Source organism: Balaenoptera physalus, assembly GCF_965194825.1.
Source record: "Balaenoptera physalus genome assembly, chromosome: 5".
Classification (NCBI taxonomy): domain Eukaryota; kingdom Metazoa; phylum Chordata; class Mammalia; order Artiodactyla; family Balaenopteridae; genus Balaenoptera; species Balaenoptera physalus.
Window position 1 is genome coordinate 32,255,953 of NC_138884.1, and position 576,716 is coordinate 32,832,668.

A 576,716-nucleotide genomic window follows, 5' to 3' on the forward strand; every position below is an offset into this window, starting at 1 on the left:
CTGAATTCTCTTAGCTTTTGTGTGTCTATAAAGATTTTAATTTCTCTGTCGAATCTGAATGAGATCCTTTCTGGGTAGAGTAATATTGGTTGTATGTTTTTCCCTTTCATCACTTTAAATATGTCCTGCTACACCCTTCTGGCTTGCAGAGTTTCTGGTGAAAGATCAACTGTTAACTTTATGGGGATTCCCTTGTATGTTATTTGTTGCTTTTCTCTTGCTGCTTTTAATATTTTTTCTTTGTATTTAATTTTTGATAGTTTGATTAATATATGTCTTGGTGTGTTTCTCCTTGGATTTATCCTGTATTAGACTCTCTGTGCTTCCTGGAATTGATTGACTGTTTCCTTCCCCCCTTAGGGAAGTTTTCAAATCTCTTCAAATATTTTCTCAGTCCCTTTCTTTTTCTCTTCTTCTAGGATCCCTATAATTTGAATGTTGGTGTGTTTAATGTTGTCCCAGTGGTCTCTGAGACTGTCCTCAATTCTTTTGTCTTTTTTCGTTATTGTGCTCTGCAGTAGTTATTTCCACTATTTTATCTTCCAGGTCACTTATCTGTTTTTCTGCCTCAGTTATTCTGTTATTAATTCCTTCTGGAGAATTTTAAATTTCATTTATTGTGTTTTTCATCATTGTTTGTTTGCTCTTTAGTTCTTCTAGGTCCTTGTTAAATGTTTTTGCATTTTCTCCATTCTGTTTCCAAGATTTTGGATCATCTTTACTATCATTACTCTGAATTCTTTTTCAGGTAGACTATCTATTTCCTCTTCATTTTTTTGGTCTGGTGGGTTTTTACCTTCCTCCTTCCTCTGCTGTGTATTTCTCTGTCTTTTCATTTTACTTAACTTACTGTGTTTGGGATCTCCTTTTCGCAGGCTGCAGGTTCATAGTTCCCATTGTTTTTGGTATCTGTCCCCAGTGGGTAAGGTTGGTTCAGTTGGTTGTGTAGGCTTCCTGGTGGAGGGGACTGGTGCCTATGTTATGGTGCATAAGGCTGGATCTTGTCCTTCTGGTGGGCAGGACCACGTCCAGTGGTGTGTTTTGGGGTCTGTGAACTTATGATTTTAGGCAGCCTCTCTGTTAATGGGTGGGGTTGTGTGTCTGTCTTGCTAGTTGTTTGGCATGGGGAATCCAGCACTGGAGCTTGCTGGTCATTGACCGGCACTGGGTCTTAGCATTGAGAAGGTCATCTCTGGGAGAGCTCTTGCCGATTGATATTACGTGGGGCTGGGAGGTCTCTGGTGGACCAGTATCCGGAACTCAGCTCTCCCATCTCAGAGGCTCAAGCCTGACACCCGGTCAGAGCACCAAGATCTGTCAGCCATATGGCCAGGTACGTGGGGTGTTTCTTGCCTTTTGGGAAGTCTGAGGTCTTCTGTCAGTGTTCAGTAGGTATTCTCTAGGAGCTCTTCCACACTTAGATGTATTTTTGATGTGTTTGTCGGGAGGAAGGTGATCTCCATGTCTTACTCCTCCACCATCTTGAAGGTCCTCCTCCTACTGAGTCCCTGAGCTCACTACCTCTCCCGCCTCAGGAGGTGCTGGGTGTCCCTCTCGGTGCCTCTGCAGCTTATGCCTGAGGAGCTTTCAGGCTTTACTTGAGCATTTCTTTTCCAGACTGTGTCCAGAAACCTTCATTAAATCTTGATTGAGATAGTTTGAGAAGAGGGCAGTGTGGTATCTCATTTGTCACAGGGCAGAGCTAAATTGGACTCCATGTTCTATCTGTTTCTTTGACTTTTTTCCTAAAACTCTACCTTTTAGAAATAACTGTTAACATTTTATGGAATATCTTTCAGGAATTGCTTCTATGCATATTCAGTAATATAAATGTAAATATAAATGTTAAATTTGTAGTAAATTGTTGTAGCAACAACAGAAAACTAATATACCTAGTATGAAGGTACTGTAAGTTATTTGACCAATTACTTATTATTGGGTATTTAGGTTGAATCTTGGTTTGGTTCATTTGTTCTTATGCCAGCATGAGAAAGGAACTTCAATAAGCAGTTTTGCACCTTCAACATTTCTCACTTGTCTGATTATTTCCTCAGATAAGCTCTTAGAGATGAAATTGCAGGGTCAAAAAGTTTTTAAAGGCTTTTGGCACCTGCTGTCAAATTGCATTTAGATCAAAAACATTTTTTTTTTTTACCACTTTATTTTACCGAGCATTGGAACACTGGTGATTTTTATTCTTTTAAAATTTTGATCATATGATAGGTAAAATACTAGGATTACATTTTTGTTTTAATTTGCATTTTTTTGACCACTAGTGGGTGCAGAACATGTTTTAAAGTTTAGGGATTAAAAGTGGTGACATGCTAATTGTTCTCTGATGCCAAATTTATTCACCCTGGTTAATTCTATTAGATTGTCTGAATAACAATGAAAATGTTTTCTTAAACTACTGAGACAATTCACATTTATATAAATATATATAATATATAATTATATAAAATATAAAATATAAAGTTATTGTATATATACTCAAAATTTTTGAGATAACAATATAATCAATTGCAATTTCATGAAGTTGATGGGTATGATTTTATGAAGAAATGCTTATTTCAGATGGAGATTAAGAAGTTAGAAACAAAAGCAACAGGTTTGTAAAGCAAAGCAATTTTTAGTGAAGTATTAATTAATTCTAAAGCATTTGAATCTTTTTCTTTCTTTGATTTTCAGTCAATTTGGGTCATCTTTTTTTTAAAAAATAAGAATCTGTAAATAATTGCATGGCCACATTACTCTCCAGGGCACATTTTATAATTTCTGTGGTACGTGTGTGTGTGTGAGAGTGGTGGGGAGAAGAGATAAATACCAGTTAGTAATAATGATAATATAATACATTCTTTGAAAAGATATCTGGGTAAAGTAACTTTGGAAAGAAGGCACTTAATGCTTTTCACCTTAATGGAAATTATGTTCATTTCTTTTTTCTAAGTACTCCCTATATTTCACCGTTAAATGAGGCTCTTGAAAGTCAACCAAATATGTCTTCTACATTTCTATATATACCGTCATTCCTGTGCAGATATGTTATCACTATCCTATGAGAGGAAAGGAAAGCCCCTAGAAGGGAAGAAGTAAGGGGACAGAATAAAGATAAAGGGTCCCTTAAAAATTAGATCAGTGCATATCTACACCAGGATACTATCAGTGTTACCTAAAATGTGGGGGAACAAAGATATTTGCTTACTGTAACTTGGGATACAATTTTTTTTTACCACTTTTAGGGAATCTTATTAGAAAGTATGAAAAACTGAAAAGGCATGATGATACCATAGCAGTTTTTTAAAGGAGAAACTGAAAGCTCAAATAATTGTGGTACATTAGGGAATGTTGTATTTTAGGCACTGTCATTTTGATAAAAAAGGAATTTGAGAATATTGTAAATACTTATACTTTCTCAGTGAGTGGTCCTCACTGCATTATTTATGGAGGGACCTTTTATAGATAAGAACTAGCATTTGATGCAATTGTGATTTGCATCTGTCATCATAAAACCTTGATTTTGTTTTCAGATTTGTTTTCAGTTTCACAAATAAAAATGACTCAAACTGAAATTTAAGGAGAAACCACCAAAGAAACCTTTTGATTAAATCTATCAGAAGGGATAACAGTGTGGCTGTTTAGCATTTGATTGTAAATTCTTTTTTTGGTTGACCTTCCCTACAGGTTTACGTTGGATACATCTAATTTCCTAAGTGTTTTCCAAGATGTGGGCATTTTGATTAAAAATATTCCCACAACTTTCCAAACATCTTTTTAAGGTATCTTAAAATTAATTTAAGAAGACACTATAGGAAAATGCTGTTATTACAGAAACAGTTTCAGAGGAAAAAAAATAAGATGTGTTATTTGGATTTAGAACTTCAAAGCTAGAATTGTTCTTATAAAAGGAAAAAAAAAGTTTTCTCATGGTTAATCTCACTTTTTAAATGGAGTGAGATGAGATGGGGTATTTGAAATGAAAATGGTTAAGGAATCACTTTTACACCATGGTGGCAGAATGTTTTTTGTCTTTAATTTTTTTTATTGTTAAAACACCTACACACAATATATAGTCATGTACGTGGAAAATTTTAAACCAATACATGTACAAAATTAAAATTATTCCCCCTTTCCCATTCCCTAGAGATAATCACAGTTCACACTTCGATTTAGAACATTTAAGAGCTTTTTCTATACACATATAAATATATATGTAACCATGAATACACAGAACTGTATTTAAATAACACTGTGATCAGACCGAATTTACTCCATAGTCATATCCTCTTTGTTTTTTGCTTTTTTTAAAAGTCAGATTTATTGAGTTATAATTTATACGGTAAAATATATCCTCTAGTGTAGAGTTCAGTTACCTTTGAGAAATGTTTATAGTAGTACAACCACCATCACAATCAAAATACAGAACATTCCTATAGGCCCCAAAATTCCCTCATACCCTTTAACAGTCACTTCCTTTTCTCTGCCCCCAGTACTGGCAGCTATTCATCTGACTTCTGTTCTGTACTTTTGTCTTTTTTAGAATGTTATATAAATGGAATTTTTGTGATTGGCTTTTTTCACTTAGCATAATGTTTTGATGTTCATCTTGTTATATTTAGTTGCTTTCATTTTATTGCTGAGTTGTATTTCATTTCATAAATATATTACAATTTGTTTATTTACTCACCATTGATGAACATTTGGTAATTTCAAGTTTTTGGCTATTATGAATAAAATTGCTATAAATATTCACATACAGGTCTAAGTGAACATGCGTTTTCATTTCTCTTAGGTGATTAAGAGTCGGTTGCTGGTCATATGGTGTATATTTAAATTTATAAGAAATTGCTAAACTCTTTTCCAAAGCAGCTGTATGGTTTTGTGTTTCCATTAGTGATTTTGAGAATTCTAGTTGCTCCAGCATTTGGTATTTTCAGACTTTCATTTTAGCCATTTTAGTAGGTGTGTAGTGATATCTCATTGTGGTTTTAATTTGCATTTCTCTAACAACAAATGGTACTGAGAATCTTTTCATGTGCTTATTTGCTATATGTGTATCTTTGGCAAAATGCCTGTTCAAATCTTTTGCCTATTTCTTAAATCGCATTCTTTGTCTTATTACTGAGTTATGAGAATTCTTTATATATTCTCAATACAAGTTCTTATCAGATAGGTGTTTTGTAAGTATTTTCTCCTATTTGTAGGTTTCCTTTACATTTTGTTGATGATTTTCTTTGCTGTATAGAAGCTATTTAGTTTGATGCCATTTGTTTATTTTGCTTTTGTTGCCTTTGCTTTTGGTGTCAATTCCAAAATTATCATCACCAAGACTAATGTCAAGGAGATTACCCCTTATGTTTTCTTCTAGGGATTTTATGATTTCCGGTCTTGCACTCAATTTTTAATCCATTTTGAGTTAATTTTTGTGTATGGTGTAAGATAGTGGTCCAGTTTCATTCTTTTGCATGTGACTGTCCAGATTTGCCAATACTACTTATTGGAGTGACTCTCTTTTCCCCACTGTATATTCTTGGCTCTTTTTCATAAGTTAATTGACCATGTATGCGTGTGTTTATTCTGGGCTCTCTATTCAATTCTATTGATCTATGTGTCTGTTTTTATGTCAATACCATATTGTTTTGATTGCTAGAGGCTTGTAATATAGTTTGAAATCAGGAAGTGTGATGCTTCTAGCTTTGTTCTTCTTCATGAAGATTGCTTTGATTATTTGGGATCTTTTGTGTTTCCATACAAATTTTAGGAGTTTGTTATATTTCTTTGAAAAATGCCAGTTGGAATTTTGATTGGGATTGCATTGAATCTGTAGATTGCTTTGGGTAGTATGGACATTTTAACAGTATTGATTCTTCTCATACTGAGCATGGACTATCTTTCCATTTATTTGTGTATTCAATATCTTTCATCAATGTCTTATGGTTTTTAGTGTACAAGTCTTTCACCATCTTGGTTAAATTTATTCTTAGGTACTTTATTCTTTTTGATGCAATTGTAAATAGGATTGTTTTCTTAATTTCTGTCTGATAGTTTGTGTATAAAAATGCAACTGATTTTTGTATGTAGATTTTTTATCTTGCAACTTTGCTAAATTCATTTATTAGTTCTAACAGTTTTTTGGTGGAGTCTTCAGGGTTTTCTATTTATAATACTGTGTCATCTGCAAATAAAGACACTTTTACTTCTTCCTTTCTGATTTGGTTGCCTATTATTTCTTTTTCTTGCCTAATTGCTCTGGGTAGAACTTCCAATACTATGTTGAATCAAAGTGGCAAGAGTGGGCATCCTTGTCGTGGTCCTGATCTTAGGGAAAATCTTTCAGCTTTTCACCACTGAGTATGATGTTAGCTGTGGGTTTTTTATAAATGGCCTTTGATATATTGAGGTATGTTCTCTCTATACTCACTTTGTTGAGAGTTTTTATCATGAATGGATGTTGAATTTTGTCAAATGCTTTTTCTGCATTTGTTGAGATGATCTTATGATTTTTACACTTCATTTTGTTAATGTGGCGTATTATATTGATAGACTGGCAGATGTTGAACCATCCTTGCATCCCTGGAATAAATCCCACTTGACCGTGGTATATGATCCTTTTAATATATTGTTGGATTTGGTTGGCTAATATTTTGTTGATGATTAATACATTGTTGTTCAGCAGGAATGTTGGCCTGTAACTTTCTCTTATGTGATGTCCTTGTTTGATTTTAATATCAGGGTGGCCTTGTAAAAAAGAGTTTAGCAGTTTTCCTTCCTCTTCTATTTTTGGAAGAGTTTGAGAAGGATTGATATTAATCCTTCTTCAAATGTTTGGTAGATTTCACCAGTGAATCCATCCAGTCCTGGACTTTTGTTTGTTGGGAGCTTTTTGATTACTGAGTCAATCTCCTTACTAATAATCAGTCTGTTCATATTTTCTGTTTCTTCATGATTCGGTCTTGGTAGGTTATATGTTTATAGGAATTTATCCATTTCTTCTATGTTGCTCAATTTGTTGCCATATAATTGTTCATAGTATTTTCTTATACTGTTTTGTATTCCTGTGGTATCAGTTTTAATATCTATTTTTCATTTCTGATTTTATTTATTTCAGTCCTCTCTCCTTTTTGTTGCTGAGTCTAGCTAAAGCTTTGTATATTTTACCTTAAAAAAATAGATCTTAGTTTGTTCATCTTTTCTATTGTCTCTTTAGTCTCTCTTTTATTTCTGTTCCAATATTTTAAAATTTTCTTCCTTGTACTAACTTTGGGCTTCATTTGTTCTTATTTTTCTAGCTCCTTGAGGTGCAAAGTTAGGTTGTTTATTTGAAATATTTCTTTCTCTAATGTAGGCATTCATCACTATGAACAGCTCTATTAGGACACCTTTTGTTGCACCCCATAAGTTTTGATATGTTGTATTTCCATTTTCATTTGTCTCAAGTTTTTCTTTTTTTTTTTTCTTTGACCCATTGGTCATGTTGTTTATGAACCAGTAACATGTTGTTTAATCTCCATATGTTTGTGATTTTTTTCAATTTTCTTCCTGTAATTAATTTCTAATTTATTAAGACTTGTTTTGTGACCTATTATATTCTGTGTGTGCTTGAGAAGAATATATACTCTGTTGTTTTTGGATGAAATGTTCTAGATATGTCTGTTAAGGCCATTTGATCTAATGTGTCATTTAAGGCCAATGTGTCCTTGTTGATTTTCTGTCTGTATGATCTGTCTTTGATGAAAGTGAGGTGTTAAAGTTCCCTACTATTATTGTATGCTGTCTATTTCTCCCTTTAGGTCTGTTAATGTTTGCTTTGTATATTTAGATGCTCCTATGTTGGGTGCATAAATATTTACCAATGTTATATCCTCTTGTTGGATTGAACTGTTTATCATTATATTAATGTCCTTATCTCTTATTACAGTCTTTTGACTTAAAGTTTATTTTGACTGATATAAATATAGTTACCCCAGCTGTCTTTTGATTTCCATTTACATGGAATATCTTTTTCCATCCCTTTACTTTCAGTCCCATTTGTCCTTAAAGCTGAAGAGAATCTCTTGCAGGCATTATGTCTCTCTCTCTCTCTCTCTCTCTCTCTCTATATATATATATCCGTTCAGCCACTCGATGTCTTTTGATTGGGCAATTTAGCCCATTTACAGTTAAAGTAAGTATTGATAGGTATGGACTTATTACCACTTTTAAAATTGTTCTCTGGAGGTTTTGTAATTCCTTTTTTCCTTCTTCTCTTGTTCTCTTCCTTTGTGATTTGATGATTTTCTGTAGTAGTATGCTTAGATTGCTTTCTCTTTCACTTTTGTGTATCTACTATAGGTTTTTGCTTTGTGGCTACCATAAGGCTTACATAAAACCTCTTACATTTATATCAGTCTATTTTAAGCTAATAACAACTTAAATTCAAGGCTATGCTCTGTCCTTTCCCCATTAAGTTATCTTTCTCTTTTTCTTCTCCTTTTCTCTTTCTTCTTCCTCTTCTCTTCTTTATTAATCTTTTTAAAATAAATTATTTGTGTTTTATGATCATTAATTCTTTTGTCATTTTAAATTCTCCTGCTCTGTCATTGGTATTTTAACTCCATTTAGTTAACTTTTCACCATATTAATATTTTTAATGTAGTCACATATGTTGTAGTCATTGTTCATTCTGCAACTGACTTTGATTTTTGAATTAGGAAGGCATTCCCCAACCCAAGGTTAGAAACACAGTCCTCTCTGTTTGATCCTGGTTTATTTCTAATTCTATCTGATTAGATGATGTGAGATAGGGAACACAGTCTAGATTTTGTTCCTTAACAGATAACCAGTGGTTTCAGAATGTTTATTATATATGCCATCCTTTCCCAATTGTTTTGAAATATCACCTTCATCATAAACTAAATTTATATATATAATTTCGGCTGTTTCTGAATGCCCTTTTCTGTTCCATTGATCTATTTCCTGTTCCTGACTAGCACCACCCTTTTAAATGACTGTTTCTAGCTAAACCAGGAAATTTCTGGAAAAAAGAGATCTGGTGATCACCAGAGAAGGTGTTAAAAGATAAGCTGAGGCATTAAAAAAGGTTAAAACCCAATGTGAATCAGGCAGTAGTGCCAAACTGGAAATGGTTAGGAACACCACTGATAGGAGGTAGGGGCAAGACTTTTATAAAAGCAAGGAAATTATTTGATTAGCTATAGCTTAAGCAGTTGTCTTATTTGGGAAACCATAGTTGGCTGTTTGTGATTGATTGTCTTTAATTTTGATTTCTTAACTTTGAGGCAATTACAGGCTTAGGTTTTAGCTTATTTACTTAGGCCACCAAGGCATTAGAACCACCTCAGTCCAATGGCCTCCTTGTTTGTTAATTTAACAAAGATTTGTTCTCAGAAAACCTCCTTAACCAATTTATTTCTCTGTCTCAATATTTTGTAAGGCTTGATGGAGACATCTGGGGTTTCCTTAAAGAGATAAACAAACTTTAATTCTACTTTTTGGGCAAAACAAAACATAGAAGTCTGTGGGAATGGCAAAAAAAAAAAAAAAAATTCAGGAATCAGAGATGCTGTGGAAATTGGGTTTATTGATTCAATAAACAACAAAGGATAATTCTTCTATTTTTCCACTTACCCCATCTACAGTTTTTGGTATTTGCACCGAATCATCACCTTGAGCAGAGTGTGGATGCATCACTATTATGTGAAAGCAGTATGACTCCACACCTCAGTGTTCTAGAGTTAGTCCCCAAACTTGAATCATGAGGAATTAAAAAGAAGCAAAATTAAAGTGTATATTGACTAAGGTTAAGTGGGAGTAAAAGTCTTTATTTTTGGCAAAGAATTTCATTTGTGGATTCCCCTAGATCTGCAAATCTCTAGAAATTATACACATAATTATTTCAGCTATGTCCTCTCATTTTGTAAGTCACATTAGGGGAGGGGCCTAAGACTGAAGGATTTTCATAGTCTTTTAAAATTGGTATGGATACATTATATACTATATACTATATAGTATATATATACTATATACTATACTATATACTATATACTATATACTATATACATTATATACTATACATTATATACATTATACACGATCAGCTAAAAGTATCATAAAATATACTTTTACACAGTGTAATGTTGTAATAAGAAATATATATGTGGTCTTCCTCTCTGGTTTCTGGCACAGAACTCCTAATATTATACGATAAATTAATATTTGTTTTTTGTCCCTGGCACCTTAAACAACTCTGGAAAGGTGAATAAAGGTGAAAGGAGCATGTTTTGTCATTAATAACAAGACCTTTTCAACCACACCTTGGTTTATTTTAATAAAGTGACTTTTTTGGAAAGCCCATAAAATAAGGGGCTAGTGGTCAGGGGAGTCAACCATGTGACTAGAGGGTTGAAACTTTCCACCCTATGTCCTGACCTCTGGGGAGAGAGAGGCTGGAGGTTGAGTTAATCACTAATTGTCAATGATTTAACCAATCATATCTAGGTAATAAAGCCTCCATAAAAAGCAACTGAAAGGATTTGGGAAGCATCTATGTTGGTGAATGAACTGAGGTGTTCAGAGGGAGCTACTCCTTGGGAGGGCATGGAAGCCCTGTTCCCCTTACCCCATGCCTTGCCCTATACTTCTATTTTTCTGTTCACCTATATCTTTTATTATACTCTTTATAATAAACTGGCAAGTGTAAGTATCTTCTTCCCTGAGTTCTGTGAGTTGTTATAGCAAATTATTGAAGCTGAGAAGGGGGTTGTGGGAATCCTCAGTTCTGGCCAACTCAGCCAGAAGTACAGGTGACAAGCTGGGGCTTGCAATTGGCATATGAAGTGGGGGACAGTCTTACGGACCTGATCCCTTAATCTGTGGTCTGTGCCAACTCCTGGCAGTTAGTGTCAGAATTAAGTTAAATTGTAAGACACCCAGTCAGTGTCTGCTGAGAACTGGAGTGGAAAAACTCACACATTTGGTGTCAGAAGTGGGGCAAATAGAGGAAACGAGTTTTCCTTTACCCTGGTGAAGCAGACTGTTTTGAGCAGTACTTATCAGTATGATAGTCTCAATTGGTTACAATCCTTTTACATATGTTGAAAAGGTTCCCAGGAATTTTAGTAAATCTTTTCCTACCTTTATTCAGCATAGACTTCCTTAAGCTTAAAACAATTTTCTCATTAGACACAACCAAATTTTGATTCTATAATAGCATTATTTCTATTGCTTCTCAGCCTTTTGGCTAACATCAAGTGTAATAGCACTATTTCTGGTAGAATAATGGATAAGAGGAAAATTTTACAGTTTAGCTTATGGATAATTATTGATATTTCTAAGCATTTGGGATATATTTAATTTTCATGGATTTAGATGTTTTAGACTAAATTTGTAGTAGCAAATTATAATACAAAATCCAATGAAAATGCAGTCATAGTTTTATTATAACTCTATTATTTGTAACATACTCATATTACAGGTATCAAAGACTGAAATGATATGATAAATTACTTCTTGATTTGTTGTTGAGTCAAAAGTTGGTTTAAGTCTCATTTCTTTTGATTATCTGGAAATCTGAAATAAAATAAATTATAAAATTAAATTTTATATTGGACTAGAAAGCAAAAAAAAAAAAACAAACAAAAACCTTGCTTTTAAGATATTGCAATTGACCTTGAATAACATGGTTTTGAACTGTGGGAGTCCACTTATATGCAGACTTTTTTCAATAGTAAATACTACAGTACTACACAATCAGTGGCTGATTGAATCTGCAAATGCAGAGCCGAGGATATGGAGAAAAATATGTATACGGAGGGCTGACTATAGGTTATATGCATATTTTTGACTGTGGGGAGGGTTGGCATCCCTAACCTCCATGTTGTTCAAGGGTCGACTGGATTTTGTATTCTGTAATTTTTAGACATAGCTTAAACGATTAAAAGTACTTAACCTTATGTATTATTTAAAAGTACCTCTATGATTTCTTTCTTTCTTTTTTTAACCAGTGTTTCAGTAGTAGCTTATCAAGTGTTAGATGAAGTTACCTTTTTTGTGTTTGGAGAATTACATTATACTTAGTATCTTGCATAATGTGGATATGTAATAGAAAGTTTAACTTGATTTATCATACCCACTGAGGTCCTCTTCTGAAAACTCTGAGGTTTGATATAAACTTTCCATTGTGGATCTTCTAGACCCTCCTAAAGAAAAAAAGAGGTATATATTTAATGGTTTATCACAAATACAGTTTACAGTTCTTTTGAGTTTCAACGTGGGAATCTCTTTTCAGGGGTATCTACCCTTATCACCTGTATGACAAAAGTTTATGTATCACTTGTATCACCAGTGCAGATTATATTGGTCAAAGATGGCCACAATGATATCTCTCACTCTACACGTTCCTCAAAACTATGACCTTGCCACTTCCCCTTCAAGAGGTGGAATCCAATTCCCCTCCTCTTGAAACTGGGCTAGGCATAGTACTATTTTGTAATCAAAAGAATGTGGAGGAAGTGACTGCATGACTTCCAAACCTAGATAAGAAGAGGCTATGCTGCTTCCACCTGGTTCTCTTAGGATGCTTGCTTTGGAGGAAGCCAGTCGCCATATAAAAAGTCCTACCACCCTCCTGGTGAGGCCATGTACAGATGCTCCAGTTGACAGTCCCAGTTGAGCCCAGCCTTCTAGCCATCCTGCCAAAGCTCCACTCTGTGAGTAAAACTTTCTTGGATCCTTCAGATCAACCCATCTGTCAGTTGAGTATTATCATTGGGTAACCTCAATGGATGCCTAGCCAAGCCAGGTTCGAATTCCTAACTCACAGAATTCTTGTGATATATGAAATGGCAAATGGAACAGCCACTGTTTGGAGATAAGATGACTTGTTAAAGCAAAACTCTGAAGGACAATTAATTTAGAGAGCAATATAAAGAATCCAAATAATCAAATAAGATATGGGAAATTTAGACATAAATAGAAATATTAATTTATTACTTAACTTTCATATCTGCTCTTCTACTTTTTTTTTTTTTAACATCTTTATTGGAGTGTAATTGCTTTACAATGGTGTGTTAGTTTCTGCTTTATAACAAAGTGAATCAGCTGTACAAATACATATATCCCCATATCTCCTACCTCTTGTATCTCCCTCCCACTCTCCCTATCCCACCCCTCTAGGTGGTCACAAAGCACTGAGCTGATATCCCTGTGCTATGCGGCTGCTTCCCACTAGCTATCTATTTTACATTTGGTAGTATATATAAGTCCATGCCACTCTCTCACTTCGTCCCAGGTTACCCTTCCTCCTCCCCGTGTCCTCAAGTCTATTCTCTATGTCTGCGTCTTTATTCCTGTCCTGCTCCTAGGTTCTTCATGACCAAATTTTTTTTTTTTTTTTTTTTTTTTTAGATTCCGTATATATGTGTTAGCATTTGCTATTTGTTTTTCTCTTTCTGACTTACTTTACTCTGTATGACAGACTCTAAGTCCATCCACCTCATTACAAATAACTCAATTTCATTTCTTTTTATGGCTGAGTAATATTCCATTGTATATATGGGCCACATCTTCTTTATCCAAACATCTATCAATGGATATTTAGGTTGCTTCCATGTCCTGCCTATTGTAAATAGAGCTGCAATGACAATTTGGTACATGACCCTTTTTGAATTACGGTTTTCTCAGGGTATATGTCCAGTAGTGGGATCGCTGGGTCATATGGCAGTTCTATTTTTAGTTTTCTAAGGAACCTCCATAAAGTTCTCCATAGTGGCTGTATCAATTTACACTCCCACCAAGAGTGCAAGAGTGTTCCCTTTTCTCCACACGCACTCCAGCATTTATTGTTTGTAGATTTTTTGAAGATGGCCATTCTGACTGGTGTGAGGTGATACCTCATTGTAGTTTTGATTTGCATTTCTCTAATGATTAGTGATGTTGAGCAATATTTCATGTGCTTGTTGGCATTCTGTATTTCTTCTTTGGAGAAATGTCTATCTAGGTCTTCTGCCCATTTTTGGATTGGGTTGTTTGTTTTTTTGATATTGAGCTACGTGAGCTGCTTGTAAATTTTGGAGATTAATGCTTTGTCAGTTGCTTCATTTGAAAATATTTTCACCCATTCTGAGGGTTATCTTTTCGTTTTGCTTATGTTTCCCTTTGCTGTGCAAAAGCTTTTGTTTCATTACGTCCCATGTGTTTATTTTTGTTTTTATTTCCATTTCTCTAGGAGGTGGGTGAAAAAGGATCTTGTTGTGATTTATATCATAGAGTGTTCTGCTTGTGTTTTCCTCTAAGAGTTTTCTACTGTCTGGCCTAACATTTAGGTCTTTAATCCATTTTGAGTTTATTTTTGTGTATAGTGTTAGGGAGTGTTCTAATGTCATTCTTTTACATGTGACTGTCCAGTTTTCCCAGCACCACTTATTGAAGAGGTTGTCTTTTCTCCATTGTATATTCTTGCCTCCTTTATCAAAGATAAGGTGACCTTATGTGCATGGGTTTATCTCTGGGCTTTCTATCCTGTTCCATTGATTTACATTTCTGTTTTTGTGTCATGACCATACAGTCTTGATTACTGTAGCTTTGTAGTATAGTCTGAAGTCAGGGAGCCTGATTCCTCAAGCTCCGTTTTTCTTTCTCAAGATTGGTTTGGCTATTGAGGGCTGTGGCTAAAACTTCCAAAACTATGTTGAATAATAGTGGTGAGAGTGGGCAACCTTGTCTTGTTCCTGACCTTAGTGGAAATGGTTTCAGTTTTTCACCATTGAGAATGATGTTGGCTGTGGGTTTGTCATATATGGCCTTTATTATGTTGAGGTAAGTTCCCTCTAAGCCTACTTTCTGGAGGATTTTTATCATAAATGAGTGCTGAATTTTGTCTTCCAGGTCATGTGTCTGTTTTTCTGCCTCAGGTATTCTGCTATTGATTACATCTAGAGAATTTTTAATTTCATTTATTCTGCTGTTCAACATTGTTTGTTTGCTCTTTAGTTCTTCTAGGTCCTTGTTGAATGGAGCTGGGTCTTAGCGTTGAGATGGAGATCTCTGGGAGAGCTTTTGCTGTTTGATGTTACGTGGTGTTGGGAGGTCTCTGGTGGACTCATTTCCTGAACTCAGCTCTCCCACCTCAGAGGCACAGGACTGACACTGGCTGGAGCACCAAGACCCTGTCAGCCACACGACTCAGAAGAAAAGGGAGAAAAAAAGAAAGAAAGAAAAAATAAAATAAAATAAGGTTATTAAAATAAAAAATAATTATTAAAAATTAAAAAAAATCAAAAGTAATTTAAAAAAGAAAAAAAGAATAGAAAGAAAGAACAGAGCAACTAAACCAAAAAACAAATCCAGCAATGATAACAAGCACTAAAAAGTGTACTAAAGAAACAAAACAAAACTATCCAAAAAAAAAAAAAAAAGGACAGACAGAATCCTAGGACTAATGGTAATAGCAAAGCTATACAGACAAAATCACACACAGAAGCATACACATACACACTCACAAAAAGAGAAAAAGGAAGAAAATTTATATATCGTTGTTCCCAAAGTCCATCACCTCAATTTTGGGATGATTTTTTGTCTACTCAGGTATTCCACTAATGCAGGGTACATCAATTTGATTGTGGAGATTTTATCCGCTGCTCCTGAGGCTGTTGGGAGAGATTTCCCTTTCTCTTCTTTGTTTGCACAGCTCCTGGGGTTCAGCTTTGGGTTTGGTCCTGCCTCTGCATGTAGGTCACCTGAGGGCGTCTGTTCTTTGCTCAGATAGGACGGGGTTAAAGGAGTAGCTGATTAGGGGGCTCTGGCTCACTCAGGCTGGGGGGAGGGAGGGGTACGGAACGTGGGGAGAGCCTGCTGCGGCACAGGCCTGCATGACATTGCAATAGCCTGAGGCATGGCATGTGTTCTCCCGGGGCAGTTGTCCCTGGATCACGGGACTCTGGCAGTGGCGGGCTGCACAGGCTCCCAGGAGGGGAGGTGTGGATAGTGACCTGTGCTTGCACACAGGGTTCTTGGTGGCTGCAGCAGCAGCCTTAACATGTCATGCCCGTCTCTGGGGTCCACGCTGATACTCGTGGCTAGCGCCAGTCTCTGGAGCTCGTTTAGGCGGTGTTCTGAATCCCGTCTCCTCGCGCACCCCACAACAATGGTCTCTTGCCTCTTAGGCAGTTCCAGACTTTTTCCCACACTCCCTCCCGGCTAGCTGTGGTGCACTAGCCCCTTTCAGGCTGTGTTCATGCAGCCAACCCCAGTCCTCTCCCTGGGGTCTGACCTCTGAAGCCTGAGCCTCAGCTCCCAGCCCCCACCCCTCCGGCAGGTAAGCAGACAAGCCTCTCAGGCTGGTGAGTGCTGGTTCGTACCGATCCTCTGTGTGGGCATCTCTCCACTTTGCCCTCTGCACCCCTGTTGCTGCCCTCTCCCCTGTGGCTCTGAAGCTTCCCCTTTGCCACTCCCCCCATCTCTACCAGTGAAGGGGCTTCCTAGTGTGTGGAAACCTTTCCTCCTTCACAGCTCCCTCCCAGTGGTGCAGGTCCCGTCCCTATTCTTTTGTCTCTGTTTTTTCTTTTTTCTTTTGCCCTACCCAGGTACGTGGGGAGTTTCTTGCCTTTTGGGAGGTCTGAGGTCTTCTGCCAGCATTCAGTTGGTGTTCTGTAAGAGTTGTTCCACATGTAGATGTATTTCTGATGTATTTGTGGGGAGGAAGGTGATCTCCACATCTTCCTCTTCTGACATCTTGAAGGTCTCCTGCCTTTCTACTTTTGACTTGAATGCAGTTATCTAATAAGATGCTCTTTATCCTTGCTTATAACAGGCCTCAGTGTCCAGGTCCTCTTTCATTTCCTGCATTCTACTTTTCATAAAGTGCTGCATATTTCATATTTTGTCCCCATGTCCCACCTACCACAACTCCTGAAACATTTCCACTATATTCTCACTTTATTTTCTGAAATTCCTCTTACTTTCTTGTTCTGACAGAATCTTGGCTGTCCTCTGAGGATACTGCCAGCCCAGAAGCCCTTCTTGTTTTCCTTTTCATCAGTCCTCTTACCATTGTACTTGCAGAAGGGCAGGTGTCCTCCTCCTTATTGTTCTCTTTCAGCGTATTTGCCCTCCCTTCTTCCCTTCCTAAAACTCACATCATCAATTTATATAATCAAATATTGTTGTGATATACCTGCAACTGGATCATTCTCAGTTCATTTCATCATTGGTTCATTGTCAATTTCCCACTACTTTCTTAATTTAGCAATTTAAATGTACATTTAGAAGATTCTTTCACCCTGGGTCTCAATTCCTTGAGCTCTGTTCTTTTAGATCTTGTCCTTTACCTTACCGTAGCCATTAATTCCCATGGTCATTCTCAGACTTTTTCATTACCAGTAACTGCAAGCCCCCCTCAAACTCAGTTTCCTGCATTCAACTAGTAGACGGCCAGCTTTTATTTTTTCTGGATCACTCCCTCTACTACCCCACCACCAGCAATTCTTCAACCCCACTGGGACTTCCAATTCTACCATCTTTTCATTGTTCCTCCCTATCTGGATTTCTTCTTTCCCTTCTTTGTACCATTTAAACTCCATGGTCATTCACCCTCTTGCATATAGGCTGACTTCCTTATCCTTTTTTTCTCACTTTGTTATATTCGTTTGACAAAACTATAATCCCAGTTAAATCCAACTCTCTGCCTATTCCTCTCCTGCAGTGTAAGGCTCGGTGTGGCTGGAAAAACATACAAGTGGGTCTCACTTTAAATTCATGGTCACCGACATTAGGGCGAACTCAATACTTTCAGGCCATCTTATTAAATGTTTCTAGTCCATTCATTCTTCCACTCTCCTAGATGACTGATTTAGTCTTTCTTCCATTTTCTCAAACCTCCAACTCTCTATATTCATTATCATTCTCAGCTGATGATTTATTTTCCAGTTTCATAGAGGAAATAAAACATAGTAGGAAAAAGCTTCCACAAGCTGTGTCAAGAGTTACTTACTTGTTTCTGTTCTATATGCTTCATGTCCCCCATACTCCCATCTAAGGTCAACCCCTCTAAGTCTTCACTAGATCTCATCCTCTCTTGCCTACATAAGACATGGCTCTAGTAATTCCTTCTGTCTTTCACTTATCAGTATTTTTGCACTCTACTAAATCTTCCCCATCAGCATATACAAATTTGGTTGAAGACACATGAGTAAGTTCTCATCAATGAATGTGGACAGAATGATACATACTGCTTCTGGGTCTAAGCATTAAGCATTGGGCATTCATTATTCCTTAAACTTTCCATTTTCCTCAATCTTGAACATGGAAATTTATGATTCAGTTTCAACGATGCAGACAATAACAACATCCAAGTCAATCGTTCTCAACTGGGATGATTTTGCTCCACAGGGCAGATTTGGAAATATCTGGAGATATTTTTGTCATCAGAACTGGTCGGTAGAAGTGCTACTGGCATCTAGTGGGTAGAGACCGGGAATGCTGCTAAATATCCTACAATGCTCATGACAGCCATTCCCCACCCTTCTCGCCAACAAAAAAATCATCCAGCTCAAAATTTTAATAGTGCTATATTGAGAAACCCTGCCCTGGGGGATGGTGGAACAATAAGACAGAAGGTCATGGCCCCCTGAATGCCTGTGGGACTACCTTGTAAATGTAGACAGCTCACTTCAGGATTAAGGAAGAAACAAACTTCTATATTCTTAAGCTACTGTACTTTTGGGACTCTTTGTAATAGTAGCTTAGCCTTTACTTTAACTAATATATTCTATCACCTTTTGAAGTAAAGAACTACCCTGGGCTTCTCAGTTTAATATTTTGATTGCATCACAATACAGAGAACCATCCTGACATCCTAATGCCTGTTTTATACTATCTAATGTCTTAAACTCAGCATTCCCTTTGGTTTGGCAGGATGTAACAATATTTTTGAAATTGGAGAAATTGTTCCTGGATTTTCCAAGTTTGAAATTATGCCTGGTTGGTCTCAAATAATTGTTTAGCATTCATCCACCAGATGCTCAGCAAAGGTGATTTTTATTGTGGAATAGTTTTCAAGTAGATTCTCTGAGAAGAATAGCTACATCTGCAGCTACTCTTTTACTCAACTTGGGCCACAATTGCTAGTTTAAAAAAAAGACATTCACACATGCTGTGTTAGGAAACCTTAGCAAAGGTTAATTTATACAGGGGAACATATGAAGTTATCATTCAGGTTTTCTGAGACTTCTGTTCATTTGCAACAAGGTGAGCATCATGGGATTGTTGACTCTTGGTTCCATCTTGCAAAAGCACTCATTTTGATTCCTAACCTAGGTTTCCTGTTGTGGGTCTGTTCTTAGGGTATGATTTGAGATGTTTGATCTGTAGATCTTCAAGGAAGCTGGAATATTAGGACCCATATCACTCCAGCAAGGGAGACCAGAACCAATGCAAAGCTGAGAGTTTGGTATTTGCTTACACCGCCTCCATTTCAATAGAAATAGGCACTTCCCTGTTGCTAATAGTAAAGACTCTCAAAGGGTAGATTCCCTCAAGTGGGCAACAAAAGGATCTCATTTTACCACATTTTAGCCTACCTTGTACCAAAGAGCAATAGAATAAGTCAATGATGCTGAATTGCAATAAACCTACAATCCGATTCCTTTACTTGAAACAATGGCATATAATTTTCATATAATACAGTACTATATATAAATGAGATTTAAAAAAAATGTTATCTGTAGGGGAGTATAAATTGAAATGGGAGAGATGCTACCTGGTAGTTTTGTGACTGAAAAGGTGAATGAATTTTTATCATTTCGTCATGCAAAACATTTTTAGTGGCCTTACTAGAAAAAGGTAAATAATAACTCATACATAAATGTTGTGTCATAGTTTATAGACTAGACCCCTGGTAATGGATTCAACCTTTCCACAACAAATCAAAAGTATTGTTGTATGCTCACATGAATATACAGCGGTCATTACCTTAAATTTAAAACTCACTGTAAGCAGCAAACACGTAGAGCAGGATATGAAGGATGTATTGTATCAGTGTGGTCTGCAGAGAATTTCTTCAAAACGTTTTTGCTTTGTTGAAATATGTGTTGCAGTTCAAAACTAAAGGGATTACTTCTGAATAGTCGTCATAGGGTTGATTACGTTTGTATATTATATTTAGCTGGACACTGCAGGCTATTATTCCATTAGGTCTGCCGGTCCTGCTATTGTCAAAAAGTTGATCACCTAATGTTAAAAGACTGTGCTTTCTGTTGACCTTATCAAAATGTCTCAAAAGGCTTTGTTAACAAATAAAATTCAGGTTGTGTTTCATGAAAATGATTAAGAATAAATACCATGTATAAAAACTGCTCGTATCTTATGGGTGATCTTAGCATTATGCCATTATTAATGAGGAGATTATATTTTCCTTTAGTATTGCAGCACAATTCAATTTTAGTAGAAATAGCTCTTTTTCATGCTCATAGTAGACAGTCTCAGAAACTGATTTCCAAAAAAAGGACAGAAATAGCTCCCCCTCTCTCATGTATTCAAATCACATAAAATTAACACCATGGAAGTAAGCTCAGTATATCAATATTAATACAGTGCTATATGTACAATGGCCTATTACAGTGTGGTTTTAGAAGGTAACTGTACTGAGGAGAACAGAGTATATACACTGAAAATTTGTCATTCATATTTGATAATCAGAAAATCACTTTAAATAAATATATTAAAATTTAACTGCTTATCTTCTAGACAGTGTTATGTAGTTTCATTCATTTAATCACAACATTTGGAAAATTTTAAAGAAACGAGTTGAATATATATTCTTATAAATCCCGAGTCCAATTGCCAATATAAGGCATATTTTGATAACCTTGACTTTTAACCTATGTCATTAGGAATTAATGACAGACTAAGTAACAAAATGAAAGTATATTTTTGATAAAGATATTGACAGGGATGGTTTTATTATTTAAATTAGCCTGTATAAAATTTTCACTAGAATCACAAAAGCTGTTCTTTGGGAACAAAGATGATTTTGAAGCTATCTCAGTTGAAGAGCTCGTCTTTGAATTATGTTCCCAGAAGTAGTGATGGATTGGCACAGACTCCCGTGTCCTTTTTGGCATGGTCCTCCTTGTAACTGATGGTGTGTAAAATGGCTGGTCAGGGATATAGCCTGTGAGCCTGGAGCACAGCCAGACACACATTATGGCCTCATTGGCACTGTTCTCTCATCAACTGAACTTTTTAGCAAGTGGAAGTTTCCTAATATTTCTTGTACTTGCTTGCCTTTAGCCACCCCACTTGATACTCACAATAGAGAAGGCCTTGGGTATCAGTCAGGAGGAAGCAGATGGCACATTCCACTGGGATTTTGAAGAGATGTTAATGAAGGGGCTATTAAGAGATGAGGGCAGGGCTAGAATGACAAGAGATCCTCAGACACCCAGTGACTCCCAGTGGAGGGATGCTATGCCATTATCTTCCCCAGGCTGAAGTTAAAGGGGGACAGGATGGCGTTATTGGACCCTGAGTGAGGAATGGAAGTTTAGAATAGAGCTCACCCAACTGAACCTAGAAGCAGCGGTTGTAGTGTCACAGCTGTCAGAACTGAGCTGAAAGTTCAGGGCCTAAGGAATAATTCCTGACCTTTCCACCTCCTAACCTCCGAGCCCCTGCTGATGACTCCCTTTAGATAAATCCAAACCAGGAAGACAGCAGGCAAGTTAACCTGTGAGATGCAGTCTGAAATCAGTCCCCTGGGACACAGAGCAAAGTGGGAGAATGGATCTTGTGCGTGTGTGTGTGTGTGTGTGTGTGTGTGTGTGTGTGTGTGTGAAATTGCATATAATAATCACAAAGTGCTAATGTCACCAGTTTGGTCATGTGAAGCATGGTTTAAGTGTCAACATACTTGATGCTAGTATATGAGTTGATATTTCTCTTTTCCTTGTCTTTCTTTCCCCTTTCTCTTTCTTTTTCTCCTCCTTGCACACCCCCCCCCCTTTTTCTTTTTTTTTTGGTAATATAGGTTTGTCATTCATGGCACTTCTCATTTTACAGTTTATAAAAATTCTATGAACCGAAGCCTGAGATTACAGAGTTAATCCCACTTTACCAAAAAAACAAACAAAACAAAAACAACAACCAAAACCAACCAAAAAAACCCAAAAAACCAAAACCATCCAAGTTTTCTTAGTAATACTTTCCTATTTTTTGTTAACAAACACAAAGGTAATCTCTTCCAACTGTGTTTTGAAGCAGAAGTCATGATGTGGTTATTCTATATCTGATGAGTATGATAGTCAAGATATAAACACTTTTAAGGCAGAACACATCAAGTTTGGGTAGATTCTCTTAAGTGTCAAAAACTGATATGTGACCTTTCATATTACAGGTTCTGGTATATAGCAACCCCCTTTTCAAAGGCTTTTGCTAATATATGAAGCCTATTAAAATTTGTACAAGGATCAGAAGTATATTTGAACTCAAAATTATAGGTTCTTTCACCTCCCTTAAGCATCATTATCTTAAATAGAATGGAGCCAGACTTGGATGAAGCACTGAAGAGATCACATTGACACAGAATTCTCCTGAGTTTCTTTTTCTAGATATCTAAACTTTTAATGAGAGTATCTTATTCACATCTGTCAATCTGTTCAGACACTGAATACTTTCTTAAGATAAATAAATATAGTGTTGATGTCTTCATGCAGTTTTTAAAATTTCTCCAATTAATGCCACATTACAAATTCTGCAGTTTTTCTAGTCAAGATGGAATAACCAAAATCAGAGTACCCTCTTTCCTGAAACAACTCCCCTTCCCCCAAAAAACCCCCTAAATCTCAGACCCCACTCTAGACCTAGTAAATCAGAATCTGCATTTTAAAAGAATACCAAGGTCATTTGTTTGCTCACTAAAGTTTGAGACCCGTTGTTTTGTATAACCTTCCTCTTATTTATACCTACTATTTAAGGTAGGAGAAAAATAGCCTGTTTGTTAAAAGGAGGAAGGATAGCTGCTTGTCTTTTGTTCAGTTGCAACATTCAGACCATGAGTAAAAATTAAATTCATTTCCATGGATTGAGAATGTATTTTGTATGAGGGAATGTGATAGAACTTTAAAAATTTTTTTAAATTAAAAAAATTTCATATCCTAACTATTGTCATACATATTTTATTGACGTATATACAGTATTGTGCTAGTTTCTGGTGTACAGCAAAAGTGATTCAGTTTTGCATACATACATACATATATATATATTCTTTTTTGTATTCTTTTTCACTATAGGTTAGTATAAGACATTAAATATAGTTCCTTGTGCTATACATTAGGACCTTGTCTTTTAATCTATATTATATATAGTAGTTTGTATCTGCTAATCCCATACTTCTAATTTTCCCTCCCCCACCCCCTTTCCCCTTTGGTAACCATAAGTTTGTTTTCTATGTCTGTGAGTCTGTTTCTCTTTTGTAAATAAGATCATTTGTATCATAGTTTAGATTCCACATATAAGTGATATGATATTTGTTTTTCTCTGTCTGATTTACTTCACTTAGTATGATAATCTCTAGGTCCATCCATGTTGCTGCAAATGGCATTATTTCATTCTTACACTCCGGAAGTGCCTGATCTCAGAAGCTAAGCAGGGTTGGGTCTGGTCAGTACTTGGATGAGAGCCTCTTTTTTTAAACTGCTCAACCTCCCTAACGTGCAGATAAGGAAACCAAAGGTTGAAGGGATTGACTTTTTTTTAAAAATTGAAGTAGAGTTGATTTACAATGCTGTGGCAATCTCTGCTGTACAGCAAAGTGACTCAGTTATACACATGCAGCAACCTGGATGCAACTAGACATGATCATACTAAGGGATTGACTTTTGCTTAATATAGCACAGGTGAAAATTGGCTCACTGGAGATGCAAACCTAGGTCAGTTTGGATCCAAAGCCCATGTTCATAACTTCTATACTCACTCTCACTCCAGTGAATTCAAAAGAAGGAAGGTAATAGGAAAGCCTCTTAGGCAGCTGTATTGTGTTAGGCTTGGAGAGGAGGATTTATTTGACCTTGTGGAGAACTGCCATGAAAATCCTATCTAGTCCTTAATTGTTGTTTGTCTATTTTCTTGTCTTCTAGAGATGGTTTCTAATATAGCAGTTAAAAAAAACTGCCACATGCCGCAGGGATCTCCCTGAAGACCACTAAGCTGACAGGAAATCTAGGACAACTGGGCTTGGGCAATGAGGAACCTAATCCAGGGTTTCCATCAGGTGCATTGTTGCCTTTATTTCATTATACTTTGACTCAACCCCTGATGGATTCAGCTTCGTAAAGTCAGAAAAAGAGGGAAAGAAAAGCAATTTATTCATCTTGTCACTGGAACTCACTGCAGACATGAACTTTCTCTAAAAATGCAAATCATTTGGTACAACACAAGAGAAACTCAGTAGCTAAAGCTCTTAGAGGAAAGCGCTTTCCCAGAGCTAATGTTTTTATGCTCAGTGATTGAATAAATCGATCCATTTATTACAACATCTTCACTTAAGTTTTTTTATCCCTAGATGAATGTGTATAAGGGTACTAGGGGACTTTCTTTATCACTAAGAAAATTGATTACACTTGTTAATTTGGCTTTTAATCCTAGATATAACAAAACAAATACCATAAACAAGTGTAGAAGAAATCAATATAGATCTGCTCAATATCAGATTGATCAAAAAAGGATTTAGTAAGACTCTAAGATGTAAAATACTAATGTACAAACAAAGCCCTTACTTATGTAATATGGTTCTAGATGAGCTAGGATCTGAGAGAAACTATTTCTGAAAACAGAAATGGTGCACTTTTGTTGCATTAAAGAAAAATCCCCACAAGCCTTACCTATCCAAGGTATTTAATGTGAATATTTGTTTTTAAAAGATTTCTTGTCTTTTGTCCAGCCAATCTTGTTAATTCACAGGGCACCATATCACAGATTTGTTATGCTACATAAAGCAAACATTACACTTAACAAGTGTAAGGTTGGTCATAAAAATAGATAAAACAACACTCTTCAAGGCTCAGATATCACAAGGAAAGGTTGTCAGCCATTCTTTTCAGAGAAGGTGAGGACAATGAGAAATAAAAATTATACACAAAGATTTCTAAAATGCTACTTAGACCAGCTCTGGGCCATTACCACATGTGTTTTGTAGAATCCAATTAACAAACCAATTGTTCAGTGAACACTCTTGATTAAACATATTTTTAATTCCAGTTGTATAATAATAAATGAGACAGAGATTCATGCTACTTTACTCTCCAAATGACACAAATTTTAAATTGCTTTTCCAACAGTGGATATAGCTTATGTTGCCCATATGCTGTGTCTGTCCACTGGTAACCCCTATTCAGTTGTCATTCATTCAACAGATATTCACTGAGTACCACCTGAGTGAAAAACCCACATTTGTGAGATAGGTGTTGGGGTACAGTTGGTAGCAGTATTCAAATTAGATGGATTCAGGAGTACATGGCTGGGGAAGGGGTTGCAGTGGGGGACTCAATCTATAATCACAGCATGATTCTCTGTACTAGTGCCTGGTCTTCAGAGAAGGAATGAGAGTTTTATGTACAATTTATTAAAGCAATTAATAGGATAGTCTAGGAGGGAGCACAGGGTTTCAAAACAAACACTAAGACATTAACAGAACACATATAATAAATGCATTTAAATTCTTGTCTCAGGGAAAATACGCCTGTTGGGTTTTCCATGGTAGGACCCAGATTCCTCAGTAGCTTGATTGGTGGGTCAAAAATTTGAAGAACATAGAATCTCTGTGTTAGAACACGTTCCTTTAATGGGTGCACATTACATACTGCACACGTATTTTGACTTATAGATAAGAAGAAGTCATTTCTAAAAAACTTCTTGTGGTTTGAACTTAAGTATATAATCACCATTTCTTTGTTATCTTCGTATTATAGACTTTTCTTTTTTGCAAAGTAGTATATTCATCCCTGTACCTTGCATGATACCTTAGAGATAGTACATATTTAATGTTTTCTGAATGAACACAGTTTTTAGCTTGTGATTTACTTTAAAAAAATGTGACATGCCATCGACAGATGAATGGGTGAAGAAGATGTGGTACATATATGCAATGGAATACTACTCAGCCATAAAAAAGAATGAAACAATGCCATTTGCAGCAACAATGGGTGGACCTAGAGATTGTCATAATAAGTGAAGTAAGCCAGACAGAGTAAGACAAATATCATATGATATCACTTATATGTAGAATCCGTAATGTGACACAAATGAACTTATCTACAAAACAGAAACCGACTCACAGACATAGAGAACAGACTTCTGGTTGCCGAGGGGCAGGGAGGGAAGGACTGGGAGTTTGGGGTTAGCAGATGCAAACTATTATATATAGAATGGATAAACAACAAGGTCCTACTGTACAGCACAGGGAACTCTATTCAATATCCTGTGATAAACCATAACAGAAAAGAATATTAAAAAAAGAAGGTATATATATGTACAACTGAATCACTTTGCTGTACAGCAGAAATTAACACAGCATTGTAAATCAACTATACTTCAATAAAAAAAGAATCTCAACTTCGCTTGTACCAAAAAAAGAAGTGACATAATAAAGTATTGCTTGGCACATAGTAGATGACCAATAAATGTCTGTTGAAAGACAGAATTAATGACTTGTGCCTGTTCTTAAACATTTAGGTAAGAGCACAAAACATATATAAAGACAAAACTATTGGTTTGAAAAGGTAGCTAATTAAAAAAATTCTCCAGCAAGATCTACAGACAACTCTTTAATGAGCACATGAGAAATACTCAGTTTTTAAGGACTGGTTTTCTTCTTGAATATATTATTTGCTCATCTTGCAAGTAAAGCAGACAAAGTCTAAACTTTTAGTCACAGTATCTGAAGTTCTTCAGGGAAGAAATGGGATCTTTATGCACAGTTGCTTAAAATAATTTAACACAGTTAAGTTTGAAGAACTACTTTTTTTTTGAGGGAGGATTATAATTATTTTTTTTATTGAAGTACTGTATAGTTGATTTACAATGCTGTGTTAGTTTCAGGTGTACAGCAAAGTGATTCAGTTATACACACATATGTATCTTTTTTTTTTTTCAGATTCTTTTCCCTTATAGGTTATTGCAAAATATTGAGTAGAGTTCTCTGTGCTACACAGTAGGTCCTTGTTGGTTATCTATTTTATATATGGTAGTGTGTGTATGTTAATCCCAAACTCCTAATTTATCCCTCCCCTGCCCTTCCCCTTTTGGTAACCATAAGTTTGTTTTCTATGTCTGTGGGTCTACTGCTGTTTTGTAAATAAGAAAGAACTGCTTACTTAATTTTTCCTTCCTTCTATCTTAAAGAAGGTTTAACCTACACAAAGTATCTTAATTTTCATGGATTCACTTATTTTAAAGAGCAATGAGGATAGGGAGTCACCTTTCTCTATATTGGTTATGTAATTGTATTGGGCATAGAGGGCAGAAGAGAGGAAGAACAGCAGAGTTGGAAGACTGTCTTTCCTTACTACACAAATAACCTCCTCCCTTCAAGTTTACCTTCTTTGGTTTTCTTGCACTGTGGTTGGGGGGAAAAAAGAAAGGTACTATATCCTTTTTTTTTCTTTCATCAATTTTTTTTTTATTAGGGTATAGTTGCTTTACAATGTTGTGGTAGTTTCTGCTGTGCAATGAAGTGAATCAGCTATATGTATACATATATCCCCTCCCTCTTGGACCTCCCACTCCCTCCATCCCACCCATCTAGGTCACCACAGAGCACTAAGCTGAGCTCCCTGCACTATACAGCAGGTTCCCACTAGCTATCTGTTTTACACATGGTAGTGTATATATGTCAATCCCAATCTCCCAATTCATCCTCCCTCCATCCCCACCCCCTGCCCCCCTGTGTCCACAGGTTGGTTCTCTACATCTGTGTCTCTATTCCTGCCCTGCAGATAGGTTCATCTGTACCATTTTTCTAGATTCCTCATGTATACATTAATATATGATATTTGTTTTTTTATTTCTGACTTACTTCACTCTGTATGACAGACTCTAGGTCCATCCACATCTCTACAAATGACTCAATTTCATTCCTTTTTATGGCTGAGTAATATTCATTGTATATATATACCACATCTTCTTTATCCATTCATCTGTCAATGGACATTTAGGTTGCTTCCATGTCCTGGTTATTGTAAATAGTGCTGCAATGAACATTGCAGTGCATGTGTCTTTTTGAATTATGGTTTTCTCAGGGTATAGGCCCAGTAGTGGGATTGCTGGGTCATAAAGCTGACAAATTTTATGAGGGAAGACACTACATAAATTATGCTTTAATGAATGGGAAGATATTAAAAATGATAACAATACATATTCAGATGACAATAATTACTGGGAAAGGACTACTTTGATGGCTAAGCCCATGAGAATGAATTAAGTTGAAGAAGAATATAAAATAGGCTTTTCAGTGATAAGACCACATCGAATTTATGTGTGTGTATATATATATATATAATATGTAATTGTAAAAAAATTTAATATATAAATAATAAAAATATATAAGTGAATATAATATAAATATATTAAAATGTGTATGATATAAATAAAAAATACATTTTAAAATATATATATTCAATTGCCATTTTTATGTGACCTAGGAAACTGGGAGTAAGAAACCAAATACTGCACGTAGTTTAAAGTTGTGTGGATTTGCTCCAGCATCTTGCAGCATTTCATTGCACATATTGCACATACTGGGAATGTCAAGTAAGTTACATATCAACTTGAATAGAGTTGCTTGTACAAATGCACCTAAACCACCTATTTAAATCATTTCTTTGACACAGCCTTGTCCTCACATGTCAGTTATCTCTCACTCACGCTGACCTGTTTTCTTATTTAAATATTGTCACATAATTGCACTTCTTTTTGATACCTGTTATCTTGCCCAAGTTTGAGGGATACTTTCTTTAAGATGGTACAAAAACAATGTATCTGGAATGACATTAAAGATGAGTGATCACTGATGACTCCATGATGTTACTTTTTTAATACTATAATATATAAGTTAAGTATAGTAAAGAACTTCAACTTTAGAAAGTAGAATAAATTGAATATTCTCATTGCATTGACACTATTACAGTTGAAAAACTTTATTAAATCCTTTGTGAAAGAGTGAAGAAATAATAGGCCTTGCTATAGGCTGAATGTTTGTGTCCCCCCAGATTCATATGTTAAATCCTAATGCCCAATGTGATGGTATTTAGAGGTGAGACCATTGGGAGGTGATTAGATCATGTGGGTGGAGCCCTTATGAATGGGATTAGTGTCCCTATAAAAGAAGCAGCCAGAGAACTCACTCATCCCTTCTGTTACATGAGGACAGCAAAAGGATGGCCTGCTATGAACCAGGAAGTGAGCTCTCACCAGACACTAAATTTGCCAATGCCTTGAACTTGGACTTCTCAGCCTCCAGAACTGTGAGAAATAAATTCCTGTTCTTTACAAGCTATTCAATCTATTGTATTTTTGTTATAGCAGTCCAATGGACTAAGATAGGCTCTAAGAATTCTGTAATTATTCCTTTGCATATCATATTCTTTACTTTAAAAGTTAATTATTTTTTTAAGAGGTGATACATACATGTACTTTTTTTTAAAGGTTGGACAGTAAAAAATCTGTTCAAAATCCTTGATCCCCAGCTACTTACTTCTCTTCCCTAGAGGCAAACACTGTTACTATTTCTTGAGTGTCCTTTTGGAAATACGTCATGCTTATATAAAAGAATCCATATTCACATATAAATATAGAATACATATTTTTCTTATTTATACACAAATGTCACCATACTATACACATATTTCTGTACTTTTTAAGAAACAGTATATATTGGATATTGTTCTCTTTCTGTCTTTTTTTAGAAAAAAATAGACTTTATTTTTTTAGACTAGTTTTGGGTTCACAGAAAAACTGAGCAAAAAGAACAGAGAGTTCCCTTATACCTCTCATCCCCACATGTCAGAGTCTCCCCTACTATGAACATATTCCATGTTCCATGGGTTGACTCTTGATATTCTATGGGTTTGGACAAATATATAATGACATGTATCCATCATTATAATATCATACAGAATAGTTTCACTGCCGGAAAAAATCCACTGTGCTCTACCTATTCATTCCTCCCTCACTCCCAAACTCCGGCAACCAATGATTTTTTTTTTACTGTCTTCATAGTTTTGTCTTTTCCACAATGTCACAGAGTTGGAATCATACAGTATGTAACCTTTTTAAGTTGGTTTATTTCACTTAGCAATATGTATTTTTTTCTTCCATGTCTTTCCATGGCTTACCATTTCTTTTTAGCACTGAGTAATATTTCATTTTCTGGGATGTATCACAATTTATTTATCCATTTACCTACTGAAGGACATCTTGGTTGTTTCCAAGTTTTGGCAAATATGAATAAAGCTCCTATAATCATCTATGTGCAGGAGTCTGTGTGGACACAGTTTTCAACTCTTTTGGGTAGATACCAAGGAGTGTGACTGATCAATGGTAAGATAAGAGTATGTTTAATTCTGTAAGAAACTGCCAAACTGTTTTCTAAGGTGGCTGTAACATTTTACATTCTCACCAACAATGAATGAGAATTCCTGTTGCTCCACATCCTCTCCAAATTTGGTGCTGTCGTGCTCCAGATTTTGGTCACTCTACTAGGTGTGTAGTAGTATCTAGTTGTAGTAGTATATAGTATCATTAGGGAATTGCAAATTAAAATTTGAAATTCCTTAATGACATATGATGTTGAGCATCTTTTCATATGCTTTTTTTGCCATCTGTGTATTATCTTTGGTGAGGCATCTGTCCAGATCTTTGACTTTTTTTTTTTTTTAATTGGGTTGCTTGTTTTCCTGTTGTTGAGTTTTAAGAGTTTTTTGTATATTTTGGATAAGGTCCTTTATAAGAAGTGTCCTTTGCAAATATTTTCTTCCAGTCTGTGGCTAGTGTTCTCATTCTCTTGACTATTATTTTTCAGTACCTATGGAGTTGCTTCATTTGTTGCTAACAGTGGAATAGTGTCTAACATATGGATGTACCGCAATTTAACCAATCATTAAATGCCTTGTTGAACATTTAAATTATTTGCAATCTTTTATAATTAAAATACTGTAAATCGATACTTAAACCTTTGTAAGGCTTTTGCATTTGTTCATCCTTCAGCCTGGATTGTTTTCCCCTCCAAGAGATGCTTATGTCTCACTCCTTTACTTTATCCAGGTGTCTCCTGAAATGTTACCTCCTCTGAAAGGTCTTCTATATCCATTCTATCTAAAGTAGAATTGTTCCATTCCATCACTCCCTGTCTACGCATAGTGGGATATATATATACACATATATCACATTTTACTGCGTATTATATTATAATGTATTATATCATGTTATATGTTTATGTTTTCAGCTGTCTAGATTCCCCTCTAGTGAATAAGTTGCATGAGGGTGGAGACTTTGTTTTATTTGCTGCCAGTACCTCAGACAATGCTTAGTGCATAGAGATGCTTAGTAAATAGTTGAATGAATGAATGAGTGAATGAATGAATGTGTTGGGTAAACATAAAATTATGGGTCAAAGCTGCATGCATTTTAAACTTCTGTATTGCCAAACTACTCTCCCTAGAGGTTGTATTTATTCTTTCACCAGTAATACATGGGAGAGCCTGTATCATCACATGCTCACCAACATATTGCATTATTATTATTTTTTTTCACACACACACACTGTATTTTATTTTTACAAGAGATAAATAGACTATTGCATTATTAAACTCTCCAATCTGACAGCTGAAAATTCCTTCCTACACTTTTTAAAATTTATTTTTGGCTGCGCTGGATCTTCGCTGCTGCGTGCGGGCTCTCTCTAGTTGTGGTGAGCGGGGGCTACTCTTTGTTGCGGTGCATGGGCTTCTCACTGTGGTGGCTTCTCTTGTTGTGGAGCACGGGCTCTAGGCGCTCGGGCTTCAGTAGTTGTGGCTCGCAGGCTCTAGAGCACAGGCTCAGTAGTTGTGTCGCGCGGGCTTAGTTGCTCCGTGGCATGTGGGATCTTCCCGGACTAGGGCTCGAACCTGTGTCCCCTGCATTGGCAGGCAGATTCTTAACCACTGCACCACCAGGGAAGCCCCCTTCCTATACTTTTAATTCACATTTTTCTTATCATGAGTAAAGGCAGCAATTTTTTCATATTAAAATTCACTTTTTAGTAAACTCTTCATATTCTTTTTCCATTTTAAAAAAGTGGGTTATTGGTATTTGGCCTACTGATTTATGACCTTTTTCATAAAAGAGTTGAGCTCTTTGTGACATTTGCAGATTTTTTTCCAAGTTCACTTTAAAAAAACCTTGTTTGTGGTGTTTTGTCATGCAGAATTGTTTTATTTTATGAAGGCATATTGTCATGCTTTTCTGTTTTGGTTGTAGAGTTGTGTTGGTTGCCTTGTGATCTCAGGTCTTTTATGGGTTCAAGAAAATTTGTTTTGCAGATTTTGTTGTTGTTGTTGCTGTAAGGATGAGAATGACATTCTTTCTAGTTTTCTGCATTTAAGCAGAAGCTAGAAGATTATTGATTTTTACACATTAATTTTGTGTCTAGCCATCTTATCAAGTTCTGTTGCTGTTTATAAGGCTTTTCATTTGCTTTTCCTTGGTTTTCCAATTGAGGAAGTATGTAAATAAGTATACACTCTTATCTTTTTCCAGTTCTTATATATCTTCTTTTTTTCTCTATAACAATGTTAAATGATAGTAGTGATAGTGGTTATCTTTATTTTATTATTGCCTTTAATGGAATTACTCCTGGTATAGATAATGAATTTTATTAAATGTATTATGAGCATCCATTAGGAATAATCATGTGATCGTCCTCTTTTCAGTTGTTCATTCATTCAACAAATACTTGACGAGTGCCTATAATGTGTCTATGTTCTAAGTTTTGGGGATACAACACTGAGGAAAGAAAACAGACAAAAATCCTGTTGTCATGGTGCTTATAATTCTAGAGGTTAAAGACAGTAAATCTTGATAAATAAAACATACATTATGTCAGATGATAACATATGCTATTGAGGGAAGCATATAAACACAGGGAATGTATGTATGAGTGTGCGTGGGGGGTGGTTTGCAACTTTTAAAAGTATGACCAGGTGATATTTGATTAAAATTCTTAGGGAAATAAGCTATGGGAATATCTTGAAGAAGAGCAGCACAGGCAAAAAGAACAGCAAGTACAAAAGTCCTGAGGTAGAGGCATGCCTAGTATGTTCCAGGAAGAGAAATAAGACCTGTGTGGGAAGAGGAGGCTAATCGAGGGTGGGCAGGAATAGTGGGAATGATTATCAGAGAGGTAATAGCGGGCCAGATCATGCATGGTCTCACAGGCCATTGTGGGTATGTTAGCTTTTATTCCACATGAGATAGGAAATCATTTGGAGTGTTTTAAGCAGAGGAGTGACATAATCTAACTTGTATTTTAAAAGGGTTACACTGACTACTGCGTTGAGAATAGACTGTATGAGAAGCTATTACAACAGTCCAAGCAAGGTATGGGGGTGGCTTGGACTAGGAGATAGTAAGAAGTTACATGATACTGGATACATTTTCAAGGAATAGGATTTGTTGGCAGATTTGATGTGGGATGTGAGGAGATTAAGGATGACTCTCAGGTTTTAAATTTGTGCAAATGTCCCATTAATTAAGACATGAAAGCCTGAGGGGAGAGCCGTTTGGGCTTATTTGAGGTAAGTGATAAGAGGATGATTTTGCACATTCTGAGTCTGAGATGTATGCTAGACATCCAAGTGAAGATGTCAAGTAGGAATTTGTGTACACAAGCCTGGAATTCAGGAGAGAGCTCCAGGCAGTATATATAAAGTTGAGAATTATTAGTGAATAGATAATATTTAAGGTTGTGAGATTGGATGAGATCAATAAGAGAATGAGTGCAGATAGAAAAGAGAAGGAACTAAAACTTGAGCCATGGGTCACTCTAATATTTAAAGATCGGGAAGATTAGGTGGAACCAGCAAAGGAGATTGAGAAGGAGCGGCTAGGGAGGAAGGAGGAGCTGTAATAGGGAAGAACAAATCTGACTCCATATTAGATCTGTTCCTTTCACTTTAACCTCACTTTAACCTTTGGGCTCTGTTGCCTGTGCTTAGTCATGCTGGCTCTGTACATTTTGTAAAAGAATGTTGCCTACAGCTTGAAATATACATGAACACTGTGGCTTGGCTGTGACCTCACCTACACGGATAGCCTCAAGAACAAAGAATCCAACACCAAGAAGTTTGCAACAACTAACCCCGCCCTTCCCTCACTTTGCCTTTAAAAGAGCTTTGCTGAAAGTCTTCGAGGAGTTTGGCATGAGCCACCCATCTCCTTGCATCGCCCTGCAATGAACCTTTCTCTGCTCCAAACTCCGATGTTTCTGTATTGTTTGGCCTCACTGTGTGTCGGGCACACAGACTTGCATTCAGTAACAGAGTCAGTAGGGTAAGCCATTTGAAAAGAGTATTTAAAGGAGGAGGGAGTAGTCAACTCTGTTTAGTGTTGCTGATAGTCAAATAAGATGAGGAGGGTTGAGAAATGACAATTGGGCTTGGTGATGTGGAAGTCATCAATGAGCTTGAGAAGAGCAACCTTGGTAGAAGGTGAGACTGATGAGAGTGGATTCAGGAGAGAATGGGAAGAGAGTAATTAGAGACAACTAACAAAGATGATCCTTTAAAGAGTATTGTGACAAAGTGGAGCAGAGAAATGAGACAGTAACTGGTGAGAAGTGTGAGGTCAAAAGACTTTTCTTTAAAGATGAGAGAAATTACGGCATGTTTGTATACTGAGAAGAATGATTTACAGACCATTTGATGCAGATGGAGAGAAGGGGGAGAATTGTTGGAGGTAATGGCTTTGAGAAAATGAGAATGGATGAGATATAGTACACAGGTGGACAGTTTGGCCTAGGCTAGGAGCATGACAGTCAATCCTCAGTAAAAGGAGAAAATGTATATTGAGCGGAGGTGTAGGTGAGTGAGTAGAGGTGATAATATTTTTTTGAAATTTTCTTTTGAGTTTTTTTTTAATGAAATAAGAAATAGGGTCATCAATTGAGAGTGAGGATGGGTGAGAAAGTGTTGGAGATTTGGGTAAAGAGGACAAAATGTGAAGTAGCTGTCTAGGAGAAGGGAGAGAGAATGAACTCGGGATATATAGTGATTGGGGTGAGCATTAAGGGTTCACTTGAGGTTAGTGATCATGAATTTAAAACCAGATCAATCAGCATGGCTGTATGTTTTTCTGCAGCAACATTCTGTTGTAAGGATACAAACAGGAAGTAGGCAGAGAGTTGAGTGTAGTTAATGTAATGGTTTTACCAGGCAAGTATGCAGAAGAAAGATAGGTAAGGGATGGATCACAGACTTTAAGCTGCTTAAAGACAGAAGTAGTTTCCATGAGGCAATTTCTTCCTGGAATTTTTCAGGAAATTTATGTGTTTTGCTAAATCCTGAATCCCAGGAAAAAAAGATAAGTTGATAAATTGGGGAAACAGGTAAAAGTATTAGAATTCCCATGTGAGACAAAGTTTAACAACATAAAGATGTTAGTTTGGGGGGAAGAAATCCACTAGCATCAAGTTGAAAGCAAAGCAGGAAATGCTGACACTCAGGATCAAAGTTAAGGTTGACATTGCTGGAAACTTAATGAGAGCATGTAAGAGAGAAATAGTCATGTTTTAGTCAGGCTTGTTTTTAGGTGTTGCCATAAATATGTGCTTGTGGCATTGTCTGCTGCTAAGGGTGAGACGTCTTGCAAGCAAAATAAATGTTATTCAGCTTACATGAGTAGTATACTTTATAGAAATTCTATGAATGGTGTTCCAAGAAATAAGTTTTGGAAGAAAAAACAATCTGTAAGTTTGTATTTTGGATATGTGATTCTGAGTAGTGTTTTTATGCTGCTAGGTGATTGCAATGTTATTCGAATACTCACCCAATAATGTTTCCTGGCATTTTCTAGTGTTTGAATAATTCACTACAGGCAACAGCTCTTTGTAAATTTTACTCAACTTAATATTTCTTTATATATTTATATTTTTTAGATTGTAGACTATTTAATATATTGATAGTAAGTCAAGAGGATAAAGACTGTGGAAGTGTTTTAAGAATAACCTATGATTTGGGGAATTCCTAGAAATTTTGTTTCTCATTCCCAACACCCAAAGATTAATATATGCTGGGAACTTGGAAACAGTAGACAGAAGTGGGAATGTGAGGGAACTGAGGGTAAGTGAAAAGGTGGTAGGACCCACTGATGGTAGGTCCTGATAGGAACCCATTTATTACAGGAAGAAAAGTGGAGGGACAGGAGATAGTGGGGTTTTTGAAGTTGAGTTTATGAAGGCAGTGCAATTTTCACTATTGAAAAGGTCTAGGTTTAACGACAAGAATGAGTAGGTAAGATAAGACGGAAGACAAGGTCACTGAAATAGAGGAGGTCAAGAAACTGAGAGGAGAAAATGCTGGAAGGATTATTATGTGTAGTGACAATGAACCAGGAGCTGAAAACTTCGAAGGATGAAAGGAGATACCTGGAGAGAGATGACTGCAAACCATAAGAGGTAGAAGAATATAGTCTCATTACTTGGGATTTATAGGTAGGGTTTTAGCCTATAAAAAGTGGCAGTAAGGTCAAGGTTACTTGTGATACCTTTAGGCCCAAAGTATATGGGAGAGAAAACAGCCATCACTTGAGAGCACTGCAGAGAAAGCAGTGTCCTTGGAGGACAGCCAGGTTTCAGTAAGCACAGGCAGCAAAAGGAATATTGGGAGAAAAGGTGGAGGGTATTGCTTTTCTGACCATGGATTTCTGAGGACTTACTGAAAGGATTTCAGTGGTTGAAGAGAATTAGGAGATGGGATTGGGGAAAAATGTGTATATAGAAAACATTATCCTATGAGAGTCTTGGGAGATCAGGATTTTTTTTGTCATCATTGCTCTGAACAGTGATAATAGACATAATAAGATTACTCCTGATAGCCTCAGATAGATAGTGGGGCTAAAGCTGGGAGTCCGGAGCCAACACAAGGAGTTTTGCCTGGAGCTCACAAAGATTGGCTGCCCTCTCTGTTCCTGCCAACTTTGATATGGAGGCATAAGTGAAGTGACATTATCCAGAACACCTGGATCTCTGGATATGTAGGAGGAGCTCTGGGATTCATCTTGACTCTTATAGTGGAGACTGAGGGAAAGGCAGTCTTATCCCAGTTGCAGTGAGTTATATTAATCGATCTCCTAATACTGGGCTATCTTTACACTCTTGTTAGAAACCTCAGTTGGTCATGGCATGTTATTCTTTTAATGGTCTACTTCAAGGGTCCCCAACCCCTGGGCTGTGGACCACTACCGGTCCATGGCCTGTTAGGAACCAGGACGCACAGCAGAAGGTGAGCGGCGGGAGAGTGAGCAAAGCTTCATCTGCCACTCCCCATTGTTCGCATTACCCCCTGAACCATCTCCCCACCCTCACCCCCTGTTCCATGGAAAAAATGTCTTCCATGAAACTGGTACCTGGCACCAAAAGGGCAGGGGACAACTGGTCTACTTGAGTCTGCTTATTCAAAATTTTGTAGTGTTGTTTGAAAGTGAGATTGGTCTATAATTATTTTTCTCTTTTAGTGCTTTGTTAAATTTTTTTTTTTGTATTTTATTTATTTGGCTGCATTAAGTCTTAGTTGCAGCATGTGGGCTCTTTGTTGTGGTGTATGGGCTTCTCTCTAGTTGGGGCGTGCAGGCTCGAGTGCATGGGCTCAGTAGTTGCAGTACGTGGGTTTAGTTGCCCCGTGGCATGTGGGATCTTAGTTCGCCAACCAGGGGTCAAACCCACGTCCCCTGCATTGGAAGGTGGATTCTTAACCACTGGACTACCAGGGAAGTCCCAGTGTTTTGTTAAATTTTTGTATTAAATCTTATACTGGTTTCATAAAAATAATTGGATGTTTCTTTTTTCTTGTAACCTTGAAAAGTTTAAATAGCACTGGGGTTATCTATTCCTTAAAAGTTTGGTAGAATTCAATTGTGAAAACTTTTTATAGGGTTGAAATGTTATCATTACTTTTTATTATGTTGAATATTTAGAAAGAGGATACACATTTTATCTTTGTAGCCTTAGCACCTAGCTCAGTGCCTGAAACAAACTATATTATTATCATCAACATTATAAATTTTGATTCGTATTTCAAGAAGAAAAAGTATATTAAAATACCTTAACATGAAGATTAATATTAGCTGTCCCTCTCCATTTTCAAGGCTTCCACCTTAATTTACCCTCTATTACCTGATCTATTACAACAGTCTTCTAACTGGTCTCTCTGGCTTCTCTCTTTCTTATCTCCAATATCCATCTTATATTCTACTCCCAGATTAACCTTCCTAAAGGGCTGCTCTGCTCATTTGACACTTGCATAAAAACCTTAAAAAATTTTTTTATTTTATTGAAGTATAGTTGATTTACAATGTTGTGTTAATTTCTGGTGTACAGCAAAGTGATTCAGTTATATTTATATTCTTTTTCATATGCTTTTCCATTATGGTTTATTACAGGATATTGAATATAGTTCCCTGCGCTATACAGAAGGACCTTGTTTATCCATTCTATATATAATAGTTTGTATCTGCTAACCCCAACCTCCCACTCATCCCTCCCCACCTCCTCTCATCCTTGGCAACCACAAGTCTGTTTTCTATGTTTGTGAGTTTGTTTTTGTTTTGTAGATAAGTCTATTTTTTGTCATATTTTAGATTCCACATATAAGTGATATCATATGGTATTTGTCTTTCTCTGTCTGACTTACTTCACTTAGTATAATAATCTCTAGGTCCATCCAACCCTTGCATAAAAACCTTGAGAAGCTTCCCAGTGACTAAAACACAAGTCCAAACTTTTCACTGCTCTCCATCTCAATCTACCTTCCCTTTGTCTTCCACTATTTCCCCACAGATATACTATGTTTAGGTAAGCTGGGTTCCTTGCCATTTCCCATACAATTTTGTCATCATTTCTGTCCTTTGTTCATGCTATGCCACTATTTATTTAGACTTTTTCTTCTATTCCCTTGTCCCTACTGGCCAAAGAATCCTGCTCATCTCTTAAGTTCACCTCTTCCATGAATTCATCCATGAAGACAGAGTTATCTCTCATAGTTCTTTGAAAAAAAAATGTGTATTTATCTTGTATCCTCTAGTAAAATGAAAACTTCTTGAAGGTAAGAATCCTAACTGAGAGATCTTTACAACACTTAGAGCATTTATTCAATAATTAATTTTTGAATGGGTGAATGAATAGATCTATAAACTGATAATGATTTATTCTAACAATTTAAGGTAAATTCTGAACATTCTCCTTTAGTATGGATTTAACATGCTATGGAATTTAGCATCATGTTTTGATTAATACATGAACATTTAGATGAAATATATATGTTTTACACACTCCTGTAAGTATGATATATATCACAATTACAAAAATTCATGAGCTTGCATGAAATAATGGCAGTCATAGACCTAATTTCAAATATATTTTCCTTGAAAAAATAATAGATTAATATTTAATGGACTTGAAGAGGCATATTTTAAAATATTATTAGACCTATTATTTAAATAGAATCTATTTACTGCTTCAAGACAGTGGAAGAGTAAGACGTGGAGATAGCCTTCCTCTCCACAAATACATCAGAAATACATCTACATGTGGAACACCTCCTACAGAACAGCTACAGAGCACTGGCAGAAGACCTCAGACCTTCCAAAAGGCAAGAAACTCCCCACGTACCTGGGTAGGGCAAAAGAAAAAAGGAAAAACAGAGACAAAAGAATAGGGAGGAGACCTGCACCAGTGGGAGGGAGCTGTGAAGGAGGAAAGGTTTCCACACACTAGGAAGCCCCTTCATGGGCAGAGACTGTGGGTGGCGGAGGGGGGAAGCTTCGGAGCCACGGAGGAGAGCGCAGCCACAGGGGTGCGGAGGGCAAAGCGGAGAGATTCCCGCACAGAGGGTCGGTGCTGACCAGCACTCACCAGCCCGAGAGGCTTGTCTGCTCACCTGCCGGGGTGGGCGGGGTTGGGAGCTGAGGCTCAGGCTTTGGAGGTCAGATCCCAGGGAGAGGACTGGGGTTGGCTGCGTGAACGCAGCCTGAAGGGGACTAGTGCACCACAGCTAGCCGGGAGGGAGTCCAGGAAAAAGTCTGGAGCTGCCGAAGAGGCAAGAGACTTTTTCTTGCCTCTTTGTTTCCTGGTGCACGAGGAGAGGGGATTCACAGCGCCGCTTAAAGGAGCTCCAGAGATGGGTGCGAGCTGCGGCTATCAGCGCGGACCCCAGAGATGGGCGTGAGACGCTAACGCTGCTGCTGCTGCCACCAAGAAGCCTGTATGCAGGCACAGGTCACTATCCACACCACCCCTCCCGGGAGCCTGTGCAGCCTGCCACTGCCAGGGTCCCGTGATCCAGGGACAACTGCCCCAGGAGAACACATGCCATGCCTCAGGCTATTGCAATGTCATGCAGGCCTGCGCCGCAGCAGGCTCTCCCCATGTTCCGTACCCCTCCCTCCCCCCGGCCTGAGTGAGCCAGAGCCCCCGAATCAGCTGCTCCTTTAACCCTGTCCTGTCTGAGCGAAGAACAGATGCCCTCAGGCGACCTACACGCAGAGGCGGGTCCAAATCCAAAGCGGAACCCTGGGAGCTGTGCGAACAAAGAAGAGAAAGGGAAATCTCCCTCAGCAGCCTCAGGAGCAGCGGATTAAATCTCCACAGTCAACGTGATGTACCTGTATCTGTGGAATACCTGAATAGACAACGAATCATCCCAAATTGAGGAGCTGGACTTTGGGAGCAATGATATATGTATTTTTTCCCTTTTTCTCTTTTTGTGAGTGTGTATGTGTATGCTTCTGTGTGTGATTTTGTCTGTATAGCTTTGCTTTTACCATTTGTCCTAGGATTCTGTCTGTCCGTTTTTGTTTTGTTTTGTTTTGTTTTTTATTAGTTAAAAATTTTTTTTTCTTAATAATTATTTTTTATTTTTTACATTAACAACTTTACTTTATTTTATTTTATTTTATCTCCTTCTTTCTTTCTTTCTTTCTTTTTTCTCCGTTTTATTCTGAGCCGTGTGGAAGACAGGCTCTTGATGCTCCAGGCAGGCATCAGGGCTGTGACACTGAGGTGGGAGAGCCAAGTTCAGGACACTGGTCCACAAGAGACCTCCCAGCTGCATGTAATATCAAACGGCAAAAATCTCAGAGTTCTCCATCTCAACATCAAGACCCAGCTCCACTCAACGACAAGCAAGCTACAGTGCAGGACACCCTATGCCAAACAACTAGCAAGACAGGAACACAACCCCATCTGTTAGCACAGAGGCTGCTTAAAATCATAATAAGGCCACAGACACCCCAAAACACACCACCAGACATGGACCTGCCCACCAGAAAGACAAGATCTAGCCTCATGCACCAGAGCACAGTCACTAGTCCCCTCCACCAGGAAGCCTATACAACCCACTGAACCAATCTTAGCCACTGGGGGCAGACACCAAAAACAATGGGAACTACAAACCTGCAGCCTGCGAAAAGAGACCCCAAACACAGTAAGTTAAGCAAAATGAGAAGACAGAGAAACACACAGCAGATGAAGGAGCAAGGCAAAAACCCACCAGACCTAACAAATGAAGAGGAAATAGTCTACCTGGAAAAGAATTCAGAATAATGACAGTTTAACATGATCCAAAATCTTGGAAATAGAATGGAGAAAATACAAGAAACGTTTAACAAGGAACTAGAAGAACTAAAGAGCAAACAAACAGTGATGAACAACACAATAAATGAAATTAAAAATTTTCTAGAAGGGATCAATAGCAGAAAAATTGAGGCAGAAGGACAGATAAGTGTCCTGGAAGATAAAATAGTGGAAATAACTACTGAAGAGCAGAATAAAGAAAAAAGAATGAAAAGAATGGAGGACAGCCTCAGAGACCTCTGGGACAACATTAAACACACCAACATTTGAATTATAGGGGTCTCAGAAGAAGAAGAGAAAAAGAAAGGAACTGAGAAAATATTTGAAGAGATTATAGTTGAAAACTTCCCTAATATAGGAAAGGAAATATTTAATCAAGTCCAGGAAGCAGAGAGAGTCCCATACAGGATAAATCCAAGGAGAAACACGTCAAGACATATATTAATCAAACTATCAAAAATTAAATATGAAGAAAACATATTAAAAGCAACAAGGGAAAAGCAACAAATAACACACAAGGGAATCCCCATAAGGTTAACAGCTGATCTTTCAGCAGAAACTCTGCAAGCCAGAAGGGAGTGGCAGGACATATTTAAAGAGATAAAGGAGAAAAATCTACAACCAAGATTAGTCTACCCAGCAAGGATCTCATTCAGATTTGATGGAGAAATTAAAAGCTTTACAGACAAGCAAAAGCTAAGAGAATTCAGCACCACCGATCCAGCTTTACAACAAATGCTAAAGGAACTTCTCTAGGCAGGAAACACAAGAGAAGGAAAAGACCTACAATAACAAACACAAAAGAATTAAGAAAATGGTAATAGGAACATACATATCGATAATAACCTTAAATGTAAATGGATTAAATGTTCCAACGAAAAGACATAGACTGGCTGAATGCATACAAAAACAAGACCTGTATATATGCTGTCTACAAGAGACCCACTTCAGACCTAGGGACACATACAGACTGAAAGTGAGGGGATGGAAAAAGATATTCCATGCAAATGGAAATCAAAACAAAGCTGGAGTAGCAATTCTCATATCAGACAAAATAGACTTTAAAACAAAGACTATTACAAGAGAGAAAGAAGGACACTACATAATGATCAAGGGATCAATCCAAGAAGAAGATATCACAATTGTAAATATTTATGCACCCAACATAGCGGCACCTCAACACATAAGGCAAATACTAACAGCCATAAAAGGGGAAATCGACAGTAACACAATCACAGTGTGGGACTTTAACACCCCACTATCACCAATGGACAGATCATCCAAAATGAAAATAAATAACGAAACCCAAGCTTTAAATGATACATTAAACAAGATGGACTTGATATTTATAGGACATTCCATCCAAAAACAACAGAATACACATTCTTCTCAAGTGCTCATGGAACATTCTCCAGGATAGACCATATCTTGGGTCACAAATCAAGCCGTGGAAAATTTAAGAAAATTGAAATCGTATCAAGTATCTTTTCTGACTACAATGCTATGAGACTAGATATTAATTACAGGAAAAAATGTGTAAGAAATACAAACACATGGGGGCTAAATAGCACACTATCTAATAACCAAGAAATCACTGAAGAAATCAGAGAGGAAATCAAAAACTACCTAGAAACAAATGACAATGAAAACACAATGACCCAAAACCTATGGGATGCAGCAAAAGCTGCATCGAAAGCAATCCTAAGAGGGAAGTTTATAGGAATACAATCCTACCTTAAGAAACAAGAAACAACTCAAATAAACCACCTAACCTTACACCTAAAGCAATTAGAGAAAGAAGAACAAAAAACCCCCAAAATTAGCAGAAGGAAAGAAATCATAAAGATCAGATCAGAAATAAATGAAAAAGAAATGAAGGAAACGATAGCAAAGATTAATAAAACTAAAAACTGGTTCTTTGAGAAGATAAGGAAAATTGATAAACCGTTAGCCAGACTTATCAAGAAAAAAAGGGAGAAAACTCAAATCAGTAGAATTAGAAATGAAAGAGGAGAAGTAACAACTGACCCTGCAGAAATGCAAAGGATCATGAGAGATTACTACAAGCAACTATATGCCAATAAAATGGACAACCTGGAAGAAATGGACAAATTCTAAAAAAAGCACAACCTTCCGAGACTGAACCAGGAAGAAATAGAAAATTTGAACAGACCAATCACAAGCACTGAAATTGAAATTGTGATTAAAAATCTTCCAACAAACAAAAGCCCAGGACCAGATGGCTTCACAGGCGAATTCTATTGAACATTTAGAGAAGAGCTAACACCTATCTTTCTCAAAATCTTCTAAAATATAACAGAGGCAGAAACACTCCCAAACTCATTCTACAAGGCCACCATCACTCTGATACCAAAACCAGACAAAGATGTCACAGAGAAAGAAAACTACAGGCCAATATCACTGATGAACATAGATGCAAAAATCCTCAATGAAATACTAGCAAACAGAATCCAACAGCACATTAAAAGGATCATACACTGATCAAGTGGGGTTTATCCCAGGAATGCAGGAATTCTTCAATATATGCAAATCAAACAACCTGATACACCATATTAACAAATTGAAGGAGAAAAACCATATGATCATCTCAATAGATGCAGAGAAAGCTTTTGACAAAATTCAACACCAATTTATGATAAAAACCCTCCAGAAAGTAGGCATAGAGGGAACTTTCCTCAACATAATAAAGGCCATATATGACAAACCCACAGCCAACATCGTCCTCAATGGTGAAAAACTGAAACCATTTCCACTAAGATCAGGAACAAGACAAGGTTGCCCACTCTCCCCACTATTATTCAACATAGTTTTGGAAGTTTTAGCCACAGCAATCAGAGAAGAAAAGGAAATAAAAGGAATCCATATCAGAAAAGAAGAAGTAAAGCTGTCACTGTTTACAGATGACATGATATTATACATAGGGAATCCTAAAGATGCTACCAGAAAACTATTAGAGCTAATTAATTAATATGGTAAAGTAGCAGGATACAAATGAAATGCACAGAAATGTCCTGCATTTCTATACACTAATGATGAAAAATCTGAAAGTGAAATTAAGAAAACACTCCCATTTACCACTGTAACAAAAAGAATAAAATCTAGGAATATCTAGGAATAAAGCTACCCAAGGAGACAAAAGACCTTTATGCAGACAATTATAAGACAATGATGAAAGAAATTAAAGATGATACAAATAGATGGAGAGATACACCATGTTCTTGGATTGGAAGAATCAACATTGTGAAAATGACTCTACTACCCAAAGCAATCTACAGATTCAATGCAATCCCTTTCAAACTACCACTGGCATTTTTCACAGAACTAGAACAAAAAATTTCACAGTTTGTATGGAAACACAAAAGACCCCAAATAGCCAAAGCAATCTTGAGAAAGAAAAACAGAGCTGGAGGAATCTGGCTCCCTGACTTCAGACTATACTACAAAGCTACAGTAATCAAGACAGTATGGTACTGGCACAAAAACAGAAATATAGATCAATGGAACAGGATAGAAAGCCCAGAGATAAACCCACGCACATATGGTCACCTTATCTTTGATAAAGGAGGCAAGAATATACAGTGGAGAAAAGACAGCCTCTTCAATAAGTGGTGCTGGGAAAACTGGACAGCTACATGTAAAAGAGTGAAATTAGAACACTCCCTAATACTATACACAAAAATAAACTCAAAATGGATTAAAGACATAAAAGTAAGGCCAGACGCCATCAAACTCTTAGAGGAAAACATAGGCAGAACACTCTATGACATAAATCACAGCAAGATCCTTTTTGACCTACCTCCTAGAGAAATGGAAATAAAACCAAAAATAAACAAATGGGACCTAATGAAACTTAAAAGCTTTTTCCCAGCAAAGGAAATCATAAACAAGACGAAAAGACAACCCTCAGAATGGGAGAAAATATTTGCAAATGAAGCAACTGACAAAGGATTAATCTCCAAAACATACAAGCAACTTAATATCAAAAAAACAAACAGCCCAATCCAAAAATGGCAGAAGACCTAAATAGACATTTCTCCAAAGAAGATATACAGATTGCCAACAAACACATGAAAGAATGCTCAACATCATTAATCATTAGCGAAATGCAAATCAAAACTACAATGAGACATCATCTCACACTGGTCAGAATGGCCATCATCAAAAAATCTAGAAACAATAAATGCTGAAGAGGGTGTGGAGAAAAGGGTACCCTCTTGCACTGTTGGTGGGAATGTAAATTGATACAGCCACTATGGAGAACAGTATGGAGGTTCCTTAAAAAACTAAAAATAGAACTACCATACAAGCTAGCAGTCCCACTACTGAGCATATACCCTGAGAAAACCATAATTCAGAAAGAGTCATGCACCACAATTTTCATTGCAGCTCTATTTACAATAGCCAGGACATGGAAGCAACCTAAGTGTCCATCAACAAATGAATGGATAAAGAAGATGTAGCATATATATGCAATGGAATATTACTTAGTCATATAAAGGAACGAAACTGAGTTATTTGTAGTGAGGTGGATGGATCTAGAGACTGTCATACAGAGTGAAGTTAAGTCAGAAAGAGAAAAACAAATACCGTATGCTAACACATATATATGGAATCTAAAAAAAAAAGAAAAAAAAATCGTGAGAAGAACCTAGGGGCAAGATGGGAATAAAGATGCAGACCTCTTAGAGAATGGACTTGAGGATACGGGGAGGGGGAAGGGTAAGCTGGGATAAAGTGAGAGAGTGGCATGGACATATATACACTACCAAACATAATATAGATAGCTAGTGGGAAGCAGCCACATAGCACAGGGAGATCAGCTTGGTGCTTTGTGACCACCTAGAGGGGTGGGATAGGGAAGGTGGGAGGGAGGGAGATGCAAGAGGGAAGAGATATGGGGACATATGTATACGTATAACTGATTCACTTTGTTATAAAACAGAAACTAACACACCATTGTAAAGCTATTACTCTCCATTAAAGATGTTAAAAAAATCTATTTACTGATCCTATTTTATGTTATTATGTTATCTAGCTGTAGTAATGGATAGCTTATTGTTTAAAATCACTGGTTTTCATCTTAAGAGTGACAAATGCCTACCAAAGATGTCTTCCTGAGTGGCTTTCTCAAGACCTCAAATAAGAGATTGAGGAAATAGAACTATTACATTGATGATTTTCAGATAATATTTGAACAAGCCAGGCTGTTATTAGCATGTAAACACAATATAACAGCTTTTCAGTGTACCTAGATATTTACTTCTGAGAGAACACTGGAGTCTCTTTACACTATAAGTGAGGTATTTTTTAAAAATGCAGAGGTTCTCCGTAAGGAGTGAGGGCTCACAGCCCCATATTGGGCTCCCCAGCCTGGTGGTCCTGTACCAGAAGATAAGCCCCCAGAACATCTGGCTTCAAAGGCCATCAGAGCTTGTGTACAGGAGAGTCAGAGGGCTGTAGGAAACAGACTCCACTGTTAAAGGGCTCATGCAGAATCTCACTGGCTCTGAGACCTTGGGCAGAGGCAGTATTTTGAAAGGAGCCTGGGTCAGACCCACTTGCTGAATTTGCAGAGCCTAGTGGAGAGGTAGGAGGCAACTGGGACTCCTTCCGGGGACAGGAACACTGGCAGCAGCAGACAGGGACACTGGTGGCAGCCATTTTTGGGAGTTCACTCTACCACTGGGACACTGGTGTTGGCAATCTGAATTCAATAAAGTTGTAGGATACAAATTAATATGCAAAATGTGTTGCATTTCTATATATAACAACAAAAGGTCAGAAAGAGAAATTTTTAAAAATCCCATTTACTATTGCATCAAAAAGGATAAATCTAACTAAGAGGTGAAAGACCTATACTTGGAAAACTATGCAACGTTAATGAAAAAAATTGAAGATGACCAAAGAAAGATATACTGTGCTCATGCATTGGAAGAATTAACATTGTTAAAATGACCACAGAGCCCAAGGCATTCTACAGATTCTGTGCAGCCCCTATCAAAATAGTAATGGCATTTTTCACAGAACTAGAACAAATAATTAAAAAACTTGTATGGAAACACAAAAGACCCTGAATAGCCAAAAAATCTTGAGGAAGAAGAGCATAGAGGTATCATACTCTCTGGTTTCAAACTATACTACAAACCTACAATCATCAAAACAGTATGGTACCAGCACAGAAACAGACACACAGATCAATGGAACAGAATAGAAAGCCCAGAAATAAACACATGCTTATATGGTCAATTAATCTATGTCAAAGGAGGCAAGAATATACAGTATCTTCAATAAATGGTGTCAGGAAAACTGGATAGCTACACGCAAAAGAATCAAGCTGGACTGCTTTCTCACATGATGCACAAAAATAAATTCAAAATGGATTAAAAACTTAAATTAAGACCTGAAACCATAAAACTCCTAGAAGAAAGCATAGGCAGTACTCTCTTTGACACTGGTCATAGTAATATTTTTTTGGGTATGTCTTCTCAGGCAAGGGAAACAAAAGCAAAAATTAACAAATGGGACTACGTCAAACTAAAAAGCTTTTGCATATCAAGGAAACTCTTACCAAAGCAAAAAGGCAGCCTACTGAATGGGAGAAAATATTTGCAAATGACATATCTGATAAGCAGTTAATATTCAAAATATACAAAGAACTCAAGCAAGTTAACATCAATAAAAACCAAACAGCCCAATTAAAAAATGAGCAGAGGGCCTGAATAGATATTTTTTCAAAGAAGACATATGGATGGCTAACAGACACATGAAAAGATGCTCAGCATAACTAATCATCAGGGAAATGCAAATCAAAACCACAGTGAGATACCACCTCACACCTGTTAGAATGGCTATCATCAAAAAGACAAATAAGTCCTGAGGATGTGGAGAAAAGGGAACCTTCATGCACTGTTGGTGGGAATGTAAATTGTTACAACCACTATGAAAAACAGTATGGGGGTTCCTCAAAAAATTAAAACCACCATATGGATCCAGCAATTCCACTTCTGGGTATTTTCTTTTTTGATTTGAATTTTATTTTATTAATTTATTTTTATACAGCAGGTTCTTATTAGTTATCTATTTTATACATATTAGTGTATATATGTCAATCCCAATCTCCCAGTTCATCCCACCACCACCCCCCCCCCACTTCCCCCCGTTGGTGCTGGGTATTTTCCCAAAGAAGGCAAAAACAGTAATTTGAATGGATATATGCACTCCTATGTTCATTGCAGCATTATTTACAATAGCCAAGATATGGAAGCAACCTAAGCGTCCATTGATAGATAAATGGATAAAGATGTGGTATATATATATATATATATATATATAATGGAATATTACTCAGCCACAAAAAATAATGAAATCTTACCATTTGCAACATCATAGATGAACCTAGAGGGTATTATGCTAAATGAAATGTCAGACAAGGAAAGACAAATACCATTTGATTTCACTTGTATGTGTAATCTAAAAACAAAATAAATGAACAAACATAACAAAGCAGAAACAGACTTAACAGATGCAGAGAACAAACAGGTGTTTGTCAGGGGTGAGGGGGTTGAGGGGATGAGTGAAATAGATGGGGGAGATTAATAGGTACAAACTTCCAGTTACAAAATAAACGAGTTACACGTTTAGTCATGTATAGCATGGGGAATATAGTCAATAACATTGTAATATCTTTGTATGGTGGCAGATGGTAAGTAGACTTATTGTGGTGATCATTTTGGAATGTAGAGGAATATCAAGTCACTTTGTTGTGCACCTGGATCTACATAGTGTTGTATGTCAATTATACTTCAAAATAAGACAAAACAAAAACAAGAAAACCAAAACCACACACTCGGCTGCATAGAAACATGCCTGGGAGGATGCATACTAAGCTGTCAATAGTATTACTCTTCAAGAAAGTATCTGTGCGTGGAAGGCACTCTTACTCTTTACTGTATACATTTTAATTTTATCCTTCTTAGAGCATTTGGGGAAAGGATGCTGTCTAAGTATTAATGGGTGTGTGTGGAGGCTCAAGTTAAAAGTTAAGATCAGATATAGAGTGGTAAGGAATGTGACATTTTGGTTAAAAAAAAGAATTTATTTCTGTCACTTTTGGAATAGCAATAGAGCGTATATTGTGGGAGCTACTAAAGAATTTTATAGAGGGGGACACTAGGATTCTTTCCATACTTCTCTCTTTCTGGAAGGAGAGAATCCTTGCATTCTTTACAGCTGGGATGGTATAGAATCAGTCTATATAGCAAATATATCTAATAATTATAAATAAAAAATATTTCGAAACACTAAAATTTTTTTTTGTTTATACACATCAGTGTGAAGTAACCTGCCTTCTTCCTTCCCTCCCTCTTTTCTTCTTCCCTTTTCCATTTCCTTTCCTCCCTCCTCTTCCTCCTCTTTTCATATGGAAGTAAGAGGTAGGAGGAAAGGAAAGGAAAAATGACTAGATTGAAGTAAAGGATAGATTAGAACAGCCTACGTTACATAAAACATCTTTTAATGATATAATTTTCTTCTCAGAAGAGATTTGAATGTAATATAAAATAAACCAAGATAACAAAGAACACAATGCAAAATAAACTCCCCAGACAGGCCTTTTTTTTTTTTTTTTTTTTTTCAGCAAAAACATTAGATAAGTTCTCAGCCTGACATCACAGGAGAAATCAGTCCTCTGGTCCTGAGCCTTTCACTCTCCACCAGCATTAGTTGAAGACCTTTAGTCCTAGCAGGAAAGGCCAGGTAAAGTCTCCAAGTCTCATGTGGGAAACGTGCTCAGGAACACGGTTTTTAAAAAGAAAAACATGCGAGGAAGCTTGAAAAACATTTTATAATAGGTCTTAGGAGGGTTGAAAGAATGCAGTTCATAGTGAATTTCAAGACAATCAGATTTCATCTGAATAAGTGTTTTAAATGCTCCAAACTGGAAAATTTCTATTATCTTCCTTACAGATCACTGAAAACAAGTGCCTGGCCCATGCTCTACCCAAGGTACAGTCACTCTGTTTTCAAGCTCAAAACAGATATTGATTTTTGTTTCAAACTTTAATGCCAAAATTAGCAGTGTCAGGTTGTATTAGAGGCGGATGGTTTAGAGAGTTCAAGAGTGAACAAGCAGCACAGCCAGATTGCCTTTTCTGGGTTTTTTTTTTTTTTTTTTTTCTTTTCATGTCTTACAGACAAAGCATGGACTATAAGACAGCCTTCAGTTTTACGGCACCCAAAGAAATATTTAGTCCAATTTCACTCATGTCTTTTGCCCATCAGTTTCCTTCAAGTGTCAGTTGAGGGGTCATAAGTACATCTAGTTTGAGGATGATTATAGTTTGCTTTAATCTCCTTCTTCTTGGCATTTTGCCTCTCACTTAGCTTTGGAAAAGCCAAGATTTGTCTAGCAGTTTAAACTGACAGAGCATTTCATCTGCATTGTCCCATTAAGGGGGAGGCGGCTCAATTATTGAATCGGTCCCTCAGCAGAGTGTGCATCCTTTATATCTGGGATTGACTGAAAGGAAAGAACTACAAATTGCACTGTGAGAGCTTCCCTCACATGGAACATGTAATCAAAGGAGCAGCCCCAGCCCCATAATAGGGACTTTTAGAATGTTCATTCACTATGAGGAGCAAATGCCCACAAAGCTAAGTCACCCAACCTTGACTTGTCAATAAGGAAGGCTGCCTTATTGATAATAGTGGCTTATTTATCAATAAGGAAGAGTGTTGCCAGAGTGGCTTCGGGGAGTGAAGAGGGGAAAGGAATGAGTATGGATATCCTTGATATCCTGTGAAATACCTCTAAGTCTGTACAATTAATATCTCAGCGTATCTGGTTGTTGCTTCTCTGTATTCTGAATGAAGGTGGCTTTTATTAGAGGGCTCCCATGCAGAGTGTGTTTGGAGTGCATGTGTACGTGTGTATGTGTGTGTGTGAGAGAGACAGTGAGCGAGCGATGGAGGGAAGGAAGGAGGGGGAGGGAAGGGGAGGGGATGCAGAGGAGAGAAATGAAGAGTGAGTAGGTAAACAGTAGCAGAGTTAGAACCTAGAGGTTCTTCAAATACAGATGTGATGTAGTAAATGCCTATTAAGTTTCCCAAGCTGTCTTCTCATATACATTCTAGTCCCACAAAGGGTGTAGCCCAGTTACTGAATTACTCCCTGAGCATTGTGTGGAGAGGCAGTAACTAACTCGACAGCAGGACGGGTCTGCACTCCCACTGGTATGGTGAATGCCTGTCTCATCAACCGCTGAAGTACGTTGTCATCTGCTCACTTGTCTGTGTATGAGCTCTTTGATGACAGGGATTGTGTTTGATTCATCTTCTATTTCCAGGGCCTAGAGAATGTCTGGTTTCTGGTTTGTACTCAAGTTGAGGAGTGAGTGGCTAGTGGGCTATATGGCTACTCCCTGTGGGGATGTATTAGAGGCGAAGATGGGGAGTGGTCCCCCCACGCTGTAATATTTTAGGAGTAAAAAAATCTAAACAATTAAGAGGAAAGTGGAGAGAGATTCCCTGTCATTCATCATCAACAGATCAAGAACCAGAGAGCAGACAATGCTGAACGTTAAGACCCAGATGCCTGATGTGGGTGTTGAATTATCACCAGTTTTGATCAAGCTCCTGCCATATTCAGTTGGGGGAATATTAGAGGTCTGAGACAGACAGTGGCGGAAGTTGGGAGACTGATGGGTAAGGCAGGAATGAGGCAAGAGCCTAGGAATAAAAGGGCATAGGGCACGCTGAGCCGACTGAGATTAAGTAGAAGAAATTTGTTGGCAAGAACCAATGTCTCCTGGATGCAGAAGGGGAAAATGAAATGCAGGCAGGCAGGTAGAGCACCCCTGGTCATGGAGCTGGGACTGGCTGTGGGTGTCGGAGAAGTCAGCCTCCAGTGGTTGGCCATGGCCCTGTTCTTTGGTGATTGCAGTAAGTAAAGCTTAGCTAGGCAATCAAGAGAGAGGAAATGAAGAATGCCTTTTCCTTCCAGTTTTAGCTATTAAATAAAATTTAGCTGAAGTCTGAAATGCAGATCATAGTTTAATATTAACTATAGTCATGCTTAATACCCCTTGGGTGGAAGGCCACTTAAAACATACCTGATGGGAACAATCTTTGTGCTTTGGAAACCCCAGGTCTTCTGATACAAAATGTAGTGCCCTTCTGCCCACCCTACCTTGACTCATGCTGTACCATTGTTTTCAATAATCTCTGGAACAGCATGGTCACGTGTCAATAGTGTGAAGTACCTGAGGTTTATTATTTAAATGTTAATCTAGAGATGGTGATGTTTTTTTTTTTCTTTTTTGTGCAACTTTAAGCAATCTTTATTGAAAGAGTTTTTAGAACAGTATAAAATGGTGTACATGAAAATGATTCATTTAGCCTTTATCTAACTGGTCATTTTTATCCTTTCAGTGAAAAAAAGTGGAAGAATCCACTTATTCAGACAGGGTTTTCCCCCCTCCTTGAAACTGAGATAAAAACAACAGCAGTTTTTAAACTTTGTTTCTGGAAAAGAGATCCATTCCTTCTTGGTGACGGGTTTCTAAAAAAACATTTTTTCTCTTGCCTTTAGTACCGGCCTCTAGCATTTCCATTGAAAGAAAGGGCCCTGTTACCTCACAAGGTATTTCTCTAAATGTGTTTTGTTTAAAGAATGCCACAACAGGAAAACCTATTCGCTTTGCTTTCTGTACTGTGATTGGGAAGCACAGCTAGTTCACTCTGTCAAAACACCCAGCTCAGCAAATGATGTTAGAGAAAGAAGCTCAGTCTCCTAGAGCGAGTGGAGTTTACAGACTAGCCTTCAGCTTGTAGATCCTCTGTACCAGCCCTAGGGGAGGATAGATTTTATAAATAAAATATCTGTGAACAGCAGTAGTCACAGCATTATTACAAACTTAAAAAAAAATATCAAAGGGCACGGTTACATGAAGCCAGCAACAAGCCAGCATTTGCTTCTCTGAACCATCCAGGGCTGCACCACCAAGCAGGACTTGTTAGTTTGCTCAAAAGAAGATGGAGAGTTGTATTAAAAAGTAGGGATGTTAAAGATGTCACAAACTCCAAATACGTTGGTGCCGATTTTCCAATTGCCTTAACATTACGACGTTAGCTATTTGTATTTGGGAAGCAATTATGCTGTTTGATGGTGAACCCTAACTTGAGAAATTAAAGCAGTCACGATTTTCCTTTTAGTTTGATCTTGCGGCAAATATTCGAACATAATGAAATAATGGTTTATAAGTATTTTCCAGATAATTTTAGTTTAAACAATACTACTTTCAGGTAATTTTTATTTTTTGTTTTTGGGGTTGTTGTCTCTTGCCCTCCCCCACCGAGATGAAAATGTGTTTAGAGAATGCTGGAGAGAAGAGCTCCTCACTTCCCTGATTTCTTGAGTTGGTCTGGTTTCTGCCCCTTTCCAGGTGTGATTGAAATAGAAATTTAAGGTCCTGCATCACAGGTCCAAAGGTAGCTCAGAGAAGGACCCAGAACCAAGTCTAGCCTATCCCAGGAGCTAGTTTATTTCTGGAAGCTTCCATTCGAAAAGACTTTGGGTCTTCTTAAAACGAATGTAATCTCCCTACTCAACATATTATAGTTTACTGAAATTTGACTCTCATGTTTAAAAAAGAGTCAGACTCTGATTTTCCTTAGTGAAGTCTTTAGTCAGATTCAGATACCTACTTATTTTATTATGCTCATGTCTTAGGAATCCTATTAAGTAGATGTTACAGCTATGAAGTTTGAAATGATACATCCTATGGACAGCATTTGAAGAGCAGAATAAAATTAGGTGTCTGAAGTCTAACGTGATTTTGTCCAAAAATTATTCTGTGGTTTGACTGTCAAAAGGTTCTCTGTTTGTTTAGGAAAGTAAAGGGATAGCTCTGTAACAGGCTTAAGGAAAGCTGTCCCCATATGGATGAGGGAATTTTCAATACAAACTACCATCTTCTGCGCCATTCCATTGCAAATGCAATCTTAGATGGTTGGCATCTATGCCGTGCCTCTGCTTCTTTTTATAGTCTAGGAAATAACCCTCAATTACATGAATTAGAGTAGGTCAATTAAAGAACACCAGGGCATAAAGATTATGAAGAAGATTCTCTTGTGTCACAAATTATGCATGAAAAACAATTCTTCCTCTCTTATTCTTTAGTAATTGGTAATCTTTCTAGAACAAATATATTCAAGTAAGCTTCCAATGCACACTTTGTACATCGCATGCATAATCAGTGTTGAAATGAGAGCTGGATGTTGGTGAATAATATTTTTTGAGTCAGGGGTCAAGGCTGCCTTGTATTCCTCTGGGTAAGATGTAGAAGTTGCAGGAGATTTTAGTTGAGTATTATCCCTAAACAGATTTTCTGTATAGACTTGTCTCTTTGCTCCCTTTTACTTACTCTTTCTTTAGTGTGGTGTAGTATACATAATTTAAGTAACCAGGGAATGTCTCTGGGCTCAAAACCACCTGCTGGCTTATATTAGCTAATTAATGGTGATTTATCTGAGTTACTAATTTGAGTGGAGCTGATTGCCTTTAGGAATTTGGGAAACGTTGTAAGAATTCTGATTAAAATTATGACTTTGTGATGGACAGTCCCTTAAAAAGCTTTTAAAAAATGTTGCCTGTTAGCAGATTAAAAAAAAAAAAAAAACAGAACGAAAGTGCCAAATCGATGACCTTGTGCTGTTTTCTGGCTCAAATCATGGCTTATGGCAGCTTGCTTCACTCTGCGATTCAATTTTATCTCTGCCAGGCTTCTTCTCATTTTGCCTCTTACATTAGGGTTTATTTGGCTTTGACTGCTTGAAAAATAGAACTGATCTTGAATCCATAGAGTTTAATCATTTTTGCAAAAACTGATACAGTAGATTTATTTTAGCCAAACTTCTGTGTTAGGCTGGCTTGATTCCCAGGGCCTCAATGTGTGAATTTAATGGTGGTACAATGTCTGAGGTAGGAATATAATAGAAAGCTCTCAGAGGTATATCTATTGGATCAGTATAATTTCATTTTTTGTCTGCTGGTCTCAATGTCTCTTAAGGCAATGTAGTGTGTAGACAACAAAAGCTGGCCATCTCTCTCTACTGTGATCCCATGGATGTTAGAGCCACTCAAGAATTACCTTCTCAGAAAAAGTATACGGTATGCAACTGTTAAACATACAATGAGGCTTCTATGAAACATTAATTTTATTAACTGTATTTAATTAATAAGTGGTAATGAACACGTGGTTACTGCTTTGAGTCTTTTGGATTTAGGAATAATTTGTCTAACCTAGGCAATCACCCCCCCCAAATTAATGCAAGTAATAATAAAATGCATACAGTGCATTTTATATATATATATATATATATATATATATATATATATATATATATATATATATATTTAGTTTCTACTTATTACTTATTAATTCACAATATATCTTTTAAGGAAGAAGGTACTTTTCACATATGCACACTATTACAGTTAAAAAAATTTAACTATTGAAATATAGGCATAAAGGAATTCAGGGCTGAAAAAGAGATGAGAATTGAGTTCTCAGTGACCTCAGACTTATAGTTTGCCTGGCTTATCTGATACTAAGGAGTGTGGATGAAATAGGATTTGCCACTTTTTTCTGACTTCTGATACACTTCCATGATGACATGAACACCTTCCTTTAAAAAAATAATAATATACTCCCATGTTCTCCATTAGTTATCAAATTTGACAACCAAACAAAGCTTTGTCATTTGAGTTTTGAGCTGCAAACGATTAAGCTAAAGTTATTTCTGGTTTTGGGACTTGTAGTCAGTTCCCTAGGGATGAAGTTTTCCTAGCAGTCAGTGCTTTTGCCTTTTCAATAGTTCTCTCCCCTCTTTGGTTCCTCAGAGTGAGGAATTTCAGTTCCCAGAACTTCTCTGTCTCTATTTTAATTGCACAACTTTCAGTCTTTGGCTAAAGTGCAAGGTTCTTTAGTCATGCTAAATTCAAACATTCTCTTCTCAGTTGTTTGTGCTCTACTTCTGAGTTCTCTCTCCGCCACCTACCCTCCCCCCACGCCCCCCATCACCGCCTTGAACTATGACAGCTTTAAGTAAATGAGAAGCTCCTCTTAAAAGTCAATGAGCTCTTCTTCATCTCTTCATTTACTTTACATTGAAGAGCCATATAGTCTTGGGGATAGGGATGAAAAATTGCCTGGTCTCCACTACACATACTTAGTTCTCCTACTTCTGACTTTACTAAGTACAAGGCAATCCAAGTCAAAGTCCAACTCACTGCATGGTGGTTATAGATCTCAGGCATCCCCACCTTCACTGGAACAGAGTGGAAAGTACGGTAAAACAGAACATTCATCTGCATGCAAATTAGTGTGCGTATTGTGAGATTGCAAAGGGTTTGTTAAAGGTGATAAGTGATGGAATTTAAGCTACTGCTTTTAAGTTAACACAATGAGAAAATGTACTTAGCTCATAACTTTCAGATATTGATAGGTTTAGGTAAATGACACATTTTTGAAAAAGGTAAAATCTCTCAGTGGTTAACTGATTGAAGGCAGAGAGCATAGCAAAGAGAGAAGTAGAGGCTATATCAGTTTCTTTATTTTAGTTACCACCTAAAGTGAGCTCCAAAAGTGGAAGTCATAGACTGTGACCTCCAAACTTGCTGCACTTATAGACTTCACCAAAAAGCCTCCTTTTTTTTTCCCATCTGCACCTTATCCCTTTTTCAGAGATGGCACATTATAGGCTAACTCCATGCAAGTTCTAAACTTTGTTCTAGAGAAAAGATGACACTAAATAACAGGGTTGATTATTGCTAAGCCAGAGTGGAGGGCAATGACGACAGTGACCTGAATTTAATTCCCACTTTTCCATCCTTCTTCTACAACAATGCAACATAGTGATGTTCCCAGAGCACAAAGCAGAGGATACACCCCCAAAGCATCTTAATCAAACCATTTTTTTGAAAGTCTGACTTATGGATTTGATGTTCTTGGTGATTTCTAATGCTCAGAACTAGTTTGGCCTTAAGTATTCAATCACTTTGTGATCTGTTCCATTTCAAGAGTGGTAGAGGGGAGAAAATAGACTCCAAATCATAGCTACTGTCTTGTGCAAGGTTCTTATTAAAAACAGCATATTTCTGTAGCCCAGAGGGCTTACAGCCTCTTCCAAAGCAGAAGCACTGCTCTAAGCTAACCTCAAGGGGCTACTCGAGAGAGATGCAGCCTTCACCCCTCTCACGGGGCAGGGGGGGACTGATAGTATCATATCTGATCCCAACTCCAAGCCTCCGTCAGCCTCCAATAAGAAATATTCCTTAAGGCATTACTGACATGCAGTTCCCTGGTTAATTGGTTAATAAGTATTTCAATAAGAATAATTAATTTTAAAGAGAAAGAAAACACTTCACAGTAGAATCCATTTAGGAGAGTACATATACTTAGGCTCAGTGAGGTAGGAGGATTTTGGTTTTTTATCATGTTCGAACATAGATATCATTTGCTTCTGTTATATCACTTGTGCTTGACATTTTATCTACAGATGATCAAAATATAATAAAGGGATCACCTCCAGACTGAGGCTCTTAACAATGATGAGCAAAGAGATGCTTGGAGACAAGATGCTGAGGAACAGAAATGCACTGAATAAATTCAGTTCAAAAAGGATCATCATGTCCTGAGGTTACACTAATGTGAGTGTTTTTTCTTATTGTCTGCTAAAAGTGACAGCAGCTATAAAGAGTTTTTTTTTCTTTTTTTTCTCATTTTTTTCGCACAGAGATCACCAGTTTCAAGTTTACTGATTAGACTGTTTCATTTTTCATGCAAAGGCTTGTTGACTTTAAGTTTGGCCATAAGCATTGTTTATATATTTTTATATGTGTTACCAAAAAAAACTTCATTAATATTATAAGTCAGATCTTAATGTACGATTTCATCATTGTATAGATCATAAAATTGCAATTAAAGGTTTGGAAGAATTTTAGGGCTTATTTAAAAATCGTTAGCCTGGTGTATCTTAAAGGCGTGTATGTATAGGTATGTCTTAAAGTGTAATTGTCTGCTATTTTTAACATTTAGAACATTACATCCTCAATATAAAAAAAGAAAAGTTTATAACTTTTTTTTTTTTAAGGTTTTTTGGCTGCATTGGGTCTTCGTTGTTGCACACGGGCTTTCTCTAGTTGCAGCGAGCGGGGGCTACTCTTCGTTGGGGTGCACGGGCTTCTCATTGCGGTGGCTTCTCTTGTTGTGAAGCACGGGCTTTAGGGCATGTGGGCTCAGTAGGTGTGGCTTGCGGACTCTAGAGCGCAGGCTCAGTAGTTGTGGCGCACAGGCTTAGGTCCTCTGCAGCATGTGGGATCTTCCCAGACCAGGGATAGAACCCGTGCCCCCAGCGTTAGCAGGCGAATTCTTAACCACTGTGCACCAGGGAAGTCCCAGAAAAGTTTATATTAAGGTAAATTCACATGGAAGAGGTAAAATTTTCATAGAAAGTAATTCCTTGTAAGTTAAATTATAATTTAAATGTCTAGTTATTTCTTTAAAAGAAACCCAAATCACAAGTTAACGTTTAGTAAAATGCATTCAACTTCCAGGTCTTAATTTCTAAATTAAAGCATGGGCTAAGTTTGAAAATAAAACTTTAATTTTTATCTTACCTACAAAATTGAGAGCATTTTATATAATTGCTCCCTGAAAGCATCTCTGCATGTAAGTACATGACCCTTCAGTGATAACAAGGTATTCATTGTCTTACTTCAGCACAAATGCAGTTGATTTGGTTTGTCATGTGGCTTCAAACCAAGTGAATCGATTAGACAGGCAGCCTTCAAGAGACAGGCAGACCTTGGCATTTGCCCAGATTTACCATTTTAAATGATGATGATACTCTATGGCTGGAAATAAAAAAAAATCTTGATCTAGGAGTGCGAATTCAAAGGATGTAAATCAACTGTCAATAACATTGACTGAAATGTTTTTAAAGCTTCAGCTCTCTAGAGGGGACTGTTGCTCAGAATATATGGCCTCTGCCATAAACACATATGCAAGTCAGACAGCTGAATTCTCAAGGAGAGCTGAATGCTAAGGGCAAGTTGGGGGTTTGAGAAATGGAGTACATCTGGGGAGCAGAGAGGTCTTGAGTCAAAAAATTATTTACTCACACTCACAGTGTCTAAGTTCAGCTGTGCTCTGCTAAACGTTAGGAAGAAGGCAGTCAGATTAAGCCAACCAATTCTAATGTATGAATGGCCATAACCTTCTTACAGGTGTTTACATTTAAAAATGAATGTTTGTTAACTTAAAGAAATACCTAATTACTGAACCTAACTAGAAGCACCTAATTACTGAATAGAGAAGCAAGATATACATAAGCAAGTAATTTTGACACGTGAAAAAAATGCTTTTGATCAGGAGATCATTATGTACAAGCCTGGTCTTTGGGTTGGTGTCTACCACAGAACAAATCCCTCTTTCATTTGTTACTATTTTCATAGCTGTTTCTCTCTCTTTACTTCTGTACCAATAGGTATTCTCAGAAGTTTACAAATTATTTTAACATTCTTACGGCATTGATGATAGATGAGGAAACTTCATTGTTTGGATGGGATTGGCAGACCTGAATGTTTCTAAGTGAATATTTTAATAATATATTTATTGTACATGGACTACCTGTCTGATTTTAAAAAAAGTAAACAAGAAAACTCAGTATTTTTTAAAAGTCAGTTTGTGATAAAGCCATTAGTCTCATAACTGCTAAATTCCATTGCAAGTGATATTCCAAACTGGGTTAAATGACATTATGCATACATATATTTCAGCATTAGGTTTTATGGGATCTTTGGCAGAGGATAAAATCACAAGATATAATGAGTTGTTAAATAACTTTTTGCAATCAATTTATTTTTTTTATTTTTGGCTGCATTGGGTCTTCATTGCTGCGCACGGGCTTTATTTGTGGCGAGCTGGGGCTACTCTTCGTTGCAGTGCACAGGCTTCTCATTGCGGTGGCTTCTCTCGCTGTGGAGCACGGGCTCTAGGCACATGGGCTGCAGTAATTGCAGCATGCGGGTTCAGTAGTTGCAGCACGTGGGCCCTAGAGTGTGCAGGCTTCTGTAGTTGTGGCACACGGGCTCAGTAGTTGTGGCTCGCTGGCTCTAGAGCCCAGGCTCAGTAGTTGTGGTGCACGGGCTTAGTTGCTCCGTGGCATGTGGGATCTTCCTGGACCAGGGCTCGAACCCGTGTCCCCTGCATTGGCAGGTGGATTCTTAACCACTGTGCCACCAGGGAAGTCCTGCAATCAATTTATAAGCCAAGAAGAAAATATAAACTCTAGTTGGGTTAGAGGGATTGTTAGAAGGATTGTGAATTGAGAGGAAGCCTTGGTGGGTTAATCATTGTTCTTAGAACATTTAGAAGCTGTTCAGTTCTTCAATGAATTGTTTAATGTTAAAGAAGATCACTGACAAATTTCAACCCGAATTCCTTTGGAATCATTCACTGAACTGTGCTGTAAATGAAACACTGAGTCCATCATTGCTTTAGCAAGTTGACGTTATAGATCTCTAGAGTTTCCTTAGGTTTCCTTCAAAATATTTTTCACCTCCAGCTTTGGACGTGAGAAAAAAATGTTTTCTTATGATCTTAGTGCAAACATTTCATTCTACTTGTGATTCTGTAATTTATTCCCCTTATAGTTAATTATATCTGGTCTTGAATCAGAAAGGCCTAGTTTCAGTCCTAGTTCTACCACCCTCTGGCTGGGTCACTGGGGTCAAATTACTTAACCTCTCCGAAACCTCCATTTTCTCAATTGTAAATTGGAGTCCTCCTCTCCTCTGCTGTCTCTCTTCTGTTTTTGACAACTGACCTTGGTGCCTCACTCTTCTGTTCCAATTACCCACGCCTTAGACCTTTCTCTACTTTTCTTCTCCCACAAATGAAAACTTATTGTTTTGTCCCATTGCCTCAAGGCCTTGCTCACATGTTAGCTAGCTAATAATTCCTCTCCAAGGAAACAAAATGACTTAATCTAGTGGAAGCAGACATTTCTTCTTAATGATAATAACTTATATTTGTATAATGATTTATAGTTTATAGTGCCTATACATATATAATCCCAGTGAATTCACATGGCATCCCTGAAGTCGGGTATTATTATCTATATTTAGTGGATGAGGAAACAGACACTAACAAGAGGTCAGGAGATTTTCTCAAGAATATGTGCATAAGTTGAGACTCAAGTTCTAGGCCAGCTTACCCTAAGTGCAGTATTCATTCCACTTCACAGCTGTAATCAGGTAGTATCAAGAAATATAGGAATCTCAGAACTGAGGAATAGCTGATAATGCAAACATAACAATGGAGAGATTCTACCCATCACTCATAGCCATGTGTTCTAAGACAATCTATTTAACCTGTCTGGGCCTCAGTCTCTGCACCTTTAAAATTCAAGGGCTGGACAAAGTGACCTCTTAGGTTCATTTCAGCTTTAACATTCCATGATTCTATGAACATTAGCATCATAGTTGCAATTTCTATACCAATTTTCACTTTCTTTTCAGTTTATGTCAATAGTTTGCACAGAGAATTTAGTTATCAGCAAGTATAACAGTGTTTAAAAATGTGTTATCATATATATTTTTAAGAGATAAGGAGAGAGAGTAGAGAAAATTGAGCATTAAATTTAAAGATTCAAATAGGAAAGTATAGCTACCAATTTCTCTTAACCAAACAACGGCTTCTGTGGGGTTGCCTTCTGTATGGAAAAGTGCTTAGTTATAGGAGGGACGTCCATGGAGTAAGAAGGGGGCACCACTTAGCCATCCCCATCAGTCATATCAACTCTAGCCATTCGGGGTTGGAAATGTGCAAATAAAGAGACGTGGAAATAAGATCTTTAACATACTTGTGGATTAAATTTTAAAAAGTCCGATGTAAAACAGTATTAAGCTATGTAGTCAATACTGGTGTTGCCTAAGTTAAATACAATTCTCTACTATTATTATAAACTGTCTGAGAAAATCTGGCCCAATTTTATAGGACAGGCTAAAAGCAAAATTAAAGAAAAAGATGACATTTTGAAGGTTTTTTCCTCCCCATTAACACAAGGAGGCCGACTGAGCTGTGAAACTGTGATGGAAATATTAGAGCTGTTGTGTCTGAAGAAAAGGCAGTGATCATTTCATTCTCCCTGTCCTTTAATGCTCCAGGGTTTTGGAGACGAATAGGAGCAATAAGTTCACTTTGCAGAATTAATGCAGTAATTCTTTATCATAAGAGCAGAGCATTACCTCAATCTGATTTTGCTACAAAATGGTTCAAAGTCTATTTTTAATGATGGCCCTAATTTGTTAACACCTTTTAAATTATTAATCCCCTTTATATTCAAGTAGTTATTGCATGTCATAACAATGTATCTATGCAGGGAAATTTAATAGTATTTTCTAGATGTCAAGAAAAGGCTTGTTCTGCAAAATGCTATTAAAACTGATAATGAGCTAAATAGTTGCCATAGCAAACACTGAAATTACTGTATCAATCAGCATTGGGTGCTCTTATTCAATAAACAGAAATTAACCTATTAACTATGCCTAACTTTCGGCAACAAAACGGTTGCTTTCAAGCATTTCTCTCCTCTTCAAATCTTTCTTTTCTTAAAACTACATATTGCTCTATAATATTAGAGTTTTGAATCAAGTCCTTGGTATCAGTATTTATGGTTGAAATTCTAAAAGTACACATGACATTATGTCATGAATGTTTTATGTTAATGATTGCAAATATTTACTTTCCTTTTAGATGGAGACTGACATTTTTGAAATAAAAAATACCATATCTGAAAAGTCAAATACTCAAGTTTTTAAATCATGTTTCAGAATATTTTCCTGATTTTGAGGATTTAAAATTTCTTTCTTATTTTATGAATTATGGGTTTTTACTAAGGCATACCCACAAAAAATATAATAGTGAAATGTAGTACAAGGGTATACCAATGGTTATTTAGTTTTTAGATACTAAAATAAGGATAAAGAATATATTTTTATACATGTCCCAAATAAAGATGTAGATTCAAAAGCATTTTACACATTATTAAAGGCAACAGAAAGTCAGTCCCAGAGTCTGCTGTGATTCAAGCAGAACAGAACAAATGTATCTTCACATAGTGGGTGTGCCTTAGTTCTAATTATCACCTTAGTTACGCTTTGGGCTGATAATCAGTGTCACACAAAAATGACCCAGAACTGGCTTTCATTCGGATACTTTTCTGTTATTTCTCATAAAGTTTAAGGAGCTTGTATGTCTTTAGTTGCTTTAATAATTTCTAAATTTCTAAAAAAAAATTACACTGCACACTCTAGGTCATTTAAAATAACATTCAAATGTTGAACATTAGAAATTACACGTGTAGCTGAACACAATAAAAATGATAAAAAAAATAACACGGGTTTTGTGCTTAAAGCATTTTGTGTTTGTTGCAACTCCCCTGAAGTAGAGAGGGTATATATATCATCTTCATTGAATAGATTAAAAGGCGGACCTATAGAAGTTAGCTAATTTGTTCAGCTAGCAGGGGCAACTGGGAAAAGAATCTAGACTTCTTAAGCTTATAATTCTAGTGGGTCTCAATCCTAGCTGCTTCTTAGAAATCACTTGGGAAGCTTTAAAAAAATACCATTGTCTGGATGCCACCCAGTGAATGCCCATTTATATCCAAATCCTTGGGTATGAGATCTCTGCATCAGTGGTTTTAAAAAGCTGACAGAGGATTCTAAAGTGCAGCCTGGGTTGAGAACCGTAGGGAACTTGTTAAAATGCAGATTCTGATCCAGTAGATCTGGGTGAGCCTGAACTTCTGCATTTCTATTGCAGGTAAGACTCCCAGGTGATGTTCAAACATTTTGAGTAACAAGGTCATCCTTCCTCCTTCACATCAGTTTCTATTACTACCTCAATGGGAAATTGTAAAACATCTTCACTTTCTAAAAAATAGGATCTTTTATATTTAAGGAATTAGAGGCAAGTATTTCCTTGAATAGGTCTGTAATTTGACTTAAATAAATGATAATTTGTTTGACAGTAATACACTCAACTGAATTCTGATCTTTAAGGGGCTCAAAATTAAGCATAATCTAATAAGAGATAAACTCCAAATTCAGAAAATTTGGTGTCAATGACCAAACGGCATAGATCTTGGTTCAAAGCATGGATTCTGCGATCAAACGAACCTGGCTTCAGATTCCAGCTCTGTCACTCACTACTGTGTCTCCTAATCTTCCTAAACCTCAGTTTTCTAATGTGCAGAATGGTAGTACTAAGAATATTCGTTTATTTATTCGATAAATACATTCAAAGCCTACTCAATGCGAGGCACTGATATTCAGTGGAGAAGAGGGTAGCCAAGGTCCCTGCCACCAAGAAGCTTACCTGTACCTAGCTTATAATATCTTTGTAGGAATAAAAGAGATACTGCCTAGAAATTGCTTAGTATGGGACCTAACATATAAGGGCTCAATAAATGTTAGTCATTATTTTATATTAGTTCTAAGACTTAGCTGTTATTATGTCCAATTAGCACATACTGCTTTGATATGTTGATAGCCCCAATAAGGACAGGAACCATTGATTAAATATACTAATCATAATTTTGGATACAGAAAAGAGCTTACAGGCACATTATGTGAATATGCCCAGGAGCAGAGAGCTTAAGCCTTCATTATTACAAAATGCATGGACTTTAGTTCTTAGTTTTATGGTAAGTTTTTGGTCAAAGGCTATATGTTGTTTGGATGTTTCTAATAAAACTGATGACTATGTATGTCTGTAAATGTGATCAGTAAATTCAAGTAGTGGCAATATTGAAAAAAACTTAAAATTTCCTTGAATGCAAATTCATTGCTAAAATCTTTGCATCTCATTAGCTTAGTATTGTTGAAAATGGCTCATTCAATTATGAAATATTTTTTAAAGCAGATTTTCCATTTTTTTACATTTTTAAAGAGATACCTTTTTTTTAAAGTTGAGGTATAGTTGACATATCACATTATGTTAGTTTCAGGTGTACAATATAATAATTCAATATTTGTATACATTATGAAATGATTACCACAATAAGTCTAGTTACCATCTGTCACCATACAAAGTTACAATTTTTTTTTTGTGACAAGAACTTTTCAAATATGCAATACAATATTATTGACTATAGTCACCATGCTGTATAGTACTTCCCTATGACTTATTTATTTTATAACGGGAAGACTGTACCTCTTGACCCCCCTTTGTTTAGCCCCCAACCTCCCTCCCCTTTGGCAGCCACCAATCTGTCTTCTGTACCTATTATGTTTTGTTTTGTTTGTTTGTTTTGTTTTTTTAGATTCCACATATAAGTGAAATCATATGGTTTTTGTCTTTCTCTGTCTGAATTATTTCAAATAGAAAAAATACCCTTGAGGTCCATCCATGTTGCTGCAAATGGCAAGATTTTATTATTTTTTTATGGCTCTTCTTTATCCATTCATCCATCCATGGACTCTTAGGTAGTTCCCATATCTTGGCTATTGTAAATACTGCTGTAGTGAACATAGGGGTACATATCTCTTTTCAAATTAGTGTTTTCATTTTCTTCAGATAAATACCCAGAAGTGGAATTGCTGGATCATTTGGTAGTTCTATTTTTACTATTTGGAGAACCTCCATACTGTTTTCCACAGGGACTGCATCATTTTACATTCTCTCCAACAGTGTATCTGGGTTTCCTTTTCTCCACATCCTCACCAACACTTGTTATTCCATCTTTTTGTTAATAGCCATTCTATCAGGTGTGGTTTTGATTTGCATTTCCTGATGATTAGTGATGTTGAACACCTTTTCATGTGCTTGTTGGCCATCTGTATGTCTTCTTTGGAAAAACAGGTATTCAGATCCTCTGCCAATTTTTTAATCAGATATGTTGTTGAGTTGCATGAGTTGTTTGTATCTTTTGAATATTAAACCCTTACTGGATATATGATTTGCAAATATCTTCTCTTATTTAGTAGATTGCCTTTTTGTTTTGTTGCTGGTTTCCTTCACTGTGCAAGGGCATTTTAGTTTGCTGTAGTCCCACTTGGATATTTTTGCATTTGTTGTCCTTGCCTTTGTAGTCAGAGCCACAAATTTATCACCAAAACCAATGTCAAGGAGATTAATGCCTCTGTTTTCTTCTAAGAGTTTTATGCTTTCAGGTCTTACATTCAGTCTTTAACCCATTTTGAGTTAATTTTTGTGCATGGTAAGATAGTAGTCTAATTTTATTCTTTTTCACTGGCTGTCCAGTTTTCCCAACACTATTTATTGAAGTGACTGTCCTTTTCTCATTGTATATTCTTGGCTCCTTTGTCATAAATTAATTAAACATATATGCATGATTTTATTTCAGGACTCTCTATTTGCTCCATTGATCTCTATGTCTCTTTTTATGCCAATACCATCCTGTTTTGATTACTGTAGCTTTATAAGATAGTGTGAAATCAGGGAGTGTGATGCCTCCAGCTTTGTTCTTCTTTTTCAAAATTGCTCTGGCTTTTCAGGATCTGTTGTTGTTCCATACAAATTTTAGAACTGTTTGTTCTATTACTGTGAAAAATGCCAATGGAATTTTGATAGGTATTGCATTGAATCTATAGATTGCTTTGGGTAGTATGGACATTTTAACAATATTAATTCTTCCAATTCCTGAACATGGAATATCTTTCCATTCAATTGTGTCTTCTTCAATTTCTTTCATCAAAGTCCTGTAGTTTTCAGTGTACAGTTCTTTTATCTCCATTGTGAAATTTATTCCTAGGTATTAAATTCTTTTAGATGCAGTTATCAATGGGATTATTTCTTAATTTCTCTTTCTGATAGTTTGTTATTAATATATAGAAACATAACCGATTTCTCTATATGAATTTTGTATCCTGCAACTTTACTGAATTCATTTATTAATTCTAAGGGTTTTTTTTTTTTTTAAGTCTTTAGAGTTTTCTATGTCATTTTCAGAATAATATCCTCTGCAAATAGTGAGTTTTACTTTTTTCTTATTTGGATGCATTTGTTGGCAGTCCTAACTCAATACTATGTTGACTAAAAGTGGAGAGAATGACCATCATTGTCTTTTTCCTCTTCTTAGAGGAAAACCTTTCAGCTTTTCATCATTGAGTCTTATTAGCTGTGGGACTGTCATACATTGCCTTTATTTAGCTGAAGTGTATTACCTCTAATCACACTTTGTTGAAAGTTTTTATCATGATGGATGTTGAATTTTGTCAAATACTTTTTCTGCATCTATTGAGATGATCTTATAACTTTTATCCTTCATTTTGTTAATGTGGTGTATCAGGTCGATTGATTTGCAGATGTTCAACCATCATTGAGTCCCTGGAATAAATCCCACTAGATCATGGTATATGATCCTTTTAATGTATTATTGAAATTGGTTTGCTAATATTTTGTTGAGGATTAATGCATCATTGTTCATCAGGAATGTTTGGTCTGTAATTTCCTTTTTATGTGATGTCCTCATCTGGTTTTGGTATTGGGTTAATGCTGGCCTCGTAAAATGTTTGGAAGCATTCCTTCCTCTTGAATTTTTTGGAAGAGTTTGAGAAGGAAGAGTATTAAATCTTCTTTGAATGTTTGGTAGAATTCACCAGTGAAGCCATCTGGTCCTAAACTCTTGTTTGTTGGGAGGTTTTTGATTACTGATTCAATCTTTTTATTAGTAATCATTCTACTTATATTTTCTATTTAGTCACGATTCAGTATTGGTGGGTTGTATGCTTTTAAGAATTTATCCATTTCTTCTACGTTGTCCATTTTGTTCATGTATAATTGTTCATAGTAGTCTCTTATGATTCTTTGTGTTTCTGTGGTGTCACTTGTAATTTCTCCTCTTTCATTATACTGATTTTGTTTATTTGAGTCCTCCCTCTTTTTTCCTTAGTGAGACTAGCTAAAGGTTTGTCAATTTTGTTTATCCTTTAAAAGAACAAGATTCTAGTTTCACTGATGTTTTCTTCTGTCTTTTTTCCTTTACTTTATTTTTTTCTGCTTTGATTTTTATTGTTTCCTTCCTTCTACTAACTTTGGGATTCTCTGTTCTTTTTCTAGTGTAGAGTTAGATTGTTTGTTTGAGATTTTTATTGTTTCCTGAGGTAGGCCTGTATTGCTATGAACTTTACTCTTAAAACTGCTTTTGGTGCATCCATAGATATTGGGTTGTTATATTTCCAATTTCATTTGTCTTGAGGTATTTTAAAAAATTTCCCTTTGATTTCTTCTTGACCCATTGGTTGTTTAGTAGCATGTTGTTTAATCTCCACCTATTTGTGATTTTTCCAGTTTTCTTCTTGTATTCAATTTCTAGTCTCATAGCATTGTGGTTGAAAAAGGTGCTTGATATGATTTCAATCTTCCTAAATTTGTTGAGACTTGTTTTGTGCCCTAAAATATGATCTATCCTGGAGAATGTCCCATGTGTACTTGAGAAGCGTGTGTGTTCTGCTCCTTTTGGATGAAATGTTTTGTATTTATCTGTTAAGTTCTTCTGGTCTAATGTGTCATTTAAGGCTGATGTTCTGTTATTGATTTTCTGTCTGGATGATCTACTCATTGATGTAAGTTGGGTTTTAAAGTTTCTATTATTATTGTACTGCTGTCAGTTTCTCTCTTTAGGTCTCTTAGTATTTGCTTTATGTATTTAGGTGCTTCTATGCTGGGTGCATAAATATTTACAAATGTTATATCCTCTTGTTGGGTTGACTCCTTAACATTATGTAATGTCCATCTTTGTCTTTTATTACAATCTTTGTTTTAAAATCTATTTTGTCTGATATAAGCATAGGTATTCCAGCTTTCTATTGGTTTCCATTTTCCTGAAACATCTTTTTCTATCCCTTCACTTTTAGTCTGTGTATGCCCTTACCTCTGAAGTGTGTCTCTTGTGGGCAGCATTAAGATGGGTATTGCTTTTTTAATCCAATCAGCCACTCTAAGTCTTTTGATTGGAGCATTTAGATCATTTACATTTAAAATAATTATTGATAAATATGTACTTATTGACATTTTGTTAATTGTTTTCTGGCTGTTTTTTAGTTTCTCTCTGTTTCTTCCTTCTTTGTTCTCTCCTGTTATTGTTTGATGACATTCTTTATTGTTATACTTAGATTCTTTTCTTGTTATTTTTTGTATATTTACTATAGCTTTTTGCCTTATGGTTACAATGTGACTCACATATAATAGTGTACTTATACAATAGTCTATTCTAAGTCAATAGCAACTTAAGTTTGACTGCATTCTAAAACTGTACATTTTTACTCCCCCCCCAACAAGTTTTATGTTTTTGATGTCTTTTTAACATATTTTTATTTTGTGTATCCCTTAACTAATACTGTAATTATAGTTGCTTTTTTCTTTTAACCTTCATCCTAGCTTTATAGGTGATTAACGCACTACCTTTACTGTATATTTACCTTTACCAGTATGATTTTTAGTTTCATATGTTTTCTTGTTACTAATTAGTGTCCTTTCTTTGCAGCTTAAAGACCTTTTAAAATTTCTTGGGGGCTGGTTTAGTGATGATGAACTCCTTTACCTTTTGCTTGTATGGAAAACTCTTTTCCTCTCCTTCAATTCTGAATGATAATCTTGCTGGGTAAAGAATTTTTGTTGGAAATTTTTCCCTTTCAGAACTTTAAATATATCTATCCATTACCTTTTGGCTTGCAAAGTCTCTGCTGAAAAATCTACTGATAGTCTTAGGGGGCTTTCCCTTGTACATATCAAATTATTTACCTTTTCAGTTTTTAAGATTCTCTCTTTATCTTTGACTTTTGACATTTTAAATATAATGTGTCCTAATATAGATTTATTTGGGTTCCTCTTATTTGGAACTCTCTGGACTATTTGATCTGAAGGTCTGTTCCATCCTCAGGTTAGGAAAGTTTTCAGCCTTTTTTTTTTTTTTTTTTTTGGCTGCGTTGGGTCTTCATTGCTGCATGAGGGCTTTCTCTAGTTGCAGCAAGCGGGGGCTAGTCTTTGTTGCAGTGCGCGGGCTTCTCATTGTGGTGGCTTCTCATTGCAGAGCACAGGCTCTAGGCACGTGGGCTTCAGTAGTTGCAGCACACGGGCTCAGTAGTTGCAGCATGCGGGCCCTAGGGTGCATGGGTTTCAGTAGTTGTGGTGCATCGGCTTAGTTGCTCTGTGGCATGTGGGATCTTCCTGGACCAGGAATCGAACTTGTGTCCCCTGCATTGGCAGGCGGATTCTAACCACTGCATCACCAGGGAAGTCCAGCCATTATATTTTGAAATAAGTTGTCTGCCCCTTTCTCTCTTTCTTCTTCTTTTGGGACCCCTATAATAAGAATATTGTTCTACTTGATGTTATCCCATTGGTTCCTTAAGCTATCTTCACTTTTTAAAATTCTTTTTTCTTTTTGCTGCTCTGTTTGGGTGAGTCCCAATGCCCTGTCTTCCAGATCACTGATCCCTTCTTTTGTTTCATCAAGACTGCTGTGAACCCCTCTTGTGTATTTTTCAGTTTAGTTATTGTATTCTTCAACTCTGTGCCCTCTGTTTGGTACTTTCTTATATTTTCTATCTCTTTGTTGAAGTGCTCACCATGTTCATCCGTTCTTCTCCAGAGTTGGTGACCATTTTTATGACCATTACTTTGAATTCTTTATCAGGTAGATTACTTATCTCCATTTCATTAAGATTTTTTTTCTGGGGTTTTATCTTGTTCTTTCAGTTGAAATCATATTCCTTTTTTGCTTCATATTGGTTGGCTCTCTGTGTTTGTTTCTATGTATTAAGCAAACAGCTACCTCTCCCAGTCTTGAAGGAGTGGCCTTGAGTAGGAGGTGAACCTTGTCATTCAACCTTGCCCAAGCTCTTGGTTGTCTGTCAATCCTTTGTGATCTAAGTAGCCTGATACATTCCTGTTGGGTCCCAGTTGTTGAGGTTGTGCCAAGACCCATCTCATGTGGCCCTGTTTTCCTTTGTTGTGGAGGAGGTGTTCAGCTAGTTTTCAGTTCTTTTTCAAAGGGAGTTGTTCCATATGTAGCTGTAGATTTGGTGTGTTTGTGGAAAGAGGTTAGATTTGCCTTGGAATAATCATGTATTGGTGTAGTCCACATATTCTTTCATTCTCCTAGAAAATGATTTCATGTTTTCTCTTTTCTCCTTAAACCTCCCATCTGACTTCCAGATGATAATGTTGTTTCTTTTTCACTAAGAAAACTGGAGCAGTTAAAAGATAACTTTGATAAACTCCCAACACATCTACTTACCTAACTTGCACTGTGCCTGCACTCCTGTTTCAATGGAGATGTGTCCATGCTGTCATCAAAGGCCAACCCTGCTATTTGTGCAGTAGATCCCATTCCCTCTTGCCTAACCAAGAACATTGTTCCAACAGTTCTCCTCTCTTCTTCACTGTAATCTCTCCCCTCTCTATTGGGTCATTCCTACCCTATCCCAACCATTAACTCTGGGACCTCATATGCTATTACTTGTTTTCTTGTTCACCCCTCTTAAGACAAAATGACTTCAAGCATAACAAGCACATCATTTTTTAAGCCCTTGGGTATTTTCCTTACTTTTTGCCAGATTGGCCACTTATTTTTAAAGTTAAAAAAAATTTGTTCTACATTTCAATGGAAATAGTGTCTCATGGATACACAGTCATCTGTGCTCTCTCCTGTCCTCTACTGCTAGCTCTTCTAAATCCTAACTTTTACTTGCAGAGTGACCTCATTTTCTCTTTCCTCATATGCTCTCTCAAGGTTATTTCATGAAGTACCACTGCTTCAAATACTATCTATAAGCTATGACTCTAAATTTTAATCTGCAGCCCAGTCCTTCCCTCTGAGCTCCAGACTTATATATCCAACTCTTGCTTGAAACCTGTAGTTTAGGATCTAAAAAACATCTTAAACATCTACAACAATACATCAAAATAGAACCTTTGGTTTTTCCCAGTCAAAATCATGTTTACAAGACAAAATTTTAAGAGTCATCTTTTATTTCTCTTTGTTGTTCATCCTCAAAGGCAATCCCTCCACAAGCCTTGGTTCTATACAAAAATGCATCTCAAAACTGTCTGCTTCTCTTTATCACTACATCTGGGCCACCACCTTGATGCCAGCTAAATTCTCAGAAAGGGAGAGCATTTCAGCATGTAATTTAGCCTTTCACTGTATTCAGTTTTTTTTTTTTTTTTTTTTTTGGTGGAAATTACGTTGAAAAATCTCCTTCCCACTTTGCTTTCTGTATTCTGCATGCTTAGGTTCTTATAGATTCTCTGTTGTAGAGAAGCAGTTGCACAGGTATGCACATCAAACAGCAACTTCCATACCCACGTTCAGACACAACCACATCTTATGTTTGCATATGTACAGACGTGAGTACACATTCTACATCAGGAAAGAAATGGACTACACATTAAGTTAATATTTAGAAATGATGAGCAAACAAAGAGCAACTTTGTAAAAAGCAGTTTTGAAATGCAGTTTTAAGATTTGTAGGCTGGGCAGCAACAACTTTGAACAATAAAAGGAGGAACTTAAAATCTGAAGTATGTTTGGTCTCAATATAACTTGGTTAGAATCCCTGTAAAGATAATGTATAAATATAAGAATAAAATAATAAACATCTCAGACCAGAATTATTATGTGAGAACTTTTGAAAACCATTTTCTAATCATTTATTGCCAACCACAATGGAATATTTCCTGGTAATAATTTGTAGCATTTCTTAGTAATTTGATTCCTTTCAATTAATTTCCAGATTTTCCTAAAAAAATTTCTAACTATCCCAGTGTTTAAGTATAGCTTGATACTATAAACAAATAGGAGCAATAAGTTTCTAAAGGAATTCACTGTAGCTTAGGAAAAGCTTTGAAATAATATTGTTAACTGAATTCAAGCAAAATATATGGCACATTCTTAAACTGGATCCATTGGTAAACATTGTATGATATTTGAGATCTATTAGTAATTTAAAATATTTAATATATTAATATTAATTAATTAATATAAATATTAATATTAATTAATTTAATACTTAATATATAAATATTAATATTTAATATTTTAAATAAAAAAGATAATATGATTCTCTGTTTTAATTTCTGTCATGATAGTCATGATAGACTGGTGCTTTAGAACAGATTAGAATTAGATTAGACTTGACTTTATCTGGCTGAGTCTTGGCATAACTACATTTACCCCACAGTCACTGGCTCTCAACTATTGGTGAAACTGCCAAGGGCTCATTTTACTTCCTTTACATTGGTTCTGAATCTCCTCTTAATGGAAGACTACCCTGGAAACTAGTCAAAATGAGATCGAATTTATAGGTTTTCATGTAGAATGGAACCACCTGCTATTTCCACTGCTTTTAGAGCCTCTTATAACTAGATAGCTGAAGCTCAAAAATGAATCTTAAATTCAATACTACATTCAAATAATCTTTTGGGCCGGTAAGATGTTATATTTCACCCCCAGCCCATCTTAGTAATGACATTTATAGCTACTTGGGATTCTAGACCTGTAGAGATTCTCAAAAATTGGAATATTTCACAATTTGAAAGTATTATATACATTTTTACTTTTCTTTGAAGTGTCAAGGATAGTAAACACAATTCTAACTCAAAATTTTAGCTTTAAGAGAAAGCAAAGAATGTTTAAATGTGATATAAAGTTACCTACTTCCTTCTAAAATCCTCCCATTTGAAATAAATGTGACATTATGCTTTGTAGTAGAACTTTTAAAATATTTTAATCAAATTTAAACAGTTGTGAAAGGGCAATTTTAGACATAAAATTCCAAGAATTGATATATTCTTCCAGATCTGCTAAAATATTCCTGCTTCCCCCAAATTAAACCCAGTAGAATACTTCTTTTTAAAGCACTTTTCAGTCAACATTTATGGGTAGAGATCACAATGTCCCAGTCATCCCAGTAATACACAGGGCTGGACATCTTAATGGATATAGCATGGTCAAGTGAGTAATTTTCTAAATGAACCATTCTAAACTGTGTGTGTGTGTGTGTGTGTAAATGTATGAGTACCTTCACTTTCTGCACTATAAATATATCTTCTTATTGTTCAAATTGCTTAAACTGTTTAATAAGTACAAAAATAAAAAGAAGCATGTTCCACTGTACAATCTCATGAGACCAGCAGTCTCCAGCTCTCTTCTAAAGATCGTGTGTCCCATTTGGGAAAATGAGATAAGACATGTATATAGTGGAAAATATCTGTAGGAATTTCTTTTTCTCTAAGACTGAGTGCTCTTCCACGGGTTAGTTTCAGTTTTCACTCTCTGGGGTTTCTCATAGCTCTAGATTTGTCTTTTCTGGAGTCCATCGCTTAAACAGCTGAACTAATATTTAGTTAATATTCTCTCTCTCTCTCTCTCTCTCTATATATATATATATATATATATACACACACACACACACAAACTATCTATCTATCTATCTATCTATCTATCTATCTATCTATCTATATCTCTATCTCTATCTCTATATCTATCTATCTATCTATCTATCTATCTATCTATCTATCTATCTATCTATCTATCTATATATCACCATGCCAGGGGTTTTTCAACTCAATTTTTTCAATAGTCTTGTAAAGTTGGAATGATTTGTTCATATAACAAGTTAAAAAATGAAGATCAGATAGTAAATGGCTGGACTTGTATTATTATAGAATCCACATCTCTGTGTCTCACTACAGATAACTTCTCTTGATTCCAGCCCAGGGCACTGGAGCTTGTGGATTTGCATGAGTCTCACAAACATCAAAATATCCTGACAATCTTGGAATTGAGGACTTATAACAGATAAACTTTGTGTAACTTACTAGTTAGGCATACAACATAAACTATAAGAAAGGCAATGATTTATAAAGGAAAAGACAATGTCAGCAGACATACTTTGTTTACAAAAATACATCTTCCCCTTCTTGAAATAACAGTGTATGTTCAGAAATACACCTGACAATATAGTGTCTGTGACAAAGAATGAGAGTAGAAAAACTGTTAGATTGGATTATCCAGTATTAGATGGCTTTATATCTTTCCCAACCAAAAATATATTTTGAATAAAAATATATAGATTCCATCATATTGAAATGAGTTAACTTTTATATTAACCTGAAGAAAAGGGATTAAAAGAATCAAGCTCTAAACACTCCTGAAGCTGAGATTTTGAAACCAAAATAGAAAATATGGTGCAACTTCAATATCCGGAAGCAAATGATGGTTGAAAACGTGTAATTTTATAGTTTAAGATTAAAATCTTGAAATGCACATGACAAACAAATCAGTAGGCTATAAAGTTTGCTCGGCACAATGTAAATTTAATATAAGGACTGTATTCTGAAAGATTTACTCAATAAAAGCAAGCATTATATAAAACCAAGTCACTATATTTTGAATTCACTAAGACTTCATTACAAGCAAGGTTCACTAACATGCTGCTTCAATACTGCATTATCTCAAATTATTCACCTCTGATGTAGGAGTACCAGAAAATGAAATTTTATCACAATGGACTTTTGAAATGTTTTTACTTTGCTATCTTTACAAAGTGAAATACACCTAGCTGTGCCTCTCTACAGAAGTCTTTGTATGCACATATGGATTATTAAAGAAATTTGGTGGTAGTAGAAATTCAGTGGTAAACTAGATGACTATTCTGATAGCGAAGAGAAAACCTCTATTTTTTAAAATTTGTTTATTATTGTGATAACATTGGTTTATAAAGTTATATGATTCATGTGTGCAATATTATATTTTTACTTCTGTATGCACTACACCGTGAACACCACCAAAAATTTAGTTTCCATCTGAAACCATACAGTTGATTCCTTTACCCATTCCCCCCCACCCCATCCTTCCCTTCTGGTAAGCACTATTCTGTTTTCTGTATCTATATGAGAAAATCTTGACTATTCATTTTCAGTAAACAAAAATCTAAAATGACAACCATAAGTAAACCTCCAGGCTAACTACTATGAGGAAGAAAACAAACCGAAAAACAAAACAAAGGCAGCTATTAAACATGCTGTTTGACTAATTAAAACATGGTATCTACAATGACATCTTTTTAGATGTAATACCCTCACTTACAAGTGAATCTTGTGGTGCAACTGTCAATTTCAAATTCCCTATCTTTATTTTTACTTGTACAAATTGATTTCTGACATTCTGATCTAACACATGCAGAAGACAATGAAAGTTTAATACTTGGTAGTACATTTCTTCACTCCTTTTACACAGTACTGAAGTATTATCTGGTTTCCTAATAGTCCCTTCCCTGCCATTTCAGTGCAGAGAGTGACCACTTTTAAAATAAATTATTGAGGTCATTACTTTATAGATATTAAATATTGTATCTTGGCCGTTTGTATGGAAAATATTATTATTAAAATTAATGGTTGTTGAGAATGTGTTATCAAGAGAAGGGAAAAGTCAAATAAATAACAAGATAAATGACTTAAATTATATTCCAATGTTACATAAAAAATAAAATATTTATTATGTATTTACTGCGACATTACTCTGTTGGTGAAATGTATAGAAAAATAAATTTGGGAATACCACATTCAATCCAAGAACAATGCCCGTTGTTTTCATTTAATAAGAAATGATAGTGACTGATTTTCTTATGTCATTGTAATCTATTCCATAATGTAAAATGCTGTCCATTATAGTATTTTTTTGTTTGTTTTTAAGAGTACCATATAATACCTATAATACCATTTCTTTTGGGATATAACACATTAAAAAAAAACCATTATCTCAATTACTTTTTCAAGATAAAAAGGAAAATATAGGGTTTTTTATAGATAGAGCAATTAACCTAGGACCCTACTCTTTTTAAAAAATGGCTATTAATAATTTTATTTTATTTATTTTTTAAAGTAATTTTTATTGGAGTATAGTTGCTCCTAGGACCCTAATCTTATATGGTACATTCAACTAACCTAAGACTCATTTTTTCCCTTTATTTTTTTTTAACAGATTTTATTTATTTATTTATTTTTTGGCTGTGTTGGGTCTTTCGTTCCTGTGTGCGGGCTTTCTCTAGTTGTGGCGAGCCGGGGCTTCTCATTGTGGTGGCTTCTCTTGTTGCAGAGTACAGGCTCTAGAGTACAGGCTTCAGTAGTTGTGGTGTGCGGGCTTAGTTGCTCCGTGGCATGTGGGATCTTCCCAGACAAGGACTTGAATCCATGTCCCCTGCATTGGCAGGCAGATTCTTAACCACTGTGCCATCAGGGAAGCCCCCCCCCCCCTTTTTTTAAAATAGAGGTAAAATTGGCATATAACATAATATTAGTTTCAGGTGTATAGCATAATAATTTGATGTTTATATATACTACAAAGTCATCACCACAATAATTCTAGTTACCATCTGTCACCATACAGTTGACCCCTTCCCCTTTGATAACCACCAATCTGTTCTCTGTATCTGTGTGTTTTGTTTTGTCCATTACTTTTGTTTTTTTAGATCCCACATATAGGTGAAATCATAATGTATTGGTCTTTCTCTGGATGACTTATTTCACTTAGTTTAATACCCTGAAGGTTCATATATATTGTCACAAACAGCAAGATTTCTTTCATTTTTATGGCTGAGTAGTATTCCATTGCATATTTTTACCACATTTTCTTTATCCATTCATCCACTGATGGAAACTTAGGTTGTTTTCATGTCTTTGTTAATGTAAATAATGCTGCAATGAACATGGGGTATATATATCTTTTTGAGATAGTGTTTTTGTTTTCTTCTAACCACCCGGAACTGGGATTGCTGGATCATATGGTGGTTTTATTTTTAATTTTTTGAGGAACCTCCAGGCTGTTTTCCATAGTGGCTGCATCATTTTACATTCCCAGTATCTGTGTAGGAGGGTTCCCTTTTCTCTACAACCTTTCCAACGCTTGTTGTTTCTTGTCATCTTGGTAACAGATATTCTAACAGCTGTGAGATGATAACGCACTGTAGTTTTGATTTGCATTTCCCAGATGATTAGTGATGTTGAGCATCTTTTCATGAGCCTGTTGGCCATCTGTATGTCTTCTTTGGAGAAATGTCTATTCAGATCCTTTGCCCATTTTTTACATTGAATTGTTTGCTTTTTTGTTATTGACTTGTATGAGTTATTTATATTTTGAGTATTATCTTTTATCAGATATATGATTTGCAAATATATTCTCCCATTCAGTAGGTTGCCTTTTTGTTTTATTGTGGTCTTCTCTGCTGTGCAGAAGCTTTTTAGTTTGATGTAGTCCCAGTTGTTTATAGTTGCTTTTGTTGCCATTGCCTTTGGAAAAATATTGCTAAGAGTGATGTAAAGAAACTTACCAGCTATGTTTTCTTCTAAGAGTTTTATGGTTTGTGGACTTATATTAAAGTCTTTAATTCATTTTGAGTTAGTTTTTGTGTACGGTGTAAGACAGTGGTACAGTTTCATTCTTTTGCATATGGCGGTCCAATTTTTTCAACACAGTTTATTGAAGAGACTGTCCTTTCTTCATTGTATATTCTTTGTTCCTTTGTCTCAAATTAATTAACCATATATGCGTGGGTTTATTTCTAGGTTCAATAATTTGTTCCATTGATCTGTGTCTCTTTTTATGACAATACCATACTGTTTATATTGCTATAGCTTTGTAGTATAGTTTGAAATCTGCGTGTGATACCTACAAATTTGTTCTTCTTTTCAAGGTTGCTTTGGCTCTTTGGGATCTTTTGTGGTTTAATGGAAATTTTAGGATTATTTGTTCTATTTCTGTGAAAAATGCCATTGGAATTTTGATAGGAATTTTTTTGAATGTATGGATTGCTTGGGTAGTATGAGTATGGACATTTCAACAACATTAATTCTTCAAATTTATGAACATGAAATATCTTTCCATTTATTTGTGTCTTCTTCAGTTTTTTTCATTGATGTCATAGTTTTCAGTGTACAGTTCTTTTACCTCCTTGGTGAAATTTATTCCTAGGTATTAAATTCTTTTTGATGCAACTATAAGTAGGATAGCTCTCCTAATTCCTCTTTCTGCTAGTTTGTTATTAGTGTACAGAAACATGACCATTTTCTGAATATTGATTTTGTATCTTGCAATTTTATTGAATTTATTATTAATTCTAAGAGTTTTTTGATGGAGTCTTTGGGGTTTTCTATATATTAGAATCATGTCATCTGCAAATAGTGACAGTTTTACTTCTTTCTTTCCTATTTGGATGCTTTTTACTTCTTTTTCTTGCCTAATTGCAATGGCTAGGACTTTCAGTACTATGCTGAATGAAAGTGGAGAGTGGAACATCTTGTCTTGTTCCTCATCTTAGAGGAAAAGCTTTCAGTTTTTCACCATTGAGTATGAAGTTAGCTGCAGGTTTGTCATATGTGCTCTTTATTAGGTTGAGGTACATTCCCTCTATACCCACTTTATTGAGAGTTTTTATCTCGAGTGAATGTTGAATTTTGTCAAATGCTTTTTCTGCATCTATTAAGATGATCTTATAGTTTTTATCCTTCATTTTGTTAATGTGGTGTATCAGATTGATTGATTTGCAGATGTTGAACCATCCCTGAACACCTGGAATAAATTTCACTAGATCACAGTGTATGAGCCTCTTAATGTATTGTTGAACTCAGTTTGCAAATATTCTGCTGAGAATTTATGCATCTATGCTCATCAGGGATATTGGTCTGTAATTTTTGTGTGTGTGTATGGTGTCCCTTTTTGGTTTTGGTATCAGGGTAATGCTGGCCTTATAACATGTGTTGGGAAGCACTTCCTCCTCTTGAACTTTTTGGAAGCACTTGTGTAGGATAGGTATCAAATCTTCTTTGAATGTTTGATAGAATTAATCACTAAGGCCTCTGGTCTTGGACTCTTGTTTGTTGGGAGGTTTTGATACTGATTCAATTTCCTTACCAGTAATTGGTTTATTCATATCCTGTATTTCTTCATGATTCAGTTTTGGAAGATTGCATGTTTCTAGGAATTTATTCATTTCTTATCTGGCATTCATAGTATTCTCTTATGATCCTTTGTACTTTTTTTAGTATTTGTTGTAACTTCTCTTTCATTTCTGATTTTATTTATTTGAGCCCTCTCTCTTTTTTTCTTAGTGAGTGTAGCTAAAGTTTTGTCAATTTTATTTATCCTTTCAAAGAACAAGCTGTTAGCTTCACTGATCTTTTCTAGTGATTTTTCTATTTATTTTATTTTGGCTCTCGTTTATTATGTTCTGCTTTCTACTAACTTTGGGCTTCATCTGTCTTCTTTTTCCAGTTCCTTTAAGTATTAAGTTAATTTATTTATTTGAGATTTTTCTTGTTTCTTGAGGTGGGATTGTATAACTATGAACTTTCCTCTTGGATCTGCTTATGCTGCATCCCATAAATTTTGGTATGTTGTATTTCTATTTTCATTGTCTCTAGGTATTTTTTAATTTCCCCTTTGATTTTTTACTGACCCACTGGTTGTTTAGTAGCATGTTGTTTAATCTCCATCTATATGTGGTTTTTTCAGTTTTCTTCTTTAAATTGATTTCTAGTTTCATACTGTTGTGGTTGGAAAAGGTGTTTGATATGATTTCAATATTCTTAAATTTACTGAGGCTTGCGTTGTGGCCTAACATACAATCTATCCTGGAGAATGTTCCATGTGCACTTGAGAGAAATGTGTATTCTGCTGCTTTTGGATGGAACGTTCTATAGATATCTATTAATTTCATCAGGTCTAATGTGTTGTTTAAGGTTGATGTTTTCTTATTTATTTCTGTCTGGATGATATACCCATTGATGTAAGTGGGATTTTCAAGTTCCCTACTATTATTGTATTGCTGTCAAAATCTCCCTTTAGGTTTGTTAATATTTGCTTTATGTATTTAGATGTTCCTATGCTGGGTGTATAAATATTTACAAATATCAAATCCCCTTGTTGGATTGACCCCTTTATCATTATGCAATGCCCTTCTTTGTCTTTTATTACATTCTGTGTTTTAAAGTCTATTTTGTCTAATACAAGTACAGCTATGCCAGCTATCTTTTCTTTCTATTTCCATGGAAAATCTTTTTCCATCTTTTCCATCTTTTCCATCTTTTTTTATACTGTGCGTCCTTAGATCTGAAGTGAGTCTCTTGTAGGTAACATATAGATGAGCTTGTTTATTTATCTGTTTAGCCACTCTATGTCTTTCAATTGGAGAATTTAGACCATTTACATTTAAAGTAATTTTTGATAAGTATGTACTTATTGGCCTTTATTAATTGTATTTTGGCTGTTTTTGTAGTTCCTTTCTGTTCCTTTTTTCTTTCCTTCCCCTGTGGGTTGATAATTTCTTTAGTGTTATGTTTAGATTCCTTTCTTTTTATCTTTTGTGTATCTACTGTAGGTTTTTCTTTTTTGTTACTATGAGGCTCACATATAACAGTCTACATATATAGCAGTCTATTTTAAGTTGGTGGTAACTTAAATTTGAACACATATCAAAAACTCTACATTTTTACAACCCCACCCCTCATTTTATGTTTTTGATATTATATTTTAAATCTTTTTATTTTGTATATCCCTTAACTAATTATGGTAGTTCCAATTAATTTTATTGCTCTTGTATTTTTACCTTCATACTAACCACTACTAACCATAGTGGTTGATCCACTGCCCTTGCTATATATTCACCTTTACAAGTGAGATTTTTACTTTCATATGTTTCCTTATTATTTGTTAGTGTCTTTTCTTTTCAGTTTAAAAATTTCTTGCAAGGCCAGTTTAGTGGTGATGAACTCCTTTATCTTTTGCTTGTATGGAGATTCTTTATCTCTCTTTCCATTCTTATGATACCCTTGTTGAGTAGAGTATTCAGGGTTGGATGCTCTTTCTTTTCAGCACTTTTGTAGATATCATACCACTCCCTTTTGGCCTGCAGAATTTCTGCTGAAAAATCAGCTGATAGTCTTATGGGGGTTCCCTTGTACATATCAAATTGTTTTTCTCCTGCTGCTTTTATGATTCTCTATTTAACTTTAGACATTTTAATTATAATGTGTCTTGGTGTGGATCTCTTTGAGTTCTTCTTATTTGGAACTCTCTGGGCTTCCTAGACCTGGATGTCTGCTTTCTTCCCCAGGTTAGAGCAGTTTTCAGTTATTTCTTCAAATAAGCTTTCTCCCCCTTTCTCTCTCTCTTCTCCTTCTGGGACCCCAAAAATGTGAATGTGATTCCACTTGATGTTGTCCCACAGGTCTTAAGTTATCTTCAGTTTTCAAAATTCTTTTTTCTTTTTGCTGCTCTATTTGGGTGAGTTCCAATGCCCTGTCTTCCAGGTCACTGATTTGTTCTTCTACTTCACCTAGTCTGCTATTGAATGCCTCTAGTGTATTTTTCAGTTCAGTTCTTCAACTCTGTGACTTCTATTTGGTACTTTCTTATATTTCCTATCTCTTTGTTGACATTCTCACTGTGTTCATCCATTCTTCTCTTGAGTTTGGTGAGCATTTTTATGACCATTACTTTGAACAGTTTATCTGATACTTATCCCTGTTTCATTAATGTCTTTTTCTGAGGCTTTGTCTTGTTCTTTGGTTTGGAACATATTCCTGTTTTCTCATTTTCCTTAAATGTCTGTGTTGTTTGTATGTATTAGGTGAAACAGCTACCTCTCCTAGTCTTGAAGTAGTGGTCTTGTGTAGGAGATGAACCTTATCATTCATCCTCACCTTAGCTCTTGATTGTCTCTTGAACCTTTGTGATTGTTTTAGTAACCTGATTTATTCTTGATATGTCTCAGTCGTTGAGGGTGTGCCAAGACCTCAGTGTTCCAAAGGAAGTGATCTCAGTCAGCATTTCAGTCAGTGATCTCAGATCAAGCTTACTGGAATCTAGATTCTCAGGCATCAGCTTTAAAGTACACAGATATATACAGTCCTGTGGGACTGGAATTGTAGATGCCGCTGACTTTCAGACTAGAAGATCTGGAGATGTCCTCAGGGCAACATTTGCAAGAATCAGGGATTCATATGAATGTAGAGTCTCATTTCTGTGAGGTACCAATGAGCTGTGGTGAGTTCAAGGGAGGACACATAGATGGTGCATATCCGTAGCCTTTAGATTTATAGCAAACCTGAAGCCTGTCCCTCAGGTTAAAGCTCTAGGACAATTAAAAAGGCCTTTTTCACTTGTGGACTGGTGGTGTGTTTCAGGCTGCTGTCTGTGGAGTGTCCTGGGTGTGGTATCCTGCCCAGAACTCTGTCTTCCCAATTATTACAGTCTTGTTGTGTCCAGGAGCACAAACCTTTCTGTCCATCAGAGCCAGGCAATCAAGAGGTATCCCGTGTGTGTACTGTGCTGACCCACCAGCTTCAATGAGGCTGTGGAAGAGTATTGGATTGGGCATGCCCTTGGTTTTAGCGATGCCAGAGAAGAGTGCTGGGGTGGAGCACACCTGTGTTTTTAGCGAGGCCTGGGATGGGCACTGGGCGCACGGCATGCCCTCAGCTTTATCCATGTGTCTGCACATGCCCATCTGTGCTAGCAAGGTAAAGGGAGTGTGTAAAAATAGTGCTCTCCAGTGCCTCTGTCCCTGAGGAAAATTCCAACTAATCCCTGCCCCTCTGACAGACACTATAAGATTAGCAACTGAATCTCCTTCACATATATTTCAGTCACCTCTCAAACTGTTGCCTTTGCACTGGCTCCCGGGATAAGTGAGTTTGCACATTAGCCCCTCAACAGGGGTATCTTAGATCCCCACAGTCCTCCAGACCCCCTGGATACAGTCCCTGTTTGTCTCCAAAACCAGATTTTGGGGGGGTGGGGGGGGCTTGTTTCTCTGGTGCAGGTTCCAAGGGTTGGGTTGCCCGATGTGTGGCACAAACCCCTTTGTCCTCAAGGGAGAGGCTCTGGGTCTGTGAGAGCCTTCCCTAGTGTGTGTCATTGCACCAGGAGTGAGGGTTTTGGTGAGACCATGTCTCTGACTTTCCTACCGTCTCACTGTGCCCTTCTATCCCTTGTTGTGGAGGAGGATGTTAAGCTAGTTTTCGGTTCTTTTTCAGCGGGAGTTATCCCATAGGTAGCTGCAGACTTTGTGTGTCCATGGAGGAGGTGAGTTCAGGATCTTCCTATGTTGCTATCTTGGACCATCCCCCAAAGACACACTTCTATCTCTAAACTTTCTAAAAACTTGTGACGTAGACTGAAAAATTAACTCAGTGCTTGAATTAATTCAGTAGTTTTCAAATCCCCTTATGTTTGTAATCTTCTGTTTAGATGGCAGAGGGTAAACCTTTTAGATAAATTTACCAGGTACCAAAAAAAAAAAAAAAAAATTAAATGGTAAACTTGTTGCAGGCAGTAGAGTAAAATGGAAAGGGTGTGAGGTGTGGTTTTTGGATATCCATTCAAGTTCTGACGCTGCCACCTCCTCTGTTTGGCCTGGGGTAGGACAGCTCACCTCGTGTAAACATAAGTTTCTTCATCTGTAAAATGAAGACTCAACTAGAAATCTGGGACTTTTATACATCACTAAAGTTCTACAAAAAGAAAATTTCCTTAAGATTACCCTGCATGTTTAAACAGACTAAAAATGAATGTAATTTAATCTTTTCTCAGTGGCTAAGGGCCATCAATAGAAAAAACAATATATGTGAATTTGTAAGGTTTCTTTGCTCCCACATAACTTTGCCCCAGACTACTGAGTGCTTGTACGAATGTTTATTTATGTGTGTGTGTGTCAACCTTCTTCTTATTTTCATCTAATGTTTATTGATGTTGTCACTGTGTCTGTTTATAACATGCTGCCTTGTTTTTAATATATTTATTAAGGGGTAAATATACTCTTCTATAAAGTATGTTGCAATTGATTCAACAGCATCAACAAAGTAAATGTTTGGTTTGTTGAAGTCATCAAAGTTTGACTGATTGATAAGTGAAGTATTTATATGCTCTGGTAGTAAATCCATTTTCTTTTGCTTTTTCCCTTAGAAGATGGAGGGCGGTTGTTAAAGTATCTTTTCCTTAATGACACCTACTTGAAGACAGTTATTAGAGAATCTTATCTCCCCACAGTCTAAAGTACTCTCAACCTTTATTCATGTGTCACATTTTCCCAATGATTAACCTTCTTCATTATAATTTTGTAAATCCCGCTCAGTGCTTTCACATGCCTCTCAAGCTGTCTGGTTTCAAAGGCAAAACTGTAGTCTAATAACAAGACTTACTATTTCTATTAACATTTCTGTTAATAAATCTTAAAGTGATATTAACTCTTTTGCTGTTGTTTCCATTTTTCTAATAGTATCTATGACTATACATACCCATGAACCTACACACACACACACACACACACACACTCTCACTCTCTCTCAATTGAAATAGTAGACTTGGTTGGCTAAGGAGACCAGAAGAATATTTCTATGAGTTACTTATAAGGCCTGATATCAGTAATTTAAATTTTTCTGAGAAATAAAACTAATGAATGGGGTTGTGTTTTGGAATCAGGTCATAATTTTAAAGCAAGAAGACTCCTTCTTCCTATTACTCTTCCTGCAGTGCGCCATGTTTGGAAGTCTCCTCTTACAGGTGTGTGTAAGTTGTAATGCAGGGGTGGTTAGTATCTGTTCTTCTATAAAAGTCTGGCACTGCCAGGCAACACTTTGGGTAATAATCATGACTGTGTTTGAAATGAGTGCTTTAAAATAACACAGTTGAGTCAACATGTAAAGCTTAATCCATTCTCCTCACATTCAGTACAAAGATAATTTGGATCTCACTTCATTTGTTTTATGCACACAAATGAAACCAGAGCACCATGCTCTACTCTTTTGATCAGTATTAATTTCCAGTAAATTTTCCCTACACAAGGTCCTACTCTAAAATCCCAAGGCAGTCTTGTATCACCACCTTCTGTATAGTGACTTTAAACCTCAGTTTCTGAAATCCTTTTTGTTCCTCAAGACTTTCCTAGTTATTTTGATACAGCATAGGAAACAATCTGTTTTCCTTTTTATTACCTACTACTCCAACATCTGTAAGTATTGGTTAACACTGTGATCAATGTCTCAGAAATAGTGTGTAGGGATGGACTATTGGTTAGAAAACTATATAAAGTTTGGAGGCTGATATTTAGGTTCAGAAAAAAAAAAGCTTTATAAATGTCACAGTACTGAAACAAGGAAAAATAATATTATATATATATTATTTTTATGTAAATATTATTTAAGATAGAATCTGTTTCTCACATGCAAAGGGCAGATGGGAAATTGTTCAAAGTAATAGGAAGGTAATGGTACACAAGTATTATCCTATTGCATTAGGATAAATTTCCAGTAGTTTATTTGAGTTGTTGAGATCAATTCCCATAAGTTTAAAATGGGACCAATGAAAGAATTCTATTAAAATCCTGCTCAAACACAATGTAAGATAATTTTATGTACACCTATTATACTTCCCATATGTCACCTTATAAATTTCATGTGTGTGTGTGTGTGTGTGTGTGTGTGTGTGTGTGTGTGTGTGAAGAGTGAAATGGAGGTAGTGATAGTGAATTTAGTAAGCCAAATATTTGCGTTGTTCCCAAAAGGGGGAAAATTGATTTACATGATTGTTTGTTATTAAGGCTCAAATGAGTCTACCATGATTCGGTTTTCTCTTATGTTTTTCAATTTTAACAGCTGTCAGTTTACAGTTATGACTACTTTATCTAAGCATACAAACACTGCATTAGTATCTTCAGAAAATATACTGTGAAAGCTGCAGTTTCACTGTCCCAAATCAATTACCACATTCTTAAACTTGCAGTGTAGTCGTTTGTGGGCACTGAGGCAGCCAGCGGAAGGGTATTGATTGAAGTATAATGTCATGTGTAGCAGGAGAGAAAGATGAAAAGTATTTTCTGCTTAACGGGTTGGTATTAAGTAGGAGGGAATGGCTTCTAATTAGCCAACAATTGCTGTGTTTCCCAGTTTCCCTCCTTTCCCTCCTCCTGTCCGTCACCAGCTGCCAATCTGCCCCCATTTTTTTGTTATTTGGAGTGCATTGCTCACTGCAGTGAAAGCCTTTGTTTAAGAAAGAGGGCTCCCAGGGTCTCAGCTGCCTGGGTACAGCTTGCTGCCTACGATGAGTAGCAACTGTCAGTTTATTTTATCTCAACCTTTTCATCATTCTGCTGAAACTGATCGACTGAAACCACCTGAGAGAACTGAGGATTCCGTACCTACAAGTCATTAGCTAGGACTGCAGCCTCTCGCCACAGAGCAAGTCAACTGCACACTTCCCGAAATGCAGTCCACTTTAACCCCATGTTTCCCCATGAACACACAAGAATTCTGTCCCTTTTTTGTTTTTGAAGCAGAGTCAACGGGAGAGGATCCCTTTGATGTACGGGCATGTAAGTCAGGACATTTTGCTTTCGCTAAGGATGAGGATAATGTCCCCGTGACAGGCTTTGCTATGGTGATACCAGCGATATGGGGGACTTTGTTCCATCCACATCAAAAGTGAATGTGAAATTGGAAAACATTTTACAAAGTGACTTTATGACATCAAGTCTCAAGCCCCATTCTTTACCAACATCAAATGTGCCAGATTGAAGCCTGATTTCACATGCGTGTGATCCATATGACAGCTGTTTAGCGCGTTTCCTGTTTCATTTTAGAACAGACTAAAGACAAATTTCCCATACACTTTAATGATACTGTGAAAACTTTTTTCTAGAGAAACCATCTAACCTGTTGTACCCGTAATGCATCAAAACAGAATGACATGATGAGAAAATTCCCCCCGGTGGCACAGTGGAGGATATGTTTAGTAAATATCAGTGACACACGAACCTATTGAGAAATGATATGCCATACCATATACCACTGCCATATACCACTTAGACCTGTGGAGTTGTGAATATGTGGTATTTAACCATGTTTCAACATGGGTAGGTAGACTTCTTGGGGAAGTGAAATTTTAGAAACATTTAGAAGGAAAAGGGAAGGTAACTGAGCAGAGAAAAAGATTATTATTTCTGATAAATGATGTGAACTAACAATAAGAGTTGGAATTAAGAAGGAAGAGTTCAAAGGCCTTCACTTGATTTTAAAATAGATATATAAAGGAAGCCAAGGGAAGAGATGTATTGGTTTACAGTGCTTTCCATTTATCATATATGAATTTAAATATTGATAAGAAATGTTATCTGAAGACTCACTAAATAGGTTGACATACATTAGTGAAATATCACATATTCATGAGGAAAAGCTAACCTTGCCTTATCTAAACCTTAAAATATTGAAAAATTTAAGAGCAGTTCTCACACATGAGAATCACCCGGTAAGCTTGTTGAAAGTAGATTCTCAAGCCCCTTCACTGGAGATTCTGGTTCAATGAGTCCATGGTAAGGCCCTAGCATACGCATTTATAACAACCTCCCACCATCACCGATCAGATAATTTTTGATGCAAGTGGTCCTTGAGTTGCACTCTTGAGAAACTGCCTAAGGCTTATTGTGAAGTTTAATTTTACACAGGGTATCTTCAAATACTTGAATCATAATAGAAAATGCAACGGAATATCTTGAATCACCAATGAACAATTTTAATTTCAATGTCATTTTTCCTCCTAAGAATCTTCTACTTAAAATTTCTTTAAGATCATTAAAAATGAAATAGATTAGACTACAATAGAAAAATACCAGAGTGCATCACATGTAGTAAGTATGGTTTTGTCAAATTCTTGATTCAATTGCTTATTCTGCATCACAAGGTAAAATATATTTCTTACTGTAGGTTTTAGTCAAAAAGGCCACTGCTTTACAACCTGTTCTTCACACAGCAGCCAAAGTGATCTTTTTTAAAAAGTCAGAGTCCTATTCTCAGACCTCAGTAACAATTTTCCATCACAATTGGAATAAAATCCAAAATCATCACTATGGCCTGAAAGACCTAAATTAACTAGCTACCACTGGAACCTCAGTTCTTCCTTCTCCTCACTCAATTTTCTCCCACCATATTGGTCTTCTTGTTGTTACTCAAACAAGCCCAGCTTTACCTGGATATCTTCTCCCCACCCTCCTAGATATTCACACAGCTTGCTTCATCATTTCAATTCAGGTTTCTTTACAAACCATGCCTCTTTTGAAAGACTCCTCTGAACTTTCTGTTTAACATAGCCCTCCCCAAACCCAAGCACTTTGTGTCCTCTTACCCCTCTTTATTTTTCCTTCATAGCACTCAGCACTATTTCTAGTGGTTCTCTGACAGCATCTAAACCTCTGTTTCCATGCTTAAGATATTCTCTACTTTATAAATTTAAGTGGAAAACTGGGACTTGTTCCCACCTTACTCATTGAAAAGCCAGATATTCTCTTTCCCAGCTTCCTTTGAAGCTGGGCAGGGTCATGTGAGCCAGTTTCCACCAATCAGCTGCACACATGTTGAACTTTGCCTCGGGATCTGTGATTTGTTAGGCAGGGCTGGCGAGACATGGCATCAGGCAGGATTCTATATTGTAAAACTTCCTTAATATTCTCATGACAAGAAATTAACCTACCAATGTATATGTGCTCATTAATTTTTTCTGAACATTTTTTGCTGTTGTATAAACTAAGCTTAGTATCTGCAAACCTTAGACCTGCCATATACATATTTAGTTGTAGATCAGAACAGTTAGTTCTTTTGTATCCCCTGTTATCAAGTTTGTATAAATATTTATGTGGATCTAAAAATAGTTGTTGAATTATTACAAATATAGATTGTTTCATTTATAGGTATTTAGAATTTGCTTTAATTTTAGTATATGGCTTGATCGTTCTTTGTTTCCCTTAAAATTGATGTACTAAAGAGAGTCAAGAAGTCTCCTGGAGAAAGAGCAAAATAGATTGGTTTTGATTTACCTATCTTTTACAAATTATATTTTTCTTGGCATGTATTGAGAAGACTACCAGTATAAAGCTGATGTATTTTTTTAAAAGGAAAATTCTATGTTAGATATAGAAAGTGACAGTATTATGCATAATTATCTATGCAATTACACTTGCACATGCTTGAAAATTTTTAGCCAGGAAATTCTTAATAACATTTGCATGGTTAAATGAGACAGCAGAAACAACTGGAAAGGCCTCAGGGCATGGTCATCTATTTAAGCATCCACTTGGATTTTCAACATAATTAGTCATATAATTGTGTGCCTAAACTTAGTAGATTCATGTAAGTAATCATAAATTATTTAAAAGCTGTGTGTGTAATGTTTTGTTCTCTGTTTCCTGCCAATCAAATTACTAAGGAATATACTATATTCACATTTCATCATATAAATCTTCAAGTAAGATTACAGTGTAAAGACCTGGATGAAAGTGAATGAACAAGTGAATTCATTCAGATGGTATATATATGCATATGCATATATATATATCCAAAGATATATTAGACATATCTATAATCTATATATCTATTGATATATATTAATAATATATCTATTTGGACATCAATATTTTAGGGAGTATTCTTATGATAAAATTGTATCATTCTGTTCATCTGTCTCTACTAAGATTTATATGGAAAAAGAGTTTCCTTTCCTAATGTTGTATTCAACACAATGAATTTTTAATTTTTATTAATTTGGTTTTTAATTTTAATTAAGACCTAAAGGCTGGACATAATAGCTTCCTTCTGTATAGCAGATTTTCTCCTTTTCATAATCCTGTTAGTGGGCGGTGGTGAAAACTTGGGCCAAATAAATGTGAATAGTAAAAATATTAACCTCAAAATTTTATGATGGTCATTTTGACCGAAATTTCTCTCCCGGTTTTTCTCATTAATCTTCTCCCTGACTATTGATTTTGAAGCTTCATTTCATTTCATATATCTTCATTGTTACTTTTATATCTGAGTTACAAATATATGGAGACTTGAGGAAAACTATGTATCTTTTCCCAGGAGCACATTTAATAAGCAAAACTAGATCTTTGAAAGTGTTAAATTAAACTTCCTTTGATAAGAGTGCAAAATACACTTTATTACCTACTGATACAATGAAATGTATATGTAGTCTTAATTCTGAGAAATCAGACTGGTCTCACTAAAGGCCAAAATTAACTGGTCTTTTCTCACTTTGAGTGCTTGATTCCATGTTAGAAGTCAATAAATACAGTCCCTTAGAGGCACAGCACTTAAATGAGCTAACTTTAGTTTTCCCTATTGGTGTGACAAAGTCCAACTTTGTTTACCTTGAGGGCATGATGAAAGAACATCTATTTGGCTCAGATTTTTTGATTGAAGGTTAGCAGGCAATGAAAGGAAGAAAAAACCTGAGTACACTGTCCTGTTAAAGGATTTGGGGTGACAAATATTGGTGCTGTTAATAGTTATTTTATTGCTACAGTAGTTCAGATGATTCAAAAAGTAACTGTATTCAGGTGCATTTGTAGTGTTTTCAGGGATTCACTTCAGGAAGGTCAAGACACCAATCAGGATGATATGGCATTAAAATTAAGAAATATACTATCATTTCATCTGATTAGACTCTTGCTCAATATTTCCCATACTGAGCACATTGTACCCACCCCGGGAGGCAGACATTATCCATGAGAAGTGAAATATACATCCAAGGATTGTTAGTCAAGTCAGTCATCATAACAAGGCATTATAAATGATTTCTAATTTCTAAAAGAATATTCATCATGAAAAGTATTTATTTTTCTATTAATTATGCTAGGGAAACTAGATTATAAAAACATTCACTCAGGTCTGGGAGTTAAAAATACAGCGAGGACAGAGTAAAAGAATTTACAGGAAAGCAAATTCTGGGACCATGGATATAATTTTTTATTGATGTTGTGGTTAAAACAAATTAATAATAATGAAAGTACCAAGGTGAGAGGTAAATAGAAATAAAACTCCCACACAATACCCAAAGTTTCGGGGAAACTCTGGAAAAAATTAGAAGCCAACAGAATTTGTGCCTTCAATATGTTCATATTTTAAATGTTAATGTTAACTTCTTTTTTCAGAAGAAATCATATGGAATTGTCCAAATAGAGCCTTACTAACAAAGGATTAAATATACTTAGGAGAGGGTTGTTTTCCCCACAATTCTAGCAATGGTAGAAAGTATTTAGCTAAATTGACAGAGTATTTGGGATCCATGACCGCAAGTAAAAGGACATAGTTAGAAGCAGAGGTAAGACCCCTCACTGGGAATGAGATAAACATAAATGGGTGACAACAGGGTTCCCCCAGAACTTCAAACCCTAGCCTTGCACTGGTACAGCTACAGCATTTACTCTGGTTTTACAATGGTCTAACCAAGCAACCAACAAACTTTTCATAAGCTTTTCAAACTAGCAATTAAAGACAAAATTGAAATAAAACCAGATTAGAAAAACCCAGCTACATTTTTCTTAGAAGTGATGAATTCAGTGTACATTGGAAGGTTAAAACTGGTAATGCCATCAGCTACTAAGAACTGTGAACAGAATCTAAAAGAAGTATAGTTTTTGTCTGAGCAATCAAGAATTCTCTTTTATTGAACCAAGGCAGCAGATAGAGAAGGAGGCTCTCAGAGGGGGGAGAAAAAAGAAAAAGAAAAAAAAAAAGAGATCTTTCAACCCAAGGGATCTTGAGCTACATTATTATTTCCCAATGAAGTGAGCATTAGTTTTCTGAAGACATACTTGATTCCTAAGAAAGCAAACTTGTCACTTGTAGAAAATATATGAAGATGAGTGAACTGTATTTGAATGAGGAAATTTGAAATTAAGGCTCAAGTTCTGTGCTCTTTTTTATTTAAAAATTTGGCTACAATTAAGTATTGATTTGTCTTTTTCAGCCTGTTTCATCTTTGGAATTATTTTCTTATCAGGTACAGAAGCCATTGAATTCTCTAAGCTCTTTCGTGAAATTAGAAGTACACTTTGATTAATCTATCATGATTTAAATGATAGTAACAGAAAAGATGCTTATCTTTCTTAAGTTTTTTGACAGTAGCATAGAGTATATAAAGAATACATTTTACTGTTTTATCTCCCATTTGTCTTATCAAACTTGTTTTCCTGTGACTAGGAATGGAAGTGAAAAACAAAGGATTTTAGGGATCTCTGCCTCTAAAAAATTATAGGCAGACCTACAACCTATAAACACACAATTTATAAATTGTCATAGAATACTTCTATCCCAGCTCTCCCACTGGAGTTCCCACTGCTACTATCTAGGGAGCCATCACGAAGAATCCTGAAGCTTGTGGATGTCAGGGCAGGCTAAATTAAGCTGTGGTAACAAACAACTCTGAAAATCTCAGTGGTTCACCACAAAGAAGGATTATTCTGTGTTCACACAAGGTCCGCTGCAGATATGAATGGCTTTCCAGGACAAATGTAGATATTTAGTGATCCAGGCTGCTTCGATCTTGTGGCTGCATAGTGTTTTTTAAGGCTTTCTCCATGATCACTGTAGCAGGGAGAGAATCAGCTGCAGTATCTCAGGTGGGCTCTGCTTTGCTTTCACTGGGAAGAAACTTTTGCCCATTGGCCAGAACTAGTCACAGAGCCCTGCCTAGTTCCCAGAAGCTGAGAAATGCAGTCTTCCATGTGACCAGAAGAGTAAAGAAGCAGATCTTGGCAAGCACTTGTAATTTCTACTCCCTTCCACAATGGTTACTGAACTGTCTGAAAATTATATGCAATAGTTGTATGTTTTTCTGAAGAGAGAAGAGAGACCTTAGCTTTCATCAGATTCCTTAAGGGGAGAGTGATCTGTCATCTGAAAACTCTAATAAGCGTTTTTTTAAAGGTGGAGATTTATATTGAAGAAAGGAAAGCTCTGAAATTCAGGAACAGCTCAGTGAAGTTGAATTTAGGGCAAATTCCAAGATTTAGGAAGACCAGTCCATGTATTGGCCTCATTATTCATAATTAGCTTGCCCCTTACTCCCTGAGTGATTTCAATCCCATGCGATAGTACAATTAAGTTCTTGCAATAGGTAATCTTCCAACATTTAAAAAATCCTCGTTTTTCGAATAGGTTAAAGCACTTTCAGTCATTCATAATAAGGTGTTATCAGTTCAATTAGATTGATTTCTTCCACATCATGCTCATAACTTTGATCCTCTGAAGAACAGGTATCCTAATTAGAAAAGGAATTAAGTTGGGAGAAGGGGTAAGTAAATTTAGAATGTGGGGCATTTTTAAAATTCAGAAAGAATGTCAGATTTTGAGATACTGCCTAATGCTTGAAAAGTGAATTTAATAAAAAGTAGGTTTTTCAACAAACTGTCCACAGTTCAGTATTCGTTGAACACTATTATGTGCCAGGCATCGTGCTAGCTGCTGGGGCTTTGACAACAAACACAGTTGCCACTCTGTGCTGTGATAATGTGTCAGCACTACTTGGCATTTTATTGTCAGAGTGCTTTTAGCTGCAAGTAACAGAACCGAGCTGAAAGTGGCTTAAATAGGGAAATTTATGTCACACACAAAAAAACTGGTGGTGGCAATTACAGGGTTAGATAATGTAGCATGCAAGGATGTCATTAAGGATCTAGATTTTTTCTATGCTTTCCCACCGCCATCCTCATCATTTTTATATCTTAGTTGCACATTGGCTGTGGCAGCTCCAGGCAGCACATATTCATATATCAACATTTAAAGTCAGGAAAAAGGGAATCTCCTTGTTTGTGCCTCTTTTTAAGAATGAAGAAAAACTTTCTAGGAATTCCTCAGGAGATCTTCTTGTATCATTAATTACAATTGTGTTCCGTATCCCCCCGAAAGCTATCACTTGGCAAGTAAATGAGGTCATGGTGACTGGCTTATATTAGTAAATACTCCACCATTGGGGATAGAGAAGGTCCATCCTCTGCAAGGACATGGCAACTTGAAGAGAGAGAACAATCAGGATTATGTTAGCAGGAAGGAAGTTGGGCAATGGCCACTGGGCAGGGAACCAACAGGGTCTTCCACACAGATACATTCTGTCACTGGACCCTCAAGGCAACCTTGTGGGGTGGGAACTGTCATCTTTCTTTATAGATGAGGTAAAGTTACCCAGGTCCACCAGCTATGAAGCGAAGGAGCTGGGATTCAAACAGAGATTTCCTGACTTCAGTCACCACACAGTATCTGATGAATCTGGTCAAAGAAAACTGCTAATCACTGAAACATGCCTTTTCCAAATTCACAGCCTTGTCTCTTTTGAATTTACCTTAAATCTGTACTTCAGTTTGTCTGTCGAAAAAGCTTTAGAGAACTGTTACTGTAGAGTATGACTAAGGAACTTTGAAGTAACTGTATTTCAGTTTATGTAACGAGTCTTCTCATAAATCTTCATTTTCCCCTCCCCCTTCACTATATGTTGATATACTTGTAGTATTATGGCAAAAAAAATGTAAAGGAGTTATTATATGGGGTTTACTGCAAATCATATTGAGAACATGATGCTTTAAAAACCCATACTAATTCTTTTGGTTTTCAAGATTTCCTTAAATTTAATTAGAACGAAGTGAATTTTAAAAGCATAAGAATTTTCTTAGAAACCTAGGAGTCATAGACTTAAAGAACTAAAAAGAAATTCAGAGATCATGTAGTTTAATTACCGTCTTACGCTGATGTTACAAATGAGGAAACTTGTGCAACACTGAAAATCCTAGTTTGCAAAGATACTGGGAATAAAAGACTTAGTATATGAAATAATTATCTATTTGATGTATCCTACATCACACACAAAATGGTCTGACAATAATAAAACCAATATAAATACCAATAGTATGAATACTGAAAACAGTTTACTTTTTTTTTGGAGGGGGTACATTTTTTAGGATTTAGCCAACTAGAGACACACAGTCAAATTTCTGTTTTAAAGCTACTTCGAATATTTCATTTCTCTGTGACTATATCACCAACTGGATACATATTTAGGATCATTAGTTTTATTTTATTTTGGATTTTTAGAGACTGCTTTTTCAAAGTTTATGGGCTCCTTGGAGAAGTGGCTGATGGCAGATCTGAAGTCAAAGATGTATATCATGAGTCTGAAACAATTTTCATAACACATAGCAAGGAAGCCATCAAAATCCACAAAGCCTACACCAGAGGCTGTTTGCGGGAGGCTGGGATGATTTGGGGCTGAAAGATACTCAGCATAGAAATGGATCACTCATCCTAAACCAGATTGTTTTTTTCAATCCAAGGAAAAACAAGATGGAATTCAAAATGTTGATAAATCCCCTTTAAAGAGACCCAACCACTAGGCAATGAGAATATAGCTTCAAAAACAGGGGGTTCCCAAAAAAGGGATTGATGGGATGAGCACTAAGAAATTCAGTCCAAATAGGGAGCTATTGTGGTTCCCAAGTTGGCAGCTGTCTGCCTGGTTGAAACTGAAAGTGTTTTTATAGAACCAGATTTCTCCATTTAATTTAATTGAATTCCACATTTCTTATAAACTCCACAATACTTTGTTATTACTTTTGCTTTCAACATTCAATTATTTTTTCAAGCAATTTTTAAAAGAAAAATATTTTATTTTTACTGACACATTTCTCAATTCCTTATTCATTCTTTATGTAGATCCAGGTTTCTATCTAGATTCATGTTCTTTCTGCCTAGAGGAGTTTAACGTTCCTTGTACTGGTGTATTAGTGATGAATTTTCTCAGCTTTTGTATGCCTGGAAAAATCTTCATTTTAACTACCTTTTTTTAAAAAAAAATTTATTTATTTTTTAACATCTTTATTGGAGTATAATTGCTTTACAATGTTGTGTTAGTTTCTGCTGTATAACAAAGTGAATCAGCTATATGTATATATATATCCCCATATCCCCTCCCTCTTGCATCTCCCTCCCACCCTCCCTATCCCACCCTTCTAGGTGGTCACAAAGCACTGAGCTGATCTCCCTGTGCTATGTGGCTGCTTCCCACTAGCTATCTATTTCACATTTGGTAGTGTATATATGTCAGTGCTACTCTCTCACTTTGTCCCAGCTTACCCTTCCCCCTCCCCATGTCTTCAAGTCCATTCTCTATGTCTGCGTATTTATTCCTGTCCTGCCCCTAGGTTCGTCAGAACCTTTTTTCTTTTTAGATTCCATATATATGTGTTAACATATGGTATTTGTTTTTCTCTTTCTGACTTACTTCACTCTGTATGACAGACTCTAGGCCCATCACCTCACTACAAATAACTCAATTTTGTTTCTTTTTATGGCTGAGTAATATTCCATTGTATATATATGCCACATCTTCTTTATCCAGTCATCTGTCAATGGACACTTAGGTTGCTTCCATGTCCTGGCTATTGTAAATAGTGCTGCAATGAATACTGTGGTACATGACTTTTTCAATTATGGTTTTCTCAGGGTATACGCCCAGTAGTGGGATTGCTGGATTATATGGTATTAACTATGTTTTTGAAAGATACTTTCATTGGGTATAGAATTCTAGGTTTGATGGTTCTTTTTTTCTTCTAGTACTTTAAATAAATTGCTTCATTCATTCTTGTTTGATTTACATGTTTCCAGGGAGACTTCAGCTCCTATTATGTTTGTGCCACCGCACCACTACCATAGCTGCTTTTAAGATTTTTCACTTTATCACTCATTTTAAGCACTGTGATTATGGTGTATCTTGGTTTAATTTTCATGTTTCTTTTGCTTAGGGTTCATAGAGCTTCTTAGATTTGGGTTTATAGTTTTCATCAAATTCAGAAAAAAAAAATCAGCCATTCATTATTTTTTAAAATATTTTTTCAGTTCCCTCCTGTTTTCCTCTTCTTTGGGGTCTCCAAATTACTCACATTTAGGCTTCTTGAAGTTTACCCATGGTTCTCTAACATGCTCTATTCATATCCTTTCAGTATTTTTTCTCTGTATTTCATTTTGGATAGTTTCTACTGCTATATTTCCAAAGCTAATCTTGTCCTTTGCATTATCTAAATCTGCTGCTAATCCCATCCAAGTTTTTTTTTTTTTTTTCATCTTGGACATTTTATTTCTTACTTCTAGAAATTCAACTTGGCTTTTTAAAATATCTTTCTTGGCTCTTTATGTTTAATCTTTCCATTACATCCTTCAACATATGAAATATAGTTTTAATAACATTTTTATGTCCTGTATGCTAATTCTATCATCCGTTGCATTTCTGCATCAATTTCTATTTATATATTTTCTCCTCATCATGAGTTATATCTTCCTGCTTCTTGGCGTATCTATGTAATTTTGATTGGATGCCAGATTCTATGGAGTTTACCTTTTTGGGTGCTATATATTTTTACTCCTATAAATATTCTTGAGTTTTGTTCTAGAATTCAGTTAAGTTACTTAGAAGCAGTTTGATGCTTTTGATACTTGTTTTTAAACTTTGGTAGGTGGTACCAAAGTAGCCTTTCATCTTGAGATAATTTTTCTCTACTATTAAGGCTTATGAGTCCTCCACATGATGCCCCATATTTTATGAGGCTTTTCCATTCTGGCTGGTGGGAGCATAAACAATTCCTGTCTCTGTTTGAGTTTAGGTGATTATTCTGCTTGAGCCTTTTGGGTGGTTCTTTCCTTAGCCTTCCATAGTTTCTTTACATGCACATACTGATCAGTATGCAGAAGACTCTGCATATCTCTGGAGCTCTCACTCAGTCAATCTCTCTCACTCTTTCCTTCTCTGCAGCTCTCTCCTTTCTAGTACCCTTTGCTGTGAATTCTAGTCATCTTGGTCTCCCTGGACTCCTAGTTCAGTCTCCTCAACCCAAGGATCTCCTGGGCTGCCTCTACCTTCGTTCCCTTCCTTGTGTTACAGCCTGGCAACTTCCTCTAGGCTTGCAGAAATCATACAGCTCAGCTCATTTTGTTTCCCTTTCTCAGGGATCACTGTCCTGCACTGTGTGTTGTCCAATTTCTGCAAACTTTTGTCTTATATGTTTTGTCTGGGTTTTTTTAGTTGTGTAAGATAGGAAGGTAAATCTTTTCCTTGTTACTCCATCTTGGCCAAAAGTAAAGCCCCACTTGTTTCTTTTCACTGAATATTTTTAACCAGACTTTAATTTAAAATGTAATCTTTTAAAAAGTTAGATATGGCTTTTACTAGCTATAAGATAATATGTAAGGAACTGTAAGGCATGGAAAGAATCCTGGACTAGAGTTCTAGAAAACTAGATTATAGATCCATTTTGTCTTTCAGATTATTGCATGACTGCCTTCCCCTGGACCTGAGAACATTTGGAAATAAAACATGTGGACCAAGTAATTTTTTTGGTAACCACACAACTCAGTCTTTTCCTGATTCTATAAAACCAAAAAAAAAAAAAAATTCAAGAAGATTTTAACTCATTTTCAGAAGATACAAAGGTATTAGAGGAGTGCACAAACTAAAGTGCATGAAGAAGAGATAATGATGATCAGAGAACCAGGCATGTATAGGAATTGGAGGCCCCAGGAATAGTGGGGAAAAAGTAGGGGCTGAGGAAATGCTGAGGGGAAGTATGACATAGGTTTGAAAACAGGCGGATGAATTGAAAGTCTGCGGATAAAATGGTTAACTAGGTTTAGCAACCTCAACAGTGTCAACCAACCAGGGAAAAGTTAAATTGCATGTGACATCAGATAGCTAGAAACTCCTATATTATAAATTCTAGCAGAAGGATCAAGTAATACATCTGGCATTTTGGCATTTATACAGCTGTTTGATATATTATAGTGATGATTATGATGGGGATGATAATAAAAATAATAATACCTCTTGTGGAAACCCTCAGAAACCAGTGTTTATGGGGAAAAAACAACAAATAAAATGCTCATGAAGCTCTAGATTGTATTCTTAAGGACTACAAAATATCTTACTTGTTTAGAAGATGCTATTACTGAGGAATTGTGGTTGGTTCCAGAGGAATCTTATCAATGACCTATTTCAAACCTCAGATAACAGGCTAAAGAGACTTGAAGTGAAATCTATTGCCCAAAGTCATGAAGCTAATTAGTCTTCAATAGGGTATTATAACCCGGGTCATCAGACTCTTGAGTAAGTCTCTCTCAATTACACCAAGCTGCCAGTAGGGTGAGCTTTGATTCATCCACAATTTTCACGAGAATCTTCTTTTTATATGTCATGTTTTTTAACACATTATTAGAGACGGGTTTGCTCTGTGATGATAGGATGATATAAAACCTGCTTGCTGACTTTTTGGCTAGTTCCATGACATTTCCCTCATTGTTATTGTTATTTAACAAACAGAAGTAGCGATCAAAGTATAATAGAATGTGAGACTCATTTGTGAATGTGGTTTTTTCACATCCTTTAAAATGGTTAAATTCATGAATGAAAAATACAAGAAAAGGATAGGGTAGGAAAACGTGGCTTGACATTAAACCAAGGAACACACATGAAGCCAACACAAACTAAGGTTGAGAGACAAATTCATGCTCTTTCTTGTTTTCCTTTAAGTATATTAAATGATTCATAAAACTAGGATGATAGTTTTGGCACTCAAGGAAACCTTTACATGCTTTTTGGTAGAAAACAGTAAGTGTCTTTACTGACTAGCCAGTGTGTTCATCTTAATAGTTCTGGTAAGGAAAATAAACTATATTCTGGAGAAATCAGCAGAAATTCATAGACACTTAAGCCTTCCAGAGCCAACCAATTTCTGTTGCTTCAGGCTTGAATAATTTTATTGAACTGTAATAAAATTTGAATTCCTTCTAAATTCCTAAATTTGGGAGGAGAATCTATTCTTATTTTACTATTGGAAGGGAAAGGAGGAGTATGAAATCATTCCAGCCATATCTAAATGTATCAGAAGAGTATGAAGGTTCCTATATTTGCTGTGTTCCCTCTGAAAGATACAAAGATGAGAGGTGATTGCTGGTGAATCACTGTTCTATTTTATCTAGAGACCTGAGTGCTCTCACTGCTCTATTCCCTTAGGGGGTCATGTTCCTCTGCTTAAAAGAATATTGCCTGCTCTGTGAGCTAATGATTTGTTTGGAGGATGGAAGTCCCACAGGTGAAGATAACTGCACAGCTTTTATAATGTATCTTTCAAATCTTTGATCTGTTTTTTTCTGAATACCTGGGACCCCTCAATTGCAAGATTAAAGATGTCTCTTCAGAGAAGAAAGGTAAAATTTGAAAACCTAAAAGCTCCTCAGATTTCCAAATAATATTTCTATATTTCTTCATTTTGTCAACATCGTACTTGCTGTTGTCCTGCATTCATGTGATAATTGGATGGTAATCAAAATACAGTGTTAGATCATTAGTTTGTGGTTTTTTTCCCCATAGTTTTCAAGGAGGCAGGGAACTACAAATCTTGTTTCAAAAAGGGGTTAGTGCAAACTAGCCTATGGCGAGGACATACATACTCATTTGATTCTATTTAATCTGACAAATATTTACTAGTAGGTGTCAGACATTGTGCCTTCTTTTGTAGGGAATACCATGAATCAGGACCTGTTTTCAAGAGATTCATACTCTAATTGGGCAGACAAGGCAATTACAGAAATGGCCATGATAGGATGCAGAATATGACAAATGAAAAATCCTTGCAGAGAAATGAATGACATTCAATTTGGGAAGAGAGAGAAGAAATAATATTCAAGTGAGAGGGGGTGAGGGAAGATTTCAGCATTTGAGAAGGACCTTGCAAGGTGGGAGAGATTTCCCTGGAGGGAACTGGAGCTGGAAGTAAAGTGATAATAGTGTATGTTGCGTGTATGTGTGTGTCTGTGATTGTGTGTGTGTGTGTGTGTGTGTGTTGGGGGAGGGAGGTGGTCAAAAAGGGTTGAGAATCTTATGTTTAACTTGTGGACAGTAGCGAGTCCATGAAGATTTTTAAGCAGAGCAAAGATAGAATAATATGAGTTGTGGTTTAAGAAATATTTTTGAAGCATTTTAAAATTTTAGTGTAAAATTTAGCTTTTTAGTGTATTTTGAGGTAAAACTATGTCTGTGTAAACAACAGGTGTTTGATAATGTCCTACAGGTCTTATTTCCAAACAGAATACCTATCATTTAAAATGTTGACTGTACCAGTAGTATGAGAACTAACTTCTCATTTATATTTGAATCTTAAAGATTATTATTTTCACTCTTATAATGACGTAGCTCATCCACGCATAGATTTCTATTCTTGGTCAAATGAATCAGTAAGGGGGTGTACTTTTATAGCATTCTGGCAAATTTAATCTTCTCCACCACATGAACAGCTGAATTTTTACTGTCTGAGTAATATTTTTCTTAATTTATATTTTATTGAGGTAGGATTGGTTTATACATTGTATAAGTTGCATGTGTGCAACACTATATTTCTACTTCTGTATACTTCACAGCGTGCTCACCACCAAAAATTTAGTTTTCATCTGTCACCATACAGTTGCTCCCCTTCACCCATTTTGCCCTCCCCATTTTCCCCTGTGGTAACCACTACTCTGTTCTCTGTATCTATGTGTCTGTTTTTGTTCATTGGTTTGTTCATATATTTTGTTTTTTTGTTTGTTGTTTATATGTCTGAATAATATTTTGAAGTGCATTTTTTGTTTCCTCCTAAGCCCTTTAGAGCACAACATGCCCTTACAAAAAATGGGGAGATAAAACGTAACAAGAATAGAAAAATAAATAACTTCGTAGAGTAAAGCAAAGCAAAATAGATTTTTTAAAAGCCAAAAACAGGATTGCAATAAATGGCTCTTATCAGAAGCTAGTTTTGAGGAGTATTTTTTTTTTTTCATGATTTTCATTATGATGATTAGGGTTTATCCCAGATAAATCTGAAAATGTGAGTAGCTCAATGTATTCTCCACCAAACCATTTATCAAAACAAGTAATCTAATAGGTGGATCATACTTCCTCTTCTTTAGCTCCTGGGTAGAAAAAGTGAGAGCCTAAAGGGAAGATAATGCAAAACTACAGAACGATTGCCCAAATATATGACAAGACAACATCCTGAATAAGCAAAGTATTATCTGAAAGTAGTTAGTTGATAGTCAACTATAAATATTTCTTGAGCACTGAGCACATTGAAATTCAACAAGCCCTCTATTTCTGAAGACTTCATCTTGCTTTCTCTTATTATGGATCTATCAGGAACGAGACCTTTCCTTATTTTCTAACTAGAGGACAGACAGTGGTGAAGTGGTATTCTACTGATGTAAAAGAACCAATAAAATTTCTTTGTACCAAATTTACTATTATTTACTATTTATTCTATGGAGGAAATAAACACCAAAACAAATTATTGTTTCATCTAAATGACCTAAGGGGGAAAAAAAAAAGAGTTCCAAATAGGAGATGCCCAGCAATTCCACTCCTGAGTATATAGACAAAAAAAAAAAAAAAACCTCCACTAATTCAAAAACATGCTTGCACCCCAATGTTCATATTAGTATTATTTACAATTGCCAAGGTATGGAAACAACCTAAGTGTCCATCAACAGATTAATGGATAGAGAAGATGTGCCATTCACACACACACACACACACACACAATGGAATACTACTCAGCCATAAAAAAGAATGAAATTCTTAACTGGGGACTAGAGCCCAGTCAAGTTGATACATAAAACTGACCCTTACATCCCCCCTCTAGTTATTTGTTTTTTTTTTAAATTTAATTTTATTTATTTATTTTTTCTCACTACATTAAAATTTAATATATTGCCCTGTCACAATAATGCAGTCCTAAATTTCCCTTACAACTTTATTTACCACTACCTACCCTGCATAAATCCCATGTTTTAGTCAAATTATTCTAGAGTAGTGGTTCTCAAACTTTGCTGTGCATCAAAATCACCCGGCAAGCTTGTTAAACAGATTTCTGAGTTCTTCCCTCATTAGGTCTGGAGTGAGGCCTGAACATTTGCATTTTTTTGTTGTTATTGTTATTTCTGAGATATACATTTTAAAGTAATAACTAGAATTATGACTTATAACATTATACCAGAACATATAAGATTTTTAGAAATTTCATGTAATGTCTGAAACATTTATATTAACACATTTCCATACAAATAACCCAATGAAAGTTTAGTATTAGTTGTTTTGTTTGTTTGTTTTTTTATACTGCAGGTTCTTATTAGTCATCAATTTTATACACATCAGTATATACATGTCAGTCCCTAGTTATTTGTTTTTAATTGACTATTTTGACTAATTATCACAAGAAAAGTATGTAAGGAAAAAAGTAGAATTAAGAGAAATTACTATCAAATATTTTCTCAATTAGTATTCACACCTGAATTGAGAAAAAATAGGAAAACTTACTATCATCAGAAAAGTAAGAGTATAATACTAACTAGCATCTATGAACACTTGCTCTTGTCCATAAGGTACAACACTGAACATTTTTTAAAACATAAACCTATTTCATATTCCTTACAACTGATCAGTACCTACTGTTGAATATTTAAGATAACTGAAAAAATGGTGATTTATCAAGTTGAATAAATCTATCAATATTGTATGCTTCCCTTACACATTGAAGGTATGATACAGCACAAAAATGCATCCAACATTCACATAGCAATGAATAAATAAAAATAAAATTGCCAATGGTCGAATAAACCTTTGCAATGAAAATGACTTAGCCATTAAGAATGGTACAAAGATCTAAATTGTTTTCAGAAACCAAGACCTTACCAATAGTCGGATCAGGTGCAATGTCACTTCTACTCTCCTTCCATGACAGCAGGTAGTCAAGGCTGGTGAGATCTTCAGATTCTATATAACTATTAATGGTCAGCATCATCTGATGAGCTTTTGCTATTCCATAATGAACTTTTGTCTCATCCATCAGAGGTATGTTCGTTATCTCTGATGTCGTGTCATAAGCTTGCTGAAAGTATTCAGAAGCTTTGTTGTAGTATCCCTAAAAATGTAAGAGAAATAATTTTTTTCTTAATTTTAATTTATCATTCCACATGTCTGCCCACCTTGGCATGTGCCACAGTGATCCTTCCACAGTTTTAGCAGTTCATCTTCAAGAAGAAAGAGATGGCAAGCGGGGCTTCTATTAGAATAAGTTTCCTTTTAAAAGCTGTGATTAATAACCATGCAATATCTTGAAGTTCATTCACCAAGAAAGGTGTATCTATCAGGTTGAACTGTATGAAACTTAATCTTTTTTGGATTAAAAATGGTCAAATATTAGCATTTTGCTTCCTAATATAAGGAAGAAAAAAGAAGTTTGGGAAAGAGTGAACTGATTCACATTGATTTGGATGGAATTTTCTTACTTGTTGCATTGGATTTACCAAATGAAATCTTTTTAACCAGGTTTTGTTTTCAGTCACAGCAAGAGATCATTCTAACCAACCCATTTAATCAGTGATGAGTGAAAATGGATGTATATTCCTGCTCTTCCATTATTACTCGTGTTTTCCCATGTGCACGTATTCTTGACTAAGAATGTGGAAGAAGACAAGATTTCGAAATAACATGGTCTTGACAACAGCACTAGCATAACTCAAAAGATCATTTAAATGTTTATATCTTCTCCAAGTCCCTTGCAACATTTTAAGTTGCAAAAATTCAAGGTTTCCTCCCCTTCCCTTCCTTCTTTCTTTCCTTCCTTCCTTCCTCCCTCCTCTCTCTCTCTTCCTTTCTCTCTCTCTTTCTCTTTCTCCCTTTCTTTCTTTCTCTCTCTTTCTTTCTTTCTCCCTTTCTTTCTTTCTTTCTTTCTTTCTTTCTTTCTTTCTCTTTCTTTCTTTCTTTCTTTTTCTTTCTTTCTTTCTTTCTTTCTTTCTTTCTTTCTTTCTTTCTTTCTTTCTTTCTTTTCTTTCTTTCTTTCTCTTTCTTTCTTTCTCATTCTCATCTCTCCTTCTAAAAGCTATTGTCTACAAATAAATAACATTTACCTAATTCTTATGAAGTGTCAGGGACAGTGGTAAATACTTCATATGTATTATGTCATTAGCTTTCATAGGTCACCGTATGAGGAAATATTATTCTTATTTTACAAATAATGAAATTGAGCCTCAGAGAAAAGACTATCTTCTGCCACCTCCCCAAGTCTTCTAAAAATCCTCCTTAAAAACTCTTCCTCAAAAGGGGATATTATTTTTACGATTAAGCTATACTTGTAAAGACTCTAGGGAAGAAAAATTTCCTTTCTTCACTGATTTATAACCCTGGGGAGTCCATCCTCTTCCCTTTCCTCCCCTCTCCTTTCTTTCTCTCATATGCACAAAAACATGTATGCACACTCTTGAAGAGAAATGTTTTACTATGAGCTTTCAAGTCATTTTTCTCACAATGTTTTATGAAGGAACTGGAAATGAAAAAAACACCATAGAAACAGCTTTATACCATATTCCATTACAGGTAAAATGCATACTCAACAACCACACATCTCTGTACAGTCATAGAGTCCAAAGAGCAGAAAAACTGATTGAATAAAGAGGCTGCTGGCAAGGTGAGGAGGGGGAGGAGTAGGGCTTATGTGACAGTTATGTTACATACATGAGCAGCACATGTAACACTGCTATATACCCACAGGGACAATTTAGGTGAACCATTCAAATGGCTCACTCCAATTAAATTTTCTAATTTAAACAGACTTTCTCTATATTACATCAATAACAATTTTTGTTTGTTGAGGTGAACAATTCTTTCTCTTATTTCAAAGCATAAAACAGGATTTATATGAGACTAAGATCACTTAATTAAGAAAATATAAAAGTATATCAAAGATATTCGTATGTCAATGAAATAAATTATATGATTGAGAAATAATATCAATATTGAAGACAATAAAACTAATTAAAATTATAGATTGCCCTGTTAGATATCAAAGATATGGGACAAAATAGATGAAAATATATGACTAGACCAAACGTTTCTATTTTTAAAAACAGAGAAGTATAAATATCTAATTATTGTTCTAGCTATAATCCTGAGCTTTAGGTCGTTCATTGCTTTAGGTGAGAGTCTCAATTAGGAGAATTAGGGACCATAAATAAATGGACATATATTTGAATTTCCAGAATTTTTTTGATATATTATTATTTTGGAACAAACTCATTCATCCAATGAATAACTATTATTTACCAGGCCCATGCCAGGCAGTAGAGATTCAGCAGTGAACAAAGTTTAAGGTCAAGTAGGTGAGCTTGCTGCTAGTGGAAGTAGTCATCTGTCTATAACTTTTATTAGATCTTTTTTAACAAATGCTTTTCCCCCCTGAATACTTCTATTATTATAATAGGTAATTAGGCATTGTAATTAGGTAATTATTCTTCCCTCAAATTGTGTCTAGTGTTCAATCTTGAGACACACACATACCTGTCATAAAACTGGTATCAAGCTAGATTTTTCTAGTTTAAGGCACCCTTAAGGAGCGGAGAGAAGATGGCGGAAGAGTAAGACGCGGAGATCACCTTCCTTCCCACAGATACAGTAGAAATATATCTACACGTGGAACTGCTCCTACAGAACACCCACTGAGCGCTGACAGAAAACGTCCGACCTCTAAACAGGCAAGAAACTCCCCCCGTACTTGGGTAAGGCAAAAGAAAAAAGAAATAACAGAGACAAAAGAATAGGGACGGCACCTGCACCAGTGGGAGGGAGTTGTGAAGGAGGAAAGATTTCCATGCACTAGGAAGCCCCTTCGCGGGCAGAGACTGCGGGTGGCAGAGGGGGGAAGCTTCGGAGCCACGGAAGAGAGCGCAGCTACAGGGCTGCGGAGGGCAAAGCGGAGAGATTCCCACACAGAGGCTCGGCGCCGACCAGCACTCACCAGCCCGAGAGGCTTGTCTGCTCACCCGCCGGGGCGGGCGGGGCTGGGAGCTGAGGCTCGGGCTTCGGTCGGATCGCAGGGAGAGGACTGGGGTGGGCGGCGTAAACACAGCATGAAGGGGTTAGCGCACCACAGCTGGCCGGGAGGGAGTCCGGGAAAAAGTCTGCAGCTGCGGAAGAGGCAAGAGAGTTTTTCTTCCCTCTTTGTTTCCTGGCGCGCGAGGAGAGGGGATTCAGAGCGCCGCCTAAATGAACTCCAGAGACGGGCGCGAGCCGCGGCTAACAGCGCGGATCCCACAGCAACAGGGGCACAGAGGGAAAAACGGAGAGACTCCCGCACAGAGGCTCAGCGCCGAGCAGCACTCACCAGCCCGAGAGGCTTGTCTGCTCACCTGCCGGGGCGGGCGGGGCTGGGAGCTGAGGCTCGGCTTTGGTCAGATCGCAGGGAGAGGACTGGGGCTGGCGGCGTGAACACAGCCTGAAGGGGTTAGCGCACCACAGCTGGCTGGTAGGGAGTCCGGGAAAAAGTCTGCAGCTGCGGAAGAGGCAAGAGAGTTTTTCTTCCCTCTTTGTTTCACGGCGCGAGAGGAGAAGGGATTCAGAGCACCGCCTAAACAAGCTCCACAGACGGGCGCGAGCCGCAGCGATCAGCGCGGGCCCCAGAGACGGGCGTGAGACGCTGGGGCTGCTGCTGCCGCCTCCAAAAAGCCTGTGTGTGAGCACAGGTCACTCTCCACACCGACCCTCCCGGGAGCCTGTGCAGCCCGCCACCGCCAGGCTCCTGTGATCCGGGGACAAGTTCCCCGGGAGAACACACGGAGCACCTCAGGCTGCTGCAACGTCACGCCGGCCTCTGACGCCGCAGATGCGCCCCACCTCCTCCGTACCCCTTCCTCCCCGCGGCCTGGGTGAGCCAGAGCCCCCGAAGCAGCTGCTCCTTTAACCCCGTCCTGTCTGGGCGGGGAACAGACGCCCTCAGGTGACCTACACGCAGAGGCGGGTCCAAATCCAAAACTGAACCCCAGGAGCTGTGCGAACAGAGAAGAGAAGGGGAAATCTCTCCCAGCAGACTCAGAAGCAGCGGATTAAAACTCCACAAACAACTATATGTGCCTGCATCTGTTGAATACCTGAATAGACAACGAATCATCCCAAATTCAGGAGGTGAACTTTCGGAGCAGGATATATTAATTTTTCCCCTTTTCCTTTTTTTTGTGAGTGTATATGTATATGCTTCTGGATGAGATTTTGTCTGTATAGCTCTGCTTTATAATAGCTTTATTTTACTTCACTATATTATAGCCTCTTTCTTTCTTTCTTTCTATTTTTTCTCCCTTTTACTCTGAGCCGTGTGGACGAAAGACTCTTGGTGCTCCAGCCAGGCATCAGGGCTGTGCCTCTGAGGTGGGAGAGCCAACTTCAGGACACTGGTCCACAAGAGACCTCCCAGCTCCACGTAATACCAAACGGCGAAAATCTCTCAGAGATCTCCATCTCAACATCAAGACCCAGGTTCACTCAACGACCAGCAAGCTACAGTACTGGACACCCTATGCCAAACAACTAGCAAGACAGGTACACAGCCCCATCCATTAGCAGAGAGGCTGCCTAAAATCATAATAAGGCCACAGACAGCCCAAAATACACCACCAGACGTGGATGTGCCGACCAGAAAGACAAGATCCAGCCTCATCCACCAGAATTCAGGCACTAGTTCCCTCCACCAGGAAGCCTACACAACCCACTGAACCAACCTTAGCCACTGGGGACAGATACCAAAAACAACGGGAACTACGAACCTGCAGCCTGTGAAAAGGAGACCCCAAACACAGTAAGATAAGCAAAATTAGACGACAGAAAAACACACAGCAGATGAAGGAGCAGGGTCAAAACACACCAGATCTAACAAATGAAGAGGAAATAGGTAGTCTACCTGAAAAAGAATTCAGAATAATGATAGTAAGGATGATCCAAAATCTTGGAAATAGAATAGACAAAATGCAAGAAACATTTAACAAGGATGTAGAAGAACTAAAGAGGAACCAAGCAACGATGAAAAACACAATAAATGAAATTAAAAATACTCTAGATGGGATCAATAGCAGAATAACTGAGGCAGAAGAAAGGATAAGTGACCTGGAAGATAAAATGGTGGAAATAACTACTGCAGAGCAGGATAAAGAAAAAAGAATGAAAAGAACTGAGGACAGTCTCAGAGACCTCTGGGACAACATGAAACGCACCAACATTCGAATTATAGGGGTCCCAGAAGAAGAAGAGAAAGAGAAAGGGACTGAGAAAATATTTGAAGAGATTATAGTTGAAAACTTCCCTAATATGGGAAAGGAAATAGTTAAGCAAGTCCTGGAAGCACAGAGAGTCCCATACAGGATAAACCCAAGGAGAAACACGCCAAGACACATATTAATCAAACTGTCAAAAATTAAATATAAGGAAAACATATTAAAGGCAGCAAGGGAAAAACAGCAAACAACACACAAGGGAATCCCCATAAGGTTAACATCTTATCTTTCAGCAGAAACCCTGCAAGCCAGAAGGGAGTGGCAGGATATACTTAAAGTGATGAAGGAGAAAAACCTACAACCAAGATTACTCTACCCAGCAAGGATCTCATTCAGATGTGATGGAGAAATTAAAACCTTTACAGACAAGCAAAAGCTGAGAGAGTTCAGCACCACCAAACCAGCTTTACAACAAATGCTAAGGGAACTTCTCTAGGCAAGAAACACAAGAGAAGGAAAACACCTACAATAACAAACCCAAAATATTTAAGAAAATGGGAATAGGAACATACATATCGATAATTACCTTCATGTAAATGGATTAAATGCTCCCACCAAAAGACACAGGCTGGCTGAATGGATACAAAACCAAGACCCATATATATGCTGTCTACAAGAGACCCACTTCAGACCTAGAGACACATATAGACTGAAAGTGAGGGGATGGAAAAAGATATTCCATGCAAATGGAAATCAAAAGAAAGCTGGAGTAGCAATTCTCATATCAGACAAAATAGACTTTAAAATAAAGACTATTACAAGAGACAAAGAAGGACACTATATAATGATCAAGGGATCGATCCAAGAGGAAGGTATAACAATTGTAAATATTTATGCACCCAACATAGGAGCACCTCAAAACATAAGGCAAATACTAACAGCCATAAAAGGGGAAATCGACAGCAACACAATCATAGTAGGGGACTTTAACACCCCACTTTCACCAATGGACAGATCATCCAAAATGAAAATAAATAAGGAAACACAAGCTTTAAATGATACATTAAACAAGATGGACTTAATTGATATTTATAGGACATTCCACCCAAAAACAACAGAATACACATTTTTCTCAAGTGTTCATGAAACATTCTCCAGGATAGATCATATCTTGGGTCACAAATCAAGCCATGGTAAATTTAAGAAAATTGAAATCGTATCAAGTATCTTTTCCGACCACAACGCTATGAGACTAGATATCAATTACAGGAAAAGATCTGTAAAAAATACAAACACATGGAGGCTACACAATACACTGCTTAATAACGAAGTGATCACTGAAGAAATCAAAGGGGAAATCAAAAAATACCTAGAAACAAATGACAATGGAGATACGACGACCCAAAACCTATGGGATGCAGCAAAAGCAGTGCTAAGAGGGAAGTTTATAGCAATACAAGCCTACCTCAAGAAACAGGAAACATCTCGAATAAACAACCTAACCTTGCACCTAAAGCAATTAGAGAAAGAAGAACAAAAAAAACCCAAAGCCAGCAGAAGGAAAGAAATTATAAAGAGCAGGTCAGAAATAAATGAAAAAGAAATGAAGGAAACAATAGCAAAAATCAATGAAACTAAAAGCTGGTTCTTTGAGAAGATAAACAAAATTGATAAACCATTAGCCAGACTCATCAAGAGAAAAAGGGAGAAGACTCAAATCCATAGAATTGGAAATGAAAAAGGAGAAGTAACCACTGACACTGCAGAAATACAAAAGATCATGAGAGATTACTACAAGCAACTCTATGCCAATAAAATGGATAACCTGGAAGAAATGGACAGATTCTTAGAAATGCACAAACTGCCAAGACTGAACCAGGAAGAAATAGAAAATATGAACAGACCAATCACAAGCACTGAAATTGAAACTGTGATTAAAAACCTTCCAACAAACAAAAGCCCAGGACCAGATGGCTTCACAGGTGAATTCTATCAAACATTTAGAGAAGAGCTAACACCTATCCTTCTCAAACTCTTCCAAAATATTGCAGAGGGAGGAATACTCCCAAATTCATTCTACGAGGCCACCATCACCCTGATACCAAAACCAGACCAAGATGTCACAAAGAAAGAAAACTACAGGCCAATATCACTGATGAACATAGATGCAAAAATCCTCAACAAAATACTAGCAAACAGAATCCAACAGCACATTAAAAGAATCATACACCATGATCAAGTGGGGTTTATCCCAGGAATGCAAAGATTCTTCAATATACGCAAATCAATCAATGTGATACACCATATTAACAAATTGAAGGAGAAAAACCATATGATCATCTCAATAGATGCAGAGAAAGCTTTCGACAAAATTCAACACCCATTTATGATAAAAGCCCTGCAGAAAGTAGGCATAGAGGGAACTTTCCTCAACATAATAAAGGCCATATATGACAAACCCACAGCCAACATTGTCCTGAATGGTGAAAAACTGAAACCATTTCCACTAAAATCAGGAACAAGACAAGGTTGCCCACTCTCACCACTATTATTCAACATAGTTTAGGAAGTGTTAGCCACAGCAATCAGAAAAGACAAAGAAATAAAAGGAATCCAAATAGGAAAAGAAGAAGTAAAGCTGTCACTATTTGCAGATGACATGATACTATACATAGAGAATCCTAAAGATGCTACCAGAAAACTCCTAGAGCTAATCAATGAATTTGGTAAAGTAGCAGGATACAAAATTAATGCACAGAAATCTCTTGCATTTCTATACACTAATGACGAAAAATCTGAAAGTGAAATTAAGAAACCACTCCCGTTTACCATTGCAACAAAAAGAATAAAATATCTAGGAATAAACCTACCTAAGGAGACAAAAGACCTGTATGCAGAAAATTATAAGACACTGATGAAAGAAATGAAAGATGATACAAATAGATGGAGAGATATACCATGTTCCTGGATTGGAAGAATCAACATTGTGAAAATGACTCTACTACCCAAAGCAATCTACAGATTCAATGCAATCCCTATCAAACTACCACTGGCATTTTTCACAGAACTAGAACAAAAAATTTCACAATTTGTATGGAAACACAAAAGACCCCGAATAGCCAAAGCAATCTTGAGAACGAAAAATGGAGCTGGGGGAATCAGGCTCCCTGACTTCAGACTATATTACAAAGCTACAGTAATCAAGACAGTTTGGTACTGGCACAAAAACAGAAATATAGATCAATGGAACAGGATAGAAAGCCCAGAGATAAACCCACACACATATGGTCACCTTATCTTTGATAAAGGAGGCAAGAATATACAGTGGAGAAAAGACAGCCTCTTTAATAAGTGGTGCTGGGAAAATTGGACAAATACATGTAAAAGTATGAAATTAGAACACTCCCTGACACCATGCACAAAAATAAACTCAAAATGGATTAAAGACCTAAATGTAAGGCCAGACACTATCAAACTCTTAGAGGAAAACATAGGCAGAACACTCTATGACATACATCACAGCAAGATTCTTTTTGACCCAGCTCCCAGAGAAATGGAAATAAGAACACAAATAAGCAAATGGGACCTAATGAAACTTAAAAGCTTTTGCACAGCAAAGGAAACCATAAACAAGACCAAAAGACAACCCTCAGAACGGGAGAAAATATTTGCAAATGAAGCAACTGACAAAGGATTAATCTCCAAGATTTACAAGCAGCTCATGCAGCTCAATAACAAAAAAACGAACAACCCAATCCAAAAATGGGCAGAAGACCTAAATAGACATTTCTCCAAAGAAGATATATAGATTGCCAACAGACACATGAAAGAATGCTCAACATCATTAATCATTAGAGAAATGCAAATCAAAACTACAATGAGATATCATCTCACACCGATCAGAATGGCCATCATCAAAAAATCTAGAAACAATAAATGCTGGCGAGTGTGTGGAGAAAAGGGAACACTCTTGCACTGTTGGTAGGAATGTAAATTGATACAGCCACTATGGAGAACAGTATGGAGGTTCCTTAAAAAACTACAAATAGAACTACCATACGACCCAGCAATCCCACTACTGGGCATATACCCTGAGAAAACCATAGTTCAAAAAGAGTCATGTACCAAAATGTTCATTGCAGCTCTATTTACAATAGCCAGGACATGGAAGCAACCTTAATGTCCATCGACAGATGAATGGATAAAGAAGATGTGGCACATATATACAATGGAATATTACTCAGCCATAAAAAGAAATGAAATGGAGGTATTTGTAATGAGGTGGATGGAGTTAGAGTCTGTCATACAGAGTGAAGTAAGTCAGAAAGAGAAAAACAAATACAGTATGCTAACACATATATACGGAATCTAAGGAAAAAAAAAAAAAGCCATGAAGAACCTAGTGGCAAGACGGGAATAAAGACACAGACCTACCAGAGAATGGACTTGAGGATATGGGGAGGGGGTGGGGTGAGATGTGACAGGGTAAGAGAGTGTCATGGACATATATACACTACCAAATGTAAAACAGATAGCTAGTGGGAAGCAGCCACATAGCACAGGGAGATCAGCTCAGTGCTTTTTGACCACCTAGAGGGGTGGGATGTGGAGTGTGGGAGGGAGGGAGATGCAAGAGGGAAGAGATATGGGAACATATTGTATGTGTATAACTGATTCACTTTGTTATAAAGCAGAAGCTAACACACCATTGTAAGGCAATTATACTTCAATAAAGATGTTTAAAAAAAAAAAAAGGCACCCTTAAGAAATATAACATTAGTTCTTCTCAGATGCAAGAATTTTTATACATACCTTTTTAGAACGAAGTTTCATTAATGTGCATTGTATTTCCAGATTTTTCATTCTTAAAGAGTTTACTATCGAAATTTAATCTCTTCTCTAAAGGTTCTGTCCAACTTTCCACAGTTCCGGTTATCAGTGAATCCCTATGCTGTTATAAAATTCAGAAGATTCTAGTAATTAATCCTGGGAATCTTAAATATGAGTTTGGGAATACAGAAGTGAGTTTATAGAAGTGAATTTATGCACTTCATAAGTGCATCTTATTGGAAGAGAAAACTTCATTTAATGTTATAAATATCACTAATAAACATTAGGTGGACAATTTCAGGACAAGATCTTGACATCATAGACGTTGAAACACAACTTGAATTATTACACTATAACATAGAATTTTCATGCATTATTGTGATTATTATCAGATCCTTCTTAATGTCTGAATTGTCACTCTGTCCAATGAGCAAGCTCAAAATAAATGGGCATTTTCTCAGGACTAAGGAAGAATCTTTTCTTGAACAATTTCCTTACTGTGTTAGTGTTGGAGCTACCTTTGTTTTAACTATGTGATTATGCTCTGCTCTTATTAGAGAATAAAAGATGTCATGAAGGGTCTATACCTAGTTATTTTCCCTAAAATATTCTCACTTGACCCCTTTACATTGATGATATATTTTCAATTAAAAACCAATCACATCAGGTGGGTGGGATGGGTGGCCCATCTTCCATGATTATATAGTAAAAGGTAAACTAATTAGGATGTTTTTAAGATGTGTTAACTTAAATTATAATAACACTATAATAATTAGAGAAAACTGTATTTTTCCACATACAGTTTTATATTATAATTGTGGTCTTATAACAATATTATTTCTTGGAAATTACTGTTAAGAATACAATTAGAATACATTGCATGAATAATATGAAGCCAGAAAAGGTATGATAAGGGCAGTTGGTAGAGGTTCTTAAAAGGTAGACTGACAAATATCAGTAATATTAGAGTTGCTTTTAAAGATTCAGTGGAAGTTTTCAAAATGCCAAAATACTGGACAAAAATGAAACAGAAGTTTGGAATTTCAAAAGTGAGAGACTACTACTCTCAACTGGTATAAAATTGGTTACAAATTTATGGATTGATTCAATGAACTCGCATATTTTTGTTCACCAACTCTGTGCCAGGTTCTCTTCTAGAAATTGTAATGAAATTTAAAAAAAGGCAGATCTGGTCTCTTTTCTCATTAAGCTTCCATTCTAGACACATTCAACAACAAGAAGAAAAATATCACAAACAAGAAAACTATGAGACAAGTGCTGCATGGAAAATTAAAGTAGTATTAAAGAGTGAGTTCGTGGCTATTTTTGATTGGGTTGACTCAGGGAAGACCTTTCTGAAGTTGTGGCATTTAGCTGAGCTCTGAATGACAAGAAGCCAGCAATGTGAAGTTCAGATTGGGGAGTGGTCCACCCAAAGCATTCCAGCTAAAGCAAATGTCCTCAGGCAGAAATCAGCTCAGCATGTTTGAAGAACTCCACAAAAGTCCCTTTGGCTCTGGTGGAGAGCATAAGGAGAGTAGAAGGCAATAAAGTCAGAGACTGGGAGTGGGGGAGGTAATGCATCTCATATAGATTGTTTCAAGTCAGAGTGAGGATTTATATTTATGTTCTCAGAAGACTGGGAAGCAAAGGAAGTATTTTAAGCCGAGAAATAACATGATTTTATTTACATTTTGAAAGAATTACTTGGGCTTCTGTGTGGAGACTGGATTGGATGGAGGAGAAATGGGGAAATGGGTTCAGAGCTTATTGCAATAGTACAAGTGAGAAAACATAGTGTCGTAACCAGATGTGGTGATAGTAGCAGAGATAGAGAGACGAAGTGGGTGGATTTGAGATGCGTTTTGGTGGCATGAAGGTCAGATTTTGCTTCTGGATTGGATATGGAGCAGGAGGGGAAAGATGAATCAAGAATATCCAGATTATTGGCTTGAGCAATCGAGTTGATGGATAATGGTACCATTTATTAAGATGTGGAAGCCTGGGGAGAAGTAGGTCAAGGAGGGAGGAATCACATTAAACTTGAGACGTCTATTAGAAGACATCCAGGGAGAGATGCTAGGGAGGCAGCTGGCTTTACAAGTCTGGAGTCCCAAGGAGAGATCAGGGTTGGAGATATAAATTTTAGAGTCATCAGTGTATGGATGGTATTTAAACCATGGGCCTGTATGAGGTCAGATAAGGAGAGCTCACAAATTGAGAAAAGAAGGTTGCCTATGAAATGCCTGAATAGTATTCTATCCTGGTTGAACATTAAGTAGAGAGAGAAATAGAATTTAGGGGAAAGCTGATGAGTTGAGTTCAGTTCTTAATAGGTTACATTTGAAGAGATCTAAGTGAAGATATCAAATAGGCAGTGAGAATGAGTCTGCAATGGAGGAGAGAGATCTGAGTTTGAGATATTAAGAAGGTAAGTGCTATTGTGTACCCAGTATATGCTAGGAACTCTATTAGGTACCATGTACATGTTTTAAAATTTCTAATCCTCATATAACCAGTCTTCAAGGTATCTTGTTATTGACATTTGAAAGATGAGGAAACTGATGATCAAAGAATTAACTTGCCCAAGGTCGCAGTTAATAAATAGCTGAGTGCAGATTCAAAGTCAGGTGGGCAAAACTTGGTGTAGTTCCTCTGTCTTGCTACAGTTTCCTTCAAGGGAAAGCTTAAAAGATAGTGTGTGGTGCAAATAGTTTGTGAAACTGTTTGGGTGTAAAATTGGAAAAAAGGCATTTGATACAATTAGGAAACATTCATAAGCAACTGAATAGCAAACATGAAATAACTATTTGTCAATGCTTTCCTAGGAAATGGCTTTATAAAACTAGGAGGAAATTCAGTATGTCATCAAGGCTATCACTTTGTCTCAAAATTACAAGGAGAAAAGAATAACTATCACTTAGTTCTAATCCACTTAGCTATACATTATCAAATTATACTCTTATAGTAATGATATAACAACTCGGAGTCAGCCTGAGAAGTCATCAGTAGATTTTCTGACTTGAGAAAATACCCGCAAAGAATCACAATAATGCACAAAAACTGAATATAACGTTAACAAGTTTAGTATCAAATAAAGCTTTCTCTTGAAGTCTATGATGTCATAAAATTATTATAGTATTATGTTCTTAATACTATACTATTTATCAGTGACTATTTATTACATTAAGATGTAAGCAACCATGAAGGTATATGAATCAACTTGTACATTTGAAGGCATGCATATTTGAAGAAAGCATGAATATTTGGAATCCTACAAATTTTATACTAGAATAAGGATAAGCTGGTAAAAGAAAAATTAACTTTTGGTAGTTGACACAGCCTTTGGATATTACTCATGTCTCTAGCTTTAGATATTAAACTCTTCTTCAAGAATTACTAATCAGAGAATACAATACGTATTGTTAAGATACAAACTCTTGGTAAAAAAAAAATTAAGAAAATGCAAGTATAAAAATATTACCCCTCAGAAATGTTTATTGTTTTTACCTTCCTTATGTTTTCTGTAATTGGGAAAATACAGGCTAATACTTGATGTCCACATTATACTAAAAAACTGAGTTCTGGATATTGTTTGGTGGTAGGGTAAAATAATTTGTGCTTTTTGCACTTCTCTTTTGAAGAACAATCCTTTTAAAAGGTAGGACTATATTTACTAGAAATGTCAATTCTGTCACTATAGGATAAGCTTGTCCATTAGACTGTAAGCCTTACAAGGGCATAAGCCTTGTCTCTCTCTTTTTTTTTTTTTTTTTTTGCCACTGTATCCTGAAAAGCAAACAAAAGGAAATACAAATACAACAAGACAGGAGTCACCAGAGGCAGAGGGTAGATCACAGAGATGGGGGTGGCAGAAGGAGCACACAGCAGAGAGAAAAACCTGGGGGTGAAAGACTGGGGGGGGCACAAAGAAAGAGGGACAACAAATCAGGGGAGACCAGAGGGAGAGGAGAGGACAACCGAGAAGGAGAGAGCGGTTCTAGAAAGACAGGGGCAGGAGAGAAGAGAGCAAGGGGGGTGAGGGAAGAGGAGAGAAGAAAGAGGATGACAGTCAAGACAAAAGGGGGTTACTGATTGTGAGTGAGAGGGGAGCAGAGGGAGGAGGCCAATGAGCCAGGGTGAGCAAGAGAGAGGGGTGTAAAAAGAGATGAGATGCCCTGTTTGAAAGCATGCTTCCCATAACAGGAACTGAAGATAGTAATTTTATTCATTCAAATTAATTTCAAGCTCTTATTTCCTTAAAAATAAAAAAGCCTAAATAGGGACAATCATCGACAGGAAGACATTGGAACTCACCAAAAAAAGATAACCCACATCCAAAGACAAAGGAGAAGCAACAATGAGATGGTAGGAGGGGCGCAATCACAGTAAAATCAAATCCCATAACTGCTGGGTGGGTGACTCACAGACTGGAGAACACTTATACCACAGAAGTCCACCCACTGGAGTGAAGGTTCTGAGCCCCACGTCAGGCTTCCCAACCTGGGGGTCTGGCAATGGGAAGAGGAATTCCTAGAGAATCAGATTTTGAAGTCTAGTGGGATTTGATTGCAGGACTTCAACAGGACTGGGGGAAACAGAGACTCCACTCTTGGAGGGCACACACAAAATAGTGTGTGCATCAGGACTCAGGGGAAGGAGCAGTGACCCCAGGGGAGACTGAACCAGACCTACCTGCTAGTGTTGGAGGGTCTCCTGCAGAGGTGGGGCATGGCTGTGGCTCACTGTGGGGACAAGGACACTGGCAGCAGAAGTTCTGGGAAGTACTCCTCGGCATGAGACCTCCTAGAGTCTGTCATTAGCCCCACCAAAGAGCCCAGGTAGGCTCCAGTGTTGGGTTGCCTCAGGCCAAACAACCAACAGGGAGGAAACCCAGTCCCACCCATCAACAGTCAAGTGGATTAAAGTTTTACTGAGCTCTGCCCACCAGAGCAACAGTCAGCTCTACCCACCACCAGTCATTCCCATCAGGAAACTTACACAAGCCTCTTAGATAGCCTCATCCACCAGAGAGCAGACAGCAGAAGCAAGAAGAACTACAAACCTGCAACCTGTGGAACAAAAACCACATTCACAGGAAGATAGACATGATGAAAAGGCAGAGGGCTATGTACCAGATGAAGGAACAAGAAAAACCCCCAGAAAAACAACTAAATGAAGTGGAGATAGGCAACCATCCAGAAACAGAATTCAGAATAATGATAGTGAAGATGATCCAGGACCTCAGAAAAAGAATGGAGGCAAAGATCAAGAAGATGTAAGAAATGTTTAACAAAGACCTAGAAGAATTAAAGAACAAACAAACAGAGATGAACAATAAAATAACTGAAATGAAAACTACACTAGAAGGAATCAATAGCAGAATAACTGAGGCAGAAAAACGGATAAGTTACCTGGAATACAGAATGGTGGAATTCACTGTTGCAGAACAGAATAAAGAAAAAAGAATGAAAAGAAATGAGAAAGCCTAAGAGACCTCTGGGACAACATTAAACACAACAACGTTCGCATTATAGGGGTCCCAGAAGGAGAAGAGAGAGAGAAAGGACCAGAGAATATATCTGAAGGGATTATAGTTGAACACTTCCCTAACATGGGTAAGGAAATAGCCACCCAAGTCCAGGAAGTGCAGTGAGTCCCGTACAGGATAAGCCCAAGGAGAAACACGCCAAGACACATAGTAATCAAACTGGTAAAAATTAAAGAAAAATTATTGAAAGCAGCAAGTGAAAAATGACAAATAACATATGAGGGAACTCCCATAAGGTTAACAGCTGATTTCTCAGCAGAAACTCTACAAGCCAGAAGGGAGTGGCATGATATACTTAAAGTGATGAAAGGGAAGAACCTACAACCAAGATTACTCTACCTGGCAAGGATCTCATTCAGATTCGATGGAGAAATCAAAAGCTTTACAGACAAGCAAAAGCTAAGAGAATTCAGCACCATCAGACCAGCTTTACAACAAATGCTAAAGGAACTTCTCTAAGTGGGAAGCACAAGAGGAGAAAAGGACCTACAAAAACAAACCCAAAACAATTAAGAAAATGGTAATAGGAACATACATATCGATAATTACCTTAAATGTGAATGGATTAAATGCTCCAACCAAAAGACACAGGCTTGCTGAATGGATACAAAAACAAGACCCATATATATGCTGTCTATAAGAGACCCACTTCAGACCTAGGGACACATACAGAGTGAAAGTGAGGGGCGGAAAAAGATATTCCATGCAAATGGAAATCAAAAGAAAGCTGGAGTAGCAATACTCATATCAGACAAAATAGACTTTAAAATAAAGAATGTTACAAGAGACAAGGAAGGACACTACATAATGATCAAGGGATCAATCCAAGAAGAAGATATAACAATTATAAATATATTTGCACCCAACATAGGAGCACCTTACATAAGGCAACTGCTAACAGCTATAAAAGAGGAAATCGACAGTAACACAATAATAGTGGGGGACTTTAACACCTCACTTAAACCAATGGACAGATCATCCAAAATGAAAATAAATAAGGAAACAGAAGCTTTAAATGACACAACAGACCAGAAAGATTTAATTGATATTTATAAGGCATTCCATCCAAAAACAGTGGATTACACTTTCTTTTCAAGTGCACATGGAACATTCTCCAGGATAGTTCACATCTTGGGTCACAAATCAAGCCTCAGTAAATTTAAGAAAATTGAAATCATATCAAGCATCTTTTCTGACCACAACGCTATGAGATTAGAAATGAATTACAGGGAAAAAAACATAAAAAACACAAACACATGGAGGCTAAACAATACGTTACTAAATAACCAAGAGATCACTGAAGAAATCAAAGAGGAAATCAAAAAATACCTAGAGACAAATGACAATGAAAACACGATGATCCAAAACCTATGGGATGCAGCAAAAGCAGTTCTAAGAGGGAAGTTTATAGCTATACAAGCCTACCTCAAGAAACAAGAAAAATCTCAAGTAAACAATCTAACTTTACACCTAAAGTAATTAGAGAAAGAAGAACAAACAAAACCCAAAGTTAGCAGAAGGGAAGAAATCATAAAGATCAGAGCTGAAATAAATGAAATAGAAACAAAGAAAACAATAGCAAAGATCAATGAAACTAAAAGCTGGTTCTTTAAGAAGATAAGCAAAATTGATAAACTATTAGCCAGACTCATCAAGCAAAAGAGGGAGAGGACTCAAATCAATAAAATTAGAAATGAAAAAGGAGAAGTTACAACAGACATCACAGAGATTACTACAAGCAACTCTATGCCAACAAAACGGACAACTTGGAAGAAATGGAAAAATTCTTAGAAAGGTATAACCTTCCAAGGTTGAACCAGGAAGAAATAGAAAATATGAACAGACCAATCACAAGTAATGAAATTGAAACTGTAACTAAAAATCTTCCAACAAACAGAAGTCCAGGACCAGATGGCTTCACAGATGAATTCTATGAAACATTTAGAGAAGAGCTAGCATCCATCCTTCTCAAACTCTTCAGAAAAATTGCAGAGGAAGGAACACTCCCAAACTCATTCTATGAGTCCACCATCACGCTGATACCAAAACCAGACAAAGATACTAAAAAAAAAGAAAATTACAGACCAATATCACTGATTAATATAGATGCAAAAATCCTCAACAAAATACTAGCAAACAGAATCCAACAACACATTAAAAGGATCATACACCATGATCAAGTGAGATTTATCCCAGAGATGCAAGGATTCTTCAATATACGCAAATCGGGCTTCCCTGGTGGTGCAGTGGTTGAGAGTCTGCCTGCCGATGCAGGGGACATGGGTTTGAGCCCTGGTCTGGGAAGATCCCACATGCCGCGGAGCAACTGGGCCTGTGAGCCACAACTACTGAGCCTGCGCGTCTGGAGCGTGTGCTCCACAGGGAGAGGCCGCGACAGTGAGTGTCCCGCACACCGCGATGAAGAGTGGCCCCCGCTCACCACAACTGGAGAAAGCCCTCGCACAGAAACGAAGACTCAACACAGCCAAAAATAAATAAATAAATAAATTTATAAAAAAAAAATATAAGCAAATCAATCAATGTGATACACCACATTTACAAATTGAAGAATAAAAACCATATGATCATCTCAATAGATGCAGAAAAAGCTTTTGACAAAATTCAACACCCATTTATGATAAAAACTCTCCAGAAAGTGGGCATAGAGGGAACCTACCTCAACATAATAAAGGTCATATATGACAAACCCACAGCAAACATCATTCTCAATCGTGAAAAACTGAAAGCATTTCCTCTAAGGTCAGGAACAAGACAAGGATGTCCACTCTCACCACTATTATTCAACATAGTTTTGGAAGTTCTAGCTATGGCAATCAAATAAAAAGAAATAAAAGGAATACAAACTGGAAAAGAAGAAGTAAAACTGTCACTGTTTGCAGATGATGTGATAATATACATAGAGAATCCTAAAGATGCCACCAGAAAACTACTAGAGCTAATCAATGAATTTGGTAAAGTTGCAAGATACAAAATTAATGCACAGAAATATCTTGCATTCCTATACACTAATGATGAAAAATCTGAAAGAGAAATTATGGAAACACTTCCATTTACCATTGCAACAGAAAGAATAAAATACCTAGGAATAAACCTACTTAGGGAGACAAAAGACCTGTATGCAGAAAACTGTAAGACACTGATGAAAGAAATTAAAGATGATACCAACAGATGGAGAGATATACCATATTCTTGGATTGGAAGAATCAATATTGTTAAAATGACTATACTACCCAAAGCAATCTACAGATTCAATGCAATCCCTATCAAATTACCAGTGGCATTTTTTATGGAACTAGAACAAAAAAATCTTAAAATATGTATGGAGACACAAAAGACCCCGAATAGCCAAAGCAGTCTTGAGGGAAAAAAACGGAGCTGGAGGAATCAGACTCCCTGACTTCAGACTATACTACAAAGCTACAGTAATCAAGACAATATAGTACTGGCACAGAAACAGAAACATAGATCAATGGAACAAGATAGAAAGCCCAGAGATAAACCCATGCACCTATGTTCAACTAATCTATGACAAAGGAGGCAAGGATATACAATGGAGAAAAGAAAGTCTCTTCAATAAGTGGTGCTGGGAAAACTGGACAGCTACATGTAAAAGAATGAAATTAGAACACTCCCTAACACCATACACAAAAATAAACTCAAAATGGATTCGAGACCTAAATGTAAGACTGGACACTATAAAACTCTTAGAGGAAAACATAGGCAGAACACTCTTTGACATAAATCACAGCAAGATCTTTTTTGATCCACCTCCTACAGTAATGGAAATAAAAACAAAAATAAACAAATGGGGCCTAATGAAACTTAAAAGCTTTTGCACAGCAAAGGAAACCATAAACAAGACGAAAAGACAACCCTCAGAATGGGAGAAAATATTTGCACACGAATCAACAGAAAAAGGATTAATCTCCAAAATATATAAACAGCTCATGCAGCTCAATATCAAAAAAACAAACAACCCAATCCAAAAATGGGCAGAAGACCTAAATAGACATTTCTCCAAAGAAGACATACAGATGGCCAAGAAGCACATGAAAAGCTGCTCAACATCACTAATTATTAGAGAAATGCAAATCAAAACTACAATGAGGTATCACCTCACACCAGTTAGAATGGGCATCATCAGAAAATCTACAAACAACAAATGCTGGAGAGGGTGTGGAGAAAAGGGAACCCTCTTGCACTATTGATGGGAATGTAAATTGATACAGCCACTATGGAGAACAGTATGGAGGTTCCTTGAAAAACTAAAAATAGAATTATCATATGATCCAGCAATCCCACTACTGGGCATATACCCAGAGAAAACCATAATTCAAAAAGACACATGCACCCCAATGTTCATTGCAGCACTATTTACAATAGCCAGGTCATGGAAGCAACCTAAATGCCTATTGACGGACGAATGGATAAAGAAGAAGTGGTACATATATACAATGGAATATTACTCAGCCATAAAAAGGAATGAAATTGAGTCATTTGTTGAGACGTGGATGGATCTAGAGACTGTCATAGAGAGTGAAGTAAGTCAGAAAAAGAAAAACAAATATCGTATATTAATGCATGTATGTGGAACCTAGAAAAATGGTACAGATGAACTGGTTTGCAGGGCAGAAGTTGAGACACAGATGTAGAGAACAAACATATGGACACCAAGAGGGGAAAGCTGCGGGGGGGTGGGGATGGTGGTGTGCTGAATTGGGCGATTGGGATTGACATGTATACACTGATGTGTATAAAGTTGATGACTAATAAGAACCTGCCGTATAAAAAATAAATTTAAAAAAATTTAAAAATTCAAAAAAAGCCTAAACAATTCTGAAATAATCAAAATCAATTATATGGCAAATAAAGGACTATAGTGGTTCAGGGTATGAGTTTGAATACCACTGCCCCCTGGAAGCTTGGAGACCTGGCATAGGTTACTCAAACCCTCTGAGCCTCGGGAAAAGGGGAATTGTGTGATATCACATAAGGGTATGGATATTAAGAATGGCTGTACCACTTTATATAGATGGCACTTGCTTCCCCTTCCAGGTACTGTTCTAAGTGCCTTCCATATATTAAGTCAACATTCACAGCAACCTTATGAGGTGAGAAAATTGAAGTCCTTAGAAGGTAAGTATCTTGTCTCAGGCCACAGATCTTGTTAGGGAGAAAACTGGGCTTTTAACCCAGTATGGTCTCAGAGTTAGTACTTTTCATTATTATATACACTGTCCCTCAAAAAGATTCAGACAAGGTGTATCAACACAGTGTGAGAATGTCACTACCCTCAAAAATGATAGATCCTACTCGTGATCAAAACTGCAATTATAACTGGAGAAACAAGCCTTTTTCATACTGCTTCTAAAGGAGAATCTGCATAATAAAAGATAAAGTCAGGAGAAAATAAACCAGAAGTCCATTATGATGAATGCATTTCACGAGTAATAGCCCCTGAATGAGATACTTTTATTTTAGACTTTTTCCTCTTCTTTCCCTCTTCTTTCACATAGCCAACCTGTTGCTAGATTTCCATATTTCCTTCAGAATTACTCTTGGGATTGTCCATTCGTCACCTGAGGGACCTAACGGAGGCATCGCAGCTGGACTAATAAAAAAAGAATTTGGACCGAGAGGTGAATGTTAGTGCCAGCAGATAAAAGCCAACTGTTATAACAAAGTTTCTTTGAATTGACATATTTTAATTGCTCTTCAGATCCCAAATCACTTGACTCTGCGTTGGCTGTGAAGATAGGAATCAGTGTTAGCAGATTGTGGTGACTGGGCTAAGATGGCAGTCAGGTCCTGGAAGAGGAAGAAGTAAGAGGCATTTCTCTTCCCAGTCACTGCCTTGTGCACTGACGAAGTCCTGCAGTCCTGGAGCCATTCTGTACAACATGCTATGCGAAGGTGAGGATCAAATAAAAACAGAAGTTTAAAATTCTGCAAATTTCTCCCGTATAAGCAAGAAACACATTATACTCACTTTTTCGTTGTAGATGTCTCCAAGCATTGTACTTGCTCTCACAAAATCTAGGCTTTGAAAATTGTTTCTTGCAATTTTCACAACTTTTTTCAAGTATTTGACTGCTTCTGCCATCTGTCCTTGGCTAGAAAAAATAAAATAAGACACTATTGGAGTGTCATCTCATTTAATATCACAGTAAAGAGAAGATTTTTTTGTGTCTTTGCTTTAGAAAGTGTAAGACAGTTATCAGGATAATGAAATGTAAAGTGTATATTTTAAAAATATGCGGCTTGTCTTTGATGGAGTATACAGTGAGTTAGAACTTAAGCCTTTAAACTCTTATGCATCGCTGGTAGGATTGTAAAATAGTGCAGCTGCTTGGAAAAACAGCTTGTCAGTTCTTCAAAAAGTATAATATACAGTTACCATATGACCCAAGAATTCCACTCCTACATATATACCCAAGAGAAATGAAAACACATGTCCACACAAACACTTGGACATGAATGTTCATATCAATGCTATAATAATAGCTAAGAAGTGGAAACAATCCAAATGTCTATCAATTGACTGGATAAGCAAAATGTGCTGTATTCGTATGGTGGAACATTATTCAGCCACAAAAAGGAATACATACTAGTAGTAGTGATACATACTACGACATGGATAAACCTTGAAAATATGCGAAGTGAAAGACGCCAGTTACACAAAAAACCCCACATATTGCATGATTCCATCTACATGAAATGTCCAGAACAGGCAAATCTATAGAAACAGGAAGTAGGTTAGTAATTACCAGAGGCCGTGGGGGTGTGGTTGGGGGAATTGGGAGTGGCTGCTAATGGGTGTGGGTTTCTTTTAGAAGTGAAGAAAATTACCTGAAATTAAATAGTGGCGATGGCTGCACAACTCTGTGAACCTACTAAGAACTACTGAATTGTAGACTTTAAAAGGAGAAATGTATGGTATATGGATTATATCTCAGTAAAGCTGTTATTTTTAAAAGAAAATAAAACCTCTAAAAAGGTTGAAAATTTCCACATTCCTTTGCAAATGAAACCAGTTCTCTGAGGGGAGTCATATGCGATTCACATAATACCTTCTGGAGGTATTAGAACAAATATGATGAAAATAGAGGACTCTGAAATCTCCTAACCAGGATTCAAGGAAGGAAAGATAAAGCCTGAAGATGGAAGGAGCCTGGCTCCTGGCACAAGAATCTGGCAAATGGCAAGAATTTACATAACAAGAAATAAGACTTTATTGTCATACATCACTGAGATTTTGGCGACTGTTAGCACAGCTCAAATAACACAGAATGACTAAAACAAGTTTGGCTATTTTTTTTTCTTTCATAAAGAATAGAGGGGTCAGATCATTATACTGTACATCATTATACTGTAAAATTAGTGCTGTATGTCAATAACATCTCAATAAAACTGGAAGAAAAAATAATAAAGTACTTGTATCTAGAATATTGAACAAACAAACAAATAAATAACACGTGGGGAGCATCGGCCAAAAAAAATAAAAGAGAGGCACATCATTTTAAAGATTTCAATGAATTATATTCAGAAACTTCTATTATTTGAATTCTGCTCTCATTTTACAAATCTGAGTCCCAAATACTCATTAGTTCCTCATGATCTGAATGCTACCCCAAAGATATACAAATCTTAGTTTCATAGGAGTAAGAGCTAAACAGTAAAATAAGAAGTGGAAAGAGTCTAAAAATTTCTCTAAAGGAGCTAATTACTTGAAAGCCAGTCTAAAGAGACGGGCTCTTTTCTTCTAGGAGCCAGTTGTAGTGATGTTCTATGTGAAGAACACTTGGGGGCCTACAACATTAAGAACCAAGGTGAAAAATTCTTGAGCAACCAAAGAGACAAACAGTAATTTTTGAAAACAGCTCCATCCAAGGTATCATAAGCTGTGACTGCCTTTTGCAGAGGTAGTTGAAGCCAAAGTCCCGCTCAAGGGACATTTGACTGCTGGTTCAAAGACTGCTGATTCAGAGCCACAAGGAATTAAAACGTTACGGACAAAGCAAGAAGTGATTTCAAAAATAATGGCTCCAAATTAAGCATGCTGAAGAAGTTCAATATCTGTTGAATGTCTGGCTTTTTTTTTTTTTTTTTTTTTTGGTCAGTCCCTAAAAAAGAATGGTAGATCTAAGATGATATGCAATTCCATTATTAAATCATGTCAGAACTGTTGAAAGTGTTTTATTAAAGTGACAAAATCCAGAATTTAGAGATTTTTAAAATAACAAAAACCCCTGTAATTGTGTTCTTCAATGGAGCATAATAAAGGAAAAACTCTTACTCCTGAACGTGTCTGAATCCCTAGAACTACCTCTCTTTGCTTTCATAGGTCAACAGTTCCCAGTGAGCATCTGTGCCACGACCCTTAATAGATCACAAGATGAAATTCTGAAAGGAAGAGGTTGTTTAACAATTGAGCTGATTCTTGCATGGGCATTTCTTTATGTTTATAGGGCAAGGATTTACTCATAGGAGCTGCAGATAGGATGGTGTCAAATATGGCATATGGAGAAGCTTTGCTACAAATTTTTAAATTATTGCAACTATAGAAAAATCTAGCAACTCTAATGAATACTTCACTGATTCTAAAACACCTACTTTCCCATATTTTAACATTTCTGAAATCGGGATCCCTTAGAACAGGTGGCATCTTATAATCTCTGTCAGACAAGGAGCAGTCAAGTCATAGCTGTTGCTGGATTTGTCCATGTTTCTGGTTACGACTTGCAATTGCAATGCCTTGATCTTTCTGTCAACAACTATTAAAGGATAATTTCAGAAAGAAATATGAGGATGGGTTGTTTTCTAAAAACCTTTCACTGAAATTCTGGAAGATAAGAGAGTACTAGCTTCAAGATTGGTAGACTGAGTGTCCATGACTTGGAAGAAATACTGGAGGGGGTACTGGGGCACTATTTTAAGAAAGGCTACATAGCACCAACGTTCTTGATGACACAAAAGATAATATGGATGAGGAAAAAAAGATACTGACAATTCTGAGTTTAAAAGTGATTCAGAAGAATTGGACTTTGAATGCAAAGATGTTTGAGGAGTATAATAACCTTACTTTGTTTATATTTTCTTTTTACATGAATTCTCAAGAGTCGTAAAAAATACCTATGTGTGAGTCTAAAATAGCTCTTTTATTAAGTATAAGATCAAAATTCTAAGCAATAGGAAACTATTATGTCACAGTTTAGTTAGAATATTTTTCTTCCTTGGGTATTTAGGGTGTGTAGTCCAATAAAAAAAAGTTAGATTCGGTGAAATCTGAAAATAAAGCTACTCATTCAGTATAGTGGATTAGGTTAGTTCATTGGTTAATAAATTTTTGATTAAAATTTTCTAGGAAGTTTAAAATTCACATTCAATTTATTTGTGTATACATGATATGACTAGGACATATGAGATTGAACAACTCTAAAACTGGTCTAATTACTTTATAGTTCTAATAAATTTCTATCTGTACTGACTCAATTTAATTTTATGCAAAAATTAACTTACCTAATTTTTTGTTTGTGTTTACATCATATGTGTATAGCCATAAAGCAATCAAATATTCAACACTGTTCCGTTTGTATGCTGGGCATCAAAATATTAACAGTTCTAACCTTACACATTTATTTGTGAAATGGCCCTCATTTTCCTGGTTGCAGTTAAAATAGCAAATTTAACATTCACACAAATCTCTGAGCAACTAGAACTCACTACAGAATCATTTTTTCCAAGAATATCTATAATCAATAATCAATGAGCATTACCATATGCAATAAATAGTTGGAAAAGCACTAAGAAGTAAGATAAAAGGTAATATTTGGTTTTTAGTGGTAAGAACTTGAGATTTGTCACACCAGAAATGGTCAGTATATGGAATAAATAAGTTCATGCAAAAACATTTTCATACATTTAGAATTTTCATAAAATAATCCCAAGAATGGGGTGCATATGTTAGCATCACTATTGGGAAAATTAAATTTGTTTGGCTGTTTTACGAAATCAAATAAAATGAGTTGGGAAATTATGCTTATAACCAAGGAAGAATTATCTAAGATTAGAACTCATATTTAACTTGGAAAAAATGTCAAACTGCCGTGAAACACTGACTGAAATGAAATATTTTGTCTAAGTGCTATTATTCTATAACCCGTATGGAAATAAACACAGCAGCTCTGAGGAAAAGCTGCATATCATTAGTCCACAGTCTTTGATCTATACTAAGCACTTAATAAAATTAGTCTTTAAATGTCAAAAAAAGAGGAGTGAATTGTATGGTTATTTAAAAGGATAAAACCTTTAAAAAGTTTCTATCCGCAGAGCTGGGTCTCTGGCAAGGACAGAGAAAGGGCATAGGCAGCCCTGTGACGAAGCGGACCGTGGAACAAACGTGCCGTGACAAAGGCACATGCGTGATACTGGGACTGATTCACAGACAGGAAGGCTGTTTAACAGCGAGAGGCCAGGGGCAGCTTCCTGCAGGAGCTGGGGAGGAGAGCAGCGGCCATGGGGGGGTCTCCTTGGAGATGTGATGCTTCTGCCCTCTCCAGGGGACTGGAATGTTCCATCTGACTGTTCCACAAAGGAATGGAAGTGAAAACTGGCAGCAGGTCCCTTTTGCCTATTAAACTAACATTAAAATGTATTTAGCAGAAATACCTAGTGCTGGCAACAGTGTAATGAAATTGGCATTCTTGTATATCTCTGGAAGCATCTGGTTAACCAGCAAATGGGAATAATAATAATAAATAATAATAATAATGAATTGGAAAGTATCAGTTAACACACCTGAGGAGCTATTATAAATTTTTGTTTCATTGGGCTCTGCAGTCAGACATGTGGAAATCTGTCCTAATGGGTGTTGTTTTAAATAGAAGGGGAATGATGTTCACCACTGCATTCGTCTGCAAACAAGTGGAATCAAAATAGATGTCAAAGAATGGTTATGTAAATTGATTCTAACAACGCAGTGGTTAGTGGCCTTTAAAATATTTTTTTTCTGAAGAAATTCAGCCACCTGCAAATAAAAATCTTAAGATATGTTAGGTTAAAAATCATGACTCAAATTTTACTAAGTACGTTTGCAAATATCTAATAAATAATAAACACTGGGGAAAAATACTGGAAGGAATTACAACAAAATAACAGTGCTGTCATTAAGATGAAAAAAAAAAAGTTTATGAAAGCTGAATGGTAGTTTGTTCTTGCAAGTGTCCCTCAGTGGTGAAATCTCAGGTATCACTAAAATCACCTATACAAGTGGCAAAATGCTTAGAAAGACATACAGGTTCTAGCAGAGTTCTTGGCATGTATTAGGTCTTCATATATTTTTGAATAAAGAAACAGTCAAAAATTTGAGAAGGGAAACACTTATGTAGTACACATAAAAGTTAAGCTTCCAGGTAAGTCATTGGAGAACCTGTCATTGGATATTTGGAGACCATCATTGTAAACTCCTGTCTCCTGGATATTTCAGTAACATCAAGAACATCTTTTTATTTTGGGAACATCTTTGAGAGACTATCAAACACCCTAGAATGTTCTTATGACTGCGGAATATGGTTCCTGCCCCTAGGCAGTTTCACTGTTTGGAGAGATTAATTTATACATTCACATGAGGGATTAACTGTGATAAGTACTATGAACTGTCTGTAGTGCTTTGAAACCTGGAGCACATCCATTTGAATATCTTTGCAAGAGGAGGTCTAGTGTTTGTGGGGTAAATTTGGTCTTAAAAGGGAGCCAAAAGGATATGGAGCCAAATCTAGTGAATACAATGGGGATCTCAAAGCATCAATAGAAATTTGAAAAATTGTAATATGCATTGTGGGAGATATCTCTGAACTGCATAAAAGGTTTAGTGTGCTTATAGAGTCACAGGCTCTTTGCTCTACTCCATCTTTCTTCCTCTTCCACCCTTACCCAGGTCTTCAGCACAGGTTGGGGGTCACTGCTGTTAACCACCCATCTTTCTCCAGATGTTTCTCCCTGTCCAGTGCCTGGCACTCCCAGCCAGTCTCTTATTCTCTCATTTTTCCTATATCTCTCATTTTCTCAGTATCTTACTGACACTGAGGTCTCTGCTTACCCAAAGTTGGCTGTTTCCAGGGTTCTGTCCAAGGCCTTTCTCTCCCCTCCATTAAATGCTTCTACGGGCAATTTCATATACTGCTACGGTATGTCCTAATTCCTATATGCACATGCCTGGCACATCTATATTTCTAGCCCTGATTTCCCCCTGTACTTCACATCCATATTTCCAATTGTCCAGACATACAAGGCATGCAAAGGAAGACAGTTCCCTCCAAGTGATGTCATCTAATGATGAGAATGATGGCATTTTGGGAATTAATCATCAGGAAACCCTTTCATGGTATAGCGGTATAAAGTGTTCACAAGTAATTTAATGTATTTTGTTCTAAAAATGGGATTACCCAGAGAGATTATTTTCTATGTTTTCTAAATGTGTCTCTAGATCCTTTTGGCTGTTTTCAAAGATCAAGCCCACCTCTCAATCAGTGATGTGTGGCTATAGGAGCTATTCAAAAGGATATGCAACAGCTCAGAAAGTATTTCAAAAGAGTTTGATTTTAAGCAGGTAGTGGCAGGATTAGAGGTATAAACTTGCATAACCTCCCAAGATTTGATGAGAACAACATTCATTTTCATAGATAAGCTGTGGTATGCTTGTGAAAATAAATTAAATTGCTTTAAAATCACTATGTGTGCTATGGTGGATATTAGAAAGATCTAAGCTTGAATCCCAGTTTGGCCTCTTAGATGAATAACTTTGATGACATCTGCACTCTTTCTCAGCTTGTTTCCTCATTTTTTTTTTGTTTCCTCATTTAAAAAATGGCCATAAGTTACTGTGAGATGAAAAACTACACATATGTATAACCTGGCACATAGGAACAATTCAATAAATGACAGCTAGTTATTATTATTACTTCTCAGTGAAATAAAAAGCTATCATATCCATAGCTCTCTACTTGGTATTATCTGCCACTAGCTGATAGAAAAGTCAATTTAGCTAAGCATTACTTTTTGAAAGTCTTCCATTATGCAATGAATTAAACACCATAATTTGAACACACACTCTGCAAGACAGGCACATAAAGCCTTGGTGTCTATTTTCTAGGGGGCACAGCCAAAGAACTAACACTTTTTGTTTACTTGAGTATCAGGTACTGCCAATGCATTCTTTTTTCCTTTCTTATTAGTAAAAGGATGCTCTACATATCAGAAGTGGAATGGAATTTTATATTCCCAAAGTTGTGAATACTGCTTTTTATGATTCTGTTCTCACCTTTTCATAACAACATTATGAATAATCTTCTTCCACACTTAGGCATAGTTCAATTCTCCAGAAAAATTATGAATTGTTTGAGGAATATTTCAAATGCAGACATGGAGTAAAATATCATGAGAGGTGCACTCATTAATTTAAAATTTGTTTTGTGGAACAACTCAAATGGTATTGAGAGAGCTCAAGAGTATAAAAAATTAGTAAACAAAATAGTTATTTTACTTAGAATTTTAAGCAAACTTGTGGATTTCTAGGACTAAATTTATCATATTAGTGTTAACTCTCAAAGATCTTTCTTGTACTGTAATATTCAAGAAAAAAATGATGAAATAAGAAAAAAGTAGAGACTTTGCATAGCATTTTAAAACTGTAGGGGAAGATTACTATTTTTATTCAGTAAAAGTGGATTCACTGAAGCTTATTTATGTTCATGTTTCTAAAAGTTGATCTATTTTTTTAACACCTTATTTAAAATTTTTTTTTATTTTTTAACATCTTTATTGGAGTATAATTGCTTTACAATGGTGTGTTAGTTGCTGCTGTATAACAAAGTGAATCAGCTATATGTATCCATATATCCCCACATACCCTCCCTCTTGTGTCTCCCTCCCACCCTCCCTATCCCACCCCTCTAGGTCGTCACAAAGCACCGAGCTGATCTCCCTGTGCTATGCAGCTGCTTCCCACTAGCTATCTATTTGGCATTTGGTAGTGTGTATATGTCCATGCCACTCTCACTTCGTCCCAGTTTACCCTTCCCTGTCCCCATGTCCTCAAGTCCATTCTCTACGTCTGTGTCTTTATTCCTGTCCTGCCCCTAGGTTCATCAGAACCATTTTGGTTTTTTTTTAGATTCCATATATATGTGTTATAAAAGCTGATCTATTTTTGATGGAAGAACATTTTGGATTAGGTTTGGCTGGCTGAGGATTGTTAAATCACAACATACACAAACAAAAAAACGAGTTCAGTGAACAAGAAACACAACAGCATAAATAAAACTATTGCTGGGTGAGTCAAGTTGTTTTTCTCACAAAGGAGCAACGGATCTCCAAAACATCCAGAATTATCTGGAACTTGTTCTAACAAATAATGTTAGAGAAAAAGGCTTCCTATTATAAATTATATGCCCCACTCAACGAATGTACAGTGCTGTAGCCAGGAAAGTTGTTAATATAGCATCTGAAATATAAACATTATATGCTGCTTAAAGGATTTCCAAATTTAAAAGTTAGCAATAGATTTAGAAACCAGTCTTTCTTTGGAAGGGGAAGAATCAAATATTTTCTTACAGAAAAGCTACAGATTATTTGTATAAGTTAAAGGACAAGGTTAAAATGTTAGACAAATATTAATTCCAGTTTTCTATATGCAGTGCACAGGTGCAACTTGAACAGCATATTATATGGTATAATCATTAAATTCATTCAACCAGACCTTAGAGAGTTAAAAACATATATTCTGAGGAACAGGACTCCTCGGTCCAAAGAATGAGAATGAAACAGTGCAGAATATTTGTGTATCAAGGTGATTCCAGTTTCCAACTGGGAAAACAGGACTGTTAACACCCACATCCCCTGACAACTGTCCAATTATGTATATCACACTTGGCCTACTGTTTGCAGTAGAAGTAATCAATAAAGGATGTGGTTGAGTGAACATAGATTTTGGTTGAACCAATGCATGAAAACTTAATCATTTACTCAGAGAGAAGAAATCAAATAGAGCAGAGATGAAACAGCCACTGAGGGGTTTGTTGATTGTGCCACCAAGTTTGTGGGCCACAGATGAAAGTAATAAGGCAAATGAAATCAGTGACAGGAGAAAATGTAAAAAGCTATTCTTAATTTCATGAATTAATAGAAATGTTTTGATGTATTTTGGGGGGTCATTTTTAGGAAATTTCACATCAAAGCCTGGATGTTCCATTTTAAAGAATATATGAAAATTACTAGGGCATGTCGTTTCTCTCAAGCAAGAAGAAATTAATTTTCAGCTATAACAGAAAGGGTAATTTTCACACTAGAAACTTTGTACTGATTGATTTAAAGATCTCCACTGTGGAAAATTTTCTAGGAAATAACTTAACCCGAGTTTGCAAGAAAATTTAATAATTGGTAAGGAATAAACCCAGAGATGGGCTAGTTGTGACCAGTATGTCTTGAACGACTCTCATTTTTGTGATTTTCCCCCTAGATTCTTTTTAAAAGTCATCCTGATTATTTGGAGAGTTGTAGCATTTCAGTAAATTAGGCAAAAAAAAAAATGCCGTAAGGTAAATAAGGATTTTTCCCTCTGTATTTACTCAAATTGTTTACCTATGTAATAATAATATTTAGTTGGTAATTTCTCAACTCACTATCTCTTTGTTTTATGGACCATAATTCTGGCTTTTATAGCTGTGTCATAGGCAATTTTTCTCATTTTAGAACACCAACCTTTTTTTTTTTTTCACCAGTATTCCAAGTAGGAGGGGAAAAGACGTTGTAAATGCTTATTTTTCTGTTATGCTACTTAAACCCTTCTACAATTAATATAATTCAGACCAATAGCAAAAATAACAAACCCTGCTCACTATTGAAACCTTCATCAATAACCCTAATGCCAGGGCTGAGCCTAGCCTTACCAAATGGGCAACTGTATTACCAAGTCCTGAGTCTTGAGGGAATGTGGCATGTTTTTCAATGGAAGGCTTAGTATAAATTCTTATAACCATTTTAGAAGCTTCCAGCATTACAGCTTATTCACCTTTCATGCATGCCCTGCTGATGGCCTTAAACACACACTTATCCTAGACATGGCTATCCTCTTCCATTTCCTTTAAAGAGATAAAATATGTTTATAGAGATAGGACTCCCATTAGTGAAACTTGTGCAACTGCACAGGGTAGGAGAGAGAGATTTAGAGGCGATGCTAAGCTTCATATGCAGCTTGATTTATTTTTCAGTCACCACAACAATAATTTCCTCTATTTTGGTTGTGCTCCATTTCTTGCATGTTACTGCTAAGCTGGGGACAGTTTAGGACGATGAAAGGGATATATGTGTGTGTGCGCATTTGTGCATTTGTGTGTGTGTGCATGTGTCAAAGAACACCAAGCACTTGAAGCAAAATTTTCTAAAAATGACCACAAAATGTATATCAAAATACTTCTGGTAATTAGTGGACTCAATTTAATAAGACTTATCAGATATCTAGGGTGCTGTTGTCTACATGTATATAGAATTTTTGTTTTTGAAACATCTGTTTCTGAGTTATTGTGCACAAATGGTGAAAGAATATGCTAAGGTTTACACTCCCCTGAGTGCTCCTCCAACTACAGCAACAGTGCTGCAAAATGGCAGATTTGGATTGGAAAGCCTGTGGTGGCCTTGGGACACTATTTCCTTATGACCTCAGAGGAAGCTTTTCCTGTACTCTTTTGTGCATTACATAACATTATATCATTAAGAACCCATGCCTACCATACAAATCATTGATGGCTTCATTGGTATTTTAGTAGATGGGAATTCTTACAAGTGGAATTCACTTCATTTGGTATAAAAGTGAGATGGGGATACATTTTCTTGCCCATTATATGTTTGCCCCAAGGCAGGTTGCTAGATTGTTGAGAGTGTTGGAATATAATCGTCCCCATTCCTACCAGAAACATACCCTACTTCATGATATATCACACATAGCTGGATCCGAAGGGCTCCAATCAACATGGTGGAATAGAAGGACGTAGAGCTCACCTTCTCCCACAAATACATCAAAAATACTTCTACATGTGGAAACATTCTGACAGAATACCTACTGAATGCTGGCACAAGATCTCGGACAGTCAAAATGGTAAGAAAGATCACCATGTAACCATGCAGGATGAAAGAAAAAAAAGAGAAAAATAGGAATTGTGACAGGACCTGTGCCCCTGGGAGGGAGCTGTGAAAGAGGAAAGGTTCCTTCACCCTGGGAAGCCTCCTTCATGGGTGAGAAGATCAGCTGGGACAGGAAGGGAACTTCAGAGGTTCAGAGAAGAGTGCAACAACCGGCTTGCAGCAGGCAGAACAGAGAGAGAGCTACACAGATAGTCCGTGTCACCTCACTGCACTCCCCAGCCCAATATGCACATTTGCTCGTGTGCACAGGGGCTGGGTGCTGAAACTCAGGCTTCAGAAGACAGACCCAGGGAGAGGACTGGGGTTGGCTTCACAGAGATAGCCTGAAGGGGATAGAGTGTGGGACAGGCTGCAACTGGGGGGGGGGGGAGTGTATGCAGAAGGAACCTGGGCCCTCCATAAAAGTGAAATACCACTGTTAACAGGCACATGAAGGGAGGGGCAGAGCCCACGCTATAGTAGCCTCATTCTTGGAGGGCTCACAGCTGGTGTGGCTCCACCTCTACGAGCTCTGGGAGCATGCAAGCAGGTTGCCCACACATGGAGGCTGGGCTGAAATCAGAGCCGATCCCCACGGGCCATGCCACTATGGAAGCAGGGCTGAAATCTGAGTCCTCTCCTTGTGGTTGTGTGATCTGTGGATTTATGCCACTGCTGCCACCACTGGCTTTATAAACTCAGTGCCTGTGGGTCATCCAAGTAGATTACATGTGCTCCCGTGTCTGGGGCAGATCCAGAGTTAGAAGATGTGGGCTTTGTGAATGCACACACATGGAGACAGGGCAAGGGTCTGGGCTGCTTCCATAGCTCCCATGGCATGTCCAGGTGCGTGACCACTGTGGTCCTGATACGTGACTTCAGTGGATCTGTGACTACAAATCTGTGCTGGTGGCTTTGTGAACACAGTGCCTGAGGGACACCAAGGCCTGCATTCCACAGTTGAGGTGGAGCTGAGGGCAGTGTCCAAAACAGCGTACTTTGTGAACCCACACAGTGGATGACAGGCAACACCACAGAGCACACTTCCTGGTGGGCAGCTCCTGTGGAGGAATACTCAGTGGCTCCTCTCACAGTGGGAGCACTCCAGTCCTGCAGAGAGGACCCAAATAAACAAAATAAGAATGAAAGAGGTGAAATAACAACTGATACCGCAGAAATACAAAAAAACATAAACGAATACTATGAACAATTATATGCCAACAAATTTGACAACCTAGAAAAAATGAACAAGTTTCTAGAAGCATACAGCCCACCAAAACTGAATCAAGAAGAAATAGATATTTTGAACAGACTGATCACTAGAAGTGAAATAGAATCTGTAAAACAAAACGAAACAAACTCCCTGCATACAAAAGTCCAGGACCAGATGGCTTCACTGGGGAATTCTACCCAAACATACAAAGAACTCATACCAATCCTTCTCAACCTCTTCCAAAAGACTGGAAGGAGGGGACACTCCCAAAGTCATTCTATGAAGCCTGATACCAAAACCAGATAAAGACACTACCAAAAAAGAAAATTACAGGCCAATATCTTTGATGAATATAGATACAAATATTCTTAACAAAATATCAGCAAACCAAATCCAACAACACATAAAAAAGGTCAAACATCATGATCAAGGTGGATTCCTCCCATGGTCACAAGGATTGTTTAACATATGCAAATCAATCAATGTGATACACCATATCAACCAAAAAAAAAGACAAAAACCACATGATCACCTCAATAGATGCAGAGAAAGCATGTGATAAAATTCAACATCCATTCATGATAAAAAGTCTTACCAAAGTGGGTATAGAGGGAACATATCTCAACATAATAAAAGCTATTTATGACAAACCCACAGCCAACATAATACTCAACAATAAAAAGCTGAAAGCCTTACTGCTAAAATCTGGAATAAGACAAGAATGCCCACTCTCACCACTTCTGTTCAACATACTATTAGAAGTCCTAGCCACAGCAATCAGACAAGAAAAAGAAATTAAAAGTATCCAAATTGGAAGGGAAGAGGTAAAATTGTCAGTATCTGCAGATAACATGTTACTCTATGTAGAAAACTCTAAAGACTCCACATAAAAACTACTAGAACTGATGAACAAATTCAGAAAGGTAGCAGGATACAAGATTAACATACAGAAATCTGTTGCATTTCTTTACAATAACAATGAAATATCAGAAAGTAAAAGTTAAAAAAAAAATCCCTTTTAAAATCACATCAAAAAATAAAATACTTAGGGGGACCTTCAAGATGGTGGAGGAGTAAGATGTGGAGATCACCTTCCTCCCCACAAATACATCAAAAATACACCTACGTGTGGAACAACTCCTACAGAACACCTACTGAACACTGGCAGAAGACCTCAGACTTCCCAAAAGGCAAGAAAATCCCCACTTACTTGGGTAGGGCAAAAGAAAAAAGGAAAAACAGAGACAAAAGAATAGGAACTGACCTGCACCTCTGTGAGGCAGCTGTGAAGGAGGAAAAGTTTGTACACACTAGGGGGCCCCTACACTGGCAGAGACGGGGTGTGAGTGGGGGGGCAAGCTTCAGAGCCATGGAGGGGGGTGCAGAGGGCAAAGCAGAGAGATTCCCACACAGAGGATCAGTGCTGACCAGCACTCACCAGTCTGAGATGCTTGTCTCCTCACCAGCCAGGGCAGGTGGAGGCTGGGAGCTGAGGCTCAGGCTTCGGAGGTCAGACCACAGGAAGTGGACTGGGGTTGGTTGGCTGTGTGAAGACAGCCTGAAGGGGGCTAGGGCATCACAACTAGCTGGGAGGGAGTCAGGTAAAAAATCTGGACCTGCCAAAGAGGCAAGAGATCATTGTTTCAGGGTGCACGAGGAGAGGGGATTCCTTCCCTCTGTGCCCAAAGAAGGCAGAGCACCACCTATGCAAGTTCCAGAGATGGGCATGAGCTGTGGCTATCAGCTCAGACCCCAGAGATGGGCATGAAATGCTAACGCTGCTGCCACTGCCACCAAGAATCCTGTGTGCAAGCACAGGTCACTACCCACCCCCCACCACCCCCAGGAGCCTGTGCAGCCCGCCACTGCCAGGGTCCCGAAATCTAGGAACAATTTCCCTGGGAGAACACATGGCACACCACAGGCTGTTGCAATGTCACTTCAGCCTCTGCTGCTGGAGGCTGGCCCTGCATTACAATTATGACTACAATACCCCTCCATCTCCCCAGCCTGAGAGAGCAAGAGAGCCCTAACCAGCCGCTGCTTTAACCCCCACCTGTCTGAGCGGGGAACAGACGCCTGAGGGTGACCTACATGCAGAGGTAGGGCCAAAACCAAGGCTGAACCCCAGGAGCTGTGTGAACAAAGAAGAGAAAGGGAAATTTCTCCATGTACCCTCAGGAGCAGCAGATTAAATCCCCACAATCAACTTGATGAATGCTGCATCTGTGGAATACCTGAAGAGACAATGAATGTTCCCAAAAATGAGGTGGTGGATTTTGGGAGCAACTGTAGACTTGGGGCTTGCTGCCTGTGACTGATTTGTTTCTGATTTTTATGTTTATCTTAGTTTACTTTTTAGTGCTTGCTATCATTGGTGGATTTGTTTGTTGGTTTGGTTGCTCTCTTCTTTTTTAAAGAAATTTAAAATTTTTTAAAATTTTAAAATTTTTTATTTTTTAAATTTTATTACTTTTTAAATTTATTATTTATTTATTATTATTTCTTCTCTTTTTTTTCCTTCCTTTTCTTCTGACCCATGTGGCTGAAAGGGTCTTGGAGCTTTGGCCACGTGTCAGGCCTGAGCTTATGAGGTGGGAGAGCAGAGTCCAGCACATTGGACCACCAGAGACTTCCCGGCCCCATGTAATATCAATCAGCGAGAGCTCTCCCAGAGATCTCAATCTCAATGCAAAGACCCAGCTCCACCCAAAGGCCAGCAAGTTCCAGTGCTAGATACCTCATGCCAAACAACTAGCAAGATAGGAACACAACCCCACCCATTAGCAGAGAGGCTGCCTAAAATCATAATTAGTTCACAAACACTCCAAAACACACCACCAGACTCGGCCCTGCCCACCAGAAAGACAAGATCCAGTCCCACCCACCAGAACAGAGGCACCAGTCCTCTCCACCAGGAAGCTTACACAAGCCACTGAACCAACCTCACCCGCTGGGGGCAGACATCAAATACAACAGGAACTACAAACCTGCAGCCTGAAAAAAGGAGACCCCAAACACAGTAAGTTAAGCAAAATGAGAAGACAGAGAAGTACACAGCCGTTGAAGTAGCAAGGTAAAAACCTACAAGACCAAACAAATGAAAAGGAGATAGGCAGTCTACCTGAAAAAGAATTAGGAATAATGATAGTAAAGACGATCCAAAATCTTGGAAATAGAATGGAGAAAATACAATAAACGTTTAACAAGGACCCAGAAGAATTAAAGAGCAAACAAAGAATGATGAACAACACAATAAATGATATTAAAAATTCTCTAGAAGGGATCAATAGCAGAATATCTGAGGCAGAAGAATGTATAGTGACCTGGAAGATACAATAGTGGAAATAAAGGCCACAGAGCAGAATAAAGAAAAAAGAATGAAAAGAATTGAGGAAAGTCTCAGAGACATCTGGGACAACATTAAAGGCACCAACATTCGAATTATAGGGCTCCCAAAAGAAGATGAGAAAAAGAAACGGTCTGACAAAATACTTGAAGAGATTTAGTTGAAAACTTCCCTAACATGGGAAAGGAAATAGTCAATCAAGTCCAGGAAGCACAGAGAGTCCCATACAGGATAAATCCAAGGAGAAACATGCTAAGACACATATTAATCAAACTATCAAAAATTAAATACAAAGAAAAAATATTAAAGCAGCAAGGGAAAAACAACAAGTAACATACAAGGGAATCCATATAAGGTTAACAGCTGATCTTTCAGCAGAAACTCTGCAATCCAGAAGGGAATGGCAAGACATATTTAAAGTGATGAAAGGGAAAAACCTGCAGCCAAGATTTCTCAACCCAGCAAGGATCTCATTCAGATTCGGCAGATAAATTAAAACCTTTACAGACATGCAAAAGCTAAGAGAATTCAGCACCACCAAACCAGCTTTAAAACAAATGCTAAAGGAACTTCTCTAGGCAGGAAGAACAAGAGAAGGAAAAGACCTACAATAACAAACCAAAAACAATTAAGAAAATGGTAATAGGAACATGCATATCGATAATCACCTTAAATGTAAATGGATTAAATGCTCCCACCAAAAGACATAGACTGGCTGAATGGATACAAAAACAAGACCCATATATATGCTGTCTACAAGAGACCCACTTCAGACCTAGGGACACATACAGACAGAAAGTGAAGGGATGGAAAAAGATATTCCATGCAAATGGAAATCAAAAGAAAGCTGGGGTAGCAATTCTCATATCAGACAAAATAGACTTTAAAATAAAGATTATTACAAGAGACAAAGAAGGACACTACATAATGATCAAGGGATCAATCCAAGAGGAAGATATAACAATTGTAAATATTTATGCACCCAGCATAGGAGCACCTCAATACATAAGGCAAATGCTAACAGCCATAAAAGGGGAAATTGACAGTAACACAACCATAGTAGGGGACTTTAACACCCCACTTTCACCAATGGACAGATCATTCAAAATGAAAATAAATAAGGAAACACAAGCTTTAAATGACACATTAGACAGGACGGACTTAATTGATATTTATAGGACATTCCATCCAAAAACAACAGAGTACACTTTCTTCTCAAGTGCTCATGGAACATTCTCCAGGATAAATCATATCTTGGGTCACAAATCAAGCCTTGGTAAATTTAAGAAAATTGAAATTATATCAAATATCTTTTCTGACCACAATGCTATGAGACTAGATATCAATTACAGGAAAAAAAGTTAAAAATTACAAACACATGGAGGTTAAACAATACATTACTAAATAACCAAGAGGTCACTGAAGAAATCAAAGAGGAAATCAAAAAACACCCAGAAACAAATGACAATGAAAACACAATGACCCAAAATCTATGTGATGAAGCAAAAGCATCTCTAAGAGGGAAGTTTATAGCAATACAATCCTACCTCAAGAAATGAGAAAAATCTCAAATAAACAACCTAAGCTTACACCTAAAGCAATTAGAAAATGAAGAACAAAAAATCCCAAAGTTAACAGAAGGAAAGAAATCATAAAGATCAGATCCTAAATAAAAAAGAAATGAAAGAAAGAATAGCAAAGATCAATAAAACTAAAAGCTGGCTCTTTGAGAAGATAAGCAAAATTGATAAACCATTAGCCAGACTCATCAAGAAAAAAAGGGAGAAGACTCAAATCAATAGAATTAGAAATGAAACTGACACTGCAGAAATACAAAGATCATGAGAAACTACTATAAGCAACTATATGCCAATAAAATGGACAACCTGGAAGAAAGGGACAAATTCTTAGAAAAGCACAACCTTCCGTGACTGAACCAGGATGAAATAGAAAATATGAAAAGACAAATCATAAGCAATGAAACTGGAACTGTGATTAAAATCTTCAAACAAACAAAAGCCCAGCACCACATGGCTTCACAGGCAAATTCCATCAAACATTTAGAGAAGAGCTAACATCTATCCCACTCAAACTCTTCCAACATATAGCAGAGGGAGGAACACCTCCAAACTCATTCTACAAGGCCACCATCACCCTGATACCAAAACCAGACAAAGATGTCACAAAGAAGGAAAGCGACAGGACAATATTGCTGTTGAACATAGATGCAAAAATCCTCAACAAAATACTAGCAAACAGAATCCAACAGCACATTAAAAGAATCATACACCATGATAAAGTGGGGTTTATCCCAGGAATGCAAGGATTCTTCATTATACGCAAATCAATCAATGTGCTACACCATATTAACAAATTGAAGGATAAAAACCATATAATAATCAATAGATGCAGAAAAAGCTTTTGACAAAATTCAACACCCGCCTATGATAAAAACTCTCCAGAAAGTGGGCATAGAGGGAACCTACCTCAACATAATAAAGGCCGTATATGACAAACTCACAGCCAACATCGTTCTCAGTGGTGAAAAACTGAAAGCATTTCCTCTAAGATCAGGAACAAGACAAGGTTGCCCACTCTCACCACTATTATTCAACACAGTTTTGGAAGTTTTAGCTATGGCATTCAGACAAATAAAAGAAATAAAAGGAATCCAAATCAGAAAAGAAGAAATAAAACTGTCACTGTTTGCAGATGACATCATACTATACATAGAGAATCCTAAAAATGCTACCAGAAAAGTACTAGAGGTAATCAATGAATTTGGTAAAATAGCAGGATACAAAATTAATGCACAGAAATCTCTTGCATTCCTATACACTAACAATGAAATAGCTGAAAGAGAAATTAAGGAAACACTCTCATTTACCATTGCAACAAAAAGAATAAAATACCTAGGAATAAACCTACCTAAGGAGATGAAAGACCTGTATGCAGAAAACTATAAGACACTGATAAAAGAAATTAAAGATGATACAAACAGATGGAGAGATATACCATGTTCTTGGATTGGAAGAATCAACACTATGAAAATGACTATACTACCCAAAGCAATCTACAGATTCAATGCAATCCCTATCAAACTATCAATGGCATTTTTCACTGAACTAGAACAAATAATTGAATAATTTGTATGGAAACACAAAAGACTCCGAATAGCCAAAGCAATCTTGCGAAAGAAAAACGGAGCTGGAGGAATCAGGCGCCTTGACTTCAAACTATACAAAGCTACAGTAATCAAGACAGTTTGGTACTGGCACAAAAACAGAAATATAGATCAATGGAACCGGATAGAAAGCTCAGAGATAAACCCATGCATATATGGTCACCTTATCTTTGATAAAGGAGGCAAGAATATACAATGGAGAAAAGATAGCCTCTTCAATAAGTGGTGCTGGGAAAACTGGACAGCCACATGTAAAAGAATGACATTAGAACACTCCCTAACACCATACACAAAAATAAACTCAAAATGGATTAAAGACCTAAATGTAAGGCCAGACACTATAAAACTCTTAAAGGAAAACATAGGCAGAACACTCTATGACATGAATCACAGAAAGATCCTTTTTGACCCAGCTCCTAGAGAAATGGAAATAAAATAAAAAATAAACAAATGTACCTAATGAAACTTAAAAGCTTTTGTACAGCAAAGGAAACCATAAACAAGACGAAAAGACAACCCTCAGATGAGAGAAAATATTTGCAAACGAAGCAACTGACAAAGGATTAATCTCCAAAATATACAAGCAGCTCATGCAGCTCAATATCAAAAAAACAAACAACCCAATCCAAAAATGCATGGTAGAGCTTAATAGACAGTTCTCCAAAAAAGATATACAGATTGCCAACAAACACATGAAAGGATGCTCAACATCAGTAATCATTCAAGAAATGCAAATCAAAAGCACGATGAGGTATCACCTCGCACCAGTCAGAATGGCCATCATCAAAAAATCTACAAATAATAAATGCTGGAGAGGGTGTGGAGAAAAGGGAATCCTCTTGCACTGTTGATGGGAATGTAAATTAATACAGCCACTATGGAGAACAGCATGGAGCTTCCTTAGAAAATAAAAATAGAACTACCATATGACCCAGCAATCCCAGTACTGGGCATATACCCTGAGAAAACCATAATTCAAAAAGAGACATGTACCACAATGTTCATTGCAGCCCTATTTGCAATAGCCTGGACATGGAAGCAATCTAAATGTCCACTGACAGATGAATGGATAAAGAAGATATGGCCCATATATACAATGGAATATTACTTAGCCATAAAAAGAAATGAAATTGAGTTATTTGTAGTGAGGTGATGGGCCTAGAGTCTGTTATACAGAGTGAAGTAAGTCAGAAAAAGAAAAGCAAATACCATATGCTAACACATATATATGGAATCTAAAAAAAAATGGTTCTGATGCACCTAGGGGCAGGACAGGAATAAAGTCGTAGAGGTAGAGAATGGACTTGAGAACACGCGGAGGGGGAAGGGTAAGCTGGGACAAAGTGAGAGAGTGGCATTGACATATATACACTATCAAATGTAAAATAGATAGCTAGTAGGAAGCAGCCATATAGCACAGGGACATCAGCTCGGTGCTTTGTGACCACCTAGACGGGTGGGATAGGGAGGGTGGGAGGGTGACGCAAGAGGGGTGGGATAGGGAGGGTGGGAGGGTGATGCAAGAGGGAGGAGATATGGGGATATATGTATATGTATAGCTGATTCACTTTGTTATAAAGCAGAAACTAACACACCATTGTTAAGCAATTATACTCCAATAAAGATGTTAAAAAAGTATAAAGCTTATCATACTAGCAAAAAAAAAAACACAACAAAACAAAACAAATATCCTATGCTAACACATATATATGGAATCTAAAAAAAAATGGTTTTGATGAACCAAGGGGCAGGACAAGGATAAAGATGCAGGCATAGAGAATGGACTTGAGGACATGGGGAGGGGGAAGGGTAAGCTGGGATGAAGTGACAGAGTAGCATTGACAATATACACTACCAAATGTAAAATAGATACCTAGTGGGAAGCAGCTGCATAGCACAGGGAGATCAGCTCCGCACTTTGTTAAGACCTAGAGGGGTGGGATTGGGAGGGTGGGAGGGATTAACAAGAGGGAGGGGGTATGGGGATATATGTATACATATAGCTGATTCACTTTGTTATACAGCAGAAATTAATACAACATTGTAAATCAACTATACTCCAATAAAACTGTTAAGAAAATAAAATAAAATAAAATACTTCAGAATAAACCTATCCAAGAAGTTAAAAGACTTATATTCTGAGAACTATAAAAGATTGATAAAGTAAACTGAAGATGATAAGAAAGAAATGGAAAGGTAGCCCATGCTCTTAGATTGGAAGAATTAATATCATTAAAATGGCCATACTTCCCAAAGCAATCTACAGATTTAATGTGATCCCTATCAAATTACCCATGACATTTTTCACAGAACGAGAACAAATAATCTTAAAATTTATGTGGAACCATAAAAGACCCAGAATTATCAAAGCAATCCTGAGGTAAAAGAACAAAGCAGGAGGCATAACCCTCCCAGACTTCAGACAATACTACAAAGCTACAGTAACCGAAACAGTGTGGTATTGGCACAAAAACAGACATATGGATCAATGGAACAGAATAGAGAGCCCAGAAATAAACCCACACACCGACAGTCAATTAATCTTTCACATAGGAGGCAAGAAAGTACAATGAAGAAAAGACAGTCTCCTCAGCAAGTGATGTTGGGAAAGTTGGACAGCCACATTTAAATTAGTGAAGTAAGAACACACCCTCACACCATACACAAAAATAAACTCAAAATGGCTTAAGGATTTAAATATAAGACATGACACCAAAAAACTCCTAGAAGAGAACATAGGTGAAACAATCTCTGAAATAAATTCTAGAAATGTTACCTTAGATCAGCCTCCCAATAGAATAGAAATAAAAGCAAAACTAAACACATGGGACTGAATTAAACTTATAAGCTTTTGCACAGTGAATGAAACCATAAACAAAATGAAGACAACCTATGGACTGCAAGAAAATATTTGCAAATGATGCGACCAATAAGGGCTTAATTTCCTAAATATACAAACAGCTCATACAACTCAACATCAAAAAAACCAAGCAACCCAATCAAAAAATGGACAGAAGACCTAAATAGACATTTCTCCAAAGAAGACGTACAGATGGCCAATAGGCATGTGAAAAGATGCTCAACTTTGCTATTTATTAGAGAAACTCAAATCAAAACTACAATCATCTCACACTGGTCAGAATGGCCATCATTAAAAAGTCTACAAATAATAAATGCTGGAGAGGGTGTGGAGAAAAGGGAACACTCCTACACTATTGGTGGGAATGTAAATTGGTGCAGCCACTGTGGAAAATAGTATGGAGGTTTCTCAAAAAACTAAAAATGGAACTACCATATGACCCAGCAATTCCACTCCTGGGTATATATCTGAAAAATACAAAAACACTAATTTGAAAAGATACACACACCCCAACGTTCATAGCAGCACTATTTACAATAACCAAGACATGGAAGCAACCTAAGTGTCTATCAACAGATAAATGGATAAAGAAAATACGGTACATATACACAATGGAATATTACTCAGCCATAAAAAAGAATGAAATAATGCCATTTGCAGCAACATGGATGGACCTAGAGATCACCATACTAGGTGAAGTAAGTCAGATAGAGAAAGACATATATCATATGAAATCACTTATATATGGAATTTAAAATACGATACACAGGGACTTATTTACAAAACAGAAACAGACTCATAGACATAGAAAACAAACTTATGATTACCAAAGGGGAAGGGGAAGGAGGGATAAATTAAGAGTTTTGGATTAGCAGATACAAAACCACTATATATAAAATAGATAAACAACAAGGTCCTACTATATATCACAGGGAACTATATTCAATATCCTATAATAAACCATAAAGGAAAAGAATATGAAAAAGAATATATATATGTGTATATATATACCTGAATCACTTTGCTGTACACCAGAAAATAACACAACATTGTAAATTAACTACACTTCAAAAAAATATATATATATATGGATCCTTTTCCATACCTCAACCTAAAGTAATACTTAAGCAACCAAATTAAAACATTTGATTATCTGTTGTTATTGTTGCCAAGATACTTATTCAACTCTTCCCCTTAGCTTTCACAGTATAGAGCAAGAATTCAAATCCTGGAGTGGAAACTAAAATATTCTAGATGAGACCCCAGTTTAACAGGTGAGAAGTATTTTAAGATAACCTCAGGTCTCCAGAAGTTTCAAAAATAATTACAAAGACTATCAGTAACTGAAGGGGAAATCCAACACTTGTCTTGTCGTGTGACATAGTAAGTGCTCAGTACAGGTTTATGAAAGAAAACATTTTTCCCTGAAGTTTTCTCTCTCTAGCTAGATTGGAACACAATGTTATTTTGTAGACATTATTTTATAAACATGTTGAGGGATGCATTTATTTAACTGTTTAGGCTTAGGCCAGGTCTGCTACTACAAAGCAAGAGAAATCAATCATTTCCTACTGATTCTGGGCAGTGTTAACAGCAGAATCAAGTAATTAAATAATCAAAGTGAGCTGGATAAAAGGGCACAGAGTTGGTGTGTTCCAAACAGACATTACAGTGAATTCTTCTACATCTCTTTTTCATGTTCAAACATCTGCTTCTTTCTGGTGATTATTTGGAAAATAAAAGTTTAAGGATAGCTGGGTTCATCATGCAAAGGATGGTTATCAATCTTTATGTGGAGGGACCACAACACTCACAGGTTGCTTGCTTCACTCATGGCTGGCCCTGCCTTCCTTGAGTAAATGTCAATACTCTCCTTATAACTATGTCTGTCCCTTACTGTTCATCCAGTGATGACTGCAGTGCATTGTATTTATTTTGTCGGGCACCTTACATTTTATTGGTGTTGGTGTTTTGATCTTTAATTAATCATTTATTTAATATTTAATGATTATTATATTGGAATGGTAATTACATAATGAAGATCCACTTTCAAGGCATTACACATTTTAAATGCCTTTGGAATAACAATTTTGCCTTTTAAAACACCACTTTGTATGTGTTTACAACTGAAATACAAATGGGAAGATTAGAATTTGACACAATCTATGTTTATTATTATTATTATTGCTACTACTACTACTACAAAATTATTTAACAGCTATATCTTGGATATAAGGTAACATACCAAAAACCAAGGCCATAACTTTGATAACTTTTTTTATTCTTACTCTATCTTGTCTTAAATATAATGCAGTGATTAAATGGGGAGTACACAGCGACCACAGTACAATAAGTGAAGGCTATATCATATATTTTCCATGGAAAAATTTGTATCACAAGTTGTTCATATATACTTTTGTTCAATTTTCTGTTTTAAAGGAAATATTGGGAATATTGGTTTTGCACCCAATTGTTTATCCAGATATGCTCAAAGGAGAGATGTCTTAATGGAAGAAGGGCGATTGAAGCACAAAATGGAAACTTGCCTCAAAGAAGAGATCTGGAAAGGTTACGGTGAACCACAGTTACTGAAGCGTACTGTATATCTCTGTGCTCTCTGCCTTTTTAACCTGTGAGATGTGACCTGATTTTTCCCTCTCATTCAATCAAGGTCATCACTAAACTTCCAGAAAATCAAAAATAAAATAACATGAAGGAGGAAAAGACAAAGAAGAGTTTAGGTGTATATTTAAAAATACCACACTGGTTTAAAATAACTTACAATGAAAGGGTCACTTAAGAAGGGCACTGCTTAAAATTTAAGCAGGCAGTAATGGAAAGCGACAGACCTCAAACAATTTGTCTTTCACAGTTGAGTGAATTCACAGTGACAGCAAGACAAGGATGTGCTAACTTACCTCTGCAGGACCTTGGCTGTTGCTTCATAGGCTCTCCCCAGGCTGAGATCATCATCCAGGTCTGTAGAGATTTTACCATAAGTGTTAAGGACCTATGGGGGAAGAGGAATACTTATTAAACATATAACATGACCAGATTCACTGATGTTTCATTTCATAACAGAAAAGACTCAAATTAATAGTTGTTTTTCACATCGCCATAAAATATTTTTTTGTTTATTAAAAATTCATGTTGGTTTGGTTTATTTTTACCTATAGTGTAACTTGTTTTGCAGTGATCTCTTTGAACCGTGACAGTGAAGTCTTACTTTTGTAAAAATAATTCTTTTCCTGAACAATCCAAAATCTTCCAATTGATATAACTTAGGGGTGAGTAAATAATTGAATGGTTTACAACATTATTTTCAAATATGGGACCACTATCTTAGGTAATATAAGGCAGATTATAATAGTCTACTCAGGTAGCTTAAATATTACTTTTCTTTCTATAAATAGCTGTTTGAAAAGCATGAATTTATGTGTCAGGCAATTTCCAAATCTATCATTTTATTAGAGGCATATCTCACAGTTTGTACACATATTCAGTATACACTAAAAATATTTCTTACAAATGTACTTCATCACCAACAATCTCTTCAATAATCAAAAGATTATGGCTGCCACAGCCAAACGTATGATCTTAACACTGACATCATCTGCATGGTATAATTTTCCTTTTTATTCTTTTTTCCCTTTCAAGGGCTAGAAGAAGGAAAATATGTAAAATAAAATCCCCTTTCCCTCTTCCTCCTTCGTTGTTACTTGAACCAACCTATTACACACATGAAGACACAGGAAATCTCCAAAGACCTCAATGGAAATCCTTTTTGCTCATTTTCTAAGAAGAAATTAGCGAAAGTCATTTGATGGCGTTGAGAGGGAGAGTCAGCGTGAGGGAGGATGTACATCCGTGCTGTGTGCTCGGCCTGAATTAGGCATCTTAGAAAGTTTGTGTATGAAAGGTGGTGTTGATATTCAGCTTTACTTTCTTAAAGTTAATATTTGGGAAATAACTTCAGTGAGGCCACGTGATACCTCCTAATTTGTGTGTGTATGTGTCTCTGTGTGTGTGTGTGGTTTACAAGTGACTGCTTGACATAATACTGGTACTAAAACTTACTGATACATATTGACCCAGTATTTTAATTCCTGTTAAACCTGCAAAGTTCATCATTTTGATTCTTCTTTTTAAGTCTCTTAATAAGCCTTGCATAAACCTGAGACTATTCTTTTCACTGTGTTGTGCAAAACTGATTCACCTAGATTAAGTCTGATATGAGTTGACATTGAGCTTTCTGCGTTAGGGGGCAGAACCTCTGAATTTTGTGAATTTGTAAGAGACCTTATTAAATCCAAATATCAAAATATTTAGGAAGAGGCTGTCAAGTGTTTCCTTTGGTTCATATATGTTTTATATGGCATTCTAGAAAGTTAAAGATTGAATATTATATATTTTGTGTCAAAAATAGTTCGTTTTTCGGTAAATATTGTTACTGTGTGCCAATTTTATGTTAGACCCTAGGAAATCTTAAAGAGAAGAGAGTATGCTTGCAAACCTTTGAGGCATTTATAGTCTAGTGGTAGAGGTTTGCACTGATGCAGCTGTGTGAATTAGCTGAAAACAGATTTCTCCAGGGCTTCAGCTGTGCTTATCCTGCACCACTCTCCCACACCCATGGCCACCATGAACCCGGAAGCAGTACAGTAGCATCCGGAAGTACCCAACATTATCTTAGGGCTGTGACTCCTTGGATCGTGGTTAGGAGGGTAGTTTCCATGAGGAAGCTTCTATAGAATCAAGGAGCAAATACCAGCTCAGCCTGGGCTTCTGGTTTTGGCCTTGGACTTGATTCTATAGAAGCCTCCTCATGGAACCCGATGGGGTTTCCTGAAATGAACATCCACCTTAGAGTAAGAAGACTTGGATTCAAGACCTAATTCTACCACACCCAACACACCTGGCCCAAGAAATCTCCCTGAGAAGCTTTCCTCGAAGCAAAAAAGGAAACCTCCCTCTGAGAGTTGTTGTGAGGCTGCCGTGAGATGATACAGAGTGCTATTTGAACCTGGGATGAGAAGTTTCTGGGACTCTGTTAATCAGCCATCAGTGACGAGCTCCTGGAGAGTTCCCTCCTCAGAGTAAAGGCGACACATTTTATTTGTGACTTGAGAGAGTGCCTCTCTCAGCTTAAATGCTTTACCGAAAACCAGGAAATATATAGGCAGTGGGAAGAACATAGTTCATTACTGGCCCAATAGGGAAATAATCAATTACAGTGGACCCCCCCATATCCACGGGGGCTACATTCCCAGACCCACAGTGGATGCCTGAAACCTTGGACAGTACCGAACCCTATATATATTATGTTTTCTCCTGTACATACATAACTATGATAAAGTTTAATTTATAAATTAGGCACAGTAAGAGGTTAACAACTATAACTTATAATAACATAGAACAATCATAACAATATACTGTAATAAAAGTTATGTAAATGTGGTCACTCTCTCTCAAAATATCTTACAAATTTAATGTATTTTGCATCTTAACTAAGCACTTATCACACACTGTGGCTATAACTTGCTGTTTGAGGTGTGACAGCAAAACTAGCATACATTTCTTTTTCCTTCTTCACAGTTTCACAGATAGAAGATTCGTTCTTACTATAGATTTTAGCAAACTCAGCATACAATTGTTTTTCTTTCCTTCCTAAGTTGAGAACTTTCACCTTTTTACTTAAAGGAAGAACTTTGGGCTCTTCTTTGGCATATCCAAATTGCCAGCATCACACCCCTTGTACTTTCAGACCGTTATTAAGTAAAATAAGGGTTATCTGAACACAAGCACTATGATATCTCAACAATAACCCAATAACCTTGATGGCTACCAAGTGACTAATGGCCGGGATATGCTGGACAAGGGGATGTTTCACATCCGGGATGGATCAGGATGGAAGCCACAAGATTTCATCATGCTACTTAGAACACTGCACAATTTAAAACCTATGAATTGTTTATTTCTGGAAATTTCCATTTAATATTTTCAGACCTCGGTTGACCGTGGGTAACTGAAACTTCGGAAAGTGAAAACACAGGTAAGGGGGTACTACTGTTCATGAAGTCAGTACTGAGAACCTTGAAAGTGCTATAGGGGAGCTTGTCTAAATCAAAGACAGGGCCTCTGCTCCTCAGGAATGTGAGCTCTGACTGGAGAGAGCCGACTCAGGTAAAATCATAAGGGGAACACAAGACAAAACTCAGCAGATTGGTGAATTGTGTAGTCCAACCTAAGGGAAGTAGGAAGGATAGTGTTAAAATAAAAAGGAAAAAAAAATATAAAAGTAAGTGGAAAAATAACATGAGATTACAAATTGTGTAGAAAATAACTGTTGGGGGGAATGTAAATTGATTCTTTTTTGTAAATCCAAAAAAGAGGGGATATATGTATACATATAGCTGATTCACTTTGCTGTACAGCAGAAACTAACACTACATTGTAAAGCAACTGTCCCCCAATAAAAAACAAAAAACTAAAAATAGAGTTGCCATATGATCCAGCAATCCCACTCCTGGGCAAATATCCAGAAAAGAAAAAAAACTCTAATTCAAAAAGATACATGCACCCCAATGTGCATAGCAGCACTATTTACAATAGCCAAGATATGGAAGCAATCTAAATGTCCATCAACAGATGAGTGGATAAAGAAGATGTGGTACACATATACAATGGAATATTACTCAGCCATAAAAAAGAATGAAATAATGCCATTTGTAGCAACATGGGTGGACCTAGAGATTATCAAACTAAGTGAAATAAGTCAGACAAAGACAAATATTATGTGATATCACTTATATGTGAAATCTAAAAAAATAATACAAAAGAATCTATATACAAAATAAAAACAGACTCACAGACATAGAAAACAAACTTATAGTTATCAAAGAGGAAAGGGAGGGATAAATTAGGAGTATAGGATTAACAGATACACACTACTATATATAAAATAGATAGGTGTCATAACCTATAATGGAAAATAATCCGAAAAAATATATATAACTGAATCACTTTGCTATACACCTGAAACTAACAAAATATTGTAAGTCAACTATACTTCAATTTAAAAAAGCATGAATATTAAATATCTCAAAAAACCCAAATTGTGTAGAAAATAAAGATGTTTTATATCGACCTTATGGTAAATTATGTTACCTGCTTTTTAATTAAGGTATAATTTACAAATTAATAAATATTGATCAACTTGAATCATCAGACAAATAGGAATCTTCTTTACAAAGAATACTTCAAGTGAGAAAATACAGTGTGGAAATCTGAGGGATCCACTGTACTTGACTTAATACCCCTGTGGCATGCAATATGTTGGAAACAAATCCAGGGTGTGGAAGGTTAAATTCTGTCATTGCAAATCAGAGATAAGAGGAGAGAAAAAAAGAATCTCAGGCAAAATATTTTGATGAGTTCAAAATTCATTATATATCCTTAAATTTTATGGACAATGAACTTAATCAAACTTTGTCAAAAGACCAAGGAAAACACTGATTAAGCATGCTACTATGTCAATTTCAATGAGCATGATTACAAGATTACCAAAGTTGGAAAAGTCAGTTCATGTACCTAATAAAAATTGAGTGCTTTGTGGCTACTCAATCACATTGCTCCAATAATTTCCCTGAATAATAGAGATGAAGTTTTGAAAGCTATTTTACTAGAAGTTTTAAAGGCAATGGACTTTATCTTCCCACTGGAATAAAACTGATTAACTTGAAAAGATATTTTCAAATAAAATCCAGGTTCTTAAAATGAGATAATTTCTATTGGTTACCTAAAAGCGAAACCAGTAGAATACTTAACATAAAAAATGAGAGTGTGCAAAAGAATAATGCTGGCAATATGCTACAAGTTCTTTGAAGAATTGTTTGCTGTAAAATCAAATTTTAAGGATCATTAATTCATTTTGCTGCAATAGCCTTCAAGGGAACATTGCATTTAAGTCAAGATTGTCATCGGTCAAGTAAGTGAGTGGTGCATATATATATATTTATATATATATGGTGTGTTTCCATAGATAGATATACATGAATATTAGACTATGTCTATATCTATATCTATATCTAGAGAGATTGAGAAAGAGAATAGAAAAGTAGCCTGGTCCCCCTGGAAGATTATAAGAATAAATTCTGTGCCTGAGCACCTTTAAGGCAGGAAGCATAAGAACGCATTACTATGTCTAATAATATCAGACACCCAGTTGTTTTCTTTCTTCTACATCTTTAGGATTTCCAATGATCAGGGCACCTTGGAACAAAAGAAAATGAACGATCTGATATTGATGCCCCTTCTTGTCTTCCACTATTTTCCCATTCCTTACCCCGCCGCAGTTCCTCTCTTATAGTCCCTTTATTTTAGACATTAAAACAGAAGAAATTCCAGAAATCATGGCCCTCATATTTGCTTTCAAAATTGAAACTTACTTTAAGCCACTATGATGATGATCACTCCTGGCCTAATTTTCCCAAATTAGATGGAATTCTCTCCCCACCTCTCTGCCCAGCCAGCCATTATAAGAAAACACTGTCCCCTTCATTTGTTTTAAACCTTTTTTAATTTTAAGATAATTGTAGATTCACATGCAATTGTAAGAAACAATACAGAGCATGCTCATATATCCTTCAGCTAGCTTTTCCCAGTGGTTAAATCTTGCACAGCTATAGTATATCACAACCAGGGAATTCAAAATCCACCCACCTTATTTCACCAGTTTTACACACACTCGTGTCTGTGTCTGTGTGTGTGTGCACCCATGCATGCACATGTGGTGTGTTAATTTTATGCCATTTCATCACATGTATATATCCACGTAACCACCACCACAGTCAAGATATAGAAGAGTTCTGTCACTACAATGATCTCTCATACTACCCTTTCTCAATTCATTTTTAATATGTTTGCTGCTTAGAAGAGAGAGAGATGGAAAAATTTTTTTTTCCCTTTTCCTTAGGTTAAAGAAAGGTCTACCTTGGGAAAAATTCTGAAATAACTTGGCATCTGACCTCTTCCCTTTTGGTACACCTCCCCTACCTTGTGTGTTTGTATCTCCCCAGGGAAATTTCCTCAGTTAAGTGACAGAAGAATAGTAGTTGATTAAACAAATTTATACTTTGGTATGAATGACTCAAAAGTCATTAATCCTCCCAGAAGAAGTTGTTGTTTTAAAAAGAGGATGCTTTGTAGGTCCCAATTATCTCTTCTGGGAGGACTGTTTTGCAGTCTAACAAAGGGAAATGAAACAATTCAGATAGTGTCTGGCAGGATAACTTGGGGCAAAGGTTATTAAAAAAAAAGCCAGCCTTGTCTTGAAATTCCACCTTATGATATGATCCCTTAAGCAGGTACTGATTTTTATAACCTCCTCTGGGGTCTACTTCTGTGCCTTCAGGTTTTCTAGACACTCCACATGCTTTTCCACAATGTTCCTTATCACAGTGGTGTGGAAGAGATGAAAACAGGGAGGAGGGAAATGTGAAGCAGCAGATGTGAAAATCAGGCATTTGTAAGTCACCGTTACCTGAAATGATAACTACATGCAATTTTTATTCCCTCTTGTTACCACTTTTTTCATAATGCTTAGCCTTTGGAACCAATGTATTATGCAAAGAACTCTTCCAGGACATTCCATTCCATCATTAGATGTGACTGCAGGATAAAATTACGTGTGTGTGTGTGTGTGTATATATATACACACACACACACACACACACACACACATAATTTTTATGGCTGAGCAGTATTCCATTGTATATATACCACATCTTCATTACCCATTCATCTGTCAATGGACATTTAGGTTGCTTCCATGTCTTGGCTATTGTAAATAGTGCTGCTATGAACATTGGGGTACATGACTCTTTTTGAATTAGAGTTTTCATCTTTTCCGGATGGAGATATATCCCTACTCTTAAAGACCTTACTATCTAAGGCAATAAGACATACAGACGCAGAAACTATACAGTGCTGTAAGCCTGTATAAAGAGCTAAAATTTTTTTTAACTCATTAAACAAATACTGAGTGTTTTCTATGGGCCAAGCTTTGTTCTAGGTGCTAATGATATAGCAGCGAATCCCTGGCCCCCATGCAGTCTACGCTGTATTTAGGTGATGGGGAGATAATTTGTAATTAAATAAATAAATGAATAAATCTCAAATAGCAATAAGAGCAATGAAGAAAATACAACGGGGAAAGGCTTCCTATAGAAAGGGAAACAATCTGCATTTAAAGGAATGATAGAATTGGGTCCGTACTGAGAGGAGCTTAAGCCAAGGACTGGAGATGGGAATGGGTGATACAATGAGGAAAAAAAGCTTTCCCAGGTACATAGAAGCAACAATGACCAATAGAAAAGTTTGCTTTAAGGTTCCTGCATAGAATGTTTTTTCTAGTAACATCCACTAACTAATCACAGTTTTAACTGATGGTATGAAGTGACAAACTTTCAAGCTGCAATTTATCTTTCTGATGACAAAGAAAGAATTTGACTATTGTTTTGAAGGTAAGGCAAGTCCTTCACTTTCATCCTTTATTCTACATGTACATAAAAGCAGTCTTTTGCAGGATATTTTTATTCATAGTTTTTGTCTTTTCTGCTTTCTAGGCAGCTCAACGTGTTTGGTGAAAAATGCCACATGTAAGATGGTGCAGTTGGCTGCCTTGTTTCCCATCATTCCAAGTTTTCCAAATTTTATGCAGAGTTATTCCCATGCCTAGGAAAAGGACAGGAAATACTTTTATTTCTCCTTCAGGCATAGCACAGAGTATGAACAACTCAAACTAATACAGATCAGTGACATGAAGTTTAAATGGGTCTCTGTGCTCTGGCTGGTGACCCGAACTGCCATTGTTTCTGTAGGAAAATAACCCATGGAAAATATCATATAAAATAAGTTACAGCATCTAGCCTATTTGAGATGGAAATTTTGTAGTTTTTGAAAAATTTCAATAAACTCCAATTCTACTTTTATTTCATATTTTTGGTATTTTTTTCTATATAAATTCCTTTCTCCACTTACTACCCTCCCCCCACTGCTCTCTTCCTTAGTTAATTTAATACTTGAAATCAGTAGGGACTCCTACTCTGAGGGCATAGACCAGGCTTTGGAAGGGCCTTATGGGAAAATTAATCAAATCTCCCTCTGGGTGTTCAAAGTTTCTCCAAATATCATAGGCTTTTGAGTCAGGCAGGTTCACTACCGAGCTGAGTGACACATGTCAAGTGATTTAATGTCTGTGAGTTTATTTCCTCGGGCATAAAACGAAAACGAATAAAGTCTACCTTGAAATGATGTTATAAGGTTCCACTAAGATGAGGTATTTAAAAGTACTTACCAAGGATTTGAATGAAGCAGCTGCTTAGTTTTCCCAAGTGCTTATCTAACCTATTGGTTCTCAGATGGGGGCGATTTTGCCTCCTGGGGATACTTGGGAATGTCTGGAGACATTTTTAGGTTGTCGTCATTGGGAGAAGCCAGGGATACTGCCCAATAGTCTACAATTCACACACTATCCCCCCATAGAAAAGAATGATCCAGCTCCAAATGTGAATAGTGTTGCTGCTGAGAAATCCTCATGTAGCCTTTTCTTGAACAATTTTCCTGATGGGAAACTATCCTCTTGTGAGACTACTCAATCATTGGAGAGTTATGTGAAAAATCTATTGGTGAAGTGGAAGCAAAATCTGTAACTCTGCCTGCTAGCCAAGGTTGTGTTTTGTGGGATAAGATGAGTGCATCCTTCTTCCATGTGACGGCTCTTCCAATACTGAAAAGATAGCTGTTTTTCCTCCTCAAAGCTTCCAAACTTATAGAGGCATCCAGGATGCTCTGAAACACGTGAGGATGAAACCCCAGCAGCTGCACTACATTTGAACGTTTTATTTCTAATTTTGTCTACAAGTCTAAGAGTTCTAGAAGAGTTTAAATAAAGCCACCTGGACCAAAATACATCTATAAAACCATAAGGGGCATCCATCGGACTTATCTGTAAATAAGAAGTTATGAGTCCATTGCCTAGGGTGCGTTTTTTATCTCTTTCTTCCTTGCCCACCATAAAAAGGCAGCAGAGCTAACACTTTGTTATACAATCCCTACACAAACCCCATATTGTGCCATTTCATAACAAAGGTTCAGCACTGAGCTCAATACAGTGCATTACTTTGAGGAGGAAAAGGCAATGATACAGATTTATTCTTGTGCAATGAGAAATATAGAACTAAAAAAATCAAGTTTGCCATCTTGAGCTTGAAATCACTGTCAAATCTTATCGGAAATACATTTTTATTCTGATCTCTGGCAATCTAACCCCCTTTAGCCATTTCACAGTTGGTGAGCAGAAAGGATGTTTCTGCCTCATTTACAGCGTCTGAACATGATTCAGACAATCAACTGCAACATTAGTCAAAGAAATCAGTGGCTAATGATTTCTGACAAGCCCTGCAGTAACAGGCTGAGGACCAGACTGGGCAGCAACAACATTCAGAGCATTTTACTAGAGCCAGGAATAGGCAATGGGAGAAGATGATAAAAACAGGGGTAAACAGAACTGGTCTCCCATCACTTAAAGGCTCTTATACACTTTCTGCGAAGGCATAGCATCTGACATGCGATAAATACAGTAATCTTTTGCTACAAATATGTTATATTGAATGAACACTGAGGACAGTGAAGTGTGCAGCTCTGCAAACGATAACACACGAAAGTAGTTGTATATTTTGCATTCTGCTGAAACTATATCCTTAAGTTAGGAGTAGTCTTGCCTTGCTATTTACATTGATCATTTGGACAGTGTACTCTTTCTCCCTGAAATGCATTACTCATCATTTGGACTGTTTACATCACCTGACACATAAAGTGAGGGCTGAATAGTCCAGTGCAGAAAGAACTGAGTGTTAAAAGATATGAGCTCTCGCTTCTCTTTTGCCATGAGCTCAGGGTGTGACCTTGGACAGGTCACTTGGTTAACTTGAGCTTCAGTTTCGAAGTCTGAAAGATAAAGGGGCAGGACCAAATGATCTAGAATTCTCCCTTCCAAAAATATGACTTTGATTTTAGACTCTACATGGCTATATTTACTAATTGAAGATGTGCCCTAATTATTTTCAATCATTTATCTTTGGCTTTAAAATCCCTGATGAATTTATTTTATGTTTGAAAATACTTTTTAAAACACGAGAAACAAAATGATGAGTCATTTCATTCATTTGAAATTTTATTTTCAGCCTTCCCCCTCATTTGAAAAAGCTTGCATCTTCTGAATGAACTGCTTTAAAAAAATGTCCCTACCGTGGAATAGGTGATAACAAGGAGAGCTAAATCTACAAAGCTTTTGGTTCATATTAAATAGCAATTGTTACAAATGCAATGATCAGTGCTCTTCAAAAATAGCATTTTTTTTACAGCCTGAAATATTTAAAAATTTGGCGAAAATTCAAGGTTATCCTTAAATTCATAAATTGAATTAGAATTGCTAGTTAATCTCTCACACAGTAGGAGTTTACATTGTATTTTCAAAAGCTATAAGGATAGAAATATATCTCAAAAATTTCCAAGAATTTTCTTTCAGCAAAAACTCTCTCTCTACACATTCAATATACAGATGACTCTCAAACCCCAAAACAATGAAATAGAATTCCACTTACAGTTAAAAACAAAGTTTCCTCAGTAGTAAATTGGAACATATTGCTTAATACTGCCATTTTCTAAATTGGTCATTATACTTGTATACTATGTTAACAAGGGACATATTCATGAAGAATTTCTATTCTAATTCTCAACTATTTTCTATACTTTGAATCAGAAAGCATGCAAACATTTATCCTGTGCAGTCCAATCGTGGTGTGAGTTATATTTACAGGTCCTTGAAAAGAAAATTTCCCTGCCTTTAATCTCCTGCAAGGGAAATCCATAGGAGGTTTTGCTTTATATTTTGTTAGAAGGCCCTTGCCCAAAGGCAGTCCAGTAATCTGTGCGGTGGTCTGACATGAAAATATTCCATGGAAGAGTAGAGTGATTAGTTAGTTCAATCACGTTCTTTTAGGAAATCCAGACCCGTTGAGCAGTTGGTAATGGCAAAAGTGAGAAGGTGCTCAAAGACCACCCAGAGCATGATCAAGTCCTGTCAACAGAGTGGGTCAGACTGACGGCTACTGCTGAGGAGATAATAGGGAAACTCAGCCCCTCTTCTCCCAGGGCTCCTCCAGTTCCCAGGAGTCTTTCAGCTTATGAAGCCCAACTGTCTGCTCATCCTGGGTACTCATGGGCCATGATCTCCCTCATGGCCACAGGAATCTTTGCAATCAATCCCCTTGCCTGAGGTAATCTGAATGAATCTCTTTCTTGCACCCAAAGAAAAAAACAGAGAAGTTTTAGCTCTAGAGAATCCTTTTATTCTGCCTTGAATCCCAAGTTTCATCCTTGATACAAAAAGGAAGATTTAGGATATAGAAATCTTTTTTTTTTTTTTTTTCACGAAAACCTAACTTGGTAGATATTGCCTTGCTCTGAACCAAAAAAACAAAATAAAGCCCCTAAAATCAAACCAAAAAAACCCATTTGAACTTGAAATTCCAAATTGAACATTGACTTTATTCTCTATTGTACCCACTGATGCAATGCAAGCAATTGATTCTCTGGATTGAGAGTTATGAGGCAACAAAACTTGGGGGACAGTTTTTAAAAATTAGTTTAGCGTCTTAAAAAATATTATTTCAATTACACTTCTTATTCAAAAATCCTCAGTACTTGCCAAGAAAAAGAAAAAATAGGGCCTTCTAACAAAATATAAATATTTTTTCAAGGGAGAAATAAAAAGGTTCTCTAGAGCTAACGTGGCAAGGAAGTAACTTCAAGCCTTTTCCCCTTCCATGTTTGTCAGTGAAAGGCAATACGGGTGGATTCCTTCTAAGGCGAGAGACACAGGTTATATAAAATGATTAGAGATTTCATTGTCAGAAAAGATTTGGGGGAAAAAGGTTTGCATATTTTTTTAAACTAAGAAAGTCTCCAATTCCACTTGATTATGTTTATGGGAGGATGAAAAGTGAGTGTGACAAGTGATTCTATTACACCTATGATAACATTATCAGTGATTTCAGTTCTCTGTTACTTATGGAGACTAAAGATGGTGATGGCAAACGGAATCAAATGAAGTGCCAATCAAATCTAATTTGACCAAACATGTATTGTCACTTTGTCCATGCAGAAATGGCAACAATTATGGCTTGCTGGAATGGGCAGGACTCTGGGAACCTCCCTCTAGACACATAGACCTCCCACTGTCAGGAATAAACTCAGTTCTCTCCACTTCCACGGCCCTCTGCCTGCATTGCTCTTTCTTATTTCACGCCCGGCTCCTCCGGTGCCTGTCCCACACTCCCCAGGCCTCCACCACACCGACGACTTCTCTGTGCTGTTCCACCGCTTAGCAAAACACCGCATGTATCTGCTTAATAATATTTATCTCTCTCCAATTAGATCGTAGCTGCCACGAGATCAGGAACCATATGTGTTTTGCTCTCCATTGCACCCCTAGCTCCTAGTCTTACGTTAACATAGAATATTGTTGAATGAATATGGTAGAGCTTTTGGAAGGTGCTGGTGGTAAAGTACCAGCAGAAGCATTAATGTGGATATAATGAACTGTTGTATTACATAATATACTATTATATATAACTATTTACTTGGCCTAAAGGAAATTAAGCTCATAAATCAAGTATTATATAATATTAATATATTACATAGAATGTATGTTAGAGCTTATTATATATTAATTATATTATATAATGTTTTGCATTATATCTCAATAAAGGAAAAAATATGGCACTTTAAGACTATGGTGAATGGAAAGTATGTGAACATTTTCAGTTAACAGCCATCCTAGAGAGTTCAAGTATCAGCAAACAAGCCAGATGCCTAAAGGAAGACATAAATGACACTTTTGGGGGCAGGGGCTGCGCCACGTGGCTTGCGGGATCTTAGTTCCGGGGCCACGGCAGGGAAAGTGTGGAGTCCTAACCACTGGACCGCCAGGAAGTCCCTAAATGACATTTTAAGATGACATAAGAACCCCCTTATCTAAATGGTTGCCTGTTTCATCCAGTCACATTCTCAAATAAATAGCTTTCCCCCATTATGAGCCCGTGTGGCATTACGCTCAGTGAGTACAGGCAGATCAGAGATTGAAATTATGTTAGATTCGTCATGGCATCTTGAGGTGTAATTCTTCCTGTCTGTGGAAGAAATATAAAAGAGTTTTTTCCTCTCTTTTAATCTAGAATGGTGAGCGACTACAGTTTCTACCTTGACAAGCAACAAGTTAAGACGGAGAGGTGAACAGTGAAAAGCCACTAGCTCGGTGACACACCAAGCCCCTCAGCTTCTCCTGAAACGGCCACTTAGCAATCTCCTCCCATTGGACCATTTTGCACAAAACGGTTTCGGGTTCCGTAGGGAGGGATCAAGAAGGGTTCTATACTTAGCGACTGACGATCTAGAAGGTTTTAATAAACACTAATCCTGTGAAAATTTCTATATTTCTGCATGAACCAATTACCACTAGGAGATTTGTCTTTCCCCTGGCGGTAAAGCCATCATCTATTCATAATCCCTCTTACTAGATTTCTTCTTCATTGAAGGCAGGGTTCAATAAAATTTCATTTTGTTTACCCCTTCTCAGAAATCCATAAAAGCCTTGAAAAACATTTTGAGCATATTGTGTCTGTACACAATTTGATATCCTTTCCACCACAGGCCATTATTCTGGTAAACTAGGTAAACCCTAATTTAGGTCCACGATGTAATGCTTTCCTAACTGGCTGCGCAAAAATGTTTCTTTAAAATAAAACAGGGTAGGAAAGTCTTCGTCTGAAGGCTTGCACACAGAGGAAGCTTCATCTATTACCCTTTCACCACGATAGACGAGACAAGAAAACAATTTAGGAGTCATTTCCATTCTGACAGATGTGACAATGACGGGAAATGCGAAGCCTGCCAAGAGCTTTTATCAAGTAGGTTATAACGACGAGTAATAAGTGTAAATAATAAATCGCTGGAATCTTAGGGGAAATGCCGGCAATATGAAACGGTTTTGGGTACTTCGGATGGGGCTCAGCTTCTCTTGGAATTCCCTGCCTTCCCAGTAGAGTTTTGGCCTGACAATAAACAACAGTTTAGTACTTTATCTAATCCTAGCCAGGAGGTGAGTTCAACAGCAAGCTTTTGCAGATGTTCACATCCAATAATCTATCCATAATTGATGAAACAGGGAGGTCAGATGTAATGGCTGCTACTATTCCAGCAACAAATAAATGGTTATTGACAAAACAAGCCAGCGTGGCACAGAGCGCGGAGCAGTGACAGGCGGGCGACAGGGCTGAGCAGAGGCAGGGAGGACGCCAGGATTCCTCAGCAAGCCGAGAGGCAGGAGGGCCATGCTGACACACAAGCAGACGGAGGGGACTTGAAAAGGAAAAGGGAGGTTGCTGAAGAACAAAAAAAAAAAAAAAAAAAAAAAAAAAGGGAGACATTTGGAGGCAGAGAAGAAAATGATGGTGGCCCAGGGTAAGGCTGGGCCCCCGGGTAAGTACAAATGCGTGTGGTTCAGAAATACCTTTGAATGCATGCACCGTGATGCAGCCGTCTGATGGCTGCTTTCATCACCGGCGTGTCTTTGCTCACATCGCTGGCTGTCACACTGTGCCGCCCAGGTGACTCTACCACCAAAGTGTATGCATGGGACGCTTTGGTGTCCAAACCTCCCACTGAGGGATATTCATCGACATTCCATTTAACACTGCAGATACCGGTTTTTCTTCCGTATATATTAAAAAAATTCTAGGAAAATCATGTGGGCAATTTAAACCATATTTTTAGATAAGCCAAAGATGCATAATTTTGCGGCTGGAAAGTTTCTCAAGACTGAGACTAACCCTGAAATACGCGCTGCTTAAAATCAAATTTACCGCAAAGGAATGGGAGTGGAAGGCAAAGTTTTCTTTAATAATGAAAAACAAACATGGCACTCTAGCCACCTCAACCTAGGCAAAGAGTATAAGAAATGCATTAATCGAGTATACTTTTATTGACTGAATAAAATTCAAGATAGTTAAACATAAACAGCTGAAATCCTACATTTCTATTCCAGTGCTAAAAAACAATGTTCTTTTTACACAGTTTACTATGTAATATTATAAGATGAAGAATGGTAGAGTGAAATGGTAGTTATTATTGCTATAGGTAGTCGTAAAGAGGCTTGGGACAGAGATGTTTGAAATATTAATATTCTGAAAATCACTTAAATCAATTGAACACTCTTCAGTGGTTTATTTAGAAGTGTGATTTATTTTATACTTTGCAACCAATGCCTTTGATCAGCTCTGAAATAACACATGAGCTGAAAATAAAATGGTAAAACAAATTGCTGCTTACATTCTATAGTAAGCTTTAGGCTTTATAGGCTAAACTAGAAAATTTCCATTATATTTGGCATTTTCAAATTATTTATCAATACTTAGAAATGGAGAATTATAGAGCCGAAAAGATCATTTCTGCAATAACGTGCTAGTTACTCTGGTCCCTGAGCTCTGCTGTCTGCCCTGCTGGGGGTCCCCCCAGTTAGCAACTTCTACCTACCCCAGTCCCCGGGACCATCTCTGCCCCTGGTCTACCAGGGCAGAAGCTTGGTATCACATTAGTTTGCCACAGATTATATTGTGATTTTAACCTTTTTAAAAAGCGACCAGGCTCGGGCTTCCCTGGTGGCGCAGTGGTTAAGAATCCGCCTGCCAATGCAGGGGACACAGGTTCGAGCCCTGGTCTGGGAAGATCCCACATGCCATGGAGCAACTAAGCCTGTGCGCCACAACTACCAAGCCTGCGCTCCAGAGCCTGCCAGCCACAACTACTGAGCCCACGTGCCACAACTACTGAGCCCACATGCCTAGAGCCCATGCTCGGCAACAAGAGAAGCCACCGCAATGAGAAGCCCGCACACCGCAGCAAAGAGTAGCCCCCGCTCGCCACAACTAGAGAAAGCCCGTGCACAACAACGAAGACCCAATGCAGCCAAAAATAAATAAATTAAATAAATAAATTAAAAAAAAAAAAGTGACCAGGCTCTTGCTGGGTGCCTTGAGATCAAGGCCCCAACATGTATCCCAGCCTTTGGAGCTGCATCCCTGTCTTATTCTTCTTGCTTGAATCTCTGTCTTGGTACTTGGTACGTGGTTGGGTCCCTACTTACTGTGAGTCTGGAGACCTACCTTACCACCATCAATGTGCCCCCACCACAAGTCCCATTCCTGAACCCCAGTCCCTGTGACTTGGTGCTTGTCACTTGCCAATGGCGGTCACTACCATTAATTGAGCAAAAACTACCTGTGCGGAGTGTTTTATATTCTTGGTACATTTACTCTTCACAGAGCTCTTTGAGATAAATATTAACATTCCCATTGCACAAACGAGAAACACGAAGCGCAGAGAGGCTGAGTAACTCTCTCTGGTACCCACAGTCCTAGAGTTGGAGGAGGAGAAAGGATTTGGACTGGGTTTATTGGACTTCGAATCCTACTTGTTTTCTTCTAGAGCACTGTGATATGCCTACTGCCGGGTAACCCTGAGGGTGGCTGTGCTGACGGAGACCTCACAGCTTACTGCCTCCTGGTGCCTTTCCCAGAAGGTACTCTCCACTTACCTACAGGGCTACCCACTGCCTGGTGTCCCATGTTCTAGATGTTAACCTCATGCTGGTCTGGTTTCAGCTTTGCCTATTACCAGCTGCTACTTTTTTCACCACATGGCCTAATGATAATAACACGAGTATTTCTTATGTCATTCCTCTGCCTGCATGACCCCCTTTTCACCCAGACAAAAAACACATTGCATTATAATGGGATGCCTTCCGTGATCCCGCCCCTCATCTCTCCAAATTCGGCTCCTATTACTTTGTTCTCCTTTTGTTTCTTCTCAGCCTCCCAGGCCCCAAGCCTCTGAGGCACATTGCTGCCTCGGGGCTTTGACCTTGACCATCACCCCTGCTTGGAATGTACTATCCTCACCTGCATGACTAACTCTCTCATCTGCTTCCAATCTTCCAGCAAACGTCAACTTCTCGACAAGGCCTTCCTTCTCTGATCATCTGTTTAAAATTCCTCCCACCCACCACTTGCTTTGGCATTCCTGAATCATTCCTTTGTATTTTTTTTTCTTTATTTCTCTATCGCTTATGATTGTCTAACAAACTATCAACTGCTGTCATAACTCAATTGTTCATTATGTTTCATCTTCGTTGTCCGTCTTTCTCCAATGGGATGGAAGCTGCATGAGGACAAAGGTCTTTGTCTGTTTTGCTGTTGATGTATTCCAAGTGTCTAGAGCAGGATTTGGCAATAAGTGCTCCAAAACTATTTGCTGAATGAGTAAGTCATAGGTTGTTCTTAAGACTACACATATTAACTAATTTAATCTCCATGACACCCACAGGTAGGCATTATTATTATTATTACATTTTTTTTAAAGGTGAGAAAACTGAGGCACATAGAGGTGAAGCCACTGGGCCAAGGTCATATAAGTGGTAAGTGATCAAGGAAAGACTTGGACCCAAGCCATCTGATTTCAGAGACAGCACTTTTATCTGGTCCTCTCTCCCACCTCAGTGCCATGATGCTGCCTGCAGTCTGCCACCATGCAGACCGGGCTCCAAGTTCTGGTTCCTTTTGGTACCACCTGTCCTACTGTCAACCAAGATTATAACAATGGCGTCCTGCAAGAATGTTGTTAAGGAAACTGAACAAGGTTTAATGACTTGTACAAGGCCAAAGAGCTTGTTAACAAAACCACAACTAGAATTCAGCATGTCTGACTCCCAGTTTGGTGGTCTCTCTAGTACTTTCAAAACCGATTTTGAAGATCATAATGATTGCCTGGACAGTACTTTTCCATTCCCACATAATCTATTACAATAAACAATTAAAAAGTAATTTTTGCTGGTGTGATAAATATGAGCTGGAACTATAAGTGCATCTCTTTACTACTGCCTCATATGAAAGATGGTGGAATTTGTCCCAATTCGTATACATATGTATTATGATTTCAGTAATAAATGCTTTCCTAAAAGCAAAAAAAAAAAAAAAGTAATTTTTGCTTTGCAAGCTTGTGACAAACATTAATAATTATTTACATAATATTTTAAAGTGAAAATGTTTATTTTGGTAATATCTGTGATATTATAACATATAAAATGAACATCGTAAACAGTCACTCTGCTGTAAGCTAATATAAGCTCATAGGGAAAATGAATATGTTTAATTAAATTTAGGAAAAAGCTATAGTTAAATCATTTGCAGTACAATAATAAGGACCAATAAACCATTATCTCTTTACTATTCCACTGGAATTTTCAGCTACATGCTATATTAATAAATATCGTCTTCATTTTACAAAGTGGGATGCTAAGAGATTTGTCTATGACCTGGTAAGTCAGCGGTGGCAGCACGAATAACATAATCCTTGCACTAACCCAGCAAATCATTCTTTTACTATTCCATACTATTCACCAGCATTTATTGAGGGAGTGCAGTATGCCAGGCATAGATCTAAGTACTTTCTACATATTAACCTATTTAACCTTCACAACCACCCTATGTGTACCTATTAGCACCTAAATGGTACTAACATAATCCTTATGCTGCAAGTGAGAAACGGAGGCACAAGAGAGGTTAAGTAACTCACCCAAGGTCACAGAATTAGAAGTGGCAGGACCAGGATTTGGAATCAGGCGATGTGACTCCAGGGGCCGTGCTCTTAACCACGACCTCATACTGTGATAATGGTTAAGACAGTAACAGAGAGATTTGAAATCTACAGGAAGGACCTATCTCCCTCCCCCTATTTTATTTTATCCAAAAATTACAAACATTCTGCTCTACCAGATTTTTCAACTGAAAATCTAACAAATGATACTTTTTATGCTCTTTCCCTTGCATTTACTAAGAGTTGCTGGTAGATAGCAAATCTGTATCACTAGCAAGAAGAGACCAGGGGTCACAGGAATAATGTGTTGAACAAACGCTTTTGAAAAAGAACTCTACTACTTTTTTTTTTCTTTTTACAGATGTATTAACTCTAGCGCTGCTACATAGTTCATTGTCAGCAAAACATCCAGAGAAAACAAGGCAAATCCAGCTAAGCAGTTAAGTCATAACCAACGAGGAATCCATGGTACGCCATTATCTATGCCAATGGAGCGTAAGAGGGAGATGGGAGATGAAAATGAGAGGTGAGAATTCCTGGCGTCTCTTTCTCTGGAGAAGCTACAAAGCAGTGGGTCACTCCTAGCCTGATGCCACTTGACACTCCCACGTCCTGTGCCCTCTCACTCTCTTCCCCCAATTCTGTGCTGATTCTGAACTGGCCTGGCAGCAGGGAGGTGATTTTTCTTTTTAGGCATCAAGTGTTATTCAATAATAATTTCTACTGGACAAGAATAACAAAGTGTTATTTATGCCAATAAGTAGTTCATTAAGCAGAACAGAGGAGAATATTTTTAAAAATGTACATGAGAAATTTATGATGAGACTTAACAAAGGAGTTTAAAATCATCTTACTGACGACTTCGTCAGTTGCAACAGCATTAGCAATTAGAGGCATAGCTGACTCCTCAGTCAGTCTTGGCTCTGCGTTTGCTAGCTTCGTGATCTCCATGCGGAGGTCACTTAGTCTAAGTCTCAGCCTTCTTCATCTATGAAACGGGAGTAAATAGAAAATACTAGTAATATCTGCCTCTTAGGGTTCTTGTGAGTATTAAATGAGATAAAGCATATAAATAATAAGATTGGGTACAGTTCTAGACATATAACACACAAAGACACATCAGTTGTTATTGTTCAGGATGATGCTGGTCTATCAGTTAGGGCTCATTTGATTTCATGGGACAAAAACCACCCCAATCTAATTTAGGCCAAAGGGGAAACTAGGGACTCAAATGCCACTAGGAATTGTTCTCTCCATTTCTTATCTTGGTTTTTCCTCTGTGTATTAGCTTTATTCGCTCAGCACACCATCCTCCAGGGCTCTAGAAGCTCCCAGGCTCACCACAGAGGACTGGCTCTGATTTAAAAAAACAAAATTACCAGGTAAGCAATCTGATTGGCTTAGCTCATTTCAGGACCCTCTTCTAGAGATTCGCTGGGGTGAGATGTAATGGTGGTGGTTATATCTGTAACCCAACATTAGAAACAAGACCGTAGCCTGCAGAAAGGTGGAGGTGGGAATGGTGTGATGCTCTGGGAAGACAGAGACAACAGATGTCCTCCAAATCGCTACTAAAAATTCCTCTGTGTAGTTGCTTCTCCTCCTGTGGCTTTATCTCAGTTAACAGTACCATTGTACTTTGGATTACTTGAACAAAAAACTCCAGATTCATCTTGGTCTCCATCCTGTCTCCTTACTTTCATCTACCCAGCCAGAAAAATTGTAAAGTTGTGAAATGTCTGTCAAATGTGTCTATTAGGAGCTACACCACCACCACCCGAGTTCGACACCCCAGTGTGACTGGAACGCATTTTCGGCCCTCCCAGGCCTTCACTTGCGTTGTCTCCTCTCCACTGAGGGGACAGCTGCCCTTTACCTTGAAAAGTTCAATTCAAATGTCTTTGCCTCCATCTCCAAATAAGACAAAGTTTCCCTGTTGCTTCTCTAGCTCTTGGTTCCTGTTAAAGTATGGCACAAGTACGTGTTAGGTGCCTATTTCCTGTACAGACAATGCAGTCTTGCAGCATAATAAGAATCTACTTGAGCATGAGGAAATGGCTCAGATCTGTTATTCAAAAGTGTGCACCAAACTGAAGATTAAAACAAATCATCACTATATATAAAATGATAAACAACAAGGTCCTACTGTATGGCACAGGGAACTATATTCAATATCTTTTAATAACCTATAATGGAAAAGAATCTGAAAAAGAATAGATACATGCACATATATATGTATAACTGATCCACTCTGCTGTACACCTGAAACTAACACAACACTGTAAATCAACTACACTTCAATAAATAAATAAACAAATAAAATAGTCCATCATCAACATAGTAGTTACTATTCTTGTTTACATGGACTTTGGCCAGATTTAATCAGGATACCAAAAGGCATAAGGCTGTATTTTTCTCCCTATTTTATTGTTTTTGCTTTATAATTTATATGATTGTCTTTTCACTTTATCAGATCATCTTTCTGTGTCCTTTATTAGTTGTCAAGCATTTAATAACTTTCTCTAATGTTTTGGGATAAGATGAGCTGCAGAAATGACTAACTGCTACGATCAATCCTGTGTAGAAGATTTTTAGTATGAAAACAGTCTATATAAAACCTACTGAAAACATTAATTAAAGTCTTTAAATTTTAATGGAATGGAAAAAATAATAGCTTACTTTTTCTTATTAAAAAATCAATATATGTTAATTGTTAGAAATTTTGAGGAATACAGATCCATCACTCCCTCCAAAATAGAAAATTAAAATCATCCGTTATTTCCAGCTTCCACAATCACTGAAAACAATTTGGTGTTTCTAGTATTTTCATATATACATATGTATATGTGTGTATATAAACATATAAGTACAGTCATAATGTACATTGTATTGTATCCTGATATTTTATTTAATATATTGATATTGCTTTTATTGTTATAAAATATTTATTTTTTGTGTCAGGATACTCAACAATGTTTAACTAATTTGCTATTGTACATTTACTTTGCTTCTGGATTTTTCCCCATTATAAACAACACATAACATTGTATATAAAAGTTATAGCTGAATCTCTGAATATATTAATAATTATGCAAACCATATTACAGCTAAATATTTGTATACATTAATAATTATTTTCTTTAGATAAATTCTGAAATGAGTAATTCCTGAGTCAAAAGATATGCAAAATTGTGAGTGTTCTTAAAACAGAACAAAGCTACCATTTATTGAATGCTTACTAAGTGCCAAGCACATTACTATCTTGTCTCATTTAATCCTCACAGCAACTATATCATCCCATTTTATGGGATGGAAAAGGAAACTTAGAAATCAAATGATTTGCACGGGTGTAGCTGACACTGTCAGTGCCGCTCCTGGAATCTCTGCAGCCAAAGGCTGCTGAGGCAGCACCTGGAACTTTCTGTCTGATGGCTGGGCTCATGGTAAACTGAAATTGCCAGAGAATATGTCCCTGGAAGCAGCTCTCAAGCAACAGAGGCTGGGAATTGGTGGATAAATACACCAGCTCCCTTGTTCCTCCATTGGGATAACTGATCTGTTTCCCAGAGTGTGCCAGCAGGACTGAGCTCCATTGGCGACAACACACCTTCTGTGGCCTCCTTCTTTGGCTTGATGCTCCTGCTTGTGGAACCTCTCCCAGATAAACAACCTGTACCCAAAACCATGTCTCAAAGTCTGCTACTGGGGAACCCAAATCAAAACATCAAGATGGTTAGTTGAATAGTAATGCAAAAATGTCCACCAGAAACTCAAAGAACTCTTTGTAAGCTTTGTAAAAAAAAAACACATCTAAATATCTCAAATATCTATTTGAGCAAGAACCATGAGACACATTCAGGCTGCAACCAAAAGCATTTTGTGACTGCTACTTTATGTGATTATTTATTATGAAACTCTAGCACATAGAATCAATTTAGCCGCACTCTTTAGAGCAGGGCACACTACTGATTTGTGCACTCCCTCTCGATTGTTTTTAATAAATTTTTTTCTCCCTTCTCCCTCCCTCTTTTATTCCCTTTCCACTCAAAGGCCCTCTGTAACGTGTCACTGAAGAGTTTCTCTGTGGAGTGGGGCTGGCACCACAGGGTAATTATCCACTGACTGTCCCCCACCCATCACTCTGAACCAGACTCCACCTCTAACCATAGTTCCTGCTGTTTCACATCCTTGCCAGAATTTGATACTATTTGACCTTCTAATTTTTTGCCTCTAAGTCACGCTTTTATGTGAAAGAATATTAACCTTCTCCCTTGAAACGCTCACAAACGAAAGCTGTTACATACATCTATGTAATCAACCCTCGGTTATTCAGGAACTGAACATCATTTTGTGGGTTGGTTAGTTTCTTCATTATCTTCCTTCTCTTTCTCTATCCCTGGCCATCATCATTATCATTTAGACAAAAAAAAAAAAAAAAAAAAGAGGGTCAAAAGAAGACATGCATGAAAAAAAACGGTGATTTAATCTTCAACAAGTCGATTTTTATTAGTTATTAACTAAACTTTTACATGTTTATTTAGGGAGAAAGTTGAAATTACTGGGTAAAATAGTTTTTAAATATTTTTAAATATATAGATTGAATATTAGTAGTATAGGATTAATGCTATTTTTTAGAGTCTAGTATACATTGTTTTTATTGAGCACTAATTATACTGATAATCTCTATAAGTCAATATAGCTGTTAATTGAAGATCAAGAAACTATCTACACTGCAGATACATTTGAGAATACTTTGGATAAGTTTTAAGATGTTGAACGACATTTTTCTTTCTGAAGTTACCCCTCCCATGTTGTAGAGGAAAAATATATAATTTGGCTCGATTTATAATGATGAAGTATGATCTGCACAGGATTGTTGTTTAACCCATCTAATCCTATAATCATCCCCGGCTTCTTGCAGGTGTGATGCTTCTTCTTTGGGGGCCTCTGGATCAACGTTTGCTAACAGCTGTGCCGTTGCCCCTAGGTCTGTCATACAATTAGTCTTGTGATGAACTATGCAGGTTGCTTTATTGCTCCAGAGAACATTTTCATATGCTAGGCCTTGAACTTTAAGGAGTCTACATACATTATGTTCCATATGTCACTATTCGGGATAGTTGATTAGAGTCTCAATTTTCAGAGTCTTGAAGTTCACCCTCTTTAGAATGAACCAAATAGAAATAATTATCCTTCTCTTCATTTTCTCTCAAAGCAGATATCTGAAATTTTTGCACTATTTCTTAAAATGACTGGAAACAAAAATTTCAGCAGCTTTGTAAAGAGCTACTCTAGCAGCACTTTTTTTTTTACAAGAAATAATAATAATATTCAGAAAGTTTGGGTTAAAGTAATATTCTAGATCTCAAGGGAATTTAAAACCAGCTTTCACATTTAAAAAATAAATAAATAAATTTTATTACTAGAAAATCAGTGTTTATATTCATTTAGGCCATGAACTTTCTTTCCTGACATAAAACATCTTTTCATTTCCGTGAAAGTCCACAACTTGTAAATTTTGCCATACAGATTACTGCTTTTAAAAATACAAACTTTTATTTTTTCTTGAGTTTTAAAATTTTTCTGTAATGCTTTTGTCATTTAAGTGACAAATACTGTAATTTCTATGAGAAATACCATTATGTATTCATCATTTAAAAAGAAGAAAAACACAATAACACACATGCTATTTTCCTAAGCTGTAACATTGTAAAGAAAAAGAACCATTAGGAAACCAAAAAAAGAAAAAAAAGAAAAGGGTTTAAGTAGAGTTAGCTCCCCATTAACGGGGAAATTTTAAAATTAAAATTAAAATTTAATTTACTAAGATTCTAGTCTGCGGTCTTTGCTACAGAAATTTTTATTAACTTGTTACTCTAAGGTTATCTGTTTTAATGCTTTAGAAAGGTCATGACTTTAAATACAGAGATAACAGTAGCAAAATTATTAGTAAAACATTTTATGTTTTCATAATCTCCAAATTATTAAAACGCATTTTTAATGAACTACTTAAAATACTATTTTCCAAATAAGGCTAACTGTTCAAAAGGTATTAAATAAGATCAGATATGGAATACACACATACCATGCTGTAAGTTATTGCTTAATAATTTGGAGTAATAGAATTCTATGATTTGGAAATAGATCCATTTTTTAAAATTAGGAAATATGACTATTTTCTTCTTATATCAGTGTTTTTTCTAATCCTATGACCTTTTTTTGCTTGTCAGATAACGGATATTTTGAACATTTCTCTACTTAGCAAAATGTATGGAATGAAAATGAAGGAAGTGCTATTTGGATAGTGGTTGGGGTGTGTGTGGAGGGTCTACGATGCTGAATAGAAAGAGGTCTGCACGGCAACAACTGGGGGAAATGGGATACGGCACAGCTGCTCCTTTAGATTCCCGAGAAGGAGGCTGCTTGAGGTAGGTCACAGGGCAAAAGGATAAGGCGGATAAAAACTCTGATGTAAAGCAGCAAAATGACTGCTGAGACCCCTGAGCTTACACCTGAACCGTCTCAAGCTGCACGGCGAGCCCTCTGTAGCATGCTTCCCAAGCTGGTGATGAACTACACGGGACCAGGAGGCACACTGGCTGCACACAGGACTGTCTGCATGTTTTGTATAATGATAACCAGAGGTCCTCTGGGAGGAGGAGGCCATGCTTCCTCTGTGCCAGCATCTGAGCTCCTCTCAGACACTCAGGCCATTAAACAGGCCATTAAACAGGAACAGAAGGGTCAATTTTAGGTAATGATTTCTAATTGCAAGTAAAGACAACTTCTATTTAATGGACAGTGAAGAGCTCTGATCTTTAAATTAAGAAATGACTCAAATTTCTTCTTTTATTTTTTGGATAAATGCCTTTTTTAACTCAAGGAAAAGTTATTGATAAATTAATAAAAAGTTTTCCATAAAATGTTGGTTTATTATATTTCCATTAGAAAAATATGTGCCACTACAAAGATAAATGTAAGCACTCTGTAATTTACATACGATACATTTAGTGAGTTACAGTTAAGAAAAAAATAAGTACAAAGCAGGAGCTTTCAATAGATACTCAGTAAATGTTACCTACTAGAGTATCATTGCTGTCATTGTTCAGTGCTAATTATATCATAGCCTGTAGTAATAATGGTACCTTACATCTGAAAACTGTTGATAGACTAAAGTGTAAACGTACTTTTATTTCTTTTGATTTTCACAAAGATATAGTGAAGCTGCCATCGTCATCCTTATTTTACAAATGAAACTGAGCCTCCAAGAAGTTAAGTGACTAAGCTAAGGTCAGCAGCTCGTATGTGGCAGACAGGACTAAGATCCAATTCTTCTAACTTCAACTCTCACATGCTCTTTCTACACCGTAGTTACCTTCCATATAAAGACTACAGTTCAAAACCTACTGTCAGTTCAAATATTTAACTGCTTAACAATTAGAGATATCACTTATATGTGAAATCTAAAAAAAAAATGATACAAATGAACTCACTTACAAAACAGAAATAGACTCACAGACATAGAAAACAAACTAATGGTTACAAAAGGGGAAAGGGGGGCATAAATTAGGAATTTGGCATTAACAGATACTATTATATATAAAATAGGTAAACAACAAGGACCTACTGTGTAGCACAGGGAACTATATTTAACATCTTGTAATAACCTATAATGGAAAAGAATCTGGAAAAGAAAAAAATATATATATATATAAAGAATAAATATATATTCATATATATATGTGAATCACTTTGCTGGTACACCTGAAACATTGTATAATAAATCAACTATACTTCAATAAAAAAAACAATTAGAGAGATATTGCTATGTACACTTGAACTATATTACATAAAGACGATCTTTATCATGTAACATACTTTCTAAATAAAATCCTACTTCCAACAGCTTTTTAAAGACTTTCACCTACACATTTAACATTTTATCCTATGTTAACTTTTGATTTGGGAATACTTGGGCCTAGAGCAAAAACCAGAAATTGTGATTTTTGTAGATGTTTGACCATCTAGCACTTTGGAAACTAGTTATTTTATGCATATTAACGGTAATATAATAGTCACAGTTTTCTATATGTTAGGCTTTATGCCACAAACTTTACACACGTTTTCTCACTTAATTTTCACAGAGCTGTGCTGAGTTAGGGAGCAGTATTATTCCCATTTTACAGATGAAGAAATTAATGCTCAGAAACATCACTTTGCTTATGTAATGTCATATGGTCAGGTGATAGCAGAGCTGGGATTCCATCCTCCATCAGCTGATTTTAAAGTCCACCATCTTAACCATTTCACATTGTCCTCTCTTTTCAAAGAGTTGTTAAATATACTCTCTAAAAAGCAATTGAGAGTTCCTTATCTGAAGAATGCTAGCATTTACTGCCTTTACTTCATGCAGACTTCTAAGAATCACAGATTTGGTAACAGATGTGAGCATTGTATCCACCCAGGCAACTCTAAGTAAATATTATGATACCCTATTAAACTGGTCCCAAACTTCTCACAGTCTAGTACACAGAGCTGAAAGAACACAGGAAAGGGTGAAAGGCAGATTGAAGAAGCAATTGCTCCTGTAGAAAAACTGATTCAGACTATGTACATTAGTAGTACATAGTATGCTCCATCAGAAAGATTTATCATATCATCCTATACTGCAAATGTGCAGAACTTTGTAGAGTTGAAGCATGTGAATGAATGCACCAAAGACCTAAATGAAGATAGAGCCTCAGAGCACCTCTTTCTCCATCTCTCCTTTGCCTTGGCCCTTGGCTTCTTCACTTTCTTTCCAGTTCTCTCTCTTTTTTTTTTTTAACATTTCTTTTCACATATAGTTTTCAACAATGTGTCACATAAAGAGCAAGAGAATCAAAAGCAATTCCTGCAGGAGTATTTGTTTCCTTTCCTTTCCCAGCTACTAGTTCTGGCCTGGCCCACTCCTCCTTCCTCCCCCAAACCAGCCCCCCATACTGGGCCTCTACTATGCATATGAGAGTTAGAATTTTAGGGGGAAAGAGTAGGGATAGAAGAAGTAGAAATGAGCCTGCTAAAAAGAACCACAATTTCTTTTTCTTTTTAATTTATTTTATTAAAGTATAGTAATTTACAATGTTGTGTTAATTTCTACTGTATAGCAAAGTGATTCAGTTATACATATATACATATACATTCTTTTCATATTCTTTTCCCTTATGGTTAATCACAGGAAACTATGAATATAGTTCCCTGTACTATACAGTAGGACTTTGTTGTTTGCCCATTCTATATATAATAGTTTGCATCTGCTAATACCAAACTCCCAATCCATCCCTCCCCCACTCCACCTCCCCCTTGGCAACCACAAGTCTGTTCTCAATGTCTGTGAGTCTGTTTCTGTTTCATAGATAGGTTCATTTGCATCATATTTCAGATTCCACATATAAGTGATATCATATGGTATCTGTCTTTCTCTGTCTGACTTACTTCACTTAGTATGATAATCTCTAGGTCCATCCATGTTGCTGCAAATGACATTATTTCATTCTATTTTTATGGCTCAATAGTATTCCATTGTATATATATACACCACATTTTCTTTATCCATTCATCTGTCCATGGACATTTAGGTTGTTTCCATGTCTTGGCTCATTGTAAATAGTGCTGCTATGAACATTGGGTTGCATGTATGTTTTCGAATTAGAGTTTTCTCTAGATATATGCCCAGGAGTGGGATTGTTGGATCATATGGCAACTCTACTTTGAGTTTTTTGAGGAACCTCCATACTGTTTTCCATAGTGGCCACACCAATTTACTTTCCCACCAATGGTGTATGAGGGTTCCCTTTTCTCCACACCTTCTCCAGCATTTGTTATTGGTAGACTTTTTAATGATGGCCATTCTGACCGGTGTGAGGTGTACCTTATTATAGTTTTGATTTGCATTTCTCTAATAATTAGCGATGTTGAGCATCTTTTCATGTGCCTGTTGAAGAGTCACAATTTCTTGACATGAGAGAGAAAAGCAGGCAGATGACAGAGGGAAGGGAGAGGAGTGATTAACCATATGTGAGTGAAACACAGGAAGGAACTTTGGGGTCCAGAGAGTGACATGAAGATACAGGCTTCAGGATATCTAGAGAAAGACAAATTGAAAAAAAATTTTTAAATGGAAGGAGAGAAGAGTCTAAAAGATGTTGCTGTGAGTTAAGAACTTTACCTCTTGTTCTTTGAGGACAAGTAAGGAGAAATTGATATTACTTTTCTTTTAGCTTGGTGGATGTTTTCCTTTTAATATGGTATTCCACCAAGAGAGCCATGAAGAACTCACATTTATTCGGGTTGCATCATGGTTTCATGGTAGATAAAAATCTTCACTTATAAAAGTGACCAAAAGGAAAATTTGTTTTATGTATGTTACCGTAGAATCTGCCAAGGCATGTGTGTGTCAGCTAGATTACCATTTAGATGAAGAGCCCACTGTCATCAAGTATGGAGTGACTTTTAAGGGAGAAGGTATCAAATTGAACACAGAAAAAACTAAATGGAAACAACTGTAAGAATCCCCAAACTTTCTGTGCCTTAAACATTACAAATCAAATAAATCATCCTTTGTTAAAAAGTCCATCATTGGATGAATGGATAAAGAAGATGTGGCACATATATACAATGGAATATTACTCAGCCATAAAGAGAAATGAAATGGAGGTATTTGTAATGAGGTGGATGGAGTTAGAGTCTGTCATACAGAGTGAAGTAAGTCAGAAAGAGAAAAACAAATACAGTACGCTAACACATATATATGGAATCTAAGGAAAAAAAAAAAAAAAGGCCATGAAGAACCTAGTGGCAAGACGGGAATAAAGACACAGACCTACTAGAGAATGGACTTGAGGATATGGGGAGGGGGAGGGGTGAGATGTGACAGGGTGAGAGAGTGTCATGGACATATATACACTACCAAATGTAAAATAGATAGCTAGTGGGAAGCAGCCGCATAGCACAGGGAGATCAGCTCGGTGCTTTGTGACCACCTAGAGGGGTGGGATGGGGAGGGTGGGAGGGAGGGAGATGCAAGAGGGAAGAGATATGGGAACATATGTATATGTATAACTGATTCACTTTGTTATAAAGCAGAAACTAATACACCATTGTAAAGCAATTATACTTCAATAAAGATGTTTAAAACAAAACAAAACAAAACAAAACAAAAAAAATGCCTGCTGATATATAATAGCTTTGTCTTTGTTTGCATCTATTGAGTTAAAAGAATAACTAAAATTTAATTACAATTAGTGAAAACATAAGAATATATCATTTTACAAATATGACCCATACCCTCCATTGTTAATATTTATCTACAATCTGCTAGTTGCTAGAATATTAGTGTAACTATTTTTTTCTGCTATATCGTTTACATGCATTTTCCTATGGGATGCTGCTGATGAGGCTAGAGATTTGGGTTAACCATGCATACAAGCTAACACCAATATTAGAAGCATTCTAAGTTATTATAAAGATGCTGACATGTCTCCAAACATACAAAGAGCTACTGTTTTGTATATGGAATAATTAAATACTAGGACAAGAATTTTGTACTACAAAAGCAAATGAAATATCAATATGGTGAATTTTTCTTTCACAGTATAATTTTTGATAGGCTGTATTATCACTAAACAATAGGAAGCAAATAACTCACTGAATGTACCGAAGACAAAGTAAAGTTGATGTTCCTAAGATTAGGAAGTGGAATAGAGTATTTAGAGAGAAAGAAAATTCGTGCATGAAAACAATTTACTACGATAGGACCATCTTTTTTCTTAAAATAACTTTATGGTTGCAATATTCGATTGTGGGAGCTGGGCCAACTTTGCATAATGTCTTGAATGTGATTTTTGGTAAAATATTTTTCTCTTTGAAATCTTAGGACTTCATAAGATACATTTACTTTCTAAAATTCAGAATTTACTCTACTTGGAACATTTTCAGGTGGAAATTGATGATGGCCAAAGGGAATTACTACTTCTTTCCTCAGCACCTGATTGATATACGTGGGTAGCTTTCTCCTCTTTAAATGTCAGCGTCTCTGTGACCTGCTGCACAGGTTTATTACAGGAACTATCACTTCTCTTCACCAAATGCCCTTTTCTCATTAGTAGGTATTTCAGTCCTAAATAAATCCATTATTTGTTTTTAGTTTAGTGCTAGTCCGTCATTCAGTAAAGAATGCTTGGTCAGCAAAGAATGGATGACCAAACCTTATTCATATACTTGTCAACATAGTCTTCTATTACATGTATTAATCATTTATTAATAAATTAAAGTTTTAAAATTGAGATACATTAGCAAAATTTCAGAGTCCCTTCTGTTTCAGATCATCAGAACCATTCATTAGGGATATTTACTTGTGACAGGTTTCTCTAAGCCAAGATTCTTTGAAAAAATCACGTAAAAATCTTTAAACAGATGAACAACATTACCGGAAGGGAGAAGAAATTTATTAGAGGTAGTGCTTGAATCTAGGGGCAAGATACTGAAAATCTGAAAATATTCCAAATTATAAACTTAAAATACAAGTGAGAGAATAAAAACAGTGTACAGAATTGATGATGAGATAGACTGAATATGAAAAGGCAATGTTAAATCTAACTGGACGCTTTCTCAAGCTGGTTCCCACATGACAAAGTTGATTTCAGGGCATTCTTACTGCCCTCCAGAACTACAGTGTGACAGAAACACCATGGATGCTTTAGAACAGATGAAGATAGTGTTGGTAATACTACACAGGGTGGGAAAGTAGGATAAAAAAGAATTTCAGAAGAAAAATTCTGGGCTTCCCTGGTGGCGCAGTGGTTGAGAATCTGCCTGCCAATGCAGGGGACGTGGGTTCGAGCCCTGGTCTGGGAAGATCCCACATGCCGCGGAGCGGCTGGGCCCGTGAGCCACAGCTGCTGAGCCTGCGCGTCTGGAGCCTGTGCTCTGCAACAAGAGAGGCCCGTGCACTGCGATGAAGAGTGGCCCCCGCTCGCCGCAACTAGAGAAAGCCCTCGCACAGAAACGAAGACCCAACACAGCCATGAACAGATAAATAAATAATAAATAAAATAAAATTTAAAAAAAAAAATTAAAAAAAAAAAAAAAAAAGAAAAATTCTTTTTTTATGTGTTGAATATTTACCTTGTGGTTAGATAACCAGGCAGATACCTAATCAACCAATCAGGGAATCAATCTTATCTATTAATTGATCATGTAATTCTTTTTTTACAATACATTCACTAAATAAGGTGTGGGTTTCCAATAGATATCTTGTAAACTAGAAGCCATTCCTTCAGACGGAGAGCAGCTGCAGAAGGAAAGACAGGCTGTAGTTTGAAAATAGAAAATAGATCACTAGGTTATACGATCACCTTCACCAAGTCCAGAAAGAAAAAAGTGAAAAGGCACAGAGAACTCTATTCAATATCCTGTGCTAAACCATAATGGAAAAGAATATGGAAAAGAATGTATATATATGTATAACTGAGTCACTTTGCTGTTCAGCAGAAATTAACACAACATTGTGTATCAACTGTACTTCAGTAAAATAAATGTAAAAAAAAAAACTGAAAGGGGATTGAAACTCAAGTCTGAAGAATGTCCTTTTATATCTGAAAGGAAGGAGGGAAACGTGGCTAAAGTAAGATACTAGAGAGAATGAAAAGATGCGGTCATCTATCTGAAATCAAAGCAAGATGTCAGGTTTTGTGGGAACTAATTTCAGTGCAACAGCAAAAACACGCTGCCTTCTAAAATCAGCCCCAACTGGAAGACCTTCATGCCCCGAATCAGGTACAACTGTTCAGTGTCCATTCTCCACCCAGCCACATCCCAGCCCCAAATTCCCATTCTCTGGTGATTCCCTGGTACCTGTTTCCTGCCTCCTGTTTTCCAGCTGTGAATCTGATGCCTTTTTGAGTTTGCTCTTAGCATCTTGTATTCAGACCTGACAACAGATTCTTCATTGGCGCTGCAGCTCTGCCCGTGGGTCTGGCTCAAATCTTATGCTCGATTCCTGCAAATTCTCAGTTCTGGGTGAGCTGTGTTCCAAGAAGGTAACAATATTCTGCCTCAAGCAAGTCCCTGGTTCTTCCCAACCACACAGGTTACTCTTGACAGTAGCAGTGAGCTGACCTGCCTGGTTTTCCAAAGACTCCGCCCTGGCTGGAGAGTTACATGACAAGAATGAACTAACCTTGACTCTCAGTGAGGTACATGCCTGGGTGAGGGGGTTGAGATCTTACTGGAAATATCTGCAAGGAGCTCTCTCATTCCAGTCCCAAACCAGGATAGGAGACAGAAGGAATGTGCTCACTTCTATCCTTTAGACACGCTGGTTTCCTTGGCTTATATGCCATCATCTATTCCTGGTTTTCCTGCTACCTCTCCAGAGACACTGCTTAATCTCCTTGGCACCTCCTTCTCCCAGCTTGGCCCTAGAACTTTTTCATTCATCATTAACTGTCTCTAGGAAATCTCCTCCACTCAACAACTTCAATATGCTGAAAACTTGCAAATTTATACAGCCTCATATTTACACAGCATCTTCAATCCAGACCTCCTCTTGAGCTCCAGGCCCACATATACCACTGTCTATAGATCTCTCCTTGGCTATCTCAAAAACTCCTCAAACTCAACATATTCAAAACTGAACTCCTCATTTCCCCCCAAGGCTGGGCGTCCTGTGGCAACCCCCACCAGAGGCCATGCAGCTCTACAGCCAGGAACCTAGGCCCATCTGCACGCCACTGTCTCCCTCACCTCCCAGATTTAATCTAATTCCAAGTCCCCCAGAACTTCTGAATCTATTTCCTTCCATATTCACTACTACTACTAAAGCCCAGAGACTTAGTTGATTAGTGTAAAAATAATAAAAGCTACTAATTGTCAAAAGTTTATTATATACCAGGAAGGCACTCTTTTAAAACTTGATATAAATTGTCTTTTCTAATCATCCTATGTATTAGCTTCCTAGGACTGAAGTAACAAGGCAAACTAAATGGCTCAAAAATAAAGGAATGCAAGAGAGTTCCCTTTTCTCCACATCCTCTCCAGCATTTATTGTTTGTAGAATTTTTGATGATGGCCATTCTGACCGGTGTGAGGTGATACCTCATTGTAGTTTTGATTTGCATTTCTCTAATGATTAGTGATGTTGAGCATCCTTTCATGTGTTTGTTGGCAATCTGTATATCTTCTTCAGAGAAATGTCTATTTAGGTCTTCTGCCCATTTTTGGATTGGGTTGTTTGTTTTTTTGATATTGAGTTGCATGAGCTGCTTGTATATTTTGGAGATTAATCCTTTGTCAGTTGTTTTGTTTGCAAATATTTTCTCCTATTCTGAGGGTTGTCTTTTCATCTTGTTTATGGTTTCCTTTGCTGTGCTTTTAAGTTTCATTAGGTCCCATTGTTTATTTTTGTTTTTATTTCCCTTTCTCTAGGAGGTGGGTCAAAAAGGATCTTGCTGTGATTTATGTCATAGAGTCTGCCTATGTTTTCCTCTAAGAGTTTGATAGTGTCTGGTCTTACATCTAGGTCTTTAATACATTTTGAGTTTATTTTTGTGTATGGTGTTAGGGAGTGTTCTAATTTCATTCTCTTACATGTAGCTGTCCAGTTTTCCAAGCACCACTTATTGAAGAGGCTGTCTTTTCTCCATTGTATATTCTTGCCTCCTTTATCAAAGATAAAGTGACCATATGTGTGTGGGTTTATCTCTGGGCTTTCTATCCTGTTCCATTGATCTATATTTCTGTTTTTTTGTGCCAGTACCATATGGTCTTGATTACTGTAGCTTTGTAGTATAGTCTGAAGTCCAGGAGCCTGATTCCTCCAGCTCCGTTTTTCTTTCTCAAGATTCCTTTGACTATTCGGGGTCTTTTTTGTTTCTATACAAACTGTGCAATTTTCTGTTTTAGTTCTGTGAAAAATGCCATTGGTAGTTTGATAGGGATTGCATTGAATCTGTAGATTGCTTTGGGTAGTGTAGTCATTTTCACAGTGTTGATTCTTCTGAACCAAGAACATGGTATATCTCTCCATCTGTTTGTATCATCTTTAATTTCTTTCATCAGTGTCTTATAGTCAGAATGTAAATTGATACAGCCACTATGGAGAACAGTATGGAGATTCCTTAAAAAACTAAAAATAGAACTACCATATAACCCAGAATCCCACTACTGGGCATATACTCTGAGAAAGCCATAATTCAAAAAGAGTCATGTACTACAATGTTCATTGCAGCACTATTTACAATAGCCAGGAAATGAAAGCAACCTAAGTGTCCATCAACAGATGAATGGATAAATAAGATGTGGCACATATATACAATGGAATATTCCTCAGCCATAAAAAGAAATGAAATTGAGTTATTGGTAATGAGGGGGATGGACCTAGAGTCTGTCATACAGAGTGAAGTAAGTCAGAAAGAGAAAAACAAATACCGTATGCTATCACATATATATGGAATCTAAAAAAAAAAAAGATTCTGAAGAACCTAGGGGCAGGACAGGAATAAAGACGCAGACATAAGGAATGGACTTGTGGACACAGGGAGGCGGAAGGGTAAGCTGGGAAGAAGTGAGAGAGTGGCATGGACATATGTACACTACCAAATGTAGAATAGATAGCTAGTGGGAAGTAGCCGCATAGCACAGGGAGATCAGCTCGGTGCTTTGTGACCAGCTAGAAGGGTGGGATAGGGAGGGTGGGAGGGAGACACAAGAGGGAGGGGATATGGGGATATATGTATATGTATAGCTGATTCACTTCATTATACAGTAGAAACTAACACAACAATGTAAAGCAATTATACTCCAATAAAGGTGTTAAAAAAAAATAAAGGAATGGATTCTTTCACAGTTTTGAAGCCTAGCAATCTGAAATCAAAGGGTTGGCAGGACCATGTTCTTACGGGGAGGGGATCCTTCCTGCCTCTTCAAGCTTCCGGTTGCTCCAGGCATCCCTTGACTTGTGGCACTGCAACTTCAATCTCTACCACCATCTTCACAGGGACTTGTCCTCTGTGGGCATGTCTTCTTGTCTTCTGTCTGTTTCAAACCTCCTTCTGCCTTTTTCTTATAAGGACCCTGTCACTGGATTTAGAGCCCAGCCAGAAAATCCAGCACAATGATCACCTCATCTCAAGAGCCTTAACTTAATTACATCTGCAAAGACCTTATTTCTAAATATGGTAAAATTCAGAGATTCCAGGGATTAGAAAGTGGACATATCTTTTTAAGGCCACCATTCAACCCCCCAAAAAGTAAATATACTTATTAGTTGAGGCAATTGAGACTTAGAGAATTTAAGGGATTTGTCCAAGGTCACACAGTTAATACAAATGCGAGCTTCACATTTGATTTATGGTTTCCTTACCTCCAGAAAAATAATTTCAATACTTTTCTGAAAGGAGTAACAGTATCAAGAAATTTGTCACTTGGATGCCAAATGCTGCTTCTTAAATACATTCATTACTAGACTATCCTACACCACTACTGTTATCTTCCAAAACTATAGATCAGATTCATCATGCCTGGCATGTTGTCTGTCACTTAAAAGGTGCTCAATAAACAGTTGTCAGTAAATGAATGAGATCATGCCACCAGCCTCATCAAAGTCACCAAACATTCCACATTGCTTAAAAAATGAGCTTCACATTCCAACAAAGCATTCAAGACCCTCCAACCCTCCAAAAGATTAAAAAGTATAATCTTGGAATTACGATGAATTCCTAATTCTTAGAAAGGCTGTACTTAGAATGAGTACAGCCTTTCTAAGAATGTCCAGAAGTCATACAAGAAAAAATTGATAAATTTGGCCACACACATATCTAAAAGTTCAGGATGGAAGAATTTCATAATAAGGCCAAAAAACAGTGGCCTGGAAAAATATTCACAACATGTGTTAATACATATGTCTAATTTCCTAAAGATATACATAGCTCCTGAGGAAGCAGGCACCTTCATTTATTGTTGTTTGACAATAAACTTGTTAAGCTTCTTTGAAGGGAAGATTAGAAATAAAAATAAATTTATCTTTAAATTCATCTCCTCTCCTCTCTGAACCAGCATTTCCACCCTTAGGAATTTATTCTGTAGATCTTCTCTCACTTTGGCACAAAGCTATTCACTGCTATACCCTTTGTGAAACAAAACTGATTGGAAATAACCTAAATGCCCACCAATAGGAGATAGTTAAATCCATTAAAGTACAACTATACCATGGGATACTATGAGTCCCTTTTAAAATGAGGCATGTCTATATATACATTAGTATGGAGGAAGTTAACTCAGGGGACAGAACAGTGTGTATAAAACGTTACCATTTTGTAAACAACAAAAAGGACACACATATATATATGCACCTATATGCCAGGCATATCTATGAATATTTTTGGAAGGATAAACCAGAAACTTGTAACTGTATTTGCCTTTGAGACTGAGTACAGGGACGGAAGGAAGATTTATTTTTCACTGTAAACCCTATTGTATTGTTTGAATTTATTTTGCCATGTGCCTGCCATGTGATAGAGAGAGAGAAAGAGAGAATCTATAAGCTAATTTTCACCTAATTTTCCAACTTTATCTCCTACTGTATCCTATCTTGTACATGACAATTCATTGCTTCTCAAACCCACTGACTATGATCATACTGAGTGTGTGGGAGTGTGTGTGTGTCTCATATGCTATCATCCTCGACTCTCACGCTTTCTGCCTGTATAAATCCTGCCCCTCAAAAGCTCTTCTGTGCAACCTTCCTGATCTTCAGTGTTGAAACTAACTACTCTTACCTCTGAACTCAGAAAACCCCTGTTCATCCTGCTTTGAATTATAGTTGTTTACAAGTTGGTCCCCCTCATTAAATTAGCTCCAAAAGGGAAGTGTGCATCTTGTTGGCCTCTGTGTTCCTCAAAGTACCTGGAACACAACAGCCTTGCTGTGTGCATGTCATTAACTAAAAAATATTAAGTAGAAGGGTCAACTAGGAAAACCCAAGTCTCTTACGATTAAACCCAATTTTAAGGATGATAGAGAAAAATATTTAGCACAATCACAGGAATGCTGTTTAGCATGAATATCTAAAAGAGCCAACAAGAGCTCCTCAAAGCTGAAAAATAAAGCCAATACTTCATATCGAATAGGATTATTACATGAGATGTATGTGAAATTCAATAAGAAGTTACAGTTGAAATATATTAGAGGTAAGAGAAGAATGAAAGAAAAATGATTTCAGTTTTAATACAGAAAAGATAGCTCTTGACATTTTGTTTTTTGGGTTTTTTAGTCAAACACACCAAGCCTGGTCATAAAATAGGCAAACACTGATTTTTATCCTGAAGCAGGCTACTTCTCAGATTGGCACTAGCAATGCCTTCCACCTTTGCAGCCCTCCTTCTCCCACTCCCCACACACAAAGGAAGGGTGCACTGCAATGCAATTCAATCTATTGCTTATCAACTACAGTTTTTTCTAAGAAAACTTTCTCAGATCATATTATGTTTGCTGTAATTTTTTTTTTTTACTATTTACTTTTTGCTGTCATTTAAACCCATTTCCTCTTGTCCTTGGTGATATAGGAGTGGAGGGTCCCATTACTCCATATATTTAACTTTCATCAATAAAACCAATTTTTAATGCTTCTAGAATAGTGCTATTCTGCTTTAGTCTCTATAAATAGGTACACTGACACCCGGCCCACCCCATTTCTGTTGGCCTTATAACAACATACAATAAAAAAAATATAAAACAAACATAATAAAATAAAAATAAAAAGTGGTAGTGATTAAAAGTCAACTTGAACTTACTGCTAATGCTGTTTCATACTCCCCAGCAGCCAAGTGAGCTAAGCCCAAGTAATAGGAAGCTTCTTCTTCCATCTTTTTGTCATTTCCTAAAACGAAAATGTAGAAAAAATCATTAATGTATTACAGAAATTGGTTTATTACAACAAACAGAATCTTTGCTTTTTAAGAGAGTAGAAAGTTATTATAACAAAGTATACAGATTTATATCAACAATCTTTGAAACCTAACTGTGTACTCATCAAAAAGGCTGATGTTAATACAATTTACCTGGGTCACAGATATAAGTGAGTAATGTGCATTAGCAATATAATTATGAGGAGTTTCCCTCTACAAACAAAACCCAGTATTAGCATTTTGACATTCATATATAAATTCCATACTGGTCCACCATGTAAAACCTATAGTCATTCATCATAGCTGCGACTACGTACGTGAAATAATTGATAAAGAATATCAGCCTTACATGGTGCACAGACAAACACACACACACAGACTGGCATTCAGCTAAGTCTCTAATAGGGCAGATAATTAGCAGATTAAGGAATTATTGTCCTGATTAGGTTCAATTTTAAAGCTATTGGTTAAAACCTGGGTGAGAAGGACTGCCAGAGCTTGGTTTCTTGGTATAAAATTCCATTCATATTTTGAAATCCAAACATATTTTTTCCTTGCTAATGACTGGTAAATGCTTTTCACCATCTTTTCACAAGGAATTTAGCCTTTCTAATTTCTGCATAATGTGCTTTATTCCAGGAGTTATCAAATTTTTCTTTCCAAAAGCAAAATGTGTAAACGTGTAACACATGGTTCAACAAGACATACATCATACCATCTAATAAATACATAATTTATTTACATTTAATGTACTAAATTGAGCACATAAATCTAATATACTTGCAAGAATCATTAGAGGTTCTTATTTTAAAATGGAATACTATCCTTTTTCTACTTTTGTAAGTCTTTGGCTTTTAATGTTACCTAACTCCTGGGTAATGCAAATGCTGACAGATCCACCCTCATTTTTGATGTTTGGAAAGTAAGCATCCTTAGATTTCTGAACTCTGCATTCCCACCATGATGGATTTCCACAGGCGCTAGCAATTCTCTATGCTGCACTCACTCTCAGTAATCACTCAATTACTTCTCGTGAAGCAGTGGCTCAATTGGAAGACTATGAAGAAACAGGTTGGTAAATGTCAGTGACAGTAGTTTTTTTCTTCTCTAGCAATTTCATCAATTGCAAAGAATTATACCCTCAAGATCTCACTTCAGCAGAGTTGATGGTGCTAGCGATTCAGTCTGGGGAATTTGAACTCATAACTCAGCTGGGCCCTCACTTTTTCTCTGTTATGGGTTTATGAGTACTGGGGAGAAGGGTGGGACTAGGGAAGGGGAAGAAGGGGTAGAAGGAAGAGACTATGGTGGGAAGTTGCCTCTTAGATAATTAAAGGTTGACTATTTGTAACTTGTACTTTCTGTGTTAAATGGTGTAACCACGTTAAAGCACTAAAAACCTCATGCTTGGATAGAGTATCGTCATTTGTATCTAACTTTATGTAAAGGGCAGTCCAGCAAAGAGGAGAAGAAAAAAGAAATCTACCCCTATTGATAGAAAGATTTTGAAGCAGCTAACTCAAATAGTCAGATCACACCAAATATTAGTTTTAAAATAGGATTTAAGTATAAGAATTTTTCCTGCTTACTAATTGAGACAAAGTTAAAGTGAAAGCAATAAAATAATGGAGGAAGATGTCAGCATTATTAAAGCTGAGTAACACAAATACAAGAGAAAAAAGGGTAAAATATTATTTATACTGTGTTGTTTATTTGAGTGGGTTAAATTTATATTGGCCTTGCTATCCAAGTCAATAATCATTTATCTTAAAAAATCATGTTTTTATTTTTAAGACTAAATTGTTCATTCTTACACTAGTATGTTTACTAGAGAATCTAAAGAGGAAGTCGTCACAGGTGGAATAATGGACAGAGATGATGTTCTTCGGAGTAACTCAAATGTTTTATTAAAATGTGCCCTAAAACTTCCTTTTGTTATTTGGCTAAAACATATTCACTCATTTATTTATTCAATGAGTACTTACTGAGGACCTACTCTGTACCAGGCACAGCTCCAAGCACTTGGGATACATCAGTACATTAACCAGACAAATTCCCTGTCCTTGGGAAGTTTATATTTTAGAGAACTATAAAAAAGAGACAAGAAATTGAAAATAAACATAATAAATTATATGGTAAGTTGTATGGTGATAAGTATTCTGGGGAAAAAATAGAGCAGGATAAGGGGATTTGGGAGTGCTAAGTAGGGGTACAAAGAAAAAGGCAGGTTTCAATATTAAATACAGTTGTCAGGGTAGTGGATATCACTGAGAAGATGGTATCTGCAAGAAAATGAAATTAAAGGTAACAGAAAATTTTGGGAAACACAGAACTATGTGGAAATTAAACACACTCCTAAATAACCAATGTGTCAAAGAAGAAATCAGAAGGTAAACTAGAAAATACTTGGAGATTAATGGAAATAAAAATACAAAAACCCAAAACTTGTGGGAATCAGCTAAAGCAGAGCATAGAGGGACAAGTACAGTTATAAATGTCTATTTTTAAAAATAGGAAACATCTTTCCACTTTACAAAACTAGAAAAAGAAGAGCTAACTAAACTCAAAACAAACAGAGTAAATAATAAAGACTAGAGAGGAAATAAATGAAATAGAAAAAAAATAGAGGATATCAATAAAACAAAAAGTTGGTTAATTGAAAAAGTCAACAAAATTGACAGAACTTTAGCTAGACTGAACAAGAAAAAAAAAAAAAAAGAGAAAAGCCTCAAGTTATGAAAATCAAGAATGAATGAGGGAAATCACCACAGTCCTTACAGAGATAAAAAATATTTTAAGAGAATATTATGGACAATGGTATACCAACAAATTAGGTACAGTAGATGAAATGGAAAAATTGTTAGAAAGACACAAACTAATGAAATTGACTCAAGAAGAAATAGAAAATATGAATAGATCCACAACAAGTAAAGAACTTAAATTAGAAATCAAGATACTTTTCACAAAAGAAGCCCAGATTGCTTCACTGGTGAATTCTACCAAATATTAAAAATATAATCAACACCAATCCTTCACAGACTCCTCCAAAAACTTAGGAGAAAATACTTCCCAAATATGAGACCACTATTATTTTGACATCAAACCAGACAAATACACCACAAGAAAAGAAAACTACAAACCAATATCCATTATGAATATAGACAAAAAATTCCCAACAAAATACTATCAAAGCCAGTCCAGCAGCATATAAAAAGGATTATATACCAGATCAAGCTGGATTTATCCTCCGCATGTAAGGTTGGTTCGACATCTGTAAATCAATCCATGTAAAATACCATTGTTATTAGAAAGTATAAAAACCACACGATCATCTCAATAAATGCAGAAAAAACATTTCACAAAATCCAATCCTTTTTTATGATTAAAAAAAACCCTCAACAAATTCAGAAGAGAAGGGAACTTCCTAAACCTGTTAAAAAAAAGTATCTACAAAAAAACCCACAGCTAACATTACACTTTATGGTGAAAGACTGAAAGTTTCTGTCATAAGATCAGGAAGACAAAGATGTCCTCTGACACCAATTCTATTTAACACTGTACTGGAGGGTCTAGCCAGTGCAATTAGGCAAGAAAAAGAAAAGGCACTAGTGGGAGGCAAACTTTTACCTCTATCTTAGGGTTTTTTGGCTGTGCCTGGGAATTAAACTGACAAAAGACAGAATATCAGGAGAAAAGCATATAAATTTACATAAGCTTTAGGTCACATGGGAGCCTTCATAAGGAATGAAGAGCAATGAAACAGCAAAACCTACCTGCTTTAATATTGGGTTGAACAAAGATAGGCAATTGTGGAAAAAGATATAAAGGAAGGAAGGTTAAAGAAGATGAGGATTATTTTAACAAGGTCTGCTTGTGCAGAATTCTCTTGGCCTAGGCTCCCAATCAAAGAATGTTTCTTTTCTCATGGTACAGGGCATCTTTCATATGGGTGTTTCCATTTCCTATTTTTAGGAAGAGGAGGGGAGATTAGAATGCTCCTTTTTGCCTCTTGTCTTTCAAGTGCCTTTAGCTCACAGTACTCTTTATGCCAAAGTGGCATTTGGGGTGGCATATTCTGTTACCCTTAAGCATCAAGATCAGAAAGAAATAAGTAAAACTATACTTGTAGATGACATGATCTTACATATAAAAAATCCTAAAGACTCCACAAAAAACATCAAAGCTAATAAATGAGTTTAGCAAGGTTGCAAGATACAAGATCAAGATACAAAAGTTGATTTTATCTCTACACACGAGCAATGAACAATCTGAAAATAAAAGAAAAAATTCCATTTTCAGCAGCATCAAAAAGAATAAAATATTAGAAATAAATGTAACAAACCAAGGGCAAAATGTGTACACTGAAAACTATAAAACATCATTAAAAGAAATTAAATAACATGTAAATAGACTGATAATCATATTCATGAATTGGAAGACAGTGTTAAGATAGTGGTATTTCCCAAACTGATCAACAAATTCAATGTAATCCTCATCAAAATCCCAGCTGTCATTTTTGGAGAAGTAGACAGACTGATCCTAAACATCATGTGGAAATATAAGCAATGTGGAAGAACCAAAGCAATATTGAAAAAGGATAATTTGGAAGACTCACACCTCCCAATTTTAAAACTTACTACAAAACCACAATAAAAAATATGTAGTAGTAGAATAAGGACAGACATGAGGATCACCGCAATAGAATTAAGAATCCAGAAAACAACCCTCACATTTATGGTCAATTATTTTTAACAAGGGTCCCAAGACAATTTATTGAGAAAGAACAGCATTTTCAACAACTGGTACTGGGGCAACTGGATATCCACATACAAAACGTGAAGTTGGACCCTCTTGACATCACACACACACACACACACACACACACACACACACACACACACACACCTAAATATAGGAGTTAAAACTATAAAACTGTTAGAATAAAGTGTAGAAGTAACTCTTCATGAGTTTGGATTAGTGGAAGCCTTCTTAGTTATGATACCAAAAGCACAAACAACAAAAGAAAAAACAAATTACTTTGCACTTTATCAAATTAAAAACTCGGGTTTCAATGGATACCATCAGAAAGTGAAAAGAAACCCAATCTGATGAAGGACTTGCATCTAGAATATTAGAGAACTCTTGTAACTCTATAATAAAAGGACAAAATAATCCAATTAAAAATGGGCAAAGAAACTGAATAGACATTTCTGCAAAGAAGATATACAAATGGGCAATAAGCACATGAAAAGATGATCAACATCATTAACCAACAGGGAGATGCAAAATAAATTCACAGTGAGATATCACTTTATACCTACTAAGATGACTATAATTAAAAGACAGAAAGTAACAAGTACTGGTGAGGATGTGGCTAAATTGAAACCCTTTATACATTGTTGATGGGAATGTAAAACGGTTCAGCGACTTGGGAAAACTCTTTGCCAGTTCCTCAAGAAGTTAAACATAGAGTTATACCACCCAGCAATGCCACGTTTATGTATATACCCAAAGGAATTGAAAACATGTACACAGATGTTCATAGTAGCATTATTCATAATAGACAAAAGGTGGGAACAACGTCAATGTCCATCAACTGATGAATGGATAAAGAAAATGTGATACAACCATACAATAGTGTATTATTTGGCCATAAAAATGAATGAAGTAGTGATACCATCTACGAGATGGATGAACCTTGAAAACATGATGCTAAGTGAAAGAAGCTGGGCTCAAAAGAATACACATAGCATGATTCCACTTGTGTGAACTATCCAGAAGAGGTAAATCCACAGAGACAGAAAGTAGATTAATGGTTGCTAGGGGATAGGGGAAGGAGGGTATGGGGAATGCCTTCTAATGAGTATGGGGTCATTGCTGATGTTTGTACAACTTTGTGAATTTATTAAAGACCATTGATGACGGAAAGATGAAAATAATAGAATAATAGAGTCATAAGACCACTGTATGGCTGGTGCTATACTTGTGCATTACACCAAGGTGCCCTAACTAAGGTGCACAGTGGATGTCAGTCCTCCTTAAATACCATGTAAACCAATGTGGGAGGCAAGCCTTATCCATGCAATCGTCAGCTTGCTGCTTCAGGTTCCCTGACCAAAGTAGGAGACAACAGTAAGAAGGGATGTTTTGTCCCAGAGCATTTCAGCGGCTGTCAGAGCTCTGTAAAATGCTGTGCAATCTTTTAACCTGTCTACTATCTTATATGAAAAACATGGGCACAAATATTTATTGGCTTTAAAAGATATTAAAAATTATTACAGCAGAAGAAGCAAGTTTTCTCCTATTCTCTTTATCTGTCCTTTGGAAAGTGAGAGATGCTTTCAGAAAGGAGATGGCTTGGCAGTCTTTGACTATTGGAAGAGGGCCTAGGAACCTTGCTTTCTTTGTGAACAACCTTACAATTTAGCAAATGTGAACCTAAAGTGAAATATCTTTTCCTAACTAATAATAGTAACTTACATTAAAAGTTCACATAACTTTTCATGTGACTAAAGTTAGCTGCTGAAATTGATCTAAGAGCTAACTACTTATGACAGTGTGTACCCCTTTGGGGAAGGTACTAGATCACCATTCATTCAAAAGCAGTTCATTCAATGGGATACATCTTTCACTGGGGGTGATGTCCTATGGGTATTTTAACTAATATTACTTTTAAAAATTAACATAGAGAATAAGCTTAGATCTTACTTTCACTCTTTAAAAAATTAAAATCAAACCCAGGAAATCAGTCCTGTTTACTCCATATAAGCCATTTGTTACTCAATAAGCCAACTGATTAAATACGTCCACAAGCTGATGAACTTTCGTTCAAGAGCATAACTTCCATCTTTTTCTCCTTCATGAAAAGTAATTTATTAATATACTACTCTGAGGTCACAAAACATCCTTGCATCTCACAAAGTAAAAGCTTATGAGTATATGTTCCAATTTTTGTCTTTATATTTTATACATATTTTAATGATAATAGAATATTAAGGATGTGATCAGCTGTCACAAAAGCATTTTCACTGCTGTAAGCGTGCATACAAATCACCTGGAGATCTTGCAAACCTGCAGATTCTGATGCAGTCGGTCTGGGGTGGGGCCTGAGATGCTGCGTTTCTTATAAGCTTCCTGGTGATGCTGAGGCTGCCAGACCAAAGGCCACACACTTTGACAGGCATGGGTCTAAAATATATGCAAGTTCTATCTTCCTGTTACTCTTAACTAAATATTTATCATAACTTTCCTATTACCCCACCATAGGGAATTTACAAACAATGAAAGGTCTCTCAGATTGTAAGAAATATATGACCTTAAGCACACACACACACACACACACACACACACACACACACGTGCACATACACACACACACACACACAGAGTTAACTTTTGCAAATGACCTTACCTTCTCATCATGGGTTTACTGTTTTATAACATCATTCCCAGAGGGTTGCAATTTTGGAGATAAAGCTTTCAAGAAACGAATGGATTTCTTGCTGTCAGCACTAAGGCCCCTCTGTTTTACAGTGAAATTTGAAAGTATATTGATGGCATTTGTCCCTGCATTTCATAGGAAATAATCACCCAAACACTTGACGATTTTTACCTCCCTCTTGGGAGAAGCAGTATCTGCCCATTAAAGGCAGCAATGTGAGATGCTCTTTTCCACCCACCTTCTTTGGCTATTTCAGAAGCTTTTATTAGAATTCTGATGGCCTGTTTGTATTCTTTATTTTCCAGCATTTTGTCTGAGAGTAATCTGTAAGTCCTCAGGAGACTCTCACAGGCCAACAAGTTGAGAACGCGGCCTGTCTCATCCTTCCATATCCGTCCCTGCGTCAATTGATGGAAGGCCTCATAATGCTCTGCAGCTTCCAGAAGCTGACCTGTAGAATAAAAGCCATTCATAAATACAAACCACAGGCCAGAACATATTTTCAAATATTTTGCATACATCTTGTGCTTTACTATTAAAGTGTGTGTGGGCGGGGAGAGAACCACGGAATGCAGCCAAGTATTTCTAAGGCTGAAGAGGACTTCAGCTGGGAAAGGAGCTATCTCAATTTGGACCTCGGATTCAGCACTGATTTTGAAAGGACACCCGCTAAAGGCATATACTTGGGCTAGCAGAAATTGAGGAGAATTGCAAATGTTTAGAGACGGTGTGAATGTCAAGTAATAATTATTAATAACAATCATATTAGCTAACATTTATTCAACATTATATATGCAAGGAACTGTGCTGTGCACTTTATATGCATTTCTCATTTAATTGTCAAAACAGGCCTATGGAATAGAGAATTTTAAAATTACAATGTAACTTAACTGCCCTTCTCAATTATATTTTATAATATAGTGTGAAATATATCTTCTCAAAGCCAAAACTCTAAATTAACTTTAAGTCATTTGATTCCTTGAAATGTGACAAGCACGTTTCTGGAAGGGTAGTTTGTAGTTCCATGATATAGATTGTATTTTACTTGTGAATTGCCTTGTAGAAATGCACACAAAATCCTGTAATGTAAATGCTCTTTTATGGTATTGGAGTTACCTAATTGGAATGAACTGGAAAAGCACTTACATCTAGGCATTTCAACAATCGTAGTTAAGAGTGAGTGCAGGCTCCAAACAGACAGTCTGAATTCCTCTACCAGTTTTACCATTTTTGCTGTTTAGCCTCAGGTTAATTACTACACTCTCTGTGCCCGAATTTAATTCTTCTGCAAGTAAGATTATAGTGTAACTATTCATGGTGTTATTGTGAGAAATGAATTAATACCTGTTCAATATCTGATACAGAGTAGGTACTCAATAAACACGGCTGCTGTTACCAGTTGTCATAGTGATAATATTTTAAAAAACCCACAGGCCAATTGAATTATAGCCACTATTTATTTTCCCTTTCTTTAAGTACAACACAGTCTTCCTGCAAAATATGTAGTTGAGTCCTTATGACAATATTATCACAACTGATTAAATTAACCTATGTAGGCCATATTAGGCTCAATACATTTCCTCAAATAAGATGCACTGCTTATTACAGATTGGACATTCCAGGATACTGTAGCCACTGCCATCACTATTGCATATAATTTCCTCCTATTTTTGCACTGAATTTGCTATCAAAATAAATATTAAAAATGCACAGATAAAGACGAACAGTATTTTCAAAGAAACACAACAGAGATGTATAATCAGCAAATAAGCTGTACAAAAATTCAGTAAAGACATGGCCAGTCTGAGTCGCATGCAGAAGGAGGGCATATCAGCAAAGATACATAGAGAGAGGCGGGTGTGTGCTCCTGAGTTGTTTATAAACTTGTATTATGAAATTTTCACATGATGAAAGACTACAAAGCCATAAATACGATATTACAGAAGAATATTTGATTACATGGACAGGTGCTTATGATAAGTGAAAATATTGAAAAACATCAGATAACATTTACAAAGCATTACCAGTGTTATATGGGTGATGAATTGGTTTCTTTTCTGCTTTTTTCCCTGATTATTGGCATTTTCTAATGTTTCTATCATCAAAATGTGTTCAGTTTGTAAAGAGAAATATATAATGGAAACTATTTTAAAATTAATGCCCAGTCCTTTTTCATTTTGATGCAGATACTCAAGGTTGAAGTTTACTGTTCTATCTTTACATTTAACTGACAATTTTTCTCTTACCTCCCACAAAAGCAGGCATAGTTTTTCACCTCTCTCCTGCAGCACCTCTGCCTGAAACACCTTTCTCCAAATACCCATGACTCTCGTTTCTTTTTTAAAACTCGAATGGAGCATTGACATATATGTGTGTTATGTTTCCTCTGTTAACTATATTTCTGCCTGTAAAGTATAGCTCTGTATCCCTGGAAAGATGTATATGAGAGTTCTTTTTTTTTGTCCAGCATCCATCTATTTATAAAGTGTGGATACATATTTCTTTTTGGCCATGTGAATAGGGACAAGTGGATACAGGGAACTGTGAGTAAACCAGATAGTTCCAGAAAAACTTGGGACCATAAGGAGACTAGGAAGGGCCTAACAGCATCTGTGGTCACACACAGTAACCATATGGAAAGAGGGTCCAAAAATGTGTTATAAAATAACAGATTCACTAAGAATTCCAGGAGGAGAGCCAGGAGATGAAGCTTTGGATAACTCGACTAATTACAATGAGATGCAAATGATGCATAATTATGTAAATAGCATATGAGAACTGATAGCTGGGTCCAAGATTTGATCCACATGGTGGAAGAAAGGGGCGGTAAGGGGAGGGGAGGGTGAAAGTGGGGAAAGGATATGTGGAGGAAATGGGGAGAGGGCTGAAGAGGGGGAAGGGGGGGGACAAAGGTGGGGACCGTGTCTCTGTATTCCAAACAAGCCAGACTTCCCTCTGTGTTACTGATGTGATTAGGTTTCCTGCACAGGCTAAGCAGAAATGAGAGGTTCTCGGGACATTGGTTTCAATTGGCCACTATGGAAGGGGGCCTTGGAATGACTGGGAAACAGACTTTTCAGTTGAGTTTGATTTTTGCTTGAGCACTTGGGGCTAGTATCAGTGTACTGCTTAGGTCATGATTATCAGCCAAGGTTCAGCTCTTACAAGGATATATTTGAAGTCTGCCATGAGGAAGGAGCAGTCCAAGATGCTTGGGTAAAAGGAACAGGGAGCTACTACTTCTTGAAGTCCTACTGGGTGCTAGTCAAAATGGAACTTTTTCTTCCCCCAGACATTATCTTATTTAACCTTCCAAAACTGGTGCAGTAAATATGACTTTTCTTTTGCACCAAAGAGAAAATCGAGGCTCACAAACATTAAATGACTCAAATAGCTAAAAAGTGATGTTTAGGATTTAAACCCAGGGTCACCAAACACCCACACAGCTTAGTTCTGCCACAATAGGTACAAGTCAGAAAACTTGGGTGGAGTAAGTTAGATTCTCTGGACATAAATATCTGAAGTTAAAAACAATGCTTGAGTTATGTGATTTCTAGTCTCTACCAGTTCTATAATTCTGTGACTCTACTCAGGCAATCACAAGATCCTCCAACATGAAAGAACAGATACTAGCCACTGATGTGCTTCTCATTGGTCTTCCTGAAGGAGTCTGATGTAAAACCAGCTCTGTAACCTGCCCCTAAATTCTCTAACCTAAACCATGAGGTGACATCCATGGGGTGAAGGCACCTAGGATGTCCCATACTTAGTCCTAACCTGTGGTCACAGGTTATTCATGGTTTCATGTCCCCTTCCTTAACCACTTTGCCACAGAGGAGGTCACTGGGGATTCTGACCAGCACAGCACGGTTTTAAAAATTTATTTATTTATTTATTTTAAAATTTTTATTGGACTATAGTTAATTTACAATGTTGTGTTAGTTTCAGGTACACAGCAAAGTGATGCAGTTATACATATACATATATCCACTCTTTTTAGATTCTTTTCCCATACAGGTTATTAAAGAATACTGAGTAGAGTTCCCTGTGCTATACAGTAGGCCCTTACTAGTTATCAATTTTATATATAGTAGTGATCAGCACTGTTTTAAACCAAGGTGACTACGTAGAAGAAGAAGAGGTTTCCAGCCCTTCTCAGATGTAGGGAATCGTTTCTAAAGTTATTTGGTGGCAAGTAGGACTGTAAGTAAGCCAGCAAGGATTTGATCCAAATAATCAGAAGCACACAAACGACCAGGCTGCAATTTCTAAAGGCTGGTCAGAATTTGAAAGTACATATTATAATATGGTATAATATTTGATTTAAAAATATTAAAATATGTCTACACTATGAAGGGAGCATAGTAGTTTAAATAGGCAAGTATTTCCCTTTAAGCATGATTAACAATGATATCATTTCCATGCAATTTATATTTCCAACTGTGAACAGGATTTTAAGGATTTTCTTACTTTCTGAGTAAAGACTCATATTACTATTGACTAGATATTTATTAAGACATAATGCATCCTGTGTTTATCTGAAATTTTTAAATTTAAGATACCTGAGAGAAATGTTGTAAGAGGTCATCAATGTAGTGATCATTCTGACACTACACATGTAAATACAAATGAAGATCATAAACCAGTTTTTCAAATTTGGCTCATGGCAAACCTTTATAGCTTCTTCACCGTGTTCATGTGTTGTCTGCCCTTTGTTAGCAAATAAACTTGAATATATCAGGACCAGACAAGATTCCCAGATCCCACCATCAATCTTGTTGAAGGACAAGCATCTAGATAATCGTCCTTCTCCGGAATTCACAGGTGTTAACATTATTTTTCATTGAGAAAGAGGGCAGAGAGAAGAAGAAGAATTACACCAAGGTATCACAAAAGTAAAAGTTGACTGAAAATGGAAAAGAGAAGGGCACATTCATAGATGTTAAAGGTCTCCTGAGGGGACATGAGCTTTATCTTGTTGCACCAGGAATTACTCATCACTATGAGTAACAAACATCACAGGAGTAACTGTGACAAGAAAGGCATACTAACCATTGTTCAGCTAAGTGCCTGGTTCCATGCTAAGAAAAAAATCCAGAGTGTCCACTAATATTTCAAGTGAATCAGGGAAGAAAATGGAGCCAAGATGTTTTGTGGGAGTGACTGGAGATGACCTTCCACCAATACCATCAGTAATGGATTTAGCTCAAGAACACTAGATAGTATCAGAAAACACATCATGGGAGACACACTGTGAACAATTGTGTAAGACAAGAATCCAGGCATGGATAGAAGTAGCCTCAGTCTCAGGTGTTGTTTTTTTCTTTTGGTTTGCTTTTGTTTTTTTAAAAACAATTATATAACATCTACATAAACGCCAATGTTGTATGCATTTATAGTTTTTCACCCAAAAGAAACTGTACTCTTAAAATAAAACTACTACAAAGGAGCTTCACTTTACCTAAAGCCCACATAAACAAGAAATCTAGCCATTTATTTAAAAATACAAACAAAACCCAAACAATGTTGTAAACTGCAAAATGTCTGGTAGGATGTTAAGATAAATACTACGCAGAGAAAATAAGATTTTATACATTTGGGTATTACCCAGGTTGTTGCTTACCCCTCTTCCCTGGTACAACATCTCTGAAAGTTTATAGATATTTGTTGTATCACAGCAGATGTCTAGAACAAATATTAAGCAAAGGAGAATGTATATGATCTCCCCCATTTTAGTTTTTTTTTAAAGTAGGAAGATTGACTAGATATTAACACAAATGGGTTTAAATGTGAAGCTGCCATAAAAGCAGGAACATAAATGTAATTCTCCCAGCCGCTATTTTGATGCACATTTTTGATTCCATGAATATTTTATGAAATGGCCCAAACTAAAGCCATATAACATTCCTGCATTACTGATGCTTGCGCCCGTAAGCTACGAACATTAGAGGCATGATTGAGTGCATTAAAATGAACTCGTTCAGCAGTGCATTGATTACTTGAAGGGGGAGGGAAAAGAAAAAAGAAAAAAAAAAAGAAGAAGTTGCTCCACTTAAGGAAACAGCAAACAAATTTAAGTTTGCAATATTATAAAGGCGTAAGCAAGTCTGAAATAAAATTTCCTAAATAGAGTGTGACTCTGTCTAGACCTGACATTAATTAGGCAAGGTGTTAATTATGCCCAAAAATGGCTCTGGTATTGTTCAGGTAATTTCAAATGTCACAATCTCTAAGATGCACAGGCGGGTCTGCTTTAGCTCTATGCATCAGCAATTCTGAAAATAGCTAATTATTTCCTTTTCTATCAACTTGCACACTTGCCAGTAAAAATAACGCTACAGGAAAAATTGCATGAAAATAATTTGACAGGTCCATAAGGCCTATTTCTTCAGCAGCTCTGGTATAAGTCATAAGCATATTTAGTTGTAAATGGTGCACATTTGTTGAAGAATTTAGGGAAATATTCCACTTTGGTTTAAAACAACAACCTAAAGGAACAATAAAGCTTTATGTATATTATATTACATTTTAATCTGGAGCTACTGGACATCTTTGGCGGTTAAGTTACTATTCTGTGCAATGTAGACATAAAATCTGCTGGAAGCAAATTGAACAGTAGCAAAAAGAGAAATATGTTATTGCCTTTTTGTAAAAACAAAAGACATTGCTTTCCATTTCAGTTTAACTGCATGAGCAATTTATATTATCTTTAGGTTGTAACATTCAATTATGATAATAATAACGGCACGATACACGCTGAAATATTAAGGGCTCGTCATACTTCCCAATGGAAACTATCACTTTCAAGGGTTTATCTCTCGTCAGGGGAGATTTGCTCTGTACTATAACCCACTGCACACCATTGCAAAATGGAATGCTGGAAAACAAAGATTTGGTTTCTGTAACTCAATGGCATCCCTAATAAACTGGGAAGAAAATGTGCCCATACTTTTGAGTAGCTGCTTTGGGATACTTAGAAGAAATTTAAGGTGTTATTTAAAAAATGGAATCCTTTATCATTTTGAGCAAAGATTTCAGATAGACATTACAGGAATGCTATCATGTCCCTGTTAAAGAGTACAGGTCACTAAACCAGACAATGAAAAGGATCTCAGGAAGATAGGAAGCCAGGTGTGGGTGAAACTCACCAAAGTCTTTATCACTGATGTTGGCAATACTGGTGAGTTAACTTTTAAATTCCAGAAAATTTGCCTGGACTTTTCAAATATTCTGGAGGAACTGTTATTAAGTGTTGTTGTTTGTGATTTTAGATTACTGAATTGTGGTCAGGGATGGACATGGTGCCCAAACTTGTCATAAGAAACTTGTCATACTAAACCTCAGATGGTAGTTTCCATCCAAGTGTTATAATTTCTAAGGATTAAGCATTGGACAGTTTTGCTTTTAAATGCTCACAATTGGAAGTATTGAAATCACTCAAATAATTTTTAAAAATGTAAACCACTTGTATAATGAATAAACAATAGGAAATTAATACTAGCCATTAAAAAGCTCATAAACATTCCACCTCATCTCAAAATACTAAGTAAAAAGTGTTGACAAGCGTAAAAGTCTGAGGAGAAATAAAGTCAATATTGACATTAGATCAACTAATGAATTATATTGCTCTGGACTTAATCAATAATGTAATTCTTGCTTGAATTATAGATTGCTCATGATTTTAAATAAACCACATTCTGATTGTGTGTACTGTATGTTTATATGAGCAAAGAGAAAGGTGTAGAGCATATATGCCAAAGTATCAGTATTGATTCTTTTATGGGAGATGGTGGAGAGTGAGGATATTAACTTTTCCCCTTTACATTGTCGTTCTGATTGACAACATGCATGTGCTAATTCTGTATATTACAAAAACCTAATTAACTGAAAGTAATCTATTTAGGTGAGTATGGAGGGAGAAAAATAATGTTAGTGGAGCCCTTACCACCATATGCCTAGCATGAATAGTAACTGATATATATGTGTGTGTATATATATATGTATGCATGTATATCTATAGATATATAAGTATCTACATCTTATTTTAAATTTGTATTTATTTTTTATTGACGTATAGTTGATTTACAATATTATATTAGTTTCAGTTGTACAACAGAGTGATTCCAAATTGTTATAGATTATTTAATGTTATAAAATATTGGCTATATTCCCTGTGTTGTGCAATATATCCTTGCAGCTTATTTATTTTGTACATTGTAGTTTGTACCTCGTAACTCCCTACCCTTCTCTTGCTCCTCTCCCCTTCCCTCTCTCCACTGGTAACCACTAGTTTGTTCTCTGTATCTGTGAGTCCATTTCTATTTTGCTATTGTCATTTGTTAATTTTTTTAGATTCCACATATACATGATAATAGTATCTACATTTTAGGGATGGAGAAAATGAGCCTCGGGGGGTTCTCTTGCCTAAATTTCACATACCAAGCAGGTGGCAGAGCTGATGCCCAAAGCTCATGATGGCTTTATCTGCTCAAGGTGACCCCTCTTTGGAAACTGTCCAAGGAGGACAGTTTGACTTAAAAGCAAAGGCCAAGGTTTAAACCTGAGCACCATGATATCATTGGACCACTCGCACCCTTTCTTTAAGGGCTCTGAAACAAGGACAGCAACGCCAACCTCAGGGCATGGCTGGAACAGGCACTAATAGAGCTGCGTCGGCACCCTGCAAAGTGCCTGGTGCTTTGTGGACGTTCAGTAAGTTTTCATGACATTTTGTCTATTTTTTTTCAGGTTTGCCATTTGGAGCCATATCTGGATGAGATATATCTGTTGTGTGGAATGCTTCAACTCCAAAACGTTATGCAACAGTGTGACTTATTCAAATGGAAAGCCTTTTAAGACACTAGATGGAAACAGCACACTTCATCCAACTTGCGCCCAGCACCCCTCTCACTCTTGGTCAGTGGTACCTCCTAGGAGCAGTGCCTCTTCTCAGAGAGTCAGAGGAGATACTGCATCCAGGAGGGTGAATCAGTGGGGCAGGAACTGCAGGCTCAGTGCAGCGATTCAAGACCTCCTTGCAAAGCTTTGAAAAAGAGAAACCCGCTACAGAGCAGGCACCTCTGAATGAGGCTTCCTCTGCCAGCTACTCGTTAAGCAGTAAATAATTAAAACACCCTGAAAAAGACAGGTAAAATACAAGCCACAATGTCAGTAACACAGACATGAAAGAGAAGGGGGAAAAAATGAATTAAAAAAAAGGCAATGAAATAATTCATTTGAAGCTCTAATAAAGTTTCATTTGCAGTCTTGTTTAAAGATATATCAGACTTTAGGGATGTAACCTAATTACATTTTTATTCTAAGTTCCATTCAAAGATCTTGGACTTTGATTCTTTAACACAGATCAAACATGGAATAATTTTCTTGTGGCTATCAATACTTAAAAAGGATCTCTTCATTAAATACTATAAGGTCTTAGGAACGTGTACACATAGTAGATGGAGAATAAACTGACATGCCTTTAAAAGTGACAGTTAATTTATGTAGAAATAGCAATGCTAATTCACTTAACTTCTGAAAAAAAAAAACTTTTTAACTGTGACGTTCACTTTTATTCAAATATAAAGTGACTCAGTTTCTAATACTGATCAAATCAGATGCCCCTTAGAAAACATATACTAGTGCCCACTTTCTAAATCCATTTTTGGAATTTACCTGGAAAATGAAATCCTGGAAGTAGCAAGTCTTGCAATCTTGCAGAGATTAAAGGGAAGATGCTTTCAACAGGCCTGCAGTCAACCCAAGAGCCTTAGTGACGGGTGGATGTGTGAGAGTAATCAATGCTCATACTTAGACACTTTCTGGATTGGCTTTTCTTCATATTGTTACTAGGAAACCTCAATGGAATAATGCCTTTGCTCTTCCAGAGAATCTTTTTTGGAAAAGTTTCCTCCAAAGGGAAACTTTAAGATGCTAAATTAGAAGCAGTTTAAAAGTGGGGGAAAACAAACAAACAGGACTTATTTTTTTAACTATGAAGAGGAAAAATATGTTCCCAATGAACAGGCAGAGTTGTACTAGAGTTATGAACAGGTAGGGCAAGTACAGTAGGACTTAAAGAGGCCAGCAGGAAAGCTGGCAAAGAGTTTTGGTCATGATTCAGTGGCAACCATTGGGAGGTTTTGTCAGAGTTGGTTTTTGTTTGTTTTCCCTGCTTTGAAATATCCACAGTGTCCACCAGTGAATCTATTTTCAAGGATAAACACTGAATATGATGTCCTTTGTTGATTCAAGTGCTGTTTTCTCTTACAGTATTCTGTATGTAATGCAAGCTTCATTGTTACAAATTTTAAAATATGATAGCAATTTAAATAGAAAATAAGAGTTGTTTAAAACCAAAAATAACCATATTATGCTTGTCAAAATCTATTAATAGCAAATAACAAAGACGTCATTTTCTCACCACTGTTTGGTACATGAATAAACTACTAGGTTTAGAAAGACAAAAGAAAAATTTCAATCTTCACTATATTTAGGATGACCAATTCCTCCAGGTTTGCCAGGACATTTTTTGTTCCTACCCCAAAAATGTGGAGTCCTGGGAACCCCCTGATTCTCAGGCAAATGGGATGATCAGTCTCCGAAACACTGACCCAAAACACAAAGAATTTTGAAAATATAATTGAGTAAAACACAAAAGTGATATTTAGCAAAAGCATAATGCAGTATGTGTTTTACTTGTTTTATGGGCAAAAATATTACATCAGCATGAATGAAATACTACATGGGTAAATCTCAAAAATTACTAACAATGACACCATCAGTCAATGAAAATGTTTTTATTTTGGTCAAACATCATTCTACTCCTTATACGTGCATAATTTTTACACAGTTATAAAGAGATTACTATAATTAGTTTGCTTATGTAAATTATTTTATTAGAACTATTACTTTCCATATTAAGTATTTCCATAACTGCATTATAAAAGGCTGCACAATATTTTTTTGCGGGGGGATGTATACTTTAATCATCTGTCTAGTGCTTTTATATTTAGATTATTTCTCCACTATAAATAATGTTTCAATGAACCCCTTCATGTATTTTTCTATTTTTAATTTTTTTAAAATTTCTACAAGTGAAATTAATAGATAAAGATGTATGGGGGTTTCCTTGGTGGCGTAGTGGTTGAGAATCTGCCTGCCAATGCAGGGGACACGGGTTCGAGCCCTGGTCTGGGAAGATCCCACATGCCGCAGAGCAACTAGGCCCGTGAGCCACAATTGCTGAGCCTGCGCGTCTGGAGCCTGTGCTCCGCAACAAGAGAGGCCGCGATAGTGAGAGGCCCGCACACCGCGATGAAGAGTGGCCCCCACTTGCCGCAACTAGAGAAAGCCCTCGCACAGAAACGAAGACCCAACACAGCCATAAATAAATAAATAAATAAATAAAATTAAAAAAAAAAAGATGTATGGAAAATTTTGTAGTTCCTATGCATTGCCATATTACTGTCCAACCATTTAAATGATTCATATTACCACCAGCAATACACATAAGTATTATTTTAAGGAACCATGATTGCTTTGTTTTCTCGCATTTTACAAATATTTCACAATTATTCAAACTGATTTTTAGAGAAGTTAGTTATTTTCCTATATGTTCATTACATATCATATTTCCTTTTTGGCAAATGATCTGTTTGTATCCCTTTTCTACTCACTACAGTGGTCTTCACATTTTCCTTACCAACTGATGTATTCATTACATAGAATACACCTACTAATGTCTTTGTAATATATGCTGCATATAAAGTTATTTTTTTCTCCTTTCTCTGACCCCCTACTCCATATCTGAATACTGTCTCTTCTGCTGAAATGTCTGGAAGTCATCCTTTCCATCGATTCAGCCAGCAGGCTGGCTCGCTCTCCTTACCAGTCTTAATGCCTCCTTAATCTTCCCCTGCTTCTAGCTACCCCAGTTCCAGGTTACCCCACCACAATTACTGGACAACCTAATTCATACATGGATTCCATCAAATGACCAAAAGCCTTGTTATACAGCCACCCAAGCCTTCATGTCCCCACTCACTCAGTTTGCTAGTCATTTTCTTTTCCACTTTGCTCTCCATATTTGGAAAGCCCTCTATACAGTATTAGCCTTTATGGATTTAGTTCTCTTAGAGAACCATCCTTTATATGCGTAATCTGGATAGGCTAAAATGGCAGCGGAGATTAAGTCATGAGGGGGTCATGTCACTGGTACTCCCTGATGGAATGGGTTTCTCACTGAGCACTACAGGGCATCTGGAGGGGTAGGGCTGGGGAAGGACCATGGAGGCAAATGGTTGGACAAGTTGGCAAATGACAGAGGACACAGAAAAGGAGATACAATTTTTTTTATTCATAATTTTGTGAGGGCCAGTTTTTTTTTTTTTTTCAGAAGCTTTTTCTTGTGACAATCTAAATAAAAATAAATGAAGGAAAAATAAACCCAGAAGGTCAACTTTGTGAGGTGTCCGTTGAGCAATCCTTGTCTAGGGAGGTGGTGTTGGGGAGTGGGAAGGGCACTGAACCAAAGATCTGAGGACACAGGGTCCCGTCTTGGCTCTGACAGGCTTTAGTTGTCATTTAACCTCTCAGAATCCTATTTTCTGCAAATCTGAAATGGGAATAATATCTCCTACCTCATTCATGAGAAAAAGCGTGACATCTGTATCATCTATATTTACTAATACACTTTTCTATATGTGACTGACATTATGTACATTGCAGATACATCTGATTTGTTTTATGTCTGCCTAAATGTTAGTTAAATCAGTTTGCAGAGCCATGAACATATAGAGATGTTTGTGTGTATTTGTGTTGAGTATGACACAGAGAGGGGAGAGGGAGCTGACATGAATGTAGAACTCTGAATCCAAGTCTTGTGCCTGCTACTAACAAAATACGTGGCCATGGCAAAATTGTTTCATTACTCTGTTTCAGCTTCTTCATCTAATAAATTAGAGTCTGGAATAGATGACTTTTAAGACCTAATATGGCTCTAACATTCATTCATCTAAAAGAATTAAACAACATAATTTCCCAACCCAGTTTTCGACAATTGAGAACAATTTTACAATTTACTAAATCCATATCTACCTGTTAATCCATAGAAAAGGTTTTTCCTGACCCTTAGGGCCACCCTTATAGCATCCCTTCCCGAACATCAACTGCAGGAATCATGAACACATATAAAATTAATCCCTCAGAGAACAATTCTCTTCTATTTCCCACCCAAGCTACCACCCTTCAAAGGGTTTCCTCATTTGTATGCAGTAGCCCAGCATCCAATGGTACAACAAGGATAAGCATAAAAAGCCTGCAAGCTCTCGAGACCAAGAGAATACATACCTACTAAGCACCTACTGCACAAACAAAAGTGGTCCTACCACTTGGAAAGGCAGCAGGGAAGTTATTCATGGAAGCAAGGCCTCCGGTCTCCAGATAGGCTTAATGTTCTGAAGGAAAAGTAAAGAAGTTGACAGTTTTTAAGGACTGATCTTTCAGTAGACATTTAAGTGACCACAAAAATCAGAGCTGGAAGGGAACACAGAGCAAAGAGCATCTGCTCCCACTGCCTCATTTTACAGACGAGGAGAGCAAGATCCACAATGATGAAATAACTTACCCAGATACACATAGTTACTTAGCAAATGGCAGTGTCCAAAGAGAGTCTAAGTTTATTGCCCAATCTAATAGTTTTTCCTCTGCTAGATTTCATCTCTAGTCTGATGCTCAAATGTTGTTAGGTTAACTGTGCAGACCAAGATAGTCATCCAACGTCAATCAACCATCACTAATTTAAACTCTGTTATGAATTTGCAGGCTTCCAACTTATATCTTTATAAAAGCTTTTGTCCCATACTTCTAATATCCTTGTAGATTTGGGCTTCCCTTGCTATCAGAAAAACCATCAATAATTAACATTTCCCCCCACTTTTCTACATGATTAATAATATGATTGGATCTCTAATAGTTCTTTAATCATCACCATTTTTTTCTTACCAACTGTAAAAACCTCTGTCCTTTTCAATACCTTTTAATTCAATGAAATCTTTCAAATTAGCTAGTTCCCCCCTCACCCCTATTAAAAAATAACACATGCACAAGATAACCAATTCTAATAGTGCAAAACGGCATATAATGCAGAATACCTCCTGCCATTCCACATCATCGGTGCCCTTCTCTGGGGTCGCCTCAGTTGAGATTTTGTGTATTTGATGGGTTTTAAATCTTCTCAACAGCGCTTACATCTCTATTAATTTTTAATAAAATGAAAGAGAAAATAAAACACCACACTAAAAACTGATATATCCTTTGCATTTCTTTTAGTTATTAAGGCTGTTTTTCTAAGAAACTGGCAAACATTATTCCATGACAAAATAGAAATTACCATGAAATATCTATCAATTTTGATGTGGCATCTTTGATGATATTAAAATCTTTGATGATATTATTGTATTTTAACCTTTTTTTGGAGAACTGAATACTGTGATGATAAACTTCATTTCAAATGCTGAAGAATAAAAGTATCCACCAAATGAAGTGATATTTATAATAGAATATAGAATAAGGTAAAAAGCCAAAACTCTAGGAAGAGATTGTTTATATCAGATATTAAGGAGTTTTTAAAAATTGCCTTATATTATTTTAGATAGTATTCTCACAATAAATGTTCTATCAGAATTTAAAATGAAAGAACATTACATTTTTCACATGTCAAATCATATCACTCCACCATTATTATATTCCTTTATTTTTTCCTAAAATAACATCTTTTTTTTTTTAGTTAAGAAAAGTCACTGACACCACATTGAATATTGTACTGGTTTCCTGAGGCTGCCACAACAGTACCACAAACTGGGTGGCTTAAACTGGAGGCTGGAAGTCCAAAATCAAGTTGTGGATTGGCAGGGCTGGTTCCTCCTCAGGACTGTGGGGGGAGAATCTGTTCAGTGTGTCCCTCCTAGCTTTTGGTAGCAGGTGTTTCTTGGTTTGTAGATGGTGTTCTCTCTATATCTTCACATCATCTTCTCTCTGTACATGTCTCTCTTTGTGCCCAAATTTCCCCTTTTTATAAGGATACCAGTCATACTGGATTAGGGCCACCCTAATAACCTCATCTTAACTTGATTGTCTGCAAAGATCCTATTTCCAAATAAGGTCACATTCATGGGTAGTGGAGGTTAAGATTAAGAATTCAACATCTTTTGGGGGTTCCACAATGCAACCCATAACAAATAGGATTGACAATTTTTCTCTCAAATGAGAAAGCAGAAAGTACCAGCATCCCATGCAATACTTGTCCTGTCTTGGCTGTGTAGTTACTAAAACCATTCAGCACCAACACTGGGGAAGGAAAGCCAAGCAGTGCAGCACATGTGACTCCATGACAAGAGACTGCAGGCTGGGTGTGAAAAGGCTTACCCCACCAAACATGGAGACAACTAGAATCACAGACACAGTTACGAGTAAGGTGTGTGTGGGAGCCCAAGCCAGTGGCAAATCTGTGCTCAAGGCAGAGAGGAGACAGGGTGGTTTGCAGGGCTCCTTTACCTTCTGAAGGATCCACTGGAAGAGGCATCAAATGAAGGATGGGGTCTCATGGTCTGGCAGATGATGGATTTGAAAACATGGAGTGTACACAGAGAGATAAAGAAGGGAAGGTGGGAGGGAAGAAAGCCAGATGGATGGTGGCAATGATGAAAAGGGTCTCAGAAGTTTATTAGTCAAACTTTGGGATGGATGGATCGAGCAGAGCTAGAAACTACTCTGAACTGTGTTGAGGCCCAGTTCTGTGTCACGATCAATTGTAAAAGGTACTGGCAATAATTTTTATAACAAAAAACAACCAAACTTTTGGAATGGTTTGCTTTTTTTTACCTATAATGATGATCTGTTATTATCCATTTTAAAAAGTCCTCTTTATTTGAATTCCAATGTGCTTTCTAGGTGGGAGACAGAGACTGTAGAACTTCAGAGAGCACATGACCCTCAGTCTATTTCCTTTTGACCACAGCCCATAATCTGTGGTGGTGTTACTACTTCTGCTTCGGGGGCAGGATGCGTGTGTTGGGATTTCAGCAGTCTCATAAGAATGCTCTCTAAGTCAACATTAACAATCATATTTGCTTCCCTGAGAAAATAGGTTGAGAATGGCAACTACCCTGCACAGAATCACTGCCCCAAGGCTGGGGCAGCTGGAAGATAAAAATAAAAAGATATAGAAGCTCATGAACAATAGGTGGTGAGGAGGGGTACAGGGATTATTTTCTTTTGAGCAGATATACTGACATGGTTTGAGGTCACCAAATGTTTCTACAGGCAGAACACGAGAGTCTGTGTGCCCATGGTGGGGATCTACAGGTAACACATCTCTCTAAATCTGTTCTTCAGCAATGGAAGACTGTTCTGGGAATGTCCACAGATATCTAGATGTTTCTAGTTGTATGAATTACCTGAGATGATAGTTCAAGTGGGACTGAGTGGCAGAGGTACTTGCATGGTAGGTTACCTTGGGGATAGCAGATCAGACACCCCTGAGTTCTCAGATAAGGCATCTACAGAATCTGTTAAATCAGCTAAATGTTTCCATTTGATGAGTGTCTGAAGTGTCTGTGAGCAGTTTTCAATGTTGACAATCACAACTGCTATGCCTGTGCCTTTGCTCTAATGGTTGGTTCTTCTTTTACACTGAGTTACTGAGTTAGTCTGGCGGGACCTTCCAGGAGACTTCAGTGTGGGGAATTAGGAGTCTAGAACTGAGTCAGAGAGCTCAAGTATGGATCCCAATTCCAAGACCCACGATCAGAGACTGAGTCTCTGTTCCAGATGGAAACACTTCAAGACTGGATTAGCCAAGCGACCCACTATTTCCTCCTGGATTTAGTCTTAAATAATGATAATCATGGGATCTTGAAATAGTCCAGGACCCTGGATAGCAGGCAAAACACTATTGTAGACTTGTGATGGAGTCATTCTATATCAGTGAGCTTTAAAAGTTGTCTATTTTTATTTTTTGGATCATAAATACATCGCTCATCTATTATATTCAAACAATATGGAAATGTGTTACAAAAAATGCATATATTTTTTCTACATTAAAAATAAAAATGGAATTTTTGGAAGACTAAGTTATATTAGTAAATTGAGAGATTTGTAAAGTGTCTAAAAATGTTAAAATGGAAGTTTTTGGAAAAGCACAAAGACCTATCACATCCCAAAGGGAATCTTTAGTGTAAAATTTTTGAAGAAATAGCAAAAAACCACTCAGAGGACTCGTGAAATCCCTCATTCAAAATAAGGGCATATAAGTGTTGGAGACTGTATCAGTCAAAGTTAGATTAGGCTACACTGTGGTAGTAAATAGACCCTGAAATCCCAGAGGCTTAGACAAAGTAGTTTTCTTGCTCACATGAAGTCCACTGAGGGTGGGTGACTCTCTAGAGTCACCCAATGCTCATTCAGGGAACCGGTTGCTTCCATCTCATGGTTTCACCATCTCAACATAATTCCTCCACAGTCACCATGGCAAAAACAGAGATAGTAGGGAGGACTCATATCTGCTCCAAGTTTCAGCCTGGAAGTGACTACTCATAGACTATTGGCCAGAATTAGCACTTTTTAGTGGCTGACACATAGCACTCAATAATTGGTAGCTCTTATCATTATAGTCAATGGAAAACAGCATTTTGACTAGCTGGATAAGAGTTTATCATATGTAACTACCACCATTGATTATTACCCTAATGTAAGACATTTGTATTGTTTCCATTTATTTTTATTATTACCAATAATACATGTATAAAGATATAATATGTCTTCATATAAATTTTTGTCTTCATATCTGATTATTTCCTAGATATGTAATCCTAAATTGTTTGCTAGAAATGTCAGACTAATTGATCCTATCACCAGCAATGTGAAAAGCCTGCTTAAATTTTTAAAATTTCACAGCATTAAATGCTATCTTCAATAAGTAAATAGACATTTATCTCTGCACATTTAAACATTTAAACATTCTGTACCTATCCTATCAGCCGACTCTCTCTGTAATTATCAGAGTATTGACTTGTCTCTTCCACTAAAATGTAAGCCTCTGACTCAAGGGGCCATAAATATCTTTTTCAGCCGTATACTTCCAGCACTTATCCCAGTACCTTGCACGTAGTAGAAGTACAATAAATGCTTGTTAGAAAATTACAGGGGAAAAGTAGCATATCGTTAGTGCTTTAATTTGTGCTTTTTATTATCAATGTTGGCTTTTTTTTTTAATGTTTATTACCCAGTTTAATTTCTTCTACTGGTGTGTTACTGTTTTTTCTTACCAATTTGTAAATGTTCTTTATATAATAATGATACTAACCTGTTATATTTGTTTCCGATAATTCCCAATTTTAGTGTATCTTTATATGAGGTCTTTAATAAATAATTTTTTCTTTAAGTACATGTCAACTCTCTCATTGTTTGTTTCTGATAGAGGGGATGCTGTACCGCTAGCCTCATGTTTCCATGAGAGGACCTCCTCTCTCCTTCCCTCTTCACTTCTCACCACAGAGGAGGAAAAACAATGTATCTGACTGGTGAAATCCTGAACTTTCATTCTCTCTGGACTCTGTTCTCAAGTTCCATGCTGAAGTTCACAGGCACAGGCTTAGAACCTGTAGACGAGTCTGAACATGACCAGTCTTTCAGTAACTAGGTGGTTACGATGAATTCTGCGAGATAATAGTTTGATTTGAACAGATATAAGCTCTGTTCCCTAACTAGTCTTAGCTATTATGATCTGTCTGATTCCTATGTTTCTTCTGAATTGGTTCTGAACTTGGAGCAGTGAGAAGATTATAATTACCTCTCCTATAAAGCCCATTGTTTTTCTTTGTGCTTTGTTCCATTGTTTTCATGTTTCGAAGGTCTTTCTCATCTAAGACTGAAATAAATATTTGCCTCGAGTTTCTACTTTTTTTATAGTTTATTTTTAAATGTTTCTCATAAAATATAATTTTAAAATAAGATACAGAAGTAATTAACATTACCATAAAATGTTTGGAAAATCATAAAGAGAAAAATTTAAATCACACTTAGTTTTTATACTTTGTATCTTCTACTTCCAAAATTATTGACATGTTTTGTAGACTTAACATTTAATCAGTTCTGGTGTATACTGTCAATTCTTTGATATTAGGACTTCCTCTTCTTAAAATTTTTAATTTTGATTTATCTCTTGCTGGGTTGTAGATAGAATACGGCATACACGGAAACTACATTCACAGTGTACTTTCTGAAGTACATAAGTAAGAATACCTTCCCATTGCTTCTTATGGGACAAAACTTACTTCTGTAGCATACTATCAGTTCTCAAGTTTATAGCATTCCACTCTCTTTCCCCTACCCTCAAAACCCCTGGACTCTACTTTTTTTTTTTTTTTTTTTTTTGGCACTTATTGTTGCAAAGGAGAAAAAAATGAGTCTTATCTAATTTTTGTTCCAATGCAGGCAATCTGTGTTTTTTCTTTGGATGCAGGTGGGAGTCTGTCTTAACCTGAGTCATTCAAAAAATTCCCGAGAATTATCTAGTTATGGATTTTTCCTTATATTTTTGACTGGTTCATAAAGAGCTACTTCAACCTGAATATTCATATATTTTTAGGGTCAAGAAAGCTTTCTTAAAATGTCTTTGGTTATTACTTTCATTTTGGTTATCATCTACTCTACCTCAGAAACTTCCATATTGATAATGTCATTGTTTTCACTTCTTAGTCTTTCACTTGCATTTTGGGAAAATGTTTCGAGCTTGTCCTCAACACCACTGATTCAATATTCCATTGGGCCAATCCTGCCCTTTTTCTGCTCTGTATTTTAATTCTACCAACACTTTTCTTTGAAAGCCTTCCTTATTTCATCTGGGGCTCACTGTCATCTCATTTGGTTCTATCCTTAAGCCTTTCTGTCTCCTAGTTGTATCTTTCTGAAGACATTAATAATTTTTCTAAAATGATCACATTTACAGGTTTGTTCTTCAGATTAATGTTTTGTTTTCCTTGTATTTTCTACATCCCTCAATTAGGAGCGGTCTTTTTAGTCCAGGTATTTAAAGGCAAGCAGATAGACAGTCTGCCCTTGGCTCTGCTCACTGGCTAGGTGGAGCTAGTAGAATCCTCCGCTTCTACCTCCATTTGGGGGGCAGTTAGTTGGTAAGAACAGCACTCCCTCAATTCCAGTGTCTAGCAGGCATTCTTCTTGGACTGAGATTGGATCTTCTCTTCCTTTAACTGACTGCTTCTCTTCTACTTTAATCCGTTCTTTAAAATAGCTAGTCTTTGGCGGTAGAGCTCATTTTGACACATTTAGTCTTGCTCATGGTTCTATCTTTGTCCTAGTTCTTAAAAGACAGCACTCTGTGGTCATAATCTGACCCTAGTCTCTGTATGTTAACATCACTCCTTGTTCAGAACTTCCAGATTTAAGCGGTAAGGGTTAACTTGTCCAGGACTGATACCCTGCAGGCCGGTTTCCTAGAAAAGGAGATGGACTCTAGCAAAATTCCAAGGAAACCAGTTAGGCTCAGTGCTTTTAGGACAATCAATTCTGACCTAGACTCTAGACTTAGACCCTAGAGTTCTTCTCTCCTGACAGGGGAGAGGTTGGGGCTCCCCAAATTATGAATGCCTATGTGGCAAGTCTTGCTATTTGTGTGCCATATCCTATGACTGCAACCACAAGGCAGAGACCTTATCCCCTGCCCCTCCCCTTTGCACCCTCCCCTGCCCCGTATGCCGATCATGGAGGGGAGGGGCTGGTTGATCCTACATCAAAAGATGAATGCTGGGCTGGCAGGATAGAGCATGTGTCAAGGCTCTGCCACGTCATGTTGCTATTGTGTCTGGCCGCCCCAATCAGACAATACTCCCCTAAACATAGATCATCCAATGAAAGGGCAATGGGAGACCAGCACACCTGCTCAGCTCCTGTCTCTGAGTTTTCTCAGAGCAGCACTGCTTCAGCAGGCCTGCTGTGAGTGCTGCTGACCAATTACTTTGTTAGCATGGCAGTTGTCCCAACAAACTGGGCATCTCTCCAGGCCAATAACATGGCCTTCTGGAAGCAAGTCAGGGGACTGGAAATAGATCAAAGACCAAGATGGGAGCGGGAAGAGTCTGCTAGTGATGTTGTTGTGGTCAGCCTTCAGGATGGCTGGTTAGTGACCATTAGCAGGAACTAGCTTTGAAAAATCCTTGGCAGTGGGAGCCCTATGGGGTTAAGACTCTCAGTGACAGAATTCCTTTCTGTGTGTGTGTGTGATATGGAAAGGAATTAATTACCTAATACACGGTGGATACTTCACTGAGAGGAAAGCTGAACTACTGCCCCTCATAAAATTCATGCAAAAAAAATGAAAGGGGGGGCTTCCCTGGTGGTGCAGTGGTTGAGGATCTGCCTGCCGGTTCAGGGGACACGGGTTCGAGCCCTGGTCTGGGAAGATCCCACATGCCGCGGAGCAACTGGGCCCGTGAGCCACAATCGCTGAGCCTGCGCGTCTGGAACCTGTGCTCCACAGCAAGAGAGGCCGCGATAGTGAGAGGCCCGCGCACCGCGATGAAGAGTGGCCCCCGCTTGCCGCAACTAGAGAAAGCCCTCGCACAGAAACGAAGACCCAACACAGCCATAAATAAATAAATAAATAATTAAAATAGCTTTACCTTAAGAAAAAAAAAAAATGAAAGGTGGCATCTTCCCCATGATCACTAAAAATGGGTGGAGCATGTGTTAGGGAAGGACTGAGCAAGACAGGATAAGTGGACTCCCAAATTCTACTCCTTTCCATGAGATCAAGATGGTAAGGGAGACAGTCCCTTACAGTGGTGGATTCATCCATAAAACTGTTGCTGTGTCTGCCTTTCACTATTGGATGCATCAGGGGAGAGGGGGACCATTCCACTGTATATTCACAACACTGCTCTTCTCCTGGTTCCTTCCAGCCCCTGGCAAATCACACTGGGATACACCATCTAGAATGTGTCCAAAGAACTGACTGTCAACAATCAATTCTAGGCCCTGAACTGAGCAAGCCAACCAGGATAACTCTTCTTCAGAAGTTCCCAGTCATTAGGAGAATTTGGGGTCAATGTTGTAGATCTGGGTTAGCCTTTACTCAATCCCTATGCTAAAATCGCAGATGAAGGCCTGTAGAACTGGAAGATGTGCACTTCCCAAGCTGTACCTACAATGGCCTTCCCCTGCCTGTTCTCAGTGAACACGATCAGCACCCATGGTTGTCACCCAACATCTACTTCTAATCATCCTCCTGGTCTCTCAGGGTGGGAGGTCTAGACCCCAAGCCCATATGGGTTGAAATGGAATGGATTGTTGCCAGAGTGAGAGACGTTAACTTAGAAGCCACCCCTATATGAATGGGGGGAGAAGGGACATAACAAAAAGCTAGACAGAAATCAAGGGTTACCCTGACCGATACTAATCCTCTAGGCTAGTCCCTGCAGAAAACAGACTTGCCTCCTACAAGGCTCCGTGGAAACCAGCCAGTCTCAGTGCTAAGTTCATTAATTTGGTCAAAGGCAAGGTTTGGACTCAGATCCTAAATCAATGGAAGGGGAGAAGGTGAAAGGTGTTGGTGCTTGCTCAACTATGAATGCCGATTGATCAACCCTGCCACTGGTTTGCTCCCCACCAATAAAGCTGCAACTGCAAGGCTTGGACCCCAGTCCCCTGACTCAACCACTAAATACTGACCTGGCAAGGAGGATTGAAGTTAAGGTTCTGCCACATCATCTTATTATTGTTGCCTTGGCCACAGACCATACCTGAGGGGAAGTCAGTGCTTCCCTAGTCATGGCTCTTAAAAAACCCTCTCTCTCCCAGGCTCTGACACTGGCCCTGCTAGACCTCTGTGTGCTGCTCTACAATGTATGGGCACATTTCTTTGAGGTCCAGGGTCTGAGAGCTTTCTCCAATACTCCACAGACGTGGTGTGAATACCGCTTGTCCATTTGTCCTTCCAAACAGGTGACAATTCTGAAAGCAGATACAGCCACTGATGTGCTACAAGTATTTGTCAGACCACAACTACTCCACACCTGCTACCCCAGCAGATATTTCACCTGAAGAATAAGACTGCCAGCCCTTGAGCCAATAGAAGCCAGACCACATTGCATACTAGAGCCCCATCTTCAGCAGCAGTGGGAACTAGAGCTTGTGCTCAGCTCTGGCCAGGGGGCTCTGGTCCCATGTGTGCTCGTGGGCTGAACATTGGCCCTGACTGCACCCAGGTGCCCTGGGACATGGTCTCTGCTCATGTTCATTTGCTCTCTAGTTCCCTGAGGGTGCTGGAGCCATGCCCTAGCCTACAGCTGCTTTGCTGGGCCCTGACAACCTGCCCTTTGCCATCTGCCGGCTGGTATCCTGCTTTTTTAACCTGAATGGGCACCCCTGGAACCAGGAGGATGCCACCTGCCCCTGAGCACAGCTGCCACCTAGCTGTTGCTGCAGGGCCTCCATATGTGGGGCTTGTCTGGACCAATCAGATCAGGTATGCAGAAGCTACACCATCATCACCTCAGGGGGACCCCCATATTCAGGTGAGCCCTCATGGCACTCTAGCCACGTATTTTAAGTAGTCCTAGTTTATCCTCCTCATAAAAATGCTACCCCAGATTACAGAAGCTGCACAGATAATTTTCATCATTGCTAAGTACATCAGATACTCAAAGTCAATCTCTAGAACTTCCATCAGCATCAACTCAGTCATTTTATCCATCAAACAATACAGGCATGGTTCTTGTGGCCAATGAACTGATTAAGGCCATAGAAAAATAGTTTAGATCTTTCAAAAAGTGGTTGCAAAACAAAATAACACCATCTAACTTAAAAATAGGTTTATAGCCAAAACATTCTACGTATTATGGAATTTGGGTGCATTTTATCATGCTATGGGGTGGGGCATCTAACTGTGAGCAAGCCACTGACCCGTGAAGACAATCTCACAGCAGCCCCACCCTGATCACATTTCTCAAACTCATCCTCACTCTCAGCTACTAAAATGATGCAGTGCCATGGTTACTAATTGTATTAGTAGCCATTAGTAAGTGATCCAATATTTGTTGAATGAGTGAATGGATAGATGAATGAATAAATAAATAAGTAAAGGAAGCAATGAATAAATCCTCCAATAGAAATACATTCACAGATTTAAAAAAAAATCAGAAGGTGAGGGAAATCAGGAGTTGTAGTTTAACGAGTATTGAGTGCCAGTTTTGCAAGATGAAAAAGTTCTGGTGACCAGTTGCAGAACAGAGCGATTGTACTTAAAACTACCGAACTGTACACTTACACATAGTTAAGATGGTAAATTCTGTTATACGTTTTTTACTGCAATAAATTTTCAAAAAATCAAACCAAATTTAAAAGTCAGAAATAAAATTTATAGGAAAATTCAGAATATGTTTATGATAGTTATCTGAATCTCACTGAGGCCACTCTTAAATTTTCATCAATGTAGCCCTGGCGTCTTCAGCCCTCATTTTCATGTATTATTTCTTATTTATTTTGTGACTTCTTTTTTCAGAGCCAGTAATTGACAGTTCCATTATTTGATTTCTCATAATTGGAGAAATTGATGCTTCCAATTATAAAAACAAAATAAGACTGAAAACAATTCTTATTCTTTTCAACTGAGGGATGTTCCTAGAGTCGAGAACAAAAAAGTGCTAAACTATACTTTAGTGTATAATTTTCAGGAATTTTCATCATTAGCACATCATGAAAGTAAAGCAATTCTTGGTCTGCATAGACCAATGGCTGCTAGCACAGGCTCTGAATCCAGCTGACTTAACACTAGCCCCACCACTAACCAGCTTAATTTCTTTGTGCCACAGTATCCTCATCATTCAAAATGAAGTTAATAATTTCTAAAAGCTTAAAAAAAGTATTTACATCACTGATGAAATGAGAATAATAATTTTAAAAAGCTTAAGCAAAGGTTTTACTTTGAATTTTACTTAAGCAAGAATCTATTCCATTTTTACAAATTGAAACACTAAACTCTACTTTTAACAATAGGCTAAGAGTTTTAACAGGTAACTTCTCAATTATAGTAAGTAATAACCCTTCAGTACACAATTTTATAATCACCTGCAGTTCCACATTCAAAAACAACCGCTGTTAACACATTGGTATATGATACATACCAAATATAATGATATTTTACATTGTGTTTTGAATCTTGTTTTCTATTTAATGTATCATGAGCATTTTCTCAAATTAATATACATTTGAGATTTCCTATCCAATTTAGAATAAAATCCAAAGTCCTCAGCTTGTCCTACAAGCCCCAGTGTGATCCCAAGCCTCCTGGTCTAAACTTAGCTCCTTTCCTTCTACTCCCAGCCTTCCTCACTGGGCCCCAGACAGTGCTCAGCATGCACTTGCCTCAGGGCCTTTGCACTTCCCATGTCCTCTCTCTAAAAACCTCTTCCTCCAGATCCTCATAAGCCTTACTCCCTCACTTTATTCATGCCTCACCTTCTAAAAGGTGAACACCTTATGTAAAGTAGCAACCACTATCTATCCCTTTGCCTTGTTTCATTTTTCATCACAGCACGTACCAGTATTTCATATGTTATATAGCCATGAGTGGTTAAGGCCTCTTTTTCCCAGTAGAATGTTAGTGCCAGGAGGGCAAAGATTTTGTCTGTCTTGTTTACTGTTTTATCCCCAGGCACTAGGTTCTAAACAAATATTTGTTGAATGAATGAATTTGGCTCTAGTTTGTAATTTCATGACTGCACAGAACTCTGTGGCATGGGTGTTGTTTAATGCTGCTAATCCCCTGTTTTGAGACATCATAAACTGTACTGCCATGGATATGCTTAAACACATTCTCTTAAATATTTTTGGATTGTTTCTTCAGGGTTGAATTAGTGGGGCAGCTTCCTAACCATCCCCCCTTTCTCTTATTCCTCTTCCCACAGGGTGTATCACAGCCAGACTTCCATCATACTCCTTTCCTTAGCCTGAAGGTATAGCCCAAACTCTATAGAGTTTGGTTCAGTCCAAACTCTGAACGCTGGCATGCTCCTAGTTTGCCTTTCCATACTCAGTTCCCATCACTGCTCAGAAATACACTTTCCACTTTAACCAGGTCGCTCCTCTTATCAGTGTCTCTAATTATGCTTTAGTATGTAGTTCCCTCTTACAGAATATATTCCTGTTTCTTTACCCGCCTAAAGTCCACCCATCTTCCAGATCCCCCACAGTCCGTTCTGACTCCATCATGTCTTCCTTGGATCCAGTTTGTATGATCTCTCACTTCTTTGAATTGTTCTGCTCTTCCCCATACCTATCACTCAAGAAAGCCCCTGACAATCAGCCACGTTCCAGCACCGACCATGCTGTAGATTACAATGTGCAATTTCCTGAAGCACAAAAACCTTTTCCCCTCCCTTCTCAAAGCCCTACGCAGTTCTAGCCACAAGATAATAAATATTTTCTAATTTAACTCTTATGCCAAAGTCAAAACTCTTGTGGAAAATGAGACAGTGTTCTGAGGGAAGAAAACAGAATTATTTCTGAGCAAATATTTTCATCTTCCCACATATTTTATTTACATACTATCTACCCACTATCCTTCTATAAATAAATTTAATTCTTAACTTTCTGTTTGCAATCCTTATTAAACCACCAAATAAAATATGTTTCTGATAAATTTTTGTTGTCCTTTCAGACTTTGGCTTGTCTTAAGATAACATTATTAAGAATGACATTATTTTTAAAGGAACATTTCCTTCAGAAATTATTAAAAAAATCACAACGGGGTGGTACCCGAGTTATATAGGTTATATATATGGGACTTGGGATGCTAGGAAAATCACAAAGTGTGCCTTTCCTTTTTCCCATTTTCATACATGAGAAATCAAGTTAAAATGAACGAGCAGGTCTGTAAGAAAGGAAAAGCATTTCAAAACAGTGCAGCACATACGTGGACGAAGGATGTGCGTGGAGGCCTGGAGGAAGGTGCTTTCTCTCCGTGGTGACGCTGCTGGGAGCTCTAGGCTGAGCGCTCAGCAGAGGTGTGACTGTAGCAATATGGACGGTGAGTCCAAAGTCTCACCCTTTTGCTTTTTAATCCCAGTAACTCACACTCTTCTACCCAGCCTCGGGTCTTTTTCTCCACCCCCATGTGCTTTCTGCTTGCCTGGACTTGGGATGCTTCAAAGCCCCCGCAGCAGACTGACAAACGGCCACTCACCATCCTCCTCGAAGAGCAGCCCCATGTGTACGTGCGCCTCGGCTTCCTTCTTCCCACCGTCAATTTTGATGAGTTGAGCAATCTTAAAACATCGTTCATAGAAGTGGTTCCTTACCCACTTGTCTTCAGAATTATTGAAGTAACAGGCCAGAGCATACAAGTTATTATAGACCTCTTCAAAGTATTCTTCAAAGAGAGAAAAACATCATAAAATGCATTAGAAAGATGTCTCAAGGCACATCCCTTCAAGTGGCAAACCAATATAGTGACATTTATCTTCTATTTTTCCTTAAAAGCATGATTAACCATTTAAAAAATGGAAATGCAAAAATTAATGTTTTAACTATTTAAATAGTTACATTAATTAAAGGATGTGCACACAAGAAAAACAACAAAATTCTTTCGGAGAGCTTAGACCCTGTTAGAAATTAACATACTCTTTGGTTGAAACAGGAGTCTTTATGTAACACAAAAAGACAGAATAATATCTACCAGCAATATGCTCAGTTCTTTTGGAAGAAATGAGTTTGTGGTATCAGCAAGTACTTTTCCCATTGAAGATATGAAAAGTATTTAGAGATTCCAGAGAAAGCAATGTTTGTTAACCATGGCAAAAAGATGAATGAAGAAAGCAGATGGAATCTGAAAATAGCAAGGTATTTTCACCCAGAAGAAAAGGCAAGCATGCAGCTTATAGGTAGAAGAAATGATGATCACAATGACCACATAACCTCCTTACACTTTCTAGTGCTGTTTCTGACAATACAAGTTACCAACAATGTTAAGAAAAAGTCGATTTCTATGCTTATCTTTTCTATGAGTATTTTTTTCTGCTGAAAATGCATTAATATTAGTCATCCCTCTCACTCAGTTACTAGTTTATTAGTTGTCAGTTTATTAACCCCCTCTTTTTTTTTTTCCAAAGTGGCATTTGACCTATTTGTACACAAAAAAAAGTATATTAATAAACTGTGAATCAGTCTTATAAACTCCACTGCAATCAGTCATAAACTTAAACAAAAATGTTTGTGTTAAATTGTGCCTCACTCTCGTAAATTTCATTCTATTGGTGGATATGAACAAATTCATTATCTTTCTTTATGTTTCTTTGCATTTGTGCTTAAAGCACAGTAGTAAATATGTGGTAGCCTCTGGATTACCCTTCCAAGGATTTTTAACAACAATCATTATCTATTGGAATTAACTGATATTAATTGTTCACTACTATCAGAAGAGTCAACCTATATACTCCTGAAAGAATTACAATTATGAAAAGCATTTGTATATTGCCCACTGATACTCCTATAAGATTAAAATCAAAAGGCTCAGAAAAAATGACATTAGGCTGATTACAACAAAAATTAACTTTCAAAAACTGTACATAAGTCACTCCAATGTTTCCAAAGAAATTTCTAAAACCTATGTCATGTTTTTACACACACTGCTTCATAATTCCATAGGAAATGAAGATTTATCTCAAAATAAGTTTTAGACCTAAAAATTAAAGTTAAAAAACAGTTCTCCCTATCTCCCATTTTTTAAAGCACTGGGGATTCTGGAGATCATTCTGCTTTTTAAGGTTATTCACAGTAGGCAATAGCTTAGGTGAAAAGTAGAGGGTACCCTGAGCTATTTACTTAAAATGAATACTCTCATTTCAGAACTGACTTCTCCTATGCTTTATCTTTCCATTCTGAACCTTCTGCCTAATATGAATAGAGCACTAAAATATGTTTTGTAGCATTTTATATTCTTTCTCATATTTAATGATTAGAGGGTTGCTGTTTTTTAAAACCTGTAAATAAAACATTTCATATCTTCCGTTTTAAAAAGTTACATGAAGAGCTTTTTAAAAATATATGCAATCCTGAAATAATCTTTCCTTTTTTCAGTAATTAAACCTTAATAGAAAAACATTTCCAACATTTCATAAACGAAGTTTTTGGTTTTGTTTAGAATGAGTTATATAAGCTATTTAGATTACATATTTAAAGGCTACTTGTCAGCTAAGCTATTTTTCTATGGAAAAATTGAGTGTTTTTCAGAGTATTAAGTATAAAGGACTATATCCAAGTTTTGAATCTTTGGATAATCCAAATATATGGTCTGTACCCTTTACGTTCTAAACAGCCTTTTCTCCTTGCTTGCGGAACACTTCCTTGAATTGTCAGCAGGTATATTTATAAGATGAAAATCAATTTTATTGTTGATTTATTATTTAGACCAATATTCATTATGCTACCTAAAAAGATCTCATGATGAAATAAATTTGGAAAATGCTCCTGCTAATTTCCCTCTTTCAGTGAACCACACAATATACATGAGCATGTTAAAGGCTCTGATAAGTCCTGCAATAAACCAACCTGCTTAATGTATATGTTAATTCACCTGGTTGTTTCTCAAACTTATTTCACCAGACAATTACTTTTGTTTTGCTTTACATAAACTGTATAAACATCCTGTGGGACTCTGCTTGGGTAGAACATACTTTGGGTATCTTAAATAAATGTTATTAGAAAAGAAAATTGCTGCTTAACCCTTAACAATAATTTAAAGTCAAGTGTAAATCATGTTTGAATTATCTATTGATTTGGCTACCCATTACCATTATTGCCATCTCTTCCCCAGCCCCATGGGGCACAAGGCCCTAATCATAATGTTACAGATGGTACAGAGATGATTCACAACAATGGGAAATATAAGAAATGCTATCAGGGACAAAGAAACACTTTAACAAATAGAAAATAATCCAAAAAGAAATGACTGGCTTACTTTAAACACTTCTTTGCTATAAAACAGAAAGTGCTATTTTTGAAAAGTAATTTAAATAACTCTAGGTTCCTGCTCTGCCAAGTCTCAAGGGACAGAATTGACCTGAGATGACTATTGTTAGTGCCACAGCTTTGATTACATGGACTTCACTGTGACCCTAGAGTGATGGTCTTTCCAGTGAAAAGCAATGAGAATACTCAGAGATATGCTGCTTCAAGATAATTGTCTCAGATTCCACAACCATATGGGGTGAAATCTTCGAGGCACTATTATTAAGAGATTCTGTATTCTAGATTGCGTGTGTGTGTGTGTGTGTGTGTGTGTGTGTGTGTGTGTGTATGGGTTTTAAGATTTAAAATTAATTCAAGTTAATAAGAGTTTCTGTGCATATCCCTTATACCATTTTCTGGGACATTCTTAACTCAATCACAATTTTTCTCCTATGAAGTTCATGTGTTAAATGTGAAAAAATTACACACATTTTTAAAAAAGAGCATACAAATATTTACGTCCTTCAACTGAAGTATTTCCAATAATTTTTTGCAATAATTTTAACTTTCTGTATTTTAACCAGGCAAAAGCCAATGCATTTTGAAGTCGATTGCCCTACAGAAGAGTTGTTCTGAGCAAGAGGTGATTTTGTTCCATTTAACAAATGTAACCTTAGTTACCATGAATATATGATAAACCACTCAGTACAGAAAATATTTCATTACTTGTACCATGTGTATAAGACATTGGCTATTGTAAAGTTTGGACTTTTTAAATTTCTGGAATTGGAGAATCATTTTAATTTATATGTATATTTACTTTTCTTTAATAAAAGATTACAAATTAAAGTTTTCTACCTTCAAACAGATTATTTAACATTTAGTTTCTTTACAATTACAAAATGCTTTATGACAAGTTTCTCATATTTATGACACTTTATGACTAGTGATGTGTTTGGCTCATATTTATGCTACTAAAATGAATGCTTCTATTTAAAACATTTAGTGAATGTGATTAATTCACCTTAGAAAATGACTATGAGCAAATTTTATCTGGATCAATTCTATTTTCAGTAAAAATATCATTTCAGAATTTGGGACTGACACTAGAATGTAGGTTTTCTTACAATAGCATTTTAAAATGTTAAACAATTAATTTCTTGAGAAATTATATGTAAATTACATTTTAAAATTCACCAAAGGACTCTATTTTTAAAGTCAATTCTGCAGTTAAATACTTTTCATTATACAAATAATCAAATATTCACCTCTTGTCTACACACACACACACACACACACACACACACGCACTCTAGTTCACATGTGGTGTTGTTAGGACTTTTGTATATCTCATATTTGTAAGTCAGGTCACAACCAGATAGGAAATATGTATATTGACTCCACTATAGAGGCTAAAAGACTTCTGCTACCCCTCTGATGCTGTTTCTATGTCCCTATCAATTTTCCACATTGTAGCACTGGGTAACAAAACGTTGTCTAATACTCTATTTTCCCATAGAAAGGCCTGAAAGGAAGTACAGACATCGTCATGTTGGGACTTGAGCTTCTCTTTTTGAGTCCTATGGTGTTTTCACACAAAAAGTTGAACAAAAGGATTTGTTTGGATTTGTTTGGTGAAAACACCAAATTTATATGCCAACTTTTGGGATTTCCTTTCTTTGATTATATAAAATGACCAATTATGAATATGTAAATAAGAAATACTTATGACAACAATATTGGTATAATTATAGTAGAGACTAAAATATTTTCTTCAATACTTGAAGCATATAGACTTTCTGGAAAATTTTAGGATACCAAAAAAAAAAAAAAAAGGAATTTATTAGAGATGATGTGATGGAAAATATAAAATTAACAATTTTATTCATAATTGTAAATTGCAGGCTTTTTATGTCTCCTCACTATTCACTAATAAAAATTCTCTGATAGAAATCTATAGAACTTATGGATAAAATCTTTAAATTACATTATACAAATACAAGAAAATAAGTATAATTGTCAAGTTATAGTACTCAAAGTGTCTCCTCAGTGAAAGTCAATATTCAGATTATATATAAAAAAAAACTATGGAACGATGTATAATTAATGATACCAAAGATTTTAATACATTGGAAAGCCCTGGAGATGTTATTAGGTGCTATTCATTGTCTTCCCTGGCTTAGAGTGACATCACCAGGATGGCCGTGTGTCTGGGCAGCCTTGTGATTCAGCGTCCTCTACCATTTATTCCATTAAGATGCTTAGCTGACTAGGTTGAATTGTGCTAAGGTGTCTCAATGTTTTAAATTCATACTTGAAACAATTTGGAACCTTCCCTCAGGCGCTCACTGTTCGGTCTTCTGCAGTGCTGCTTCCCCAAATCCTTCCACTCACCTTTCCTTTCAGCTGCTTCGGCCCTGGTCAGGTAGTAGTAGAAGTGATCCAGCTTGTCAGGCTGCTCTTCCAGGGGTCTCTGCAGCCAGAAGAGGGACCTTACTTTTGCAGCCTCCCTCAGGGCATCCCACTTCTCCATCAGAGCAAAGAGCTCAGTAAAAGACTTATGATAACCATCTCGCAGCATGTCCACACAGATGTTCTTCTTGTATGAGTTCCGGTAACTGGGAATAAGAATCAGAACACTGAACACGTTATTTTAATCCTTTAAATCTGTGCAGTGTTTTGATCCTATAATAATTAAAGGTTGAATCATGCTGCTTTTTTGTCCCTCAGTGGAAGCGCTGAAAACAATCTTGACCTCAAACACTTATAACTGAACAACTTCAGTTTAATGAAAGATGCCAGGAGCTATCTAAATACAGTAATTTTAGTGAAATTACATTATAAATATATCAGTTCCAGAGCTGAGCTCCCTTTGATAATGACAAATAAGCTAGCTGACTGATGTTTTAGTCTATTTGGGCTGATATAACAAAATACCCCTGACTGAGTAGCTTATAAACAACTGAAATTTATTGCTCAGAGTTCTGCAGGCTGGAAATCCAAGATCAAGGCTCCAGGAAGGTCACCTTCTGGTGAGGGCCCTCTTCCTGGTTCACAGCCAGCATTTTCTAGTCATATCCTCACATAGTATAAGGAGCTAGGGAATAATCTGGAACCTCTTTTATAAGAGCACTAATCCCATTCATGAGCGCCCACCCTCCTGACCTAATCACCTTCTAAAAGCCCCAGTGACCTACAGCTTTGGGGATTAGGATTTCAGTATATGAATTTTAGGGAACACAACATTCAGGCCATAGCAACTGACAGTATCCAAAAATACTTAATACATTAGCCACCCACCAAAACAAAACAAAAAAACAGTAAGGCAAGCAAAATTCAAATGTGTTGTCGAATATCAAAACAAAGCTCTATTAAGTGGTTTCACTGTATGTTATGGAGGTTCATTCATTCATTAATTCATTTATGCAGAAAATGTTTATTGAAATCTCTTGCTAAATATATTTTAAAAATTATTTTCAGTTAGGACGAACTTAATGATTTGTTATATTACTATTTCACTTCTAACAATAATAAATCATATGCAAGGAGATGAAATGACAATTGAATAGTCCATTTATTTATTCAACAAATAGCTATTGAGCTTCCTGCTAAGTGCCAGGCATTGTTCTAGACCAAATAGATTCAATGCCCTTGTGAAGTGTATATTCTAGTGGGAGAACACAACCAACAAATAAGCAAACAAATCATAAATAATTTCAGATGATGAAAATTGCTATATAGGAAATAAAATGGTTATGGAATAACAGCTGTGTGGTGGCTATTATTATACTTAGCAAGAGGCCTAATGATATAGCTTTATACTAATTATTTTACATTTTTTTAAATAGGAGACAATTAAATATTTAGAACTGACTTGATGTGCTACTACTATCAATAAGCATTTCAGTGTGGAGTGGAGAGAGTCTGGAATTAGAACACCTGAGGTTGAGGTCAGCTCTTTCTAACCTCTCTGGACTTCATTTCTTCTCATCTGTGACATGTGTATATTAATCTGTATTAATCTATGCCCTACCTACATCACAGGATTCTTCTAAGAACCAAGCAAAATTAAGTATGTGAAGATGCTCTGAGAAACATGAAGTCCTGCGATAGACTCACCCTACAGAGTTTAAAAAACAAATGAAACAAAAATGCCCAGCTCCCATCGCCAATAATTTTTTACTCAGGGGATCAGCTTAGGTCTAGAACAAAATACATACAGTGAGGAAGGGAGTGGGGAGAGGGAAGTGAAAAAAAAAAAAGGGGGAAAGACCCAGATCATGGACACCTCAAAGCCATGGTAAGAAGTTTGGACTCCAAGCTAAGAGTGGGATAGAGCCATAGAAGGGTTTGGGTCAGGGAAATGAGTCAAAGAGATTGTCTTTTAGAAAAATCATCTGGAAGGAATGTCCCAGCTGAACTGCAACCCTCCTGCACCCGGTGGCCAGTACAAGCCACCTATTGTTATAGAACTAGTCCACAAAGAGAGTACGGAAACCACAGTCCCAGGCCAAAAAGTCAAAAACCACCATCTTGTCAAAATGATGACCAAAAATATTTGAAATGGAAAGGACAGAAGCTATCACAGATTTTTGTATCTGCCCTCTAGCCGAGAGTGTGGAGAAGGAAACAGTGAGATGCTGAGAAGGGCCAGGTCCTCTCTCCCTTACCCCCACCCCCCTGCCCCTACACAAGGGCATGGAAAGGCAGCAAAAGTCAATGCAGAGACTTTCTCAGCAGAAGAGGACCAGAACCAACCCACACAATGTCCCATAGCCCCTGAATGGTACGGGCCGAACACCGTAATTGTCTAGCGGGCTCTGAGTGTGTGACATAAAAGTTAATGGGAAGACTGGGTAAAAATATGAATGAGCACAATAATGAAATTCTTTTACACTTAAAAAAAAATAAAAATAAAAAAATAAATTCAAAATATTTGGAAAATACCAAGGATTAAAAAAAAAAAAAAGTTAATGGGAAGAGAGGGCTGGTACGTTTGCCACAATGTTGCTGGCCACAGCAAGGGGATGTGTGCGAAAAGGCTGTCGGATGCGCTGGAGACTGGGGACTGAAGGGGGACACAGCTGTAACTCTGCAGATAAGCAGCACTGCGGAGCTACTGAAAGTCAGGTCAGCATATTTCCAGAGCTGACGGAAAAGGATGAATCGAGTACATCAGTGACGGACCCCTGGACAGCATCCCATAGGTTAGGAACGCATTCAACTCCAAGTAAGAGAAAACTCGGCTCACAGTGCCTTCAGAACTAGATGTTTCTATTTCTCACAGCACAAGACACCTAAAGGTAGGCAGCTGCTGGTCTTGGTTCCATGGCCTGGCAAGTTCAAAGCCCATGCCTCTGGGATTATTTTATCCTTCCCCTCACTGGTCACTGGAGGGCTGCCCCAGCTCCAGACATCATGTCCACCTTCAAGGCAAGAAGAAAGAGGAGAGTTCGGTGGCATCAGCTGTGTCTTTCTCTATTATTGGGGAAAACAAAAGCGTTCCTGCAACTTCTGTTGGAGTTCCATTTTGGTTCCATGGGTGAGAACTGTGTCACGTGGCCATCCCTGGCCGCAGGAGGCTAGAAAAACAAATATTCTGCCTGTTTTGGGGCACATTGCTGCCCCCAAATGAAACTGGAGTTATGTTAGCAAAGAGGGAGAAATGGATACCAGGGAGGCAAGTTCAATGTCTATCACAAGGTCCTACATCAAGACCTGGGAGTAAATGCTGACAAACTTCCACTCTGAAGTTTGCCAGAGAAAACTGGGCAGGATGCCCAGTTAAATTTGAATATCACAGAAACCACGAATGATTTTTTTCTTAGTATTAGTATGCCCCAAATATTGCATGGGAATACTTACACCAAAAATATTTGTTTTTTTTGAAACTCAAATTGAAGTGTATGTTGTATTTTTATTTGCTAAACCTAGTAACCCTATTTCCCTCTACCCTGCACTCATGCTGTGTTGCTTCTACGTGGGAAAACAGGGTGAGGGGAAGGAGTGTTAGAATCTGAATAACCTGAGAAATCACTGAATTGGACTGACTTTACCTAAGAGGGATGAGATTGGAATTTTACACTAGGGAGGATCAAGGCTTAGGGCCAGGAATTAAAATTAAGTCATAAAAAAATAAAGACTTTCAATTTAGCATGCTTGAGCTTGTTGACTCTGAAATTCACACCAGATCCAAGAGAATAGAACCGGGAGCGGGGAGAAGAAACGGGAGATTCTGGTGTTCATGCAAAGGAGAGGCCACGGGGGTTGAACTGAAGTAAGGCAGGGGGATAAATAGAAGTAGGTGGATTCAATACATATTTAGGAGATAAAAATACCGATTACTTGGTGACTGACTGGATGTTGGGATTGATGGAAAGAGAAGAGCTAGGGTGACAGCCAGGAGTCACGTGTGGGTATTTGGTAATTTGCTAAAGAGGGGAACACAAAAGAATGAACAGGTTTGGGGAAAGATAATGAGTCTGGGTTCAGATAACTTGAGTTTGAGGAGACTGAAGGGGACATCCAGATGGTACCCAAAAGAGCAGTATGAGGGATGGTAAGGAGGTTTGAGGGGACAAGGGGGGACAATAATTAATATCCAACCTTGCCTCAAACAAGCACTGCCACACAGAGAACAAGCTTATGGTTACCAAAGGGGGAAGGTGGGGAAAGGGACAAATTAGGAGTTTGGGATTAACAGATACACACTGCTGTGTATAAAATTGATAAGCAACAGGGACCTACTGTATAGCATGGGGAACTGTATTCAATATCTTGTGATAACCTATAATGGAAAAGAATCTGGAAAAGAATATCTATATGTATACATATATATCTATATATACATGTATATATAACTGAATCGTTTTGCTGTATACCTGAAACTAACACAACATTGTAAATCAACTCTACTTCAATTAAAAAACAACAACAAGCACTGCCACCTTTGTATGTCTATGCCTTGGCTGCCAGCATGTTTTCCTGTGAGTGAAGAAAACATACTGGGGCAAAAAAATTATAAATAAATAAAAATTAGAACGTTGATTTAAACAATGAAAATAAGTACATGTCAGGAGGCCATCTCAGTTCTAATCCCAGCTGGGACAGAAATGCAGAACATCATTCGCTGGGCCTTATTTCCCTCACCTGGAAGACGAGGGTGCTTTGGCTGGATTTGGTCCACCCAGAATCTAGTTTCATGTCCACAGACGGCAGTACTCCAAAGTATTTTTGGAAATGGCACGTCATGTATCATCTTGGTGGGGCTTGATTTCAAAGACTCCCTAACCAAGGGGTGGATCAGTGACCCAAATTAAGCCACTGGCCTCTCTCAGGATTTTGAATCTTGAGGCAAGAAACACAAAGATGTAGAAGGTTGCTGGAGCTCAGTCAACCTGGCAGTGACATCCTGACAAGAGTTGCAAGTAGTTCTTGCTACCTAGACCCATTCAAGGGTCCCATATCTTTTCCTTTTCTTTTGGGCCGGGTTCTCCCCTAAATTCAGCTAGTTACCAAATATCTTTCTAATAAAATCATTTCCATTTTATTTGGTCAGAATCAGTTTCTGCTGCCTGTGACCAAAGAATACGAACTGATTCAGAAGGGATTGTCTTGGTACCCAAGACATCTTTCAGCCTCAAAACATCCATGATACATAATTAATATCAATTTTTAAAATTTCTAGTAAATTTTTTTAAAAGACCATTCTTTGCAAAAGAGATTTCAAATAGAGATGTATTTAAAATGCCTATATAACTATGCTGATATCATCTCTATTTTATACACAGTTTTGTGTGCACACACATATGTACGTATGGTATTATTTAAGCCTCATTATTAATATTTGAGAGCCAGAAAGAGCAATTAGTGTTTTACTAAATGGGTTCCTATTTCAACCTTCATAGTTAATGAATATCATTTCTTTTAGCCAGAATAATTTTCATTTTTTAAATTTGCTATCTGAAAATATTTATAAAATTATATGTCAATTTCTACCATTATATGTGAATTTCTCAGGCTTTATATTTCATAACAGAGAATCATAGCCCAAAGTTTACTTGCTTTACAAAAAGGAATTTTTAAAAAACGCAAATAGAATCCAAATTCATTATTTTATTTATTTCATTTGGACATGAAGCTATTAGTCTTTGGTTTTATTTACATATTAAAACAAATACTTATCTAAATTAAAACATGCTCTCTTTAAGTATCAGAAGAAGAAAAATCTCCTTGACCTGAAGTCACTATACTGGGTGGAAGCTAAGAATTCTAGTAAAATTTCTGGAGAGATTTGATATCATGGAGTTTGAGGAGAGTTCTCCTGACAGAAAAGAGGCCATTCATAGAAGGAGAAGTTGTGACATTCACAGATATGCTGAATATCTAGAAATTTATATCCTAAGGAAGATCTTTGCCACTGCAGATACCTAAGGCTTTACCAGGCTAATGGATGTAGCTGGAGAAGAATGGTTTTAAGAATGGAATTAAGTGGTCATGCATTTTATATGGATTTTTATTACTATGTAAGGCATTATTCAATAGAGATTCTAAATACTTTGAATTTACATCCAAATTTCCCCAAAAATTCTAAGTTAAAAATGTCTGTATACTGGAATAAAGTAAATCTGAACAATCTGACATAACTCCATAGCAGCTGAATGTGTGGAGATGCTGGGAAAGGGGGAACTTTCTATTAAACAGCCACGGAGGAGATATTATATCATTTTTAAATTCTACCTTAAACCATTTTGAATAGCTGCTATTTATAGAGCACCTATGATGTGTCAGACATCATTTCTAAATCACACAATAACTCTGCAAATACTACTTCCATTTTTACAGATAAAGAAACCATCTTCAGTGGGGTTGTGACTTACCCAAAATCATATAGGCTAATAAGTGGCAGAGGTGGGTTTCACACCCAGGTTTCTCTGATTCCAAATTCTGAATTTTTTCTCTTTACCACATTGCCTCCTATTATATCAAATATTGTTAAGTTTTCTTCTCCTCCTCATCCTGCACACGTTTTTTGGGTTTACTTGTGTTGATTGTTTAGAAATTTGACATCATTATACAAGTATGATGTCACTCTCCAATTAGAAAGCCATTATCTTTCTTGGGAGTAATATATACACACTACTATATATAAAATAGATAAACAAAAAGGACTTACTGTATAACACAAGGAACTATACTCAATATTTTGTAATATACATATATATATAACTGAATCACTTTGTTGTACATCTGAAACTAACACAACATTGTAAATCAACTACACTTCAATCAAAAAGAAAAAAAAGAAAGCCATTTTCTTTATCCATGTTAATCCACATTTGCGCTGGATTGGGGAAAGAGACTAGTGTTATTTTGTGACTCAGAGAATCCCCTTCCTTAAAATGAGGGAGCAGAAAACCAGTATCATCCATGTAAAGCAAATTAAATAGATGTGATTCCCACACAAGCGTGTAAAGTCTAATGGGGAAAACACTGACAAACATAAAACAAACATAAAAAAGGATAAAATTGTACGAATATGAAAAACATGAATGAATAGATATGTCACTCTATCTTATTCTCTTTGTACTTAGGTATTTATACTAGTTATTACATGGACTTTCAAAATTAAAATGCATTATCAACTATTCTAATATATGATTAATATATTTAACATATTTTTTCATAAGTCAAACTGAAATACTGTATCAAGGTGAAGCTGCACATTCAGTAAAATATTTCAAAAGCAGTTCAATAAGCTCAATACTTTAAAACAAGATCATAAAACTTTTATTTAATCTGACAAAGATAAACTCAAAAGATATGTTATATCTAATCAAAAGCCAGGATAATACTTTTATTCCATTAAGTTAATATTTATAAGTCACTAGTGGGTTATCTATGTGTCAGTAACAACAGTCTTACATTCATATTGTAGGGATAAATGTTATTGGAATCACCCACGGGATAATTACATTGACTCTTAAATTAATACTTAAATAGCTTCAGTTAATATAATTTCCATGGAATAAAGTGAATCTCTATTCTTACTCATACTTTTCAGTGTAGGTAGATATTATGTATAATTTGAAGGAGGAAAAAATCCATTTCTTGACACACACACATACTGATAAAACTCATATGTCGTGTGGATATGTTTCATAGTTTTTTTGTGTGTATGAAAAGGATACTTTTCTTTCCTAAAAAGCTAAAACAAGGACATAGCATTTCTTTAGCCACATAAATACATAAAGGGAGAGGAATTAGAAAGAAAAAAATTAACTATGTTTGAAATGATTTTACTTTAAAAGCATATAGAATGCTTTTACAATGAAAACTGAAAGCGTTTTTCTTAATATTACACACTTAGGTTTTTAACAATTGATTGATATGGATTAAGATAGGTTTTTAACAATTGATTGATACGGATTAAGAATACACTACTATCATTCATACATATTTTTGTGTAATAAACCATTGGAGTCGAGATTTTTAGAACTTTTAATTTATTTTCTATGTACTTCAAAATAGAGCAAGAAAAAAAGTTTCAATACAGAAAAGGCTCTTTTTAAATTTAAAGGATTTCCAATGAGTTGACTGGTCTCTGGGGGCATCTACTGGAAATTTCACAAACTGCAGTCACATCATGTAAATTTGATAACTTTCATTATCCATTTTAATACAGATATTATTTTAATTGGTATGCAAATAAGGTGACACTCAAAGAAGATAAATGTAAAGTTATGCATGGTATTCTATCTCATCCATCTGGTAACAGCAAAACATGTAGCTGTCTTTGGGTTCAGTCAACAAATACTCAACTGCTAAAAATGTAAATAGGGCAGGTGGCATATCACAGATTAACAGTTTCCAAACCATCCAATTCTCAAGCTTGGAAAAATTAAAAATATATTCTAGAGAGAAACATATACATACTTAGTAAGGAATTTTTATTAATCCAAATTAAATGCATATAAAAAGCACTTTTAAAATTATGATGGTCTCTCTAAAACAAATTCATTTTGTATCTCAGTATGTCCACGAATCGTAAATAACCTGGTAATCACTACTTATTTTCTATATAATTTAATTTGACTATTCATATGTTACTATCTCAAAAAGTATTTAGAATTTGTTATACTTGGAACAAAAGAATGTATCTATCCTTATAATTAATATTACAATTAGAGTTAGTTATTAATATAAATATTGTTATTAATTTCTCCTTAACATTTTTGGAGAACCTCTTTAAGGAAAATGAACATATAATGAACATGATACAATCATTGCAGCTCATATATATATTTTTTTAATTTTATTTATTTAGTTAGTTAGTTTTGGCTGCGTTGGGTCTTCGCTCCTGCGTGTGGGGAGCGGGGGCTACTCTTCACTGCGGTCCGCGGGCTTCTCACTGAAGTGGCTTCTCTTGTTGCGGAGCATGTGCTCTAGGCACGGGGGTTTCAGTAGTTGTGACACACGGGCTTAGTTGCTCCGTGGCATGTGGGATTTTCCCAGACCAGGGCTCGAACCTGCGCCCCCTGCATTGGCAGGTGGATTCTTAACTACTGTGCCACCAGGGAAGCCCCTCATGCATAGTTTTAACATATATTTAAAATAAACCAAATAACTCATAATATTATTGCAGTTGTGACTAATCTTGTAACAGGAATTTCTAATATCACAGGCATTATAACAATCTTGATTTTCTTTGTAAAATATATTGGTCATATTTACTTTAAGAGAAAATTTTTAAAATAATTATGAAGATATATCTATTGTGCTATACTTAATTGTACTATAATATACTTTTTATTGCTATAATTTTATATAAACCCCTCTAATAAAGATCAAAATATTTAACATTTTAGCTTCATTCCAAAGAAATACCACTAACGCATGTGTAAGTTTATAGTTTCTGGAAACTTCACTAGAATTACCACCCAAATAAATGTGATATCACCTTTAATTGTATAAACCGAAAAAACTAATCAACATAAAATGTTTAAAAATCAGAACATGTTATTAATATAGCAGGACTTTTGTTTCAGTTTAGATTTAGATTCATTTTATAGCTGTATGTACTTGATAACTTAAAAAATAAATAAATAAATTCCACCCCCAAGAGGTTATGGAACATAATTTTTTGTGATTTTCTAAACAATTAGAAGTTTGCTAATTTGAATCTTTAGAGGAAACTGTTACATATACAAGTTTTGCTTTGTGTTTTTGGAAAATACAAATTTTCATCTATTAATAATCAAAGTTAGAAAGCACAGTTAGATTTTCAACATTTAAAGGTATATGTACATTGAAAAATTCCATTTGGAAAACAATTATTTAACTAAGTTCAACCTTTAATTCTTTTCTAAAAATGTTAATAATAATAACTAAGAGAGTTTACCCATCGCATTTTGTAAATGGGACTATTACTAATTTAATTCTTTTGACAAAAAATAAAATACTAAAAAATCTGATCAGCAAAGAATTCTCCCAATAGCACAGTAAGAATTCACTTCAACATGAGTGATTTTTATTTTAGGATATATGGGCTATGGGTGTAGAATGGAACAAACATGATTTCTCAGATTCGATTATATTAGAGCGGGTATTTAGCACAAAAGGTAGTAACTTTTTGTGAGATCAATAAACGTTAATCTGTCAAATAGTACTTTTGCTGGTGATTATTAGCCTTTATCAGAGGAAAGCTGTGGTTATTCAGCAGGCAGTACTGACTGCAATCCTTACAATGGCTTTAAATGATTCCCTTAATAATATAAAGGCATTTTTTTAATGTGTATACCCTGTAAGAATGATTTACTCAAATGATTTCCATTCAGTCAAATATTTGAAATACAGTGATCGTCATCAATCAGGAAGGAATAAACTATGCATCAATCAATATAAAGTATTCCCCAAATATTTACCCATGTAGCTGTCACACACATTTTCTTTACTGAAAGATTTTCTTTATTGGAAAAATCTCAAACTTAAACACATTTTTAAAGTATTTCACTAGCAGTTCAGTGAAAAAGCACCAGAAGAAGCCTCCTTATGTGAGGCTAATTACAGATATAATCTTTATAAATGGTCTTATTACTTGCAAACCCCTTCAAGAAATTCATACTTTTTTATGAAAGAATGTTTTATGCCGAAGATCAAACATGGAAAGGTATAAAATGAATGTCATTGTTTGAGAAAAATTTTCAGGGAACATATTTTCAACCCAGAAGTACCACACTTGAATCCAAACACCTTTGGCTAAACGAAGGAATCGTATCAAGTCTTGTTCTTTCAATTTACACTGTAACTTTCCACTACAGGAAAACATAATTATATAACCAATTTATATTGATTATATTGTTACTTATCCAATTAAATATAGGCTGAAAAATAAAGCCTAAAAATAATCTTAGCTTTTGGATTAAGTTATAATGATAAAAAAAACTGAATAAATAATATAATCCTGTCAGATTCTGTATCCTACTATCATGGCAATAAACGTAAGAAAAAGAGGAGAAAAACAAAAAATAAGGTTCATGCTACAAACAATGGACTATACACACATGTAAACATGATCATTCTAGCTCAACGCCATATTTTTGTCTAAATTAGTACTTCCAGTTTTAATTAATATAAAACTCCATATAATATGAGTCACTCTGTTTTTTTTAAACAATTCAGTGATTGCTCTCCAAATTTCTTGAAATTCTATTACTTAGGAAATTTTGCCTCAAATAATATCACTTAAAACTTTTCTTTCAATTCTTCATCTTTACACCTTTATAAATAAAAGAACTATCAATTCTCCACATAAATTGAGGGAAATAATCAAACTTTAATAAAGATGGAAAGCTGGAGAATATAAAGACAAAACTTAGTAAAAACAACAAGTTGCATTAAAAAGAAAACTTCAGCTCACTGTATTTTTTTTTTTACTAAAGTATGTCATACATTTTATCTTTGCAAGAGTTTGACGAATTTTGCAAGTAAAATTCTGTTTCCTCTACACTTGCTAATAGTCATGAGAATCTGTAGTTTGCACCTTCCCATTAAAAATGTATTGTATTTTTTTGAAATTATTCACCCCGCCTTTTATCCAGATCATGTCTTTGAAAGGAGGAAGTAGATAATAAATGGAATAATTCATGATTTCCCATTAAATATGAAACTTTCTTTTGCAGAGTTTAGAAAATGAAGTTCTACATAATGTACAAAAGTTGATTAGAACTTTTTTAACCTTTTCAGGAAAAAAACTTTCACATTAAACAACTGCATGTGTAGGTTTCTTTGGGAAAAGTAAACCAATCAATTCCTTATACCTATGGCTTTATCATACATATTCAAATGTTGCTCTTTCCAAACATATATCCCTTTATAATGTGTAAGTAGTTATTAAAATGATGGCTAGAAAAATAGTGTACATTGGGCTATAAACATGACAAGTATCTAAGAAATATATAACTGATGTTTAAATTACAAAGGGAAAAATCACATAAATTAGAAATGAAAACAAAACATTATTCGTGCTCTTTTCAGCAAGGTAATGGAAGATAGTGTGAGGGTAAATAACAAAACCTACATTTAGATGTCTCTTATTATGGCATTTCTTCTAGTGAGGTAATATTTTGTCATGATAAACAAATATATACCTTTATAAAACTTTTCCTTGCAAAACTATCCATTGGGATCTGTTAACTACATTCTTTTTCTTTTGCCTTTTTTAAAAATTAATTTTAATTGGAGTATAGCTGCTTTACAATGTTGTGTTAGTTTCTACTGTACAGCAAAGTGAATCAGCTATACGTATACATATATCCCCTCTTTTTTCTTTTGCCTTTTTTTAAGATTAAAAAAAAAAAAAACAAATGATTTTTAGGCTCATTCTAGCTCTATCATTCTTTATTTCTTGGATAAGAAATCTGGAGTAAATTTAACTGAAGATAAATGTCAAGTTCTGACTATTTTAGGGCAGCTGGTGATCTCATTAGGTTTTTAAAAATTTTTTGTGTCATAATTCTTTCCAATAAATATATTTCAATTTTCCCCATATCAAAAAATAAATCAAGAATATATTTTCCCCTTTCAAACATGAATGCTTAAAAAGGTAACTACCATGTTGTAAGCCATGTGAAGAAACCTTTCATACTGTGTGCTCCTTAATTACCGTTGCAAAGGAGGTATGCATTACACATACAAACAGTGAAGCCAGGATTTCTCACAAACTGTATGTACACAGTGATCAAACTTCCAGAACATACTTTTCATTTTACGTTTAGTAAAAACTAAATTAATAAAAACAAAAAATAAGTTGATAATTTTGAAGCTTTTGTCAGACAACATCTGTATATAGCTATCTTATTTTCCTGAATGCTGCATTTTATTGCATTTCCTGAACGTTAATTTTATTGCAGCTATCTCAAACATTTAGGAAATTCCTACTTATAACTAAGACCTTAGGGTATATCAAATCAAATATGTGCAACAATAAGAATATTGGAAGAACAAAAGGAAGTATTTGTGAGAAGATAAAATAAAAGAGCCTTGAATTCAAACTTTTAAAAAATTGTACAAGATAGATATATAGTAGGGATTATAACTTCCTTGAGATGGAGAACATGTTATTTGTTCCTTTTGTATTTTCTTATAATAGCACAAATGCCAACAAAAATAAAGATTATATAACATTATTAATATCAAATAAAATAGAATCAGGGCATAAAAAAATTAAAAAGGCATATGAATATCAGAGAGTCATAAATAGATTATTTTACTGAGAAATATGGCAGCTAGAAAACAATACTCCTAAAAACAATAGCTTCAAAATATATAAAATTCACAGAAAAAGGAGAAATTGATCTTAATGTATTTTTTTTCAGAAAATTATAAATTAGAGGGAAAAAAGATTTGAATAACAATTGTCTAGCTTGATTGAAATAACAGGCTCAATCTAATAGATTCTGATCGTTTTCTGTATGAGAACTATCTACCAAATAGAAAATATATATTTATTTTTCAGACATACAAGGAATATTTATAAAATTAATCATGCACTGGCCACACTAAAAATGTCATAAACTGATATCACATATGGCACATTTCCTGAGCACAAGTATATATTCACTCCCCAATCCTGCATTCCCTCTTGCAAAAAAAAAAAAAAAAAAAAAACCAAAAAGCCACAAGAAAAAACTATTCACCTGCAAATTTATAAATACACTTCTAATTTATTCATGGCCAAAAGGGGAAACCACTGTAGAAATTTTCATACACTTAGAACTGAAAGAAAAAAATTAAACATTAAATCCTGGGGGAAGAAATCATCATGGTATCAAAAGGAAATCTATAAGTTAAATTCATTTGTTAGAAAACAAGAGCAACACTTGGGAGTGAAAAAGCTAGCTTTCAACTTAGGATGCTAGAAATAAAATCCTAACAAATTAAACAATGACATGAAGTCAAATAAAGGACAGGGAGGGAAATATTAAAGGCAAATGCATGAATTCATAAAATAGAGAACAAAAAATGTGACCCATAAAACAAACAAACAAAAAAATCTGGTTATGTGAAAAGACAAATAAATTTTGCAAGTACTTTATAATCAAGAAAAACAAAAATAGATAAGTCATCAAAATTGTACCAGGAATGGAAGAGATAATATATCTTCTATTACAATTATAGTAACTGCTAACTTTTAGTGTAGCAAAAGAAAATTATGGGTTAATATTATTATAATTTAGATACAAATTCCCCCCATACCACCCCCCCAAAAAAGAACTCATAGCAAACTAAAACCATAATGAATAAGTAGGGTTTATCCCAGAATTCCAAGAACAGTTCAAAATTAGAAAATCTCTTAACTTTATGATAATCTCAGGAGATGTTAGAAAATTATTTAGTAAAGTTCAAAACTCATTATTGATTAAGAAAAGTGGAAACAAAAATGAATTCTCTATCTTGGTAATATGTATCTATTAAAACCCTATAGCATAAAGCTTCATATTTTGCGGTACATTAGAATCATTTCCACTAAAGTAAGGAATTTGAAGGGATCCCTGCTGTCACTCCTATTATTTAACACCATGTACTGTTAAATAGACATTCTTGCCAATGTGGGACTCAATATTTTAATGATACCAATTCTCCTAAAATAACATATAAAATCAAGGCAGTCCTAATAAAACCTCAATGATATTCTCCTGACTCTTGGCAAGATAATTCTAAAATTCATATAAAATGGTTAATGTACAAGAAAAACCTGATCATTTGGAACAAAGAGGGGGACTGTCTGCCAGATATAAAATACATTTTAACTATATTAATAAAATGATTTGTGGCACTGACACAAGAAAAGACAAATAAATCAATGGAACAGAATATATATGTATATGTGTATGTATACACACATGAAAATTTGGTATTTAATAGAAGTGACATTTCAATTCAGGGGAAAGTTTTGGGTACAATTGATATATTTGCAAATTTTGTTGGTTTTATATATTAATATTTCTATATTATTATTTTTGTATATAAATAATATAGATGATAGCATATGTTATATTACCTTTCCACATTTAATGGAACATTTAAGCGATACACAAATCTCAATTTCCTAATCATTTTCTTGACCTTAATGTATGTGTTACATATATATTAAACCTTTATCACTAAGAACTTTCAGGTGTTTAATCACAACAGTTTTAAAGCAACTTTGTAACATTCATTTTGAACTTCTGAGTTATGTACTTTTTTTCTTAGCCCCCTAGCTTCCTCTTTCTTGAATTCTCTTTTCTTTCCCCTAGACTCTAAAGTGGCCATTTGGGGCAGGGATGAAGGGTCCAGAAAGACTGCATAGGAAGAGATGTTTTCCAGTCCTCATATCTGAAAAGATTTTTGTTTTGCCCTCAGTTTTGATTAATAGTTTATCTGGGTACAGAATTCTAAGTTAAAATAATTGTTCTGCATATCTTAAAGACATCCTTCCTTTTTTTATAGAACCAAGTGTTATTACTGACAACTGTGATGGTAGTCTGATCTTTGTTTCTTGATGACAACCATTCTCCCAAACCCTGAAAGCTTTTAGTATCTTCTCTGTATACTTAGTATTCTGAAATTTCATAAAGATGTATTGAAGTGGGTTTTTTCTTTTCTTTTCTTCCTTTTTCTTTCTTTCTTTCTTTCCTTATTTTTTTTTTTTTTTTTTTTTTGTTGTTGTTGTTCTTTCCTTTCTGGTTACTTTGGTAGTCACAGCCCAAAGATCTGTGGGTTTTTTCCAGTCTAAGATATCTATGTCTATGTCTCTATCCATATCTCTATCTCTGTCCGTCTATATCTACCTATATAGCTATCATCATTCATTCTCTCATCTCTTTCTCTTGGATAAATATTCACCACCTGGACTGTGTTCTGTATCTTATGCCTTTTAAAATATTTTCTATATCTTTTCTGTTTTTATTCTACATGTTGATAGCCTTATCTTTCTTTTCCATCATTCCCTTTGAGTTTTAAAAAATATTTCAGCTACCTTTAATTTTGAAGAATTCTTTTTCTTTAAATGATTTCATAGCATCAGGTTACATTTGAGGGATGTAAGATTTTTCTACAACATCTGTAAGGAAAGAAATTGGAAATCTCTCAAAGTTCCTCTTTTCCCTATAGAAACTTTGTTTCAGCTGACATTGAGTGTTCTCTCTGTTCATCTTTTTTTCTTTTGTATTGTAATATTTTCTCAAATATCAGAGGCTATTTGTCTATTCATAATAATGAAGTTCTCAATTTCTTAACCTAGGTAGTACATTTGGGTTTCCTCTGTTTGCAGGATTCATCCTGAGATTTATGGGTTGGGAGAGCACAAGCTGGCTATTCCTTGCACTGATGCCAAATGAAACGGACTCTGACAGGAGCTCAGGCCAACTGTTACTTTTTAAGGTTTTTTTGCATCATTGTTTATGAGGAATATTATTATTCTGTGGTTTTCTTTTTATGTAATGACTTTTTCTGGTATTGGTATCAGGATAATTCTGGTCTCATAGAATGACTTGAGAAGTGTTTCTTCTATTTTATTGAAGAGTTTGTGCCAAATTGATGGTTTGTTTTTTTTTCCCAAATGTTAGGTAGAATTCACCAGTGAAGCAAAATGGGCCTGGAATTTTCTTTGTGGGAAGTTTTTAAACTATTAATTCAATGTGTTTAGTGAATCTACGGCGATATCTATTTCTACTTAAGTGAATTTTGGCAGTGTCTCAAGAAATTTAGCCATTTCTGTAAGTTGTTGAGTTTACCAGTATAAAGTTTATTTCCTAATTAGCATTTTAATATTTTAATATTTATGTAATCTGTAGTGATGTGTCCCCTCTTTCACTTCTGAAATCGGTAAATTGTGTCTTCTTTTTTTTTCTCTGATCATTATGACTAAAGATTGATCAACTTTACTGATCTTTTCAAAGAAGCAGTTTTTAGTTTCATTGATTTTCTCTACTGTTTTCCTGTTTTCTGTCCCCATTTTACTACTCCTTTTTCTCTATTTTCAGTTTAATTTTTTTCTAGTTTTTTAAAATGAAAACTTAGGGCAATAACTTTAGACATTTCTATTTTTCAAATATAAACATTTTAATGCTATAAACTTCCCTTTAAGCACTGCTTTAGCTTCATCCTACCAATTTTGATATGCCATATATTTTTTTAATTCAGTTCAAAGGATTTTCTAATTTGCCTTGATTTCTTCTTTGATCTATGGTTTATTTAGAAATACATTGTCTAGTTTCCAAATTTGTGGGGATTTTTCAGAGATCTTCCTGTCGTTATTTCTAATTTAATCCCATTGTTGTAAGAGAAAATAATTTTTAGGATTTAAATCCTTTTAAGTATATTGAAATTTGTTTTATGGCTCAGAATATCATCTCCTTTGAAAAGTGTTCCATGTGTACTTGAAAATAATGTGTGTTCTGCTGTTGTTTGGTGGAATGTATGTAAATGCCAATTATTTAAGCTGATCAATGGTATTGTTCAAGTCTTCAATATTCTACTGATTTTTTTAATCAATTATTGAGAGAGTGGTGTTAGAATCTCCTACTATAGTTGTGGACTTGTCTGTTTTTCCTTTTCCTTCTATCAGTTTTTGTTTTATTACTTTGAAGTTCTGTCATAGGAACACAAACATTTAGGATTATATGTTCTTGATGAACCAACTTCTTGTATCATTATGAAATGTTACTTTTTATCCCTGGTAATATTCCAACTGCTTTCTGAAAATGTATTTCTGAAAATCTTGGAATCTCTCATTTTTCTTCCTTTCCTATCATGTTAAGAATTTACTATCTTTTGGACTTTTGAGTGGTCATTTCAAATACAGGAAGGAAATGTGTTTAGCCATCCATCTTCATCTTGAAGTGGAAAAACCCCTAAACTAAACTTTTAAGACAGTTGCCTCATTCAGCAATGTATTTCTGTGGCTACATTGGCTGTAGGATAAGGGATTGTTTCAGACAAGCTTAAGGGGATTTTATGGAAATATGAGTCAGGGTTATAGAATAACTGGGTCCTTACGAGGTGAACCCAGAGAGAGGTTCTAGATCCATAACAGTACTGGGAATTCACGAGGGGTCTAGAAATCTGATCTCTGATCCATGCCTGATTCATTTTCTTTCTAGTTTGTTCATTCCTTCCTCTCTGTGAATCATTTTTTCTGTCTCATTGTTTCTGCTTCTTTATAACATTAGATTGCCTTGGTCAAAGTACTTAATCTCCCTATGCCTTGGTCTCTGGAAGTAATAACAAGGTTTATTTCCAGGTTTATTGTGAGGATCACTAAAAACACAGACCAGCACACAGTATTAATGTAATATGTCTTACCCATTACTATTTGGCCTAAAATAAAACCTGGCTAAGAGATGTAATATTTATGACAAGCTGTCTATACATCCATTTCATTGTTCATTAGGTGTGCAAAGTTTTATATTGCTCCATTTTTCTTATATAAGATCATGTGATAACTTTCTTTTGGAATTTAGTATCAGGAAAAAGCTTATCTCTCTTGAAGAACTGATATGCTTCCTTTCATCGGGTAATGAGGATTCTCTAGTCCATCACATCTCCCTTTTTGCCCAGTCTGCCCAGAAGTTCAGAGTGAAGTTTAATGTTTCTTCAGGGGAACTATATTAACCCTGATGGGCAGTATATTTATGTATTTTTCCTTTTTTGCCTTTCATTTTCTATATATAATCTGACAGCTATGTAATATAAAACATTAATTTTAAGTTTCTTCAATCCTCTCCAGAAAGAAAGTTAACAAGAAATAAAGCATTATTTTATGTAAGTCAGAAGAATCTTAAAGGAGAATGAAACACTGCTTTCAAAGAACTCTGAGTCTAGAGCAGAATCCTTTCCTTATGGCAATTCACACCAAGAAAGACATTTTACATTGCAATTCAGTACATGTACATATATATTTCACATATGTATGTATATGAAACAAATTTTAAAAGCACTAATACTCAAAATGTTCTGATCTCTTTGTAAATATTAACTCAATTAATCCTCATAACCATTCCATGAGCCAGGCCCTCTTATTGTTACCCTTATTTTTTTACATGAGAAAACTGAGGCACAGAAGGGTTAAGTAACTTGGCCAAAGTTGACCAGTTACCTTGTTAGTAAGTATAAAGCTGGGTTTGAGTCCAGGGAGTCTGGTTTTAGAACCCATGCTCTATTTCATTACATCTGGCAACCCGCTCTATGGAATGAACCCCTTTGTAATTTTATTTTACTATAGTCTTTCATATTTTAAATGTTTATCATGATACCCAAACTCATGGGTCATAAATCACTACCCACTAATGGACCACAATCTTAGATTTTTAAACATTAATCAGGAAGGAAAAAACCAAAACACATGTACATGATTGTCAATGGCTATTAAGAGTGTTCAAGCAGGCACTCTGAATTCTTACCATGTGAGTGAGGATGGATCAAAGGAGGCCTCAAAGGGCAAGAAACAGTTAAGCTGAGGCTGATAGAGAAGTTTATCAAGTACACAAGGCATGGGAGAAGGAGAAGGGCATTTCAGGCAGAGCACATATATAAGGCTACAAAGGGGTAAAAGATCCCCATTCATCAATTGCCCCAACACCTGTGAGCCGAGCACTGTATGAGTACTGAGGATGCACATGTGAGCAAAGTAGCCATGGCTCCATACATACATACAAATACACACTATATATATTTATTTATAAACATATGTGTATTTATAAACACACACCTCCCAGCTCAAAGTACAGAGTATTTAAAATGATCTCAGAGACTCATCCCAATACAAAATTTTGAAAATTTCCAAATAATCTAATTAAAAATAATAGAGGAAAAATATTTCCTGCAAATTTATATATTCAATTTAATAGACCAACATATGCATTGTGGGAGTCCCAGGAGGAGAACAGAGATTCTTTTAAGAAAAATGGTGAAAACTTCCCAAGTTTGATAAATGTCATGAATATAAGTATTTGAGAAATTCAACAAACTCTAAGTAGGAAAATTCAAAGAGGTACACACTGAGACACATTATAATCAAACTCCCAAAGGCAAAGACAAAGAGTGAATCTTTAAAGCAGCAATTGAGAAGCAACTCATCACATACACAGCATCCTCAATAAGGTTTTAAGCAGATTTCTCACTAGAAACTTTGGAGGCCAGAAAGCAGGGTCTTTTTTTAAAATTTTTTTTTATTGGGGTATAGTTGTTTTACAATGTTGTGTTAGTTTCTACTGTACAGTGAAGTGAATTATATATTCAAAATGCTAAAAGAAAGAAAACTGTCAACCAAAATTCTTACATCTGGCAAAATTGTCCTTCTAAAGTGAGGAAGAAATTAAGAACATTCCCAGATAAACAAAAGCTGAGGAACTTTATTTCTACTGGACCTGCCCTGCAAGAAGTGCTAAAAGGAGTCCTGCAGGTTCAAAAAGAGTAACCTGAAGTCATATGAAGAAATAAAAGTCTCAGCAAAGGTAGACACATAGTCAATTATAGAAGTTAGTATTTTTGTAACAATAGTTGGTAACTTCACATTTTGTTTTCTACATAATTTAAGAAACTAATGCATTTATAAAAATAATTATTCTAAGAACTAGCAGTATTGTATATTTGATTTGTAACTCCACATAATTTGTTGTTCTACATAATTTGTTGTTTTCTACATAATTTAGGATATAGCATTAAAAAAACAATTATTAATGTATGTGTGGGAGCAGAGGGTATCTGTAAATCTCTATATCTTCCCGTCAGTTTTGCTGTGAACCTAAAACTCTAAAAAAATAAAGCCTTTCAATAACAAAATGATTAGTTTGTTTTTTGGATGCAAAATGTATAAAGATGTAGTTTTACAACATCAATAATCAAAAGAGGTAGGAATGGAGCTCTCAAGAAGCAAAGTTTTTGTATGTTAGTGAAGATAAACTGGTAAAAATTCAAAACAGAGGTTATAATTTTAGGATATCAGATGTAAGCCCCATGGCAACCACAAATAAAATAGTTACAGAATATACACAAAAGGAAATGAGAAGGGAAGTCAAAGGTTTCACTACAAAAAAAAATCAACATAAAAGAATACAGTAATGCAGGACATGAGGAACAAAGAAGCTATAAGGTACATAAAAAACAAACAGTAAGTGACAGAAGTCCCTCCTTGTTAGTAATTACTTTAAATGTAAGTGGATTAAACTCTCCAATCAAAGGACAGAGACTGGCAGAATGAATTAAAAAACGTGATCCAACTATGTGCTGTCTACAAGACACTCACTTTAGATCCAAAGACACAAATAGGCTAAAATGAAATGATGGGGAAAGATATTTCATGCCAATAGTAACAAAAAGAGAGTAGGGGTGGCTATACTAATGTCAGACAAAATAGACTTGAAATTAAAAAAGAGCTATAAGAGACAAAGGAGGCTGTAATATATTAATAACAGATTCAATACAGGAAGAAGATACAACTGTCATAAACGTTGATGCACTTAATAAGAGACCATCAAAATAAATAAAGCAAAAATTGACAGAATTGAGGGGAGATATAGACAGTTATACAATAATAGCTGGAGATTTCAATACCTGACTCTCAATAATGGATAGAACAACCAAACAGAAGATAAGTAAGAAAACAGAGGACTTGAACAATACAATAAACCAACTAGACATAACAGATATATGCAGAACACTCTACCCAACAATGACAGAATACACAGTCTTCTCAAGGGCACACAGGACATTTTCCAGGATTGACCATATATTAGGCCAAAAATTAAGTCTTGATAGATATCACACAAAGTATCTTCTTCAGCCACAACTAGAGTAGTCATTAAGGAAGGGAAAACTGGAGAATTCACAAATTGTGGAAATTAAATAACACACTCTTAAACAACCAATGGATCAAAGAAGAAATCACAAGGGAAATTAGAAAATACTTAGTGATGAATGAAAATGAAAACACAACATGGCAAAACTTATGAAATGCAGTGAAAGCAGTGCTAAAGGGGAAATTTATAACTATAAATGCTTAAATTTATAAAAAAGAAAGATCTTTTAAAAAACATTTAAAAACAAAAAGATCTCAAATCAACATTCTAACCTTACAATTTAATGAATTAGGAAAAGAACAAACTAAACCCAAAGCTTTCAGAAGAAAAAAAATAATAAAGATTAGGGCAGAGATAAATGAAATAGAGGATAGAAAAAGAACTCAATGAAAACAAAAGTTGGTTCTTTGCAAAGATCAACAAAATTGAGAAACCTTTAGCTAGATCAACTAAGAAAAAAACAGAGAAGACTCAAAGTACTACAATCAGAAATGAAAGTAGGCTTTGCTGTACAGCAGAAACTAACAAAACATTGTAAAGCAACTATACTCCAATAAAAAGAAAGAAATGAAAGTAGGGACATTACTACCAATTTTAGAGATAAAAAGGATTATTAGAGAGTACTGTGAACAACTCTGTGTAAAAAATTGGATAACGTAAATGAAATGGACAAATTCCGAGAAACAAAACCTACCAAGACTGAACCATGAAGAAATAATAAGCCTGAACTGACCTATAACTTGTAAGGATAATGAGTCAGTAATCAAAAATCTCCCAACAAAGAAAAGCCCTGGATGATGGCCTCACTGATTCATTCTACCAAAAATGTAACGGACTACCACCAATTCTTCTCTAACATTTCAAAAAACTGAATGGGAGAGAACACTTCCTATTTCGTTCTGTTAGGCCAGCATTGCCCTGATACCAAAGCCAGAAAAAAAATACCTCAAGAAAAGAGAACTACAGACAAATATCTCTTATGAACATTAATTCAACAAAATACTAGTGAAGGGAATTCAGCAGCATATTAAAAGGATTATATATCATGGTCAATTGGAATGCAAGGATGGTTCAACGTACTAATACTTATCAATGTAATACATCATATTAACAGAATGAAGAAAAAATTACCATATGATCATCTCAATGCAGAAAAAGTATTTGACAAAATTAAATACCCTTTCATGATAAAATACTCAACAAATTAGGAATAGAAGGAAACTGCCTCAACATAACAAAAGCCATATATGAAAAACTCACAGTGAGCATCATACTCAATAGTGAAAGACTGAAAGCTTTCCTCTACGATTAGAAACGAGGCAAGAAGGCCCAGTTTCATCACTTCTATTCAACACAGTACTTAGAGCAATTAGGCAAGAAAAAGAAATAAAAGGCAATAAACCTGGAAAGGAAGAAGTAAAATCATCTCTGTTTCTAGCTGTTGTGATTTTATATGTCGAAAACTCGAAAGATTCCACAAAAAGCTATTAGAACTAACAAACAAATTCAGCAAAGTAATAAGAAATTCTGGATACAAGATCAACATTCAAAATTCAGTAGTATATGTATACACTAAGAATAAATAATTTGAAAAGGAAATTAAAAAAACAATTCCACTTACAATAACAAAAATAATAAAATAAAATACTCAGGAATTAACTTTACCAAGGAGGTAAAAGACCTGTGCAATGAAAACTATAAAACATTGCTGAAAGAAATTAAAGAAGACATAAATAAATAAAAAAACATCTTATGTTCATGGATTAGAATATTTAATATTGTTATGATGTCAATACTACCTAAAGCAATTTACAGATTCAATGCAATCCCTATCAAAATACCAATGACAATTTTTTTAGAAGTAGAAAAATTCATTCTAAAATTCATATGTAATTTCAAGGGACCTGAATAACCAAAATAATCTTGAAAAAGAAAAAAGGTGGACTCATACTTCCTGATTTCAAAACTACTACACAGTTACAGTAATCAGTGTGGTACTGGCATAAAGACAAACATATAGACCAAAGGAATAGAATAGAGAGCTCAGAAATAAATCTTCACATATATGGTCAAACAATTTTTGACAAGGGTATTAAGACTATTCAAAGGGGAAAGGACAGTTTTTTTTCAACAAATGATGATGGGAAAACTAGATATCCACATGCAAAAGAATGAAGTTGGATGCTTACCTAACACTATAGACATAAATTAACTCAAAATGGATCAAAGACCTAAACACAGTAGCTAAAAGTATAAAACTCTTGGATTTGGCAATGATTTCTTGGATATGACAACAAAAGTACAGGCAACACAAGAAAAAGTAGACAAATTAGACTTCATGAAATTAAAAAAAAATTTTGCCATCAAAGGATACTATCAACAGAGTGAAAGGCAATCAATGGAATAGGAGAAAATAATTGCAAATCACATATCTGATAAAGAATTAATATCCAGAATATAGAAGTATTCCTAAAACTTAATAATAAAAAACAAACAACCCAATTCAAAAACAGAAAGGACTTGAATAAACATTTCTCCAAAGAAGAGATCCCAAGGACCGATAAGCACATGAAAAGATGCTCAATATTACTAATCACTGGAGAAATGTAAATCAAGAACTCAATGAGATACCCCTCACACTCATTATGATGGCGACTAGCATGAAAGCAGAAAACGATAAATGTTGCTGAAGGTGTGAAGCAACTGGAACCCGTGTGCGTTGTTGGTGAGAATGAAAAATGGTACAGCCTTTGTGGTGGCAGAATGGTGGTTCTCAAAAAATTTTAAATAAAGTTATCAAATGATTCAGTAATTCCACTCCTGGGTATATACTCAAATGAACTGAGAACAGGGTCTTAAAGAGATATTTATACACCCGTGTTCACAGGAAACATTATTCACAATAGGTAAAACACTGAAGCAGCCCAAGTGTCCATTGACAAATGAATGGATAAGCGAAATATAAACATACAATGGAATAGTATTCAGCCATAAAAAGGAAGGAAATTGTTACAAATGCTACAACATGGAAGAAACTTGAGGATACTGCAAGCCCTAGGAAAGCAAGAGTACTTGTGAGCCCATAATCTGATTTTGCTTTAAGTACTGAGATGACATTGTTTACTATAATATCTCCATTTTCCAACATGGAAAACAGAATAGGGTATGGATATGAGTTAGGGGGATGATTTTTATAGAATTGCAGCAATATCAACATTTTGAGGATTATGATTTAACCATAACAGAGAATGGGAAAGAGTCAAATTAGTTTCGGATATTCCCATGCAAGCTTTTCTTAATATGGACAGAACACAATATCAGAAACAAAGCTCAACATAGTAAAATCATCTTGCCCCATGAATTATGCATGATGAGGCTTGGTCATAGTTCACCCCACTTTTAATTCCAACTGATTCAACCTCTGTAGTACCTGGGTGTTTATCCCTTTTTATCACTTTGTTCTTCATTACTAAATTTCCCAAATGATTTCTAGATAGAGTGCCATTATGCACTTCCAGGTTTATGAGCTATTGTAGGAAAAGTCACATTCTCTGGCTATATTCTACACATTTCTAAAGCAGTAGGTTTATACTTAAAGCAATCTTATGGTAGTAACAATAAGTTTAAGCAATTTATAGACATTTTAAAAAACTGTTTGCAATAGCTCAGCGGGCTCTGCAAATTATATTGTTTAGTACAGCATAAAAAATTTCTGAAAAGTTTACTATAAGTTGAAATTAAAAAATTCCCCTCATTAGTTAGCATTACTGTTTGAAATGCATCTCACTAAAAACTGTCTTCTAAACATGATGAATATGATACCTAGCACAAAGAAAATACGTAACTATACATATTTGAAGAAAAATGGTAAGTTACTATTACTACCTAAATCAAGACAAAGTTAATGCAAAATATTTAGGATATTTACATTATAACTTTTAAAAGCCAAAGAAAACTAATCAATGACAGTTAATGATAATAGCTGAAGTGAGAATTGTCTACATGTGTTTCATATAGAGAATCTCTTTTAACTTCCACAAGAATGTCCTATTATTATTATGGTCTCCAAATAGTTGTGGAAATCAAAGATTAGCAAAGTCAGGTAACCTGCAAAAAATTACAGAAGCATTAAGTAGCAAAGCCAAATTTCCAGCTGAGGAAGAAATCATCTCCCCTAACAGCCAGAGCTGCAATGTCATGGTTCCTATGCTTTTCCCTTACAAAGATTTTTTTAGGTCTATTTACAGCTGATAAGTTTAAACACCATATGTGAAAATAATATTTTAAAGAAAACTTTTTTTTTAATATCTTTATTGGAGTATAATTGCTTTACAATGTTGTGTTAGTTTCTGCTGTATAACAAAGTGAATCAGCTGTATGTTTACATATATCCCCATATCCCCTCCCTCTTGCATCTCCCTCCCACCCTCCCTATCCTACCCCTCTAGGTGGTCACAAAGCACTGAGCTGATCTCCCTGTGCTATGCAGCTGTTAAAGCAAACTTTTAAAGAACATAAAGACATAAATGCCTAAGAAATTGGCATTTCTGTGTTCCGTTCACATTTGAAATCTTTCCTCCTTTCGTATTTATTTAGACTTGGCTTTGGTGTAAATTTGAGATCCTTTTTGCACTTATTAAACAATTTTTAAAAGTGCCTTTCAACAGTATTTTTTTAAATTCCCAAATTGTAAACTTATTGAGATCAATATTCTTTTTAAAAAATTTATTGTCAAAAATTCTTTTCTTTCCTAGTTTCACATCTTAGAGATCTGCTGTGGAAGACAGTATCAGAATGTAAATAAGTAAGTAAACAATAAAAATAAAAAGGAGTGGCGTCTCTCCTGTGTTCCCATGTGTATTCTCTGCTGTTGCTTTTTTTTATACATTCAGGAGAAAGTAAGGAATAATTGTCTCTCCACTTCAGAACACCAAAATCCTGTCTCTTTTTCTTGAATAAGGAAGAAGATCTTAAAACCCAATTTGCTACCTAGAAGGGAAGAGGGTCATCTTCCTTTCCTTCTCTCTCCTGCCTATTCCTGTTAGTCAAGTAACCATTTATTCGGCAATTGGCATCTTCAGAAAGTTTAACTGGCAAACCTCTGCATGGAATTTAATTTATTACTTTAAAAGAGACGCAAAATGTTTTGAAGAGAAAACAAGATGATATCACAAAATTATTCAAAAGTAAACAAGAGGAATGAAGCAGAGGAAGAGCTCACCTAAAGGGGCCTAAATTCCCATAATGTTATCATGAAATAGTATATCCTGAATAAACATCTTCACCTTGTTACAGATACTTTGAGTGCCTGACCATGGTGCAAATCCAAATGCTAAATTTGCTCATAACAAGTATATCTGTAGTTTGTAAAAGCACCTTTGGAAGACAGTTTTGGAATATTTTCAAGATGAAAACCTAAGATGGGCAAAATGCTAATTTACTTTAACTGAGTAAGTATAATACAGTTCAAAGGCAGGAGAGAAAGGTTGTGCTGCCCAAGTGATGCTCAGTAAACACCAATTGGTGACGCTGAAAGATATTCTGAAAGAAAGCAATATCTTAGAGATGTACACAATTTTGAACTAAATCTGTTCTTCTGTATAATAGAACTTGATATCTGAAGCAGAAAATAATATTGAGCAGATTAACATTCTCTGTCCCTTGATAATTTTGCTTATTTGTATCCTCATATACACAGCTAAAGCTGTAAAAACTTCCCCCCAGAAAATTTTATTTGAATCTATAAATGACACTTTTATTACTTAGCTACTCAAAGCAATTATGATATGATAATAAGTGATACTTTAAGTATCACTTAAATAATGCATTCTGATAATATAATACAGAATAAAAAAGCACAAAGTACAGAACTACAACATGCCCTTCTTTAGTTGTTAAAGATCAGTTAAATACTATCAATGGACTAGTCAACAGCTTATCTAAGAAAGTCAAATAACCAGTGTCAGGGCTTCCCTGGTGGCGCAGTGGTTAAGAATCCGCCTGTCAATGCAGGGGACATGGGTTCGAGCCCTGGTCTGGGAGGATCCCACATGCCGCGGAGCAACTAAGCCCGTGAGCCACAACTACTGAGCCTGCGCGTCTGGAGCCTGTGCTCCGCAACGGGAGAGACCGGGACAGTGAGAGGCCCGCGCACCGCGATGAAGAGTGGCCCCCGTTAACCGCAACTGGAGAAAGCCCTGGCACAGAAACGAGGACCCAATACAGCCAAAAATAAATAAATAAATAAATTTATTTAAAAAAAAAATTACCAGTGTCAAATATGTTGTACTTTAGTACAATACGTTTGAAAAAAATATACCTATTAGGCACAGCAATAATCTGGTCACTTAAAAAGTAATAAAGCATAGTAGAATTCCTTCTGTAAATGTGGATGATAAAAAACTAAGAAGCCCTTTGCCTTTGAACCGTTTCACCCCATTCCAAAGTAAAATGATCCCCCATCAACTGGGTTTGACCATTCCAGTAATAACTACTTTAGCTTGTCTTGCTCAATTACTCACTTAAATTTTATACTCTTACTTGTAAACATATAACACTTTTGAGGAATTAAACTTCCTCAATACAACAGTTAAATTAGCTACCTACAACACTGAACTAAAAAATGTTGTAATCAAAAAATATTCACAGCAGGATACCTATTTCATGGTGTTAGTAATCTGACATTTATTCTTCACTAATTTATTCATTTAACAGCAGGTTATTGAGCTCCGCCCGAGTGCCAGGCCCTGTTTAAGCCCTGGGGACACAGTGGCATACACACAGACACGTTCCTGTCCTGTGGAGCATACATTCCACTAGGTATGACACAGTTGACGTACAAACTCCCAACAGAAGATGAGGACCAGATGACTGCAGAAATACACCCGGTGATTGGACTGGGAATAAGTGTGTGTGGGGTGAGGGCTCCTTGATTATGGGGTCAGGGAATAGCAGACTGAGGTCACATTCAAGGTGACACCTGCATGACAAGAAGTGTCAGCAGTAAGGCCACACTCGAAGGAGTGAGTGGTAGGGAGAATGGGGGATAAGGCCAGAGAGGTCAGCAAAGCCCAAATCACACACAGCTTTAGGCCATGGTGAAGAGTTTAGAGTTTATCATAAGACCAATGGGAAGCTCTTGGAGGGTTTTAAACAAGTGAGTGTCCCCATGATCTAATTTTTAAAAGGTCATTCTGGTGGCTGAATTTTGGTGGAATTCAAGGGGATATTAGAAGAGCAAGTAGGAGACTCTTCTAGTGACCTTGGCAAGAGGTGCTGGTGACTATGCAATGAAGAGAACAGATGAACACAGGATACGTTTTGGAGTTATATCTGATAGTACATACTGATGGATTAGATGGCGGAGTGGTGGTGAAGGCAAGGTGACACTCAAGGCTGCCTTGGTACCATTTACTGAACTGAGGGAAGACTCGGGGAGGGATGTTAGGAAGGGGGAGTGTGAGGGGCAGCAGAGGTAAAGCAAGAGTCTAGTGGGGGGCCATGTTAGCCTTGGAATGTGTATTAAAAATCCAAGTAAATATGTCAAGGAGGCAGTTGGATATAAAAATTTGAAGCTTAATGGAGAGGTCAGGGCTGGATTTATAAATGTGATAGCCATCAGGTATCGCTTGTATTTAAAGCTATAGGACTAGATCCAGGTAGAGAGTGTAGCTGGAGTAGAGGGTCAAAGACCCACCCCTAGAACAATCCACCACTGAGAGTCTGAAAACAGAAAAGCAGCCAGCAAAGGAGACTGAAGGCAGCATAGTTGAAGAGTTTGGAGGAAAACCATAGAACATGGCATCCTGGAAGCCACAATCACAGAATGTTCAAGGAGAGAGTATTCATCTCTATCAAATAATGTGAAGACATCAAGCAAGATGAGAACAGAAACATGACCATTAGATGTGATAAAAATGGAGGACATCAGTCACAGTAAACAGATTTCAGTGAGTTCTGGGTCTGGAAACCTATTTAGAGTCAATTGAGGTAAGAATGGGATGTGGAAGATGGAGACAATGCTTCTGGTTACTGCGAAGGGTACAGAAAAATGGGGTAGAAACTGGAGGAGGATAAGAAGTCAAGGGAGATACTAGGGTAGAAGCGAATGCTCGTGAGATTGCTCCAATGGAAAAGGAGAAACTGATGATGTAGCAAGAAAACACATTTAACTGGTGGAGAAAGTCTTGGAACAAGTAAGAGGGGATGGTATCCAGAGCACAAGTAGAGACATCATCCTTAGACAAGAACAGGAACTCTCCACCCATTGCAATAGGAGGCACACACAGTGTGAGTTTACGTATTAGTAGGTTGGTATGCTTTGGAGTAGATGATGAAGTGTTATTCTGGGACTAGACAAAGAACACATCCATATTACAGGATATCAAAGCTAGTGTACATGAACTATGTAAGTATATATTTCTGTTATCGTCTTAGGGAAGAATAAGGCAGTTTAGAGAGGAATTTGAGGATATATCTTAGATATTGCTTTTGCCTGATTGGAAATTTGATTCACCAATTTCTCCCCTTTATATTCTTGTATACTGAGGATCTGTAACGCACAGTTTGATCATTCTGTAATGCTAACAGATAGGGAGTCAAACTCAAAATCTGTCTTCTTTGGCAAGTTTTATCCAACATCTTATTTTTCTCTGATTTTTTCCAGACCTCTAGGCTGCACCTCACAGTATAAATATGCAACTCATTCATTGCATATTTATTTCCTGCTTGTATTATTTCAAATAGAGACAAGGATAAGACCAAGTACTTTATACTAAAATAACATTGTTTTCCCCTCTGTGAAAAACCTAGTGTTAGATATAAAGTAGGCACTTAATAAATGCTTGCTGACCAATTTATCTTTTTAGAGTTCAATGGCTGATAAAAAGTTTTACACAGAAATTCTTTGGAATATGCATAATTCCTCATGGCACCTGCTGGGTGTTGCTGAGAGATGCTGAAATCAATTTTCTCCTTTACATGCTATTCAATTTGTTTGGGGCAAGGTCTACAATGTATATCAATCAGGAGCATAATAGTGAGCCAAGTACAAGTTACCTTCCTATCAAGGTTTGTACCCACTATCTTTGAGCTTTGATATAAAAAAGTATTCAAGTGTAGGAAGCTTTAAGGAGAATTCAACAGTAAGGGGTGAGAATTACCCAGGGCTACTTGTGTTCTGTAGCATAATATGGATTTGAAATCCATTTGGTAATATCCTTAGTGAAAAAAAATAATATTTGTAACAGAACACTCATTAACATAGCCTATTTTGCATTGCCTTATAATAATGTTTTCTTCAGTGCAGACTGAAAGCAGATTTCAAATATATAGATGTCTAATTTGTTAAAATATGTGAAGCATAAGTTTAATTCCAAATTTAATTCCTAATTCTTAAGCCAATTATAACTATTTGGATATCACTATTTTTAAATCAGAAAGCAAATATCACTCATATGTATTTTTCTTTTAAGAAGGAATTGTGGGGCTTCCCTGGTGGCACAGTGGTTGAGAATCTGCCTGCTAATGCAGGGGACACGGGTTCGAGCCCTGGTCTGGGAAGATCCCACGTGCCGCGGAGCAACTGGGCCCATGAGCCACAACTACTGAGCCTGCGCGTCTGGAGCCTGTGCTCCGCAACAAGAGAGGCCGCGATAGTGAGAGGCCCGCGCACCGCGATGAAGAGTGGTCCCCGCTTGCCGCAACTAGAGAAAGCCCACGCACAGAAACGAAGACCCAACACAGCCAAAAATAAATTAATTAATTAATTAATTAACTAATTAAAAAAAAAATGCGTGTTCCAATAATGGCTAAGAAGCAGAAAAATGTTTAAAAAAAAAAAGAAGGAATTGTATCATCAGATAACATTGACCTTTAATTTTGTCCAACAGGCTACCATGGAAAGCTAATGAATTGGCAATTAGAATAGCAGTTAAAAACCAAAGATCCCAGATTCTACACTTGGCAGTCAATAGAACTCCCAGGAAGACAGCGATTATAGCTACTATAAATTTTGTCACTCTATAAAATAAAGTAGCTACTGATAGAATGAACTATTCCATTTTTCCACGCTATATGCATACTGACAATTATCTAATGAAATATATCAAGAGACTTAGAATTTTAGACTATGTGAAAACCTATACCAAAACCATCAATAGGAATACCCTGTCAGTGGAATCCCATAGCACTAGGCAACATTAGCAGAGACAATCTTTTAAAAGCATTTATTATATAAAATATTTTTGAATAGTTGAATAGGTGAATCATTTAATGAATTCCGTAAGATGCATGTGCATATATAAGATTTCTATTTGTCAAAAATTACATATAAAAATCTGATAACAGAGTCACCAAGTCTATAGGTAAGAAATATTAAACCTGTTTAGCTATTATTCTAGGTTTCTATTTATTTCTCACTAACCTACATGGATTTTTATACTGTTTTTACTCAGATCATAAATTAGGTTCTGACTAGCTGTAAAATGGCAAAGTTTACTCTGTTCATTAAAAAAATAAATCCAGACAATTTAGAATTATTTTTAAATTAACCAATAAACTATGATCCATTAATTCTTTTCGTGGGTTCTTGATGGGAGAGAGAATATACATTAGTAAGGGATTATTTTTTAAGTCATCAGGAAAAAAAGATATATGAATCCTTCTCTTAAAGTGTTTTTTTCTCCCCCATGGAGGCAATATACCTTAAAATGGAAGTTAGTAAACAATTAATGACACAGACTTAACTAAAATATTGCAAATATGATAGTATAATATCTTGGTAAATATGAGAATTTTGAAAATCATAAAATTAAAGACAGATATGTGTAAGATCAATAGACATGATTTATCACTATTTAATATGAGCTTTAATTTTTAAATGCTATGTTCCAATGAAAAAGTGGACTGCACAGGAAAATTGAAATTTCAATAAAGAATCAAGACAAAATAAACTAACTTTATATTAAAGTACCTTTAAGGGGTATATACTTACGCGGCAACCTCCTCTTTTGACAATCCTTTGAAATTCACCTCCAGATAATGATCTATGTCATCTTTTTCTTTGATCAACTGAGACCTAAATGAAATGGAAAGAAATAATAAAGCACTGCCTTAAATCGAGTTGAAAAGCTACCAAACATATAAAATGCCACCAGAAGAACAGAAATATTCTGGGGATAATATCATAGATAATAAATGTTCTGCAAGAGCTATAGAGTTGGGTTGTTCATTGATAATTTCAAAATTTTAATTTTCTTGAATGGGAAGAATACTAACCTCAGTGTGTAAACAAATAAAACACCAACACATTAAAATTCTCTGCATTCTTAAGTAAATGGGGTTTTCTCCTCAAAGCATTATAAGATCTTCCACTTTACTCATGTTCTCTCACAATATAACTTTCCAGCTACAGAAGTCAGATTCTGTTTGACACAGGATCTTGAACTAAGAATACTTATTTGATACAAATGTGTTAAAATTATTGGTTGCAAACATTACAGAATTTTGCTCTGACATGCTGTTTGAGGGGTTTTTAAAATCACACATAAAACTCAAATTATTATTAAAAGTTCAAGGTGAAAGTGATTTTAAGAAGACTTTAATGAGAAATATATTACACATGTAGTATGTTCAATCTTCATACACCTGGCACCTTTAAAAATAAGCAGACTATGAACATCTTATGACAATAGGAGTATGGGATACACAGATAGCTTTTTATTCAGAAGCTAATGGAGAATGTTGATACAAAGCTTTGCCTTAAATGGTTATGATAAAAATGTTTTTTTTCAATAAAATGAATATAAAAAATTTTTTCTTTAAAAATCTCTCTTATTCTAGGGATGTGAGACTGGGCTATGTTTTTGCTCGTGTTGAAAAGAAAATGTAATCTCAATTATTACAAAAGACAGGAAGAAGAAGCTAGCTATTTCAGATTTTGTAAATATTTCACATTATTCAAAAGGAAAATGGAAAATAAGAATGTATATACTGGAATTATGCATCTATTGAAAATTTTCTGTTTTTCACATTATTTGAAAATAAAATTACAATTTTCTACACTTCTATTTTACAATTTCTGCAGTTTTCAATTCTATTACCAAAGAACTTTGATGGTAGTTTAGCTGAATGTATTTATTTTGGTCCAGGGGCTTTGGTCTTTGCCAGAAATACCAAAAATGAGGTATGGTCCTTCTCAGAACAAAGTAGTCTCATAATACTTTGATCATTATGCCTTGTAGGAATTGAAAGGTAAGCATAAAAAAAAATCAAACCTATATATAGGTTTTAATTTTCTTGAATGGAAAGAGGCAGGGAAGAATACTAACCTCAGTGTGAAAACAAATAAAACACCAACACATTAAAATACTCTGCATTCTTAAGTAAATGGGTTTTTCTCCACATCCACCTATCCTATATATAGGTTTATACTGCATATAAATAATATGTGCATTACTAAAAATCAATAAAACTATAAGTGGAAATTTCTAAATAACACAATCTTAGTTAATATTCATAATTATGATAAAATACATCAAGTTCCTGCCCTGCAGTTTTTCGGCTGCAGTTGAAAACTCCATAAGCTCAGCAGACATTCACAGGCAGTGGTGGTTCGATGATGCATTTTCAAGCCCCAGGATCATTTCAGGAGCTAAATCGTGCCTGCTAGTTTCCCCGGTAGTAAGACTGTGTCGTCCTTCCTCCAAAACAGAAATCAGTGCTTGGGACCTTGTGGTTTAGATGCCATACATCTTTCATGCCTAAAGCTTCTGCTTTCAATTCTCTACACGTATTTTAAAAAGGAAATGTATTTCCAAAGCTTTACAGGAAGCACAATATAACGGTAATAGAAAATAAAATGATCAAATGAGTGCTAGCCTGCTAAATAAATATATTCTTAATCTTTGAATGAGGTTCATCAATCTTTCTGAAACAGCAAATTTGAATATTCTGAATATAACAATACACTTTTGTTTTTAAACAATTTTGTTTTCTGAGATATGCTATTTACATTTTTTACTGCAAGAAATTCATTCTGTAGGAAAAAAAATGAAAGCCAGGGTCACGTACCTCGGAATTGTTCTGGGGGAACATGGCAGCTTCTGTCTGGCTAAGGCCGTAAGCTTTGGGCGTGTCATGGGCAGTGGGGGCAGGGTGGTCATTTTGGACTACCAAAAAAAAAAAACCAGAAATGGTATTTTAAAGAATAAATCATTCAAAGAATCTTTTAAGACATTATTAGAGATGCACAGTCAGTTGTCTGAGCTGAGAATGCCTCTGTGTGTAGATCTATAGCTCTGTTATTCAGGCATGAAGCTCAGAGAGTGAATTCTTCAGGTTGCTTCTCTCATTATTTTCTTCTACTATCTGCCTTTTGCCCAATTTATTACTTGTCTGCATCTCCATCACAAAGTGGAAAAGGAGAAAATCTGATAAATGCATTGAAGATTCAGACAATTAGGACCTTTGTTATGGGTTTTGTTAGTGGAGCTGGTTGCAATTAAAAAGTGAAGATTTTTAGGACAGCTATAGATTTCAAATGCTCATGCTTTTCTCTCCTGTTACAATCAATAATTAAAATTTTTTCATACTTTGCTGTTTTCTAAAAACTTTCTCACTCACAAATAAAGCCTTTCCCTTAGAAGTGATAAATGCTAAGAACAATTCTCAACAAGGAGACAGCTTCCCTGAGAGAGCACATAGCTACAACAGTGTACAAATCACTTCAAAATGTAGTGGTTTAATCACACCAAAAAGAATAAAATACCTAGGAATAAACCTACCTAAGGAGGCAAAAGACCTGTACTCTGAAACCTATAAGATGCTGATGAAAGAAGTTGAAGACAATACAAACAGATGGAAAGATACACCATGTTCTTGGATTGGAAGAATAAATATTGTTAAAATGACCATACTACCTATGGCAATCTACAGATTCGATGCAATCCCTATCAAATTACCAATGGCATTTTTCACAAAATTCGAACAAAAAATTTGAGAATTTATATGGAAATACAAAAGACCCCAAATAGCCAAAACAATCTTGAGAAAGAAGAATGGAGCTGGAGGAATCACACTCCTTGACTTCACACTATACTACAAAGCTACAGTAACCAAAATAGTATGGTACCAGCACAAAAACAGACACAAAGATCAATGGAACAGGATAGAAAGCCCAGAAATAAATCCACACTCTTATGGTCAAAAAATCTATGATGAAGGAGGCGAGAATATACAATGGAACAAAGACAATCTCTTCAATAAGTGGTGCTGGGAAAACTGGACAGTTACATGTAAAAGAATGAAATTAGAACATTCTCTAACACCATATACAAAATTAAACTCAAAATGGATTAAAGACCTAAATGTAAGACTGGATATAAAGTTCCTAGAGGAAAACATAGGCAGAACATTCTTTGACATAAATTGCAGCAATATTTTTTTGGATCTGTCTCCCAGAGTAATGGAAACAAAAGCAAAGATAAACAAATGGCACCTAATTAAACTTAAAAGACTTTGCACAGCAAAGGAAACCATAAACAAAATGAAAAGACAACCTATGAAATGAGAGAAAATATTTGCAAACAATGTGACCGACAAGGGATTAATTTCCAAAATGTACAAATAGCTTATACAGCTCAATATCAAAAAAGCAAACAACCCAATCAAAAAATGGGCAGAGACCTAAATAGACATTTCTCCAAAGAAGACATACAGATGGCCAACAGGCACATGAAAAGATGCTCAACATCACTAATTATTAGAGAAATCAAATCAAAACTACAATGAGGTATCACCTCACATGAGTCAGAATGGCCATCATCAAAAAGCCTGCAAGTAATAAATGCTGGAGAGAGTGTTAAGAAAAAGGAAATCTCCTATACTGTGGGTAGGAATGTAACTTGGTGCAGCCACTATGGAAAACAGTATGGTGTTTCCTTAAAAAAACTAAAAATAGAGTTACCATATGATCCAGCAATCCCATTCCTGGGCACATATCTGGAAAAGATGAAAACTCTAAATCAAAAAGATACATGCACTCCCATGTTCACAGCAGCACTATTTACAATAGCCAAGACATGGGAGCAACCTAAATGCCCATCAACCAATAAATGGATAAAGAATATATGATACACACACACACATACACACACAATGGAAATATTACTCAGCCATAGAAAGAATGAAATAATGCCATTTGCAGCAACACGGATGGACCTAGAGATTATCATACTAAGTGAAGTAAGTCAGACAGAGAAAGACAAATATCATATGATATTACTTATATGTGGAATTTAAAAAAAAAATGATACAAATGACCTTATTTACAAAATGGAAATAGACTCACAGATGCAGTAATAAAAACTTATGTTTACCAAAGGGGAAAAGGGGAGGGATATATTAGAAATTTGGGATTAACAGATACACAATACTATATATAAAATAGATAAACAATAGGATCCACTGTAGAGCACAAGGAACCATATTCAGTACTTGTAATACCTTGTTATTACCTTGTAATAACCTATACTGGAAAAGAATTTGAAAAAGAATATACATATATATATTCATATATATATATAATTGAATCACTTTGCTATATACTTGAAATATTGTATATCAACTATACTTCAACTAAAAAAAATGTAGTGGTTTAAAACAACAATCAAAGTAAAAAAAGTCTTTTACTTTATGTGGGTCAGGAATTAGGAGAAAGCACAATGGGAATGGATGGCTTTTCCCTACTCAGTTTTGACTGGGGCCTCTGCTGGGAAGACTCAGAAGCATGGGGGTAACTCAGTGGTGGGAAACAGGAATTATCTGTAAGGTCTTCACTCATGTAACTGGTGGCTGATGATACTAGCTGGGACCTCAACTGGGGCTGTCTGTCAGAACACATACATGTGACCTCCTCACACGGCTTGGGCTTCCTCTCAGCATGGCAGCCTCAGATTTCTTAGGTGGCAACTCAGGGTTCCAAGGGCAAGTACCCAAAGAAAAGCCAGATGGAAGCTGTATCCCCTTCTAGGGCCTGGCTTTGGAAGTCACATAGCATCTCTTCCACTGTAAAAAACGGCTGCTCACCAGTAGCCAAGGGATGAATAAGAGCAGAAAAAGATGAAGTCAGAGAAGCTAAGGAGAAATCTGGTGCTGTTCTGATGGTATAGGGTCTTGAAGGTTACTGTAAAAAAATGTAACTTTTACTCTGATTGAAGGATTTGGAGCCCGGGAGTGACATGTTCTGAGTTACACCTTGAAAGGATTACTCTGGCTTCTCTTTTGGACTTAGACTGTCGGGGGCAGAAGGAAAGGCAGCGGAGGCCATTTGGAGGTTGCTGTGAAATCTGGGTGACAGAGAATGGTAGAGGTGGAGAGACATGGTCACAGCCGAGGTGGCATCACCTGTGGCCAGCAGAGACAAGATATTCCTCTAGTGCTACAAAGCCATGGGGGGACGGAGGGTGGAAAGCAATGAGATTTGAGGGAAAATCTTTTGAAATTCAGTGTAGAAATAGGCAGTCTTTTGTTTCTGAAAAAAAAGATTATTACTCCAGCCTGAAAATAATTACTCATATAATTAAAGAGAATATTCTAATGGAGATCAGTGTCATGATATAACAGAATCCTGATATTACCCAGGTTATCAGTGCATGATATGATCCATGAAATATAAGGTCAACTTATCTTTATACAGTTATAGCTTTAAAGCAGTCAGTCTACACAGCAAATGTTAGTCCTCTCCTCCAAAACAAACATTAGAAACATAATGTATTATACTCCTTAACTTCATAATATAGTGACTTAACTCTTTTGTATTTAAAAAAAAATCTATTTTTCTGATCACATGTTATATCAACTCTTTGAGTTAATTGGATAACCAGAACTTACTAAATGGCAACATTATGTAGAACATGCGGTAAGAAGTTAAAAGTAACATAGGATTAGACCTCGTGTACAGATTTGAAGGGCAAAGGCTCCCCAAACCTACCTCTTGTAAGTCTATTTCAGAGAAGCTGTGAAGACTCTACATTCTAGAGTCCTCCAAGGATATGGAGCAAATCTGGGCCATCTCAGTTCTTAACCCAGACCTCTCTGCCCCCAGGGGATTTGGAAAGGCAAAGAAACAATGCCTGTGCTGGCTTCAGCCCGCCGGTCCTTCCCTGACAAATTAAGATTTTGTTCTGAGAGCTCCCACTTTGCTCACCAAGGGCACTGGGCAGAGGTATCTGTGCATAATTGCAGGGACCTTTGAAGGGTTCCCCAAGGAACTTCAAAATGAGAAAAGAGTACTTGTAATTTTTCCCCAAACTAGGAAGACCCACCTACTTGTACACAGATAGAGGGATCAAACCCCAGAAGCTCCGATCCATCTCACATATCCCATCAAGGTGTGTATAAGCCTCCCAAGAACTGGCCTACCAGGTTGGGACATAAAATTTATCCTTATTGATGTTTACTTGGGTTAGGCTGTTTTTCCTAGAAAATATAAGCCTCTCATGAAATCTTATGCAAATGTTATATACATGGAGAGGAAAACGTCTACTTTGTCACCCAGATCAAATGCGATTTTTTTTTTTCAAAATCAGAGCCAACGTTTCCAACCATTAAAGTTTCAGCTGCCAGTTCCTTCATTTTGCTCCTTTCTGATCTGAGAACATTAGCAGCAGGAGCACCTTTACTCTTAAATTTAGTTTAATGTAAGTATTGTAAGGCCTGCTGGCAAGCCTCAAGGCACAACTCTGAATGGGGGTGGTCAGGGCAGAATGATAAAGTGGGTGCTACTGCAGGAAGGCGAATGGTTCAGATTCAGGTATATAAGGGAGGATAATGAGAGGTACTACTCTGGCTGGTACCAAAATGGGCTTAGCCCCAGGAGGTTAGGGTGAAGCAGTCTGTTAGGGGACCAAGAGGCAGCTCCCCCCATGCTACCAAATGGGCAGTCTACTCGGGCCACCACAGGTGCTGAGACAAAGATCAAAAGGCTGCCTTTAGCCATTCCACTCTTGGTATTCAGAAGAGATTTGGTGGATTCTCTGATCTCCTGGTTGGCTCCTGTATCACAGTTACAGTCTCTAAGTTTGGCCCGCACATGCAAAAACAAATGAGAATGGAGAAATACAGGATGAAAGGTTTGAGAGGGATGGATCAGGCTGAATGTGTCCCATGGTGTGAGTTTAAATTTCTGGTCCCCAAGTAAAATTCTTCAAAGAGTAGCCCTCTTGCCCATGATCCCCAGAGATCCTTATCAGGAAACACAAAGGAAGGGGAGGCTTAGAGTTGTATAGGCAGAGGCTACCTGGGAGTAACTATGTCTGAGGCTGACCATTGTCTCCAGAATTCAGTCATTTTGGGGTAAAAGCTGAAATGTGAGAAATAAAACCAATAAACCACAGCAAGCAAATGTATCTTGTGTCATCAAGAGAGTTCAAAATAAATATGATTTTACTATCACCAACAAAATCATTGATAAGAATTGGAACTTTTCATATTATCACCATAAGCTCTTTTACTATGAAAGTGTAAAGAAAACTACAGAAGAAATATCAACAATTTGCTCCTGAAAAGAGTAAAAAAAATCACATAAAATAGTTTAAAGAGTCAGTAAATGTTTATCCCTTGTATCATAATTTTTGGATACATCTAGCATTCTGTGGTAGGTTATTAGTTTGTTAAATAAATAGAAATCACACATTTCCTACTAACTAACATTTATTGATGGTTAAATCAAAATTTAAAGCAGGAAAAGTGTTTGAAGGCAGGCCATGTTTCACTTGACTTACATTTGGAGATTACTGCTGAAGGCCTCTCCAGGCTTACAGACTTCAGCCTGAAAATTTGGAAGCAAAGAATAACAGCAAAGGAGAGAAGGGAAAAAGTTAAAAATTAGTTAAAAGAATAACCCCCCTTCCTGCTCCAAATAATGGAATAAGATTTATTCATACAACAAAAACCAGGTACTTACTATACAGTTAGATAAACTTAAAAAAAAAATCCTGCTGTGATAGATGACTTATTATGTCGATGATTAAAGATGCAAACCATAAAAAAAATTCCAAAGTATAGCTCCTATGGAAGAAACTAATCACTAATTCAATGAAATGCCAATACATCTGAAATATGTATGTGTACTGATATATTCTTATACAAATGTGACATTAGCGATAACTTGATCTTTCAAACTTATGACAGACTGGGTTATCTACCAAAACCGAGGGCATCTCAGTTCCCTTGTGCTCCTATCCAGTTCTAAACAGGACTAATTGATTTATTCCTACTCCTGTTTATTTTTTCCATTGCCCTCACAGGGTGAACTGGGCGGCGAGAAGAGCGCCTTTCTGTGCTCCTACTTCTATGCATTTCTTGAAGTAAATAGTGAGGGCCTTGGCTCAGGAAGCTTGAGTCCCTAGATTGACGGAGGAAGGTCTGTCGGGGTCAGGGGAAGGACTGCCTGAAAGAACGACTCGTGTCTTCTAAGAGTTAGTCACGAACCTCGAGGGACTGGCCCTGGGGAACAACTCTGGTTTTCCGTTCCGCCTAAGTGTGTCCCCCACCTGTGGCAGGTGCTGGGCGCCGGCGCTGCCCTCTCCTCCCGCGGTGGTTCCCGCACCCTGCAGAGCAGGCGCAGAGAGAGGACGCGAGAGCGTTTCCAGGGATACAGAGGGGGCGGGGAGGGACGGGCGGGGGCGGGGTTAGGCTAAACCGGGATTCGGGATTGGGACAGTTTCCTGGCTCGTCGGGCACGGGGGGGAGCCTAGAGGGGGCGGAGCCTACTGAGCTCTGTGCGGGGTCTCCAGACCCGGCAGGCTTTTCCCTCCAGACTGCTCTCAGAAGTTAGACTTCTTTCAGAAATTAGTTCACGCAACCGAAGAGCCTCGAATTTGCCGCCCTGAATCATTTCCTTCACGGCACCGAATCCTCAGTATTTTGCAACATTTCCCTGTCGTCCACAGATTGATGGAAAAACGCTCAGGCTGGGAATCAAGACCCTCAAGACCCGAAGTCACTTTAACCAGCTGAATAAGTCCTTCCTTAGCCTCTGTTGCGGTCAGAACCATCTTTTTCCAGCCCCATGCAAATACCTTTCCCAATCCTGTCTCCAGAAAGAGAATCCAATTTTGAGTTGTGGTGAGCTAAAAACCCGAGGTCTCTGACATAGACTCCCCCTCCGTCCTGTCTTTATATGTATATATTTTAAAATTTCCCCTGAAACTTGGGATTTTATATTTACACCCACTTAATGTCAGCCTGTTAATCCCAGCCCATGCTTCATCCCTCCTCTCACGTATAAATGTAAGAAAGTGAGTGTCCTAGCTCATTGTCTCATACAGGTAGAGGGCAAGAGAGTGAGGCTTGTTGTTTATTACTCCCCCAAATATAGATGTGCTGGAAGGCAAGGCTTTTATTCATTGGCTACTGTCACGCACTGTAGGCAAGCCAGCAATACTGTTCACACCAATCATTCTACTAACCATAAATCAATTCTATTTGGACTACAAACATAGCAACCATAACCACGCTTTCATTCCAACATCTAATTTGCTGCAATAAATTACTAAATTATTTCCACCAAGTAAGTTTACACTGTACATTCAGTTGATCACTGTGACTATCTGTGACTGAGCTCCACGCGATCCCTCACATCAGTAAGGATCATTCTATTCTCATGAACTCATTTCCCAGTTTCTAGTAACACCTTAACACAACTCCGCGGTGACCTGTGTGAATTCTGTTGCAGTCCTTCCTGCCTTTTCAGGTTCAAGGTCTGTGAATTCCATGCACCTTCCTTCCTACATGAGGCCCTTCCAGCGTGGCTTTTTGGAGGCTCCTTCGTGCCTCTTTGGACTTATTCCTCCTGCTTGCTGTTTTTTCACTGGCAGTTCTTTGGCTAATTCTCTTTCTCCTCTGCTTAGCACAAGATTTCGTAGAGCTAGGGAATTCAGTTAGAGAACATTGTTTGCAAGTGGCAGAAAAATCTGACTCAAACTGTTTTAAGGCAAAAATGAAAACAGATTGTTTTCTACAACAAAAGGATGCTAGCTCTGGGTGCAATTTTATCATCTGGAGACTCAGGACCTTATGAAAACTTTGAGGACTCTACAACACACACACAGAATTAACTGAACAGAGTTAATCTCTCCCTCTCTCTATTCCTTCCCTTAGACCTACTTTTATTATGAGTATTACTTTGCATGGTGCTTGGTTTAAACGAGTAAATCTCCAGTGAAAGATTGTGAGCTCTTTGAGAGCAAAGACTGCTGTATTTTTCTCTGAATTCCCTGGAATGATACAGGGGTTAGTATATAGTATGTGTTCAAAAATATTTTTTGATTTAATTGAATGAGTAACAGAACGGATAGAGGTTCCTCGAGCTGATTCTTCCATATATAATTCTTCTCATTACTTCCTCTCCCTTCCCCACCTAGAGCTGGGAATAATGGCGCACTCTGTCCAAGAAGATGCACACATCATTTCTTGGTACATCTCATCGGCAAGAGCTTCATCACATTGCCACCTCTAGCTTCAAGAGCAGTTGGAAAATATGATCTTTATTTTGAGTAGCCATATGACTTGCTAAAAATCAAGATCCTTTAACTATGGAAAATAAGAAAGAGGGGATGATGGGGGGAATCAGCATCAATGCTACAGATGTCAATTCATATTTAAGAGAGAAGGACTAGATTTCTGATGTGAGTTTCCTCTGTTGTTGTCTGAATAGGACTGTTCTTCTCCAAGTTTCCTCCTTGGGTGAGAGTTTTCATAGCTGTGGATGAGGTGGGCAAGCCACATCTCCTTGAGTTTCTTTTAGGATCAGAGCTTAGGGAACAAGCTCTCAGGCTGTGCCCTCTATGCCAGAATAACAAGGAGTCAACCCTGAGGACCAACATGTCCACCTGGAACCTAAACTCCCCCCTGAAAGTTCACTGTAAGTCTTTATAAAAGTGCTATGGTTTAAAGTACTCCTTCCTGCTCTCTGTCTGGGGGTGAGGGAGTTACATAGGGTGTTGAGCAGTTAAATTGTATCATGTTCAGACTTTCTTTTTTCTCTTATTTTCAGCCCCCCTTCTCCTTCCCTTGCTCTTCTTCACCTGTAGGTGCTGGGCAGTGACTCCAGGGTTTTGTTGGAAGATTATCCTCAGCTGCTTCAGAGCTGTGGCTTTTTCTACTCTTTCACCCTTCCCTCTGCTCCCTTCTACTTTGTGTCTTCTGACAGTATAGAAAATCCCTCATCCATTGACAACTCCTACCCTATTTTTATCACTATTATTAGTATGTTTCTTCGTTTCAGGACTTACGCATTTTTATTTCACTGGAATCTTGGGAGGGAAGGGAGATGAATATATGTGCTGTTTGTCATCCTCTGAACCTTTCTCAGGCAAACAATACTAAATTAAGACAAAGGAAAAATTAAAGGGCAGAAAATAGAGGAAGAGAAAATATAGAACAAAAATAGAAAATGGTGAACAATGACAGGGGGGCCTTGATGAACTCATAATAGCCAAGTCACAAACTACCTGTCTTAAATTTGTGATAGATAAATGAACTAAAATAATTTTCTAAAAATCTGAATGAATCAATTTGTTTGTACGTGGGTTGGCTGTTCTGCATCCATTTCCTATTTCTGAAAATATATCTTAAGGAAATATCAGCTTCCCATTAGACACAGTCCAGAGGGGCAGATTTAGGTATCCTATTCTCCTCTGGTCAAGAGAGAATATGACGTAAGCAAGGCCAGTTTCAGACTTTCAACCTGGAGTTTGAATTTTGAGCAGCACAACAAAAAACCTGAAAACCTGTCCACTGTTGTGGCTTCTGCTTCCTTAGGCTCAGAATCTGCATTGATTCTTGCCAGTTCCCAATCCTGATTTTTCAGATCGCTGTTGCTAAATTTACAGTAAATTTTCAGTACAGTAAAACTCTGTTCATTGGGATTGAATTCTAACTAATATAAATGTTGGTACTAATGGCTGGATTGTGGGAAAGGGCCTTCAGGGAAATGTAGGGTTCTTGGGATTGGCCACCTACACTGAAGTGAAAAGTAATGAAGCTCTAGCTCATAGTTTTGTAAGGAAACAGCAAACAGTGACACCTTTGGTGAAACAGTAATTATCAACTGAGATTACTTGTAACCAACGTCCATTGAGGGTAAAATTCCAACAGATCATAGAGCTACCATCAAAGGGCATCATGAAAAAATGAGGAATTCAAGCATTTGAGGATGTCTGCTTCTGGTGACACTGGATAATACAAACAAGGGAATGACAGATTCAGAATAGTAAGTTCTGTTCTCAAAACATGCACTAAAACCCTTTATAGAACCATCCTGAAAATGTCAAGTGACTTAATCACAGCAAGAGCTGACTGTAGAGCCAGGAAAGATCTCCCATGTGAATGTTAGGGCATTCATGAGAAAAGAGTGATATTTTAACAATGGAGTTGGAGTCATAAGGGCATATTCAGAAGACTTTGAGTAACCTGAAGTCCGAATCCCCTCTTACACATCTTCTACTGAGGCATATTTGCTCAGAAAATCTCCCTCCTTTGACTGAGGTAGCTATTTTTTCCTTGCTTAAAGACACTGTTTCTTTGCCTGAGGTTGTTTCCTTGAAGAAAAAAATACACTAATTTCTTTCTTATTCAACATCTCATAATATCAACAGATCTGTAATTAGACGTAGATCCCATCATGTCCTGGGGCGACAAAAATGAAAAAAATCAAGCTCTGAGAAGGCTCATGTGTACACATACACAGACACACACACACACACACACACACACACACACACACACACACAGACACAGAAATTGCTAGTTTATGTTGACAAAACTCCACACACATACAAGGAATTTGCTAGTTTATGTTAGCAAAACTCTAGGGATATTGTTTTTCCTTCAGAATGGAGTTTGAAGGCTCTTGAACAAAAAGAGTGAAACACAATAATATTACAAAGAAAAAGTTTGTCAAGATGGGTACATTTTCCAGAGACTCTAGATTCCACACGGTATTTTGGGTGACTAGGTATATTTTATTTAACAATTTCCTGGTTTAATTAATGAATATCTGGCCTCCTGGAAAGTAAGTTATGTTGCAAAAAAAAATTGGTCTAATTTAAAGGAAGGAACTGAAAGTCTTTCAGAGGCAGAAATACTAGGATGAACATATCATATGTCTCACCTCTGAACTATGTTCCCTAAGAAAGTCTTGAACATTTTCCCTTCACCAATGATTTGAGATCTACGGAGGAAAATTCCACATGCTCTGTAAGTTCTCTACTCACTTTATTTCCCGAGGTTAAGAGTGCTGGTGAGAAATGTTATAATTGAAATGAGCACCATGACTTCAGTGGAAATGCAATGTTTCCAGGGTGATGGAGGTCACATTATTACATTTCAGTGTGAGGTTGGGTGTATTCACCATAATATACAGCCATGCCATTGTGTTCATTAGAATGCTCTGATCTACAGAGATCTGTGGCTGTGATTAACTGGTCATGACATTGCTAGGAATCAAACTAATGAATAAACATCTTACTTAGAATTTGATTTGTATGAGAAGAGAAGAAAAAAAAAAAATCTCCTAAATCTGATAAACAGAGGCCTGACTTGAGTTACCAAAATAGAGAGTGGAGAGTACTGGTCTCTCATTATTCCAAGACTAGACCCACAGCCCCTTGAATGACAGCTCTGTATGTACCCTGGGGTCCAGAAACAGCACCACAATGCACACTGTGAATCTCTTTTCTTCCCTCTCAAAGGTAATTACTTATTTACTTAAGTAACTACACTGGGGAAAAGAATATACTCAAAACTTTTGAGTTACACACTGAACACTAACTCTGAACTAATGCTAATTTTTAAAGGCCAAGAATGCCATTATTAATAGATTTAAAGTAAGTTAATTGTTTTTTAAAACATTCTAAAATAATATAGTAGACCCCAAGCCCATGGTATCGTTATTCCCCTACATGTGTAAATATACAAAGAAAAATGGCAGGACTTTTTTAGTGACCACCTGACCTATCAAATAAAGGTTATTATAGTAGGAGAAGGTCAAGAGGAATCTCTTGAAATTCTCCCTTCATGCAGCAATTACACTAGGTCAGAAAACTGAAAAGATTTAATAGACTCTTGCAAGGTTTACTCAGAAAGATTTCTGAGTCAAAGGCTACACAGAAGCAGGGGCAACAAATATAAGGCAGCGTCAGATTGGTGCTAAACACCCAGATACACCTTCTGTTATCCTCTCCCAGTTGTACAGGATGCGCTTTGTCTTCAGAATAAAAATGTACCAAGGGATCTTTATTAATTAATTTATTTTTAGATTTAAGAGGATATAAACTTTATTTTTTTCTAATTTTATTTCTTTCCAGCTTTGTTGAGGAATAACTGAAAAAAATGATTGTATATATTTAAAGTGTATAACGTGACGATTTGATATACATATACGTGGTAAAATGATTACCAAGATCAATTAACACTTTCATCACCTCACATAATTAACTCTTTGTGTGTGTGTGTGTGTGTGTGTGGTAAGATTACTTAAGACCTACTCTCAGCACATTTCAAGTATACAATACTGTATTATTAACTCCAGTCACCATGCTATGCATTAGTTCCTCAGAATTTAGTCATCTTATAACTGAAAGTTTGTATCCTTTGACCTACATCTCCCCATTTCCTCCTCCCCCCAATCCCTGGCAACCACCATTCCATTCTCTGCTTCTATGAAATCGCCTTTTTTTTTTTTAGATTCTACATATAAGTGACAATATACAGTATTTGTCCATCTCTGCTTGGCTTATTTCACTTGGCATAATGCCCTGCAAGTTTATCTATGTTATTGCAAATGGCAAGACTTCCTTTTTTATGGCTGAGTAATATTCCATTATAGAATATGAAACAGTGTACATATATATATCTCATTATATATGATATATATCACATTTTATTTATTTATTCATCCATTGAAGGCACTTAGGTTGTTTATATACCTTGGCTACTATAAATAATGCTGCCATGAATGTGGGAGTGCAGTTATCTCTTCAAGATACTGATTTTGTCTTTTCTGGATATATACCCAAAAATGGGATGGCTATATCATATGGTAGTTCTATTTTTAATTTTTTGAGGAAGCTCCATGTTTTTTTTCCATAATGACTGTAACAATTTACATTCCCATCAACAGTGTGCAAGGGTTCCCTTTTCCCCAGGGGGTCTTTTATATTCCACCAGTCACATAGCCAAAATAGGCTATGTAAACAGGTGGAACAGGTGCAGATTAGCAACCTATGTATTTTTCATAAACAATGTATACAAGCTAGTCCATAGTGCCTTCAAGAGAGTTTTAGACTTTAAACAGCACATTATATATCACCAGCCAGTACATTTCATTCCTATTTTGGCCAAGGCAGAGCACCATGGCTCTAGGTATACCTGGAGATAAACAAAAAGCTACCATGGATCAGTTGTAAACTAACCCTACACTTCCCTACCAAAATAGTAAGTCAAAAGTAGTATTGCATCATGACGGAATTTCAGACTTGAAAAATTTAACAGTGATATTTCTTTGTATATTTCCATTTAATTCTCTGGGTTAGCTGATCAAAATACATTTGTATTTTGAAAAATAAAACGTTAATCAGATGGTAGCTCTCATTGTACTCTGTACTTAACAGAGCCTTCTTGCTGGGACAAACTAGTATGCAGCCTAGACTACCCCGCCCCCTGTATTTTGATTAATCAAAAAAAGAAAAGCAGAAGCAATTTGCCTTTACTAGCAGGGACAGCAGTGCACTATTATTTTTCAACTCAGTAATTTGTCAACTCTGGCTCTTTGTGGCAACTTAATTATCTTACAGAATATCTGTAATATCTCACAGAATATCCAGCTGTATCACTGCACTGATAGGTCCTGTAACAGAACCTGGAGAGCAAGAATTAGCAAGCACCCTCCACGCGTTGGTGCTATAAATACATGCCAAAAGGAAAGATATACATCTTGTGAAAATACAGGAGTCTTTCATCTCAGTGAAGTTTGTGGGGAGGGGTTAGATGGATGGATACTTCAATCCAATGTAAAGGAGAGTTTATTGAAATTTGCACATCAAACCAAAATGCTTATTTGCATATCTTTGGATTTTGGAGGCAGATATGATATGAATTGTGGCCTCTCACCATGTCTGCAGCTATAACCTGCCCTGAGAGAATAACTGTAATTCTTGTTTTCTAGCCCCAGTATCTGCCCTGATATCTGCCCTTCCCAAGTCTGGTTCACAGCTGCACAATGATTTTGTGAAACTCTAATATCATTTAGATAAATTAATTTTTCTAAAGTTAGCCAGAATTGATTTTATTACTTACAACTAAAGAAAGTTAATTTATACAATAATTAGGAAATTATTACAAATGAGATGATAAAATGTAGTCACAGAATAGTAGGTATTAATTACAGATAATATCAGTTATTCATACTAAACAATTGAGAACATTATACTTTTTCTAAAGTAATAGCTGAAATTCTTAAAATTCTATTAAGAAATTGCATTAAAGAGCATACATAATTACATTTATTTTTCTATTGTTACGTAGAAATTTGATAAAATTAGTTTAAAAATTTGAGGCCAAAATATCCGATTTATATAGTCAAATGATGTGGTTTTGATCTGGCTGAAAATATAAAATGTTTTTGAGGTTTAAATATTTTCTATTTGTACAGTAAATCAGGTGGAGAAATCTAGGCAATATTTATTAATCTTACATAAAGTGTGCACTGCACTAGATAGTCTAAGGTAAAAACAAAAAGCCGTTTGCTTATTGATACTTGTAAGTAATCTTTTTTTTTTAATTATTTGCTTTATTTATTTTAAATTTTATTTATTTATTTATTTATTTATGGCTGTGTTGGGTCTTCGTTTCTCTGCGAGGGCTTTCTCTAGTTGCGGCAAGTGGGGGCCACTCTTCATCGCTGTGCGCGGGCCTCTCACTATCGCGGCCTCTCTTGTTGCGGAGCACAGGCTCCAGACGCGCAGGCTCAGCAATTGTGGCTCACGGGCCTAGTTGCTCCGTGGCATGTGGGATCTTCCCACACCAGGGCTCGAACCCGTGTCCCCTGCATTGGCAGGCAGATTCTCAACCATTGCACCACCAGGGAAGCCCAGTAATCTGTTTATACTGCATTTAGAGTTGAAAGCCTTTTTATAAAAGATTATACCAATATGTATAACACCCTTGTAATTCTCATAAGTGTTTTTCACTTAAAAGAACCTAGAAAAATAGCTTTTATTTTTTCAACATCTTTATTGGCGTATAATTGCTTTACAATGGTGTGTTAGTTTCTGCTTTATAACAAACTGAATCAGCTATACATGTACATATATCCTCAGATCTCCTCCCTTTTGCGTCTCCCTTCCATCCTCCCTATCCCACCCCTCTAGGTGGTCACAAAGCAGCAAGCTGATCTCCCTGTGCTATGCAGCTGCTTCCCACTAGCTATCTATTTTACAACTGGTAGTGTATATATGTCCATGCCACTCTCTCACCTCGTCCCAGCTTACCCTTCCCCTCCCTGTGTCCACAAGTCCATTCCCAACATCTGCATCTTTATTCTTGTCCTGCCCCTAGGTTCTTCAGAAACTTTTTTTTTTTTTTTTTTTTTTTAGATTCCATATATATGTGTTAGCATACGGTATTTGTTTTTCTCTTTCTGACTTACTTCACTCTGTATGACAGACTCTAGGTCCATCCACCTCACTACAAATAACTCAATTTCGTTTCTTTTTATGGCTGAGTAATATTCCATTGTATATACCTGCCACATCTTTATCCGTTCATCTGTTCATGGACACTAAGGTTGCTTCCAAGTCCTGGCTATTGTAAATAGAGCTGCAATGAACATTGTGGTACATGACTCTTTTTGAATTATGGTTTTCTCAGGGTATATGCCCAGTAGTGAGATTGCTGGGTCATATGGCAGTTCTATTTTGAGTTTTTTAAGGAACCTCCATACTGTTCTCCAGAGTAGCTGTATCAATTTACATTCCCATCAACAATGCAAGAGGGTTCCCTTTTCTCCACACTCTCTCCAGCATTTATTGTTTGTAGATTTTTTGATGCTGGCCATTCTGACTGGTGTGAGGTGATACCTCATTGTAGTTTTGATTTGCATTTCTCTAATGATTAGTGATGTTGAGCATCCTTTCATGTGTTTCTTGGCAATCTCTATATCTTCTTTGGAGAAATGTCTATTCAGGTCTTCTGCCCATTTTTGGATTGGGTTGTTTGTTTTTTTGACATTGAGCGATGAGCTGCTTATAAATTTGGAGATTAATCCTTTGTCAGTTGCATCATTTGCAAATATTTTCTCTCATTCTGAGGGCTGTCTTTTCATCTTGTTTATGGTTTCCTTTGCTGTGCAAAAACTTTTAAGTTTCATTAGGTGTCATTTGTTTATTTTTCTTTTTAATTCCATTTCTCTAGGAGGTGGGTCAAAAAGGATCTTGCTCTGACTTATGTCATAGAATATTCTGCCTGTTTTCCTCTAAGAGTTTTGGTCTTTAATCCATTTTGAGTTTATTTTTGTGTATGGTTTTAGGGAGTGTTCTAATGTCATTCTTTTACATGTAGCTGTCCAGTTTTCCCAGCACCACTTATTGAAGAGGCTGTCTTTTCTCCATTGTATATTCTTGCCTCCTTTATCAAAAATAAGGTGACTGTATGTGCATGGGTTTATCTCTGGGCTTTTTATCCTGTTCCATTGATCTATATTTCTGTTTTTGTGCCAGTACCATACTCTCTTGATTACTGTAGCTTTGTAGTATAGTCTGAAGTCCAGGAGCCTGACTCCTCCAGCTCCGTTTTTTCCTCAAGATTGCTTTAGCTATTCAGGGTCTTTTGTGTTTCCATACAAATTGTGAAATTTTTTGTTCTCATTCTGTGAAAAATGCCATTGGTAGTTTGATAGGGATTGCATTGAATCTGTAGATTGTTTTGGGTAGTATAGTCATTTTCACAATGTTGATTCTTCCAATCCAAGAACATGGTATATCTCTCCATCTATTTGTATTATCTTTAATTTCTTTCATCAGTGTCTTATAGTTTTCTGCATACAGGTCATTTGTCTCCTTAGGTAGGTTTATTCTTAGGTATTTTATTCTTTTTGTTGCAATGGTATATGGGAGTGTTTCCTTAATTTCTCTTTCAGATTTTTCATCATTAGTGTATAGGAATGCAAGAGATTTCTGTGCATTAATTTTGTATCCCGCTACTTTGCCAAATTCATTGATTAGTTCTAGTAGTTTTCTGGTAGCATCTTTAGGATTCTCTATGTATAATATCATGTCATCTGCAAACAATGACAGTTTTACTTCTTCTTTTCTGATTTGGATTCCTTTTATTTCTTTTTCTTCTCTGATTGCTGTGGCTAAAACTTCCAAAGCTATGTTGAATAATAGTGGTGAGAGTGGGCAACCTTGTCTTGTTCCTGATTTTAGAGGAAATGGTTTCAGTTTTGAAAAATAGCTTTTAAGGTTCAATTGAATAGAATCATGAAGAGTTTTTGATTTTTGCATTCTCAAATTGTCCCTTTGCTTGCAAGGTTTTGTAAAATGGAAAGAGAATGTAGAAGAAGGAGCAGACTGAAGGCATAACACTCCGGCATTCCAAGGCTAGGAAAGAGCACATGTGAAAGAAACTGAGGGTCTGGAAAAGGATTTCTTTAAAACCATCAACATCTAAGAAGCCTGGAAATTCTTCAGGACCTAGCTTGAAAACCTCAACTACCTTCTTTAACATTGAGTGTATATTTCCTTGGTTTTAATCTAGGTTTAGTTGTTTTTTTTTTTCTTAATATGTATAACCCCATTGTTTTTAAATCCAAAGTTATGCAGAGAAGCAACTTCTTTTAATAATGTCTTATAAACATCAGTTGGTATTAAAACTTATCTGCTCATTTTTTTCAGTATTTTCATACTTTTGGTTCTGATAGGTGCAATTCTGTTCTCTCAGACTGCTAAATCTGCTAATTTAAAAAAATGTCATTTGAACTTGAACATACATATATGCTTTATTGTTAATTTTACTCTATTTTGTGCCTTCGCACACTGGATCAAGGTACAAGGGCAATGTTTTCTACAAGTGGATACAAATTTCCACAACATAATCTCCTTCAGTAGTTGTCAGATCTCTTGAAACCTTAATTATGTGTGTATATAATAAGAAACATATACATGTCTTTACTTCCATCCAGTTACTTATATGTGTACAAATACCATTCTAAGATTTTAAGAGCTATATCAGTATTTTTCCAATGCAATTCAGAAATGAAATTTCCCATTCTCCAAGGACAAAGATCTAACTGTGTATGTGCAAGGGGAATTGTAAATTCATGAACAAAAATATAGAATATAATGACATTTTTCAAAGACTGTTATAAACAAATGACAAATATCACATTTGGTAAAATTCTTCTATAACTTCCACTTCAGTCTCACAGGGAAAATACTTATTAAATAAAAGTATAAATAAAAACTGAATTAGATATTACTGAAAAAATATATATAAAGTAGCAGTCCTAAACACTAAATTTCCAAGTCTAAGTCTATCCCTCCATCTGTCTGTCCATCCATCCATCCATCCATCCATCATTCAACAAACCAAGTGGTCTGCTAGGGTAGGAATATAAATGTAAGTCATGTCCTCAGTGAACTCACAGCCTGGAAGTGAAGACAGATGTGCAAAAGAGACAACTGTTATTTTGCTTTCATGTTCTATGCCCCATCTTCACCAGAATCAGAGAGAGCTGGACGGATGTCCTTGTCTTCTACCATTACATTCTGTTCCCCAATCTCTTCCTAATCCTCTCTGCTCCTAATTCGTTTCTTTTTAAATTTTTTAAAAAACATTTTTATTGGAGTATAGTTGCTTTACAATGTTGTGTTAGTTTCTGCTGTACAGCAAAGTGAATCAGTTATAAGTATACATATATCCCCTCTTTTTTAGATTTCCTTCCCATTTAGGTCACCACAGATCATTGAGTAGAGTTCTCTGTGCTATACAGTAGGTTCTCATTAGTTATCTATTTTATACGTAGTAGTGTATATATGTCAATCCCAATCTCCCAATTCATCCCACCCCCCCTTGGTATCCATAAGTTTGTTCTCTACATCTGTGACTCTATTTCTGCTTTGCAACTAAGTTCATCTGTACTATTTTTCTAGATTCCACATATAAGTGATATTATACGATATTTGTTTTTCTCTTTCTGACTTACTTCACTCTGTATGACAGTCTGTAGGTTTATCCACGTCTCTGCAAATGGCACTATATCGTTCCTTTTTATGGCTGAGTAATATTCCATTGTATATATGTACCACATCTTCTTTAACCATTCCTCTGTTGATGGACATTTAGGTTGCTTCTATGTCCTGGCTACTGTAAATAGTGCTGTAATGAACATTGGGGTACATGTATCTTTTTGAAGCCTGGTTTTCTCCAGGTTTCATTTCTTATATAGGGTCTTAAACTTGGCACTTAGATGGGACCCTTTCTTCTCTGGTACTGACCTCAGGCCTCCCAGGCATTTATACCCCATTAGTTACCTGCCTCCAGCCAGTTTTCATAACCAGTTTCCCCAATGGAACTTGGTACAGCACAGACCATTGTGACTGATACTTCTCCCTGGATCATCCAATCCTGTGGACATCCACAGTCCACATAACATGTGCTATAAAAGTGATATCATGTTTGGTGCCTCAAGGAAGGACCACACTGCTGCCCAGGATTGAGTGGAAGTTTGGCAGTCACAAAAGTGTTCACAGAGGGGATAGTGCTTGAGATGTGATTTTGAGCCTTGAAAAAAAGAGTAGAGGTGTGTCAGGTGTACTGAAGGGAATAGAAGTGCAGAAAACCTTAGCTTTGGGGATACCACCAATTCTAGAATACAGAGGCAGAGAGCTGTAGAAGATGAATCTATCCCACAAAAAAAATATAGCAGTATAACATTTTGACAACAAAGGAAATGAAAACCTGAACACACAACAACATATTCATTAATGTGGCATATTTAGGATTATAATTGGAATAGATCTTGATTTTATAGTATTTGTCATAGCTAGGACATGGGAAAATTATGACTACCCCTCAAGAAGATTGAAATAAAGTCATTCTGGGACTTCACTGGTGGCACAGTGGTTAAGAATCCACCTGCAGATGCAGGGGACATGGGTTCAATCCCTGGTCCGGGAAGATTCCACATGCCCCGGAGCAACTAAGCCCGTGTGGCACAACTACTGAGCCCGGGCACCACAACTACTAAAGCCCACGCGCCTAGAGACTGTGCTCTGCAATGAAAGAAGCCACCGCAATGAGAAGCCCATGCACCGCAATGAAGAGTAGCCCCGGCTCGCCACAAATAGAGAAAGCCTGCGTGCAGCAATGAAGACCCAACGCAGCAAAAAATAAATAAATAAATAATAAATAAATAAAAAAAGAAAAGAAGGGAAATAAAGTCATTCTTTGAAAATAAAATAAAAAATCATCAGTCCTTTATGGGTGAAATTGGTTACTTATAAAAACCTTCTACAAAGAACCTTGGTCTGGCTGACTCTAAAGCTTTTCTCCTTAATTATGCTTTTAATTAACCCTTTTTCTACTAATCCCATGCTTCCCAAGCAATCTCATAAGTATAATTCATGTATAGTGTAGAGATTCTTAAATGGGTGGAAATTATGTTCTGACTAACTGACATGAATATTTATGTTCTCCTGGAAATTATATTTTCACTGTAAATTAATACATCAGCATTTGGTTTGTGTGTCAACATGTATGAGTTTGGTTAATTAGGGTTAAAGCCTTTACTAAGCTCGATCACCTCTGGGTATGCTTCAAAGTCATGTTTCTGGATCTCCAAAATTGAGGAATAGGTCTTTGACTAGGGTAATCTACCCAAAAAGGATCATCTTATACAGGCCAGTTTAGTGACCATTGACTTCTCCTGGTAATACCTCTACCATGACCCTCTTTATTACTAATAATAATGAGTCCATGTGATTTATTAAAAATTTTTAAGTACCATAAAGGACCATAAGAGAAAATAAAGATCAATGAAACTTAATTAGTAACATAGCTAGGAAGGCAGAATTTTGGATATTACAAACCAAAGTGTTCAAAAAACAATAATTTCAGTGGTTCTATAAACAACTTCAGCAGTAACCTCTTAATATTTTTCTAGGATAATAAGATAATTAGGGATATATCATCCATTGCAGTGGTCATGAAAGTGCACCTTATAGGCTGCTAACTACAGGGTATGTAGTTAATCAAGGGTCCCAGTTAACTGTGTTTTGAAATTTGTTTCCTCACCTTTCATGGGTTACTCACAGCCAATGACTCTGCATCAAAGGTACTAAGGCAAACCCATTCCTGAGAGACGCTGGACTCCCCAGAAAGCCAACTCTGGCTAAAAGATTCCCCTATGGTTTTCCTAGCGGTCTAAGATTACTTTCAATTGACCTCTCCCTCTCTTCTTGGGGTCAGAATTGCATCACAGTCTGATGGCTTTCTTAGCCTTCTTCAGCGACTTCTCTATTTTCTCTCCAATAGTAATATCTTCAAATAAAACCCTTGCATATTACCCCATCTTTGCATCAGCTCTTGAAGGACCTGACAAGTACCTCTAAAAACTTACCTAAATTCTGGTCAACATATTATGTCTTGATATTCAAAGTCAGAATGCCAATTGGGCTAATCCTTCCAGTGGCCATTAAATGGCATTTACTCTTGTCCACTTTACCCAGATGGAGAAAGTGTCTGAGAAAAGAGTCCACACTGATATATGGGCATTTTCTAGTAGCTTTCCTGAATGATCAGAGACCTGAAATAAGCACGATTGCTAACATGGGGTTTGGGGAAAGGGTTATATGGACAACTACTTAGAATGGACCCAGAATGGACAGAAGAGGCTCTTAATAACCAGGTAGACATAGTTTCTTGCTCAGTGGAGGTAAATTTATTCCAACGTTTACTAAATAATTTATTAACAACTTGGTTGTATTGATAGGATTGGAGGTTGTACATGGTAGCAGTCTTTCCCACTGCTGAGAGACCATTTGGCAACCCCATGTTCCTGACACAATACCCTGGAAAGGCCAACCTACTAGATGGTAGCAAGTTGGTCATATTATATCCCCTCCATCACAGAGGAGGCAGTATCTTGTCCTAATTAGAATAGACACGTGTTCTGTATATAGGTTTGCCTTCCTTATCGGCTATGCTTCTGAAAGAAGCATCACCTATGGACTTATAAATGCCTTATTTATGGCCATAGTACCGATGGCTTCTGGGGATTAAGTCAGGGGGTTGATATTCATGGATAAACTGCCTTTACACATAACCTGTTATCCACAAAGACTTGATTTTATAGAAAGAAACAAATGAAGGCTTGAACAGCTGGCATACACTTCTTTCTAAGCTTGGGGTATTGTGCTATAGGATACAGCATGTACTCTGAACCAGGAATACTTGTACCAGAGCCAGGATACTCGGATCCAAGAACCAAGAGGTAGAAGAGGGAATGGTACTGCTTGATATTACACCTAGTATACCATTTACAAAAATTTACTTCTCAGCAACACAACTCCAGGATGTGCTGAGTTAGAGTTCTTAGTAACAAAGGAAGAAATGATTCTACCAAGAGATACGTTTTGTTTCCATTCTAAATCACCTCTCCCTTTAAAAAATGTTCAGGTTTAAAGATGAGATGGTGACAGCAGAGCTGTTGAAGATCAAATAAACTACCATTGTATGTGTCCTCTGTAGATAGAGCTCATCCCACAAGTCATTAAACACATAAATTCCAGAAGAGCATATTGATGTCACGTTTCACTGTTCCAATAACACATCAAAAGACGAGTAAAATATTTTCAATAAATTTAACACCCAAATTGCTTATTTCAGTATTTTCATTTTTCTCTTCATCATCTTCTGTTCCAGAGAGAAAAAGTTGAAAATTGTGATACAAAGTTTCAGATGTTTTCCAATAGCTTATTCTTCTAAAATATTGATGAAATTCATAATGAAAATATTTTTTAGTTTTTCTGTTAGTGCCACCAAAACTATTGAAGCAGATGGTTGTTTAATAAAATAAAGAACAATGCATATAGTCAATTCATAGGAAGCTACAGGTACCAAAGAGGTTGTTATCAAGAGGATTTGAGAACAGTGAGAAGAAGTTATCAAGTGAAACTGAGAGCTGTGAAAATCAACTCTCGTGGGCAGATGAAACCCCTGTAAAAGTAGCCCATTGTATGAATGGCTTATAACAGTGTTGCCTCTGAGACTGAGGACTTGTGGTTATCAAGACCTAGTAATATTTTCGGAAAATTGTGCTGTAATTGATTCCACTGAAATATAAGTTGCCTAGAAAAGATAATGTCATGACTGACAAAAACGGAAAGCAGTAGATGAAGAAGGATTTGCCACGTGTCCTGTAGCAGTTTCCAGAGAAGCTGGGGTTGACTCCAATGGCAAATTCCAATCATCGAGCCAGAGATCTCCCTAGAGTAATGCGGTCCTATAGGTGGCCAAAGCTTGGCAGACATGTCTTGTAAGGGCATCTGACACCATTCTCATTCTGTGCTCACCAGTGGACTTTCTGATCTACAATTTGCTTTCTACCGTGAAATGGGAAGTTATGTCCTAAGTAAGTAATCAGGATTTGTTGCCTGGTCAAACACAGATTTGAACATAAATTGGCAATCTTGTGTATAAACTAGCTTTTAAAATGTTTGGTTAATGTAAATCAGTTTCTGTCTCCTGATTATTTCTTGGTGAACTGGGAAATATTTTTCTTTCAGAAACTGCAGGGCTATAAACCAGACACTGAGCTGGTGTTTCCACCAAAGTTTGCCTTCCCATGAAACTCTATGCAGCAGCTTACTTCAGTATCTCTGTTACTCCAGTAAGTATTACAACCATTCATTTTTTCTATTTTTCCAACTTGGAAAGGCATAGGAGTTATCTAAATTGAGATGAAACTTTGTGATTAGAGTCTGCACAATTCACAAAATGACACACTACCATATATACATGGAGATGCTAATCTTCATAAAAATAAGTATTATGTATTTAGGAATAGGATTATCACTGCAGAGATAAAAATTTTATAAGCCCTATCTTTCTCTTTCATACTCCTTTTAAATAAGAAGGCATAAATAATTATAAGCCTTAATTTAGACTTTCGTCGTCCAAGTATTTTATTTTACACTTTGTTGCTCACATTAACAGATTAATTTTTAGAACAGGGTTTTGATAAACTTATTCATTTTTTAAAAAAACTTCAGATGTGAATCTTATAATCTTTCAGTTCTTTATGCTAAGTAAAATTATGAACTATCAGTTATTTATTCAATATTATTTTAAATTTACCCAACAACATTATTCATGCTAGTACATACCACTTTGTGAAAACACAGTGCAAAAAAAGACACACAGGTATCTAGTCTAACTGGCCTTTTGGGCATTACATTCTAGTGGGGGAAATGGGAGACAGATAGTACATAAGTAAACAAGATGATTTCAGGGCTATGAAAAAGATAAAACAAGGTAATATAAGAGTAGTGTGTGTGTGTGTGTGTGTGTGCATGTGTGTGTGTGTGCATGTGTGTGTGTGTGCGCGCACGCGCGTGTGTGTGTGTGTGTGTTTGGGGGCTGAATTCTTAGAGAAGGCCTCCATGTGAAAGTGACATTGGAGCTGGAACCTGAGTGAATGATGGAATAGAGAAGTCAGGCACAGATCTGGGGAGAGAGCATCACAGGTAGATGGAATAGAACAAGCAGAGCTCCAGAGGTGGGAACAGAGTCGGTATGTTGGCCTGTGGCAGACAGACAATTCAGGGGCTTCCTTATGATTGACTCTTTCTGGTGTTTACATCTTTGGATAATCCTCTCTCCATATGTGTAGGTAATATCTGTGATGTACTTCTAACCAATAAAATGATGAGCGGTCACTTCCATGATTATTTTATGTGACATAGGACTCTATCTTGCTATCAGACTCACTCTAGTCTCTTTTTCTTGTGTTGGCTTTGGAACAACCACAGCCAAAAGGAACTGAATGTTTCCAAAAACCACACCAGTGGGGAAACCGATGTTTCCATAGTTGGACCTCCAGATGAGAACGCAGCCCTAGCCAATCCCTTGATTGCAGCCTGTGAGACCCTAAGCAGAGGATCCAGGTAAACCATGCCTGGATTCCTGACCCACAGAAACTATGAGATAATAGATGTGTTGTTCTTCTAACTTGTTAAATTTGTAGCAATCTGTTACAGAACATAAAAGTCAATTCATGGCCCAACAGTCAGAATACACATTTAGTTGGAGGGTAGTGAACCAAGAGGATAGGAGTACATTTGACATGAGGTAGAACGGTGACTACATAGAACTTCAGACCATGGTAAGAAAATTAGATTTTACTATAAATGTATTAGAAAGTCATCACGGAGATTTAAGCAAAGGAGTGACATGATTAAAAGTCTCCTGGTTACTTGTGAAGGGTGGACTATGGGCTGACCAGATGAACAGGGAGACTTCTCAGAAGCCAGCTGCATTCATTCATCTAGGTGAGAGAATGTGGTGGCTCAGATGAGGATGGTCGAAATGGAGTATGGTTAAAAAAAAAAAAAAAGAGAGAGAGAAAGAGAAAGAAGAGTCAGGAAACATTTGAATGCAGTCTACAAAATCCTAGACCTTTGGATTCAGCAAGAAGTATGGTGATTTCTTTACTGAAATGGAGAAATCTGAGAGAGTTAAAGTTGGGTTTCTCAGGTGGAACAGAAAGAGGGCAAATCCAGGGTGCTATTTTGACATGTTAAATTTGAGATGTCAGTGAGATATTCAGGGGTAAGATGTCAAGGAAGCTGTTGAACAAATAGGTCTGGAACTCAGTATGAGTGATATATATTTGGAAGTAATTAAAACACCGACTGTAGTTAAAACCAGAAATGGGATGAAAACCATCAAAGGAGGAAGTGTTAACATGATACGTAATAAGGAAAAAATTAAATAAATATATAAACTCACTTCTGACACTGAATAGAGAATTTTGCTTTGTCAACATCATTTTTTTTTCCTCAAATCTATTATGTTTTCTGTACAAGGTTCCACTGTACATCACACATTCTTCTCCTCTTGCTTACACAGTAAACAAGTGTTACTAGCCCTTTTGCTCAGGTTCACAGGTTTTCCCTGGAGAAGGGTGTCAGGCCAGTTAAACTCAAGGTGTCTTTTTCTGATGCCTTCTGGGAGCACTGGAAAGTTCTGGGCTCTGAGGGGCACAAGCAGAGCCCAGCCATGTAGGTGTGCAGAGAGCTCCATGTACAGAGCTCCGTGCCTCGGTGCTGAACAGTTTTTCTGTCTGGGACAGCCCAGAGTTTTGCCCAACTACTGAGGGCAAAATCAAGCCCATGGGAAAGGATCATACAACTGAAGGAAGATGTCTGCAAACACCCAGGCTCCAGCTCCCAGGTTGGACTTCAGACCGATGCCAAGAGGAGCTGGGGGTGGCATGGGCACCCCTGAGGAACTCAGTCCAAAGGACCCATGTCATGAGGCTTTGAGAAGGAGGGGTGGGGCAGGAAGGTTGGGGAGAAAGAGCATGTTAAGTGGGAATAAATGAAAGGTGAGAGAAGCTGTAGAGCAAGGGGCTTGTGCTATCCTTCCAACAGATGGTGAGTAGACCAGGGCTGGGTTAGAGGAAGCAGGCGAGAAGAACTTGATACACTATCAGAAGATACACTATCAGTAGGCTATTATCACTATGTTCAACAATATTCATAAAATAATTATTTTATGTGCCCTTAGTATTTGCTTGGAATTTGGAGAATGGGAGTGATGTAGATATAGTGAAACCAAGGTTGGCTGAAGTCCCACTGCAGCCATCTTGGTGGCCAGCTCCTCCCTGGGTAGCCCTTCCTGTTCCCCCATCATCACCACCCCTGTTTCTATTTGAGCCATTGATTCAGCCCCGGTGAGCCATCTCTACTAATCTACATTCACCCTCTCCTAGTTTTGTGTGATCTCTTTGCTTCCTTGCTTTCAGCCATTAGTCATACCTGTTAAATTGCCATTTTAATTTAGTAGTTAGAAATGATTACTTCCAAAATAAAATGACCTAATGGTACACATTTGAACTATACCCTCTCTTACTCTTTAGTTGTGGTAATGCTAACACATGACTGCCATGGATTATGGTTTAAGAGTCAAACAAATTGAAGAAAATAAACCAAGGATCTACAAAGATGTGATTTGGTTAAAGGAAACAGATAATCCCACACTGAGTTTTTACAGTAGGATTTCTCACTTCTCAAGAGTGACTCTTATTTTTCTTTTATGAGCTTGAAAAAAGCCTGGAGCTCAGCAGTGCCTCAGGCAAGTGAGTTTGAAGGTCTTCTTCAAGAGTGAATGAAAGATAATAATCAAAATCTAGGTCAAGATACTATTTATTCTGCAGAGAATTGTTTAAGCTAATGCTTTAAATTTAAGTCAGAACGCATTTTAATATATGATTCATACCATGCCTATCAGATATTCTTAATGACTGCACACATTGTAATATCATTCGGACCATTGTACTATGAGGAATTTTCTAACATCAAGTGGAACAGCCATTAAATTATCATTACAAAGATATCAAACTTCCTCATTGCATCTAACTATTTCTCAAGACACAGGTATGCGGTATGAGTCTGAAAGCTTTAGAAACTTCAATACACCTTTTCAGAAAGAGAATGAAAACAGAGGGTTTATGGCAAAAAAACAGTGAAACAGAATGGAAAAAGAGGCAAAGAAGAAGGATCTAGTCTGATGCATGACAAGAAAAGTTTACCCTCAGAGAACCAGAAGGAAACTGCTTCTAGTTATCATTAGTAATAGCACATTTTAAATTTTGTAACAATTATTTAAAAAATGAGAAGTAAAATATTTATTAATTAGCAAAATTTTATAATGTGGGGAACAATTGGTGGGGAATAAAAATAATTATTCAATATGAATACTTTTTATGGAAGAAATTAAGCTGTACTGCATATGATCTACATTTCAACAAAATCATTCTAGTTTGTAGCATACAACAAGTGAATTTGGTATTTGTGTATTTAAATGAACTACATTAAGTAGTTTGTGAGTTTCTTTTATCTTATCAATTCATTCATATAGCTGGTTATGAACAGTGGCTCCCTATGAAGAAACATACATCATACCATGAATGAAATTAGGATAAAGTCAAAGTGAGTTCCAAAAGACACAGACACAGATCAAAATTGCATTCTCTGGCTAATGACCCCACAGGACTATTTAGAAGAAAAAAATAAAGTGTTAAAAGAGATAGAAACAGCATGTTTGAGTTATAATAGAATAAGAGAGGAGTTATGTTACAATAAGTGTTAGCTACATAACTTGAAGTCTAGAGACACTAAAGAGGTAGATTGGATAACCAGGGCCCTGAACTGTAGGATGAGGGAGTGATTCACAGTAAAGTTCACATATCCAGCACTGAGGATGGAAGAAGAGGCCACTTCTGATTAGTACTTGAGAACAAGGAGAGTAAGGCATGGCGACAGGAACTGGCTAGAGCTCTGTAGGGAGGTGAGAGCAGGGGAAAGAGCAAAGGATTAACGAGAGCAAGGCCAGATTTCTGGCTTTGTTTTATGACCAAAAATTTGCACCAAACTTCCATAAAATGATGCCTTTCTCAAAAATGATGCCTAACAGTCACAAGGAGGTTAGATAAGTGTAAGGACTCTCCGTTGCAAATAAATTTCCATAACTTCCAGTGGCTCAACAGAAGGTTTCTAGGTATATGGAGATCATCCAATCCAAATTATAATTGAGGAAATTGAGGTCCAAAGGATGACATGAGCATCCAGCTAAAAGTAAAGGCAGAAGAATACAGGTCATACAGCTCTTACAAGGTCAGGCCTCTCTCCAACACACTATGAGAAGGGCAATATATCCACTATCCTTCAGAGAGATGGATCTTTGAATCCTTCCATGGATCGTTGAAATTCACAGATAAGCCCTGAACTTTTCAGCCAACAGGTCCAACTTTCCCCAGAGCTAAATCAGAGTAAATCAGAGAGAAATAATAGAACATAGTTGTTCAGAGTTTTATCTTCTATGATTTCCTCTTTTATTTCTTACGGGGTTGCTAATGAGCAGTGAAATGGCCAAAAAATCAGAAAAGGAGAGAAAACAAAGGATACAGAAAAATCCACCAAGTGACTAATCAGCCCCAATGTGACCGAGCGTTAACACTAACGTATTTATTTGGTACAGATCAAAAATCTTCACCACATTTTCAGATCTCAAAGAACCCAGGTGAATCTGGACGTGGTAGAACAATTTCTCTGGAATATAAAGACTGGCCAGCCTCCCCCAGAATCGATTGAAGCTTGCCATAGGAAACTGAGGCACAATTACTCTCATCACGAGAGGCGCAGTTGTAACTGAACATAAAAATGGTCTACTGGTGAGTCATTTCCGTGCACGATTCCTTCACCTTCCCATCTTCTGCCCTGGACAAGTATAGGCAACAGATGATCTTCAGACTGGGGAGAAGAAAACTGAGGTGTTCCTTTCCACTTCCGAGCATGCGCACACACACGAGGGACGTGTAATCAGCCGGCTCCTTCCTGAAGAGCTGTCATTCCATCCACACCAATACAGACAAATAGACAGATGCCAAAGGGCCAAAGAGTGTTTTCCTGGGGTGGCTAACTTACCCGCACTGCCTTTCTTGGGCTCACATCCTCCACACCAGCTCCACCCCACCATGTGTTAGAGAGCCTCCATGGTCATTGCTGAGTCCATCTTCCTTGACACTCTTTTATCTCAGCCCCACCTTCCCAATCCCAGATAATCCCCATCACTTGGCCTTTAAAACCATTTCCCTCAGCCATTAAAAAGAATGAAATAATACCATTTGCAGCAACATGGATGGACCTAGAGGTTGTCATAGTGAGTAAAGTAAGTCAGACAGAGAAAGAGAAATATCATATGATATCGCTGATACGCAGAATCTAAAAAGAAATGATATCAATACAAATAAACTTATTTACAAAACAGAAACAGACTTAGAGAACAAACTTATGGTTACCAGGGGGGAAGGGTGAGGGGAAGGGATAGTTAGGGAGTTTGGGATTGACATGTACACACTGCTATATTTAAAATGAATAACCAACAAGGACCTACTGTATAGCACAGGGAACTCTGCTCAATATTCTGTAACAACCTAAATGGGAAAATAATTTGAAAAGGAATAGATACGTGTATATGTATAACTGAATCATTTTGTTGTACACCTGAAACTAACACAACAGTGTTAATCAACTGTACTCCAATATAAAATAAAAAGTTAAAAAACAAAAATTTCCTCCCATCCTTCCGAGCAACTACCAACTCCTGTGGCCCAGACCTACCCAGAGTTTCAGATATTTTCTCCCGGCTTGTCTCCCTGTTAGCAAGGAAAAAGAGGATTTTTCTAATTCTGAGAGCAATGGATAGAGGAGCCAAAAAAAGAAAGTGACCCCTGAAAAGGTCTGGTCTAAAGGTGAAATATCTAACAAAATCAGCCCCATCTGCCAACGAGGGTGACTCTTCTGGGGCTCATCTCCTGTTTCTGTGAGTAGCTATCCTCTTCCTGGCTTTTTTAGGTGCAGATTCTAGGAAGGGTGAGCAGAATGTAAGAGCAGAAAATCGATCTATTCCCCCAAACAATCCATTTCTGGTTGTTGCTGCGTGGGTTGAAGTTTTCTTTGTTAAAAAGCTTTATATATCCATCTATTAGGATAATGTTGTGTAACTTGATATCAACTCCCATCAGCAGAAAGAGAGAAAGATACCGAATTTAATTTACCTAGCAGATATGGTCATGTGAAATATCTCATTCAGACCCCTCAGGAGCATGAGTACAGGGTCAAAGACACCACTGTGTGTCTCAGACCTGTCACAAAGGCTCCTGAGGAGAGGGGATGTGAAGTGAGGGCTAAAATCCAGCCCATTTCCACTTGCCTGCTTTGTGCCCCAACCAGCACTGTAACCCCTGCAGAAAGGGGTGACTTCTTTTTCCTGTTTTGTTTTTAAAAACAATTTCTTTCTATTTCTCTAGTGCCCAAGACTGGGAAATTTCTCTCTCTTTTTCTAAAGGGAAAGCTAAGTTTGATCACTTAATGAATGTGCTGTGTGTGGAAAATGCAAGAGGAATAACCTCGTTCAGATATGAAGAGTAACTGGGCTGAGTGAAATCAACAGCCAGGTTTTTAAAAAGCCCCTCATCACCTCAAGAGTAATAAACATGGAACGGATGCTTACATGAACCAGACACCGCACTGAGCACTCTTCCATGTTATAGCTCATAATCCTCCAACCACTTAATGAAGTGGCTGCCATTATGATTATATTTTATTATGTTATCATTATATTTTAGTATTGTATTATATTTTACTTTTTTTTTACCTTTTGAACCCCTTCAAAAATGAGGTCACCCTTAGGTGATGTATTTTGTCTTACAAAGCCCCCTTTTGTCAGCCAAGCTTTGTGTCAGCTGCCTCAGGATCACTTTTCTGTTTATTTTATGGACATACTAAAAATTATAATGTCTTTAAATGAAGACATGGGATCAACAGTGATTTCTCAAGCTTTCTTTGGCAGTGAAATCAATTTTACAAATGAATCCTGATAACTTGATGTCTAAATCAGAGCAGCTCTGGTTAAATTCAACATGGAGGTCTGACTTTCCCCTTCCCCCAAACCATGGTTTACTGTGGACTGTAGTTTAAGAACTTAACTCGCTAAAAATTACTTTTAATGAAGTATCAGCTAGCTTAAACTAAGGCAAATAAATTTCTACCAAAAAGTACTCAAAGTTTCTTTTTATATGCCAAAATCACTTACCACTGTCCAAATGTACAAAATACACTGGTAATTCATTATCATTCATTATTCTCCTCCTCCTTAATTTATTTTCCAGGGAAACTAAGACTGTAAAAATAGTGATCTGGCTTGCATGAAATGGTAGCACCACGCTGAGGATCAAAAAGTCATCATTTATTTCATGACAAGTTATGAAACAAACGACACTCTTGGTTCTTTATGTTTTAGTAAGTGCCCCTTCTTTTACCACAGTTTTATGCTTTGCTGGGTTACAACTGAAGTATACTACATGTGCGTATTTTAGATGCCATGAGTGCATATCTGTACATAAAACATAAGATAATATTCTTAATATGACTCAAGATCAGTTGCCCAACATTACTTTTTTCTTTCAACCCAAACTCTTTTTCCTAGTTTGATGCTGAGACTTTATCAAGTATTATATTTAATTTTTCATCTATTTTAAGCACTTACTATTCTAAAATAAATATTCTCATTTCTGGTTTTTTTTTCCCAAGGTTGTGATGATTAATTTTGTGTGTCAACTTGGCTAAGTCACAGTACTCAGATATTTGATCAAACACTGGTTTCAATATTGTCAAAGTATTTTTTAGGTGAGATTAACATTTCTTTAAATTGAGGTATAGGTGCTTTACAATATCGTGTTAGTTTCAGGTGTACAGCACAGTGATTCAGATTCTTTTCCCTTACAGGTTATTATAAAATATTGAGTATATTTCCCTGTGCTATACAGTAGGTTCTTGTTGGTTATCTATTTTATATATAGTAGTGTGTACATGTTAATCCCAACATATTAGATGAACATTTGCAATCAGTAACCTCTGAGTAAAGCAGATGAATGAAAAACTGAAGTCCCTAGAAGAAGAATGAATTCTGTCTCCAGACTGCCTTGGACTTGAGCTGCAATATCAACTCTTCCTGGGTCTCCATCCTGCTAGGCTGACTTGCAGAGTTTAGACTTGCCAGCCTCCACAATCACAGGAGCGAATTCTTTAAAATAAATCTCTCTGTCTCAGTCTCTCTCTCTCTCTACACACACACACACACACACACACACACACACACACACACACACTATGCATTCTGTTTTTCTGAAGAACACTAATACACAGGTTCTTGGTTCTGGCTTGGTATCCATGCCCTCATGTTATTGCATACTCTTGCTTTCATTAAGAAGACCACTAAAATTCCAGTGCAGGCCATGTCCCCATTTCTTATAAGTTGTATGACTATAAGCATCTCTTATTAATTGCTGTTGATTACCCAAAATGCAAATATTTAATTAAACCTTGAGAGAGAAAATTGCACATGAATTATCTATCTAAGAGCACATAGGTCTGTACATTTCATTAAGATGGTTTAACTAACCATCATGTCTCTTATACCCAGTCTTTTTTGAGCAAGTTGATTGTTTTCTGTTTTGTTTTGTTTTTTCCTCTCAAGTTCCCTAGAGGAATGGCGTTATTTTTTCTAAAGTCATTTGTTTGTTGATGTGTATTTACTTTGCTTCTCCTCCTTGTGCCATTAGAAGCACTGCTGATCACAGCACAGATGAACACTTTTGTTTAGTATCCTTGAAAATGTATAATCAAGAGTAATTATTGACCAGATTGAATGACAATGAAGCCTCTTAAGAGAATAAAACACAGCTGGCAAGTGAAAAAAACTCATTTTCCATCTTTTTTTACATGTTTGTATTTCCTAGGGATTTTCTTGGTCCTGGTATTCTATAGATTTCCACAGGACAAGAGGGTCACTCTGGTATTGGTGGAGTGGGTTGTGAATGTTTACTTTAAGGACAAACACAGACTTCTATTTGGTTATTTAAAGAAACAGTAAAAATCTAAACATGTCTTGTGTGCCCACACAGGACTGAACAGAAGCTTCTGGTGAGGTCTTCAATACAGGACTTACGAGATTGTTCCCGAAGAGGATGAGGCAGGCGGCTTCCCTGGGCGGTTGCCAAGATGAACCATCAACCACAAGGGCCAAACCTTGTGAAAAAGAAAAAAAAAAAAAACACAAGGAACTGCCACTTATAGAACTACTGAAATAATGTCCTCCCTGATTATTTTATTTTTTAGCATTACCTATCCTTCCATGTATGATGGTGACAGTTAATAGTCTGGTGCATGTGTTTGTTTTTTTAATGGCCTCTATATTGGTTCTGCTCATTCTTTTAAAAACTATTTTGAAATTGTCTGTCTTATGAAAATGCCTGGAAAATGCTGGCCTAACATACAGCTTTCTTGCTTATGTTTGATGCTACGGCTTCCGAATTCTAGTCACCCCTCTGATGTGGTAAGAGTGTATGTCTACGCAATGGAGAACACGTGGTTATTTGTCATCTCCATGGTGCAGGGTACTGACCTCTGTGACCAGATGGCACTACTGGAGTGTTTGACACAAAGTTGTTAAAGGAGGTGCTCTCCTTTAATGGAATGGAGCTAGAACAACTCAGGAATCTGCACACGCGTTTGCCCAGGCAGCACGTGCTTCTCTTCTAAATGAGACTGTTAGCCAGACCTTGACTCTGCTCTATAGGCTGCCTCTAAGGATTGCTTACACAACATGAACCATGTCTGGGGCTCTGCAGAGTTAGGAAAATTACACCATTAACTGGGCTGAAAAGTACCCTACAAATACGCTGAGGTATGACTCTAAGTGCAGGCATAACCACCTTGCTCTCTCAAGCAAGGAGTTACTTTGTATTGTGTTTCTCTAACCATACAAGCCACTCTGATTGTATTAATATATAAGAAGCCTTCTTATATAAAGACGGCATTTACATATTTAAAATCATTTTGTGCATAGGATTCAAAGGATTACAAGAAAAATGCTCAAGAAAAAGACCCCCTAAAATTGTTCTAGTTACAAAGCTAGGATTTTAGAGGTCAGTTGTTTATATTGACTACCTCAGATTTACTTTACTAATTTACACTGTATAATTAAAATGCATAGCATAATAATTCTTTTTATTGTCACAGTTGTAACATCCTTGAGATTCATTCTTTCATTCATCCATCACTGAGTTTCTTTTATGGGTCAGGCATTGTGCGGGGTATTGGAGACACAAAATCATACAAATGCAATACAATAATTAATAAAAAATGGTAAGTTCTATGTCAGGAGCAAGCTGCGGCAGCTAAGAGCTATAAGCTACAATATAATTCATGGACAGATTGATGATTCACAAAGGGAAACCAACCCTAACCTTCATCCCCTTTTTGCTCTTCTCCATACCTACCTTGGACACACACACCTTTTAAGGCTAACTAAGATGATATTTTCCATTCCTTTCTTTCCTGCTGCCCCAGAAGCATAGTAAGTTTGAAATTCTGAGAAACTGACTGATTTAAACCATGGGACTTTCTAGGGGAATAGTGATTTATCGGTACTGCTGAAACACTGGTCATTGATTTAAGACTCTTAGAGAATCTGCTGCTAAATTATCCAGTGCTTGTTTGAAAAGAAACTCAAATAACCACAGTCATTGCAAATACACCAACGTGGAAATAGTGGCTTAGCTGGAATATTGGAGGAAGGGATGGAGAGAGCTTCATGCAAGAGCTTGGGTGATACTAACAGTGGGGTGAATGCCGAGGACAGCTGACTTCAACACAACCTTACAATTGCTACTGGGAGAGAGGACCAGAGTGAGCCCAAATGAAACCTGCAAGCAGCTGGAGAGCCCCTCAAGTTCAATGCAGAGACTTTCATTCTTGTGCACAGTTATTTAGACTGAAAATGGAAACGTGCAACTGTGAGGCAGATCTCATTCATGCATAATTGAAACACCCAAGGGTAAAATAGTGAGGCACAATGGATGACATCTGATAAAAAGAGAGCAAGGCAAGAGAAGAAGTTAAAAACAAGATACAAGACCCTGGGGACCACAGAGAAGAATACCTGACATAGGCCAAATAATCTCAAATAAAAATATCCAAATTAACAGACAATGCAAATATAAAGACAAATGCATGGAAGAGGTATGAGGATTGGGGAGGAAAAAAATGCTTAGAATATGAAACACTCGAGGGATGAGACAGTGGTAAGTGAAACTCTTATTCTAACAAAATGCAACCAAAATAGCATTTATGGAGTGTTCTCATATCCATAGGAACTAAACAGAATTAAACTAGTACTTAAAGAAGTTACATTCTAAATAACTACATAATATGTATACAATACATACATATATAAAACTATGGACCATATGTATGCATAAATATTAAAATTTTCTTAACTTACAGGAGAAGCAGTAGTGTGTGTGTACGTGTGTGTATCTGTACATAGTCAGCTTCCTAGTTATGAAGGATCAGTTCCATTTCATTGAGAGATTTGCAAAAAAGTAAGTATTGTGACAAGTATTTTAAGGAGAAAATTGACTGGCTGGGAAACAGTGAACAAGTAGTACAGTTGTCTTGTCCATTTTTCTTGCAAACTCAAGTATTTCATTGAGTACCTGTCATGCACCAGGGACAATTCTGGATCCTCTGGACTATTCCATTTAATTCCCACAAGAATTTCCTGAAAGGCATTATTGCTTCTATTTCAGGATGGAGATTCTGAGACTCAGAGAAATTAAGTCACATTGCCTTATCTGGTATAAACCCAAACTCTTCCCATCACACACGCCTCCATTCTCTTCAAGAGATGAAAAGGGAAGGCTGCCTAGAAAAGTTCTCACGATGCAACTTTCTAGTGTTGTGTTAAAAATTATTTTTTTATTTATTTTTAAATTATTTTTCAAATTCTTTTCCCATTTAGGTTGTTACATAATATTGAGCAGAGTTCCCTGTGCTATACAGTAGGTCCTTGTTGGTTATCCATTTTAAATATAGCTATGTGTGCATATGATGTACATTTTCATTAAGCAATGTGAATATTGCAAAAATAAAGCTACTTTTATTTCCTTTTGTTAAAAAAATGAGAGAGAGCAAAGCTGTTAGATTGCTTAATGGTTCTGCAGTTTGGTTCTGTATTTAGGCCCATTCTTGCTCCCATCCGTATCCCTTGCAATGAGAAGGAAATCTGAAGAGATGCAACCATACCAGTGAGAACCTGAGCTAGTTGTAAGGAAATGATCCTGCCAGATACCCTATGAATTTACCATCTATGTCTTTACTAAGAAAGTTATAATGAAGCAACTAACTTCATGCCATCAAATGGTTATTATATGTTTATGTACAAGGTATTGAGAATTTAAAGAACTTTGTCACAGTTCCTATCTTCCAGGGACTCCAAGTAAACCTGTGTGTAAACATGTACATATATGTACTTGTAACTATGTGTAAGGCAAGTGATAAATACCTCTTGAGAGACATGGAAAATAAGAACAACAGGAATTGGAGACAAGAAAGATCATCTAAGGCTTGGATTCATTCAGCTTCCAACACATGTGCCTGCAAAGTTTGCATCCACATAGCAAACGTTCTTACCTCAGCTCTTTTCTGATGATGGAAAAATGGCTTTGCTTTCAAGAATCATGGTCTCAGATTCTGGAGGACCTATTAAGGTAGTAGGAAAAACTGGTCCAAGCCTGTCACAAATGTGGAAACTGAAGTTTAGAGGGACTAAGTTACTTATTGAGAGTAACTATGTTACACTGAAAGTCTTGAAAATAAAACTTTTAGCTGGAAATCAGGACTGGCTCTAAACCAAATGGAAAACATTGAACTGCGGGAATCAGACAACCATGGTTTTAGTTGGATCAATAGTTTTGTGGGTTTTTTTCTAATATGTTTATTTAACTCCATCTTCATTGTCCTAAAGTACACACACACATGCACACACAGGCACATATATACACACGCATCACTTTTACAAAGTATGCTTTTTTTTTTTTAACATCTTTATTGGAGTATAATTGCTTTACAATGGTGTGTTAGTTTCTGCTGTATAACAAAGTGAATCAGCTATATGTATATATATAACCCCATATCCCCTCCCTCTTGCGTCTCCCTCCTACCTTCCCTATCTCACCCCTCTAGGTGGTCACAACTGATCTCCCCGTACGATGCAGCTGCTTCCCACTAGCTAGCTATTTTACATTTGGTAGTGTATGTATGGCAATGCTACTCTCTCATTTCATCCCAGTTTACCCTTCCCCCTCCCCGTGTCCTCAAGTCCATTCTCTACGGCTATGTCTTTATTCCTGTCCTGCCCCTAGGTTCATCAGAACTTTTTTTTTTTTTTTAGATTCCATATATATGTGTTAGTTTTTGCAGCCTGGAACATATTGTTAAACTTCAGGGGTGGCTATCTCTTCCATCTGTACAAGGAGGGCCAATGAATCAATGCTTTCTGTGGTCATTTCCAATCAATGGGATACCAGGATTTAATAATTCTAAATTAATATTAAACATCTGCTTCCTTCTAATTTTACAATCTCCTTCTTTCTGAATTAATATTTTTTGTAGGTGTCCATGCCCTACATATTTGCTTTGCAACCGAGGACACAAAAATTGTGAAACAATCCAGCACCTTTCCACTTTGCATGGGGTCTTTAAGCAAACTCGTAGCAGGTCTGAAACTAGAATTGAGGTGTTTAAACATTCTCCTGTTACGTTCCTTTTCCCTGGCACCATATTCCATCCAACTTTGCCTGATTCATTACCTATTCACTTGGAACCTGACAATATCAAAGTTATCTGGCTAGTTAATAATTTTCCTACACTTTTCCAATCTGAAGTGACCTGTGCAAATTGACTTTGTCTTCCTGAGGATAAAGTCCCCACATTGAGTTCTGAATTTGTAGAAGTACTTCTAATGGTAGCAATTTCAGATGAGGTAGAAAGGGAGCTATGGTAGCATGTCTTATGAAACACTCCTTTTCTCGTTCCCAGAATAAAACTAAGAATAAACTTTTTACACAGGTTCACAGACCCTGCAACAGAGTAAAACCAAAGCAACGTTTAATGCTCCCCCAACTTTTCCACACCCAGTGAGGGCTTCCTCACCCAAAGAAGATGAAAGGGTTTGATGTCACTCTTCCAGATTGGGTGAAAAATACTCCAGGGCCCTGGCAGGACAGGGTAAGTGGTTCTAGCAACTTGAAGAACCCCAGGAAAGTACAGCTACCTCACCAGCTGGACCATGTTCCCAAGGCATGTTCCCTTAGGTTCCTTCTGAGAGAACCAGGAGGCCCTGAGAGTGGCTTTATTTTTCACAAGGTGAACAGCCAGGCTGTTAGTGGCTGGGCTGCCTAAGGGCTTACTTAAGCCCTCTCTCCCCCATCCCTGGACTCTGGCCAATACAAGGCACTAGGGAGAGGCCAACAAAGATGGATGACATTTTTTTTCATAAGGAGCTTTGCGCTTACTCTGTTTTCTCCCAGTGTGGGTGGCAACTTCTCTCTCTTAAACTGAGTGCCGTTTCTACCTAAGAGATGTTGTAAAAGCGAGTGGTATCTATTAAGAAATGGTACATAGTATATCAATGCTTCTCAACCCTGGATATATGTTCATTTATATATGCATCTGTGTACTGTTTCATCTATGAGTTGTTTTTATTTTTTTATGTGGGCACCCAAGTCCCACCTGAGAAGTACTAAATCAGAATATATACAGGGCTGGGTCCATGTGTCTGTTAACCTTTCAATTATCTGTTGAAAAAGTGTCTTTAGTTATTAAATCTTGTACTCATTTGGAGCTATTGAACTTAATATGATTTAAGATCAAATGATTAATTATGCATATGTTTATCCTTTTGTTATGGGATTAGATTATTTTTACTCTCATGATTTTTAAAAATCTTCTGAAAAAGAGTTAATACTTAAATCAACCAACCATTAGATTGAAAGATTGTCCCTTGCTTGTCCACTGATGGCCAGTGGGGGATATTGGCTCTTTAGGCAATTCTAGCTCTAATAAAAATTCTATAAAACTTTAAAAAATTGCAGGTGGATGCTTAAACTCAGGGTAAGTAGATAGCAAAGTTGTAAAGCAGCAGATGCTGGTCCACAGCTTGTGGGGAGTCTACTATGGTGGAAAACCCTTGGCTTACCTGTCCCATCACACCGAAGCCCCTCCAGGGAAACACACCTGGTCTGAGAAGTCCACCCAGGGCAAAGCAGTCAGGCCACCTCTTTTTGGACAGATGCTTCTGGTTAAAACTATCTAATAAATCATATCCAAATTTCTCTACTGGCGGTTCAACCTCCAATAGGAGAGAGGAAGCAAAAAAGGTGAAGTGCAGGGCTTCCCTGGTGGCGCAGGGGTGGGTAGTCTGCCTGCCAATGCAGTGGACACGGGTTCGAGCCCTGGTCGGGGAAGATCCCACATGCCGCAGAGCAGCTGATCCCGTGTGCCACAGCTACTGAGCCTGTGCTCTAGAGCCCGTGAGCCACAACTACTGAAGCCCGCGCGCCTAGAGCCCATGCTCCGCAACGAGAGAAGCCACCGCAATGAGAAGCCCGCGCACTGCAACGAAGAGTAGCCCCAGCTCGCCGCAACTAGACAAAATCCCACGCGCAGCAACGAAGACCCAACGCAGCAAAAATAAATAAATTAATTAATTAACAAAAAAAAGATGAAGTGCAGTGAGTAGCAAAGGATGAACATGTCTAAGGGCAGCTGAGAAAAGAAGGGGGAAGTGGTTAGGTTTAAAAGACCACTCTGAGAGTCCACTGATGAACTCTTGGACGTCTAAGAGCACTATAAACTGTGATCGATCAATATGTTACAATATTACACTGCCAAATGTTTCCACAGTAAGGGATAATGACTTTCAGCATATTATCAGTAAAATGGAGAATAAGTGGGAATTCAGGAGGTGAAAGTTAAAATTTCCATCTGGAGAGGAGCACACATTTTGTTAATCCAAATTCACATTCTAGCCCTGACACTTCTCTTCATGTAATCTTGGCAAGATACTTACATTTTCTAGACATCAGTTTATTCATCTACTTTATGGGATTAATGATAATAGCTTTATAACAACAGTAAAGGGATTAAATAAAATACTCTGTATAAAGTGCCAGACACAGAGCAATTATTGAATAAAGGTTAGAGATTCTGATTAGGGATAGATAATAGAAGTGATAAAAAACATTTTTACTAAAGTTAACCAATGTTTACATCTTTTAAATAAATAGAATGCTAGACTAAGACTAAAATCTCATCTCGTTTTAATGGACAGTACTTTAGTCTGCTCTAGAGATTCTGTAAATGAAAAGAAAAATGTATTGAGGATAAGAGGAAAACTTATAAAGGTAACATTTATAGAATCGAATGATAATTATCTTCCATTTACTTATTCACTGTGGATCAGACTTTATGATACACGTGCTAGCTTTGAGGTTGCATGGGAGTAGAAATTGCTTAAGTTCTTGATTCAAACAGACTAGGGTCGAATCTCACTAGATATGTGACTTTAGGCAAGTTTTATAACCTCTCAGAGACTCAGATAACGATAATAAAATATTCAGTCCTCGGGCTTCCCTGGTGGCGCAGTGGTTGAGAATCTGCCTGCCGATGCAGGGGACACGGGTTCGAGCCCTGGTCTGGGAAGATCCCACATGCCGCGGAGCAACTAGGCCCATGATCCACAACTACTGAGCCTGCGCGTCTGGAGCCTGTGCTCCGCAACAAGAGAGGCCACAATAGTGAGAGGTCCGTGCACCGCGATGAAGAGTGGCCCCCGCTTGCTGCAACTAGAGAAAGCCCTCGCACAGAAACGAAGACCCAACACACCCAAAAATAAATAAATAAATTAATAATAATAAAAAAAAGGAAAAAATTCAATCCTCAATGATAAGTAGCTGACTTCAGGTGTGATTGTCTCCTTTCAAAGCTTTGATTATCTACCTGCAGTTTCCTTCCTCTTTGCCCTGTGGCCCACAACTGCTAAGCATATGACAGATCCTCTTGTCCTGGTTCATCATGTTGACCATGACCCACAGTCATCTAACCTGGCATTAACACTGGCAATAAAAGGGCAAGCACGCATAGCACAGGGAGATCAACTCGGTGCTTTGTGACCACATAGAGGGGTGGGATAGGGAGGGTGGGAGGGAGGCTCAAGAGGGAGGGAATATGGGGCTATATGTATACATATAGCTGATTCACTTTGTTATACATCAGAAACTAACACAACATTGTAAAGAAATTGTACTCCAACAAAGATGTTAAAAAAAAAAGGGGGGGGCAAACATTACCAGAGGACTCTTCCCAAAGAGAAGGAGGGGCCAGGACTACCAAGAATCTTCTTTTCCTTCTCTGTAGTCCCATATATATATATGTGTGTTTGTGTGTGCATGTGTTCAGGTAGAGGGGCAAGGGGGTTTCAGGAGTCTCAGAAAGGCCACTATACTTTTTTTATATTCCTCTGGAAATTTGCTTATAACAGTAGCTCCAGTGATAGTTTAAACTATGTCTACTACTGGGATCTATAATATTCTATTTTTTTCATTGATTCATTTATTTGTCAATTCTATAAAGATTCACCAAACCCTTGCTATTTTCCAGACACAGTTATAGGTTTGAAAGTCAGAAGGTTTAGTGAGGTAAAGGCCCACAGGTAATTATTTTTATAAACTGAGTTGTGTGGGGTTGAGAGTCTGGATAAAAGAGTTGGGAAAGGAGGGAATATGCTTGAAGGTTGAGTCTATTGCTTCATGCAACCTACCTCCAGAAGTTTGTATTAGAGCCCTGTGTAAAGAGGGCTTGAAGCAAAAAGCTCAAGAAACTATTTTAATGAGATTCCAGGAGACATATGTTCATGGGGTTACTTTGGTGTCTACATGTGACCTAGGGTTAGAAATGAAAACATTGTCCTTACTACTGGGTAGAATGGCTTTAAATCACTGAAGACCCCAATGACTGTGTTCCTAACATTCTCAAAGAGTACATAGTACTTTTGGTCTGAGTGCCAAGATTTTCATTATGGGCACCAGGAACAATGGTCATAGTGAGGGGGTTTGCAGAGAGCACATAAATGAAAAAGGCCACAGTTGGACAGGAGGACCATGGTGTGTACACTACATATTGTAACCAGCTAACTCGTACCTAAGCACATGGAAGATATTCCCCGGGACTATAGAAATCATGAAGTGAGGTCTTGCAAGGGAATGAGATGATGTATGAACACATAGAGTCGAAGCCAGTGAGATGAGAGTCACTACTGTTAATATGATCCCTCATCTGATGTAATTGTCATGTCTGGGGAACTGTTTCCACCTAATTACAGATTCACTTGGATTAACAACATGTTATCATTGGGACAGTTAAAAAGGATCTTGTTAGTCACTTCAACCTTAGTATGATGTATTTTAATCAGATTGCTTTCCTAAAGTCAAGTGATGATTAGATTCTGCTTCTCTATAGGAATGCGAGTTTTGAATGATAGAAGAAGGGTAGAAAGAGGACAATTTTTGTCACTATAATTGTTTGTTTTTCTTTTTGTTTTTGTAACATAGGACACTTCAAGGAGGGTCAGGTCTGCATATACCAATAAAGATTTGCACAGCCTTAAAGTCTTGCAATGACGTGGTACATGTGGGAGAGGAGAGAGCATATTAATGTACAATGCTGAAAAATGCCAGAAGGTAGCTAGGAAGGTGGCGACAAGCTTTTAAATTTAGACTTGATGAGAGAGAACTTCATCTTCAACCTTCTTTGTCTCATCCCAACTAAGCACAAATTTCTTTCACTTTTCTCAGATTGCCAATTCCTGCCACCAATCCTCGTGTATCCCATCAAGCTTGGAGTATTAAATGGTGAGGTAGGAAGGAGAGTTGAGCCTGGAACATAAGTCTCTGCCCTCAGTCTTCTTTTACAAATCAGCTGCAATGGACACAACCAGCCAGCTCTAGCCTTGTTCTTCTTCAGTGAGAGTCACATAATTTAATCTATAAATATCTGTGTATACTTTACAAGAGAAAAAATGCTAGCTTGATAGAAATATGTGTTTCTAAACACACTCCTTTCCATTATTAACTAATATTTGCCATGTACATGTAGGATACATACAAAACACTGTATCATTGGTTTAAAAAGGCAATTTGGCTTCTACTATGTTAATCCAAATGTTCCAATTAGTTTAGTGCCTTCATAATTATGTATAATTCAGTTTGCATTTATGCATGAAATATTTATTTCCGTAATTGTAACAAGCACTTTAATTAATTACACTCTAACCTCTTGATTCTATGGGCCAACTGTTGAGTCTTTTTGTTAACGTTTTAAACTCATGCCCTTTTATTTTTGAATTCCACCACCCCACCGCCTGTCTTTGATGTGTTGTTTCTTATCCTTGTTTGGAAATCTCTATGGAATCTTCTCAGAATAATCTTGCAGTTTTCTATTATGACTGAAACTTTGCATTTTAACAGTTGTCTGGAGATAGTTTCTTCCTTGTGAAATATCAGTTTTAATAACAGGAAAAGAAAAGTGCTATAAATCTGCACTAACTACATAAAGCTGAAGTCTCTGAGAGACTGATTAACATGTAGACTCTACACAGGTTTTTCAATAATTAGAGGATGTGCTTGCAATGAAACCACGACTGCTCCAGCCTTGGAGCCATTTCCCAGGGCAGCCAGCAATTATTACAGCCTGGAGTACCTTTCTTCTATTCTATGCCTCTAGCTATTGAAGTTGTTGTCAAATAAAGGTCTCTTAATTTCACAAAAAGTTAACATCACCTTGGAAGCACAACACTTTTCTGCTAATACCTACGCCACTTGATTGGGAGAGAGCCCTCAGAGAGAAGGCAATTAGAAATTCCTAATCTGTTGTTCATCCACCCAGAAAAGGTTAAGAATATTCGGGTCTCTGATTACATGAGCTGAGCTGAGGACAGATTCGGGCTCCCGCGGTACCCTAGTTAACTGCCTGCCCTATCAGAGAAGGCTGGCAAACATTCTCTGCAGTGCACGCGAGTGAGTTCGTAGTTTTCTTGTGGGTTTGAGTATTTGTTTTTTTGTTTTTTTCTTTTTGTATCAATGAATTATGGATAGCAAATATATTATGAGAAAGATTGTCATTTTTTGTTTCGGTACAGTGCTCAGTATACTATCAGCATGCAATAAATGCTAAATGTTTACCATGATTTTAAAGAAAAAAATTCATATGATAGCTTATCACCAATAACCACAAAGTTCTACTTTCTGATACATATTTGCTTGTATGGTCTGGATGTAATGCAGCATTATGAACAATTATAAAAAAGTAGCTCGCTTCAGTACATTACTTTTCTTCAATGAGTGCTGATGAAATTTTGACTCCATGATAAACTTGCAGAAACATAAGGCTTCTGCCTGGTGGGCTTGCTATTAAATAAGCAACACATACTGTAAATGACAAGAGAAAATTTATCTCATGGGTCAAGGTAATTGACTTGGCATTTGATTATCCTTCATCCATTCTTTCTGTTCTGCCAATTCAACTACTTATTCAATAATTTGGCCAAATGAGCAAATTGAGTCCCGAACAAAATCTCCTTAAGCTGGAGTGGGCCAGGCAGTGGGTCTTTTTAAAAAATTCTTTTCCATTATAGTTTATTACAAGATACTGAATATAGTTCCCTGTGCTATACAGTATGACCTTGTTGTTTATCTATTTTATACATAGTAGCTTGTACCTGCCAATCCCAAATTCATGATTTATCCCTCCCCCAACTTTCGCCTTTGGTAACCATAAGTTTGTTTTCTATGTCTGTGAATCTGTTTCTGTTTTGTAAATAAGTTCATTTGTATCATATTTTTTTAGATTCCACATAAAATTGATACCATATGGTATATGTCTTTCTCTGTCTGACACACTTCACTTAGTATGACAATCTCTAAGTCCATCCATATTGCTGAAAATGGCATTATGTCATTCTTTTTTTACTGCTGAGTAGTATTCCACTGTATATATGTACCACATCTTCTTTATCTATTCATCTGTTGATGGACACTTAGGTTGCTTCCATGTCTTGGCTATTGTAAATAGTGCTGCTATGAACATTGGGATGCATGTATCTTTTCAAATAAGAGTTGGTAGCTTTTATTGTTGGATAATAGTCCACTGTATGAATATGCCACATTTTTTTTTTATCAATTCATGGGTTTATGGATATTTGGGTTGTTTCTGTTTTTAAATTTGTTATAAATAAAACTGTTGTGATCATTTGAGTACAAGTCCTTGTATTGACATATATATATTTTTTATCTTGGGAAAACACTTAGGAATAGCATTACTGGGTAATATGGTAAACGTCTCACTTTATGGTTGCCAAGCTATTTTCCAAATAGCTGTATAATTTCACTTTCCCAACATCAACATCCGGGAGTTCCTATTGCTCCAAGTTCTTGGCAATACTTGGTACTTATTGCCATTCTTTCTGCTACAGCCTTTCTAATGGGGGTGTAATTTGCATTTCCCTAATGACTAACGATATTGCATCTTTTCTTGCATGTTTGCCACTTATTTATATATTTTGCATATATTATTTGGTGAAGAGTCAATGCAAAGCTTTTTACTGCTTTTTAATCATGTTGCTTTGTCTTATTATTAAGTTGTAAAAGTTCTTTATGTGTTCTGTAAACAAGTCTTTTACCAGATATGTTTTGTGAATGTATTCTCTCAGTCTGTGGTTTGCTTTTTTTTAATCTTCTTAACAGCGCCTTTCAAAGAGAAAATGTTTTTGATTTTGATGAACTGAATCTAACAATTTTTTCTTTTATGATCTGTGCTTTTTGTATCCTTGAAATGAGACATAAAAATTAGTTAGAAATCTTTGTCTATCTCGAGGTCACAAAAATTTCTATGTTTTCTTCTAGAAGTTTTATAGGTTTACCCTTGCATTTAGGACTGTGATCCATTTCAAGTTAATCTTTTATGTATGGAGTAAGGCAAGGATCAAGGTTCATTTTTTTTCTTTTTTTTTTTTTTTTTTGCTTAAGATTATCCATTTTTTCCAGCAATTTTTTCTTTATTTTGAGTGCCCTTGGTGCCTTTATGGAAACTCAGTTAACCAACTATGAGTGAGTCTATTTCTCAACTCTCTATTCTGTTCCATTGATTTGTATGTTTAGCCTTACTAGTATCCTTGTTAACTTTATAGTAAGTCTTAAAATCAAATAGTGTGAGTCTTCTGACTTTGTTGGTTTTTATTTTCTTCCAGATAGTTTAGCTATTATAGGTTCTTTGATTTCCATACACTTCTAGAATTACCCTGTCAATTTCCAGTAAAAATCTTACTGGGATTTTGATCAGAATTGCCTTGAATCTCTAAACCGGTTTTAGGGTAATTGACATCTTAGCAATATTGAGTCTTCTGACCCATGGAAAAGACATGCCTCTTGTTTACTTAGGTGTTTCTTGATCTCTCTTGTAATATATTGAAGTTTTCAGTGTACAGATCTTGCACATATTTTGTTAAATTTTCCCTATTTATTTCAAATTTTTAATGCTACTTTGTATGATTTTGTTTTATTAATTTCAATTTCTAATTGTTTCTTACTAGTATATAAAAATACCATTAATTTTTGAATGCTGCAGCATTGCTTAACTCATTTACTCATGTTGGCATGATTTTTCATTTGCTTCTACATAAAAAATTTTACTTAAACATTTCCAAACTAGAAATGCAGATATCCTTGCCTTATACCTGATCTTAAGGGGAAAACACCCAGTCTCTTACCATTTAGTGTGATGTTATCTACATATTTTAGTAGATGTTATTCATCAGGTTAAGAAAGTTTCTGTCTCCTTTACTGAGAACTTTTACTACAAATGGGTGATACATTTTATCAAATGTTTACCTTTTTTTAAACTCTATACTATGAATCATAATTTATTTTAGTATGTTAAGGTAATGTTGCATTCCTGAGTTAAATTCCTTTTGTTATATTATCCATCTTACATGTTGCTGGATTTGATTTGCTAAAATTTTAAGAGTTTTTGTCTGGTTTTGGTAACTAGTGTAATGTTGGTTGCACAGAGTGAGTTGAGGTGTTTTCCCTCTTCTTCTATTATCTAGAATAGTTTGGGTAAAACTAGTACTTTTTTCTGTCATCTATTTTTGGTAGAATTCACCAGTGAAGCCATCTCAGCCTGGAGTTTTCTTTGTGGATCTTAATTCAAGTGTACAGGCCCACTTAGCCCTATCTTGTTAGTTTTACCCACACATTTACCATTTTCTTTGCTCATTATTACTTTTTGTATCTCAGATTTTCTTTCTAGGATCATATTATTTTCCTTCTTCTTGAAGTACATATTTTAGAAATTCCACTTTGTATGTCCACTCGATTTAATGCTCGAAAGAAAATTTCCACAAGGTGCCAGCACCATAATTATCCACTTACTAGCATCGGAGCCATACGAGCCTTAGTTTTCTCTTGCTGTTGTAGATGACCTTTTCACGCACCTAGCCAGGGCCAGGATTCTCTCTTATACACCACGCTTCATCCCCTTTTGCTATTCGAGGGTGTGGCTCCAGCCATTCTCTCCCACTACTCTACAATTTTGGCTTCATTCCCATCAGCCTACAAGTATGCAGTCATTTCTATCATCCTTAAAGCAAAGGTCTCTTAACGCCCACATCCAAATTTTGTATAGTTAGGATTTGACCAGAGACGCAGAACCAGAAGTCTACACACACACACACACACATCCATAGATTTACAAAGAGGTAGAATCGGTTTGCACAATTGCAGGGGCTGGCTGAGCAGTCTCTGTGAAAATGTCTCTGTCAAATGCTGAAGCCGGAAGTGGGTGGGCAGGCACTCGAGAACGGAAGATGATGAGCAGGCTGGACCCCTACAGGGACAGAATGAAACTTGTGTCCATTCTTGTTGCCTCTGACCTTGATGACGAGGGTCTCCTTCAGAAGCTAGGACTCTTCTTCATGGAGATGAACACACACACCTGAACCCAGGGGTGAGAGAAACTGAAGGAAGATCCAGGGGCAAAGTGAGAGTAGTTGAAGGCCCAGCTGCTGCTTCACACGAAGGAAGTGAATCAGCAGATCAGCAAGAACACAGTGACAATCGAAGCTCCAGAATATGGAACGATTTTATAATGTTTCTTCCCCTCTGCTGTCTGGAATCTTTGCACCTTCGGAAAGTTAGGAGATATTCTTTATTTTCTCCCCTTTTCCCATCCCAAAACTGGAGGAACTAACCTACAAGAGGGAGGGAGAGTACACATGGGAAACCCAGATAATGTTTTTACTGCCATGTTAGAAGCTATAGTGATAAATCCTACTTTCATTGGGAGTAGGAAAAAAGAGCTTTGGACGAGATTGAGATCAAAGATAAGATGAAAAGGACAAATCTTAAATACACGAATGGTACTTAAATACATGAATGGTACTGAAGGTACCTGAAAATTGATGGAATCCTGCCAAGGTGTTGAGGAGAGGTTGACTCTGACAGCAGTTGGTGATGAGGGATTTAAGGGAGTCCCAATAAAGGTATGAAGACCAAGCAAGAAGCTTATGAAGATCAGTCAAAGGATGAGAATGGTCTAATTATTCTTATAAATTTGTTAATTGGAAATATGACTCTGGCTAGAATAAAAAAGGAAGAGATATGTGAATATGGTTGGACATGGTGGTGCAGAATAATTGAGACTTGTCCACAGTCACAGTGTTGGAACCGTGAGTCAGAAAACTCGCCTTCTATTCTCAAGATCCATGATTTCCATAGACAAGGCATTAAACTTCATTGAACCCCAGTTTCCTCTGTAAGGAGTAGATAATATTCATCTTAACAGCTTTGGTAGGGCTCAAGCAAAATGACTCATGAGAAAGCATTTTGAAAACTAAAAATCAGATTGTATTATTAAACAAACCAGTAAAATTAACTTGATTTTTGTATTTTAAAACTCTAAAGTATTTTCTTTATTTCCAGGTTAGATGGTCAGGGAAATGGGGAAGAGAATAAAGTAAGATGGGAGAAGTGCATGTGCCCATCATTTTGGCCGGTGTGAAGAGACAGGCAGGAAGGAAAGAGTCCCTAATCCGACTGCCTGAGATTTGGCACACACACCTTTCATCCTCCTGGCAGGTGGATCGCACATCCTCCATCCAGCAAAGTCTCATTTACGAGCAGTTTTGCAGGTAAGGGTGCTGCAGCTTCTCACTTGCAAAAACATTTCCAAAGCCACTAATAAAAAGGTAACACGCTATGTGCTATGAGAGATGACAAGCGCACCTTGGGATGAATGATGGGTAAAGACTTGTCATTTCTCTTTTCATAATCAGGCCAGCACTGGCTCCTGTGGCTTGTTAGCAATTACATGTGGAAGCCAGCCCATTCAAAGTGGCCCCTGTAGAGCAAACAGTTTTCGGCTCTTGCCTTCAATCCGTCTTTACATGGTTTCAGGGCACTCCAATATGTGTTTGAGAAGAAGTTTTATTTTATTTATTTATTTATTTTCACTGTCCAGAACCTCTTTGTATATATATTTTTTAACATCTTTATTGGAGTATAATTGCTTTACAATGGTGTGTTAGTTTCTGCTGTATAACAAAGTGATTCAGCTATATGTATACATATATCCCCATATCCCCTCCCTCTTGCGTCTCCTTCCCACCTTCCCTATCCCACCCCTCTAGGTGGTCACAAAACACCGAGCTGATCTCCCTGTGCTATGCAGCTGCTTCCCACTAGCTAGCTATTTTATATTTGGTAGTGTATATATGTCAATGCCACTCTCTCACTTCGTCCCAACTTACCCTTCCCCCTCCCCATGTCCTCAAATCCATTCTCTACGTCTGCATCTTTATTCCTGTCCTGGTTCTTCAGAACTTTTTTTTTTTAGATTCCACATACATGTGTTAGCATACGGTATTTGTTTTTCTCTTTCTGACTTACTTCACTCTGTATGACAGACTCTAGCTCCATCCACCTCACTATAATAACTCAATTTCGTTTCTTTTTATGGTTGAGTAATATTCCATTGTATATATGTGCCACATCTTCTTTATCCATTCATCTGTTGATGGACATTTAGGTTGCTTCCATGTCCTGGCTATTGTAAATGGTGCTTCCATGAACATGACTCTTTATCAATTTTGGTTTTCTCAGGGTATATGCCCAGTAGTGGGATTGCTGGGTCATATGGTAGTTCTATTTTTAGGTTTTAAGAAACTTCCATACTGTTCTCCATAATGGCTGTATCAATTTACATTCCCACCAACAGTTCAAGAGTGTTCACTTTTCTCCTCACCTCCTCCAGCATTTATTGTTTGTAGATTTTTTGATGATGGCCATTCTGACTGGTGTGAGGTGATACCTCATTGTAGTTTTGATGTGCATTTTTCTAATGATTAGTGATGTTGAGCATCCTTTCATGTGATTGTTGGCAATCTGTATGTCTTCTTTGGAGAAATGTCTATTTAGGTCTTCTGTCCATTTTTGGATTGAGTTGATTGTTTTTATTTGATTTTGAGCTGCATGAGCTGCTTGTATGTTTTAGAGATTAATCCTTTGTCAGTTGCTTCATTTGCAAATATTTTCTTCCATCTGAAGGTTGTCTTTTCATCTTGTCTATGGTTTACTTTGCTCTGCAAAGGCTTTTAAATTTCATTAGGTCTCATTTGTTTATTTCTGTTTTTATTTCCATTTCTCTAGAAGGTGGGTGAAAAAGGATCTTGTTGTGATTTATGTCATAGAGTGTTCTGCCTATGTTTTCCTCTAAGAGTTTTATAGTGTCTGGCTTTACATTTAGGGCTTTAATCCATTTTGAGTTTATTTTTATGTATGGTGTTATGGAGTGTTCTAATTTCATTATTTGACATGTAGCTGTCCAGTTTTCACAGCACCACTTATTGAAGAGGCTGTCTTTTCTCCATTGTATATTCTTGCCTCCTTTATCAAAGATAAGGTGACCATATGGGTGTGGGTTTACCTCTGGGCTTTCTATCCTGTTCCATTGATCTATATTTCTGTTTCTGTGCCAGTACCATACTCTCTTGATTACTGTAGCTTTGTAGTATAGCCTGAAGTGCAGGAGCCTGATTCCTCCAGCTCCGTTTTTCTTTCTCAAGATTGCATTGGCTATTTGGGGTCTTTTGTGTTTCCATACAAATTGTGAAATTTTTTGTTCTCGTTCTGTGAAAAATGTCATTGGTCATTTGATAGGGATTGCATTGAATCTGTAGATTGCTTTGAGTAGTATAGTCATTTTCACATGTTGGGTTCTTCCAATCCAAGAACATGGTATATCACTCCATCTGTTTGTATCATCTTTAATTTCTTTCATCAGTGTCTTATAGTTTTCTGAGTACAGGTCTTTTGTCTCCTTAGGTAGGTTTATTCCTAGGTATTTGCTTCTTTTTGTTGCAATGGTATATAGAAGTGTTTTCTTAATTTCTCTTTCAGATTTTTCATCATTAGTGTATAGGAATGCAAGAGATTTCTGTGTATTAATTTTGCATCTTGCTACCTTACCACATTCATTGATTAGCTCTAGTAGTTTTCTGGTAGCATCTTTAGGATTCTCTATGTGTAGTATCATGTCATCTGCAAACAGTGACAGCTTTACTTCTTTTCCAATTTGGATTCCTTTTATTTCTTTTTCTTCTCTGATTGCCTGGCTAAAACTTCCAAAACTATGTTGAATAATAGTGGTGAGAGTAGGCAAGCTTGTGCTGTTCTTGATCTTAGGGGAAATGGTTTCAGTTTTTCACCATTGAGAAAGATGTTGCCTGTGGGTTTGTCATATATGGCCTTTATTATGTTGAGGAAAGTTCCCTCTATGCTACATTCTGGAGAGTTTTTATCGCAAGTAGGTGTTTAATTTTGTCAAAAGCTTTTTCTACATATATTGAGATTATCATATGGTTGTCATCCTTCAATTTGTTAATATGGTGTTTCACATTGATTGATTTGTGTATATTGAAGAATCCTTGCATTCCTGGGAAGAACCCCACTTGATCATGATGTATGATCCTTTTAATGTGCTGCTGGATTCTGTCTGCTAGTATTTTGTTGAGGATTTTTACATCTATGTTCATCAGGGATATTGTCCTGTAGCTTTCCTTCTTTGTGACATCTTTGTCTGGTTTTGGTATCAGGGTTATGGTGGCCTTGCAGAATGAGTTTGGGAGTGTTCCTCCCTCTGCTATATTTTGGAAGAGTTTGAGAAAGATAGGTGTTAGCTCTTCTCTAAATGTTTGATAGAATTTGCCTGTGAAGCCATCTGGTCCTGGGCTTTTGTTTGTTGGAAGATTTTTAATCACAGTTTCAATTTCAGTGCTTGAGATTGTTTATATTTTCTCTTTCTACCTGGTTCAGTCTGGGAAGGTTGTGCTTCTCTAAGAATTTGTGCATTTCTTCCAGATTGTACATTTTATTGGCATAGAGTTGCTTGTAGTAATCTCTCATGATCCTTTGTATTTCTGCAGTGTCAGTTGTTACTTCTCTTTTTTCATTGCTAATTCTATTGATTTGAGTCTTCTTTTTTTCTTGATGAGTCTGGCTAATGGTTTATCAATTTTGTTTATTTTCTCAAAGAACCACCTTTTAGTTTTATTGATCTTTGCTATCGATTCCTTCATTTCTTTTTCATTTATTTCTCATCTGATCTTTATGATTTCGTTCCTTCTTCTAATTTTGGGGGTTTTTTTTTTGGTTCTTCTTCCTCTAATTGCTTTAGGTGTAAGTTTAGGTAGTTTATTTGAGATGTTTCTTGTTTCTTGAGGTGGGATTGTATTGCTATAAATTTCCCTTTTAGAACTGCTTTTGCTGCATCCCATAGGTTTTGGGTCGTGTTTTCATTGTCATTTGTTTCTAGGTATTTTTTGATTTCTTCTTTGATTTCTTCAGTGATCTCTTGGTTATTTAGTAGTTTATTTTTTAGCCTCCATGTGTTTGTATATTTTACAGATTTTTTTCCTGTAATTGATATCTAGTCTCATAGCATTGTGGTTGGAAAAGATATTCAACACAATTTCAATTTTCTTAAATTTACCAAGGCTTGATTTGTGACCCAAGATATGATCTATCCTGGAGAATATTCCATGAGCACTTGAGAAGAAAGTGTATTTTGTTTTTGGATGGAATGTCCTATAAATATCAATTAAGTACATCTTGTTTAATGTATCATTTAAAGCTTGTGTTTCCTTATTTATTTCCACTTTGGATGATCTGTCCATTGGTGAAAGTGGGGTGTTCAAGTCCCCTTCTATGATTGTGTTACTGTCAACTTCTCCTTTTATGGCTGTTAGCACTTGCCTTATGTACTGAGGTGCTCCTATGCTGGATGTATAAATATATACAATTGTTATATCTTCTTCTTGGATTGATTCCTTTATCACTATGTAGTGTCCTTCTTTGTCCCTTGTAATAGTCTTTATTTTAAAGTCTATTTTGTCTGATATGAGAATTGCTACTCCAGCTTTCTTTTGATTTTCATTTGCATGGAATATTTTTTTCCATCCCCTCACTTTCAGTCTGTATGTGTCCCTAGGTATGAAGTGGTCTCTTGTAGATGGCATATATACACGTCTTGTTTTGGTATCCATTCAGCCAGTCTATGTCTTTTTGTTGGAGGATTTAATCCATTTACATTTACGGTAATTATCAATATGTATATTCCCATTACCATTTTCTTAATTGTTTTTTGTTTGTTATTGTAGGTCTTTTCCTTCTCTTGTGTTTCCTGCCTAGAGAAGTTTCTTTAGCATTTGTTGTAAAGCTGGTTAGGTGGTGCTGAATTCTCTTAGCTTTTGCTTGTCTGTAAAGGTTTTAATTTCTCCGTTGAGTCTGAATGAGATCCTTGCTGGGTAGAGTAATCTTGGTTGTAGGTTTTTCCCTTTCATCACTGTAAATATCTCCTGCCACTCCCTTCTGGCTTGCAGATTTTCTGCTGAAAGATCAGCTGTTAACCTTATGGGGATTCCCTTGTATGTTATTTGCTGCTTTTCCCTTGCTGCTTTTAATATTTTTTCTTTGTATTTAATTTTTGATAGTTTGGTTAATATGTGTCTTGGTGTGTTTCTTCTTGGATTTATCCTGTGTGGGACTCTCTGGGCTTCCTGGACTTGACTGACTATTTCCTTTCCCATATTAGGGAAGTTGTCAACTATAATCTCTTCAAATATTTTCTCATACCCTTTCTTTTTCTCTTCTTCTTCTGGGTCCCCTATAATTTGAATGTTGGTGTGTTTAATGTTGTCCCAGATGTCTCTGAGACTGTCCTCAATTCTTTTCATTCTTTTTTCTTTATTCTGCTGTGTGGTAGTTATTTCCACTATTTTATCTTCCAGGTCACTTATCCGTTCTTCTGCTTCAGTTATTCTGCTACTGATTCCTTCTAGAGAATGTTTAACTTCATTTATTGTGTTGTTCATCATTGTTTGTTTGCTCTTTAGTTCTTCTAGTTCCTTGTTAAATGTTTCTTGTATTTTATCCATTCTATTTCCAAGATTTTGGATCATCTTTACTATCATTACTCTGAATTCTTTTTCTGGTAGACTGCCTATTTCCTCTTCATTTGTTTGGTCTGTTGGGTTTTTTCCTTGCTCTTTCATCTGCTGTGTATTTCTCTGTCTTCTCATTTTCCTTAACTTACTGTGTTTGTGGTCTCCTTTTCTCAGGCTGTAGGTTTGTAGTTCCCATTGTTTTTGGTGTCTGCCCCCAGTGGGTATGTTTGGTTCATTGGGTTGTGTAGGCTTCCAGGTGGAGGGCACTGGTGCCTGTGTTCTGGTCGATAAGGCTAGATCTTGTCTTTCTGGTGGACAGGACCACATCCCATGGTGTGTTTTGGGGCATCTGTGAGCTTTTTATAAATTTAGACAGCCTCTCTGCTAATGGGTGGAGTTGTGTACCTGTCTTGCTAGTTGTTTGGCATGCAGTGTCCAGCCTTGGAGCTTGCTGGTCATTGAGTGGAGCTGGGTCTTATCGTTCAGACGGAGATCTCTTGGAGAGCTCTTGCTGATTGATATTACATGTGGCCAGGAGGTCTCTGGTGTTCCAATGTCCTGACCTCAGCTCTCCCACCTCAGAGGCTCAGGCCTGACACCCGGCCGGAGGACCAAGACCGTGTCAGCCACACAGCTCAGAAGAAAAGGGAGAAAGAAAAGAAAGAAAGAAAAAATAATAAAATAAAATAAAGTTATTAAAATAAAAAAATTTAAAAAGTAATAAAAAGAAAAAGAAGAGAGCAACCAAACCAATAAACAAATCCACCAATGATAACAAGCACTAAAAACTAAGCTAAGATAAACATATAAATCAGAAACTAGTCAGTCGCATACAGCAAACCCTAAGTCTACAGTTGCTCCCAAAGTCCACTGCCTCATTTTTAGGATGATTCCTTGTCTATTCACGTATTCCACAGATGCAGGGTACATCAAGTTGATTGTGGAGATTTAATCCACTGTTTCTGAGGCTGCTGGGAGAGATTTCCCTTTCTCTTCTTTGTTTGCACAGCTCCTGAGGTTCAGCTTTGGATTTGGACCTGCCTCTGCATGTAGGTCACCTGAGGGCGTCTGGTCTTTGCTCAGACAGGACCGGGTTACAGTAGCAGCTGATTCGGGGGCTCTGGCTCACTCAGGCCAGGGGGAGGGAGGGGTACGGAATGCAGGGCGAGCTTGAGGCGGCAGAGGCTGGTGTGATGTTGCAACAGCCTGAGGCCCACCGTGTGTTCTCCCTGGGAAGTTGTCCCTGGATCACGGGACCCTGGCAGTGGAAGGCTGCACAGGCTCCCATGAGGGGAGGTGCGGATAGTGACCTATGCTTGCCCACAGGCTTCTTGGTGGCTGCACGAGCAGCATTAGCATTTCATGTCCATCTCTGGTGTCCACGCTGACAGCTGCTGCTCACACCCATCTCTGAAGCTGGTTTAGGCAGTGCTCTGAATCCCCTCTCCTCACGCACCCTGAAACAATGGTCTCTTGACTCTTAGGCAGTTCCAGACTTTTTCCAGGATTCCCTCCCAGTTAGCTGTGGTGCACTAGCCCCCTTCAGGCTGTGTTCACACAGCCAACCCCAGTCCTCTCCCTGGGATCTGACCTCTGAAGCTGGAGCCTCAGCTCCCAGCTCCCACCTGCCCCAGGAGGCGAGCAGACAATCCTCTCGGGCTGGTGAGTGCTGGTCGGCACCGATCCTCTGTGTGGGAATCTCCGCTTTGCCCTCTGCACCCCTGTCACTGCGTTCTCCTCCATGGCTCCGAAGCTTCCCCCCAACCAACCCCTGTCTCCGCCAGTGAAGGGGCTTCCTAGTGTGTGGAAGCTTTTCCTCCTTCACAGCTCCCTCTCAGTAGTGCACTTCCCATCTCTATTCTTTTGTCTCTGTTTTTTCTTTTCTCTTTTGCCCTACCCAGGTACATGGGGAGTTTCTTGCTTTTTGGGAAGTCTGAGGTCTTCTGCCAGCATTCAGTAGGTGTTCTGTAGGAGTTGTTCCACATGTAGATGTATTTTTGATGTATTTGTTGGGAGGAAGGTGATCTCCACATCTTACTCCTCTGCCATCTTGAAGGTCCTTCGAGAGGAAGCTTTAAAATCAGTTTTCTTTCTCCTTTCCACTTTTCTCCCATTTAATTTTTTTGTGATTTGATGAGCTTTTCTTCCAGGATTTAAGGAGAAGTGAGAATAGCAATCCTTTTGCGTGTGATGATTTGGGTTTTACTTGGTCTTAGTTTGGGAACACATGATTTGATACTGACTCATATTAGAAATGGCAGTTGTACCTCAAAAATATTTCAAAGTCATTTGAGCTGCAACAGTGCCCTGTTTTTGATAATATTAACAATAATAACAAAAAAATTATTTTTCACTTAAAATGTACTTGGCACTGTTCTAAGTACTTATATGATTTACCCCATTTAATCATCATTATAATGCCCCGATTATCCCCATTTTTCATATGACAAAACTGAAGCACAAGAATGTTAAGTAATTCAGTTATTTAATATATAGTATATGCATACTTATATATATTTTACAAAAATGCAGTTATAGAAACTGCCAAATTATTCTCCCTAAATCACAACCCTGTTTCTGTAATTCCCTAGCCCAGAAATCTTTAGTAAATACCCTTTGTCTATCAAATTAAGTATAAATACCTTATCCTGACATACCAGAGCTCTCAAATTTTGATCCTACCTCCCTTCTCCTCCTCTGTTTTCCAGCAATTACCTAACACAATGGTCCTCAACCAGGAATGATTTTTGTCCCCTGGGGGATGTTTAGCAATGTCTGCAGATGTTTGGGGCTGTCACAACTTGGGAGATGTCACCAGCATCTAGTAGGTAGAAGTCAGTGACCCTGCTAAACATCCTGAAATGCAAAGGACCATCCCTTCCCACAACAAGGAATTATCTTGTCCTAACCATCAGTAGTACCAACATTGGAAAACCCTGACCTAACTTATTCTCTGGCCAAACTGGACAACTTGTGGTTTCTTAAGTAGTCTCTGTGTGGTTTACCTTTGTAGCTTTCTTTCCATTATTCCTTCACTAAACGATCACAGAGCACCTACTATGTGCCAGGCCCTACTATGTGTAAGAGATAATCCTTGATCTCACACTGACCAGTACTTGGCTTCCCATCCTTGTCCCTCTTCAATATAAAGACCTGCCTGCTCTTCCAGACCCCTCTCAAATGCCATTTTCCTTTATAAGTTAAATCTTTGCTCTTTCATAGTTTTCAAAAATAAAATATTATGATATGACGCTCTTGATATTAAATATAAGTTGATAAGAAAACTTACTCCTATATGATGGTTTTAATATGAATATTTAAGTGTCATTTTTCACTGCAGAAGTGTTTTAAAATCTTCTCAAATTTAGCATTCTCAGTGTTGTAGAGCAGCTTAATTTTTATTCCTGATAAGGTTTTTTTTTTTTTAAATCACAGTTTTGGAAGTGAAAGTAGTAGGTTGCAGTGAACATATTGTAGTTTTTGAAGAGGAGGATATGAGAGGCTGTGTTAAAAGGCTAATACCCCTGTTTCATTTCAGCAATAAAAATTTTTAAATCAATTCAATAAGAGTTTATTGAGTGCCATTGTGGGCCAGACACTGTGTTAGATGCTGAAATTTGAAAGGAACACCTCATGTTCTCTCATACAATGAGTTTAAGTAAACATTTTTAATACTTCAAAATGTTTTATTATAGAAGTAGAGGGATCCTTCACATGGATAAGTATTCTGATGACCAGGTAAATGTAGAGGTGATAACGGATGTACGTAATGAGGCATTGTGTCTTCCTAGTACTTTAGAAGAAACTTAAGGAGGGGAAACTAGGAATGCATGAACTATTGAAGGTCTTAACCATGACATTGATTAGGAGTAAATGGACAAGAGGATATGGAAATGACATGCAATGCTAAGTGTTCCACATTTAAAGGTATGATTCCATATATGAACAATGTAGTCTGCCATTCCAAAAATTATTCTTAATATGCCTAAACCTCCATATATAGGCATGTTACCAAAATTTGACTATGAATATATTTGACACATATCATAAAGTTTTGACCCTCCCCTCTTTGTTCAGTCTCCCAGATTTATGGTAAGTAATTTCTGCCTTCTTGTTCAGAATCAAGTCATTGTAATCTGCCCTTTGGTTGCACAATCTTAGGGCTTCAATACAAAAAACAAACGGATGAAACAAAAAAATCGCTATACTTTATAGGCAGATTATGCAAAGGATGCATCAGTCAAATTGCCTCTGTCAAGAGCCACAAGACATGTGTCGGTGTCCTTTAAACTCTGGCTGCTTCTTGGGAATTTTCTCCTTCCATAGCTTCACTGGACCTGGAGGCTTGAGTAATTCAGGGGGAAGGAAGGAGTGGTAGAAAGAAAGAGGAAGACTGGAAAATTAACTACTAGAATATAAAACAATTCCTTTGAATCAAGAAGGAAGAAATTACACAGTCCTGGGGATAATGATCCTTGTAGCATCCTGTCGGGTCAGGAGAGCAATTCTACATCAGAGTTTCACAAGTTTATTGGCCCTAAGAATCACAGGGGTGCTTATTATAAATACAGATTCCCCTCCAATATTTCTCAAACTTTGATATTTGTATGAATCACCTGAAAATCTTGTTAAAAGGCAGATTCCAATTCAGTAGGTCTGAGAAGGGACCTGAGAGTCCGCAGTTCCAATATGGTGCTTGTCCATAGACTGTATTCTGTGTAACAAGAGCAAGGCAGCACTGGTTCTCAGGCTTGGCTGCGCACTGGAATCATCCAAGGAGCTTTAAAATTCCTGCTGCCTGAGTTCCATTCTTAGAGATTTCTACTTAATTGATACAAGAATTTTTTTTTTTAAAGTTCCTCTGGTGACCAAAATGCACAGCAAAGTTTGAGAACCATCATGCTAGAGATGTTAATTTCATAGACAGCCCGAGTCTCCATCCTGGCCATGCCCAAATCCTTCCCCAATGCCCTTTCACTGTTGTGGACCTAGAGCAGTGAGTATCCATGGTAAGTGATTTTGGTCCCAGGAGGACACTGAGAATTATCAAAATTGGATTATCTTAAGTAACAAAGAATCCCTGTTTTCTAGAAGGGGTGCTGAGTGGGTCACCATGGAAAACCATCAGGGCCTGGTGAGTTAGTCAGTCTTCTTGGACCATTGGAATCTAAAGCTTTGCTTCTCCTTTTTTGTCCTTAAGTTTATGTATCCCATCATATCCTTTCAGCTCTGGGGGAATTGTGACCTATCTCACACCCCAAAGAGAGAGAGAAATCTCCCTGGCCCTGTCTTTTAGAGGACCTTGACACAGATGCATATGACCCAAAGCAGAGATGCCTGAGATGAATTGGGGAGAGTAAGTACAAAAGAAAGAAAATTCTACATTTACTACTGATGATGGAGCATCCGAGTAGCGTTGACAGCTGTCCTTGAATGCGTTATCCTACACATTAGAAACCTCACTATTGCGTCCCTCCACCTTAATGGGGGACGTGGGTTGTGTGTGGCTGTAGACTGGGGTATACAGGTATCGGATGCACTCACCAAGCTGGTCTTTTCTGTGTCCGAAACTATTTTGCAATATTCCCCATTTTGCCACAGGCTGGTTCATCAATTTCAGAAATAAGCATTACAAGACAATGTTAAAAGCATTCATTGTGTGAATCCAACAAGGACCAGCAGTGTCAGCATGGTCTTCTTAAGCCAGGAGCATGCCGTTTTCTCCGAAAACGCCACCTGTAGTAACATATTTTCTTGAGTTCATAGATTCCCCAGAAAAACAATCATGAAAGTGGTTCCTAAAATTCAAAGCATTAGGCATTTATAAAAAGAACTTCATATATGAGATGAGGACATTTTCTGCTGAATTTTTAAACACGGTTCATGGGGCCCCCTACAGTCAGAATGAGTTTCATGCTGAGATCTTTTTTTTTGGTCTTTTCTTGAGTAAGTTTAGAGCAGATAATGAGAACACTAGCTTGTATGACAAGGCGGGAGTTAGTGTCTCTGGCTGACATTACTTTTTACCGAGCTGAATATGGAGGACAGGAAAAGTAATGTTTGCTACTTCTGTATAAGTTTCATCAGAGAGGAAAAATATTTTAAGGGACAAAAATTTCCCAAGGGAAATTTTTAAAATTTATTTTATAATAGGCATTATTCTAACTTTGAATCCTTGAGAACGACTTAAGTTGCTGTGGTTTGTTTGGTGTGTGATGTCCAATAAAGCTGTTTTCTGTTCAGAGGATGGTACTGGTTTGTTAAGCCTCAGCTAAAGGTCACCTGACACTCTAGTCAATTCTCTTTGAGCCTGAAGCTTTGAAAGGAAAACTTATCACAAAACACAGGGTCCCTTTCTGTACTGCCTGGTCTCCGTGAGATGCTGTAAATAAAACATTGGTGAACTAAAACACAAGTAGACAGATCTTTGGAAATGATCTGGATAAACAAAGAATTGCTTCTGGGGAACCCGGCAGGACACATCACCCCACCTCGTCCTAAATGTAACTGATCAGGAAGTGACGTGTAGTTACACAGTGGATGCAGGGATACGAATGATCTCCTAGAAGAGCTCTTGTTACGGAGGTTTACCACATCACTCCCCTTGCAGCCCTTGAGATAACATGTTTATACAAACAAAGCAAATGCATTAGTAAACAACTATCAGGACACAGGCGAGCAGTCCAGGCAAATACTATGAACCAGGGCCTCTTTCATTTTAGGTAGCAGGGAAAAAGGTCTGACTGCAAGATTTCTGATCCATGGAAGCTCTGCTTCTGACTAACGAGTGCTCATACCCAGTGTCTGAAAGTCTCATTTAAGTCTGGAACGCTGTTCTCTCACTCCTCCTCGTGGCCAATGTCCTTTCCTAAGGATCTCTTAGTCTGCACTTCTTGCAAGTCAAAATATTTTTCCAGTTTTGCTCAAATCCTTTTTTGAAAATAATACATTTTATTATTATAAAATAAATAATATTGGAGTGCTGCAATTTAGTGCACCTCCTTTGTGAAAATGGGTATAGTAATATACTTGCTTCTTAGCGTTGTGAGAATTGAATGTAAAGCCCATGGGTAGTATCTGGCACATAGTACGTGATCGATGAATGTTATCACAAACAGGCCAAGACAAAAAATATTCAATAATTACATCAAACTTCCCCGATACATCTAGATTCCCAAAGAAACCCATTAGAGTTTTTTTCTGTTTTCAAATACAAAGGAGAGACATGGTAAAGTACATTTCCCTAAGTTCTCTGGCTTTATTCCCTTTAGATTTATCTTTATAGTCTTCATGGTTTATTGGTCAAAGCTTCTTTTCATGGTGGACCACACTGTATGACCCACAAGTGAGAAGTGGAAACTGTTTCTTGGCATCTATGAGTTGTTGCTTTTCTCGTTCACTCTTTGTTAATTAGCAAGGTGAGGTGAAGGTTATGACCTCTAGAGTCATCTCATGACCTGAGAAGTACCTTGACCCCTTGCTTCTACTCCAGCAAGAGACCAATGGAAACCATAAGCTTGGTCAGCCCCCTCTCTGGGTATTAATGACATCAGAATTGATTATATCAACATAGACAACCTTCCACCCCTCCTCAGCTTCCCTCTAAGCCAGAGAAGGAGAGATGTCTCTCTTATATCACTTTCCATTTATCATTCCAGAAATGGTTTGGCGAACACTTACTTAAAATTGGAAATTAAGGTGAATGTAGAGAGCTGTGAATTCCTTGGGGCTTACATTCACAGGGTAGGCTTGGTTTGTATTTGAATCACCTGCAAATGTCACTCCTGTAAATCCAGGTGGTTTTCTGACTGGCTGGACCTGCCCCTATGTGAGAGAGGATTCAGCCGTACCTATTAAGTACCACATTTTCATGGAGGAATTTTTTTTGTTGAGTCGGGCTCTGTAACTCATTTCCAAAAGCACCCAAATAGTTTAAATTTTTATAAGTTTGCATGCACCCATCACTTCCATTGAATAGCTAAGTAAGGAAGTCAGGGAGGGCTGAAGGGAAGTTTTCCTGTGAATACAGTGTTTGTGACTGGATTAACATTTTCCTGCTAGAATTGCACGTCCTCTTAGCTCTCAGAAGGTCCCAATTAGGCCTGACACATTGCCATCATAGCACACATACTCCCTGTAACAACCGTATTAAGCTCAGTTGGTGCTGGGTGAGTTTTAAAGTAGGTTTTCCACCAGTGTGGGTGGACAGATTTCCACTTCATCACCCACACCCCTTCCCCCAGCCCATCGCAAATTCCTATTAGAACACCCTGCCTAGGAATATGTTAGCTCCTGACACAGTTGGTGTTTATTTGTCAACAATTTTATACACCTGAAACACAGAAAACCATCCTGCCTGCACTGACTGGCAAGAATACACTAAAACACTACAGATTTTTTTTTTAACTTTTTATTTTATATTGGAGTATAGCTGATTAACAATGCTGTGATAGTTTCAGACGCACAGCAAAGCGACTCAGCCATACATATACATGTATCCATTCTCCCCCAAACTCCCCGCCCATCCAGGCTGCCACATAACATTCAGCAGAGTTCCCTGTGCTATACAGTAGGTCCCTGTTGGTTATCCATTTTAAATATAGCCGTGTGTACAAACTCCCTAACTATCCCTCTCCCAGACCCTTCGCCACCCCACCCCTGTAACCATAAGTTTGTTCTCTAAGTCTGTGAGTCTGTTTCTGTTTTGTAAATAAGTTCATTTGTATCATTTCTTTTTAGATTCTGCATATAAGGGATATCATATGATATTTCTCTTTCTCTGTTGGACTTCACTCAGTATGACAATCTCTAGGTCTATCCATGTTGCTGCAAATGGCATTATTTCATTCTTTTTAATGGCTGAGTAATATTCCATTGTATATATGTACCACATCTTCTTTATCCATTCCTCTGTTGATGGACACTTAGGGTGCTTCCATGTCTTGGCTATTGTAAACAGCACTGCAATGAACATTGGGGTGCATGTGTCCTTTTGGACCATGTTTTTCTCCAGCTATATGCCCAGGAGTGGGATTGCAGGTCATATGTAGTTCTATTTTTAGTTTTTTAAGGAACCTCCATCCTGTTCTCCATAGTGGCTGCACCAATTTACATTCCCACCAGCAGTGTAGGAGGGTTCCCTTCTTTCCACCCAAACGCTATAGATTTTGTGAAACAGGTCAGAAGTTATGAGAAAACAGCCATTTGAAAACTTTAAGTTTCAAACGTGCTCAAATGAAATTTAAATAGTTCACATCTGAGGAGTGCTCCAAATAAAAGGCTGAAAAGAAAAGAATCCCATTCAAGAAGCCATTGCTTTGTCTCCATGATACCAAAAATATTCTTGTTTAAATGATGTCTCCCTTGTGTTAATCTGTTGTTTGACATTTGGGACATGCAAAGAAGTACCCATAAACCCACAGAACATCCATTCTTTTGTCAAGGTTCCCCAAGACCTTGTCAAGGTCCCCAAGACTTTCCTCTGCCCACCCCTCCTGCCCCTGGCGTCCCCTTCATCCAGGGGGGGCTTCGTGAGAACCCCACCCCAGCCCTTACAGAAGTGTAGACCCACCTCCCTCTTTCGGCTGGTGTAGAACAGCCAATAGTGTAGCGCAGCATGCTTTTCCATAACGGCGAGTGGGCAGTGGACTGCGAGTGGGCAGCAGACTGCGGGCTCCACGCAGCCGTCAGTTCCCCAATCCGCCAGCGGCGGTCCGTGCTATGTTCTGTGCTGTGTCCACGTGCTGCGGCGACCCCCTCCCGTGTACCAACTCCTCTAAGCACTTCTCTTTGCATAGTCACAACAAGATAACTTATTTGTCCATTTTTTTCTACAGTCTTTTACTGAACACTTACTAAATGCCAGATTGGTTCTTGGGGATGCATGTTTGAATAAGTTCTCAGGACACTTATCCTTTAACACAGGGGCGACCCACAATAAAAAAGTTAACAAGTAAGGAGCAGACAGTTACAAGTGCCAAATGATGAGGATAATCAGTGATGTCCTAGAGAACACCTGGGAACTTTTTTGGCTGAGTGGTCAGAGCGTTCAGGGAAGCCTTCTCCAAAGAGGAGATGTAAGCTGAGGCCTTCATGGTAGGAAGGAGCGTGCTTTGTGAGCATCTGGGCCTACCAGGCAGAGAGAACAGCTAGCGCATAGGCCCTGTGGTGGGAATAAGTTTGGCACATATTTGGCATAGGAAGAAGGTAAATGTAAGATGAGCACAGTGGTTAAAGCAGATAGCAAAGGGTAAAATGTAAGAAAGTTAGGCAGGTGCCAGGTGAGGCAGGACCTTTGTAGGCTCAGTGAGGAGGTTGGATTGTACTCTAACTGCTACAGGAACACATCGAAGGGTTTAAAGCAGGAGCATGACATGATACGATTCACATTTTTACAAGATTACTTCAGCCTTTCTGCGGAGAACAGAATGGTGTAAGGGGCAAGAGTAAAAGCAGGAAGGCCAACTAAGAGGCTACAGCAGTGGTTTATGTGAGAGATGATAACATTTGGACCAAGGTGGCAGCAGTGGAAATGGAAAGAAATTTTGAAATTACAACCCTTTTGAGGCAGTACTAATATTCTACTTTACAATCATCTCCCTCTCCACTCATCAGAATCCCACACATACAGCATTCATTCATTTATTTTACCATTAATGATAGTTTATTACACACTTACTATGTGTCAGGTGCAGAGCAAGGTGGTAAGGACACACTGAAGGATAAAGAACAGCTGTTTCCAACAAATCATTTTGCTCAGTCATCAAAACCAAACCACTTCATCCTAAGAAACAAGTTCTGAGTGAGATACTATTTTAGGCTAAAGTCTCACACAGAGAAGGCATAAAAAACCTGGGGGGTTAAAACTTACAGCCAAGAGAACTCTATCCTTTAGTTTAATTTTTCTGCTTATAGTCTATCCTTATTCCATAGAATTCTATTTGCTGATTTCATCTCATTCATATCCTCTTATCCATCTTCATGGCCAATTAGAGGACCAACTAGGAGAGCTTCCCCATACACTTGCTAGGAGAAGAATTGTTCCTACTTTCAGCTCCCCTGACTTGTTTTGCTGCCGAGGTTGAATGAGACACCCATACAACTTGTTATGTAGGCGTAAATCTTAATATATATTACTACCACCTTTCTGCCCCATTTTTCTTAGGTGGCTTTTTTCAGCATCTAACCTCTGTTCTGATACCTAAAAGTAGGGAAGCTAATCCTGCAATCCTACATTGACTTTGGACATTCTAAATGAGAATCACAATGTTATGCCAACAAAAGGAGACAATACTAGCCTTAGGAACTTGTTTAAAAAATTCCAGGTCAGGCACAATTTATAGGCCTTTCCAGATCCATAAAAAAAATAGTCTCAAATTTCTATGTCAGTTCTTTGAAGAATTAGCAGTAACCACTTTCTTTCTATTTTACGAACTCAACTTTTCCTATTAGACTTTCTTTTCATGTATTTTACAATAGAGTCCATTCTATTATTTTGTGCTTTCATCACTTATACTATGATTCATTCTTGACTCATAAATGACTTACTATGAACCATATGGGCAAACTCCTGGAAATCATACCCATGTTATTTATTTACTTTATTTATTGAAGAGAATGAACCAACTGTACCACCTGCTGGGGTGCAACTCCTCCCTCCCCCCATTTGCTGACATGACCCCTTGGTCCAGGCCCACCCAGGACAGGCCCAAGCCCAGGAGTCCTCAGTTGCTTCCTCAGACTTCTCTGGGGATCTATTGGATAAATGTGTATCATTGGTTCTTTTCTTGCTTCCCTATTTGATTAACAAACATGTTACAGAATGTTATTTATAATGTACCATTTACAGAAATGTGGTTAGAACATTTTATGCTGTGTGATGTAAAAGTATTTCTGGCAATTGGTTAAATGGTATCTTTGTGAGAAGATGTGGTACATATATACAATGGAGTATTAGTCAGCCACTAAAAAGAATGAAATAATGCCATTTGCAGCAACATGGATGGACCTAGAGATTATCATACTAATCGAAGTAAGTCAGGTAGAGAAAGACAAATACCATATGATATCACTTATATGTGGAATCTAAAATACGACACGGATGAACATATCTACAAAACAACAACAGACCCACAAATATAGAGAACAGACTTGTGATTGCCAAGGGGGAGGTGGGGTGGGGGAGGGATGGATTGGGAGTTTGGGATTAGCAGATGAAAACTATTACACATAAGATGGAATAACAACAAGGTCCTACTCTGTAGCACAGGGAATTATATTCAGTATTCTGTGATAAACCATAATGGAAAATAATATATATATATGTATAACTGAGTCACTTTGCTGTACAGCAGAAATTAAACACAACATTGTAAATCAACTATTCTTCAATAAAATTTTTTTAAAAAAGGAAAAAAATTTATTTTTGTGGCACCAGTTTCTTGGTCAGGAAAGTAGCCTGCTATTACTGTGAGTCCCAAAGATATTCAACTAGTTGAACAACTAAAAGTCATAACATGAAACACAATGAAACATTAAAGGAACAAATTCAGTTTAGTTCTAAACGAGATAGTTTATAGTAAAGTCTTATACAGAGAAGGCTTTAAAAATATGCCTGGGGGGGGGGAGTAAAAATTTTAGCAGAGAAAATTCTATCAATTAAATTTTTTCCTACATATTTGAAAAAAGATGATATTCATTAAGTTTTAACAGTGAAGCTCCGTGGTCCAGCTTGTAGAATGGGAGCAGAGTCTGAAACTCATTGCCCTGTTATAATATAGTTTATGTGCACGGATCAGATTTGATTACATTGTTCACATTCAAGGGTTGTGATCCAGCCAGAATGCTGAGAATTTCTTGTAGTAAAGTGTCCTTAGCAAGGAGGTTCCACATTGAGATAAAAACTTTTGAAGAAATCAGCTTTACTTGGTACTTTGTGCTTCACTTTAATGATTTCAAACACATTTGAGGAGTTGGACTTGATGTTCTTAGGGGTCCCTTTTAGCCCTGAAATTTTGTGATTTCATATTAAGTGGCTTAGGTTACTGAATAACCTTGTAATTTGAAAAATCTTTCACATTTGGCTAAGCCCAAGGTACAAGGGCTGTGTGTTTGCAATTCCATTTCCATAAGCAGCCCAAGGGTTGGTGTCAGATTCTTTGGAAAAGTGTGTCCCTAGGAAATCTCTTAAAGTCTGAAAATAAAAGCAGATTAGGGAGCAGTGAGTGAAAGAAATGTACATACCATATAATCCTAAGAAAACCTTTCAGGAAAGCTCTTTTTAATCTTTTGATGATTTGGCAAAGTAAGTAGGCCATGAGTGGAGGTAAAAACATCCTTTCCAAAGACCCTTTTTTCCAGCCAAGACAATATGGAAACTTATGTCAGGGATCAAAACTATATGTAGAACATTTATTTTGGAAATGTGTAGACTTTAAAATTGGTATTTAAAAATGTAACTGCAATAGCAGGTATGTTCTAATCATTCAAATTAATTGTTATCAATGGGTTTGTAGGCAGAGGCCCTGCTAGGCTGATTTTGCATGTACTGGGACCCTAAATTATTGCTGAAGAAAGAGCTTGGGTGTTGGCATCTGGGAGACTTGATGTAGGGTTTGGGGTCTCAGCCTGTTAACTAGCTGTGCAAAATACTAGCTTGGGCATAATGCTATGGCTTTCCCAGCTGTAAACTGGAGATAATAATAGTTACCTCATAGTTGAGAACTAAAATGTAATAATATGTGAGAAAACACCAAACAGTACAATCAGCAGGTTGTCTTCCTCTTCCCTCTGACCCCCCATCACTCTCTCCCACCAATGGCAACATTTGTGAGTGAACACAAAGCACTTGGGTCCTCCAAAAGAATTTGTACTCGTTACCGTTCCTTTCACATTTTTGTTTACTCTTCGAATTATAACACATTAGCACTGTGTCAAATAAAAGAAAATTAAGTTAGCAGAATTCTGAATTAATGATATGTTTTATATGCAAGACATGGCATTTTCTTTCCATTCTTTGTAATCTTTCAAGACGTGGTCATAGTGGAATGCTTGCTTATCTTCCTTCCGAGGAATTCAGCACTCTTAATCTATTTTAGAATCTGTATAACGTTCCTGAGAGATGCATTTACAGGCAAAAGGACTGGCCAAATGAAGAAACACCAAAGAGCTGCAAAGTTGGGTCACTGCGTCCACATCCTCTCCTCATGCATCCATGCCCACACTTGGAATCGCTCCATTCTTCCCCTGCAGAAGCCATGACCTCACACCCTTTCAACCAGACCTTTTACATCATCATTTTCTCCTGAGGTGCATTGCAGGATAAACAGCTTTTTCTACCCTACAATAACTTCAGACATCTATAAAATGGCCATTTGGGGGGCTGGGGGAGAAAGGCCAGATTTGAGGGAAGCGGATTCAGCACCTCCCTCCTCTGCACAAGCTCAACTCTGTTTCTGGGGCAAGGATTCCTATTCATCTGCCTTGAGCTGGGCCATCTCCATCCTGCCCTTCACACTGTAAAATGGTACCTCAAGAGTGGGGCAGCATCTTCCTTTCCATTCATTCATAACACATCCACTTCAGGGGACAAACCCTGCCCCCTGTCATTTTCCAACCATCCTTTAAAAGGGATTGGTGCTAGACCCACCTGAACTTTGGTTATGAGGAAAACAGGAACTTCTGATTTCAAATGGATATTTGATTTTCCTTGAAATATAATTTCAATTTGATAAACTTACTATGTAAGGCTTCATTTATATTGCTTGTTTTTTTTTTCACACAGTGAAATATGAAACATATTACATATAATATGTAATAAAAAATGATGATGATAGATAGATAGATTAGATGGTACAAACGGCATGTCCTTTACTTTTGTCCCCTTAGTGCACACGTAAAAGTGAGCATTTGTAATCCGAGATTGCGCTGAATGTGATGAAAGGGAGCAGACCAGTGCCTGACGCAGGCCATTTTCTTTGTAGTGTCAATCATTTTTGTCTTAATTTACAAAGTTAGATAAATGGTTGCGAATAATGAGCAATTGAAGTGTTTCACTTAAAATCAATAGACTGTGGAAGTAGATGAATTATATAATACTACCTAACTTATTCACCTTTCTGAATGATTGGTATATAAAAAGTGTCAGAACATTTGAGTTTAAATCTAGAAGTATATGCCTGTGATTAACGTGTTGAAGTAAGAGAAGTGTTTTGATGGCCATGACTCATGCTAATATGTTAATTGCATATGTAAAATATGAATCAGAAGAAATTACTTTAGGTGTAAATAGGAAAAACAATGCATCAAAAAAGATGGCATTTGGGCTTCCCTGGTGGCGCAGTGGTTGAGAATCTGCCTGCCAATGCAGGGGACACGGGTTCGAGCCCTGGTCTGGGAAGATCCCACATGCCGCGGAGCAAATGGGCCCGTGAGCCACAACTGCTGAGCCTGCGCGTCTGGAGCCTGTGCTCTGCAACAAGAGAGGCCGCGACAGTGAGAGGCCCGCGCACCGCGATGAAGAGTGGCCCCCGCTGCCACAACTAGAGAAAATCCTCGCACAGAAACGAAGACCCAACACAGCTAAAAATAAATAAATAAATTTATAAAAACAAAACAAAACATAAATACAGAAATATTTTTTTTAAAAAAGATGGCATTTGAAATATTATGTTGGAGTTTCTGAGAGAAAAATGTTACATGCATTATTACTATCATTATTATTATTATTTAGTTATGACCATCTCAGCTATGGTATACTGTATTATCACCTGAAATATATTTGTCAGCTTTTCTCACACATGTGAGTAAAACACCTCTGTGTTCATGTACATTATGGTGCCCAATAAGAACAGCATCAGACAGTTTGTCCCAATATTAATAATTACAACATTCTTATTATTTCTCTTATGGAATTTTAAAACTCCTCATAATCACTTCAAAGTCCCAGGTCTATGGGCCTGACTTAATTTGCATGCTGGGCACAATTTCTTTCTAACAGAAACTATCCTATAAGAAACAGACATCTGATAAAAAGTTTACATTTTCAGAAGTGGGGCTGGGGTTTTATAAGCCCTAAAATAAAAACTGAATCCCTTAAATCCTGATTTTTCAATCTACATTTGAATGGGTTTAAACTCTGGCTGGGAGCAATTACCAAAAACTCATTTCCTTGGTCACCTCCCCATTCCCACCCCCAGTTGCCTTTGCAAGGCAAGTTAGCATTTAACCCTCTGGGCATATGTGAGAATCAACCAGGTAGCTGTGCCAAAGCGCATCTGGTTACTAGTGATGAAGGCGGCGGCTGGCTAGCAGTTCCTGCCTCTGGTACCCAGCATCACCAAGATCTCTTTCACAAATAGAATCGCCTTTGATCCTTACAGTCAGCTCCACAAAGATAGCAGCGAGATTATCATCTGCATGAAGAAATGAATGAACGGGGCGGGGGGGGGGGAGGGGAGACTTCCATTTACAACTCATCAATAACAGAGAGCGTTAGTTACATCAGAACAAAGAACCTCCGCAGGATATCGGCAAATATATTTTTACATATTTCAGATTGTCACTTGATATTAATTACGAGACTGTTCAAATTATCCCCCTCCCACACTTAGATGGGTTGCTTATTTGTTCTTCCTAAGACTGTGGAGATGGAGATTTAATCAAAAGACCTTAAGATGAGTGCCTTGTCAGAGCACAAACATTTTGAAATCCCACTGAAAATGCAGTTTAATGCATCCAGTTAAATTGCCTGAGAGGAAATAGCGAATATGGCTTTCTTAAAGCCTTTCCCCTCAGGCCATTAACTAAGAAACTGGTCACTAACTGCTGGTAACAACCCATTTTGGAGGGATTATTGCTATTATTGGCATTCTGTGGTTTATGGCAACATTTTGTTAAAGGCATTAAAAACGATGGTGCAGCTGGACTTGGGGCTTCAGTGAAGTCAGTCGCTTCCCTTGGGGTTAATGCCCATTTTTTTTTTTTTATTCCAATCTAAATGTACCGAGGCTGAGCTCGCTGCTGAGTTTATTACCTGCTACATTTCTTGTTGCTCTAAGAAATATGCCTTACACCAGAGTCAACATTCAAATCAATGGAGCCAAAATATAGCATTTACTGTTAGTAAAATTGAATCATGCTGAAAAGGCTGACTGAATGCTTGACTTAAACTGGATGTTAGAAATCATTTCACTTGCCACGAGTGTTTCTGGCTGATACAGAGCCCCACGCTACTCCCTTCCAGTGATTAATTGTTAGCTGGAGCAGGCATATATACATTGCCAAATGGAGAATAATAACCAAAGTTATATTATTGATTTCCCTTAACTCTATGTGAACCTCTATACCTAGAGAGGGGCCTACTCTGTGTGACTCATAGCTGCCTGCTGATAATCCTACAATCTGATAATTCCATTTACTAAAAACAGAATTAGAAAGGAGGCAGCCCGGTGAAGGGCAGGCAAGCATCACACAATGAAAGAGAAGTGCTCAAGAGTTTCAAAAATATTTCTTTTGTTCACGTCCAATGGCAAAAACAAGTCAGGAGGCTGATAACTTAAAACTATGAGGTCTATTAGTAAGATCAAATGCAGATTACAAATATGTTATTTGCATGGGAGACATTTTTTTTTTTTTTGCCTTTTTGGGGTCCTTTTTTCCTCCTATCTTTTAATTACCAAAAGAAGGGAAGATCAGAACATATCATTAGCTCTGCTTCTTAGTGAACCTGACTTTTCTCAAGAAATTTACATCTTTCCCTCATTTTCTGTTAAGGTTTCTTCCCCTGTTTTCTCACCTAAAGAATTATAATGAGGGAGAGTGAATGAGATCTATGGGGAGAGCAGTGGACCCAGAGACTAAAGGTAAAAGGATGATTGATGGTATGAAATTACCATAAAAGTACAATCAGGATCAGATTTTAAAATGAATTTTTAAGCAGCCTAAGAGATACTCTTTGATTTGCAGTCTGGTGGAATGGATAATGTCTCATTCAGTGGATAAAGTTTCTCACTGTGTGACCTGAGCTTTTTCTGATCTTTCTGACTGGGAGTAAAATGGAACCAAAGCCTAAAGTGGTTTTCAATGCAGAAAATATCAAACACAATATTCTTAATGTCAAAACCTGGGCGTAGCAGGTGAGGAACGAAAAATAAATAGAAGAATATTACTGTTAGTATTATTGTGTTAGGCTCTCCTTTTACTGACAAATGGGGTTAAAACATACATTATTTTTAAAGGGTGAACTTGTTTACATATTGAAAAAAATTGAAGTTTAGGCTGGTGTCAGAGTTTAATCTTTCTTAGGTGTGTAAAATGCTCCGACTAAAATAGTAAAGCAAACTACATTTCTTGGCTGTATGTTTTCCCATTGCTTCTTAAAAATGTAAATACACTTTTTATTTTGGAATAATTTTAGATTTACAAAAAAGTTGCAAAGATATTAGAGAAAGTTCCGGTACACACCTCATCCAGTTTCTCCTAACATTATTATCTTACGTTACTACTAGGGTTGCCAGATTTAGCTGATAAAGTACAGGCAGGACACGCAGTTAAACTGGAATTTCAGATAAACAACAAATCATTTTTTTTAGTATACGTGTGTCCCATGGCATACTCTAAGTGCTATTACATATTTGTCACAACTAAGGAACCAATGCTGGTTAACTAAGCTCTATGCTTTATTCAACTTCACTAGCCTACCCTAATGTCTCTTTTCTGTCCTGGGATCCCGTTCAGGATACCACACTACAATTAGTCATCCTGTCTCTGAAACTCCTCTGGTCTGTGACAGTTTTTCAGACATGTCATTTGTTTTTAAATACTGTACAAAATGAGCTAAACTAGTCATTGATCATCTAATAGTGGTAATAAACACTCGAAATATATACTTAGGATCTTCTGTAATGAATGCATTTCAAAAAATATGTTTGAACTTATAAATCATTTTAATGGTCTGTAGAGCCAATGCTCTCTATAGAAGATTAAAAAACCATAACAAAATCTGATTTTAAATCAGAAATTTTCATTTTTAACATCAGAAAAAAAAAAAACCTGCTAGCAACTTATAAACATGTCCAGGATCATCGCCGGATTGGAAATAGTGTTCTATCAAATATTAAAGTTATCATCATCTTTGAATATAAAAATAGTGATTCAAATCTTTCAAATGATGTGCTACTATTTTACTCAGTTTCAGCTTTATTTCCTCAATCTTTTTACAGAGTATGCCTGCTTCCAATAACAGATACTTGAAAGATGTTAATTCATTTTTGTTGTAAACTTCATTCATGGCCATAAGTACAAAGGTTTATTTTGATTTTGGTTTTTTCGGAATTGTCCCAAGAAGGTTAAAAGTAAAGAAAATAAAGGGATGTGGGATTCATCAACCTAGCAGAAAATATTTGAAGCTTGCAGCTTTATAATTTAGGTTGATCTTCATTAGGTTAAAATCTCCTGCTTTAAAACTGTTAAACATTATGGGAATCATGAACATTTCAGACAGTTGCTTCTTGTGACAGTTTCCATTTCTTTCCCCCGCTGACAGTTCCTATAATGACTTTAATCATAGATTCTGGAAACGGACCGTCTATTGAATAGCAACAAACTCAATGGTCAATGTCTGTGTCACTTTTCTGGGAGCAGGACTTTCTGAGCATCAAGGAGCCGGTGCTCGGAGCCTCCTGGAAAAGTGCTAAGTGCATTAACTCTCTGTCAATCACATCTGTAACACGCAGGGCAAATTACTACTATTTGGCTCCAGACATTCCATTGAAACTTATTTGTGTGGTGTTCGGATCTGTGTACCGTATATAACTAATGATGATTGTTTATGGAAAGGTGCCTGTCCAATTATTTTTGAAGAAACACAAGAATGCAGAATGACTGGAAGCATCAGGTTTTTGCCAGAGAATGCCTCAGGTAAGAGGAGAATGGCTAGAGGCTATAAGGAATCACAAGAGACAAGTCAGAGTCATAAATTGGGAAACTGACATATCTCATCTAATATACTTGCTAACTAGGCCTTTAAACACCTTGACATTTAACTAAGTTTGTGGAAAAGTTATGGGTTTTTGTCCTTTTCTATGGGCTCTAACTCATTAATCCGGTGAATTAAGGTGTTGATCATTGTTCCCAATATTAGCAGATGACTGTTTAGAGAGGCAGGTATGCGTCTGGCGGCTGAGCGGCTGTTTACCCAGCCCGTGCCTCTTTCAAAGTCAAGTCAGTCAGAAGTGATACTTCAAGTTATTTACCCTTTTGGTACTTCAGGGCTTGAAATGGCATGAAAGGAACCTTTCATTTGGCAGAGGTATTTAAATAAAGCTTTCGAAAGGCTGATGTGTTTGGAAGATGGTGGGCTCTTTACTGAAATAAACAAGTTTCTGGGGATTTTCAGAAAGTAGGGAAAGGAATGCCAACTTTCCAGTGAATGTCGTCTACTTCAATACCTGATTTTGATCAAATTTATATTATTTAAGGGCATAGCGATGGCTCATGGCAAGATAATCTTTGGCTTTATATGTTAATGTTCCTGAGGTAGGTTTTGTTTTTCCATAATGTTAGACTCCGGAAACATTAAGAAACAAGACAAAATACAGATCATTTATAATCAGAAAGCAGCAGAGTTTCCCAAAAAGGCAGAAAGAGAAGTGATGCTCACAAAGCACGTAGTAAAATACTTGAGCTTTTTATACAGTATTTTATTAAATATATGTTAAAAGGAACTTCATTAAACTGAAATGTTTCAACAGGAGGTGTTGGCATTTGCCTTCATGAAACAGTGTCACCAAAATCAAACCAAAACGCTACCCTCCTTTTTTTTATATACAATTGCAAGGCTCAAGTTTTTAATATGTTTATATAAGGTGGATGATTAAGACATCTAGAGACACTTTAGAAAATGTTGAGATAAGACTACCTACAATTGGGACTTCCCCGGTGGTCCAGTGGTTAAAAATCTGCCTCTTGATGCAGGGGACACGGGTTCAATCCCTGGTCGGGGAACTAAGATCCCAGATGTCCGAGGGACGACTAAGCCCGTGTGCCACAACTACAAAGCCCCCGCGCTCTGGAGCCCCTGCGCCACAGCTAGAGAGAAGTCCACACGCCGCAACTAAGACCCGACACAGCCAAAACTCAATCAATCAATCAATCAATATTAAAATAGCACGAAGTTTAAAAAAAAAAAAAGACTACCTAACAATTAATGTGTGAAAATTATTACTTAGAAACCCTAAGAAACTATCTTAACTCTTTTTTCAAGTTATTAAAAATCATAAGTGTATGTTTCCTTTTCCACCATTTATCTATGAACTATGAGATTCATCTCTTTGAAATTTTTGTAATAAAGATAAAAAGGCTTTACTACTTGCTTCTAGAGTGATCACCAACAATTTGTAGCACTTATAAATGTTTTGTCCATATGAAAATAATTCAAAACATACACTTTAAGGGACATTATAAAATTATTTATACCAGTTTCTTTTTTTTGGTTAATTCTTGTCAACAATATATCAAGCTAATATTCATTTAGCGTTTTGTATGAACTTAGCATAATATTAAATTCTTTGGAGAAAACATAAGTTTGACATGGTCCTTACCTTCAAAGGAGTTCTAATTTTATGTTGAAGACAAGTCCAACACATATAGAAATAAAAAGCACAGGGGAACAAAGTATGATGAAATGTAGTGATTAATAAAGACCTTTTGTAATACGTACTAAAACGCCATGTTTTGTGGTTTAACGAAAATAAAAAGAAGTGCTTATAGCAGTGCGGACAAGGAAGGACTCTGTGGATCAAGGAGTCCAAAAAAGTCTTTATAGAGACCCCAAGGTTGAGGAGTGAGGGCTGTGTGGTCCATGAGCGATAAATCAGGGGTGGCATGTTTCGAAAATGTGGTTTTTGCGTTATTTGCTGATTAGTCCGTGGGTATAGACCTGGAGACATGCTTGCACATCTGTACAGCCCACTCCAAAGCTAGAAAGCAAACTAGACACAGTGGTAGTTAGTGAAATTGATACTGATCAGGGTTCTTGGCCTTCCCCAATCAGTAGAAATTGATAAGAGGCCAGACAAGAAATTCAGTCAAGGCTTTACTCCCTGGGGGTGGGGGGGTGAGCTGAACTGGTTCCTTATATGGGGTGAGGGTAGGTATGTGTCCAGGGGTGAGGCGTGAGGATTGTCTTAGGTGGTTTGTCCACCCCTTTGGTGGTGTTGAGTGTGGGGGGCATGCTGCAGTACCCTGTTTTTGCTCCCGACACCCTGTTTTTCTCCCAGATCTTCAGAAGTGGCAGTTGGATTTTTCTGGTCTTTTTGTATCTTGTTGTCCATAATTTGCCCCAACTGTGCATACATACAGCTATTTTTAGCCCCTCATAGTTTTTTTGTATTTTGTTGCTTGAGGAGATGTTTGTTCAGGTGCAAGCACTGCAGCACTGCAGCACTGCAGCAAAGGATCCCAGGTCCCAGGTCCCAGCCTGTCTCGAAATGGCCAAGGAGCTTATAAGGATAGTAGATTATCCTTGACCAAGAGGGTAGCATTGGATGAGGGAACGTGTAGTACCCAGGATGCACTCTGTGCACAAGTGTCCACCATGTCTGACAAGTTATTTAAACTTTCTAAACCTGGTGTTCCTTGTCTGTTACATGGACCTAATAATGGTTCCAATCTCATCAATGTTTATGCATAATAAATGACAAAAGGCACACCTATACTATCTATTCCATAAGGCTGTGGTGGGAATCCACTGGGATAATATGTACTGTGGAGGTTGGGAGCAGAGCCTGGAAGTATCAGGGGGTACGGTCACTAGTCTTAGTCTCATGTTTATGAGGGCCTGGGCTGGGAATGCTGAAGCTGAATTTGGATGTCTCTCTTTATATCTCAAATGTGAGGTGAGTCAACAGGAAGTAACTCAGAAATTAACAAATGTCCTGATGTTGGTTTGTTGTGCTTTCATGCATTGCCTATGGGGGGTAGGGCTTAGGGAAAGGCCTTGTGCGTAGGGACCAGGTTGTTCTTCATCCTGGGGTGGAAAATGAGAGCCCAAGGATTAGGTTTCAGATAATGGCGATACTGTCCCCATGGCTGTCCATCTTTAGAACTGAAGAAGAAATTTGGAATCGGAGTACAAGACACGTTTGTGAGGAAGTCTCATTGCCAACATGAGCTGGCCTCTGGAACATGTTGGAAGAAAGGAATGGGAGATCAGTACATTGTAGGGGCTTTGGTCTCAGAAGGGGCCTCAGAGGGGCTTGGGCCCAAGGACTCTGAAAGCAATCATACCTAGTAACCAATTTTACATCTTCTGTGTATTATTCCATCTGTTCCCCAAAGCCTTCATGAGTCTCGCTAAAACATTACAGCTCAACCTTCCCTACCACAGAAGGGAAATATGGGAAGCATCTGAGCCTACACCTGAGACAAAGCTGTGCCAGGGAGAATAGAATCTGCTGCCTGAGTGAAACAAATCTCAGGGCAGGAAAAGGAGACCTGCAAAAAGCCCAGGGGTGGCCCAAATCCACACCAACATGGCATAGAGAGCCAGGTTTGGGGGTGGGAAGAATTTCCTAGGGTTCCAAGAAATTCATGGAAGGGAAACTGGTAAAGATGCTGGACATCTGATAGTGACCAGAAGTATAGACCCAGATGTTTGTGACCTGGGTATTAATGGGAGATGTAGCCTGCTGATGTATGGAGTTTCTGGGTTACATGGGATTGCTGTGAGGTTGAAATGAGGTAACAAAAGAAAAATCTTAGCATAACATCTAGCTTTTAATAGGCTCACAATTAATATCTGTTGTTGCTGATGTTATTGTGATTGACTATGGAATACCATGTTAGGGGATTATGTTAGGGCACTGGAACAGAAGGTCATATAAGATGTGCTCCTTAAGCAAGTTCTGTAGATACCCACACTCTTACACACGAAAACACCAAATGGCACCACTGTGTGCACAGCCAGACCAAGGTGTGACTAGAAGGCCATTTTCCACTTGTCACTTTTCCAACTATGGAGAAGATAGTAGGTACCCAGAAGTATAATTTTCTAAAAATGACAAATCATGAATAATTCAACAGAACTATTTCAGAAGGTCCTGAGTCTGTGGGAGCAGGTGCAAGCCTCCATTGGTGAGTGCATTGAGACAGTGGTAGCTCTGTGGGAGCTTGTCTATTTTTCTTTCATGAGACCACTAGAGCCCCCCTGGAGCAGGTGGGTGGTCTAATAAACTCTACCATAATTGGGTGTCTTTATTCTTCTGTAGGGTTTCTTAAGCTCAAAGAGAGAAGTAGCCATTTGACAAAAATACAGGCCCCAGTGACACATGTATTCTGTGTCTAAAGACATCTCCCTACAAGATAAACAATTGTTCTGGATCCCTGGCACGATGGTGGTGAGAGGGCTGGGGCTTGGCAAGTGACATAGGCAGTACTAGCAACAGAAATCTCATACAAAGCAGAAGATAGAGTTGAAGTAAGGGGTTGAATGGATGTCTGGCCAGTAGAAACCAAGACACGGGAGGAAGGATGAGCCCCAGATGAGACACAGCACTGGCTTCTCAACTTTTTACACATACGAACTAGTTTTTCCAGCAGGAAACAGCAGGTGGCAGCGTTCCCAAATATCAGGGTGGCCTCACATCAGGTGGGGATCTGAACTAGCTGGGCTATAATATATGAAGCAGTCTTATAATACTAACAACTAGCATTTATCAAGAAATATTTATGTACAGGCTCTATTTAAAGTTCTTAAATGAATTAACTCACAACTGTATTTAATAGGTAATATTATCCCAAGCACACTTCAGCCTCAGGGCCTTTGCACCTGCATTTTTCTATGAAAGGAACAGCAGTTACATATGTGGTTTATTCTTCACTACAATCAGACCTCTGGTCAAATGTCATCTTCTAAGAGAAGACTGTTCTGATGACTCCATCTCTCTAGTCTCTCACTATGATTTATTTTTCTGCATAGCACTTATCTTTGTGACAGTATATATTTATTTGTGTGTTGTCTATTTACAAGGAAGAATCTGAGTTACAGAGAGTTCAAGCAAATTGCTCAAGGTCTCAGATTCACACATGGAGAATCAGGCTTGGAATCCAGGCAGGGTGGCTCCAAGACCCCATCTCCTGACCTCTAATCTGTATTGCTCCATGAGTACTTTGTTGTAGCATCACCTCAGTCCTGGGAGAGAAGCAGATACACTGCAAGCAGGACAGCAGCATGCAAACACTACTCTCCATAAACAAGGACTAGAAAGTGTGGACACCCACATCTGGCCTCCCTGGTTCTTGTAGGCAGCATTTGAGAAAAATGATTGCCTTTTCAGTATAAAAAAAGTCAGTTTCACATTAACTTCTCAAACACTTTTTGCTGAGTTTCTAGCAAATCAAAAGCATCATCCTCTATTTTAAAAAAAAATTTAATATGAGGAATATGTCTTCATAGGACAGGATAATATAGGGGTGGGTATTTGACAGATAAGTTTTTCTCTTTGAAAGTGCTACATAGGAAACAGTGAAAAAACCCATTTTGGCTTGGTGGGTTCGCCTCAGCCATAAATTACTTCAGCATCTGGCATAGTAGGCTCTGAATAAATAATTGTTGAATTAATGAAAGAATGTAGTGACCCATGAAGAGTAGAGCATAATGACACCCCACAGCTCAGGGAATGGGGCGTCACTACCATCCCTTCCATAACCTGTTATTGGCCTTGGTGGGGAGAGAGGCAGAGTTAGCTTAGGTAACTGCCATTATGGAGAGTGGGCTCTAATAAACTTAGGGAAAAAGAAAAGTAAAGTGAGTATTTCTGTTTTTATATCCCAAGAGCTCAAAATATTTCACAGATTCTACTCTACTTTTTAAAAAATGAAGGATGATGATTTTGATTTGCTAGAAACTCAGCAAAAAATGTTTGAAAAGTTAATGTGAAACTGACTTTTTTTATACTGAAAAGGCAATCATTTTTGTTCAGATGTTGCCTACAAGTCTATCAATCCAGTCTAGAGCTACTAATGTGTGTCTTTCCATAAAGACTACTATCCCAATCCCACTCAAAGTACCTGTCAGGTTTACAGGCCAGTTTCCCTGAAGCTTTTTTAAAAATATTGTTCTTTGTGTGTTGTTGCCATTTTGAATCTCTTATTGTAACTCCTCTGATGAATCAAAACTCTCTATCAAGTGTTGATTCTCCATCAATTATATGTCCAAATGGCTTCACACTCAAAGGACAGTGTCTTTCAAGTAAAGGAAGAGAGCGTTAATCACTCACACTGGTGATGACTATTAATAGGCTTACACGTATTTATTGGGCACCTACTTAGACTTACAGGTAAGAACATATATTAATGAACACAACTTGAAGTTGCTGTGGTGACAGTTAGTCATTCCAGGTTATTTGTTTCAGAAAATTTAACTAACAAGTGTCAGGCATTTGAATCAAGAGAATATATGGAGGCCAAAGCTGGAAATTAATTGATTAATTAATAATTTCATAATTTAAAAAGTAGAGGCCAGGAAGCAATTGAGAGCTCCAACTTTGACTCACTTGAAATCACTCAAAAGTGCCCACAGGCCACGTGGTAAACCAAGGAAGCTAGATCAAGGTTGACCTCACTGACACGTGCCGCCAGCAAGTGTGTTTTAGGTATTCCACAAAGGGTGACATATACTTAGTCATTTAATGAAGCATGTTAATATTGATAATGACAAATATATGGGAATTCTTCCCCCAGCACCTTCCACCTAGTATACTTCTCAAGTGCACTAAATAAAATCCAGTGGTTTGAAAGAGTGTATTTATTTTTAATACATTTTTATTAAGGATATTACATGGGTTAGACTCCATGTTTTGTAATATAACAAAGTTTACATTGTACCATATGTGTCTTCTGTCCCCATGAAGTTATTGCAGTAAGTTACTCTCTCTTGATTGAATGGCCCAGTATGAGTTAAAGACAAATCCTGTTGAAGTCACACCACAGTCTAATACACTAATCTGATGAATCTTTATTATCCCCATTTACCACTGAAAAAAGCATGTCATAAACAGGCTAAACAGCTTTCCAAAAGTGTTAGTATTGGCGAAACCCAGCATAAAATCCATTTATCTTTACTTCCAAACCCTGAGTATTGACTCCAATGCTAATGTACATCCTAACACCAGAACTAAACATCTTTTATTTTGCCCTTGGGCAGAAGTCATGGTTCCTGAAGTCTTTTTGATTGACCAAGAAAATCACTCTGGGATCACGAAGCCTACGTTTCTTCAGGATACCAACTAACCAACCAAGAATAAAATGTCTCTCCACAATATCCTTTGAATGAACTTGGCCACATCTCAGACTGGTAATAATGAAGCAGAATTGTTTGACAAGCAAAGAACATGATTACAGGAAGGAGAAAACAACCGAGGAACACATTAGTGACAACTAAAAATTTTTCTTTTCATTTTATGATAATGGGAAACACTATCTAGATCCCTGCTGAGCAGAGTAAGTCTGGGAAAAGCAAAAGGGAGGATTATGAGGTTGTCTAAGACTAATGAAAATAGACGTCGTTGCTTCAGGCCAAGTTCTCTCCTGTTAGATCTCTATAAAGAGCCACCTATACATCCCGAGGTGAGATGTCTTTCAATAACAAGGCCCCAGGCTGGCCCAGCCCTTGTTTTTTTTCAGCCTGTGTTTTAGGACCAAGAGAGGCTGTGAGATCCCTCCAGGGGCCCCTGTGGTGTGTCAAGTCCCACAGTCCCCCAGGGCTTGGCTTCTCCCTCTGCTCTGATGCTCTCTCCTAGCCAGACTGAGCTCCTCACACATCTGCCGGAAATGATCACTTCTTGAAGAGTTCGTTTCCCTCAGAAAGATCTGAGTCTCCTCTATTTCTTCTTAGTCTTCTAACTTACTGAATCCTTAAGAAAACACAATTATTTCCTGTCCCAGAAACATTCAGCCACAAGCAATTTGTTTTCTCCTCACTCTGTTTTTGTCCCGTTGTTTAATTTTTATGTATATATTGAATGCTATGCCTGCGCTCAGTCCTTTATGATCATTACACAATCTGATTTTATGTTTACAACCTCACTAACTAGGTTTTATTATCCCCATTTAACAGATGAGAAATCTGAGGCCCCAAATAAGCAATACGTTTTGCCTAAAGTCACAGAGCTCAGATATAACACATTGACCCAAGATCTCACATTCCAAGTGCTATACTGTATTACTCTCTGCATTCTATTACTTCCATCGTAGATGGCAGGCATGGACTTTTCTTTTTATTCGTAATATTTATCACTGACATTATGTTACTCGTCCACTTACAGCCAGGTGACCTTGACACCACAAATACCTATTTATATTGCATCTGTAAAAATGGGAATCATGGGACTTCCCTGGTGGCACAGTGGTTAAGAATATGCCTGCCATTGCAGGGGACATGGGTTCAATCCCTGGTCTGGGAAGATCCTACATGCCACAGGGCAACTAAGCCCATGCATCACAACTACTGAGCCCGCATGCCACAACTACTGAAGCCCACGTGCCTAGAGCCCATGCTCCGCAACAAGAGAAGCCATGGCAATGAGAAGCCTGTGCACCACAACAAAGAGTAGTCCCCGCTCGCCACAACTAGAGAAAGCCCGCATGCAGCAATGAAGACCCAATGCAGCCAAAAATAAATAAATAAATAAATTTTTAAAAATTAGGTTTTAAAAAAAAATGGGAATCATTATACCACCTACCTTAGAAGAGAGTTGCGAGAATTAAGGGAGTTAATGTATGTAAAAGAATCAGAACAGGGAATTCCCTGGCAGTCTAAAGGTTAGGACTCTGCGTTTTCACTGCCAAGGGCCCAGGTTCAGTCCCTGGTCAGGGAACTAAGATCCCATAAGTCGTGTGGTGCAGACAAAAAAAAAAGAATCAGACCAATACTTGGCCAATTGTATGCATCAGATAAGGGTTGATTATCATTATTAGTAGTATAGGAACAGTAGTGGTAGTAATGACAAGAGGAGTAATAATTGTAGTCGTTCATTTATAGGTTTAGGGATTTATTATCTTTCTCCTTCACTACAACATAAGCTCCTTAAGTGTAGAAATTTCGTTTAGTTTACTATGTACTCTCCTTGTCAAGAATAGTACTGAGCACAAAGTAAAGGCTTAACAATTATTTGTTAAAGGCATGAATACATAAATGACTTCAAACCTTCATATTCCTTTTTCTGTGACTTTCAGGATATGAGCAGTGAAAATTCACAGTGGGTGAATATAGTCTCCATTGTCAAAGCTGTACCTACCTGATCTGGCACCCCCATATGCCCAGAGACAAGGTGGGAACCACTTGTGTTCTTTGGCCTTCCTTATGCTGATGGCCTTCTTTCCTGGTATCTTCTTCCCAGGGACCCTGAGCACAGCTGAGTCATTCTTCATTCCCTTCATGCTCTCCTTTACTCTACATCCCATAAAAATGAATCTGTCCTTAATTTTATTGCCTAAAGCCTCCTCCCTGGTAGGTGAGACTTAATTACTCTTGTCAACTAACCTGCTGTTCAAACTTTTCTAACGTCCCTTGCAATTCTAAATTCTAAAAACTCTGATCTCATGCGACTGTGTGTTTGTTTCAGTTTGCTCTATGTGTGATGACATTAGTTTATCAAAAAATGTGCTAATAGTTACCCTCTATCTGGTAATAAAGAGGGTAAAGAAGAAGGTAAAGCCTTCATCCAAAGAAGGAGCTTTAGTGGTAGAACTCGGGCATCAAGGCTAACTTCTTGGGGAAAAAAATGGTGCTGATGGAGCCTTAAAAAGTCCCTGGTCAACATCGCTTGTTTTTGTTTCCCAGAAGTAGGGCTGGTGCTCTCCGGTTAATCCAATCATCTTTTTCTCCTGACTGCATTAGAGACACAGGCTTCATTCCTAACTGGGTAAGTCTGGAATTTAACTTCTTTCTCTCCTCTGGAAAGTAGCAGAGATTCCTGAGAGAAACCATGAGTGAGGATAGAAAAGACGAAAGAACAAAGAACAGAAGGAGAGGGCAAGAAATCAGTGCAGGGAGCAGCAGTAGAAGAGAAGGGGCAGGCCAGGCCAAAGGGAAATGAGAGAACAAAAGAGAGAGCTGCAAAGTAAAGAGGAAAAAAGGGAGGAAATGCAACGGAAAAGCTGAGAGCAGGAGAATGAGCACAGCAAGAAGGTGGTGAAACGCAGAGGATCCCACCAGACTGCCCAGCAGGGACGGGTGGGCAAGAGAAAGAGACAGGAGGCAAATGCATAAAGATGTGGAGGAGCCACTGTCAGTGACCTACGTAAGGAAGGCTTGGTGGTCTAAATAAAATGCACGTTGTTCGTTTATAATTCGGATGGTTTAAGCTATTTATGATACATCTGGATGTTCCATTTAATCTTATTAAGTTACAGTTATAGTTTTATTCATTACACGAAACCAATTATTTTCCATGTATCGTGTATTGAGGGTCCCTAATCAAGGGGTAGAAGTGATATCACTTCACTTAAAATCTATTATTATTCAGGTGTGGATTAACCTTACATTGTTGGAAGCTTCCTGGTGATGTCCGGCTGTGCTGAGCACTGTTTGTGACAAAATAAGTATGGCTGTACCATTTTACAGAAAGGGGAGCCATTATTACCCAGGAAATGACATGGCTTAAATGCTTTGGCCTAATTAGCTGTGAAAAAGGACATAGCCCAGGTCGAGTTTGCAGAAAAGCCAGTTCACATATGTACAGGCTTCTCTCTCCAACCTCACCACCCCAGCCTCGTTCGACTCACCATCATCTCTCTCTGACTTGAAATGTTGTGAGAGTCTCTTAGCCCCTTTCTACCTTTGATCTCTCCAGTTACCCACAATACATCCAAAGTGAACCTTTAAAAATACTGTACCTCAGCCTGTATGTAAATTTTCAATGGTTTCCACTGCACAAGGGATAAACCTAAGCTCCCATAAGGACTTACACAATCTTGCCCCTGTGTATTCCATCTTCATGTTCAACTCCGCTCATCTTCCTTTTTCCCCTCAGATGTGCCACCCTCTTTTTCATCCCAGAGACTCCGTGTATGTTCTGTCCTAAGACTGGAGCACTCTTCCCCATTCTCCATCTGGCTAAGCACTCCTCATGCTTCCTGTCTCAGCATTAATACTGTTTACCTCAGAGAAGCTTTGCCTGACTGCCCCAGCCTAGGCCAGGTCGTTCTATTACACGTGCTCCTGGCATATTTTGCTTCTTCTATATACCAAGTCACATACTTTAATACTTATTTGTGTACTTATTTGTGCTGTCTGTGACCCCCAGTTGGTTGTAAGTCTTATGAAAGCCAAGTCCGGGTGTATCTTGCCCATCATTCTTTCCCTAGTGTCCGCCATAGTTCCTATCACATGACAAGCACTAAATACACCGGGTGAAGGAGCAAGCGAGATCTGCATTTCCAACAACCCAGATTTGTTTCCGTCCCAAGGTGTCTGCCTCAGGTAGAGCACATACAATGCTTTCAATGCATTCATTTGCTGAAAGGAGAGAGAGAATCCCTTCTGCATCCCCAGGTAGAAGTGTTCTGGATGGGCTCCAGATCGCAGCACCATGGTAGGGGTGGAAGTAGCAAGCTTGCAAACCTTCTACGTGCAGAGCGGTGCCGGCCATTGTCCCCCATGAAAACAATGTGATGCTTGGTATTCACAACCTTTTCAGCCGCTGTAAGCAGAAGAGTTGCGGTGCTTTTTAGTTAAGGTGGAATCTGGCTGAAGGGCAGAATGTAGTTGGAAAAAAGAGAAGCATTACTAGTACGTTGTATGAAATAAAGGAGACAATATCTTTGGTTCTCTACTTACTTGACACAACTTTCTTTGCAGCAAGTCTCTTATTATCCTCCCCTGATGTGCAATTGCACAGCTTCTTCACACTGGTCACCAGGCCCTCATGCTTTATTCTGAAACAATGACATCCAAAATCTGTGATTCTAACCTAAGTGTCCACCAACAGATGAATGGATAAAGAAGATGTGGTACATATATACAATGGAATATTACTCAGCCGTAAAGAAAGAATGAAATCATGCCATTTGCAGGAACATGGATGGTCCTAGAGATTATCACACTAAGTGAAGTAAGTCAGAGAAAGACAAATATCATATGATAGCACTTACATATGGAATCTAAAAAAAAAAAATGATACAAATGAACTTATTTACAAAACAGAAATAGACCCACAGACATAGAAAACAAACTTATGGTTATGAAAGGGGGAAGGGGGGAGGGATAAATTAGGAGTTTGGGATTAACAGATACAAACTACAATATATAAAATAGATAACCAACAAGGACCTACTGTATAGCACAGAGAACTCTACTCAATATCTTTTAATAACCTATAGGGAAAAGAATCTGAAAAAGGATACATATATATATGTATAACTGAATGACCTTGCTATACACCTGAAACAAATACAACATTGTAAATAGAGTATACTTCATTTTTTTAAAAAATCTGTGCTTCTCAGAGTGATGACTGGTTTCTAACATCCCAGGATCCTCAAGGACTTTTGACCAAATGTTGCCAGTTGGGTTGGGACAGTCTCCAGCAGGGCCAGATTCAATCTAATGCAGTTTCCAACTGTGTTCCTATGTCCCCAAATATTCTTTTAAAATTACTGACATCAGTTGACCTGTTATGCATGCTTGTCCCTTTCTGGTGTTGACGGGGACTAGGATAGACAGTGCACTGCTAACTCCAACATAAGTGACCAGATAAAACTGTTAGGATTTGGTGATTCTCTTCTGACAGCCAAACCTGCTTGTAGCTTTCAGAATTCATGCCCCCTGATGGCATTAAACACTGAGAGCCTCTCATCACAAAAGGACACCATGTACACAATTATCTTTCCAATGGTTAGATCAGTCCATGTCAATGTCATGTTTAATATTTAAACCTACTCTGTCATTTGTATCTGTTTACTCAGTGGCCATCTGCAGAACCAATACGAATAAAAAACGGAGCTTGTGGGGCAAAAAATATATATTGAAAATCATTGAGGTGGACAGACTAGTGAGTCTACTCAAACACCTGTCTCTCCCCCTCCCACCATCTGTGCAATCACTTCACCTTCCAGCCTCACGACTCACCCCTGCAATTACCCTGTCAAGAGGAGAGTGCAGCTCAGGTGGATTTAATGTGGGTTTAATATGGTCGGTTGAGTTTAATGTTGATTTCCTTTAAGTAAGTGTTTCTCTACTTGCTGAAAATCTATGTCTATGTGTCTTTGCTTAATTTGGATGATGAGTCCATCTAAGGCAAGAGTCAGGTTCTGTGTTTTGTAAAGAGACTAGATCAAATAAGCAGAGGATAGGCGTCCAGAGCTGTAAGTGGAAACAGCAGAATGATGCATAATTCACAGGTTATAGTGAAGCTAAAATGGAAGGTTACCATTTTAATGCATTCTCAAGAATTCTTTCCCACAAATTCTCCATATGAATATAACAATCGCCTATATATAGCTATAAAGGAGAGGGAAGGAGCTGATATGTAATCCAGATCTACTACATATCATTAGGTGTGATGCTATAGAGTGTATATTCATTTTCTCATCTAAGAAAACAATTCTTCAAGGTGGGTATTTTAAGGCAAGGGACCCAAGAGGCTGAGAGTTGAAGTATCTTGGGATACAAGCCTAAGTCTATTTGTTTCAAAGGTATGTGTTCTTTCCTCTAAGTGGTCTTACCATTTACCTGGTGATAGTACATCATCTGATTGATTCAACCCTCTAAGGGTCTCACCTCACCAAGTGTGATATATGATGCTATATCCCCTGTAGAAGGCAAAAAAGTGATTAGAAAAAAATAGAAATTGTCCTCCCAACTACCTAGACATGACATCATTAGAGCTCAAAGCAATTGGTTAGCCATAACTGCTCTCTTTCCATCCATTCAATTTTTTCACCAAAAACATATTATTTTGATTGCCAACTATCTGCCAGGCACTGGGATAGACATTTGGGATAGAGTGATAAGCCAGATGGAAATGTCCTACAGAGGACAGCATAGCACAGATTGGCCTCTGGACTCTGAAGTGGTATATGACTCCATGTGGCGTGCCTCAGAGTATGAGAAACGAAGTACACATAGCTACTGCTTCTTTGAAATAATTTATGAAATTTAAAGAAGGCAGCAGGATCAGTAATGTTTTCTATTTAGTCAGGCTTAAAATATTTATTTTATCAGATAGACTTCAACCATGATATTTCATAAATATGAGACAAGTCATTAAAGGAAAAGTTTGTGGTTGATTTTCTGAATTCGTCAATGTGCTTACCCATTGGGTACTTTTATATTTCGCAGAGGTATTGAGGAAAGGCAACACTGGCCTTCAATTACAACGTACAGCATCTCAGTACTGAACCACGAAATTCCTATTTAAATAGTAAGGTACTTAGAATTATTCAGCAGCATGAACAAGTCAGAAGTCATTCCCAGAGGAAAATTTACCCCCTTCCCTGGTTTCTGAGCCACAAGTAGAGACTGGCATTCACTTACTCCTCATCTTAGTGAGGTCAATCAAAAAATCCATATGATACATTGAGTATGTCACATCAATCTCTTTGCTGTTTGGATGAAATGAGCTTTGTGTTAGTCTCAAATTAGACACTCATCATGTATAATTTGCCTCTTACATAGAACAGCTGCTGGCTTTTACAATGCTTTCAATCCAATGCTGAGTGCAGCCATTGTTGGTGTTACTGTGAGCATTATTTAGTCAGTTCTGTGATATATGCATCATTTGATTTGATGATAAAATACAGAAAAGCATTGTCTAGAGAAAAGCATGGTATGTTTATCTTCACCTAGAAAAGTTAACTCTGAAGTAATTATACTAAAAGGCTTAGGCTATTATACTGGAAAGCTATTTTACTTTTTTAATTAAAAATTATTTTATTTTAATATTAAATATTATTCTGTGGCTGTTTATGAAGGAGACAGCACATTTCTCATCAGTATGTTCAAAGAGGCAACTGAATCACCAGAATGGGTCTCATGGATAAACTGGGAATCAGGAAATCATGAATTTAAAACTTCACTAACACACCCCCTACTTTTGCCATCTATAAAACTGAGTGGGGAGATCATCGACAAGCATTTACATGAAGCGCTTTAAGATGGAAATTGTTACCACCTATATACAAAATGTAGTTCTCAGAGTACAGTTCTAAATTTAAACACCATAATGATTTGTATTTGCCACTAATTGGAGATCTCGTAGTATAATAGATTCTGTTGGTGTTAGTTTATGTATTTGAGAAGTGGGAAAGCTTGGGAGACATCTAATGTAATCATTACAAGCAGTAGTCTCTCTTTTTTTGAGTGTATGTATTTCTCAACTCTAATTGGAATCATTGTTTTATAAATAAGATAACTGAGGAAAGGGAAACCTACAAAGTCACAGTGAGTTAGAGAAGGACATATTACTACAACTCATCAGATTATAAATTTTATTCTTAATCCGACCCAGCTAAAATGAGAAGTATAAATTTAATAAATCATATTTTAGATGATAAAGGGCAATAAAAGCTGTGTCATAAGCACAATTATCATTTTTCAAATTATAAAGGTAAAATTTGGCTAAGGGGATATATTCAAATTTTCACTGCCAATGTGCACCATTCCTATTAAATTGGCTTTCATGGACTAGTCTACATGCTCTTTATGATATTGGAGCTGTGTATTTAGGAGTGATGTACTGTTTTGAGAGTTAGAGATTATCTATCTCTTCTATATGAATATTTGTACATATGTGTGGATATGTACACACACACACATACAAACACATGAAAAGAGTTCATTAAACAGAGTTCTTTTTTTTTTTTTTTTGATTTATTTATGGCTGTGTTGGGTCTTCGTTTCTGTGCGAGGGCTTTCTCTAGTTGCGGCAAGTGGGGGTCACTCTTCATTGCGGTGCGCGGGCCTCTCATTATCGCGGCCTCCCTTGTTGCAGAGCACAGGCTCCAGACGTGCAGGCTCAGTAATTGTGGCTCACGGGCCTAGTTACTCCGTGGCATGTGGGATCTTCCCAGACCAGGGCTCGAACCCATGTCCCCTGCATTGGCAGGCAGATTCTCAACCACTGCACCACCAGGGAAGCCCAGAGTTCTTTTATAAACAGCCTTTGATTGAATTCAACTGCTTGTTCTGAGAATAACTGTTTGATTTAATTCAACTAGTTTTGTCAAGTTAACTTGATTATGTAGATTCACTTTACATTTAAGATCTTTAATTTATTTACTCTGTTTCATGAGGCAAAACCTTGTAAAACTGAATAAGAAAACAATCATAAAGGATTCTCTACATTTATTCTCTACATCTATAAAAAACATATAATTCATCATAAAAAAAACTAAATCATTTTTTAAAATAGCTAACAAAAGTTATTCTAGAACCATAGGTCTTGGTCTTCTTATAAGCATCAACTTTATAGATAACTTCCTTGTGACTTATTCCATTTGTAGAAATGTAGGAGCATTCATATAAAAATATATAGAGAAAAATTTCCCATCAAGAATCCTTACTCCAATCTAAGTAAAGTAGGAAATTTTAGTTTGCAAGAAATCTCTAAATGCAATTTAATGATTGGTATAATGTAGCCTACACTGAAATACATGGACTTAAGTAAATCTTTAAAAAGGAAGAAAAGAAAAGCATATTAACGAATGTATTTAAAAGATCTCAAACATGATTTTTCCATACTTTCAAATGATATATTGAGACGGAAGGAAGGAAGGAAGGAGGGAGGGAGGAAAGAGAGAGAAAGAAAGGAAGAAAGAAAGAGAGAGAAAATGTGTGAAGACTGGGAAAATGTAGTATTTGTATAATTTTATGTTGATAGCAATGTACATGGGTGCTGCCATAGTCTGTTAAAAATGCTGAGTTGGATGGCTAAAAAACGACTGGGAAACATCTATTCAAAGTCATTGAAGAATCTGAAGAATTCATTAAAGAGTTCCCATTGAAGAAATTCAGAGAGGAAAACAAAAAAGGCAGTCTGTCAGACATTATGTGAATGAAGCATAAATAATATGTGTCAACATGACCGTGTGTTTCCAACTCTCTCTTCCATTTTGCTATGACATACGTCAAGGTTTTGTCACAGGGAACCACAAAGGAAAAAATCACTTAAGTACAGGAAGGATTTTCAGCATTTGTGTCAATCCATCCATTGTAGGAGAGGTTTCAATCAATAAGTTATAGATGGGTAATCAGGAAGGCATAACCACCAGGAAAGTTGAGAGAGGAGCAGTGAGCCTATTAGGACCATCTTCATGCGTCCTAACTAAGATTCGTGTGGAGAGTTATTATCTGATTTTCAACCAAGAACTGAAAACTGGTTCATCCACGTTTTAGAAAAAGTATCATTGAACACCTTCTGCATGCCTGCTATCATTGTATCTGTATGCCAGAAACCACTATCGATGCTAGAGGGAAAAACCAAAAACTTACTTGTGTTTTCTCAAACTGATATGTCTTAGGAAGGTAAATGAAAGCGAGAACTACAAACGATGGCAAGTGTTATGAACTGAATGCATGTCCTTCCCCCAAATTTGTGTTAAAACCCTAACCCGCAGTGTGATGGGATTTGGAAGTGGGGCCTTTGGGAGGTGATTAGCATTAGATGAGGTCATGAGGGAAGAACCCTCAGGATGGAGTGAGTGTCCTTATAAGAAGAGACCAGAGAGCTTGCTCTCTGTCTGCCATGTGAGGATACAGCAAGACGGCCGCCAGGAGGAGGGTTCCCCCACCAAGAACCCGACCACGTTGGCACCCTGTGCTGGAGAACTTCCAGACTCCAGGCTGAGAAATAAAGATCTGTTGTTTAATCCACCCAATGGCATTTTGTTATAGCAGCCCAAGCAGACTAAGAGAGTCAGAGAGGGTACTTTCAGGGGAGAAAGGGGTTGGAGGGGGGGCGGTTTTCAGCAGTAAGATACACAGCTTAGAGATGGTCATTAAGGCCTTTATATTTGGATGGTTTACTTTTACCCCTAACAAAACAAACAAACAAAAAAAGCAGTAATTGATTTACACTAAAGCAGACCAATAAGCTAGACAAGACTAAACCAGTATGATTCGTGTGTCTCTTAATGATGAAAGGTCTGGTGGAGAGAGTGTGCAGCTTAACACACGGCTTAAATTTCCCAACCTTTCTTGGCCTTGGGAACCTCATCTGTATAGCAGGGGACCAAAACCCTTCTAGATTCTACCTATTATTATTCTGAATCCTGCAGGCACCCCAAATATGTGCTAGTGGTCTGGGATGAAGATGTTTGACTTAGCCCCACCAATGGCTCACCAAAAATCTATTTCCATTCCTAGAGAAAATGACTCATTACATGTTCCACCATGCCTGAATTATTAAATATGAAAGAGAGAACCCTTAGTTTTTCTTACAGATGTCAGTTAAGGAGAACCCAAAACCCAAAGTTTGCTAGGCTGTGCTTTATAATAGCTTCTAAGTTACTTGCTTTTTTTAAAAAAATTAATTTTTTTAAAAAACTTGCTTTAGATTATATTCTCAGCTCTAAATATGAGCAGATATATTTTTAAAAAAACAGTGTTCTGATATACATTTATTTTTTTTCAAACTGGATGTTGAATCTCAAGCCCAAATTAAAAGAGAAAATTTTCCCTTTACTCCAAGTTTAATACAGGGCAGATTTTCCATGATCCAAGTCTTCAGATATTTGCTTGACTCAGGGAGACCTTTCTCAATTATTTGTCATTCCTGCTCAGATTCCAACAGATGTCTGAGATCAGATTCATTCTGAGTTAAGCCAAGCTTTTTAACTCGTCAAACGTGTTCTTCCTGGAAATAGGATTGTCGTGCAGGGAGGAGTCGATGACACTCTTAAGATAAATGACACATATTTACCATAAAAATATAATTATATCAATATGATACACATTTTGAGATATATGATTACAGACACTGGAGTCTGAGCAAGAAAACTGAGTTGCATTTTTCCCTGAATGTAAGCATATTTATATGCCTTTCTTTTAAAAACATCCCTTGGGTTTATCCTTTTAAAGCTTTCACCTGGTCCTGCTTATTTGCCTCTGAGATGATGTCCCTGGGGTCTGCAAACACTGGTCGTGTCTTCAAGGGCTGCAATGTCTGTAAGGATTCAGAGTTCAGTATCTTGGGGAGGAATAAATATAGAAGGAGAAGAACTTGTCTGGAACTAAGACCTTCTTTATGGATAATGAAAACCACCTAATGTATGTTATTAGCATTTGGGTTTCAAAGCAGAATGCTTTTTAAGTGCTTGCTTTCAAGTTTTCTCCCTCCTCGTAGTTATAGCACTTTGTTAGAGCTTGGCTTCTTTCCTAAATAGAATTATTTGTATGCCCAGAATTACACCACGGAATCTCATGCTTGCAGAAAGACGTTTTCAGATCTCTCAGTTAACGGAAGCATCCTTTCTTACCTCCCTTTGCACCCTTGGAATTTTAGAAGAGGGCCCATTAGTGCCTAAACCTAACAAACCTGCCAGAGCTTCCTCTCTCTTCTTAGTGAATTAAAGAGGGTTTTTAAAAGATCACTATTTTTACAATGTTGTGTCAAAAATAATGATCTTTTAAAAACCTTCTTTAATTGTAAAGCAACTATACTCCAATAAAAATTAATTTAAAAAAAGAAGATCATTATTTGTGTGTTTTCTCTTGCTTCCAGGAGTTTGAAAATGCAGCTCTCTGCTCCACACCCTTCTTATAAAGTCTGTGTTCTAATAAGGAATGACTCTCTGCCTTGCTGTGACTCTTTTCCTTGATTCTCACTTTCATTTTTCCCTGTCATGCCTCAGGTTTCTTTCAAGGGCAATCCCTTTTATTTCCAACCATACTTTGTAGGTCGCTGGGCTCGTTAAGTCCTGGCCTGCACTGGCTTTTCCCAACCAACACTTGCTCTCGGCTCTAACTCCCTGCCATCCCACTGAGCCCCCAATAAACAGTCAGGCTCCTTCTCCACCTCGGGCTGCTCCACAGTCTTCCTTCCCACGACTCCACCCTCAAGTTCATGGTCAGCATGGAACTTTTCAAGTAACTTAAAAAAAACTCCTGGGCCTCATCTCTCTCTCCTCCATAAGGGATGGTCGGAGCAGAACCAGTGCACATCTTTTAGAGTTGAGATGGGCAGTAAAAGCCTTTGGATTTGCCTGCTGGAAGATTACCACTTCCTTGCGGTGGAGATCCTGTGCTCTTTGGAGAATCTCTAGTGGGGCTGTCACTCTCTTCCAGGTTCAGAGGGTTTTTTTTTTTTTATTGTCTCTGTCAGTTAGCAGCCCAAGGTTACTGCCAGCTCTCTGTCAGGGCTTTGATTTTTGTCAGCTATGGTCAGGTCCTTTTAGTTATCTGCTATCTTTTCAGCTTTGTTCAGGCTGAGCTCTACTTGTCTACTAATTAGCTCTTTGGAGATTTCTCTTTAAAAACTCACTATCACAGAGGACAGGAACTGTTCAAAAGTTTTGTGCTTCATAGAAATTCCATATTCATCCATATCTCATACAGCCACATTTTTGAAATTAAAAGTGGCAGGTCAGGCCAATTTAAGGTATAGAAGTAACATCGTCTCTAAAGAGAGACCTTCGGGTTCTTGATCAGGTATGGAGATGAGTGACAGGGAAAGGAAAGGGTTTACATCAAAAAAAACACTGAGGGGTACAAATTAAAAAGAAACTATCACTCTGGATAACATATTCACATTTTCTTTATCTTCTGGTGTGCAAATATTGTGCTAGCTGAATATAAAAGTAGCACAACTTTAGGGTACAAAAAAAAAAAAACACACTGTAATAACATCAAGAGTGGTCTTACATCAAGGAGGGCCCTGAGGATGTCTTTGTTGTCAACTTCAGAAGAAAAGAGAGGAACAGAAGAGGAAACTGGCAGAAGGAATGGATGCCAAAGAGAACTCAAAGGATTAGGTCCGGGTGAAGTGATCGGTATTCGAAAACAGTCTGCCTTCTGGCTCTGATCTAAGGGAATAGGCTGGCAGCCAAGCCAGAGGGCATAGGAGCACAAACACACCTTCAGCACACTGCTTGAGGGTTGCCTCAGTGCCTTAGAAATTGTGCTGGCAATTAGAAAGGAAGCTCTGTAAGAGCAATAGTCAAAAGACTCTATTTCTAGGTAAAATTCGGCTTTTTCCGTAATTCTTAACATGCCTGTCCCCTCCACACAAACATACCTTCTCTTTTTTTCTTTTTTTCTTCTCTTTTGTTGGCTCCCTTCTTTGGCTAGGCTCCCAAGTACATTTTCCTTCTGCTAACTTAGTGCTGTTGTAAGTTGCACTTACACTGCATTTACACAATGTTAATGCCTGCAAGATGAAAGTAAAAACCTTTGAATATATTAATGCTATAACACAGATGTCTTACTTTTTACTCTCTCTCTCTTTTTTTTTTTAGCAAGTTGATGTGGCTAATAATGATGCAGATTGTGTTGGATGGATGTGCAGATGAAACAGGGGAATACAGATTAAATAAAAATTTCTTCAAAGCTTACATTTGCTTCATAATTTAACTTCTGGGCTTGTCTCAGTGGTAGTAGGTGTGACCAGGCATCATAACATTGTTCTAAAATATCTTGGCATCACAGAGCCACAATCATCCAAACAGCACTGCTGTACTTCTTCGAAGCCAGGGGAAAAAAAAAGATAGGGAAAATAAAGACTGTCAGCAGCTCCATACAGAGAGACCTGACCCAGATGCTAATGATGGGGGAGCTGAGAGAAATCAGGGACAGAGGTTCTGGGCTTAAGAAGTAATCTGCTTGTATACTGAACTTGGCTTTTTGTAGCTACATTCAAAGCATCGGTAGCCTGATATTGAATGAGGTGTGTGCCAGAGGTGGTCACATACTCACTCTGGAAACATCCATGGAATGACTTTGTCATTGAGCTCTTTTAAACAATGAATAAAAGGGGGTATTGATGACATAAGACCTTGGAGCAGGTGCAATTTCTCTTTCATGTATCTGTTCATTCAAGGAGCATTTGTCAACATGCCACTCTATGCTAGGGACCTTGCTCTAGGATATAACAAAACCCCTCCCCTCAAGGAACTCATAGTCTAGTGGAGAAGACACGTGCAAGCAGAAAACCAATATCATCTTTTAAAGGAATGAAGAAGTGCTGTGGGTTCTCCCAGGAGGGAATGGCTCTGTCTGCCAGACCAAATGGGACAAGACTACATCTGAGTTCTGCACCTTTAAGGCATGAGGAGAAACATACCAGCTGGACAGACGTGATGGAGAAGCATGTGTTGAGGCCTGGAGTCATGGATGAGCAGAGCTTTGGGGAGTGATCAGGACATCAGCATGACCAGAGATTAATCTGTATTCAGGGGAAGGCCACGGTTGGGGGACAGAATGATGGGCAATAACATTAGGGTTTGAAGCAGCCTCTACAAGGCCTCTTATGCTGAGCTAAGGCATTTAGAATTTACACTACAGGCAACAGAAAGGCAACAGAAAGCTTGGGCAAAGGGAAGGTTGACACGATCTGACGTCCCTTCTATGATAACTGATAGTTGTAAGGAGGGGACATGGCCCCTCTAGAAGAGACTGTTTATGACGTGTGCAGTTCTCCAGACTGTGACGACAATAGTTAGCTGAAGAAAAAAGGCTGGATTCAAGAGACACTATTGAGAAACTTAGAGGAGCAGAATTGAGCTTCAGCTCAAAATTTCTGCCAGTAACCACATCATCCCTCTGCCCCTCCAGGATGATCTTACAGTTATCTTGCTGTTCCAAGGTAACTTGCTGGGAAGCCCAGACTCCTTTCCAGGTAAAATGCACTCAGCGCATAAGGGTCTAATAAGATACATGAAAAAAATCTCATTCGTCTTCCCTCTTACACCTTGAGCTTTGTGAACACAGACAGCAGCCTTATCCCCTTCGTTACCTCTGATGGCATCTAAATAGAACTTTGAAGAGAACACACATTTATGATGTTTTTCCAAATGAATGACTCAAAATGAGTGACAAAACTGGAGTGTAACCCCCTCCTCCCCATCCAGATTGTAAAAAAGCATTGTGTTTGTTTAAAATAGTTGCTAGATTGTAAAATTTATTTTATTTTTTTTTATTTTGAGAGAGGGAAAGTGATCAATTTATTGTAAACAATAAAAAAGCTATGCTCTGGTGCTTTATGGAAATGAGTGCCCACCTCTTTGTAGAAATAAACTAAGTATAGACTAAGTTATTTAGGTAGTGACCTAGAATGCTGATTTCCCAGATTCCCAAGTGATGCACACAGAACAGGTCTATGTGGTTACATGGTAAACATGCTTCAGGGAGTGACTGTCCAGGTCTGGGCTTTTTGGAGGTAGTGAGTTCCTGATGCTATAAGAGAGGCGATCCATTACCTTCTGCTGATGTTACTAAAGAAGCACTAGGAGAACACAGCTGACAGGGACAGTTGGGTAGGTTGGGCACTGCACCAAGACACCCTGCTGAGGGGCAAGTGGCAACTAAAATCTAAGAGTTGTGTCCATCTTGATGGTTTTTTTTAAAAATCAAGAGCTGGATGGGAGAATGGGATCCTGGACTCAAGGTAAAAGGACTAGAATGAATGGAAAAGCGTATTGCTGGGACCAGTTTCACAGACAATGCCCCAATCATACCTGTCGCCAGTCTGCGTTGTGTCCTTTCAAAATATCTTCCCCATTTCTTTTCTCAGTGGTTTTCGAGTTTCATTTCAACCCTGATGTTTAGACCTTCTCTCTCACACTCAGCTTGGCTGGTACAGCTTTAAAAGAACCTGAAAGGGAACAGGAGCACACAGTGTCTTTAAACACAATTGACACAGCCATCTGTCAGGCGCCGAGGGCATCTGGGAGAGATGCTCTCCATGCTCATCTGGCCAACTGGTCGACTGCGGGACCCTAATAATTACATTATCAAAACCAGAGCATCGTCCACTGCATGAAACTTCAGACATTACTTATGGATGAAATGAGGTCAGAAGAGGTCAGAAAAGACAAGAGATGAGCTGGCCATGACAGCTGTCCAAGCTGCCCTTGAGATGCAACTCACAGCATTAGAGCCAGGGCTGCATCTTCTCTTGGAGAAAAGGTTCTGTCCACCAGATTCGCTGCTGCTGTGGTGTTTCAACTCTGGGGCAACTCTCCCAGGCAAAGCAACCCTCCTGGAGGAGGATGCAGGAAAGGCAAGCAAACACTGCCTTTAAAATATAAAAGGCATTAATCTCATGTTTGTGCCTGTCTAGTGAGCTTTACTGCCAGGCTCAGAGCTCCACAAGAGCAGTTATTAGCGTTGTGGCTAGTCCTTAAGCAACTCTCTGAATGAAAGCATGTATCAGGCATGAATGAACAGACAGCTTGACGACAGCAAAAAACAACACATACACCCTGGTGTAGAGAGTTGAGGAGAGAGCTTTTTAGGAACAAGTGTGATAAACATTGTTGTACATGTCTCTTCTTGACTTGTGGTTTTCTCAGGGTATATGCCCACTAGTGGGATTGCTAGGTCATACGGTAGTTCTATTTTTAGTTTTTTAAGGAACCTCCATACTGTTTTCCATAGTGGCTGTATCAATTTACATTCCCACCAACAGTGCAAGAGGGTTCCCTTTTCTCTACATCCTCTCCAGCATTATTCTTTGTAGATTTTTAAAACATTTTTATTGCAGTATAATTGTTTTACAATGGTGTCTTAGTTTCTGCTTTATAACAAAGTGAATCAGCTATACATATACATATTTCCCCATATCTCCTCCCTCTTGCGTCTCCCTCCCACACTCCCTATCCCACCCCTCTAGGTGGTCACAAAGCACCGAGCTGATCTCCCTGTGCTACGCGGCTCTTTCCCACTAGCTATCTATTTTACATTTGGTAGTGTATATAAGTCCATGCCACTCTCTCACTTTGTCCCAGCTTACCCTTCCCCTTCCCCGTGTCCTGAAGTCCATTCTCTATGTCTACATCTTTATTCCTATCCTGCACCTAGGTTCTTCAGAAACATTTTTTTTAATTCCATATATATGTGTTAGCATACGGTATTTGTTTTTCTCTTTCTGACTTAACTTCACTCTGTATGACAGACTCTAGGTGCATCCATCTCACTACAAATAACTCAATTTTGTTTCTTTTTATGGTTGAGTAATATTCCATTGTATATATGTGCCACATCTTCTTTACCCATTCATCTGTTGATGGACACTTAGATTGCTTCCATATCCTGGCTATTGTAAATAGAGCTACAATGAACATTGTGGTACATGACTCTTTTTGAAATATGGTTTTCTCAGGGTATATGCCCAGTAGTGGGATTGCTGGGTCATATGGTAGTTCCATTTTTAGGTTTTTAAGGAACTTCCATACTGTTTTCCATAGTGGCTGTATCAATTTACATTCCCACCAACAGTGCAAGAGGGTTCCCTTTTCTCCACACCCTCTCCAGCATTTATTGTTTCTAGATTTTTTGATGATGGTCATTCTGACTGGTGTGAGGTGATAACTCATTGTAGCTTTGATTTGCATTTCTCTAATGATTAGTGATGTTGAGCTTCCTTTCATGTGTTTGTTGGCAATCTGTATACCTTCTTTGGAGAAATGTCTATTTAGGTCTTCTGGCTGTTTTTGGATTGGGTTGTTTGTTTTTTTGATATTGAGCTGCATGAGATGCTTGTAAATTTTGGAGATTAATCCTCTGTCAGTTGCTTCATTTGAAAATATTTTCTCCCATTCTGAGGGTTGATTTTCATCTTGTTTATGTTTCCTTTGCTGGGAAAAAGCTTGTAAGTTTCATTAGGTGCCATTTGTTTATTTATCTTTTTAATTCCATTTCTCTAGGAGGTAGGTCAAAAAGGATCTTGCTGTGATTTATGTCATGGAGTGTTCTGCCTATGTTTTCCTCTAAGAGTTTGATAGTGTCTGGCCTTACATATAGGTCTTTAATCTCTTTTGAGTTTATTTTTGTGTATGGTGTTAGGAAGTGTTCTAATTTCATTCTTTTACATGTAGCTGTCCAGTTTTCCCAGCACCACTTATTGAAGAGGCTGTCTTCTCCATTGTATATTCTTGCCTCCTTTATCAAAAATAAGGTGACCACATGTGTGTGGGTTTATCTCTGGGCTTTCTATCCTGTTCCATTGATCTATATTTCTGTTTTTGTGCCAGTACCATACTGTCTTGATTACTGTAGCTTTGTAGTATAGTCTGAAGTCAGGGAGCCTGATTCCTCCAGCTCCGTTTTTTTTTCTCAAGATTGGTTTAGCTATTCGGGGTCTTTTGTGTTTCCATAAAAAGTGTGAATTTTTTTGTTCTAGTTTTGTGAAAAATGCCATTGGTAGTTTTATAAGGATTGCATTGAATCTGTAGATAGCTTTGGGTAGTATAGTCATTTTCACAATGTTGATTCTTCCAATCCAAGAACATGATATATCTCTCCATCTGTTTGTATCATCTTTAATTTCTTTTATCAGTGTCATAGTTTTCTGCATACAGGTCTTTTGTCTCCTTAGGTAGGTTTATTCCTAGGTATTTTCTTCTTTTTGTTGCAGTGGTAAATGGGAGTGTTTCCTTAATTTCTCTTTCAGATTTTTTATCATTAGTGTACAGGAATGCAAGAGATTTCTGTGCATTAACTTTGTATCCTGCTACTTTGCCGAATTCATTGATTAGTTCTGGTAGTTTTCTGGTAGCATCTTTAGGATTCTCTATGTATTGTATCATGTCATCTGCAAACAGTGACAGCTTTACTTCTTGTTTTCTGACTTGGTTTCCTTTTATTTGTTTTTCTTTTCTGATTGCTGTGGCTAAAACCTCCAAAACTATGTTGAATAATAGTGGTAAGAGTGGAAAACCTTGTCTTGCTCCTGCTCTTAGAGAAAAAAGGTTCAATTTTTCACCATTGAGAATGATGTTGGCGGTGGGTTTGTCATATACAGCCTTTATTATGTTCAGGTAAGTTCCCTCTATGCCTACTTTCTGGAGGTTTTTTATCATAAATGGGTGTTGAATTTTGTTGAAAGCTTTTTATGCATCTATTGAGAAGATCATATGGTTTCTCTCCTTCAATTTGTTAACATGGTTTATCACATTGATTGATTTGCATGTATTGAAGAATCCTTGCATTCCTGGGATAAACCCCACTTGATCATGGGGTATGATCCTTTTAATGTGCTGTTGGATTCTGTTTGCTAGTATTTTGTTGAGGATTTTTGCATCTATGTTCATCAGTGAGAATGACCTGTAGTTTTCTTTCTTTGTGACATCTTTGTTTGGTTTTGGTATCAGGGTGATGGTGGCCTCGTAGAATGAGTTGCGGAGTGTTCCTCCCTCTGCTCTATTTTGCAAGAGTTTGAGAAGGATAGGTGTTAGCACTTCTCTAAATGTTTGATAGAATTCGCCTGTGAAGCCATCTGGTCTTGGACTTTTGTTTGTTGGGAGATTTTTAATCACAGTGTCAATTTCAGTGCTTGTGATTGGTCTGTTTATATTTCCTATTTCTTCCTGGTTCAGTCTCGGAAGGTTGTGCTTTTCTAAGAATTTCTCCATTTCCTCCCAGTTGTCCATTTTATTGCCATAGAGGTGCTTGTAGCAATCTCTCATGATCCTTTGTATTTCTGCAGTGTCAGTTGTTACTTCTCCTTTTTCATTTCTAATTCTGTATTTCTGTCCTCTTCCTTTTTTTCTTGATGAGCTTGGCTAATGGTTTATCAATTTTGTTTATCTTCTCAAAGAACCAGCTTTTAGTTTTATTGATCTTTGCTATCGTTTCCATTATTTCTTTTTCATTTATTTCTGATCTGATCTTTATGGTTTCTTTCCTTCTGCTAACTTTGGGGTTTTTTAAATTTTCTTTCTCTAGTTGCTTTAGGTTTAGGGTTAGGTTATTTATTTAGATGTTTGTTGTTTCTTGAGGTAGGATTTTATTGCTATAAACTTCCCTCTTAGAAATCCTTTTGCTGCATCCCATAGGTTTTGAGTCATCGTGTTTTCATTGTCATTTGTTTCTAGGTATTTTTTGATTTCTTTGATTTCTTCAGTGATCTCTTGGTTATTAAGTAGTGTATTGTTTAGCCTCCATGTTTTTGTATTTTTTACACTTTTTTTCCTGTAATTGATATCTAGTCTCATAGCATTGTGTTTGGAAAAGTTACTTGATAAGATTTCAATTTTCTTAAAATTACCAGTGCTTGATTTGTGACCCAAGATATGATCTATCCTGGAGAATGTTCCATGAGCACTTGAGAGGAGACTGTATTCTGTTGTTTTTGGATGGAGTGTCCTATGAATATCAATTAAGTGCATCTTGTTTAGTGTATCATTTAAAGCTTGTGTTTCCTTATTTATTTTCATTTTGGATGAACTGTCCTTTGGTGAAAGTGGGGTGTTAAAATCCCCTACTACGTTTGTGTTACTGTCGATTTCCCCTTTTATGGCTGTTAGCATTTGCCTTATGTATTGAGGTGCTCCCATGTTGGGAAATATTTACAATTGTTATATCTTCTTCTTGGATTGATCCCTTGATCATTATGTAGTGTTGTTCTTTGTCTCTTTTAATAGACTTTACTTTAAAGTCTATTTTGTCTGATATGAGAATTGCTACTCCAGCTTTCTTTTGATTTCCATTTGCATGGAATATCTTTTTCCATCACTTCACTTTCAGTCTGTATGTGTCCCTAGGTCTGATGTTGGCCTCTTGTAGACAGGATATATATGTGTCTTGTTTCGGTATCCATCCAGCCAGTCTATGTCTTTTTTTTTGGAGGACTTAATCCATTTACATTTAAGGTAATTATCAATATGTATATTCCCATTACCATGTTCTTAATTGTTTTTTGTTTGTTATTGTAGGTCTTTTCCTTCTCTTGTGTTTCCTGCCTAGAGAAGTTTCTTTAGCATTTGTTGTAAAGCTGGTTTGGTGGTGCTGAATTCTCTTAGCTTTTGCTTATCTGTAAGGGTTTTAATTTCTCTGTCGAATCTGAATGAGATCTTTGCTGGGTGGAGAAATCTTGCTTGCAGGTTTTTCCCTTTCATCACTTTAAATATGTCTTGCCACTCCCTTCTGGCTTGCAGAGTTTCTGCTGAAGGATCAGCTGTTAACCTTGTGGGGATTCCCTTGTGTGTTATTTGTTGTTTTTTCCCTTGCTGCTTTAATATTTTTTCTTTGTATTTCATTTTTGATAGTTTGATTAATATGTCTTGGTGTGTTTCTTCTTGGATTTATCCTGTATGGGATTCTATGCTTCCTGGACTTGATTCACTATTTCCTTTCCCATATTAGGGAAGTTTTCAACTATAATCTCTTCAAATACTTTCTCCTATCCTTACTTTTTCTCTCCTTCTTCTGGGACCCCTATAATTCGCTTGTTGGTGTGTTTAATGTTGCCCCAGAGGTCTCTAAGACTGTCCTAAATTCTTTTCATTCTTTTTTCTTTATTCTGCTCTGCAATAGTTATTTCCACCCTTTTAGCTTCCAGGTCACTTATCCATTCTTCTTCCTCAGTTATTCTTCTATTGATTCCTTCTAGAGAATTTTTAATTTCATTTATTGTATTGTTCATTATTGTTCATTTGCTCTTTAGTTCTTTTAGGTCCTTGTTAAACGTTTCTTATATTTTCCCCATTGTATTTCCAAGATTTTGGCTCATCTTTACTATGATTACTCTGAATTTTTTTTCAAGTCGACTGCGTATTTCCTCTTCATTTGTTTGGTCTGATGGGTTTTTACCCTGCTCCTTCACCTGCTGTGCGTTTCTCTGTCTTCTCATTTTGCTTAACTTACTGTGTTTGGGGTCTCATTTTCGCAGATTGCACATTCGTAGTTCCTGTGGTTTTTGGTGTCTGCCCCTGTTGCCTAAGGTTGGTTCAGTGTGTTCTGTAGGCTTCCTGGCAGACGGGACTAGTGCCTGTTTTCTGGTAGATGAGGCTGGATCTTGTCTTTCTGGTGGGCAGGACTGCATCTGGTGGTGTGTTTTGGGGTGTCTGTGACCTTATTATGATTTTAGGCAGCCTCTCTGCTAATGGGTGTGGTTGTGTTCCTGTCTTGCTATTTGTTTGGCATAGGGTGTCCAGCACTGTAGCTTGCTGGTTGTTGTGTGGAGCTGGGTCTTAGCATTGAGATGGAGATCTCTGGGAAAGCTTTCATCATTTGATATTACATGGAGCTGGGAGGTCTCTGGTGGATCAATGTCCTGAACTCGGCTCTTCCACCTCAGAGGCACAAGCCTGACATCTGGCCAGAGCACAAAGACCCTGTCAGCCACACAGAAGGCAAGGAAGATACCTCAGGAGAAACCAAATCTTCGTCATCTTGACCTTTGACTTCATCCTCCAGGACAGTGAAAAAATAAATTTCTGTTGTTTAAGCCACCCAATCTTCTGGTATTTTATTATGGCAACCCTAGAAGACTGGCAGAAGCATCTATGTGCCACCATCTCTGAGGGCTGCTCCCTGCCTTGGCCCCAGCCCAGTAGCCCCTTGACACCAAGGAAGTGGATCACAAAACCCCAGATCTGCTCCAGCTGCTTGCGGGCACCTCAGAGGCCCCAGCGCTAAGTTGGAGCAGTTTGTAGATTCTTTGATGATGGCCATTCTGACCATTGTGAGCTGTTACCTCATTATGGTTTTGATTTGCATTTTAATGATTAGTGATGTTGAGCATCCTTTCACGTGTTTGTTGTCAATCTGTATATCTTCTTTGGAGAATGTCTATTTAGGTCTTCCTCCCATTTTTGGATTGGGTTGTTTGTTTTTTTGATATTGAGCTTTATGAGCCTCATATATTTTGGAGATAAATCCTTTGTCAGTTGCTTCATTTGCAGATATCTTCTCCGATTCTGAGGGTTGTCTTTTCATCTTGTTTATTGTTTCCTGTGTTGTGCAAAAGCTATTTACAATAGCAACCTAAGTGTCCATCGACAGATGAATGGATAAAAAAGATGTGACACATATATACAATGGAACATTACTTGGCCATAAATAGAAATGAAATTGAGTTATTTGTAGTGAGCTGGGTGGACCTAGAGTCTGTCATACAGAGTGAAGTATGTCAGAAAGAGAAAAACAAATACCATATGCTAACACATATATATGGAATCTAAAAAAAAAAGATTGTTCTGATGGATCTAGGGGCAGGACAGGAATAAAGATGCAGACGCAGAGGATGGACTTGAGGACACAGAGGGGGGAAGGGGAAGCTGGGACGAAATGAGAGAGTAGCATTGACATATATACACTACCAAATGTAAAATAGATAAGTAGTGGGAAGCAGCTGCACAGGGAGATCAGCTCAGTGCTTTGTTGATGACCTAGAGGGGTGGGATAGGGAATGTAGCAGGGAGGTGCAAGAGGGAGGGGATATGGGGATATAAGTATACGTATGGCTGATTCACTTTGTTATACAGCAGAAATTAGCACAACATTGTAAAGCTATTATACTCCAATAAAGATGTTAAAAAAAAGAACAGGTGTCATGGATGAAAAAACATTTTAAGTCTATTTCTTTGGTTGTACAGTCAAATAAAAAGATCTACTCCTGTGAGTGATAGTTCACTGTTGTTTACCTAATTTTCTGGAGTAGAAATATGAAGTTAGAAGTTCACTTGGAGAATTACAACAGGATTTACTCTATCTTATATATGAAGACACAAACAAAACCTTAAAACAAAATCATTTCAGTCTTTTATTAATGGCCCCTTACCTAGGGCCAGAAATATTAATAAAAGGAATAGATCTAGATACTTAAATTTATCCTTCATAAAATTTCTTGTTTCTTGCACAAGAAAATAACATACTGAATTGAGAATTTGTCACTTCATTAAGTGTTGCAAAGCACCTTTTCAATTTTACCTGAATGCTGTCCCAATTATAGCCACCACTTAGAAAGAAATACAAATATAATACACACATTCTTTGTGAAAAATATTAATTAATATTAACCTCAAGGAGCTAAAAGTTAAAAAGAGCAGAGTTCCCATTTCCAAGTGTAATAAATCAGTCCAAGTATGAATCAAGGCTGTAAAAACATGTCTAGAGCTTTATACTATAAACAGTGAGATTAAGAATTTTTCTTTCTGAAGAAGCAAAAAATGCATTTCTAAACTGCAAGCCCTTCTAGCACATTGCTCAATACCAAATGCAGCTTCCTTCTGTTGTGCTTTATGTTAATGTTTTCTTTTCACAGATGAAAGTTTCATTTAAAAAAAAAAGGATAGAGGAATATGTAGATAGTATTGGAGTGATGGCTGGGAGGAATAACAATAGTATGTGGTCTGGGAATTCTCTTCTATGTCACAATCTCTTCCCCTCCTGTGAGTGTAGCAAAATAATTGGCCAACATAATTAAATATGAATCCACATAACTTCAGACTCTGACCGTGGGATCAGTCCTTTGATAGGCTAAAACAGGTGCTTCATCCAGCCCTGTACTCCGAAAGCAAAGTGGAAAACCTGTACTTCCTTTGATTTGTGAAAAGATGCATCTGCTGTAAATAAGAAGCACCTACTTGACATTTCCTTAGGAAGACATCTGAAACCTTAGAATGTATTTATCACAAATGTGGTGGTGACATTATAGTTCCTCGGGCCCAGTTTTCCCCACCAGCATTCATATATTCTTAAAGAGAAGATGTTTTCAGCTTACTTGGGAGATAGCAATACTATAGAACTAAAATGAAAGAAAGAAAGAAACAAAAAACCATAATGTAATAGTGATCAACGGTTGGAAAATGATTCAATAATATTTACTGAAGACCTGTGATGGGCAGAGCTCTTTACCAGGTACCATGGAAAGGTATAAATAAAATAGCAAATGAGTTCCTTTTCTCAAAAGGCCTATAGTCAAATGGAAGAAACATATATAAACAAATGCATGTGAATCTTTAAAAATCAGCACATGCAAAACCAAGCACAAGCGAATACACACAAGTTTGTGCAAAGGCACCTCACTGGCAGGCTGATTTCATATGAAACGGTCTCAAAACTTGGGCTGCCAGGCACAGAAACACAGCTGCATGACAGTTCTGTCCACAATATCAACTTAGTAATTTTCTGTCAAAGCATTTATTTACTGTGAGATAAGGTAGTAGTTCTACTGTTTGATAATATGATAAAGATTTAATAAAATTAATCCAATAATTGATTTACACTCTTCTGTTGATTGTCTTGTACAGACTATGAATTTTACTTTAGCTATTAAAAAGCTATTAGAAACACGCCAAGATAGTTTGTAGGTTTTTAACTTGAAATATTTAAAGAATGTACCAGAAAGAAGATAATTTTTCAGGTTGATTGGAAGGAAATGTGACACACCTCTATGCTAATATAGGGATTTTAAATTTACCAGGCAAGGAATAAGAAAGCATCTTAACAGATTTTCCCCCCTTACATTAAGAATCACTAATGGAGACTATCATCTTAATTTTATTATCATCTTAACATTTTAGTAGGATAGAGAAAGAAGAAAGTATCTGGTTCTAAGAAATAATTTCTCATAGAAAATTTTAATAGTTACAACCAAATCTCATAAACATTCTAAAGGAATAAGCAGAAGGTCTACCTGAGTACAGAAATACTTGCTGCTATTTTCTGATAAAGATTCAACCCATAAGACAATGATGATACAATCATATACATGGTAGGATTACAGGCAGGAACATGAGTACAGTAAGAAGTTACTGATCTCTATATTTGGGTTAAGAAATTAGGGAGACAAGTTAATTTTTAACAGGATTCACTCTGATTGAACAGCTATACTTACAGCTGTGTAAGTGAATGGTCAAACAAGTTAGTCACAATTGTAACATCTATGAGTTACCACTTATTTTGAAAAGCAGTGTGGTTAGATTTAAATGATAAAAGCATTATTTCAAATGCATCTCTGCCATAAATTACCTGTTTTTCTAGAGTCTTCTTTAACATTTTGATATACAGTCTATGGGCATATTATAAGAAATAGTATGCATCCAGCAGAATCAAAAATGAAGAACAAAACGATCAATAGAGCCCAGATAAAACTGTCATATGTAAATTATTTATTTAAATTATATTAATCAGAAAATCCATTTAATTGTGATATTTCTGTCAATAGTTTAACAATAATAATAAATATTGATATTTAGAATTATATATATGGCACCCTTGAAGTACCTTCTGAATCATTAGTTTTGGAGATAGCATATATGTCTTTTGTTTGTTTACAGATATTAATTCATACCAAATTGCTATCGAAAAAAAAGGGTGGGACGTTTGCAATGGTATAGCATAAACACACACACACACAAGATCTCTAAAATAAAAATACATTACTTAGTGTAGTAGAGATAACAATTTAATTTTTTAAAAATCTTTTTTGAAACTGTGAGAATTGTAGAGAAACATGACAAGTGCCATTGGAATGCAGTGCAGCAGAAAGGTCCCTGGCCATGGAGTCAGGAAAGTCCACTTCCAGGAGCAGGGATGGCTTTTTGTGTGTTTCAGTTTCCCCATCTGTACAAAGCCGAAGCCCTTGACCACTCCCAGTGCTGATCTTCCTGTGCTCCAATTACGGGGTCGGAAAGAATCTTTCTCTGGCACTTCCCACACATCCTGCATGTAGAGCAGAGGCTGAAGATCTTAAAACCAAGCTGAACATAAATGATAAATTAATGGGGGCATTGCTTAGTGAGTGGTCTTAAATAAACCAAAGAGCAAAAATTTCTGAGATTGGAATACTAAGAGTCAGTTCCCCAAACCATGCTATCTTCATCATTTCATCTGCACCGAAAGCAACATTCACTGTAAACTCATGCATAAAAAATGCATTTTGTTTTAATTAACTTTGAACATGTTAATATGCTAATTTATACAAGTCAAAATTTATTTGCTCATACATTTATAAATCCTGACCTGTGACACATTTTTCATGCTCAATTAGACATTTCTGTTAGATAATCTGTTCTAAAATATGGAACCCTTCAATATTTTTAGAAACTACTTTAGTTATCTTCCAAAGATATTACAAGATGGTGGGAGCAAGGGAAGAAGGGAACCTTAGCCGTTTTTATAAAACTGGCAAAACAGAACAGTTTGTAGATTGCCTCACGTTTGACAGGTGTTTGCATTGGGCACAATAGGAATTCCGCCCAGCCCAGTAAACACCGGGGAGCTGAGCTTGAAATGTTGGAGAAAGTTGGGTCCAGCTGGGAATGTTGCACCTTTAATTTCTCATGGTTGAATATGAACGGAATGAAAAACTATAATTAGAAATTATACGGATACAAAAAAAAGCACCTTCTGTGTCATAAAAGCAACGTGGGTTCTACCTGGTCCCTTTTGGGCTAAGTAAGCTGTTTGATCAGCTTCTTTCAGTCTCTGTGGATGTCCTTATATGAGTCTAATTGAAGGACTCCTGTTCTCTTTTTATTTTTGCTCTATGAAAAATGTATCAGAGATGTCATAATGAACTTTGATATGGTGAAATGATAATAATGTCTTAATTATATATAAAAATGTAATTACACTTGCTTCTATTATAGAAAAACTCCCTTTATAATGAAGTGTTATGTTGGAAAAAGATTTTCATTATGGGTGGACTCCTTTACTTGTTAATTTGAGCTCTGATTCATCACTTTAATATTAAAAAAGTTCTTTGTAAGTTACTTTTGATGTGTCTCATTTATGGTTCATTTCGCTTCCTGGACACCACCAGGAGCCCAAATCCAAACTTCTTTAAAAGGCACTTAAAAATACATCTTTCGAAAGAAATTCTTCTTTCTAGATGGTGGAACAGCAGTAATCAAGAAAAATATTACTGACCTTCTCATTTACCTGAGCTCTGAAAACTTTTCTTTTGAAATTTGAAAATAAAAAGAGATGTGTGGCTTCACAGATGTTTAAAAATCTGTCAGTTCATGAGGTGGTAATATGTAGACTATTTAAAGATAGGTTTTAGCCAAAAATCAATTATATGGGTAAAGTCATGGCACTCAAACAATATAGTTCCTTTTCTACTCCTTTTGGGATTGCTCAGATCATCATTCTACCAAATCAAGTGCAAAACTGAGGAGTGCAACAAATCCTTCTTCCTTGTTCTTTGTAACAAACCAAAGTCTTGGTAGGAAAAATAATTAGATGATTAAAATTAGTTTTGAAATATTCAGTTATTCAGCTGAATCTGTCCACCATCACAGGAGATAAATATTTCAACATTAACATCAGAAAAAAGAGATTAAGCTATAAATTGTCAGAATCAACAAGAAAATGTAACTGGCATAAAGAAGACATTCAAAAATGTGGCAAGAAAAATCAAAAATTAACCTACAACTACCACAAAGTATTATATTTATTTTAGGACACCCACTTTTAGACTGTCGGTAAGATAAATTTGTTTAAAAATAATTTACTTAGAGTAGTGGGTCCTTCGAAGGGAGACTATGATTTAAACAGGTCTGACTTTTATAACATCAGAGTCCCTATCTCTGTTTATTGTTCTATAATTTTTAAGTAGAATGGGAATCTTGAAAATTTTAGAAAATTCCAACTTCTTTGAAAACCTCTTCCCGAATTCGATGACTCTAGGAATTTCATTATAACTTTAGTTATGGGACTTTAAGGGAGTCATACTTGATTGCTCCCTCTCCACTGCCCAAAACCAACATTCAGCATTTTTAGTGAATCCTCTTGACTCTACCTCCCAAGTGTCTCTCATATCCACCTCCATCCCTCAGTTTAAGCCACTGCCATATCTCATTCAGATTCCTGCAATGGCCTCCTAGTCTTTCTGCTTCCTCCCCAATCTATTCTCCGTAAGTCAGTTAATGACCTAGTAAATCATAAACCAAACCATGCCACCTCCATGTATAAATACTTCCCATGGTTCATCTGTGCACTCAGAATAAAACCCAAGCTCCTCACATGGCACAAGAGGCTGGCCATGGTCTAATGCTGATACATTCCTCCAACCTCACCTCCCACCACTCCACCATCAATGCTCAACTCCTCAACACACTTGCAGTCTCTTAAAAATACTGTGTTCTGCTCCCTCTGTCTAAGTAATCCTTTCCAAACATTCCATGGCTGGTTCTTTTCAGGTCTGTTTCACTGCTACTGGAAGGGCCTGGCAGCCTGCCCAAGCAGGGCCCCACTTTGGCTGTTCTCTCCCCTAGCACCCTATTTCCCCTTTCATTCTTCCCTCCCTAATCACTCAGGTGTTTGTCCCATGTCTGTATCCGTAATAAGATGTGGCTTTCAAGAACAAGAGTCATGCTAAGTCCCACATCCACTCCCCCATCTCCTGCCTCCAAGAATTGAACTTTCCCTGTTCTCCCAAATTTACCAAGCATTTCCACCCCACCAGGCTCTGCAAATATGCTGCTCTCTGCCTGGGTAGTGCTCTCACAATCTGAAGACTTTCAAAATCTTTTTTGTCTTTCAAGACCCCACTCAACTGCCTTCCCATCTCAGAAGACTGCTTTGATTCTCATATTCAGAATTAATTTCTCCTGGAGTCACAGTACCACTTTATTTATAGTATCAATCCCATCTTGGTGTGAACCAAGGTTAGGTATATAGAGGTCTGTCACCTTCATAACCACACTTCTGTTTGTTTAGGGTATTTTTCTCAGTATGTGTTTTCTAAATTTTGGACAATATTTATTTGATGCCCTGCCTTCACCTCCTTTCAGAAAATAAATTGTATAACTTAATAGTCAAAGGATATTTCCACTTATTAAACACAACTGGTAAAGAAGTCAATGGTTTTCTCTACGAGAATTTTCATTGAAATGTCTAAAATCTTTGCTATTTGAGAAAGCAAGTTAATCGTAAAGTAATTCAAATGCCATTTGACAAATAATGGCAACTTAACGAGAACAATTATATTTCCACCTTTACATTTTTACTTTTCTCCAGCTAAAAACAGAGAACAAAGTTTGTCAACAGCCATTGCTAATGTGGATGGTATATCGTAGGAATGTAAACATGATGAGGTCTCACAACAGCCATTTATAAGTCATTTACAGCAGGCATTTATTGAACTTCATGAGCTGCTTGTATGTTTTAGAGATTAATCCTTTGTCAGTTGCTTCATTTGCAAATATTTTCTCCCATTTTGAGGGTTGTCTTTTCGTCTTGTTTATGGTTTCCTTTGCTGTGCAAAAGCTTTTAAGTTTCATTAGGTCCCATTTGTATATTTTTGTTTTTATTTCCATTTCTCTAGGAGGTGGGTCAAAAAGGATCTTGCTGTGATTTATATCATGGTGTCTTCTGCCTATGTTTTCCTCTAAGAGTTCTATAGTGTCTGGTCTTACATTTAGGGTTTTAATCCATTTTGAGTTTACTTTTGTGTGTGGTGTTAGTGTTCTAATTTCATTCTTTTACATGTAGCTTTCCAGTTTTCCCAGCACTGCTTATTGAAGAGGCTGTCTTTTCTCCATTGTATATTCTTGCCTCCTTTATCAAAAATAAGGTGACCATATGTGCATGGGTTTACCTCTGGGCTTTCTATCCTGTTCCATTGATCTATATTTCTGTTTTTTGTGCCAGTACCATACTGTCTTGATTACTGTAGTTTTGTAGTATAGTCTGAAGTCCAGGAGCCTGATTTGTCCAGCTCCCTTTTTATTTCTCAAGATTGCTTTGGCTATTTGGGGTCTTTTGTGTTTCCATACAAATTGTGAAATTTTTTGTTCTAGTTCTGTGCAAAATGTCATGGGTAGTTTGACAGGGATTGCATTGAATCTGTAGATTGCTTTGAGTAGTATAGTCATTTTCACAATGTTGATTCATTCTTCAAATCCAAGACATGGTATATCTCTCCATCTATTTGTATCATCTTTAATTTCTTTCATCAGTGTCTTATAGTTTTCTGAGTACAGGTCTTTTGTCTCCTTAGGTAGGTTTATTCCTAGGTATTATAATCTTTTTGTTGCACTGGTAAATGGGAGTGTTTCCTTAATTTCTCTTCCAGATTTTTCATCATTAGTGTATAGGAATGCAAGAGATTTCTGTACATTAATTTTGTATCCTGCTAACTTTACCAAATTCATTGATTAGCTCTAGTAGTTTTCTGGTAGCATCTTTAGGATTCTCTATGTATAGTATCATGTAATCTACAAACAGTGACAGTTTTACTCATTCTTTTCCAATTTGTATTCCTTTTATTTCTTTTTCTTCTCTGATTGCTGTGGCTAAAACTTCCAAAACTATGTTGAATAATAATGGTGAGAGCGGACAACCTTGTTTTGTTCCTGACCTTAGAGAAATGGTTTCACTTTTTCACCACTGGGAACAATATTGACTGTGGGTTTGTCATATATGGGTCTTTATTGTGTTGAGGTAGGTTCCCTCTATGCTCACTTTCTGGAGAGTTTTTTATCATAAATGTGTGTTGAATTGTGTCAAAAGCTATTTCTGCATCTATTGAGATGATCATATGGTTTTTATCCTTCAATTTGTTAATATGGTGTAAACATTGAATGATTTGCATATATTGAAGAATCCTTGCATTCCTGGGATGAACCCCACTTGATTATGGTGTATGATCCTTTTAATGTGCTGTTGGATTCTGTTTGCTAGTATTTTGCTGAGGATTTTTGCATCTATGTTCATCAGTGAGATTGACCTGTAGTTTTCTTTCTTTGTGACATCTTTGTCTGGTTTTGGTATCAGGGTGATGGTGGCCTCGTAGAATGAGTTTGGAAGTGTTCCTCCCTCTGCTCTATTTTGCAAGAGTTTGAGAAGGATAGGTGTTAGCACTTCTCTAAATGTTTGATAGAATTCGCCTGTGAAGCCATCTGGTCCTGGACTTTTGTTTGTTGGAAGATTTTTAATCACAGTGTCAATTTCAGTGCTTGTGATTGGTCTGTTTGTATTTTCTATTTCTTCCTGGTTCAGTCTCAGGAAAGTTGTGCTTTTCTAAGAATTTGTCCGTTTCCTCCAGGTTTTCCATTTTATTGGCATATAGTTGCTTGTAGTAATCTCTCATGATCCTTTGTATTTCTGCACTGTCAGTTGTTACTTCTCCTTTTTCATTTCTAATTCTGTTGATTCGGGTCTTCTCCCTTTCTTTCTTGATGAGTCTGGCTAATGGTTTATCAATTTTGTTTATCTTCTCAAAGAATCAACTTTATTTTTATTGCTCTTTGCTATTGTTTCATTCATTTCTTTTTCTTTTATTTCTGATCTGATCTTTATGATTTCTTTCCTTCTGCTAACTTTGGGGTTTTTTGTTTGTTTCTTTGTTTTTCTTTCTCTAATTGCTTTAGGTGTAAGGTTACATTGTTTATTTGAAATGTTTCTTGTTTCTTGAGGTAGGATTGTATTGCTATAAACTCCCCTCTTATAACTGCTTTTGCTGGATCCCATAGGTTTTGGGTCATCATGTTTTCATTGTCATTTGTTCCTAGGTATTTTTTTAGTTCCTCTTTGATTTCTTCAGTGATCTCTTGGTTATTTAGTAGCATATTGTTTAGCCTCCATGGTTTGTATTTTTTACACTTTTTTTCCGGTAATTGATATCTAGTCTCATAGCGTTGTGGTTGGAAAAGATACTTGATATGGTTTCAATTTTCTTAAATATACCAGTGCTTGATTTGTGACCCAAGATATGATCTATCCTGGAGAATGTTCCATGAGGACTTGAGAAGAATGTGTATTCTTTGTTTTTGGATGGAATGTCCTATAAATATCAATTAAGTCCATGTAGTCTAATGTATCATTTAAAGCTTGTGTTTTGTTTTTTATTTTCATTTTGGTTGATCTGTCCATTGGTGAAAGTGGAGTGTTAAAGTCCCCTACTATGATTGTGTCACTGCTGATTTCCCCTTTTATGGCTGTTAGCATTTGCCTTATTTATTGAGGTGCTCCTATGTTGGGTTCGTAAGTATTTACAATTGTTATATCTTCTACTTGGATTGATCCCTTGATCATTATGTAGTGTCCTTCTTTGTCTCTTTTAATAGTCTTTATTTTAAAATCATTTTTTCTGATATGAGAATTGTTACTCCAGCTTTCTTTTGATTTCCGTTTGCATGGAATATCTTTTTCCATCCCCTAACTTTCAGTTTGTATGTGTCCCTAGGTCTGAAGTGGGTCTCTTGTAGACAGCATATATCTGGGTCTTGTTATTGTATCCATTCAGCCAGCCTGTGTCTTTTGGTTGGAGCATTTAATCCATTTATGTTTGAGGTAATTATTGATATGTATGTTCCTATTACCATTTTCTTAATTGTCTTGGGCTTGTTATTGTAGGTCTTTTCCTTCTCTTGTGTTTCCTGCCTAGAGAAGTTCCTTTAGCATTTGTTGTAAAGCTGGTTTAGTGGTGCTGAATTCTCCTAGCTTTTCTTGTCTGTAAAGTTTTTAATTTCTCTGTCAAGTCTGAATGAGATCCTTGCTGGGTTAAGTAATCTTTGTTGTGGGTTTTTCCCTTTCATCACTTTAAATATGTCTTGCCACTCCCTTCTCGCTTGCAGAGTTTCTGCCAGAAGATCAGCTCTTAACCTTATATGGATTCCCTTGTATGTTATTTGTTGCTTTTCTCTGGCTGCTTTTAATATTTTTTCTTTGTATTTAAATTTTGATATTTTGATTAATATGTGTCTTAGTGTGTTTCTCCTTGGATTTATCCTGTATGGGACTGTCTGTGCTTCCTGGAGTTGATTGACTATTTCCTTTCCCATGTTAGGAAAGGGAAGTTTTCGACTATAATCTTTTCAAATATTTTCTCAGTCCCTTTCTTTTTCTCTTCTTCTTCTGGGACCCCTATAATTCAAATGTTGGTATGTTTAATGTTGTCCCAGAGGTCTCTGAGACTGTCCTCAATTCTTTTCATTCTTTTTTCTTTATTCTGCTCTGCAGCAGTTATTTCCACTATTTTATCTTCCAGGTCACTTATCCATCCTTCTGTTTCAGTTATTCTGCTCTTGATTCCTTCTAGAGTATTTTTAATTTCCTTTCTTGTGTTGTCATCATTGTTTGTTTGCTCTTTTGTTCTTCTAGGTCCTTGTTAAACATTTCTTCTATTTTCTCCACTCTATTTCTGAGATTTTGTATCATCTTTACTATCATTACTCTGAATTCTTTTTCAGGTAGACTGCCTATTTCCTCTTCACTTGTTTGGTCTGCTGGGTTTTTACTTTGCTCCTTCATCTCCTGTGTGTTTCTCTGTCTTCTCATTTTGCTTAACTTACTGTGTTTGGGGTCTCCTTTTCGCAGGCTGCAGGTTCATAGTTCCTCTTATTTTTGGTGTCTGTCCCCAGTGGGTGAGGTTGGTTCAGTGGTTTGTGTAGGCTTCCTGGTGGAGGCGTGCTTGTGCTCTGGTGGGTGGGGCTGGATCTTGCCTTTCTGGTGGGGTAGGCCACATCAGGTGGTGTGGTTTTGGGGTGTCTGTGAACTTAGTATGACTTTAGGCAGCCTCTCTGCTAATGGGTGGGGTTGTGTTTCTGTCTTGCTAGTTGTTTGGCATGGGGCATCCAGCACTGGAGCTTACTGGCCATTGGGTGGAGCTGGGTCTTAGCATTAAGATGGAGATCTCTGGGAGAGCTCTTGCCAATTCATATTACGTGGGGCCAGGTGGTCTCTGGTCATCCAATGTCCTGGACTCAGCTCTCCCACCTCAGAGGTTCAGGCCCGACACATGGCTGGAGCAACAAGGCCCTGCCAGCCACATGGCTCAGAAGAAAAGGAAGAAAAAAAAAAAGAACAGATAGAACCCCAAACCAAATGGTAAAAGCAAAACTAAACAGACAAAATCACACTAAGAAACATACACATACACAGTCCTAAAAAGAAAACAAACAAACAAACAAAAAGAAAAAAAACGAACGCTAGGACAAATGGTAAAAGCAAAGTTAGACACAATCACATAAAGAAACATACACATACACACTCACAAAAAGAGAAAAAAGGAAAAAAAAGAGAAAAAAGGAAAAAAATTTTAAAAATAAAAAATAGTAAAAAATAGTAAAATTTAAAAAATTAAAAGTAAGAAATTTTTTAAAAAAGAAGAGAGCAACCAAACCAATAAACAAATCCACCAATGATAACAAGCACTAAAAACTAAACTAAGAGAAAACATAAAACCGAAAACAAATCAGATGCAGAAAGCAAACCCCAAGTCTACAGTTGCTCCCAAAGCCCACTGCCTCCTTTTTGGGAACATTCATTGTCTATTCAGGTATTCCACAGATGCAGTGTTATCAAGTTGATGGTGGGGATTTAATCTGCTGCTCCTGAGGCTACATGATGAAATTTCCCTTTCTCTTCTTTGTTCTCACAGCTCCTGGGGTTCAGCTTTGGTTTTGGCCCTGCCTCTATGTGTAAGCCGCCCTCAGGCATCTTTTCCCCACCCAGACAGGGGATTAAAGCAGCAGCTGATTAGGGCTCTCTTGCTCACTCAGACCCGGGCAAGGGAGGGGTATGGTAGTCATAATTGGAATGCGGGGCGAGCCTGCAGCAGCAGAGGCCACCATGACATTGCAACAGCCTGAGGCACTCTGTGTGTTCCCCCAGGGATGTTGTCCCTGGATCACGGACCCTGGCATTGGCTGGCTGCACAGGCTTCCAGGGGGCTGAGGGTAGTGACCTGTGCTTGCTCACAGGATTCTTGGTGGCAGCAGTGGCAGTGAGCATTAGCAGTTCAGGCCTGTCTCTGGGATCCAAGCTGATAGCTGCTGCTCACGCCCGTCTCTGGAGCTCATTTAGTCAGTGCTCTGCCTTCTGTGGGCACACAGGGAGGAAATCCCTTCTCCTCGCACACCCCAAAACAATAGTCTCTTGCCTCTCCAGCAGGTCCAGACTTTTTCCCAGACTCCCTCTAGGCTAGCTGTGGTACACTAGCCCCCTTCAAGTTGTGTTCACACAGCCAACCCCAGTCTTCTCACTGGGATCTGACCTCCAAAGCCCGAGCCTCAGCTCCCAGCCCCCACCCGTCCCGGTGGGTGAGCAGAAAAGTGTCTCAGGTTGGTGAGTGCTTGTCAGTACCGATCCTCATTGTGGGAATCTCTCCGCTTTGCCCTCTGCATCCCTGTTGCTGTGCTCTCCTCCATGGATCCAAAGCTTCCCACCCACCCACCCTCCATTCCCCCCAATGAAGGGGCTCCCTAGAGTGTGGAAACTTTTCCTCCTTCACAACTCCCTCCCAGAGGTGCAGGTCCTGTCCCTATTCTTTTGTCTCTGTTTTTTCTTTTTTCTTTTGCTCTACCCAGGTACATGGGGATTTTCTTGCCTTTTGGCAAGTCTGAGGTCTTCTGCCAGCATTCAGTAGGTATTCTGTAGGAGTTGTTCCACATGTAGATGTAATTTTGATGTATTTGTGGGGAGGAAGGTGATCTCCACGTCTTACTCCTCCACCATCTTGTAGGTCTCTCCCTCATTAGACATTTTGAATTTTCATTTTTCTATTTGTAAGATCTTTCAAGTTGTCTCATTTTAAATGTTAAAAGTGTGAAAGAATGTATATATGAGTCATCTCTGAAAATAATTTTCCAAGAACATTATTAGTACTGAGAAAATTCTTTTCAAAATTCCTAGTTTTTAAAAAATCTTAGCAATGTCTCCTTTCCTAGCAAACTATATCATATTCATTCTTTCAACAACTAGTATTTGAATCCAAAAGGTAAAATCTAAAACACGACTTGGTGTGGTGTTTCTGAAAGAATTATGTTCCACTGCATACAGCAATTCAGTATAAATTGAATCAGATAAGAGGTTTATTATTTTCTTATATGGGGGTTAGGCACTCATTGGCTAATATGGAGATGCCCTAGTCAACAGGGACTTTGCTTCTTCTAGTTTGTGCTCTACTGTTTTTAGTCACAGCTTTTATTCTCAGTATTGACACATGGCCCAACATAGCTGCTGGAGCACCAGCTTAACTACTGAATTCCAGGCAAGAAAAAAGAGGAAGGGGAAGAAGGACAAAAAAGTCATGTTTCTTAGCTGAGTCAATTCTCTTAAAGAGACTTCCCAGAAATCCTGCCCAGTGTGTTAATATCTTCTGCTTATACTTCATTAACCATCCTTACCAAAAGAAGTCAGGAAAAGTAATCTTTATCTAGGCATGTTACTGTTTGGAATAAAATCATGACTGTGTTAGTAAGGAATGAGAGAATGGATATTGGGAAAACCACATTCTGTAATGCTGAAATGACTTATATACTTGAAGATAAATATTTTCAACCTTATCTCATGCCCTCTCTTGTTCACTCACTCTGCTCCAAACATAATAGCTTCCTGGTAGGACCTGTAGAATTCCTACAAGTGCTTTCCTTCTCCATTGAAAGTTTGTCATCTGACTTTTTCCATGGCTGGCTCCTTCTCACTTTTCAGGTAAAATGCCATCTCCTCAGCAAGACCGTCCTCACAACTCTAGTCTGTAAGAGCCTCCATCCCTAGCCCTGTTATTCTCTCCATGATACCCGGCTTCATCTCCCAAACCACTTAACACAGTCAATAATTGCTGCTTTTATGTATTTGTTTATTAGTTTATTACTTGTATATCCTTAAAGAGAGTGTAAACCCCATAAGAGCAGAGGTCAGCCTTCAACACTCTTGTTTTCCCAGAGCTTCCTCTCATGCCTAATGTGTTGTAGGGTTCAATAAACCCTTGTTAAACAAATCAGGAGAAAAACACCAAGAAAGTTGTTATTCAACGAATAAATAAAAACATCACTTTGCCAATACCTTCCTTTTGTGTGACCAGTTAAATCTTAAATCCCCTCTTGCAGTTATGATCTGTTTGAGTCACAAGAATCAGGCTTCATATGTGACAACCGAGGCAGTTCAGTTGGTTGGAATCATTCTGCTGAGCCCAAGAGTTTCTCTCCCTCTGCATGACAAGGTAGGAAAGTTGGATTCATCTGCAAGCTTGGCTATGAAAGTCTCTGAGAGAGAGAAACACCCCATCAAGCACACAACCTTCTCCAAATGATTCTTGTAGGAACCTCGTCAGACCACCCAGGTATCTTTTTTTGTTCCTTTAATGCATCAGAAGTTTATGGAGAAAAGTGATTCTCAAGTTTTCCTCCAACTTAGTATTTTACCTGGCATTCTTATGATGTCAATGGAAGGATGGAAGAAGTACAAACAATGAAAGAAGAGAGGGTAAGAGGGAGGGAGAAGGAAAAAAAGAGAAAGGAAGAGAGAGAGAAAGTAAGAAAATAGAGCCTTCAGTTCCGGAGGAGAACTTTCCATTGTGGCAGTTTGAGTCCCAGACTTTGGAGAATTGCTGGAAGACATTTTAGCATCTCATTCTTCAAGTAGCTCATTAGGGTGATGAAAACCCTGTGATGAAGGGGCAGTGCCATGTTTGAAGAGCCAGGGGTTCCTGTTATCCTGAATTATTAAGTAGTCAATATTCAGTGGACCACTGCCTGCCCGTCTGTCTTCAGCAGGTGGTGGCTCTCTGCCTTTCTCTGGAAAGCAGCTGCTTCCTCCCAGCCTCCCCAGAGCCTGCAACAGCCATTTGTTTCAATTTAAGACAGACACTGTCATTATTTTGTGCAGAACTTCACAGAAATGTTTCCTACTAAATGCTTGAACCATCTGAGTAGCACCAGGCAGACTGCTGGCTTCATTAATAATGTACCCGTGCTTATCAATAGGTTTAGACAACTGGTATTTAGAAGCTTCTTCGGAAGCTTCGGGGTGGATTTTTTTCACACCAGTTAGCTTCAATCTGTCAGTTCCTTGATGTTGACATTACATCCAACTGTGTTCTGAAAACCAGAGGTGTTAAAACTGTCTGGGCTGTTCTCTCTTGCTTTTGAGTGCTTCTTGATGAAGTTAAGTCATGGTGGTTGGCTTTCCCTACTTTCTGCCCTTCCTTTCAAGTGTACTCTAAAGGAAAAAATATTTCTAATCACTTCACTTTAAACTTTATTACAGGGAGGATCCTCACAATTAATTTGGGCTGGTTCTTCTTGGCACTCTGCTCTAGCCTCCGTATATTTCAGTAGAATACAGTAGCGCTGAACTCTGTGGCATGTATCCTGTGCATGGAAAGTTACAAAACTATTTTTTAGATCACTTACAGTCAAAAAAGAAGTAATACACCTTCTAAACATTTGGATTTGAATATATTTCAAAGGGCCACTGCAAAATTCAATGTTCTCTTTTTTCTGTAACCTATTTGTCCTTTGCCATAAAGCAATGCCAAAAATAAGGAAGGTACCCTGAGATCCTGTAGGGCATCAGTGACAGAAAGAAAAGCCAGGAAAGTACAACCAAAACATTATTTTTTAGTGCTGGAGTACGGAATATACCAATGTGGTAATTTCTTTTCAAAATAGTGATTTCTCAAGATTTACTTTTTAAAGCTCACCTATCACTGTTACTTACCAAAATACATAGGTATCCAAGTGAAGCTGACAGAGCTCGTATCAGAGTCCCATTTTTAATGGAGAAATTATCCAGAAGGAAGCTTAAGGATTTTTTTTCTAGAGCCATACATATAGAAGTACAATACAGAACTTCCTCGACTTAGGATGAAGTTACATTCTGATCAACCCATCGTAAGTTGAAAATATTGTAAGTCAAAAATGCATTTAACATGCCTAACTTACTGAATATCATAGTTTAGCCTCACCTACATTAAAGTGCTCAGAACACTTACATGAGCTTACAATTGGGCAAAATCATCTAACACAAAACCTATTTTATAATAAAGTGTTGAACATCTCATGTAATTTATTGATCACTGTACCAAAAGTGACAGTCACTTTTACACAGTCACAAACAGTGTATGGGTTGTTTACCCCTGTGATTTCACAGTTGACTGGGAGCTGTGGCTGTCACAGTCCAACATCATGAGAGTATCCTACCGTATATCACTAGCTGGGGAAAAGATCAAAATTCAAAAGGTGAAGTACAGATTCTACTAAATACATATTGCTTTCACACCATCATGAAGTCAAAAAACTGTAAGTTGAACCATCTAAGTTGGGAATCATCTGTATACATAAAATGACACACATATACATACCTATATATATCTGCACATAGGTAATGTGAATGTAGAATTCAAATTGCATGTACCAATTCATCAAAAATTCTTTGCTATGCTGTATTTTCCCTTGTAAGAGATGAAACAGGTTTTAGGCAGAATACCCATCCACCCCAAGATTTCCATGTCCTAACCCCAGAGCCTGTGAATGAGTTGTGTTACAAGGCAAGAGGAAATTAAGGTTGTAAATGGAACTTAGGTTGCTAATCAGCTAGAGAAATTATTCGGGATTATCCAGGTGAGCCAATGTAAACACAAGGGTTCATAAAAAGGGGATGGAGAGGCAGAAGAATCAGAACCATAGAGATAGTGTTATTAGAAAGACTCAATCAGCCCTTGCTGGCTTTAAAGATGGAGTGGGGGCCACTAGCCAAGGAATGCAGGCAGGCTCTGGAAGCTGGGAAAGGCAAGAAAACTGATTCTCCCCTAGAATTCTACTGATACCTGCATTTTAGCCCCACGAGATCATTTCAAACTGCTGGCCTTGAACTATAAGATGATACTTATAGGATGGTAAATTTGTGGGTTTTTTTTTTAAAGCCACTAAATTTGTGGTAATTTGTTATACCAGTAACAGAAAGCTAATATAATGCAATTTCTAGAAAAAGCATAAAAATGATAAATATTGAAATAAACAAGGTTAAGGTAAACAATGTCAATCAAAATGACCACGTAAAAACTGGCCACTCTCTTACACCACTGGCAGCACAGCATTTCTTTAGAATGATTTAGCATTATTTATCGAAAACAGTTTAAAAACTTACCATTTCTCAATGAAGAAATTGTGCTTCTCAGGATTTTTTTTATAATGAAGTAGGTGCAATTTCATGCATACTTGCAAGCATATGCAGTTTTTGAAGCACGATTTGAAATACTAAACAGTTAGAAGCAAGCAAAATATGCAACAGTATGGGATTGATTGAAATAAATGATGGTATATGTGTATATTATGTAGCCAGTGAAAATAATAATCTAGGAGAATATCCAATGACATAGAAAGATCTCACAATGTATTATATTAAAAAAGGTTTACAAAATAGTATGATTTCTTTTATGTATGATAGAATACACACATTTATACACATTTAAATGTACTTGTAAGACTAGAGTAAAAAAAGAAAAATAATAACAACGATCATTTCTGGGTATGATGATTCTTATTTCTTTTGCAATATTTTCCAAAATGAAAATGTATCATTTCCATATTCAGAAAAAGTATACAACAAACTCTATTTTTAATATGGCCTTAGAGAAATGCCTTTCCCTAGTTCAAGCTAGGGGAGATTGAGACCATTTCCCTCCCTAGGCACTCATATCTTTTGTTCAAAAATGAATGACTGTAAGTTATCCAAAGTAGCGAGAATTCTGAGCTGAAAGTATCGCATATGCGCAGAGAAGTGAATTGAAATAGGTCACGTGACATCAACCACTGACAGCCTGAATTAACCCAAAATAAGAAAGATGCCTGAGGGTTGTTTGTTCATGAGGCAAAGCAGCATATTTGGAAGCCAATGAGTAGGTTGAAGAAAAATTCCTCGTTTGGCACTGTCTGATGTTCTTTTTTCAGGTTTTACGGAGTATCAGTGTGAACGAGCCACAGAAGACTCATCAGACAGAGCCTTTCTGGCTTAATTTAATGCTTTCCCTGCTTTAGAAGCCTCTGACGCCTTTGTTAATTGATTTGTGATTTTCTAGAAGCCAATATATTTCTGGCTCACAGATGGGCAAAGGAATAAGGCTTTTGTTTATTTTAAACCATCTAATACATTAAAATCTTATGTTTTGGAAAGATTTTAGAATTTTCAGAAGTTTGGTTATCTGTAGCAAAATATTTGGAATTTAAACTTCTAAGGCATTGAAACAAATTTACATTTTATTGAGCACAACAACCCTATGGTATTTCAGTGTTGCCATAGTGGAATTGACTAGTAAATTAGGTTCTCTTCTTACAGTTTTAGACGAATTTTTAAAAAGAGAGAAAGAAAATTGTAATAATACCTTACTCCTTTTTTTTCCATAGGTAATGGAATTCAAGAATTTATCAAAATTTAACAATTGACATTTTAATTCTGTCTACATGATTTTTCATAAATTGGCATCAATTTATTCTCCCAATTTTACTTCCTTTTTCCTGACAGGAATACAAGTCCTCCTCTAACAGAAGAATCCCCTGAAATACACTGTCTTTGTTACTATTTGCATAGCAGAATGCATATATTTTATCAGTTAACACAAGAGTTTCCCTGATTGTTCAGGAAAATTCCATGATGGATGGCAGCCTTGCGTGAGGAAGTTGGGTCTTAACTTAATCCAAGAGGATGGCCTGGAGGAGAGAGTAGTAAACCAACAAATAATTGGATTGTTTCATTCACACAGTTAATGAGGATTGGAGATGGGAGTAAAATGGAGGAAAAGGAGAACAAAACAGAACCAAAAAAGAGAGCAGCATGTTAAGAAGCTGGATCTGACAGAGAAATGACTGCAGAAAGATTGACAGGGGTCAGGTGCTTAAAAAGACTATTAGAAACAGGACTTCTTAATAATCAACTGAAAAGCACTTGCCTACTTTAATATAAACCATCTCTGTGACTCGAATCCATCAGAAAGTTTACATCAAGGCTGGTATTGGTATTTTGGTCAGTGAACGAGTCCAGGTGTTGTTCACTGTGGGACAGAATGGCAAAACTGGGACAGTTAGATGATCCAGGACTTGGGACCAGAGGAGACCTGGATAATCCCAACCTTCCTCACCCACCCCAAGCCCATCCCATGAGGACACTCAGAGGTTCTCAGGGAGGCCAGGTCTTCCACTGCAGGTGAGATGGAGGTTTGAACCAATTTTTCTTAAATCACAAAAGCCTGGATGACCCATGCTAATATCTGGCTTGTATGTGGTTTCATGGGGTCATAGAGTTCTCAGATAGTTTCTGAAAATCTTATGTAGACTTGGGGATTTTTATCAAGACTTTTATTGTGTCTATTGTTTGCCTAAAATATGAGTCATTTACTCATTGGGAACTTGCAATCTCATGGGAGGTGATAAAGCAGGCATACATGAAGTTATAAGCAAGCCACAACTCATCATGTGTGTGTCAATACATACATCGGAATTTTTAAACTATTATAGCAAAGACAAAAATCATGCCGTGCAATAAAAATGGACAAGTAAAGAAGTTAATAATGAAAACAATAGTAAACTCCATTGCCACTGCCAATTATCTGTCATTAGACTATGGTAAAAGTCTCCTGGCTCCTCGTCTTCAGTGCCCTTATCACTAAAATTTATTCTTTAGTTTGCTATGAAATTAATCATAATGAGGCAGAGTTCTGTCTGGCACAATGCATGGCACAAGATAGGGTCTCAAGAAACACTTGTTAAATGAACAAATCCGTCGATGATTCTTTTCCATCCTACACAAAAATGTCAGTGTCTCATTATTTTCTTTTTATCTTTCTAACACTATATCTCATTGTTTCATTATTGCTTATTATGTTTCTATGTTCCAGCTTTACTCCTATTTTTATATCTTATTCTATGCTCTTCCTTCATCTGGTGTGCCATTTCCCCCATTCCAGAAGTTTTCAAAGCCTTTCTCAAGAATCAATAGCTCTTTCTCTCAGAACACCCAAGCAAGAAATAATAACTCTTTCTCCCATCTTTCTTACAAATTTATATTCCCCTTTCCATAGCACTAGTTATTATTTACTTGATATTAAAATAATCTGTGCCCACAACATCTGCCACTTGCATAGTGTAAAGGTCAGAGTACTTCGATGCAGACAACAGAATCCACTCCAGCTAGCTTACACAGAATGGCATTTATTACAGATTATTACATATAGAATTATATATGTAATATATACATATATATTAGTTTATAGAATTACTATAAACATATAGTTTATAGAATTACTGGGAAGGCCAGGGAATCAAGCATAAGTCATTTACATCCAGTAGCAATGCAGCCAAAGGGACTGTTTGCATAGAAATTCCATTTCTACTGCCTCCTCTCAATTCATGGTAACTACCAAGGACAAAACATAGAGTCTAAAATTGATGCCTTGGGAAAACCAAATACTTCCACCACAACCTTCAATCTCCCCACACGTGACCCCAAGCTCATGTTACTTTACTTCCATTTTCAAAGCATTTATTTAGTGAAACCTAGTGCCTGCATGGAATTCTAGCTACAAGGGAATCTGAGAAATGTTATTCCTAGGTGTCCATCCTCTATAATACAGAAAGGCATGACAGAACTGGGACAGGGAAGATTAATCCAACCTACAAGATCTACCAGGTCTAGTAGGCATACTGAGGACATAACTCATGTTTGTTCAGCTTTGTGTTTCCCATTTGCCCATAGGCAGTTGCTCAGTGACTGTGTATTGAATGAATGAATGTCTGAGTGAATGTATATTACAGGTATGGTATAGAAAACAGGGGCAAAGGAGAGTTAAGAAAAGGGACCCGGAGTCAGTAAAAACCTCGATGTTTCATTTAAGAGTTCTAGTTCTATTTAAATCATCAAACTACCACCCTTTAAAGTAAGTTACCTTGTTTACCAAAAGCTGTGAAGAAAGAAGCAAGTGGGAGAGAAAGAGGGTCCTTGACATCAACTGCCTCCTTTTTCTTTTACCACTGATGAAAAATTGCTTGGATGTTCTGGCTGCAAGGAAAATAGCAATTTGTTCATTTTGCCTCCCAAAATAAAAAAAAGATGTGTTTTTTTTCCAGAAAGTTTATAGGCCAAGAATGAAACCTTAAACAACTGATGATATATGTAATATATATATAATAGATTTATAAATCACTGAAATAACTTTTCTTATTTCATCTATTCAAAATCTGCCTAAGAGAACCTTATCAAGTGCCAATTTAATTTCATTCACAAGTAAGGAATGGATTTTGATAACATTCTTAAAATGTTACCTTCTAAGAAAAATCCAAGAAAAAAATCCAAGAAAGTAAAAAAACGGGTGTTTTGTATTAATGATAATTTAGACATAAACTATTAACAATTAAATAGTGAATTAAAAATCAACAATATTAAATAACATTTAGATAACTCACTTCACTGATAAAACCACGAAGCCTATCATGGACCAAAGGCAAAGTATTTCACATCCTATTCATAATATTGGCCATTGAGTGTTGCCATCCCTAAGTTCACGGCTACCAACAAGTTTTAGTCCCTTCTGCCTTCCCTAATGAATTAATGGCAGCCCATCACTCAAATACCAGGATTATTAAGAGATTCAAAAACAGCTTCTAGGGTCACATTTAATGGAAATAAAGGTGGATAAAACTCTCACATTTTAATAAACACAAATGAGGGGCTTCCCTTGTGGTGCAGTGCTTAAGAATCTGCCTGCCAATGCAAGGGACACGGGTTCAAGCCTTGGTCCAGGAAGATCCCAAATGCCACAGAGCAACTAAGCCCGTGCGTCACAACTACTGAGCCCGCATGCCACAACTACTGAGTCCGTGTCCCACAATTACTGAAGCCCACATGCCTAGAGCCTGTGCTCCACAGCAAGAGAAGCCACCGCAATGAGAAGCATGCGCACAGCAACAAAGAGTAGCCCCTGCTCACCACAACTAGAGAAAGCCAACGTGCAGCAACAAAGACCCAATGCAGCCATAAATAAATAAATAAATAAATAAATAAATAAATAAATAAATTTATATAAAAAACACAAATGAAATATTTCAAGAAACCATAAAAATATATTTTTGCTTAGTGAAATATTGCTTTGTTAGAGAAGGTAGAGGTAAGATAGCTGTTTTTCCAAGCTCCATGGTAATTCACTGTAGTAAAAAAAGATTCTGGAAGAAAGGAACCTAGCTTTATATCTGCTTGCACAAACATGTTCCTAACCACGTAAAACTCTGTATCACTTTCAAAACTTTCCTTTTGGTTTTCCCATAACTCTGAACAGACTATTAGTAGAAACCGATATTCAGGGAAGCTATGAGATGCAGCTATGATTCCAAAGGAAATAGAAAGCAATAATATAAAATACCATTACATAACCCACCCCATCTGAGGAACCCTACATCATTTGAAATTAAGAATATACACCTACTGAAAAGGGCCGGCTTTCTCCTTACACGCCACAGGTTCTTGTGTGGCCTGTTTTTATTGTTGTTTGGGTTTGTTTTAATTTTGTGAAAAAGGTGGTTTTAGGATACAATACACAGGTACACACACACACTGTGAACATTTACGATAGTTTTTTTTTTTAATTTATTTATTTATTTATTTTATTTTTGGCTGTTTTGGGTCTTCGTTTCTGTGCAAGGGGTTTCTCTAGTTGCGGCGAGCGGGGGCCACTCTTCATCGCGGTGCGCGGGCCTCTCACTATCATGGCCTCTCTTGTTGTGGAGCACAGGCTCCAGATGCGCAGTCTCAGTAGTTATGGCGCACGGCCTTAGTTGCTCCGCGGCGTGTGGGATCTTCCCAAACCAGGGCTCGAACCCGTGTCCTCTGCATTGGTAGGCAGATTCTCAACCACTGCGCCACCAGGGAAGCCCCTTAAGATAGTTTTTAAATGTCCATTTGAGTTATGGAGTTGGAGAATGATCAGCTTCTGTTAACAGGCACAAGACCATAGTCAATAGGGCAAGTTGCTTCCTAATCGCTTGATGTGTTTAAAAGAGCCAATGGGAGGCTGCCTTGTGAAGGAAGGGACTGAAGGCAGAAGATAGAGGGTTTCTCTGGAGGGACCAAAGTGCTGAGTAGAAAAATGCAGGAATTCAGAGCTTACTTGCCTCCTTTGTGCTCCGTCATAGGAAAGACCCCCCACTACCCCCTCACTCCTCAATTAAATGCTTGCTCTTTGGCAGTGGAGAACGTTCTTTTCCACTAAACATAAAGTTACACGAATTCACACCTTCCCTCTCCGTGCATCATTTTAGGTGGTGGTTGTGTACAGTGAAGAAAAGAAGAATCCAATAACATAAAACTACTTTAATAATTTTAAAAGGAAGTTTAAATGATCCATACTCAATTGGGGTGGGTGAAAACGGCTCTGGTGTCGAAGGGCAACAGGTTGCTAATAAATACAATAGTTTAGGAAAGTGCTGTTTCTGTCATGGAAAAACTATATTCTGGGAAAAATAATACTTCTGTAATTCATTTTTGAAAGCTATGGAGACTTCTCGGATGAAGAATGTAGTTATTAAAGGCAAAAATACACAATATGTTGTAATGAAATGTTTGTGCTTAGCACTTCATTAAGTGTTTTGTGGGCCTCTGGGGAAATTCTCTCCCACACACATAAATAATGTTTATACATGGTGGGATCACTAGAGGGAGTGCAGAGAGCAATGCTGAAAGGAAGAACCTGCTACAACTTCCTTAGGTTCAATTTAAAGCATGAAACGAGACGTTGAAAAAACGCCTAAGACTGATGAAAGAGCACACAAAATTTTACTGTGACTTTGGTTGTCTTTACATTTAATCCAAATGCTATTTTTTCTTAATTTTAAAATACAAAATTGGGGGTTTTGCTTGAAGATGGGGTGATGGAGAAAACTGATTCTTCAAATTAGTTGCATTAACTGAAAAAGCATATGATTACAAATTCTGCTGCCTAAGGTAACCAATAACACATTTAGGACTCTGAGAATTCAGAAGATTGGCAGTTTGGAGGTCTGTTGGCTGTGTTAACTTAGAGTATGTTGAAAGTGAAAATGTAAAATAGTGGTAAAGTTGCAAAGAAATTCACAAAAAATAAAATTATTGGGAGGTGGGAAAATCTATTCAGAGGAAATATACAAAAATATGAGTAACTTAAGTCTCATGAGCAAAGGATCTTTAATCAAGAAAAGTAAATCATGTGACAAAAAGCAAACTATGGAAGTTCTTGCCTGTATACACTTTCGTTTTGTACACTCTGTGGGCTCCATCTTCTCAGCAGTGCTTTTTTTAGGAAGAATGTGTCTGTTTGTCTAGTCTAAAAGTACATACTGATGCAACATTTCTAAGGAAAACAAAACAAGGAAATGTAAAAGGGAATCACACTCCAAAAAAAAAAAAATCAGGAGATAAATATTAAAGACCACCAGGTAAAGAGTGCTAACATCAAGATTCTTTTAAAAATACCGTATGAGATTTTCAAGGAAGCATTCCTTTGCCTCAAGAATTTTTTTCCCCTCCAGAAGTATGTTAACCTTAATGGCTTTCCCTAGAGCTAGAATTTCAATTAGTTGCTTTACTACTGCGACTCTAGTCACATAAAAAAGTGGTTTCTCTCCAAGATTCGTGTTCCAAGCCATATTGGAACATTTGAGTTGAATTTAATTTTTTTTTTAATTTCCAAGCTTCTGTATAATAGTAAGATGCTAGTTATAGGAAAGATACGACTTAAACTTGGAAAAACATAGCCTTGAGTTTCCCTCTTGTTAATAAAAATACATGTTATATAAATAGGTTCATTAATTGAAGTCAAAAATGTTACTAAAAATACAAGAAATATATCAGAACTCAGAAAGTATGATGCCAACCTGTGACAAAGCTCTCAGTTTCTATAATCATTTTTATCTGCTGAATTTTATAATTTAATGCATTATACTATATTAGGAGTTATGACAATATAATAACAAAATTATATTATATTATGCTCTATTATACATAATAGGCATTATGATAATAAGTTTGAAAAACTAAAAAAAATAAGCCTTTTGAAGCATTCACGTACTGAAGATAACAAATGGTACAATATCAAATAGTGTGTTCCTAATCAATATTTTTCAGAATAATGATCATCATGACAATAATATTGTCAATATTAAGTGACAATAATATGTAAATGGGCCTTTTCACAGTTCTCTTGAAATACACAAGAACATCATCCCTGAGGACATTCAGAATAAAACACAAGTGACAGATAAATAACTAATGAAAACTTCAAAGATCTGTAAAAGAGCTAAGAAAGTGACAAGAGTTCAAATAGAGTTTATTCTCTTGACTGCAACTTGTACTTCAGTTCTTTAGGTAATTTTAGCACCTTTTTGTTTCTTTAAAAGACATATAAGGTCTAAGTTCAGATTACCTAAATTACCTAAACAAAGGTCAAAATATTTTTTTTTAAATAATTCTTTTCATCACAAGAAAAAATATTTTTTGTAACTATGTGAGGTGATGGATGTTAGCTAAATTTTTTGTGGTTATTATTTTGTAATATAGACATCTATCAAATCATTAGGTTGTACCTCTAAAACTAATACAGTGCTACATGTCAATTATATCTCAGTAAAACTGAGAAAAAAATTAGAATCCTATTACAAAATTGTCCCTCAACATATGAGTTATTAAGGCTGCAGTATGGTGTCTCGTCACCCTTTCCTCCCAAGCAGTTTCTATCTTCTTTCTTAACTTTATTTGTATATTAAGCCTGGGGAGGTGTTGGTGTTAGTGGTTGGACTTCTTGATATATGCATCAATCTGGGTTCAGTTAGGAAGACAGAAATCACTCTAGGTGTTTCCAGTGGAGAATTTAATGTAAGACATTCACTACACAGGTGATAGAAAGTAACCAATAAGGGGGTGGTGAGACAACTCAGCAATTAGTAACAGCCACAAGCTGTTATCAGCCTTAGAGATAAAAGGACAAAGAGAAGAGGTAGTGCTGTCAGAAGCCAGAAGGTGGGACCTTTGAGCAAGAACTATAACATGGCAGAGGCTGTCCAGTAGGAACTGGGGTCATGTAGGGAGAGGTTGTCCAGCTGATTTGGAGCCATGGAGGACATGCAGCTATTGCTGAAGATGCAGCAGTGTCAAGAAAGAAGAAATACCCTGGATTTTCCCTTTCTCTAAATCTCAGCTGTTGTCTCCCATAGCCCATGGCTACTTGGAAGCCAGAAGGAAGGAAATCTGAGAAATGCAATTCTTGACCACAAGAACAGAGAATAAGGATGATCAGGGCAAAGAACAGATCTGAGAGCACAAATGGCAAGAATGTTTCCAAACCAGCCTGGTAACTAACTGCCTATTGCAAATGTCCTGGTTCACGTCATCACTTTTACCTGGTATCTGTCAAAAAAACTCTGTAGAGTTCTTTTTGTCTTTAGTTTTTGCCTCCTTCCAATCGCTCCATACTTTGCCCAGAATAGTTTTTCTAAGAGGGAAACCTGATACAGGGCACTCTCTGGCTCTACCTTGTTCAATGATCCCCATGGTCAATAGACTAATATCTAAACTCCGTTAGATGATGTCCTTCTCCCTAATTAACTCTCACCTTCAATTATGTAATTTACATCCAGAATACTGAACTGCTTGTGATTTACAGAACATTCCATACTGTCATGCCTTCCCATATTTGTCTCCTAGGGAAACAACTACTTAACCAATGTGAGGTAGTGGTTATGAGCAGACTGCCTTGGTTTGAACCCAGGCACCAGTGCTTACTAGCTATATGAACTTGGTCAAGTTACTTAAACTTCCTGTGACTTAGCTTCCTCACCTGTAAATTGAGGATAATAATAGAACCTACTTCATACAGTTGCCTTGAAGACTAAAGGAAAGTTAATATATGTAAAGCACTTATAACTGTGGCTGGCATAAATATATGTTATTATGATTATTATCATTTTATTATTCTTTAAGACCCAACTTAATTAGTACCACTTCTGTGAATGCCTCTCTTAGAAAGAGATAAGTACTATTTTCTTCTTCTCCTCTGGACTTTCTGCACATCTCTAATCATTTTATGGTCTGTGTGTATGTTGGTCTCCAACAGCAGTGGATAGACAGTTTGAGGGCAGGGTCTGAGCCCTTCTATCTTGGTACACCAGGTCTTCTGCAGGGCCTGATCCAAGTAGACATTAATAATAATGATAACAATAGACATACATCTGTCATGGAAAGGAAATTTCTAAACAATATAATCTGAATAAAACAGGATAAGAAAAAACTTAAATTTAATGAAAATAGTGTCTTGGCATCTTTAGATAAATAGAAACAGTGGAACTTTTGTCTTTATGATTCTCCAGAAAAAAAAGTAAATATTCCTTTATGGCAGGTTTTGCAATACTCATATCAGACAAAGTAAACTTTAAACCAAAGTCTATAACAAAAGACAAAGAAGGCCATTATATAATGTTATAGCGATCAACATAAGAAGAGGATATTACACTTGTTAACATATATGCACCCAATACAGGATCACCTAAATACATAAAGCAAATATTAACAGGGAGAAATTGACAATAATACAATGATAGTAGGGGACTTTAACACTGTACTTATATCATAAAGCAAATACTAACAGGGAGAAATTGACAATAATACAATGATAGTAGGGGACTTTAACACTGTACTTATATCACTGGATAGATCATCCAGATAGAAAATCAATAAGGCAACAGTGGTCTTAAGTGACACAATAGACCAGTTGGACTTAATATATATCTACAATATATTACATCCCCAAACAGTAAAATACACATTCTTTTCAAGTACACATGGAGCATTCTCCAGTATAGATCACATACTAAGCCACAAAACAAGTCTCAATAAACTTAAGAGGATAGAAATTATATCAAGCATTTTTTCTAACCACAATGGTATAAAGCTACAAATCAATTACAGAAGGGAAAATGGGAAAAGAACAAACACATGGAGAATAAACAACATGCTACTAAAAAACTAAAAAATAGTCAATGAAAAAATCAAAGAGGATATCAGAAAATACCTTGAGACAAATGAAAACGGAAACACAACAGTCCAAAATCTATGGGATGCAACAAAATTCTAAAAGTGAAATTTACAGTGTTACAGGTCTTCCTCAAGAAACAAGAAAAATCTCAAATAGACAAGACAACCTACAAATCTAAAGGAATAAGAAAAAGAAAAACAAACAGAACCAAAGTCAGCAGAGTAAGGAAATAATACATATCAGAGAGGAAATAAATAAAATAGAGATTAAAAAAAAAAAGAAAAGATCAATGAAACCAAGAGCAGGTTTTTTTGAAAAGATAAACAAAACTGATTAACTTTTAGCTAGGCTCACCAAGAAGAGAGGACCCAAATAAACAATAAGAAATGAAAGAGGAGAAATAGCAACCAATACCACAGAGATATAAAATATCATAAGAGAATACTATAAAAAGTTTTATGCCAACAAATTGGACAAACTAGAAGATATGGACAAATTTCTAGAAACATGCAAACTTCCAAGATTGAATCAAGAAGAAACAGGCAATTTGAACAGACTGATCACTAGTAATGAAACTGAATTTGTAATAAAAAAAAAAAAAACTCCCAGCAAACAAAAATCTAGGACTGGATGACTTCACATGGGAATTCTACAAAATTATGAAGAAGAGCTACTACCTATCCTTCTCAAACTATTCCAAAAAATTGAAGAGGGCAGAACACTCCTAATGCATTCTATGAGGCCACCATTATCCTGATGCCAAAACCAGACAAAGATATTACAAAAAAGGGAAAAATTACAGGCCAATGTCTTTGATAAATATTGATGCAAAAGTCCCCACCAGATATTAGCAAACCAAATCCAACAATATGTAAAGGGGATTATACATAATGATCAAGTTGGATTTATTCCAGGGACACAAGAATGGTTCAATATTTGCAAATCAATCTACATGAAACATCACATAAACAAAAGGAAGTATAAAAATTACATGATCATCCCAATAAATGCAGAAAATGCATCTGACAAAATTCAACATCCATTCATGATAAAAAAATCTCAAAAATGTGAGTACAGAGGGAACAAATCTCAACATAATAAAAGCCATTTATGACAAACACACCGGTAACATCATACTCAACAGTGAAAAGCTGATAACCCTTTCCCTAAATTCAGGAATAAGACAAGGATGCCCACTCTCACCACTTCTATTCAATTGGAAGTCCCAGCCACAGCAATCAGACAAGAAAAATAATAAAAGGCATCCAAATTGGAAGGGAAGAACTAACACTGTTAATATTTGCAGATGACATGATACTTTATATAGAAAACACTACAGTCTACACCCAAAAATTATTAGAACTAGTAAATAAATTCAGCAAAGTTGCAGAATTCAAGATTAATAGAGAAATTTGTTGCTTTTCTATACACTAATAATGAACAATCAGAAATAGAAAGTAAAAAAACAATCCTGTTTAAAATCTCATCAAAAATAAAACACCCAGGAATAAACTCAACCAAGGAGGTGAAAGACTTATACCCTAAAAACTATAAAACATTAATGAAGGAAATTGAAGCTGATTCAAAGAAATTGAAAAGATATCTTGTGCTCTTGAATTGGAAGAACTAATATTATTTAAAAGGCCATACTACCCCAAAAACACTACAGATTTAATTCAATCTCTATCAAAATACCCATTTTTCAGAGAACTGAAACAAATACTCCTAAAATGTATATGGCAACACGCACAAAAAACCCAAACTGCCAAAGCAATCTTGAGGAAAAAAGAACAAAGCTGGAGGTATCACCCTCCCTGACTTCCTTCTATACTACAAAGCTACAGTAATCAAAACAGTATGGTACTGGTGCAAAAACAGACACATAGATCAATAGAACAGAATAGAAATCCCAGAAATAACCTCATGTACCTATGGCCAATTAATCTATGACAAAGGAAGCGAAAATATACAATGGAGAAAAGAGAGTCTCTTCAATAAGCAGTACTGGGAAAACAGGACAGCTACATGTGAAACAGTGAGTTTCGAACATTTCCTCACAATATATACAGAAATAAAAATCAAAATGGATTAAGGACCTAAATGTAAGACCTGAAACCATAAAACTCCTAGAAGAGAACATAGGTGGAGCACACTTTGACATAAATTGCAACAATATATTTTTTTGATCTGTTCCAAAGGCAAAAGAAATAAAAACAAAAATAAATGAATGGGACCTAATTAAACTTAAAAGTTTTTTCACAGCAAATGAAACCATCAACAAAATGAAAAGACAACCTACTGAATAGGAGAAAGTAGTTGCAAATGATATGACAAAAAAGGGGTTAATATCCAAATTGAATAATCAGTTAATACCACTGAACATCAAAAAAACAAACATCCCAATCAAAAAATGTGCAGAAGACATAAGTACACAGTTCTCCAAAGAAGACACACAGATGGCTAACAGGCACAAGAAAATATGCTCAACATTGCTAATTATTAGAGAAATGAAAATCAAAACAGCGAGGTATCACCTTACATCAGTCAGAATGACTATCATCAAAAAGTCTACAAATAACAAGTGTTGACGAGGATGTGGAGAAAATGGAAACTTTTTACACTGCAGGTGGAAATGTAAATTGGTACAGGCACTATGGAGAACAGTATGGAGGTTCCTCAAAAAACTAAAAATTTAACTACCAGGGGGGAGACCTTCAAAACGGCAGAGGAGTAAGACGTGGAGATCACCTTCCTCCACACAAATACATCAGAAATACATCTACATGTGGAACAACTCCTACAGAACACCTACTGAATGCTGGCAGAAGATCTCAGACTTCCCAAAAGTCAAGAAACTCCCCACGTACCTGTGTAGGGCAAAAGAGAAAAGAAAAAACAGAGACAAAAGAATAGGGATGGGACCTGCACCTCTGGGAGGGAGCTGTGAGGAGGAAAAGTTTCCACACAGTAGGAAGCCCCTTCACTGGTGGAGACAGGAGGTCACGGGGGGGAAGCTTCGGAGCCACGGAGGACAGCGCAGCAACAGGGGTGCATAGGGCAAAGCGGAGAGATTCCCGCACAGAGGATCAGTGCTGACCAGCACTCACCAGCCTGAGAGGCTTGTCTGCTCACCCGCCAGGACAGGTGGGGGCTGGGAGCTGAGGCTCTGGCTTCAGAGGTCAGATCCCAGGGAGAGGACTGGGGTTGGCTGCATGAACACAGCCTGAAGGGGGCTAGTGCGCCACAGCTAGCCAGGAGGGAGTCGGGGAAAAGTCTGGAACTGCCTAAGAGGCAAGAGATCATTGTTTCGGGGTGCACGAGGAGAGGGGATTCAGAGCACTGCCTAAATGGGCTCCAGAGACAGGCATGAGATGCTAAGGCTGCTGCTGCAGCCACAAAGAAGGCTGTCTGCAAGCGCAGGACACTATCCACACCTCCCCTCCTGGGAACCTGTGCAGACCGCCACTGCCAGGGTCCTGTGATCCAAGGACAACTTCCCCAGGAGAACACACAGCGCACCTCAGGCTGTTGCAATGTCACGCTGGCCTCTGCCACTGCAGGTTCACCCCGCATTCTGTACCCCTCCCTCCCCCCAGCCTGAGTGAGCCAGAGCCCCCTAATCAGCTGCTACTTTAACCACATCCTGTCTGAGTGGGAACAGATGCCTTCAAGCGACCTGCACATTGAGGCAGGGCCAAATCAAAAGCTGAACCCCAGGAGCTGTGTGAACAAAGAAGAGAAAGGGAAATTTCTCCCAGCAGCCTCAGGAGCAGCAGATTAAACCTCCACAATCAACTTGATGTACCTGCATCTGTGGAATACCTGAATAGACAATGAATAATCCCAAAAATGAGGTGGTGGACTTTGGGAGTAACGGTAGACTTGGGGTTTGCTTTCTGCACCTAAGTTTTTTCAGGTTTTATGTTTATCTTAGTTTAGTATTTAGAGTATATTATCATTGGTAGATTTGTTTATTGATTTGGTTGCTGTCTTCCTCATTTATTTTAATATGGAAATATATACTTTTTCCTTTTTCTCTTTTTGTGAGTATGTATGGGTATGCTTCTTTGTGTGATTTTGTCTGTATAGCTTTGCTTTTACCATTTGTCCTAGGGTTCTGTCTGTCCATTTGTTTGTTTGTTTGTTTGTCTGTTTTTGTTTTTTATTTTGTTTTAGTACAGTTTTAAGTGCTTGTTATCGTTGGTGGATTTGTTTTTTGGTTTGGTTGCTCTCTTCTTTCTTTCTTTCTTTCTTTTTTTTATTTTTTTTAATTACCTTTGAATTTTTTATTTCTAATAATTATTTTTTATTTTAATAACTTTATTTTACTTTATTTCATTAATTTATTATTATTATTTTTTCTCCCTTTTCTTCTGAGCTGTGTGGCTACAGAGTCTTGGTGCTCCAGACGGGTGTCAGGTCTGTGCCTCTGAGGTGGGATAGACGAGGTCAGGACATTGGTCCACCAGAGATCTCCTGGCTCCATGTAACATCAAATGATGAAAACTCTCCCAGAGATCTCCATCTCAACGCTAAGACCCAGCTCCACTCAATAACCAGCAAACTACAGTGCTGGACACCCTATGCCAAACAAGTAGCAATACAGGAACACAACCACACCCATTAGCAGAGAGGCTGCCTAAAATCATAATAAGGTCACAGACACCCCAAAACACACCACCAGATGCAGTCCTGCCCACCAGAAAGACAAGATCCAGCCTCATCCACCACAACACAAGCAGTAGTCTGCTCCACCAGGAAGCCTACAAAAACCGCTGAACAAACCTTAGCCACTGGGGGCAGACTCCAAAAACAAGAAGAACTATGAACCTGCAGCCTGCGAAAAGGAGTCCCCAAACACAGTAAGGTAAGCAAAATGAGAAGACAGAGAAGCACACAGCAGATGAAGGAGCAAGGTAAAAACCCAGCAGACTAAACAAATGAAGAGGAAATACGTACTCGACCTGAAAAAAAAATCAAACAAATGATAGTAAAGATGAGCCAAAATCTTGGAAATAGCATGGAGAAAATATAAGAAGCATTTAACAAGGACCGAAAAGAACTAAACAGTAAACAAACAATGATGAACAACACAATAAATGAAATTAAAAATTCTCTAGAAGGAATCAAGAGCAGAATAACTGAGGCAGAGAATGGATAAGTGACAGGGAAGCTAAAAGGGTAGAAATAACTAATGCAGAGCAGAATAAAGAAAAAAGAATGAAAAGAATTGAGGACAGTCTCAGAGACCTTTGGGACAACATTAAACACACCAACATTCGAATTATAGGGGTCCCAGAAGAAGAAGAGAAAAAGTAAGGGTATGAGAAAATATTTGAAGAGATTATAGTTGACAACTTCCCTAATATGGGAAAGGAAATAGTCAGTCAAGTCCAGGAAGCCCAGAGAGTCTCATACAGGCTAAATCCAAGGAAAAACATGCCAAGACAAATATAAACCAAACTATCAAAAATTAAATACAAAGAAAAAATATTAAAAGCAGCAAGGGAAAAAACAACAAATAACATACAAGGAAATCCCCATAAGGTTAATAGCTGATCTTTCAGCAGGAACTCTGCAAGTGAGAAGAGAGTGGGAAGACATATTTAAAGTAATGAAAGGGAAAAACCTACAACCAAAATTTCTCTACCCAGCAAGGATCTCATTCAGATTCAATGGAGAAATTAAAACTTTTACAGACAAGCAAAAGTTAAGAGAATTCAGCACCACCAAACCAGCTTTACAACAAATGCTAAGGGAACTTCTCTAGGCAGTAAACACAAGAGAAGGAAAAGACCTACAATAACAAACCCAAGACAATTAAGAAAATGGTAATAGGAACATACATATCAACAATTACCTTAAATGTAAATGGATTAAATGCTCCAACCAAAAGACATAGACTGGCTGAATGGATACAAAAACAAGACCCATAAATATGCTCTTTATAAGAGACCCACTTCAGACTTAGGGACATATACAGACTGAAAGTGAAGGGATGGAAAAAGATATTCCATGCAAATGGAAATCAAAAGAAAGCTGGAATAGAAATTCTCATATAAGACAAAACTGACTTTAAAATAAAGACTATTACAAGAGACAAAGAAGGACATTACATAATGATCAAGGGATCAATCCAAGAAGAAGATATAACAATTGTAAATATTTCTGCACCCAACATGGGAGCACCTCAATACATAAGGCAAATGCTAACAGCCATAAAAGGGGAAATTGACAGTAAGAAAATCATAGTAGGGGACTTTAACACTCCACTTTCATCAATGGACAGATCATCCAAAATGAAAATAAATAAGGAAACCAAGCTTTAAATGATATTTTAAACACAATGGACTTAATTGATATTTATAGGACATTCCATCCAAAAACAACAGAATACACTTTCTTCTCAAGTGCTCATGGAACATTCTCCAGGATAGGTCATACCTTGGGTCACAAACTAAGCATTGATAAATTTAAAAAAATTGAAATAGTAACAAGTATCTTTTCTTAACACAACGCTATGGGACTAGATATCAATTACAGGAAAAAATCTGCAAAAAATACAAACACATGGAGACTAAACAATACACTACGTAATAACCAAGAAATCAAAGGTGAAATAAAAAAATACCTAGAAACAAATGACAATGAAAACAGGACGACCCAAAACCTATGGGATGTAGCAAGAGCAGTTCTAAGAGGGAAGTTTATAGCAATACAATCCTATCTCAAGGAACGAGAAACATCTCAAATAAACAACCTAACCTTACACCTAAAGCAATTAGAAAAAGAAGAATAAAGAAACCACAAAATTAGCAGAAGGAAAGAAATCATAAAGATCAGATCAGAAATAAATGAAAAAGAAATGAAGGAAACAATAGCAAAGATCAATAAAACTAAAAGCTGGTTCTTTGAGAAGATAAACAAAATTGACAAACCATTAGCCAGACTCATCAAGAAAAAAAGAGAGAAGACTCAAAACAATAGAATTACAAATGAAAAAGGAGAAGTAACAACAGACACTGCAGAAATACAAAGGATCATGAGAGATTACTACAAGCAAATTGATGCCAATAAAATGGACAACCTGGAAAAAATGGACAAATTCTTAGAAAAGCACAACCTTCTGAGATTGGACTAGGAAGAAATAGAAAATATAAACAGACCAATCACAAGCAGTGAAATTGAGACTGTGATTAAAAATTTTCCAACAAACAAAAGCCCAGGACCAGATGGCTTCACAGGCGAATTCTATCAAACATTTAGAGAAGAGCTAACACCTATCCTTCTCAAACTCTTCCAAAATATAGCAGAGGGAGGAACACTCCCCAACTCATTCTATGAGGCCACAATCACCCTGATACCAAAACCAAAGATGTCACAAAGAAGGAAAGCTACAGGACAATATCACTGTTGATCATAGATGCAAAACTCCTCAACAAAATACTAGCAAACAGAATCCAACAGCACATTAAAAGGATCATACACCATGATCAAGGGGGGTTTAATCCCAGGAATGCAAGGATTCTTCAATATATGCAAGTCAATAAATGTGAGAAACCATATTAACAAATTGAAGGAGAAAAACCATATGATCATCTCAATAGTTGCAGAAGAAGTTTTTGACAAAATTCGACACCCATTTATGATAAAAACCCTCCAGAAAGTAGGCATAGAAGGAACTTACCTCAACATAATAAAGGCCATATATGACAAACCCACAGCCAACATCATTCTCAATGGTGAAAAATTGAAACCATTTCCTGTAAGATCAGGAACAAAACAAGGTTGTCCACTCTCACGACTACTATTCAACATAGTTTCAGAAGTTTTAGCCACAGCAATCAGAGAAGAAAAAGAAATAAAAGGCATCAAAATTGGAAAAGAAGAAGTAAAACTGTCACTGTTTGCAGATGACATGATACTATACGTAGCGAACCCTAAAGATGCTACCAGTAAACTACTAGAGCTTATCAATGAATTTGGTAAAGTTAGCAGGATACAAAATTAATATACAGAAATCTCTTGCATTCCTATACACTAATGATGAAAAATCTGAAAAAGAAATTAAGGAAACACTCCCATTTACCATTGCAACATAAAGAATAAAATATCTAGGAATAAACTTATCTAAGGAGACAAAAGACCTGTACTCAGAAAACTATAAGACACTGATGAAAGAAATTAAACATGATAAAAACAGATGGAGACATATACTATGTTCTTGAATTGGAAGAATCAACATTGTGAAAATGAGTATACTACCCAAAGCAATCTACACATTCAGTGCAATCCCTATAAAACTACCAATGGCATTTTTCACAGAACTAGAACAAAAAATTTCACAATTTCTATGGAAACACAAAAGACCCCGAGTAGCCGAAGTAATCTTCAGAAAGAAAAAGGGAGCTGGAGGGATCAGGCTCCCGGACTTCAGACTATACTACAAACTTACAGTATCAAGACAGTATGGTACTGGCACAAAAACAGAAGTATAGATCAATTGAAGAGGATAGAAAGCCCAGTGATAAACCCATGCACATATGGTCACTTTATCTTTGATAAAGGAGGCAAGAATATACTATGGAGAAAAGACAGCCTCTTCAATAAGTGGTGCTGGGAAAACTGGACTGCTACATGTAAAAGAATGAAATTAGGAGACTCCCATCAAGCTTCTTAGATAGCCTCAACCACCAGAGGGCAGACAGCAGAAGCAAGAAAAACTACAATCCTGCAGCCTGTGGACCAAAAACCACAGTTACAGAAAGATAGACAAGATGAAAAGGCAGAGGGCTATGTACCAGATGAAGGAACAAGAAAAAACCCCAGAAAAACAACTAAATGAAGTGGAGATAGGCAACCTTCCAGAAAAAGAATTCAGAATAATGATAGTGAAGATGATCCAGGACCTCGGAATAAGAATGGAGGCAAAGATTGAGAAGATGCAAGAAATGATTAACAAAGACCTAGAAGAATTAAAGAACAAACAAACAGAGATGACCAATACAATAACTGAAATGAAAACTACACTAGAAGGAATCAATAGCAGAATAACTGAGGCAGAAGAACGGATAAGTGACCTGGAAGACAGAATGGTGGAATTCACTGCTGCGGAACAGACTAAAGAAAAAAGAATGAAAAGAAATGAAGACAGCCTAAGAGACCTCTGGGACAACATTAAACGCAACAACATTCGCATTATAGGGGTCCCAGAAGGAGAAGAGAGAGAGAAAGGACCAGAGATAATATTTGAAGAGATTATAGTCGAAAACTTCCCTAACATGGGAAAGGAAATAGCCACCCAAGTCCAGGAAGCGCAGAGAGTCCCATACAGAATAAACCCAAGGAGAAACACGCCGAGACACATAGTAATCAAAGTGGCAAAAATTAAAGACAAAGAAAAATTATTGAAAGTAGCGAGGGAAAAACGACAAATAACATACAAGGGAACTCCCATAAGGTTAACAGCTGATTTCTCAGCAGAAACTCTGCAAGCCAGAAGGGAGTGGCATGATATACTTAATGTGATGAAAGGGAAGAACCTACAACCAAGATTACTCTACCCGGCAAGGATCACATTTAGATTTGATGGAGAAATCAAAAGCTTTACAGACAAGCAAAAGCTAAGAGAATTCAGCACCACCAAACCAGCTCTACAACAAATGCTAAAGGAACTTCTCTAAGTGGGAAACACAAGAGAAGAAAAGGACCTACAAAAACAAACCCAAAACAATTAAGAAAATGGTCATAGGAAAACATACATATTGATAATTACCTTAAACGTGAATGGATTAAATGCTCCAACCAAAAGACACAGACTGGCTGAATGGATACAAAAACAAGACCCATAAATATGCTGTCTACAAGAGACCCACTTTAGACCTAGGGACACATACAGATTGAAAGTGAGGGGATGGAAAAAGATATTCCATGCAAATGGAAATCAAAAGAAAGCTGGAGTAGCTATACTCATATCAGATAAAATAGACTTTAAAGTAAAGAATGTTACAAGAGACAAAGAAAGACACTACATAATGATCAAGGGATCAATCCAAGAAGAAGATATAACAATTATAAATATATTTGCACCCAACATAGGAGCACCTCAGTACATAAGGCAACTTCTAACAGCTATAAAAGAGGAAATCAACAGTAACACAATAATAGTGGGGGACTTTAACACCTCACTTAAACCAATGGACAGATCATCCATAATGAAAATAAATAAGGAAACAGAAGCTTTAAATGACACAATAGACCAGATAGATTTAATTGATATTTATAGGACATTCCATCCAAAAACAGCTGATTACACTTTCTTCTCAAGTGCACACGGAACATTCTCCAGGATAGATCACATCTTGGGTCACAAATCAAGCCTCAGTAAATCTAAGAAAATTGAAATCATATCAAGCATCTTTTCTGACCACAACGCTATGATATTAGAAATGAATTACAGGGGAAAAAACGTAAAAAACACACACACATGGAGGCTAAACAATACGTAACTAAATAACCAAGAGATCACTGAAGAAATCAAAGAGGAAATCAAAAAATACCTAGAGACAAATGACAATAAAACATGACGATCCAAAACCTATGGGATGCAGCAAAAGCAGTTCTAAGAGGGAAGTTTATAGCTATAAAGCCTACCTAAAGAAACAAGAAAAATCTCAAGTAAACAATCTAATCTTTCACCTAAAGCAACTAGAGAAAGAAGAACAAACAAAACCCAAAGTTAGCAGAAGGAAAGAAATCATGAAGATCAGAGCGGAAATAAATGAAATAGAAACAAAGAAAACAATAGCAAAGATCAATAAAACTAAAAGCTGGTTCTTTGAGAAGATAAACAAAATTGATAAGCCATTAGCCAGACTCATCAAGAAAAAGAGGGAGAGGACTCAAATCAATAAAATCAGAAATGAAAAAGGAGAAGTTACAACACACACCACAGAAATACAAAGCATTCTAAGAGACTGCTACAAGCAACTCTATGCCAATAAAATGGACAACCTGGAAGAAATGGACAAATTCTTAGAAAGGTATAATCTTCCAAGACTGAACCAGGAAGAAACAGAAAATATGAGCAGACCAATCACAAGTAATGAAATTGAAACTGTGATTAAAAATCTTCCAACAAACAAAAGCCCAGGACCAGATGGCTTCACAGGTGAATTCTATCAAACATTTAGAGAAGAGCTAACACCCACCCTTCTGAAACTCTTCCAAAAAATTGCAGAGGAAGGAACACTCCCAAACTCATTCTATGAGGTCACCATCACCCTGATACCAAAACCAGACAAAGATACTACAAAAAAAGAAAATTACAGACCAATATCACCGATGAATATAGATGCAAAAATCCTCAACAAAATACTAGCAAACAGAATCCAACAACACATTAAAAGGATCATACCCCACGATCAAGTGGGATTTATCCCAGGGATGCAAGGATTCCTCAATATACACAAGTCAATCAACGTGATACACCATACTAACAAATTGAAGAATAAAAACCATATGATCATCTCAATAGATGCAGAGAAAGCTTTTGACAAAATTCAACACCCATTTATGATAAAAACTCTCCAGAAAGTGGGCATAGAGGGAACCTACCTCAACATAATAAAGGCCATATAAGACAAACCCACAGCAAACATCATTCTTAATGGTGAAAAACTGAAAGCATTTCCTCTAAGATCAGGAACGAGACAACGATATCCACTCTCACCATTATTATTCAACAGAGTTTTGGAAGTCCTAGCCATGGCAATCAGAGAAGAAAAAGAAATAAAAGGAATACAAATTGGAAAAGAAGAAGTAAAACTGTCACTGTTTGCAGATGACATGATACTATACATAGAGAATCCTAAAACTGCCACCAGAAAACTGCTAGAGCTAATTAATGAATTTGGTAAAGTTGCAGGATACAAAACTAGTGCACAGAAATCTCTTGCATTCCTATACACTAATGATGAAAAATCTGAAAGAGAAATTAAGGAAACACTCCCATTTACCATTGCAACAAAAAGAATAAAATACCTAGGAATAAACCTACCTAAGGAGACAAAAGACCTGTATGCAGAAAACTGTAAGACATTGATGAACGAAATTAAAGATGATACCAACAAATGGAGAGATATACCATATTCTTGGATTGGAAGAATCAATATTGTGAAAATGACTATACTACCCAAAGCAATCTACAGATTCAATGCAATCCCTATCAAATTATCAATGGCATTTATTACGGAACTAGAACAAATCATCTTAAAATTTGTATGGAGACACAAAAGACCCCGAATAGCCAAAGCAGTCTTGAGGGAAAAAAATGGAGCTGGAGGAATTAGACTCCCTGACTTCAGACTATACTACAAAGCTACAGTAATCAAGACAATATGGTACTGGCACAAAAACAGAAACATAGATCAATGGAACAAGATAGAAAGCCCAGAGATAAACCCACACACATATGGTCAACTAATCTATGACAAAGGAGGCAAAGATATACAATGGAGAAAAGACAGTCTCTTCAATAAGTGGTGTTGGGAAAACTGGACAGCTCCATGTAAAAGAATGAAATTAGAATAGTCCCTAACACCATACACAAAAATAAACTCAAAATGGATTAGAGACCTAAATGTAAGACCGGACGCTATAAAACTCTTAGAGGAAAACATAGGCAGAACACTCTTTGACATAAATCACAGCAAGATCTTTTTTGATCCACCTCCTAGAGAAATGGAAATAAAAATAAAAATAAAGAAATGGGGCCTAATGAAACTTAAAAGCTTTTGCACAGCAAAGGAAACCATTAACAAGACGAAAAGACAACCCTCAGAATGGGAGAAAATATTTGCAAACGAATCAACGGACAAAGGATTAATCTCCAAAATATATAAACAGCACATTCAGCTCAATATTAAAGAAACAAACAACCCCATCCAAAAATGGGCAGAAGACCTAAATAGACATTTCTCCAAAGAAGACATACAGACGGCCACGAAGCACATGAAAAGATTCTCAACATCACTAATTATTAGAGAAATGCAAATCAAAGCTACAATGAGGTATCACGTCACACCAGTTAGAATGGGCATCATCAGAAAATCTACAAACAGCAAATGCTGGAGAGGGTGTGGAGAAAAGGGAACCCTCTTGCACTGTTGTTGGGAATGTAAATTGATACAGCCACTATGGAGAACAATATGGAGGTTCCGTAAAAAACTAAAAATAGAATTACCATATGACCCAGCAATCCTACTACTGGGCATATACCCAGAGAAAACCGTAATTCAAAAAGACACATGCACCCCAATGTTCATTGCAGCACTATTTACAATAGCCAGGTCATGGAAGCAACCTGAATGCCCATCGACAGATGAATGGATAAAGAAGATGTGGTACATATATACAATGGAATATTACTCAGCCGTAAAAAGGAACGAAATTGAGTCATTTGTTGAGACGTGGATGGATCTAGAGACTGTCATACAGAGTGAAGTAAGTCAGAAAGAGAAAAACAAATATCGTATATTAACGCATGTATGTGGATCCTAGAAAAATGGGACAGATGAACCAGGTTGCAGGGCAGAAGTTGAGACACAGATGTAGAGAACAAACGTATGGACACCAAGGAGGGAAAACTGCGGTGGGGTGGGGATGGTGGTGTGCTGAATTGGGAGATTGGGATTGACATGTATACAGTGATGTGTATAAAAAAAAAAAAAAAAGAAAGAAAGAATAAAATTAGAACACTCCCTAACACCACACACAAAAATAAACTCAAAACGGATTAAAGCCCTAAATGTAAGACCAGACACTATCAGACTCTTAGAGGAAAACATAGGCAGAACACTCTATGACATAAATCACTGCAAGATCCTTTTTGACCCACCTCCTAGAGAAATGGAAATAAAAACAAAAATAAACAAATGGGACCTAATGAAACTTAAAAGCTTTTGCACAGTAAATGAAAACATAAACAAGATGAAAAGACTACACCCAGAATGGGAGAAAATATTTGCAAATGAAGCAACTGACAAAGGATTAATCTCCAAAATATACAAGCAGCTCATGAAGCTCAATATCAAAAAACAAAAAACCCAATCCAAAAATGGGCAGAAGACGTAAATAGACATTTCTATAAGAAGATATACAGATTGCCAGCAAACACATGAAAGAATGTTCAACATCACTAATCATTAGAGAAATGCAAATCAAAACCCCAATGAGATATCACCTCACACCAGTCAGAATGGCCTTCATCAAAAAATCTATAAACAATAAATGCTGGAGACAGTGTGGAGAAAAGGGAACCCTTCTGTGCTGTTGGTGGGAATGTAAATTGATACAGCCACTATGGAGAGCAGTATGGACGTTCCTTAAAAAACTAAAAATAGAACTACCATACAACCCAGCAATTCCACTACTGGGCATATACCCGGAGAAAACCATAATTCTAAAAGAGTCATGTACCACAATGTTCATTGCAGCTCTATTTATAATAGCCAGGCATGGAAGCAACCTTAGTGTCCATCAACAGACGAATGGATTAAGAAGATGTGGCACATATATCCAATGAAATATTACTCAGCCATAAAAAGAAACGAAATTGAGTTATTTGCAGTGAGGTAGATGGACCTAGAATCTGTCATACAGAGTGAAGTAAGTCAGAAAGAGAAAAACAAATACTGTATGCTAACACATATATATGGAATCTAAAAAAAAGAAAAAATGGTTCTGAAGAACCTAGAGGCTGGACAGGAATAAAGACGCAGACGTAGAAATGGACTTGAGGACACAGGGAGGGGGAAGGGTAAGCTGGGATGAAATGAGAGAGTGGCATGGACATATATATACTACCAAATGTAAAGTAGCTAGCTAGTGGGAAGCAGCGCATAGAACAGGGAGATCAGCTCAGTGCTTTGTGACCACTTAGAGGGATGGGATAGGGAGGGTGGGAGGTAGGCTCAAGAGGGAGGGGATATGGGGATATATGTATACGTATAGCTGGTTCACTTTGTTATATAGCAGAAACTAACACCCATTGTAAACAATTATACTCCAATAAAGATGTTAAAAAAATTTTTTTTAAATAGAACTAGCATATGATCCACTCTTGGGTATATATACGGAAAAAGGAAAACACTCATTCAAAAGGATATATGCACCCCAATGTTCATAGCAGCACTACTTACAACAGCCAGGATATGGAAGCAAACCAAGTGTCCATCAACAGACAAGTGGATAAAGAAGATGTGGTGTGCATTTGCAATGGAATATTACTCAACCATAAGAAAGAATGGAATCCTGCCATTTTTGGCAATGTGGAAGGATTTAGAAAATATTTTCTTTATTACAATAAGTCAGATAGAAAAAGACAAATACTATGTGATATCACTTATATATGTGGAATATAAAAAATAAAAGAAATGAATGTACATAGCAAAACAGAAATAGACTCACGGATACAGAAAACAAACTAATAGTTAACAGTAGGGAGAGAATATGGGTGAGGAGGAAAATAGGAGTACAGGATTAACAAACTACTATGTATAAAATATATAAGCTATGAGGACATATTGTATAGCACAATGAATTATAGCCATTATCTTGTAATAACTTTTAATGTAGTAAAATCTGTAAAAATCCTGAATCACTATACTGTACTCCAGAAACTGACATATTGTAAATCAACTACGCTTCAATAAATAATAATCATCACCATTCCCCATTTTCTTCCATGCTCTTTCAGATGTCACCATCTCCATGAAGTTCTCCTTGATATATGCAGCTAGAAGATGGCCATTCTGTCACCTCTACTCATGTTACTAGTTCTTGAGACACATCACTTCGCATCCCCAGCACTGAGCCACCTTTAAAATACTAAATCTGAATTCCTCACCCTGACCACAGGTTGCTAATGTCCCAGACTATCAATGCTGTCCTGCTGTAACACCCTGACTTTGCTGAATTTCCAGCTTTGACCCCTTCCCTTTTCTCTCAGTCGATCACCGCCCCCCAACCCCCGGGCACACTTTCTTTCCCCATCTTGTTTCTCACTGCAGAGCTCCAACAAGGATCTCAGAAAAGACTGCAAACTACCTTCCACCCTTTTCAACAGCTTGTTATATTAGATAAATTGGGACTTTTTTAAAATCCAACATTGTACACTAAGCCTCATCTAAGAAGATGCTTCTGTGTTCCTTAAAAATCCTGGTAGTTGAGTGATGATGTCACTGTGTGAAGGCAGATGGTGTTAAAGGAACGTGTCAACTCCTCTCAGGTGCATTTGGTAAGTATTAGGGATGGTAGTGTTCAGTGGTCGCGTAATGTGGAAAAGAGACTGCTCTGCCTTCAGCGAGTATCTTCCTGCTGTCTTCAGTGTAATAGTCCATCACTTTCTGGCTTTCTTCCCCATTCCAAGGTAACCATGATAAGCTTCCCAACATGATCCAATTCTAACATTGCTTTTCTTCACTCAGAACTAGAGAAAAATCTCAAACCACATTCAGGTGACAGGACTCTAAATTTAAGGTTCCCAATCTTACCTCGACCCTTAATACCGCTTATAAATTGTTCACATGTCTTCCATCAACCTCTTCTCCCACTTCCCAAAGCAGCAATTCCAACTTCCACTGCACCTCGCACAATCTTCATTGTTCAAATTCACTGTTAACTTCTTTAATAAAGAAGTTAATTCAGTAGAGTAAAATCTAGCATCAATTACCCATATACTCTCCTATAGCAAACAAGTGGTTCCCAGGAGGCCTTACATTTTTGTAAGCATCACTTTAGTGAAGCACTAATGCAATGAAAGTTGATGATGGAGAAAAGTGCTGGCTGCTGAGCATGTGCAGTGGTCATCTCTTTCTTTATCCTGATCAGTATCCATTCTTCCTCTCTCTGAGAGCAGCACACCACACTTTCCTAGGACTCGCCAATCAAAGATGTGCTTGTCTCCACCTACGCCGCATGCTGGTCATAGTAACTGGCTTGGGATAGATAGATGACTTTATCAGTAATAAAGTGATTCACATGGGAGGGATTTGACTGAAAAGGTTGGGAAAGGGAGCATCTCTCTTTTATTTCTGGAGTAGCTAAGTGCTTAGAATATAAGCCTGGAGCTAGGGTTGGGCATTTCTTTCCCATTAAGGGAAAATCAGTAGAATGAAGCCTATATAGAAAAGCAGAATCAAGAAATTTTAAAAAATTAAGTCTGATACCTGATGATATTTTTTGAGGAGCTGGGTCCAGTCATATCTGAACATCAGTTTTGGGAACCAGTACCTTTCCATCTTCCATAAAACAACATGAAAGAGTTGGAGTCAGATTTTGATTATTTATTAACAAAAGAATCCCAACTAATATAGCATCTTTCCCTATTCAAGAGGGCAGAAAGAAGAAATAAATAGTCTGTAAATAAATCTAAGCTAAAAAAAAATGGAAGACTTAGACAAAGAAATTTTCTTCTAGGAAGATATAACTTACCAAAATTAACTTAAGAAGAAAGAGAAACAACCTAAAAATACCAATGATCACTAAAGAAATTGAATCAGTAGATAAAAATATACTTTCCAACCCACACAAACACAAAGAATAATATCAAAAGGTCAAGGCCAAGTAATTCTATTAGCAATTTATGCCAAACTTAAAAAAAAATAAAGAACATCTCAAGTAATTTTATAAGATTAATATAAGTTTAAGTCAAAATCAGAAGAGTACAAAAAACAATTATAAGCCAATTTTACTTTTAATATAGAATGAGGCTGGACCAGAAAGGTTTGATTTAAGTTCAAAGACCAGTAGGAATCATGGCAAATCTAATTGATGGTGAGCTTCATTTCAGTTTCCTGATGAACCAGTAAGAAGATAAAACACAAAATATATGAGATAAAGACAGAAGTGAGAAAGTAGATACAGCTTCCCAGTTCTTGCCCAGTTTCCCAAAGAAGTGCTTCCTAAGTTTTGTTTTGAAAGAAGAGAGGGCAGGATGAGAAACACATCACATCAAAAAAGCTTAAGTCACCAGCTTGCTTCCATTTGTACATTAGAAATGGAGAGGGGTCCTATCATCATTCAAGGGTTTCTCTACTACTATATAAAGCAATTCCCTTCTATACTACAGTGACACAATTTGTGTCAATATATTGGTGTTTTTATTGCATCACTAGGACAACAGTAGTCTTAACCATAGCCTATTACAAATATACACAAAACTTCTAAAAATGTGTATCTGCAAATTAAAATCTGCAATGTATTTTAAAAAATTAAAAACAGAAGAAATAAATAGTCTGTGTTCATAAGGGGCTCAAAGAGCAACAAAGAGGGGCCATGTGATAAGAAGTGGGTTGGAAATCTGAGTTCTTATGGAAATTTCTAATTTTTGTTATTATTTTTACAAAACTGAATAATGTTAAGTTCTTGTTAATCTGTTTACCCAATTTCATGCTTCATTAGCTGAAATATATATTGTAGAATGTTGTATATTGTCCTGAATGCCTGCAAAAAATGTGTTCCTTCTGAAATGCCCACAGTCTGCTTGAATTCCTCTTCCTCTGGCAGTAGTTCATACTTTCTGTTGGTATTGCTATGATTCCTCTGTGTCTGCCTTTAGGCTTGTGTGTGTTCCAGTGAATTCTTCATTCTTTTCATCTGTTTCCTTTTAAAGCTGTTTTAAGGTTCATTGCTCCTTAACCTATTCGGCCTCGCAGCTCTTCCAGTCCAATCTAATTCCCCAATTGGGGCTTATGCTATGCTGTCAACAACTTTTTGTTTTTCTTTCACTAACTTTTGATGACTCCTTGATCACATTCAGGGTGCAAAGATGCTAGAAGTGAACAGTCAACCAATCCACAACCCTTACAAGCAGCACACATGACAGAACCTATTTGGAATCCTTTTCCATGATGTACTAGCTAATGCAGCTAAACTCTGTAGCATCCATTCACCCTCTGGAAGAAACCCAAATAGCAACACAAGACAGGGTCAAGGATTAACTGATGCTAATAGAAATGTTCACAGTGATAGCCCAGACAAAACAGGGCATCCCAACTGATGAAGGCCTGCATATCAATCATTACAACAGTATGGGGAGGTATGCTTTCCTGGAAGGAAAAAAACCCCTTTTGTTTGTAATGGAGCTTAATAGTCCACATCTTGTCTGCTAGTGGCATTGACTGTGGTAAGAACTACATACCACAAGAAGAGTTCATAATGGCAGCGTGAGCCACAAATATGAAGGTTATTCCATGTCTAAGCCAATAAGCTCAATGCAGTACTTCATGGCTCTTCGTCTTTTTCCATATTATATTAGGCTGATCCTTTCAGCAGGAGTTTTAATGCATTGTAAACCTATTTGGTGGCCAGCTTTAAAAGCATTTAATAAAAGGAACATAGAGGAAACATCATCAATGAGCAAGGTTGGCCTTAACGATTCCTTTATCTGTTTATTATTATCTCCTGCTTCCTAGAGATGATGGGTCAGCAGTTCTAAAATCAAGCTGAAAAAAAAACCTGAGACTTTTAGGAGCCAAAGGCCCTTCATCCCTGCAGGATAATGCAGCCTACTAGCCTTCCATAATGGGCAGGTTGTAGTTTATTCTGTTTCTTTGAAGGGACTTTCTGCAAGGAACTTTATGGCTCACACAGGCTTTGTGTGAGCATTAAGCAATCTGTAGCATGTGTGGGAAGAGAAAGCACTTGCCCTGAAAGCTGTGACGTCAATTTTCCTTCCTACTTGCTGCCCAGGAGTCTCCATTAGACCCAACGTCTCTTTGGAGAAAGCACTGGAAAAGCAGTAGACTACATTCATTCATGGGACGTGCAACTCAGGCATTCTTGGGGGACAGCCTGAACTTCTCTGCTCACTAAATCACTGAGGTGGAGAGATCTAACCTGAATAGAAGAGTTTAGGAAAAGTACTTCTGCTTCCTGAACAGGGGCCAGCCTTGCTCTGAGGGTATCTGGGGAGGTGATGCTCGTTCCCATCTTTGTTCTTAGTTGACCCAGTCTTTCCCTTTGGTAAACACACATTTCTCCAGACAGAAGCATTATGTTGACTTCCACTGGAAAGATCTACAAGCAAAGGTGAAGCAGAACTATATGGAGAAAATGAAAATAGAACCCGTGGGATAACCTGCCACTTTACAGAAGTAAATATGACAAACTTCGACCCACGGGAAACCATTTTATGGCAGAGGGTTTGTCCTTTCAAAGAAAGGACTGGGCATTTTATTTTTCAAAATGAAACCTTAGATTAGTGAAACTATTGCCAGGTGCCTGGTGGAAATGATTTTATCCATAGGGACTTCATGGGGCTCTCTCGTGGAAAGAAAAATTAACCTTCAATAAATAAAAAAACTTTAAATTTCATGTTGGTAAAATTAGTCTTACATTTGAGTTCTCATCAAGGACTAATATATATATAACACTTGAAGTTTTTCCATTAAACCGTTTTTGAGTTATGAGTGACAAAAAAAAATGTTTGAACAAATTGAAGGAAAAAAATGAAAAGACAGAGCTCTCATGTCCCTGAGCTGGAAAGTATGTTATTTACATCTCTGACAATTCTCTAAGCATCGTCCCCCACCCCCATGTAGCTCTGGGCAGGTGCCATTATTTACAAGTTTTAGGTAGAAAACCTTTTACCTTCAGCATTTACTTTAATTCAACAAATATGTGTACCTACTAAGGGCAAAACTGTGTATGAAGCACCCAAAACGTGTGATTGTGATACAGCATTTGGATTTTTTCTTTATAAAAGAGCAAGCTTTGTGTAATGAGGAATAATGACTATTTAAATTTTGGAAATGTCAAATTCGAAATGTCTGCAAAGGAGGGAGGATGTTTGTCAGGCAGCTGGGAATTTGGTCAGGAAACAGATGAAATTGGGTACATTGGGGTGGTAGTCTTACATGTCACATGATATAATACATTTCCAGTGGAAAATTATTAAATTATTTTAATTTTAACACATATTTAAAATCTTCTAAGTTGAAGGTATACAGCAGGGTTGTTTGATTTCACATGTATTGTAAAATGATAACCACAATAGGCCTAGTTAACATCCATCTTCTCATATAGATGAAAGAAAAAGAAAAGACAAAAATCTCCGTGTGATGAGAACTCTTAGGATCTACTCTCTTAACAACTTTCCTAGGTATCATACAGCAGTGTTAGCTATGGTTGTCATGTTGTATATTACATCCCTAGCACTTATTTACCTTGTAACTGGAAGTTTGCACCTTTTGACCACCTGCCTCTAATTTCCCCTTCCTCATCCCCCTCCTCTGGTAACCACAAATCTGATTTGTGAGTTTGGTGTGGATTGTTTGTTTGTTTGTTTTGTTTTTGACTCCATGTATAAGTGAAATCATACACTATTTGTCTTTCTTTCTCTGACTTATTTCACTTAGTATAATGTCTTCAAGGTCCATCCATGTTGTCACTATGGTAGGATTTCCTCCTTTTTATGACTGAATTATATATGTATATATATCTCACAACTTCTTTATTTCTTTATTTAGATTGTTTCTATGTCTTGGCAATTGCAAATAATGCTGCTATGAACGTGGGGGTGCAGATATCTTTTTGAGATAGTGCTTTTGTTTCCTTTGGATATATCCCCAGAAGTTGAATTGTTGGATCATATAGTAGTAAATACACTTTCCCTTGAAGCATTTCACAGTGAATATGTTCAGTTCTCCCCACTGCCAGCCAGCTAAGTGAAGGTCTCAGGGAACTACATTAACTCTTTGAGGCTACCTACCCAGGACCATGAGGAATGATATTGGGTCCAATAACACGGTAGTGCCTGGGAAGGAGGAGAGGGCGGAGTGGGGAGCTGGGCTATAGAACTGGTAAGGGAGAATTTTCTAAAGAGTTGGTAAATATCAGAGAATTTCCCATAAAGAGTAAAAAATTTTCAAAAAAAAAAAAGGCAGCAAAGTCGGAATTGGTTACTAACCCACTTAAAATTTATCATATTTTTTTTTAATCCTTAAAAATATCTCCCCTCTGAAATTTAGTCAGAAGTCATTTCTAACATTGGGAATTGTGCTGAAGTCCAAGCAACTCAGACAGGATTTGCTACTATCCTGCAATGTTAATTGTCAGCCTATATCAAATTTTTGGTGTCCCATTCATTCATTCACCCCTTTATTATTTAAGTATTTTTCATGCACAATTACTGATATCATTTTCCTAAGGCAGAAGCCCTACACAAAATGCCCATTAGGCTGTAAAACACTTTTCTTAAGGGAAGAAAACAGAGCTGATATCAAGCAAAATCCTTCAGAGACATTTGAATGAATCTGGTTCTGGTATGTACTTTAGCCAGTAATTTATTTTTCATTTAAATAAATGCCTTAGTTTCTCCTTTTATAAAAATGAAGTAAAAAAAATAATGAAGTAACACTGTACACCTGAAACTAACACAACACTGTAAATCAACTATACTACAGTAAAAATTGCCAAAATAAAAAACCAAACAATAAAAAGAAGTAACACTAGGCAGGAGAAAGATTTGTATTTGCTTTAGAGGTTTAGCTAGCTGATGCATTACTAAAAGCTGGAGCTACTGATGCTATTAGATAACATTGGACGTCATGTCCTCCACAAATTATCTCGTAACAAACCAGACCTTAGAAGAGACAAAATGGGAGCATCTTGTTCCAATAAGGAATGATCCATCATACTGCATCTGGTAAATTCAATTAATCAGTAAGAGGTTAGTTTGTGTCACACCAAATATCAAGGTGATTGATTAAAAGTGTTTTTCACTTTTCGTAACTTTGGCATCTTATTGTCTGCTTGCCATATAGCTCTGCATTCAGATCATGGGTGATAGAGTCAGACAGACCTGGGATAGGAGTCCCGTCCCACTACTAATAGCTACCTCACTTTGGCAAGTTAGTTCACCTCTCTGACCCTCAGTATCTGTAAAACGAGGATTTATAATAATTCCCACCTCAAGAGTTATTATGAGAATTAAAGGAGGCAATACATGAAAGGCTTTGAACGGTGTCTGGAGAGTAATAGATATTCTCTCTATATTTTTAGTTTTAGTGTTAGTAATCTGATTCGAATGTACAAAGTTCAAACAAGTTGAAAAAATTAAAGACAAAAATGATTATGATAATTAGAATTACCTTGTCCCTGAGTGTTTGGGGATGGAAGACGGTACAAAATCCCTCTCTTTTTCCCTCTCTCCTCCTTTTTTTAAAAGAGGCTATTTCATTCTCTTCCTTTTTTACTCTGTCAAAGCACTCACCTGCTAAGGACCCTTTTTCCCTCCTCAGAGCACATACCAAGTCAGATCCCCAATAGCCTTTGAACCCTTATAGAAGTCATACAGCCAAGCGAGGCAGCAAAGACTAGACTTTTGCTATGTCAATTATGATATTTTGGCAACATGATATCTTGGCAGCCCTTTTTCATTACACTGCTGGCAATGGGCTGACAAAATGAAGTTGTACGGGAAAAACATAAAAGCCTGGAATGCAAATTGGTTTAGTCTCGAGTTCTTGGGATGGAAAGAGTTGCTTTGCAAGATGCCTCCCATGGAAGGAAAATAGTTCTGCTGGATGTCAATTTGGGTATCAGGGAACATGGTCTGGTAGTGTTCCATACTACTGAGGACCAAAGCAAAATTCTTTCCTTGAACCTACTTGGAATTATACATTTGGTTTCTGTTGAAACTCATAATAGAAACTGAAGTTCACACAAAGATGGATACAGTTTAGAGTGGATCTGAATTTAGACAATTACATTTTTAAAGAACCATTTGTTAAGTCGTAGGATTTTTAGAAACAAAAATAGCATTTGAAGGTATAAAGATTTGACTGGAACTATTTAAAACAATAAGCCAGTATTCATATATACTAGTGCTCATTCATTTTTTAGTGAGAAAATGATTATTGTCTCATGAATTGTAGCTTTCTTGTCTGGCCCTAAATAATGCAACTTTAGTGAGGAAAATCTGGCCTCTAAGACACATCACACACAGTTACAAATAGAGCAGTTAAATTACTCTATTCCTTAGTAGCAGAAGTTTTCATTATAAATACAGATATTAAAAGGTTCATCATTCGTATATGTCCATGCTCTAATCTGATTCTTGACAAACATAGAAATGAACTCTTCCATATGTGGGTGAAGATGTTTTCTTTTCTTTCTTTTCAATTTTTCTAGAGATACAAAAAGCTCATTTTGTGAAAGCGTCTTTCTCGCGGACCAATACCCTTTTAACATATTCCCTGATCTTTCAGGGTAAAGATGGAGACAGGAGTGAATCCCACTCCTGTATAGCATCTGTTTTTGGTTTTTAATTGCACAAATCCTATGTGAATATATTATTTTTGTAGGAAAATTAAACAATACAGATTAATTCCCACCAGGCTTTTTCACTGGAGCTTCAGCCAAAAAAATTTGGATTTCTCGTTTGAGGAAATCTTCCTGGTTATAGAGCATGCTGAATATGTTTGAAGAGCAGATTGGACAATTAACTCTTCTGTACACAGACTCTTGGTAAGCTCCCTGTTTTCTGGCCTATGTCTCATGGTTGCCCTCTATTACAACTGGTGATTAAAGTCCTGAGCCTACTCAAGATTATTATCCAGAGTTCTCTAATGTGGTTCCCAAACCAGCAACATCAGTACCACTTGAGAACGTATCAGGAATGCAAATTCTCTGGCTCTGAATTCTCTGACCGACTGAATCAGAAACAGTGGGATGAGGGACTAGCAATGTGCATTTTAGCAAGCATGACAGGCAATTCTGATGCCCGCTGGCATATGGGCACCATAGATTTGGAGCAAATTGGCTCCTTTGGAGGACAGATCTGCTGTCTATGCTCTAGGCTCTGGTTTCTCTGCCCTGCTGCACTGATAACCACCCTTCCACCTGCTCTCAAGCTTTCTAATACGTGTTAGAAAGTCCATGGTCTATACCATACGGGACCATAGACTTTCTAATACATGTTAGAAAGTCTATGGTCCCCTAATGACTTCATTCCTATTCTCTTTATATGTGTGTTCTTATAGCATTTTAATTTCTTTTCTACTGTATCTGTTCATTGTAGTTTGGCCAATGTAGTTTAGAATTTGGAGTTCAAAATCATTTTCTTCCTGAACTTTGATGTCCCTAGGTTGTATATTTTATTCATTTTGTTTGACTCTGAGTGGGACTGTACAGATAAATATTCAATCTTGAGGATTTATTAATTTTTACAATCATAATTTCCTATATTGTTAATTGCTTAACAGAAATTATTTTTGTTTTGTAAATGCCCTAATGAGATTATCTTGTCCTGATAAAGATATTAATAATACTTATGCAGTGTACTTATGTTTGTTTTGTTAATTTGATTTTCTCAGCTGTTAAACACTCTTGTTGCTTGTTGAAATTGGTACCTTTTGATTCAAGTTTCCATGCTGGCTCATCTATGAATGCGATTTCTATTTAGAGCAATCTACTACAGTATTGTTTTGAATGGGGAGGGAGGAGAGAGGAAGGAGACACCATGTGACAACAGCTGATTTTCTGGATGTGAGTTCACACCTGTTCCTCCTGGATCCACAAGACGCCTGGAGCACCGCCTACCTCCCAAGTTCATGCACCCACACCCTCTGTCCTGTCTGGGGGCAGATGGTTTCTTTCCATATTATCCTCGTCACCACACTCTGAGCCAGTTAAGGCACATTCTTCTCACTCTAAATTTGGGGGGAACTGAAGCACAGTGGAGTAAAGTGATTTGTTCTAGCGTTCCACTAAGCAGTGTTGGAGCCAAGATCAAAAGGAATCTCCAGACTCCTGCCTGGGTCTAAACCTATTTCCTGGATCATGCCAAGCAGATCTTTTGTCTTGGCCTGAGTTGATTAATTGCCATTAAATGACTGACCAACTGGAGAAAAGAGTGTTAAAGTGTAAAAGCATCTCATTGGAGTGGGGGGCAAAATTGACTATTCTTTAAAACAAGAAAAAATGGGGAGTTCCCTGGTGGTCTAGTGGTTAGGATTCGATGCTTTCATTGCCGTGGTCCGGGTTCAATCCCTGGTTGGGGAACTGAGATCCCATAAGCCACGCAACGCGACGCTGCCAAATAAAGAAAAAACTGTATATTTTTTCCCATAAAATGATATTGGACTGAAAGAATCACGGAAAACAACATTTTTCAGGGTGAATGTTAAAGTCAGTGGCCACCAAGGTTAGCCAAGGTGTTCTCTTCTGCTTCTGCCAGTTCTGCTGCCACCATCACCACGCACATTGAGCAATTTGGGCCTCTGATCTGACCAAGGATATAGCTAAGCTGTAAAAATTTGATGGAATCCTCATTGAGCTGAGGCACTCGTGTGGAAGGTGACCCAACACAAGCAATTGCTCAATGACGCCAGTGTCGTAAAAGGGAATTCTGCACGTCTGGGCATACATGCTAGAAAGACAGTGTAGTTTGGTCAGAATATCTATGTCATCTCAGAAATTGTAAGAATAACATCTCCGACTGGAATTTTAGGCCAAGAGTAAGTAATAGACTAATTCTGAAGTGCTGAGCTATTTTAGGATGATAGGACCATGGGATGATTTTATTTTAAAGGTTCTTTATGATTTCCAGACATCAAATAATAATATTATATCAGATAGCTCTGGCTGCATAACAAACTACCCTAAAACATATTGGCATAAACACAAATAAACTATTTCATTCACAGATACGCAGTTAGCAGTTTGGGCCACTTTGACTGATCTGACGTGAGTTCTCTCTTGTGTCTGCAGTCAGATGTGAGATCAGCAGAGGCAGGCTGGCCTTGAACAGGGACACCTCAGTGTCTTCCCTATATCAAGGAGTGAATTTACACTGCTGCTATCATGATTTTAGGATGCGTTCGTTGTTGAGGATGAACCATGAATCCTCTCCTTGTCTTGTTAAAAATACACTTGTAATTATTCAGCTTAAAAAATTCACTAAAGAAAATAATATATTGGTTTATTTGAGGTCTTCAGTCCTTGAGTTCTAGGAATGGAAATTTTTTATTTTCCAGTCATTTCTATCAGTTGTGCTGCCAGCTCTCTTCCCGTTAACAATCTCTCAATCCAATCTCATGGCTTTGCTGTCATCTTCAGTTATTCACACGTGGTCCAGACCAACCTCCCGTTAGAGTCAAGGCTTTTCCCCTGAGATGCATGAAGTTTGCTCAGCCTTTGGTTCCAGTGGCTTGCTCTGCTCCTTCCTCCTTGTATTTTTCCTCTAGTGTTAGTGCAGGGAAGAGGGAGGGAGATCTGTCTCCCAACATGCATGGCAAATAAGCTGTCCTCTTCTTTCTTGGCCCAAACTACTCTTCCTTGATGTGAGCGACCACACTTCAGCAGTGCAAAATTTCCTGTTGCTTTTCTGTGGCCAGCTTCCTTCGTCAAGCTGTGATCTCTGAAGAAGAAGTGGATAGGAAGATGTCCCAAGACCCTGTTGGCACTGGACTCAACTCCAAGGGATTTCCTTTAGAAATCTGAATGCATCTTCAAAAGTCAAGCATCACCTGGCAACCCTATCACATCCCAGCCTGTAGTGGTCCCCAGCAAGCTCAGAGCCACCCCTCCCCACCTCCTCTCTACTCTGCATCTTTTCCCAGCCCATTCATGGGAACCCTGAAATAAGAGACCCAATTCATGCCTCCTCCATCTGGCTTTATTATCCCACCATCTTTCCTCAGTGCACCAGCCCCTGAACACCAGAGCAAGCCAGCAAGCCCTGTTACTTAGGAGACATCACGTGGGGAAGAGTGTCTATTTCTTGCTAACACCTACAAACATTATGAGGAAGTCTTTTATCTCCCAATCCCTTTGGCTTCAGAGGAGAAACCAGTAAGTGCCTGCATGTCTTTCCTTTAGGGAAGTCACAGGAGGTCAGGGCCTCTAAAAGTTATCTCCTGGCCCTTTTCCAGTTTTCTTTATATAAAGAGAGGCTAAGTGGACAGTGGGATGAGAGAGGTTGGAAAAAGTGTTTATCTCTGATTCTGCTGAAATGGTACCTTTCAGCAAGCCCTTCAGGAGGGTGATTGGCACCCCAACCTGAAGTTCTCTCTGAATTTAGAATGCAGAACACATAGTGGTCTTTGTTCTTAGCTGTGAGTTCTAGGAGCCAATACTGGGAAGTTAAAAAAGATCGCACAAGGTGTTTTACACTATCATGCTATACTGCTAAGCCTGTAATTATAGGTAAACATTAAAAAGAGTCCCAGTTGCAACTTCATTGTCATTGTGAATGGAAATCTCTTACTCCAACACCTGTGGCCCCTTTTCCTTTATCCTTTTTGTAGACCACTCTTCTTTTTTTTTTTTCTGCAAGTCAAAACAATTTATTGTAAGAGTTTAAGAGTGTCTTTACAGGCATCGATTAGTTTAAATATCACCGCTCATTCCCTTCCCTTCAGCACCAAGAAAATTGATGTGATGGGCTGTCTTAAGTTGGTTTTCTCTATCAGTCTTTTATGTGACAAGACACCTTTGGCAAAGTAATGACAAAGGCTCATCAATATGCTCCTTTCCATCTGCCTGACACTGAAATCAATGGACTGCTGAGGAAGTCCCTCTATCAGCATTGTCGGAAATGATCACCGTGCTGGACAGAGCCTGCTCCCTGATTTCTCTGAGCACTCATTCATTCCTGAAAGCTTTCTCTTGGCTGTTACAACAATGACCCTGCTTAGAGGTCACAGACAGAGATTCTGTACAATCAAAGGGTGCTCAGTAAGTCTGGGAAGGGGAGAGTGTCTCAGAGTGTGAGATGATATAATGGTCTGCAGAGCTGGCCCCTGGGAGGAAGCACATTCTCCATCTCTGGGACATGTGACCTGCAGGATCTGTGTTTGTGGGCCTGGAAGCCCTAATTTGTCATAAGTGACAGCTGGGATTAGAGGGTTACACTCAGCCCCAAGGAAGGGATTTACCCAAGCAAAAGTGGTTGGATGGGCATCATTGATTTTCCGAAGAAAATTTAAAGAATTCATCAAAAAAATTAAAGTAATAAAATATAGATATGATCCCAAAAATATTTTGTTATGATTAGTTGATGATAATAATTCAGTAGACAAAAACAATTTGTCAGGTGTCTTTGAACATATTGAGATAATTTTCGTTTCTCAGTGATAACAGGAATTATCACGTAGAACACTGAGTTCCACTAGCCATCGGAAACCTCAAGAATTAGGCTTCCCGGGCTTCCCTGGTGGCACAGTGGTTGAGAATCTGCCTGCCAATGCAGGGGTCACGGGTTCGAGCCCTGGTCTGGGAAGATCCCACATGCCGCGGATCAACTGGGCCCGTGAGCCACAATTACTGAGCCTGTGCTCCGCAACAAGAGAGGCCGCGATAGTGAGAGGCCCGCGCACCGCGATGAAGAGTGGCCCCCGCTCGCCACAACTAGAGAAAGCCCTCGCACAGAAACGAAGACCCAACACAGCCAAAAATAAATAAATAAATAAATTTTAAAAAAAGAATTAGGCTTCCCTGACTTGAAAGCTGCTGGGCTTGTCCTTATCCTGAAAGAATAATGTTCTGGGAACCCATAGCCTTCACTTGGAACTCTAACCTAAGGTAGAGGAAAAACTGAAGACCGTTGATTTCAGGGAGTGACATCCAAATTATTCTGACTGGTGAATATCTAAATCATCAGGGCAGTTGAAGATACAAAAAATCATGCCCTAAAAGGCAAGAAGTTTCTGCCCCCCCAAAACCAAATTTTGCTTATTTAGAGGGAACTTTCTTTTGTTCCACATACTGGCCAGCAGTTATATACTTTTTTCCCCAGAAAACAATTGCTCATTCTAAAGTAGCAATGTTGACTCTTTTGAGACATTTTCCCCCTCCGTTCCTTGTCCCCACTGGTGGTGAAATCCCACAAGCGTTGACAATATAGTTCAAATCCTGGGAAGCTGTAAAGGTACATTGGTAAGTAATACATTCAGTGACAACTGTCAAGAATTCCTCTGAGGAGGTAGGTAGTGTGTACTGCAGTGACATCTTGCTAATGGGGTGGCCAAGAAAAAAAAAAGCAAACTAAAATTGCCTGAAAAGAGGATGTGTGGGTGCTTAAGGGAAACCCTGCAGGAACACTGATCATGATGCCAGCGGCCAGGGTACATCCTTAGAGGTAAATATCCTGTAAGAGCCCAAAAAGCATAGTCAAAACATGGCTAAAAATCCCAAAGGATGAGGGAAAGAGAAACTACAGCACATATAGGTCTAAGGAGAGAAGCAAGACCTCAAAGGAGTCGAGTGGTCAGAGCTAAAGAGATTAGAATTAAGTCAGGAAATGGTGTAGAAGACGAGTTCACTGTTTCTGAGGTTATGGACAAGGGATTCACCTCAATGCAACAGTGAAAGGAGAATAAAAATTAGACGGAATTTAATGTTAGCCGATACATCAAGTAGGCATTAATTTCTACTTCTGGCTAGGAGGATAATAGCCAAGAATTCAATGACCTGAAAGCCTTGATGTTGCCTCCAAGATTATGTAAATTACTCCTAGAAAATAATTTTGATGTGAGACAAAAATGTTTATTGTCACCCAAAGCCACTGCTTTGCTAACAGCCAGGGCTGGCTTCATTGGCAGTGTCACAAGGCCCCACGTTTAGAAGGGCCCTGCACTTGGTTTAACACTCTGTTGTCAAGTGGTGCATCTTGAAATTCTCCATAGTTTTCAACAAAGTGCTCCACATTTTTATTTCACACTGAGCGCCACAGATTCCCCCAAACATTCTCCGCCCTCCAGGTGGCCCGGTCCTCCTGGAGAGTCTGGGTCCCTCTGTAGCATAGAGGACATTTTTATCCATCTGAGCCGTACACTTTAGTCTCACTCCAATTGCCAGGAAATTGGTTTAGATCTAGGTAGAAGATGCCATTCAAACAGATGAGAACCAAGAAGAGGTAAGTTGGGAAGTTCCTGGAAAACCTTTCCTCAAACTTAAAAAGGGACAGTGGAGGAACGTTCTTTTTGTTCTGATCTCAGGATATTGATGAGTGAGTCTACTGGAGTATATCCTGAATCTGACCACTTCTCCTTCCCCCCTCTATTATAACCCAGTCACCTCTCACCTGGGCTGCTTCAACAGCCTATAAGCACCCTCTGTATTTCCCCTCTCACCCCTTCACAGTTAATTCTCCATGAAGCAGGAAGAATCTATCCTTTACAAACACACATCATGTCGCCTACCTGCTCAAAACTCTCCCCAAACTTCCCACTCTCTGATAAAATACAATATTCTAACCACGGCCTGTCAAGACCTTATGATCTGATATTTGCCTACCTTGGTGATCTCAGGTCCTATAAATCCTCTCCCTACTCACTACTTTCCAGCCACATTGGCCTCCCTGCTGTCTCTCAAACATGTCAACCATGCTCCTACCCTAGAGGCACTTACTTGGAAACACTTTCCTGAGAAGTTCCCATACACACTCCCTTCCTTCATGCAAGTCTTTCCTTGTAGCCAAGGAAAACTCCCTGGACAATCATTTACAAAGTAGCCCCTCCAATATCCTGTATTACCAAGCCCAGCTTCATTGCTCTTCACTATTCAACTACTTGAAATATATATTTATTCCCTCACCCCCACTTCTTTTTGGTCTCAGTTCCCATTAGAATGTAAACTTGATAAAAGCACAGAAACTTATCTGATAATATAGTAGGACATCTACCTGGAAACTTATGGGCAACTTATTCCACTGGGTCCACATAGTCCTATCATATCCCCAGTACCTAGAACCTTCGCACCAATATTCACTTGACAAATAACTGTGGAATAAATGAATATACATTATGCCTAGAGCTGCTACAACCAACCTGTGATGCTAAAGGAATTTCTTGACTTGTGATGGAAGGTGGTACAGAAAGAATTCAGATTCGCTGTGACATCCCTGAGCTGTGGAATCCATCAATCAAGCTCAACCTACCTCCTTCTTGTCCTGTGAGACAGTAAGATGTTTAAGTCACTTTAATTTGAATTTGCTGCTTACTCACAGCAAAAAGTGTCCTAACTGATGCATAATTCTAACCTTCTAGAAAATTTTGACATTTAAAATCCTGGAATATATCATTCAAGAACATTTTTTTCTTTCCATTTCTCATATAATCTGGATAAATTCAGCTAAATGGTTTATAACTTTTAGGATTAACTTGATGGTACTAATCAGATCACTTACGTACCATAACCCATTATTATAGGCATTTGAATTCTCCCATTGAGATAATGATGCCAAAACAATTTTCTTATGCAACCAGGCAAAACTGAATTATAAAATTTACAGTAATGGAAAGGAAGAAATCAACAACAACAAAACACACACACAAAACAAAAAACACCCAAAACCTTGCCTTTCAGAATACTTGTTTTCAAACATCTTTCAGATAAAAGTGTTTGCAACTTCTTAGAAACGTTTAAGTAGAAAATGCTTCTGGAGGTTGACTATGTAAGAGAAAAGAATGTATTACAGAGAGTCTGCTAAAGTCTAGACCATAGACATATTGCATCCTTCAGAAATATCTACCATATTCTCAAAGATATTGAGTTAATCTTCAAGAAGGAAATCTTTCAATTCCCAATATTTCCCTATGAATTCATTGTTAATAAGTGTGACTATATTATTACCACTTGGAATTAGTTCATTTTTGTATTGAACACTTACTTTGTGTCAGGCTTACAGGCACTAGGGAGGTGTATGTGAATAAGATATAGCTCCTATTCTCAAGGGGTTTAGCTTAAAGGCCTCTTGAAAGCCTTTACGCTAGTATGCATCACAATAGGCACTGAGATATTTTCCCCAGCTCAGAGGCCTATGCAGTTAATTGCAAACTTCCTCATCTACACTAGAGCTTTGGCTGGTGAACTGCAGCCCCAGAATCTGCCAAAAGAGAGCACCAGTCACACGGTAACCTAGGACTGTTTATGTAAATGGTGCCACCTGATGTCAGGCAGTGCCCAGCCTGCATGCCCTGGGATAGGCCTCAGTCCATTCTCGACTGTCCTTAACCTCGCCACTGGAGATACATTTAGAAACATATGGCCAGCTTATTCCACTGACTCTCACATGATTGCCATTCCTGATCAGAGGCTAAAATGAAAGTCTCTCTAGCCCTCTTTCCTCTCCCTTAGTCTTTTCCAATACTGCTCATGTTATGGGTTGAATTGTAACAACCCTCTCCCCCAAAAATAAAAGATACATAGACAACCTAACTCCCAGCACCTCAGAATGTGACCTTATTTGGAAATAGGGTCATTGTTGATGTACTCGGAAGATGAGGTCATCCTGGAATAGAGTGGGCCCCTAATTCAATATGGTGTCTTTATAAAAATATCACAAGAGACAGAGACACAGGGAGACCTCCATGTGAAGGTGAAGGAGGAGATTATGGAGATGCATCTACAAACCAAAGAACGCCAACAATGGCCAGCAAACCACCAGAAGCTAGGAGAGAGAGAGGCCTGAGACAGATTCTCCCTCATAGCCTTCAGAAGGAACCAACACTGCCGACACCTTGATCTTGGACTTCCAGTCTCTAGAACTGGGAGACAATAAATGTCTGTTGTTCAAGCCACCGAGTTTATAGTATTGAGTTATGCAGCCCTAGAAAACTAATACAGCCCATCTGTTGCTCTTGTTCTCGTAAAAATCTTCTTTAGCTGTGACCTCTGGAACCTCCATTCCATGCTACATTAACTTCCCAACATCTTTGTTTTCTTCACCAAATAATTTCTCAACTTCTGGCACTCCCTTGAGGATAGTGTTTTCCATGTGGTTTTTCTGAGTACTAGTCATCAAGTACTAAGCCGGTATTCTTGGCTCCCTGTTGTTATTTCCAGGGAGTTACTCCTCCAATAGGTAGTAAAATTCCTTCTTGCTCTGCAGTTGAAGCCATTGGATATCTTCTACTCCCTCTCATCACTGTGATCTTCCAACCATTCCATCATATTCATGGATACATTTGATACCTGCTTCAAACTCTTCATCTTTACCTCAAGTCCTGTCATCATCTCAGGCATCTTTGATGGTCACATGAATAAGCCACCAAACTCCTCAGTCCAATGAATCATTGCTCTCTTCAGACCCAATGGTTACTGTCCTCTGCTTCATTCACTGACATCTTAGGTGCCTTGTCTCACCTGGATCTGCTCTACATAAAAAACCCTTAGATTCCAATATTCTACTCTCTAGCCACAACCTCCTGTCCTTCATCATTTTTCTCATGGTCTCTTTCCTGCTAAACTTTGTTCTTCTGGCTCCATAGAGATCTCTAAGCTCTCAGTGTCTCCACATTCTCCCAGGTGATTAGACACTTCCTGGCTTTACTTTCTTTCTAGACCAGATCTCTTTGTTGATCACCAACAATTTCAGTAAAGTATAAAAGTATAGATGGTTTTGGAGATATATCATCAAAGGTGTGTTTGTGCGTGTGTGTGTGTGTCAGAAAAAGAGAATGAGGAAGAGATAGAAGCAAAGGCATAAAGAGAGACAGAGACAGAAAGAGAAAGAGACAGACAGAAGGAGAGAGAAACCTGGTAGAATGCTAATGGCTAGGATAATTGGGCCACTCTAATCCTTTTCAATTTATTTCAGAATGTCATAGTTACCTATCTCACCTAAAATTTTGGTTATATCACTCATTTGCTTGTAGTTCTTCAATTGTCCCCCATCAGTTATAGAACTGAGTTCAAGCTCCTTAGACTGGCTTCCTGGGCTGGTAATAATTTGACTTTGTCTACCCTCTAGAATCATTTCCCAGTACTTCCTACCTCTCACATCATGCAATTTGGAGGTTTCTTCTTTTGCATATGCTTCTGCCTACAGTCTTATTTTCTCTTCCTTATGTAATCCCTTAAGGAGATCCCTCTCACCCCCATCTTCTGGTGAACTCCTAAGCATCCTTCAAAACTCACTGAAAACCTGCTATCACTTTTATATACTTCATAGCTTCCTGTGGATAGAATTTCTGAGTCCTGTCTTTAAGGCACTTTTTTACTATGTGCACACTTCTACAATTGCACTATTTTTTGTTTTCACTTTTCCCCCATGAATCTTCAAGACAGTGCAGAGTTTTTCAACCTCAGCACAGTTGAAGAATTCTAAATTCAAGGACCATCTCTCCAAGTTGTGACAACCAAAAACATCTCCCAGATGTTGCCAAATGTCCCCCAGGAGCACAAAATCATCCCCAGTTATAGTATAAACCACTCCAGGTTGTGCCTTGTCTTTTTCACCTTGTTAAGCTCAGAAACTAGCAGAGTTCCTGGCTCATAACACTCAGCCAGTGTTTAATGAATTGATCTGAACCACAGAAAGTATGACACTGCTCCTGCAAAATGCCACAGACTGCCCAGGCGGTGTCAATAGCATTCTTTCAGTTATTTCTAAATAAAGATATTTTCCAGTTAAACATGATGTTTCACTACTAAGAAGGACAAAGGCATTCTGAGTTTTCTTTCTAAAAGCAAAGGACATATTTGAAAAAGTTTTCTTAGCCCTGTAGCCCAAGGCTATTTTTGACTGTGTAGCTCTTGAAGCCTCATGGGCTCCCTCTCCACCCATCTGTTTCCTCACCCTTTTGAATCCCTTTCTGCCCATCCCCCCCTCCCCAGCGGTTTCATTCAGCATCCTCACACAGCGCTAGTGTAGAGCCCAATGGTAGGTACCTGCCTGCAGCTGCTCAGAACCAAAGCCCAGCAAAGGTGAAGGGCTCAGTGGCTGACCGCCAAGTCCATTGTCTGTCTATTTCCTGGGCCAGGGCATCTGGCTCCTGTTTACTGGGCTTTTATCTGCATTTATCTTTACAACCAAATGAATTTAAATTATGTCTTTATCTTTTACTACTGAGGCGGCCTAAATCCCCTTTCTATCTTCATATGACTTCCTAGTACAGCCCATTTTCTTCTCTAACAGAGGGTTATAAACACTGTGAGATGGGAAATGGACTATTTCTAGGAAAGCCATGAGAGCCCAGCTTGGTGTGTGGAGGAAAGACTCAGACTTCCCAGCATCACAGGGTAGGACTCCAAGAGGATATTTTATATTTAAAAAAGAAGATAACTCATGGCTTTTCTCCCACCTGCCAAATGACAGGCCTTGTGCTCTTCTGCTTGCATAATAAATTATGGAAAAGGAAAGAGACTACGGAAAACTCAGCATGGTAAAACCAAATGGAGAATTTTTTTCCTTAAAGTAACTGTACAAATTAGAAGATACCTGATGGACCGTTTTGACGGAGCAGTGGTATCTTCACTCAATTGTGTCTGCATTTTGCTTTCTCTGCCTTGGGCTTTGTGAAAATATGAAACATTGATTTGGGGCTCTTATGTTTAAAACTATTATGGCATACATCATAGGTTGGCTGTCCCAATTTCCATTCCCAACTCCCTTCTCCCTTGCCCCGCCTCTAACTTAGAGGCTGGCAAAAGAGAATATTCATTTCCCCAGCTTCCCTTGAAGCTCACATGGGCTTGTCACCTGGTTTTGCCCAATAAGACAGAAGAATTTTGCTAGGGGAGTCTGGGGAAGTTTTTGCTTTCCTGATATAAAAGATGTGTCTTGTACTGCCCCCTTCCCCTTGTTCCTGCTTGAATGTGGACATGTTCCTAGAAGTGCACTCATCATTTTGAGACTGTAAAACATCTCTTTTATCAGTAGGTAGCTCCACCATTCTGCTGTGGCAGAAAAATAAACCTGTTTCTCTAAACCTCGTAGACAACCATTCTGTTGTTTGCTGCCCAAAGCATTTATAATGAAAATAGCTGTTTATATTCTGATCAAGTCACCATGCAAACAAATGTTTGTTATACCCATTCTCTTTCCCCTATGTACTGTCACCAGAAACCCAACAGGATACAGTGGGGTTAGTCCAAAATCTACCTGGCAGTAAGCATTAATGTAAGCCAACAGTGATGTTCCAGAAAACAGGTTGAAAATCTAAGTCATAAGTCCTTGGATGTCTGGCTTTCTTATAGCTCACATTTACTGAGTGCTTACTATATACTAAGCACTCTTTAAGTGCTGCTGTAAATGAATTAACTCAGTGTTCATAAGAACACAATGAGGTAGGTATCAAGTTCACACTCACTTAAAGATGAGGCAGTGAAGACACAAAGTAACTAATTCAAGGTTACCCAGCTAATAAGCAGCAGAATACTATTATCTATATGGCTCAGACTGAACCTACAGAGTATATACCCTGAAGAGTAGGTACCTTGAAGAAAAAAATATTGCCATTCTAGATAAGCTGGGAAACAGATGAATTCCCAATTTACATCTTTGAGAGAATATCAGAGTTACTATGCTTTAAGATAAAACCAACTGTAAGGGGAAAGGTGATTCTGCCCACATCACTCAGAGAAAATGTCCATTTAAGTGAATAATATTAAATACTGATATCAATAAGAATAAGGATAACCACTAAATTTTATCATTTTATCATTTTATCATGGGCTTATCAGGCACTTTGCTAATTATTTTTATGGATCTTTTCACTTAATCCTCCAAACAATACAGAGGTAGTGAGGCAGATACTCTGCTGCCAACCCCAAAGCCATTGCTTTCCCTTCCTCCTTGCTGTCTTAGCCCCAGTATTTTTTCCTGTGTTTACCACCCCTTTGCCAAGAGCTCAGAGAAGTCTATTCTCCCCCCAGTTCTGGGGGAGCAGTCATGCTTGGTCTCTGTCAATAATCCCCTTTGCCAGCTGTTGATTCAAGGTAGGCATATTCTACCTTGTGAAGCTGTAAACCAAGAGAAATAAGAGGTAGTCTTCTGGGCATTTCTGGGGAAGATTTCCCTCACTGGTCAGAAGAGGCACTATCAGGAAATAGCCATGTCATACCGGGAATTGCAGAGGTCAAATTGGGACCATTAGTTGAGAAGCCTAAATACCAAGCCATTTGCTAAGCATGGCAGAGAAAAAGAAAGAAAGGAGCTGGGTCCTCTGGGACAGTGCTCTCTGCTGAGTAAGCCCTAAAACTGCTCTCCCTCTGGATTTCCTGTTCTATTAAATAACAGATCCTTTGCTTTTTACGGTATGCTAGATAGGTCTTATTATTATCCCCACTTTAGAGCTGAAGAAACTAAGGCATGGAATTTGGAAACCAGGATTCAAACCTAGGCAGTCTGTTTGCAGAGCATCAGGTATTTTCTTAAAAAGAAAATAAATAAAATACCATCACGTCCTAAACCTGCCAACTTCCTCTTGCTAGCCACAAAGAAACCCACATTTTTTTAACACCACAGTAAGAAATGCTCCGAACTGAATTTTTGAGCTATCATCCTGTTATCCACCAAGTTATATTCAGATTAGCAGACCACAAAGTGGCATTAGAAAAAACTTTGCCTTCTCCAAATTAGAGTGTGCGATCTAAAGTATTGATGGGTTGCGTGTTAGATGAGACAATGGCCGTCAGAAGAAGTACCTAGGAGAAAGGTGAAAAGGAGAACTGGACAGCTTTTCCATGCCCGTCTTCTGCCACATCCTTCTCTCACACTCCCCAGATCCTTCTAAGCAAGGCTATGTGCCTTTCTCCAAACACGGGAAAATTTCATCACATCCCTTGTTCAGTTAGCCCTTCTGGTACTGCTGCTCTCCCCGCAGCTTGCCAGCCTAAATCTCGTCCTTTCTGCAGGGCCCCGTTTAAAACCCCCAGCTCCCAGATCCCCCCACCCCACAGCTGGTTTCTCTCTCCATTGCATTCCAGTGGCATTTCATCTGTATCACATGTAGACTTTTATCCTGTTGCCCTGCTTGACATTATTTTTTATTTGGATATATAAATCTATGCCCGGCTTCCTTGCTCAGACTATAAATGGAATTAAGGCAACACCTGTGTTTTATTCATCATTACAGTCTCCAGTGTCTACCAAGTTCTTTCCACTAGGAACCTCAAAGAGAGATTTGAGCTTTTTTCTTTTTTAATTTATTTGTTTTATTTATTTATTTTTGGCTATGTTGGGTCTTCGTTGCTGCGCGTGGGCTTTCTCTAGTTACGGCAAGTGGAGGCTACCCTTCATTGAGGTGCACAAGCTTCTCATTGTGGTGGCTTCTCTTGTCACGGAGCATGGGCTCTAGATGCGCGGGCTTCATTAGTTGTGGCACGCGGGTTCAGTAGTTGTGGCTCGCGGGCTCTAGAGCGCAGGCTGAGTAGTTGTGGTGCACGGGCATTGTTGCTCCGTGGCATGTGGGATCTTCCCGGACCAGGAATTGAACCTGTGTCCCCTGCATTGGCAGGTGGATTCTTAACCACTGCACCACCAGTGAAGCCCTGAGCTTCTTAAAATATCAAAAATCAACCTCATGAATCCTCCTGCATTAGTGGAGTATCTTTATGAATACATACACAGCTTATCCTTTCTATAATGAAGTCATTCATTATTTTCTATTGATATTTTTAAATTGTCACGTTTTTGTTTTAACTTTAGAGATACCAAAAGAGAGTAGTTTTCCAAAATATGCTGTATGAAATGAGGATTTTCAAAAGATTTTGCCAGGATTTATGCCTCCTTATTTTCCTCTCTTCCCAGCCCCCTCATCTCTCCATTCAGGGATTCAGAGAGAGGATACAGGTACTGGGTAGTGAATAGAGGGAGAAAATAGTCCTTTAAGGGCTGTACTAGGGCAGATGGCAGAAATCAACTCTCTCCTGACAGTAATGCTCTGACAGCACAAAGAGGCTGGGAGAAGTGCTCAACTGTCAAAAGCAATCATTTAAGGAGAAGGAGCTCTGATTTCAAACCTGGACAGATAAAGCTTTATAGCCTAATAAAGTAGGCTATCTAGGAGAAAGACCCAGATCATCGCAGTTAATAGGAGCCACACAGCAGAGTCAGAAGCGTCTAGCAACTGGTGACAACCAGAGCCAATCTGACCATAAAAAGCAACTTTTCTAAAAACAATGATAATCAGTCTGGTTAATTTTATAAGTCACATTAAATCCACTTATATTTTCAGAGACCACAGCATTTCTCTATTTGTGAACAACATTTCTCCTGAACTCAGTGTCCTATTGCTTTCATACCCCTCTGCCACTGTGGCCCATTCCTGTTGGCATTGTTGGAGGGCTGAATTAAAGACCTAGAAAGCACCAGGGAGGAAAACAACATCCATAAACTGAAATACCCTCTGTGTGTCAGAGATGCATTCCTCAAGCACAATCCCAGGACGTGTGTCACTGGCTCCATTTTACAGATGAGATTGTTGAGCCTGTGAGTTCATGGGCTTTCACCATGGCATGAATTGTGTACTGGAAGTACTAGGGCCTCCGGGTAGAAGAGGCAGATACCCGGTCACAAATGCATGGATGATGAGTGTTCATTTGCTGAGCAGAGTAATGTTGTATTCAAATGACTCAGAACTTTACAGCCCTGCATTTGCTATTTGAAAAAGAGTGAAGAAAATAAATCTTACCAAATGTGTACTCTTCATGGGAAAACCACTAAGTGGCCAATGCTAAAAAAATTTTAACCCAAGTCAACAAAAAAATACAGTTGGGATAGATACCCTTGGCCTTAAGATTTGGAGCAAACTCAAAGATGCAAATGGAGAACCTTGGATCAATATTTACCCTTGTCAATAACGATTCCTAAAGGATGATACTGATCAATTACAAGAGTGACCACCTAAAACAGAAGGGATCCAGAGGAGGCCTTCAAGACTTACCTCCAAACTAGACAAGCTTGGGGAAACTAAAAGAGACCCATCACTTAAGAATAACCTATAGGAAAGGTCATCATTTCTGTAAGGGGGTGGGGTGGGGAAATTATAACTTTTTCATTTACTAGAGATCTCTCAAGTAAGAAATAGTCAACATGGATAAAGGTAAACAGTGTGTGTGATCCATCTTGGAAGGCATCCAATATTGCCTTCGACAATATTGAGAACAAATGAATTGTGATGAAATTTGGGGAGAGCTGTAGGGGCTTAGAGAGAAGAGGATTCAGTGGGTTCAGTTAAATCAGCAAGTCAGTGGCCAAGGAAATCAGGGACTCTGAATTTTAAAGTATGAAGAGATGTTGAAATTTACTTAATTCAACCCCTAATTTTATAAATTTGGAAACCACAGTCCAAAGATGGTTCTAGCACACTAGATTCTTCACACCCTGGCCTGTATTCTTCTCCTACGTTATGATGTTCTATAATACGTCAGTTATAGTCAGTTAGGAAATACATGCAACATAATACACTATATACTTACTCTCCAAAAGTGGTTGTAGATTAGAACAAAAATTACCTCAAGCTTCCCTAGGGCCAGATCGGAGCTGCCTTCTACATGCAAATATGTATTATGAATACCAAAATGAGGTTATTCTAAGGGAACTCTAGCACACATTTTAGCATCATCAAAAAGTGTATGGAAAACATGCCAGAGGACAGAATCCTAATCTCTAAATAAAATATTGGTCCCTCTGCAACAGAAATAGAATGTACAATTTTATTTATTCTTTCTTAAGAAAAAAATAAAATAAACCTAGAGAATTTTGGAGATCATGTGCAAAATAAATGCAAGTGCAATTATTTTCATAATTCTCAATTCCTCCCTGGAAGAGGAAGGCTCCTTCACGTTGAGTAAGGTGAGTTAAGGACAAATAAAAGGAAGTATTACTTTATCAGAAAATAATAAACGCATGGCGCTCATTACCACAAAAGTGGTACAGGCAAGGAATATAAATGGATTCATAAAGGTTTTGACCAAATTTATGAATGTCAGAGCCATAAATGGCTACTGAGAGTACACCTAACCTTTAAGGTTAATGTCAGGGAGGAAAACTCTGTCCTTTCCTGGCAAACCCCTCGAGGCCTCTGTTGTCAACAGAATACTGGGTTGGATGGAACGGCAGGCTTGCCCAGCAGAGCGGTTCCTGAATTCATTTTAATAAATGGGTATCTGGGCTACATGAACGCCATCTCTTCAATGGAAGCATAAATGAAAAATGTTCCATTTTAAACAGGAAGCTTAACGAAAGGCGCTGTTGGACTTTATTAACCAGAGTTAAACAAGAGGAAAGATTTCAGTTTTGGGGAATCAGAAGGAAGCCAAGATTCAAAGCCAGGCTGTACTGAACAGGCCCTCATGCAAGTTCCTAACCTTTCTGTGCTCAGCTTTCTCACATGTAAAATGAGGAGAACCATATCCCTGCTACAGGCAGTTCACCAAAACTTATATGAGAAAACGCTCTGTAAACTGAAGAAAAAATTATATTATTACAGTAGGGATAGTCAGTTTTAAGCACATCTCAGTCATTTGGGGAGAGGGTTTGTGAGCTACGTGAAGACAGAGTAATCCTTGCCTCGTTTTTCTGGAGAGAATTGATGAGCATGTACAAAAAGTACTCAAGACACAAGGCAAACACCACACCCCAAGGCAGAGTTTCTTTATCCTCTAAATTTTCAGAAAACTCTAGTCATATCTCAATTAGAGCACTCGTATTATTTATCTGCTTACTCACTTGCTTCATTTACCTGTGAGCTCCCCTAAGACAGAGGCCTTGTTTTATTCATCTCTGGATCCCTAGTATTTATCATGGCTCCTGGTATATAGTTGGCCATCAATAGATGTTGAATAAAATCCTTAATGTGTGACTGATCTTGTTATCTCCTCTTCACAATAGTGGGGAAATAAATGATCCAACTATAAAATGCAATAAACACATAGTGGTTAAAGTACAAAATCAAGACTGATCTTCAGCTTTCCTAATTTCTAGATGCCAGTTTCTAACTCCCTTAATTTGGTAAATAATGACATGTTGGTTCTATTTACATGGAAAATAAAAAGCAGACATAAATCGTGGGGTAGTGAAATCTTTGCTAAGTGCACATACTTGAAATTCTAAAATTATATTCCTAAAAACACATTTTGTACTTTTTTAAAGTAAGATGAATATACTATAATTTTTGGCCATAGTATCAAATTTTAGGTAAGTACAAGACTGCAGAGAGTCTGATCACTACCATCATCTTCAAAGAGAAAACTTCCAGCCTCGTTAATCTGCAGAATTCAATATAGAGATCAAAATCAATGTGAAAATGCAGACCTCATATTCAGTTCATGACATAAACCAACAGTTGTAGACATTTAGATCTTTTTAAATGTCTAGGAAATGTTCTCCTCTCACTCATAAATTTAGAAGTGTGAATAGGAAATTAAATAAATATGCATGCTTACAATATGTAAAAAGAATTATATATTATGACCAAATGGGATATATCCCAGGTACGCAAAGCTGATTCAACATTAAAAAATCAGTTAATGTAATCCATCACATCAACATGCTAAAAATGAAAAATCACGTGATCATATCAATAAATGCAGAAAACGCATTTGGTAAAATACAACACCCATCATGATAAAAACTCTCAGCAAATTAGGGATAAAGGGGAACTTCCTCAACTTGATCAAGAACATTTACAAAATACTTGCAGCTAACATTATACGTAATGATGAGAAATTAGAAACTTTCCCACTAAGATCAGGAACAAGGCAAGGACGTCCCCTCTCACCACTCCTTTTTAACATTGTACTAAAAGTCCTAGCTAATGCAATAAGACAAGATAAGAAAAGATATCCTTTCCAAGATTAGAAAGGAAGAAATAAAATCATCTTTGTTCACAGATGACATGTTCATCTACGTAGAAAATCTGAAAGAATCAACAACAAAAAAATTACTGGAACTAACAAGGGATTATAGGACAGTTTCAGGATAGGATACAAGGTTAATACAAAAAAAGCCAATCACTTTCCTGTATATCAGCAATGAAAAAGTAGAATTTGAAATTCAAAACAAAATATCATTTACATTACCACCCCACAAAAGGAGGTACTGAGGTATAAAGCTAAGAAAATATGAACAAGATCTATATGAGGAAAACTATAAAACTCTGATGAATGAAACCAAAGAAGAACTAAATAAATGAAGAGATATTCTATGTTCATGGATAGGGAGACTCAAGATGTCAGTTCTTCCCAACTTTATCTATAGTTTCAATGGAACCTCAATCAAAAACCCAGCAAGTTATTTTGTGGATATCAACAAACTGATTCTAAAATTTATATTAGAGGTAAAAGACCCAGCAGAGCCAACACAATATTGAAGAAGAACAAAGTTGGAGGACTGACACTACCTGACTTCAAGACTTACTATAAAGCTACAGTAATCAAGTGTGCTATTGGTGAAAGAATAGACAAATAAGTCAATGGAAGAACCTAGAAATAGAACTCGATAAATATAGTCAACTGATCTATGACAAAGGGGCAAAGGTAGTATTTTCAACCAACTGTGCTGGAACAATGGTACACCCACATACAAAAAGATGGATCTAGACACAGACCTTACACCCTTCACAAAAATTAACTCAAAATGGATCATAGACCTAAATGTAAAACTATAAAACTTCTAGAAGATAACATAGGAGAAATTCTAGATGACCTTGAGTATGATGATAACTTTTTAGATATAACCCTAAAGGTACAGTCTATGAAAGAAATAATAAGCTGGACTTTATTAAAATTAAAAACTTCTGCTCTGTGAAAGAAAACGTCATGAGAATGACAAGACAAGCCATAGACTAGGAGAAAATATTTACAAAAGGCACATCTGATAAAGGACTGTTATTCAAAATATACAAAGAACACTTAAAACTCAACAATAAGAAAACAAACAACCCAATTTTAAAAATGGGCTAAAGATCTGAACAGACACTTCACCAAAGAAGATATACAGATGGCAAATAAGCATATGAAAAGATGCTCCACATCAATGGTCACGGAAGAAATGCAAATTAAGACAACAATAATATACAGGTGTATACCTGTTAAAATGGCCAAAAATCCAGAACACTGACAACACCAAATGCTGGTGAGGATGTGGAGCAATAGGAACGCTCATTCATTGCTGGTAGAAATGCAAAATGGTACAGACATTTGGAAGACAGTTTTGCAGCTTCTTACAAAACTAAACATACCCTTATCATACAATTCAGTAATCACATTTCTTAGTATTTACCCAAAGGGGTTGAAAATTTATGTCCACACAAAAACCTGCAGACAGATATTTATGGCAACTTTCTTTATAATTGCTAAAATTTGGAAGCAACCAAAATGTCCTTCAGTAGGTAAATGCATACATAAACTGTAGTACATCTAGACGATGCAATATTACTCAGCACTAGAAAGAAATGAGCTATCAACCCTTGAAAGACACAGAGGAAACTTAAATACATATTACTAAGTGAAAAAAGCCAATCTGAAAAGGCTACATTCTGTAAAACTCCAACATTCTGGAAATAGGCAAAAGTATGGAGACAGTAAAAGGATCAATGGTGCCAGGAACTGGGGGTGGGGGAGTAGGGAGAGTTGAATAGGCAGAGCACAGAGGATTTTTAGGGCAGTGAAACATCTCTGTATGATACTATAATGATGTATACGTGTCATTACACATTTGTCCAAACCTGTAGAATGTACAAGACCAAGAGTGAAACATTATGTAAACTATAGACTTTGGGTGATTATGATGAGTCATGTAGGTTCATTGATTATGACAAATGTACCACTCTGGTGGGGAATGTTGATAATGGGGGGGCCACGCATGTATGGGGGCAGGGGGTACATGGAGAATCTCTGTACTTTCTTCTCAATTTTGCTGTGAACTTAAAACTGCTCTAAAAAAATTGTCTTACATTTAGCTTACATAAATAAGCAAGCATGTATAGAGATGTGCATGTGTATGTGTGTGTAAAATCCTTTTCTCACTTAACAGCAGTTGAAGAGTTAAGAGTGAAGTGGTCAATAGGCCACTGGACACCAGCATTTTCTTCCCCATCCCCAGGGGCCAGCCTGGCCCATCACTGCCTTTGTGAGGGCCATCTCAGGCCAGTTTAACTCAGCACATTCCATTCAGCAGTTGAAACTCTGGTTGCAAAGCTGACCCTCTGCTCCTCTGAATTCTGAAATGCTATCCATTAATATAACGGTCTTCCTTGTTAAAGCCCCTGCAGTGAATGTTTATTTCATATCTACTCTTCCTTAGTTTATCTATAGCCACACTGACTTTGCCTCCCTCAAATTTCAGCCTTTTTATTCCCTAAGCCTAAATTTACACGGGTAGTTAATAATATCGTGACGTATTCTGACCAAGAATGCATACATATGTATCTCTTCCACCTCTCTGTATCACAAATACATCCTACATTAACCTTACTGTCATTATTTCCTGCTGTCAATCTCATATTGGAATAGGTAACATTGCTCTACTTTGTCATGGCGAAAAGTTTATCCTGCAAATTTTCAGTTTCTTAGGTCTTCCGTGAATGGCTGTGCTTATCTCATGTGTGCTCCTAGGCATCTCCAGGGCTCTGCATTTAACTTCTTACTTCTAAAAGCATCTTTACAGAGATAATATTAATGTTATTGCAACAGACAGGCAGAGCCTCATTTCTCTCTGCTTTGACTGAAAATGCTTCTTCATAGTGAAAAAATGGGCAGGCATTGGCATTTTTGTGTGAGGTCTGAATGTGTGTGGGTCCAGCTATTGGCAGCAGGCAGAAGTAAGACATGACTGCCAGATGGTTTGGTTTAAAAAAAAAAAAAAATTATTAGGACTTCTCTGGTGGCGCAGTGGTTAAGAATCCACCTGCCAATGCAGGGGACACAGGTTCAATCCCCGGTCCGGGAAGATCCCACATGCCGCGGAGCAACCAAGCCCATGAGCCACAGCTACTGAGCCTGGGCTCTAGAGCCCGTGCTCCACAACGAGAGAAGCCACCACAGTGAGAAGCCCGCGTACCGCAATGAAGACCCAACGACCCAACACAGCCAATAAATAAATAAATAAATAAATAATTTTAAAAAAAATCACCAGTCAAAATTGACTGGTGATCCACAACCTTTAAAATTATTTTCCCAAAGGATCCTCTATTCTGAAGATGGGAAAAACTCCTGAATTCACTCTCGGTTCTGATATGGAGTTGCTTGGAAGGGTGGGTAATTTGAAGATCACTTAGCTCCCAAATAGCTACTTACCTAGACATACTGGGTATTTTAACTTCTGCATACAACTGCTGATCATATTCAAATTTTTTGAAGACCTGATTTAGAATTCAGAGTAGAAAGGTAGAAAGTAGTAGAAAGATGATTGGATTTGAAGTTAAGTTCCAGTCTCTACTACTAATTGGTATCTTAATGTATCCCTGTAGTTTACTACAGGGATAAAAGTAGTAAATGTAGTTTACTCCTCTATATAATGAAGATACTAAAATCTGCTCTGCCTAGGTCATAGTCATAGGGTTGTTTAAAGGTCTAGAAATAAAAATGCATGGGAATGAACTCTAAACCATCCATTCTATGGAATCTCAGTTTTTGCTGTAATACTAAAACAGAGTTCTGGAAAAAAACAAAACTTAAAGGGAAACTATTACTGGCCCTGGTGGAATTTGCAGTCTGGGTTATCTTAGATCACCCAAGTTGCAATTTTCGTTTTATTGGTTTGTCTGTTAGCTTAATTCTCCTTATGTTTTCTCATTCTTATCCCCAAACAATTCAACCCGAAGCAGAGTTGTCTTACAATAATGAATACTATTTAGAAAAAACTTTGGTGCGACACAATGGTAAATTATTTTACAAATTTTCACCATGTGCATTGGCAATAAGAATTACAGTAGAAAATAATTAGTTTATTGCCATCACATTCATTTCCGTAACGGTGATGGTTACGCTGAAACAATACTGATTCTTCAGCGTTTCCACGAGGGTCGGCCTACTGAGGATGCCCCCTTCCCACCAGCCTCCTATTGACTGCTGGATCTGCTGACTCAAAGCTCTTTGAGGTCAGTGATGTCTCCTCTCTAGCTGACTTCTGGGTGATCAGCTCAGTGCCCGAAGCACAGTGGAAACGGGGTGGAGACTTGTCGTGTGGGTGAGTGAGGCTGATTCGCCTCTCCTCCTTAAAGACCCACGTGTTAAGGCACTGCTGGTGGGACCGAGAGGGAGTCAAATCCCACATCTGATCATGGCTAAACTCAGCACCCCAAATGCCTGTGTATGAATTTTTCCTAAGATTTATTCAAATAGTAAATAAAATGGACTGTCCTCTGCTCTGAACAATGCTGTTCTCAAGGTGAGGTTTCTCTAACGCCTCTATATCCCAGACTGGAACAGCAGCGTTCAGAAGCATTTTTTTTTTTTAACATCTTTATTGGAGTATAATTGCTTTACAATGGTGTGTTAGTTTCTGCTTTATAACAAAGTGAATCAGCTATACATATACATATATCCCCATATCCCCTCCCTCTTGCGTCTCCCTCCCACCCTCCCCATCCCACCCCTCTAGGTGGTCACAAAGCACCGAGCTGATCTCCCTGTGCTATGCAGCTGCTTCCCACTAGCTATCTATTTTACATTCGGTAGTGTATATATGTCCATGCCACTCTCTCACTTCGTCCCAGCTTACCCATCCCCCTCCCCGTGTCCTCAAGTCCATTCTCTATGTCTGTGTCTTTATTCCTGTCCTGTCCCTAGGTTCTTCAAAACTATTTTTTTTTTTTAGATTCCATATATATGTGTTAGCATACAGTATTTGTTTTTCTCTTTCTGACTTACTTCACTCTGTATGAGAGACCAGAGCATTCTAAAAGCAGTGAGCAAGCAAATACCTTGCAGAGGTCTAAGGATTAGTATGCACAGCACTAAAATATTTTTAAGTCTTAATTTCTAGGCTATTATTCCATCTCAAACAGAAGCATTTCATGTTTTAGCCGAAGATTGCTATAACTACGAAGTGAAACTACACATTTATAATCTTTAACTGTGTCCATTATTAAGTAATGACTATGAACGTATATTCATTGATTACAACTCTTAAAATAGCCATGATATCGAGTAGCCACGAACATGAAACTATGAAGGTAGAATACAAAATAAATTAGGCCCTGAGCATACGCGAATTTCAATGAAAAACATAGTCAGTAAGAGATACCATTCCAGAACTATATTTCTGTAGCCAGTCTTTCACTATTCACACTTTGCAGCCTACTTCTGTGCTACAAAATAGGAATACTTGAAGAAAAATGTGCAGTATTGAAACCACAAGAATCCGAGTCAAAACATATAGGTTCCATTCCAGATTGGATGATTTGCTAGTCACGTGACATGGGACAAGTCACTTTGGTCCCTTAGACTCAACCGGTTGGTCTATAGGTTTAACTTCCTGAGTTGTTGTGAGGTTGAAAACTGTTGATGACAGAGACTGTAAATCTTTATAAACTCTGGGTCCTCATTCTGCTAGGAGTGGATGAAATCAGGAATTGGTTTTTATTTGGGTTATTTTATTCTTTTTGATGGCTGAGCTCTTTATTGGTACTTTTATTTTAATGACTATTATTGCAATAAGCATTCATGACCCCAAACTCTGAGATCTTTGTAATAAAATGACCCACCACAATGGCAAGGCATTCTCTTCAAGTCTATGTTATTTTATCACTAAACTTTCATAGGCACTTTACAAAAGTAACTTCAGACACGGTTTAGTTTTGAGGACACGCTGTGACACCGGCAATAAAAAAGCAAAATTTTATATCCGGACATGGAGTGATGGGTCACCTCCCTGCTCGTGTATTCAGAGACGCTGAAAGCCCAGCAAACTTGGGAAGGGCGAGTTGCTTTCCAGGGCGATTTGCGCAGTGGAGATATCTGGAGCAACCAGCCATCTCATGTGAAATTCTTTTCATCTTCCCTCCACACTCCTGTGCAAACCAGGAGGATTTCTGAGAGGCACCAAGATTCTCAATCATTGCAGCGAAGCTGCTTTCTGATTTGAGCTCATGAGAGGAAGGGCAATTTCATGTTAAACATACACACAAGATGACAGGGAGGGATGGGAACTGATAGCCCAAAATACATATGCAAACCCTGCCTTGGAAGCTTGCATTTCACTCTCTTGTACAAAGTTAATGGAAACCAAGGAACTACCATTCCAGAATCATCAACCCCTTTAATCCTTAATAACCAAATAAAAATGGGCAGCCTATATTCGGGAGCAGTTCCAGCAAGCAGATCTCCAGGAAACAAGGCTCCCTACAGACTTTCCCTTGATCTTAAAGCTTAACTTGAAACATTTATATGCACGGAGCACCTGGCCAGGAGATGTGAGGAGGCATTTTTTTCACCTTGGCTCTATTTCTTTCTTTAATAATAAATTCTCAGGGTTTTTTTTTCCTCCTTCCTGGAAACGGATTCCATTCGAAGTAATGTTTTTTGTTCCTTCTTAATAGTTTAAGAAAAGCAAGACAAACTTGAAAACCCCCATTAACATCCAACAGGTTCCCTGCTTGCCTGACTGTATCATCCCTGCTTTAGGGTAGATGAAGCAGAAGTCAGCATAGGTTAAATCCAATCAGGTTGAGAACTTCTTTTGTCTGAATTCAAAGGGCTCAGGTCAGCCTACTATGCAACTGAGTTATCACCTGGCTACACAGGTCTTTCTCCCTGACACACCTTGCTGGGTAAACAGGGGATGAACTCTATAAACTGTTCTGGCTGCACAGGCTTAAATACACAGATATCTGAATTATGGTCAGATGTTTAACAGAGGAGGAAAGCTGGAGTTTGTCCTAAAATGGTAAGGCCATCTGGGTCACATCCTCAACAAGGATATAATGCACTTGATGGTTGGAAACATACCACAGAGTCTGCTCTGTGGCCTTTCTCCCGAATCAGAAACCTTACAGCTCTTTAGAAATACATGATTTTTTTTTTTTATTTTTATTGGAGTATAGTTGATTTACAATGTTGTGTTAGTTTCAGGTGTACAGCAAAGTGAATCTGTTATACATATACATATGTCCACTCTTTTCTTTTTTTTTTTTTTTTAGATTATTTTCCCATATAGGTTCTTACAGAGTATTGAGTGGAGTTCCCTGTGCTACACAGAAGGTTCTCATTAGTTATCTATTTTATATATAGTAGTGGGGTAAGGGCAGGAGGGATAAATTGGGAGACTGGGACTGAAATATATGTACTTTTTAAAAGGAGAACCAGTCCGCGAGTACTCTCTCCTCTCTTTCTTCCATCTTTCCTTCCTTTCTTCCTCTCCATCTTCATTCCACAAAATATCTTTGAGGAGACTAACCAAAAGTCACACAGTGCAAAAGTATACGATAAATAGTTGAAATTAAAGCCAAGGGAAATGGGTCTTTTAAAAAATCAAAGGAAATATTCCAAAATATATAAATGTAAACCATTCACTCCTGTATGGCTGCTGGCAGGTGGAAAGTGTACATCTGGCTCTGTGGATGCCCGATCCAGGTCCAGGGCCCATCGAGGCCCAATTCACCTCTACGCCTCCAGCCTGGCCCCCTCTAATCTCATTCTCCATGCCTGAGTAGTACCTTTAAAAATCAAATCAGATCAGGTCTTATTCCTGCTTGCAGCACATCGATGGCTTCCCGCTGTATTTAGGATAATGTCAGGAATCTTCCCTGTAGCTTACGAGGCTCTCGTGACTTGGCTCATCACTGCCCTCAACCTCATCCCTCCGGCCACATGGAACCTTGGTCAACAATTCAGGTGTGCCCTTCCCTGCATAGCTTTCCCAGCGAGGCTTTCTGCCTCTCCACTGGGTGAACCTATACCTGATCTTCCTCCAGTTCTGGGCTCATTCCCAGCTCCGAGGCTCCTGAAACCTGCTCTCACCTCACCACCCTCCATCTGTCACACTTGACCATTTACTTAATAGCCTGCTTATGCTGTCTGATAACACACTCTTTGAGAATAGGAACTGGAAATAAGTCGCTCTGTCTTTTATTCCCAGCATTTAGCAGAGTGCCTGGTGTATTATGGCTTAACTGTATGTTATTGTTTGTTGCATGAATAAATAATAGTAATCACTGACATCTATTAAGCACTTAGCATGGGCCACAAAAGCTGCCCAATGTTTTACCTCCGTTATCATTGTGTAAAAGTCTATTCTTCACAGTGGAGCCATAGGAAGATTATGATCATCTTCATCTCACAGATGAGAAAACAGAGGCTTCCAGTGACCAAGTGTGGGTGCTAAGCCACCAACCTGGATCCTTCTGGTTCTCAGGTTTGGGCTCTAATAACCACCCTATACTGCTTTTCTAGTAACAAATCATGCTTGCTAACTGCCTGATCGAAAAAGAAACAGTTACAAGACTCACAGCCTCTGAAAAAAACACATACAAACTGTTGGGGAGAAACACGGCTTTTCCTGGATTCTGAAACTTTAAAAATATCTTCCCCTGGGTCATGTCAAACCATTCCCAGCAGCCTGATTTTGTGGAGGGCAGCCTGGGAATCCCTGCAGGGAGTAGAATAGCAGATTTCTAGCAGAGCCTCCTCCTAGATACAATACAACCCAAGTTAGTAGCATCACAAAAAAGCAGACTTCACCGGAGTCCTTTCTCCACCAGGTGAAATACACAGTTCTCTGGTGATCTGGCTTAAACCGTTTATTTAATTCACCAAAATCAAATCCAGCAAGTATTCATATTGTCACTTCAAGATCATTTTCCCCTCGAGAAGAGTAAGGAAGAGGAAAGCTGGTGGGGAAAGAAAGGCAAGGACTCATGACCCATCTGACCTAGAAGGGCAATGACCTAGCAGGGTGTGCAGGGAGCTGACTTGGCCAGCACGGTCTTGCTGAGGGATCCCTGACCAGACAACATTACCTGGGCCCAGCTTCCTCCTCCATAACCTGGACATCCCAGAGTCCCAAAGATCCTTCCTGCTCTAATGGTCCCTGGTTGTCAATGGCTTCTCTCCTCGGGGTTCCATTTCCTGTGGTTTTGTTTAGAAGTTAACACCCTCCACCTAAAAAAATGATACAAATGAACTTATTTACAAAACAGAAATAGACTCACAGACATAGAAAAAACCTTATGGTTAACAAAGGGGATGGGGTTGCCGGGGAGGGAGAAATAAATGAGGAGTTTGGGATTAACAGATACACACTACTATATACAACAAGGTCTTACTGTGTAGCACAGGGAACTATATTCAGTATCTTGTAATAACCTATAATGGAAAAGAATCTGAAAAAGAATATATATATATATGTATGTATACATATATGCATAACAATCATTTTGCTGTACACTTGAAACTAACACAACATTGTAAATTAACTATACCTCAATTTAAAAGAAGAAGTTAACACCCCGCTCTCCTTCTAAAAGTTTGGATTTGTTTGGGTCTTGATCATTAAAACTGAGAAAGAATTAGCCAAGCAATTCTGGCTACCACTACCCCCTCTTACTGTCTGTTGCCTCAGAGGCGAAAAGCCCTCAGCCACAGAAAACACCACACACACACACACACACACACACACACACACGCACGCGCGCGCGCTACCGTCCATTCTTTTGTGACGGGTGCTACCGTCCATTCTGCAACCTAGTTTGCATGCTTGCTTTCTGAGTCAGTTTGAAGAGTTTTCTCTGAATCAGCTGTACCTTTTACTAGTTATGACTGGTCGCAATATGTGCTTCCCGATCTTGGAAGCATTTCCCCTTAAAACCTGACTACTGTTATTTTACGCCATCTCGTCTACAGCTCTGTGGAGGGAAATCTTCGACCTTGTGAATACAGAAGTCTGTCCAAAGGAGAGCAGATGTTCAACTTAATCACAATATTGCTGAATCTCTACAAAATCAGTCCTATAGTCTTTTCCTTTGAAAGCCTTGCAACTATGCATCTGTTTTTACAAATATACACCTCTTGTCTTGCAGATGTTTGCAGTTATGTCCCAATCTTTAAACCATTCTTGCAAAATGACTCTGAAGTAGGTAAATAATGCAGTCTTTGAACAATATAGACTCTCTTTTGCCATGAAGACATGAAGAAGAAAATACTATACACAAAAATCTGAAAATTCTAAGATAAAAGAAGAAGAGGCTGTCTACTCAATGCTCTGTGGTGACCTAAATGAGAGGGAAATCCAAAAAAGAGGGGATATGTGTATATATATAGCTGATTTACTTTGCTATACAGCAGAAACTAACACAACATTGTAAAGCAACTATACTCCAATAAAAATTAATTAAAGAAAAAGAAGAGTCTGGGGTCTATAGTCTATTCATAACCCCTTGTTCGCTTTTAAGGCATTCTGTTAAGTAAATAAGTCTGATTCTATCAATTGGGAGGGAATAAAGCTGCTTACTAATAGGACATGAAATTTTGTTCTTTCTACTAGTCAACCATGAAATTTAGAATTCCACAATAGTAGGTTTATACTATATTTCTATGTATGGTTTTCAGTATATTATCCTAAGTTTCTTTTGATTCAGCATTTCCTAGTCACTTCATATCCTCTTATTTTCAGTTCATTGCTCCATAAATAAGGGAAATGGGAGAAAGTTCCAGATGATTCAGAAGATAAATTGAACTAGCTGAGAAAGACATCCAAACTTCAGAAGCAAAATGACAAATGCATAAAACTAAAGGAATTTGGAGTTTTGTCTTGACAAAGGAAAGGGATGTTCTATATTTTTCTAATAAGAAAAAAGGTAATCACTGTAAATTTGTGAAGGAAAATTTAGGTAGACTTCTCAAGCCAGTGATCTTACATGTGAGAGGCAGAACGTGTACAGTCTATGGAGGAATTAAAGACTGGAGATGAGTAATACTCATCTCAGAGGAGGGAGGTTGCAGACACCGGAAATGGAGCTGCAGCTCCAAGAAGAAGCCTGGAATGCAGTTAATGATTTCTAAAGATGAGCTTCTGCCAGCCCTCAGCACTGGCAATTTGCCTACCATTTACTAAATAGCCTTTACTTAGTGGAGGGTGGCTTAGTGTTTTAAAAGAATAAGCACATCTCCTGAGGTCCCTGCCCATCAGTATATATAGACCTGGAGAATCTTTGGTGCTCTATGAATGCCACGTGCTCTCTTAAAGGGCACAGCCCGGATTCCATTAGAGGCAGGTGAGGGAAGGTACCGTTTCTTTTTTTAGCAACCGGGTTTAAAAACAAACAAAAAAAATTGCCCATGCTCATCCCAAACTTTTCGATAGCTTGTCAAAATAAGGTGCAGTGGAAGCATGCAACATAACAATATGCAAACACCAAACCTAGTCCTTTCGAGAAAATTCCTCAGCGTCCCCTACGTGGTTCAATCATGCTGCTCATTAAACAAGTCGTTGTAATACTGTCAGCCCCATCTTCTAGGTGCCAGGATTTCCTTTTGAAGACAGAAGGTAATCAGGGGCCCAGCTTTGCAGAAAGGTAAACATTTGGAAACCAGGACAGGGTTTTCTGGTGTTTAAGATCTGGCATCTTCTAAATTTAGAGGCCTCAACTCCCCCTCCCCCATATACACACACACACACTTTTTTTTTTAGCTTCAAATACTTTTAAAATTTATTTTAATTTTTTAGTTAGCACAGGCACAAGGTACTGTGAAACACACCTCAACTGTCTTTTAAAAATTAAAACAGGGTTGATTTGTAGTGTCAGTGGTTCCCGCTAATCAAAATCACTGCCAATTTTTCAGGAGGGAAGAGGTACAGCTTTCTCACTACAGAGCACAGCTTCATTTTTCTGTTTTGATCTAAATCTGAATGTTTTCCTGCAGATAATTCTCTTGAATTTTTTAAAGGAGAGGAACGGGTAATACAATTCGCAGACAATAAATGTTTATTTGGACACACAGTTTCCCGTGCCACCCTGGACAAATGTGCGGAACGCCAGGTCCCTCTGCTGGCCCAGCTCTGCAGGAGCGTCTCCCATCGGTGTGCCTTCAGAGATTCTGCCTCTAAATTAAAACTTCCCGAACAGAATGTTCTGTTTACTCTGTTCCTACCACCCAGGACCACCACTGGGATGCAGGGAGGGGAACGTGTGGACACCATTCATGACAAGAAGAACGAGAAGCTGCCTGAGTGAGGGTTCCTCTGACTTGTGCCTGAGTCTGAAGCCAATGCATATTTCAGTTCACGCTCTATCTTCTCATAGGCTTTTTCTTTTTTTGCAATTGTCTTTTAAAAATTAGAAGTGCCTTTTATGAACTAGAAAACTTGTAGGACTCTTCTTGTCCTTAAATTCAAGGATTTTTTAAAGAACCAAAGAAACAAAAGAAGACACATGAATTTAACAAAGCAGTAAGTTTCCCAGAATTTTGCCTGCTAGCAACAAAAGTCATATAAGTATAGTCTTGTGAGCAGCAGATTTGATTCTTTTAAACTGGAGAATCGTGGTATGGCATTCTGGAGTTCTTCTTCAATGAAAATAAAATAGTTCTATAATGTTTAAAAAGAAGCTGCAGTTTCATTTTAAATACATTCAAGAAAGCACCATTCTCTTTAAATTGTCATTATGAGGGCCTTTATTTAAAACCATGAGTTAACACCAGAAACGGTGGTGTTTATTTTCTAATGCTAATCACCATGATACTTTTAATTACAGAACAGAAAAAATCATATTAGATAGAGGGAAAAAAAATCATGAGGTCCATGGATTCAGATGAGTCAAGGCAAATAATACTTGAATAGTGAAGAGTTGGTCTAAACCTATCATATTAAAACAAAAACTAAATAAGGACCGAGAGCAAAAAGTAACAGAGAGAAAGAGATAGGGAAACACAGAGAAAGACAGACAGAGGAGGAGAGGAGAGGAGAGGGAAAACGAATAATGACCAAAAGACCCAGTACTTCATATAGCTGACGGGCCCCTCAAATTTTTCAAGTTACAATTAATGATTTTTAAAGATATACATCCTAATATTTAATATAATAACAATAGAGGGGCATCATTCTGGAATATCTGAAATCATTTCTGTAGAAATCCACCACACCCCAGTTTGAGAATCTTCATTCATAAAAAACACACAGGAGAAAAGGCATTGTTCCCAAGCTACTTTCTCATCACGTCAATGTCGGCCCACACACAGGTTTGATAACCGTTGTTTTAGATACATCAGATGAATAAATATTTCAATTACTAGAGCTCTACTATTTTTACAGTTTTGACTTTTTTGTAATTGAGATGCTTGAGTATTTTTAGTTAAGACATTTTCCCTAAAAAAAGTGTATATGGCAATTTTAAATTAAATTGAGTTAAAACATTTTGTTCTGAGGATTCTGGTGCCAGAGAAATTAAGGACACTAGGTCCACTTCCCTGCTTACTGATAATTGGAAGCATGTGAAGGTGCTTTTAAGAATCCAGACTCCCATGCCCCACTTCAGATGTACTGAATGAGAATCTCTGAGGGAACATCCCTGGAATCTTTTATTTATTTATTTAATAGTATGCCTCTGGGTTTGGAAACCACTGCTCCAGAATGTTGCAAAATCAAGAGAGATGTTAAATGATTTTTTAAAAAATCCTCCAATATCTGGGTAGTTCCTTGCAGCCACAAAAACCAGAGGAACTGAGACCACTGTATGTTCTATAAGCACCAGGCACAAATCACCTGTTTTCAAAAGAGGCATAAAAACAGAATGCTGTTTAGTACACTTTCTAGGTATGTAAAGTGCAAATTCATAATTTAATATGCTCCACCTTTCCTAGGACACAGAGGGATGCATTTGAATTATTAGTCTTTGCTTTTTAATTTTTTAAATTTGGTTGTTAGAAAAATAAATCCGTCGTGTTTATTGTAGTCAGAGTTGTGACGTGAAAGAACAATGTTGCCATCTAGTGGTCAAGTGGAGACATTAAAGAATCAGAATGTCTTGTGAAATGCCAAGTTGAAGGGAATGAACCCTAAGGAAAGAAGGTAAACAGATTTCAATAAAGACTTCTATTATTGAAATAATTTTTCTAAACTACGGATTACTACCCCCAGGCCTTCTGAACCTCGTGTCAGCTTCTAATCCTAGAATCACGAGTAGTGGTCAGTTGACAGCAGAGTCGTGTTTCGTTTGGCTTTTTAAAAAATAACGTGGTAAACTTTCTGATATTTGTGTAATTTGTGTAGGTTCAGAGATGAATTTTAACACCGGGAGGCCTCTCAAACCATCAGTGACACCATCCTTCACAATGGTAGCAGCCCCGTTGGTTTCTCTGATTGCTCAGGCTCCCTGAACACTTAAACCCTTTAAAGGGGAGATTCTACAGGGGTTCCCCACCACTGACATCTCAGGGGAGGTACACTGCTCCTTGAGGTATTTCGTCTAGAAGCCTCCCATGTTCCCAGCACTCCATCGTGTGATGCTGGCCTCCCAAGTCATTTGGGTGAGGGAGGATTTCACGTCAACACGTGCACGCGCACTCGTCTCTAGAAGCTAGCACGCATAGCATCAGATAGGAAGCAAAAGGCATCTGTCAAAGAAAAGGCATACTATTCGACAATTTTAGTTATTTTAATTTTAAATATTTGGTTTGGTCTAAGTGATCTCAATTAGGTCATGATATCTCTTAAATTGAATGTTACTCTTTTTTTTTTTTTTTTTTTCTCTGAGGGTTTCAAGACTGGTTTGGGGCAGCCATCATATACGCCTTTCAAAGGTGAAGGCGAAGGGTGTAATGCTGTCTTTCAAAGAGCTGTGAAATAGCCTGCCTTATGCACTGAAGCAGGGTCCCCCAGGGAAGGCTAGAAAGGACTGTTCTATAACAAGACTCGCAAATAAACTTCTTAGAGGGAGACCTGGATCATGTCTGGGACTTAACTGTTCTTTATTCTTTTCAGTTAATGGGACACACTTCCATCTTTATCTGAATAAAAGGCCTTCTTACTCAAGATCTCCTCCTCCTTAATTGATTTAGGCCTCTGTATTTGTTATCCAGTCCTATGAAAATGAAAAGGTGCCCAACCAGTAGGAAAAGGACTATGCCCAGCCTGTTCCAACATATATTTGCACCGGGAGACTTGCCAGAGACAACATATATAAGGATAACCCAGAGAGAGGTGTAGAGAACACCAGGTTACTAGCAGTCTTCTAGATTGTATCCAAAACTCCTGGCTGATGAGGCCTTAGATGTGGAGTTCTTTGAATAAGTACATGAAAGGAGGAGGGAGAGGCTTACTACGTGTCAGATACTATTCTTCACTCTTTAGATAAATTAACTCATTTAATCCTCATAAGTCCCTAAAAGGTAGGTACTTTTATTACCCCCATTTTACAGGTGTGGAAGTTAAGGCAGACCAGGGTTAAGTGACTTGCCCAAGGCCATGACCAGCAATTGTAGGAATGTAATTTGATTCCAAGCAGTCTGTCTCCAGAATCTATACATCTAGCTGCTGTACAAAACTGCCTTACTCTGTGGGACTTCAGCCCTTTTCCAGAATTAAAATTCAATAAAGCACAAGTAAAATGATATTGAACACAATGCATTTTCCTGGATTAATTTAAAGGCTTTGGGGGATCTAGAGTCCTCTGGCTCCTCCTCAGGAATGCCGGTCCTCATCCCACAGCACTATACTGGCTAGATCAGGAAAGAGATTACGCTGTGTCTGGACCGGGACTCAAAGCCAACAAATGATGTACATGATCAAAAAGCATTCTATTCCAAATATTAGATGCTGCATTTTAAAATTCCTGTCTTGTATCAATCTATTATATTTCTTTTTTGTCACTCTCAAAATTATGACGATAGAGCAGAAGGCAAAACATAGGTTTTGGGGGGCTTTTGGTAGTTTGTCCATCAAATGTATAGATACAAACACATGTATATTTCATCTATAAATGCTTATTGAGCACCTACTATGTGCAAGGCATTTGCTTGATGGTGTTGAGGATGGAAAGATAAATGATGTCACTGCAATTAAGATGTCCACAGCCAGTAGGGGAGATAAAAAAGATGCAAAAATAACTGTGATAGTACAATGAGTCAAGAGATTCCTTCTAAGTGAGAGGCACGGAGTCATGGGGATTGTGTATCCTGTAATTCTCTGTGGACCAGAATTAGTCTACAGCTTGACCACAAGGCATAAACAGCATTTTTGGAACATACAGTTTACTTATTCTCAAAAAGCCCACTAGATCTTAGATTAAGATTCACCAAGCAACTGCAGAATAGTAGAGAGGCACAAAGGATGCAACCAGAGAATGGAATTATGTGGAGGAGGCAAGACCAAGATGAAACAGCCAAGAAGAACAATTAACACACGCTCATTAGCTCTGCCATTAAGCCATGGCTGTGACATCATTCCAGTGACAGGAAGGGTTTACATCATATGCAGAAGATGTTCCAGATCTTTCCTAACATCATTATGATTTACAGTATCTTAGAAAAATTGTCTAGGGTGTCCCTTAGTTTTTCACCCACTCATGAAGAAATTACTGCACATTTCCCCTCTCTGGAGTTGTTATTAAAGACTGCTAGCCTCGGCACTCTTCACAATAGCCAAGACATGGAAACAACCTAAATGTCCATCTGCAGATGAATGGATAAAGAAAATGTTGTACATATATACGATGGAATACTACTCAGCCATAAAAAAAATGAAATAAAGCCATTTGCAGCAACATGGATGCAACTAGAGAATATCATACTAAGTGAGGTAAGTCAGAAAGAGAAAGACAAATATCATATGATATTGCTTATATGTGGAATCTAAAATATGACACAAATGAACCTATCTATGAAACAGCAACAGACTCACGGACATAGAGAACAGACTTGTGGTTACCAATGGGGAGAGGGTTGGGAGACGGATGGAGTAGGAGGCTGAGGTTAAAAACAATGGATACAAAACAAGGTCCTACTGTTTAGCACAGAGAACTATATTCAATATCCTGTGATAAACCATAATGGAGAAGAATATTTGAAAAAGAATGTATATATATGTATAACTGAATCACTTTGCTGTACAGCAGAAATTAACACAACATTATAAATCAACTATACTTCAATAAAAAAAAAAAAAAGACTGCTAGCCTCCCCAGTCTCTCTCTCCATCTGAAATGGTACCTCCACCTACTCTTTATCCCAGGCTCTGCCCACCATCTAGGGTCTTCCGTCAGCTTGTAACTGCTATTCACTTCCATGCCAGTTAGGGTCCCATAATGATTCTCAGGTTCAGTTAGGCTAAAGGACTCAGGAGACTTCACAGAGCACACTCTCATAAGGCTTAAAATAAGGCAAAAGCCCTGGTTTACCAAGAGAAAGCACATGCAAGCACTGAGAATCTGAGAAACTTCCAGGCAAAGGGCTCCAGGGTTCTTATTTTTAGAAGAAGTTGCTTGGTCTCCATATTAAACCACTAGGATTTGTGCTGTGAACCTTGGTTTCCCAAGACCTCCAGGCATAAGTTCCCATTAGTCTTGTATGCCTCTTGGTCACCTTAACCAAGCCAGGCTAACTGGTTACACCAGCAGAGAGCCAGCAACAAACAATCTGGCCCTGGGTTTCACCAGGGGAGTTTCAGACTGTTAGCAGTGCCTCATAAATCATGAGCTGGTTGGTTAGTTAGCCCACGGACCTTCAGTTGGCCAAGAGTCAAAGCCAGACTTCCAGGGGTCTGTGGAAATAAGCAAAGAGCTGCTCCAGTCCAGCTGTAAAATCACCCTACAACACACGTGCTTTGACTGCAAGCAAAGGAAACTGCTTCTGATCAACTTAAGCAAAAGGAAATTTACTTGGAGGGATCTCACAAGGAAGGCAAGAGCATTGCAGTTGAGAACAGTTACAGAACTTGTTAAATAACAACGCAGGTCCCAGACAAGGAAGCAAGCACGACAAGGCGCTGCAAGCAGCTAATGGAGTTCCACCAAGTCCTCGGTCCCTTTTTCCTCTGTTCAAAATTCAGATTTATAGGGAACGGGCTAAACTTGTGTCCATGTACTTGCCCCCAGTCCAGGGAAGCGTGGGACCCCTGGTAACAGTGGAACTAGACTGGGTAAAAGGTCATTACTGGAAAAAAATAACTGTTATTAGAAAGGCAATAGGAGGTTGGGATCGACATATACTCACTGCTATATATAAAATACATAGATAACTAATAAGGACCTACTGTATAGCACAGGGAACTCTACTCAATACTCTGTAATAACCTATATGGGAAAAGAATCTGAAAAAGAATATATATATATATATATATATATATATATATATATCTGAATCACTTTGCTGTATACCTGAAACTAACACATTGTAAATCAACAATATTCCAAAATAAAATAAAAATTTTAAAAAAAGAAGGGCAAAATGCCTTTTGCATTGTCAAAATCCAGCCAATGGTCATTACAGTTTAACAGTTTATAACCCATGTTTGTAAATGAGAAGTTTGGAGCAATTCAAGTCAAATCCTTTATGTCTAAGACAATAGCATAAATTCATTCCTTCTGAAAATACTGTTCTCTCCTCCTTCCCTCTTCCTATATTATGCTCTCCACCCGCCAGCAGCGGCATACACATTTCTTTTGTCATTTTAGAAAAATGTAAATCCTAGCTGATATGACAAAGGAAACAAAAAATAGCTGGTGGTTTTAAAATAGTTTTCCTTATTATAAAAATTATAGATGCTTATTACAGAGAAATTTTGAAAGTGAAGAAAATTATAAAGAAAACAATCAGAATCGTTTGTAATTTCACATCATAGAGGTCGATTCCTATAAACATTTCGTTATATTTCCTTCCAAGTTTTATGTTGCCATTGCATTTGGCTATGCATTTGTATAGTAAATAAACTTTAGTCTATGCCTATATTATTATATAATTTGGACCACGTAGTCGATTCAAGGTTGGGGGGCGTGGAGTTTTGCCTTTTTTTAAAACTTTGTTTTACAATGAACTTTTTCGAGTCATTACATTTTATTCAAACTTACAATTTTCCCAATGTACACATATTTTTAAGAAATGTGTATTTTTGGTGGTATTTAAAGAGCCAAGTAGAATAAATGTAGCCAAAAAACTGTGAAGAGAAAAATCAACTCCACGAGCTCACATAACCCTGGAAGAGGGTGCCCACTGGGAGAAGCGATTGGAAATCAGCCCTGGAGCTTACCAGGAAGAGGTAAAGAGGGCATGCACCAGAGAAATCAAATGATTTGGCAAGAGGGGAAAAAAATCCCCCGGAGTCAAAGCATTGCCCAACCAGTCCCTTCTGAGAAAGAAAACACTATTAATAACAGAGCCCTGGGTTCTGGCATCGACTTAACTTGTATCGTGGTCCTCCTCCACCTCCTGGCCTCAGTCTCCCACCCCACCCAGAACCGCTCTATTTTCTGGTACCCTTCCCAGAACCACTAAGAGTCTATTTATAATTGTGGGAGCTCAGCCGTGACCACTGTGACTGGCAGACTCGCGGAGGTGTCCCCTGAGGAGGGAACGGGTGAGGGAGATGCGAGGTTGTGATTGCCTTAGAAGATGTACTGCCTCTCCTTGTAGGTCCCTGTTCCTGGCTGTGACAAGAGAAGATTCATGAAAACTGCAAAACGCAGGCACTTTTTTTTTTTTTTTCTACAGTGAAATGATAATAATGGGAATCGTTTTTACTTTCTGTAATTTTCTATCTCCCTTAATTCTTAGTGCTATCTGACCCCTGACCCTGATTAGAAATGGATAAATCACAGGATGTTTTCTTAAAAAGCTTAATGAGATGAAATTATGAAATTTGTCTAGGGAGTGACTTTTTAAAAATTGTCCTATAAAAGTAATATCAAATTATGAAGCATTATTTGATCATACCAAATTAAAAGAAAGTTTCAGTTTTTATAAGATTCAAGCTTAACTTGCCTATGAGTTATATCTTAGAAATGACACCCGGTTTTCCTACAAAAATTCCATTGTCTCTTAATTTTCCAGTGGAAGTTACTGAGCTGCTTTTGTTTGTTAATCAGGTAAATTCTGGCCCCAAACATGAATCAGACTTGATATTGTAAATCAAGCAGCTAGGATATGTGAGTTCGAGCCATCTCCCACCAAAACAGCTCTAACTGTGTAATGTCTAGATCCTGGGGGTAAACTCGTGGTTAATAATAGCATAGAAGGATCACAAATTTATTCACACTGTAATCATACAAAAAGAAAACTTAGATTCAACGTCCCCCTATAATTGGGTCTTTCTTTCTCATACTCCTCCACCTGCTGGATGATGGGAGAAAAATCTCTTAATCAACTTATTCTGGCCCAATAATTAAAAATACCTCTTGAATGTAAATTGGTGCAGCCACTATGGAAAACAGTATGGAGGTTCCTCAAAAACAGAAAATATAGTTGCCATATGATCCAGCTGTCCCACTCCTGAGCAAATATCCAAACAAAACTGTACGGTACTGGCACAAAAACAGAAATACAGATCAATGGAACAGGATAGAAAGTGCAGAGATAAACCCACTCACATATGGTCACCTTATCTTTGATAAAGGAGGCAAGAATATACAATGGAGAAAAGACAGCCTCTTCAATAAGTGGTGCTGGGAAAACTGGACAGCTACATGTAAAAGAATGAAATTAGAACACTCCCTAACACCATACATAAAAATAAACTCAAAATGGATTGAAGACCTAAATGTAAGGCCAGACACTATCAAACTCTTAGAGGAAAACATAGGCAGAACACTCTATGACATAAATCACAGCAAGATCCTTTTTGACCCACTTCCTAGAGAAATGGAAATAAAAACAAAAATAAACAAATGGGACCTAATGAAACTTAAAAGCTTTTGCACAGCAAAGGAAACCATAAACAAGACCAAAAGACAACCCTCAGAATGGGAGAAAATATTTGCAAACGAAGCAACTGACAAAGGATTAATCTCCAAAATATACAAGCAGCTCATGCAGCTCAATATCAAAAAAACAAACAACCCAATCCAAAAATGGGCAGAAGACCTAAACAGACATTTCTCCAAAGAAGATATACAGGTTGCCAACAAACACATGAAAGGATGCTCAACATCACTAATCATTAGAGAAATGAAAATCAAAACTACAATGAGTTATCACCTCACCCCAGTCAGAATGGCCTTCATCAAAAAATGTACAAACAATAAATGCTGGAGAGAGTGTGGTGAAAAGGAACCCTCCTGCACTGTTGGTGGGAATGTAAATTGATACAGCCACTATGGAGAACAGTATGGAGATTCCTTAAAAAACTAAAAATAGAACTACCATATGACCCAGCAATCCCACTACTGGGCATATACCCTGAGAAAACCATAACTCAAAAAGAGTCATGTACCACAATGTTCATTGCAGCACTATTTACAATAGCCAGGACACGGAAGCAAACTAAGTGTCCATCACAGAGGAATGGATAAAGAAGATGTGTTGTACATAAAATGGAATACTACTCAGCCATAAAGAAGAATGAAATAATGCCATTTGCAGCAACATGGATGGACCTAGAGATGATCATAGTAAGTGAAGTAAGTCAGAAAGAGGAAGACAAAGACCATATGATATCACTTATATGTAGAATCTAAAATATGACACAAATGAACCTATCTATGAAACAGAAACAGACTCAATGGACATAGAGAACAGACTTGTGGTTGCCAAAGTTTGGGGGGAAGGGATGGATTTGGGAGTTTGGAATTAGCAGATGTAAACTATTATATATATGTATAACTGAATCAGTTTACCCAAAACTGTTCATTTCTGGTTAGTACACCAGAAACAAACAAAACATTGTAAATCAACTGTATTTCAATAAAATAAATTTTTAAAAAATACCCCTTAAGTAAATGCTTTATCTCTTTTGGTCAAGGTCAGTCTCTCAGATGTCACCCTAGATCATCTCTGATTCTATTATCAGGGAGTGTGGCTTGTGTGATCATATGATGGCAGAGGGGACAGGTAGTCCATGGAACCAGGGGGTGTCCTCTGGACCCTCATGGACCCCTTGGAGACAGTGACTTGGTCAGGCTGGATTTAAACACTGGGTTAGGACGAGTTCGCCTCTGGGCTTCCTGCCATCATCTGCTGTTGAAAGGCTGCAGTTTTTCCAGGCTTCATGTGTGGGATTCTGTGGCATCCCCTCGTGTTCCAGGCTTCAGTTCATGTTGCACAAGTGCTGCTGGCCCATCGGAGTGTCTGCCTCATCTTCCATCTACCCTTGGCCAGGCTGTCCACTCTGTTGTGGGGTTATCTCCTCACCCTTGTCCCCGTGCAGCTCCATGGCCTACTCACTGGCTCCCCTTGGAGGCCTGTGGAGCTTTCTGAATTCCCTTCACACCTGGAAGAGCCAAGGGAACTGCTACAGATTGATATTTGTGTCCCCAGCCTTCAGCTACACACACATTCGTTTGTTGAAATCCTAACTCCCAAGGTGATGCTATTAGGAGGGGAGGCCTTTGGGAGGTGATTAGGTTATGAGGGTGGAGCCCTCATGAATGAGTTTAGTGCCCTCATAAAAGAGACTCTAACCTGACCATCAATGATGATGCTGTAACAAAAATATCCAGTTTATGGTCAGTTTATGGTAGTTTTGTTACAGCAGCCTGAACAGACTAAGTAATGGGCCTGGGAAGTATAAGCCCGGCCCCCCTGTTCAACCTTGCTCTGCCACTGAATCTACTCAGATGTAGCCAACCTACACCCAGTGTTGACATTGTTGGCCCATAGGGAAGCAGAGTTCCAAAGTGGGCAAAACCTAACAGCCTCAGCCTTAAACCTAACACCTCTCCTCCCCACAGCACCTAATCTGAAAGAGGAAAGATGGGGCCATAAGTGTTTCACCCAGCCTCTCTCATTTTCCCCTCCTTCTAACAGCCTCCTGGTGGGAGGTTGGGCCAGGATTCCCTTATGAAAACGTTGCAAACTGGCCAGCCAGTCCTGACTCCTGAAATTTTTTTTTTTTAATTTATTTAGTTTATTTATTTTTGGCTGTGTTGGGTCTTCGTTGCTGTGCCCGGGCTTTCTCTAGTTGCGGCAAGCAGGGATTACTCTTCATTGCAGTGCACAGGCTTCTCATTGTAGTGGCTTCTCTTGTTGCGGAGCATGGGCTCTAGGCACGCAGGCTTCAGTAGTTGTAGCACGCGGACTCAATAGTTGTGGCTTGCAGGCTCTGTAGTTGTGACGCACGGGCTTAGTTGCTCCGTGGCATGTGGGATCTTCCTGGACCAGGGCTCGAACCCGTGTCCCCTGCACTGGCAGGCAGATTCTTAACCACTGCGCCACCAAGGAAGCCCATGACTCCTGAAATTTTAAAGAAACTTAGTTATTAGAAATTTGTCAGGTTAGCTCTCCACAGCCTGTTTTTCAAAACCTTTGGCTTTCCAAAGAAGTTAAGAAAATCAGCTTTGAGATTTAAGCTTCTCTAGGCCAATGGTTCTAGGGGGCATTTTGGAAAATTGTACAGTTACTTTTGGTTGTCACAAAAATTGGGCAGCTCAAGGTTAGGAGATGAGGACCAAGGATGCTCAACATCCTGCCATGAAAGAGTCTGTTCCATAATGAAAAATCGTTCTTTCCAAAGTTTGTGTAGATGAAAAATCTACAACTTTATGAGCTTAAAACCTAACTCTAACAAACTGTTTCAGCATGGTTTAAATATAAACCATGTATTTAGTTGATATAAACCAGTATAAAATTTCCAGCAATGCAACTAATGTATAAGTGAGAGAAGATGACTCTTTGCCTTGTTTACAATATCACCAAGCGTTTTTCCCCTAGTTCCAAAGAGTCACCAAGAGCAGCACTACTTTTTGTAGCTGTGTCACAATCTGCTGAATCTGTGCTGAATCTGTCTGCATGGTTAGCTGTCATTCAGGGCAACCATGGAGGCACCAGTCTTATGCCTTCTGGTGCAGGTGTACCCAAGCATTATATGGAAATGCATATTATTTCACCTTAAGTCAGCCTCCTTTATCTCTCCTTTATATTTCTATTAGATCACTGCATTGATATTTAAAGAATGTAGTAGGTGGCTAGTATTAGCTCTACAATTTCATTTTAAGATAGTAAAGGAGGAATAAAAAATGATTGTTATACAAAGAGAGTTGAAATCAGGTAAGCATAAGAGCTACTGCTCTGGACAGTCCCCACTTTTCTCCTCTCCACATTGAGCAGTTACCACGTGCCAGGCACTCAGTGTTTTCCAGACTTGCTCTCCTTTACTCGTCTCAACCATTCTGTAAGGTGGGCATTATCGTCCCTATTCTATAGAGGATGAAACTGCAGCTTAGAGAATCTAAGTAAACCAGTACGTGGAAAAACCAGGATTCAAATTCAAGTTCACATGGTGCAAGGCATGGCATCTTAACCATCTCACATATTCAACTAATAAGAAAGAAAGAAAGAAAGAAAGAAAGAAAGAAAGAAAGAAAGAAAGAAAGAAAGAAAGAAAGAAAGAAAGAAAGGAAGGAAGGAAGGAAGGGAAGAAAGGAAGGAAGGAAGGAAGGAAGGAAGGAAGGAAGGAAGGAAGGAAGGAAGGAAGGAAGAAAGGAAGGAAGGAAGGAAGGAAGGAAAGAAGGAAAGGAAGGAAGGAAGGAAGAAAGAAAGAAAAGAAAGAAAGAAAGAAGGAAGGAAGGAAGGAAGGAAGGAAGGAAGGAAGGAAGGAAGGAAGAAAGAAGGAAAGGAAGGAAAGAAAGAAAGAAAAGAAAGAAAGAAAGAAGGAAGGAAGGAAGGAAGGAAGAAAGAAAGAAAGAAAGAAAAAGAAAGAAAGAAAGAAAAAGAAAGAAAGAAGAAAGGGGGAGGGAGGGAGAGAGGAAGGAAGGAAAGGAAGGAGAAAAAGACCATGTTTTGTGAATTTTACTACCATATTCCTATTTACATAGTTTAATAAACCATTCATTGAAAATATTTATCAAGAAATTAAAAGGAGCAGCAAACCAAGAGCTAGAAGAGTCTTCTGTTTTAACAAACCTTCTGTGGAATCCTTTATGAACTGTGTTACCTAATTGCCTGACTTCACATATTTCTGTGTTATTATAGCTTCCTCAATGTTTTATGTGGGGAAAATACTAATCCTCACAATGTACGTTATTAGCTAACAACTTTCTAATGCACTATTTCTCTAGTCTTTCATCCAAGAAACCCAAAGTACTTTAGCCTAATCAGTCCTATATGGAAAATAGTTCTGCCTCCAATTATAAAAATGACAATGAGTACATTTCCACCCATGCTGTCACCTGAGAGAGGAGTCAGATTGTAGAACACCTAAAAAGGACTCATCCACTTTCAGAGAAGGGTTTTTCTCAGATATCGTCTTACACCAGGGTCGACAGAGAACCTCAGCTGATAAAAATAAGGACAAGAACGATTGCTATTTATGGAGTGCCTGCTGTATACCCCATCATTTTCTGTACATTATTTCATTAAAACCTTATAACATCCTATGAGTTAGGTATCATTACCCTCATTGTACAGATAAAAAAATAAGGGCTCCAAGCGGTTATGAGTGGCCCAAGAGCATCCAACAACAGAGGGTACAAGCTGGGATTTGATGTTTCATTACACTAGCATCTATTCAATTTCATCCATGGAGCACTGAGCACTTGCAGGAATTTACAGACCTTTAACCCACCACCATTATTATGTCAGAGAGGCGCTTTGGGGGGCTTTGGATTAAACCTCCAGCTAAGTTTTATTTATACCTAGGAAGTCTAATTTCTAGGGGATGTTCTCAACTGTCTCTAACAGATTAGAACTTTGGGGGAATTTGGGCAGTTGACCTGCCACTTCAGTGATGGGAATGTTTCTTGGGAAATCCAACAGTGACAGGAAAGCTTGAGTACACTCTTTAATAAAATGCAAAATGACAGGCCAGTAAATTCCCAGAACTGTTTTCCCCACCTTCCAGCACTCTCTATTTTTGGTGTTGCTTTTAGGTTGTTCCCATGTCCTAGGGAAGCCATATCACTGCTGAGAAACTCTTTCTTTGAAGGCCTCTATGACTTCCATATTCTCGTCACCTTTTTAATTTGTTCTGGGGCAGAACCTTCCCAGGTTACATTGAAAATGAAAAAGGTAAATATAGAAGCAGCAGCCACTGGGTGTCACTGACTTACCACTTGAATATACCTCATCTCACATTTCTAGAGCAGGAGAAAATATGTCCACTTTAGTGGGGTATTTCAAAACCCCTCATGTTTTTGATTGCCACAGGTAAAGATAGAAGAGCATAGAACACTGCAAATGTGGATCCTGTGACACGGAGAAACACAATGCCAGTTACTCTTCTGTCTTCTGTTATAAATTATCCACAACTGTAAGGAATGATATTCCCATTTTAGAGTTGGATACACTAAAGCAGATCAAGCTAACAATGGAAGATGACCGAGAACACATTCTAAGTTTTATTTTTAAACTTTGATTTTTTATTTTAAAATAATTCTCCCATTACTTCATCCTTGTCCCCATCTCCCAATTCTATATCTAAGAAGAAAAAAAATAAGTCATTTCAGGACATCTGAGAATTTCAGGATTCAGATTATGTCCCAAATCCCTACAACATGATATTAGGAGCTGTCATTTATCAAGTCTATTCTGAGCCCAGGACATTCATAGCAGTATCTCATTTAATCCTCACCACAAAACATTGTGTAGGTTTTCACATCCCCAGATGAAAAAAAAAAAAAAAATGGAGGATCAGAGACAGTAAGTAACTTATGTAAGATCACAAAGGAGGATGACGATTTCAGATTTAATCCCACATTTTTGGCCCCGAAAGCCATGCTCATCCTGCTACACCAGGCTGCATCTCTATAGAAACGCGGCCTTTATTTTGGCCACATCCCTTTCGAAACCATTTAATATTGTGCCAAACCTTCGGCTGACCAAGTAATAGGTGATAAAAATATTAAGCCTAAGACAAGTGTGTCTTTTGTTTTTTGAGACCATGTCCCAGGTAATTCCATTTGTCGAGGGAATCAATTACAGTCTGTCATCCCACAGAGGTTAGGAATTTCCCCTCAAACTCCTCAGGGTGACATTTTGGCCTGGGATTTAGTTTCTCCGGATCTTCCGCTGTCTAAGCAGGCCAAAGCTTATTTCTTTCCATAGTGGATGTGTTCCCACTCTCATTTTCTGGCTTAAAATACCCATCCATCTGGAGAAATATAATCCTCATTGAGGCTAAAGAGTGGTGGGGAGCTTTGGGGTTATTTATCTTCCAGTAGGTGCAGTCACAGCCCAGCAAAGCTACAAACTCTTAAGCTCCCTGATTCTTCCTTGCCAACACGATTAAGCTCAGAGCTGGATGCTTTCTCTGGGTGAGATAAGGTTGTGTGTCTCCATCACCACAAGCTCCTCCTGCCAAGCTCCTGCTCTACAAAGAAGCCAGCGTTCTAGTTGATGCCTTCTGAATTTTCACCTCCCTGAATCACACCTGGATTATGGATTTTTCCTTCCTTTAACCCAAAGTCAAAACATCATGACTCTTACGCTTTCTACTTTCTTCCTGTAGGTCCTTCGATTTCTTTTCAGACATGGTTATGGTGGTAACTTTTCTACTGACCCTGTGTAGTCTGGCAAATCTCATTATTTCAGATTTTTTTAAATTAATTATTTCAGTTTTTTTTTTAATTAATTAATTTTTTTTTTTTTTTAACTGCGCTACACGGCTTGTGGGATCTTAGTCGCCCAACCAGGGATCAAACCTGGGGCCCAGCAGTGAAAGCGCCAAGTCCTAACCACTTGACTGCCAGGGAATTCACCTATTTCAGATTTTTTAAAAAGAATCAGGTTCTAAAACACAACTCTCTTTCCCTTTCCATTCTTCATTTTAAGGCAAATGTAATCTTTTCCTTGTCAGCAAATCTCAGATGTCTGGAGGATAAAAGGACTCTCTCCATCCTCTTCCCGCCACCCCCCAACGCCACTCCCCCTGACACTGTTTCTTCTCCTGCTCCTTTTGACATCATTTTCTGGATAACAGCATCAAATGCACCTGGAAAACTCACACAAAACTCAAGCTTCCTCTCTCGAAGACCATTTCCAAAACAGAGATGAAATAAATGTACACTAGATGCAATCTAGGTGAAACTCAAGTCTCTTTGCTTTATGAAAAATAATATTCCAAATTTTATCTTAAAACCTGGATTATTTATAGTAAAAAAGAAACCCACACATAATATGTATTTTTAAATATGGGCCTCTGCTGCCCACACAAACCCTATTGTTGGTTGGAGTACAGGTATGGGTGATTAGGAAGTGTGGGAAAGGATGTTTACATACTTGTGACATATCACAATCTAGATCATCTATATAAATGCAGAGAAGAATTTGACCTCTTTTTGCCCCCAAATTGTTAATAGGAGCATCTCCCAGCTTGCTCTGCTTTCAGGTCACCTGGCCTTGCTTCGGAACCTGCTCCCCCACCGTGGCATAGCTTCACTTAAGTTACCCTCTGCAGAGCACTGCCCTTCCTCTAGACTTAGATGCTCTAGCTTGTCTGTCATTTCATTCAACCAGCACAAGTGTACTGAGCAACCACTCTGCTCCAGGTACTGATTTCGCATTTTCACTTCTGTATAATGCCCACCTCCTTCAGTCACTGCTTCTAATGGCAAGACTAGTTAAGGAACTGGTCCAACATCACATAACCAAGAATGGGCAGAGGAAAACTGGAGATGCGAGCCACCGTGTGATCCCAGCCCTGAGGTTTATTGCATCTATGTTAGGAGGAATTTCCTCTCCCATTCAGGGTCTTTCATTTCTTCATCTAATAAGCTTCCTGAATGACAAGGTAAATAGAAAATAAAATAAAGTACCTTAAGCTAGTGGATATTCTAAAAGATAAAATCTGACATGTAGTTATCTCTATTAATAGCTACACAATTTTCCTTCCTTTGCCAATGTATTTGAGCCATTGGTCATTACAGAGATCAGAGTAATAATCTTATCCAGGGAAACCCATTTTAGGGAAATGTGTCAATTTGGAAAACACACCTCCTGAAAGCATGTAGCAGGCCTCACTAGCACCCTTCCAGGATCAGGTCAGGATTAGAACAGCAGGATAACCATCAAAATTCTCTCACTTTCACAATCCACACTGGCAATTTAAAAGGTGAAAGTTGTTCGAAGCTGCAGACACAATAAGGCGTTGTTTGCAGAGGAAGAATTCTAAACTCTCCTAAGAAAAAAGAATTCATGAAAATGAGAACATGTACTTCGAAGAGCGTGGTAGGAAAACTTGGCAGAGGTGAAAAATATTCTCCGTACCCCGATTACAATGTTATTGCCACTCTCTGATCATTTGTAAGGGAACATTTACCCCTGACAAGTACACTGTGCTCTCGGAGAGGAACTTGTGACCTCAGGATGCTGCGAATGTGATGGTGGGATCAGGATGTCCAGTCCAGGGGGGGTTCATATCAAAACATAACCCTGCCCAGTTTCTCCAGCACCCACGCCTTGCTGTCTCATCCAGCTGTCGAGCATGAGGCCAGAGCAAGCGAGGCTGGTGAAGACCACCACTGGGGAATCCCCACCTCTCCCCCCAAGTCTCCTCTCCCTGCAGCCCCATCACTGCTCTAGAGTTTGAGCAATTCAGCTAATTCGCCCCCAGCCCAGGAAACCTTCCCTTCCGGCATCACTTCTGCTCGGGGAGCACAGAAGTCTCAGAGGTTGTTGGTCCTGGTTGAGGACTGTTGATCGTTAAAATACCCTGTTCAGGTAAGAGCAGAGCCATGCTTAGCGTCTCTTTCTGGCTTGTCCCATTCTTCGTGACTCAAACTCACCTAGCTAGCCAGAAAAGCCTCCACCCCTGCTCACTCAACCAGGCCTTTTGCTTTCCATAAAGCAGGAAGCTTAAAGAAATTGATTATAATTTCACTAACTAAAAGAAGAATATAGAGGTATTGTCAACTAGGAAATCTCACAAGCCCTAACACAATGGTAGGTCTACCTTGATACTGCCAGTTCAATTGGCTGCTAAAATATCCTTGGGTACCTATGCCCAGAACACCAAAGAAGTGTGCGGGATGATTGATGTCTTTTAAACTGCTCTCAAACAAACAAGCAAAAGCCCCTTTGTCAAGTGTCTTCAAACATTAGATTTTCTGATTAAGCACACTATTCAAAACATTATGTGCTGTGATATAAGTTAGAAACAGGGAGCAGGGAGCTGAGACCTGCCATCTGGAGTAACACACTTCAGGGGAATGAAGCTCTAGGTGTAATAGGGAAAAAAGTTTGCATTCTATTACAAGTTAATCACTAAAGGGGTGTTGCCTATAAGTTTAATTATACATAATGGCCCATCTCTGGAAACCCTGCCTCCCAGGTAATGAGCATTGAGCTAAAATACCTTTGTTTAGCTCACAGGAAACATCCTGCCCAGGCCCACCTGTGAATGGCTGCAGGAAGGAAGAAATTAACACATCCCTTCCGGAGGCTGACCGGAACCAGGAAGTGTTTGACTTTATTCCCTCCCCTTTTAGTATAAATGAAGCCTGGATTCTAACTCAGGCAAGATGGTTCTTTGGAACAAGAGTCCACCATCTTCTCTATTTGCTGGCTTTCCAAATAAAGTCACCATTCCTTGCCCCAAAAAACTCATCTCTCGATTTCTTGGCCTGTTGTGCAGTGAGCAGTACAAGCTTGGACTCAGTAACACAGATAGCACGTTGTTTATGGGACAGAAGTGCCTCTGGATTTATGTTAGGCTTTTATTCCCTCCTCCTCGAGCACTCTAGTGCAGGTCCCTTTTGACCCTTACCTGAAGTAGAACAAAAAAAAAAAAGGAAAGGAGAAGCAAAGAAGGAGGGGGTGGAGAGGAGTATAACTTGTTCTTCCTCGTGGCAGTTTTCCTCTATTCTAGTTGAGAGAAGAATAATCTGGAAAGATGCATTATGATAGAGAAGCTGCTCATTGAGCAGTTGGAGTCATCGGAGAACTCCCACTTTGTTACCATGAACCCAGAGCTATGCGGGCAAGTGTGCTCCATGCCAAATTGGGCTGAAGTGAATGAAGGATAAGCCTGAAGAAGTCTGGCCCCCAGAGGGATCAGGTTGTTTATAAGGAACCCACTCATCAAGTTCTAGGAAGAAAGCTAAGCCTAATTAAGCTTAATTCGTGGTGAGAAATCATTCCTTGGACCTGGTTTTCTTTTAAAAACATACGCTCTTGAGCTCATCCTTCAAGCCAGGATATTGTTTGTGTTCAGCTAAACTCTGCCAGAGTACAGACCTTACTTTAGGATCTATTTGTGTCTGTGTGTGGCAATACCATCTTCCTGCTTAGGAGGCCAGATCTTATTTACAAATTCATATATTTCAGGAATTAAAACTTTTGTAGGTTAAATCCACAATCATAATCATTTAAAATGATGCTAATGCTCAAATCTAGCCACCTACTACCTGAATTCATTGTTTCAGTTGGTGTACTTTGATAAATATAGATCTGCTACCTATTCCATGTTCCAGTTTTGTTTATTTCCCTCATGACAACATTCAACTCAACATGTAGTAAAGCTGTAAGAGCTCTTGTTGCCAAAATCAACCAACATATTCTACACTTTTCATAAGATAACTGATATAAGAACAAATAGAATGTCTGGGAATTAAAATAAATATGCATCAGACCAAGTAAAAAACATTCACTGATGATCATTATGATACAAACAAAAGGATAGGTTAGGGCAGAAGAAAAACAAGGAGATTCGGATGCAAAATTTTCAAATCTCCTTTTCTGGTTAGGTAAAAAAAATAATATTTTGTGTACAAAATAGCCTTGTCCAACAACCAATTTTGTGCTTCTTTTTAGAAAAAGATGAATTATCTTTTAAAAAATATTCCACAGATGTACAGTCACTCTCAGCTATAGGTAGTAGAACTCAATATTTGTGCTTTAGAAATTATGATCTCATAAAGAGGGTAACCTAGCCACTAGTGAGCTTGATTTCTTAAAATGGCTAAACTACTGTCATACAGATGTATTTTTGTTTTCCTTTATTTGTACGGTGAATTATTTAAAACAGCATACTCCACAGTTTAAATATGGCCCACATTTTAAATTAATTTCACCAAAATAATATGTTCAGTGTACCAATTTTCACTTAATAGAAATATTTCTATAAATTCCTAATATCACTGAAAGGCAGTGTGAAGCTATGCACAAGAATATTTCTAAAAACTCATATTATCCCAGGAGAAATTAATCTTTGTACAAAAATATCACGCAAATATTTATTTGCAAAGAATTCTAAGCATGTCTTTAGAAAACCACATTTATAAACAAACTAGTTGGTCTCTTTAAAAAGACTCTGCACCAAGTTGGTGGTTCTTTTATGTTGTTTTAATTGCTTATATAGAAATGCATTGTGTATGAAAGACCTACATGATTTTTGACTGGATGGGGAAGTTTCATTTTTAAAGAGTAAAGTTGTGCTACAGTATTACTACAATTGAGACCAATCCTCCAACAGCTAAGCTACCTCCTACAATGACAAATTTTCTAGAAAAACAAATGGAGCAAATGGGGAAAGAAGGGAGTTTAGATCATAGAATCTAAAACCTAGATGTTCACCTCTGCCCTCTCTGAATAACTGAGAACATTTTCAAGTCAAACAGTAATTTACAGGGCCTCCAAGAGGTCTTTGATTTCATGATACTGATATGTAAGTTTCTCAATCCCCTTTAAGGAAACTCCAGGCAAAATTTAGAAGAAAGCCCTATGTATTTGAGACTACCTATGTCACTTTCCTTAGCTCCACCCTAATCTCCATTTGTTCAGTGACCTTGCAAAAACTATAATAACCACCTGTCCAACCAACACACCCACCTACACCCAACCAATTTACATATATATAAATTTGTACTTTTGTACGTATGCTAGATTCACTCTGCTATATTTTGACAATGTTGTCTTGTGATGTCAAACAGACTGATGTCTCCACTAAAGAGAATTAATATTTCTGTGGTACTTATCTGGGGAAGAGGAAAGTCCTCAGTCAGAAAACTGGACCTTGGAAGACAAACCTTAAATTCATTCATTCTTTCATTCAATGAATATTTATTGAGTGCTGACTATACACCTGGCAGTGTTCTCCAGCCTGAACTGTTGCCCAAACTAGAGGCTGTAGGAGTGACTAACTTTTACCTTTACCCTCTTTTGACTGGGTCTGAGAATTAAATTGACATAAGATAGATCAACAGGAGAAAAGCACACCAATTTATTTAGTAGAAATTTTATGTGACACGGGATTCTTCGTAAGGAATGAAGACCCAAAGAAATGGCAAAACCTATTTGCTTTTTTACATTAGGTTGAACAAAGAGGGGCAATTGTGGAAAAATGACTAAACTATGTGGGGAGGCTGAAGGAAGATAAGAATTATTTTAACAAAGTATGTCTGTATAGGATTCTCTCCATCTCAGCTTCTCATCCTTGAGGTTGAGAATGTTCCTTTCCTTTTGGTATAGGGAGGACATCTTTCATATAGGAATTTCATGTTCTGCTTTTAAGAAAAAGAGGAAGATCAGAGTGTTTTTCTTGTATTTGCTGTTTTTCAAGCTCCTTTAACTCAAAATAGTCAATATGCCAGAGAGGCATATTTTGGAGTAGCATGTTCTGGGCTTCATCGAGATCATATATCCAACACCCACTCAGCATTTCCTTTTGGATATCTAAAAGGCATCTCCAATCCAATGTGTCCATAAGTAAAGGTCTCACAATCTGACTCCCCCATGTGCTCCCAAGGTCAGCTGGTAGCAACTCTGTTTCCATTTGCTCAAAAGACCTGATTCCTCCCCTTTTCTCAAACTCCACATTCAATCCAGCAAGAAATCCTGTTGGCTCTACCTTCAGAACATACCCAGAACATGGCCCCTTTCTACCACCTCCTCCATTAAAACTCTGGTAGGATGGACAATTGTGGACTTGTCCCAACTGGAGTATTATAACACTCTGCACACCAGTTTCTCAGCCTTCCCCTTTCTTCCCTATAGTCTATTCTGAGCACAACGGCCCAAATGATTCTGATAAAATTTATGTTCAAATCATGCCACACCTCTGCCCAAAACCTTCCAATGACTCTACATTTCACTCAAGAAAATTCCAAAGTCCTTACTATGGCCTCTAAGTCTCCCATGACCACTTGCTCCCTGTCACCTCTCTGACACCATCCCATGTCCCCTCCCCGAGCCACACTGGCCTCTGCACCCTTCCTCTAGTTAGCTATGAACTTAAGCTCTAGGTGCTGGTTCTTTCCTCTGCCTGGTATACATCCCTTTCCCTGCCAGCATATATTTGCATGGTTAATTCTCACACCTCTTTCAAATCTTTCTCAGATTTACATTCTCTAGGAGGCTTCCCCCCACTGCTCTACCTTGTATCGCAATGACAGCCCACCCCAAACACACAAACTCCCTGCTGGCATTTCCCATCTCCCTCAACCTGTTCTATTTTTTTCCATGGCACTTAATTCATTCTAAGCAAACTTACGATGTTTCGTGATTGTCTGTTTGCAGCTCGATGACAGTTTTGTTTTGCTTTTGTCTCTTCGGTTTCCCGATGTATCCCAAACATCTGGCAGAGTGTGGGCGCTCAATGAACAACTGTTCAATGAAGGAATGTGAGCAAAACACGTGTGATCTCTGGTGTCAGGAACGTTACAGTCCGTGGAGTGATATCTCTTCTCCCTGGGCTTCCTCTTGTGGTCGGGACCTCGATGAGCCTAGTGGGCCTGAAAGTGCTGGAGGGCGCCCCCGGGTGGAGGAGGAAGCATGGAATCTGCCATCCGGAGCAGGACCCACGACCTGAAGAGAAAGGAGTTATTCCTCACCCCACCCCCGCCCAGTTTTTTTTTTTTTTTTTTTTAAGGACTAGGTGATTTTTTTTCTTCTTAAATTTCTTTCTTTTGTTTTTTTTTTTTAAACTTTGGGTTTATTTATTTATTTATTTATGGCTGTGTTGGGTCTTCGTTTCTGTGCGAGGGCTTTCTCTAGTTGCGGCAAGTGGGGGCCCCTCTTCATCGCGGTGCACGGGCCTCTCACTATCGCGGCCTCTCTTGTTGCGGAGCACAGGCTCCAGACGCGCAGGCTCATTAATTGTGGCTCACGGGCCTAGTTGCTCTGTGGCATGTGGGATCTTCCCAGACCAGGGCTCGAATCCGTGACCCCTGCATTGGCAGACAGATTCTCAACCACTGCACCACCAGGGAAGCCCCCCCACCCAGTTTTATTGACATATATTTGACAAATAAAATTGTAATATATTTAAAGTGTACAAAGTGATCTGATATATGTATACATTGTGAAAGTCCCCTTCATCGAGTTAATTAACACACCTCTTACACCTCACACATTTGTCTTTTTTTTTTTCCGGGTGAGAACACTTAAGTTCTACTCTCTTGGCTCAGCAAATTTTAATTATACAATAAAGTATTATCAACTACAGTCACTATGGTACACATTAGATCCTCAGATCTTACGTAACTTATAAGTGAAATTTTGTACCCTTTTATCAACCTCTCCCTATACCCGTGACCCCACCAGCTGCTGGCAATCACCATTCTATTCTTCATTTCTATGAGTTCAACATTTTTTTTTCAGTTTCCATATATAAGTGATACCATGCAGTATTTATCTTTCTCTGTCTGGTTTATTTCACTTAGCATAATACTCTCAAGGTCCATCCATGTTGTCACAAATGGCAGGATTTCCTTTTTTCTCATGGCTAATGTTACTTCTTTCTCATGAGTAATATTCCTTAATATTCCTTCTTTCTCATGAATAATATTACTATATATATAGAAATATTATATATAATGGAATGTTATATATATATATATATATATCTCACATTTTCATCTGTTGATGGACACAGGTTGTTTCCATATCTCGACTATTATGAATAATGCTGCAATTAACATGGGAGTGCAGATATCTCCTTGAGGTAATGATTTCATTTCCTTTGGATATATACCCACAAGTGGAATGCTGGATCACATGGTAGTTCTATTTTTAGCTTTTTGAGGAACTGCTATACTGTTTTTTCTATAGTGGCTGTACCAGTTTATATTCTCACCAACAGTGCACAAGGGTTCCCTTTACTACATGTCCTCGCCAACACTTTTATTTCTTGTCTTTTTGATAATAGCTATTCTAACAGTTGTGAGGTCTTATCTCACTGTGGTTCTGACTTGTGTTTCTCTGATGATTAGTGATGTTGAGCACTTTTTCATGTACCTGTTGGCCATTTGTATGTCTTCTTTGGGAAAATGTCTATTCAGGTCCTTTACCTGAATTCAGGAGACTCTATGTTGCCATCTCAGTGATATCTCCAGGAATTATTCCTTATAAGGCAAATCACTTGGTTTTGTGTTCCTGTTTCTATTTTCTTTCAGATAGCCATAAGTTGTTAATAAACTTTTCTTCAGAATTCCTGCTTGCATTTAGCTGTACTCTGAAGATGTATCAGAAGTTGTGTGTCCTCATTTGAGGCCAGTCTCAACAAGGAGGTTTCACTCAATCCAATGATTCTCTTATGAAGAGCTATTCAATAAAGTGAATTATCTCAGACAATCTAGGAGAGATCTTTTGGGTCAAGACCACCTTCCTAGTCCACTAGGCCAAGCCTCATAGGTATCTAATGACTTCACCAACTCAGCCAGGCCTCTTTTCTATGTGTTATCCTCTTCAGGGAGTTCACATCTGATGCTTGGTATGACAGAGAATATTAACAGTCTGGGAATTTCTAGACTAAAGGAAAACTAGTTAATTCAATTGTTTCCTGATGATAAGAAATCTTAGTAGAAGGAGAATTAACTGCTTAAAGTCATAACAATGTCATTTTCATGAAATGAAAATGAAAATTTTCATTTCATGAAAATATTCATGTTCTAAAGAAATAATGATCCTTCTCTGTGCCCAAATAATACACTCATTTTTTTAAATTGTCTCCTTTATTTTTGTAGACTCCCCAAAAGCTAGGACAATGCCTGGCCCATTTATTGAGCAATATGGATGCTCAATACATGTGAACAATTCAACATCTGGTCAGCCAACAAAGTAAGAATACAGAATTCACATTGTTTCCTTTCTCTCCTTATATCCCTAACTGTAGATATGTGTCATAGTTAGATATTTAGTCTCCCAAATAAACAAACAAACCATTTTCTCCCAATTAATTAACTGGGCCCATGTCATTGTACTACAAAGGACATTTATTTCCCAGGAGCCAAATTTAGTAATTTTTGCCATTTCCCTTTAATGTCCAAATTTGAGTTTCCTTGGAAATTAATTCAGTTGCAGTTTACTGTAGAATCGCACTTAGTAGCATCCAGGACAGCAAGCCCATAACTTCCCATCCAGATTTAAATCACACCAACTTGTTTCATGTTGCTCTCGGGTCATCAATGTGTCCTTTCTAATGCTGTCTTGAAAGGGACAGTCATTGATCTGACCATCAGTTCAAACTAAGGCATGTAGAACACATTCTCCCTCATATATTTTATTTTTAAAATTTTTTTCAGTTATTTCAGGGTTTCCATTTTTAAAAATCATCTTTGTGCCATGGACCTCTTCAACACTTTGGTGAAACCAATGGATAAATGCATAAAATAAAAAACATAGAATTACAATGGAAATCAATTATTATTATTTTTGACATTCTGTGGGCCAATATAGAACTTTATATTCCCTAAAATTTAAATCTGTGATAGAGGTCTTAACTATTCATAGTATTAACTACTGTAATCTAATATACCTACATTGACTTGGAATCAAATATAAAATTAATAATTTAGCAATTTAAATTACATTCTACTAACTTTGAGTTTGTTCAACATAGTTTTCAAAGCCCTAGCCACAGCAATCAGAGAAGAAAAAGAAAAGGAATACAAATTGGAAAAGAAGAAGTAAAACCATCACTGTTTGCAGATGACATGATACTATACATAGATAATCCTAAAGATGCCACCAGAAAACTACTAGAGCTAATCAATGAAGTTGGTAAAGTTGCAGGATAAAAATTAATGCACAGAAATCCCTTGCATTCCTATACTCTAACAATGAAAGATCAGAAAGAGAAATTAAGGAAACAATCCCATTCACCATTGCAACAAAAATAATGAAATACCTAGGAATAAACCTACCTAAGGAGGTAAAAGACCTGTACTCAGAAAACCATAAGACACTGATGAAAGAAATTAAAGATGACACAAACAGATGGAGAGATATACCATGTTCTTGGATTGGAAGAATCAATACTGGGAAAAGCACTATACTACCCAAAACAATCTACAGATTCAATGCAATCCCTATCAAATTACCAATGACATTTTTTACAGAGCTAGAAAAAAAAATCTTAAAATTTGTATGGAGACACAAAAGACCCTGAATAGCCAAAGCAATCTTGAGAGAAAAAAATGGAGCTGGAGGAATCAGACTCCCTGACTTCAGACTACACTAAAAAGCTACAGTAATCAAGACAATATGGTACTGGCACAAAAACAGAAATATAGTTCAATGGAACAGGATAGAAAGCCCAGAGATAAACCCACACACCTATGGCCAACTAATCTATGACAAAGGAGACAAGGATATACAATGGAGAAAAGACAGTCTCTTCAGTAAGTGGTGCTGGGAAAACTGGACAGCTACGTGTAAAAGAATGAAATTAGAACACTCCCTAACACCATATGTGAAAATAAACTCAAAATGGATTAAAGACCTAAATGTAAGACAGGACACTATAAAACTCTTAGAGGAAAACATAGGAAGAACACTCTTTGACATAAATCACAGCAAGATCTTTTTTGACCCACCTCATAGAGTAATGGAAATAAAAACAAAAATAAACAAAGGGGGCCTAATGAAACTTAAAAGATTTTGTACAGCAAAGGAAACTATAAAGAAGATGAAAAGACAACCCTCAGAATGGGAGAATATATTTGCAAATGAATCAACGGACAAAGGGTTAATCTCTAAAATATATAAACAGCTCATGCAGCTCAATATCAAAAAAACAAAAAAAAACAACCCAATCCAAAAATGGGCAGAAGACCTAAATAGACATTTCTCCAAAGAAGACATACAGATGGCCAAGAGGCACATGAAAAGCTGCTCAACATCACTAATTATTAGAGAAATTCAAATTAAAATTACAATGAGGTATCACCTCACACTGGTTAGAATGCACATTATCATAAAATCTACAAACAACAAATGCTGGAGAGGGTGTGGAGAAAAGGGAACCCTCCTGGGAATGTAAATTGATACAGCCATTATATGACCCAGCAATCCCACTACTGGGCATATACCCAGAGAAAACCATAATTCAAAAAGACACATGAACCCCAGTGTTCATTGCAGCACTATTTACAATAGCAAGGTCATGGAAGCAACCTAAATGCCCATCAACAGATGAATGGATAAAGATGTGGTACATATATACAATGGAATATTACTCAGCCATAAAAAGGAACAAAATTGGGTCATTTGTAGAGACGTGGATGGACCTAGAGACTGTCATACAGAGTGAAGTAAATCAGAAAGAGAAAAATATCATATATTAATGCATATATGTGGAATCTAGAAAAATGGTACAGATGAACCGGTTTGCAAGGCAGAAATAGAGACACAGATGTAGAGAACAAACATATGGACACCAAAGGGGGGAAGCGGGGGCGGGTGTGGTGGTGGTGGGATGAATTGGGAGATTGGGATTGACATATATACACTAATATGTATAAAATAGATAACTAATAAGAACCTGTTGTATAAAAAAATAAAATTCAAAAAGAAAAGAAAAATAATTACAGTCTATAAAAAAGCTATGAGAATATTTACATCTAAATAAATTATCAATATGATTTGTACTCTTAAACTTTTCCAAATCCCTCCCAAATCAAATTAATTTTAATTCACTGAGAATTTCTTGAGAATTTCTAGGTATAGTTGAAATGGGATGCTCTGGTATGTGTAGAAATGTCTTTCTTCCATCACCTGAAATTTTATATATCTTGCCCTTTTTGCATAAATATATGGAATGTATCAATGAATAAATAAATGGTCTGTCTTTTTGCTTTTCTCATCCCAACCAAGTATAACCAGTGAAAAGATCCTTCTTGGTCTTGTTTTATTGGAGGATAAAGATGCAGCTCTCTGTCGCCTAACATAGTTTAGACCTGGTGATTACTCTGGAGACTTTTCATCTCCCTCCAATTTACTGAGATCTTGGAGGCACTATCTGAGTTGGAGTTAACAACTGGAGAGGAAAATGAACTTAGTTAATTATTATTATTATCATTTACAACTTATAATAAAAATTGTCATTATTATGGCTATCATTATTGAGTTCACTTGTTGAGTAATCATAAATATTTTACTTGTAGGACATGTCTTAATTTCAAATTTTATTGAAAGATAGTGTGTATAGCTCATATAGAGGCATTTGTGCATGCATATGCTGTAGAGTTTATTCAACAAATATTTATTACATGCCTACTCTGTATCACACACCATATAAAGTAAAATTACGGTGATATGTTCCAGCCCAACTAAGCTTCTGACACCTCCCAGCTTTAATTCTATTCAAGGGCAATGTTTCCAGCAATGAACAGCAGCTATTTTCAATTGGCTTTCAATGACACTCTCAAAACTCAATCACCAAAATCTCACTTTTAGAAAATTGTAAAATGTATGAAAAAATGTCGGCCCAAAGGCAAAATCATTCAGCAATTTAAAAGTAAAAGCAGAGATTTGCTACGGAAAGTCATCTTTTACCTTGAGCTCTGGTTTTCCTTCTGAAGAGAGGAGTATGTGTGGTTAACTTATAAAAGGCCATTTCCATTCTGTTTTACAAATAAAAGATGTGGTAATTAGGACTAGAAGTCAAGGAGTTCACCAAAAGGGATAGGTTGAGGCCATTCCCAATTAGAATTTTATTTGGTTGATGTCACAGCTTAAAAATGTAAGAAACACAAAATACCCAAGTGAATTCATACCTTCCAAGGCCATTTCAGGGGATTTGTGAACAGAGATAAAACTAGACAACACCCCAAATATGTGCATTAACAAGGTGGACCTCTGCAGAGTAAAAACCAATCTTTTCCAATCAAACCAAAGCCAGTATCTCACTTTCTGGAAAGACAACTCAACCAAGCAGCTATCTGTTGGTTGGAATTGCTTTAAATTATTTTAGAAAACGTCAAAAAATAAATTACATTCCCCTTCTTGCATGTATTTTTCCAGTTCCTTTTCAAAACAAAATGTTCATTTAGGGCCATGACAGCGAAAATAGAAATGTCTTTGGCATAAACTTAGCTTTCTAGCCTGCAGGCAAAATAGAAAATTGTTGTTAAATTGGCGTGGACCAGAAAACGGATGATAAAACTTGTTCATGAAACTTCTGCTAATAACAAACATTTGTCCCATGGTACGTACTATAAGTAATAACACATGACAGGGGATGGATATGTCACTTTCCTGAACAGCAGGTTTTCATGCCTGTAAAGGCAGTAGGCCAAGTTCACCTCACCCTTCAGTTATGGCTCCCTACAAAAATCTTAGGGTTGAAAAAAATGCCCTTTCTAAACCACGAAATACTTGGGAAGACATTCTCTGGAGTTTTCATCTTAGTTATTCTTCCTTTAAAGTTTTACTGGCAACTTGGGTGGTTATGTTACTTATTATGACCAAGCACTAATTTCAGGTTCTATCTTCTGCTTCGTCAGCATTTACTGTTTCCTAAGAGTTATGCCATTTATTCATTTTGCCTTCATTTCATTTGACTCAGTGGTCAGGAAGAGATAGGAAGCAATTTTGAAGAAGGTGGGTAGTTGGCAGGTGAAGAGACGGTGTCCATGGCGAGCACCGATGACAAGTCCTTCCTGTTGCCAACTAAAAACTGTCACTTGTCTACAAGAGTGAAGTCACTAGCCACTGCAATCGCTGGCCTTCAACACCCTGAAAGGAGTTCAGGGTGGAGATCAGGAATGAGGCACTCAGTCCTCTGGGAAAAAATGGCAGAACAGGCCTTCAGAGAGTTAAATAATTTCAGGAGAAGATTTTATGAGCCCAATTTCTTGCATCTTCTCTTATCTAGAAAAGCACTATAATCATTTACGGTGACATCTGCTCCTCATGACCAGCAGCAAACCTCTGCCAAAATGTGTGCCTGACTGCATGTCCCCCTTCACCAAAATCACATATATTCTGACCTCCCCTCTACATCTTCAGAGCAGTTCCTCAGAGCTGGCTGAGATGCTGTCTCCCGGGCTATAGTCCTCATTTGGTCCCAAATAAAACCTAACTCACAACTCTCATATTGTGCTGTTTTTTTTTTCTTCACTCAACACTGTTTTCTCGCTTTATTTTACCATATTTTCTTGAATTTAAGACACCATTGATTGAGAGATTCACCATTTTATGCAGCAATACGAAAAAGAATATACACTTCCGATCAATCTATGATACAACACGTTAATGATCGTTCTACTTGAAGCCTGGGTGGGCCGCACAGCCTTCTTTGCCCAGAAATTTCTTTTATCTCTTCCAAATTATTTGGCATTTTCTCTTGCCTCTTATTGCACTGCTTGGCCTGTAATGGAAATTCTTCTGCACTTATCTCAGTAACAAAATGTAACAAAGCCTCCTAGACCTGTAGGATTTTTTCCCTTCTTAGTCCCCTAAAGCATTTGGTTGTTCTTTCCAAGAAAAGAAGGAATTGCAGTCATCCCTCCCACAAAGAACGTTGGCTTCAGCTAGAATCAAATTCATGGCCAGCTGCTGTCTTTCTGCCTAGGCAGTCACTTTTCATGTCAAGGCTGAATAATGGGCTTCTTGTTGAAGACATTTGACATAACAATTACACTCACCATGCGCCTCCCCAACATTGCGCATAATCTCAGTCGATGTAACAACAACGAAAACAGTTATGACAAAGTCTGCAGGCAGTGGCCACTTCATCATGACTACTGCCTGGCCGACAGCAATTCTACAATGGCTCTCGATTTCAGAGATGCTCAAATATGAGGGAAAATGTGCATCTTAGAATTAGCAGAACACGGTATTACCTGTTCACACACTGTACAGGGGTAGCAGACTCAAATGCCCATAAAATCATGTACATTATATAAATTATGTACATTAGTCCAATTCTATATAAAAAAAACCACGCCCCCCCATGTCAACTATTTCCTGTCTCAGTTTTAAGAAAGATGTGGATACAAAGGAATGTTGTCCACCAGAAGGAAAGCACCAGCCTACCCACCAGGAGTGGTAGCAAACTGAAGAATGCATGTCCCGTCTAAAGGGGCCAGATACTGCACAGCTTCAGTCAAATGTTACCCTGTCAGCAATCCTTAAGACTTTGGACTTTGGAAGATATTGCCCAATCTTCTGATTTTTTTCAAGAGACACTGGGAAACTAGATGTTCATATGAAATCTCTTAGTTTTTAAGTTTTAAGAGCAAATCTGTGTGCTATATTTGGTTCACAGCTCAGTAATTTGTGGTCCCTGCAAGATACACCTAACATAGGTCAGCCATGTTGTAAACATGGCCATTTGTCCTGTGAGTTGATTTAATCAAAAAATTATCAGTATGAATGAAAAGGTAATCTTACCTTAGTAACATCTTCGCCTGTGAAACATCAGGACACGTTAGGTACCAGTAGAAGTACTGAACCAGAAAGTCTTTTCATTTTGAATATTTTTCTTATAATTGTCTAGTATAATAGAATCAACTCACTGGGAGAATTTCAAGGTTCACAACTGCGAACAAGCAAGAAAGTAAAAATTATTTTTTCAGTCCCACGTCTTTCTTTAAGAATGAGAATTACTGCTCTGGGACCCAGTCTTGCTTGGTACCTTGTTGAACCAGCAGATGTGCTGTTATGAGCCTCCCAGCTCCCTTGGGAGGAGGAAGCCCACATGTGGGCGACCCAGAGGAACCGGAAGTAGAGGGTGTGGCAGACTACCAGGGAATACCCTTCTCATCGCCCCTGCATCCTGGCCCTAGAAAAGAGAGCGATTGCTTTTTTCTTTTCTCTCAAAGAAGGGAGATAGAAGAATTAAGAGTAGAGCTACTTACTATGGCTCAGCCCAATGCATTCATCTCTGATTTAAAGGCTTGGAGTCAGCCAAGAAGTTGGACCCTGAATATACCTGCTTTCATAATGGAATTCAAGGCAATAGATCCTTCATGGCTTCTTCATTTTCTGGGACTCAATTTCCCCATCTGTAAAATGAGCAGAAAGATGAAACAAGTATTTTTCAATCTGTGTTCTGAGAAGCTTTAGGAACTCAGCTACTGTGCTTAAGGATCTGGTTTTATATGATTTGCATTTGGTTCTAAAGGTAACGTTTCCATTTAATAGGAGAACATCATAACACCTAAAGAAATGCAGTGTTGGAGAAACAATGGCTGGGTGATGTAAATAATCTGTGAGGAGGCCTCTCCAGCTCTGACACTTTGATTCTAAAACTTCCCCAACTTGCATGTACATTTCAATACTGTTCTAACAAAGTAAAACGCAGAGGCATTTTCAGATTAAATAATAACTCCAGCTTTTACCTAAAATACATGAGTCAGTATGAACGTTCTCGTAAGGCTGAGTATGCAAAGGTACAAATGGCTTTGATTTTTTTCTTTGAAATGAGGCTTTCGTTTTTTCGATTTTGCAAAAGATGACAGCAACGAGCTTGAATCTGGGAAAGGCAGCTCACACTAGAACAAAGGAGACCTTGTGTCTAGTCACTGTTGAACACGCACTCGCTGATGGAATCTGTACATGCAAGTAAAGAGGAGAACTGAGGTCATTTTTAGCATAGAAAGGCTCCAGATCATTTTCCTTAGGAAATGCAGGAAACTGAAGTGAAAATAAACTCCAGTATGCAGACCAGGCATAAATTTAACTACTCCTTAAACACAGTCCGTGATTTCCCACCCTTTTCTGCCTGTGCCTGGAAGGTCCTCTAGCTGGATTGTCTCCACTTCTCTAAATCCACACCATACCCAGGCTGCATGGTGATTTCACTTCCAATCTCAGTGTTTTCTCACTCCGGTTAACCCCCTATAGCCCCTACTGTCTTTTATAATTACCTTCTATAAATGGGTAGTTTTGTGAACCCCTGTTAGATACACCTATGCATCACTTACGCACATACTCCTGACTCGAGGGACCACTATCGCTCTTCTGTACCCCCCCACGGTTTCTGGGCACGTGGTGAGTAGGTAATCAATACATACGTTGAAGGATTAAATGTATTAATGAATAACTTCTGCATCTATGGGCAAGAAGACTACTACTATATGAGGAATGATAATATGGGTTCAAAACACTTTGAGAAAAAAAATGGAAACAGACTAATTGTTCATATAATAGTATGAGATTAGATTGTTATCATGAAAACAATGCTTACAACACAGCAGTGAGTGAAGAAAAAAAGATGTAAAAAAACATAAAGAAGAGAAGAAAAGATTTCACAGTCATGTTTAAGATTATTGGATTCAGAGTAGTATTTTTCTCTCTGTTTCAAAATGTTGATAATGAGACTTATATTACTTTTATAATGAAAAATAAGAAGAAACAGGCTTTGAGTTTCTATGCCAGAGGAATATTAGTGGAATTTTGTTGTAACATGAATCTGAGGTCCACATAATTGCCATTTTTTAGAAGAAATCATTTTATAGCAAATGTTGCTTTTTGGTAGCTCACAGACTAATAGTGGATAACCCCTTCTATGAGTTTCATCATGGGATTTCCTTTAATAAATTCCATTTCAGGGAGAACAGTGCTGTAGCAACATGTTTGTGTCTCACTATCAAAGAAAATTTCATAAGCAAACTGAACCAATTTGTTTCCTAGTGTATGTTTATCCCCATTAAGAGCTCCAAGAGTGAAAAAAAATAAATGGTAATTATCTTAGAGGTCTCTAAATGCTTTCATGTTTTAAGCCACGGGCTGAATTAGGTCCTGAAAGATCTAATCTAGTAAAAGCAACAATGCCTACTAGTAACCTGAGGAAAAACCCCAGGACATTTTGTCCTCCAGCAAGTGACTGACCTAGATCTGGATGACAAGCCTCTAGACAGTGTTTCCAGGGATGGAGGGCATGTCTGCTCCCAACCCAGCTTTAAAGCTGTATGTGTGTGTGCATGCATGAGTGTTTTTTTAAGAGAGTATACTATTCCCCAGACAGCAAAAGAAGGTGGGACATTTTATCACTTTGTTTCGGAAGGACCTAGATACTTCAAAAAACTCGCCTAAAGGAATGTATCTAAAATAACACATTCTACTTCCATATTTCTATAGATCAAAATACAGGTACATACAAATCATTCCAAACTCCTGTACTTGCCTCATTTCTGTTACTGCATAAGTCACACCAAAAAATGCCCAATAATCAATATAAAATTCCAATGTAATCTTTCCCACAGCTCTTTGCTCTGTGACACAGTCCCATGCAATTAGATATATTCACAACTATACTGTGGGGTTCCTGAAAACGTTTTTAACTCCCTTATTTAAAGAACAGCCTTTCCCATACCCTTCCCCTTTCTCCTACTTTCTCCTGCCTAGGATGCAGATGTGAGAGTCAGAGTCACAGCAGCCATATTGCAACTATGAGGGAATAGCCAAGAGAAGTGCAGAAATCTTGGATCTAACATTGTTAAGGTGCTGAAATAAAACAAGAAGCAATCTACCTTCAGTTTCTTATTGTTTATTTAAGTCAATGTGGTTGGATTTTTCTGTAGGTAACAGCATTCTTATCTCTTATAACCCATTGGTGGCCAACTTTCATTACTGTGGTTTATTTCTTCATTTGTTTTTCTCTTTGTCAGATTCTCTCTCTTATTCTTAGACTCACATGTGAAAGTATGCCCATTTTGCAGACATATCTATGATATATATTCTACTAAAAAAATATAAATATAAATTAGTGTTTACCAGTGTATGTGTCTCAGAACATATGTTTGATGATATACTCCACCAAAAAAAAAAGAAGAAGAAGATGGAGGCAGAGAATAGGGAAATTTTGTGACCAAATATGTTTGGAAAACATTAGATAGTCTATTTTTCTAGAGCTTTGCAATACACGTAAAACTACTGCAGACTTTGAAAAGAAGAATAAGTGTAATAGCGAAATTGGGATGACATTCAGATATTTCCCAATCATACTGACCGTTGAATTGATTTTTCAAGCAATCCCTTTATTTACTGACCACCTCTCAGAATTAGAGTTCTGAGGACCATATGTGGGAAACACGTACTACATTCACCCATAATATTTAATAATTTTAATATTAATATTTTAAATATTTTAATAATTATTGTTTTATATTTTCTTATTTGCAAAAGACAGATACATTCTGACAAATTTTAGAGAAACTCCCAGGGAATTCAAATCAACAGATATGTCGACACATACCAAAGAAAGGCAAGAAGGCAAGTAGTAGCGAAATTTGTGATTACTTCCAGCTGGTTACAAATCCCCCATTTTCTTTGGCTAGAAGATTCAACCCCTGATACTGGCAGCCATGGTAACCCACATGTGCATTTCTGAATGGGGACAACTCTTTCCAGACTAAATGCTTGAGACATGACACCTTGGTTAGTCTTTGCCGCTGCTCTCTGTAAGGACATTGCTGTGATTCTGTAAAACAAACAATTCTTGCTAATCTATGACATACTTGGATTGTCATGTGTTCTTAAGATCCTTCCTTACCTTTAATGCAGAACTTGCTTTCCCTTTGGGGATAGTTTATTCTCTCAGCAGAGGCATTTGATGTACCTCTGAGGCATCGTAGGTTGTAATACTCACCACCCCCAGCATCCCTTTCCAAATGACTTACTCTGTACCACGAGCCCAGCTGTAGATATCAGGGTGTGTGTGTGTTTTTCTTTCCTTTTGCTCTCTTCACATTGTCTCAAATTTTGAGCCAGAATAATTTAAGCACTAGGGTCTTGTCGGGTTTTGCAACCATGAACAGCCTCGCAAAGTCTAGGCGTTTTGCCAGAAATCTAAACTTTGTTGAACTATGTGAAAAGGTTAAACATTTCACAGAGTTTGGGTTTCCCCACCCCCCTACTGCCCTCCCAGACTCTGCCTTGTTCTTAAATGTCCGTTTTATCAAGAGATGGAATAACTAATAATGTGCTGGATAGAATATTTTCAACCATCACGCTGTAACCATAGTAGTGCTAAAATCCCCAAACAAATGTTAATCACATGTCTCTCCATAATCAAAAAGAGCTGAGGACAAAGGGTCAATGTAGTCTGTTTTAAGATGAAATGCCAGAAGCTTTCCATAAAATATATCTTTTTTAAATGAAGCTCTTATTCCCTGTTTGTAATAATTTCTTTGTTAACAAAAAAGCCCTCCCCAAATTTTCCCCAACGAATTAAAATAAATCACAACCTCCCCAGTCTGGAGGAAAATATAAAATACTGTTTCCTAGAGCCCTCGTTCTGGAAGCTTCCTCGTGGTTATTTCTGGGAACACTGGATGCCTGTTTACTCTCGAGGAGGATACTTCTAAGGTTCTCAAGCTCACACAACACAGATATTGAAGGGAAAGGAAGTAAAAAAAACCTAGGAATCATCCTTGATTCACTCAGTTCCCCACACCCCATCTGAGCATAAGCTGTCTGTATCTCTCCTAAAAGGTTTCCCAAATTTGCTTACTCTGTCCATCCCCACCACCACCATCCCAGTCTCAGCTGCCACCCTCTCACCTGGACTCCCACGATGGCCTCCTAACTGGCCTCCCTTTTTCCTCCCTGCCTCCATTCTCCCCAGAGCTGCCAGGCCATCCGAACTCCAGAGCCTTAGAATAAAAACACAATCTTCTTATTCTGCTTCATAAAGCTCTTCTGAAAACCCTTCTTCATCTTAAACCACCTCCTCCTTTCCTATCAAACTCTGGCCACTCGGGTGCCTTCTTTCTCTCCTGCAAACACCCCAAGTTTATACCTGTCTTAGGGCCTGGGTCGGGCAGGCTATCCCCTCATCTTTGCATGGCTGGCTCGTCCCTGCCATTAGCTCTCTGCTAAAGCGTGGTGTCTCTAGAACAGCCTTCCCTAATCACACAGTCTAAAAACCCTTCTCCCCAAACCCTCACTTATTCTCACTCAGATTCCCTTTTTAAGACTCTACACAGCACTTTCCCTAACTGATCTTTTCTCTAGCTCCCCATTCATCACCTGTCTTCTGATTCCCTCCCACTGGATATAAAGAGGAAATTACTAGTGTACAACTGTATCTTCAGCCCCTCTAATAATGCTTGGGACATAGGAAGAACAAAATAAATAGGTATGGAATGAATACCTGAGCAAGACAAGAACTGAAAACTGGGTGATTATTCCAACTCTTGTAGCCCAGCCATGGGAAAATGTAACAAGACCCAGATAGCAGGTACTCTGGGATAAGAGTGTGTCAGAGGTTGGACATCCTGATGAATGTCTTGGGGTAGGCCATTAGCCTTTACAAACTAAACCAGAGAAAATACAGTTACTGACATAAACAGAGAGAGCTATATTTGGCTTCACTCGCGGGGAAATGAACTTTTCCAGGAGGCTATTTGTGTCTTTGACATGTTTGGTATAGTTTAAGCTACTACTTTGCAAGACAATTTCCTGAGAAAAACGTCCTTAAGCAGAGAATAAATAATTTTTCCTTAATGTATTAAGGTAAATTACTGCAGATTTTCTCCTGGATAGTGATGACTTTGTAAGAAGTTTACAAATACTGTTAAGTAAAGTAGCAGTAATTCAGCAAACAGCCAACTTAGATGACTCATATACATAGGTTGAAAATTATATCTGCCAACAAAGATCAGAGCCAAAGTTGGTCACTGGAAAAGTGCTTAACCAAACTTTGGCTTCTAAAGTGGGTTTCATGTGGAGCCAGGATTAACAAGGGAAAGCATGACCAGAATGGAATGTGAGGTTGAGTGCTGCAGAGAAGATGTCCCCGGGGCTGTGACCTGCTTTTGGTCAGCAGCCCTGGGAGCTGGGTTTGTTTCAATCTTATATAATTTTGCTCTCATGACCAGTCAACGGGATAGGAAGAAAATGGGAAAAGAGCCTGGGTGAGCAAACACACCGAAATATGTTTCTGAAGATAAGGGAAAAGGTAAAGATCATGGTACTGTCATTCTGGGAGAATGCAGATAATGGCCAATTTACTGATAAGGGGAAAGGCAGGGAAGTTGACTGTTCCCAATTTCATAAATAATAAAGTTTACAGGAGGCACCGTTTTCCTGAGATTCATGCTTCCACATGGGCAAAGTGAAACCTGAATGTGATAATATTAGTTATTATCACAGCAGAGAGCTTCTCATAAAAATGTTATATAACCATTGACCATGCAATAGAATTGTGTGAAAATATGAGGTGTTAGTCACGATAAGCATCTAGATATTCCCAAAATCTCACAGGAGAAAGTATATGATAAGGAAAAGGATTGCAATTCCTTTTGAAGAACAACCTGAAAAGAAGAATTATAGACTTGGATCAAAGAAGCCATTGCTCTCTTTCATCTATTTATTTGACAAGTATTTATTGGGTGATACTTTGTGCCAAGTACTACATCAGGCACTGTGGACATAAAGATAAATAAGTTACAAATCTGAAAATACATTTCAGGAAAATGTGGACTATAGTAACCCGAATAAAGTAGGCAGTGATCGTAGCAGTGATGTCAGGTCAAGGGAAGGACTGGTTGATAAAACAGGAGAAATAGGAGCAGTTAAGGCCTTGAGTTCTTTCTGGAATGATTGATTAAATACTTCTTTTTCTTTCCACTTGTCCCTCCATCACAGTTCAGTGAATGCTGCTAAAGTAAAACTTATTTTATCCCTTTTTTGAACAGGTATTCTAATCCCTAAAGATAAGGAAAGAAACTTCTAGACAGGTCTTTAAAATAGTATCAATGTCTTCTCCTAAAATTCTCCATCCTCATCATCTCTACAACATCCACCCACCCCGCCAAAGTGAGATGGTTTCTGTTAATTATAATTATTGCATTAAATAAGAAGATCCTGCTCACCAACTTTGATGCATTTTAGCTGCATTTGAATCATTCAATTTCCCGAATTTTTTTAAATTTAAAATTTCTTTGCCAGCATAATATAATTTTTTTAATTATATTTGATTGGATCCATTCATTCATTCAACAAATGTTTACCACTTTGTGCATCCACTTTGTGCCAGCTACTGAACTAGGCGATAGGAAGAGAAAGACAAGCAAGCACAACTGATCCCGCCCTGAGGCATTGACATCCTAGTGAACACGAGTAAACAGCGAATTCCAAGAGTGCGCCAAGGACCAAGATAGAAGATAAGTACCAGGAACCATGAGGGCACATTATCAGACAGTCTTGGGGTGTCAGGAAAATTTTACAGGGGAAACAACATCAAACTGAAACATAAAGGATGACAAGAATTTATCCAAGTAGAGAACAGAGGGAAGAATGTCCTAATCAGAACTAGACATATTTTCAAAATTCCAGAGATGAGAGATATGTTCCAGAAATTACAAGTATGTAGCTATGTATATTGGGGTGGGGGGGGAATGGGAGTGGAAGTGGGATGGAGGGGTGGGAGATGTGGATTGCACTCAAGTTTTCAAGGAGGTAAGCATGAGAGAAGTTGTAAAGGGTCTCATAAGCCATATTAAAGGTTTTGAATTTCATCCTGAAGGCAATGGGAGCCTTTGGAAGTTTTTAAGCAGGGGAGCCATGAAAATAGATTTCTATTTTAAACAGTAACACTGACTACAGACTGAAAAACAGATTTGAGGAAAACATGGATTATGGTAGCTCATATAGAAGTTGAAGGTGGTCAGAGCAATGGTGTCATAAGCCAAAGGAGGGACTGTTTATCAGGAAGGGAGAAAATTGAGCACGTTAAATATTGATGTTAACAAATCCATATGAAAGATTGAAGATATAAAGAGAGGGGACAATCAGTAAAGTAGTCCTTGAGGACATAAGATGTATTGTGATCCAGAGTGTAGACTGAGGAAGGAGCCTTGGTGGAGACACATCTCCCATTGGAACAGGAGGAAAGAGGAAATGGTGGACGTGGATGAAGATCAAGTTTTAAATTCAGTGTCAGGAACTGAGGGAATTCTCTTGCTTTTCTTTTCTCTGAGATCTTCTAGCAAGATTTGCTGCTAAGAGTGACATTAGGGTAAGAAGTTTGAGAAAAGTAAGGAATCTGAAATAGCCACACTGGAAAATGGCACAGGGTGATGCCAAGTACACACAGAAGAGTCTCTGGGTAATGCTGAACGTTTGGTTGAAATCAAAGCCATACCTTTTTTGTGGCATGAATCTGGCCAGTTGTGTGAATTCTCTAGAGAGCAGACATTTGGAATGACTTAGCTTTAAGGTGGGTATGGAGGAAGAACAAAAGGGCAAATGAATCTGAGGACATTGACCCAAAGGGTAAAGCATGGAATGAAAGCTGGAAAGAAATGAAATCGGGATGGGGAAGACAGATGGAGAAAATAAAAGGGGCAAGAAACGACCTCTATGAAGTAGGAGGTCAAGTGTAATGGGGGTCATTATGTATGAGATACTGAAGGAAGGGAGGTTGATGTGGAACAGTTGCATAATGAATTTAAATATTCAGAGGTGGAGACAAGTTCCAGGTGATGACAAGATCCAGTTGCATACAGGGGAGTGAGCAGCTGAAGAGACCTGGAAGAGAAGGTCATGGGAAATAAGATTGTTAAGGAATTGGGAGGCAAGATGTTGGTGGTCATCTACAGAGACATGCAGGAGTGGCCGAACCCAGGGAAGACAAGTAGCTGCTAACATCTTGAGTAAGCAAGGGTATGGTCACGTTGGCAAGTAAGTTCAATGAATAGAGATAACGATGATACAGTCAGATAGCCTGAGCCCCAAAGGGGCAGTGGTTCTTATGTGAGGGTGGATGAGTACAGTAAGTCTCCTATGTACGAACCTTCAAGTTGCAAACTTTCAAAGATGCAAACGTGCGTTCGCATGTCCAATCACATAAGTTAGTTCATGTGTCTGTCATACACTGTCACATGAGTGCATCCCCTACAAGTGGTTATGCAGCTTACCCTCCATCTCCTATTGCTGATGATCCTTCAGCTCTACCTTCTCCCACCTCCTCTCCCTCCTCCAGTCAGTAACTCTTCTTGCCTGTTCACTCAGTGCCAGCCCCTGTATGCCAGCTGTTGTACTGTACTACTGTACTTTTCAAGGTACTGTACTGTAAGATTAAAAATGTTTTCTTTATTTTTTGTGTTTCTTTGTTTTTTATGTATTATTTGTGTGAAAAGCATTATAAACCTATTACAGTATAGTACTATGTAGCCAATTGTGTTAGTTGGGTACCTAGGCTAACTTTGTTGGACTTACAAACACGCTCTCGGAATGGAACTCATTCGTATGTAGGGGACTTACTGTAGTAGTTTGAAAGAAGCAAAACAAAGTCATGCTCAGCCTGAGGAGCAGATAAATGAGGTGTGGACAAATCACCTGACTCTACTTGAGAGAGCTTTGGGGATAGCGATTTCCTTAGGAGCAGCCAGGTATCTGAGCCAGGAGGTGGACAGAACCAACAGAGACGGGTGGAGGATGGAATGATGCTGGTTAACTACCGAGGAGAGTTCCACGAGTCACAGGTGAAAATCTGAGATGGTGGGGAATCATTCAAGGTTGGCTCGTGGAAGAAGAATACCTGAGAAAAGAAATAACTGGAGGGTCTTAAGTCTTACATGCTGATCAAGGACGTTAGAGATGTGAGGCATGGTGCATTCAGCTGCCCTCAGGGTTTCGAAAGAATGAATCACACTTTTCCCCTTGGAGTTGTAGGCACTTTAGGCTGCTTAGAAGGATTTAGTTACAGACTGGATTCAGTTTTGCTCACTAGGGAGCCCAGCTGAAGAACTCATTCTTTTCATTGTATTCACTGTCAGATAGACAGTGTTAGAAATTTGATGTGCGTGTCTCTGTATTCAAGGTTTCTCTCTATAGTTTTATTTTATTAGATTTTATTTAAATAGATTTAATAAGTTAAACCCCTTATTAATGTTTCACATTTGTGGAAATATATTTATTCTTTTCATTTAACAACATTCACTATTTAGACAAAGGATTATTTGATCTCCAAGCCTCACCTGTTAGGAAGGGCAGGAGTCACTGGGGCTACAGCTGTCAGTCAAAGCCTGGACTTTTGACCAAGTGCTAGTCTCCAAAGGATAGAGGAACTCTCTCTTCTTAGGACATTCTTCTCTAAGTGTCTCCAAGAGCCAAGACTGCAGAGAGGCTGGTTCCTCAGCTCCTTGTGGGGAGGCTGCCAAGGCAAATGGTAGTTCCTAGAAGTACCACCAGATAGCTGCAACCTCTGCTGGCTGGGGGACTCTAATCACACTTCGATTTAAAAAACAATTTATATATTTTTTAAATGATCACAAACTTACAGAAAAGTTGGATGTTCAATGCAGAACATTTTATTTTTCTTACCCATTTGAGAGTAAGTTGCTGAACAGATGCCCTATCACCCGTGGATTCTTTATTGTGTGTTACCTACAAACAAGAACATTTTCCTGTGTAACCACAATACATCCATCACATCAAGAAATGAACAGTGATACTTAACCGTGATACTACCATTTTAATTCTCAGGCTCCCTTTACATTTTACACATTTTCCCCACAATATCCTTTATAACAGAAAAATTCAGTCCAGAATCACAGGTTTAGTTGTGCTGTCCCCAGCCTCCTTCAGTCTGGAAGAGATTCTCAGTTTTCCCTGACTGCCCTGACACTTCAGAAAATTACAAACCAGCTACTTTGTAATATGTCCCTCACTTTGACTTCATTGGATGTTTCCTATTGATTAGATTCAGATTGTGAATTCTGGCAAGAATATTTCAGAAGTGAAAACATGTTCTTCTCACTTAATTCCATCAGATGGCAAGTGATTTCTATTTGTGCATTACTATGTTTACTTTTATCTTTTGGGTTAAGTGGTGTCTGCAAAGCTTCTCTACTGTAAAGTTCCTCCTTTCCCTTTAGAAATTAATAATTATTTTGTAGGGAGATACTTTAAGAGTATATGAATATCCTGATGCTCTTCAAATTTTCAATTTAGTCATGGATTTATTTATATCTAAGTGGATTTCCAATTTTATTCAATGGATTTTAATCGACTGTCATTATTTTTATGCTCAAGTTGTCCCAAATTTGGACAGAAGGAGCCCATTCATGGTGGCTTCTGTTTCCTTTTGACATGTCCCCAACATCCTTCTAGAACTTCCTTGCTTTCTGGCACAACATGTCCTGTCTTGTATTTTCCCTGTTTCACCGTTGGAATTATCCACTTCTTCAAAGAGCCCTGGTTCCTTTGATTGGAAAATAGTATTTAAAAGCCAAGATCTGAGTGCTGGATGTGTTCATTGCTGTTGCGCCGTCACTGCCCCAAGGCTCTTTTGTTGGAAAGAGCCAGGAAATATAGGTCAGTGGATGCATATCCAAATCACTTCCATACCCATCCATTTACACCTTTAATTATTTCTATATCTATTTATCTACCTAACCATTGGTCATCTGTCTGTTTTTCTACCTATCATCCATCTATCTATATATCTACCCATCATCTATCTACCTATCTACCTATCCATCTACTATCTATCTATCACAGACCCTGCATTCACTTGAATACTTGCAAGTGCAGTCCAACATAAGAGGGTTTATTCTTGTTTCCTCCCTTTTTGGATTTCTAACTCCCTTCTCCTAAAGTGAGAAAGCTGTCTCCACTTATTGTTAATATGCTTACTTAATTGGTCAATCCCACTGACAAGTCTTCCCCTGTGTGGCTGTCTGCTCTATCTGTCACAGCTCTGATTCCATATTCTGTCCTCCACGTGGACAGCTTCTCACCTTACCTGGGCTCTGACACTTCCTATCTCCCCTTTGCAGGGAAATCCTCCTCATCTTACTGGAGCTCTAATACCCCTCACTATGTCCCCCATCTCCCCTCTACTTGGTCTCCAGCACCCCACCCGAGGTCATTCTCAGCATGGACGCTCTCCTGTCCCTGCTTGAGCTCTGCCACCAGCACCAGGCGAGCACTCCTTGAAGATGCTCTTCTTATCCTGCTTAGGCTCAAACTCCCTGCCCTAGGACACCCCTTACCCTGCTCAAGTTCTGACACCCAATGCCAGCTTCCCATTTTCTCTGCCTAGATGCCCTCCTTACTCAGATGGGGCTCTGGTTCCCCACCCAAGCTTCCCCTCCTCTTTGCAGGGATACCCTTCCTGCCCTGCTAGGGCTCTGACACCAATGTCCTAGTGTGGACCACCTTCACCCTGCTTGCACTCTCAGCCCCTGCCACCCCTCCCTGACACACACATACCTAGGATGTCTGCTTTGCTCCATCTAATGGACTTAGGACAGAATTTTCCAGGAGAGGAAGAGAACGGCTCTGAAATGCTTTGAACATGGACGCTGAAGGCCTTCAAGATGTCTTCAGAATTGTGATTTATCATTTTTTAATCTTAATCATTATAACTAATTATTATCACTGTTATCATACTAATGATAATTAGTTATTATTGTTATGTTACTAATTTATCTGTGATGAATAAAATTTAGTGAGTTATTAGTATTTCATAAAATATAAAACTAACCTTTTCAATTTCAAAAATAGCCTTTCAATTTTGAGGAAAGATTTATTTTATCTGATTATCCATCTCCCACGAGCAGATGGAGTGGTCCACCCATAGCATCTTTGTCATTGAAAAGCTTTTGAGGATGGCAGGTCTATAGCAATTGCTTCATAATTAATAGAAAAAAAATGAAAAATCTAATAGTTCTTCATAATCACCATAGTTTTAAGGAAAGTCTGGCTTTAGTCATGATAGAACGAGCTCTTTGGACTACAGTTACTCCCTGGCAAATGCCATTTTTTTCAATTCTCTTAATTTTTTATGCACATTATTGGGTGTTGATGTAAACTAAGAATATTGATGGCATTTTTATCATTTTTAATGAGATCAGAAAATCAATTTACAAAATGTTAACTTTGTAAAGAACTCATTCTTTTCATTGTATTCACTGTCAGATAGACAGTGTTAGAAATTTGATGTGCGTGTGTCTGTATTCAAGTTTTCTCTCTATAGTTTTATTTTATTAGATTTTATTTAAATAGATTTAATAAGTTAAACCCCTTATTAATGTTTCACATTTGTGGAAATATATTTATTCTTTTCATTTAACAACATTCACTATTTAGCCACAGATGTACTACCAATTCTCTGTTTTACTTTTTCATTTCAATAGCATGAATGTGTTTCAATAATAACCAGTTAAAAAGTGAAACTGTTGATAATGATTATTCATTTTTGTGTAGCTCAAAAAAAGAATGAGCCAGATATTATTGATTTTATTTTTTCCCCTTGAAGGTTTTTATTTTTTGTAAAATATATGTGTAGTCATTTCTTAAAACTAGCACATTTCACCCTATTTCTGCATGAAGTTCGATTTAAAATAAGCTAGTTTGAAATTCAACAGTGGCCAAACCAGAATGTCATTTTCCTCCTGGAAGGGAGAGAGTAATTTCTCTTCCCTGATATAAATGGAAAGAAATTCATTATTTTTCTCTGATATTAATTTACATACATTTTATAGGCTTTTCCTTTTTCTGAGACCACTAAAACTTCAGTAATTTTAGCAGTATATTTTACTTGTATTTATTTTTCAGAAGTCCATTATTTAAAAAAATATATATGACAATACACCAGTCTTAAAGATTTTGCAATATAATGTACAATACAGATTTCAATAAAGGCTACAATACTATGTTATATAATTTGTTAGTTTTACTAATCACAAGTTCACCTTTAAACAATGGATTTGATTGTGTGAAAGATGCTGACAATGAGTGTTGATCAATTTCCAACCTTGTTGGAAATTCTCCCAATCCTTTTTTCTATTTTACCTTTATTTTCTGTTTATCCTGAAACAACACACATTTTTTCTATTAATATATGAGATTCAGGAGTAATTTTTTCTTTTCTGCTTGCATTACAAAATGACAATGAATGCGTGCCCCTCCTAGAGTGTGGTTTATGATTTAATAACGCCACAGCTCCTGGTCCTGTCAGTATTCTTCTCTCTGTAAGCATATTTCCAGGCCACAATCTCAGGCACACCTCGTGTCATGTGGAGATCAGGAATAAACAGCAAATCTCATAAGCGGTCTGCTTTTTAGCACCACATCAAGAGAAATGTAAATTTTTACCACATAGTTTTTCATTCCACTAAAGCTTTTCCTTTGGCTAACTCATAAAAATTTAAATTTTTCACTTAGAGTGCTTTAATACTTTTACCAATCTAATCACTGAATATGTATTTGTTTTCAGTGAATTACCTTGAGATTCTGCCTTTCATTTAAAAGACAAAATGTACCTTTTCACATTCTAAAGTATAATGTAATTAAATTATGCATATAGTTTTTATTATAAAAGGCTTATGGAGCCAGTGATAGTCTATGAAAAGGAATAACTTAAAACAAATGCTATCCTATTTTTAAGTCTGGAAAATGTTTTGTAATATTTGGTATAAAGCAGAAGAAACACAATATTTGACCAAAATAATATCTATTATATATCCTCTTACTTCTCCTGAAACTTTGTTCCCTAAACGCAAATGAATAAATTTCCCCTGGGGAAAAATGTCCCTCATCTACAATCAAATTCTTGATTAGATTGACACGTGGAGTTTGATGCGATGGATTAGACTTTTTCCCCCAATGTTACTTTAAGTTGCTTGAAGCTTTCAGAGGAAGCTGGAACTAATTTTTTTAATTTCCATAATACACGTGTCCAGCCGGTTGAACTGCTGACTTAACTCCATCTTTCAAAGATAGACTAAAGCTCAGTGCAAATGCGGAAAGGTCGGGTTATGCTAATGAGAACCATTTGGTCAGTTGCTTGATACTTACTGGACATGATAATCATATTGCCACATAGGCAGTCAACTCCACTGAATGGTATGGCTTTTAAATCCATAGGTATGCAAGAAAATTTCTCAGCTCACTGTACCTTCAAGCTGTTTTCAGCCCCGAGGTATGTTAAACCAAAGATGTGTGACACGGAGGCAGCCCTGGGAAGGACAAAGGGAAAGGGAAAGCTCTGGTCCTCAGCGGTGACCCTGTTTATGGGACAGTGAAACAGTGTGTATAAGAAAGCAGCCAGCCTGTGAAGATTTAGTCATAAGATTGAGATGAAAAGATGAAAGTGGGGAGAGGAAAGGAGTTATAAAAAGTCAGGAAGGGAATAAATTTCAATAGTGAACACACATGATATGACAGAGGAGAAAAATTGTTATTTACCAGGTGTCAAAAGTTCCACCTGTGGGGACAAAGTGAGGGTGGGTGTGAAATGGGGTCAAGGAGCATCTTTTTACTTATACTGAGAATAGCCACAGTGACACTACTAATGAGAAAATTAACTTTATTGGTCTTTGGTATTATCTTACAGTTTAAATTAAAATTGAAAAAGTAGCTCCCTTGCTGCGATCTTTTGAAAGTCAGACCTCAACACAAGGGTCTGTCTTAAAAAAAGAAAAAAAAAAGAAAAAAACCTACAACAAATAAGTAAACTAATAGTTCTGGCCAAACCTTCATATTAATTTTATAATTTCCACGGGTCTATAGTCATGGACCCACAGCTAGAGGATCCCAAAACTCACTGCCTTATTGGCTGTTCTCAGGACCCTCCTAATAAACTATGCCATTTAGAATGAATTAACCTTCTCCTTAGGCCCCGCTTGTGAACTCCATATACACACACACACACACACACACACACACACACACATATGTAAATATATATGTTATATGTATGTATGTATATACGTAGGTTAAGAATATCTCTTGTGCAATTACATTCTAATGCTATTTACATTCTAATGCTAATTATATTCGTACGCTGTTTATATATGTTATATGTGTACAGCTAATAATCAAAAATAAGATCTAAGTAGTAAATGCTGCCATACACTCTCCTGGTGCGACCAAATAGTAGCACAAAGAGGAAGCTGGACATTCTAATAATAGCAAAAATTGTGAGATACAGAGAAGGTTGTTGTTCCAGACTGAGAGGAACATATACAGAGGTTGGCAGGAAGCACTCAGTAAGGAGATACATTTATAGACTGTGCAGTGAGGAAGAGAGGTTTTCTTATTTAGCAAATATTTTCTGTCTCTAGATGGTTTCTGCCAGCCTTTTGCAAAGGATGTTTCAAGAAACAATGGTTCCAACGATGCTCTGGTTACAAAAAAAAAAAAAAAAAAAAAAGTTTCATGTTTAAATGAGTGTGAGAATGTGACATATTAAACTCCAATCTTGGAGATTCATAATATATGTGAACAAAATCAAGGTTATGTAATGTTATACAGTTTTTGAAAACCCATTTAAAATAGCCTCATGTGGGCTTCCTATAACAGCCCAACTGTTCTGCAATATACAATTTTTTTTAAATGGATAGATTTTTCCATTCATCTGCTTATCCATTCCAATACAGTAAAATCGTTTTATTAGCCATTACTTTTCTTCTTCAAAATAGTTTAGCTCTTCCTCATCTGTTTAGTTTTGCAAATTAGTATTAGAATTTTTTCAAATTAAAGCAACTCTGAATTTTTAATTAGAATTCATTAACACTTTAAATTAATAGGGAAGAACCGGTATGTTTATTTGAATAAATCTACTGTTTAAGAACAGATCACATCTTCATTTGTTGGAGTCACTATTTATGGAAAGGAAAATTACTCAGTAAATGTTTAAAGTTTTCTTTATATGGGATTTATCATATTTTGTTGCTATTGCTAATATTGTTAGTGAGATCTCTACTTTCAGCTAATAGAGTATTTAGGTATTTAGCGAATACTCTATTTTTTTCTCTACATTTACTGTATACCAGCCAGATATCTTGAACTATTGGAATTTTTTTTAGATGACTTCCTTTGGTTTTCTGGACTAATTTATATTATCTTAAAATAATAATAATTTTGTAATTTTATTATTTTTATGGATAAACCTCCTGTTTCTGCTTTGTATCTTGTATTGGTTTGAAATGTAAATGTTAAGAGTAATGACACACTTATCCCATTTTTGATGTTAAAAGATATGCCTGTAGTTTTTCACTATTAAATAAAATGTTGGCAATTGCTTTGAGGTGAGGCCTAATTATCTTGTTAAGGAATTATTCTTCAAGTGCGAGATCACAGACAATTTTATACAGAATTAGAGGTTTCATTTTCTCATGGGCTTTCAAAATCTTTCTCAGTAATCATACGGTTTATCACTACTAACCTTTATGAAATAATTATATTAATTATGTTAATAGATATCCTAATAAATAAACTACCCTTACATTCCTGGCTAACATGAGTTAATTATGTTGGATTTCTTCTTAAATATACCAAGGAGTATGATTTACTATTATTTAAGATTCTTTGTATATACATTCCTAACAATTGTTCTGAGATTTTTTTTTTTTGGCTGGGAGGGAGGGGGAGAGGAGGAGAATCTTTTCCAGGTGTTTGTAGCAAAGATATTGTCTATCATTTTATATGCTCCAGAACAATTTATTATTTTAATATACAGTATAAGAAATATGAGGTCCTTAAAGATTGCTACAAGTTACTACAAAAACATGTAACCTAGAAACCTATAAGAAATATAATTATTGATCTGTTAAGATTTCTTTTAAAAATTGATGTTTAAAATTTCTTTCTGTGTGTCAATTTTGGTAAAATTTAGCTCCCCATTAAAACAGATTTGTCTGTTTTCTTGCATTTATCAAAAAGAAGAAAGCAAAGCAGGTATTATTGAAAAAAGAGGAGTTGGATTCAAGTAAATTTGGGAAGCATTAGACTGAATGAAGTTTAATAGGTTTGCTTATTGCAGAACTCAGAATTCTCTATCTAAGAGCCCTTTGAATCTCTCAGTGAGAGAGGCATACAGAAAGCAGACAGTGATTCCGAAACTTATTCACTATGGAACCATTTTTCCCTGAGTGTCTTCCAGATGGAATACACTTTGAGGAATGCCAATTTACATCACAGCCATCATAGAGAAACAAATAGATAGGCAGGTAGGTACATACATACATACAGGAAATTATAGAGCAATTTTTAAAATATTGCTGTAATTTGCCTATGAGTTTTATCAATATTTTTAAATTAATCATAATTTGTCTGCATTTAAACATTTTTTTATAGTTTAAGAAAGCATGATACTTCCCTGACTGACTTTCCCTGTCCTCTGTGGTTGTGAGTTATGTGATGGTCACCTCTGGTCAGTCAACAGATCTTCTTGAGGGTTCAATAAAATCAGAGTTATTTCCCCTTTGACCTTGTACCCTGGTCTATATTTTCCCTTAGGCATTACTTGGATGTTTTCTTTTTAGAAAGGGTTAGAAGTGCTGTTGACTGCCATTCAGGAAAGAAATGCTGACTAAAGACTAAATTAAACCACAGCATATCAGAGTTGAGGATTCTTAAAAAAAAAAAAACATGACCTAAATGAGGGAAAACATAGACAAGCATTTCTTATACAAAACAACACTATCCATGGTGTACAGAACCATTGTTAGCTAAGGACTTTAGAATGCTTAACCAATGATACACTGAAGGTAACAGCTGATTATCATTTTTAGAAGACTGGGACTGGACCCACCAGCGGACACAACACAGACTCACACATGCATTCACACAGATACTCATACAGATACTCATACACACCCCTGAACTTTATGTAGGCAAAGCAAGTGAAAGACACATAAGAGGGGAAAAGATAAACTTTACCTCTTTCCATGAAATCCTGCCATTTGCAACATGGAAGGACCTTGAAGGTATTATTCAAAGTGAGATAAGTCACAAGGAGAAAGACAAATACGGTAAGACTTCACTCCTGTGTGCAAAACCCCAAAAACGAAATGAACACACAAAATAAAACAAAAACAAGCTCATAGATACAGAGAACAGATTAGTGGTTACCAGAGAGGAAGGGGATACGGGGGCGGGTGAAAGGGGTGAAGGGGGTCAACTGTATGGTGACAGATGGTAACTAGACTTTTGGTGGTGATCACTCTGTAGTGTATACAGATGTCAAATTACAATGCTGTACACCTGAAACTCATAAACACACAAACACACACAAACAGTGAACCCTAATGCCAACTATGGACTTTAGTTAATAATAATGTATCAATATTGGCTTATCAGGTATGACATATATAGCACACTAAAGCAAGATGTAAATAATAGGAGAAACTATATGCAGGGGAAGACAGAGTATAAGGAAACTCTCTGTACTTCCTGCCTGATTTTTCTGTAAACCTAAAACTGCTCTAAAAATTGTCTATTGGGACTTCCTTGGCAGTCCAGTGGTTAAGAATCGGCCTTCCAATGCAGGGGATGGGGGTTCGATCCCCGGTCGGGGAACTAAGATCCCACATGCCGTGGGGCAACTAAGCCCGCGTGCTGCAATGAAAGATTCTGCATGCCACAACTAAGACCCAAAGCGGCCAAATAAATAAATAAATAAATATTTTAAAAAAAAATAAAAATTGGGCTTCCCTGGTGGCACAGTGGTTGAGAATCTACCTGCCAATGCAGGGGACACGGGTTCAAGCCCTGGTCTGGGAAGATCCCGCATGCCGCGGAGCAACTAGGCCCGTGAGCCACAATTACTGAGCCTGTGCGTCTGGAGCCTGTGCTCCGCAACAAGAGAAGCCACGATAGTGAGAGGCCCGCGCACCGCGATGAAGAGTGGCCCCCACTTGCCCCAACTAGAGAAAGCCCTCGCACAGAAAACGAAGACCCAGCACAGCCATAAATAAATAAATAAATAAATAAATATAAATAAAACCAAAGTTAAAAAAAAAAAGATGTAACACTCAAGATTTCAGCTTTAAAACAAATAAATAAATTTTTAAAAATAAAACAAAATAAAAATTGTCTATCAATTAAAAAAAAAAAACTTTACTTCTTTCTAATTTTTCCCAGACCCATGCCATATAAGATCCACCTAAATGCTGAGTCACGAATGCAGCTTATTTAATCTGCTCACATGCCATTGTGTGTCACCAACTAGGAACCGTCATTTGCTCAATGTGTTCCAGTGGCTTTCCAGCAGCACAGACTCTTTAGACCTCATTAGACCCAGTCAGCTGGGCCATGCAGGGCCCTGAATGAGGAGCCTCTTAGCACTCAGAGGAGAGAGTAGCAACGAACATGTAAATATCCTCATGTAGTTTTGTCGCTTAACAAGAAAAGTGGGCCCTCAATTTGTGTCATTCTTAGTGTGTTCACCGAGCCCACGTTTCTGAAATAACAACTGCAGAGTAAACACTAAAACCAAAACAGGCAGAAACTCACTCACTGGAGGATTTGCTGTGATCCATAGATTCAAAGCAAGAACTGTCTTTGGCATCTGATTGAAGACTCATCCAGGCCACAGGCCCAGGTCTTGGATGTGCTCTTTGTGGCCCTGGATTCTCCAGCCATTCTAGAACTTGGCCATTCAGACAGAAGAACGGAGGCCGTAGCAGTACATCGGGTGCTGAGAGGGGAAAGGCCTTCGAGACCAGGAGCTTTGTCTTTTGCTGCGGCAGACACGGTCCTCCTTATCCCTGACCCCACATTCAAACCACCCGGAATAGCCTCTTGGTCTGGGGACATCTAGTCCTGACACTTCCCTTGGCAAAAACAAAACAAGAAAACATCCACAGTTTTCATTTTCGTGGTTTCGGCCAAGGCGGTTTCCTACGACCTCTCTATACCATGAAATGTGATGGGTGCATTGTCTAGGTGCCCTTAACCTGCACAACCATGCTGGCAGGAGTAGCGATTCCAGCCTGTTCAAATGGTTTGCTCTTGAAAGAGCAAGACGTCCAGGAAGCAGTCACCATGCCCTCCCGGTAGGGAAAGGGCCAGTAGCTGTGGGCAGCCAGAGGTGTCCCCTGGGCTACAATGATCTACCTTAAAAATGACTGCAGGTTACCAGGGGGGAAACTGGGGAGGAGGGCGATAAATTGGGAGATTGAGGTTGACATATACACACTATTATATAAAAAAATAGATAACTAATAAGTACCTACTGTATAGCACAGGGAACTCTTCTCAGTACTCTGTAACGACCTATATGGGAAAGGAATTGAAAACGAGTGGATATATGTATATGTATAACTGATTCCCTTTGCTGTACACCTGAAACTAACCCAACATTGTAAATCAACTAGACTCCAATAAAATTTTGTTTAAAACTGACTGTGGAACAGAAACACCTGTGTGCTGTATTTTAAGGGACAGAGTGTTTACATTTGAATAGGCAAATAGCAAAATGAAGCAGTCTCTGTGGAAATCACTCACACACCTCCACCGATAGAGTCTGGAATCCTGTTTCTGTCCACATTCCCTGGAACAGAACACAGCGCAGCCATCTGACAACAGCAAAGAGAAGTCGCCTCATCTATTGGGGTTCCCTGTCACTTTTGACAATTGGGGCACTTGCCTCTATCTGTTTACCCTGACTCTCTCCTTCTCGGGCGCTCTAAATACAATCCTTCTCCACTGGACCACAGACTCTCCAGCTTTTCAGAGCTGGCTGGAAGCCACTGGAGCATCCATCAGGTTCTGAAGACAGCTCCAAGCAGCCAAAAGGAGGGGCTCACCTAAAACACTAATGGAGGAGAAGAAGTCACTGCAGGTTGAGGGAGCAACCAGGTGGGAGGAAAGCCCATTTCAGCACAGCTCGGAAACTGGAACCAGCGAGGTGACATGATTCATCAGGTTGAACCCTTGACCTCTGATCCTTTGTGGCTCCTCTCTGCCCTGGCACTTTTCACTGCTTCCATTTATTTCAAGGAACCAAGGGTACCTATTGTAGGTACCAGACCCCATGCTAACTGTGTGTCGAGGGGAGGGGGACAAGATGAAAAAGACGGAGCTCTGTAAACTGTCAGCTCAATGAAAGCTTTACCTCCTTGGTAACTGGAGCAGTTCCTGAACGGCATTATAACCCCAGCACCTAGAGCAGCTCCTGAACGGTATCAAATCCCCAGTATCTGGAACCGTATAAGGCACACAGTAGGCATCAAATAAGTATTTGCTGAATCAATGAAATAACCATAGTTACTGCTCACAGTCGCTCACTTGGAGCAGCTTGAGACCAGGAGATGCAGACGTTAGTTAGCAAACAGACCCAGGGCTCTGCTCGGCTCTATTGCGGATCAGGGGCAAGATTTACATCAAAGAGGAGAAGCTGCATCGCTAGCACCGCCTTTGTTTCATCCATCACGTGAAACTCCATAAACTGAACCCTATAAATCGAGTCCCCTCTCTTCCTAATCCCCGTGTCCCTTTGCTTCTCCGAGGGCCACTGCGAGCTGCAGCCTCGGGGCCCCAGAACTCTGCACGGTGGCCAGCAGGCAGGAGGCTGCTCCTGGCTGCTCCCGAGGCAGGTATGCAGCCCGGTCAGCGGGGAGTCGGGGCTCCCTGGGCCTGTCACTCAGGAAGAGTGATCCAGGCTCACTGACAGCCTCCGGACCCAAGGGGATAAACCTGTCCTCGCCTCTGATCCTACACCAGATCAGAGGGAGCCTCTCCTGCCATCCCTAAATCTCCTTTGCCCACGTGTTCCTGCCGTGGCTGTTGTTTCCTCTTGCTTATTCACACAGGACTGATTGGGTGGGGATGGGAGTTTGGATGTGGATTCAGCTAGGGAAATGCCAAGCAGGAAGGAGAAGACAAGGAAACCGTTTTCCAGAAGTGCAATTAATTTCCAGCAAAAATATAAAAAATTACTGATAGTGATTTTTTTTTAAGTTCAGTCAATTGAAAAGATTGGAACTAGAAGAAGCTTTGAATCAAGAAGAAATTCCTTCTGTAAATCAATTCCTGGCTGCTCAAAATACCCAGGATAGATTACAGTATGAAAGAAATGATGTTGACTGTATATTGTCAAAATATGCATATATATGCATATATTTCTGATTTGTTTTAAATAAATTATATACTAGTAAATTATATACTAGTAAAATTCACTAATAGCATAGAATATCTTCCAATTATCTCAACTGATTTAAACTAAGCTGTTCTACCTGTCTGGTTGTGGGTGTTTTAAGGCATGGCCATGGGCAGATTACTATTCTACGTGCAGATCTTATAACTTTAAATTGCATTGTGCTGTAAGAGACGGGCTTTACAGCCAGGTGACTTGGGTTCAGGGTCTCACTCAGCCATTTACTAAGTCATCTTGGGCAACTTTCCTGTATTTTTTTTCATCTATAAAATCGTGGATCATCATAATAATACAATGGCCCTTTCTTATCCACAGGGGCCGTTCAAGACCCCCAGAGGACCCCTGAAACCATGGATAGTATAGAACCCTCTATATACTATGTTTTTTCCTAAATTGATGGGTGGGTAGTGTAATCAGCATGGATACACTGGACAATGGGATGATTTCCACCCGGGGCAGAATGAAGAGTGACAGCATGGGATTCCATCACGCTACTCAGAATGACATGCAGTTTAAAACTTATGAATTGTTTATTTCTGGAATTTTCTGTTTAATATTTTTGGTCCTGGGTTGACCACAGGTAACTGAAACTGTGGAAAGCAAAACTGCATATAAGGGGAAACACTGTACCTACTTCACTGGATTGGTGTAAGCATTACATGAGGTAATATGTGTGTGTAAAGACTGAAAAAGTGCCTGGAACAGTCACTTGCAGTAAAAGTTAGTTATTTATTTTTGCTAATTAATTCTGCTCAAGTGATAAGAAAACCAAGGACCTTTTCAAATCAACTATACTGTAGTAATGTCAAAATACTTTTTTTTTGTTTTTTGGCTTTGCCCTGCAGCTTGCGGGATCTCGGTTTCCCCACCAGGGATTGAACTTGGGTCACGGCAGTGAAAGCGCCGAATCCTAACCACTAGACTACTAGGGAATTCCCCCCTCAAAATACTTTTAAAATGAGATATTATTGTCTTCTTTGTATATTTTGATATTTTCTGAACTTTTTTGCAATGAGCATACAAATATAAAAATGATCTATAACTAAAATATAGAACTAGAATAAACACATTCAAATAACAGAAAACATTAGTAAGCTTTTAGAAAATAAATTCTGCTTTTAAAATTTGGTATTGAAGAGATTGAGAGACACACTCAGATTTAGAACCTATTTTAGCAGGAAGGCATTAATCCTGTTTGTTCAAGTCACTAGTCAAGGTCACTAGTACAAATGCTGGGGAGGGCTGATTAACCGATTTGCTAAGAACATGTCATTACTAATAGTTCCTTCCTGACTGCAGACAATAACATAGACACTGGCATCTGCTTAGGGTTGGGACCAAAGAAGAATATGTTATCCATCTAGAAAGTATGGAAGAATCTATCATTTTCAATGTTAACTGCATCAAATTCTATAATTTTGTGTGATTTAAACCAGTAGCTAGGGTTAAGTAAATTCTTCATTTTCCAACTAGTTTTATTAACTATTAATTGTGCCCTGTCAATTTGATCACCTTAAAAACTGAGATTTTTATAAAAGCAAAATAATTAAAATTTAACATAAACATTTATTCTCAAGCATAAGCAAAGAGACACTATTCCCATATCATTTTTAACAACAATTTAAACCATGAGAATATCCTATGTGTATTCTCACAAACTCTATGTGACATCTTAGATCTAATTTTTATTTTCTTCATTCATATTATTCTATTTTAATTGTATGATAAATAGTGATATCAGAAAATAATTTTTCAGACTTTTAGCTTACTTTTTAAAAAAACTGAATCCTGGAAGGTAAAAAAAATTGACGATATTTGATTAGGAGATAAGATAAATCTTCATTTAAAGATGTTTTGAAGATTAAGAAAAATAGAATTTCAATCCTCCTGTCTTCCCTTTTTATAATATTTAGCAATTCATTTTTCCCTCTGAACTTCCTATGTATATATCATCAGGTGGTGGTAGTGGTGATGGTGGTTGGTGGCTTTCAGAAAATATTTTTTGGAGACTACAATTCTTGCAACACTTACTTAAAGCCCTACATTCTGAGGAACACTGTTTTAAGATAATTCCTTTGTAAGGAAGAGAGCAAGGTGTTTTAATTGACGTAAGGAACCATCACAAAGAACACAAAAGAGCTTTAAACACCAATCAGCCTTATACCAGCTTAGCTACTGCTGGAGGATCGCATTTCAGACTTGGTACATCTGACCTACAGCTGCAGCTCGCAGCCACCAGAGGTCAGACTTTTACATCTGTCCCCAAGAGATGTTGAACTTGGGTCTGAGACCGTGGTGTCTCTTTTCTCAGGACCCCGTTATCATCTTCAAATTAACTTTATCACCACCAAATATAAGAAAGTTATATCTAAACATAAGAAATATATATATTTTACTTTCACAGGTGGAAGTATTTTCATGAGAAAAAGAGAAGGAAAAGGTGAAAATTAAGAATTCTTTTAAGGGGAGAGCTCTGGTACTGAGGCGGAAGGACAAAAACCAAATCGGCTACAAATCATCTTGAAAAGACAAGGTGAAAGCAAAAAATCTATGTGAGCAATCTGATGATTAAATTTGTATTAAGATATATGTTTTTATTCATTAAAATAAAGCTCATCTTCACCAAAATAATAATAAAAATAATAGTACATAGTAGTAGTAATAGTGGTAGTGATAGGGGTGGGGTTGATGGAGGAGGCCGCAGAGGTAGTCAGCATCTAACAAATGCCCTCTGCTAAATACTTGACATTATTATAACCTCACATATTACTAGGGATGTGTGAACCAGGCACAGATAATTTTTCTAGTAGTTATCCGGAGCCTGGAAAAATACTTCTATCTTTTGCAACTACAATCTCACATGTGAAAGTGTGGACAAAGAAAAGCATTCAAATAGGGGGGAAGTCAACAGCTTTGCACTGTTGACATGAAGATATCTTATTAATCTCAGTGTTATTTATAACAGCAGAATTTAGAAACAACCTAACTATCTAATAATAGTAGAACAACCAAATAAAATAATAATTATTATGTAGTCATTAGGATCATAATTAGCAAGATTAGAAGCAGCTGTGGAAATTGTGTCCGTACCATGAATAAAATTATGTAAAGTATGTGTGTATATGAAAAAGGATAAAGAAATCTGATAGAAAAACAATGTATTTGGTAAGGAGTAGCTTTATAGGGATTATATACAAACTTTAAAAGTAAATAGCTGGAAAAATTTTTTTTTAAATATTGCCAAAGGAAACACTGTGAAAATTTTTCCTCATGGGTCTTCAGAACATAAGCAAAGTCAATTTATCTTACATAGTTGGCATTTACCCAAGGTTCATCCACCAGCCACATCCAGGCCTTTCTACTTCCCATGTCCAGGTTGCCAACTACATCCCTCAAAGCACCCACATGATTCAGCAATAATAGTTACCGTTTTTGTTAGTAGTAATAATAATACACCAAATGTGTACAGAGCTGTACAGTTTTTAAAAAATGTTTTGCTTAGCTTATTTCAAGTCCAATTCCTTATGAAGAAACATTGCCAATTTAGAATCCCATGATGCTCCTAGCAGAATGACAACCCAGAAGAGAGCAAAGAGAGGAATTCAGATGGGCAGGGATGCACTCTGGACATCACAGAAGCAAATTCTACAGTAAACAGGGCACAGCCTCACCTAGCCTTTCAACAAACCCCAATGGACCCTAAGTCACAAAGATACAACACACAGGGCATATGAACCATCTCCTAGGAGCATTCTTACAAAGGACAGCAGGCTTTCACAAGGTATAATGGATATCCCTTTCCACTCTGAATTCATTTCTCTCCCTCACTCCCTCTCTATCATAATAAGTGCTGTTTGTGGTTTTTAAAACTATCATTGCAATTACCCCAGACCAACTGAATGAGTGCAGTGTTTGAAAAACTGTATTATCTAAAAAGCTCTCCAGCTTTTAAAAGTCAAAGCAATATCTTTTCGAGACAACAAAGTTAAAAAACTGTACCCAACCTTTAACGTTTTACCCTTTAGCCCATGACTAGATAAGTCCTTCCTTGGACATAAGCATTCCTTTTAAGAAATAACCTACCAATTAGGAAATAAGAAGCCTGCTTAATCCACATAACCTCCAGCTGTTGGTCGAAACCCACAGCTGCTCTTCTTTGCATCTTCCCACACACTGTCCACATGGAACACACACAAGTTAAAGAAAGTCTAAAATGCCTCTTTCTTTTCCACATTATTCAGAGAACAAATCCAGAAATACAGCTACAATCAGAGAAAGGTAGAAAATTCAGCAATAAACATTCTCATGTGGTCACTAAAGCAGGTAGTTGGTTTTGTTCAGAGATGTGAAGCAGATAACTCTAGCAAAACAGTAATAAAGGCTCTGAGCTTTGAAAGAAGTACAGGCCAATATCCCCGATGAATACAGATGCAAAAATTCTTAACAAAATACTAGCAAACTGAATTCAACAGCACATTAAGATGATCACACACCATGATGAAGTAGGATTTATCCCTGGGATGCAACGATGGCTCAACACAGCAAATCAATTAATGTGATACATCACATTCATAGAATGAAAGATAAAAATCATTTGGTCATCTCAGTAGATGCAGAAAAGCATTTCACAAAATTCAACGTCCTTTTACGATAAAAATTCTCAACAAATTGGGTATAGAAGGAACATACCTCAACATAATAAAGGCCATATATGACAAACATACTAATGGTGAAAGGTTGAAAGCTTTTCCTCTAGATCAGGAGCAAGACAAGGGTGCCCATTCCTGCCATTTTTATTCAACATAGTACTGGAAATCTTAGCCAGTGCAATTTAGGCAAGAAAAATAAATAAAAAGCAACAAATCAGAAAATAAGAAGTAAAATTGTCTGTTTGCAGATGATGTGATCTTATACATACAAAATCCTGACTCCATCCCCCCAAAAAAACTGTTAGAATTGATAAATGTTGTAAAGCAATTATACCCCAATAAAGATGTTAAAAAAAGATTTTAAAAACTTTTCAAAAATTGATAAATGAGGGGCTTCCCTGGTGGCGCAGTGGTTGAGAATCTACCTGCCAGTGCAGGGGACACGGGTTCGAGCCCTGGTCTGGGAAGATCCCACATGCCGCGGAGCAGCTGGGCCCGTGAGCCACAACTACTGAGCCTGCGCGTCTGGAGCCTGTGCCCCGCAACGGGAGGGGCCGCGATAGTGAAAGGCCCGCGCATCGCGATGAAGAGCGGTCCCCGCACCGCGATGAAGAGTGGCCCCCGCTTGCCGCAACTAGAGAAAGCCCTCGCACGAACCGAAGACCCAACACAGCCAAAAATAAATATAAATAAATAAATAAATAAAGTAAAAAAAAAAAAAAGTAAGTTAACAAACGTGACGTTTAAAAAAAAAAAAATTGATAAATGAATTCAATAAATTTGTAGAATACAAAGTCATTACATAAACTTCAGTTGTGTTTCTATATACTAACAATGAACTATCTAAAAAAGAAATAAAATAATTGCATTTGCAATAGCATCAAAAAGAATAAAATGCATAGGAATAAATTTAACCATGGAGGTGAAGATCTGTACACTGAAAACTATAAGACTTTGATGAAAGAAATGACAGAGGACACAAAGATATCCAGTGTTCATGGATACCAATAATTAATGTTGTTAAAATATCCATGCTACCTAAAGTATTCTATAGATTCAGTGCAATTCCTGCCAAAATTTCAATGCAATTTTTCACAAAAATTGAAAACACAATTTGTATGGGACCTCCAAAAAACCCAAACATCTAAAGCATTTCCAAGAAAGAAGAACAAAGCTAGTGGCTTCACACTTCCTAATTTCAATCTATATTGTAAGGTGTAGTAATCAAAACAGTATGGTATTGGCACAAAATATAGACACATAGGCCAATGGAACAAAATCAAGGGCCCAGAATTAAATGCACATGTATATGATCAACTAATACTTGACAAGGGAGCTAAGAATACTCAATGGGAAAAGGATAGTCTCTGCAATAAATGGTGTTGGGAAAACTGGATAACCACATGCAAAAGAATGAAACTGGATCCTATCTTACACCATTCACAAAAATTAACTCAAAATGGTTATAGACTTAAACAATAAGACCTGAAGCTGTTAAGTTCCTAAAAGAAAACATAGGGAAAAATTCCTTGACATTGGTCTTGGCAATGATTTTTTGGATGTGATACCAAAAGCACGAGCAACAAAAACAAATATAAATCAATGGGACTACATCAAACTAAAAAGCTTCTACATGGAAGAATCCATCAACAAAATGAAAAAACAACCTAGGGAATGGGAGCAAGTATTTGTAAATCATATATCTGATGAGGGTTTAGGAGCTAAAATACATAAGAATCTCATACAACTCAGTAACAAACAGATGAGTTGATCAAAAAACAGGCAGAGGATCTGAATAGACATTTTTTCCAAAAAAGTCATACAAATGGACAACAGGTGCATGAAAAGGTACTCAACAACACTAATCATCAGGTAAATGCAAATCAAAACCACAATGACATATCACCTCACACCTGTTAGGATGGCTATTAACAAAAAGACAAGAAATAACAAGTGCTGGCAAGGATGTGAAGAAAAGAAAATCCTTGTGCACTGCTGGTGGGAATATAAATTTGTACAGTCAATATGGAATGTAGTATGGAGGTTCCTAAAAAATAAAAACAGAATTACCTATGGTCCAGCATTCCTACTTCTGGAATATACAAAGGAAATGAAATCAGGGTCTCAAGGAGATATCTGCACTCCTATGTTCATAGCAGCACTATTCACAATAGCCAAGATATGAAAACAACCTAAATGTCCATCAACAGATGAATGGATAAAGAAGATGTGGTGTGTGAGAGTGTGTGTGTGTGTGTGTGTGTGTGTGTGTGTGTGTGTGTGTGTGAATATTATTCAGCCATGAGATAAAAAGGAAATCCTGCCATTTGCAACGAGATGGATGGATCTTGAGGGAATTATGCTAAGTGAAGTAAGTCAGACAGAGAAAGACTAGTACTGTATGATCTAATATATTACGGAATCTATACAAACTAAACTTATAGAAACATAGAGTAGAATGGTGGTTGCTGGGGCTGGCTAGGGATTTGGGGGATAGAGAGATATTAATCAAAGGGTACAAACTTTCAGTTATAAGATGAATAAGTTCTGGGGATCTAATATACAGCACGGTGACTATAGTTAACAACATTATATACTTGAAAATTACTAGAAGAGTAGATCCTAAATGTTCTCACCACAAAAAAGAAACAGTGATTGTGACATGGTGTAGGTGTTAGCTAACTCTATGGTGGTAATCTTTCTGCAATATTATATCAAATCAACACATTGTACATCTTAAACTTACACAATGTTACATGTCAATTATATTGCAAGAGCTAAAAAACAATTTTTAAAAATTTAAAAACAGAAGAAGTACAATTACCCACTCACCCACAAGGGCACTGATATGTGAGTGTATCCTGACACTCTGGTATAGACAGCATAGGACCACAACAGTCTAGTACACAGAGAAGGGGATAAGTACTCATTCATTTAACCAACAAATATTACTGAGCATCTGCTATGTGCCAGGCACAGTTCTAGATACCTGAGACACATTCATGAACAAAACAGATACAATGCCTGTCCTTGTAGACCTTATAGTACAGCAGGAATTTGGATAATTAAAAAAAGAGGAATTCAAACTAGATCAGGATGGAATATATCCTCCAAGCTATACTCCAGGATAATTCTGTAAGAAGAGAGAACTGGAAAACATAGCAAGACTCCACAGCACATTTACACGTTCCTTGTCACTTTCCGTGTGTGTGTGTGTGTGTACACATATATATATATATATTTACCACCCCACACTGTTGATTAATTATCATTCATTTATTTACCCATTTCATAAATATGTCAGTGTCTGCTTTTTTGCCCAGTCCTGGCTAGATTATAAGCTTTTGCTATCTTTATAAAGTACTTAGTTAAATCACCCCTCCAGATATTATGATAGGTAGATACCTCAACTGGGTAGAATCTTCCTGACTATTAAAGTCAAGATTCTGGTCCTCAGAGAGGTTAAAACCAGAAAGTGTGCCCCTAAAGAATATATCTTTGTAAGAATACATCTTTGTTTCTTTATCACCAAAGTTTTATACTTTTCACTGAAGTTCCTTGCTTTCTGAGGGGATGGCACAAGACACTTAGAATGCCTTGTGCATTAATGCACACTCACATATCTGCTAAATGAGTAAATGCTGCTCCGTGATTCCCAAGTCAAAAGAATAATCCAAAATGAGGGCTTGTACCACTGTGTTCCTCCTCCCCTAATTGGCCAAACAGTGTGCTCAGGCTTACAAAACCATTGACTGAAGAAGATGACTGTTTTATTTCAAAATAATGTGATAGGGGCATGTGCGGTCATGGTCCTTTGAGTCCCAGGTGGTCAGTTCTAATAGGAAAATCTCTTCCTTTATATAGAATTGATTTGAGAACATCATGAAGGTGAAGGCACCATTATATGGAGAAAGAAAGCAAGCTCAAAGATGTGTTGAAAGACAAAAAGTCCTCAGTCCCCAGATGAATAGCAGGTGATTAGAGGGTTAGAATCATCTTCATTTTCTTTGGTGAATATACAGTCCATTCTGGTTATCTGTGGCACTTAAGTACTATAAAGTCACCACAATCACTGAATTAGTGAATGCTGACCCAACGTTCCTAGGGGAAATACAGGGTTAGGTTCCTATGAGTCTCTGACCACATTTTTCTCAACCAAGACAGCATTTGCATTACACAAGTTCCTTAAACAAGCCAGGTCATCAGCATTGAAAACCTGCTCTTCCACATGACCTTTTTCCTGTATAACACTTAGCAAGTGTTTTTTAAATTCTTCCAAAGCCTCTTGATCTGCAGAACCTGCTTGCTTGCAAGTCTAACATGTTTCATGCTGTATCACTTCTTGAAATGTGCCTAACAGCCAACACTAGCCAGGAGTTTAACATTTTCTTTACCCTGGGGGATGTGACTGTAAAGTTCTCTGACTTTTACCCTCCCAGCAGTGCTGTCTACTACACCTTCTCATGAATCATCATCTCATGAATTCACAAATTTAGCCACCCTTCCATCTTTTTCGTAGCTTCATCACGCACTACGGATGTGACTTTAGCACTTTGTGGAGCAGCCTCATGTGAAGAGGAGCGAATTTCCTCTTCCTTTCTCTGGATGTACCATATTGTTGACTCATTTACATTGAACTTGTGGTCAACGACACTAAAACTCGTGCCTACATGAAGCTTCTTCTAACACACATATTTCCTCTTCAAGTCATGTCACACCTTCCTGTGCTTAGAAACACCAGGCAGCATTTCAGTACTAGGCTTCAGAGCCATTTTAAACAGCAAAATCACCAAAAAAAAAAAAAAAGCACAAAGATGCAAAAAAAAATTAAAAGTGACATTAAATAGGAGGAAAGAGGAAGGACACTTGTTTACAGCAAGAGAGCTGAATCAAGAAGGCAGAGTGTCCCCTTATTGGCCCTCAGCTGGTTATGTGTGCATCAAGTGACTTGAAATTTTCACCACTCTTCCCACATCCGCAAATGACAGAAGAAGCAACACAAGTATTGATTTGGGGTTCACAAGTACATTTTAGTGAGTAGGCTAATTTGCAAATATGGAATCAGCAAATAATGAGGATTGACTGTACTTTGAAGTAAAGATGTTCTTTCATATTTCAAAAGGAAGAGTTCCATGAACTTTTAATATTGAGCACACCTTTAGGTGTCATTTAAGATGATACTGATATGATGGGAATTAAGGGGCCAAATCAAGGTTGCATTGTCATATGTGTTGGTACGCTTGATGTTGAGATAACAACAAAGGAAAACAGACACAAAATTACTCAAATCCTAATTCCAAAGCATACCCTCTGCCTTCCAAGACCATCGGTTTGCATAGTACTTACACCTGTGAACCAATGATTTGGGTGTTGCACCTTGAAAACACACAAAAAAAGTTTCTAATCATCTCGTTGGAGCTTTCTCTAACATACTGCTGTGTGTAATTTCTCTAACATACTGTGTGTTGTTAATTTGGGGCCTAAGTTTTCAAATACTTTGCTAGAGGTGTGATAACTTCATTTAAGAAGTGACAGGGAGTAGTGTTTAAGAGCTTTGAAATCAGGCAGACCAGTGTTCAAGTTCATGGGCCCACTACGTATGCTGTGAACACTGGGACAATTCACTTACCTATTTTAAGCACCTTAGTTAAATAGGGGTAGTAATAATGCACTTCCTACAGAGTCAGTGCAAAGATCAAATGGGAGACTATATATAAAGCACCTAACAACTCGATAAGCATTTGAAAGTACTGGTTATTGTCACTGTAGTGTATAATATCCTAAAGAATCTGGAGAAAGTAAATGTCTTTATATTTTATTCAGTTACCTATTTAAAATTTTTTAACAGATTTGCTTTTTATAAAGTTGCAATATAGTTAATGTACAATATTGTTAGTCTCAGATGTACAACATAGTGATTTGACATTTAAATACATTACAAAATGATCTCCACGATAAGTCTAGTAACCATCTGTCCCCAAACAATATTATTACAGTATTATTGACTATATTTTAATGCTGTTATTTTCATAACTTATTTATTTTATAACTGAAAGTTTGTACCTCTTAATCCCCTTCATCTATTTTGTCCATCCCCTCACCCCTTTCTTCTCTGGTAACCACCTGTTTGCTCTGTGTATCTATTAGTCTATTTCCGTTTTGTTTTTTAGACTCTACATATAAGTGAGATCATACAGTATTTGTCTTTCTCTGTCTGACTTATTTCACTTAGCATAATACCCTCTAGGTCTATCCATGTTGTCTCAAATGGCAATATTTCATTCTTTTTTATGGCTGAGTAATATGCCATTGTATATATTATATATATACATACATATACATATATACATTGTATATATGTAGATATATACACACACACATACATACTACATCTTTATCCATTCATCTGTTGATGGACACTGGGTTGTTTCCACATCTTGGCTATTGTAAACAATGCTGCTATGAACTTTGGGGTGCATGTATCTTTTCTAATTAGTGTTTTTGTATTTTTCAGTTATATACCCAGGAGTGGAATTGCTGGATCATATGGTAGTTCTATTTTTAAATTTTTGAGGAACCTCCATACTGTTTTCTGTAGTGGTTGCACCAATTTACATTCCCACTAACAGTGCACAAGGGTTCTCTTTTCTCCACATCCTTGCCAATATTTGTTATGTTTGTCTTTTTGATGATAGCCATTCTGACAGATGTGAGGTGATATCTCATTGTGGTTTTGATTTGCATTTCCCTGATGATTAGAGATGTTAAATATCTTTTCATCTGTCGGTCATCTGTACACCTTCTTTGGAAAACTGTCTATTCAGATCCTCTGCCCAATTTTTAATCAGATTGTTTGCATTTTTTGATATTGAGTTGTATGAGTTCTTTATACATTTTGTACATTAACCCCTTATTAGATATATTGCTTACAAATATCTTCTCCCATTCTGCCTTTTTGTTTTATTGATGATTTCTTTCACTGTGCAAAAGCATTTTAGTTTAATGTAGTCCCATTTGTCGATTTTTCCTTTTGTTTCCCTTGCCTGAGGACATATATCCAAAAAAATATTGCTAAGACCAATATCAAAGAGTGTACTGCCTATATTTTCTTCTAGAAGTTTTATGTTGTCAGGTTTTATATTTGTCTTTAATCTATTTTGAATTTATTTTTGTATAGGATGTAAGAAAATGGTCCAGTTTCATTCTTTTGCATGTAACTGTCCAGTTTTCCCAGCACCATTTATTGACAAGGCTGTCTTTTCCCCATTGTATATTCTTGCCTCCTCTGTCATAGATTAATTGACCATATAAGCACATGTTTATTTCTGGGCTTTCTATTCTGTTCCATTGATCTCTGTTCTGTTTTTAGGCCAGTGTCATACTCTTCTGATTACTGTGGCTTTGTAGTATAGTTTGAAATCAGGGAGTGTGATACCTCCAGCTTGTTCTTCTTTTGGAGAAAGTAAATGTCTTTAAATGCTGTTTTCCAAAGTCAAATATTTCTCTAAAAGACTAAGAAAATGTCTGTGAAAAGCCACAAAAAATTCATATATCTAGATAAAGAACAAACTTCAAAGTTTCAGCTCCACAGACAATTTCTGTTAGAAAACAGGAAAATGTGAGATACTAGTATAATTCTTCCATCAGTGTCATCTTAACATTTTGAGAAGAAATTTTAAAATATTTTCCATTTCAACCATCCTCAAACCTTTCAAATTCAAAACTGCAACTGCCCTCACCTAATTCTTAATGAGCAGACTTTCCCAATTGTAGGTAAACAACACATTAAAGGGATGGTTACATGTTGGTGGTGGCTATATCACTGAGCAAAAAATCCTTCCCAAATCTACCCCAGTTTCCCTTTCTTACCGCTTTAAATCTCAATATCTATGGTTTCTCCTACAGCCCCCCAGTTTCTTTGGAGAGGCTAAGTTCCCACAACACCACTCCAACCCAGTGTGCAAATTTGATAAATAAATTGGGATTGCAATAGCCAATTGATCTAAGTCCCTTGGGTATGAAGATACTAACTTAAATTTTAAAAAGGAAAAATTCTAAATCTTAGCCATCTCAGGTCACCATAATTGTCCCCTCCTTTCTTCTCTGGCTCTTGCTTTTACATAATTGTATGGTGTGTTTTTAAGCAGATGAAGGCATTTTTAACAATTCAAGTTGTTTGTTTAGCATTTATGAGACTTATTTCATTTGAAAAAAAATGTGGAATCATTTAGTCCCTTTGACTTTTTCTGAACTTTCATCTTTGCTCTTTTCCTCCTTATTTGTATCCTTAAATGCTTAAAACAAGAAACCAAGTGCCATCCCTCAGAATCATAGCTTGAGGTTAACCACACTCCCTGTCAAAAATGTTCATGAAAATTTGGGAGGAAACTGCTGTTTTCTATACTTTAAAGTGTGTTTCTATGCTCTCTATGCTTAAAATATGGTTAAAAGTTTTTGAGAAAAAGGCTTTGTCTCTTTTTAGCCCTTTCATTGCTTTTAATGTTATGGTATGTAGTACGAGAAATATAGTAGTTTTCATGACAAGGATCTTCTATGCACCATACTGAGTGTGATCCTCAGCCTTGTAAGCTTGGAAACCTGAGAATTAACACCATCCCCGTGTAGACTCAGTACATACAGACTGATAAACCAGAATGCCAATTTATTCACCACCAGTGATCCAGTGGAAATGTCTGAATCATCAATCAGTACTTTCTCTCTCTTTAGGGAAGACACCTGGAATGTCAGATTATAGTCAGGACGTTGCTCAGTAAGTAATGAACTTAAAGGAATGAATTAGAGATTAATCAGCAGTCAATATACACCAACCACAGAGACCTGAGTGTCCGTGTCCCAAAACTGGGGAAGTTCCTCCCAACCCCGCATAACGCCCAACCTCTGACTCTGTAGGGTAAATCTCTATGTTCTAAGCTAATATCTCTCTCCTGTTCCCCCAATCCATCTAAAAATAATACAAAAGACTAGACTTTTGCTTAAAAAATTACCATTGTGTCCTGAGCTCTCTGTGATTACTCCCAGAACATCTCCATTGAAGTTCAGGAAAATATGGTTGAGACCAGTGAAAATAATTTTGTGCTAGTTAAAGGCCTGTTCATTCACACATTCAAAAGATATTTATCAGCAAACTTTTTTTTGGCTGCGTCGGGTCTTCGTTGCTGTACACGGGCTTTCTCTAATTGCCGCAAGCAGGGGCTACTCTTCGTTGCGGTGCACGGGCTTCTCATTGTGGTAGCTTCTCTTGTTGTGGAGCACAGGCTCTAGGCAAGAGGGCTTCAGTAGTTGTGGCATGCGGGCTCGGTAGCTGTGGCTTGTGGGCTCTAGAGAGCAGGCTCAGTAGTTGTGATGCACGGGCTTAGTTGCTTCGCTGCATGTGGGATCTTCCTGGACCAGGGCTCGAGCCGCAACCCCTGCATTGGCAGGCGGATTTTTAACCACTGTGACACCAGGGAAGTCCTATCAGCAAACATTTAATGAACACTTACTTGTTACTTGGCACCATACACTAGCACTGAGCTAGATATTGTGGGAGTTACCAAAGAAATAGGAGATGTAATAGCTACCCAAAAATAAAGATCAAGGAAACTCTGAACTGTATACTAACAGAATTCACAGAACAGAGAGAATACTGTGGGCCATTCATGCCTAGAAAGCTTTCCTGTAAGGGGTGGGATTTTTGAGCAAGACCTGGAATGACACATAGATTTCCAGAGAAAGAAATAAGCAGCATGAGAAAATCTATGCAGAAGAACATGAACACACTCAAAATAACTTTAGTCAAACACAGCTGAGAAATGATCTGATCCTGTTGGGAGAGGGAAAATCCTACACTTGCAACAAAAGATTTAACCACTTCCATCAGTCGTCTGTAGGCCATCCTTCATCACATATAGTATTTTGCTTACGAGCCAATTTATAACTTAAGACAAATACATGCTTTTAACATCCACACAATTAATGAAAAGGAATTAATACTCCTGAGAACATAAAAAAGCACAGCACACCTCATCCAATGATTAGATAATAGTAACATGGAAGGCAGAGGTATAAGATGAATAAGTACTAGGGAGGTAATGCACAGCATGACAAGTATAATGAACACTGATGTATGTCATATATGAAAGTTGTTGAGAGTGTAAATTCTAAGAGTTCTCATCACAAGGAAAACATTTTTTTCTGTTTCTTTTATTTTGTATGTATATGAGATGATGGATATTCACTAGATATATTGTGATCATAATTTCATGATGTATGTAAGTCAAATCATTGTGCTGTACACCTTAAGCTTACACAGTGCTCTGTGTCAATTACATCTCAATAAAACTGGAAGATAAATAAATAAATAAATAAATAAATAAATAATTCAAGTAGAGCCTTTCCTGTAATATGGCCATACTTTCTTTCTTTCTCCCTCACCAAAGCTCACAAAGGAAATAATCCTTTGGAGAAAACTATCAGTTTTTAATAGTTCAGTTATGAGTAAGGAAAAGTGATCCAAACATCTTCTGGGTTCATTCACTAGAATGCCAAGTGAAGCTGTTTCTCAAGATGACTATCAGTCACCCTCAGAGAGCATCTGAGAGGTCTTTATGGTTGAGTCTCAGGATAACCCCAGTGGGGATTAATGCTTGACCTGTGTCAACTCCATTTTGCTGATGGGAAAATCAAAATCCACAAAATCCTATATATTGCCCCTCTTCCCCTAGCCCATGAGTGATGAGAACTGAATGTAGGTCTTCTGGTTCCTCATCAGGAACTATTTTTTCAGCCACCAGATCCCATTCAATTTTAGGGATAATCAGCACTTACCACTTGATGACTCTGATTTCATCCCAACACTGTAGTAACTGCATACAATAATAATAAGTGAGTATCAACTGGAGGTGTCAACAATTTTAAATCTATTACATATAAAATGCAATGTTGAGGGTGATGTGTGACATTTAATTTTAAAAATTAAAAAATAACATTTTGATAAAAGCAACTTTAAGAAGAATACTAGTGATAAGAGATTAGAGGTAGATATGGCTAAGAAAGTAAATTAATCCATACCAAAATAAGTATTCTACTTATGTTATTTATACTTTTTTGCTATAACATCAATAATCAAACAGTAAAGTTTCATAATAATCAGTACAATACTGTTTTATTTGCAGCTACATGGATATATATTATTGTAATTTAGAGAAAGAATTTTATTTTGAAAATAATTTTTAATTCAATTATTTTAAAGTCCAGCAATATATTTGATAGTCAATAAATTATTTCAAAAATTAAAAAAAAAAAAAAAAAAAAAAAAAAAAAAAAAAAAATAATAAGTGAGTATAAAACCACATCTCCAGAACAAAGCATATTGCAAAAACTAATTGTAATCCTGTCAAATGAGTAAGCCTTTACAAATAATTCTCAAACATCATTATATGTATTAAAATAAAGTTTGGATGAGCCTTACCCATTTTAACAAGTGGTTCCATGCCTGTTTTTCCTAAATGAGTCTACATCAATGTTTACTTTGCTTTGGAAGCTATCAAAAAATAAAACAGTTTGCAAAAACAGATAAACAAGGTGAGAAATCTGATCAGAAAGGTTAAGAATGGCTCAGAGGTACCCCTGCTTCTCCCCTCACCACATCTTCCATTGCTATGAGCTTCCAGAGCTATCCTGGGTCTGCAACTCGACAACCACGAATTTTAGACCAATCCTTTAAGTTTACACATGAAAAAACGGAGGCCCACAGAGTGATCAATAGACTCAAGTTAATTACAAAACAGAGGTAGAAGAAAATCTGATTCCTAATTCAGTGTTTAATAGCATCGTCCCATCTTGCCTCCACTAAGTTAAGAGATTATTGTTATTCAGTTATGATATATGCTCCCCAGCTTCCCCTGTCCCCTTCTTCTGGATTATAAAAGAATAAGAGCTGAATTTCAAAAAGCCTACCTCCTGAATTTTTGTATGTCCTGGAAACAAACACTAGAAGATAATTTCATGGCTATCATAGAGCATAGAACGATTTCATGGGCATACTCACAGCTCAGTCATATACTGGTGAGTTCAACTTTCTGTCCATTTATTACTTTTAGTAATTTTTTGTTACTTTTAGGGCAAATGAACAATGAGTTTAGTCACTGGCCATAAAGGTGCTACAGAGAATTGACTGAAAACAGACATTTATCCATTCACTGAAATATTCTTAAGAGGTGATATGTACATGAAATAACCAAATTTCCATAGTCATTTATTCTAAATAAAATTTAACTGTGATTCACAAGATCTCTATAATTATAGCTCAAATTTGACTCCTTATGTAAATAAAAAGTGGTAATTCTACAATATTATTGCACTAGTTTAACTTTTCAATTTTCTTACTGAAAAAATATCAAATGTAAAATTTTTTATATAGTTTCACATATTGGAAATCATTATGTTATTTTCATGTTCATCTTTAAATGGCCCTTTGAAATGACATAATGAGAATTAATTTCTACTAAAAACATATTCAACCAGCATTTTACCCATCCATTATAATCCAAATCTCAGAATTAAACATTCTCTATATACCTCTAAATCTTATTCAACAGAATTTAGAACTGGTAGATTCAGACCTGAAATATTTACTTTAAGCATTTTTTTCTTTCTTTTTTAAAGATAACATTTCCCCATTACAGTGAAAATATATAGTTTTGTAAAATATTCGGGAAATAGAAAAAAGCATTAAAAGGAACATTTTAAATTTACTGTAATACTAAGACCTAGAGGTAAAAACTGAAAACATTTTGGTACTACATTTTGACAATTTTTATATCCTATTGCCTGCCCTTCTTTGGTATTAATGAGTATTTTACCATGTTGTTAGATATTCTTAGAGAATGTGGTACTGAATTACTGCCTCATAATCTATTTAATTACAAACCATATTTTATTTCATCAATTCCCAATGCTGGGTGTTTAAGGGGCCCTCTCCTTCAGAGAGCTAGAACAGCCAGTAGGAGGAATAAAGCCACTGCCACATATGACACCACCAGCCCACCTTCTGCCACTCAGGGACAGAGTCACATCTGCATCCCCCCTCACCCCCAGCAGGTTTAGAAATATGATGAGGTCTGTCTGATCACCCCAAGTCAGATTTTGATGGAGGCAGCCCCACTAGTTCAGCCATCTGATATTCTGTACAGAATGCCATGGTTTACATGCGTATCTGGCATATTAAGGTAGACACTTGCAGAGTCTGTTTTTCAGTACTTAGTTCCTCTGAAACAGTTTGTTCCTCTGAAACCTCAAACCTAAGGTTTTGTGAAGGCCTTACCCACACATGACTGTCTTGGCCACTATCCATTCCTGATATTTCCTGAGCAATGATATCTCAGTGAAAGCAATTATTACACGACCAATCCAACAACCACTAGATATAATGACTGCCGTACTCTGGGGCAGCAGACACCTTTCAGTTTGCTCTCAAGACCATATATGTACTTATTAAAAGCAGGAATGCTTGTTTAGGCCCTGTGAAGGGAGGTGATGAATGGTATGTCTGAACAGCTTGGTCCCTGCCTTGGTGTCACTGAAATGCCACACTCCTCACTGAAGTACGTTGATAAGGCTGACAGTGCTGGGCAACTTTTATCAGCAGACGTTATATCAGGAGACCCAAGCTGAAAGTTAGCACATGGGGTGTTCTGTCAGCACAGAAGGCTTATACCATTAGTAGATCTAAATAGAGTTTAGATTGTGGAGCCAAACAAAAATCTAGGTCATTAAGTGCTTAAAAGAAAAAGTTACAATGACTCCAATCTAAATAAAATGCTGTTTTGTTGGAACCAAAGAAATTAATCTTGCAGTCTGGTAATAAACAGTGACTCGTATATTGTTTTACATACATTATTTTAGTACCATTTAGGCAGCTTATTCTTTAAGTTATTTGAGCAAAAGCCTTCTGGGAGGGATCTAGGGTATTTCCATGAGCCAAGTGGGGATTTTTTAATATGAAAACAAAAAACAAAAAAGCCTCTCCGATTTCTCTGGAGAGCTCATCCCTGGAGACTAACTAAACATCATAATGCCATATAATCTTAAAAATGTAAAACTCTGAAAGAAAATAAGATGCCTGTGGGAATCCTAATTCATGAGACAAAATTCAAAGAAGTTGTTCATAGAAATTTAAACACTTGACATTTATAAAACATAATGCAAAGTAAAATATAACATAGTTTTCATACATAAAATAGATGTAAAATGAACTGGAAAAAAATTCAGTACTTTCCTTCAGGGATCATCAAAAGCTATGATATCTTCCAAATATTTACCAAAGTTCAAGGCTAATGGAAAACATGTGTGAAAAGCATTTGATAAATAGATCTGAGTGCTCAATAAAGGAGAAATATAACAAATTTGCCTTGAGTACACTTGATCATGAGAAGAGAAGCTTTGGACCTGTTCCACAATCCATGTTTTTTTAATATGAGAACAAAGCTGACTAGATTTAGTTTCTTTACTTATTATTGGAAATATCAATGAGAAAGGGAATTCCTGGAAAATGAAACTTTAGGAGAAATTCCTGAAAGAGTGAGAGAAAGGCATGAGACAAGGGAAATAGAGAAAACATAACTTGAGTAGCAACAAATTTAATCATCAATACGTAAAAGTGACCATGGGAAAATCTCTGAGGCAGTCACATGACTCCTATTAGAAACACTATCTGCACTTCCAGAAAAAATGGTGACCTGAGTACCTGTAGGTAACTCTCCCATTAAACATAGAATTGAGAGAAAAGTGACTTAAGTGATAGAAAGTAGAGAAGAGTATCAAGATCATGCCAGAAATGTTAAGGAAGTGTTACTTGAGATCATGTACAAAGAACACAGTGGAAGAAGAGGCTGTGGTAGGCAGAGTAATGGTCCCCCCAGAGATGTCACATCCTAATCCCTGGAACCTGTAGATGTGTTACATTACATGAAAATGGGAAGTAAATTTGCAGGGGGAATTAAGGTTGCCAACCAGCTGATCTTTAGTGAGATTGTCCAGGTGGCCCTCATGTACTCATAAGGGTCCTTTGAAGTGACAGAGGGAGGCAAAAGAGGAAGTCAGAGTGAAGAAGAGTAAAAAGGGCTTATATGATCCAGAAAGCCGATTCCTGGGCATACCTCCAGACAAAACTATAATTTAAAAAGATACATGCACCCCTATGTTCATAGCAGCACTATACAGTCCACAGTAGCCAAGACAAAGAAACAACCTAAATGTCCATTGACAGATGAATGGATAAAGAAGATGTGGTACATATATACAATGGAATACTACTCAGCCACAAAAAAGAATGAGATAATGCCAATTACTGCAACATGGATGGATCTAGAGATGATCATACTAAGTGAAGTAAGTCAGAAAGAGAAAGACAAATACCATATGATATCACTTATATGTGGAATCTAAAATATGACACAAATGAACTTGTCTATGAAACAGAAACAGACTCACAGACACAGAGAGCAGACTTGAGGTTGCCAAGGGGGAGGGGGTGGGGGAGGGATGGAGTGGGAGTTTGGGATTAGCAGATGCACACTATTATACAAAGGATAGATAAACAAGGTCCTACTGTATAGCACAGAGAACTATTTCAATATCCTGTGATAAAACATAATTGAAAAAAATATGAAAATGAATGTACATATATGTATAACTGAATCACTTTGTTGTACAGCAGAAATTAATGCAACATTGTAAATCAACTATAACTCAATTTTTAAAATTACAAAAAAAGGAATAAGAAGGGCTTGACTCACCTTTGTTGAAGATGAAGGAAAAGGGCCACAACCCAAGGAATGCAGGAGGCCTATAGAAGCTGGAAAAGGTGAGGAATTGTCCCTACCCAGAGCCTACAGGAAGGAACGCAGCCCTGCTAATGCCTAATGTTAGGCCAGTAAGATGTATGTCAGATAATAAATTTGTGTTGTTTGAATAAATTTGTGGTAACTTGTTTTTGGCAGCAATAGAAAACTAATATAAAGGCCTCTTAAGAAAGTAGCATAGAAACGGCTAATTTTTAGGAGAGCCTAAAAACAGTAAAATCATCCTTTCAAAAGCTCCTAATTTGAGGACAATGTTCTGAAAACAAGAAAGGATCTCAGAAAAGAAGCAGCACACTGCTTGGGAAGTCCTTTTGCCCCTGGAATCAGCAGCTTTCAAAGCAATTGTGACCAAAGGCCCAGTAGTTTATAGAATGAGTACATCAGAGAAAGCCAAGAGTTGGGTGAGGGTTCTCCAAGACTTGAAGAGGGTGGGCATTTATACCTGGATGTGGATGGCCACATTATAAATAAGGAGACTAGGCACAGGTATATCACATAGCCAGTATGGAATGACCCAACAGAAAAATGGATACAGAAAACCGTTTCTCCAAATCAGAAAGAAGTGTTCCGCTACTGGGACTGCCCAAGAGCTACAGTTACCCTCCCCCACCCTTCCTCTGGCAGCCCAACTACTGAACAAGTAATGTAAACTCACATCAGCCAGACACTGGACACATGAACACAGATAGCAAAAGACTGCAAGGCACAGCTTCCCATGCTGCATGTGGGCTTGGACAGCATATATCATGCAAGATACCGAAGCATTACAGAAAAAGAGAAATATTGGTCAGAAAGATACCCTATGCTTTCAAAAAGCAGAATGTGAAATAAAATATGAGATGAAGAAACAACAGAGTGAAATGAAAAATGAATGGTTAGACAGCAGTAGATAACATATTCCTCCAAGGAAACAAAATCTGTTGCTGAAATTAAATATTCATTAGAAGAGAAAATTAGAAAATAGAAAATTAGACCAAAAAAATGACACAGAGGACAGAAAACAGAGATCCAACATACAAACGGTTATTATTTTTTAAAGAAGCATCTAAAACAGACAGAAAAGAATTAAGATGTAATCACTAGATATATTACTGAACTGGAAAAGATATTAATATGCAAAACAAGTGGATTTACCATAGATGAAGTAATGATACTAAGGAAGGATGAGCCTTTAGATATATTTTAGAGGAATAGAAATAAATTCCAAGAATAAAGAAAGACCACAACCAGAATTCAGGCAGAGGGAAAGAGTTCACCTGAGATTTCTTTTCCTCAACCTTAAAAACCAATGACATATGCACCCAACATAGGAGCACCTCACTACATAAGGCAAATACTAACAGCCATAAAAGGGGAAATCAACAGTAACAAAATCATAGTAGGGGACTTTAACACCACACTTTCACCAATGGACAGATCATCCAAAATGAAAATAAATAAGGAAACACAAGCTTTAAATGATACATTAAACAAGATGGACTTAATTGATATTTATAGGACATTCCACCCAAAAACAACAGAATACACATTTTTCTCAAGTGCTCATGGAACATTCTCCAGGATAGATCATATCTTGGGTCACAAATCAAGCCTTGGTAAATTTAAGAAAATTGAAATCATATCAAGTATCTTTTCTGACCACAACGCTATGAGACTAGATATCAATTACAGGAAAAGATCTGTAAAAAATACAAACACATGGAGGCTACACAATACACTACTTAATAATGAAGTGATCACTGAAGAAATCAAAGGGGAAATCAAAAAATACCTAGAAACAAATGACAGTGGAGACACGATGACCCAAAACCTATGGGATGCAGCAAAAGCAGTTCTAAGAGGGGAGTTTATAACAATACAAGCCTACCTCAAGAAACAGGAAACAACTCGAAAAAACAACCTAATCTTGCACTTAAAGCAATTAGAGAAAGAAGAACAAAAAAACCCCAAAGTTAGCAGAAGGAAAGAAATCATAAAAATCAGATCAGAAATAAATGAAAAAGAAATGAGGGAAACAATAGCAAAGATCAATAAAACTAAAAGCTGGTTTTTTGAGAAGATAAACAAAATTGATAAACCATTAGCCAGACTCATCAAGAAAAAAGGGAGAAGACTCAAATCCATAGAATTAGAAATGGAAAAGGAGAAGTAACAACTGACACTGCAGAAATACAAACGATCATGAGAGATTACTACAAGCAACTTTATGCCAATAAAATGGACAACCTGGAAGAAATGGACAAATTCTTAGAAATGCACAAACTGCCGAGACTGAACCAGGAAGAAATAGAAAATATGAACAGACCAATCACAAGCACTGAAATTGAAACTGTGATTAAAATTCTTCCAACAAAGAAAAGCCCAGGACCAGATGGCTTCACAGACGACTTCTATCAAACATTTAGAGAAGAGCTAACACCTATCCTTCTCAAACTCCTCCAAAATATTTCAGAGGGAGGAACACTCCACAAGTCATTCTACGAGGCCACCATCACCCTGATACCAAAACCAGACAAGGATGTCACAAAGAAAGAAAACTACAGGCCAATATCACTGATGAACATAGATGCAAAAATCCTCAACAAAATACTAGCAAACAGAATCCAACAGCACATTAAAAGGATCATACACCATGATCAAGTGGGGTTTATCCCAGGAATGCAAGGATTCTTCAATATACACAAATCAATCCATGTGATACACCATATTAACAAATTGAAGGAGAAAAACCATATGATCATCTCAATAGATGCAGAGAAAGCTTTCAACAAAATTCAACACCCATTTATGATAAAAGCCCTGCTGAAAGTAGGCATAGAGGGAACATTCCTCAACATAATAAAGGCCATATATGACAAACCCACAGGCAACATCGTCCTCAATGGTGAAAAACTGAAACCATTTCCACTAAGATCAGGAACAAGAAAAGTTTGCCCACTCTCACCACTATTATTCAACATAGTTTTGAAAGTTTTAGCCACAGCAATCAGAGAAGAAAAATAAATAAAAGGAATAAAAATCAGAAAAGAAGAAGTAAAGCTGTCACTGTTTGCAGATGACATAATACTATACATAGAGAATCCTAAAGATGCTACCAGAAAACTGCTAGAGCTAATCAATGAATTTGGTAAAGTAGCAGGATACAAAATTAATGCACAGAAATCTCTTGCATTCCTATACACTAATGATGAAAAATCTGAAAGTGAAATTAAGAAAACACTCCCATTTACCATTGCAACAAAAAGAATAAAATATCTAGGAATAAACCTACCTAAGGAGACAAAAGACCTGTATGCAGAAAATTATAAGACACCGATGAAAGAAATTAAAGATGATACAAATAGATGGAGATATATACCATGTTCTTGGATTGGAAGAATCAACATTGTGAAAATGACTCTACTACCCAAAGCAATCTACAGATTCAATGCAATCCCTATCAAACTACCACTGGCATTTTTCACAGAACTAGAACAAAAAATTTCACAATGTGTATGGAAACACAAAAGACCCCGAATAGCCAAAGCAATCTTGAGAACGGAAAATAGAGCTGGAGGAATCAGGCTCCCTGACTTCAGACTATACTACAAAGCTACAGTAATCAAGAGAGTATGGTACTGGCACAAAAACAGAAACATAGATCAATGGAACAGGATAGAAAGCCCAGAGATAAACCCACGCACATATGGTCACCTTCTCTTTGATAAAGGAGGCAAACATATACAGTGGAGAAAAGACAACCTCTTCAATAAGTGGTGCTGGGACAACTGGACAGGTACATGTAAAAGTATGAAATTAGAACACTCCCTAACACCATGCACAAAAGTAAACTCAAAATGGATTAAAGACCTAAATGTAAGGCCAGACACTATCAAACTCTTAGAGGAAAACATAGGCAGAACACTGTATGACGTAAATCTTAGCAAGATCCTTTTTGACCCAGCTCCTAGAGAAATGAAAATTAAAAAAATAAATAAACAAATGGGACCTAATGAAACTTAAAAGCTTTTCCACAGCAAAGGAAACCATAAACAAGACCAAAAGACAACCCTCAGAATCGGAGAAAATATTTGCAAATGAAGCAACTGACAAAGGATTAATCTCCAAGATTTCCAAGCAGCTCATACAGCTCAATATCAAAAAAACAAACAACCCAATCCAAAAATGGGCAGAAGACCTAAATAGACATTTCTCCAAAGAAGATATACAGATTGCCAACAAACACATGAAAGAATGCTCAACATCATTAATCATTAGAGAAATGCAAATCAAAACTACAATGAGAAATCATCTCACACTGGTCAGAATGGCCATCATCAAAAAATCTAGAAACAATAAATGCTGGAAAGGGTGTGGAGAAAAGGGAACACTCTTGCACTGTTGGTGGGAATGTAAATCAATACAGCCACTATGGAGAACAGTATGGAGGTTCCTTAAGAAACTAAAAATAGAACTACTATACAACCCAGCAATCCCACTACTGGGCATATACCCTGAGAAAACCATAATTCAAAAAGAGTCATGTACCAAAATGTTCATTGCAGCTCTATTTATGATAGCCAGGACAGGGAAACAACCTAAATGTCCATCATCGGATGAATGGATAAAGAAGATGTGGCACATATATACAATGGAATATTACTCAGCCATAAAAAGAAACGAAATTGAGTTATTTGTAATGAGGTGGATGGAGTTAGAGTCTGTCATACAGAGTGAAGTAAGTCAGAAAGAGAAAAACAAATACAGTATGCTAACACATATATATGTAATCTAAGGGAAAAAAAAAAAAAAAAAGGTCATGAAGAACCTAGTGGCAAGACAGGAATAAAGACACAGACCTGCTAGAGAAGGGACTTGAGGATATGAGGAGGGGGAAGGGTAAGATGTGACAAAGTGAAAGAGTGTCATGGACATATATACACTACCAAATGTAAAATAGATAGCTAGTGGGAAGCAACCGCATAGCACAGGGAGATCAGCTCTGTGCTTTGTGACCACCTAGAGGGGTGGGATTGGGAGGGAGGGAGATGCAAGAGGGAAGAGATATGGGAACATATGTATATGTATACCTGATTCACTTTGCTATAAAGCAGAAACTGACACACCATTGTAAAGCAATTATACTCCAATAAAGATGTTAAAAAAAATAAAAATAAATAAAAAAAAACAATGACAATGAGGCAATGGCTACTCTACAGAGCTTTTAGGAATAAGTTTAGAGCTCATGATTTTATCATCAGCCAACTAGTACGATCAGTCATTCACATACCAAGGCATTGAAAGATATGTACAACTAGATTAGTCTCACTCGTTGAAGTGCCCTGACCTCACTCCCTCCTCCTTCACATCACCCCAGCCACCCTGGTATCCTTACATTCTTAGAAATAGTGATCTGTCTCCCCATGCTCTTATTTTACACATACAGTTGGTGCAAGGGAACAAACCTGCTGACACCTGGATCTCAGACTTCTAATCCAGAATTGTGAGAAAATTAATTTTGGTTGTTTCGGCCATCCAGTTTATGGTTTCTTATTATGGCAGCACTGGCAAATTAATACAAAAGACAATGACAAATGGCAATACCCACTGAGCCTAAGTGTAGTGTTGGTGAGAGTTTAAACTGGTACCACTGTTCTAAAGGGCAGTCTGCAACCTAGAGCCAGTGCGTCCTAGTGCTGATGTTCTTTTCCCCAGAAATGCCACTGAGGACATTTATCCTAAGAAAACCATGGGGATTTTATATATATATTATAATTATTTTATAATATAATTATAATATATATTTTATTAATAATATATAATACATTGTTTTATTATATATTTTATATATTGTAATTGTTATATAATATAATAGTATATAATATATATTCTATATAATAATATATCACTATATATTATAATTGTTACATAATATAATATATATTTTATATAATGATATATATATTATTTATTATATTATATATTATATTATTATATTATATATTATGTAGAGAACAATAATAATGATCACACCTTTTTAAAAGTGTGATCATTTGATAAATATTGTGTGTAATTTGAGTAGTTCACTCCACAAGATATTGTGTGTTTTCCCATATTAATTAAATAGTCTTCTATTACATGTTTTTAAAATGGATGCCATGCTATGGTGCCATTATTTACACATACCCATTTGATATATATATCTAATATATTATGTTATTTGTATTATATATTATATATAAATATTTTAATATACAAATATTTATAAATATATTAAATGAGTATATTTACAAAAACAGAAAAAGAAAGGAAAACTTGTAGTATCCTATATCAGAACCTGAGGTGATTTGCTACTAACTAGGAGACCAATAAAACTATTAAAAATACAATCAGTGGTCCACCTATGCCTTGCCCACGTGAAAGTCAGTAAGAATGTCCTCTCTCTCTCTCTCTCCCTCTCTCTCTCTCTCTCCCCTTGCATCTTGTTTCAGAACCTAAGATTTATGCCAAACAAAAAAGAACAGAAAACTGTTCTTCTATCACTGTGGAAAAGTTTTCAGAGCAGGCCTTCCCCCTGCTTTGTCCTTTAATCACTTGTACTTTCTCATTCATATCGTAGTAGGAGCTATTACTCTCAGAAAACACTGGGGAGAAAGCAAGAGTTATATATCATCAGTGACATATTGCACTAAAGGAAATGTAATACCCACAAGTGTTAGAATTGAGCACAGGGACAAGAAGACCCTAGTACTTGTGTTTATAGTTATACTGTTATCGACGCTGTTGTTTTAGGTGTTCTTGTTTTGAGAAGATCATGGAGCCAGGAAATGGGAGAAAATCTAACTCAGCAGAGAATTACATTAAGAATTATGCACATTTTTCTGCAATTGAAAACTGAAAACAGTATAACTGATGAATATCACAAGGTAAGTTATTGTTAAATATATGTAAATTTTTAGAAAAGCACAGGTGTAAAATCTTAGGAATGCAAATATAAAGAGTCACAAAAGATTTAAAGTGTAAATAGAGTGTTACATAAAACTTTACAGTAAAAAGATGAGAAATGTATATAAAATTGATTAACTTCTAGGAAAATACAAATAAAACTTAAAAAATGTCAAATGAAATGAATAGTAATACATGGTTATCAATCTAGACATTATAGAAATTGAGATTAGTATTTAGAACACTCAGAATAAATGTAAACTCCTCAATATTACTAATCTTCCATTTCCAATCAATCGCTAAATTTTGCTGATTCGACTTTCTTAGTCTCTGTCTCATATGCCCCTCCCTCCACCCTGCAGTCAACACCACTGCTTTATATCAGGTGCTCATCGCCTGCTTAAGTACAGGGAGTTCAGTTCTCTCATTTCTCCAAACCCAGCACCTAGCAGGAGACCTGGAATTAAAGAGGGAGTCAGACAGTGTGTGCTGAAAGTTTGAAAGACCATGATGAAGCCGTCATGAGCTGATCATAAAATATAGGATTATGGGAGTCTTCTGGTTTGGTAAATCTGATTGGGGAATGCATACCTGGTGTGGAATTCTCTGTCTAACAGAGATAATGAAGGAGGACAATGGTGTGTCCATCTGGCTGTGCCTTTAAGAATGTCAAATCTTAAAATCTCAGAGAATCTTTATGACACGTGAAAAAAAGATGATTGGGTGGGGCAAGCTCTAAGGGGCCATCAGGTCCACAATGGTTTCCCTAGAAAGACTCTAAGTACTTTGAGGCAACAGATATGTTACTTTCATATCCTCCCTGGTGCCTTATACTGTATTTGGCACCATGCTTCCCTAAATGTGCCTTAGATTGTCTCCCACTACCCCATTTAAAGTTATCACTTTGGCAATTTCTCCTCTTTCCAACATCATTGACTTCTTTGCTCTCTCTCTGGATTATTCCCAACAGCATATTCTCAGGATGTTACTTCTCAAATCTTAACACACACACCTCAACTTTCTCTTGCCCCTCATTCCACTTTCACGCTAGCAACTACCTTGTGTCTTTGCTTTAAAACTTCCTGAAAGAGTCATCTTTATTGATGTTTCCAACTCCTCTCCTTCCATTTCCTCCCAGGCACATCTAGCAGACACTATCTCCTGAGAACACCCATGACCACCACAGTGCTAAATCCAATGGTGAATTCCCAGTCCCCATCTTACTCAGTGACTGATCAGCAGCATTTGACCCATCGTTTCTCTGTATCTCGGCTTCCAGAGCAACAGTTTTGCCTTTCCTTCTGCTTCACTGGACCCTCCTTCTCAGTCTCCTTTCTGTTTTTCTCTCTTTTCCTTGATTTATTAGTGGTGGGTTGATCCATGGCACACCCATCTCTCCTTATTTACGTTGACTCTGGTGATTTAATGCAATTTCATGATTTTAAACATATCTTGGAATCCTTCAATTTATATTTCCAGCACAGATTCTGTCTTAACTCCAGACTTATACACAAAACTGCCAACTTCACATGTCCTCTTGAATTTCGAATAGATGTATCAAATTCAATATATACAGAACTCAACTCCTGATCATTCCCCTTAAACACACTTCATCTGTAGCCTTTCTCATTTCAGTTACAGGCATTCCTATCTTTATAGTTATTCAAGCCAAACAAACTTGGATTCTTTCTTCATTATCTTAATCACACACACACCGCCCCCCCCAAATCCATTCCATCTTTAAATCCTGTTGGCTCTCTTTTCAACATATATCCAGAATCTGACAACTTATATCATCTCCATAGCTCACATCCTAGTCTAAGCCATCATCATCTTTCACTTAAATTACCTCAACAATTTCCTGTCAGCTCTCCCCTTCCTCATCCTTGTCCTTTTATAGTCTGCTCTCAACACAGCATCCAGAGTAATTGTCTGTCTCTCAGGACACTTCCTGGCTTCCATTTCCTTCAAAGTAAAATCCAAAGCTTTAAAACAGCCTCAAAGCCCCACAGGATCTGTCTACCCCCCCTAGTCCTCTGACCTCAAGTTCTGCTGCTCTCTCCTTTGCTCACTTTTCATTCAGCAGAAACGTGTTACTTGGCCACAGCTCACTTCAAGGGAGCCTGGGAAATCAAGCCTTTTAGCTGAGCACGTTGCCAGCTAACAAAATAAGGAGATGAGAAATGAATATTAAGGAGGCAACCAGCAACATCGGCACAAATGATTATCTTATTTTTCAAATAATGAAAAAGTCTCAGAAAAGTTAGATAACTTTCTTAGGCATTCAGTAACTTTTGTAGAAAATAATTTAGCTAGAAAATGGTAAATAGGAATTCAAAGCAAAGGCTGAATCCACATTCCCTTACCCTTCTATTACATTAGACAACCTCTCTCACTTAATAGAAAATTACAAGACTTTGGATGAAAATTTGTTCTCTTAAGCTGCCTTACCTGAAATAGACATCTCATAAATGTTCTTGATGATGATTAAAATTATATTTCCAGACAACGTCAATTGTTGATTGTGTTACCTGTTCTAGAATGGGATTTTTTTAAACTCATTGTAAGTATTTATGTGTTTCTTCTCTCCATAGCCACTGGAGTAAAGTCTATCAAATATTTGTTTGCATTTAAACAATAACTTTAGTTCAGTTATTCTTAATCTAGGTGACACATTCTATTCTTCCATGCAGCTTTTAAATTATAGATTTCTTCTGATTTTTGATCTAAATGAGTTAAGGGGCCTGAAACTGAGCATTAAGAAAAAACGTCCCGTATCAATTTAATGTGAAGCCAAATTTCAAATTTCCAGGTTTAATTACATAGTCTTAATAGCTTCAAGCTCCTATTCAGAGATTGCAAAGTCTCCTCATGAGAGGATAACTACAGAACTCTCCTTCCCCATCTCCCATCACTTCTATCCTTACTCTATCTATATGCTCCAGTCTTTTTTTTTTTTTTTTTTTTTTTGGTCATGCCACATGCCAGACACGGCATGCGGGATCTTCCCCAACCAGGAATCGAACCTGTGCCCTTTGCATTGGGAGCTCGGAGTCTTAACCACTGAACCACCAGGGAAGTCCTATAGGCCCCAGTCTTAACGCAGTGAGGCACTTTCCTGCCACTACTGTGAGGTTTCATATTTCCATCCTTATAGACACGTAGCTGCTTTGAATCCTTCACTCTCCCTACATCCCTTCATCTGACAGCCAAACCTTTTTCCATCAAGACTTACCACACACATCACTGTCTCTGTAGAGAGAGCTCCCTTTTGACCCCCACTGCACTGTTGCAGAGGCTGCTGGAGGCCACTGAAGATTTCTGCTCCACTTCCTTGTGAAGATTACATTGATTTTCTTAGAAGGAGCTGCCAATTTTCCAGCTACCTTGCATCAAGGTGGAGCCATGTAACTGGTTCTAGCCAATGGAATGTGGACATGAGTGACATGTATCATTTCCAGGAAAAAACCTGAGTATCCTCCATGAATTCCTCCCTCCACCTACCAGCTGGGTGACCCCAGGGTGACCTTAAAAATACAAGATGGTGGAGACACAAGGTAGAAGCAGGCCCAGTCTCTAAGTCATTGCTTGGAGGAAAGACAGCCAGGAGAGCTGCCCATTCAGGGTCATCAGCATTGGATTTTACATAAGCAAGAAATATATTTTCTTCGCATTAAGTCACCAGGATTTGGAGTTCTTTTTTTTTTTTTACTTTTTATTTTATATTGGAGTATAGCCAATTAACAAAGTTGTGATAGTTTCAGGTGCACAGCAAAGCGACTCAGCCGTACATGTACATGTATCCATTCTCCCCCCAAATTCCCCTCCCATCCAGGCTGCCATATAACACTGAGCAGAGTTCCCTGTGCTATACAGTAGGTCCTCATTGGTTATCCATTTTATATATAGCAGTGTGTACATGTCAGTCCTACACTCCCTAACTATCCCTTCCCCCCTGGTAACCATAAGTTCATTCTTTAAGTCTGTGAGTCTATTTCTATTTTTTAAGTAAGTTCATTTGTATTGATATCATTTCTTTTTAGCTTCTGAATATAAGTGATATCATATGATCTTTTTCTGTCTGACTTACTTCACTCAGTATGACAATCTCTAGGTCCATCCTTGTTGCTGCCAATGGCATTATTTCATTCTTTTTAATGGCTGAGTAATATTCCATTGTGTATATGTACCACATCTTTATCCCTTCATCTGTCAATGGACATTTAGGTTGCTTCCATGTCTTGGCTATTGTAAACAGTACTGCAATGAACACTGGGGTGCATGTATCATTTCGGACCATGTTTTCCTCTGGATATATGCCCAGGAGTGGGATTCCCCATATCCTAAAATATGAACTGTGTCCTCGACTCTATTTAGTACCTTCTTTACAGAATAACGTTTATTTCTTTACATGTTTGCCTCCCTTACTTGCTTGTGGATTACTTGTACCCTGAGTCCTGAGCCCAGCATAGGGTAAGCTCTCACTAAAGTTTGGTGAATTGAATTCAGTAAAGAATACTAAAGGATGCTGGTAGAGTCAGAGCTGTAGTAGGACTCCATAAGACTCTATCTCCTACCCTGCACCTGTGGTGCCCAAAAGTTGTCTTTTCTTTCTTGAATTAACATAGCTGTCCTAACCCCACACTCAGGACACCCTGATGTGTAAAACTCTCCCTCCTACCAAAAGGATCAAGTTGATTTTTTATCACCATTGCCCTGTGTATCATATCTGTAGCTACCTGTATTTGCCTGGACACCACACTTTTATCTGCTGGATCAATAAATCCATTTACTGAAATTTTACTCATTCTTTAGTGAATTCCCAGCAAAATGAGCACCAATGAACATTGCATGAATATGGCATTTTATTAACATTGCAAATAGAGAACTTACTTTTAGCTCTTTGTGTGTCCATTTTCCCTGTTAGATTCTGTGCCCATTAAAGGCAAAAGCCTCTTGTATCTTGTATCCTTAGCAGCTACTCCATGCTTTGCCCAGGACAGGTTCCATAAATGTGTTTTTTAGTTGAACAGCATGGATCAAATTGAGGAATAGAATTAAATACAGGATTTTCTGATTGCTCTCTAACAAAGAGGCTCTTCTATAGGAAATACTTATAACCCCCTCTAATCAGATTGAATAGCCATTAAAGCATAATTGCTTATTTATTTATATATACAGCTGTATTCTTCCAGAAAAGAGTTAGAGATCATTTTTATCAGTAAGATACCTTTGATTTCCTAGGCTATAAAATGTGTGTGTGTGTGTGTGTGTGTGTGTGTGTGTGTGTGTGTGTGTGTGTATACATATATCTCAGTATGTATCTAAGAGATGAAGCTGTTTGTAGCTTTCTTTATCTTTAAAGGGAGCTGAACTACTGACTGTGGCTTTCCTAAGGCTTGAGTCTCAATTGACTTTACAGCCTGTTCCAAAGCAATGCTCCTTTCTGAAAATTATCCACTGAATTAGAAAGAAAGAGTAACAGAAAAGTGGAAAATATGTCCTAAGCCCATTAAAAGATTAACACATTTTACTCTCATTATGTGCTTAGCAGATGTGAAGATGTGGGTTTTGGAAGCTATTAATAATAAGGTAGATTTTAATAAAATCGCTTGTCTTGTTTTTCAACCTATGTGGAAACCGTATGACAATTTTAGAACCTATAGGTTGTTTTCAAAGCTACACATCTTGAATAATATTTACTCTTACTGGGAATACTTAGCTTAGGAATCTTTACTGTATCGCTCCAAAATTCTTTGCATTCTAGAAAGGCTGGGAGGTCTCAGGAACTATGTTTTCCTCTGTGTCCCTCACAAGGTACAAGCTAATTGTGTACTCAATTTAATCATGTTGGCTTTTCATGGTTAAAAAGTAAATTCTTAATGATGAGAATCTGGCATCTTCATCATCTATAGTACTGCATTCCTTCCTACCTTTCAAACTTCATAGTCATTGCTCAGCTTTATAACCAAATTAAGAACACATGTGTCAGACTTAGCTATCAGAAACTGGAACTGTTCTTAACTTTAATCTATACAACACCCAGGATTTCTTAAAGCCACTCCTTAAAACTACACTTGGCCCTCTTTATTCCTTGATCTCCAAGTTTCGAATAGATTACCTGTGCATTCAGAGCCCACATATAAAATGTCTAAAAGAAAAAAGGAGCACTACATGTATTTGCCAAGTTGTCCTGACTTTGGTTCAGCGGGATCAACCATCCTCTGTCACAAACCAAGATTATGAAGAGTCCAGCCCATATTTCTAGGAAGGATCTGGCTTAAGTTTAGGCTGTCAGAGAATTGGAAGCTTGCCAGCTGGTTGTAAAGAAAAATTTGTTGAAAGATATATTCGTGTCATTTTGTGTGTGTGCCTCAAAGTCAGACTTATGAGGAAACTTCCTTATTAGGAATAAATCAAATCCCAAGATTCACGGAGACAGAAAAAGCCGCCCCCCGCCCCATAAAGGGGCATATTGCCTTAGCAGATATTTAAGACAACATGTAGGAAACAAAAGATATTGTTTACACGTGACATTGAATCCCACACACAATCAAGAGAGCAGCCGAATCAATACCAGGAGCCTTGGGATCTGGTACTGGCTCTGGACCTCAGGTTCTAATGGACAAATGGGAGGGGCTGCCAGGCTACCCTCAGTTCCTGCCTCTGCAGTTGGCGTCCCTGGATCTTCTAGTGCATTGACCCTCAAATGGGCCAACCCTAGCCAAATACACGGTGGTGTGTGGCCATATAAACAATGCATAGTCCTCGGACCAACCACAAAGCTAATGGATCAGAATCTTTAAGAATAGAGCCTCAGAATCTTGATTTTTATAAATACTCCAGGTGATTCCTAATCACAGTAAAGAATGAGAACTACTACTTTGGTGCTAATCCTAATGTTAGGCAGGAATTACAATCGAGAGGACAAAGTTGAAGATTCTGGGACTCAGCATGAAGTCACCCTTGTTGATATTCTCACCGTGACTTACTGTCCCAAGTCTGATCAGTGGGTGTCATCTTTTCATCAAGATATAGTCTCCATCTTATGTCTCAATCCAAGTAATTGGGATTCTGTCCTATTCATCCTTGACTCCCTGCCTACAACCTACTTAAAACTCTGGTCCCCTTCAGAAGATCAGTTCTGTGGACCCCTGGTTGGAAGTCTGTCCCTGAAATGTTCTTGGCTGAAGTCTGCCTCTTTGATGACTGGCCTGCCTGCCCTGCATGAAACTGAGTATCACCACCCCTGCGTTGTCCTTTACCATCTGACACTCACCTATGAGAATCGTCAGTGCCTGGTGTTTTTGCTGCTTCTCCCAAATCGAGACTACCACCTGTTGCCCATCACCAGAGGCTTCAGATACCATAATCTGGACCATCTTTTCTTTACACCTGGCTTTGGGTCCCAGAAGCACCATACTTCTAATGCATGGGTTGAGTTTTTTCTCCTTCCTCATGCTATTACAGTTAACTGGACCTTGTCCAGCCATGCCTCAAAATAGGCTAAGACATTTTCTAAGGGAACTTTCAGGTAAAAAGTTCTACAGTGCTTTGACGTAAGGACCTTGAAAACACATGAGGATGTGAAACAGGAAAGACATTTATGAATGAGTGTACTTTCCAAGTTTTCCCACATTCCTCCAGGATGTGAGAGACAAAGGCTACTAGAAATTGTAAAGATGAACAAAGAGACAGATGAGCCATACAAGCTGGGACCTATAGAGTCAGGCTAGAGAGTTAAAAGTAGGGTGACCACTGTCCCCGTTTTCCAGGACTGAGGGGTTCCTGGGATGGGACTTTCAGGGCTCAAATTGGAAAAGTTCCTGACATACTAGATGAATTGGCAACCCCAGAACTTGAAATTGTTTGGAGTTGTGCTGAATCAAAGATTCTGAATGTGAAAGAATTAGACCAAAAAGGAAAGGAAATTAGATTTTCTTTCATGTATTTTGAGAAAATATATTAATATCAGAATTCACTTATAAAGCGCCTCCTCCATGTCAGGCAATGTACGCATATTATCTCTTTCTGTCCTCACAGCTATCTTATGAAGCAATTATTGCAGGCTTCATTTTACAGATGAGGAAACAGAAGCACAGAGAAGTAGGTAACTAGGCAAGATCACAAAACTAGCAAGGTGTAAAGCCAAGATACAAACCCAGGCAATTTGGCTTTATCCATTTAATGACCTCAGTTCTCTACTGCAATACATATAGACCACAAGAATGTTAAAGTTACAGGAAACCACAGCAACAATTTAGTTAACCTAACCTACTCATTTTATTAATGGTAAACTAAAGACCCAGAGATTATAAGAGATCTGGGAAGATAGTGTGTATATCAGAAAGAATTCAGGGTTAGAGACATACAACCTGGGTTTGATACCTATCTCTGCCACCGATTAATTGTGTCATTTGTGTAGATTACTTAATCTCTCTAAATCTCAATTCCCTCCTCTGTGAAATGAGAATAATAATATCTACTTATAAGGGAGATTTCAGGATGAAATAAGACAATGGATGTAAAGTATTTAGCAGAGTTCCTCACTTATAGTAAGGGATCCATAGATAGAATTGCTACTAGATTTATTGTTAGTAGTTACTACTAATATCTACTATTACTACTACTACTACCTAGTAGTTACTACTACTACTATGATTACAACATCTATTACATCATCATCATCATCATCATCATCATCTTCATCATCATTCATCATAATGCCAGATCACACAGCCATCAATTACAGAAACAGACTTAAAATCTGGTTGCCTAACTTAACACGATGACATATGTTATTCCTTATTATAGAAACAACATTAAAACCCAACCTGAGAAAGCATTCAGTAAAGACCCTTGGCATTCAAAAGATTATTCAGAATATGGCCACAAAGTTGCAGATAAGGAGGTACAAAAATTTAAATGGCATAGAGCACAAAGGAGCAAACCCAATGCCGTGGAATCTTGGGCACTAATGATGTTTCTTTAGAATATTTTCCAAGGAAAATATAGATCAAGTATATATATGGTTTTGTTTTATTTTTTATTTGTTTTGGCTTCTGCATCTGTACGGGAACGCATCAAAGACTGTCAGTCCTTCTGGATTTTGTAGCATAGATTTAAGAGTATAATAACACAGGGTCCACAAGCTAACTCAACAGAAGTCTAATTTTATGGAGCTGTATTTCTGTCAAAATCAACAAAATAACAGACCTAAAGGGATTTCAGCTCTGTGAGGGGATTTCAGCTTTGAAAGAAGCCATCCTTCTCTCTTCTCCGTTTGACATAGTGAAATGTTATTAACACATGTTCAAATGTATAAACATTTCTAAATAGAGATATATGGTAGAACAGTTTGTAACACTTTCTTTGTCATACACAAACCATCCCTCATGATCATTTTTATTACACAAGTAACATATGTTATTAGTGTGAACATTTTACAAAATTAACTAATTAAAATAAGAAAATTAAAATCATCCATAATCCCACAATCTGATATAATGGTTTGTAATACTTTGTTGTTTATATTTTCTTTTTCTAAGCAACTAAAAATCCATATGGAAGTAAATATACACAGTTTTTAATGTATCAAACTATAGTCCTTTCCCCCATAGCAACATATAATAAATATATTCATGTATATAATACATAGAATAATTACATTCCATACCATGGTTTTAAATAGTTGCCTGACAGTCCATATGTTAATCTATCATAAATTACTCATCAATCCGCTGTTCATGAATAGTTGGGTTGTTTACAATTTTTTTGGCAATTACAATGTTCTTATAAACATCCTCGTTTACATACCTTGGCACACCTAAGTATTTCCTTAGACATAAAAAATTCCTAGAAATGGAATTTCCAAATCACTGTACATTTTTAAGGGTTTTTAACACATACTTTGTATTAAGTACTATGCATGGATTTGTAATATGTATACATAAATATTGCCATATTTCTCTACAGAACCAGTGCACTGATTTGAACTTCCAGCAGTGGGTAAAGCAAGCTTGCCCTACTGCCCTTTACAGTGAGTGAGTCACTGAGTGACTCACTGAGTGAGCCATGGCTTGCCTGGGTGGTCATGGCTTTCAGAAAAAGTCTATGTAAAACATTCTCATTAGTGTTACCTTTGTGATGCAAGGAAGAGACAAGAGACAATGTTCAGCTGCTGGGAGGACTTCCTGCCCCACCCAATGGCTAACAGCTGCTGCCAACACCCATGTCTAGTGTGACGTCATAGCCTATCAAAGGAAAACATCATCCAACCATAACAAGGCAATTGAGAATTGCTGGACACTACCAGAGAGAAAAGTTCTGGTTTTTAAATGCCTATCTGTTTTGCCTTAACAAATAGGACAGAAAAAAGGGCGTGGGGGGCGGTGCGATCCATGTTTGGCAAGTAAGAACACTTTTTCCTCTGAAAATATTGAAAAAAAAAAAAAAGAGGGAATTATTTTGCAAATCACTACAGATTTGTGAAGTCTGCTACAAATCTCCTGGACAATTAGAATAGAATATTAGAAGACCCAAGGGACAAAAAACAAACAAATAAACAAAACCCAACTTTCTCCTGTGCCTGGGTAATAATTTCAATCGTTTCCTACCAGAAGATTTAAAAACTATAACCTGGATATCTCCATGGATGAAAGCAAGGGCAATACAACAGAGAGAAAGAGATCAAATGCCTCTTCCTCAGGTTGCTGGCTTTGCATTGAAGGGAGCTACTGCCTGCATGTAACTGGGCTACTCTGTCCTCTCCTGGAGCCCACAAAGTGGAAAGAGAAGATTTGGTGAAGTCAGCACTGGGGGGACAGTGGACATGTGTACACCATGGGCAAGGATGCAGGGTGGAAGGAGGCTGAAGGGCAATATACACTCAGGGCAAACTAATAGATAAACAAAGTACTGTCCTCTACATCACAGGCCATATGGGAGGAGTTTCTTAATTATCTTACAAATGGTTTCCTGGTGCTTACTACAGCCTTTCCCAATAGTAACTCATTTAATCCTATGACAAATTATACCCATTTTCCAATTAGGAAACTGAAGCATGCAGAGATGAATGATTTTGTCCAAGATAATACAGCTAATAAGTAGAAGAGCTAAGATTTTGACCCAGAGAACCTGGCTCCAAAACTCCACACTCTTAGCCACATGGGTACACCACCTCTCAGGGTACAGTTATAGAGACAAGGTGGGACTGAAGCCCTGAAGACTAAGGTTCATGTCCCAGGGCCACATTCTGTTAGCAGCTGTAAGTGACCAAAGGGCATTTCATTTCTAAAAGCCTCAGGTTCCTAAAATAAATATATATGCACCCAACACAGGAGCACCTCAATATATAAGGCAAATATTAACAGACATAAAAGGAGAAATTGACAGTAACACAATAATAGTAGGGGACTTTAACACCCCACTTACATCAATGGACAGATCATTCAGACCGAAAACCGATAAGGAAACACTGACCTTAAATGACACATTAGAGCAGATGGACTTAATTGATATTTATAGAGCATTCCACCTGAAAGCAGAAAAATACATTCTTTTCAAGTGCACCTGGAACATTCTCCAGGATAGGTCATATGCTAGGCCACAAAACAAGCTTTGGTAAATTTAAGAAAATTAAAATCATATCAAGTGTCTTTTCCGACCACAACTCTATGAGACTAGAAATCGACAGAAAAGAAAAAACTGCAAAAACTCAAATACATGGAGGCTAAACAATATGCTACTAAACAACCAATGGATCACTGAAGAAATCAAAGAGGAAATAAGTGGAATCCAGACATCGGCTCTGTCCTTATTTTCCCCTCCAACCCTCAACCCACGCCCACCTGGATTCAGAGTTCAGCACACCTTTCAGTTCCCCATCCCACCCTGCTTCTATTGAATCGGAATCTGCATTTTAACTCACTACCCAAATGATTTTCATTCACACTAAACTGTGAACATTATTCTCCTAAAGAATCCCTTGATATAAAAACATTGGAACAACTTTTGTACAGTGACAAATGTGGTCAAAAGGTACAAACTTCCAGTTATAAGATAAATAAGTACTAGGAATGTAAAGTACAACATAATTAATATAATTAACACTGCTCTATGTTATATATGAAAGTTTTTAAGAGATTAAATCTTGAGTTCTCATCACAAGAAAAAATTTTTTTCCTTTCTTTAATTTTGTACCTATATGAGATGACGGATATTCACTAAACTTATTGTGGGCATCATTTCATTATGTAAGTCAAATCATTATGCTGTACCCCTGAAACATATACAGTACCCTATGTCAATTGTATCTCAATAAAACTGGATGAAAAAATAAAAATAAAAACATTGGAACAATAAGTCTTGTTTTTCTGAACCTTCTGTAGAGGACACAGAGGAGGGATAGGAAATATGTTGCATATGGCAGCAGAAACTACTTTAAAATTCCCCCATAAATATCCCTATTGATCCTGTAGTTCCACACTATCGAGTGGGAGAAGGTGCTTTCAATGCCATTTCCTTCTTTCAGTTCCCAGAATTGGTAACTGAACTTTCTGATAACTGAAAATTTCTAAATATTCACCTGGCATCTTTAAGATAGGATCTTTAAGATCTCACCTCTTCCTTATAAGTTGTAAATAATTTATGTATTTATCTATATCAGTAATTTAACAAGTATGATGCTCCAATCAGATGATGGATGCGAAAGTACCTCAAAAAAGGTGATACATTAATAGAAGGTATCAATAATATTCCCCTGAAAGATGGTACAAGCTGAATAACTTAAAATATTGACTCATCTAAACGTATGATTGACGTATGCATGATAAGTAATCAGAGGGAGCATTTCTACACACTGATGATTGATGCCAGGTTAACATTTCCCCACAAAACATGCCTTGGCATGTCGCATAAGAGACAATACAGAGTTGGTGAGACAAATTTTCAAATCTGACTTCAAGCGACCCCCTCTTAAAAATGCAAGCAGTCTTTTCCCTCCCAGTTTGTTTTTCGATCCTAGTGGTCTTTCTTTTACCATCTTACTTTCTTACTTTATAAAAATCTCAAATGTATATTCTATACCCATTGTCTCCATTTTCCCCCTCAACACCCAGTTCCTTCTTCTCACCTTGCAATTTGAACTCTCACTGTCCAATGCCACAGTGTGATGGTTGTTTGTAATTCTACCAAGACCTCCCTGTTGGGAAATACAGTGGCTATGTCATTTTCCTCACTCTTCTGAACCTCCAGACTGCATTTGATATTTTCAAGTAACTTAGGGAAGAGTTTCAAATAAGAGGATTCCTATTCAAAGGCAGATAATATGAATCAGTTTGTCCAATTGTCTTTTTTCTAATTATAAAAGGGACTTATTTTAACCACCTGCTTTGCCAACTCATTCATCATAGCAACATGAAGGTACAGCTAGTCTTTGGAAAATTCCTCCATACCATATAGCTCATATATGAATGAAACTTGATAGAAGTCTTCCCAAATTTGACAGCAATCCTAATAATTGACATGACATTACCAGGAACAAGTTATAAAATTGAACACAGTTTTTGACATTGTTCATAATAAAAATAAATTGAATCAACCATGTTAGAGAAAAGACTGAATTACCTTTGCATTCTCTCTATGGAAGATATTACAAAATTATTCAGACAGAGGTGATAAAAAAATGTGTAGCAAAAAAACATAGGGGAAAAAAGTAATATAGAAGTTTGCAGGGTGGTGTATTAATAAAAACATTATCCTATTTTTCTGGATTTATGAGTTTTGTCATATTTCTCAGATTTTTTTAATTTATAGTGTCTCACAATTTCCTATTTGTAATAAATATTTACTTTTTATATACTTCTGTGTTTGTAATTCTGTAAAAAGATTTTAAGGAGGGTTCCCAAAATTGTAGAAGCTTCAGACCTGCCCAAACCTGCATCCTATTAATTATACACTAGCTCTTCTATCTTAGGAATAGAGACAATCAACTCAAGTGCTTTGCTGGATAATAAAATTGAGGTATCATTATTCATATCTTGTTAAATGACAGTAATTCTTCTCATTTCTCCCATCTTCCTGGCCCCCTACCATTTCTCTGTCTGTGAGTATACTCATGCTGGGAATAGAAGATAAATAGATAATACCTCTGCCTCAAGTAGATTTGTGCCTATTGAGGAAGAAGATGTGAACACTAATAATTATGCAGTAACTTGAAAACTTCTCTAAAGGAGTTAAGAGCAGAGCACAGAATGGGGAGAGACTGATTCCAAGTTGGGAATTCAGGAGAAGTGTCATAATAAAGGTAATGGCTAAACTGGGCATGAAAGAGTGAGAGGAAGGATGCCTGGAGAAGAAGGAGACAGCATCCCCAGGGGGGAAACTGCAGGTTAACATATGTAAGCAGGGTATGAAAGTCATTCTAAAGAACACACTCAGATATGCTGTGCTGGCACACAGACAGCAAAAGGAACAAACAAAAAAAAGCCACGAAGAGAAGAATCACTAGCTTCTCGGAAGAATTAACAAATGATAAGTTTATACGTGGCATCTTCTATGAAACCAAACATTTATAAAGCTTGAAAATTTGCTGTCTCAAGCTCAGATATCAGAGAGGCTGAAGCACTGAATCCTCCAACACTTGTTAGCTGAGTCACCTGGGACATCTCCGTCATTTCTCAAAGCCTCAGTTTCCTCATCTGTGAAATGATCATATTAGGCCTTAGATCAAAAACTTGTCATGAGGATTAGACCAATTATGTGTGGTGTAAAGTAGTGCTGAGCAAATGTTATCTGTTATTATGAACTAAGGCTAACACATCCAGGTTTTTCTAACATTAAAGATAGTTGTGAATTGCCCACCTCTTTGTTATACTGATAAACTTGGGGAAAGTCACTACTTGTCAGCCAAAACAATCAAGCTGGAAGAGGAACATTCTTGCAAATAGCCAGAGCATTCCAAAGAATTCCAGAAATGCTCTCACATTCTCTAGGACATTCCTTTAAGCACCGACTAATTTAAACAAACAGCCAAAGCACTCCACATCAGAAATATACACACAGGGGACAAAGGCCAAAAAACAAATCCCAGTGAAAAATTATCCTCTGTGAGGAAGTAAGCGCTTAATTCCATATGCTGTAAAGCATGGTTCAGAATATACTCCTGGACAAGTCAAGGTCTCGTTGCTTTTTATTTTTTAGGCTAGTAGGAGTGTCTCCAGGCTGTGTTGCTTTGCACTCCTTGGAGAGACCCCCTTTCCAGACAATTACACCTGAAGCAATAGCTTGATAGAATCCAGCCTTCATAGAATTAACTGCTTGTTTAATGATAGAATATGTGCATTTTTAAGGAGGGACATCAACCTCCTGGATTGAATCAAGGAAAATTATAAAGCAGTGAACTGTGATATGTTTTAGCCCAGAAGGCCCTTAAATCTGTCACTTTAGAATTACAAGGTAAATATTCTGTCCTAAAGACACTGGGAAAGGGCAGCCGATACATTTATCTTCTCACAGTTAAGCCAACTTCTTGGTTTTTGTGACTGGGTATTCTGAAACTCTCCATGTTTGCCAGTTGATCCTCCCAACATATGTGGCTATCATAACAACAATCTGTGAATATTGATTGGTTTGGTTTGTAGTACTCTGGTACAATAATAGTTTCTTAATCTAGAACCTGAACTATATATCAATTTCTTAGACACATAATGCCTTTATGCATATGTTCTCTCCACATCTCAGTGTTAGGAAAGAAGTCCAAAAAAGGTTTTCTTGAGGGAACTGTTCAGGGATTCTATTATTTTCACATGCACCTTGCTCAAGGTTACACCACCAGCCAGCCATGCTGCAATGAAGTGCAGTATTTGCCTTAATTTTCAGATAGTGGGGGTAACTGGCAGCCTGCCTTTATCCTCTCAGCCCATCCCGGGCTCTCTGCCAGATTTGGGATATACCAACAGCCTACAGAATTTCATGTTTACCTTACTAGAGAAAGTTAGGTCTGGTGGTATTAATACTTAAAACAGTGTTTCCCAACTTTTCCCACATCAAGGCACTAAGAGAAGGAAATAGTATCCATACTCTATAACAAACAGATAAGGCAGTGTGTGTCCAGAAGGACCTAGTTGGGGGAGGATAGGAAAGTGGGAGTGAGGAGTTCAGGGACCCTACGTCATGCCCCACCAGCCTGGACTGCGGATCAGTGGTCCAAGAACCCATCAGAGCATCTGCCAGGGAGATGCTGCCTTCAAGAGCATGGGCGGTTCAAGTATTCCCTTGGGAACGTAAGTAAGATTCTGAGGTCCTTGTGGTATCATTAGCCTTTATGTAATGAAATAGGAGACTGGAGTCACTATTATTTATCAAAAGATAATATTTTTACTTGGTTAATTATGTTTCATCCATTGTTTAAATAATTTTGGCAGCTATGAAAATATTTCATAAACAAAAGATTCATTTATAGCCTTATTTTCATCTCTAATTCTCCAAGGGCTTGGCATGAATGTAGTGGAAAGCACACAGGCTTTGGAGTAAAAAAATCCTCCTTGCAAATATTGATTTTGCACTCATATGGCCAAAGACACATCCCACACCCTTTCTGAGCCTTGGTTCTCCCACATTAAATAGGAATAATAATGCCTACTTCGAAAGAGAGTTATGATTTTAAAATAAGTTTGAAAAGCTGGTAGCCCAGAGAAATAGATATTCACTAAATATTAGCTCACTTCCTCTCCATGAAAGAGAATTATCATTCTAAGCAGTTAAATTCCCCACATTTGTTATCTTACGTTAGTTACTCCTTTTCTCCTGCATTCTGTTGTCCTCTATCAGCTTCCCTCTGTCACCTGCCTCTCTGCCTCCTTGCCTAGTTTTCTATTTCTGTATTGTCTGTTCTCTCCCTCCTTATCATGCTCTTACTTTCTTCTCTCTCAAAACTGGGGCAAGGAGGGAAGAAAGGGGACATGATTGGGAACAAACAGGAAATATGGTCATTTAATTCATTTCAACTCCCAGCTCTTGTAAGGCATTGCCGAAATCATTTCAAGCAATAATAAAAAAGAAAAGAAATTATCTTTATCAGGAAATTGCTATGTTCAAATCCTGTGCTATTTGAACTCTCAAGCTCCATCAATACCCTTTATATCAGTGGCTTTCAACCTTCACACCACTTTGCATGACAGAAAAAGCCAACACAGACGTATCAGTAGGAACTGTTCATGGAAGTTGTGAGTCATGTTAAAAGAAAGGGGCCTACATGGTAGATGCTCAAGTAATATTTGCTTATTGCATTAATGCATTAATTATACTCACCAACACAAGTACCTGAGGATGCAAATTTGAGCTATGCCGTGGATTCACAAATCAGACACAAATCTATTGCTCCAGACCTAAAAAACAATCAACGTAAACCTAAAATAAATTTAAAAGAAAGATATCAGATATTCCAACTCCTTTCTTTTATATTTTTGTTTCATTATCATCAGTGATGCAGGAAAAGCACAGAATGTATTTAAAGGGGGAAAATGTTCTCTGAGTTCTCCTAGCCTAATCACCAAATGATAATAATACTGTAAAAAGAAGTTGACTATGACAGCGTGGTGGAGACAGCAAGAATCAGCATACCAATAAAATTTCCAAGATTGGATGATTTCTACAAAGAATTTGCAGGCTGGGATACATCTACAACCACTTTCTGAACTTGCTCTAGCAGTTCATCTACTATGACCTTAGCTGAAAAGAGCAGGCCGCATACCATCACAGGAAGCTTGTAAACAACAATGTCAAAATGGTTGGTAAGGCAATAACACTAACCATCTGAAACTGCCACTGATATAAAACAAGTGTAGAAGTTGGAGAGTGTATGAGTCATTTTTATAGTCATCTCAATAATAGCTTTGTCCAAAGGCACCACTTGCAGCTCTTAAAATAATAATTACTGTTGTTATTCTTTGTGATTGTGATGCAATCACTCACGGGATTCTAGACATAGTGAGCCATGTGGGGAAAGGGTTTCTGAAGGGTTAGGGTCCCCAGTGTTGAAAGATAAACTGAGGCATATTTTAAAATTTTAGTTTATTTGAGCAAATATCGATTTGAATCGAGCAGCATCCAATCTAGCAGATAAAAAAGGAGCTCCATGGAGCTGTACAAAATGGAAAACTTTTAAAGGCAGAAGAGAGCAGGAATAAGGACATTATACTAGGTGAAAAGCAGATCGGTTATTACAAAGTTACTTTCCTTTAGGGGATGGCAGGGGTCTATCAGGCAAATTATCTAACTAGTGCTGATCAGGTGATTCCTGATTGGCTGGTTTAAGATTCCATTTCTGAGAAAGCTGAAGCTGTGATTAAATTGTCTCAGTTTGTTGTCATGGGTCTTAGCATAAGTGACTGCATCTTGGGTCTGTTGTCTTGTTTTAAACACCAACTATGTTGATAAACTTTCAGGAAATTTGCCTATGAGATAGGAGGCACTCTGTAAAGATATAGTAGTAACAAGACACATAAGTCAAGAAGCATAAGTCTGTCAAAGACCCAAATTTATTCTCTTGCTGAGAAAAATGGGATTCGGTGGATTTATTGTCATTTTAGATGCCAAAGGTAATCATATGTATGCACTTATAAAATTATATTAATGTCTCTATATAATATATATATTAATCTCTCTCTAAAATCTCTATAATAGAAATTTCTGATTCATTTATATTTTATGGTAATAAGATTTAATATAATTCTGCAGAGTATTGTTTTACTAAGACAAATACTCTTGGATGGGAGCAGGATGGTTTCGTTGCACAAAGACAGGGGAAACCATTCACATCAAATTCAATGTGAAAACTGCCCCCTGGAGTGGGGCAGCAAGGTGGCCCTTGATGAAAAGAAAAGAGGTGGAAATGATAAAGGAGAAAGAACATGAGGAGGAAATATTGAAGATATATCCTTCTAGGCAAATATTCACTTATAAAATGTTTGATCATTGAGGGGTGTTAGGAAACAAAGAAAATACGTTTAAAGTAAAAATTATTGACCCACCAATTTGAAAAGAAAAAACCCACAATTATTAACAGAGAGAATGGGGAAAAGAAGCAAAAGAGAGACATTAGAGCTGCCTAGTTTTCACTCTAGTCCCTCAATCAATTAGAACAGGAAAAGTTCCTATTATTCCTAATGCTCTCCACCAAGGAGCCAACAGAAGACAAAGCCCTAAAAAAAATAACACTCACCAGAATTATCAGCAAAATGGGCAGGAAGTGAAAGGAGAAGAGAGTGGAGAGAAGTATTTGTTAGAGGAAGGAGAATCAATTAGACAAAAATATATTGACTAGTTTTATGTTGTAGAAAGTAGCAACACTAGGAGACTTGGAAGAAGGATGGAAGAAGACAAAGTAACAAGATTTCTGAGGGAAACAGAGGAAGGGAGCCCATTCTACACACATCACATCATATCATGCTTCGCTGCAGCTAAAGACAAGCATTTGCTTGACCTTCTGTCCATTGCTACCATCAAGTCATCATTACCATAGCAACAGTAGCAACAGAATACTTACTATGTCCTACCGTACCCTACTAAACACTGCATACAGAAGATTTTACTTCGTTCTTCAAGCTCTTTTATGAATAACATCCTATTATTATTCCTATCTTTACAGATGAAGAAGTCAAGTCCTAGAAAGTTAGAGGTATTTACAACTTCACATTGACTGTTCAGAGTTGAAAAGATTCTGTACCCACACACTCAAACTCTTAAAGATTAAAATTAACCTCAAACTAGCCTGATTTTAATTAACATTTAAATACATTACTAAATGATCACCATCATAAGTCAAGTAACCATCTGCCCCCATGCAAAGTTATTACAGTATTATTGACCATATTTGTTATGCTGCATATTACATCCCCATGACTTACCTAAGAATTGGAAGTTTGTATCTTTTCAGACCCTTCACCTATTTCACCCAACACCTCACTCCTTCCCCTCTGGCAACCCCTTGTTTGTTCTCTGTATCTGTGAGTCTGTTTTTGCTCTGTTTGCTTGTTCCTTTGTTTTGTTTTTTAACAAAACATATAAGTAAGATTATACGGTATTTGTCTTTCTCACTTTGACTTATTTCACTTAGCATAAGAACCTCTAGATCCATCCATGTTGTTGTAAATGGCAATATTTCATTCTCTTTTATGTCTGAGTAATATCTCATTATATATATAACATCCTCTTTACCCATTCATCTATCAATGGACACAGGTTGCTTCCATATCTTGGCCATGGTAATATTGCTGCAATAAACATAGAGATGCATATATCTTTTTGAATTAGTGTTTTTGTTTTCCTGGGATAAACACCCAGGAGTGGAGTTGTTGGATCATATGGTAGTTTGATATTTAATTTTTTTGAGGAAACTCCATACTGTTTTCCATAGTGGCACCAATTTACTTTCCCACCAACAGTGCACAAGTGTCTCTTTTTCTTCACATCCTCACCAACACCTGTTATTTCTTGTCTTTATGATGACAGGCATTTTAACAGAAGTGAGGTGAAAACTCATTGTGGTTTTATGCATTTCCCTGATGATTAGTAATGTTGAGCATCTTTTCATGTATCTGTTGGTCATCTGTATGACTTCTTTGGAAAAATATCTACTCAGATCCTTTGCTCATTTTTTTAGTCAGATTGTTTGTTCTTTTGATACTAAGTGGTATGAGTTCTTTATATATTTTGAATGTTAGCCTGGATATGTCTTTTGCAAATATATTCTCCCATTCAGGAGGCTGCTTTTTCATTTTATTGATGGTTTCCTTTGTTGTACAAAACAGCACAGCATTTTCTTGATTAGTCTGGCTAAAAATTTATCAATATTGTTTATCTTTCCAAAGAACCAGCTCTGAGTTTCATTGCTCTTTTCTGATGTTTTTGGTCTTTATTTCATTTATTACCACTCTGATCTTCATTATTTCTTTCCTTCTACGAACTTTGGGTTTGGGTTTTTTTTTCTAGTTCCTTTAAGTGTAAGATTAGATTGCTTGTTTGAGATCTTTCTTGTTTCCTGATGTAGGCCTATATTGCTATAAACTTCCCTCTTAGAACGGCTTTTGCTGAATCCCATATATTTTGGAATGTTGTGCTTCCATTTTCATTTGTCTCAAGGTATATTTTGATTTCCAGGTTCATCACTGCAATGATCCATTGGTTGTTTAGTAGCATGTGTTTAGACTCCACATGTTTGTGGTTTTTGGTTTTTTTCTTGTAGTTGATTTCTAGTCTCATACTGTTGTGGTCAGAAAAGATGCTTGATATTTCAATCTTTTTAAATTTATTAAGACTTGTTTTGTGACCTAGCATGTGATCTATGCTGAAGAATGTTCCATGTGTAATTGAAAAGAATGTGTATTCTGCTGCTTTTGGATGAAATGTTCTATATACATTCATTAAGTCAATCTGGTCTAATGTGCTGTTTAAGGCCAATGTTTCCAATTGATTTTCTGTCTGGATGATCTATCCATTTATGTAAGTGGGGCGTTAAAATCCCCGACTATTATTGTGTTACTGTCAATTTCTCCCTTTATATCAGTTAGTATTTGATTTATGCGTTTAGGTGCTCCTGTGTTGAGTGTATATGCATTTAAACGTTAAATATTCTTACTGGATTTATCCCTTTATCATTCTGTAATGGCCTTCTTTGTTTCTTGTTACAGTGTTTGTCTATTTTGTCTGATACAAGTACTGCTGCCCCAGCTTTTTTTGTTGTTTCCATTTGCATGGAATACTTTTTTCAATCTTCTCACTTTAGATCTGAAGTGACTCTCTTGTAGACAGCATATACATGGGTCTTGTTCCTTTATCCATTCAGCCACCCTTGTCTTTTGACTGAAACATTTCATTCATTTACTTTAAAGTAATTATTGATAGGTATGAACTTATTGCCATTTTGTTGATTGTTTTCTAGTTGTTTTTGTAGTTCTCTGTTCCATTCTTGCTCTCTTGCACTCTTCCCTTGTGATTTGATGACTATCTTTTGTGTTATGTTTAGATTCCTTTCTCTTTATTGTTTGCATATCTATTATAAGTTTTTGGTTTGTGGTTACCGTGAGGTTCATATATAACAACCTATGTATATAGGTGTCTATTTTAAGTTGATGATCTCCTAAATTTAAATGCATTCTAAAAGCACTACATTTTTATTCTACTCACAATTTTTTATGTTTTTGATATCATATTTTACATCTTTTTATTTTTTGTATCCCTTAATTACTTATTGTAGATATAGGTGATTTTACTACTTTTGCCTTTTAACCTTCCTATTAACTTATTAAGTGTTTAATACACTACTTTTACTATATATTTGCCCTTATCACTGAGAATTTTTCCTTTCATAATTTTCATATTTCTAGTTGTGGCCTTTTCTTTTCCACTGAGAAAAGTCCTTTTAACATTTCTTGTAAAACTGGTGGTGCTGAACTCTTTTAGCTTTTGCTTATCTGTAAATTTATCTCTCCTTCAATTCTGAATGATAACCTTGCCAGGTTGAGTATTCTTGGTTGTAGTTTTTTTTCTTTTCAGCACTTTGAATATATCATGCCACCCCTTTCTGGCCTGCAAAATTTCTGCTGAAAAGTCAGCTGATGGTCTTAGGGAGTTTTCTTGTACATAACTAGTTGCTTTTCTCTTGCTGCTCTTAGGATTTTCTCTTTATCTTTAATTTTTGACATTTTAATTATAATGTGTCCTGTTGTGAACTTCTTTGAGCTCATCTTCTTTGGGACTCTCTGTGCTTTCTGGACCTGGATGTCTGTTTCATTCCCCTTGTTAGGGAATTTTTCAGCTGTTATTTTTTTCAAATAATTTCTCTGTACTTTTCTCTCTCTTCTCCTTCAGGGACTCCTATAATGGGAATTTTAGTACATTTGATGTTGACTCAGAGGCCCCTTAAACTATCCTCATTTTGTAAAACTCGTTTTCCTTTTTTCTATTCACCTTGAGTGACTTCCACCACTCTTTCTTCCAGATCACTGATTCATTCTTCTGTATCACTTAATCTACCATTGATTCCCTATAGTTTATTTTTCATTTCAGTTATTGTATTCTTCAGCTCTGATTGGTTCTTTTTTATATTTTCTAACTCTTTGTTGAAGTTCTTACTGTGCTTATCTATCTTTATGCCAAGTTTGGTGAGCATCTATATGATCATTACCTTGAACAATTTATCAGGTAGATTGTTTATCTCTGTTTCATTTAGTACTTTTTCTGAGGTTGTGTCTTGTTTCTTCATTTGAAACATATTGCTCTGTCTCCTCATTTTGCCTAAATCTTTGTGCTTATTTCTTTGTATTAGGTATGTCTGTTACATCTCCCAATCTTGGAGAAGAGGCCTTATGTGAGAGATGTCCTATGGGGCCCAGCAGCACACTCCGCTCTGGCTACGAGAGCTAGATGCTCCAGTGGTTTCCCCTACGTGGACTGTAGGCACCCTTCTGTTGTGGTGGAGCTGACTACTGTGGGCACACTGGAGGCTAGTCTGGCCCCCAACACAGTTGGCTGTGAGGCCCTAACTTGTGTGGTTGCTGCAGGCATGCTGGTGGGTAGGGCAGGCCTCTGGTGCTAATAGGCTACAGGGGGGATTCCAAATTGGCACCTGCCGGCACCAGTGTCAGCACAGTAGAATGAGATCACAAAAACAGCTGCTGCCAGCATCTCAGTTCCAGGAGGAGCCTCCTGCCTCTCTGGGAGGCTCTCCAAGATCAGCAAGTGGGTCTGGCCCAGGCACCTTTCAAACTACTGACTCCACACCTGGGACTTGGGGCATGCAAGATTTTGTGTGTGCCTTTTAAGAGCATAGACTAGGTTTCCTACACCCCTCTGGTCCTCTTGAATGTAAGGCCCACTGGCTTTCAAAGCCAAATGTTTCAGGGCCTTGTCTTCCCACTATAGGACCCCTGGGCTGGGGAGCCTGATGTGGGGCTCTGACCCCTCAATCTTCAGGGGGACCTCTGGGGTTGTGATATCCCTCCTGCTTGTGGGTCACTACACCAGAGGTGTGGGTACTGACCAGACTGCACCACCTTACCTCCTACCTATCTCACTGTGGCTCCTTCTTTATATTTTTATTTGTGGAAAATCTTTTCTGCTAGTCTTCAGGTCATTCTCAGAGATAGCTTTTTAGTAAGTACAGTTGACACTTGAACAAAGCAGGGGTTAATCCACATATAACTTATAGTTGGTCCTCTGTATCCATGATTCCTCTGCCTCTGCAGATTCAACTAACCACAGACTGTGTAATACCATAGTATTTACTACTGAAAAATATTCATGTACAAGTGCACCCAGGCAATTTAAACTCATGTTGTTCAAAGTCAACTGTACTTGTAATTTTGGTGTGCTCATGGAAGAAGGTGAGCTCAGGATTTTCCTACCCCACCATCTTGAGCCCAATCCCCGAGGCCAAGGTCGTGCATTTTCTTATCTGTTTCATTGACCATCATTCAATAATTATTGTATTACAACATCTCCCCTTGTCAATAATCCAGACCATTAACCTACCAAATATAAAATTTTAATCTTCATAAAATATCCCCAATAACAATAAAACTCCTAGGTGAATAGGACAATACTACAGTTGACTTTTGTAAGCCATCATTTGAATATATCTATCTAATGCTGTAGCCAAATTATTTACTCATGAGTGACACAAAGAAATTCCTCATTTTGGGTAAAAATCTACTGGAAAATTAGACGTATGGCTGAGATAGAGAATGATTATGACTTGTTAGTAATCACACTGATATACTCAGACACATTCATACACACTGATTTCTTCTTGCTGGAACACTCAGATTTCCAACAAGTTCATATACGCATTTAAATACTTTTGTCTTCCTGTTTTGATGATGCCTATCACAGGCAGATGATGTTTGAGACTCTGGTTCCTTTGAACACCAGGTTTTCCTTAGGGGATCTAATGTGCTTGGTCAAATCATAAAGTTGAATTATAGGGGTCCAAAGTCTATGTCAGAAGGTCAGAAGGTACTTGTTTTTAAAAACAAAGGAGGTATTCACAGTTTAAAGCAATGATATATTTAGATCCATGTTATGGCATATGGGGTAGATAGTCACCAATTCTATTTTCTTTTTCTCAGAAAAAAAAAAGCATAAAACTCCAGTGTTCCCTATAGTTGGATTAGGTTCAAGTACAGACTGGGTTTTGGCCCATGACATGTAGAGGGAAGTAATATACCATGTTCATGCCTGTTTCATAAGATCCAATTCATGACCATTCATAAAGGCAACCACAGAGATGATGCACTGAATATGACAACATCACAAAATGAAAGAGAGAAATTCAACTTCACTGGACAGTGATTTGAGAAAGAAACAAACCCTTATTTACTTAGGCACTAAGCTCTGAGACTCAAGAGCTTGTTTACTAGTGCACCCTAACTTAGCTCAATCTGACTGAGAACGTGGTACTGGCCATGGGGAATACTATCACAAAACTAAAGATGTGGCAGGCCATCAGGCAGCAAAGAAGCTGATATCACAATCTGGAAATATGTGATCTAAGTTGTACAGTGGGGGGAAAAAAAGTTGTAAAACTGTTATCGATGGTAATTTGATGGATATACTCCTAAGTCTGAAGGTCTAGAGTAAGATGATGGAAAACAGTCACACCATTAGTTTATACTGGTTAGTATAGGCTGCATTTGGCAAGGCATTACATGAAAGGGATGAGTTCAGGAAAGAAGTGACTGCTTTGGAACACTTTAAAATACAATTTTCATCTCAGGAGTCATACTTCATTGAAATAGTAGTGTTTCCAAATTTCCACAGGGCCATTATATATTTAACATTAAAGATTAACACTGTCTATCTTAAATCCACTAGCCAAACATCATTAGCTGCTCTATTTTTAAGCCAGGTCTATTCATATTTGGTGGTGGAGGGGCAAAGGCTGGATGTGTGGAGAAAGGAAAAAATTAATGCAGCTGTATCCCAGCCTTTCAGAAGATCCTTTCTGAGTGAGTGGGTTAGAGTCTGTTTATGCTCTCCCTAACAATGCAGTACTTTTTAATAGCATATGGACTCTTTTGAATGTTTAGTGAACTTTCACATCAGGAAGGAAAATAAGAAAGACCATTATCTTTCTTCCTAAGGCAGAAAAAAATATAAATCTAAACACAATATTCAAATTCTCTTGAAAGACCAACTATAGATCTGGGGTGGAGAAACTTGAAGAGTGTGATCTGGTATTCATTTCAGCAAGCTGAATTTAATTTTCTACTTTGGGAAGCAATGTATGATAGTCATTGTTTAACATCATTCCACTTAGGCCTCAAAAATCTCCATAAAAGAAAGCTTATGGGGAATTTTTGTGCCTCATATTATGCCAAAGTTCTGAAAAGAGTGAGCTCAAACTTGGTGACCAATAGAGTTTCCTTCTTGTCCAAGGAGGAATAGTTTTGATCACCATCTGGACCACATGGAAAGCATTGAGAACCTGGTTGGGGCAGAGCCAAATAAATCACGTTGGTACCATCTGGCAATACTAAAAACTGGGAAGGGGGTGGAAATTGCCATGGGCCAGTCCTCAAAAGACTACCTAGCCAGAGAGAAACTTAATGAGTTAACAAAGTAGAAGTCTTCTTGAAATAAGAATCAGGAGATGTAGGCTCTAAGACAGACCCTCCCACTGACCAGATATGTGACTTTAGGACAAGTCATGCCTCCATTTTAGACTTCATTCTCTTATTCTATAGAATGAGGGAGTTGGGCTTAATTATGGACTGCCAAGTGAAATACCTATGAGCATGTAGCAGGTAGTCTAATAGGGAGACCCACACACGGTGGGGACCATGGCTAAGTGAAGAACACATGCCCTTCCAAAGGGAAAGCTGCTATTCAACTCCAGCTAATTAAAGCTATACAGAATACAGGCCCAGCATTGACAAATTTCCAATTTTTTTTAAGAGAAGCTAGAAATCAGGGATTTTTATGAAAAAAAAAAAACTTTTCATTTCTAAACATTCACACCTAATTCAATTTTTTAAGCACATTATTGCCCAAACAACGCCAACAAAAAATATCTGCTGGCATGGTGTGGCCTGGAGACCACATTTGTCCCCCAGGTATTGTCAGATAACTAACTCAGCTAAATATCCCCTTGCATCTTTGAAGATAAATTTAAATTAATCACCTGATAAATGACATTTTGTTTCCTCAATCTATAATCCATTTTCTCTCACCTTCAAAATGTTCAGAAATGAACATACACAGTGTGGGGGCCCTAAAGATTTGTCTTCCTCCCTCACCCCACTGAGGCTGTGTTCCCTGTTACCCATGATCTCCTGACCGCCAGCTCGAAAGGCAATCGCTCTGCCTTCATTCTTGAACAATTTCTAGCAACTCAAATCGTTAACAACACCTCTTCTTGAAAAACAGCCTCTTCTGGGTTTTCACTTGTTTCTAATCACCTTGTCCCAGATTCTTTCACTGCCTCCTTTTTTCCTTCCACTTCCTAAATGTGGGTGTTCCTAGAGATGCAGTCCCCAGCCTTCCAGTCATCTCTTTAAGTTCTTATCCAAAGATCTCATCTGTAACTTCAGCTTCAGTTCTCACTAGATTCATTCATATGCACAAACATCTCCTCTCCTGAGGAGATCCAAGTCTCTGTTTGTAATGTCCATTTGAACATTTCTTCTTGGACTATGTTGCCCATTCCTTAAGTTTGCTCCAAAGTTATTGTTTTCTCCAAAACTTCTTCTCCCTTGTGTTCCTCTTGCTACTAAAGATCTCCCACCATTCTTCACACCATGCCTCCAGTTACTGCAAGTTAAAATCCTAATTATCTTTGACTCACCTCACTCACATCCACCTTTAATGATCTATTCACGATATTGGGAACATTCATCTCTATCTTTCTAAGGAAGGCACCTGCAATTACCACTTCTGGGTTAGATACACCATTTGCATCTTTCTTACTTCCTAACTCCAGTCTGTATTAGGCACTGCCACCACGTTATCACTTGCATCACGTCATAGACTCACTTCCATTGCCCCAAGGGACAAATACCAAATTTCTGTATCTGACATTCAAAGTCCAATGTTGGCCCGTAGCCATCTTCCCCATCCTCTCAATACAGAAGACCTTCTGTTCCAGCCAAAAAAGGACTAACCATTGTTCTCCAAACACTATATTTAGTTTTTGCATAAAAGGTCCTCCCTTGTAATTTCTACCTGTTCAACTCCTATTCATTCTTCAAGGCCCAGTTCAACTTTCATCTTCTTCCAAAAGCTTTTTAAATTACCTAGGCCCAAGTGACATCTCCTTTAACAGATCTTAAGGAAATGTTTTTTGGTGCTGCTTCCTTATCTAGAGAAGAAATCTCAGGTGTTAGCTTCTAAAAGCATTACTGTTCTGCCTTTCACATGTAGGTGTGTGGTAAAATTAGGTGTGTGGTATGAAGTAGGAGCCCAAAGTTGTTTGTTTTTTTGTTTTTTTTGCATGGATATGTAATTTTTCCTAGCACTATGGATGTCTACCTTTTCCCTACTGTTATCCAGTGCCAACTTTGTCATAAATTAAGGTATCAAATATGTGAGAGGTGATTTTTAGGCTGGCAACTCCATTCTATTGGCCTATTATGAATTCTTGCACCGATTTCACACTCGCTCAGTTAATATAGCTTTTATAATGTCTTGATAATCAGTAGAGGCTGTTCTTCTACTTTGTTCTTCTTTAAGAGCATCTTGCCTATTCTAGGCCCTTTCCTTATAAATTTCCATATAGATTTTAGTATCAGCTATTCACGTACCCTTCTCTCCCTCTCCCTTCAAAAAATTAACAACTCAGTTAGGATTTTGATTGTTGTTCCTTTGGATTTCAGATCAACTTACCTCTTACTTTCCCTGTTTTGGTTTGGTTTGGTTTGGTTTTTGGTTTTTTGTCTGACTAGACTTTATTTGCATGCTTTACGTTTAATTTTCTATTTTTTCCAGTTTCTGAGGATGAAAATCTTGGGAATTTCCTTTTATTCGTTTCCTTTCATTAGTTTATGCATTTAGCTATATTCACAATTTTTAATATGTTATATTTTCTTATTCATTTTATTCCAGATATTCTCTATTTTCTCCTGTGACTTCCTCTTTGATTCATGGGTAATTTAGAAGTATGCTGTTTAACCACATATTTTGTAATTTTCCAGATATCTTTCTGTTACTGATTTCTAGTTTAATTCTTAAGTGATCAGAGAACATTCTTTTTAAGATTTCAATTCTTTAAAACTTGTTGAGATTTGTTTTATGGCACAGAATATGTTCTACTTTAATGAATGTCAATTAGGTCATATTGGTTGATAGTGTTGTTTACATCTTCTACATTCTTACTTATTTTCTCTCTACTTGATTCATTGATCACTAAGAGAGAAGTGTTGACATCTCCAAATGTAATTATGGATTTTTCTGTTTCTATCAGCTTTGCTTTGAGTATTTTGAAGTACTGCTGTGCTTCAAATACACATTTAAATTGTTATGTCTTCTCTGTGAATTGACATCTTTATCAATAAGTAACGTTCCTCCTAATCCTGGATAATATTTCTTGGGTGAAGTCTATTTTGTTTGATTTTAACATGGTCACTCCACTTTCTTTTGATTTGTGTTTGTATGGTGTATCTTCTTCCATCTTTTTACTTTTAACAGATCCAAGTATTTAGATTAAAATAGTATTAGGTAGACAATATATAGTCGGTTCTTGTATTATCATCTAACCTGACAATCTCTGCCTTTTAATCAGCATAGTTAGATAATTTAAGTTAATTATTAATAAAGTGAGTTTAAATCTACCACCTCTCTTGTTGGTTCTTATTTCCCAGATGTTCTTTTTTTCCCTTTTTTATAACCATTTAGATTAATTGTGTATTTTTTATTATTTTTCTCTCCACAATTCGCTTATTATTTATACTGCCTTCTTTAAAATTTTAAAGGTTGCCCTGAAGTTGACACTATATATTTTTAATTTATCATAGTCTGTTTTAAAATAATATTGTTATTTCACATACTGTGTAAGAAAAACAATATATTTCCAGTTTCTCTCTCCTATAATTTGTACTTTTTTGTCTTACATTTTATTTTTACATATATTACTAAAGCCTTCAATACATTTTCACTATTTTTGCTTTAAAGTGTCAATTAGCTTTTAGAGTGATTAAAAATAAGTTTAAAAATATATATCATATTTTCCTTTATTTTTAACATTATTGGTGCTCTTCATTATTTTGGTGAATCTAAGTTTTCACCTAGTATCATACCACTTCTGTATGAAGAACTTTCTTTCATAAAGATGTAACTTCATTGTCTTCTGTCTTTCATAATTTCTAACAAGTCCACTATATATATATATTTTTTTTTTTTTGGTTATTTGAAATTGTAAAATATCTTTTTCTCTGGCTGTTTTCATGATCTCTTTATCTTTGATTACAATGATGTTTCAAATTTCCTGTTTACTTAGTTTTTAATTTTTTTGTTTGTTTTCAGTATTGATCCTGCTTGCAGTTCTCTGAGCTTCTTGGATTTGTAGTTTGATACATTCCATTATTTTGGGAAAGTTCTCAATCTATCTCTTTAAATATTTTGTTTGCCTCATTCTCTATTTTCTTCTAGAACTCTAGTACACATATATTAGACCATTTACTATTGTTCCAAAACTCTTGGATGTTATTTTTTTTAATATTTTTTTTTACACTTTGTGTTTCAGTTTGGATAATTTATATTATTCAGTTGGAATAATTTACATAATTTTTCTTGACTTATCTTCAAGCTCACTCCTTCTTTCCTCAGCTGTATTAAGCCTATTGATGAATTTGTCAAAGAAATTCTTCAATTCTAATATCCATTTTTTAAAAAACTTTCTGTTTATAAATGGCCTATTCTTATAGTTTCATCTTTCTTCTTAAGTTTCCCATCTGTATATACATGTTGTCCACTACCTTTCCCAGCAGAACCTTTAACATATTTGTTATCATTATTTAAAGTCCTTACCGGATTGTTCTTGGTCATCTCTGAATCTGGATCTTTTGATTCCCTTACCTCTTGACAGTGGGTTGTATTTCTTTCACAATTTTTGTCTTGTAAGTTTTTAAAATGAATATCCATCATTAAATGTAGGACAATTGAATCTGAGGTAACTAGTATTTATGCTCCTCTTCTGTCAAGCCCCTTGAGTTAGACGTTAAATTAATCTAGTCAAATAATGAGCTGTATCTGGTTTCACTTCAGTGCACCAACTTCAGAGCAAGCTTCAAACTCCTCTGGTAGTGGGTTGCAATTTCCTTGTGCTTAGTTGGGGACTGGAGCAACAAGCAGTTTTTCTCAGTGTCCATGCTCCATCTCAGCTGCCACATGCCCACCCCACAGAGGAGGGCTCGTTCCATGCTCTTACCACACCCCCAGCTGTAGATTGTTATTGCTTGATGCTCAAGGCTAGACTTGGTGAAGGGAGGTTCCCTCTCTTCCTGGTTTGGCCTCAGTCTTAGGCAGGCCTTGTGTCCCTGGAACTTGGGATGGAGGTTTTTCAGCATTTCTGCCTTTCTTACCATGGTAACCAAGCTCTGCATTGCATCTGTGGTTCATCTTGGGCAGGAGTTTCCTGCCCTCCTCTATGGTAGCAGACTAGTTCTTGGTCTTACTATGAGATCCAGAGCCCAGGCTACTTGGCTCTCCCATGGGGATAGAGGGTTTTCTTCTACTCTTTTCCTAGCCACAGTGGTTCTTTCCACCTGTGAGTGACAGTGTTTGCTGCCCCTCCTCGGAGGCTTAAGATCTTTTATTCATAGGTGAGAAGAGACTAGGAACAGAGAAGCTTTGAGTTTTTCTGCAGAAGGCACAGATCACCTCTGTATGCCTGTGCCCCAAGGAGAAGTGTAATTTTCTGTCCTGCCCTCATAAGCACCCAGTAAAGGTGGATAGAAAAGATCTTGCTAGTAAGTGAGAACTCACCTATTTCACACTGGCATGGTAGCCCACACTTGGCTTTAAACAGCTGGTTAAAATTTTAGCTGATTTATTCTGACCTGCTTATATGGTACAGTCTCTTCGTTTAGTTGAGACCACTCATATTCCATGGACTTGTCATTCTGGAATTTAGGGTACTTTGTGACCTCAGCTCTCTAACGGGCTCAAGAAAAGTTATCACTTTGGAGTGTACCTGACTTTTTCTCCTTGTTAGGGTGGGTAGGAGCAGCTTTCCCTCCAGGTTTTTACATCCTAGGTGAAAGTGGGAAAAACTAACTTACTTTTATTGGAATATCTGGCACTTGTTTAGTTCTTTAGGACCTGAAAAACTATAGATACCTTTGTAAATGCATTTAAGAAGTATTTTAGGTGTCCTGCATCATTACACAAAAAAGTAATTCTTGTCACAACAAGAAGAAGTCGAGATCCTCAAAATTCAGGAACTCACTTTCCTAATGAGCCTTTCTTAAAAAAATAATAATAATGTCTTTTAATGATAATAATACTTATCAAGAAAGAATATAGAGTCAGTTCCACTGAAGGGAATTATACAAGGACTTTATCATATTAAAAGCTAATATACAAGAGAAACAATACTGCATAAAATGTGACTTAGCCTCAAACCAAAACAAAGAGTATATTTAATATAATTTTACAAGGACCTCAGTTTAAGTTAGTCTCATCAATAAGATAGTCCTATAATATGGATCCTCAGGATTCACAATAGCATGATTTCAAATAAGATTTAAGTTTGTCCTTCTTGAAAGCAGGACTGACTAGTTTGTTTTCAAGGGTCCACCAGAGGTGTAAGTTTTATATTTTTATACTTCTTATATTTAAAAATATCACTCTATTCATACGTATTTGTAATAGCCATTCTTCTCCATACTTATCTGTAGATTCTATGGCTTAAATAACAAATACCTCCTTGCCACATTTTAGTTTTATTTATTTACTCAACAAAAATACACCAAGTTCTTACTATAAGCCATATGCTAGACATACAAATTTGAAAGGCATGTTTCATTGCTTCAAGAAATTTACAATCTCTGTGAGACACACATTAAGATAATACAGTGTGATCACTACTAATATGGAGGCATAATCAATGAGAAAATAGAACAATAGCAATATGAAATAATAAGAGATAGGAAATAGTAAGGATTACAGTGGGAAATCTACTGGTCCTAATGACTCTGGTCAAAGAACATTAAAATTAGTGACTAACATGAATTAAATTATTTAAGGAGTAGGAAGTATATGCCAAGGCCCAAAACACAATGTAAATGGAGAAAACTAATAATGTTTCATACTCCACTGAGGCACAAATGAAAACTTCACTTTAAAACAGGGACAATAATTGGTAAATGAGTAACAGTAGAAACAATCATAGGGAATTATAAGAAGTCAAATGAAATAAATCCAGGATTTATTTAGAACACTAAACAAATCCAAAAATCCTTTGATATCAAAGGCTAGGTGGTAGACCAGCAGCCTGATTGAAACCAGTTTAATACTCTTTCATTTAACAAATCATTGAGCGTCTACTCTGCCAGGCACTTTGCAAAATGTTTTGGCTACATTAGTGAACAGAACCAAGATGCCTATATTTGATGGTGCCTACATTCTGTGACAAGGAAAATGCCCACAAGGGCCATAATCAACCACAAAGTGAAAAAGGTTCTATAATGTTAATAGTTAATATGTATTAGGTACTTATTATGCACTGAGTTCTCTTCTTCTTAGAGATTTATATGTATCAATGATGCAGTAGATTTCATTACTATTCCCAATGCACTCTGCAGAATATTTAAGGGCAGAATTTAGCCCTGTAGCTACATCAGGCTGAGCTTACAACTCAGTCATGATCATCAACGATCGACACAGTAAATGGAGAATAACACTTCAAAACTGTATAAAATTTTTTTAATTAAAATTAAAAAAAAAAAACAGAACAACAATCGGGCACCAAAGAACCAAAGATGGGAGAACCCTCAGTTTTAGAAAGTAAAATAAAGTACCCTAGTTTTGTGTTTGGCTCACTCAGCATGTGGATTTCCCTCTGACTCCAGTGTAACAATGAAAAATAACCTAATTAAGACAACTAGAAATGCAAATCAAGAAATTCTGAGGACCTCTGAAGCATCTTGTACCATTAAGAGAGAAGAATACTGTATGTGCATAAGAAAATTTCTGAAGACATGTTGTTCTAAAATTACAAGAGCGTATGACATTACAACTACGAGAAAACTAAATTACTCGAGAGAAACCTCCTGAATAAATATTTTGCATGTCTGCCGAAATTTAACAAACATTTCAACTCAATTCAGAATGTTGCTGTGGGGATTCTCGAATCTTGGCCAAGAGTTTCTGCCTATAACTTTGCAACCATTAGGTGTGTCTGGCAGAGTACCTGGCACATACAGTAGGGAAGAGGAGCCTCCTGGCAAATTTGTTTGAACTGATCTGAACTTGCAAATTAAGAAAGGCTCTGTGGGTCTTACATGTCCAGAAAGAGCAATATAGCAAGTGAGAAAACTTCTACTATCTCATTCCTGATTATAGGAAAATAAGTTCAGACAGCTTTGAGGAAAATTCATATTACTTATGAGTTTCATACTTTGTGCATAAAGAGGTAGCACCATCAACTAGATGAAAAAGAAATCATGTCCTGAATGAAGTGTTGACTCTGAGCAAGGGATTTTAGAGGATTTACTTGCTGGGTCTCAAGTTTTTATACACCATGAATATGATAAACTAATTTAGATTATTGAGGTCTTCCCAAAAGTCAAAATAAACTAAAGACTTCCTTTCCCTGGAATAGGACTGAACCTAAAGAAAGTTTTAAATACTGCAGAGTCGAGAAATAGGACACTGATCTTTTTCATCCAATAGAATAGACACCCTTAAATCTAGGACTGTATAGTCTGTATTTACCACAGACTTTAGGACATTAATCAGTCTGCTGAAACTCTGCCCTCAACAGTAGCCATTCCATTGCCTCAGCTTTACTTAAATTTCAATTCAGAGTCAACTCTTTTTCTCTTCCTTTCAGCCAAACTTCAGGAGACTTGAAGGCAATCCAAGGAATAGTCTACAGATAGGTTTGGTAGTTTGTTTCCATTGAAGTAAAACCTATTCATTCTTTTTACTAGGTTAGCTTGCAAATGGTTTTCAAAAATTATTATATATTCATAAATGTTAATTAATCCAATTGATTAGTAAAATAATACTGACTCAGATCATGTTAGCATTGCCACTGTCTCTGCCTATTGCTTCTCATATTAATAGACAGAGAAAAATTAATAGAGAGAAAATGCAAGTCTCAGCTAGCAGTAGACATAACCCAAACAATCATCCCAGAACACAGATTCCAAAAAAGAAAATAAATATTGATACTAAAATGTGGAAAAGGGTGTATTACATTTTTTCATAAGACCTATTGTATGATTTGTTTTGGATACCACTTAATTTCATGGATGAAACTAGCACTGCAATCCACTAACATATTTTCCATTTTAAAATAAAAACTTTTGACCTGAGCTCTGTTAGATGGCTGCCTTCAAGTAGCTGAATTATTGAAAACAGCTTTAACATAGTCTTCCATGAAGTATGCATGTTCTTATAAGTTTGAATACATTTATTTGTAAGTTAACACTTTAAAAGTTTGTGTGCAGCTATCTCTAAATATTTATGAGTGTACTTCACCATTAAGTCAGGAGACAGGAATAAAAAACTGTAAGAAACATTCTTGAAACACATGCAAGTATCAAATTTTTTTTTAAAGGAATGAACCAAATATTCTAATTCTTATAGCTTTTTAAAATCGCTCTATTGAGGTATGATTGACTGTACTTCATTTATTCATTCATTCAATCATTCATTCATTCAATCATTCATTCATTCGTGTTTATTATTTTTCATTCTTCCTCTAAGATATAACCCTAGATTAGCATTGTTGTCATAACAGCCTGTGTTACACTAGGAGTTGTTTTAAGAAAGTGTTACAATATGGATTTGCTGTCCCACTGTTATTCTCTCTGGGAGGGTAATAAGAGGCCTATGATGAATACATAGGGCAGGTGAGAGTAGAATACTAAGGGTATAGAAAATATTTAGACCAATACTATTCTTCCCAACATTCACCATAAATATTATACAGTCATTTGTTTTCAGAGTCAATTATGGCCCAGTGATTTGTCACAGAATAGGATTAAGAGATGTTTGAAATTGCTAGTAAACATGGGGCTTCTTCTGGGGGGGGAAAGTTCTAAAATTAGATTGTGGTGATGGTTGTACAACCCTGTGACTATAATAAACACCATTAAATTGTACACTTTAAACTGGGGAATTTTATGGTATGTGAGTTAAATCTCAATAAGGCTGTTTTTAAAAGATGTATTGTGTCTAGATAGCAAGAATTTTAATGATTACTTTAAGAGGTTACAGATTATAGAGTAAATTCTAATTCAGGCTTTGGAGTCAGACTGACCTGGGTTTGATTTTGGGGGGGGTTGGGGCGGATGGGGAGGAGTAGAAGCACTTCCTTCCTCTACACAACTGTGGGATTGGGGGGAGCAAGCGGAATGCATAACCCACTAACAAGTCTAAGAAAATCGTCACCATCCACATTTTTTTCTTTTTACCTTCTGACCTCTTTCACCCATTTCTCTGCCCCCACCCCCAATCCCTTGCCCCTGGCAAAAACCAATGTATTTTCTGTATCTGCAAGCTTTTTTTTTTCTTTTTCTTTTTCTTCTTCTTTTTTTTTTTTTTTAAGAGAGATCATATGGTGTTAGTCTTTCTCTGTTTGACTTATTTCAGCTTAACTCCATCAAGGTCAATTCACATTGTTGCAAATGGCAAGATCGCATAATTTTTTATAGCTGAATGATATTCCATTGTATATAAAGACATTACTCCTTTTATTGCATTTTGCTTTATTGCACTTCTCATACATGCATTTTTTACAAAGTGAAGGTTTGCAGCAACCCTGTATCAAGCAAGTCTATCAGCACCATTTTTCTTATAGCATTTGCTCATTCTGTGTCTCTGTGAAATTTTGGGTTAATTTTCACAATATTTCAAACTTTTTATTAATTACTATAATATTTGTTATGGTGACCTGTGATCACTAATCTTTGATGTTACTATTATAATTGTGTGGGCAATTTTTAGCAATACATTATTTTTTAATTAAGGTATGTACTTGTTTAGACATAATACTATTACACACTTAACAGACTAGAGTATAATGTAAATATAACTTTCATATGCACTGTGAAACCAAAAAATTCATGTGACTTGCTTTATTGTGATATTCACTTTATTGCAGTGGTCTGGAACTGAACCTGCAGTATCCCTGATGTATGCCTGTATATACCACAATTCTTTATCCATTCATCAATCAATGGACACTTAGGTTGCTTCCATGTCTTGGTTATTGTAAATAATGCTGCAATGATCAGTTGAGTGCATATATCTTTTCTAGTTAGTGTTTTGAGAGATTTATTTTGATAAATATCCATAGGAGGAATTGCTGGATCATATGGTAGTTCTATTTTTTAATTTTTTTAAAATGTTTTGTCTATATTTATTCATTTAAACTCCATAACAACGCTAACTTATTATCCTTATTATAGAGAAAACAAAACTGAGGCACACAGTAGGTAGAGCTGGAATTTGAATACTTGTCAGCCTGACCCCAAAGACTCTTTCACTACTCCATAATTCCAAAAATAATTGTGATATCCTAGTGGCAGATTGGGTGACAATATGAGACCAGTGGACATGCCAGATCTAAATAAATTATTGATATTATAGTCCCTGGACTCTAATATCTAATTTTGAATTTGAAAAATAACCTTGAATGCTGACTATAATGAGGGCTTTCTACTTTTTTCTTTTAATGATAAAGTATTT

The 576,716-nt window shown here is 37.4% G+C and overlaps 1 protein-coding gene and 2 long non-coding RNA genes across 7 annotated transcripts; 1 reads left to right on the top strand and 2 right to left on the bottom strand.

The window, feature by feature from the left end:
* Window positions 1-10,109: 10,109 nt before the first annotated feature.
* TTC29 (tetratricopeptide repeat domain 29) lies at window positions 10,110-272,217 on the bottom strand. 3 transcript variants are annotated; one of them, XM_082463411.1, is made up of 13 exons: window positions 272,090-272,115; window positions 271,381-271,427; window positions 265,670-265,767; window positions 263,592-263,675; window positions 230,652-230,875; window positions 225,496-225,681; window positions 198,475-198,687; window positions 190,682-190,767; window positions 152,000-152,091; window positions 127,290-127,413; window positions 105,557-105,785; window positions 12,125-12,194; window positions 10,110-11,565 (listed from the first exon to the last, which is right to left on the bottom strand). In XM_082463411.1, exons 3-13 carry the CDS (start codon window positions 265,759-265,761, stop codon window positions 11,541-11,543), a joined length of 1,425 nt encoding a protein of 474 aa, XP_082319537.1. In that variant the 5' UTR covers window positions 265,762-265,767; window positions 271,381-271,427; window positions 272,090-272,115; the 3' UTR covers window positions 10,110-11,540. The 3 variants fall into 3 exon arrangements, with proteins under 3 accessions (XP_082319537.1, XP_082319538.1, XP_082319536.1); XM_082463410.1 differs by lacking the exon at window positions 272,090-272,115 and adding an exon at window positions 272,152-272,217 and having other exon boundaries at window positions 10,111-11,565; XM_082463412.1 differs by lacking the exons at window positions 271,381-271,427; window positions 272,090-272,115 and having other exon boundaries at window positions 265,670-268,087.
* Window positions 106,560-119,047, top strand: LOC309661651. The gene is made up of 2 exons (XR_014264139.1): window positions 106,560-108,241; window positions 115,654-119,047. It is a non-coding gene; the product is annotated as an uncharacterized lncRNA (long non-coding RNA).
* A 122,910-nt stretch (window positions 272,218-395,127) lies between the features above and the next one.
* Window positions 395,128-507,875, bottom strand: LOC309661622. 3 transcript variants are annotated; one of them, XR_014264107.1, is made up of 4 exons: window positions 488,865-507,875; window positions 488,159-488,528; window positions 485,074-488,062; window positions 395,128-396,879 (listed from the first exon to the last, which is right to left on the bottom strand). It is a non-coding gene; the product is annotated as an uncharacterized lncRNA (long non-coding RNA). The 3 variants fall into 3 exon arrangements; XR_014264108.1 differs by having other exon boundaries at window positions 485,074-485,141; window positions 487,915-488,062; window positions 488,159-507,875; XR_014264109.1 differs by having other exon boundaries at window positions 488,159-507,875.
* Window positions 507,876-576,716: the final 68,841 nt, after the last annotated feature.

Coding starts and splice junctions, on each gene's coding strand:
- TTC29 (XM_082463411.1), bottom strand. CDS start 265,761: ATGACCACCCTGCCCCCACTGCCCATGACACGCCCAAAGCTTACGGCC. Junction 127,414..151,999: donor ACAGCCAAGGTCCTGCAGAG/GTAAGTTAGCAC, acceptor TATTTTTTCTAG/CCAAGGACAGATGGCAGAAG. Junction 12,195..105,556: donor TGCACCTGATCCGACTATTG/GTAAGGTCTTGG, acceptor TTTTTTCTTTAG/GAGGGTCTAGAAGATCCACA.